The 502,500-nt window shown below is 45.2% G+C and overlaps 3 protein-coding genes across 9 annotated transcripts in view; 1 reads left to right on the forward strand and 2 right to left on the reverse strand.

Moving 5' to 3' along the window:
- The window catches only part of STX10 (syntaxin 10), a 23,671-nt gene extending 3,154 nt beyond the window's left edge, over positions 1-20,517 (reverse strand). Inside the window, exons 1-7 of the mRNA XM_040346575.1 lie at positions 20,005-20,517; positions 15,610-15,779; positions 13,060-13,154; positions 8,150-8,212; positions 7,960-8,067; positions 1,761-1,867; positions 1,558-1,652 (exon numbers count right to left, since the gene is read on the reverse strand). Coding sequence (XP_040202509.1) covers positions 1,558-1,652; positions 1,761-1,867; positions 7,960-8,067; positions 8,150-8,212; positions 13,060-13,154; positions 15,610-15,779; positions 20,005-20,039 — 673 coding nt within the window. The 5' untranslated portion in view covers positions 20,040-20,517. The remainder of the gene's footprint in view (positions 1-1,557; positions 1,653-1,760; positions 1,868-7,959; positions 8,068-8,149; positions 8,213-13,059; positions 13,155-15,609; positions 15,780-20,004) is intronic.
- Positions 20,518-59,346: 38,829 nt separating this feature from the next.
- Positions 59,347-59,861, forward strand: IER2 (immediate early response 2). Its single transcript, XM_040346576.1, has one exon. It carries the CDS (start codon positions 59,401-59,403, stop codon positions 59,857-59,859), a length of 459 nt encoding a protein of 152 aa, XP_040202510.1. The 5' UTR covers positions 59,347-59,400; the 3' UTR covers positions 59,860-59,861.
- A 48,178-nt stretch (positions 59,862-108,039) lies between these two features.
- On the reverse strand, positions 108,040-409,476 carry CACNA1A (calcium voltage-gated channel subunit alpha1 A). Of its 7 annotated transcripts, none has more exons than XM_040346583.1 (46): positions 409,375-409,476; positions 404,009-404,148; positions 360,013-360,104; positions 352,435-352,587; positions 349,087-349,274; positions 340,719-340,822; positions 337,387-337,502; positions 321,581-321,631; positions 314,139-314,231; positions 308,541-308,750; positions 303,351-303,463; positions 297,664-297,776; positions 296,133-296,264; positions 295,767-295,839; positions 295,525-295,642; positions 292,139-292,206; positions 291,951-292,057; positions 288,112-288,918; positions 286,301-286,716; positions 280,678-280,819; positions 278,859-278,988; positions 271,071-271,130; positions 268,749-268,855; positions 260,631-260,730; positions 256,363-256,523; positions 255,820-255,957; positions 254,923-255,124; positions 252,381-252,545; positions 249,248-249,358; positions 243,501-243,584; positions 219,131-219,247; positions 215,349-215,414; positions 214,266-214,366; positions 212,304-212,454; positions 202,792-202,919; positions 193,439-193,535; positions 164,321-164,426; positions 161,893-162,000; positions 158,588-158,688; positions 156,909-157,018; positions 156,595-156,733; positions 153,394-153,507; positions 144,922-144,960; positions 133,578-133,776; positions 125,189-125,400; positions 108,040-110,749 (listed from the first exon to the last, which is right to left on the reverse strand). In XM_040346583.1, exons 1-46 carry the CDS (start codon positions 409,465-409,467, stop codon positions 110,225-110,227), a joined length of 6,900 nt encoding a protein of 2,299 aa, XP_040202517.1. In that variant the 5' UTR covers positions 409,468-409,476; the 3' UTR covers positions 108,040-110,224. The 7 variants fall into 7 exon arrangements, with proteins under 7 accessions (XP_040202517.1, XP_040202516.1, XP_040202512.1 ...); XM_040346582.1 differs by having other exon boundaries at positions 161,881-162,000; XM_040346578.1 differs by lacking the exon at positions 193,439-193,535 and adding an exon at positions 191,807-191,903 and having other exon boundaries at positions 409,375-409,475.
- Positions 409,477-502,500: the final 93,024 nt, after the last annotated feature.

Below are 502,500 nucleotides of genomic sequence, written 5' to 3' on the forward strand. Positions count from 1 at the left end.
GAACACGGGGGAAAGAGCACAGCACCCCTTCCTGCCCAGGCTGAGGCATCGGAGCATTCCCCCCCCCCTCGGGGAAATGCTTGGTGTCGGTCCCGATACTAGTATCGGGACTATATATATATATATATATATATATATATATATATATATATATATATATATATATGACACCAGAGGGAATAAAATGACGGTTATTGCAACTTTTCATCTCACACGAAGTTTGCGCAATCATTTTTCAAACGCCTTTTTTTTTTTTTTACGGTTTCACAAATTAAAAAAAAAAAAAAACATTAAAGTGTTGTGAATTTCGGTTGTAAGACCACCCAGGCAGGTTCAGGTTCAATGCAGGAAAGAGTTCCATAATCCCCACAGGCCTATAGATATCAAATAATGACACAGGACAAGTATGCTTTGCAATCATATGATATCTGTTTAGTCACCCGCCACTTCTCTGGTATATATGCAGGTCTAGGTGTCATGCTATGTTCATTACATAAAGTTAGCCCAATTTTTTTGTATAATGTGAAAGATGATGTTACGCCGAGTAAATATATACATAACGTGTCATGCTTTAAAACTAAGCACACTTATGGTATGACACCAAAATCGGTACTTAAAAATCTCCATAGGCGACGCTTTTTTTTTTACAGGTTACCAGTTTAGAGTTACAGGAGGAGGTCTAGTGCTAAAATTATTGCACACGCTCTAACGCACGCCGCAATACCTCACATGTGTGGTTTGAACGGCGTTTACATATGTGGGCAGGACTTACATGCATGTTCACTTCTGAGCGCAAGCTACTGGGGACAGGTGCGTTTTAATTTTTTTTTTTATATCACTTTTATTCCTATTACAAGGAATGTAAACATCCCTTGTAATAGGAATAGTGTGTGAAAGGTCCTCTTTATGGAGAGATATGAGGTCAATAAGACCCCACATCTCTCCTCCAGGCTGGAAAGTATACGATACGGGAAAAAAAAAAAAAATCACGATCTTTCAGCTGCAATTGCGGCTTTGTTTACTTCCAGGTACCCAGGCGTGACGTCATAATGTCACGCCCGGGCCTCCGACGGTCATAGAAAAAAGAAAAAAAAGCCTTTGTTGTACAAGAATATTCGTAAGAATTTGCGTAGGAGTTTTCTTTCATCGGTTCAGATTTGCTGTGAAACTTCTTATACTGCATACCCCACCTAAGGCTGCCCATCTGTGTCAATGAAATCAAATTCTAGCAGAACCAGCTACAGCCTAGAGCAGTGATGATGAACCTTGGCACCTCAGATGTTTTGGAACTACATTTCCCATGATGCTCAATTACACTGCAGAGAACATGAGCATCATGGGAAATGTAGTTCCAAAACATCTGAGGTACCAATGTTCATCTATCACTGGCCTAGACTGTGCCAAACACTGGATGAAATACCCTCACAGTGAGGACTGGCAGTTAACTAAGAATACCACCCGTGTGTTGCAGGCATTACAGCTCAGTTCAGATACAAGGCCTTCCTATTAATAATTTCCCATCGGGATTAATAAAGTATTCTCCAACAAGAAGCTTACCGCTGGTCATGTGGGATACTTTGGCCAATCTCTTCAGCACAGAGTCCATGCGAGTCTGAGTGTTGTCCATCTCATGGGAAAAACCATCAAGCATACTGAGGAAAAGTTTACAGAAATGTTATGCACAAGATATAAATATCAAGACCATGCCATGGGTTTATATTATAATGGAAGGGAGGGGGGGGGGGGGCGACATGACTTACACAGACTGCTCATCTAGTTCATCTCCGATACGTCCCGACATGTCCTTCAACACTCGAATACTGCCCGACACCAACTCCAACTCTGTATCCTGCGTATCTATGATCAGCTGTAGAGACAAAATGGCTTCACTTAGGTCCCCTTGGAATTAACTACACTGCAGCCTTGACAAGATATTCCAGACGGCGACCTCTCCTGTACAGGATCAGAAGGTGGAACATTAAAGCGCAATTCCACCCAAAAGTGGAACTTCCGCTTTAAGCACTCCTCGCCCCCTTACATGCCACATTTGGGGGGGGGGGGTGTACCCACTTTTTAGTGGGACTTCCTGTCCCACTTCCTACTTGGTTTCTTCGGCTGCCTAGGCGACTCCTCCTCTCGCTCCTCTCTCCCTGCCAGCAATCTTCTGGGACACAGCTCAGGTCCCAGAAGATCGCCTGGCCAATAGGAGAGCGCGACTCGTGCCCAGCCGTAAGCCGTCATGGACGGGTGCCCACAGTTAGTATGACGGCGCTGAGGAGAGGAGCGACCCTCCGGGCGGCCGCATCGTGGACCATGGGGCAGGTAAGTGTCGGTTTAATAAAAGTCAGCAGCTATGCTTTTTGTAGCTGCTAACTTTTATTAATTTAAAAAAAACGGGTGGAACTCAACTTTGGGCCCAGTAGTTTTACAAGGTTTAATAATGGACGTCTCCTCTTTGTGCCCTTTTTATCTCTCAAATATACCACTGAAATAAAAATCTGTTTGTCCTGCCAGAATTACAGTGATAAGATAACTGCTGTTCTAAGGACCATGCTCTCTGTGCACTACAGAACACCGCTCTATCTTAAAGTATTTATTACCTTAAATAAAATAAAAATGGATCCAGTTCCATTTAAAGCATGAAGAATAGCACAGTGCTTGTGCCGTGTCATTTGGCCCCCTGTTTCACCTGAATTACCTGGCTGATCCTGACAGTTTCTGCCTTCTCCCCTGTAAACTGACCACGGTTTATCATGGCTCCTGAGCCCTGACACCGTTATCAGTGTATGTGCCTTTGTCCTCTCCCCCATCCTTCACTCTTTTTTAATAAAGCACAGACACTGGAGACATTGCTATATTTAACACAGGATTGCCAGAGAAATGATAAAGTGGGTTTACAACCACTTTAAGATGTGGAGAGGGGAATTTGTTCTGTAGTCCTTCCTGTCTTGGGGTAACATTACTACTCCTCCACAGACACAGTTCTGTAAGTGTTGTTACCCTAGAACAGTGATGGCGAACCTATCGCACTTGTGCCACAGCTGGCACGCCGAGCCCTCTCTGTGGGCACTCCAGGATAGAGGAGGGAATCCCCCAGCAAAGCAGTCACTTGCAGTGCAGGCGATCGTCCGTGTGATCGGCGGCATTGTGATCAGGAAGTGGGGCAGCAGATGTGAGGAAAGCCCTCCCTGCATTCACTGACGGCAGCCCAGTGGATAGGTTACAGAGTGTCTGACTCCTCCCTTCCTGGACTTGGAGAGCGGGTTCCTGTGCAGGGGCTCAGGCTGAAGCATGGCAATGTGGAGGAATTCACATACACAGGTAGGACAGTGCTATGGGGGAAAGGGGGGGGGGGGGCACAGAGGACACTGCTGTGTATGTGGGGGGATGTGAAGGGGCAGAGGACACATCACTTCACATCACCCCCCTAATCCCAGTATTCTGAGCACATGCATCCATCCCTGATCCCAGTATTCTGAGCACATGCATCCATCCCTGATCCCAGTATTCTGAGCACATGCATCCATCCCTGATCCCAGTATTCTGAGCACATGCATCCATCTTTGATCCCAGTATTCTGAGTACATGCATCTATCTTTGATCCCAGTATTCTGAGTACATGCATCCATCTTTGATCCCAGTATTCTGAGTACATGCATCCATCTTTGATCCCAGTATTCTGAGTACATGCATCCATCTTTGATCCCAGTATTCTGAGTACATGCATCCATCTTTGATCCCAGTATTCTGAGTACATGCATCCATCTTTGATCCCAGTGTTCTGAGCACATGCATCCATCTTTGATCCCAGTATTCTGAGTACATGCATCTATCTTTGATCCCAGTATTCTGAGTACATGCATCTATCTTTGATCCCAGTATTCTGAGTACATGCATCCATCTTTGATCCCAGTATTCTGAGTACATGCATCCATCTTTGATCCCAGTATTCTGAGTAACTCACTCCTTTAAAAAAAGCAAAAAAAGTTTGTTTTTAGGGTTCATTCAGAGGGATGATCAGTCCCTTCCTCTGTACAGTGCCGCTGGATGTGTGCAACTAAGCCTCTGTTTTTAACGCACCAGTTAGACAGGGGAATTCGGTTGGTTGCTGATTGGTCGGTAAGTTTGAGCCTGGATATTCTATGTTTTTTGTATGTTTATACGCCCATTCCAGCGCTCCTTATTATACCATTCATAGGTAGGGGCAGTGACTATTGTTTGTTGAATTTTTGTCATTGTGGTCAGGCAACGCACTAGCACCTTTGCTTCCATGTGCTTAGTGTGCAGTGTGTTCCTGCCCCTTTATTGAGGGCTGGGCTCCTCCAGTCACCTGCCCCTTATCTATCCATCAGCAGTCATGTGCTCCCACTGAGGAGACATAAAATGCAATGTTGCAGTTAGGACTGCAGTTTACACAGAGCGCCTTGACGGGGCCTGCAGCTTACACATGCATTTGCAGATGTGTGCAACTAAGCCTCTGTTTTTAACGCACCAGTTAGACAGGGGAATTTGGTTGGTTGCTGATTGGTCGGTAAGTTTGAGCCTGGATATTCTATGTTTCTGTATGTTTATACGCCCATTCCAGCGCTCCTTATTATACCATTCATAGGTAGGGGCAGTGACTATTGTTTGTTGAACAGTGCCGCTGGTAGGTTTAAAGGGGTTGTAAAGGTAAAAGTTTTGTAAAAATCTGACAGCACCGCCCCCGAGCCCCCGTTTTACTTACCTCACCGTTTGAAAGTCCCGGGCGCATGCTTGTCATCTTGTTCGGTTCCCAGCCTGGCCGTTGATTGGCTAGGCTGGGCGGATTGATAGCAGTGCAGCCATTGGCTGGTGCTGCTGTCAATCACAGTGGATGACGCGGCGCACCGGGGGGCGGGGCCGAGTGATACAGTCGGCGGCTATGGCCGCCGATGTATCACGGGAGCGCGCTCCCAAAAGCTTTCCACCATGCGAGGGAGCTTGCATGAACGTGGAAAGCTTTTGCGAGGAGCACCAGAGACAGCGGCCGAGGGACCCCAGAAGACAGGATCCGGGTCACTCTGTGCAAAACGAACTGCACAGCGGAGGTAAGTATAACAGGTTTGTTATTAAAAAAAAAAAAATTCTGCCTTTAGTGTCCCTTTAATTTCATGTTGGTACTTTGTAATAAGTTGGTTTTGTGTCGCTATTTGGGCACTCAGGCTCAAAAAGGTTCGCCATCACTGCCCTAGGACAAGAAGAAGTGTTTTACCGAAAGGATTACCAGGTGAAAAAATAATTTTACAATAAAAATCATAAATTAAATGCAGACGGGAGAGGGGAGAAAACGATCCCATCTAAGGGCAGGTAGGCTGCAATATATTAAAGTGAAAGGGTTAAACCCACTTTTAACCACGGCTACAAGACAAGATATGGGGGTAAAACCTTCATTTTAGAGTCGCTACCAGAACAATAGGTGAGGGTAAACCTTAGAATGGGGACAACTATCTTAAAGTGGTTGTAAACCCTTACATACCACTTTTACCGACAGGCAAGCCCATAATAAATAAGGTTTACCTGTAGGTACTGGAAATCTCTCCTAAACCTGCATGGTTTGGGAGATATTTACCATATACGCTTACGCTGATGTCATCGGTGCATGTGCACTGAAGAAAAGGCACATGCCGTGACCGTTGGCTCCCACGCGCATGCACGGGAGAGATGTCACGTGACTCTGGCCAGTCACAGAGCCGGAGTCCACAGCCCTGGAAAGAAGAGGAGTAAAGATGGATGCGGCCACCAGTGGTGACATCGCAGGCTTCGTTTTTCAGGCAAGTTGCACATAATGGGCTAGTATGAGATGCATAGTAGCCCATTATACTTTTACTTTGCAGGGAAAAAGGATGAGCTCCGGCGTGTTCGCATAGAACACGTGCGGAGCCCGCCAGGAAGTCGGCACCCGCGCTGCGCTAATCACAGCCAGGCAGACATTTCCCGATGCTCGGCTGCATTGATCGGGAAATGTCTGCCTGGCTGTGATTAGCGCAGCGCGGGTGCCGACTTCCTGGCGGGCTCCGCACGTGTTCTATGCGAACACGCCCGAGCTCATCCTTAGCAGGGAACAAAAGAGGAAGTAAAACCTATCAGGGTTTACTTTAAAAGTGGAACTAAATGCTTAAGATCAGACTGAGCAGGCAGGTTATTCTCAAAGGAGAGACGTGCAATGTCTTGTCTGTGATAAAATACATCTACCTGTCTACTCTCAAGTCTTCTAAAGCATGTAAACTGAGCTGCGCATGCGCAGCTCAACTTACATTGCTGGCACTGTCTGTGTGCCGGTATGACCGACTACTGTGCATACGCAGGAGTTGCGTCATCCTGCACCAGCCAATGAAGATGCCCACTGGCACCCAGAAAAGAAGAAGACAGCGAGGGATCTACACCCAGAGAGGAGAGAAGTTTAGTTCCACTTTAGGAGGGAAATTCCTCCGATGTCTAAAGAATTTCTCTTTCACTTCATGTTCCACATCTCAGACAGGAACTGAAAGAAAAAAAAATCCCTTACAGAACAGACAGCAATAACAAGTTTTAGGCTTTTTAAATCCCCCCCCCCCCCCCCCAAAAAAATATATTATATACACACACACATATATATATATATATATATATATATACACACACACGACTGGGCATATAAGACGACCCCCTAATTTTCCAGGAAAAATTCGGGTTTTGGGATATACTCACTCATATTCAGACTACCCCCTTCTTACTAGTCTTTCTGGAAGCTGAGGGGTAGCCAGAACCTCTGACAGAAACAGGCTTTTTCAAATCTCACTGTGCCTGAACTTGCCCCCCACTGTGCCTGAACTTGCCCCCCACTGTGCCTGAACTTGCCCCCCCACTGTGCCTGAACTTGCCCCCCCACTGTGCCTGAACTTGCCCCCCCACTGTGCCTGAACTTGCCCCCCCACTGTGCCTGAACTTGCCCCCCCACTCTGCCTGAACTTGCCCCCCCACTGTGCCTGAACTTGCCCCCCCACTGTGCCTGAACTTGCCCCCCCACTGTGCCTGAACTTGCCCCCCACTGTGCCTGAACTTGCCCCCCAGTGCAATCACTGCAAACACTCACTTTTTTGCAGGCGGTGACAGTCTCCGTGCTGCGAGAGCGTCAATGATTTGAAAGCTGCGCCTTCTCTTCAGAGTGTTCTGTGATAGGCGGAACACAAATTTTCCCAGCAGCGCCTCTGTTCTGTGTTCCGCCTATCACGGACGTTTTCTCATCTCGTCCGAGGATGAGAAGGCATCTGTGATAGGAGGAACACAGAACAGAGGTGCTGCTGGGTTGATTTGTGTGCCGCCTATCACAGAACACTCTGAAGAGAAGGCGCAGCTTTTAAATCATTGACGCTCTCGCAGCACGGAGACCGTACCCGGCGTATAAGACGACCCCCGACTTTGGATGCATGTTTATATATGTCTTATACATCCGGAAAATATGGTATATACATATACACACAATGCAAATAATTGCATGTGTATATAATATATATATATATATATATATATATATATATATATATATATATATATACATACATACATACATACATACACACACATATACACATATACATACATACACACAATTATTTTTTTCGCCTTTTCTTGTATATTGGGCCAAGATTAGTGCTTTGGCTTGGATTTGATATAGTTCTGAAGATTTATTTTTATTACATTTACACACACACAGAAATAAATGAAAGAAGCAAACTAGAGCCAGCAATTTGGAGTAGAGCATGCTGCAAGCTGGGCCAGGAAATAAGCCGCTTTACAAGAATAAGAGCTGCACCTATAGCAGCAGCAATAGACAACTTCCTCCCACTATTCTGATGCCACTGGCCAGAATTGTGTTTTTCCTCTCAGGGTACAGGTGCACCCGGACACCATGCTGGACATGCAAATACAAAAGTAAACACTTCCAAGTGCAATGCTCACCTGTTGTTGTGCTTGCTGGTCCTCTATGTAACGAGAGTTCCCTGATAGGAGATCGTCATCAAGGCGGGAAAAGTGATCTGAAGCCGTAGGCCGAGAGACACCCAGCGCCTAGGACACAGAGAATGTTTGCAGGTCAGACATGAGGGTGAAGCTGACAAATGGGAACAACAAGAGAAGGAGATGTCGCTACCTCTCGGTTCTTTCTCTCTGTGAAGGCCTGAACTCGGGGGCTGGAGATGTGATCCCTCATTTCCTTCAAAACATCAAGTTGAAAAAGAGAAGAAGAGCAACAGATGTTATGTCACAAGAATCAGCAAACAGGCATCCAAATTAACAATCTTATAACACAGGAACAACAAGAATCAGCATGCCTTGCTAGCAGAACAGCTTAATAAATAGCTGAAATACAAAATATTCTTCATTCTGTTCTGCCAGTCTTGTGATCCAGGCATCTTGCCATAGAACATAGCTGGAGGTCATTAGCAGATTAAACCACAGCTTGCATTCTCCATTTCCTGCTCACAGGGCTGCAGATGAACATTTATCGCACTGCCAAGTTCCTATTTTTTTTATATTTGCCTGGAGTTTTCATTTAAGGCCAAAGTCCACACATTTATTTTTTTGTTTTTTTTTTGTTTTGGATAGAGCTACAATGTGCCAGGTTTTCATTGTTGTGTTCTAATTGTGGCGATTTTCCCTCACTTCCTATCTTGAGAGGATACTGGATTAGATTTGCTCCGTATATAGCCAGCTTTACTCTTCCCAAGAGATTTCACATCACTTCCTGTCCCGAGAGGAAGCAGCCTCACTTACTTCCCTGGAGAGAAGTTACATCACTTCCTGTCCTAAGAGGAGAGGAAACAACCTCACTTACTGTCCCCAAGATATTTCCCATCACTTTCTGTCCTGAGAAGCAACCTCACTTGTTGTTTCAGATAGATTTCCCATCACTTCCTGTCTTTGCAAGAACCGACCTCACTTACAGTCCCTGATCGATATCCCATCACTTCATGTCCCCAAGAGATATCTCCATCACTTCCTGTCCTGAGGAAGCAACCTCACTTCCTGTCCCCAAGAGATATCTCCGTCACTTCTTTTCCCTGAGAGGAAGAAACCTCACTCCCTGTCCCCAAGCGATATCTCCATCACTTCCTGTCCTGAGGAAGCAACCTCACTCCCTGTCCCCAATAGATATCTCGATCACTTCCTGTCCTGAGAGGAAGCAACCTCACTCCCTGTCCCCAAGAGATATCTCCATCACTTCCTGTCCTGAGAGGTAGCAACCTCACTCCCTGTCCCCAAGAGATCTCTACCACTTCCTGTCCTGAGGAAGCAACCTCACTCCCTGTCCCCAAGAGATATCTCCGTCACTTCTTTTCCCTGAGAGGAAGAAACCTCACTCCCTGTCCCCAAGCGATATCTCCATCACTTCCTGTCCTGAGAGGAAGCAACCACACTCCCTGTCCCCAAGCGATATCTCCATCACTTCCTGTCCTGAGAGGAAGCAACCTCACTCCCTGTCCCCAAGCGATATCTCCATCACTTCCTGTCCTGAGGAAGCAACCTCACTCCCTGTCCCCAATAGATATCTCGATCACTTCCTGTCCTGAGAGGAAGCAACCTCACTCCCTGTCCCCAAGAGATACCTCCATAACTTCCTGTCCTGAGAGGAAGCAACCTCACTCCCTGTCCCCAAGAGATATCTCCATCACTTCCTGTCCTGAGAGGAAGCAACCTCACTCCCTGTCCCCATGAGATATCTCCGTCACTTCCTGTCCTGAGAGGAAGCAACCTCACTCCCTGTCCCCAAGAGATATCTCCATCACTTCCTGTCCTGGTAAGTGTAAATTTTTTAAACAACTTAACCCCCGGACCATATTGCTGGTCAAAGACCAGGCCACTTTTTGCGATTCGGCACTGCGTCGCTTTAACTGACAATTGCGCGGTCGTGCGACGTGGCTCCCAAACAAAATTGGCGTCCTTTTTTCCCACAAATAGAGCTTTCTTTTGGTGGTATTTGATCACCTCTGCGGTTTTTAGTTTTTGCGCTATAAACAAAAATAGAGCGACAATTTTGAAAAAAAAATGAATATTTTTTCCTTTTTGCTATAATAAATATCCCCCAAAAATATATATAAAAAAAAAACGCAATAAGCGTTTATTGATTGGTTTGCGCAAAAGTTATAGCGTTTACAAAATAGGGATAGTTTTATGGCATTTTTAATATTTTTATTCTTTTATTTTCTACTAGTAATGGCGGCGATCAGCGATTTTTTTTTTTCCTCGGTACTGTGACTTTATGGCGGACACTTTTGACACATTTTCGGGACCATTGGCATTTTTATAGCTTCCTGTCCTGAGGAAGCAACCTCACTCCCTGTCCCCAAGCGATAGCTCCATCACTTCCTGTCCTGAGAGGAAGCAACCTCACTCCCTGTCCCCAAGAGATATCTCCATCACTTCCTGTCCTGAGAGGAAGCAACCTCACTCCCTGTCCCCAAGAGATATCTCCATCACTTCTTTTCCCTGAGAGGAAGAAACCTCACTCCCTGTCCCCAAGCGATATCTCCATCACTTCCTGTCCTGAGGAAGCAACCTCACTCCCTGTCCCCAAGCGATAGCTCCATCACTTCCTGTCCTGAGAGGAAGCAACCTCACTCCCTGTCCCCAAGCGATATCTCCATCACTTCCTGTCCTGAGAAGAGAAAAGTCCTAAAAGAGCTCTGTAGCTTCCTGCAACAATAATCCAGTATTTTTAGCTCCCAAGGGCTTTGTAAAGCTTTAGAACGTCTCATGCTGTAGGACAAAGGTGGACTGCAAATAACAATACTCCATTCATCTTCTATCACTATGTACTGTATGCAGTGGTGCAAGACATATCAGAAATACATAAAATATGACGGGGTGGTAAAAGAAAGGAGATCCATTTCCATATAAATTGTAGAGCTTTTATAACAACATTGCAACACTCAAATGCTTTTCTTGCAGACTTTAGTGACAGTTCCTAATAAAAGGGAACTTCCAGTTTATGTCACATGGTCTCTTTAGTCAATGCCAACAATATCAGAGGTTCTAAAATGATAAAAAGCTACAGGATGCTGATTGATTGGTGGTTGGTGAGAGGTCACATCACAGCTGCATTAAAAACCATGAGGCTTCACTATATACCACCGACTTTTGAATGCTACATAAGTAGCGGAGCAGTCCAAGCACCTGGCAAGCAGGGGGGCGCAGACAGCGGCGGTGCATCCATAAGGGGCGCCGCCCCCTCTCTATCACCATAGACAGATTCATGCATTTCATGAATCTATCTATGGTCGCCGCTGTCACCCCCCAATTCAGGTACCCGGCCCTTTTTCGGGCCCCCGGGAGCCTGAATTACAGCGGCAGAGTATTTTTTTGGAAGCACCTGATTAGAGCCTGTGTATCTACAGATACACCGGCGTAATTCGAAATTCCCGGAATGCCGGAATTAGGCTAGGATCCGACTGGTGTAAGTCACTTACACCGTCGGATCCTAAATGCAATACAACGCTGACCGCTAGGTGGCGTTTACGTTCAGGTCTCATTTGACTATGCAAATGAGCATGATACGCCGATTCCCGAACGTATGCCATGTTAAGTATGGCGTCGGGTCCGCGTCGTCTTTTTCCGTCGGTTACGTCGTTTTACTAAGGCCCCGTACACACGACCAAACATGTATGCTGAAACTGGTCCGCGGGCCAGTTTCAGCATACATGTTCGGTCGTGTGTAGGCGCGAGCGGGCCGAATTCCAGCAAACATTTGCCCGCCGGGCCTTTTCCCAGCGGGCAAATATTCGTGGACGTGTTTTAAAACAGTCCGCTGGAATCCTGCCCGTTCGGACATGTACGGTCGTCAGTACAGACCTACCGTACATGTCCAGGCGCCCGCCGTCCCTCGCATGCGTCGAATGACTTTGACGCATGCGTGGAAGCCTTTAAATGGCAGGCCCGCCCACGTCTCCGCGTCATCGCCGCGGCGACGACGCGGACACGCCCCGCGTATTGTTTACGCGCGGACTTCTGTACGATGGTGTGTACAACCATCGTACAGAAGCCCTCTGGCAGGCATGTACGGTGAAAACGGTCCGACGGACCGGTTTCACCGTACATGTTTGTTCGTGTGTACCCGGCCTAAGTCGTTCTTGAATACGACTTTACGTCAATGACGCTCACGTCGTCGTCATTGACGTTTTCCGTCGTGAGCTGGAGCATGCGCACTGGGCCATTTTTCAGCCCGGCGCATGCGCAGTTCAATCGGCGCGGGGGAGCGCTTAATTTGAATACAAGCCGCCCCCTTTGAATTACGCGGCCATACGCCGGAACATTTACACTACGCCACCGCAAATTACAAAGCAAGTGCTTTGCGAATACGGCACTTGCTCAAATAATTTGCGTCGGCGTGGTGTAAATGGATTACGCTACGCCCAAATGTATGTGAATCTGGGCCCTAGGCTCCAATTAGGCATCCAAAAAGGTGAACAGCGGGCACCATGCTGGGCGCTCGTAGTTCACTCAGCGCTGTGTTAGGAAAGCAAATAAATATTCGCTTTCCTAACATTGAACCGCCTCTCAGATGGTCGGGTCTGTTACCCATAACCTGATTGGCTAAAACGTCAGGCGCTGTGATTGGATGCCTAGCAGAGGATGAAAAAAAAACATTGAGGAGCATTGAGGACACCGCCGTGACCCGCTGCCCCACCGAGACAAGATAAGTGCCGGGTGGGGGGATGCACACTGGCAGAATTTGATGGGCACATTATTGGCAATTGATGGGCATAGTGGCTGCGTTTGATGTTTTTTTTTTTCTAGTTTGTTTGCCCAAAAATTGAGCACCAGCTGCCACTGGGCACAGATATGGGTGGCAGTGATCTGAGATGTGCCAGGTTCCCATTACCCAATCTGGACCATATAAGAGAAATGCATAAAAAAAAAACCTCTGTTGTATGTTATAGCATGAAAATCTGTGTCTTTCAAAGACTAAGAGGTACATGATAAAGTTTTCATAATGCCATAAACTTATTGTAGAATACCAATAATAAAAAAACAATACATAAGAGTGGACCTTATATGTGTCACCTTAAGTGAACTTCTCGTCTTCTCCACAAAGTTCCTTCTTTCACTCAGCTCAGCTTCCGTAATCTTAAACTTTTTCGTGTTCGCTTCAACGATGTCCATGATAGGAGTTAAGGAAGAAGAGAAAGGATTCTGGGATATGAAAGGAAAGGTGACAACAAAATGCTATTTGAACGAGGTATACTTAATGTTACACCACAGAATGTGTCCGTTCCTGGTGGCGAAGCGTATACTATATCTTCCTTTATCGGGGGGAGGGCTAGCACTTCCCAACTTCCTCTCGTATTATTGGGCGGCCGTCCTTGTGACAGTGCGATGGTGGTTCTCCCAGCCCAAACAAAATCCAGTGGGGAGACTGAAGGCTGCTATCCTGGGGTCCGACGCGGCATTGAGTAACCTAGTATATAGGGAGGGGTGAAAGCTCCCTACTCCCTGACGGCCCCCATGGTGACCACAATCGGGGCCTGGCAAGATGCCAGGGCGGTATATAACAACAAACCAAACTGTCTATCCCCACACACTCTGCTCTGGGGAAACCCAAGGGATATGGGTATCCCTGACCCATCTCTGTGGGCCAGATGGGGGGGGGGGTCCCCAGATTGAAACATATCATATAAGATGGTAGGCTCATGCCTTTCCCTGAACTAAAACGCCTATACTTGTTGCCCGTCTCCCTTGGATTCAAATACTGGCAACTGAGACATGCAATGGGGGCTCAATTCACAGGAGCGCTGACCCTAGAATCTGACTCAATCGAGCGCCTGTTGACCTCCAGCATCATGGGAAAACTCCTCTCCACTCTTTACCTCTATCTGACAGTGGCCCCCGATACTAAACCGACTCGATCCCTTGACAAATGGAGGGAGGACATCCCAGCCCTGGGGAGGACGAATGGGAAGACTGTATATCTACCTTCACTCTGTCTATGATAGCAGCTAAGGACAGGTTCATCCAACTGCATAGCATACAAGCTCATTATGAATTACTTACCTGAGATTGAAGCCCCTGCAGAGGCCCTTGTTCCTCTCCTCCACCGCCGATATCTCACTTCCTTGTATTGCGGCTCCGGCGATGTGACTGGCTGGAGCCCCGATGACATCACTCCCGCGCATGCGCGCAGGAGCCGTCAGAGAACGGCATGCGCTGTAGACATCTGTGCCGTCTTTCTTGCAAATATCTCCTTAATCGTGTAGGTTAAAAGGAGATATTTCTTGCACCTAGAGGTAAGCCTTAATCAAGGCTTACCTGTAGATCCAAGTGGTCTGAAAGGATTTACAACCACTTTAAGTTCATACACAGAGCATACTATACTCCGCAGAGAATGGCCAACATATACCCACATCTCGATCCCAATTGCCCTAGATGTAGAAATGTTGCTGGGACAATTTGGCATATGGTCTGGTCCTGCCCCAGGCTCCGGACATACTGGGAGGGGGTAGCAGAGACGTTGAGTGACCTTAGCGGGACACGGATACCAGCGGAGCCCTTGGTGCTCTTGCTGAGCTATCTGGAGGAGGTTGAGGGGGACAGATATACCAAACTGTGCATTACCTTCTGTATGTTCTATGCTAGAAGGGAGATAATCGGCCACCCCACCCACCCCTGAATACTGTTAACTCAGTATTACCCCTGTACATACTTACAGGCCTGTTGCTACAAGGCAGGCAAACCAAGCAATTGCTTTGGGCCCCAAGCTGACCTGGGGGACCTTCATGTCCATTTTGCTTGGGGCCCCCAAATTCCTTCAAACGGCCCTGCATACTTACCTATGAGAGCAGGCAATGTCCGGGTAAATTCGATAAAGTGTGGTCAGCATGGATAGACGCCTGTGGGTGAGGGAACACGGATGGGTGACCTGGTACGAACGTTAGTTGTCTTCTCTTTGAGCATCGGGGGACCCTCCCTTCCCTACTACACTGCTATAGTGTCCCCTGATGTGTCACTGGGAACTTGGTGCCTCCCCCCCGAGATACTGAGTTGATACCCGTTGCGGTCCGAGGGTATGCTAATGAATAGGGGTCTAGATAGCCAACCTCTTTGAGTGAGTGGTAATCGGTACGCTCCCCTGCAGAATTGATTGCTATGTGAAATGTGGTTAACATTCTTTGACGGTTGATTACCTCTGTAGACGATATTAATATGTAAATGGAATGTATGTCTGTAGCCGACTATGATGCAATGCTGAATTGTTTAATAAAAACATTTGTTAGAGCCAGTTCATACTGGGGCGGCACGACTTTGGGGGCGACTCTGCAAGGCGTCCTGAAGACGACTTCAGAGGAGACTTGCAAAATGACTTCTGTATAAAAGTCAATGCAAGTCGCCCCCGAAGTCGTACAAGGACCTTTTTCTAAGTCGGAGCGACTTGCGTCGCTCCTATTAGAACGATTCTATTGAATAGAATGTCAGTTTCTTCCGAAACATAAATATTTCCTTCCATTCTCTACTTTCTCCACCCACAAAAATAACCTCTGTAATCAGGTTTCCAAGGTAAACGCAATTTTAATTCACAAAGCCCAACATGGCTACAACACTGTTCTCCAGTTAGGATACTGATGGTCTCTTCTAAATCCTCCAGATCCCATTCTATGCTCCTTAGGGAATTTCTGAGCTCATTAGTCGTCCAATCAAACTCTTCGGCGCTGGTCACATTGCCTTCTTGTAGGAGCTCACACCAGCGCTGATAGAGGCCCTGGCTGGTATTTAGTGACTTCTGTACCTCCCTGTGAAGGAAAACATTTAACATTGAAAGGTTTTTTACAAGATACAAGATACCGTAAGAAGAACCGGCCACCTGGACATTCTGGCAAAGTGACAGTATATCTCGATATAGTGTTCCCTCCACCTATCCTTGCCAACTTCTGCTGCAATCTTCCCATAGTAAGCTTGGTTTATGTCACTGCCCCCAGTGCTTTGGCCAAGCAAAAGGCCACTCAGGTCCAAGTACTGTCACATGGGGGAGAAGTCACACACTCCCCTATACTTCAAATCCATGCTTTATTAGAGCAACAGAATGAGGGTTCCAACAGAACTGAGAGGTGGCAATAGAGTGCCGATAGGTGGGTATACATGTCTGGGAGGGTGGGATACCAGCAGACACTGTCACTTTGCCCTTAATGCATAGGCTGTGTTCTCATAAATATGAAGGTCTCAGTGAGGTCAATGAATGGTCTAGTGCAGGGGTCTCCAAACTTTTCAAACAAAGGGCCACTTTATTGCCCTTCAGACTTTAGGAGGGCCGGATTGGGGCCAGCAAGGGAAGAAAATGTCACAGGCCCGGCATCAGTGAGAACAAATATGGCCTCAGGGTTGGTGGTCAATAGGAAGAGGAGTATTCCCCCTATTAGAAGGAGGAATAGTATCCCATCATTGGTATCAGTGGATAATATAGTGCCCCATTGTTGGTGTCAATGGGAGGAATAGTGCCTCATGTCAGTGGGAGGAATTGTGCCCCAAGGGACGGATAAAGGCTAGCAAAGGGCCACATCTGGCCCTCCGGCCGCAGTTTGGAGACCCCTGGTCTAGTGAATGGATGAGCTGTATTTTCACGAATAGGAAGGTCTTAGTAATGTTACTGGTCTCTAGTGACTGGATAGGCTGTGTTGTCATCTTGGTGAGGTCACTGGTGCCTAGTGGATGGATGGGTTGTGATGTCATCTTTAACCACTTAAGACCCGGACCAAAATGCAGCTAAAAGAACCTTGCCTTTTTTTGCGATTCGGCACTGCGTCGCTTTACTGACAATTGCGCGGTCGTGCGACGTGGCTCCCAAACAAAATTGGCATCCTTTTTTCCCCACATAAAAAAATGCATTTTTTTTTTTTTTTAAGTCTATTGAAACAATAATCGGCCAACTAATAGATTATGAAAATAATCGTTATTGCAGCCCTAGTCATCTTTATGATGTCACTGGTCTATAGTGGATGACATGGCTGTGTTGTCATCTCGGTGATGTCACTGGTCTATAGTGAATGGATGGGCTGTGTTCACATGAATATGAAGGTCTCAGTGATGTCACTGGTCTCTAGTGAATGGATGGGCTGTGTTCACATGAATATGAAGGTCTCAGTGATGTCACTGGTCTCTAGTGAATGGATGGGCTGTGTTCACATGAATATGAAGGTCTCAGTGATGTCACTGGTCTCTAGTGACTGGATAGGCTGCGTTCTCACGAATCTGAAAAGTCTATCTCTGAGGTCTCTGGTGAATTGATGAGCTATGTTCTCATGAATACGCAGGGTCTCAGCGAGGTCCGTGAATGGTCAAGTGAATGGATGAGCTCTATTCTAAGGAATATGAAGGGTCTCAGTGATGTCACTGGCCTCTAGTGGATGGATGAGTTGTGATCTCATCTTTGTGATGTCACTGGTCTCTAGTGGATGACATGGCTGTGATGTCATCTCAGTGATGTCACTGGTCTCTAGTGAATGGCTAGTCTGTATTCACATGAATATGAAGGTTTTAGTGATCTTACTGGTATTTAGTGAATAACAACCTTGTTTCCCCGAAAATAAGACCTACCCCGAAAATAAAACCTAGCGTTTTTCCAGGGGGGGTTGCAATACAAGCCCCACCCCGAAAATAAGACCTAGTTTAAAATGCTTGTAAAATCCTATAATCCACTCTATTACAGTAGTATATAATGTACAATGTGTGTGTTTCTGTAATATAATTGCGGGGAAGAGAGCTCCAGCGGGTCACAGAAGCGCAGAGCGGCGCTATAACGAAGGTATTTGGCACAATTATATTACAGAAACACACACAATATACATTTATATAATACTGTAATATAGTAAAGGATTTTACAAGCATTTTAACTCGGTTTACACTGGAGATTCCTGACAGGCAGGAAGATGGTGGGGGAGAGAAGACCATACATTACATGGTAAGACCTACCCCGAAAATAAGCCCTACTGTGTCTTTTGTTGCCAAAATTAATATAAGACCCGGGGGTTATTTTCGGAGAAACACGGTAGGTTGTGTTGTCACCTCAGTGTTGTCACTGGTCTCTAGGGGATGACTAGGCTGTGATGTCATCTCAGTGAAGTCACTGGTTTCTAGGGGATGACTAGGCTGTGATGTCATCTCAGCGAAGTCACCGGTCTCTAGGGGATGACTAGGCTGTGATGTCATCTCAGCGAAGTCACCGGTCTCTAGGGGATGACTAGGCTGTGATGTCATCTCAGCGAAGTCACCGGTCTCTAGGGGATGACTAGGCTGTGATGTCATCTCGGTGAAGTCACCGGTCTCTAGGGGATGACTAGGCTGTGATGTCATCTCAGTGAAGTCACTGGTCTCTAGGGGGATGACTAGGCTGTGATGTCATCTCAGTGAAGTCACCGGTCTCTAGGGGACGACTAGGCTGTGATGTCATCTCAGTGAAGTCACTGGTCTCTAGGGGATGACTAGGCTGTGATGTCATCTCAGTGAAGTCACCGGTCTCTAGGGGATGACTAGGCTGTGATGTCATCTCAGCGAAGTCACCGGTCTCTAGGGGATGACTAGGCTGTGATGTCATCTCAGCGAAGTCACCGGTCTCTAGGGGATGACTAGGCTGTGATGTCATCTCGGTGAAGTCACCGGTCTCTAGGGGATGACTAGGCTGTGATGTCATCTCAGTGAAGTCACTGGTCTCTAGGGGGATGACTAGGCTGTGATGTCATCTCAGTGAAGTCACCGGTCTCTAGGGGACGACTAGGCTGTGATGTCATCTCAGTGAAGTCACTGGTCTCTAGGGGATGACTAGGCTGTGATGTCATCTCAGTGAAGTCACCGGTCTCTAGGGGATGACTAGGCTGTGATGTCATCTCAGTGAAGTCACGGTTCTCTAGGGGATGACTAGGCTGTGATGTCATCTCAGTGAAGTCACGGGTCTCTAGGGGATGACTAGGCTGTGATGTCATCTCAGTGAAGTCACGGGTCTCTAGGGGATGACTAGGCTGTGATGTCATCTCAGTGAAGTCACTGGTCTCTAGGGGATGACTAGGCTGTGATATCTCAGTGAAGTCACTGGTCTCTAGGGGGATGACTAGGCTGTGATGTCATCTCAGTGAAGTCACCGGTCTCTAGGGGACGACTAGGCTGTGATGTCATCTCAGTGAAGTCACTGGTCTCTAGGGGATGACTAGGCTGTGATGTCATCTCAGTGAAGTCACCGGTCTCTAGGGGATGACTAGGCTGTGATGTCATCTCAGCGAAGTCACCGGTCTCTAGGGGATGACTAGGCTGTGATGTCATCTCAGCGAAGTCACCGGTCTCTAGGGGATGACTAGGCTGTGATGTCATCTCGGTGAAGTCACCGGTCTCTAGGGGATGACTAGGCTGTGATGTCATCTCAGTGAAGTCACTGGTCTCTAGGGGGATGACTAGGCTGTGATGTCATCTCAGTGAAGTCACCGGTCTCTAGGGGACGACTAGGCTGTGATGTCATCTCAGTGAAGTCACTGGTCTCTAGGGGATGACTAGGCTGTGATGTCATCTCAGTGAAGTCACCGGTCTCTAGGGGATGACTAGGCTGTGATGTCATCTCAGTGAAGTCACGGTTCTCTAGGGGATGACTAGGCTGTGATGTCATCTCAGTGAAGTCACGGGTCTCTAGGGGATGACTAGGCTGTGATGTCATCTCAGTGAAGTCACGGGTCTCTAGGGGATGACTAGGCTGTGATGTCATCTCAGTGAAGTCACTGGTCTCTAGGGGATGACTAGGCTGTGATATCTCAGTGAAGTCACTGGTCTCTAGGGGATGACTAGGCTGTGACGTCACTGGTCTCTAGGGGATGACTAGGCTGTGACATCACTGGTCTCTAGGGGATGACTAGGCTGTGATGTCATCTCAGTGAACTCACTGGTCTCTGGTGGGTGAATAAGCAGTGATGTCATCTAGGTGAAGTCACTGATGGGTGAATAGGTGATGATGTCATCTCGGTGATGTCACAGACATGTACTCACCCTCTTACCACAGAGAATGGATCCTCCACAGACATGCTGAGCGACCTTCTCTCTCCTCTTCTGTTACTCTAGTGTCAGTCTCCCAATAATCTATATAAACTTTACACACTTGCCATGTTCCTGTAGATCTGAGCCTCCCAGGTAATAATGACAATAGATAAAACAGATATAATAAATATGGCCCCTTTGTGTACAAACAAGGCACAGTGTGATGCAGCAAATGTCAGCTAATTCTTTGGCACATATGAAAGCAGCACGAGCCTCCTCTATTTACAGCGATGTGTCCATAATCCTCCCAGACAGCGCAGTGTACTCAGGAGAGGTCTGGGCAGCTTCTCTCTATAGGCTCTCCATGTAATAGTCTGTCTATGAGCGATCTAACGCTGCTACATCTTCCCTCTGCCGCCCCTCCGCACCGCAATTACCCCACCCAGACCACCACACTGACACTTCACCCACTAAACTTCCAGCGCCCCTCTCCCACTTGTCAACTCTTCCTCTTTACACGTGTTTCCGGTTCTGCCGCAAAGCACCATGGGAGTTGTAGTTCTTCCCCCCACCCACTCTTCTGCGCGGTGACTGGTCCGCCTTTCCCTCTTCAGCCCCGCCTTCCTTTTAGTCTACGAAAACGCTGTTTCCTCATATGCCGAGGAGCATCATGGGAGTTGTCGTTTTTCTTTTTTGTTGTTGTTGTGCAGTACTTCCCCACGTCAGCCCCGCCTCTTTTCTTCAACAGCGAAACTTGGCAACTCTTGGTCCCGCCTCCATGCTTAACCACTTCATCCCCAAAATAATTTACCCCCTTAGGCTGCCTTTACACCTGAGCGTTTTGTCGCCTGAAGCGCGACGCTCAGATACGCTAGAGGGGAAAAAATACATTATTCCCTATGGAGACGGTTCACTTCTGCACGCCAATACGCCTGACGCCGAACGACTGAAGCTCAAACAAGTTCCGGACCCTTTTTTGTTGCGCGTATCGGGCGGTTTGGTCGTTTTTGAGCGTTTCCATTTCCCATAGAAAGTAATGGAAACGCTCGATTCGAGCGACTAGCGCGACAACGAGCGTTTGCTACGGGCGTTTCGTTGCTTTAATCAATAGAACTTTTCACCCAGGCAGAAGATTAAAAAAATCTACCAACATGGCAACAAGTGATGAAAAGATGATCATTTTTCCTATTGGCTAAAATAAAAAACGTTGGACGACGCTGTATGCAAACGCGCAAATAAGCATTAATACGCGCGACAAAATGCCGGAAAAAACGACCGAACGACCGACGCTCAGGTGTGATTGCCAGCCTTAACCACTTAAGACCCGGACCATTATGCAGGTCAATGACTGGGCCCCTTTTTGCGATTCGGCACTGCGTCGCTTTAACTGACAATTGCGCGGTCGTGCGACGTAGCTCCCAAACAAAATTGGCGTCCTTTTTTTCCCACAAATAGAGCTTTCTTTTGGTGGTATTTGATCACCTCTGCGGTTTTTATTTTTTTGCGCTATAAACAAAAATAGAGCGACAATTTTGAAAAAAATTCAATATTTTTTATTTTTTGCTATAATAAATATCCCCAAAAATATATAAAAAAACATTTTTTTTCCTCAGTTTAGGCCGATACGTATTCTTCTACCTATTTTTGGTAAAAAAAAATCGCAGTAAGCGTTTATCGATTGGTTTGCGCTAAATTTATAGCATTTACAAAATAGGGGTTCGTTTTATGGATTTTTATTTTTTTACTAATAATGGCAGTGATCTGCATTTTTAGTGGAACTGCGACATTGTGGCGGACAGATCGGACACTTTTGACACTTTTTTGGACCATTGATCAGTGTTAAATGTGTTCCCTTGTGCGTGTTCTAACTGTAGGGGGAGGGGACTGACTAGAGGAGGAGACAGATCGCTATTCCCAATTACTAGGAACAGCAGATCTGTTTCTCCTCTCCCGTCAGATCCTGTATCTATTTTTAGATCCTGGTTTCAACTCTTCAATCTATTTTTAGATCTTGTTTTTTTTTTTAGATCCTGGTCTCAACTGTCCAATCTATTTTTAGATCCTGGATCTATTTTTAGATCCTGGTCTCAACTGTTCAACCTATTTTTAGATTCTGGATGTGTTTTTGGATCCTGGTCCCAACTGTTCAATCTATTTTTAGATTCTGGAGGTGTTTTTGGATCCTGGTCTCAACTGTTTAATCTTTTTTTAGATTCTGGGTCTATTTTTAGATCCTGGTCTCAACTGTTCAATCTATTTTTAGATTCTGGATGTGTTTTTAGATCCTGGTCTCAACTGTTCAATCTATTTTTAGATCCTGGGCTCAACTGTTCAATCTATTTTTAGATCCTGGGCTCAACTGTTCAATCTATTTTTAGATTATTGATGTGTTTTTGGATCCTGGTTTCAACTGTTCAATCCATTTTTAGATCCTCGATCTATTTTTGGATCCTGGTTTCAACTGTTCAATCTATTTTTAGATCCTGGATCTATTTTTAGATCCTGGTCTCAACTGTTCAATCTATTTTTAGATTCTGGATGTGTTTTTAGATCCTGGTCTCAACTGTTCAATCTATTTTTAGATTCTGGATGTGTTTTTAGATCCTGGTCTCAACTGTTCAATCTATTTTTAGATTCTGGATGTGTTTTTGGATCCTGGTCTCAACTGTTCAATCTATTTTTAGATCCTGGATGTGTTTTTGGATCCTGGTCTCAACTGTTCAATCTATTTTTAGATTCTGGATGTGTTTTTGGATCCTGTTCTTAACTAGGGCTGAAACAACTAATCAACATAATTGATTTTAATCCATAATAAAAATAGTTGTCAACATAGATGTGCGCAGCCTATGGCATTAGGGTGTGCACCCTAAAGCTCAAACACACTACACACTCAAGATGTTCATTCAGAAAGGGAAGGGGTTGGTAAATGTTGTATTTACTGGCCCCTCCCCCACTCATCCTAAAACATCCTGCAGCAACAGCTGGGAGGAGAGAAGGGAAGGCAGCAGTGCTTCGGGGGTGAGCCAGGTCAGTAGGGGGAATCTCTACTACACAGGGCAATTAGGGTGTGCCTGGGCACACCTGGCACACCCTGTGCGCACGCCTATGGTTGTCAACAATTTTCAGTTTTTGGATTAGTTGGTCTTTATACAGAAAGCATTACTTACTGCATGAACAGTGTACTGAGCTTTATGTGTGCTGCACTGTGTATACATGTCAGTATGAAGGGAGCCGCATACAGCCCAGTACACCATCTATGCATGTCAGTAAGGCTCCATTCACACCTATGCATGTTGCTTTTGAGCGTTTTTGCAGTGCTTTTTGCGGTGCTTGCTGCGTTTTTTGACACACGTTTTTACCGCGATTTGCGTTTTTTGTTTTTTTTATTCATTTTTTTTCAGCCGGCAATTTTTTTTTTTTTTTACATTTCCTTTAACAACCAGCTATAAACAGGTAAAAAAAAAATGCAAAACGCAAATCACGGCATAATCGCGGCAAAATCACGGTAAAAACCCAGTACTTGCATTTTGGATGCAGGTCTATTGAATTCTATTACATGCAAAACGCTGCTTTATGCGGGGAAAAAAGTCCCCGACCCTTTCCAAAAACGCAGAGGCACAAAAAAGCATTGATGTGAACATGTTCCATAAAGCACCCTCCCAGCCCATTCTCAGTGTAGACTCCCCAGTACAGACCACCCCCAGGGCCGTCTTTAGCCCAGGGAAAACAGGGGGAATTGCCCTGGGTCCAATCTTTGTAGGGGGCCCTGTGCTACCTGTGAACTGGGGCCCAAACGACGGCTTTGCAGAGTGCACAGAGGACACGGGAGGCTGTATTCCCGATCTAGCCAGCAGCGAGGGGCGGGACCAGGAGCTCCACAGACGCACTGATCCGCCCCATGTAGCCTGTATGTTCGGAACAGAGTGCTGTAGTTAGACCAGTGATCAGAGTGGGCGTGTCAGTGGAGCTCCCGGCCTGCCCCCTCTATACTGTCTGGGGAATACAGAGGTCCAGGTGCGGGCCGGGAGCTCCACTGATGTCCACTCCGATCACTGGCTGTAACTGCAGCCGCTCTGTTCCGAGTGGAGCTCCCGGTCCCGCCCCCTCTCTGCTGTCTAGCGCGCAAATACAGCCTCCTGTGTGTCCTCTATGCACTCTGCAAAACTGTCATTTGGGCCCCAATTCACGGTAACTTTATGCAGTATATGTCACAGTCTCTGGTAACTTTATGCAGTACCTGTACCCACCTCCATCTGCACCCTGTACCCACCTCCATCTGCACCCTGTACCCACCTCCATCTGCACCCTGTACCCACCTCCATCTGCACCCTGTACCCACCTCCATCTGTATCCACCTCCATCTGCACCATATACCCACCTCCCTCTGTACCCACCTCCATCTGCACCCATCTCCATCTGTACCCACCTCCCTCTGCACCCTGTACCCACCTCCCTCTCTACTCACCTCCCTCTGTACCCACCTCCATCTGTACCCATCTCCCTCTGCACCCACCTCCATCTGCACCCACCTCCATCTGCACCCACCTCCATCTGCACACTGTACCCACCTCCCTCTGTACCCACCTCCATCTGTACCCATCTCCCTCTGTACCCACCTCCATTTGCACCCACTTCCATCTGCACCCATCTCCCTCTGTACTCCCCTACCTCTGCATCCACCTCCCTCTGTACCCACCTCCATTTGCACCCACCTCCCTCTTAGGGTGCCCACGTGTCCCGGATTGCCCGGGACTGTCCCGCAATTGACATGTCTGTCCCACGTCCCGGGCACCTTCATTCCAGGACAATACAATGTCCCGGAATGAAATAGAGGACACAGCCACCCCCTACTAACTAATAACTACATTTCCAGAACTAGTTGCTAGTGCCAGCGCTGCCTGGCATCTTGCAACCAGTGACAATTAGCTCTCAGACAGTGAGGCCGGGAGCGAGGCCTGCGCCTAGTGCAGCACTGCTGTCCCCACCCACCTTGGCACCTCCTCCTTCTATAGCACCCAGCGGCAAGCAGCAGGGACTGGTGTGATCTTCACTCTCCAGATTGTGATGCCACTCCTTTCCTTCTACACACGTGGCTCATGCAGAGAGAGTGACAGCAGCACTGCATCTGGTGGCAAGCTATGGGTGGCAAGCGGCACTGCATCTGGTGGCAAGTGGCACAATCACCTGACAAATAACCCGCCGCCAAATTCCCCATCAACCAAGAGACTACATTTCCTCCGCCCCCCTCAACTTTTTTGGGGGGGAGGTGAGAGAGGGGTGTGTCCCTGAATGGCAGTTTGGAAATGTGGTCACCCTACTCCCTGTGTACCCACCTCCCTCTGCACCCACCTCACCCCTCAATACTAGTGCAGTTTGGCCACACCTTCAATTTGCACTGAGAGGTTATGATGTGTAATAATCTCTTAGTGAGTAATATTGATTAGCAGTAACCTCTAGAATCCAAGTAGTGAGCAGTAATGATGTTCTGTAACCTCTAGCAACTAATCTGTGAGCTGTGATGATGTGTTGTAATCTCTGGCAGCCAATCACAATCACTGCCTGATCTGCTGCAGTAAACTAATTTACTAGCTGGGGGGGGGGGGGGGGGCAATAAAATCTTTGCCCAGGGCTCAATGAATGTTAAAGACGGCCCTGACCACCCCCCACAGAACAAGCCCCCCTCTCAGTACAAATTTCCTCTTTTTCCATCAGTATAGACCTCCATCCAGTTGAGAACCCCTCCCTCCCAACCAGTTGAGACCACCTTCCTTCATTAGAGACCCCCCTCTGTCCCCACCAGTACAGACCCCTCCACCTCCAGTAGAGTTCCTATTCAGTACAGACCCCCCTCCCTCCCTACCAGTACAGATTCCCCCTCCAGTACAGACCCCCTCCCTCCCTAACAGTACAGATTCCCCCTCCAGTACAGACCCCCCTCCCTACTCACCAGTATAGAGTGTTTTGCATCTGAAAAAATGATGCATGACCTTTTCTTGTGCTTTCCGGTACATTGGCTGCCTGTTCATTTGAATTGGTCTCCTTAAGGCATGAGCGTAACACAGCACACCAGATTGCCAAAGTGTAAATGAGCCCTTAAAGTATATGGAACTTTATTCATTTCTTCCTTAGGCCCCTTTCACACGGGGCAACAGAGGTGCGGTTGCGGTATAGCGCCGCTAAGAATTGCAGCGGTATTCGGCCGCTAGCGGTGCGGTATTAACCCCCCACTAGCGGCCGAAAAAGGGTTAATACCGCCCGCAATGCGCCTCTGTTGCGGTTTCCCATTGTTTTCAATGGAAAGGAGCGGTATACACGCCGCTCCTCGCACCGCTCCAAAGATGCTGCTGACAGGAGATTTTTTTCTCTCCCGCCAGCTCATCGCCTCAGTGTGAAAGCCCTCGGGCTTTCACATTAAGTATGCAGTGAGGGAGTTTTTCAGGCGGTATAGCAGTGCTATTTTTAGTGCTGTACCACCTGAAAAACTCTTCAGTGTGAAAGGGGTCTAACATATAGATGGAAATTCATCTTGTTCCTGCTGAACCAGACGATTTTGGCTCTGTGTACCCAGGTTACGCTGCATCAAATTGCTTTTGAATTTTTCCTGAGGTTAGGTTCATACTGCTGCGAATTCAAAATCGCAGTGCGAATTTGCCGCGATTTTACCGTGATTCGCGGGCATGATTTCAGGGAATGGCAGTCTATACAGCTGAATTTGCATCGCGCACAGATCAGGCTGGGTTCACACAGCTGCGAATTCTTTTGCGAATTTGAGCCGCTGCGATCGCTCAAATTCGCAAGTCATTCAAATAGCATTGTTTTCCATTAGTGCCGTTCACATCAGTGGGGTGCGAATCTAAGCTGCGTGCAAAAAGGGTCCTGTGCAAGTTTGATCCGTGTGCGATGCGAATTCAGCTCCATAGACTTCAATGTAAATCGTTCTGGAATTGCATTCATGGTTCACATATGTGCGAATTCCACCACACTACTCTCCACAAAAACCAGGAAGTACACAGGACGTTAACACCTTTTTTTTTTACATTATGATTTCATTGGCTAGAACATCAATGTCCAACTCCTGAAATTCACAGTAAAATCGCGGTAAATTCGCACATCACACAGGACAAAAAACGGAACAAATTCGCAGCGCAGCAGTGTGAACCTAGCCTTAAACTTGAACCGAGCTGTGGGGAGTGCAGGAAGTAGGACGCTTACTGTAGGAGTCAGGTGGGTCAGTGTAGGTGTCGGGGGTCATTGTAGGTGTCGGGGGTCAGTGTATGTGTTATATCCTCTGTGTTGTGAAACCCTTCAGGTATAACAGTATGTGTCAGGTGTCGGGGGTCAGTGTATGTGTCGGGGGTCAGTGTATATGTTGGGGGTCAGTGTATGTGTCAGGTGTCAGGGGTCAGTGTATGTGTCGGGGGTCAGTGTCTGTGTCGGGGGTCATTGTATGTGTCAGGTGTCAGTGTATGTGTCGGGGGTCAGTGTATGTGTCGGGGGTCAGTGTATGTGTCGGGGGTCAGTGTATGTGTCGGGGGTCAGTGCCTGTGTCGGGGGTCAGTGCCTGTGTCGGGGGTCAGTGTCTGTGTCGGTGGTCAGTGCCTGTGTCGGGGGTCAGTGTATGTGTCGGGGGTCAGTGTATGTGTCGGGGGTCAGTGTATGTGTCGGGGGTCAGTGTATGTGTCAGGTGTCGGGGGTCAGTGTATGTGTCGGGGGTCAGTGTCTGTGTCGGGGCGCAGTGTCTGTGTCGGGGGTCAGTGTAGGTGTCGGGGGTCAGTGTAGGTGTCGGGGGTCAGTGTATGTGTCAGGTAGGTGTCGGGGGTCAGCGTCTGTGTAGGTGTCGGGGGTCAGCGTATGTGTAGGTGTCGGGGGTCAGCGTATGTGTAGGTGTCGGGGGTCAGCGTATGTGTCGGGGGTCAGTGTAGGTGTCGGGGGTCAGTGTAGGTGTCGGGGGTCAGTGTATGTGTCAGGTAGGTGTCGGGGGTCAGCGTATGTGTAGGTGTCGGGGGTCAGCGTATGTGTAGGTGTCGGGGGTCAGCATATGTGTAGGCGTCGGGGGTCAGCATATGTATCTGGTATGTGTCGGGGGTTAGTGTATGTGTCGGGGGTCAGTGTATGTGTCGGGGGTCAGTGTATGTGTCGGGGGTCAGCGTATGTGTAGGTGTCAGGGGTCAGCGTATGTGTAGGTGTCAGGGGTCAGTGTATGTGTCGGGGGTCAGTGTATGTGTCGGGGGTCAGTGTATGTGTCAGGTGTCGGGGGTCAGTGTATGTGTCGGGGGTCAGTGTCTGTGTCGGGGCGCAGTGTCTGTGTCGGGGGTCAGTGTCTGTGTCGGGGGTTAGTGTCTGTGTCGGGGGTCAGCGTATGTGTCAGGTAGGTGTCGGGGGTCAGCGTCTGTGTAGGTGTCGGGGGTCAGCGTATGTGTAGGTGTCGGGGGTCAGCGTATGTGTAGGTGTCGGGGGTCAGCGTATGTGTCGGGGGTCAGTGTAGGTGTCGGGGGTCAGTGTAGGTGTCGGGGGTCAGTGTATGTGTCAGGTAGGTGTCGGGGGTCAGCGTATGTGTAGGTGTCGGGGGTCAGCGTATGTGTAGGTGTCGGGGGTCAGCATATGTGTAGGCGTCGGGGGTCAGCGTATGTATCTGGTATGTGTCGGGGGTTAGTGTATGTGTCGGGGGTCAGTGTATGTGTCGGGGGTCAGTGTATGTGTCGGGGGTCAGCGTATGTGTAGGTGTCAGGGGTCAGCGTATGTGTAGGTGTCAGGGGTCAGCGTATGTGTAGGTGTCGGGGGTCAGCGTATGTGTCGAGGGTCAGTGTAGGTGTCGGGGGTCAGTGTAGGTGTCGGGGGTCAGTGTATGTGTCAGGTAGGTGTCGGGGGTCAGCGTATGTGTAGGTGTCGGGGGTCAGCGTATGTGTAGGTGTCGGGGGTCAGCATATGTGTAGGCGTCGGGGGTCAGCGTATGTATCTGGTATGTGTCGGGGGTTAGTGTATGTGTCGGGGGTCAGTGTAGGTGTCGGGGGTCAGTGTATGTGTCGGGGGTCAGTGTATGTGTCGGGGGTCAGCGTATGTGTAGGTGTCAGGGGTCAGCATATGTGTAGGTGTCAGGGGTCAGCGTATGTGTAGGTGTCGGGGGTCAGCGTATGTGTCGAGGGTCAGTGTAGGTGTCGGGGGTTAGTGTAGGTGTCGGGGGTCAGTGTAGGTGTCGGGGGTCAGTGTAGGTGTCGGGGGTCAGTGTATGTGTCAGGTAGGTGTCGGGGGTCAGCATATGTGTAGGTGTCGGGGGTCAGCGTATGTATCTGGTATGTGTCGGGGGTCATTGTAGGTGTCGGGGGTCAGTGTATGTGTCAGGTGTCGGGGGTCAGTGTATGTGTCGGGGGTCAGTGTATATGTTGGGGGTCAGTGTATGTGTCAGGTGTCAGGGTATGTGTCAGGGGTCAGTGCCTGTGTCGGGGGTCAGTGTATGTGTCGGGGGTCAGTGTATGTGTCGGGGGTCAGTGTCTGTGTCGGGGGTCAGTGTATGTGTCGGGGGTCAGTGTATGTGTCGGGGGTCAGTGCCTGTGTCGGGGATCAGTGTATGTGTCAGGTGTCGGGGGTCAGTGTATGTGTCGGGGGTCAGTGTATGTGTCGGGGGTCAGTGTCTGTGTCGGTGGTTAGTGTCTGTGTCGGGGGTCAGCGTATGTGTCAGGTAGGTGTCGGGGGTCAGCGTATGTTATTGGTGTCGGGGGGGGTCAGCGTATGTGTAGGTGTCGGGGGTCAGCATATGTGTAGGTGTCGGGGGTCAGCGTATGTGTCGGGGGTAAGTGTAGGTGTCGGGGGTCAGTGTAGGTGTCGGGGGTCAGTGTATGTGTCAGGTAGGTGTCGGGGGTCAGCGTATGTGTAGGTGTCGGGGGTCAGCATATGTGTAGGTGTCGGGGGTCAGCGTATGTATCTGGTATGTGTCGGGGGTCAGTGTAGGTGTCGGGGGTCAGTGTATGTGTCGGGGGTCAGTGTAGGTGTCGGGGGTCAGTGTATGTGTCGGGGGTCAGTGTAGGTGTCGGGGGTCAGTGTCTGTGTCGGGGGTCAGTGTCTGTGTCGGGGGTCAGTGTCTGTGTCGGGGGTCAGTGTCTGTGTCAGGTAGGTGTCGGGGGTCAGCGTATGTGTCTGGTAGGTGTCGGGGGTCAGTGTATGTGTCTGGTAGGTGTCGGGGGTCAGTGTGGGTGTCGGGGGGGGTCAGTGTAGGTGTCAGGTCGGTATAATGTGAGTAGTGCAGAAAGTAGGAGTCAGGTGGATCAGTGTGTGTGTGTCAGGGGGTCAGATAGATCACATGTGTACAAAACATGGAAAGATTGCAGCGCTATGTGGTTAAAATCATGTGTGAAATAAATGTTATACCTTGAAATGTAAACAAATGATATGTGAAAAATGTATTAAAAGGAAAACTAATGCAGAGTCCAAAAAGAACATAACATAGTCTGTGAAGAGTTAATTTCAAAAGCACACCACACAGACCACACTGCACACTGACCTCTCCCCCTCTCTCTTGCCCTCCCTCTCTCTCTCCCTCTCTCTCTCCCTCTCCCTCTCTCTCCCTCCCCCTCCCTCCACCCTGCACTCATTTCATAGCGCACCCCGCCACCCTGCACTCAGTACATAGCACACCCCGCCACCCTGCACTCAGTACATAGCACACCCCGCAACCCTGCACTCAGTATGTATCGCAACTCCAAACACTCCTGACCACTGCATTCTGTGCATTACACACTCCCCACCCTGCGTTCTCTGCATTACGCACTCCACACCCCTGCACTCTGTACTTTACACACCCACATTTTGTCGTGGCGCGCACCGCAGGTTGTCCCTTGCCTCATGTGTCCCTCATTGAGAAATTCAAATGTTGGGGGGAGGTATGCTATACCACCTGAAAAACTCCTGCCCAGCAACCTCAATGTGAAAGCCCGAGGGCTTTCACACTGAGGCGATGCGCTGGCAGGAGAGAAAAAAATCTCCTGTCAGCAGCATCTTTGGAGCGGTGAGAGGAGCGGCATGTATACCGCTCCTTCCCATTTAAAACAATGGGGAACCGCGGCAATACCTCCCGCAATGTGCCTCTGCAGAGGCGCATTGTGGGCGGTATTAACCGCTACACCGCTAGCGGCCGAATCCCGCGGAAAATCCGACGGGATATTGCCGCTATTTTTAGCAGCGCTATACCGCCACCGCGGCTCCCGCCCCAGTGTGAAAGGGGCCTAAAGGCCTGTACACACGATCGGATTATCAGACGGGAATTGTGGGATGACAGGCTGTTGTAAGAAAATCCGACCGTTTGTACGCTCCATCGGACAATTGTTGTCGCATCAAATGTGGGATAGCATGCTAGAAGGCCAGTCTACACGATCAGATATTCTGACAACAAATGTGTGATGGCAGGGTTTTTGTCGGATAATCCGACCGTTTGTACGCTCCATCGGACAATTGTTGTTGGAATTTCTGACAACAAATGTTGGACAGCATGCTCTCAAATTTTCCGACAACAAATGTGTACCGTCGGATTATCTGATCGTGTGTACACAAGGCCGTAGGACTAAAAAAGTACAAACACGCATGCTCCGAACCAATGCTAACCATCAGACAACATTAGCAGAAGTTGCCCAAAAGGTGGCGCTAAAGAACTGAAAAACCACTTAGTTTCATGTTTGTTGGCCGATGATTCTTTGCCGTTTGTATGAAAGACAAGTTCCTGGCCAACGCCCTTCGGACAAAAGACCTACGCTTTGTCCGCAGAAAATCCGATCGTGTGTATGAGGCTTATGTGTCCATGCACACATAGGGCTAGATTCACGTACCTCGGCGCATCTTTACGCGGGTGTAGCGCATCGCAGATACACTACGCCGTCGAAACTTAGAGAGAGTCAAGCAGCCTATTCAGCAAGCAAATGCGCTCTGCGATACGCCATTGTAACCTAAATTAGATGGCGTAAGCCGACATAATTCAAAGTGGGAAGGAGGTGGGCGTGATCCATTTAAATGAAGCGTGCCCCAATGCAAATGAAGGTCCGAACGAACGGCGCATGCGCCGTTACGTGATAGCATGTCCCGCGTCCCAATGCGCATGCACGCAACTACGCCTATCGTATCCCCCGAGATAACCCGGCCCACCGTTTACGCCCCAGGGTATAAATACACCCAGACATGCGCCCGTCAAGCGCAAAAGTACACCAGCAGGTTTGGTTGGTTTGGTGTGGCTACTTTTGTCCTGTATTTATTTAAAGCGGATTTCCGGCCACAATTTCACTTTTTAAATATAAATACCCCTGTAATACACAAGCTTAATGTATTCTAGTAAAGTTAGTCTGTAAACTAAGGTCTGTTTTGTTAGGTTGTTACAGCATTTAGACACTTTATAAAATAGAAATTGACTGGGACCATCTTAAGTGTGGGCATCATGAAGCTAGACTGTATGACTTCCTGGATTTCAGCCTTGCAGATCTCGCACATGCTCAGTGCTGCACAAGCAGTGTAATAGGTTTCAGATCAGGTTTCAGCACCTGTACTGTCCAAGTCACATGATTCTTCGAGACTGGGGAATGCACAGACTCCTGGAAAGTTACACCCACTACATTCCCAGGAGTCTGTGTGGTGTAGGTTAGGAAGCTTAAGCACCTAGGTGCAGGAAGTGGGAAGATTAACAATTCTGCCTAGCAACAACACTTTGAAGGCATCTAAAAAAAAAAATGTTTTTTCTTAAAGGACTAATGACATTTTTTTAAAACTACTGATGTAATGTTATATTTATGGGTGGAACTCCACTTTAAATATGTCTGAAGCAGCAGTGCCTAAGGAAAGGAGGCTAAAAAACTTTACTAAAGAGGAGAAGGCGATCATAATTGATGGCATGGCAAGGTACAACAAGTACCTCCACGGATCGGAGAGTGGCACGACCAGCAAGGTCCATAAGGAGGAGATATTGGCTGAGATAGCAACACAGGTCAGTGCCCTTGGCCATGCGGAACGGACCCCTGACAAGATAGCCAAGAAAATCAATGACCTGCGGCGTCTCGTGAAGGAGAAGGTGGCCAAGATGAGGAGGCACAGAAGGGGCACCGGAGGTGGACCAGCCCTGAATATCTCGCTGACACCTGATGAGCAGGTCATAGCCAGGTGCTTGGAGAGGGAGCAGGTGGAGGGCCTGGAGGGATTTGAGTCAGTTGATCAGCCCTTAAGGACAGGTGAGTGTGTTTTATCTTTTATCTGGTGTGTAGCATGTGTGTGTGGGGGGGGGGGGGGATATGTGACAAGTGTGTGGGTCCACCAACATGTGAATGTTTTGTGTCATCCACAGATGTGCAGGATGGAGCTTGGCCGTCATCGGCTGCTGCGCAACCAACCCCATTCCTTGATGCCAGTGTCCATACCTCTCCTTTAGAGGAAGTAGAGGAGGAGCACGGGGACCTTGAGGATGGCATTTACCTGGGGGACGAGACCACCATCGCAGGACCCTCCTATACCACCACCTCCATAGGGGATAGCCCCCCAAGGGCCTCCAACTTCAGGGGAAGCCCCCCAAGGCCCTCCTCAAACTTGGGAAGCCCCCCAAGGCCATCCTCAAATTTGGGAAGTCCCCCAAGGGCCTCTACCATTTTGGGAAGCCCCTCCTCCTCCTCCTCCATAAGGGAAGTACCCTCAAGGGCATCCCCATATAGTCGGCCCCAAGCCACACCTGCACCCAGGAAGGCTACTAGGAAGTCGAGGGGTGATCCAGAGACCCTAGAAGCCACTTTGTCAAGGGACCAGGCCAGGCAGACCCACCATGTTGGTTGTGTGGCGTCTGACATGCACCGGGTGGCAGACAGCCTGGCCTCCATGCAGCAGACCCAGGCTGCTTACACTGCCGCCATCGTAGAAAATGCACAGGAGGTCAGTGTCAACAGCAGTGCACTAGTGACCTGTGTGAGTGAACTGGAGGCCACAAATACAGGCCTTGTGGCAGAGGTGAGGAGCCTGGCAGTGGCCATACAGGCCAATACAGCAGCCATTGAGGCGGTGGGGACTCAAACAAATGCGGTCCTCACACGCATAGCCGTGGCTTTGGAGGGAATCCAGGCAGGCAGGGAGAGACCGGGGGATGTTCCTCCTCCCAATGACACACCCCCCCCCCCCCACCCGCGGCTGCCACCAGGCAACAGAGGGTCAGGAGCCTTTGCACTAGGCGTAGTCCACGTCAGGCCAGATGAGTGCCAGTTCTATTATTTACTTTTTAGACTCGATATGAGTATTAATTTTTTTTTATCATACTCGATATGAGTTGTAATTTTTTTGGGGGAAAATAATATACAGCAACATAATTGGAGCCTTGACGTGGCGTTGCTGCTCCTTAGTACCGTGCAGTGTACTTCGGTCTAATCCAATTTAATGGGGTTGTGGGGTGTGTGTGCTAGGGACCACAGTGGTGTGCATGCGTGCACTCTCATTGTGCCATGATGAATGTGTGTGTTTAACGTGAAAATAAGCCTACCACGAGGCATCTCCTGACTGCTCTTCCCTCAGCAGACGGGGTAGCCTCGGTTAGGGGGGGATTGTGTGGTTGGGGGGTCAGGTCATCACGTAGGTCAATCTGCAGGCCCCTTCTCATGGCGAAGTTGTGCAGAATGCAACATGCACCGATGATCTGGCACACAAAGTTTGGGGAATACAACAGGGTACCCCCAGACTTATCCAGGCATTGGAAACGGGACTTCAGGAGGCCAAATGTGCGTTCCACCACTGCACGGGTACGTGCGTGTACTTCATTGTATTTTCTCTCTCCTGGGGTTTCAGGATTCTGGAATGGAGTCATGAGATGGGGTCCAAGTGCATATGCAGAGTCACCTGGAATGGAAAAGACAGGAGGAAGTTAGTCGTGCATGTGCCCCTCGTGATGTCTGCATCATGGGGTCGGACAGTCATGCCTGACACCCATGTCACTCACCAACCAGCCAGCTGTCCCCATACACGTTCTGTTCAAATTCTGTTGGGATGCTGCATTGACGGTATATGAAGCTGTCATGGCTGGATCCTGGGTGTTTGGCACAGACATGCCATATGAGACATTGGGCATCGGCTATCACCTGTACATTGATTGAATGCCAATGTTTCCGATTGCGGTACATGTGCTCTGCGTCACGCGGGGGCTGTAGTGCCACATGTGTGCAATCAATGGCCCCGATGGTGCGTGGGAATCTGGCAATTTTGTAAAAATCTGCCCTTGCCTTATTCCGCTGGACCTCCTGGGTGGGTCTGAAGATGTGGTGGGCCATGCGTCTGATGATTGCGGGGACAACCTGGTGCACACATCTGCTCATGGTGGATTGTGACATCCCAGCCACAGCTCCACTTGTTCTTTGAAAAGATCCACTGGCCAGGAAATGCAGTGTTGCTAGGGTGACCATGTGTCCCGGATTGCCCGGGACAGTCCCGCATTTTGCAGGTCTGTCCCGGGCACCTTCATTCCAGGACAATACAGTGTCCCGGAATGAAACTGACACAGCCACCCCCCACGGGCCAATCTGATGCCCCCAAAAAAGGCCGCCACATCACCGCTTCACTCACTGACAGTACTTGTCCTGGCCGGGAATGCCTGGAGGAGCACAATCCCCGCCCCCTGCTTGTGATTGGAGAAATCATAAATCCCGCCTCTTGTGTCAAATCACTGTGCTGTGATTCGTTACAGCACAAGCTGATTTTTGGAAAGGGGGGTGTCCCTGAATGGTAGTTTGGGAATGTGGTCACCCTAAGTGTTGCCAGTACCTTGATCAGTGGCTGCACTGCTTGTGCACGATGTGTCTTGCTGGTGAGGTCATCCTGCAGGATTCTGGCTATTTCCAGGATGGCATCAGTATCAAATCTGAACATGCGATACACCTCCGATTCCCCCATGGCAAAGAGGTCCATGCATTTTCGGTATATTCTCTCCTGTGCCCTCCTCCTACGTGCCCATAGACGCAGTAGTGCTATGACCACGGCTGCCCCTGGCATGTTGGCACACAGATGTGTTGTCCAGCGAGTGTGGTTGCTCAGGTCGTCTGTCACGCTGCTGCTGTTGCTGCTCTCCAGCTGACCTGTGCAAGTCTGGTGCAAAGTTACCCCTGCTTTTATGAGGGGTAACTTTAGACTGGGCGTGCAGCTTACGCGCACCGCGCGTAGCCTACGCCGGACAAACGTACGCATGTGAATCGGCATATCTCCCTCATTTGCATAATTGAATAGGAAATCAATGGGAACGAAAGATGCGCCCAGCCTAAATATGCGCCTAAGTTCCGCCGGCGGAGGACAGTTACGTCGGACGGATGAAGCAAATTTTCGCGCGTATCTGCTTCTGTGGGTACGGCGCATAGATACGACGGCGCACATTTACGCATTTACGCCGGCGCATCTCGAGATACACCGTCGTATCTCTCTGTGAATCTAGCCCATAGACTGTTTTTGGCTGAAAAAAAAAAACCCCAAAGCTAGTGGCTGTAAAAACGCTCTAATGTCAAAAAATGGCTAAAAACACTGATAAATGCTCTAAAAAGCGTCTCACCAGCGTTTTTTAACATTTTTGATCCCATTGAACAAAAAAAAAAACACCTAAAGACACTAATGCCGCGTACACACAACCGTTTTTCATGACGAGAAAAATGCCATTTTTTTTAAATGGTCGTGAAAAAACGGTCGTGTGCAAGCTCCAGAGCATTTTCTCGACAAGAAAAATGCCAGATTTTTTTTTAGAACCTGCTCTATTTTTTTCTCATAGTTTTTCATGTCGTCCTTTTTCACGTCGTGAAAAACGGTCGTGTGTACGCTTTAACGAGGGGGAAAAAAACGTGCATGCTCAGAAGCAAGTTATGAGACGGGGAAATTAGCAAAAGCAGCCCCAAGGGAGGGTGGCGCCATTCGAATGGAACTTCCCCTTTTTAGTGCCGTAGTACGTGTTGTACGTCACCGCGCTTTGCTAGAGCATTTTTTTTTCCACGAACGTGTGTAGGCAAGGCTAGCTTGAGAGGAATCGCGACAAATCACGTCGAGAAAAACGTCGTTTTTTTGCATGACATGAAAAACGGTCGTGTGTACAATACAAAAAATGCTGAAAAACAGTAGAAAACTCACTGAAAAGCTACTGGCGTTTTTATAACGTTATTATTATAACGTCCCGTGTGCATGAGGCCTTATGGGAAAAAAATCTGTCCTGATGTCAACAAAAGCAACGCACACAACACAAGCCCTTATATAGACAGGCTATTTTTAGCCAGTAGCTGCTGCTGTTACCGAGTCATTACACCATCGCCGTCATCTCAGTGATGCATCCAATAAACTGGTTATACTTGTTGTGGAAAAAATAGACCTTTCTGCCTTTCTACAGAGGTTAACATTAGTCTGACTAGAAAGTGCAGACAATAATATTACCAGATCTTACCACAAGTTAGCGAGGAACGATTACAAATTGGGACGTTTCACACGGTTAGTTCCATGGAGGTTATTAGGTAGATTCAGTAAGAGTTAGGCCGACTTATCAGTAGATAGGCCGACTTATCAGTAGATAAGCCGACCTAACTCAGAATCTACGCCGACTTATGTTTAAGTGTATGATCAAACAGAGATACGCTTAAACATATCTAAGATACGACGGCTTGCGCCGTCCTATCTTAGATTGCAATATTTCGGATGGTCGCTAGGTGGCGCTTCCATTGCGGTCGGCGTAGAATATGTAAATGAGTAGATACGCCGATTCACGAACGTACGCCCGGCCGACGCAGTACTTTTACGCTGTTTACGTTAGAGATAGGCCGCCTAAAGTTAGAGCTTAGCCCTACATGGAATAGTAATGTTAAGTATGGCCGCCATTCCCGTGTCAAAATTTGTACGTCGTTTGCGTAAGTCGTCCGTGAATAGCGATTTACGTCGTTTACATCCACGTCAAAATCAATAGGCCCGTGCGGTGTACTTAGCCGCAATGCACACTGGGAAATGTAGGCGCCCGGCGCATGCGCAGTGAAAAAAAAACGTCAAAAACGTAAGGTCAAGCCTTATTAACATAAAACACGCCCCCCTTACACACATTTGAATTCGGCGCCCTTACGCCCGCCCGCTTTAGGCTACGCCGCCGTTACATAACAGGCAAGTACATTGTGAATCATGTACTTGCCTCGCTAACTTACGGCGGCGTAGCTTAAATGCCTTAAGCTACGCCGCCGCAAAGTTGCGGCAACGTACCTGAATCTAGGCATATATCTTTATAAATGCATTAGCTTAATATACTGTACCTTCATTTGATCAGCAAAAATATTACGGTAACATAGAATAATTGAGGAGGCTTTAGCTATTGAAAACTGTATACAGATTCAAAAGAATCAATAAATGTACCGTATATACTCGAGTATAAGCCGAGGTACCTAATTTTACCACAAAAAAATGGGAAAACGTATTGACTCGAGTATAAGCCTAGGGTGAGAATGCAGCAGCTACTGTAAGCAGAAAAGATTGTCAACAATGCCCAGTTGCAGCTTAACTGTGCCCATTTGCACACTTCATTGTGCCCATTTGCACGCCTCACTGTGCCCATTTGCATGCCTCACTGTGTCCAACATCACTGTGCCCATTGCATCCTGTCAGGAAGGGCATGCCAGTACCCAAAATGGCGGCCATAGAGGTCGGCCTGTGACTTCGGCTTCCACGAGCACGCAGTTGGCGCGCATGCGCGTGTGCGTGCGCGCGCGCACTCCCTGAGTGTTTTGGGCGCCAAACAGGCTATTTAAGCTGGCCACTTCCTGGACTCAAGTGCTGTCTGTTTTATAACGCTTAGCGTACCTATTCCTGTAACCTGTATCCTGATTTCCGTTCCGTTGATCCGACCCGGCTTGCCTCTGCCTGCACCCGACCCGGCTTGTTCTGACCTTGCTTCCGCCTGCTGCTTCTGCTACCTCGCTGCCAGCCCAATACCGACCCAGCCTGCACCTTCACTTCGCTTCCTGCCTCCGCTTTTGTTCCTGACGTGCCCGATAGTGTATGACCTGGCTTGCCTACTTCCGCTACCTGCTGACAGCTGCTCCTGGGCCTCACCTGCACCAGTGTCCTCCTGCGACTTCCTCAGCGACTCCAGCCCAGCGACTCATCAGCGATCCTGCCAGGCACTCGTGCGACTTTGCACTCTTGAGCCTCCTGTCCACTCCATCAGGAGCTCAGAGTCAGAGCTGCAAGAGAGGCCGTCCTCCGCACATCAGGCTCTACCGCCAGGGACGTGACACATCCTCACTGTGCCCAACATCACTGTGCCCATTGCAATCTCACTGTGCCCAACATCACTGTGCACATTGCAACATCACTGTGCCCATTGCAACCTTACTGTGCCCAACATCACGGTGCCCATTACAACATTACTGTGCCCATTACAACATTACTGTGCCCAATGCAGCATCACTGTGCCCAATATCACTGTGCCCATTGCAACCTCAATTTGTCACTCACCTGGAGGATGCAGAAAGTGTCCATAGGCCTGAGTGCAGAAGCCAGGAAAGGAGGGATGCAGTGCTGGTGGAGAGGCCGGGAGTACCTAGATGGCCCCCGGAGCTCAGGACTAGGTCGAAGCCGCGGTCTGGATTTGGGGCTGCCGCCGTGCAGGAGGGCACCTCTGCGTTCAGACCCCCTCCCGGTCGGAAGCCCGTGGAGCAGGATCTGCGAGCGGTGAGGGAGCCAGACACCAGGAAGGCCGGGATACAGTGCTGGTGGAGAGGCCAGGAGGAACAAGATGGCCGCCAGATCCGAAGACGCGGCCAATAGTAGTGGCTGCCGCCGTGCAGAGGAGCGTTGCATCGTTCAGGTACACTGACTCGAGTATAAGCCGAGGGGGGCATTTTCAGCCTAAAAAAAGGGCTGAAAAACCTGGCTTATACTTTAGTATATACGGTAATCGGGGGATTCAATAAAGCAGTAACGTCAGTTTTCTGGTGGAATGACCCTTTAACCACTTGCCGCCCGCCAATGACATATTAACGTCGGCAAAGTGGTTGTAGAATCCATCGCGGCGATCGTTGTTGCAGTGTGTCAGTCTGACACCCCGCAACACCGATCAAGGTAAGGAGTCTCTCACGGAGACTCTTTACCACGTGATCAGCTGTGTCCAATCACGGCTGATCACGATGTAAACAGGAAAAGCCGGTAATCGGCTTTTCCTCACTCGCGTCTGTCAGACGCGAGTAGAGGAGAGCCGATCGGTTGCTCCTGTGACGGGGGGTTTGTGCTGATCGATTATCAGCACAGCCCCCCGAGGATGCCCACTGGACCACCAGGGATGCCCAGTGGACCACCAGGGATGCCCACTAGACCACCAGGGATGTAAAAAATAAGGTATGCCACCCTAGACTACCAGGGATGAGAAAGACACAAAAAATGGATGCCAATCAGTGCCGCAATGGGCATCACTGATTGGCAGGCATTGTTTGGCACTGATTGGCATCCATTAGTACAACACATACGATAGTGCCCATCCGTGTCACCTATCAGTGCCCATCCATGCCGCCTATGAGTGCCCATCCGTGCCGCCTATCCGTGCCGCCTATCTGTGCTCATCTGTGCCACCTATCCGTGCCCATCCGTGCCACCTATCCAAGCCCATCCATGCCACCTATTCTAACATGAGCATGTTCAGTTAGCCCCCTTTCACACTGGGGGCCGTGGGCGCTGTAAAGCACGATAGTTTTAGCGGGGCCTTACCGTCGTTTTAGCGGTGCTTTTCGGCCCCCGTTAGTGGCTGAAGAAATGGTTAAAAGTGCCCGTGTTGCTCTTCTGCAGCGCTGCCCATTCATTTCAATGGTTAGGGGCAGTTTAGGAGCATCCCAAACCACCCCAAAGATGCTGCTAGCAGGACTTTTTCTAACGTCCTGCAAGCGCACCGTCCCAGTGTGAAAGCCCTCGATGGCAAATGATGGGCACAGTAGCTGTGTTTGATGGGCACAATAGCTGCGCTTGATGGGCACAGTGGCTGGGTTTAATGGGCACAGTGGCTGCGGTTGATGGCACAGTGGCTGCGTTTTGATGGGCACAGTGGCTGCGTTTGATGGGCACAGTGGCGGAAATTGATGGGCACAGTAGCTGCAATTGATGGGTTTTTTTTTCAGTTTGTTTTGTGCGCCCCCAAAAATTTGGAGCACCAGCCACCACTGGTGAATCTGCATCCATTACCTGTGCAAGTGCAAGTCTAATCTCGCTCAGGAGGAAGTGATATTCTTGGAGCTGAGGACTGCTGAGACTCCCATGAGATGTTACCTATCACTTTAATGTAGGGTGACCAGACATCCCTGGTTTCAGGGGACAGTCCCTGGATTGAGGACAGTCTGTCCCCGGTTTTGTCCCCGGATTGGATTTGAACAGGGACTGGGACAATTTCAGAGTCAGTGCCGAATAAAAAAAAAAAATCTGAATTACACATTATCTGTGCCCCTTTCTGATGATCATGTGTTGGTCGGAGCGGAGGGAATATTTCCTCAGTTTCGGGTGCATGCCCATTTAGCTCCACCCGCATGTTCTTCTGCCTTGGCTCAAATCTCTACCTGCTTATCTCCTTGATTTCCCTGGTGGATTGATCTTCCTCCGCATCCCACCCAGTAGTAGCCGTGGCCCGAAGAGTAATGCCGCGTACACACGATCATTTTTCAGTATGAAAAAAAACATTGTTTTTCAGCATGTAGAAAAAACAAAGTTTTTCCAACTTCATCATTAAAACGATGTTGCCAACACACCATCGTTTTAAAAAAATACTCTAGCAAAGCGCGGTGACGTACAACACGTACGACGGCACTATAAAGGGGAAGTTCTATTCGGATGACGCCACCCTTGGGGCTGCTTTCGCTGATTCCGTGTTAGTAAAAGACGATTCGCGCTTTTCTGTCTGTTACAGCGTGATGAATGTGCTTACTCCATTACGAACGCTAGTTTTACCAGAACGAGCGCTCCCGTCTCATAACTTGCTTCTGAGCATGCGTGGGTTTTTAAGTTGTTTTAGCCCACACACGACCATTTTTTACAACCCGAAAAACGTCATCGTTTAAAACGTCGTTAAAAAATGCAGCATGCTCGGAAAAAAAAAATTGTCGTTTTTCAGAACCCGAAAAATGATGTGAAGCCCACACACCATCATTTTAAATGACATTTTTTAAAAACTGCGTTTTTTTAATGCCGAAAAATTATCGTGTGTACGCGGCATAAGAGTCGGTGTGATTGGGTGTTGCTTCCATCTGTCATCACAACAGCTCAGGATCATCACTTGAATGCTTGTGATCTTTTTATTTATTATGGACATTATTCAGTACTGCGCTGCACCTACTGTATACCACACATGAACATCAATGCACAAAAACTGTGAATGGTTCCTTATAGACATGTGCATTCGTTTTCGTTAGAATGCATTTTCGTCCGAAAATCAGTTTTTTTCGTTATCGTTTTAACAAACGATAACGAAAGTGCAAGAAACGAAAACCGAAAGATCCGTTTTCGTTGCGGTAAAAATTCGATAGAGAGAGATTCGATATTATAGGGAAAAGATTCGACATCATAGAGAAAAAGATCCGACATTATAGAGAAAAGATTCAACATTACAGAAATAATAGATTCGACATTACAGAGAATAGATTTTGATTTATGAGAAAATAGATTCGACATTATAGAGAATAGATTCGACATTATTACTAGTCATACAACATTAAAATTCTTGTAGGCAGAATATTCGAACGGAAATGTACGATTCAACGTAAAGATTCGACGTTCCGTCGAATATTCGTTTGAACAATCGATGGAAACTACAAATATTCGACGTTCTGTCAAATATTCTTTTGACCATTCGACAGAAACCAAGTATTATTGGATTTTCGGACGAAAGCTATTCCCCAACGAAAAACGAAATAAATCAAAACGATTTTCGGGAGTAACTAAATAAATTTATTTTCCAAACGAAAACGAAAAAACGAAACGAAATATTCCAGTCTGCACATGTCCTTATTGAGTACAAGTGTCCCTGGGAGAACTGATGTTGTTTTAAAAGTTGTGCAGACACCAAATATTGACTTGGTGTTTATACTGATATTTATTTTTACTCTGTTTATGCACGTGTGTTGTGTGTTTTTTTTTTTTTGTTTTTTAAGCATCTTTGCTTTACAGCATTTTTTTACAATCCTCTGAAACATTTTCACAGTACTCTCTCCCACTCCATATACTGTACATTATTATTATTATACAGTATTTATATAGCGCCAACTAGGGATGCACCGATACCATTTTTTCAACACTGAGTACGAGTACCGATACTTTTTTGTAGGTACTCGCCGATACCGATTACCGATACCTATCGCCTAGGACGAGGGGTGGTTTGGGAGGTGGCAGGGGGTTGTTGTTCGGGAGTTGGGTGACGGCAGGGTGGGAGGGGAGGGGTAAGTGAGGGCAAGGTAGTTGTGGTAGTGAGGGTGGGTGAGTTGGGATGGGAAAGGCTGTGATCAATGGGGAGGGGGGGGGGGGGGGGGGGATGGGGATAGGAGAGTTATTGGGAGACATGGGGGCAGAGGTGACAGCTGGTAGAGGGAAGGAGGAGGAAACAAGCAGAAGCGACTGCAGGCATGGTACAGGGAGAGAGACAGAGGCATGGTACAGGGAGAGAGACAGAGACTGCAGGCATGATACAGGGAGAGAGCCAGAGACTGTAGGCATGGTACAGGGAGAGAGACAGAGACTGCAGGCATGATACAGGGAGAGAGACAGAGACTGCAGGCATGGTACAGGGAGAGAGCCAAAGACTGCATGCATGGTACGGGGAGAGAGCCAGAGACTGCAGGCATGGTACAGGGAGAGAGCCAGAGACTGCAGGCAAGGTACGGGGAGAGAGCCAGAGACTGCAGGCATGGTACAGGGAGAGAGCCAGAGACTGCAGGCATGGTACAGGGAGAGAGCCAGAGACTGCATGCATGGTACAGGGAGAGAGCCAGAGACTGCAGGCATGGTACAGGGAGAGAGCCAGAGACTGCATGCATGGTACAGGGAGAGAGCCAGAGACTGCATGCATGGTACAGGGAGAGAGCCAGAGACTGCAGGCATGGCACAGGGAGACAGGCAGAGACTGCAGGTATGGTACAGGGAGAGAGCCAGAGACTGCAGGTATAATACAGGGAGAGAGCCAGAGACTGCAGGTATGGTACAGGGAGAGAGCCAAAGACTGCAGGCATGGTACAGGGAGAGAGCCAGGGACTGCAGGTATGGTACAGGGAGAGAGCCAGAGACTGCAGGCATGGTACAGGGAGAGAGCCAGAGACTGCAGGTATGGTACAGGGAGAGAGCCAGAGACTGCAGGCATGATACAGGGAGAGAGACAGAGACTGCAGGTATGATACAGGGAGAGAGACAGAGACTGCAGTAGGGTTGCCACATCATCCCTTTAAAACAGAACACATATGAATTACACAGGTTCTGTGGCTAATTAAGGTTCTAATTAGACTCATTTGGTGCCTTACCTGCATTAAATCAGCCACAGAACCTGTGTAATTCATATGTGTTCTGTTTTAAAGGGATGAGGTGGCAACCCTAGACTGCAGGCATGATACAGGGAGAGAGCCAGAGACTGCATGCATGGTACAGGGAGAGAGACAGAGACTGCAGGCATGGTACAGGGAAAGAGCCAGAGACTGCAGGCATGGTACAGGGAGAGAGCCAGAGACTGCATGCATGGTACATGGAAAGAGCCAGAGACTGCATGCATGGTACAGGGAAAGAGCCAGAGACTGCAGGCATGGTACAGGGAGAGAGCCAGAGACTGCAGGTATGGTACAGGGAGAGAGCCAGAGACTGCAGGCATGGTACAGGGAGAGAGCCAGAGACTGCATGCATGGTACAGGGAGAGAGCCAGAGACTGCAGGCATGGTACAGGGAGAGAGACAGAGACTGCAGGCATGATACAGGGAGAGAGCCAGAGACTGCAGGCATGATACAGGAAGAGAGCCAGAGATTGCAGGTATGGTACAGGGAGAGAGACAGAGATTGCAGGCATGGTACATGGAGAGAGCCAGAGACTGCAGGCATGATACAGGGAGAGAGCCAGAGACTGCAGATATGGTACAGGGAGAGAGCCAGAGACTGCAGGCATGGTACAGGGAGAGAGCCAGAGACTGCAGGTATGGTACAGGGAGAGAGCCAGAGACTGCAGGCATGGTACAGGGAGAGAGACAGAGACTGCAGACATGGTACAGGGAGAGAGACAGAGACTGCAGGCATGATACAGGAAGAGAGCCAGAGATTGCAGGTATGGTACAGGGAGAGAGACAGAGATTGCAGGCATGGTACAGGGAGAGAGCCAGAGACTGCAGGTATGGTACAGGGAGAGAGACAGAGATTGCAGGCATGGTACAGGGAGAGAGCCAGAGACTGCAGGCATGATACAGGGAGAGAGCCAGAGACTGCAGGCATGGTACAGGGAGAGAGCCAGAGACTGCAGGCATGGTACAGGGAGAGAGCCAGAGATTGCAGGCATGGTACAGGGAGAGAGCCAGAGACTGCAGGTATGGTACAGGGAGAGAGACAGAGACTGCAGGCATGGTACAGGGAGAGAGCCAAAGACTGCAGGCATGGTACAGGGAGAGAGACAGAGACTGCAGGCATGATACAGGGAGAGAGACAGAGACTGCAGGCATGGTACAGGGAGAGATACAGAGACTGCAGGCATGGTACAGGGAGAGAGCCAGAGACTGCATGCATGGTACAGGGAGAGAGACAGAGACTGCATGCATGGTACAGGGAGAGAGCCAGAGACTGCATGTATGGTACAGGGAGAGAGCCAGAGACTGCAGGTATGGTACAGGGAGAGAGCCAGAGACTGCAGGCATGATACAGGGAGAGAGCCAGAGACTGCAGGTATGGTACAGGGAGAGAGACAGAGACTGCAGGCATGGTACAGGGAGAGAGCCAGAGACTGCAGGTATGGTACAGGGAGAGAGTCAGAGACTGCAGGCATGATACAGGGAGAGAGCCAGAGACTGCAGGCATGGTACAGGGAGAGAGCCAGCGACTGCAGGCATGGTACAGGGAGAGAGCCAGAGACTGCAGGCATGGTACAGGGAGAGAGCCAGAGACTGCAGGCATGGTACAGGGAGAGAGCCAGAGACTGCAGGCATGATACAGGGAGAGAGCCAGAGATTGCAGGTATGGTACATGGAGAGAGCCATAGACTGCAGGCATGGTACAGGGAGAGAGACAGAGACTGCAGGCATGGTACAGGGAGAGAGCCAGAGACTGCATGCATGGTAAAGGGAGAGAGACAGAGACTGCAGGTATGGTACATGGAGAGAGACAGAGATTGCAGGCATGGTACAGGGAGAGAGACAGAGACTGCAGGCATGGTACAGGGAGAGAGACAGAGACTGCAGGCATGGTACAGGGAGAGAGCCAGAGACTGCATGCATGGTACAGGGAGAGAGCCAGAGACTGCAGGCATGATACAGGGAGAGAGCCAGAGACTGCAGGTATGGTACAGGGAGAGAGCCAGAGACTGCAGGCATGATACAGGGAGAGAGCCAGAGACTGCAGGTATGGTACAGGGAGAGAGACAGAGACTGCAGGCATGGTACAGGGAGAGAGCCAGAGACTGCAGGTATGGTACAGGGAGAGAGTCAGAGACTGCAGGCATGATACAGGGAGAGAGCCAGAGACTGCAGGCATGGTACAGGGAGAGAGCCAGAGACTGCAGGCATGGTACAGGGAGAGAGCCAGAGACTGCAGGCATGGTACAGGGAGAGAGCCAGAGACTGCAGGCATGGTACAGGGAGAGAGCCAGAGACTGCAGGCATGATACAGGGAGAGAGCCAGAGATTGCAGGTATGGTACAGGGAGAGAGCCATAGACTGCAGGCATGGTACAGGGAGAGAGCCAGAGACTGCAGGCATGATACAGGGAGAGAGCCAGAGACTGCAGGTATGGTACAGGGAGAGAGCCAGAGACTGCAGGCATGGTACAGGGAGAGAGCCAGAGACTGCAGGTATGGTACAGGGAGAGAGCCAGTGACTGCAGGCATGATACAGGGAGAGAGCCAGAGACTGCAGGCATGGTACAGGGAGAGAGCCAGAGACTGCAGGTATGGTACAGGGAGAGAGCCAGAGACTGCAGGCATGGCACCGGAAGACAGCCAGAGACTGCAGGTATGGTACAGGGAAAGAGCCAGAGACTGAAGGTATGGTACAGGGAGAGAGACAGAGACTGCAGGCATGGTACAGGGAGAGAGCCAGAGACTGCAGGTATGGTACAGGGAGAGAGCCAGAGACTGCAGGCATGATACAGGAAGAGAGCCAGAGACTGCAGGCATGGTACAGGGAGAGAGCCAGAGACTGCAGGTATGGTACAGGGAGAGAGCCAGAGACTGCAGGCATGATACAGGGAGAGAGCCAGAGACTGCAGGTATGGTACAGGGAGAGAGACAGAGACTGCAGGCATGGTACAGGGAGAGAGCCAGAGACTGCAGGCACGGTACAGGGAGAGAGCCAGAGACTGCAGGCATGGTACAGGGAGAGAGCCAGAGACTGCAGGCATGGTACAGGGAGAGAGCCAGAGACTGCAGGCACTGTACAGGGAGAGAGCCAGAGACTGCAGGCATGGTACAGGGAGAGAGCCAGAGACTGCAGGCATGGTACAGGGAGAGAGACAGAGACTGCAGGCATGGCACAGGGAGACAGCCAGAGACTGCAGGTATGGTACAGGGAGAGAGCCAAAGACTGCAGGCATGATACAGGGAGAGAGCCAGAGACTGCAGGCATGGTACAGGGAGAGAGCCAGAGACTGCAGGTATGGTACAGGGAGAGAGCCAGAGACTGCAGGTATGGTACAGGGAGAGAGCCAGAGACTGCAGGTATGGTACAGGGAGAGAGCCCGAGACTGCAGGTATGGTACAGGGAGAGAGCCAGAGACTGCAGGTATGGTACAGGGAGAGAGACAGAGACTGCAGGTATGTACAGGGAGAGAGCCAGAGACTGCAGGCATGGTACAGGGAGAGAGCCAGAGACTGCATGCATGGTACAGGGAGAGAGCCAGACACTGCAGGCATGGTACAGGGTGAGAGCCCTTCTGCTCAGTACAATAGGATACCACCCGGCACCTGTAGAGTGTCTTCATACAAAGCCCCCCTGTTCTCTGCCTCAGCACCCAGCCAGGGAGAGCCTGGTTCCAGTGCTCTGTGTGGACGGAAGTCAGAGCTGGAGGAGGGAGGTGTGCAGCAAGGAGACAAGGCCTGTAGGCTGTTAGGCTGGGCGGGCTGCACCTTGCGATGCCACTGGGAGAAGGAGGCAGGGATGGCACTGTTCGGAGGGGAGGAGGAGGCGGGATTGCGCTGTCCAGAGGGGAGGAGGAGGCAATGATGGCACTGTGCGGAGGGGAGGAGGAGGCAGGGATAGCACTGTCCGGAGGGGAGGAGGAGGCAGGGATGGCACTGACCGGAGGGGAGGAGGAGGTGGGGATGGCACTGTCCAGAGGGGAGGAGGAATCGGGGATGGCACTGTCAGGAGGGAAGGAGGAGCAGGGATGGCACTGTCCAGAGGGGGGGTTGGAGGCAACGATGTCACTGTCCGGAGGGGAGGAGGAGGCGGGGATGGCACTGTCCAGAGGGAAGGAGGAGGCGGGGATGGCACTGTCCGGAGGGGAGGAGGCAAGGATGGCACTGTCCGGAGGGGAGGAGGCAAGGATGGCACTGTCCGGAGGGGAGAAGGCAAGGATGGCACTGTCCGGAGGGGAGGAGGAGGCGGTCCTCTTTCAAGCGACGTCACTTCCAGTATCGGTTTCCGATATTGGAGAATTTTGGCAAATGGCTAGTATTGGCACCGATACCAGTATCAGTATCGGTGCATCCCTAGCGCCAACAATTTGCACAGCGCTTTACAACTTGAAGGTAGACAGTACAAATACAATACACTTTAATACAGTAGGAATCAGAGGGCCCTGCTCCTTTAGAGCTTACAATCTAAAGCCACACGATCGGATTATCCAACGGGAATTGTGTGATGACAGGCTTTTGTTGGAAAATCCGACCGTTTGTACGCTCCATCGGACAATTGTTAGATTTTCCGCCAACAAATGTGTGACAGCATGCTTTAAAATTTTCCGCCGACAAATGTGTGTTGTCGGATTACCCGATCCTGTGTACAGAAGTCCAAAGTACAAACACGCATTCTCAGAAGCAATGCTCCTCCCCTCAGGACAGTGCCATCCCTGCCTCCTCCTCCCCTCCGGACAGTGCCATCCTTGCCTCCTCCTCCCCTCTGGACAGTGCCATCCTTGCCTCCTCCTCCCCTCCGGACATTAGCAGAAGTTGCCCAACGGGTGGCACTAAAGAGCTGAAAAAACAGGTTGTTTCGTGTTTGTTGGCCGACAATTCTTTGCTGTTTGTATGCGAGACAAGTTCCTGGCCAACGCCCTTCGGACAAAAGTCCTACGCTTTGTCTGCAGAAAATCCGATTGTGTGTACCAGGCCTTAAGAATATGTGTGAACTTTATTTTCCTTCTAATCTGGAACAAAGGTTAGACTACATATTGGAATGTATGCTTGTTGGCAAACTGCTATACTGAATGAATAATGTGTCCAATGTGATCACAGCGATTCCTTGACTGGTGGTCGGGTAGCTATGTGAATTATTTCCTGATTTAAAAAGTTTACATAGGGACAGAAGCGTGGGCAGACGCAGCCGGAACCAAATCTTTCCGCCTCTGCTGTTTCCTTCCTCACACCCACGCATTCATTTAGAGAGGAAGGTGTCTCCCAGGGTGGGGGAGGGGAAGGATACTCTGGAGATGATTATGTAGTCTGCTTCCAGTGAAACAACCCCCGCATGTTGAAATTGACAAAAGCACTTTGCGTAGGTTGATTTTTTTTTTCTATCATGTGGGACTGATTCAGGCTGGTTTCAGAATATAGTATCATAAAAAAAAAAGCTGCTGTATTTATTGTACTTTAGCCCGTGTTTTGCTTGACAAAAGGCATGATAAAATGCAGCAAAACACAAAGAAAATACATGATAAAATGGAAGAAAACAAAAAGAAAATACATGATAAAATGCAAGAAAACAAAAAGAAAATACATGATAAATTGCAAGAAAACGAAAAAGAAAATACATGATAAAATGCAAGAAAACGAAAAAGAAAATACATGATAAAATGCAAGAAAACAAAAAGAAAATACATGATAAAATGCAAGAAAACAAAAAGAAAATACATGATAAAATGCAAGAAAACTAAAAAGAAAATACATGATAAAATGCTAGAAAACAAAAAGAAAATACATGATAAAATGCTAGAAAACAAAAAGAAAATACATGATAAAATGTAAGAAAACAAAAAGAAAATACATGATAAAATGCAAGAAAACGAAAAAGAAAATACATGATAAAATGCAAGAAAACGAAAAAGAAAATACATGATAAAATGCAAGAAAACACAAAGAAAATACATGATAAAATGCAAGAAAACAGAGAAAATACATGATAAAATGCTAGAAAACAGAGAAAATACATGATAAAATGCTAGAAAACAAAAAGAAAATACATGATAAAATGCTAGAAAACAAAAAGAAAATACATGATAAAATGCTAGAAAACAAAAAGAAAATACATGATGAAATGCTAGAAAACAAAAAGAAAATACATGATGAAATGCTAGAAAACAAAAAGAAAATACATGATAAAATGCAAGAATACAAAAAGAAAATACATGATAAAATGCAAGAAAACAAAAAGAAAATACATGATAAAATGCAAGAAAACAAAAAGAAAATACATGATAAAATGCAAGAAAACTAAAAAGAAAATACATGATAAAATGCTAGAAAACAGAGAAAATACATGATAAAATGCTAGAAAACAGAGAAAATACATGATAAAATGCTAGAAAACAGAGAAAATACATGATAAAATGCGAGAAAACAGAGAAAATACATGATAAAATGCTAGAAAACAAAAAGAAAATACATGATAAAATGCAAGAAAACTAAAAGAAAATACATGATAAAATGCAGCAAAACACAAAGGGGCAGATTCACAAAAGCATTACGCTGGCGTATCTATTGATACGCCAGCGTAATTTTAAATTTCCTGCATCGTATCTTTGTTTTGTATCTACAAAACAAGATACGACTGCATCTGGGATCGATCCGACAGGCGTACATCTTAGTACGCCGTCGGATCTTAGGTGCATTTTTTCCGCCGGCCGCTAGGTGGCGTTTCCGTCTAATTCCGCGTCGAGTATGCAAATTAGATAGATACGGAGATCCACGAACGTACGTCCGGCGGCGCATTTTTTTACGACGTTTGCGTTCGGCTTTTTCCGGCGTATAGTTAAAGCTGCTATATGGTGGCGTACTCAATGTTAAGTATGGCCGTCGTTCCCGCGTCCAATTTTGATTTTATTACGTCGTTTGCGTAAGTCGTTCGCGAATAGGGATTTGCGTAGAATGACGTCACCGTCGTGAGCATTGGCTTGTTCCGGGTTAATTTCGAGCATGCGCACTGGGATACCCCCACGGGCGGTGCATGCGCAGTTAAAAAAAAACGTTGTTTACGTCGGGTCACGACGTATTTACATAAAACACGCCCCCATCACAGAGATTTGAATGGCGCACCATTATGCCGCCAAAGATAGACTACGCCGCCGTACCTTACGGCGCAAATTCTTTGAGGATTCGAAAAAAAAAAGTTACGGCGGCGTAGTGTATCTTAGATACGCTGCGCCCAGTGGATTATTGCGCTCAGGTACGTGGATCTGGCCCAAAGAATGCATGACAAAATGCAAGAAGATAAAAAGAAAATACATGATAAAATGAAAGAAAACAAAAAGAAAATACATGATAAAATGCAATCACAGCGCTGGAGCCGCAATACGGCTCCGGCGGCCGGTGCCGCAATACGGCTCCGGCGGCCGGTGCTGTGTCGGGCACCGCAGCGGGGGTTTCGATCCCAGGTGGGTATTACATAATGAGCTAGTATGCTATACATACTAGCTCATTATACCTTTGTCTTGCAGGTGTCATTTTTTTTCTCTCCAAAAATTGGGTTTACAACCACCTTAAAGCGGAGGTCCACACAAAAAGTGAACCTCTGGTTTTCGGAACCCTCCGGTGTCGCATTTGCCACCTTTCAGGGGGAGGGGGGTACAGATACCTGTATAATACACCCACTTCCGGGAATAGACTCCCGCGGGAGTCACGCCCCTTCCTGGCCCCCCAGCTGTCTTCTGTGAAACACACTGGTCCCAGGAAACAGTGGGGACCAGTGTGGACGGGCCGCGCCACTCGCGCATTTGCAGTAGGGAACCAGGCAGTGAAGCCGCAACGCTTCACTTGCTGATTCCCTCACCGAGGATTGCGGGGGGGGGGCAGCCCCGAGAGATGAGCGATTGCTCGGCATCGGCTGGGCAGGTAAGTGTCCATTTATTAAAAGTCAGCAGCTGCAGTATTTGTAGCTGCTGGCTTTTAATATATTTTTTTGGGTGGAGCTACGCTTTAAGCATCTACTATAATGTGAAACGCGTTAGTGTGCTCCCCCCTGATTGGACACGTTTATTTGAAGCAACGTGTGCTCCCCCCCCCTGATTGGAAACGTTTATTTGAAGCAACGTGTGCCCCCCCGATTGGAAACGTTTATTTGAAGCAACGTGTGCCCCCCCCCCCGATTGGAAATGTTTATTTGAAGCAACGTGTGCTCACCCCTGATTGGGAACGTTTATTTGAAGCAACGTGTGCCCCCCCTGATTGGAAACGTTTATTTGAAGCAACGTGTGCCCCCCCTGATTGGAAACGTTTATTTGAAGCAACGTGTGCCCCCCCCCCTGATTGGGAACGTTTATTTGAAGCAACGTGTGCCCCCCCCTGATTGGAAACATGTATTTGAAGCAACGTGTGCTCCCCCCTGATTGGAAACATGTATTTGAAGCAACATGTGCTCCCCTCCGATTGGAAATGTTTATTTGAAGCAACTTGTGCCCCCCCCGATTGGAAATTTTATTTGAAGCAACGTGTGCTCCCCCCGATTGGAAACGTTTATTTGAAGCAACGTGTGCCCCCCCCTGATTGGAAACGTTAATTTGAAGCAACGTGTGCCCCCCCCTGATTGGAAACGTTAATTTGAAGCAATGTGTGCCCCCCCCTGATTGGAGGCCCTGGTCAGGGGGCCCTGATTGGAAACGTTTATTTGAAGCAACGTGTGCCCCCCCCATTGGAAATGTTTATTTGAAGCAACGTGTGCCCCCCCCCCATTGGAAATGTTTATTTGAAGCAATGTGTGCCCCCCCCCATTGGAAATGTTTATTTGAAGCAACGTGTGCCCCCCCCCCCCCATTGGAAATGTTTATTTGAAGCAACGTGTGCCCCCCCTCCCATTGGAAACGTTTATTTGAAGCAACGTGTGCCCCCCCCCCCCCCCCCCCGATTAGAAATGTTTATTTGAAGCAACGTGTGTCCCCCCTTATAATTCCTCCTTGAACCTGAATACAGAAATCTGTTGCTGTTATGTATAATAACAACAAGCTGTTGATAAGAATCATTCGGCCACTGGCTGTGTCTCATGTTGTATAACATTCCGGCTTTCCCCTGTTTTGTATCATAAACAGACGTTCACCCAGAGAGCCGTAAGGCGCCTGTGAATTTTTTACTTTTACGTCATCGAGATCAGCGGACTCCCCCACTCTCCCCCCTCCCCGCTGTCTTCCTCCTCCCGATGTCCATATATGGGCAGAGGAAGTCACGAGGCAACTTTCTTTGGCGTATTTTCCCCCGGCCCGCCCCCCTGATGTCACAACTTCCTAATATGGGCATGGGATCCGGTGCGGAAAGCACTGGGGTGTGAGCGGCTTCCTGCTGTTAACTCTTTACGGTTGGGAAGACAATGGGGCGGCGCTCCTGTGATTGGGAGAGAGAGATGCAGACATAGGAAGCCATTTATAGAACACATAATGATGATTGTTACTGATCTCTGAGAAGGAAACGAATTAGTATGCGGCTCCTCGTGTTACGTCATTTGTATGATTACAGGAAGAAGTGTGTGACTTCCCTGGGTGGTCTGATCTCCTCCATGATAAAATGTCACTCTCTCCAGGATTTATTATTATCAGATCTTCTGTGTTTATCTTTTGTGTGTATTTCTTCAATCTTGTATCGTATGGATCATCTGTGTGTATGGGGGGAGGGGGAGGGGGGGTTCTGTGTGTATGGGGGGAGGGGGAGGGGGGGTTCTGTGTGTATGGGGGGGGGGGTTCCTTGTGTGTATGGGGGGGAGGGTTCCTTGTGTGTATGGGGGGGGGGTTCCTTGTGTGTATGGGGGGGGAGGGTTCCTTGTGTGTATGGGGGGGGGGTTCCTGTGTGTATGGGGGGGGGGGTTCCTTGTGTGTATGGGGGGGTTCCTGTGTGTATGGGGGGGGTGCCTTGTGTGTATGGGGGGGTGCCTTGTGTGTATGGGGGGGGGGGTTCCTGTGTGTATGGGGGGGGGGTTCCTGTGTGTATGGGGGGGGGGGTTCCTGTGTGTATGGGGGGGGGTTCCTGTGTGTATGGGGGGGGGGGTTCCTGTGTGTATGGGGGGGGTTCCTTGTGTGTATGGGGGGGGTTCCTGTGTGTATGGGGGGGGGGTTCCTGTGTGTATGGGGGGGGTTCCTGTGTGTATGGGGGGGGGGTTCCTGTGTGTATGGGGGGGTTCCTTGTGTGTATGGGGGGGGTGCCTTGTGTGTATGGGGGGGGGGTTCCTGTGTGTATGGGGGGGTTCCTTGTGTGTATGGGGGGGGTGCCTTGTGTGTATGGGGGGGGGTTCCTGTGTGTATGGGGGGGGGGTTCCTGTGTGTATGGGGGGGGGGTTCCTTGTGTGTATGGGGGGGGGGGGTTCCTGTGTGTGAATCGATCAGACCCCCATTGGATCTTATTTTTCTTTCTGTGCCCATAAACACTTTGGGGCAGATTCACGTAGATTTAGAACTGCGCAGCGTATCAGAGATACGCTACGCCGCCGTATCTTACCTGGCTCTAAGTCGAATCCAGGAAGATTTGGCGCCGTAAGTTACGGCGGCGTAGTGTATCTCTCGGGCGCGTAATTCAAATCGGCGGGTAGGGGGGCGTGATTCATTTAAATGAAGCGCGTCCCCGCGCCGATTGAACTGCGCATGCTCCGTTTTGAAATTTCCCGCCGTGCTTTGCGCGAAATGACGTCGCAAACGACGTCATTTTTTTAACTTAGACGTGAGTTACGTCCATCCCTATTCACGGACGACTTACGCAAAAAAATAAATAATTTCGACGCGGGAACGACGGCCATACTTAACATGGCAGGTCTATCTATACGCCGCAAAATAGCAGCTTTAACTATACGCCGGAAAAAGCCGACTAGAGACGCCGTAAGAGAATGCGACGGCCGCGCCTACGTTCGTGGATCGTCGGTAACAGCTAATTTGCATACCCGACGCGGAAAACGACGCGAACTCCACCCAGCGGACGCCGAAGTATTGCACCTACGATCCGAAGGCGTACGAAGCCGTACGCCTGTCGGATCGAAGCCAGATGCCGTCGTATCTTGGTTTGAGGAATCAAACTAAAGATACAACGCGGGAAATTTGAAAGTACGCCGGCGTATCAGTAGATACGCCGGCGTACTCTCTCTCTGGATCTGCCCCTTTGATTCTTTATCTTATCGATTTGCGATTTCTATCCAATCCCGCAAAGTCAAATAGCCACGATTTCCTTTTTCAGATGAAAAATTTATCAGATTCGATCAAAGTTTCCACCGGTATTTTGCATAGATCATCAGCGCGGTGATCAATCCTGTCCTACTACGATCAATCAGATTACGAGATTGCGCGGCGAAAACAGAAATTAGATTGATCATTTACCGATCGTATCTTCCAGCTATCGATCGCAATACACTTTCCTGTGTGTGTGTGTCATATCCAACGACTGGGTGTCGACTAAAGATCGGCTTTTTCTATTGGAAGAGATTGATCAGGAAAAAAACAAAAGAAATCGATCGTTTATTGAAGTTTGTATGGCCACCATAAATCAGACCTGCGCATAATGAGCAATTCTCTGTGTGGCATTCCTATGCATGCACTTTGTGGGATATTCCCTGATGGGTTTTAATTCCTCTTAATTCCCCCTGCAATGTAAAAGCATAATGGGCTAGTATGAATCGCATACAAGCCCATTATGTGGCACTTACCTGCAAACAAAGCCCAAGATGTGGCCGCGTCCATCTTCACCCCCTTTCCTTCCAGGGCTGCGGAAACCGCAGGTCACGGCACGGGCCCTTTAGAAAGGGCACGATCGTGGCCCTTTCTTCAGTGCGCATGCGCCGATGACGTTGGCGCAAGGTTATATGGTAAATATTGCGGGTTTAGGTAGGGCTGGTGCAAGGATTTTTGACACCCTAGGCGAATCCCTTATTTTGCCACCCCCCACCTGGCTCCACCACTGAACTCCACCCCTCCTTGTATTCCACACCTTTATTGATCAAGCGCCCATCAAATGCAGCCTCACCAGTGCCCATCAAATGCAGCCTCAACAGTGCCCATCAAATGCAGCCTCACCAGCGCCCATCAAATGCAGACTCACCAGCGCCCATCAAATGCAGCCTCGCCAGCGCCCATCAAATGCAGCCTCGCCAGCGCCCATGAAATGCAGCCTCGCCAGTGCCCATGAAATGCAGCCTCACCAGCGCCCATGAAATGCAGCCTCACCAGCGCCCATGAAATGCAGCATCACCAGTGCCCATCAAATGCAGCCTCACCAGTGCCCATCAAATGCAGCCTCACCAGCGCCCATGAAATGCAGCCTCACCAGTGCCCATGAAATGCAGCCTCACCAGCGCCCATGAAATTCAGCCTCACCAGCGCCCATCAAATGCAGCCTCACCAGCGCCCATGAAATGCAGCCTCACCAGCGCCCATGAAATGCAGCCTCACCAGTGCCCATGAAATGCAGCCTCACCAGCGCCCATGAAATTCAGCCTCACCAGCGCCCATCAAATGCAGCCTCACCAGCGCCCATGAAATGCAGCCTCACCAGCGCCCATCAAATGCAGCCTCACCAGCACCCATGAAATGCAGCCTCGCCAGTGCCCATCAAATGCAGCCTCACCAGCGCCCATGAAATGCAGCCTCACCAGCGCCCATCAAATGCAGCCTCACCAGCACCCATGAAATGCAGCCTCGCCAGTGCCCATCAAATGCAGCCTCACCAGTGCCCATGAAATGCAGCCTCACCAGTGCCCATCAAATGCAGCCCACCGGTGCCCATCAAATGCAGCCTCACCAGCGCCCATCAAATGCAGCCACACCAGCGCCCATGAAATGCAGCCTCACCAGCGCCCATCAAATGCAGCCTCACCAGGGCCCATCAAATGCAGCCTCACCAGTGCCCATGAAATGCAGCCTCACCAGTGCCCATCAAATGCAGCCTCACCAGTGCCCATCAATTACAGTAAAGAGAAGAAACACCAGTGGCTGGGCGCCCTAGACAGCTCCCTAGTTTGCCTAGTGGTAGCACCGGCCCTGGGTTTAGGAGATATTTCCAGTACCTACAGGTAAAAGGGATGCAACGGTGTTTACAACCACTTTAAAGTGGTTGTAAACCCCATTAAAAAAAAATACACCCTGCAAGACAAAGGCATAATGAGCTAGTATGCATAGCATACTAGCTCATTATGTAGTACTTACCTTAGATCGAAGCCCCCACAGCCGTCCTCGTACTCCCCTCCTGCCGGCGACATCTCTCCCAGGGGTTACTTCTGGCTATCACGGCTCCGGCCGTGCGATTGGCCGGAGCCGCGATGACATCATGCACGCGGGAGCCACCGGTATTGGCACATGGACTGAAGCAACGGCACCTAGTTTGCTTTAGTGCACATGTGCCAATGACGTTGGCACATGCAGGGGGGACAGGGGATATCTCCAAAACCGTACAGGGTAGCCCTGCACTGCTGCTCCAATCTGTAAACCTTTTACAACCACTTTATGCTACCGGCAACTCTAAGCCTATATGGCTCACCAGTAGCATGAAGTGCTTGTAAACGCTTTACAACCACTTTAAGATTGGAGCAGCAGTGCATGGCAGCCAATCAGCTTTCGCTTTCAAAGCATAAAGTGAAAGCGAAGACCATTTTATTTTTTTTCGTTTTGGATAAAGCCTGGTACACACCATTCATTTATTTTATTGCGGGTTGAATGAAAAAAAAACTGTCAGCTCCGGTTGGAGCCGCTGTACTATCAATCTGATGTTAGTACAGTAATCTCTCTTGCTGTGCTATTGTGTTCTAACAGGGGGGTGGTTCTGACACCAGAACACTCTGGTCAGCGCTCTCTGCCATTGGCCTGAGAGCTCTGATCGGCTGCTGGTTTTCCAGCATGCGGGTCTGATGGAAGCCGGCCGCGTGTAGGCTCCATCGGACTTGTTCTGTCAGAATTTCCGACATACACACTGCATAGGGATCACCCGATCCACATACACACTGCATAGGGATCATCCGATCCACATACACACTGCATAGGGATCATCCGATCCACATACACACTGCATAGGGATCATCCGATCCACATACACACTGCATAGGGATCATCCGATCCACATACACACTGCATAGGGATCATCCGATCCACATACACACTGCATAGGGATCATCCGATCCACATACACACTGCATAGGGAACATCCGATCCACATACACACTGCATAGGGATCATCCGATCCACATACACACTGCATAGGGATCATCCGATCCACATACACACTGCATAGGGAACATCCGATCCACATACACACCGCATAGGGAACATCCGATCCACATACACACTGCATAGGGATCATCCGATCCACATACACACTGCATAGGGAACATCCGATCCACATACACACCGCATAGGGAACATCCGATCCACATACACACTGCATAGGGAACATCCGATCCACATACACACTGCATAGGGAACATCCGATCCACATACACACTGCATAGGGAACATCCGATCCACATACACACTGCATAGGGATCATCCGATCCACACACACTGCATAGGGATCATATGATCGGATGATCCCTATGCAGTGTGTATGTGGATCGGATGATCCCTATGCGGTGTGTATGTGGATCGGAAGATCCCTATGCAGTGTGTATGTGGATGGGATGATCCCTATGCAGTGTGTATGTGGATCGGATGTTCCCTATGCAGTGTGTGGTTGGCATTCCTGAGTGTGCACCTTGGCAGTGCCATAGGCAGGGCCATCATATTTTCCGTTCCTTTGATAGTCACATCCTGGTACTTTAAGCCGGAGCCCCGCCCATTGGTTGTCCCCGCCCCCCGGTGGGAGGTATAAAACCCTTCCCAGGGAAGCCCGGAGCCTCATTATCTCTCTGCTATAGAAGAAGGAGGAGGACGGCTTATTATCATCGGATCCCGGCCATGGAAAGCTACGCTCAGCTCCTCGCCCACCAGGAGGCCGTCCACCGGGAGGCCCAGCGGATCGCCTCGTTGTCCGCGGTGAAGCTCCTCCGTTCCCGGACACAGAGAGGGGGGATGAGGCTGCACCGCTCCCTGCAGCTCTCCATGGTGATGCGGAGTGCCCGGGATCTCATGGTGTCCTCCGTCCCGGTCCCCGAAGCCAAGCCCGTGTCCCCCCCGCCCAGAGAGAGCCGCAAACGCCGCTCGTGTGGCTCCGGAATCACCGAACTGGTGCCCAGCAAGCGGGCATGTCTGTGGCAGGAGACCCCCGAGCCCCAGGAACAAGGCGGAGCCTTCCCCGGTCTGGCCGAGGTCCTCCAGAGGGTGCTGAGAAGTGTCCGGTCCCGGGTCCCACCGGGGGGCTGCCGGGTGCCCGGAGCCGTGACCTCCGTCCATAACCGAGCCGTGGAGGCCTTCTGAACCCCAACAAGGCGGAGAGAGTCCTAGAAAGTAAACCCCAGAGAACCGGATGATGTCCGGGGCTTCCCGACACCGGAGATCCCCCCCAGGAAAGGGTTAATCTCCGGAGAAGCGGACAGACCGGTCTGTGTACGGATGAGTCAGGGACCGGAAACGTCGGCTGAGTCACGGCTGACTGGACGGACATTCCATTTCATTATGTCAGAGGAGAACCGGAACTACCGGGAGGGACATTCCTCATCTACAATGTCCGAACCGGAACCGGTGCTACCGGGAGAGACGTTCATAGGAGAGATTCCTCATCTGCAATGTTAAGATCCGGTACTACCGACAAGGGATTATTTATAGGAGACTACCGGGAGAGACATTCCTCATCTACAATGTCATAACCGGAACCGGTACTACCGGGAGAGACATTCCTCATCTACAATGTCCGAACCGGTACTACCGGGAGAAACTATAGACTATTCATCTACAATGTCAGAAGAACCGGTACTACCGGGAGAGACATTCTTCTTCTACAATGTCCTAACCGGAACCGGTACTACCGGGAGAAACTGTTAGACTATTCATCTACAATGTGATCGGACTTTACTAACACAGCTATTTATGTATCTTTCCATCTGTTACTTGAAATGATACAATGTTTATTTGTTATTAGTGTGTATTTGTAATAAATACTTCTTTATTTTTACATTAATTTTATGTCTTGTAGCGATTTGTTATGTCTGTAGAGTGACGCTTTGTATAAGGGAAGTCTTGTGTTGCCCATAGATGGATTGACATGTAGCCGGGTGTATCGGCTGATTATTGATCAATCTATGGCTCCAGGTCTGCTTATCGCTGGGAATATTATAAAATAATAATAAATAAATAATAATAAAATATATATATATCAATTGGAGATTTTGACGAGCTGCTATTCGGTTGTCGGTGTTTCCAACCATTAATTTGTCCAATTACTAAGGCTGCATTCACACCTGAACGCAGCGTATTGTACCGCGTTTTGCCGCGACAAATTGTGGCGTTTTGTCCCGCAATTTTCCGCGACAAAACGCATCGTTTTTTAGCCTATCATACGCCGGAGGGGTGATTAACATTGTCGGCTATGGAGATGGTTCACCTCTCCACGCCCGGACCCTTTTTTTCAGGTGGCTTTCGGCATAGCCGACAATGTTAATCACCCCTCCGGCGTATGATAGGCTAAAAAACGATGCGTTTTGTCGCGGAAAATTGCGGGACAAAACGCCACAATTTGTCGCGGCAAAACGCGGTACAATACGCCGCGTTCAGGTGTGAATGCAGCCTTAGTAATTGGACAAATTGGTGGTTGGAAAGCCACCTGAAAAAAAGGGTCCGGGCGTGGAGAGGTGAACCATCTCCATAGCCGACAATGTTAAATCACCCCTCCAGCGTATTGCAGGCTGCAATAGCGTCGGGCTTCAGGCGTTAAAAAGCCTAGGTGTGAATGGAGCCTAAGCCCCCGTTCACACCTAGGCGTATATATGCCTGTAGTGCGACGCCGCTGCAGCCCCGACACGCCAGAGGGATGATTTAACATGCACCTCTATGGAGATGGTTCACATCTCCACGCAGAACGCCGTACGCCTGCCGCCTGAAAAAAAGTCCCGGACCTTTTTTTCAGGCGGCTTTCGGCGTTCGGCATAGGAGATGTGAATCATCTCCATAGAGGGGGTGAAGGCTGCATTCACAATCGATGCGTTTTGTCGCCGCAAATCGCGGTACAAAACGCCGCTATTTGTCGCCGCAATTCGCGGGACAAAACGCCGAGATTTTGTACGCCGAGGTGTGAATGCAGCCTTAGGGTTTAAAGTGGTTGTAAAGGCTGTAATAATAGTATTAGTCCTTTTAGCACCACTTTAAACCCTTAGTAATTGGTGGTTGGGAAAATAACACTGACAACTGAATGGAGCAGCTCGTCAAAATCTCCAATTGATGGTAGATCCAAAAAAAAATAACAAACATACTTGCCCCCCCCCCCCCCCCCCATAGTGGCCCCGGGCACAGTCTTCTGGGGCCCCTCAGTGGCTCCTCCCCACATCAGATAACCCCCGCCCGGAGAAGCGCTCTCACCCTGGGTGACTCCAGAGTCATTCATTCGGCGTCCATGAATATATGACTCGGCCCCCGGTGCCCTCGTGATTGGCAGCAGCGGGAGCCAATGGCTGCGCTGCTATCAAGAGCTGGGAACCTGCCAAGGGAAATTCAGGGCTCAGGTAAGTCGAATGGGTGGTGGGCGGTCACTGTAAGGCGTTTTGTCACCACAATGCATTAAGGTGAGAAAATGCGAGGGTTTACATCCCCTTTTAGAGCCCCTTCACACTGCCAGCGCCGCTAAAACCAATGGTGCTTTATTATTCGAGCGCTAGCGGGGCTCTTTTTAACCCCCGCTAGTGGCAGAATAAACGGCCCACAAAGCGTCGCTGCCCATTGATTTCGATGGGAAGGGGGCGCTTTAGGCGCGGTGTATACAGTGCATCAAACATGCGGCTGGGAGGACATTTTTGAGCGTCCTGCCAGCGCACCTCTCCAGTGTGACAGCGGCTTTTTCAGGGCGCTTTGCAAGCGCTATTTTTAGCTCTATAGCGCCTTAGTGTGAAAGTAGCCTTGGCGTTTAAAATGGAGGTTGTGAAGGATCCTTCACACACCCCCCCCTTGTTTAAAAACAAAACAAAAACATATACTTGCCTCCACTGTGCAGCTTGTTGGCCCCAAACGCCATCTTCTTGGGTTCCTCTGTGGCTCCTCCCTGCATCAGATAAACCCCCCCTAGGAGAGGCGCTCTCCCGAGGGGGGTTACCTTGCGGGCTCTGCCCTGGGGCCCGCGTCATTGGATTTGATTGGCACCCGCTGCTGCCAATCTATCCAATCAAGAGCCGAGATCCAGTGGAGAGAGGGACGGCGTGTCCCAGACAAGTGGGAATTCAGGGCTCAGGTAAGTCAAATTGGGGGGCCGGACATTGCAAGGCGTTTTTTTCCCCCTTAATGCATAGGATGCATTAAGGTGAAAAAAAAAAAAAAAAAAACGAGGGTTTATAACACCTTTAAATAAACCAGAAGTGACGTGGTTGGAGAAATTGACAGAACATCGGCTGAAATTTGATAAATCTATGGCTAATCGTTACAGGTCTGTTTAAAGCTGGGAATATTTTACTATCTTTTAGCAGGGATCCTCAAACTTCGGCCCTTTAGCTGTTGTAGAACTACACATCCCATGAGGCATTGTAACACACTGACATTCACAGACATGACTAGGCATGATGGGAATTGTAGTTCCTGAACAACTGGAGGGCCGTAGTTTGAAGACCCATGTTAGATCTACCATCAACTATGTAGTCTAAAGCACATGGGCCCAATGTTGGGTGGCATTGCCGGGTTACAAAGAACCTGGCTGCCGTTCAGCCCGTTTGTACAGAAGCCGGTGTTCTGTCAAATTTTGGGCAACTCGTCAAACTCCAACCACCTCACTTTCGGTTTCTTTAAACCAGGGGGTCTCAAACTGGTGGCCCTCCCAGCCAGTACCGATCCTGACCTCCCTGGCGCCCTAAGCAAAATGACATGTCACATTAAAGTTGAGAAGCAGGAGGGGGGGGCGCTGCCGACAGTGACATGTCACATTAACACATTAAAGATTAAGGCTAGGTTCACACTGCTGCGAATTCAAAATCGCGATTTCGCGGCTGCGTTTTTGCCGCGATTTCGGCCGCGATTTAAGAGACATCTGTGCAGGGTTCAATGTAAATCGCGGCCTGAAATCGCAAAAAGTAGTACAGGAACTACTTTTTGAAATCGGTGCAGCAGCGTCGCACCGATTAGGACGGTGCCATTGCCGACAATTGCCGGCAAATGCCGCCGATTTGAGATGCGATTTAACATGTGAAATCGCATCTCAAATTGTACCAAATCGTAACCAGTGTGAACCTGGGCTAAAGCTGAGAAGCGGGGGGAGGGGGTGTTCTGCTGCCAGAAATTACATCTTACATTAAAGTGAGAAGTGGGGGTGTTGACTTCTTACCTCTTCTCCCATGCAGCCAGCGAGTTGAGAAGCGGGGTGAGGGGCCGAAAATCACTTCTCACCAGGCAGGGCCTCTAGTAATTTGGGGGGCCCTCCGCAGATTTGCGGGGCCCTAAGCAGCTTGCATAGTGAGCCTATAGGGCGGATCGGCCCTGCTCCCAGCTGTTGCAAGACTACAAGTCCCATCATGCCTCTGCCTGTCACAATCATGCTTTGTAACTGTCAGCCTTGCAATGCCTCATGGGACTTGAAGTTTCGCCACAGCTGTAGGGCCGCCAGTTTGATACCCCTGCTTTAAACCATCGGTAATTGGAGATTTTGGCGAATTGTTGTTTGGGCACAGTCGCCGCCTTTGGCAGTGCTGTCCAAATACACAGTCGCATTTAAACCCTTTCTTAAAACGCTAACGGGGGTTAAAAGCGCCCTGCTAGTGGCCGAATAGCGCAGCTAAAACAATGTTAAAGCACCGCTTTTTAGTGGCGCTTTATCGATAACGCGGTCAGCTGACAGTGTGAAATAGCTCTTGAGATAATTCAGCTTCACTCCATGCCCATATAAATATAGCCTAGAGAATGTACAGAACCCCCTTCAGCACAGACCCCTTCATTCAGCACAGATGGACCCCCCTTCAGCACAGACCCCCCCCTTCAGCACAGACCCCTCCATTCAGCACAGATGGACCCCCCTTCAGCACAGACCCCCCATTCTGCACAGACCCCTCCATTCAGCACAGATGGACCCCCATTCAGCACAGACCACCCATTCCACACAGACCCCCTCCATTCAGCACAGACCACCCTTCAGCACAGACGGACCCCCCTCCCCCATCCCATTCAGTACCTCAGATCAGCCATCAGCGCAGCACAGGCACAGCAGGTTCCCTTCCCTCTGCTCGCTGTGCCTGTCCGCTAGACTCTTCAACACCTTCTCGATTTTCCAGGGGGGGGGTCAATTGCCCAATGGAGCGGATGCCCATGCCAGCTTCTGTAGATGGGGCATTACTGAAAAAGGGTCTGCTGGCTGTGGGGGGGGGGGGGGCAACATCAGAACACATTAGCACAGCAGGGGAGATTGCTGTACTAACATTGCATATTTAGTACAGCGGCTCTTCTAAAGCTGTCTTTTTTTTGCTGGGTTGAATGAAAAAACAACTAGTGTCTGTGAAAGGGGTTGTAAACCCTCATGTTTTTTTTCACATCTATGCATTAATGTGAATGTATAAATGTGAATGGTCCCAAAATAGTGTCAGAAGTGTCTGATGTTTCCCGCCGCAATGTCGCGGTCACAATAAAAATCACAGATCATCGCCATTACTACTAATAATAAAACATTATAATACAAATGCCATAAATCTATCCCATAGTTTGTAAACGCTATAAGACCCCTTTCACACTGAGGGCATTCTGCAGGCGCTATAGCGTTAAAAATAGCGCCTGAAATCCACCCTTAAACTGCTGCTCCTCACACTCCAGTGTGAAAGCCCGATGGCTTTCACACTGGAGCGGTGCGCTGGCAGGGTGTCAGAAAAAGTCCTGCCAGCAGCTGCTTTGGAGCAGTGAACTCACGCTGTAGTGCCGCATTGCGGGCGGTTTTAACCCTTTTTTCAGCCGCTAGCGGGGGATAAAAGCGCCCCGCTAGTGGCCGAAATGCGCCACAAATCCGACGGTTAAAATAGCAGCGTTTTACCGCTATTTTACCGCCGACGCTATGGGCGGCACAGTGTGAAAGGGGTCTAGCATTTGCGCAAACCAATCAATGAAAGCTTATTGCGTTTTTTTTGTTTTTTTTTACCAAAAATATGTAGAAGAATTAGGCATGTGCAAAAGGGAAAAATTTGTTTCGTTTCGTTTTCATTCGTTATTTAATTAATTTTGTTAAGTTAGATTCGTTACATGTGTTAAATTCGTTTTCGGAATTCGTTCGTTTTCGACAGAATTTCAAAAAATCCGGTAGAATTCGAAAATATTTCGACTGTTTTCGGAATTCGTTCATTTTCGACCGACTTTCGAAAAATCCGGTCGGAATCGAAAATATTTCGACCGGATTCGAAAACAAATAGTCTCTTTTCGAATAGAATTTTTATTCGAATTCCGATCGAATTTCGTCCGCGGGTTTTCGATTCGGAATCGAAAACGTTCGTTCGGATTCGGTAAATTCGTTAATATTGTAATTCGGGAATTCGTATGCATCCGAATGTCCGAATAATAAAAAATACGTCCGAATTTCGATTCGGAACGAAACAAAATGCACATGCCTAAGAAGAATACGTATCGGCCTAAACTGAGAAAGAAATTCTTTTTTTTATATGTTTTTTAGGGATATTTATTATAGCAAAAAGTAAAAAATATTGCTTTTTTTTCAAAATTGTCGCTCTGTTTTTGTTTATAGCGCTAAAAATAAAAACCGCAGAGGTGATCAAATACCACCAAAATAAAGATCTATTTGTGGGGAAAAAAGGACGTCAATTTTGTTTGGGTGCCACGTCGCACGACCGTGCAATTGTCAGTTAAAGCGACGCAGTGACGTATTGCAAAAAGTGCTCTGGTCAGGAGGGGGGTATATCCTTCCGGGGCTGAACTGGTTAAAAAAAAAACTTTACATATGCTTTAAGGATCACCATGCAATCTACTTATATTTAACAAAACTGTAATCGAAACAATTCGTAGCCAATCAAGCTGGGCCTTTGCGCAAAAGTTCCTCCCTTTCTATCGGTAGATCTAAAGGGGATTATACAATCAGACTGTATGTGGTGAGATTAAAGCTCCGTACACGAAGGTCGGTGACGTCCAATAAAAAACGCCGACATTCGACCCGCGTTTTCTACACCTAGTAATGGCAAGGCCCTATTCACATGACTGGCTTGTGTTTGGCAGAGGTAATGCCTGCTGAGCTGCACGTCAGGTATAGCGTCCCATCCCCCACAAAGCAACACGTTGCAGCTGTGGCATGTTTTTTTTTTGTTTTGAGGGGGAGGGGTAAAGCAAAGGCCTTTTTTTTTTTTTGAGGGGGAGGGGTAATGCAAAGGCCTGGGTTTTTTTTGGCCACCTGTGTAAACAAGGGCTAAGGCTGGCCATACATTGTACAATTTTCCTCTAGACTTGCCAAAACCGTATAAGTTGAGGTCAAACCTAAACACTTTGGCCCAGATTCTCAAAGGGCTTACGACGGCGCAAGGCAATGTGCGCCGTCGTAAGTCCTAATCTGGGCCGTCGTATCTATGCGACTGATTCAGTTACGCATAGATAACCATTAGATCCGACAGGCGTAAGTCTCTTACGCTGTCGGATCTTAAATGCAATTTTTTTTTTCGCCGCTAGGCGTCGCTTCCGTCGTTTTCCCGATCGAGTATGCAAATTAGCAAAATACGCGAATTCCCGAACGTACGCGCGGTCGACGCAGTGAAGATACGACGTTTACGTTAGATTTGCGACGCGTAAAGTTGCCCCTGCTATATGAGGGGCAACCAATGTTAAGTATGGCCGTCGTTCCCGCATCGAAATTTAAAAATTTACGTTGTTTGTGTAAATCGTCCGTGAATGGGGCTGGACGCCATTTACGTTCACGTCGAAACCAATGATGTCCTTGCGACGTCATTTAGCGCAATGCACGTCGGGAAATTTTAGGGACGGCGCATGCGCAGTACGTTCGGCGCGGGAACGCGCCTAATTTAAATGATCCACGCCCCCCTACCCGGATCATTTGAATTAGGCGGGCTTGCGCCGGGGGATTTACGCTACGCCGCCGCAACTTTACAGGCAAGTTCTTTGTGAATAAAGCACTTGCCTGTAAAACTTGCGGCGGCGTAACGTAAATGACATACGTTACGCCGCCGCAGTTTTACGCCATTCTACCAGAATCTGGGCCTTTAAATTTGTGTGCAATCAGGCAGGACCTTGCACTACATAGTGTAAATCTAAAGGGAATTGAATAAGAAAATTGTATGGTGTATGGCCAGTTTAAGACCCGCTATATAAGCCCATAATTGTTTTTTGTTATTGCGTAGAAACTAAGGCTGGCCATACATTGACCACTTAAGGACCGAGCCTCTTTCTGAGATTTGGTGTTTACAAGTTAAAAACATATTTTTTTGCTAGAAAATTACTTAGAACCCCCCAAACATTATATCTAATTTTTTTTTCAAACACCCTAGAGAATAAAATGGCGGTCGTTGCAATACTTTTTGTCACACCGAATTACAAGCACACTTTTTTTGGGGGAAAAAAACTTTTTTGAATTAAAAATGAATAGCTGGATTCAGAAAAGCTTTACGCCGGCGTATCAGTAGATACGCCGACATAACTCTGAATCTGCGCCGTCCTAAATGTAAGCGTATTCTGGAAACCAGATACGCTTAAATTAGGCTAAGATACGAGCGGCGTAAGTCTCCTACGCCGTCGTATCTTAGGGTGCAATATTTAGGCTGGCCGCTAGGTGGCGCTTCCGTTGAGTTCGGCGTAGAATATGCAAATGACCTAGATACGCTGATTCAGAAACGTACGTGCGCCCGGCGCATTTTTTTACGTTGTTTACGTAGGGCTTTTTCCAGCGTAAAGTTAGTCGAACAAATAGCTGGCCTAGTCAATGTTAAGTACGGCCGTCGTTCCCGCGTTGAAATGTGAAAATTTTACGCCGTTTGCGTAAGTCGTCCGTGAATGGGGCTGGACGTAATTTATGTTCACGTCGAAACCAATACGTCCTTGCGGCATACTTTGGAGCAATGCACACTGGGATATATACACGGACGGCGTTCGTAAAAAACGTCAATCACGTCGGGTCACCACGCATTTACATAAAACACGCCTCATTTGAATTAGGCGCGCTTACGCCGTCCCCATTTACGCTACGCCGCCGTAACCTAGGAGGCAAGTGCTTTGTGAATACAGCACTTGCCTCTCTGACTTACGGCGGCGTAGCGTAAATACGATACGCTACGCTGCTGTAAAAATGCGCGCATCTACCTGAATCCACCTATAAGACAGTAAAGTTAGCCCAATTTTTTTTAATATTGTGAAAGATAATTTTACGCCGAGTAAATTGATACCCAACATGTCGCGCTTCAAAGTTGCGCCCGCTCGTGGAATGGTGACAAACTTTTACCCATAGGTGACGTTTAAACAATTCTACAGGTTGCATGTTTTGAGCTACAGAGGAGGTCTAGGGCTAGAATTATTGCTCTCACTCTAACGATCGCGGCGATACCTTACATGTGTGGTTTGAACACCGTTTTCATATGCTGGCGCTGCTCACGTATGTATGCGTTCGCTTCTGCGCGTGAGCTCGTCGGGACAGGGTGCTTTTACATTTTTTTTTCTTATTTATTTTACTTTATTTTCTTTATTTTGCCACTGTTTTTTTTAAAAAACAATTTTTGTAAGCGGCGAGGGCACCGGAGAGCGGCGGGAGGGGGGACCAAATGCGGACGTGATGGCACCACTCGTCTCCATACACAGGCAGGGAGAGGATCCGATTGCCTCTGCCGCTGCCGATGGCTCCGGTAAGCGGCGAGGGCACCGGAGAGCAGCGGGAGGGGGGACCAAATGCGGACGTGATGGCACCACTCGTCTCCATATCAGGCTAGGGAGAGGATCAGATCGCCTCTGCCGCTGCCGACAGCTCCAGTAAGCGGCGAGGGCACCGGAGAGCGGCGGGAGGGGGGACCAAATGCGGACGTGATGGCACCACTCGTCTCCATATCAGGCTAGGGAGAGGATCAGATCGCCTCTGCCGCTGCCGATGGCTCCGGTAAGCGGCGAGGGCACCGGAGAGCGGCGGGAGGGGGGACCAAATGCGGACGTGATGGCACCACTCGTCTCCATAGAGAGGCAGGGAGAGGATCCGATCGCCTCTGCCGCTGCTGATGGCTCCGGTAAGCGGCGAGGGCACCAGAGAGCGGCGGGAGGGGGGACCAAATGCGGATGTGATGGCACCACTCGTCTCCATACACAGGCAGGGAGAGGATCCGATCGCCTCTGCTGCTGCCGATGGCTCCGGTAAGCGGCGAGGGGGCACCGGAGAGCGGCGGGAGGGGGGACCAAATGCGGATGTGATGGCACCACTCGTCTCCATACACAGGCAGGGAGAGGATCCGATCGCCTCTGCTGCTGCCGATGGCTCCGGTAAGCGGCGAGGGGGCACCGGAGAGCGGCGGGAGGGGGGACCAAATGCGGACGTGATGGCACCACTCGTCTCCATATCAGGCTAGGGAGAGGATCAGATCGCCTCTGCCGCTGCCGACAGCTCCAGTAAGAGGCGAGGGCACCGGAGAGCGGCGGGAGGGGGGACCAAATGCGGACGTGATGGCATTACTCGTCTCCATACACAGGCAGGGAGAGGATCCGATCGCCTCTGCCGCTGCCGATGGCTCCGGTAAGTGACGAGGGCACCGGAGAGCGGCGGGAGGGGGAATCAAATGCGGACGTGATGGCATTACTCGTCTCCATACACAGGCAGGGAGAGGATCCGATCGCCTCTGCCGATGGCTCCGGTAAGCGGCGAGGGCACCGGAGAGCGGCGGGAGGGGGGATCAAATGCGGACGTGATGGCATTACTCGTCTCCATACACAGGCAGGGAGAGGATCCGATCGCCTCTGCCGCTGCCGATGGCTCCGGTAAGCGGCGAGGGCACCGGAGAGCGGCGGGAGGGGGAATCAAATGCGGACGTGATGGCATTACTCGTCTCCATACACAGGCAGGGAGAGGATCCGATCGCCTCTGCCGATGGCTCCGGTAAGCGGCGAGGGCACCGGAGAGCGGCGGGAGGGGGGATCAAATGCGGACGTGATGGCATTACTCGTCTCCATACACAGGCAGGGAGAGGATCCGATCGCCTCTGCCGCTGCCGGCGGCTCCAGGAATAGGCGAGGGCACCGGAGAGCGGCGGGAGGGGGGACCAAATGCGGACGCGATGGCACCACTCGTCTCCATATCAGGCTAGGGAGAGGATCCGATCGCCTCTGCCGCTGCCGATGGCTCCGGTAAGAGGCGAGGGCACCGGAGAGCGGAGGGAGGGGGGACCAAATGCGGACGTGATGGCACCACTCGTCTCCATATCAGGCTAGGGAGAGGATCCGATCACCTCTGCCGCTGCCGACGGCTCCAGTAAGCGGCGAGGGCACCGGAGAGTGGCAGGAGAGGGGGCCTCTCCCTCCGCCGATAAAAGTGATCTCATGGCGTAACCACGGCAGAGACCTTTTTTTTCTTGTAGTGGACCGACCGCTGAAGAAGAGGATACCGGGGTTACTGTAGCTAGCTGCTATCATAACCCGGGTATTCCTCTTCAAACAATCAACGTATTCCTGCGGCGGGCGGTCCGTAAGTAGTTAAGACGTTTTCTTTCCTTCATCTATAGATGGATCGAAATGTGTGCGGTTCCTGCTGAGCTGGCCAATCTGTGGCCTTGTTAGCAGAACAATTCGATAGCCAGATTCACGTAGACATGCCTAACGTTAGGCAGGCGTAGCGTATCTCATATACGCTACGCCGCCGTAAGTTAGAGAGACAAGTGCTGCATTCACGAAGCACTTGCGTCCTAAGTTACGGCGGCGTAGCGTAAATGTGCCGGCCTAAGAGCGCCTAATTCCAATTGGGAAGAGGTGGGCGTGTTTTATGTTAATAAGGCATGACCCCACATAATTGACGTTTTGAACGTACGGCCCATGCGCCGTCCGTGGACATAACCCAATGCGCATGCTCCGAATTACGCCGCAAAGACTCATTGGTTTCGACGTGAATGTAAATTACGGGCAGCCCCATTCACTGACGACTTACGCAAACGACGTAAAAATTTTAAGGTTCAACGCGGTTCCGACGTCCATAGTTAACATTGGCTGCGCCATCTTTTTGGTGGATTATCTTTACGCCTGAAAACGCCTTACGTAAACGGCGTATCTTTACTGCGACGGGCAAGCGTACGTTCGTGAATAGGCGTATCTCGCTGATTTACGCATTCTAGGCGTAAATCAGCGTACACGCCCCTAGCGGCCAGCGTAAATAGTCAGCTAATATACGACGGCGCAGGCGGTCGTATCTTAGCAACATTTAAGCGTATCTCAATTTGAGAATATGCTTAAATATACGACGGCGCAGATTCGGAGTTACGACTGATACACCGGCGTAACTCTACCTGAATCTGGCTACTAGTGTTCAGTGTGGGCCATGAGGCTCCCCAGCTTTAAAGAGGGCTAGAGCGCCACCTGATGGAGCTTGCACTGTATGAACCTGGTTTCCTGTTGTGTGATGTGCAAGGGAATATAACTAGAATAAAGAGGTAGGAGGGAGCTGTAAGGACTGAGTTGTGTGAATGTACAGTTATCCAAATAAAGATGTATAGCTTTCAATAAGTTTTCCATAAAATATCAGACTGGCGGCTGCATCTGATTGGATGCAAATACTTGTTGGGCAGGAGGCTACTCGCTGAGTGAGTTTTAGCCGATTCCTCAGAGTGACCTAAAGCGGTCCTTAGATGATTTGTTTTTTTTTTCTCATCCAGCCAGTGCCATCATTTCTTAAAGCGGAGTTCCAGCCGCAAACATTTTATTTTTAAAAGTCAGCAGCTACAAACACTGTAGCTGCTGACTTACCTGTCCAGGGAGCTTGCGATTTACCCCCCCCCTCCCCCAATGCCGATCTGTCCATCGGATCGGGTGCTTGGTAACACAAATTGTTAATCAGCTAATCACATGGCAGTGAACTCAATGCATTTTGGTATCTCGACGTGGTGAAGAGGACTTGCTGAAGTTTAAACGAGCATCAGAATGAGGAAGAAAAGGGGATTTAGATGACTTTGAAGGTGGCATGGTTGTTGGTGCCAGACGGGCTGGTCTGAGTATTTAACCACTTGCCTACTGTGCACATACACCCCCTTCCTGCCCAGACGAGATTTTAGCTTCCGGCACTGCGTCGCTTTAACTGACAATTGCGCGGTCTTGCGACGTGGCTCCCAAACAAAATTGACGTCTTTTTTCCCCACAAATAGAGCTTTCTTTTGGTGGTATTTGATCGCCTCTGCGGTTTTTATTTTTTGCGCTATAAACAAAAATAGAGCAACCATTTTGAAAAAAAACACAATATTTTTTACTTTTTCTATAATAAATATCCAATTTTTAAAAAAAATATTTATATTTTTTCTCAGTTTAGGCCGATACGTGTTCTTCTACATATTTTTGGTAAAAAAAAAAAAATCGCAATAACCTGGTTTGCGCAAAAGTTATATTGTCTACAAAATAGGGGACATAATGATTTATTTTTTATTTATTTTTTACTAGTAATGGCGGCGATCTGCGATTTTTTTCGGGACTGCGACATTATAGCGGACACATCGGACACTTTTGACACATTTTTGGGACCATTCACATTTATACAGTGAACAGTGCTATAAATTTGCATTGATTACTGTATAAATGTGACTGGCAGGGAAGGGGTTAACCACTAGGGGGTGGGGAAGGGGTTAAATGTGTATCCTGGGTGTGTTCTAACTGTAGGGGGAGGGGGGTGACTGGGGGAGGTGACTGATCTGTGTCCCTATGTAAAGGGACACAGATCGGTCTCCTCTCTCCCTGACAGGATGTGGAGCTCTGTGTTTACACACAGAGCTCCACGTCCCTGCACAGTTACTGGGCAATCGCGGGTGCCCGGCGGCCATCGCGGCCGCTGGGCACGCGCACTGTGTTCCCAGTGACGTGACGGGTACGCGCGCACGCGCGCCCTAGAGGCTTTAAATGACATATGACGTCCTGTCGGAACAATAGAGCATTCCGCCCGCCGTCATTTGACGGCGGGCGGGTGTCAAGTGGTTAAAATACTGCTGAACTACTGGGATTTCCACACACAACCATCTCTAGGATTTACAGAGAATGGTCCCGAAAAAGAGAAAATATCCAGTGAGTGGCAGTTGTTTGGAGGAAAATCCCTAGTTGATTTTAGAAGTCAGAGGAGAATGGGCAGACTGGTTTGAGATGATAGAAAGGCAACAGGAACTCAAATAACCACTGAGATGGGCTACAGCAGCAGAAGATCACACCAGGTGCCACTCCTGTCGTCTAAGAATGGGAAACAGAGGCTACAATTCACACAGGATCACCAAAATTGGACAATAGAAGATTGGAAAAACATTGCCGGGTCTGATGAGTCTCCATTTCCACTGCGATATTCATATGGTGGGGGTCAGAATTTGGTGTAAACAACATGAAAGCATGGATCCATCCTGCCTTGTATCACCGGGTCAGGCTGCTGGTGTAATGGTGGGGGGGGGGATGTTTTCTTGGCACACTTTGGCCCCCTTAGTGCTAATTGAGCATCATTTAAATGCCACAACCTACCTGAGTATTGTCGCTGCCCATGTCCATCCCTTTATGACTCCAGTGTCCCCATCTCCTGATGGCTCCTTCCAGCAGGATAATGCACCATGTCACAAAGATCCGATCATCTCACCACTGGACAATGAGGTCACTGGACTCCAATGGCCTCCTACGATTGTAATTTGTCTAGTTCCTGGTCCTAGGTGGTTCAACTTCCTGTCCTAAGACCCCATTGCATGTGAAGCCAGGGGCGGACTGACCATCAGGCACAGACCGAGGGCCCGTGACCAGTAGAGGGCCCCATGACAGCTTCCCCTTCGATCTACCCGTCAATCACAGCTAGCTGATGGGTAGATCGGGTCCCGAATCACTGCTTCCTGCTAAGAGACTGCAGTGTAAACAGACCTCTTGTGATGCGCGCCTCCGGCCGGCCCCTCCTTCCCTTGCGTCCACCCCAGGTGCTTCTGTTTGTCATCACCTCGGACAGACCAGAAGAGAGGAGGGGCCGATGGGGAGGAGCGCATCACGAGAGGTATGTTTACAGCCGCTTCCCGCGCTACTCTGCATCTAAGGAGGAAAGCTTGTATGCTGTCCATACCCTGCTCTCTCTCTCTGCCCCATACCCTGCTGTCTGCCCCATGCCCTGATATCTGCCCATACCCTGCTCTCTGCCCCATGCCCTGCTATCTGCACATACCCTGCTCTCTGTCTGCCCCATGCCCTGCTATCTGCCCATACCCTACTCTCTGCCCCATGCCCTGATATCTGCCCATACCTTGCTCTCTACCACATGCCCTGCTGTCTGCCCCCATGCCTTGCTCTTTGCCCCATGCCCTACTCTTTGTCCCCATGCCCTGATGTCTGCCCCATCATCTGATGTCTACCCAATGCCCAGCTTCGTGCCCCCATGCCCTGTTCTTTGCCTCATGCTCTGATGTGTGCCCCTATGCCCTGCCCCCTTTCTCTGCTCTGCGCCCCCATGCTCTGATGTGTGCCCCCATGCCCTGATCTGTGCCCCCTTACCTTGCCCCCATGCCCTTCTGTGTTCCCCCATGATGTGTCCTGTTATTTGTCCCATGACCTACTGTGTGCCCCGTGATATGCCCTACTTTGTGCCCCATGCCCTACTATGTGTCCCACTGTGTGCCCAATTCCCTTTGGCCCTGTGATGTGTCCTGAGCCCCCATGCCCTGCTCTGTGCCCCCATGCCCTGATGTCTGCCCCATTCACTGCTCTTTGCCCCCATGCCCTGCTGTCTACCCTATGCCCCGCTGTCTGCCCCATGCCCTGTTGTCTTCCCCATGCCCTGCTCTGTGCCCCCATGCCCTGATGTCTGCCCCATGCACTGCTCTTTGCCCCCATGTCTACCCTATGCCCTGCTCCGTGCCCACATGCCCTAATGTCTGCCCCCATGCCCTGCTCTTTGCTCCCATGCTCTGATGTCTGCCCTCATGTCTTTCCCATGCTCTGATGTATACCCCATGCCATACTCTGTGCCCCCTTGCCCTGCTCTGTGCCCCCATGCCCTGCTATCTACCCTATGCCCTGCTCTATGCCCTTATATCTGCCCCATGCTCTGATGTCTCCCCCATGCCATGCTCTGTGCCCCCTTGCCCTGCTGTCTACACTATGCCCTGCTCTGTGCCCCCATGCCCTGATGTCTGCCCCATGCCCTTCTCGGTGCCCCCATGCCCTGATGTCTTCCCCACACCCTGCTCTGTGCCCCATGTCCAGCTTTCTGCCCCATGCTCTGATGTGTGCCCCTATGCCCTGCTGTCTTCCCCATGGCCTGCTCTGTGCCCCCATGCCCTGATGTCTTCCCAATACCCTGCTCTGTGCCCCCATGCCCTGCTGTCTGCCCCATGCCATGTTCTGTGCCCCCATGCCCTGCTGTCTACCCCATGAACTGCTCTTTGCCCTGATGTGTGCCCCATGCCCCGCTCTTTGCCCCATGCCCTGATGTGTACCCCCATGCCCTGCTGCCTGCCCCCATGCCCTGCTGTGTGCCCCCAGGATGTGTGTGGGTGTGGCTTGAGCGTGGGCAGGGATACAGGGGGCCCAGTGAGTTGTCAGTCCGCCCCTGTGTGAAGCCCAGTTCTTTTTTCTTCCTGGTTTTCAGGGAGAGGTGCATGCTGGGAGATTTTTAGGCACAGTAATGCCCAGAGACTCCTGGGAAATGAGTGTCATCGTTTCCCTGGAGTCTCTGGGCATTACTGTGCCTAAAAATCTCCCAGCATGCACCTCTCCCTGAAAACCAGGAAGAAAAAGGGAACTGGGCTTCACATGCCCACACATATGATGGATACGGCCACAACATGAGCTGGAGGATATAAGGCAAGTGTTTGCAATGATTTCTGTAACGATTGGGGAGCTATTAATATGTTTTAGGGACTATTTAATGTGATTAATTTTAGCTTCCAAAAAAACAAAATAATGCCCGGAACCTAACTTCAAGGCAGTGGTTCTCAACCTCAGTCCTCAAGTACCCCGACGGGCCATGTTTTCAGGTTTTCCTTTTACTTTGAATCAATATCAATGACATGATATTGATAAGAGCTAATTTATCTGAGGGAAGTTCCCAAAACATGGCCCGTTGGGGGTACTTGAGGACTGAGGTTGAGAACCACTGCATTTAGGGACTCAGGTCCCCCCCCCTTCAGATTTCCTATAATCCACTCATATTATTGCTTTCTACAACACTAAAGCCTCGTACACACGATCGGATTTCCATCGGACAAATCCGTGGAATTTTGTGCAAAGAGGCATTTTCCGTGAACTTGTTCTGCATACAGACGGCAGAACTTTTTCAGCCAACATACACGAAACAACATGGTTTTTCTACTCTTTAGCGCCACCCTTTGGGCTACTTCTGCTAATTTTGTCTGATGGTTAGCATTGGTTCGGAGCATGCGTGTTTGTACTTTGGATTTGAGTCCAATGGATTTGTGTACACACGATTGGATAATCCGACGGAACACATTTGTTGTCGGACAATTTGAGAGCATGCGCAGCCAACATTTGTTGTCGGAAATTCTGACAACAATTGTCCGATGGAGCGTAGACAGTCGGATTGTCCGACAAAACAAGTCCATCAGACAATTGTTGTTGGAATATCCAATCGTGTGTATGGGCCTTAAGGCCTGCTGGGAGTGGGAGGGTTATACTGGACTGTGCCACTGTCTGATCTTCTGAAAGTAGCAGCAAAGCCTTATGTATTGGAATAGTTATTAGTTTCCTGTAATGTAGTCTAACCAAAGGAATTTACAATCAAAGTCAAAAGTCCTATTTTTTTTTTCAGCTGATAATTGTCCATCTGGCTTAATTGACTCTTATAGCCAGATTCAGAGAGAGCGCCGCATCTTTGCGGCGGCGTAGCGTATCGTATTTACGCTACGCCGCCTTAAGTCAGAGAGGCAAGTACTGTATTCACAAAGTACTTGCCTCCTAACTTACGGCGGCGTAGCATAAATGGGGCCGGCGTAAGCGCGCCTAATTCAAATTAGGATGAGGGGGGCATGTTTTATGTTAATGGGGGATGACCCGACGTGATTGACGTTTTTTACGAACGGCGCATGCGCCGTTCATGGACATATCCCAGTGTGCATTGCTCCAAAGTACGGCGCAAGGACAAATTGGTTTCGACGTGAACGTAAATTACAGCCAGCCCCATTCACGGACGACTTACGCAAACGACATAAAAATTTCAAATTTCGACGTGGGAACGACGGCCATACTTAACATTGACTAGGCCAGCTATTTGTTCGACTAACTTTACGCCGGAAAAAGCCGCACGTAAACGACGTAAAAAAAATGTGCCGTTTCTGAATCGGCGTATCTAGTCATTTGCATATTCTACGCTGAACTCAACGGAAGCGCCACCTAGCGGCCAGTGTTAATATTGCACCCTAAGATATGACGGCGTAGCAGACTTACGCCGCTCGTATCTTAGCCTAATTTAAGCGTATCTGGTTTCCAGAATACGCTTAAATTTAGGACGGCGTAGATTCAGAGTTACGTCGGCGTATCTACTGATACGCCGGCGTAAAGCTATCTGAATCCAGCTATTAAAGTGGAACTTCGGTCAGAAAATTATGTCCTGCTATCACTTCAGGCTGGCCCCCTTTTGCAGGTATATCTATGTAAAACATTAAAAATAAGTGCCTATACTGTTTAAAATCCAGTAATACACTGTCTCACCCTGCTCTGCACATGCTCAGTTGCTCTCCATTTATAGGCACTGCTGACAGTCTTATAGGTAGATTCAGGTAGAGTTAGGCCGACTTATCAGTAGATAAGTCGACCTAACTCAGAATCTACGCCGACTTATGTTTAAGGCCTCGTACACACGACAGAGTTTCTCGGCAGAATTCACAGAGAAACTCGGTCAAAACCCGGATTCTGCCGAGAAACTCTGTCGTCTGTACACTTTTGGCTCGATGGAGCCGCCGAGGAGCTCGTCGAGAAAATAGAGAACATGTTCTCTATTTTCTCGTTGTTCTATGGGAGAAGGCGGCCCGCTGAGCTCCTGGGCGGCTTCATCCCAGAACTCGACGAGGAACTCGACGTGCTTGGCACGTCGAGTTCCTCGGCCGGTTGTACGGGGCCTAAGTGTATGCTCAAACAGAGATACGCTTAAACATATCTAAGATACGACGGCTAGCGCCGTCCTATCTTAGATTGCAATATTTTGGATGGCCGCTAGGTGGCGCTTCCATTGGGGTCGGCTTAGAATATGTAAATGAGGGGATACGCCGATTTACGAACGTACGCCCGGCCGACGCAGTACTTTTACGCCGTTTGCATAAGAGATAGGCCGCGTAAAGTTAGAGCTAGGCCCTAGTGGAATATTAATGTTAAGTATGGCCGCCGTTCCCGCCGCGAAATTCGAAATTTTACGTCGTAAGTCGTCCGCGAATCGGGATTTACGTAGTTTACGTCCACCTCAAAATCAATAGGCCCGCAATGCACACTGGGAAATGTAGGCGCCCGGCGCATGCGCAGTATAAACAAAACGTAAAAAACGTGAGGTCAAGCTTTATTAACATTAAACACGCCCCCCCCCCCCAACACATTTGAATTAGGCGCCCTTACGCCCGCCGATTTAGGCTACGCCGTCGTAACTTAGCAGGCAAGTACATTGAGAATCATGTACTTGCCTAGCTTACTTACGGCGGCGTAGCCTAAACACGCTAAGCTACACCGCCGCAAGTTTAGGCGATTGTCTGTAAATCTACCTATCAAAGTGGAATTAAACCCTCCTATCCTTTACAGCCCAGAAAGCTGCTTCAGTTTGATCTGCAACTGCCATGGTTCTGGACATGTGATCAGGTATGACACCAGCCATTTGATGGTTTGACAAGCAAATAATAGTTAGCATTCCCGGAATTCCAAGAATGTAACTTTTTTTTGAAACTGTTAAATCGATGGGTTTAGTTCCAATTTATGATTTACTGCTGATCAGGGGTTCTGGGCTTCAGCAAAATGGCCGCCTCCAGCAAGAAGAAACAGGAACAATGCTGAAGGCAGTTTACAGCACACATTAATTTTGGTAGCGTAATTATTAATGTGGAATGTAAGTTTCTTGATAAAGAACTTTATAGTTGTTATGGGTAAAGTTCATTTTTTGGCTCATCTAGCGGAGACATCCTCCTTGATGGATTTCAGGTTATAATGTTAACTATTTGTCCCAAATCTTCTAACTATGCCTGATATATCTTGATACTGTGACGGTTTAATGTAATGCATTGTAAATGATCTTTGGTTGTCCTGTCGCCTACTAAAAATAATGAAGGTCAGTCCTGGTGTTGCTGACAGGGCCGTCTCGACTTCAGGCCGCTGGGCAGCTTCAGGCCTCACGGGGCCTATCCACTGTAATTCATCACTTACCTTAGCTTTATCCACAGAGCAAATAAGTAAAGCTTATTAATGTGCAAATATAAAGCATTAACATAACCGTTTGTGTTTGTATAACCACAATCAGGGCTCAAGTCCTGCGGGAACGCGTGGGAACGGCGTTCCTGCACTTTTTTCACAGCAGGAACGCAGTTCCCTTTGCAGGACTAGAGCAGCCGAGCCAATCCTTCACTAAGCGGCGATGCCCAGCTCGAGTCACTGTCAGGGGCAGGCGAACCTTAGTAATCCTTTATGTTACTGGCCGCTTCCTGTATATGGATTTATCGGGTAGTGTGCGGGTATTTCTTCACTTCCTGTGTTGGTAGCGCCAGTCCCGAAACATGGAAGACTGGGGTTATATTATAATTCATATTTGTTAGGGCTGTACACACGGCCACTACCAGCCCCTCTGCTAGGATTACATGATGTAAATACTATATGCCATTTTCTAAAATTCTTCTTATAAATACCGATTTTCTTATCCCCGATCAGCGGTCATGTGACCACCGGGCGCCGTCTTTCTCCGCTGTATGTATTACTGAGGGAGGGGCTGAGCTCTCTCTTTGATGTCTGTTGGGCACTCACGTGATCTCCCTCTGTAATACAAACATCAGCGGAAGAGAGCGTGACCGCCCGGCACTCTTTCTCCGCTGTATGTATTACAGAGGGAGGGGCTGAGCTCTCCCTTTGACGTCTGCCGGGCGGTCACGTGATCTCTCTGGAATACAAACATCAGCGGAAGAGAGCGTGACCGCCCGGCACTTTTTCTCCGCTGTATGTATTACAGAGGGAGGGGCTGAGCTCTCCCTTTGACGTCTCTTGGGCGGTCATGTGATCTCTCTCTGTAATACAAACATCAGCGGAAGAGAGCGTGACCGCCCGGCACTCTTTCTCCGCTGTAGGTATTACAGAGGGAGGGGCTGAGCTCTCCCTTTGACGTCTGTTGGGCACTCACGTGATCTCTCTCTGTAATACAAACATCAGCAGAAGAGAGCGTGACCGCCCGGCACTCTTTCTCCGCTGTATGTATTACAGAGGGAGGGGCTGAGCTCTCCCTTTGACGTCTACCGGGCGGTCACGTGATCTCTCTCTGGAATACAAACATCAGCGGAAGAGAGCGTGACCGCCTGGCACTTTTTTTCCGCTGTATGTATTACAGAGGGAGGGGCTGAGCTCTCCCTTTGACATCTACCGGGCCGTCACGTGATCTCCCTCTGTAATACAAACATCAGCAGAAGAGAGCATGACCGCCCGGCACTCTTTCTCCGCTGTATGTATTACAGAGGGAGAGGCTGAGCTCTCCCTTTGACGTCTACCGGGCGGTCACGTGATCTCTCTCTGGAATACAAACATCAGCGGAAGAGAGCGTGACCGCCTGGCACTTTTTTTCCGCTGTATGTATTACAGAGGGAGGGGCTGAGCTCTCCCTTTGACATCTACCGGGCCGTCACGTGATCTCCCTCTGTAATACAAACATCAGCAGAAGAGAGCATGACCGCCCGGCACTCTTTCTCCGCTGTATGTATTACAGAGGGAGAGGCTGAGTTCTCCCTTTGACGTCTACCGGGCAGTCACGTGATCTCTCTGTAACACAAACATCAGCGGAAGAGAGCGTGACCGCCTGGCACTCTTTCTCCGCTGTATGTATTACAGAGGGAGGGGCTGAGCTCTCCCTTTGACGTCTACCGGGCGGTCACGTGATCTCTCTCTGGAATACAAACATCAGCGGAAGAGAGCGTGACCGCCTGGCACTTTTTTTCCGCTGTATGTATTACAGAGGGAGGGGCTGAGCTCTCCCTTTGACATCTACCGGGCCGTCACGTGATCTCCCTCTGTAATACAAACATCAGCAGAAGAGAGCATGACCGCCTGGCACTCTTTCTCCGCTGTATGTATTACAGAGGGAGAGGCTGAGCTCTCCCTTTGACGTCTACCGGGCGGTCACGTGATCTCTCTCTGGAATACAAACATCAGCGGAAGAGAGCGTGACCGCCTGGCACTTTTTTTCCGCTGTATGTATTACAGAGGGAGGGGCTGAGCTCTCCCTTTGACATCTACCGGGCCGTCACGTGATCTCCCTCTGTAATACAAACATCAGCAGAAGAGAGCATGACCACCCGGCACTCTTTCTCCGCTGTATGTATTACAGAGGGAGAGGCTGAGTTCTCCCTTTGACGTCTACCGGGCAGTCACGTGATCTCTCTGTAACACAAACATCAGCGGAAGAGAGCGTGACCGCCTGGCACTCTTTCTCCGCTGTATGTATTACAGAGGGAGGGGCTGAGCTCTCCCTTTGACGTCTACCGGGCGGTCACGTGATCTCTCTCTGTAATACAAACATCAGCGGAAGAGAGCGTGACCGCCTGGCACTTTTTTTCCGCTGTATGTATTACAGAGGGAGGGGCTGAGCTCTCCCTTTGACGTCTACCGGGCGGTCACGTGATCTCTCTCTGGAATACAAACATCAGCGGAAGAGAGCGTGACCGCCTGGCACTTTTTTTCCGCTGTATGTATTACAGAGGGAGGGGCTGAGCTCTCCCTTTGACATCTACCGGGCCGTCACGTGATCTCCCTCTGTAATACAAACATCAGCAGAAGAGAGCATGACCGCCCGGCACTCTTTCTCCGCTGTATGTATTACAGAGGGAGAGGCTGAGTTCTCCCTTTGACGTCTACCGGGCAGTCACGTGATCTCTCTGTAACACAAACATCAGCGGAAGAGAGCGTGACCGCCTGGCACTCTTTCTCCGCTGTATGTATTACAGAGGGAGGGGCTGAGCTCTCCCTTTGACGTCTACCGGGCGGTCACGTGATCTCTCTCTGGAATACAAACATCAGCGGAAGAGAGCGTGACCGCCTGGCACTTTTTTTCCGCTGTATGTATTACAGAGGGAGGGGCTGAGCTCTCCCTTTGACGTCTACCGGGCGGTCACGTGATCTCTCTCTGGAATACAAACATCAGCGGAAGAGAGCGTGACCGCCTGGCACTTTTTTTCCGCTGTATGTATTACAGAGGGAGGGGCTGAGCTCTACCTTTGACGTCTACCGGGCGGTCACGTGATCTCTCTCTGTAATACAAACATCAGCGGAAGAGAGCGTGACCGCCCGGCACTCTTTCTCCACTGTATGTATTACAGAGGGAGGGGCTGAGCTCTCCCTTTGACGTCTGTTGGGCGGTCACGTGATCTCTCTCTGTAATACAAACATCAGCGGAAGAGGGCGTGACCGCCCGGCACTCTTTCTCCACTGTATGGCCGGGTACAGACGAGCATACATGTACGATGAAACCGGTCCGTCGGACCGTTTTCACCGTACATGTCTGCCCGGGGATTTCTGTATGGTGGCTGTACTCGCCATCATACAGAAATCCACGCGTAAACAATACGAGGGGCGTGTCCGCACCGATGACGCGGCGACGTGGGCGGCCCTGCCAGTTAAATGCTTCCATGCATGCGTCAAAGTCATTCGACGCATGCGAGGGATGGCGGGCGCTCGGACATGTACGGTAGGTCTGTACAGACGACCGAACATGTCCGAGCGGGCAGGATTTCAGCGGGCTGTTTTAAAACAAGTCCAGAAATATTTGCCCGCTGGAAAAAGGCCCGGCGGGCAAATGTTTGCTGGGATCCTGCCCGCTCGGGCCTACACACGACCAAACATGTCTGCTGAAACTGGTCCGCGGACAATACAAACATCAGCGTAAGAGAGCGTGACCGCCCGGTACTCTTTCTCCGCTGTATGTATTACAGAGGGAGGGGCTGAGCTCTCCCTCTGACATCTGCCGGGCGGTCACGTGATCTCTCTCTGTAATACAAACATCAGTGGAAGAGAGCGTGACCGCCCGGCACTCTTTCTCCGCTGTATGTATTACAGAGGGAGGAGGGGCTGAGCTCTCCCTTTGACGTCTACCGGGCGGTCACGTGATCTCTCTCTGGAATACAAACATCAGCGGAAGAGAGCGTGACCGCCCGGCACTCTTTCTCCGCTGTATGTATTACAGAGGGAGAGGCTGAGTTCTCCCTTTGACGTCTACCGGGCCGTCACGTGATCTCTCTGTAACACAAACATCAGCGGAAGAGAGCGTGACCGCCTGGCACTCTTTCTCCGCTGTATGTATTACAGAGGGAGAGGCTGAGTTCTCCCTTTGACGTCTACCGGGCCGTCACGTGATCTCTCTGTAACACAAACATCAGCGGAAGAGAGCGTGACCGCCTGGCACTCTTTCTCCGCTGTATGTATTACAGAGGGAGGGGCTGAGCTCTCCCTTTGACGTCTACCGGGCGGTCACGTGATCTCTCTCTGGAATACAAACATCAGCGGAAGAGAGCGTGACCGCCTGGCACTTTTTTTCCGCTGTATGTATTACAGAGGGAGGGGCTGAGCTCTCCCTTTGACGTCTACCGGGCGGTCACGTGATCTCTCTCTGGAATACAAACATCAGCGGAAGAGAGCGTGACCGCCTGGCACTTTTTTTCCGCTGTATGTATTACAGAGGGAGGGGCTGAGCTCTACCTTTGACGTCTACCGGGCGGTCACGTGATCTCTCTCTGTAATACAAACATCAGCGGAAGAGAGCGTGACCGCCCGGCACTCTTTCTCCACTGTATGTATTACAGAGGGAGGGGCTGAGCTCTCCCTTTGACGTCTGTTGGGCGGTCACGTGATCTCTCTCTGTAATACAAACATCAGCGGAAGAGAGCATGACCGCCCGGCACTCTTTCTCCACTGTATGTATTACAGAGGGAGGGGCTGAGCTCTCCCTTTGACGTCTGTTGGGCGGTCACGTGATCTCTCTCTGTAATACAAACATCAGCGGAAGAGGGCGTGACCGCCCGGCACTCTTTCTCCACTGTATGGCCGGGTACAGACGAGCATACATGTACGATGAAACCGGTCCGTCGGACCGTTTTCACCGTACATGTCTGCCCGGGGATTTCTGTATGGTGGCTGTACTCGCCATCATACAGAAATCCACGCGTAAACAATACGAGGGGCGTGTCCGCACCGATGACGCGGCGACGTGGGCGGCCCTGCCAGTTAAATGCTTCCATGCATGCGTCAAAGTCATTCGACGCATGCGAGGGATGGCGGGCGCTCGGACATGTACGGTAGGTCTGTACAGACGACCGAACATGTCCGAGCGGGCAGGATTTCAGCGGGCTGTTTTAAAACAAGTCCAGAAATATTTGCCCGCTGGAAAAAGGCCCGGCGGGCAAATGTTTGCTGGGATCCTGCCCACTCGGGCCTACACACGACCAAACATGTCTGCTGAAACTGGTCCGCGGACAATACAAACATCAGCGTAAGAGAGCGTGACCGCCCGGTACTCTTTCTCCGCTGTATGTATTACAGAGGGAGGGGCTGAGCTCTCCCTCTGACATCTGCCGGGCGGTCACGTGATCTCTCTCTGTAATACAAACATCAGCGTAAGAGAGCGTGACCGCCCGGTACTCTTTCTCCGCTGTATGTATTACAGAGGGAGGAGGGGCTGAGCTCTTCCTCTGACGTCTGCCGGGCGGGCACGCTCTCTTCCTCCGATGTTTGTATTACAGAGTGAGATCACGTGCCCGCCCAACAGACGTCAAAGGGAGAGCTCAGCCCCTCCCTCTGTAATACATACAGTGGAGAAAGACAGCGCTGGGCGGTCACATGACCACTGGGGATCGGGGATAAGAAAAACAGTATTTATAAGAAGACTTTTATAAAATGGCAAACAGTATATACATCATGTAATCCTAGCAGTGATTGGGAGCAGTAATGTGCGAGATGCTACGAACGGTGCTAGAAGGGGAGGGGCAGCTCACACACAGAGCTGACAGGCAGAGGGGGAGGGGGAGGAGGACACAGGAGCGGAGTGGAGAGCTGTAGATAGCAGACTGCAGATGACGGAGGCACATAAACTGACCATGGTGTCAGGTCTCAGCAGCCTTGATGAACCATGGTCAGTTTACAGGGGGGAGGGCAGAAACTGGTAGGATCAACCAGGTATTACAGGTGATAGAGGGGGCCAAATCACAGAGCACAAGTACTGTGCTGTATAACATGCTTTAACAACTTGCCGACCAGCCGCCGCAGTTTTACTGTAGCAGGTTGGCTCGGCTGGGCAAATCAACGTTACCTCACGTCGCTTTTTCTTCAGCTCTTTAGCATCACAACTTCTGCTAATGTTGTGTTATGGTGAGCATTGCTTCTGAGCGTGCGTGTTTGTACTTTGGAGTTTTGTCCGACAAGCTTGTGTACACACGATCGGAAAATCTGACAACACACATTTGTTGGCGGACAATATTAAAGCATGCTATCCCGACAACAGCCTGTCATCACACAATTCCCGTCGGATAGTCCGATCGTGTGTATGAGGCTTAAAGGGGTTGTAAAGGTACAATTTTTTCTCCCATAAATAGCTTCCTTTACCTTAGTGCAGTCCTCCTTCACTTACCTCATCCTTCCATTTTGCTTTTAAATGTCCTTATTTCTTCTAAGAAATCCTCACTTCCTGTTCTTCTGTCTGTAACTCCACACAGTAATGCAAGGCTTTCTCCCTGGTGTGGAGTGTCGTGCTCGCCCCCTCCCTTGGACTACAGGAGAGTCCGGACGCCCACTAACACACAGCTCCTTTCTCTATCTGCAACGTAGAGAGCATCCTGGCTCTCCTGTAGTCGAAGGAGGGGGCGAGCACGACACTCCACACCAGGGAGAAAGCCTCGCATTACTGTGTGGAGTTACAGACAGAAGAACAGGAAGTGAGGATTTCTCAGAAGAAATAAGGACATTTAAAAGCAAAATGGAAGGATGAGGTAAGTGAAAGAGGACTGCACTGAGGTAAAGGAAGCTATTTAGGATTTTTTTTTTTTACCTTTACAACCCCTTTAAGCAGAGGCGGCTCTAAGCTTTGTGAGGCCTTAGGCCAAACTTGACATGGGGCCCCCCCTCACACCCATGATGGGAAAATATAATTCAAGGGCCTCTTCCCCACAAACCTGGCCAGTGGTTGTAGGGGTCTGCGGGCAGGGGGCTTATCAGAATCTGGAAACCCCCTTTAAAGCGAGGTTCACCCCAAAAAAATGTTTTAACATTACATTCAGCCGAGTTGTCATAATGACAATCGGCTGTTTTTTTTTATTCTATCCCCGTACATACCGTATTTTCACCGCCGCTTCCGGGTATGTCTTCTGCGGGACTGGGCGTTCCTAATTGATTGACAGGCTTCCGACCGTCGCATACTGCGCGTCACGAGTTGCTGAAAGAAGCCGGACTGCGAGTCGGCTCTATACGGCGCCTGCGCCCCGACGTTCGGCTTCTTTCGGCAACTCGTGACGCGCTGTATGCGACGGTCGGAAGCCTGTCAATCAATTAGGAATGCCCAGTCCCGCAGAAGACATACCCGGAAGCGGCAGTGAAAATACGGTATGTACAGGGATAAAATAAAAAAAAACAGCCGATTGTCATTATGACAACTCGACTGAATGTAATGTTAAGAATTTTTTTTTGTGGTGAACCCCCGCTTTAAAGGGGGTTTCCAGATTCTGATAAGCCCCCCTGCCCGCAGACCCCTACAACCACCGGCCAGGTTTGTGGGGAAGAGGCCCTTGAATTATATATATATGACATCTCGGCTGAATGTAATGTTAAAAAATTTTTTTGTTGGGTGAACCTCCACTTTAACAAGTGGCCCACAGATCCTGCTATTTAATAATTAAGGGGCGGGGCCACCCAGTGATGTCACCTGGTGAACCCACCCCCTTGTGACGTCATTGACTGAGGGCATGCTGATTCATTGACGTCATCACAAGGGATGGTGTCACCGATATTTACTGGTTGTTAGGGACGCTGGCGGCCCCCGCTCCTGAGTCAGGGCTCTTAACGCTGCCTGAGCAAATCAGCATTAAGGTCCCCTGTCCCTCAAAACTGGGGTAATGCATTGGGTAAGTTAGGAGGCCGCGAGGCCCCTGTGAGTGTGGGGCCTTAGGCGACCGCCTAATTTGCCTAGTTAAAGAGCCGCCTCTGCCTTTGAGAGCCTAACTCTGGCCAAGCTTTTTTGGAACAGGAAGTGAGGGGAAATCTCTGCATCATCCGATAAGACACTGGTTATGTTTATAGGTGTGTGTTTATGTTTATAGGTGTGTGTTTATGTTTATAGGTGTGTGGTTTTGTCACAAACATCTGCATGTTTTTCCATATGTACACAATAGCTATCCAGATTTCTGTAGTGTTACTTACGCTTTTTTTTTCTTCTGTTAATAACCAGCAGACAGCACAATAATAAGTGGTCTCTCTTTTACAACAGCCATGTAAAGCAGTTTACTATTTATTTATTTTTCTCTTTTTAAAATGCATCAAAACATCTTCATTTTTATTGATATTTTTCATTTTTTTTTATTCTAAAATCAAACAGGAAAAATGGCAGGATAAAAAGTAAAGTAGCTTGACCAGCTTTGCATTATCAGGGTCACATTTTTGGCCCCTTTTTTTTATTTTTTTATGTTTTTTTTTCCGTAAAGAAATGTCAACAGCATAATCTTTCTTTTACCTGTGTTGCCCTTTAACCCTTTCACATATCAGAGAAGCCGGCACGTGGTGTTTTTTTTTTTTTCTTTTGCCCGATTCACTGAGAGTAACTGGGTTAAAGTATATTGAACCTCTGATTCCCAACAGTGGCGAGCTGATAGCTGGAATAACTCAGTCAATAAAATACAATCTGATCACAATAAGCTAGTCTTATCATTTTTGTATAAGTACATAAAAATTTTCTTGAAGCTAATACAATAATTTAAAAAAAAAGAGAGATGGACGGTGCTTCTGTGTAATTATTAGTATATGTGATCGTATACATAATATTTTACAGTCTCTTTTCACCATGCTATACAGATAGCAGCTTTCAGTCAATCTCCTTAAGTCTTCCCCTAGAAGGTTTGGGCGTAGGCCTACCCCCTTTATTAATTTCATGCACGCGGGGGAATGGCTTTTGTCTCCTAGCCTTTGGGGAACATTTTAAGGAGTGAGCGAAAGCGTCATTTCCAAGAATTTACAGTATCGTCATTTAGACGTCACAATTTTATACCCCAGGTGTAGAAAATTTTGCTTAATGTTTTTTTTTCTTTTTTTTTTCTGACTGACTACTCATAGCTAGATATACCAGTTCACAGCTTAGAAAGAAAAGATTCCTCATACTGCACTTAAATTAAATGGAAATTAGTGATTTACATAAAGCTTCAAGACCCCCTTTTTTTTCACATCTGTTATATAGCAAGCCAAGGTGGTGAAATAATACATTTTGTAAGCAGTGTTCATTCTCTATATCAGGGATATGCAATTGGCGGAACTCCAGCTGTTGCAGAACTACAAGTCCCATGAGGCATATCCTGGACAGCCGCACTCCAAAAATTTGCCTTTATTTGTAAAACGATATCAAAAATACATGCCACAGCAGAATATAGGCCAGAAGAGCTGACGCGTTTCACACTTTCAACAGTGCTTAATCATATGATTAACCACTTAAGGACCGGACCAATATGCTGCTAAATGACCCAAGGGGTTTTTACAATTCGGCACTGCGTCGCTTTAACTGACAATTGCGCGGTCGTGCGACGTGGCTCCCAAACAAAATTGGCGTCCTTTTTTCCCCCACAAATAGAGCTTTCTTTTGGTGGTATTTGATCACCTCTGCGGTTTTTATTTTTTGCGCTATAAACAAAAATAGAGCGACAATTTTGAAAAAAATGCAATATTTTTTACTTTTTGCTGTAATAAATATCCCCCAAAAACATATATAATTTTTTTTTTCCTCAGTTTAGGCCGATACGTATTATTCTACCTATTTTTGGTAAAAAAAATCGCAATAAGCGTTTATCGATTGGTTTGCGCAAGATTTATAGCGTTTACAAAGTAGAGGATAGTTTTATTATTTTTTTTTTTTTACTACTAATGACGGCGATCAGCGATTTTTTTCGTGACTGCGACATTATGGCGGACACATCGGACAATTTTGACACATTTTTGGGACCATTGTCATTTTCACAGCAAAAAATGCATTTAAATTGCATTGTTTATTGTGAAAATGACAGTTGCAGTTCGGGAGTTAACCACAGGGGCGCTGTAGGAGTTAGGGTTCACCTAGTGTGTGTTTACAACTGTAGGGGGGTGTAGCTGTAGGTCTGACGTCATCGATCGTGTCTCCCTATAAAAGGGATCACTCGATCGATGCAGCCGCCACAGTGAAGCACGGGGAAGCCGTGTTTACATACGGCTCTCCCCGTTCTTCAGCTCCGGGGAGCGATCGCGAGGGAGCGGCTAGAAACGAATAGCCACGCCCTCGTCCCAGACAGCCACGGGAACCGCCGCATGTACCAGGGGGGGGGGGGGGTCCTGATTGGACCCCCGACCCACATCTAGGCAGGGACGTACAGGTACGCCAATGTGCCTGTCCGTGCCATTCTGCCGACGTATATGTACATGCGGCAGTCCCGAAGTGGTTAAGCACCTTTGAAAGTGTGAAATGCGTCAGGTCTTCTGTCCTAGCTGTGGCACATTTCTGGAGTGCGGCTGTCCAGAATTTTCCCCCTACCTAATTGCTATATGCATAGCCTGCACCTGCTGCTTCAACCCTGAGGAGAGGTTTATTTCCATTGATCCGCCTGAAGCGGTAATCCCCTTTCCCATGAGGCATAGCAAGACTCTGACGGCCACAAGCATGACACCCAGAAGCAACAGTTGAAGGTCTGCCAATTGCACATCCCTGCTCTATATTGAGCTGTTCTATATGTACAGGCTGTTAAAGATTCCATGGTATTCACAAGTAAATGATTAATCTTTGCTCAGTTTTGTGGCGGTCGGTGTAAAATACTTCTATTGCTGAAATGGAATATTAGCACAGACTTAAAGAGGAAGTATACTTCCTCGGCTGACATGTACCTATAGGTAAGCCTATAATAACACTTACCTATAGGCAGTGGCGTTGCTAGGGGGTGGCTACTGGGGCTATAGCCCCGAATCTGGTCATAGCCCATAGTCTCTAAGGCAGGGGTTGGCGGTCCTCAGGCCGCACCTGGCCCGCCACTGCTGAATGCTGGCACCCGGCCTGTGGACATTTCACAGGGCTGTATGGGGATGGGAACTGCTGGAGTTAACTTTTTACATTAAACAGCAGGTGATTGGTTGCCGGGTGATCACCAATTAATGTGAAAGGTTAACTTCAGTAGTTCCCGCCCCCATCAAGCCCTGTGATGTCGATCTCTGCTGCTCTGTTTGCTGTACACCTATGTAAGGTAAGAGAGTTCTATCTACTCAATGTGTGTGGGGTGCAGGGGACAAAGGGCACTACAGTGGGGGGGGGGTGCAGGGGACAGAGGAAACTACAGTGGGGGGTGCTGGGGACAGAGGCCACTACAGTGGGGGGTGCAAGGGACAGAAGACACTACAGTGGGGGGTGCAGGGGACAGAGGACATTACAGTGGGGGGTGCTGGGGACAGAAGACACTACAGTGGGGGGTGCAGGGGACAGAGGCCACTACAGTGGGGGGTGCTGGGGACAGAGGCCACTACAGTTGGGGGTGCTGGGGACAGAGGACACTACAGTGGGGGGTGCTGGGGACAGAGGCCACTACAGTGGGGGGTGCAGGGGACAGAGGCCACTACAGTGGGGGGGGGGGGGGCTGGGGACAGAGGACACTACAGTGGGGGGTGCAGAGGACACTACAGTGGGGGGTGCAGAGGACACTACAGTGGGGGGTGCAGAAGACACTACAGTGGGGGGTGCAGGGGACAGAAGACACTACAGTGGGGGGTGCTGGGGACAGAGGACACTACAGTGGGGGGTGCTGGGGACAGAGGACACTACAGTGGGGGGTGCTGGGGACAGAAGACACTACAGTGGGGGGTGCTGGGGACAGAGGACACTACAGTGGGGGGTGCTGGGGACAGAAGACACTACAGTGGGGGGTGCAGGGGACAGAGGACACTACAGTGGGGGGTGCAGGGGACAGGACACTACAGTGGGGGTGCTGGGGACAGAAGACACTACAGTGGGGGGTGCAGGGGACAGAGGACACTACAGTGGGGGGGACAGAGGACACTACAGTGGGGGGTGCAGGGGACAGGACACTACAGTGGGGGGACAGAGGACACTACAGTGGGGGGACAGAGGACACTACAGTGGGGGGTGCAGGGGACACTACAGTGGGGGGTGCTGGGGACAGAGGACACTACAGTGGGGGGGTGCAGGAGACAGAGAGCACTACAGTGAGTGGTTCATTGCTGGGTACTGAAAAGGCTGCATTGCTGGGCACAGGTGAGGCTACATTCCTGGTGAAGCTGCATAGATAGACACAACTAAGCCCTTCATTTTTTATGTAGTACACTCCTACGTCCTGGGGGTCTCTGGGGACCCTGATGTAAGGGGGGGGGATTCACATTCAGATATGTAACTATTTATATATATATATATATAGTACACACACACATTATATACATGTGTATACCCTTTGCTGCTATGGGCTCTAGCCCCAGATCTTTTGTAGACCTAGCAACGCCCCTGCCTATAGGTAGTGAAAACATCTCCTAAACCTGTACAGTTTAGGAGATGTTTACATTGCATGCAGCCCGTGACATTACTGGCGCATGCGCTCTGAAGGTGCCGTTCCTTCCGAGCCTGTGCCATAAACGGGCTCCGGCTAATCACAGCGCCGGAGCCCATGAACCCGGAATAAAATTCTGAAAAGATGACGGCCGTGTCAGCGGTATGCGGGGACTGCTGCAACAGCTTAGTTCTAAGGTAAGTATTTCATAATGTGCTAGTATGTAATGCATACTAGCTCATTAAAGTGGTTGTAAACCCTTTTTGCTACAGGTAAGCCTATAATAACGCTACCCTGGATATTTCCTAAACCTGAACGGTATTTGCATGTGCCGATGTCATTGGTACGTGCGCACTGAAGCAAAGGCACGTACGCGCTGTTGCTTCAGTGAGTGTGTCGTCACTGACGGCTCCCCCTGGAGCGGTGTACAAGGACGGCTGCAAGGGCTTTGATCTCAGGTAAGTAATTCATAATGAGCTAGTATGCTATGCATACTAGCTCATTATGCCTTTGTCTTGCAGGGTTTTTTTTTTTTCTTTTGTCCTAGGGTTTACAACCACATTAAGAGGTTTTTTTCCCCAGAGGTTTACAACCTCTTTAAAGTGTTACTGAACCCACAACCGTAAATGTATATGCAGTAAAGAATGCTTGTTATACTCGCTGTGGAACCTAAGGGGTTAATCATCTGCATTGTGTAAAAAGGCTGTTTGATCCTGTCTTCTCTTATCATCTCCTTCCACTGTCCCCAATATATTTCCTGATAAAACAGAGCCTTGGGGACAGGCTGCACATGCTCAGTTTGGTGTGTATTGCTATTAATTTTTTTTTTTCTTGGGAGAGTGCATGTGATCAGCAGAGGGCCAATCAGCACTGTCCAGACAGAGGGTCAATCAGCACTGTCCAGACAGAGGGTCAAGGGTCCTGCATCCTGATAGAACAGTCAGTGCAGAATGAAAACTCTGCTGATGAGAAGAAGAATTTAGCAGTTTATGAATGGATAAAGGACAATCCGCAACTCCATACATGCTCTTTAACCACTTAAGACCCGGACCATTATGCAGGTTAAGGACCTTGCCCCTTTTTGCGATTCGGAACTGCGTCGCTTTAACTGACAATTGCGCAGTCGTGCGACGTGGCTCCCAAACAAAACTGGCGTCCTTTTTTTCCCACAAATAGAGCTTTCTTTTGGTGGTATTTGATCACCTCTGCGTTTTTTATTTTTTTGCGCTATAAACAAAAATTGAGCGACAATTTTGAAAAAAATTCAATATTTTTTTACTTTTTGCTATAATAAATATCCCCAAAAAAGATATAAAAAAACATTGTTTTTCCTCAGTTTAGGCCGATACGTATTCTACTCCCTATTTTTGGTAAAAAAAAATCGCAATAAGCGTTAATCGATTGGTTTGCGCAAAATTTATAGCGTTTACAAAATAGGGGATGTTGTTACTAGTAATGGCGGCGATCATCGATTTTTTTCGTGACTGCGACATTATGGCGGACACATTTTTGGGACCATTGTCATTTTCACAGCGAGAAGTGCTATAAAAATGCACTGATTACTGTGAAAATGACAATGGCAGTGAAGGGATTAACCACTAGGGGGCGCTAAGGGGTTAAGTGTGCCCTAAGGGAGTGATTCTTACTGTAGGGGGGGCGTGGCTGGATGTGTCACGTCACTGATCGTCGTTCCCTATACCAGGGAACAGTGCCACAGAGAAGAACGGGGAAGGTTTGTTTAAACTCACCTCTCCCCGTTCTTCAGCTCCTGTGACCCGATCACGGGACACTAGCGGCGATCGGGTCCGCAGGCGTGGTCACGGACCTTCGCGACCCACGGCTTGGCTCTTAAAGGGGACGTATATATACCTCCATGTGCCCAGCCGTGCCATTCTGCCGAAGTATATCGGCGTTAGGCGGTCCTTAAGTGGTTAAATCAATCCAATCTCCATAAAGATAAAAGTGCAGCAGAGGTAGACGCATTTCGGCCGCAACGACCTTGTTCACAAGCAGTTTATATTTACTAAAATAATTGCATTTCCATGTTCTGTGTACAGTGGGAGACCAGATAAAGAGAATGCAGGCTCCTGGGTTTAGTAACACTTTAAGATTGTCTTTGCCATCCACATGGCAACAAGGAACGCAATTTTTTTTTTTTTCGTTATGCAAAATAGATACTTTAATGCCGCGTACACACGATCGGTTCGTCTGATGAAAACGGACCGATGGACCGTTTTCATCGGACGAAACGATCGTGTGTGGGCCCCATCGCTTTTTTTTTCCCCATCGGTGCAACAAAAAAAAAATAGAACCTGTTTTAAATTTTTCTTATGGTTAAAAAACCGATAGAAAAAAACGATCTGTCCATCGGTCAAAAATCCACGCATGCTCAGAATCAAGTCGACGCATTGAACTTCATTTTTCTCAGCACGTTGTTGTGTTTTACGTCACCGCGTTGGACACGATCGGTGGAAACTTTTTGAATACCTTCATCCTATTCCTAATTTATAAAGTATGTATGAAAAAAAAAAACGACCCCCCCCATATATAATTTGGCAGGTGAGGAATCTTTTGTGCTTGCAATATGTACAGGCTTTAGTAAAACGCCCCCCTCAAACACACACATACAATTTAGCATTTTGGCAATCAGATGAAATACGGAAGTTAGCACAGACAGTATCTAAAACGGGAATAGAAATAAACATGATAAACGACAAGAAATGTGTTGCACATGAGCGACAAGTCATAGGTACATTAGAGACATTTCTGACAGGTACAGGTGAATAAATCATTGGGTTAGCAACAGATTCAGTCCAATCTTGGTTTTCGATCCTTTCAAATGTCAGAATGTAACTTCTTTCATAAATGTCCCCTTACAAACTGTACAATTCAACTCAACAAGGACCCTGGGAATATTTACAACATTTCCTTGAAAACTCAATGTACTGAGTATAAATTGCACATTTTTTCATTCAACACTGTACACAAATGAGATTTTTACCATTTTGTTCACACTAATAGAGCTTTCTTTTGGTGGTATTTATTTTACGACTCCGTTTAATTTTTTTTGGCGATATAAGCGGGAAAAAAAAGCATAAATTTTGAAAACAAACAATATTTTCTACTTTCTATTTTAAAAGAAATCCAATAAAATCAAATTTTGTCATAAATTTAAAGCGGAGGTTCACCCTAAAAACATGTATTTAACATTCCATTCAGCATAATTCCAACATATACACTATGCCGCTTTTTATTTTTTTTGCTGTACATACCGTCTTATTGTTATTTTCCACCGGGTTCTCACTCCCGCGGGAGTAGGCGTTCCTATGCAGAGGCTAGATGATTGACGCCTTGTGAAAAACTTCTCCCCGGCGCATAAGGCACGTCACCAGTTGTCCCGGCCGGCTCTATACGGCGCATGCGCAGTCAGCTCTACACGGCAGGCGCAGGCGACGTGTAGCGCCGTATAGAGCCGACTAGCAGTTCGGCTACTTTTGGAAAACTGGTGACGCGCCTTATCTAGCCTCTGCATAGGAACGCCTACTCCCACAGGAGTGAGAACCCCGGAAGCCGGGTGGAAAATAACAATAAGACGGTATGTACAGAAAAAAAAAAAAACGCCATAGTGTAAATGTTGGAATTATGCTGAATGGAATGTTAAATACATGTTTTTAGGGTGAACCTCCGCTTTAAGCCAAAATGTATTCTGCTACGTCTTTGGTAAAAAAAAATCCTGTTAAGTGTATAGTAATTGGTTCGTGTGATCAGGGACAGATGTGCGCAGATGATCACGGATGGACATATGTGTGCAGATGATCATTGGGACATATGTGTGCAGATGATCATTGGGACATATGTGTGCAGATGATCATTGGGACATATGATTTTACTGGGACATATGTGGGGGACAGGTGTTTTTACTGTGTGGGGGGACACTATTTTGGTGACATGTGTGTGTTTACATTGTGTGGGGACGCTGGGGCGGTCATTAGTGTGTAAAAACCAGCTCATAATCACTGATCACCGGCCGGCTGCAGCGATCCGCTCTCCTCTCCGACAACTTCCGTGTGAGGAGAGGCGAGCCAATCGCCTAGCAACCGGCTCTCTATTTATATCACATGACAGCTGTGATTGGACACAGCCGTCATGTGATAAAGAGGGCCAATCGCTGAGCCCTCCTGTCAATCGTTGATGCGGCGTGTCCAGGTGACACGAGCGCATCGGGATCGCGCCGCTGCACGATCCCCCTCCTTCTGAGGAACTTCCTGAATGTCCACTCAGAAGGAGGAAGCACCCACCCGGCCATATATGTACAGTGGCTGGGTGGGAGGTGGATATATATATATATATATATAAATACATGTAAATATATATTTACAGGTATAGTGACAGTGGACGTGGTGGCTACTACTCCTGGTTTTCCTAAAGCCTCATATGTTTCAGCAGTTATGAGACACTTGTTAATATGTTTGTTATATGGCCCTTGCTCATATTTGAGCCCAGGAAAGTTCATACACCCACATCTGCATTGAAATGACTTTGCATAGACTAATGCATGGTTTATAGAAGTCCAAATAAGGAGTATCGTACCGTATTAGCCATTGAATAACGCAGAAAGTTGGGAGTTTTGGTGATATCCTTTAATGCCTAACTTAAGTTATTAAAGATTATTTATTTATTTTTCATTTCTTTAGATCACTTTGTTTAGGCTTTTCTGCAAATTGTCCCGACACCCATATACTTGTATACACAGTTACAGCAATTAAATATTTATATCCTTGAATTACCACCAAAATGTTAGGGTCCCATCTAAATGTATGAGTGCTAGCAGGAGATGGTAATTACAGAAAAGTATAAATATACATGTAGACTTTTTTTTGGTTCAGCCTGCAAAAAAAAAAATCTGGCAGATTCCTCCATCCACATTACACATCATTGATGGCTAAATGACTAATGCCGCATACACACAATCATTTTTCGGGTTGTAAAAAATGATGTTTTTTTTAAGTCATTAAAAACGATCATATGTGGGTTTCAGAGCATTTTTCAGGTTCTGAAAAACGGACAAAAAAAAAAATTCGAACATGCTCTAATTTTTAATGAAGTTTTTTGGGTTGTAAAAAATGGTCGTGTGTGGGCTTTAACGACGTGAAAAACCTGCACATGCTCAGAAGCAAGTTATGAGACGGGAGCGCTCGTTCTGGTAAAACTAGCGTTTGTAATGGAGATAGCACATTCATCACGCTGTAACAGACTGAAAAGCGCGAATCGTCTTTTACTAACATGAAATCAGCTAAAGCAGCCCCAAAGGGTGGCGTCATCCGCATGGAACTTCCCCTTTATAGTGCCGTTGTACGTGTTGTACGTCACTGCGCTTTGCTAGAGCATTTTTTTAAAAAGATGGTGTGTAGGCAAGGCCGTTTTAATGATTGGGTTGAAAAAAACTTTGTTTTTCCTAGACCCTTAAAAACGTCATTTTTTAGAACTCAAAAAACGGTCGTGTGTACGCGGCATTAGTCTCCAGCTGTGGCTATTGCATTTTGACAGCTAAGCCCTGACAGCTTTCAAGGTATCTGAACAGCACTTGCATCTGATTGGATGCAGACACTGTTTTGGCCAACACATTTCTGCCCGGAACTATAATTTTTTTTTGTTATATCTGACTTTATTGAAAAAAAAAAATGTAAAGAAAAGTTAACACAAAATGAGAATATAAGCAAACGTCCGTTTTCTATAATAAGTAGAATTTTTTCTTTTACAATCAGTGATATCCAAATTCAAGATTGTCAATTTTTTTATTTGACGAATGTTGAGCAGGAAGAGGTTTCTAGGGAAAGTCGTACAGTGATTGGTTAGCTCTTCATTTATTCAAACTCATCGTGAAATATTAGTGAATTACCAAACCCGTTTTTATCTCTGTATTTGCATGTTTATACATTTTGCCCCAAATACCACTTGTAGTACTGTGATTGGTTTACATTAAACTTATACATATATGTTCATTTTATTGTGTATATACCACTATATATATATATACTGTTCACTTTATATATAATTGCCAACATTTCCATAGATAATAGCTTCTGGGGCACATCTGCTTTGCTGTTGTTTCAACCTTGTTCTGCAGATACCGTCGTAGATCTCGGAGCGCTAAATATATATTAGCACAGGACAAATGTATAAATCTGAAACATTAATACTTCCCACAGTTTTGTCTTGAAAAAAATAAAAAGACATTTGGTACATTTCTGTAATACATTTACATTTGGCCATGTTTTGTCTCTTTAAAAAAGCTGAAAGTATTTTTTATACCTGTTGATCTGCCAGAAATTCAGCGAGATCTAATGTGCACACTGAAATATTTTGTTTTGTAATTTTGTTTTCGTCCGAAAAATAAATTTATTTAGTTACTCCCGAAATTCGTTTTTATTTATTTTGTTTTTCGTTAAAAAAATGCATTTGTCCGAAAATCCAAATGAATTAAGGTCGAATCTGTCATTGAAGGCTTATGGTGTCTGTCGAATGTTCTAAGAAACAAAAAAAAAAAAGATTCGACAGAATCTTAAAAAAAAAAAAAAAAAAAAAGATTCGACGGAGCAACGAAACTGTACGATGCCACATCGAATGTTCCGCCTACAAGCTATAGAAGAATTCAAATGTTGTATGACTAATAATAAGTATATTTATAAATTATTATTACTAGTCAACCAACATTAGAATTCTTCTATAGCCTATGGGCCGAGCATTTCACCATAAATGTCCGCTTGCTGTGATCGTATGTTTTTAGCTACTTCGTCGAATCTTCATGTCTCTCTATGTCGAATCTTTTCTCTCTATGTCGAATCTTTTCTCTCTATGTTAACTCTTCTTCATGTTTCTATAATGTCGAATCTTTTCTCTTTATGTAGAATAATATTGGACTAATAGAGTTAAGGTTAGGCACATTCGACCGCAATGAAAACGAAAATAAAGCATTTGTTTGTCCGATCTTTCAGTTTTTGTCTTCTGTGCTTTCGTTATCGTTTGTTAAAACGATAACGAAAATACCTGAAATTCAGACGAAAATGCATTCGGACGAAAACGAATGCACATGTCGAATCGGCATTACTTTGCCATGCTCTTTCACTGATAATAGTGTCTAATAGACTTCATTCTCTACAAACTAGTCACTGATGCCCTGTACACACAACAGTTTTTCTCTGCAGGAAAAACATTTTTTTTTTCCCAATGGGATTCCTATCAAGCCTGCCTTGCATACACACGTTCAGGCCGAATTTAGCCCATCCAAAGCGCAGTGACATACACCACTGAAAAGGGGAAGTTCCATTCAAACGTCGCCACCCTTTGGGCTGCTTTTGCTAATCCTCTGTAAGGGCAGACTTTGATGGGGCTCTTATGTAAGAGGGTATCCCTTGTGGGCTTGTAGGCTCAAGTTTATTTGACATTTCTTTGCATTGCTTTATTGAAGCCCTTTCTCTATTGTTCTGAATCATATGTGATTACAAAAAAGTTCCAAGAAAACTTATTCATTCATTTAAATGTATTAATTCATTTATAAACCAGTTTCTTTTTCAGCCTGCAAATATTTGTAAAACATATAATGTGCCCCCCCCCCCCCCGTACCGAAAAGTTTGGAGACCCCTAAGCTTGGCTGTAATGTGGTTGCGAATATATAAAATTGTTCACAGAAGCTAAATATTGCATAGTAACCAAGGCAGGGAGAGGTAAATCCAGCAGCCTCATGGTCCTGGTTTATGGGGGGGGGGGGGCTACATTCAAAAGTGCTTGACTGTACAAGTGGGAGCTTCACTCATAGGACCTATTGCTGCAAGTTTGTTGTGTTGTGTGAGGAGTCTGGTACCTGTTGTTGATGAAGGGTAGATCACAAGACTGTAGTTTACATATTGTATATAGACTGATAGGAATACCTTTACTTGCACCAAAGCAATACAAATTTGTAGTCTGATGCCTCGTACACACGACCAGTTTTCCCGTCAGGAAAACTGCCATGACAGCTTTTGGCCGGGAAAACTGTCCGTGTCTATGCTCCATGGTGGTTTTCCCGACAGGAAAATCGCTGGGAATCCCGGCGGGAAAAATTAGAACATGTTCTCTTTTTTCCTGCCACGATTCCCGGCGGTCTTTTTTCCGGCAGTTTTCCTATGGTAAACACTGCGGTGGAGCATATACACGGCCGGGTTTCCCGACCAAAGCTTGCATGGCAGTTTTCCTGCCAGGATAACCGGCCGTGTGTAGGGGGAAAAAGCTGCCGAGAAGGTTCTTGGCTTTCCCCTGTGGTTTCCCGGCAGTAAAAAGTCAGCCGGGAAAACCGTACGTGTGTACGGTGCATCAGTCGTAGAATCTTCATGTTGTTTCTGCACAGAACAACTGTTGTCAAAAATAGTGCCTGCTATATAAATCAAAGAAAAAAATAATCTTTTCAGAATAAAATGATCTAATATCTAATTTAATGTCCTCTTGGCTTGAATGAACACTTAGTTCCAAAAAAGTATATGTATCTATTACAAATATGGTAGTCGTGACCAACTAGAGGTCAAAGTGTCTTTGATTGTAGCCCTTTTAGCCTACAAACAATATTATCAGTAGGTTTTCTTTGTTACTTTCTCTCACATTTTGTTATTATGATTGGCAAAGACAATTAAGTGATAGATCACAACTAAGCATTGGGGTTAACTCTAGGCGTGTCTGGGTATAACTTTTGCTAACATACTATCACTGACCAGTGTTATTGCTTATTTTTTATGTTATTATGGGTTACTAATACCATTGCCAGTATTTGTATGATGGTATCTTTTATGCAGTTTTATTCGTTTCTTGTTTCCTAATACAGTGAAACCTTGGTTTGAGAGTAACTTGGTTTGAGAGCGTTTTGCAAGACAAGCAATTTTTTTTATAAAATTTGACTTGATATACAAGCGATGTCTTGATACACAAGTAGCGTCATGTCACAGCTGTGTATAAAAGAGAAGGGGGGTGCCTCTAAAGGCTCGTACACATGATAGCCTGTTTTCATCGGTCCAAACCGATCGTGTGTGGGTGCCATAGGTTATTAAACCTTCGGTTAAAAAAAAGCAAACTTGGTTTAAAATCTAACTGATGGATTGCTAACCGGTAGGTCATCGGTTAAAAACCTGCGCATGCTCAGAATCAATTTGACACATGCTTGGAAGCATTGAACTTCGTTTTTTTCAGCACGTCGTTGTGTTTTACGTCACCGCGTTCTGACACGATCTGTTATTTAACCTATGGTGTGTACGCGTGACGGACCATCAGTCAGCTTCATCGGTTAACCTAGGACAACTGTCCTTCAGACCGTTTTCATCGGATGGACTGATCGTGTGTACGAGGCTTAAAGCCCCATACACCGACCAAAATCACATCGGAATTCCGACGGAATTCAATCGGAGTAAAATAGTTCTCTATCTCAACTCCGATGGAATACATCGGAATTACTCCGATGGGGCATACACACGGTCGGAATTTCCAATGGAAAAAAGTCCATCCATTGGCTTTGGTGTAGCAATATGGTTACATTTAATGAAGGTACAACATTTAGCAACATATTGCTACACTTAGGCCCCATACACACGATAGAATCCATCCGCAGATAAATCCCAGCAAATGGGTTTCTGCGGATAGATCCTATGGTGTGTACACGCCAGCGGATCTGTTTCCGCGGAGAAATCTCCTCTGGGATGGATTCCAGCAGATCGGATATTTGCTGTGCTGCACAACAAATCCATCTGCTGAAATCCATTCCAACGAATGGATCCGCTCGTCTGTACAGACTTACCGGATCCATCCGTCCAAAGGGATTCCCCGCACGCGTCGTAATGATTTGACGCATGCGTGGAATTCCTTATATGACAGCGTCGCGCCGTCGCCGCGTCATAATAGCGGCGACGGCGCGACACGTCATCGCCAGAGGATTTCAGCGCGGATTTCAATGCGATGGTGTGTACACGCCATCGCATAGAAATCTTCTGAAATCCTCGAGAGGATTTATCCGCGGAAACGGTCCGCTGGACCGTATCTGCGGATAAATCCTCTCGTGTGTATGGGGCCTTAGAGGCTCCTCTCTTCTCTTTTATACTCTGTAGCTCCTGCTGGATTTGGCTTCTAATCCATGTGGATGGACATTTTATGGTTACACGACCTATCACATTGCTATAATCTTTTTATATGGACTATAAACTGAAGGACCTATGAATAAATGGAATTATTTGAGTTTCCAATATTTCTTATGGGGAAATTTGCTTTGACATACAAGTGCTTTGGATTACAAGCATGCTTCTGGAACTAATTATGCTCGCAATCCAAGGTTTTACTGTACAACTTAAGTAGCCAATTGTCTTAAGTTCACGGAGTAGTAAGATAGCCACCACTGTTCAGTAGGACAGTATTGCACAGGATGATTTAATAACATAAGTTCAACAGCAAAGAGCCTACAGACATTATTTGAAGATGTTGGCAACTACATATACAAGCAGGAATGAGTGTGTACAAAGGTTTATGAAATTGTAACCGCTGCATTCAGCTTTGCATGCCACCAAAGAACTGGATCCACAAACCATTTGTGGATGTGACTGATTATATAAAGTTAAGCTGTCTATCTCCTACCTGTCATGGGACCTCATCTGCAAATATAGTCCAGGCTCTATCCAAGCCAGTGAATTAAGAAGTTCTATTGCTCAACGTTATATACAGTGAACTGTCGTGCTACTGTGAATGGAGGAAACGCTGTGGATCCATTTGCACTTTTGATAATAGAAAGGGTTTACTGCTAGGCGAAACAGTGAATATTTTTAATCAAAAGAAGAGGAATCTGCTGCTCCAGGTGTGTGCAATACCTTGATTGGAACCAAGTAGGAGTGCTAGCCCCGGCCCGCCTCCGTAAAAACTTGAGAAAAGGAAGAAATGGCTGTACGTTCAAAGTTTTCAAAAGCGGTCAAAATACACCAGGGACACCAGGTGTTAGTCACGTAGACGCGTTTTACACACATCTGATCTGTGCTTAATCATTACGGAATGATTAAGCACAGATCAGATGTGTGAAACGCGTCTACGCCTTTCCCTGGTGTATTTTGAACGTCTGCAATAAAAGGCACGTTTGGAATCTTTGGATGTGCAGCCATTTCTTATTTTATATATTTAAGTTTGCTATGAGTGAGGTCCAGTTTGGGCTGAAATGCATAAGCGCTTAGATACTGCTTGGAATTTATACCCTGTGTTCTGATAAAAAAATATTTTGACCATCCTGAAGAGCATGTGCCCACTTTGCAACATTTGATTTAGATACCGGCTTACAGGCGCCTATACCGCTGCACCGCTCGCCTTACAGCACCATCACACAGTGTCTCAATTATTCATAACAAAAAAACAGTAAATAGTTTATTTTATTTTGCATATTTTTTGCTGACTTTCTTGTTTTACCTGGAAATCTTTTTTTTTTTTTTTTTTTTTAAGAGAAAGACACTCTTTCTTTAAATGTTTGTTAAGGTCTTTAGAAATGTTACAGCACCATATAAACTTGTTGGAGGGTTATAAATAGTGGATAGTATTCAACATCATTGCCGTAATCATAAAGCAGTCACAAGGTTCTTGATACCAACAGTAAGCTGCAATACCACCGTGTCTTCTCTTACAGGGAACATTTATGAAACAATCCTTCATTTGATTGTTTAGCTAACAGCATAATGCAAACATTACCTTGAAACCTTTACTTCATTTTATTATTTATAAAACACCAATAATAGACAAAAAAAATAGTGCAGTGATGCATCTGCATACAATACTTGTCTGCCTTGGTCTGTACCCTTGGGTACACTGTGCATAGCAGGTGTCCAAGCTGCAGGTCAGCACACACTTTCTACAACCTGAGTTACTTTTCTTCATTTTTAAAACACTTTCATGGTAACATAACACTTTTTTTTTTTTAGTGCAAAAAAAAGGACACCACGTAGTGCATAACAAATTTACAACCCTGCGTTTAAGAGCAGCTAAACAAGCCAGGTATGCATGCTAAAGCAGAAGTTGCTGGCTCAGTCTGTCTCATTCTCTGATCCATTTTCCACAGTAAATTGAGCTTTTTCTCGATCAGTGACCTGCTGTTGGATTCTGGACCAAGAACCTTTAAGGAAGAGCAGTGTTTAAAGGCTTTTCATGGTGCCTCTGTGCTTTAAATGCACAGTAATAGGATACCATGAGAACTCTCATAACACTACCTGCGTCACCACTTTTAAGCCTCGTACACACGATCGGATTTTCTGCGGACAAAGCGTTAGACTGTTGTCCAAAGGGCGTTGGCCAGGAACTTGTATTGCATACAAACGTGTTTTTTTCAACTCTTTAGCGCCACCCTTTGGGCAACTTCTGTTGTGTTACGTGAGCATTGCTTCTGAGCATGCGTGTTTGTACTTTAGAGTTTTGTGTACACACGATCGGATAATCCGACATCACACATTTGTTGGCGGACAATTTTAAAGCATGCTATCCCACATTTGTTGGTGGATAATCCAAAGACAATTGTTAGATGGAGCATACAAATGGTCAGATTTTCAGACAACAGCCTGTTATCACACAATTCCCCGTCGGATAATCCGATCGTGTGTATGAGGCTTTATAGTGTGGCTGGGAATACCAGCAATTCATAAATGAGTTTTGATAACATAATTTCAGTTGCACTCTGCTAGAGAAGCATTGGACTTCACTGTATGAACATAGAAAAAGGTCCACATACAACCAAATCTGGGTGCTATAGGATATACAGAAAATGATTTGAAACAATTTCATACATCAGCCCGACCTTCACTAAGCATAAATGAAACCTGCACTTAGAGAATATAGATTTTGCATTGTGGACCTCACCTCCTGAAAATGCAAGTTACCAGACTGTCATGCTGATCCAATGGCTTGAGTACTTTTGGTGTCACGAAACTGGAACAACCATGCAGTTTAGAAGTTCTGGCATCACTCTGACTTTCTCATCTGCATGTTTGGCCCAAGTCAGTGACTCAAAAAGTACGGAAGCCAAAGACAGCTGCGAAACTAGCACTGTTAGTGGCATCCCTCCATTATTTCTCTCAGTATTGGTTTCTTTTCAGTGATGCTTATTTAGTAGCATATACAAGTCTACTGGCCTACATGGTATTAAACGTGAAAACTAGGAGGTCTACAGGTCAAAGCCACAACTCATAGTAATCAGATCTAGGAAGCAAAAAAATATACTTAGTTTTATTCAAGAAATATTATCTTGGGGAACACCTTGGCTACCCTTGCCTTGCAATGCTGGATCTTCTGGGTTTGATTCCCACTTTGGACACTATTAGCCAGATTCACGTACGCCGGCGTAACTTTGTGTGGGCGTAACGTATGTCATTTACGTTACACCGCCGCAAGTTAGAGAGGCAAGTGCTGTATTCACAAAGCACTTGCGTCCTAAGTTACGGCGGCGTAGCGTAAATGTGCCGGCGTAAGCGCGCCTAATTCAAATTGTGAAGAGGTGGGCGTGTTTTATGTAAATAAAGCATGACCCCACATAAATGACGTTTTGAACGAACGGCGCATGCGTCGTCCGTGGAGGTATCACAGTGCGCATGCTCCAAATTACGCCGCAAAGACTAATTGGTTTCGACGTGAACGTAAATTACGCCCAGCCCCATTCACGGACGACTTACGCAAACGACGTAAAAATTTGACGCGGGTCCGACGTCCATACTTAACATTGGCTGTGCCATCTTTTTGGTGGATTATCTTTACGCCTGAAAACGCCTTACGTAAACGGCGTATCTTTACTGCGATGGGCAAGCGTACGTTCGTGAATAGGCATATCTCGCTGATTTACGCATTCTAGGCGTAAATCAGCGTACACGGCCCTAGCAGACAGCTAAGATACGACGGCGCCGGCGGTCGTATCTTAGCTACATTTAAGTGTATTTCAATTTGAGAATACACTTAAATATACAACGGCGCAGGTTCGGAGTTACGACGGTGTATCTACTGATACGCCGTCGTATCTCTACCTGAATCTGGCTATATCTGTATAGAGTTAGGATTTTGTCCCTGTGTTCATGTGGGATTCTGCTTGGTGTTCCAGTTTCCTCCCACAATTGAAAAAAAATTAAAACGTTTAAAGAATTTCTACCCAAATTTGCGCATGTATAACTGCAGTAAGGACATTAGAGTGTAATCTCCCTCCCCCAGGCTATCTATTGGATACAAACATGTATTTTGAATTTGGAGGTTAGAAAGATCTTTAAGTAGTCAGATTGTTCCCTTGTGTCTGACTATACTCTTCAGCCTCGTACACACGATCGGACTTTTCCATGGATTTTTGTGCAAAGGGGCGCTGGCCGTGAACTTGTTCTGCATACACACGGCAGAACATTTTCAGCCAACATACACCTAACCACGTGGTTTTTCAGCTCTTTACCGCCACCCTTTGGGCAACTTCTGCTATTGTTGTCTGATGTTTAGCATTGGTTCGGAGCATGCGTGTTTGTACTTTAGATTTTAGTCCGACGGATTTGTGTACACGTGATCAGATGATCTAACGGAACACAAATTTGAGAGCATGCACAGCCAACATTTGTTGTCGGAAATTCCGACAACAAATGTAGGATGGAGCAACAGACGGTCGGAATGTCCGATAAAACATGTTCGTCGGAAACCATTGTTGTCGGAAAATCCAGTCGTGTGTACGGGCCTTTATCTACAGGTTGCTGTAAACTTGACCAGTAAAAGTTCCCTGGAAAATGCCATCTGTATAGCTGGCTTACTATAGAAAGCTTTTCCTGACAAGAGGAGAACATTTTTAAAATGAACACCCCATTAAACATCGCTTGTTCTGCTTTAAAAATATGCTAAACTGACCACTTAAAGTGTTAAGCCGCAAACACACGATCAGTCCCTCCGATGAGAACGGTCTGATGGACCGTTGTCATCGGTTAACCGATGAAGCTGACTGATGGTCCGTCGCGTCTACACACTATCGGTTAAAAAAACGATCCTGTCAGAACGCGGTGACGTAAAACACGACGACGTGCTGAAAAAGCGAAGTTCAATGCTTCCAAGCATGCGTCGACTTGATTCTGAGCATGCGTGGATTTTAAAGCAAATTGGCTTTTTTTATAACCGAAGGTTAAATAACCTATGGGGCCCACACGCGATCGGTTTTGACCGATGAAAACGGTCTATCAGACCGTTGTCCTCTGTTTAACCTATCGTGTGTACGAGGCCTAAGCAAACCCTCCTATCGCTAAGGAAGCTGCCATCTTTGCCTCTGTTTAATCTACAACTACCATGATGCTGCACATGTGATCAGTTATGACACCAGCCATTAGATGGTTTGACAGTTTGGTTGAGAGCACAACCAATGGGAGTGTTACATTTCCGACACGTGCCGGAAATGAAACGTTTTTTTTGGATGGGTTTACTTCCGATTTAGTTTGTGACCAAAGACCTGAAGACCAATATGTAGAACCATCTGACCAGGTAACAGCTACAAATAAGCAAATGCAATAGTAAATATAGCTTCCTTCAAGGTTAATGACAGATGGGGGTTTTTGCAATCCTTACATTTTTGTTTAATTCAAAAAATATAGTACACTTTCTCGCATGTTGAGCTGAAACATGTGGCCACAGGTCATACAAAGATCTCATGAAAGTTTCCCACTTCTAGGAAAATGGTGTTTGAAGTGGTATGCAAGAACGCCCCATCTGACTACTGCACCCCAAGTGAGGTGAGGAGATCTGAACCATGTCCACCAAATATAACACAAATACACATAAAAACATGAACAAATCAACACAGGAGAGCAGAAACGTAAAAGGAAAACACTGTTTTGTAAAATATTTCTTAAATCCATGCTGGGGTCTTTAATACAACATGGGAGACATGTTTAAAGTAGAATAAAACTCACATTAAATTAGAAATATATGCAGTGCAATTCATATGTAAAGGATAACTCCAGTGTCATATACACCAGGCCTTTACTACACAAAAGCCGCTACTCCCAAACCATTAAAAATGAACATTGGCAGGTTTCATTGCTCTGAATGGGATTAACCTTTTAAAATCCAAGGCACGCTGTTGTAATTTCCAATTGGAAGAGCTCTTTGCCCAGTCATTAGGGCTGATTTAGGGAAAAACAGAGCCAATGAGCAGCTATTGTTCCTTTTAGCAATTGTTTTTCGATTGGTTGCTATAGAACTGACACCTACTTGTGACAAGAGAGGAGGTCACAAAGCAGAAAAGGGGTGAGAACTAAGACTACAGAACTTCAAAGAACTGAACTTTTTTAATATTAGGGCTGCAAAAGTGTGTTCGTAATTCTAATTAAGACATTTGGTGTAGCCGTTTCCTTAAGTGCATGTGTAGCTACACAAAGGATGTTTTTTGAGACTGGTAAGTAAAAGGTGTTTAAGACCCATGATAAGGGCTACTTGGGCACCCAGTACTCACCATGGGCTGTGTGTTAATAAATATGGTCTACACTGTCGAATTTTCGAACTTAATAACAAGCTTTAGACCACTTTAGACAGGTCTCCCATTTTCTCCGACAAACAGAAATTTATTCTCAGCTCGCCACTTGGGTAGAGATTCCAGTTTTCATCTATCATTATCTTTTAAATTCATTGTGTATATATTTATATATTTATATTTAACATTTTTTGCCATTTATAATATTCATGCATCCGCCACACTCCGCATCTAACGTTTTTCAAACAAAGTCGGAAAAAAAGCTTTTAAAGTTAGCAACGCAATTTTGTTTTTTGTGATTTTTTTTTTTTTTTATGTCTTGTTTTTGGGAATTTCAAGCAAAAAATCAGATGTTGAATCAAATGCTGCTTTTTTTTATTTTTCTCCAACTTTTTGTCTTTTTTTTGTTGTATTTTTTAATTTTTTTTTTAATCTCATTTCCGCAGGCAATATGAACAAATATGAGCTCTAAACACTCTTGCTCGTGTGCGTCTACGTGCTCTCTCTCCAAGACATTAATCAGCACACATAAATCCAATCCTCTGGATGATAAAACTCATCAATACAAATTGAGAAAAAAATACCATTTTTTGTACATTTTCCAAAAGTTCTCTGCAGCTTTTTAGAAACTTTCACGTCATTTTGCGTTTTTTTTTTCTTTTCTTCTACGTGGGAAAATTGGAGCAATGGAGATGGTTCTGAACAGTGATAACAACGGGGAGCTCCGAGAGCAGGGAGGGGAATTTGGTGGTAAACTTGTTGCTTTATCCTCCTGAGTGTCATCTACTCTCTTGCAAAATACATATGCCCTCCCAAAATACACCGAATTATAAAAAAAACATGCTGCAAGGGCGTCCTTCCTTATACCAAAATGTGGAAAGGAACAAAAGGAGGATTTTCTTTTTGGTGGTAATTTATTATTTTTTTGGGAAACATATTTTTCCTCCCCCTTTCTTGTTCCTTTTTGTAGACGTGTCTTTGTTTTCCCTGCTAGAGTGAAGTTCTTTAATATATATATATATATATATATACATATATATATATATATATATATATCTGTAGATTTTTTTTTTTAGCACCAGTCGTCTTCCTCACTCTCACTGTAACGTTCGTGACGAGACTTAGTGGGTCGCGGGGTCCCATGGGAGTAGCCGTTGGGCAACCTGCGCCCATGTGGCGATAGGGGAGGTGCCCCCCCGGGGTCGGCAGTCCTGGAGGTGCGCTGGTCACAGGGGTGGGGTCCCTCATAGGAGGAATCCCGGTAAGGGCCACTGTGCCTGCATCCAGCGCGAGGGGCATCAGAGCATTGTCCCCTGGTGTGGCGGTGTGGTCGAGGAGAGTCGTTGTGAGTGGCCCGTCTCTCATTGCTGCTCACGTGGCTGTCGCTCTGAGGATATCTTCTTGGTATAGGTGTAGTCATTCGGCAAGGGGACAGCTGCTGTGGGGGGCCGATGCTGGCAGGCCGGCGAACCACCGGGGAGTAGGTAATACGTGGCCTGGGGGTTGGGGGAAGCTGGGGCAGCTGACGCCTTCCTCTGCGGGGTGTGCTGGCCCCAGAGGTTGAGGGCACGGGGCTGCCATCCACTGAACTACTGCCCTACACAAAAATCCAAACAAAATGGGAATTCAAGAGCAAGAGAAAACACGAGAGGAGACACGCAAGGTGGGGGACATACATGACACAAAAGGGAGGACAGAGAAGTAGGGGCAACGAGAAGACATGGATAATCATGAAGAATAAGTACAAGGACATAAACATCACAAAGAAGATGTTAGAAAGCAGACAAGGACAGGTGACAATGATACAGTATGAAGAGAGGTACATACAAGATATTGAATGAGAATGAAGAAAGGTTTGGCCCATAGAAGAAGACAGAGGAGAGCACAGAGACAGATACAGAGTGACAGAAGAGCAAGCACAAATGGGTAAAAGAGATTTAATAGACAGCAAGAATGAACAGGTACAAAACATTCAAGAAACAGGTACAGAAAGGTGAATTGAGAAATCGGCAAGTGGAAGGGGGAAGAAGTGCCCTCACACAAACACAGAAGGGGTATGATGGGGTTGTGAAGAGAGAAGGTAAGGGTGCAACAGCAACAGGGAAATAAAAATAAAATAACGGAAAAAGTGGAAAAGAGATGGATTTTCTGTAAGTTTTGTGCAGGAACAAGCAGATTGAGCAAAACAAGCAGGGGTAAGAGACAGGAGATCCAACTAAAACAAGAAGAGGCAACTAAAAGACAGATAAAGCCCACCACTACTCAAACATCTCCTCTATAATTTTTTCCTGTGTATACCCAGGAGCAACCACCGTTCCTTCTAAAATACATGAGCAGCGGGCAAAATGTAAAAGTATGGAAAGCTGATACCCCAGCAATGGGGAAAGGGCAAGCAAATAAAAGGGGAAACACTTTGAACAAGGAATATATATCAGAAATGCAAGGAATTAGGAAAGAAGGGAATAGATGGGGATGGAGAGATGAAGAGTAAGATCTAAGCTTATGTACTATGTGTTTTAAAATAAGGATTATTATATTGACCCACTTTGGTTTAGCTAAATGCCACCCGGCTTAACAACCTGCAGGTTTTTTGTTATAATATGTATATTCTTTTTCCAAGTGGGGAAGCCCCTGCCACTCCCAACCCAAAAATCTTAGCTCCATCTAGCCCTGCTACCTTTTAGGCCAATCTACTTTGGATTTTACTTTGAAGAAAATAGAAAATCCCACTGAGACAGTAAGATTTTATAGGATGTAAGAAGCAGGCAGGTGATATAACCCACTAGAATCCTCTCAGAACTTATTAAGCCTCGTACACACGACCGAGGAACTCGACGGGCGAAACACATCGTTTTCCTCGTCGAGTTCCTTGTTAGGCTGTCGAGGAAATAGAGAACTTGCTCTCTTTTTGGCTCGTCAAGTTTCTCGACAGTTTCCTCGATGAAAATGTACACACGACCGGTTTCCTCGGCAAAAAAATATCTCCCAGCAAGTTTCTTGCTGGTTTTTGCCGAGAAACTCGGTCGTGTGTACGAGGCTTTAGTCTTCGGTTGACATTTATTCTAACCCTTACATCTATAGTATTTTCTATTAAGAGGTCTCTAATTCTATAGCTTCTGCAAAGTTGAGGATGATCGTAAAAATAGTGATGTACCATATATCAACTGCACAGTTTCCAGATTACAAGTGAACCCGTGGCCAGGCTATAGACAATCACTTATTAACATGTTCTTAAAAAGCCCCAAAAAAGCTTGAAAACATTGTTTAACTGCAGGTAAAAGCAATGCATCTAGATTGGGGCAACCTCATTAAACCTTGGGAACTGTACCTGGACCACACACTGTTGGAACGGCCTGTAATGTTTCTTCCAGCACTGGATCCTACATGGGTGCTCACCTTGGCACTTAGTGAAATGCGTATAGTCACATTATGTAATGTCCAGCATGGTACACAGATAAGACTGTGTCACCCTGTATGTTTTCTGACTATTACTGTTAATCACTGGGGTTATAAAAATAAACCAATTAGACCTCAGTCTCAGGTGGATAAACAGGTGACACATTACACCACTGGTCACACTTTTTACTGGCATTTCCACCTCAAGCCCTTACAAGGTCTTTGGGTGCTTTCGTTGCCCTTTTGCCACGAGGATTAGCTACAGGGTGGCCTACACCTGGGTTGCTGCACTCTTCTTCTGGCCACGCTTCTCCTATATTTTGTACCCTACTCTGTGATTTCCCCATAGAAGATAACCCTCACTTATAGCTATGGCAGAAACCAGGCGAAAAAAAAAGCCATTGCAAAAGTCCAGGGAAGCATTGGCTCTGCTGTTGGCCCACACAACACTCGACCTCAGAGTGACAATGTGTCTCTTGCATTAGAACAAGAGCTGACTCTAACACTGGTCTCTGCATCTGTTTCTAGCTCTTTTTAAGACATATGATAGGCAGCCTATTTAACAAAAGCTGAATTTTCTGCATCTATGTCACAATTGCTTGGTCAAATACAGTAACTGTCTTAATACAGCCATCTTTGCTCAGAGCTCCAAAACGCCAGCCCCCAAACTCCTGTTTCTCTGCCGGAGTTGGATCCTGATATGCCTGCCTTGGATGAGGCTGTAGAGGACATTGAGAGAGTATATGAGGAGGCTGCAAAAGACTGTTCTCCCCCAGGTTGCCACTGTATTGAAGCGGGAGTGTCACGCAAAATGATGTATAGTTCCTACTTAGTGACCACCGACATTGTTTTTGTATTATCAGGCTATTGTTTTTGCAATGTAGTGGGCTGTCCCTGTAGTTGATCCTACCCTCTCACTTTACCTATTATACATCTCACTGTACCTTTTAAAGATATTCTTTCTTTCAAAGATTCTGCAGATAGAAGGTTTTAGACACACTTAAAGGCTCTCAAAGGGGTACAAAACTCTACCCCTAAGGTTGCATGGTTCAACAAAATATGGGACCCCTGGATCAACTATCTCACAACTACATAATGAGATGGGATTGGCTCGGTAGTATCTTCCTCCAGGGCCGGAGTTCACCCCCCTTTACTACTCTCTATTCTTCTCTTTGATATCTGTTTCTCCTTCTTTCCTCTCTCCACCTGAATTTGCCCTTCAATGGATCTTTAGACCAATTATGGTCCCTGAGATCACATGGAAGTTCAGCCAGTGGGTCGCAAGTTTGGTTTAGGTTTGACCCTAATAGGTGGATGATGCTAGATTAAGTCTCACGTGTATAGACGTTTAACAGTAATATTTCTGAACCTTCTCTGACTTGTTAATGTACGATTACTCCCCATTACAACAGCAAATTCTGATACTGTATTTGTTAAAATTGTTTGAATAAAAATATTGGAAACAAAACTCTACCCCTTACACCTTTCTTATCTCAAATCAACTAAAAACTTCCCAAGGACAGTCAGATTTGCAGAATGCCTTGAACCATCTCATGTCCCAGAGATTAGTTGTGCCAGTACCTGCACAACCCATTTATGGTACCAAAACCCAATTGGGGTACTTTTTCCTATTCTGTACTAAAAAACCCACAATAAATACCTTCATATTCCAAACATTTCCTTGGATTCTGCAATCCCTTACCCATGGATTCCGCAAGATTGATAATTGCCTCTGAGATGGGGGAATACATAACATCCGTAGACATCCAAGATGCCTATCTGCATGTTCGCATTTATCCATCTTATTTGTGCTTTCTGTGCTTTGGAACAGCAGACAACTACTTGCAGGTTATGGAAATGCTCTTTCACCTGTCCTGTGCTCCCAGATTGTTCGTAAAGGGCCTAACACCTCTTCCTGCCCTTCACAAAACTCAGGGCACCCAGGTCACAGCCTATCTAGATCACGTCTCCTAAAAAAAGGTATTCCCCATCCAGCTATCAGCAGACATCCACAGGACAATCCAGATTCTCTAGGCCAGTGGTCATCTAGGCTAGTGGGCCCTGTCCTCAGGGGCCCACTAACAGGCCAGGTTTTATGTATTACCTTAGGGAGATGCAGTCTAGAATACTGCAATCACTGAGCAGCAAATGATATCACCTGTGATGTATTTTAGTTATCTTGCAAACCTGGCCTGTTAGTGGGCCCTGAGGATAGGGTTGATGACCACTGCTCTAGGTTTTCGTATGGATGATCAATTTAAAAAAAAATTGCTCTGCAGCCTTCTCTTCGCCTGGAATACTTGGGTTCTGGTCCTGGACATATTCCAAGCAAAGATGTTTCTTCCGGTATAGAAAAGTCTTTCTCTCACTGTGGACTAAGTAACCCGTAAAGGGGGCACCAACAGTCATGCAGAACTTGGTACACAGACATACTCAGACATCTAAAGACTTTAAAGGTTATCTATTGCTTGTTAAAAATATGTAATATTCATAGCCTGGCCACAGGCTCACTTTCATTTTTAACACATATGTGCATGGCTATAAAATAAAATACCTGCATCATCACTGTTGACATCACTATTACTCACTGTTTATCAGACCTCAGGTAGAAAAAGAAAGTATATAAAAGAAAAGTTTGTACTTAATTGGCCAAAAAAGCCTGTGACACACCTCTGTGATTTTTACACTCCCCCTGACCTGCATTGTGTTAATACAAATGCAGTTGCAAAATATCACTGGAGGCCAATCTCCCTGACAAAATCTAGGAATTATTTTCTGTTTTATAATCTAACGCTTCTTGGGGGCTGGTTTGGTAACGGGATTCTGGAGTTTAGCTTTATTACTGACATCCTGTAACTCTGGGGTGCAGGGTTTAAAGGGGCTGTAAAGGTTTGTTTTTTATTTTCTAAATAGGTTCCTTTAAGCTAGTGCATTGTTGGTTCACCTTTTCCTTCGATTTCCCTTCTAAATGTTTTTTTTCTTTGTCTGAATTTCTCACTTCCTGTTCCTCCTCAGTAAGCTGTTCTGGCTGACTATCCACCGCTCGGATGATGGTGGAAAGCTTACTGAGGAGAAACCGCAAGTGAGAAATTCAGATAAAGGAAAAAAAAACTTTCAGAAGGGAAATTAAAGGAAAAGGTAAGTGAACCAACAATGCACTAGCCTAAAGGAACCTATTTAGAAAATAAAAAACAAACCTTTACAACCCCTTTAATGTTCATCAAGGAGATGTTACACATAATTTGAATGCCCAAAAATATAGCGTAAGGTAAACTGGCATCGACCTAATCTACCCTATCCCAAATGTGTGTATGACGGTAGTAGGGACATTGTAAACTACTTCTGGGAGTGATGTGGGATATAAATGGTAAAATGATGACAAAAATTCAATAAAATATGTCAAATAAAATGAGCAACAAAAACTTTACTTATAGCCACGTTTTTGTAATAAAATACAGGTAAATGCTAATTATTACATAAAATCTAGGAGGATATATATAAATAGATGTAAAATATTGCATGTGTCTGTATCGTCCATGGGGGACAAAGCTTTATTGATAAGCAACCAAGGGCTATAATAACCCGTAGAGTAGAAATGGGCACTGTTTCTTGTTTAAGCCCAAACTATCGTTTTAAAGTTCTTACTGTTTCTCGTGAGGCCAGGAATTGATGACACAGTTAACTGCGCACAAGCTTTGCGGCCCTCTGGTATTCGTTGAAGCAGTCTCTCCACGAGATGGCCACTTCGTTCCCGTGCTACAAGGCCTATGATGACATGCTTTTCACGCACCTCTATCGACAGCCTCCTCAGCGCCGATGACAAGTGATGCACAGCTTTTGGCAAAGTCACAATTTGGCTGTCTCCAGCCACCGCTTGGAGTGACAAGTGGTCACGATGCCTTTCCTGTTAAAGTAATTCTGGTACACTGCTCTAGTTTGTGAGAATTCCTGGAGGAGTTTAAAAGTACATACTCCTTTTTTGGTTATTTGCAACGTATTTGGTTACTAAACAGAAGTGCGGACACCTTACTGCTGCAGGCAAATCTTCTACTCAAGACCTTATTTGCAATATGTGCAAGGTTGAACTTGGCACCAGAAAAGATTGTGCCTTTTGTGCTTCATTCTGAATGTTTGTTCATTCAGGGGGGCTATTTCTGATACCGCCCCTGCTTTCTCTGGTGCACATTACTCTACCTGTTCTACGTCAGAAGTATTTTGACGTTTTCTCATCATCCCACTACTCAAGGAATTTGGTTACAAAGTTGGAAACACTCAGGCAAAATATTCTGTACCCCTAAATGGTTCAAGATTGTCTAACCCTTTACAAAGCACTTTGTTCTTAAATGGGCTACTCCTTCCAAAGTTTGATTTCCAGTATCTCACTCTTACAAGGCTCTGACAAATTGAATACACAGTACTCTATCCTATGAGGACCCTACTGATACAAAGTAATTTCACAATTTATCTACTCCTTGTTGGGCTCTACCTTTTAAACCTTACTCACCATTGCACTGATTTCCTCAATTTATAGATTGCATTGAACATCATGTTGAACTTTATGTGCAACGTGCCACTAGATGCTAGCAATGTTATATCTTAGGTTTACCTTTCTTCTGTACAGATCTACACAACATTCTGATTTAAGTGCTGGTTGGCGGGGCAGCAGTGTAAGGAGGCCTTCCTATAACTACCCTCTGTGGGAGACCAACTCTTTGATGGATGAAATTGTTAAACATGTGTAATAATTTACTTACTCTAGCTACACAAAAATAAGTGCAATATCCACATACAAATACAAAATTCATATATCCAATCGATAAACTTGCATAGGTGACTTTTGCAAATTTTTTTGTTTCAATGTGTTTATTGAATTTTTCAGGGTTGCATGACAGTACATTATACATATGTCACTACATAGCGCCTGAGTACAGTAAATTATACAATGGGGGTTATTTACGAAAGGAAAATACACTTTGCACTACAAGTGCAAACTATAAGTGCAAAGTGCACTTGGAAGTGCAGTCGCTGTAGATCTGAGGGGGGCATGCAAGGAAAATAAAAAACAGCATTTTAGCTTGCACATGATTGAAAGATAACATCAGCAGAGCATCCCTTCATTTCAGATCTACCCCTCAGATTTACAGCGACTGCACTTCCAAGTGCACTTTCAATGCACTTTCAAGTGCAATTTGCACTTGTAGTTTGCACTTGTAGTGCAAAGTTGATTTGCCTTTTGTAAATAACCCCCTGTATCTGCCATTAGCAGTGTCCTGACATCATTCAAAACATTTTAAAAACTGAGAAAGTCATCTATTTGGTGGTCATCATGGAGTACTAATAAATGTGAAAGCATATATATGACAAACAGATGGAGCCAGAAATGGCTTAGAGAGATATACAAAAAAGAAAGGTAGAGAAAAAAAAAACAAGAGTGGATAGGATGGAGTGGAAAGATGGTGAAGGGGAGGAGAGGGAAGAAATGAAGAAGAAAAGGGGAGTATCGTATATTATAAACGGCTGGATCAATAAGGGCCCAGATTAGACAGCTAGATTAGGATGGCGGTATGCGATCCAGGTCCCAGATTTTGAAAAGTTTAGTATGGTTATTTACCGAGAATGCTAGATAACTGTTCATTCACGATTCGACTTCCGAGAAGTGGGTGAATTGTTTTTTCCATGCCCTGGCTATGGTCATTTCAGAAGATAAAAGGATGAAATGAGTACCTTTGAACTGTCTCTTAGGAACACCAGGAGGTAACGTATGAAGAAGGGAAAAAAACTTTAGACCAGAAGCAGTTTAGCATTGGGCAGGTGCACCATATATTGAGCGCATCACCAGTAGCCTGACCTCCTCTGAAACATAGACCCAAATGTCCGGGGAACATATGGGCCAATCTCGAAGGTACCAGATACCATCTAGTAAGTACCTTATAAGCTCACTCCAGTGAAGTCACATTAATAGAGCAGGATGCGATAGTGGATCAAATCCTCTTCCTGTCTTGCTAAATAAGTATGTGTGGATGGAGAGGGCAATCTTTTGAGTTGGGAGTAGACCAAGGATAATTCCTGTCCAAATTGCATGGGGTTTCCCACACCACTCCTGTGTGAACCCAAGATTGTCATAGTGCCTTCAGCCTGGGTTCACACAGGAGCGGTGCCGGAAACCACATGCAATTCTGACAAGAATTGCAATGCATTCCTGTTAAAACTGCATGAGATTATTTTCAGTGCAATTTGAGCCCATTCATTTTGTATGGGCTCAAATTGCACCACAATGGTATCGGTGAGTACTTGATTGAAAGTATCGGTACTCGTAGTCGCCGGTAAAAAAACAGCATCAGTGCAACCCTAGTATTTAACAAAATCCCATATTTTCAGTGTGTGTTTTAAAAAGGGGCATGTTTTAAAAAGAGGGGGGGGGGGTATAGGGATGAAGAAGGGAAAGAGAGAAAGAGAAGAAGAAAGTGAAGAACATAACATTTGATGCAAAACTGCCAAGGCAGGGCATGGTAATATATCAGAGCATCACCATATGTGGGGGTCACTGGTGATGTCTGGGAGCAAGGTGCACAAGTGAAGATTAGATAGCCATGAATGTTATCAAGTGAAACAGAGAGCATAACAGTAGAAATTCAAGTTAGACTAGCATTAATAAACAAACAGTGAAGCTGTCCATAGAGAACTAAGTAGTATACAGTTATAACACGTATGTCAAGGTGGATGCCCAGACAAGTGTGGCAGAAACAGGATAGCCAATGATCAGGTAAAGTATGCTGGATGACCATCCCATGATGGTCAACAGATCAAACATCTATGTTCTAATGCATGGATGCTCAACCTATGGCCCTCCAGCTGTTGCGGAACTTCAAGTTCCATGAAGCATTGACAGGCTGACAGTTACAAAGCATGACTCCCAAAGGCAGAGGCATGATGGGACCTGTAGTTGCGCAACAGATTGAGCACCCATGGTCTAATGCAGGGGTCTCCAAACTTTCTAAACAAAGGGCCAGTTTACGGTCCTTCAGACTTTAGGGGGGCCGGACTAGGGCCATTGGCAGTAAAAAATGTACAGGTGTCCAGTGGGAGTAAATAATACCATATCTTTGGTGACAGTGGGAGAACTAGTACCCCATTGTTGGTGTTAATGGTAATAATGGATGGTGTCAGTTGGAGGAATAGTGCCCCATTGTTGTCAGCAACAAGAATTATGCACCATTTAAATTGGATGGAATAGTGCCCCAAGGGCCGCATTAAGGCAAGCAAAGGGCCACATCTGCCCCCAGGGCCACAGTTTGGAGACCCCTAGTCTAATGCAACATATTTGCAAGAATAAAACCAGTAAGGGGCAGCTGTAGGACAAGGAGGGGGCTCCCCCAGTTTGCTTAATTTACCAATGGAAACAATGTTGCAATGCCTGATGGGAGAGAAGTAAAAGTTAAAAAGTAAACGGGACAAAGAAATGGTTACATGCCAAAAACAAGGGAGATGCCAATAAAATGTAAGGATGTCCCGAAGAGAGAGAGAGATAAAAAAAGGGGGGTGGGTGTGGGCAGTAGGGGAGGCAGGAAGGGATGCAGAAGGAGGGGAAGAGAGAAGATACCACAGGGGGAAACAATAAACAAGATCAACATATGAGGGTCTTTTGCACATTTTTTTAATGTAAATGTTTCATGCACCTTTGCAAGTTTATCGATTGAATGTACGAATTTCGTATTTATATGTGGATATTGCACTTTGCTTATATTTGCACATAGGATGAGGACAGCTTTTAATTTATATTTTATTGCATATGGTATGTGAGATCACACACTATTAAGAGCAGCAGCTATCCCCTTTTTCTAATTATTTTTCTACACATTTTTAATTTCTTACACATTTCTTTCACATATTCCACTAGGGATCCTTTCCCAGGTAGTTTCATATTAAAAAAAAATAAAGTTCAATGGCTCAAGTCAAATCCTTGTTATTATGCATCAAAATGTTTCTTCCATTCCTCCAAGTCAGGTCTCTGTTCCTGGACCCACCAGTATTCTTGAACTCCCTCACAGTCTAAATGTGAATTCTAAACATCCTTGGCAAACCAAAAGCTCAAAACCTGTGGATAAATCTGCCTCAGCATAAAAGTTTATCCCCACCAGCAACATCAAAGGTGGAAGGATGTCTGATGGCTTTTGCGGAGATTTGGGATAGCCAATGCATGGGTGCAGGAGGTTGTATACAAGGATTACAAAATTTTGCCTCCATCCTCCAGCTTGATTTTTTTGCTTGGCATTTTTAGCAACATCTGAATAAACCCTCTTTCAGCTATTCAAGGATTGTTGAACCAGAGAGTTTTCATTCATGTTTACATTTCCTAAACCCAAAATCGGCCAATGTGCTATGTTGGATTTTAACACTCCCAATATCTTTGTTCGTTCATAGAAGTTTTGGATAACATCTATTCAGTCAGTTATTGTCTCCTCTTATCATGGAGGCTTCTTAGTATTCATCAACATAAAGGATACATATTTATACATTCTCATCTGTCCAGGTCACCAGTGATTTTGTTGCTTTGCCATGGACAACAATCACTATCAGTTTGTGGACCTTCCCTTCAGCCTGGCCTCGGCCCTGGGAGTACGAAGGTCCTTGCACAAGTTCTGGGTCTTCTTCATCTCAGAGGTATTCCAGTCATCTGATATCTGGACAATCTGCTGCTCTAACCTTGGACTCCAATGTGTCAATCATGATGCAGACCTTGAAAGCTTTGGGATGGATCCTGAACTTCGAGAAGTCACCTCTGATTCCATAAGGATGCAACGGGTCACTTATGTGCTACCCAATACACAGTAATAAATGATCTAATCAAGGAAATAGCTGCCAACACCTAGCTGTGTCTCCACATACACAATACAATAAATTGGGGAAGAAAATGATGTGGTGCTAAATCTAGTAAATTGTTGAACAATACATAATAATAATATTAATAATAATAATAATAATAATAATAATAATAATAATAATTAATAAAAAAACAATTGTGTGTCTTAATGTCTAATTCAATAACAGTAATATCCAGAAAAATTCCAATTATCAATGTGATGGATAAAAAACAAAACAAAACATATTATAATAAATAATTAATCAGTGTGGAAAAAAAAACATAAAAAAGTGTCCAAAATGTCCTAAAAAAGGCAGTGCACCCAATCACCAGTGCTCTATATTGCCAAGATGCATAGATATAAAAGTCCCATCAAAAGTTGTATAGATATCATACAGTGAAAAAGAACAATCCTTGTAATTCAGTGACTTCAAAACCAATCCTGTGTTCCACCAATGTGCAGAGTGGCAGCTCACCTGAAAGAGTGGACCTATGTTAACACATAGGTCATATAACTCTTTTTGTTGGTACCAATAAGCGACACAGAGCCCTCAGTTTCTGCTCTCTGTTATCATCACATGCAATAACAATGGAAATTCATATAATGTAGTATTTTGAGTAAATTTATTTAGGAGGGGGAGCCGGGTGACGTCACTTCCGGTCACGGCCGAGACCGGAAGTTTGAAATCATCAGCGTTCCCTTAATGACCCAGCTGCAAGCTAAACTCACTGTTGAGTGTAACTTTTTATGGAAGTTATTATTTATTTCAATAACTTTACTCAAAATACTACACTTCATGAATTACCATTGTTATTGCATGTGATGATTACGGAGAGGAGAAACTGAGGGCTCTGCATCACTTATTGGAAAAAAAACTGTGTACCAACAAAAAGGTTATAGGACCTATGTGTGAACATAGGTCCACTCTTTCAGGTGAGATGCCACTCAGCACATTGGTGAAGCACAGGATTGGTTTTGAAGTCACTGAATTACAAGGATTGTTCTTTTTCACTGTATGATATCTACACAACTTTTGATGGGACTTTTATATCTTTATATCTGTGCATCTTGGGAATATAGAGCACTGGTGATTGGGTGCACTGCCCGGTTTTAGGGCATTTTGGACACTTTTTTATATGTTTTTTTTCACACTAATTGGAATTTTTTGGGATATCACTGTTATTAAATTGGACATTGAGAAAAACACTTTTGTTTTTTTTTATTATGTATTGTTCAACAATTTACAAGATTTAGCGCCACATCATTTTCTTCCCCAATCTCGGATTCCATCACATCATTTGGAGATCTCCCAGACACCTTTTAGGCCAAGGTCTTTCTACCCCTGCAACATTTATTATTGCACGTTAAAGTCTTTATTTATTTTTTAACACTTGACCCTTAGCACTATCATGGGTCATTTGTCTGTCCTGTCTGTTCTTTTAGAGCATCCTCTTGCTAATAATCCACTGATTCCTACCTTTATACAAAGCACTTCACACATTCGTTCCCTTGTTCAGCTCACACTCCAACAATGGAGTTTAAATCTAGTGTTCTCGGTATTACAAAGACCTCCAGTTGGAACTATTTGGTACATTTCATTGACTTTGTTATACTGTATGCTTGCCTTGCTTGTTAATCATTACTGTAGTTAGGAGGCTCTCTGATTATAGCAATGTTCTGTATGAAGCCTCATTTGAAGATAAAGACAAGGTTGTTTTGAGGCCAAAGCATTTTTTTTTTTGCCCAAAGTGATCTCTGCTTTTTACCTTAATGAGGATATTCTGTTACTTTTGTGTGTATCCAGCACAGGTACACCCTAATTAGGTTTATATCCATTGTCTGGATGTGGTGTCAGGGTTTTCATCTTGGCCACTGTTTCTTTTAGACAAAAACATTTCCTGTTTATTATTCCAGAAATTCCCAAAAGAGGTTCTCCAGCTTCCAGATCCACTATTTCTAAACGGAGTACACAGATTGTTGTGCAGGTAGAGATAACGTGCCTGCTTTTCCTCTTAAAGCCCACTACACTAGGGCAATGAGTGTTTTTGGGGGTTTTCATCAACAGGCTTCTGTGTCTTAGATATGTAAGGCTGCAACCTGGTCTTCTGCTTACATGAAGTTCCACAAGGTTGGTGTATCTGCCTTTACAGATGGTAGTTTCGGCCGAAAGGTTCTGCAAACAGCTATTTATTGTCCTTTGGTCTTGTTTTTTTTGTTTGTGGGAGCTGATTTGCCTGTGTTGTTTGGGTGTTTCCGCCTCTCAGTTTGGACTGCTTGAGGATGTCCTTTGGTTGCTTATTGTCAGTAAAGCTTTGTGCTTCAGTGAACAATAAAGAAAATAGATTTTTGTTCTCACCCTAAAATTATTTTCTTATTGAGGGACACAGCTCCCTACCCTCATATGTTTTTTATCTTTGGATTGCTTGCTACTGCTGAACGGGTGTGAGGCAGGATGAGTTTTAGTGTTAAAGAGGATGGCCTTGTGCTGAAATGTATAACAGAAGTCCTTACCATTCCAATCCCTTAGTCCATCTCGTGTGTCTTCTTGGCTTAGTGGATGCCGTGGTCCTGTCTAATGCACATAGATCCCTACTCAATGTTTTATTATTTTATGCCCGCAAGGCTATTCTGCTACATTGGAAGAAACTGACTCCTCCAACTGTGTCCTTCTGGAAGGGGTTGGTCAATTCCATGATCCCCTTCCATAAAGCCACATAGATCTCCAGGGGTTGTGAAAAGAAATCTACTAAGGTTTGGCAGGCATGGCTAGATTCCTCCTCCAATGTGGGGTAATTTTCAGATGAGGATTGGAAACTACCTGTGGAATTACAGTTATACAACAGGCAGGACAAGGGCTTGGATAAAACTGATCAATAGATGGCATTAACATTAGAGTTCTCTACTTTTATGGTCTACTCTAATCGATTACTGTCTTAGGTTTTGCATCCATTTTATGTGATGGGCAGAGGGCCCATCCAGCTATTATACATTTGCTATGGAAACTGAATTATACCATTTCATTGCTCCAGACGTTCGGGGCTTCATGGTTGGAAGGGAGACACGTTTTGGGGTTGGAAGGGAGGGGCTAAAGGGGTTTATTGGATAGATATGATACTGTTATACAGCCCTGCATGGCCAACTTAAGGCAATTCCTATTGTATTCGCCAATTTGTTGCTATGTTTAATGGTGAAATACTTAATAAAAATAATAAAAAAAAGAAAAAAGAAAAGAGGAAGGCCTTCAGTGTTCTATGTGCTCAATGTTGATTCCGCTGTAGGTAACAGTATAACCCTTGGTTACTAATTATCAACCAGCTGTATCCCTTATTGAAAAATGATTTTAAGGTGAGTACAAAAATCCTATTTTAATTTAGTTCTTGATGCTCCCAATAAAACCAGCATTTACATGGCTTCAAGTGTTGGTTGAGGGCTAGGCACTCATCTTTGGCATGAGAAATGTTGGATGATTACTCTAGCTGTTATCACTAAAGGACATACAGACAACAGCATTAATATCCTGCCACAGTAAGTTACATGGATCACCATTAAGAGTTTGTTATAAATTCTAAAGCACAGCAGTGTGCATTAACCCATATCAACCAATAAGAAAACACCTTCCCTTGACTAGACAGATTTTAACTGATGGAAGATGTTTGGCTGTTATGGTTTCCTGTGGCTTCCACATCATCACTGTTTTTTAAACCCTACATATTACTATCAAGTTAAATAATTTTATCACGCTACCCCATATTTTACACAACGTGAAACATTGGACCCACCTGTCTGTGTGGAGTGTAATCTCGTCCTGCACTCGGAGAGCGAGAACTAGGTCTCCCGTACTCCAGACGCTCCCTTTCAGATCCAGGATGGTGATGGTGGTGGTGGTGATGATGGTGGTGATGGTGGTGATGCTTTCGGTCCCGGGTACGTCCACGTTCTTCTGAAGGCAGATCACACGATTGTGTGGTGGTACTGACCTCTGTACCAAGACCTGTTGGAGTAATACATTAAAAGATATAAGAGGGGTTTACATTTATTTCACATCTTTCAAAGTGCAAAGTCTGTATTTTCACAATTCACAAAGGATATTTACTTTAGCCACGTGGCTGTAATTTTCAAATCTCCTTTGATTCAACTGAAAATTCAGTTTTTTTTAACATAAGGATAATTATCCTGGTGTGTTATCTTTGTGATTGAGCCTAGCATACTCCTAGGAAGGAGGGCAGGAAAGGTAGACACTCAGGGACATTTATAAAACAAACTAGAAAGACATTTAGACAAAGAAAAAGTGCCGCTCTAATGTTCCTATCACTGATATCAGCCAACATTACATGAACTGATTCAGAATATATACAACAGCTTGTCAGGCTATAATATACTACAGAAAAATGCCAACCGATCATACACAGGATGTCAACTCACTGGGCCGGATTCAGATACCTGTGCGTATCTCTCCGGCCGGCGTAACGTATCCTAAAAACGTTACGCCGCTGTAACTTTGGGCGCAAGTTCCGTATTCAGAAAGAACTTGCGCCCTAAGTTACAGCGGCGTAACGTATGTGGGCCGGCGTAAGCCCGCCTAATTCAAATGGGGATGTGGGGGGCGTGTTTTATTAAAATTTTGATTGACCCCGCGTATTTGACGTTTTATTTGTACGGCGCATGCGTCGTTCGTGAAAACATCCCAGTGCGCACGCTTGAAAATCTGCCGCAAAACATCATTGCTTTCGACGTGAGCGTAAATTACGTCCAGCCGTATTCGCGAACGACTTACAAAAACGACGTAAAAAATTCAAAACTCGGCGCGGGAACGACGGCCATACTTAACATAGGATACGCCGCACATACCCCTCATATAGCAGGGGTAACTTTACGCCGGAAAAAGCCGAACGCAAACGACGTAAAAAAAAACACCGGGCGGTCGTTCGTTTCTGAATCTACGTAAATAGTAATTTGCATATTCCTCGCGTAAACAAACAGAAGTGCCACCTAGCGGCCAGCATAAATATGCAGCCTAAGATCCGACACCTGTCGGATCTTAGGGATATCTATGCGTAACTGATTCTATGAATCAGTCGCATAGATACGTCCAAGCGCACTCAGAGATACGACGGCGTATCAGGAGATACGCCGTCGTATCTCTTTCTGAATCCGGCCCATTGTGACCAAAAACCAGGTAATGTAAGATAGCTTCAGCTCTGCTCTCTACCAGCAGGAAAGATTCCTCATATGCGTTTCGCCCCTAGTGGGCTTAATTGTTGAGGCCTCAAGACAATGCTGGATTCGCTGGGCCAGTGAGTATGTTTATGTTAATACCAGCAATGACAAAGGTAAGGAGGCAAGGAAACACCCACATACAGAGACTGTGGGGAAGCTGCATTGGGGGAAGGGGGGATTCTCTGTTGAGAAAAAGCTGGGTGGTAGGAGTCTGTATTGAGCAGTTGGGCTGGGAGGGGGATTTGTAGTAGGGGGGCTGTAATGGGGGGGGGTCTGTGCTGAGGGAGGTTTAGGGCTATGGGTAGAAATCTGTACTGGGTAGGGAATATGAGCTATTGGAGGAGATCTGTACTTTGGGGCATTTGGGTTTGGGGGGGGGGGGGGGCGTTGTACTGGGAGGAAGGGATAAATTTTGCTTGTACCATTTACACTAGCCTGTGCAATACTTCAGCCCACTGAACTGTTTGTATTGCGCATATCTTACCCCTGTACTCTGTGCAGTAACCACTCCTGACCCCTTTACTCTGTTTGTAACACACTCCTGACCCCTGCATCCTGTGCATAAAGCACTCTTGACCCCTACATGATTAACACTATGTAGTATATTTTGGGCTTTATATTACATACAGCTGACCACTGCAAGCTACATACATTATATTTCTGTTGTATGCTATACTCCTGACCCCAGTACGGCATTCACTATGCTGTACACTATGTACTCTATATTGTATATTATACCACTATGCCCAGTTCTATCTATGCTGTTTTTACATTATACTCCTGATCCCTGCACTGTATATATGAGTCCTAACTAGTTTTATGGGATTTCTTTTATTTATTTTTTTAGGATTTTTTTCACCTAAAAAAAAAAAACTTTATCTCATCATCAGTTACAACAAGTCAGTGTTTGCAGTATAATTGGTGTTTATCACTGTATTCTCATGCATTATACATTCTAGAAGGAGTTCAACTGGTGGAGTCAATGGTAGAGAAGGAATTGGGTTTCTGGTAAAACGTAATAAACTTGAGCGCCGGCCACCTGAATAACGGCAGCTGGTTGGCTGTGCGGAAGTGCTGCTCTGATAGGCTTTCCGAGTACAGCCCTCGGCTCCCGGATGTCTTATCCTCTGAACGTACGGGGGGTGCATTCCTTGGATAAGACTGATGGCCGTCTCAGCCAATCGGGTTCCCCGATTCTGGTTATCGGTAACCTGATTGGCTGAAGCATCACCAAGGTGGGAGAAGACATCGAGGGACGTGGAAGGAGTAAGGTAAGTGCATTTTACAGGGCACAGCAGCGAAAATGGGCACAGAGGGGACAAAGGGCACAGTGGCATCAATGGGCACAGTGGTGACAAAGGGCACAGTGGCGACAAAGAGCACAGTGGCATCAATGGGCACAGTGGTGACAATGGGCACAGTGGTGACAATGGGCACAGTGGCAACAATTAAAGGGCACAGTGACATGCACAGTGGCAACAATGGGCACAGTGGCGACAATTAAAGGACACAGTGGTGACAATTGGCACAGTGGCGACAATTGAGGGGCACAGTGGCTGCCTTTGATGGCATGGCACAGTGGTGACAATTGATGGCACAGTGGCTGTGTTTGATGGCATGGCACAGTGGCTGCGTTTGATGGCATGGCACAGTGACTGCGTTTGGCATGGCACAGTGGTGCAAATTGATGGCATAGTGACTGCATTTGATGGCACAGTGGTGAAAATTGATGGCTCAGTGGCTGCATTTGATGGGCACAGTGGTGACAATTGATGGCACAGTGGCTGCATTTGATGGGCACAGTGAGGCTGCAATTTTTTTCTTTTTTTTTCGTTTGCTCCCCCCCAAAAATTTTGAGCACCAGCCCCTGTACAAAACATTAGTAAAACCTCATTTGGAATATGCAGTTCAGTTTTGGGCACCAGTTCACAAAAAAGATATCGGGAACTAAAGAAAGTTTAGGCAACCAAACTGATAAGAGACATGGAGGAGCTCAGCTTTGAGGAAAGATTAGAGGAACTGAATTTATTATTTCTTGAGAAGAGGAGAATAATGGGAGACGTGATCAACATGTACAAATATATAAGGGGTCCATATAGTGAACTTGGTGTATAGTTATCCACTTTCAGGTCATTACAGAGGACCTGAAAGCAGGACTCGTTAAGTGAGAAGGAAAATAAATGTAACTTCCCTATACAGGAAGACTTCTTTACAGTAAAACTATGAAAATATGGAATTGTCTTCCCCTAGAACTAGTTTTGGCTAGCTCAGTAGATTGTTTTAAAAATATCTAGATGCATTTCTAAATGCACAAATATAACTGAATATTAACATTTAAAAGGTAATAACACAGAGATTATTGATCCAGCAAATATCCGATTGCCTCCTGGGAGATCAGGGAGAATTTTTTTCCCCTGCTGGAGCAATTTGGACCATTCTTTACAGCAGGGGTAGACAACCTTCGAGAGGTGGAGAGCTAACAGGACAACATGGAAGAGATCAAAGATCCCTGGGGTACAGCGCCCTTTTCCTTTAAAAAAAATTAATTATCAAGCCCCCAAAAGATGGCATAAAGAACACATAGTGTGCTACAGTAGTGTCATCTGCCCCCGTTTACATCACCCCCAAAGTAGTATTCTCTGTCCCCCCCAGCAGGGTCCTCTGCCTCCCCCTACAGGAGTGTCCTCTGCTCCCCGTCACACCACCACCTCACACAGTAGTGTCCTGTGCCCCTTCACATCCTCCCCCAAAGTAATGTACTCTGCCCCCCCCAACAGTAGTGTCCTCTGCCAGCCACCCCTTGCTACAGTAGTGTCCTATGCCCTTTGCCCCCTTACACAGTAGTCTCCTCTGCCCCTTCCCATCACCCCCCAATAGCAGTGTCCTCTACCCCCCTAAAGTAGTGTCCTGTGCCTCCCTCTCACAGTAGCATCCTGTTCCCCCCAAGACAGTGCCCCCCTGCACACAGAAGTGTCCTCTTCCCCCTATAGCAGTGTCCTCTGGCCCTTTTCACATCCACCACAGTAGTGTCCTCTGGCCCTTTTCACATCCCCCCACAGTAGTGTCCTCTCACCCTTTCTTAGCAGTGTTCTCTGCCTTTCCCCCAAAGCAGTGTCCTGTTCCCCCCGAAGCAGTGTCCCCTTCACATTACACCCAACAGTAGTGTCCTCTGCCTCCCCTCCCCACAGTAGTGCCCTCTGCCTCTGTCCCCCCTCACAGTAGTGTCCTGTGCTCCCCCATAACAGTGTCCTGTGCAAACAATAGCAGTGTCCTCTGCCCCCCTGCCACAGTAGTGTCCTGTGCCCTTTGCCCCCTCACACAGTAGTGTCCTCTGCCCCCTCCCCATAACCCCCCTAACAGTAGTGCCCTCTGCCCACCCAATAGCAGTGTCCCCCCCTAAAGTAGTGTCCTGTGCCCCCCAAAAGCAGTGTCCTCTGCTCCTCCACACAGTAGTGTCCTCTGCCCCCCCCCCCCATAGCAGTGTCCTGTGCCCCCAATGCAGCATCCTCTGCCACCCTCATCAGTTGTGATCTCTGTCCCCTTCACATCAACCCCCCCCCCCCCCAACACACACACACTTCAGTGTTCTAGCTTCACTCACTACTTTACACAAGTGGAGATTGGGAGGCAGGAGAACAGTTCTAGACCAAGGGCGGAGGCAGAGGAGCTGCTGGAGTTATATTTTTTATTAACAAGCTGGTGATTGGTTGCTAGGCCCCCCACGTCCTGGGCTGCTCGGAAGTAGTTGCGACCTTAACATTCTTACTAAAGTCATAGCCGTGCAAGTGTGCCGTGCATTTGTATTCTGTCCCTTTTACTCCGATACCCCTAACTAAAATCTAGTGGAACCAATTGCCCTCAGAAGTTACCTAAATAGTAAATAGAGACCACATGTGTGTAATTTATTCTCAATATAAATACAGTTGTTCTGTAAGAGGTTTGTTAGAGAACCTCAGTGAACAAACAACACCACGAAAGCCAAGAAACACACCAGACAAGTCAGGGATAAAGTTGTGGAGAAGTTTAAAGTAGGGTTAGGTTATAAAAAAATATCCCAAGCTTTGAACATCTCACAGAGCTCTGATCAATCCATCATCCGAAAATGAAGAGTATGGCACAACTGCAAACCTACCAAGACATGGCCGTCCACCTAAACTGACAGGCCGGGCAAAGAGAGCATCAATCAGAGAAGCAGCCAAGAGGCCCATGGGAACTCTGGAGGAGCTGCAGAGATCCACAGCTTAGGTGGGATAATCTGTCCATAGGACAACTATTAGTCGTGCTCTCCACAAATCTGCCCTTTATGGAAGAAAGCCATAAGAAGTCCTGTTTGCAGTTTGCAAGAAGCCGTGTGGGGGACACAGCAAACATGTGGAAGAAGGTGCTCTGGTCAGATGAGACCAAGATTTTTTTTTTTGGCCTAAAAGCAAAACGCTATGCGTGGCAGAAAACTAACACTGCACATCACCCTGAACACACAATCCCCACTGTGAAACATGGTGATGGCAGCATCATGTTGTGGGGATGCTTTTCTTCAGCAGGGACAGGGAAGCTGGTCAGAGTTGAAAGGGAAGATGGATGGAGCCAAATACAGGGCAATCTTAGAAGAAAACCTGTTATGCCGCGTACACACGATCGGTTCGTCTGATGAAAACGGTCTGATGGACCGTTTTCAGCAGACGAACCGATCGTGTGTGGGCCTCATTGTTTTTTTTCCCATCGGTGAAAAAACTTAGAACCTGTTTTAAAATGATCTGATGGTTAAAAAAACGATAGTAAAAAACGATCGTCTGTGGGGAAATTCATCGGTTAAAAATCAACGCATGTTTATTATTCTGTGCGGTATAACATGGTTGTATAAAAAAAAAAAAAAAAAAGCAATGTAACAGACAAGATGTATGTAACCATGTATTTTTGCCATATTATTCAATAAACATCCTTTTTTGAGGAAAAAATAAAAAAATCAACGCATGCTCAGAATCAAGTCGACGCATGCTCGGAAGCATTAAACTTAATTTTTCTCAGCACGTCGTTGTGTTTTACGTCACCGCGTTCTGACACGATCGTTTTTTTTTAACTGATGGTGTGTAGGCAAGACTGATGAAAGTCAGCTTCATCGGATATCTGATGAAAAAATCCATCAGACCGTTTTCATCGGATGAAACGATCGTGTGTACAGGGCATTCGAGTCTGCAAAAGACAATGACCCTAAACATACAGCCAGAGCTACATGGAATGGTCTAGAGCAGTGGTTCTCAACCTGGGGTCGGGACCCCCTCGGGGGTCAAATGATGATTTGCCAGGGGTCACCAAATCCTGGGCTGTTCCTGAAGCCCGCACAGCTCTCCCAAGAAGGGAGATGATAAGAGGGGGAGGAACAAAGAAAAAGGGAGAGAAAGGAAAAAAAGAGAGAGCAAGAAAGACAGTTAGAGGGAGGGATGGGGGGAAAAACAAGGAATTAGGATAGAGAGAGATGAAAAGGAAAGAAAGTTGAACAAAGAAAGAGAGGTACATCCTAAAATGTACTGTAAGGGGTTTTAATATTGTACCAGTGGAAAGCACTCAGGGAGCGCTAAATGTCCGCGGTTTAGGGGCGCAAATTACTTGTCTTGCCTTGGGTGCTTTCAACCCACGCTATGAAAATAATTTTACTGTTAAGGGTCTCCAGAACTTGGGAAATTTTATCAAGGGGTCACGGCACTAGAAGGTTGAGAACCACTGGTCTAGAGCATATCCGTGTGTTAGAATGGCCCAATCAAAGTCCAGACCTAAATCCAATTGAGAATCTGTGGCAAGACTTGAAAATTGCTGTTCACAGACGCTCTCCATTCAATCTGACAAAGCTGGAAGAGACATCCCCAAAAAGACTTGCATCTGTAATTGCAGTGAAAGGTGGTTCTACAAAGTATTGACTCAGGGGGGCTGAATACAAATGCACCCCACACTTTTCACATATTTATTTGTAAAAAATTTGGAAAACCATTTATAATTTTCCTTCCATCTCACAATTGTGTGCCACTTTGTGTTGGTCTATCACAATGATGGTAAACCTTGGCACCCCAGATGTTTTGGAACTACATTTCCCATGATGCTCACGCACTCTGCAGTGTAGTTGAGTGTCATGGAAAATGTAGTTCCAAAACATCTGGGGTGTCGAGGTTCGCTATCACTGGTCTATCACATAAAATCCCAATAAAATACATTTACGTTTTTGTAAATTTTCAAGGGGCATGAATACTTTTTCAAGGCACTGTATCTTTTGAATATTTTATGCATAAACTGAACTGGATAATGATTAACGATAAATTGTTATCTAATCTCACCAATAATCGAAATGTGTGTGCTCCGGAGATTCCCTCAGTGATGCTTTACCTCTTCTCTTTCCCTTCTTTTCTTCTGGTGACAACCCTTCCACCTATTATTTTTACGTGATATTTATTATAGTCACTTAGTATATTTATACTGTCGGATGTGGAAACAATTTTGTACTTTTAATTCACTATTACTTGATCCTATATGTAACTTTACCATTTAACTGCCTATCGATTCACATGTATACCCTTAATGGGATTACGCTTGAGACTTTTTCATATTGATGTAATGTGCCTTCACTGTACTCAAAGTGTCTATTTTGTTATTTTCTTTCACGACAAGGAAGCCTATTTGTTACTTGAAACTTAAATAACAGAAAGTTTGGAATATAAAGGGTATTGTTTCTGAAAAGCTTCTATGAGAAAACCAGTTGTAAGATGAGCTACTTGGAAACTGTATTTTCTTAGATTGTTGTGTAAATCACATGAAGAGTATATCTTAACAACTTTCACAATAAGACAATAAAAATATGCTTGTTGCACTCACAGTAACCAGTAAGATACCACTAAAAACGTCAATGCCAGATAACATAATAATAGCAAAATGTATTATTTTGAAAATCTTCAGTTTTTTACTTACCTGATTCTAGATCCACGTAGCGTGTTAGGGATCTCTCAGACACTTGATTCCGCCTTTCTCTTCTGCGCTGCTGCCCATGGCGAGGGCCTTCATCAGGCGTGACCCTCTCCAACGAGTATTCATTTAGTCGGATGCCTTTAGACCGAGAATGACCGAGCATAGAGGCTGAACGTTTCATGGGACTTCCATCCACAATGGTCTGCAAGATTGATACACAGCTATGGTAACCATCAAGTACACCAATTAAAAGATTGCGTCAGTCAATAGTTAACTTGACTGGCTTTAGCTATAATGTGTGAAGTAGCAGACAGGTGGTTGGGGGTCTATCCCACACTGGTCACCATTCTTTATCAGCCAGCACGAGGCAGGCCACAACTACTTGCCTGCAGTTTTTGAAAGTGAGGGCAAAGAGATCAGAAAAGACACCACATCCGAAAATATCGTAAGAAAAAAGGGGCAAGGAACAAACCTGGGGACTTTTTAGGTGTCAATTCAATGAATGGATTACAATTGATAAAATTTGATACATTTTATTACAACAATAAAACATGATAAAAAAATCCCGGGAAATCAACCAATAAGGCGTCTACTGAAATTATTTTGGGACTTATTGAGGTAGATTCACGTACGGCGGCGCTTCTTTAGGTCGGCGTAGCGCATCCCATTTGCACTACGCCGACGTAAGATAGTGAGGCAAGTACTGTATTCACAAAGCACTTGCCTCCTAAGTTACGTCGGCGTAGCGAAAATGGCCCGGCGTAACCCCGCCAAATTCAAAATAGGCAGGTAGGGGGCGTGTTGTATGGTAATGAATTCATGATTCATTACCATACATGTAAATGAAGCGCCGATCGTACGGCGCATGCTCAGTATCACGTCGCAAATACTCCTCGCTTTCAACGTGAACGTAACCTACGCCGAGCACCATTCTGAATCGGCTTACGTAAACGACGTGAAATTCGATGGCTGTCCCGACGTCCATACTTAACCACTTAACAACCGCCCTATAGACGAAATACGTCTACAAGGCGGTTGCTTAACTCTAGGAGGGCGTCAATGTACGTCCTCCTAGAAGTGCGCTCCCGCGCGCCCTGTGGGGCGCGCACACGGGAGTTTCCGTGACCGCCGGGTCCTCCGGACCCGGCTGATCACGGATCACGGTGAATCGCCGCTGATAGCGGCGGTTTACCACGTGATCGCTCCGTCCAATGACGGAGCGATCACTAGTAAACAAACCGGCGTCATGTGATGACGCCGGTTCCTCCCTCTCCTCTCTGTACCGAACGGTACAGTGTGAGAGAGGGGAGAGAGCGGAAGCAGCAGCAGCTGCTGCTGCGGGCTGGATCTGTGACACATGCAGTCACAGATCCAGCCATCCCTCCCTGTGCAATACTCTGCAGTACCAGCCATACTCTGCAATGCCCCCATACTCTGCAATGCCCCCATACTCTGCAATGCCCCCATACTATGCAATGCCCCCATACTATGCAATGCCCCCACACTCTGCAATGCCCCCATACTCTGAAATGCCCCCACACTCTGCAATGCCCCCATACTCTGCAATACCCCAAAATACTCTGCAATGCCCCCATACTCTGCAATACCCCGCAATACTCCGCAATGCCCCGCAATACTCCGCAATGCCCCGCAATACTCCACAATACCCCACAATACTCCGCAATACCCCGCAATACTCCGCAATACTCCGCAATACTCCGCAATACCCCGCAATACTCCGCAATACTCCGCAATACCCCACAATACCCCGCAATACTCCGCAATACCCTGCAATACCCCACAATACTCCGCAATACCCCACAATACTCCGCAATACCCCACAATACCCTGCAACGTCGTCTATGGGGATTTTTAAGTAGCAAAGTTTGGCGCCATTCCACGAGCGTGTGCAATTTTGAAGGGTGACATGTTGGGTATCTATTTACTCGGCGTAACTTCATCTTTCACTTTGATGCAAAAGAATGAAGAAAAAATACTAAATTTGCCAAATTTTATAACAGAAACAAAGAAAAATTATTTTTTTTACAGAATTTTCAGTCTTTTTTCTCTTATAGCGCAAAAAATAAAAAACCCAACGGTGATTAAATACCACCAAAAGAAAGCTCTATTTGTGTGAAAAAAAGGACGAAAATTTCATTTGGGTACAGTGTTGTATGACTGAGTAATTGTCATTCAAATTGTGAGAGCACCGAAAGCTGAAAATTGGTCTGGTTATTAAGGGGGTTTACGTGCCCAGTGGTCAAGTGGTTAACATTGGCTGCGCCATCTTTTTTGTGGTTTATCTTTAGGCCTGAAAACGCCTTATGTAAACGGCATATCTTACATGCGACGGGCGTGCGTACGTTCGTGAATAGGCGTATCTTGATCATTTGCATGTTCTCTGCGTAAATCGACGTACACGCCATTAGCAGCCAGCGTAAATATGCAGCTAAGATACGACGGCGTAGGAGACTTACGCCGGTCGTATCTTAGCAACAGATAAGCGTATCTCAGATTGAGAATACGCTTATAGATACGACGGTGCCGCATTCGGACTTACGACGGCGTATCTACTGATACACCGTCGTAAGTCTTTGTGAATCTAGCCCATTGTGTCCATTTTATCAAATCTAGGTCTAAATACATTTGGTAGGTCCATCTTCCTCTCAATGTTCATATTACTTCAATATTATATTATGCTAATATTGATATCTTTGTAAAATTAAACAGGTTATTACAGGTAATTATGAAATTACGAATAAGCAAAATAACGAACATGCGAAAATACGAACTTACGAATGGACAAACTTACAAAAATACGAAACAGTAAAAGAACAAAAATGACATCTATAACGAATGATTTGCATTCCGTATTTTCAATCCTTTGTCTGTTCGTAATTTCGTATGTTCGTATTTCATTTGTGTGTGCGTAGTTTTGTTTCTTTGTATGTTCGTAATTTCGTTTGTTCGTGTTCTCGAATCGTTCTTTTGAATGGACAGTGTAAGAAAGAGTATCTTAATATGTATGTTCGTAATTTCGTATGTTCGTATTTTCATTCGGATGTTCGTAAATTAGTTTCTTTGTTCGTAATTTTGTGTTCTCGAATCGTTCTTTCGAATGGGCAGTGTAGTGAGTGATGTATCTTACTTAAAGCAGGGGTTCACCCAAAAATAAACTTTCTGACATTAGCTACATCCCTCCAGCATACTGCTAACATCTTCAGTATGCTGTTTTTTTTTTGTACTTATCGTTATACGAGCCCTTGTTATCCGGCTCCGAGTGGGGGATTACTTCCGGGTATAGGCGTTCCTAAGCGAAGAGGAGTTGATTGATGGGCTGCTAAAGCGCGTCACGCCTTCCGAAAATACCTGAAGTGAAACTCGGGTGTTTGCGGCGCCTGCGCAGTCAGCTCTACACAGCAGGCACAGGCGCCGTAAACGCCCGAGTGTCACTTCGGGTATTTTCGGAAGGCGTAACGCGCCTTAGCAGCCGTCAATCAACTCCTCTTCGCTTAGAAACGCCCATTCCCCGCAGGATTCCCCGCTCGGAGCCGGATAACAAGGGCTCATATAACGATAAGTACAAAAAAACACCAAAAAACAGCATACTGCAGATGTTAGCAGTATGCTGGAGCTAATGTCAAAAAGTGGATTTTTGGGTGAACCTCCGCTTTAATATCTTAGCCAATCAGCTTATCTCTTTTGTGTCACAATGCGTTCCTGAATCTTTTTAAATTCAGTTGAGGAGGAGACTAAGTCAGGTCTTGTGACTGAGGGAGTGGACTGGGAGTAAGTACAGAACTTATTAGAAATTAAGCAAGATACACCCTCTCAAAATGGCGTACAGGGGCGGAGTCTATAGCCGCGTGTTGAAAACGAAACTAAAATACATTACGAATTACCGCAATGTATTTACGAAAGTACAAATGCTTTCGAAGCACGGTAGGAGGCTATAGCCGCGTGTTGAAAACTAAACTAAAATACGAGATTAAGAATGACCGTGATGTATTTACGAAAGTACGAATACATTCAAAGCACGGTAGTAGACACGAATCAACGAAAACAAAACAATGTTATGAATCAACGGAAAAGGCAATCTCACAAGAGTAACAATTACTAAATTACGAGTAGTGTATCGAATGAATGAAAATTATTATCTAACAAAATTACAAATTTTGAATCAAATAAAATAAATTAGACAGAATTACGAATCATTCAGTATCAACGAAAATAGAACTGTTACGAAAATACGAATGAGTCTGAATATGAAAACTCGCGTGTTACGAAATTACGAATCTTTACGAATCTACGGAAACGAGACGAAACGAAACAAAATTAAATTTTTTGTTGTGCACATGTCTAATATTCAAATTGTGTAAAAGGTAAATAAATATAATAGCATATATTTAATGTACTGTTATTCGAAACAAGTCTATATGTGAAACAAATATAACAAAAATGTATATTAAAAAAATATATATATATGAAAAAAAGAATACAAAAATGTGCATCGAAGTGAAATGATACGCTTTGATAGGAGATCCACCACCAATTACATCAGCCTCTTACCAGAGAGATTGAACTCAAGTGGCTGTACACCCAGTGAGTCAATCTAGCTTTGTAATGTGATGTACCTGAGATGCAGGGATGGACTGGCCATCGGGACTACCGGGAGATTCCCGGTGGGCCAATGGCTCAGTGGGCCGGTCGGAGGTCCGCGGTGATCTACCCGTCAATCGTCGACAGCTGTCGCCTGACGGGTAGATCTAGATTTAGCGAGCATGCAGAGTAGCACAGGAAGCATGTGTAATATGTTCTCTCTCCTGTCACGGCCCTCACGCTGCTCCCCTTCGGGCCCTCCTATCTTCTCGTCCATCCCCATTTGCTTGTGACATCATCTGGGATGGACGAGAAGAGAGGAGGGGCCGCCGGGGAGACGAATGAATGCTGTGACAGGAGAGAGAACATATTACACAGGCTTACTGCGCTACTCTGCATGCTGGCTGGTAAACGATGTGCACCATAATGTGCCCTGTGCCCTAATGTGCTATGTGCCCTGATGTGCTATGTGCCCCATGCCCCGATGTGCTGTGATGGGCCCTGATGTGATGTGCCCTGTACGTGTTGTGCCCTGATGTGCCCCTTGCCCTGATGTGCTGTGCCCTGTACCCTGATGTGTTGTGCCCTGGGCCGGTCTGGATAAAGTCCAGGGCCACATTTTTGTCCCAGTCCAGCCATGCTGAGATGGATCAGGTCCAGTATATGAACACAGCTTCTGGGGGTAATATTGAGATGATGGATATCCAATGGTAATCACAACCAGCTCACAGTCAGACTATTCAATAAAGCAAGAGAAGAAGGCATATAGTGTATACTACTGTATGCCAATTATGTGACAGATGCAATATTCTGTCAAAAATGTTACATATTTTATTCCTGTTTCTTTGTCATTTTTAGCATATAATACAGTAAACCCGAATCTCCTGATGAAGCCTTTTGAAGCGAAACATGTAGAGCGGTAGTGTCTGTATATGCCTTGAATATACCAAATGATATAATAAGGAATTTTTTATCATGTTTTATTGTTGTAATAAAATTTATGAAAATGTTACCAATCGGAATCCTTTCATTGAATTGACACACCTAAAAAGTCCCCAGGTTTGTTCCTTTTTTCTTACTTGCCTGCAGCTTGAAGACACAGTTTGGCAATGTTCACATAACCAGTGGTGCAGAAGGTTCAAAACATTATCTGGACATGCAGTACAACAGTCATAATTCCAAGAATGATAAGGTACCCATTTATTGGTTGAAAGGTAGCCCACATATTCCTAATGAATACTGTTTTTTTTTTAATGTTTAGCTTTTAAACTAAATCACAGCTATCTTTAATTTCTTATTCAAAACTGGTTCATTTACTTTTCCTTTATTGTATCAACAAAGCTAGTTACTGGACTCATTGTCCATGAAGAAAAAAAAATTACCCAGCAGCAAACCATTTTTCCAAATCATACTATTCAATCCAGGTCTGTTTTATAGACTCATTTATAAGCAGCATTTTTATTTTATTTTAAAGGAACTATCTGTATGTCCCCATTGCATCCACTTAGATTTTCTCCCTTCTTCGTCATCTTTCATTTACCAGTGCATGTTTGAATCTGATTGGTTGCTATGGGTCAACCATGACAGTACCTTCTTTGGACGCTTGGATATATGAAGCCCAGTTGTATTGTACAAATGCCACTTAACACATTAAACAATGTATTTTAAGGAGAGCTGCAAGAAACATATTTTTAATTGAGGGAAGCTTATATTAGCAATGTGTAAAGACCATCAAAGTGGTCATGCTTTGTCCACCAAAGCCTTCAACGTTTATTACAACGTAGCTCTAGGTTACATGTAGGTTCACTATGGACGCCTTTGATCTCCCAGTGTCCACAGGTGTTAATGCAGTTTGGCTGCTTCAAAAATATTCGGGTAGTTAATATGTAGCCTTAAATACTCTTGATAAAATACAAATATTTTAGGTCAAAGAAGAACTGCAAAGTGCAAATGCTTTTTGTTATAGTTACATCAACTGTGAAGATCCAAGCTCAATGTGTTGACCACTGGCATTGGCAATCCCTAGCACCTCACGTTCTTTAACCACTTAAACCCCCGGACCAATATGCAGCATAAAGACCTGGCGATTCGGCACTGCGTCGCTTTAACTGACAATTGCAAACAAAATTGGCGTCCTTTTTTCCCCACAAATAGAGCTTTCTTTTGGTGGTATTTGATCACCTCTGCGGTTTTTATTTTTTGCGCTATAAACAAAAATAGAGCGAAAATTTTGAAAAAAATGCAATATTTTGTACTTTTTGCTATAATAAATATCCCCCAAAAATATATATAAAAGAAAACTTTTTTCCTCAGTTTAGGCCCATAAGTATTCTTCTACATATTTTTGGTAAAAAAAAAATCGCAATAAGCGTTTATCGATTGGTTTGCACAAAAGTTATAGCGTCTACTAATTCGACCGTGTATGGCCTGCTTAAGGGGCCCTGGGGACCATCGGGCCCCTTACAGGTGTAATGCAAAAATAAAATAAAAAAGAGAGGGGGACCAGCCGGGCCCCTTACAGGTGTAATGCCTGTACCCCCTTGATGGCGGCCCCCAACACAGTTCGTGTTTTAGTAAAGAAAATGGCCGGCTTTAGTGTAATTTCTGTCTGTTGCTGTATTTCTCTGCTATCAACATAATTTACTTCTGACAAGTTTTTCTGCCACCAAGAGAAAAAAGGTGTCTGGGGAGGGTTCTCCAGCACACAGATTGCGATTGACAGCCTCAGCTCTGTTCCTGTGTGAGAGGAGGGACTTGTAGATCAGTTACTAGACTCCAGTGAAATAGGGGTTTAATCATTGCTGATGGGGTTTTAATCATTTCTGAAGCCTCGTACACACGACCGAAGAACTCGACGTGAGAAACACATCGTTTTCCTCGTCGAGTTCCTTGTTAGGCTGTCGAGGAACTCGACAAGGCAAGTTTCTCCATTCCCGTCGAGGAAAAAGAAGACATGCTCTCTTTTTGGCTTGACGGGATCCTCGACAGTTTCCTCGTCGAAAAATGTACACACGACAGGTTTCCTCTGCAAAAAAAAAATCCCAGCAAGTTTCTTGCTGGTTTTTGCTGAGAAACTCGGTCGTGTGTACATTTTTCGACGAGACATATCACACACAAAACGGAATGCAACTTTTCTTACTACAACCCTAAAACATTCTTTGAACGAATGTCATAAAACATTCATGCAAATTGAACAAAATTTCACTGTATTAAATAGATTAATCCCTGTATTATCATTTTTATCTAGTGGCCAAAATGCTGTATATTTTCTCATTGAGGTATTTCAGAAAACTATACTGCATTGTGGCCACTAGATGGAGCTGATAATACAGGAGTTCATCTATTAGAAAACATACAGTGACATTTAGTTTAGCTTGCATAAATGTTTCTGACATTCATGCAACAAATGTTTTATAAATAGATCCCCAAGACTAGTCATGTTATTATAGTAATGGCAGGCCCTCATTGCAAGTATTAGAAAGTGTTGGAAGGCATACATCCATATCTACAGAAGCAAGTGGGTATCCACAGTATACCCAATTGCTTATATACAGCTGATTTGGTAAGAGATGTCATATTTTTCCGCAATATATAACTGATTTAGAAAGGAATACCATTTGTAAATAAAACAAAAATTTTAGTTTAAATTGCCTTACCCTAAGATGATTTTACCTTCAGAGGTCTGATGTTCATAAAGTTTGCACAGATGCAATTACATCTCCCCCTTTCCCAAGTGACTGGAATTTTTTTTTTACTGCTGACATATAGAAAAAGACAATAACAGCTATTCGGAAAAGGTGGGGTAATGTAATTGTACCTGGGCAGACTTCACTCCCCACCTATGGTCTGTCTTTTAAAGGTAAAGCCAATTTTTACACAGATTTTTCACAGCTGCTTTCTATGGATTACTGAAAAAGAGCAATTTCAGTAGACTACAACAGCCTCTGTTTACAGGTACTGTTAAATGGAAAGTCATAGGGAATGGCAGAGGTCACTTTTGAGATACTGCTGCCTGAAGACTCTTCAGAATGCAACACTTCTGGGTGTGTCGGATGCCTTGTCCTCTTAGAAGTGTTGTGGTACCTGTTGATGCAGTATTGCCATAGAGGCCGGTGGATAGAATTACTGAATGCAGAAGGCTACCAGGCATCCAATACTCTGTCAGAAGTGTTGGATTCTTAATATTTTTCAGACACTGATATCTCTTCAGTACAGATTGGTTGGAGTGTGCTATCAGAGAGGTTTTAAACAGGGAATAAAAAAGTGCTCACTTGCAGGTGGCTGCCCCAACACTACAAGCGTTAAATGCTTTTTTAAGGTGTAGGGAGCTGCAAAAACACCAGCCTCTTCTTTTCTATTCTTCTGTGGTCACAGGTCCTTTAATGACATCAAGTCCATTGCACTGCACTGCACTGGATGTGAGGATGCCAAGGGACAATCCTCTGGCGTAAAGGGGAAGAGGAGATTTCTGGCTGCTAGGATGGTGGATTGGGTAAGTTAAAGTGCTTTTTCAGCCCCCTAGACCTAAGCAAGCATTTACCCGTGCACGTGTGTCCACGAAGGGGAGCTGAATGCACTATATATATATATATATATATATATATATATATATATATATATATATATATATATATATATATATATATATATATATACTGCCTGAAAAAGGAAGCTTTGAATTTGTATGAAAATGGCTATTTCGTTGTTTATGTATGCACAAGAATGCACATAACAAAAAGACACATATGTATTTTCATGTAAATGTGTGCATTCAGCTGCCTTTCATGGACACACGTGCAAAGGTAAATGCTTGCTTAGGTCTAGGGGGCTGAAAAAAGCACTTTAACTTACCCAATCCACCACCCCAGCAGCCAACAATCTCCTCTTCCCCGTTACGGCAGAGGATTGTCCCTTATGTGTAAAGGCAGGCGTCCTAATACTTTTGGCCATATAGCGTATGTATATATATATATATATATATATATATATATATACACACACACTATATGGTCAAAAGTATTGGGACACCTGCCTTTACACGCACATGAACTTTAATGGCATCCCAGTCTTAGTCAGTAGGGTTCAATATTGAGTTGGCCCACCCTTTACAGCTATACCAGCTTCACCTCTTCTGGGAAGACTGTCCACAAGGTTTAGAAGTGTGTCTATTGGAATGTTTGACCATACTTCCAGAAGAGCATTTGTGAAGTAAGGCACTGATGTGGAAAAGAAGGCCTGGCTCGCAGTCTCCGCTCTAATTCATCCCAAAGATGTTTCTATCGAGTTGATGCCAGGACTCTGTTGATGCCAGGCCAGTCAAGTTCCTCCACCCCAAACTTGCTCATCCTTGTCTTTATGGACCTTGCTTTGTGCACTGGTGCACAGTCATGTTGAAACTGGAAAGGGCCATCCCTAAACTGTTCCCACAAAGTTGGGAGCATGAAATTGTCCAAAATGTCTTGGTTGACGCCTTAAGAGTTCCCTTCACTGGAACTAAGGGGCCAAGCCCAACCCCTGAAAAACAACCCCACACCATAATCCACTTTCCACCAAATGATTTGGACCAGTAAACAAAGCAAGGTCCATAAAGACATGGATGAGTGAGTTTGGGATGAAGGGACTTGACTGGCCTGCAGAGTCCTGACCTTAACCTGATAGAACACCTTTGGGATGAACTAGAGCAAAGACTGCAAGCCAGTGCCTGACCTCACAAATGCACTTCGGAAGAATGGTCAAACATTCCCATAGACACACTCCTAAACCCTGTGGACAGCCTTCCCAGAAGAGTTAAAGCAGCAAAGGGTGGGCCAACTTAATATTGAACCCTACAGACTAAGACTGGGATGTCATTAAAGTTTGTGTGTGTGTAAAGGTAGGTGTCACAGTACTTTTGCCAATTTAGTGTTTAAATATTCTAACAACAGAATCACTTTAAAGTAACTTTTGTAATTCCTTTATGTTATCCCATCAAACAGTACCCATGCATAGAGGCTGCCATAAGCTTTCTACTGCACCAGATATGGGTGGATTCTACTGAATAACTTTTAAACACCCACTGGCTTTGGGTTAGAGTTCCTTACTTTGCTAGCCATAGGGTTTTCACTTCAGCTTTCTATGAAATATAAGTGAAAAATCTGTCAAGGAGCATGCAATCCCTATGCACTGGCTGTTGCCAGGGGTGGTGATAGGAACTCCTGCACAGAGATTTCACTAGCCGTAGCCCCCAGGTAGGGTTGCCACCTTTTATTCAAGCCAAACCCCGAACACTTTAGCGACCTGGAACACCTTTGGGTGCCCCCAAGGAGAGTAGTAATGCGGTGCGAATAGCATGCCGCAGCAAACAGTGGGTGTGGCCAAATTGGTTGACATCATTGCTTTGTCCACCCAGTGATGCCGAACCTGCCCCCAGACAGCCGCCTACAACTCCTGGATGGCAAAAGAATTGTGTGTGACTATCTTGGTTACAGCCACAGCCCAGTCTGAATAATGTGTCCAGGTTTCAGTCCGCCTAAAACCCAGACACATAAATTAAAACCCGGACAGGTGGCAACCCTACCCCAGGATATCCTTTATAAAGGCAGTGCAGGTAATCTAAAGATGTTTAAAAGAGGAACAAACAGTAGAAAGACAGGAAGAAAACATAATGACAGTGTAGATAGAGAAACATGGGGTGTCAACAAAAGTCATAGATGGACAGAGAGAAGATAGGAGAGAGTGTTGGAGAGCATGGTGTAGAGGTGTTACATACACTGAGATTACTCCCTCTGGGTCTGGTTTTCCTTCGCTGCTACAGCAAGACAAGACAGAGAGGAGAAAGAGAAACAAGAGGAAGGGAGAATTCACAGGATGTACAGACACCATGGGGGGGAGAGACGGAAGGACAGACAGCAGGGGGAGACACAGAGAGAAAGAACACAAGTTAACAGCAGTTAGACCCAAACACTTTCATTTCAACATGTCCATTCTGGAGGAAAATGACTACACGGAGCTGACACAACATAACAACCATAAGAAGAAGACGTGTTACAACAACGCAACTTGTTCCTACAAGTTCCAGGTGACTGAAAAAACAGGTTTACAGGCTGGACACAACCTTAAAGCAGAACTAAACCCATCAATTTAACTGTTTCCCAAAACAGTTCTAATTATTGCACGTCATGAATGATGATGATTGCCACGACTGCTTCTGCTCTCAGGCCCCGTGCACACGGCCGAGAAACTTGACGGTCAAAACACATCGTTTTGCTCGTCGAGTTCCTTGTGAAGCCGCCGAGGATCTCGGCGAGCCAAGTTTCCCCATTGACCAACGAGGAAATAGAGATCATGTTCTCTATTTGGCTCGACGAGTTCCTCGTCGGCTTCCTCGGCCAAAAGTGTACACACGACCGGGTTTCTCGGCAGAATACGGCTCCGATCGAGTTTCTGGCTGAATTCTGCCAAGAAACTCGGTTGTGTGTATGGGGCCTCAGCCAAACTGTCAATCCATCAAACAGCTGAGGTCATAATTGATCACATGTGCAGTTCCATGGCAATGGAAGATCAAACAGAGGCTGAGCCGGCAACTTCCTTGGCTGTAAAATGATGTGAGGGTTTAGATCTGCTTTAAGGAACACAGATGAAAGCAATGAAAAATGCTGTGTGGAATGGAAAATAGGGAAATAGTGACAAGCATAGGCTCCAAAAAATCTGAATAAAATGAAAACTGATATTTCAATGTGCATGCCGGCTACCTGAATCATCCATAGGCTTCCTTTACCTCTCTGCCCTCATCTTAAAAAATAAATATCACTCCTTTGGTTGAATTATTTTTAATATTTATGAAGTAAATAAAATATCCAGCAAACGCAGTGAAACACCCTATAATGGCTAATACAAGAGGGAGGAGCTGGGAAACCAGCTTAGGTTCTAGAGCAGTGGTTCTCAACCTGGGGGTCGAATGATGATTTTCCAGGGGTCACTGAATCCTGGGCTGTTCCTGAAGCCCGCACCACTCTCCCACCCTTTTTGCGGCACCCCTCAGCCTCTTCGCAGCCGCCCATTCAGTTCACGGCATGGCTGGGGGGCAGAGACTAGAGGTCAGATGACTGGTGAGGAATGTGAAGTGGGAAGGGCTGAAGGAGACCCTATATCCTGATTGCGGCATAGGTGTCATGCTGCGTACACACGATCATTTTTCAGCATGAAAAAAACGTTGTTTTTAAAAAATGTAATTTAAAATGATCGTGTGTGGGCTTCACATCATTTTTCAGGTTCTGAAAAAACGACAAAAATTTTTTTCTAACATGCTGCATTTTTTAACGTTGTTTTAAACTATGTCGTTTTTCAGGTTGTAAAAAATGATCGTGTGTGGGCTAAAACGACGTTAAAAACCTGCGCATGCTCAGAAGCAAGTTATGAGACGAGAGCGCTCGTTCTGGTAAAACTACCGTTCATAATGGAGTAAGCACATTCATCACGCTGTAACAGACAGAAAAGTGTGAATCGTCTTTTACTAACACGGAATCAGCTAAAGCAGCCCAAAGGCGAATGGAACTTCCCCTTTATAGTGCCGTCGTACGTCACCGCGCTTTGCTAGAGCATTTTTTAAAAACGATGGTGTGTGGGCAACGTCATTTTAATGATGAAGTTGGAAAAACTTTGTTTTTTCTACATGCTGAAAAATGATCGTGTGTACGCGGCATCAGTGCTGCGAGACACCACAAAGTCGGGGACACAGTAAGTAACACTACCTGTGATTTTAGTTGCCATTAAAGTGGTTGTAAACCCACTTTTGAAAGTTACACCTACAGGTAAGCCTAGATTAAGACTTACCTGTAGGTGTTAGCAATATCTCCTAAACCTGCACGGTTTAGGAGATATTCGCCGAATGACAGGACCGCTGTCTACGGCGCATGCGCCGTAGACAAAGGCGCGCAGGCGCACTAACAATAGCAGTCCTAAACACGGCAATGCCGTGTTTGACGGCTCCCGCGCACATACGCGGGAGTGGCGTCATCGCCGCTTCGGCCAATCACAGCGCCGGAGTGGCGATAACAGGAAGAAGATCGCTGGAGACATGGCGGCGGTGGCGGAGGGCACGGAGGAGAACTTCGGGGGCTTCGTTCTCAGGTAAGTCGATCATAATAAGCTAGTATGCTGTGCATACTAGCTCATTATGACTTTATCTTGCAAGGTTTAAAAAAAACAAACAACAAGGGTTTACTTCCTCTTTAAAAGTCCCCATTACAGTTCTCGGATCAGCAGATAACCTTGTTCAAGAGCACCTAAGTTGGCTTTTCAGAACTCCCCCCAGCACTGCCACTGATCCCAACTCCCCGCCAGCACTGCCAATCATCCCAACTCCCCGCCAGCACTGCCACTCATTCCATTCCCCCCACCAAGGAGAAAGAGAAGGAATAAACAGAGAAGACAGAGAAGGGAGAGGAAAAGAGAAGGAGGAACAAAGAAAAAGGGAGAGAAAGAATAAGAGAGAACAAAAAAGACGGCTAGAGAGAGGGATGGGGGAAAAAAAACAAGAAATTAGGAGAGAGAGCAATAAAAGGGAAAGAAAGGAGAACATCCTAAAATGTACTGTACCATAAGGGTTTTTAATACTATATGAGTGGAAGGGACTCAGGGAACGCTAAATGTCCGTGGGTTAGGGACGCAAATTACTTGTCTTGCCTTGGGAGCTGACAATCCACGCTACGAAAATAATGTTACTGTTAGGGGTCTCCACAACTTGGGAAATTTTATCAAGGGGTCACAGCTTTAGAAAGGTTGAGAACCACTGTTCTAGAGCGATAAACAAATCAAGTGAATGACTCAACCTATCTCCAAAAACTAAAATGGTCAAGACCAGCAGGGATGGAAGTCGGCAATATAATGACTAGAATCAGTTAGAAGTAGCTGGATTTTTGGAATGGATACTGAAATGACAACTGCTAAGAGCATCTGTAATACACAAAGACTGTGAAAAGTACAGTAATTTGTGGGAAAAAAAACTCTAAACGGTTTCCTGGAAATGTGCTTTTACATAACTGTTAAGATTGACTTGTACTTTGCCCGTTCTGCCCCTGGTATATGTACATCACATATCTCAGTAGGCTTAAACTTTCATTGAGAAAAGAGGAGGAGTCGGGGCCTAGTGGTATATCATTGGAGAGCCGCTGGCTGAACCAGGAAGAGCCGGCAGCTTTCCGATGACTTCAACCAGAGAAGATGGGGGCACGGGGCCTTATCGGGGATAGCTATCTCCATAGCTGGATATCAGGCACTGAGGCTTTGAGATCCCCTTCCCCCTTCCTCTCCCCCCTTTCTTTCCTTTTTTTCCCCCCTCCTTTTTTCCTATACTCTTTCTCTCCTACACCTCTGAAGCTAGATTCACACCATTGTGAAATTGGTTTCCCCGCATCCAATTCGTAATAGCAGGACATTTTAGCCGGCTCTCTATGGAGTCGGCTCACATATCTCCTCTGCAGCTCCGGTGCAAATTTGTACAGGATCCCTGTGCGTCTTTTGGTCCGTTCCAGGTCCAAATTCAGCCAAAAAATTCATGCTGAAATCAGACCTGGAACGGTGAATGAAGATGCACTGGACCCCTGCTGGGAGCCACATGCGGCAATGGTGCGACCCGAGCCTTAAGCCTCGTACACACGGCACGATTGTTGGCCAACCGAGCGTCTGATTTTTGTCAAAAGGGTGTGTGTCAGGATCTTGTCTTGCATACTAACTAACGTTATATAATTGTCGTGCCACAAACATGAATGTAGTGACGTACTACTAGGAATCTCAACTCTTGAGCACCACCCTTTGGGCCCCTTCTGCTAATTTCATGTTTGGTGAGCAGTGATTACGAGCATGCTTGTTTGTACTTTTGACTTTTGTGTGATGGATTTGTTTACTGACCACACGAAAATCAGACGTGGAGCCATTGCTCGCCGAAAATTTACTAGCCTGTCATCCAACATTTGTTGGCTGAAAATTGAACAACAGTTGTCTAAAGGAGCGTACTAATGGTCGGAATTTAGCACAACAGTCTGTCAACAGACAATCCCCTTCCAACAATTATACTGTGTGTGTACGAGGCTTTACTCTCTTCTCATTCATTCAGTTTCTATGCATGCTCTACTTTACAGTTGGACGGGAGTCTGGTCGACAACTAGTCTACCCACGCTGACCATCGAGAAAAGGCAAATTGGATGTATTATATATCTGAAATGTATGGTTAACACAAATGTTTCTACATGTACGTGACCCCCCTTGGAGTCTTTCTGTTTGCAAACTGTTGCTGATTCTGGGCTCTCCACCATGTTATCTTGAAAATTTTAAATAAAGAATAAAAAAAAAAAAAATACACATGCCTCTTGTATTTAGACAATATTTTCTTATTCCTGATTTCAGCTTTAACTGAATTACTTGGAATGCACAATATGGGCATTTTGTATAATGCCCTGAAATGCATAGTTAGGAACAGGTCCTACTGAAAGCAATGTCCATCGTCTACAAAAAGTAGAAGTGGCCCTCAGATGACCGCAAGTCAAAGATGTTCCACTTTATTAACAAAAAGTAGAAGTGGACGTCAGATGACTACAAGTCAAAGATGTTCTACTTTTGGTTAATAAAATGAAAGTGGCTCTCAGATGACCACAAGTCAAAGATGTTCCACTTTATTAGCAAAAAGTAGAAGTGGCACTCAGATGACCACAAGTCAAAGATGTTCCACTTTATTAACAAAAAGTAGAAGTGGACGTCAGATGACTACAAGTCAAAGATGTTCTACTTTTGGTTAATAAAATGAAAGTGGCTCTCAGATGACCACAAGTCAAAGATGTTCCACTTTATTAACAAAAAGTAGAAGTGGCCGTCAGATGACCACAAGTCAAAGATTTTCCACTTTATTAACAAAAAGTAGAAGTGGCCGTTAGATGACTACAAGTCAAAGATGTTCCACTTTATTAACAAAAAGTAGAAGTGGCACTCAGATGACCACAAGTCAAAGATGTTCCACTTTATTAACGAAAAGTAGAAGACTCTGTTAGGTCACCTTAGCTGCCATTCACCGCCGCTATTTGCATGCACCTGTTATTCCAGCCACAAGTCAAAGATGTTCCACTTTATTAACAAAAAGTAGAAGTGGCCGTCAGATGACCACAAGTCAAAGATGTTCCACTTTATTAACAAAAAGTAGAAGTGGCACTCAGATGACCACAAGTCAAAGATGTTCCACTTTATTAACGAAAAGTAGAAGACTCTGTTAGGTCACCTTAGCTGCCATTCACCGCCGCTATTTGCATGCACCTGTTATTCCAGCCACAAATCAAAGATGTTCCACTTTATTAACAAAAAGTAGAAGTGGCCGTCAGATGACCACAAGTCAAAGATGTTCCACTTTATTAACAAAAAGTAGAAGTGGCCGTTAGATGACTAAAAGTCAAAGATGTTCTACTTTTGGTTAATAAAATGAAAGTGGTTCTCAGATGACCACAAGTCAAAGATGTTTCACTTTATTAACAAAAAGTAGAAGTGGCCCTCAGATGACCACAAGTCAAAGATGTTCCACTTTATTAACAAAAAGTAGAAGTGGCCGTCAGATGACTACAAGTCAAAGATGTTCTACTTTTGGTTAATAAAGTGAAAGTGGCTCTCAGATGACCACATGTCAAGGATGTTCCACTTTATTAACAAAAAGTAGACGTGACCCTCAGATGACTACAAGTCAAAGATGTTCCACTTTATTAACAAAAAGTAGAAGTGGACGTCAGATGACTACAAGTCAAAGATGTTCTACTTTTGGTTAATAAAGTGAAAGTGGTTCTCAGATGACCACAAGTCAAAGATGTTCCACTTTATTAAAGAAAGGTAGAAGACTCTGTTAGGTCACCTTAGCTGCTATTCACCGCCGCTATTTGCATGCACCTGTTATTCCAGCCACAAGTATCCGCTGTGTTTGCGACTAAATGACCGTGTGAAGGAGGCTTTAACAGGTAGTCAACTGGCATCTCATCAGTGCTTTATGACAAACAGTAAAGTTACAAAAAAAAATAAAGTTTTATAACCAAGTACAATGATAGTAACGCACTGATAATCTAATTTTTTTGTACGACTTCTTAAGAAGATGTACATGCAGCCATGGAATGCAATGCTTTTTATGTACATTCATGTGTTTGCAATGAATAGCGATTATTATATGTTTATGAAAGGTCATGATTTCAAAGCTTTGCCTTAATGTCAAATATGTTCAATGCAGCTCATGCAGGAGTGAACCAGAAAGCTCCATCTATCCAGCATGTAAAACAGACTAGAAATAATCACTATCATTCTGGATTGTATTTTTAATGCAGCATTTCTAACATTGTACAAAAATAAGGAATCAGGTGATATGCAGAAAACTTTCATTATAGCTAATAGTATTTCAGAGCAGAACTCCAGTCAAACAGCTCAAACAAAGGGGTTGATTTACTAAAGGAAAAAAGACTGTGTAGTTAACCTCTGCAAGTGCAGTTGCTCCAGACCTTAGTAAATGAGGCAAGGCTTCACTTTGCAAAGAGTACCTACCCAATCACATGCAAGGAAAAAAAAATGAATTTTTGCTTGCACTTGATTGGATGATGGTGTTTTTTTTTTTTTTTTAATAGATTTGCAAAGATGTCAATCAAACTTCTTTCACGTTGTCATTATGGAGTATTGTTTGTAGAATTTTGAGGAAAATAATGAATTAAGTCAATTTTGGAATAAGGCTGTAACATAACAAAATGGGGAAAAAGTGAATACTTTCCAGATGCACTGTACATGGAACAACTAAAGGTTACAGTATCACTAAAGACAATTTTTTTTTTAGATTTGGACAGAGAAGTGAAAGGATAAAACCACTGTCAGGTTTTTATTTCTGTCTATGGCCGCTTTAACACTGAGGCGCTATTGCGCTAAAAATAGCACCTGCAATGCGCCCTGAAAGAACCGCTTCTTTCTATCCAATGTGAAAGCCTGAGGGCTTTCACACTGGAGCGTTGCGCTGGCGGGAAGCTAAAAAAAGTCCTGCCAGCTGCATCTTTGAGGCGCGGTAAAAATACCGCTCCTATAGCACCCCTGCCCATTGAAATCAATGGGGTAGCGCCTCCAAACCGCCGCAAAGCGGCGTTTTTTGCAGGTGGGCTTAACCCTTTTTCGGCCGCTAGCGGGGGTTAAAATCTCCCAGCAAGTGCTCGAAAATCGCGGGCAAACACGACGTTAAAACGCAGCTAAAAATAGCTGCACTTAACCGCCAGCGCAACAAGCGCCTCAGTGTGAAAGTACCCTTAGTCCCGGTTAATGAAATTCATTTGTCCTGACCACAATTGTCACCAGAAATTAAGCTTAGGGGAAATCCAAAAATGTTGAGATGCCCCCAGAGCAAGAATTGAGGGGTAATCTTTCAAAGAGAATACTTGTTTCTGTGACAACTTAAGCTGGCCATAGATTATACAATTTTCTTTCCTTTAAACTGGGGTTCACTAAGCTGTTCACCTATTATCCCTAGTTCACACCAGTGCGATTTTGAAATCGCGCTATTTCAGCGCGATTTCAAAGCCAGAGATCAGTGCGATTTGGATCTGCGATTTTATTGTGGCTTGCAACTTCACTTAACAGAAGTCAATGCAAGTCACAATGCAACTGCAGAAAAGAAGTCACTGCAACTTGAGCCGCATCGATTTGAACGGTTCCTTTGCCAAAAATAAGGTGCGAATTGTCATGAGATTTCGAATGGTCAAATCGCATTGGTGTGAACAAGGGCTTAAAGTAAATTTTTACTTTGAAAGGGAATATTGACTGGATATTTTTTTTTTTTTGCAACGTTAATCTGCCCACATTCACTAAGCTAAGTGAAAATGACCTTGCAAAGTGAAAATTCACTTTGCTAAGCGAACAGCTGAAACTCCTTTGGTAAATCAACCCCATAGTGTGAATGAGACCTCAGGGATACAGTAATTTGATATAATGATCATTTAGTTAAAATATTGTATTTTTCGGAAGTCTTTTGCATTGGTAAACTGCATGGGATGTTTATATGGTTTTTGGGTTGTTTAAAATAGTTATATAAAAGGCCAGGAAACAAATCCTAAATTCTCAAATTTTTTCATTAGCTTTGGTTATAATTTTTTTACTATGTTAGTTTCAACCATGAAACAATGATTAGTAAAGGCTTTTGTAATGTGCCTGTGTCATGAAAAAACAGAACTTGGAATCAGGAGGAAGTACTTACCTGGTTGTCATTAGGTAGTCGTGGCATTGAGGCAGCTCTGCCATGCCCTTCTATCACAAGATATTGCTCACTGTCTGAGTAACCATCTCTACCCATCTCGGTCATCTCCACCAGCTGTGAATATAGACAGAGTCATTTTTACAAAACAAGATTTTTTTTAGAAACAGGTCATGGGGAAACAGAAACATGGAGAAGTGGGGGGCAACAGGAGGGGCAGATGCCCTGGGTGCAGTGTTTTCATGTAAGGAGGGGGTCACTGCAAAGCAAGCTGCATTCTCCCCAGACCTGCCTGCCAGTGCCATCTCTTCAGCGTTAACCCAGGCACCAGTTACTCTGCCACTTACAGCCTGCCATCTCTGCTTCCATATGGCCATGCATTCCCACCCATGACTGCCCACATCTTCAGAAGGACAGCAGTGTGTTACTGTGGATGGGGGCTGCATTGTCTGGAAATGTGAGGGGAGCTGCATTGTTTGTATATATATATGTATTGAGGAGGGGGTCTATACTAAATATATGTGTGAGGGGGAGGGGGGTTTCATTGTTTGCATGTGTGAGGAGGGGGGATGCATTGTTTGTATATTTGAGGAGGGGGTCTATACTAAATATATGTGTGAGGGGGAGGGGGGTTTGTGTGCATGTGTGAGGAGGGGGGCTGCATTGTTTGCATGTGTGAGCAGGGGGGCTGCATTGTTTGTATATTTGAGAAGGGGGTCTATACTAAATATATGTGTGAGGGGGGTTTCATTGTTTGCATGTGTGAGGAGGGGGGCTGCATTGTTTGTATATTTGAGGAGGGGGTCTATACTAAATATATGTGTGAGGGGGAGGGGAGTTTCGTTGTTTGCATGAGTGAGGAGGGGGGGCTGCATGGTTTGTATATTTGAGGAGGGGGTCTATACTAAATATATGTGTGAGGGGGAGGGGAGTTTCGTTGTTTGCATGTGTGAGGAGGGGAGGCTGCATTGTTTGTATATTTGAGGAGGGGTCTATACTAAATATATGTGTGAGGGGGAGGGGAGTTTCGTTGTTTGCATGTGTGAGGAGGGGAGGCTGCATTGTTTGTATATTTGAGGAGGGGGTCTATACTAAATATATGTGTGAGGGGGAGGGGAGTTTCGTTGTTTGCATGAGTGAGGAGGGGGGGGCTGCATGGTTTGTATATTTGAGGAGGGGGGTCTATACTAAATATATGTGTGAGGGGGGTTTCATTGTTTGCATGTGTGAGGAGGGGGGTTTTATTGTTTGCATGTGTGAGGAGGGAGGCTGCATTGTTTGTATATTTGAGGAGGGGGTCTATACTAAATATATATGTGAGGGGGAGGGGGTTTCATTGTTTGCATGTGTGGGGAGGGGAGGCTGCATTGTTTGTATATTTGAGGAGGGGGTCTATACTAAATATATATGTGAGGGGGAGGGGGTTTCATTGTTTGCATGTGTGAGGAGGGGGGCTGCATTGTTTGTATATTTGAGGAGGGGTCTATACTAAATATATGTGTGAGGGGGAGGGGGGTTTCATTGTTTGCATGTGTGAAGAGGGGGCTGCATTGTTTGTATATTTGAGGAGGGGTCTATACTAAATATATGTGTGAGGGGGGTTTCATTGTTTGCATGCGTGAGGAAGGGGGGCTGCATTGTTTGAGGAGGGGGCTACGATATTTGACTTTTTTTAGGAGGAAGCTACACCAACATTTTTTTCTTTTTTCTTCTTCTTATTATTATATTCTGTATTTATTTAGCATTGAAAAATTGCAACGCACCTTACATTAGACCCTGCTCATTAAAATTAATTACCAGGGCACTTTCATGCAGTCTAGTTGCTCTCAAAGGGCCGATTGTATCTGGGGTGCTCTACATACAGAGTGCAGGGTTCAGGAGTGCATTGTGTACAGAGTTCAGGGGTGTGCTGTGTACAGGGTGCAGGGTTTAGTGGTGCGCTATGCACAGTGTGCAACCACAACCCCCTCCAAGCTTCCTCCCATCTCTCTCTTCTACCCAGCCCAGTTCTAGTACCTCCCTATGTAGGCGGTTCTGCTACCCATGTATTCAGCTCTATTACCTGCCCTGTATTTGGCTCCATCCATCTTCCCATCATCTCTGAACAGCTTCCCTGTCCCTGCTGAAGAAAAACATCCCCACAACATGATGCTGCCACCACCATGTTTTACAGTAGGGATGGTGTGTTCAGGGTGATGTGCAGTGTTAGTTTTCTGCCACACATTTTGCTTTTAGGCCAAAAAGTTCAATTTTGATCTCATCTGACCAGAGCACCTTCTTCCACATGTTTGCTGTGTCCCCCACATGGCTTCTCCCAAACTGCAAATGGAACTTCTTATGGCTTTCGTTTAACAATGGCCACTCTTCCATAAAGGGCAGATTTGTGGAGAGCACGACTAATAGTTGTCCTGTGGACAGATTCCCCCACCTGAGCTGTGGATCTCTGCAGCTCCTCCAGAGTTCCCATGGGCCTCTTGGCTGCTTCTCTGATTGATGCTCTCCTTGCCCGGCCTGTCAGTTTAGATGGACGGCCATGTCTTGGTAGGTTTGCAGTTGTGCCATACTCTTTCCATTTTCGGATGATGGATTGAACAGAGCTCCGTGAGATGTTCAAAGCTTGGGATATTTTTTTTATAAGCTAACTCTGCTTTAAACTTCTCCACAACTTTATCCCTGACCTGTCTGGTGTGTTCCTTGGCCTTCATGATGCTGTTTGTTCACCAAGGTTCTCTAACAAATCTCTGAGGGCTTCACAGAACAGCTGTATTTAGACTGAGATTAAATTACACACAGGTGGACTCTATTTACTATTTAGGTGATTTCTGAAGGCAATTGTTTCCACTAGATTTTAGTTAGGGGTATGAGAGTAAAGGGGGCTAAATACAAATGCCCGCCACACTTTCCAGATATTTATTTGTAAAAAAAAATTGAAAGCCATTTATCATTTTCTTTCCACTTCACAATTATGTGCCACTTTGTGTTGGTCTATCACATAAAATCCCAATAAAATACATTTACGTTTTTGGTAGTAACATGACAAAACGTGGAAAATTTTAAGGGGTATGAATACTTTTCCAAGGTACTGTACTGTATGAGTACTTTTCCAGGTTTATGGAGTGCAGTGCTCAAGAAATTTGCTGGCCTTAGGGTGGTTTAATCATCCCTGCAAGTTGGACCTCTTTCTAAAGTATATGGCAACCTTACCTGGGAATCTGGCCAGCTGTTGGTATTTTCTTGTTCTCTGGCCCTCTCTGGACTCCACGTTCCCGTCTTTTGGAACATCTGCTGTGCTCTTTGCGTCATCCAAGACTGACTCTCCTTCATTCCACCCTCAGGGATATTCCTGGAACACCATGAAAATATAGGCTACATTATTTGTTAAAAGAGAATATATAACTTTGATATAGGGATATTTTTTATTACTTTGTACAGACGGTACTTTCAAACCCATATCACATATTGGAGATGTTTTTCTCTTATACAGTAAGCAACAAGGATAAGCTAGAGATAATACTCACATGTCTCCTCCTGGCTCCCTCTGAGAAGACATTAGAGCGTTTAGTCCCATTGGTCCATCTTGTGTGGGTGATGGAGGTTCCATCCTTTGAAACATGAGGGGAGTTCGGTTCTGGAAAAGACAGAATCTGACTGACATCCCTGACAATACAATGTATTATTGAATATAGAGCTGGGAGTGATTGTGCACTATCACTGGAGCACCGAGTACTTTGGTAAACATAGAGGGGTTCATTTACTAAAATTTGAGAGTGCAAAATCTGATGGAGAACTGCATAGAGACCAATCAGCTTCCAGGTCTAAGTGCAGGGCCGATCCTAGGCAGGGTGCACAGGGTGCTTTGCACCCAGGTGCCTGCAGAGGTCCCCTCCCTCCTTTTCTCCTTGTTTGTGTCCATCCAGAACTAGTGTTTTGAGCATAGGTGTGTGTCTGTCCAGAACTGATGTGTGAGCATAGGGCAGCCTGTCCAACCTAGCAGTGCTCGGGGGAGGGGCCGCTCCTCTTCCTGACACGAGGGTTCTAGTTTTCAGTGGCTGCTGAGTGCTGATGTGCAGGAATGAATTCCTCACACTGGGAGTCTTGGATCCCGCACTGTCTCCACCAACTCCAGTTGGAATGCCTCCCCCTTCCATCTCTATCTCGGGCTGCACAGAGAGAGAACCAAGGTAAGTCAGTGTTCAGTGTGCTGGGTGGTGGCATCCCCAGCATCCCTTTATACGTGCTCTGGGCTACCCCTGCTCTAGATGTTTTATGGCATGATAGATTGCATAGGATACACAGCTTTCTGCGCCTCAGTAGTCCGTCTACAGATGTGATGTATAATGAGATGTACCAAGAGCCCTTTCACACTGACAGTGCAGGGGCATCGGCGGTAAAGCGCCGCTAGTTTTCGTTTTTCTCTCTAACAGAAGCCCTCTCTGTGTCCATCAGAGAGGCCCCCCTCCAGGTCCCAATAAAGTACTCTGCTTCTCTTCCTGTATTTTGTTGTTAAGAGATCATGTAAGGATCCCAGGGTAATGAAGACTTCGTGGGGGAGCATCTCTGTGGTTGAGTCGTTGCCATCAAAATATTTGTAAAGGGGAGGAGTTAATAAAATGGCCACGCCCATGTGGGGGGCACCAGAAATATTTCTGCACCCAGGCGCATGTGACCCTAGGATCGGCCCTGTCTAAGTGTAATTGAACAAGCTGAAGTTAGAAGCTGATTGGCTACCATGCACATCTGCACCGGATTTTCCACTCTCCAGTTTTAATAAATCAACCCCAAAGTTAGATGCATGGGCTTCACCTGACTGTTAAATCTTGAACTACTTCCAAATGACATTCGAATGTTCTGGGAATTTCCATACAAATTTTCGTTTAAATTCTACTAGTGTATACCCAGCTTTAGAGCCGTTTCACACAGGGGCGGCACAACTTTGGGGGCGACTCGGCAAGGCGATCTCAAGACGACTTCAGAGGCAACTTGCAAAATGACTTCTGTATTGAAGTCAATGCAAATCCCCCCGAGTCCCGAGTCGCCCCCAAAGTCGTACAGGAACCAAACTGAGTCAGGAAAAAACAGCTCGTATTGCGAAATGCTCGTAAACCGCGTTACTCACAATCCGAGGTTTTACTATATAAGATGCAGATGAGCTTTCTGTGTAAACATGTCTCTGGTAAGATCGTAATGATCAACTTACCTGTTCTTCCTGCAAGGCCTGTAGTCGTTTTGCTTTGCTTTGTCTGTAATACTCCATAATCATCATGGCAGCATAAATCTTCCCAACGGTTAGGTCAGTAGCTAACAAAACAGAATAGATAACACACTGACAGGGAGAACACACAATTGACGAAAGCATGCATAGATGACTACCGTACCCGACTACAAAAACAGGCATTCGTATTGTACGTTTGTGCCTTAAAAAAAAAACTGTCAAGAGAGACATGCGTGGGTTGCTATGGCCATACCTCCCAACTTTTTGAGTATGCAGGAATAGGATGCAGGCATAGGACACACCCCTTGCCATGCCCCCTTAAAGGAGAATTGTACAAAAAAACAAGATTGGTTAAACCCACAATTGCTTTTTTTTTTTTTACCACTACTATTCCTTTATACTGGCTTTTGGAATTTACAATTGCAAGAATTTAGAAATCAGATAAAAGGCACTGGGAAATACTTTTCGATGGATAAAAAGTGCATTTTATATACAACTATATAGATCAGACCAAAATGAGGGACAAATAAGGAGGAATGAGGGACAGAGGGACATTGCTCCAAATCAGGGACAGTCCCTCGAAATCAGGGACAGTTGGGAGCTATGGCTATGGCTTATGTCTCCTTCTAAAAATGCTGTTCGCTCGGATTCAAGTCATGCTTATGCTTTGTTTTAACACTTTCTGAGTCACAAGGGTTGATTTACTGTGTTTCCCCGAAAATAAGACCTACCCCGAAAATAAGACCTAGCGTTATTATCCAGGAGGGCTGCAATATAAGCCATACCTGGAAAATAAGCCCTAGTTTAAAATGCTTGTAAAATCCTATAATCCACTCTATTACGGTAGTATATAATGTACAATGTGTGTGTTTCTGTAATATAATTGCGGGGAAGAGAGCTCCGGCGGGTCACAGAAGCACAGAGCGGCGCTATAACGAAGGTATTTGGCACAATTATATTACAGAAACACACACATTGTACATTATATACTACTGTAATAGAGTGGATTATAGGATTTTACAAGCATTTTACACTGGGGATTCCTGCCAGGCAGGGAGAGAGAGAGGATGAGAAGACAGCGCATTACATGGTAAGACCTACCGTATTTTCCGGCGTATAAGACGACCCGGCGTATAAGACGACCCCCTAATTTTCCAGGAAAAATTTTGATTTTGGGATATACTCGCCGTATAAGACTACCCCCTTCTTACTGTCTTTCTGGAAGCTGAGGGGGAGCCAGAACCGCTAACAGAAACAGGCTTTTTCAAATCTCACTGTGCCATTACATTACTCACTGTGCCATTACATTACTCACTGTGCCCAGACTGTACATGCCCAGACTGTACATGCCCAGACTGTGCCACTGTATGCCCCCACATTGCCACTGTGCCATTACATGCCCCCACATTGCCACTGTGCCATTACATGCCCCCACATTGCCACTGTGCCATTACATGCCCCCACATTGCCATTGTGCCATTACATGCCATTACATTGCCACTGTGCCATTACATGCCCCCACATTGCCACTGTGCCATTACATGCCCCCACATTGCCATTGTGCCATTACATGCCATTACATTGCCACTGTGCCATTACATGCCCCCACATTGCCACTGTGCCATTACATGCCCCCACATTGCCATTGTGCCATTACATGCCATTACATTGTCATCACTTGCCCCCACTGTGCCTGAACTTGTTGCCCCCCCCAGTGCAATAACACTCACTTTTTTTCCCCAGCGCTGACAGTCTAACATGCTGCGATCGCGAGCGTGAATGATTTCAAAGCCGCGCCTTCACTGCAGAGTGTTCTGTGATAGGAGGAACAAAAATCTTCCCAGCAGCGCCTCTGTTATGTTTTCCGCCTATCACGGACGTCTTCTCATCTCGTCCGAGGATGAGAAGGCATCTGTGATAGGAGGAACACAGAACAGAGGCGCTGCTGGGAAGATTTTTGTTCCTCCTATCACAGAACACTCTGCAGTGAAGGCGCGGCTTTGAAATCATTCAGGCTCGCGATCGTAGCATGTTAGACTGTCAGCGCTGGGGGAAAAAAGTGAGTACTGAGACTGTACCCGGCGTATAAGACGACCCCCGACTTTGGATGCATTTTTTTGCATCCAGAAAGTCGTCTTATACGCCGGAAAATACGGTACCCCAAAAATAAGCCCTACTGTGTCTTTTGTTGCCAAACTTAATATAAGACCCGGGCTTATTTCCGGGGAAACACGGTAATAAAGGCAAATAGGCGGTTGTACACTTTGTAAAGGAAATTTTCTTTTTGCAAGGGGATGTGCTGAAAATTCACTTTGCAAAGAATACCCAATCACATGCGAGGGGGAAAAAAACAGGATTATTGCTTTCATAACATACATTTTAAAGCGGTTGTAAACCGCTGCAGGTTTTTTTTTCTTACCTGAAAGGCAAATACAAAATGTGCTAGTTTGCATCGCATACTAGCACATTATGTGAAACTTACCTGAAAATGAAGCTTTCCAGTCTTGCTTGCAGGTTCGCGGACCCCGGTGCTCTGTGAGTGGCCGGAGCCGCGATGACGTCACTCCCCCACATGGTCATGGGAGCTGCCGGTCATGGCACAGGGCTCTGAAGGAACGGCACGAGGTGGCCGTTCCTTCAGAGCGTATGCGCCAGTGATGTCTGCATGTACAGTAATTATCTCCTAAATGGTGCATATTAGGAGATATTTACTCTACCTATAGGTAAGCTGTATTATAGATCAAATTGAAAGATGGAAGTTTACTTCCTTTTTAACTCTTTGTTTCAGCTGGTATATAATATATTCACAGAATTCTTGTGTATCATCAAGAATTCGATTAGACTCAGCAGGTTGAATCCATATGAATTGGTCATTTCGAAAGGTAAGTATTCCAAACCTATTCTAACTACCCTGTAAAGGAAAGATATCTATCCTCACTTATGCTGCGGGTGCTCCAGTCCAGTCACATGATCGGGCATCCAGCGGCGGCCCCAGTGTAGAGGAGGGACAGCTGACAACGGATGCTCCAAAGTAAGTCTATGGATGACGTCATCACGCAGCTGTTGTCGGCGATCTCTTCTCTTCACTAAAGCTGATTGCTGGAGAAATTGTGTGACCAGACCAGACCAGGGCGCCCCCAGTATAGGTAAGCTTACACATCTTTCCATTCACAGGATCGTTAGACTAGGCTTAGAATGGTGGTGTGAGCAGGTTTAAGTATAGTTAGCATTTGACCGAACGTCTACTTTAAACTCATCGGTTCTGTGGATGTCTTTACCGTTTTCCTTACATTTATGGGGTGTCACCAGCAAATCGAGCGTTTTCTGGGACAGATTGGGCCAAATGGCCTGCATTTCTTTTCTGAGCTCATTGTCCATTTGCTGTTTGTCAGCACCACCTAAAAAATACACAGAGAAAAATGATATCACTTAAGTATAATTTCACTGTTTAGCAAGTTGAAACGATTAGTATAAAAGAAATACAGAGCAGGTTTTACATTCTGACATTAAAGTGTTACTAAACCCACAACAGTAAAATCGATCTGTATATGCAGTAAAGCACTGTGGAATCTAAGGGGTTAATCCTCCACATATAAAGGCTGTTTGATCCTGTCTCTCTGATCCTCATCTTCTTCCACTGTCCCCAAAAAATAACCTGATATTTATAGAGCCAGGGGACGGGCTGCACATGCTCAGTTTGGTGTACATGGTTTGAGTTTTTTTTTTCTTGGGATGATGCATGTGATCAGCACAGGGCCAATCAGCACTGTCCAGACAGAGGATCCGAACAAGTAAATAACCCCTAAGTGGACTTTTAAGGCACTAACATAGTAGATTAAGTAGAAAAATATAGTTTATTAAACAGAGTTAAAAGAATTTGCACTGGAATGATAACAATTGCTTGTATACAGAATCACCACATTGATTGCACTATTGAAAATCTCTTGGTTTCACCCCAAGAATTTCAATAGTGCAATTAATGTGGTGATTCTGTATATTGTTATCATTCCAGTGCAAATTGTTTTTACTCTGTTTAATAAATGATATTTTTCTACTTATTCTACTATGTTAGTGCCTTAAAAGTCTACTTATGCATCGTACACATGGCTGGACTTTCCGATAAAAAAATTCAGACAGGCTTTTTTTCTTGGAAAGTCCGGCCGTGTGTAGCCTCCATCTGACTTTTTTTGGTTGGAAATCCGACATACCTTAGATAGAGAATCTGTTGTCATTCTTTCCGTCAGACTTCCGACGGACTCACGGCAGACTTTAGCACGGTCAAAAGTCTGACCGTGTGTACGAGGCATAAGGGGTAATTTTCTTGTTCTAGTTAGTTTGGATGTGGCACCTTATGGGATCATAACCACTGATACAAATCTGAAGCCTCGTACACACGACCGAGGAACTTGATGGGCGAAACACATCGTTTTCCTCGTCAAGTTCCTTGTTAGGCTGTCGAGGAACTCGACAAGGCAAGTTTCTCCATTCCCGTCGAGGAAATAGAGAACTTGCTCTCTTTTTGGCTCGTCGAGTTTCTCGACAGTTTCCTCAACGAAAATGTACACACGACCGGTTTCCTCTGCAAAAAAATATCTCCCAGCAAGTTTCTTGCTGGTTTTTGCAGAGAAACTCAGTCGTGTGTACGAGGCTTGAGACAAAGGATCAAAGGGGAGAATGAAAACTTCTCCTACAAGCTTTACTAGGAACTGATAGAAGTCACAAGACTGCTATATACTGCTGATGAGAAAAGGTATTTATTAGTGGCGTCTGGTGGTATATTTGCTGGAGGGGGGGGCAGCAAACAATCCACCCAACGCCACCGTACCCCGGTCGGTCTGGTAACCGGCACCCCCCCCCAGACAGTCACCAGCCCCAAACTCACCCCATCTAGGTCACAAGTAGCGCTTCCTCCGGGCGGCAGCTCCTCCTTCTGGTGCTTTACGGCGGCTCCCCCTGCGTCTCCTCCCTCCTCCTTCTCGGTGGCCAATAATATCGCTTCTCCTCTCGGCCAATCAGATGACGGGTCTTAGGACCCGCTTCCTGATTGGCCATGAGGAGAATCAGGAAAACAATAGCGAATATTAATATCAAAGCTGGGTGGGCTTGGGGCACAGTGCTCTGCGCCCCGAGACCACCCTTTTTTGAAGCCTATTAGAGCTTCTGGCTCTAATCACATGCTTAAAGAAAAAAAAATTCCCCATTGGAAGTAATGCGTCCGGTGCCCCACATGTAGATTAAGGGGCCGGATGCATGGATTAGGTGCCCCTGTGCCCTGCATTACAGGCCACCACTGGTATTTATACGTTTATATTTACTAAAATGATTGCATTTCCATGTTCTGTGTACTTTGGGTGAATGCACGGTCCTGGGTTTAGTAACACTTTAATCGAATTCCTTTCCTTCTGTTTCTGAGACATGTTCCCACTTGACTCCCTCTTATGAAGTAAATAGATTTTATATATTTCCAAAGAAAACAAGATACTTTAAGGGCCGATTCACACTTGTATAAAATACACAACCCTTGCATCAACACAAAAAGCTGTTACTTTTGAACATCTTTCAGAACTGAGTACAGAATAACAAATATAGAAATAATATATCCACCAGTAACCAGTAATATTAAAACCGTCCATATCATATTGGTTGCTGTTAGACCGTTATTTTATTCCCAAGGTCTCTAGAGGGTTTGGACCTAAAAAATAGAAGAAGTGATCTCACCTTTGGCAATTTTGATATCCAGCGCAGTTCTTATAAGAGCCATGAGAGTGGAGTTGAAATGTACAGTATTATCATCAGCCACAGGAAGGTCCATTCGAAGGAGCCTCTGTAAGACCCAGAAAACAGCATGAGTGATCTGATCTCACTGCCATTCAAATACATTACTCACCTATATACAGCACTCAGAAGGCTCTGATTATATGCAATGCTACGATAAAAAAAGAAGTGCAACAGGAAAAAAGCATCTACAACTATCATATGCTGCTACGTTTTAAAATATCTCTCTTAGGACTGCTTTAGTGCTTATTTTTACTGCTTAAGAGGAACTATATTATTTTATATGTATTTTTATAGATATGTAAGGAGACAGGCGGAATCGATATCATGTGTGTTCATTTTATTAAACCTTCTTTCTCTGGATGGCTTATTAGAAGTATATAATGTCCATTGGGGAAGTCATATTTGCTCATTGCATGTGCATTTATATTTACATGTAAATAAGTGTGAATTGTAATGATTGGGCTAATAAAATTATTTACATAAATACTTTATGGGCTTAAAGTGGTTGTAAACCTGACATGAACTATGAACAAAGAATACGTCTATAGTGTGTACTTATCTGAATTTCTGTCTGCTGCCTCGTTCCTCTGCTATCAGCATGAATCACTTCTGTCTAGTTTTCCTGACACCAAGAGGAAAATGCTGACAGGAGAGGGATCTCCAGCACACATCCTGTGATTGACAGCCTCAGCTCTGTTCCTGTATGCTGTGCAAATGAGGATGTGTATGTATGTATGTATGTATGTATCTATCTATCTATCTATCTATATCTATCTGTATCTATCTACCTGTATCTATATGTATCTATCATCTATTTGTATCTATCTATCTATCTATCTATCTATCTATCTATCTATCTATCTATCTATCTATCTGTATTTCTCTATCTATCTGTATCTATCTATCTATATCTATCTATTTATCTATCTATCTATTTATCTATATGTATCTATCTGTATTTCTCTATCTATTTGTATATATCTATCTATATGGATCTATCTATCTATCTATCTATCTATCTATCTGTACTTCTCTATCTATTTGTATATATCTATATCTATATGGATCTATCTATCTATCTATCTATCTATCTATCTATCTATCTATCTATCTATCTATCTATCTATCTATCTATCTATCTATCTATCTATCTATCTATCTATCTATCTATCTATCTATCTATCTAATCTATCTATCTATCTATCTATCTATCTATCTATCTATCTATCTATCTATCCACCTGTATCTATCCATAGCTATCTCTCTATCTATATCTATCTGTATCTATCTATTTATAGCGATCTGTCTATAAATCTATCTATCTATCTATCTATCTATCTATCTGCATCTATCTACCTGTATCTATCTGTATTTCTCTATCTATCTATCTATCTATCTATCTATCTATCTATCTATCTATCTACCTGAATATATCTGTATTTATCTACCTGTATCTATCCACCTGTATCTATCCATAGCTATCTTTCTATCTATATCTATCTATCTATAGCGATCTGTCTATAAATCCATCTATCTATCTATCTATCTATCTATCTATCTATTTATCTATCTATCTATCTATCTATCTATCTATCTATCTATCTATCTATCTATCTGCATCTATCTACCTGTATCTATCTATCTGTATTTCTCTATCTATTTGTATCTATCTATCTATCTGTATCTATCTACCTGAATATATCTGTATTTATCTATCTGTATCTATCTATCTATCTATCTATCTATCTATCTATCTATCTATCTATCTATCTATCTATCTATCTATCTATTTGTATCTATCCACCTGTATCTATCTATAGCTATCTATCTATCTATCTATATCTATCTATCCGTATCTATCTTTATCTATCTACCTCTATCTATCTGTATCTATCTACCTGTATCTATCTATCTATCTATCTATCTATCTATATCTATTTGTATCTCTTTATCTATATCTATCTATATATTTCTGTGTCTATCTATCTATATCCATCTGTATCTATCTATCGTTATCTATATGTCTATCTATCTATCTATCTATCTATCTATCTATCTATCTATCTATCTATCTATCTATCTGTATCTATCTACCTGTATCTATATCTCTCTATCTATCTATATATATATCTTTCTGTATCTATCTATCTATCTACCTGTATCTATATCTCTCTATTTATCTATATCTTTCTGTATCTATCTATCTATCTATCTATCTATCTATCTATCTATCTATCTATCTATCTATCTATCTATCTATCTATCTATCTATATATCTATCTATCTATCTATCTATCTATCTATCTATCTGTATCTCTCTATCTATCTATCTGTATCTATCTACCTGTATCTATCTGTATTTATCTATCTGTATCGATCGATCTATCTGTCTATCTATCTATATCAATCTATCTATCTATATCAATCTATCTATCTATCTAAAGATCTGTATTGGTGTCAGATATTAATGACCTATTTAGCCATATACAGTATAGACATGCACATATGGCTACTATGCAGGCATTTTCACTGTCTCCACAAACGTGATTTTCTATATGCAACGCAAAAGCTATAGGGGGGTCCTTTTTGTAATCCTAGCTTCTACCATTAAATTAATTTTATTTATTATACTAACACCAGCTCCATGGAGTGGCTTGTGAATGGTTTTATTATTATTATTATTATTATTATTTTATTTTTAAATAAACTACGGCAATTTTTCAGAGCCTTGGAGTTCTGCTTACAAGCAAGTAACCTTTTCAAAACAACTCTCCACCTCCAGAGTAAAATGGGGGAACACAAAGTTCCAAATCTTCACTCCACTCTGGAGGTGCAGAGATGGAAAAAAAAAAAACGAATAGCCAGCACAAACCAAAGCATAGATCGGCAGGCAAATCCACAGGCCAACCTGGAGCATGCAGCATGCAGAACCGTGACGTGCAACGTGCAGGGAATCCCCCATGCAATATCTCTTTAGAGAACTAGAACTCCTACATAGGGGGAGCACAGGGGAGAGAGGGTGGCTGGGAGCGGGAGGAAGGCGAGAGAGTGAGACGAGGGGGAGGGTGAGATAGGGGGGAGAGAGAGAGGGAGTAAAAAGAGAAAAAAAGAAATACATTCACAAACAAAGCTGTGAAACTTATTGTATCAGTCAGAAATTGCCAAGTAATATTCTGGCCACACAACATGATCCCTAAAGCTTTACACACCGAGAAAGACAAAAGGGACTTATTCTATCAAATGGGTGTTTGTTGGATAGGACAAGTAAGGAGGCTTTTCTCAGATTAGAGCATTAAGGTTCTTAGACAGAAAAGGGTTCAGTAAAGATGTCAGGTGCAGTCCCCCATAGATTACAGATGTGTGATAGAGGGATGGGTAAAGGCCCACTTTCCCACGGAAGATATGGAGTAATAGGAACAGCTACAAAAGACCTGAAGTAGAGCTAATACAGAGTATAGATCAGAAGGACCTAAGGCAAGAGTCACCCAAGCCCATGATCATATTCAGACTACACGGGCCTTGCTGTGAGTTGGAAGGATCACAAATTCAAACTCTAATCAGCTTTTTGCTGCTCCGGAAATCCTTACCCTATCAGCAATCCAAGTAACCATTTCTACCGCGGGCTTATGCCGCGTACACACGATCGGACATTCCGACAACAAAACCGTGGATTTTTTTCCGACGGATGTTCGCTCAAACTTGTCTTGCATACACACGGTCACACAAATGTTGTCAGGAAATACGATCGCCAAGAACGCGGTTCAATGATTCCGAGCATGCGTCAAATTTATTCTGAGCATGCGTAGGATTTTTATGCGTCGGAATTGGATACAAACTAAAGAACTTTTGTTGTCGGAAAATTTGAGAACCAGCTCTCAATTTTTTGCTGTCGGAAATTCCGGCAGAAAATGTCCGATGGGGCATACACATGGTTGGAATTTCCGACCAAAAGCTCACATCGAACATCGGAAATTCTGATTCTGTGTATGCGGCTTTACACAGCATTTTATCACTTGTATAAGTTCACAGTATTGTCCTACAGTATTGAACCTATTGTTCTTTACTATCTGTAATTGCTATAAGGCTGGCCATAGGCTTATTTCTCAGTAGAAGCTATGAAACACTTGGGTTCCCTAAAACCTGCTCAGGGCCTGAAGTTCTGTATCCAGTTTCCAAAAAGTGGAAAAGGCCCCTGAGCAGTTTACAATTCGGTCCCTCATTTCAGAGAAAAAGGGGATGGACTGGACCCCAGTCTTTGTGTGTGGAAGTGTTTTCAGCAGTTTAACGTGCTCGTTGTCTACCTTCCCAGGAGGCTTTATATGGTCCTGACGCCTCGTACACACGATACGATTGTTGGAAGGGCATTGTCTGTTGAAAGACTGTTGTCCTAGAACAGTCATGGTGAACCTTGGCACTCCAGATGTTTTGGAACTACATTTCCCATGATGCTACACTACACTGCAGAGTACATGAGCATCATGGGAAATGTAGTCCCAAAACACCTGGGGTGCCAAGGTTCGCCATCACTGTCCTAGAATCTTACCGTTAGTACGCTCCTTTAACAATTGTTGTCCAACTTTCGGCCAACAAATGTTGGATCACAGGCTAGTAAATTTTCGGCGGACAACGGTTTGACGTCAGATTTTCGTATGGTCAGTACACAAATCCGTCACACCAAAGTCGCATGCTTGGGATCAATGCTCACCAAACATGAAATTAGCAGAAGGGGCCCAAAGGGTGGCGCTCAAGAGCTGAAATTCTTCGTAGTACGTCACTACGTTCATGTTTGTGGCACGACAATTGTGTACCGTTAGTAGGCAAGACAAGATCCTGGCACATGCCCTTAAGATAAAAATCAGACCCTCGGTTGGCCAACTATTGTATCGTGTGTACGAGGCTTTACCCTACCAGTGATCAAACTAATAATTTCTACTGCAGGCTGAGCAGCTTACACTGCATTTTATCATTTGTGTAAGTTCACAGTATTGTACTACTCTAACGGTGGTTTCGGTACTATCTGTAATTGCTATAAGGCTGGCCATAGGCTTATTTCTCAGTAGAAGCTATGAAACACTTGGGTTCCCTAAAACCTCACCAGGGCCTGAAGTTCTGTATCCAGTTTCCGAAAAGTGGAAAAAGCACCTGAGCAGTTAACAATTCGGTCCCTCATTTCAGAGAAAACGGGGATAGACTGGACCCCAGTCTTTGTGTGTGGAAGTGTTTTGAGCAGTTTAAAGTGCTTGTTATCTACCTTTCCAGTAGGCTCTATATCAGTGGTCATAAACCCTGTCCTCAGGGCCCACTAACAGGCCAGGTTTGCAAGATAACTGAAATACATCACAGGTGGTATCATTTGCTGCTCAGTGATTGCAGTATTCTAGTCTGCATCTCCCCCAGGTAATACATAAAACCTGGCCTGTTAGTGGGCAGGGTTGATGACCACTGATCTATATGGTCCTAAGCCTCACACCGGCGTGTCAAAAACAGAATCAGGTTGTGTATGCCCACTGATTTTTTTTTAGGTTTTAACTATCATAATATAAGAGATAAGAGGTTACCAACAAATACTATAAAGCCCTGTACACACGATCGGTTTGTCCGATGAAAACAGACCAATGGACTGTTTTCATCAGACAAACCGATCGTGTGTGGGCCCCTATCAGTTTGTTTTCCATCGGGGAAAAAAAATAGAACATGTTTTAAATTTTTCCTATTGAAAAAAAACGAAAGAAAAAAACGATCGTCTGTCTGGAAGTCCATCGGTCAAAAATCCACGCATGCTCAGAATCAATTTGACGTATGCTCGGAAGTATTGAACTTAATTTTTCCTCAGCGCGTCGTAGTGCTTTACGTCACCGCGTTATGGCACGGTCGGATTTTTGACTGATGGTGTGTAGGCAAGACTGATGAAAGTCAGCTTCATCGGATATCCGACAAAAAAATCCATCGGATTAGATTCCATCAGAAATCCGATCGTGTGTACAGGGTTTAAGAGTTTCCCTGGTTAGGTACAATTTGAAACAATTTTTTAAGTAAGCCCTTTTATTGCCTAGTTGTTATTAAAATTTGTTTATCCTAGGGATTAACTGAGATCCGTACTGCTGCAATTTGTCTACCATATTTTCCGGTGTATAAGACAACCGCACGTATAAAACGACCCCCTAATGCTACTGTATTTCCTACATTTTTGCCTATACTCACTGTATAGGATGGCCCCCCTTCTGAGGCTTCATATTGCCTAGATTTCCTTCTATTGAATACAAAGCCTGCTCGGATTGGCAGAGGCTGTGACATCATCAGCCCGCGCCGCTCTGACTCACTGTAATGTAGCCTGCTCGGATTGGCAGAGGTTGTCTCCAATCCGAGCAGGCTCTGTATTCATCACAGGCTGCATCCCCAGCCGGGATTGGCTGAGCGGTGCAAACTGTATGCATACAGTATTACCGAGCATCCCAGCGGCACTGACATCCATCTGGCAGCTGCTTCACCTGGCGTATAAGACGTCCCCCGTTTTTGGATGTGAAATTTAGATGTGAAAGGTCGTCTTATACGCCGGAAAATACAGTAGTCTTTTTTTCTAGGCTTATCCTTAGGTCTGTTACAGACTTATCTGAAACGAGATGCATTGTTGTCTATGGTAGTGTTTCTCAACTCCAGTTCTTAAGGCGCCAGGTCATGTTTTCAGGATTTCCCTCAGATGAAACGCCTGCGGTAATTACTAAGGGCCCTTTCACACGGGGCGGATCAGTAATGATCCGCCTCCGTGTGTCCGTAAAGCTCAGCGGGGATCCTCCGTAAAATCCCTGCTGAGCCGTCGGCTGACAGGGTGGTCCCCGCACACTGTGCAGGGACCGCCCTGTATTTCCTCCGCTCTCCCCTATGGGGGGATCGGATGATCACGGGCCGTATGTCTGTGTTCATCCAATCCGATCCTCAGACGGAAGAAAAAATAGGATTTTCTTCCGTCCGCAAAATCGGAGCTTTGCGGAGGCGGGTGATTACAGGTGTCAGCGGATGTTCATCTGCAATCACATAGGGACCAATGTATGTCCCTTTTTCATCCGCAAACGGATAGATGAAAATGCGGGCATATACGTTCCGCACATGTGAAAGGGGCCAAAGGCAGTGAAACTGATCAAATCACCTGTGCAAAATAATGGAAAGCCTGAAAACATGACCTGTTGGGGCGCTTTGAGGACTGGGGTTGAGAAACACTGGTCTATGGGACATTGAACACAGCTAAGATCAGTAATACAGCATTGAGTACAAAGCAGTGGTGGCCACTCTATTAGGGGCGCCGCCCCCCTAATCCGTGCACCCATCCCCTAATGTACATTCAGGGTGCTGGAGCCATGGATTTTAATGGAGTTTTTTTCTTTTTTGAAGCACATAATTTGAGCCTGAAGCTCTAATTGGCTTAAAAATGGGATTGGCTCAGGGTGCAAAGCACTGCGCCCTGAGCCCACGAAGTTGTGTGACATTAGTGAATTAATATCCGCTAATGTCTTCCTGCTTCTCCTCCCTGCCAATCAGGAAGCGGGTCCTGAGACCCGATTGGCCAGGGAGTCTTTGGATTCCTGGCCAATCGGGTTTCAGGACCCACTTCCTCCTTGGCCGTGAGGAGAAGCAACGGTCTCCTCTGCGCTGATCGCCACCTTCCCGGCTCCATAGAGATCGTCCTGTCCTCCTAGCAGAGCCCATAGCTGAAGCCTGGGCAAGGAGCGTGTATTGGCCACCGAAGAGGAGGTTGCAGCAGATGGGAGGATGAGCGGGAGCCGGAGCAGTTTGAGTACCGAGGCCAGCCTTCTGGGCACAGGGGGGCAGGTTTGTTTGCCCCCACCAAAAAAATTATTGTGCACCATCCGCCTTTGGTACAGAGCAGTAAAAAAAATGTTTTTAATATTAAATTGTTTACTTGTTTAGTGTTTACTCGATTACAAGTGCATATATTACAATACTGGCAATGAAGAAGAATTTTACTCTTCTATACTCTTCTATACACTTGCAGATTTTTTCTCGCCTATACTCAACATTACTCAGCTCTTTACATACAGTTTTTGGTCTCTTGCACACAGGCATCCCAAGTTCCTGAGTAAACATCAGTAAATTATGATGCCCGTTGGCAAGGGGCCTTAGGCATGCATATCATATAACATGTTGTAGTGCAGGCCAACATAACAGGAAGATCTTAAAACTTCCCCACAATGATCCTCACAGGGGAATGCAGATGCTTACCGAGGCTTCTCTAAACAATAAATGCACCTTGGACGGTATTTGTCATGCCCAAGGTGCACTTAAAGGAGTTGCATAGGCAGAATTTTTTTTATCTTAATGCATTCTAAAAAAAACTTCTGTGTGTAGCAGCCCCACCCTGTACCCCCCTAATTACCTAACTGAGCCCCATCTCTCTCCAGCGATGTTCATGATCTCCTCAGCCATCCAAGACACTCCTCCCGATTGGCTGAGACAGAGTAGCTGCGGCATTGACTCCCCGCGACTGTCAATCAAGGTCAGTCAGCCAATCAGGGGAGAGAGGGGGCGGGGCCAGGTCGGGGCTCCATGTCTAAATGCCGACACGGAGCTCTGACTCGGCTTGGGTGCCCCCTGTAGCAAGCTGCTGGCTGAGGGGCACTCAAAGGAGGGAGGGGCCAGGAGCAGCAAAGAGGGACACGAGAAGAGGAGGATCTGGGCTGCTCTGTGCAAAACCAACTGCAAGGAAGAGATAAGTATAACAAAAAAATAAACATACACAAGCATTTACAATCACTTTAAGCTGGCCATACAATATACAATTTTCTTGTATAATTTTCCTTCAGATTTACCAAAAACCATATAATACGGGGTGAAACCTAAACACTTTTAATCTGTATGCAATCAAGCAGGTCCTTGTACTAAATAGTTGAAGGAAAATCTAAAGGAAATTGAATAAGAACATTGTATAATGTATGGCGAGCTTGGGGGGTCAGTGATGTGTCAGGATTTTAACTAACCTGTTTTTTTTCAGGATGAAACCCACACCTTTGGGCTACTTAACCACTTAAGGACCGCCTCCTGCACATATACGTCAGCAGAGTGGCACGGCTGGGCACAAGCACGTACCTGTACGTCCTCTAAGTGCCCAGCCGTGGGTCGCGGTTCAAAGCTCCGTGACCGTGGGACCCACGGACCCGATCGCAGCTGGAGTCCCGCGATCGGTCCCCGGAGCTGAGGAACGAGGAGAGCCGTATGTAAACACAGCTTCCCCGTTCTTCACTGTGGCGCTGTCATTGATCGTGTGTTCCCTGATATGGGGGAAGCACGATCAATGATGTCACACATCCAGCTCCGCCCCCTACAGTTAGAAACACATATGAGGTCACACTTAACACCTTCAGCGCCCCCTAGTGGTTAACTCCCAAACTGCAATTGTCATGTTCACAGTAAACAATGCATTTGTATAGAATTTTTTGCTGTGAAAATGACAATTGTCCCAAAAATGTGTCAAAATTGTCCGATGTGTCCGCCATAATGTCGCGGTCATGAAAAAAATCGCTGATCGCCGCCATTAGTAGTAAAAAAAAAAGATTAATAAAAATGCAATAAAACTATCCCCTATTTTGTAAACACTATACATTTTGCGCAAACCAATCGATAAACGCTTATTGTGATTTTTTTTACCAAAAATATGTAGAAGAATACGTATGGGCCTAAACTGAGGAAAAAAAATGTTTTTTTTTATATATTTTTGGGGGATATTTATTATAGCAAAAAGGAAAAAATATTGCTTTTTTTTAAAAATTGTCGCTCTATTTTTGTTTATAGCGCAAAAAATAAAAAACGCAGAGGTGATCAAATACCACCAAAAGAAAGCTCTATTTGTGGGGAAAAAAGGACGCCAATTTTGTTTGGGAGGCACGTCGCACGACCGCGCAATTGTCAGTTAAATCGACGCAGTGCCGAATCGCAAAAACTGGCCAGGTCCTTTACCTGCATTTTGATCCGGGTCTTAAGTGCTTATACAATGTCCACACAAACCCTACTATAAATTTATTGTTATTAAAAATGACCTTCCCATTTCATTCTGCAGAAATGTCATTTTCTGTAAAATTCAATGCAATAGGGCAAGATGGAGGTGTTCAGTACACCGTTGGTTTACAGAACGCCTCAGGAAATGGAACTCCCTGCTTGTGTGACTGACTCGCTAATTTTCCCAGGAGTCCGCACTGAGATACAAGTCAGACTTTTGAACATCCTCTGCAAAAATGTCATTTTTGGTGAGATACTCACCAAAAATGTACACACAATAGTAATTTGTACACACAATAGGAATTTCCGATGAAAAAAGTCAGATGAAATTTTTTCATCGGATATTCCTTCCGTGTGTGTGCCCCATCTGAGTTTTTCCTTCGAAATTCCGACGGACTTAGAAAGAGAACGGAACGGAAAAAAATTCTATCGGAAATTGCGTTCGTCTGTATGGAACCCCGACGGAGAAAAAAACACGCATGCTTAGAATCAAGTCGACGCATGTTCGGAAGCACTGAACTTCATTTTTCTCGGCTCGTCGTAGTGTTGTACGTCATCGTGTTCTTGACGGTTGGAATTTGGTGTGGCAGTGTGTATGCAAGCCAGCTTGAACGGAATTCCGTCGGAAAAATCCATCGGAGTTTATCCTGACGGAAAATCAGATCGTGTGTACAGGGCATAAGTGTTAAAGTGTCTGCCGAAAATAAATAAAGAAAAGTCAGCAGCTACAAATACTGCATCTGCTGACTTTTAAAAGAAGGACACTTACCTGTCCAGGGCGCCCCTAATGTCCTCACCCGAAGACCCGTCCCTCAGCTCCAGAGTGCAGATGGTGGCTCTGTGACTGGCCGGATCTGCGATGACGTCACTCACGCGGATGCTATGCGGAAGCCGCAGTTCACGGCACAGGGCTCTGAAGGAACGGCACAGGTGGCCATTCCTTCATAGCGGTGATGCCACTGGCTGCATGTATAGTAAATATCTCCTAAACGGTGTACGTTTTGGAGATATTTACACTACCTATAGGTAAGCTTTATTATAGGCTTACCTAAAGGTAATATTTTGTGATAAAAGTTTACTTCCACTTTAAAAAAAAAAGCCTTGCAATGTCAGAACGCCGCTGATTCCTATGGAGAGATCTTACGAAAACGGACAGCATGTCCATTTTCATCAGATCTCATCCGATCCGCCAATACGGACGACAAACTTATCGCCATACTTTTTAGCGGATCTGATGGCAGACGGGTGTCAGCAGACACATCTCTACTGACATCCGTCTCCCCATAGGAGTCAAAGGGTGGCCCACTGGGATCTGCCTGAAAAATGGACAGGTGGATGCAAGCGGGCTTGTCGTGTGAAAGGGGCCTTAAATGCACCAATTCTAATTGTGCATGCCTTAGCACATGGAAAAATTCAAGCATCTGATACCATGTGATGACAGAGGGGGGGAAGATTTACTCAAACTGGTGCACACAGAATCTAGTGCAGCCGTGCATAGTAACCAATCAGCTTCTAGGTTTCAGGGTAGGTTCAGGCCGGGTTCACACTAGTATGACAAACGCTCCAACATTGGGAGCTCATGTCGCATGACGTGTGAAAATCAATGTTTCCCTATGGGAGCTGTTCTAACTGGTCCGACACGGTCTGACTTTAAAAAAAGCTCCCTGCACTACTTTGGATCGACTTTGATCCTACTTCAGCCCATTGTTGACTCTACACTCTCTCCCGCTAGATGCGCGGTGTGACATTACCTATATTGGCATGGGTCGGGGTCACCGGGTGACGTAATCCGGAGGCCCGCCCCTTATGACGTCACCACCCGGGGCATGATGGGCGGTGACCCCACCCTATGCCAATATAAGTAGCGGCACACCATGCACCCAGCATTAGAGTGGGAGAGAGCGTTGAGTCAACATTGGAAGAAGAACAGAAGGAGAAGACAGTGGAGAAGACCAGGCAAAAGAGCGAGAAGACAGCGGAGAAGACCCTGCAGAGACAGAAGACAGCGGATAGAGGGCTAGGAGACATCAGTAGAGAAGAACCAGAGAGGGGAGAAGAAATCGGAAGCAACTCCAGAGCTGAATAAATTATTTTAAAAACCTTTGTACTGTGGTTTATTGTTGAGACTTTTTCTTTTAGGTGAATGGGTAGGGGTATAATGTACCCAATACTCATTCACATGGACTACTGTGCAGGGACTACTTTGACTTGAAGTCGTACAAATATGAATGGTTGGAAATCATGGGGAATGACTTGTCATGAGACTTTGCAAAGTCATACAAAGTTGTACAAATGTGAAAGGGGCCCCTCCAAATATTTATGTATGCCTTCAAGAAAAACTGTTTAAATTTACAACCCTTACCTAATCTGCGCCATCTCTTACTACACTTTGACTAAGGCCCCTTTCACACTTGTGCGACTTCAAAGTTGCATGACAAGTTATACCCCATATTATACTTGTTTGTAACCCGAATACTGAAATTTTCACTTAAAACTGTAATTTTGTAACTTTAGTAAACACTTGTGCCAGTAAATTTTGGGTGTCAGTAAATTTCAGTCTGGTAGGTTGCCACACTGTGTTGTCATTATCATCCGCATGGAAAAATGGAGGTAACTGCTCATAGTGTGAACAGGCCCTAAAGCATGACCGGACCTTGCACATGAATTCTGTTGAAGCTTCAGTATTTAGCAATTTTGGGACCCAGTATTCAGAAGTGTCCTGCCTAAAAATAATGTAACAGCACTGTTGCTCTGTTATTAACTGGATGCATTTTAGGTAATACAGGTTTGAATTGTTTTCCTAGAAATCATCAAAGTGTCAGTTACCCAGTCAATCCTGCAGAACAATGGTCAGTAATGTATAGTAAAAACATTTTTTTATTTGCCTGGAAAAGCTTAGGTATTAAGCATCATAGGCTTATGTGTACATGCAAACTATAAATTCCTCCTCCCTAGTGGAAAAGTGCTAAAGATAGTCCAAGTTCTTTAAAAAAAAAATGAAATGATTGACAGAGCACAGTTTCTAACTTTAGTGGCCCTATTGTAAATACAGCAGAAGCTGAGGTCTAAAAGAACGCTTTGTTGTTCAAAAAGATTGCGTAAAGTTACGGCACTTGATTGTGTTCAGGTCATTTGGCTGGCTGAGGCTCAGAATGAGGCTTGGTTAATTCCGTAATGTATTTAGGAGGGTGTGTCCCAGGACGTCATTTGTGACGAAGCACGTAGGGTGGAGCGATGTGCTGACGTCACCATCTCTCTCGTGTTCCAAGGACGGGTTTGTTTGGTTGTGTGCCGGCCAACACACCAAACTTAAGGTGCTTATCTTACTTACTGCTATGAGTGATATTTTTTGCTTAATAAACCCACCAAGGATTTTACACTATGTGGAGCCTTTGATCTCTTTTTGGTGCCTAACTACTACCCAACTTACTGAGTGATATCGGACGTGTATAGAAGCCCTTAGATGAGGAGAAAGGCTCGGGCTGGATTTTAAACCGCAGGCCCCTCTAATAACGGGTCTAATAAGTGGTCTCCAGGAGCTAGGAAGCAGTTTCTACAGCTGGTGGTGGATTCACTGTGGGTTTTGGTGAGGGATGATGGGCACTGCTATTTTAGAGATTGATTTATTATCACATTGCTCCAGGACAACTTCACACAGATGAATATAATCCATATGGATTTACTTATGGACTTTACATCTATCATTTAGCGCGATTCTTATTTTTCTTTTACTAAAAGAACAGTGCGGAAGTAAGTGTGCTACTAGTTGCCAGATTTGAATTCTGTGAACTGGGTAGGGTTTTGATAAAAGAAGTTCCTTACTTAGGTAAGGTAATTCTTACCAAAGCTAAAGTAAAAAAGAAAGTTTCTACATGTTGACAGTTAAAAAGTAATGCAAAAGATGAGGTCAGTGCTGCTATGAATGATTTGAGGCTTGACAAATTCCATGAAGTAAATTCATATTATGCTTATAATGCTGCCAGATTGAATGGATTTGCCCGTGATTTCCACACTGAACTGTTCTGGCCGTGAGCAGGGCCGTCTCAATAGCATCATGGTGTCAGGGCTAGGCTCAGCCCTTCCTTCTCTCAGCTGGCCGCTCAGCTGTCGGCTAATTGCCAGCTCCTATCTCTCCACAGTGACTCACCTGTTGATGATCCGGCTCATCAGTCCTGCCTACTTAAGCCTTCCAGTTCATTTACTCTCTGCCTTCACCTTGGTCAACATCACAGAGACTATCTCCTGCGTTCCTGTTGCTCGGCTTACATCCCTTCTGGCTCCTGATCCTGCTTGCTGTTCTACTACGTTCTTCTCTGGCTCTATGACATTTGGCTCGGATGACTATCCAATATGGTTCCTGAACTCTGGCTATGTTTTGACTACACTTACGCTGTTTATCTTTTTATTATTATTATTATTAAACAAGTGTGATTTAACTGTACTTCTGTCTCGGTCTGATTCATGGTTCCTGACACATGGGCCCCTGGGCAAAGTAATGCTCTGGCCCCTCTCGGCCCTAGATATCCCCCCAGCACTCTGACCCCTCTACATCCCAGACATCCCCTGAGCACTCTGACCCTTCGACACCCTAGATATTTCCCCCAGCACTGTAACCATATACCATAAGATACCCCTTGTATTGTGACCCCACTACATCCCTGATACCTCCTACACATCCCTGATACCTCTAGCACTATAGCCACCCAAGCTACCCCAAGCATTGCTACCCCCTAAACACCCCAGATCCCCCCTCAGCATTGTTTTCCCCATACACCCTTGATATCCCCCAGCACCATTATTCCATCCATGTAGTACCCCCTTTTCCAGTGGAGATACAGTGCATGTAAACTTTTGGCTCTGTGCCCACCTTCAGCACTGTACTCACCTATACCAATTAAGCAGGCAAAAGGAGGGGCGGAGGAGGGAACATCCCTCTGGGCATTCCAAGCCTTTTGGTGCAAACAGTGCTGGACAGCTGGGCTTACCATGACACCATCCACAATGCTACTTCCGCAGGTGGGCTCTCAGTGCTGCCGACTCAGCAGCTCCCACTCCAGCTCCTACCCCGCAGCCTTCGAGTCCTGAGCATTCAAGTTGCATGGAGCGGGGACAGAGCATCACTGGCGCTCCGGCCCTGCCCCTCGCTGCTGGCTGTGAAATAATAGGTATCGTTCTGCACAGCACGGCACACCGATGACAGCCTGCCTCCCCTTTGTATCCATCACTCTCAGTGCCATTATTGGTCCCCCAATTTAGGATCAGTGTGGACTCAAGGACCAGCTGCTTTGGGGAACATGCAGGGGCCCCCCATGCAGCTGGGGCCCCTGGGCAGATGTCCGAAACCTAAAGGGATACTAAAGGTTCCTTTTTTTAAATAACAAACATGTCATACTTACCTCCACTGTGCAGTTCGTTTTGCACATAGTGGCCCCGAACATTCTCTTTTGGGGTCACTCGGTGGCTCCTCCTTGGAGAAGAGCTCTCCCGAGGGGGTTACCTTGCGGGCGCGCTCCTGAGTCATACACTCGGCATCCATAGATGCATAGTGTATGAATCGGCCCGCCCCCTGGCGCCCGCATCATTGGATTTGATTGACAGCAGCGGCAGCCAATGGCTGCACTGCTATGAATCTATCCAATCAATGCCAGGACTGGAGAAAAGGACAGGTGAACTGGCTCAGGTAAGTAAAACGGGGGGCTGAAGGTGAAAAAAACACAAACCTTTACAACCCCTTTAATTGTTAATGGACCCAGGTGGTATACACACACTATTTCATTAGTTGCTGATGTTAGTATACCTACTAATACCCTAGTATGTCTATTGGGTGCATTAGACCCTGAATTGTTTCAACCAGGTATATATATATATATATATATATATATATATATATATATATACACACACAGTGGAACCTTGGATTACAAGCATAATCCGTTCCAGGAGAATGATTGTAATCCAAAGCATTTGCATATAAAAGCGAGTTTCCCCATAGGAGTCAATGGAAACAAATATAATTATTTCCACATTGACTTCTATTGTATGCAGTACCGCATGTGGCCAGAGGTGGGGGCGCCGGAGAGACTCTGAAATACTCGGGGACCTCTTTGGAGGCACTCGGAAATTCTTTTGCACTGCTCTGTATACATGTATTGCTACATTTCATGCTGGTTTGGACGTTCTGTCTATTTCGCCTTCTTAAAGCGGAGCTCCACCCTAAGGTGGAACTCCCGCTGATCGGAACCTTTCCCCCCTCCGGTGTCACATTTGACACCTTTTAGGGGGGAGGGCGGTGCAGATACCTGTTTAAAGACAGGTATTTGCACCCACTTCTGGCCACGCAGTCTCGGGCAGACTGCGGGCATGACGTCACCTCCTGTTCCCCCCCCCGTTGTATTCTGGGAACACTCGGCTCCCAGTACACAGCGGGAGCCAATTGGCAGACGTAGCGCGACTCGCGCATGCGCCGTATGGAACCGGGCAGTGAACCCGGAGAACTTCACTTCCTGGTTCCCTCACCGAGGATGGCGGGGGGGCAGCAGAGTGACGAGGGATCGCTCGTCCTCTAGTGCGGACGTCACTGGACTCCAGGACAGGTAAGTGTCCTAATATTAAAAGTCAGCAGCTGCAGTATTTGTAGCTGCTGGCTTTTAATATTTTTGTTTAAGCGCACATCCGCTTTAACTGGTATTTCTATGCAAGAATGTAAATCAATGCAATAGGTGTGATATGTAATGGAACTATGTTTATTCTCTGTTCTGACCTTTATTATCAATAAAAAAGTTTGGATGTAAAAAAACAATAAGAAAAACAGAGTCTTTGCGAGTGTATTGGAATAACTTGTTTTCCTACATGAACCGGATCTCTTAAATGACAGTAAGCTGTGCAAAAACATGTATTGTTGGGTGAAGCAACATTGAAACCCCATATGCATAGTCCAAAGATAGGGCGGTATCGTCTAGTTCAATAGAAACCAGCCGACGTTCAGCCCGTGTCGAAGGGACATGGCCGAAAAAGTTCTGACGATCGGCATCGATCCGCACTCTCAGCCAAGGATTTAGAGCGGTGACCGGTATGTTCTGCCAGGGGGCCATCCCATCAGATTGTTAGCATAGGATCTTCTCTCGAGTTCCTTGGGGGTTTTTTTTGTTTGTTTTTTTGCAGCGGGTTGAATGAAAAAAACTACTAGTGTGTACCAGGCTTGACACTCCATGAACCAAAGGCTTCATCGGGAACAAAGACATAATGACCTGCCGCCCCCCAAATTCCCCCTTCCAACCCAAATCCCCTCCTCCCCAATCTCCTTGTGACGCCCCCACCTCTCATGATACCACAGTACCCAACAACTGCCCCTCCTTCTCTCCCCTTTCCCTGGCCCTGATTCTGACAGCTGGGAAGTCTCCCTGCTGTCAGAATGCAATAGCTCAGCAAGATTGATTTCCCCATCCACATTGAATGTGTGGATAGGGGAATCAGGCCTTTTGTTTTTAAAGGCCAGCTTAAGACTACTCTCATACTACCAGATCTTACCGAGCGCATGGAAACAATACTACCAGTAGATCTATATACAGCATAGGTTGCCATTTTACCACTAGATCCTAGAGAGAGTGTAGGAAATGAGAACAGCAAAACAAACCAGGGAGGTTATGGGGAGTGTAATAAGACAAGACAAGCTCGAAAGTGGGAGTGTCTGTAATCAACCAGGGTATGTTATACATACAGTATCTCACAAAAGTAAGTACACCCCTCACATTTTTGTAAATATTTTATTATATCTTTTCATGTGACAACACTGAAGAAATTACACTTTGCTACAATGTAAAGTATTGAGTGTACAGCTTGTATAACAGTGTAAGTTTGCTGTCCCCTCAAAATAACTCAACACACAGCCATTAATGTCTAAACTGCTGGCAACAAAAGTGAGTACACCCCTAAGTGAAAATGTCCAAATTGGGCCCAAAGTGTCAATATTTTGTGTGGCCACCATTATTTTCCAGCACTGCCTTAACCCTCTTGGGCATGGAGTTCACCAGAGCTTCACAGGTTGTCCCTGGAGTCCTCTTCCACTCTTCCATGATGACATCACAGAGCTGGTGGATGTTGGAGACCTTGTGCTCCTCCATCTTCCGTTTGAGGATACCCCACAGATGCTCAATAGGGTTCAGGTCTGGAGACATGCTTGGCCAGTCCATCACCTTTACCCTCAGCTTCTTTAGCAAGGCAGTGGTCGCCTTGGAGGTGTGTTTGAGGTCGTTATCATGTTGGAATACTGCCCTGTGGCCCAGTCTCCAAGGGGAGGGGATCATGCTTTGCTTAAGTATGTCACAGTACATGTTGGCATTGATGGTTCCCTCAATGAACTGTAGCTCCCCAGTGTCGGCAGCACTCATGCAGCCCCAGACCATGACACTCCCACCACCATGCTTGACTGTAGGCAAGACACATTTGTCTTTGTACTCCTCACCTGGTTGCTGCCACAAACGCTTGACACCATCTAAACCAAATAAATTTATCTTGGTCTCATCAGACCACAGGACATGGTTCCAGTAATCCATGCCCTTAGTCTGCTTGTCTTCAGCAAACTGTTTGCGGGCATCATCGTTAGAAGAGTCTTTCTTCTGAAACGACAGCCATGCAGACCAATTTGATGCAGTGTGCGGCATATGGTCTGCAGCAATGCTGGCAGCACTTATGTCTATTTCCCAAAGACAACCTCTGCATATGATGCTGAGCACATGCACTCAACTTCTTTGGTCCACCATGGCAAGGCCTATTCTGAGTGTTTCCTGTCCTGGCAAACCGCTGAATGGTCTTCGCCACCGTGCTGCAGCTCAGTTTCAGGGTCTTGGCAATCTTCTTATAGCCTATGCCATCTTTATGTAGAGCAACAATAATTTTTTTCAGATCCTCAGAGAGTTCTTTGCCATGAGGTGCCATGTTGAACTTCCAGTGACCAGTATGAGAGAGTGAGAGCGATAACACCAAATTTAACACACCTGTTTCCCATTCACACCTGAGACCTTGTAACACTAACGAGTCACATGACACCGGGATGGGAAAATGGCTAATTGGGCCCAATTTGGACATTTTCACTTAGGGTGGACTCACTTTTCTTGCCAGCGGTTTAGACACTAATGGCTGTGTGTTGAGTTATTTTGAGGGTACGGCAAATTTACACTGCTATACAAGCTGTACACTCACTACTTTACATTGTAGCAAAGTGTAATTTCTTCAGTGTTGTCACATGAAAATATATAATAAAATATTTACAAAAATGTGAAGGGTGTACTCACTTTTGTGAGATACTGTGTGTACATAGGTAACGTAGATGGAAGAGAGTGCCAAGCTGTGGGTATCTGTCCAGACATAATTCTTTATTTTTATCAATAGCATTTTTAAAATAAGAACAAGTCAATGCTTTTTAGGGGTTACAAAGAGTTCCACATTCACCAGATCTGAAACATAACCAAAATAAACTTTTATTAACCACTTCCCGACCTCCTCATGTACATTTACGTCGGCAGAATGGCACGGACAGGCACATCCACGTACCTGTACGTCCTCTGCTAGACGTGGGTGGGGGGTCCGATCGGGACCCCCCCCCGTACATGCGGAGGTCAGGTCCGCTCGGGGAGCGATCCGGGACGACGGCGCGGCTATTTGTTTATAGCCGCTCCGTCGCGATCGCTCCCCGGCTTCCCCGTGCTTCACTGTGGCGGCGCATCGATCGAGTCATCCCTTTTATAGGGAAGACTCGATCGATGGTGTCAGACCTACAGCCACACCCCCCTACACTAGTAAACACACACTAAGTGATCCCTAAATGTTACAGCGCCCCCTGTGTTTAACTTCCAAACTGCAACTGTCATTTTCACAATAAAGAATGCAATTTAAATGCATTTTTTGCTGTGAAAATGACAATGATCCCAAAAATGTGTCAAAATTGTCCGAAGTGTCCGCCATAATGTCGCAGTCACGAAAAAAAATCGCTGATCGCCGCCATTACTAGTAAAAAAAAAGAAAAAAAAGAAAAAGAAAAAAAAACTATCCCCTATTTTGTAAACGCTATAAATTTTGCGCAAACCAACCGATAAACGATTATTGCGATTTTTTTTACCAAAAATAGGTAGAAGAATACGTATCGGCCTAAACCGAGGAAAAAAAAAATTTTTATATATGTTTTTGGGGGATATTTATTACAGCAAAAAGTAAAAAATATTGCATTTTTTTTTAAATTGTCGCTCTATTTTTGTTTATAGCGCAAAAAATAAAAACCGCAGAGGTGATCAAATACCACCAAAAGAAAGCTCTATTTGTGGGGAAAAAAGGACGCCAATTTTGTTTGGGAGCCACGTCGCACGACCGCGCAATTGTCTGTTAAAGCGACGCAGTCCCGAATTGTAAAAACCCCTTGGGTCTTTAGCCAGCATATTGGTCCGGGGCTTAAGTGGTTAATAATTATATGTATTTACTATATACAATATCACCACCTTTTAGAAGATTTTAATCTTATGTTGCTCCACCTCAGAATTGGTCAAAGTTTCTTTCTGTTGTCTATAAGCCCTGATTAAGAGGGACTTCCATGTAACCCACGAAAAGTGTTGCCTGTTCTTACTGAAAGCTTTTAATAAGACAAATAAAGACTAAATCACCTTACAAACCATTCAGTGTCTGCCAACCCTCTCTGTCAATCCTCCACTGGCTTCCCATTGCCCAACGAATAAAATTCAAAACATTAACAATAACATGCAAAGCCATATACAACTCTGCCCTGAGTTACATTACCAATCTTGTCTCTAAATATCACCCAAATCGTCCTCTCCGCTCCTTTCAAGACCCCCTGCTCTCTAGCTCCTTTGTCTCCTCCCCCATGCTCCTCTCCAGGACTTCTCCAGAGCCTCTCCTATCCTCTGGTACTCCCTACCCCAATCTGTCCAGCTATCTCTTACTCTGTCTACTTTTAAGCGATCCCTAATAACTCATCTCTTCAGGGAAGCCTATTCTGCCTTCAGATATTAAACCAATTATTTTATTTCTCCCATCAGTTCATCCCTCACAGTTATTATCTTTTGTTCCACCATTCCCTCCCTATTGGATTGTAAGCTCACAGGAGCAGGGCCCTCGTAACCCTCTTGTACTGAATTGTATTGTTTCCCTTGTCAGGCCAAGTCGACCTGTCATTGGCTACAGCAGAATAAAGTGAAGGTTCTGGAGTGGCCATCTCAGTCTCCTGACCTCAATATCATTGAGCCCCTCTGGGGAGATCTCAACCGTGCAGTTCATGCAAGACAGCCCAAGAATTTACAGGAACTGGAGGCTTTGTGCCAAGAGGAATGAGCAGCTTTACCATCTGAGGTCTCGTACACACGACCGAGGAACTCGTCGGAAAAGACACATCGTTTTCCTCGACGAGTTCCTTGTTAGGCTTGTCGAGGAACTCGACAAGCTTGCTTTGCGTACACACGCTCAAGACAAAATCTCCTCGTTCTCAAACGTGGTGACGTACAACACATACAATGGCAGGGGAAGTTCGATTTCACTGGCACAACCCTTGGGGCTGCTTTTGCTAATCTCATGTTACTGCGTGTTAAATAAAAGTTTGGTAAGAGACGATTTGCACTTTTCAGTCTGTTACAGCGTGAAAAATGTGTTATCTCCATTACAAATGCTACTTTTACTCCCGTCTCATACTTTATTCTGAGCATGCGCGGGTTTCTTAGCATACACACGCTCGAGTTTCTCGTCGAAAACCAGCCCGACAAGGAACACAACGAGGAAATTGAGACTCCTGTCGAGGAAAAAGAGAACTTGTTCTCTTTTTTCCTCGTCGAGTTCCTCGACAGTTTCCTCGATGAAAAACGTACACACGACCGTTTTCCTCGGCAAAAAAGCTCTGCCACCAATTTTCTTGATGGATTCTGTTGAGTTTCTCGGTCGTGTGTAGGAGGCCTCAGAAGATAAAGAGCCTCATTCACAAATACCCCCCAAAAAAACATTGAATCTGTCATTGATGTTAAAGGGGGCAATATTTGGGGTATGTAAACTTTTGATCAGGATCATTTGAGTAGTTTCTATTGTGATTAAACACAGATGATTGATAATAAATGGCTTCAGCCAAACACTAACCATGAGTGAAAGAAAAGTTTTTGTGTTATCATTCATATTCTCAGGAAAATGGCCAAGAAATCATAAATTCTGCAAGGGATTGTAAACTTATGAAGCACAACTGTATGTTGTAAAGCGCTGTGCAAACTGCCGGCGCTATATAAATCCTGTATTATAATAATAATAATTACATCTGCGGCTTGGCACTCTCTGTCTTCTACTTGATCTTCTACTTGACCCTACAGGCCACGGCAGGGTTCTTTTGGGGTCCAAGAGAGTAAAAAACGACTTCACTGTCCTTACTCATCTAGCCCAGGGTCCAGCACTCCACAACTTCTTTCTTCTAATACACATATGCATCCAAAATCAGAGTAAAACTAGGATCATGGGAAATGACTGAAGTGAACATACATTAACGTGGGCATAGTTTAAAAATAAAGAAATACATATTTACTTTTCTTACACTTTAAATTTAGTATTGAGCTTTGCTCTGTTTTATTTGTGTGCAAGAAAAAAATATACACAAAGCGTTAAAGTAGTCTTGGCCATTATCCATTAATGCTTTAACCTCCCTGGCGGGATGATTCTTTCTGGTTTTAGGTGCTGAATTATTTTGCATAAAAATTTGGCGTTTTATAATGTAGGCCTGTAATTCTTAGGAAAAACTCACTTAAATCTGACCAAACAGGAGTCTAGTAGACATCCCGGGTATGATAAAGTTTGAAACACAAAATCATAAATTATAATTTAATAAATAACTATAAATAATTATAACAAAAAATAATGTAATTATAATACAAATTATTCAATAATGTAATCAAATCAAAAACACTGAAATTTGCTCAGTTGCAGAATTGTCGCTGTCATTACTTTTATTTTTTTATGACAAATTTCCCCACAAATCGCTATCGCTCAATTCTCCAAGTGATTCTAATTTATTATCGCTGTTTTCTAGCTGCTCTAAAACCACTTTTCACATACAGGGACACTTTTTGGCTGCTATGGACAATCTACAGTTTCCAGGCAGAAAGAACAGTATTTATAATATAAAACTGCATGCAGGGCACTGGGCAGACAACTAGGGACAAAGGGTGTGTGTATTTATTTTATACAGTACTGTAATCTGTAAGATTACAGTATACTGTATATGTACTGTGTATTTACTTTTTTGAATTTGGCGCCGATCTCCGCCCCAGTGCGTCGTAACGTCGCAGGGAACAGAGCTCGGCGGCACTCGGACACTGTGTGAATCGAGCGAGGAGGCAGCTCGCTCACACAGCGGGGAGGCATCGTAGGATCCAGGGACAAGGTAAGTAACTCTGCCTGCCTGGATACTGCGATGCGATCCCGAGTCTGGCTCAGGGATACCGCTAACGGTACTGGATTTCCACCCCGAGCCAGACTTGGGATTACAGCCAGGGAGGTAAAGAGCCAGGCTGGGTTCAGACAGCAGGTGGGCCCAGTGTGTCCCCGTTCACTGTTTCAGGTCCAAATTAGGTCTGAATTTTTTTGGCTGAGCGGACAAAAAGACGCACAGGACTCTACTGCTGTGTGTTCCGTGGCCACCCCGGAGATGTGTGAACCTCCATTGAGAGCCGGTCACAATCTCTTGTCATGCAAATTTGATTCAGAGAAAACCGCATCCAATTCGCAATAGTGTGAACCCAGCCTAATGCCCTGTACACACAAGCGGAATGTAACAAAAGCTTTTTAGGACTACAACTGTGTAAAAAAAAATTATTGGGAATTTGGTAAAATACATGTGGTATGCAAAACAGTAGAGCAGAGTTGATCAACGTTTATGATCAAAACAATGTCCAGGTTTCTGTGTTCCACTTTCAATGCATCTAACTAGATTCTTCCGTGACTACAAAAATATCCAGACCACCCCCCAACACAACCCTAATGAAATAGCAAGTGTATCATATATATATATATATATATATATATATATATATATATATATATATATATATATATATGGAAACCTCAAAACCGACTGCAAACCTTGTGTCAATTCCTTACCAGTCTATAAAGCTGAGTTCACACTATTGCGAATTGGATGCGGTTTTCTCTGCATCCAATTTGCATGTCAGGAGACTGTGACCAGCTCTCAATGGAGCCGGTTCACACATCTTTGGGACGGCTGCGTAGCGAGTTGCACAGGAGTCCTGTGCATCTACTAGTTCGTTTTAGGTCCGAATTCATCCAAAAAGACCTGAAATGGTGAACAGGCATGCACCAGACCCCTGCTGTGAGCCGCTCTGCACCGAGGTGTGAACCCAGCCTGAGTAAGATCTCTTGGTAGGAATAGTAAACTATGCCCCTCTGGGTCTGGCTAAACCTGTTTATTAGTCCTGATGATAGAAAGCAAAGTAAATTCAGCACTCTTGGTCCTCAGCAAATTGCATCATAACACATTTCAGTAGTCCTTTCTCAAGGACTTTCTCAAGCTATTCCTTCTGCCACAGCCTCACTAATGTGATATAAATGATATCTACAATACAGAAGGAGAGTTTTATTAATGGCTGTGACCTGGAGGGTAAACTGGAACCTCATATGAGGATGTTACCACTGTAAACCCTGAACTAATTTTTGTTTAGAGTAACTTTTACCAATAATGGCACTCAGGTATCACTTATAAATCATGTAATACATGTAGAGGACATCTACATATCATAGTATAGAGCAGCCTTTCTCAACCTTTTCAACACAGTGGAACCCTTAAAATAACTTTCCAGTCTCACAAAACCCTTACTAAAAATTATTATACCTTCTAAGCTCGTAAACTCATCCTGATGGGCTGGAAATCGATCTCACCGCCCAAGGTAGCCTCCTGGATAACACATATGGGGAACACTCTGGTCATTGAAAGATATATCTATCAACACAGGGGAAGCCCAGGTAGATTCAAAAGAATTTGGGTACCATGGCTAGATACCCCTGGACTAAGTCCCAGAGAATTGGTGATGTCCAGAATCTTGCAATGCCCTACAGGAGGACCCCAATGAGCTAGTGATGTTCAACACTAGATGCACAATATTAGTATATATGCTTCAGTATATTGTAGACTTGAAGGTTCTGATGACAGGATAAATGTGAAGGACGCTAAAATGACCGTGCAATGTAACTATAAATATATGCAAATGCACTGTTTGTACATTGAAAATTGTTTAAACTTGTTCAATAAACATATTTTTGATTTAAAAAAAATTATAATTATTATACCTATAACTCATGATACATTAATGTGATGGTCAATAGGAAGGATGCTCCTTACACTTGTGGTCAATGGGAAGTATTACCTCTTTACAGATAGCTAAAAAGATCATTTGGCAACTTATCCGAGAGGCAAAAATTGCTCTTTGCCCGAGGAACACCTAGCGACCTCTGGAGGAACCCTAGGGAACCCTGGTTGAGAAGCCCCGGTATAGAGTGTAGGTATAAGTGCTCTGTTATGTAGATTTTGATAAGTACAGCTTTATTGAACTTGTAGCTTGCAATCACTTGTAGCACGGAATATTTTTCAAGCAGGAAGGGACAAGGGTTAGATCAGGCCTGCATCATCCTTCCAATGCATTATACCTACAACTCATGATACATTAATGTGATGGTCAATGGTAAGGATGCTCCTTACACTTGTGGTCAATGGGAAGTATTACCTCTTTACAGATAGCTAAAAAGATCAATACAGTAAAACCTTGGTTTGAGAGTAACTTGGTTTGAGAGCATTTTGCAAGACAAGCAAAATTAAAAAAATGTTTTACTTGATATACAAGTGATGTCTTGACATAAGAGTAGTGTCATATCACAGCTGAGTATAAGAAAAGAGAGGTGCCTCTAAATGTAGCAATATGGTTACATTTAATGAAGGTCATTTGGGAACTTGTCTGAGAGGCAAAAATTGCTCTTTGCTCAAAGTACCCCTAGCGACCTCTGGAGGAACCCTATGGATCCATAGAACCCTGGTTGAGAAGCCCTGGTATAGAGTGTAGGTTATAAGTGCTCTGTTATGTAGATTTTGATAAGTACAGCTTCATTGAACTTGTAGCTTGCAATCACTTCATTGGTCTTGTAGCACAGGATATTTTTCAAGCAGGAAGGGACAAGGGTTAGATCAGGCCTGCATCATCCTTCCAATGCATTGTGAACTTACCATAGTAAGTGTGGAGAGATAAGAGAGGGGCATACACAAAGGCAAAACAGAAGAGTAAAGGATGGAGAAAGGAAAAGAAAAAAGTAATAGATTCATCTCTATGTGATTCAGGATGACAATAACACTATCAGAAATCTTACTGTATCTCTGCCTCCATATCCCCTTTACCCATCCATATCAGTCAGCTTTCCAGCAAAGGGCACATCATTCTATTGTATACTGCATAATATATTTGATTACTCTGTACACTATCTTGCCATTTACCCAGGCATATACAGACCACTTGGCCACCTAACTAGACACACAAACACCACCTTGCTGTCTTACTTAGACATATTGTTTAACCACAGACCAACAAACCTCCCCATCTTCTAGGCAAGTCCTATAAACCTACAGATCAATCCACCATAAGGCAAAAGATTTGCAACTATTCCACTGTATAGTCAGAGACCTAGAGATCATTATAAGTTGCCAAACAAACCAACAATTTTATATGAAAAGATTTTCTAACCATTCCAGCTTGAAAAAAAGAAATAAATGACCAACTGATCATTTTCATTCCGGCTGTCATACTTTTCCCATTGTAAACCATACAGTCCTTATGCAGATGCCTGTAAAATACCTCTCTCCTTAGGTGCCTTCACATGTAAATATGCTATTCTGAAATTGAACTCGTGTTAACATAAAATATTTCTGAAAATAAACTCAAATAGGAAGAATATGTAGAATATATATTTTTTTCAATTTCAGAGAGCAACAGGGGTGTCAAGTTATTCCCTTTTCTGAGTATGCTGGTAAAATTTACATGTTAGCTAAGATCCTCTCCCATTAGTAGAAAAAGTTTTCAAAGTTACCCACCATACAAAACAAGTCATAGACACACACACACACACACTGACAGCACATCTCCACATCAAAATACCAAAAAAAAAAGAACATCAAAATACACAATTCTGTTCAGAGGCTTCAAGTGATACAAGAGGGTCCTGACATTAACAACTCTTTTTTGGGTATTTCTTAACCCTTCTGCTGATAAATAACAATTATACAAAGCAGTAGTGTTAAGTTACCTCTAGTTGGTGGTAAAAAAAAAAATATATATATATGAGACCCATGAACGGACTAGGAAAGGAATAATAGTTATGGAAGGGGAAGGGATCTACCTTATAGGCAACTCGAGCAGGGCATTTCTTCCCCAGACCCAAGGGAGGCGAGATAAGTCTGAGCATCTGATACAAGTCTGTGTATTTCATGCGACCCCTGGGAACAGAGAGAGAGGAGCCACAGAGCCATGGAAAGGAGGCAGATGAGACATGGTACGATGGAGCAGAAGAGGAGATGGGACATAATCAGCAAAAAGTAGAGGTTGTACAATGGATCATGGCGAAACGGTTGAAGGTTGAACACAGAGCAATAGAAAAGGATGAAAGACCAAGAGTCACCAAGGTCAACAAGCAATAACGGGAAAAGAAAGAGAGAGGAAGAGATTGATGAGATTGATTATTGTGATGAGGCATTTAGGTACAATGAGTGCCAAAAAGAATATTAATTAAAAAATAAATTGTCCAGTCAAAAGCAAGAATAAGTCATAAAGAAAAAGGAGGCAAGCCAACAAAACGATAGCAAGTAAAGGAAAATAAATAGATGAGGTGCATTGAATTATTATACAAAAAAAGTAAAAAGTGGAAGATATGAATGTCAGCATGTCGGGGTGAAAAAAAAAAAGGTAGAGTGGAAAGGGATATAAAGAGAGGAAAAGATTGAGTATAGAAGAGGAAGAAAAAAAATGAGAGGAAGATAAACATGAGAGAGAGCATATCCGAGGACACAGTTAGGGAGGGGGAGGAATCTGAGAAACATGGAGAGAAAAGGAGTGAAAAGAAATTAGATCAACTCTTTACTACCTGAGGAAGAGACGCAAAGAAATCACCCACAACGGGAACTGAAATCTTATCTCAGCCCCAAACAATAACACCTCAATCAGCTTTTCCAGGAGGAGGGTCCAAGCATTTTATAGGCTAGACCCTAAGAAATTACACTAGATCTCACAATGGAAACTCACATTTTTCTTCTTTTTTTCTACAGAATCTGCTTTTTGAACAGGAGTCCATTGGCAGGTGGAGGGATCTCATTTTACAACCTCTCTCCAGCACAGGTATTGGGAGATTTATGCCTTGTCCTGCCAGTATGAAACGGGAAGGTGGAGTAGGAGCAGGGAGGAAGATGTTTTTAGTGGTGGTGGTGGTAAAAAGGGGGGGGGGGTGTGTGGGAGCGAGGTATATGGAATGTGGAAGGAGAATCCAGAATGGTTAATGGAGCCCCCCTGAGACTCCTCCGCCCCCTCCCCCTTCATCAAGCAATTTTTTTTTTCTGTAAAGCAGGCTCCCCCACCCGAAAATAAAACATCATCCGAGCCCAGGCCACCCCTCGAAAAAACCCAGCAAGCCCATGCGTCTTCTGAAAAACTTTATACACTTTAGCTGCCATGGGTTAAATAGCTGACCTCCTGGCAACCAAAGATTGAAGGATGCACAATGTGTACAAAAGCTGAGTACAGCTTGATACTAAAAATATATATACGGTATATATATATTAAATTAGGTAGGTGAAAGCATCGCGCATTCCGCTGAAACTCTTGCAAAGGGACTAGTTTTGAAAGGTAGGAAGAAAAGGAATATTATCCGGGGGGGGGGGGGGGGTGAGAGAAGGAAGGGGATATAGGGTAAGGGTTGTGGAAATTCGTTCGTGTTTTTAATTTGGTTTGTTTTGGTTGCTTTTGTAATGGTTTTCCAAACCTTGCAGGCCACCCTGTGGGGGCATTTCTTCCCCAACCCCAGCGGTGGGGATATAACCCGTAACAAACTGTACATGTCCTTATAATGAATGCGCCCGCTGAAATAAGAACAGAAGGGAAGTTAGTTGAGAGGGGATGAAGCTTTCATGAATGACCCTCCCTGCACTCATACACTCTTGAGGTGTTGTGTCCTGTATGACTTAGTAAATATGATGGAATTGTACAACACACACTCACATTATCACTCAGTTATGGCTCAAGTCTCAAACTTCTCTTTTCTAAAATCAACATCATTTTATTTACTCCATCGTATCTTTTATAGTTTTTTTATGTAAGAGGGTTAAAAATGTGTGTTGCTCTAAGAAAGCAGATTCCTAATTAAAGTGGAAGTAAACCCCCCTATATTTTTCAGCCTAGAAGGCTGCCATCTTTGCCTCTCTTTAATTTACAACTGCCATGGTGCTGCACATGTGATCCGTTTAGACACCAGCCATTGGATGGTTTGACAGTTTGGTTGAGAGCACAACCAATGGGAGTGTTACATTTCCGTCACATGCCGGAAATGAAACTGTTTTATGGATGGGTTTACTTTCGCTTTAATCAGTTTTAAAAAGATATAATCTAGTTTGACGCCCCTCCTTTAATAAAAAAAAACACGTTATTATACCTCTTTTCCCAATTTAATAAACTATTCACTTGCTGGGTTACATTGTTAAATTTTTTATTGTCTTCTTCTTATTCTTTATTTGTTGTTCAATCAGCTGCATAATTTCTCTGAACATCAGTTAGGCTGCATTGCATAACGCGGCGTACGCTGCGTATTTTGCCGCGATTTGTAAACTTTTTTTTTTCTTTTTTTTTTACAAGACATTTACATTGATGTCTATGCGGAACGCCGAAAGCCGCCTGAAAAAAAGGGTCTGGGACTTTTTTTCAGGCGGCAGGCGTACGGCGTTTCGGCGTTCGGCGTGAGATTTGAACCATCTCATAGACATCAATGTAAATTCGCCCCTCCAGCAGCACGAGCATTGCGCTTCAGGCCTATATACGCCTAGGTGTGAATGGAGCCTTAAAGTGGTTGTAAAGCTTTAAGATTTTTCACCTTATTGCTTCTATGCATAAAGGTGAAAAACCTTCTGTGCTACAGCTCCTCCCCAGACCCTCCCCTTTTCTTACCTGAGCCCAATCCAATTCAACAATGTGCACGATCGCAAGTGACTCCAGCCGCTGTCGCTCTGCTTATTGGACAGATTAATAGCAGCAGGATTCATTGGCGCCTGCTGCTGTCAATCAAACGCTGTGACATGGGAGTCGGGGGCGGAGTAGAGTCCAGCTGTGTGTGTCAATGGATGCAGCAGGGGGACTCGGGAGCGTGCCTGCACAGGTTCCCCAGGGAAAGTTGCTCTCCGTGGGGGCACCCGCTGAAGGGGAGGAGCCAGAAGTGCTGCGGGGGTCCTCCAGAAGAGGAGGATTGGACTGCTCTGTGCAAAACCATTGCGCAAAGCAGGTACGTATAACATGTTTGTTATTTTTATTTAAAAAAAAAAAAATTAACCATGGGAGAGGAGGGAAGCCAGCAGTGGTGCGGTGGGAGGGGGGGGGGCTAGGGCAGTAGGGGGAATATATGCTGCACAGGGTGATTAGGCTGTGCCTGGGCTCACCTGGCACACCCTGTGCGCACCCCTATGGTTATAACACCTGTGTGCAAGGGGCTTAAAAGTAAATTTACTGCAGTACTGCCCACTCTTCCCTGACAACCTCTAACCACAGCTCTGGTCCCTAAAAGTGTAGTGACTATTCTGATAGCTCTCCTGTCCCCAATATAGACACAATGTCATAGCTGATACTCCAAGATGCCAGAGAGGTCATTGGGAGGGCCCTATCAAATTTTGAATGGCAAGAACGCAGTGACGTCATCGCGTACGACGAGCATGCGCTTGTCACATTCGATGCTGTTGCCGCCATCTTGCTACACCCTACCTATGCCTAGGAAGCTACCGCGCATGCGTCAAAGTCATTTTGAGGATGCGCGGGGGTTTCCACTGCGACTGGTAAGTATACACACTCTCGGGTTTCTCGGCAGGAAAAACACTGCCGAGAATCACAACGAGAAAATAGAGAGCAGGTTCTCTATTTTTCTCGTCTAGATTCTGAGAAGTTTTCTTGATGAGAAACCTGAAAGCCTCGTACACACGCACGGTATACTCGGCAAGAAAGCTCTGCCAGCAGTTTTCTTCCTAGTTCTTGCCTAGTAAACCGAGCGTGTGTACGAGGCTTCAGGCTTGTAAACGGTCAGCCTTTCAATGCCTCATGGGACTTGCAGTTTCACAAACAGCTGGAGCGCCACCAGTTTGAGACCCCTGTTTTAAAGCCTACGTTTAGTCAAAATGTAAAAAAAATCAGCACAAGGGACATTACTTGCAATCAATGTGATGTGTCCCTTGCGCTGCTGATTCCTGCATTAGTTGAAATCTTCCTCCTCCAATCCCCTCCTACCTCACACATGGGACTGATAGTAAGCAATGTCAATTGCTTTACTTAACATTGAAAGCCCACTACTTAGAGATCCATGTACAATTTTTTTGTTTTACATATAATCTTTCCCTATTATACAATATACAGTGGGCCAGATCCTCAAAAGGGATACGTCGGCGTAACTGCTGTTATGCCGACGTATCCCTGTTTCTAACTATGGAACTGATCCACAGAATCAGTTTTCCATAGTTAGGCAGAAGATCCGGCATGTGTAAGGGACTTACACTGTCGGATCTTAGGATGCAGTACCGCATCCGCCGCTGGGGGCATTTCGTGTCGAAATGCCGCCTCGGGTATGCAAATTAGCACTTACGGAGATCCACAAAGCTTTTCAGCTTCGTTTTTTCTCCGTAAGTTTTAGTTTGCAAACGCAAAATTAGGGCTGCTTTTACAAAGTGTAAACTGTTTACACCATGTAAAAGCAGACCCTTCTGTCCAGCGACGCAATTTTTTTTTTGTTTTGAATTTTTTTTTTTTTTACGCAACTTTATTGACCCGTCGCAATCCACAAAGCTCGGCGTAACGTAATTTCGCACTATGCACGTCGGGAAAATGACGTCACGAGCATGCGCAGTATGGCCGGCGCGGGAGCGCGCCTAATTTAAATGGGAATCGCCCCCATGAAAATAGGAACGCCTTGCGCCGGCGGAATTTAAGTTACACAGCCAAAAATTTCTAGGTAAGTGCTGTGTGGATCAGGCACTTATGTAGAAATTTTAAGGCAGTGTAACTTAAATGGAAAAAATTAAGTTACGCCGGATCTTTGTGGATTACCCCCTGATTACCCCCCCGATATATAGGCTCAATTCACAAAACCAAAGATAACACATCAGGGATCAAGGATGCCTATTTTCAAAGAAGTCAAAAATGAATTTAAATAGAGAGACACTTAGCTAGATTCAGGTAGAGTTAGGTCGGCGTATCAGTAGATACGCCGACCTAACTCTGAATCTGCGCCGACCTAGGTTTAAGTGTATTCTCAAACAGAGATACACTTAAACATATCTAAGATACGACGGCTTGCGCCGTCCTATCTTAGGGTGCAATATTGAGGCTGGCCGCTAGGTGGCGCTTCCATTGCGGTCGGCGTAGAATAAGTAAATCACTAGTTACACCTATTCACGAACATACGCCCGGCCGACGCAGTACAGATACGCTGTTTCCGTAACGCATTATCAGGCCTAAAGTTATTCCATCAAATAGTTGGAATAGTAATGTTAAAGTATGGCCGCCGTTCCCGCTTCGAAATTCGAAAATTTTACGTTGTTTGCGTAAGACGTCCGTGAATAGGGATTTACGTCGTTTACGTCCACGTCAAAATCAATAGGCCCGTGCGGCGCACTTAGCCGCAATGCACACTGGGAAATGTAGGCGCATGGCGCATGCGCAGTTGCAAAAAAACGTCAATCACGTCGGGTCAAAGCACATTAACATAAAACACGCCCCCTCAGCCGAATTTTAATTAAGCGTGCTCGCACCCGCCGCATTTACGCTACGCCGCCGTAAGTTAAGAGGCAAGTACTTTGAGAATACAGTACTTGCCTCTCTGACTTAAGGCGGCGTAGCGTAAATACGCTAAGCTACGCCGCCTTAAAGTTAAGGCAATCTCTCTGAATCTAGCTAACTATTTTTTTTAAATACAAATATATGACTGGAAAAAAATTTCCTTATCCTTGTGTTAAAACTTTAGTAATTGCGCCTGATGAATCATACCTATCATATGATATCTAGAGGAGAAGCACAGTGAGATCTAAAGAGAGGATTAGGTTGCCTGTAGCCCTCACAGTACAAGGATGAAAGGCACTGTACACCTAGTGACATCTTTGGCCCCTTTCACACTGAGGCACTTCTAAACTGCCAGTAAAACACTGAGCACTTTTGAAGCGCTTTTTAGGCACTTTTTAAGCTTTCCATTCATTTCAATGGGGAAGGGAGTTTTTTCACCGCCCTGCCAGCGTACTGCCCCAGTGCGAAAGCATTCATTGATTTCAATATAAATAGGTTTTTCGGGAGCTTCTCAAGTCGATTTTCTCTAGCGTGAAAGGGGCTTTAAGCACAAATGTGTCCTTAATGAAAGACTTTTAGAAACCATATACCTGAGTAATGGATGTAAATTAGCTGTTTTTTTTTTTTTTTTTTTTATAACTCGTAATCCCAGAAAGGATGAAGTCAATGCAGGATGGCACTGCACTTTGCACTAATTTTAAAATACAAGCTAAGCTTGGAGAATGCCTCTGTCTGTACACTGGATCATCTGGCCACAATATTGTTCTAAGGCAGTGATGGTGAACCTTGGCACCCCAGATGTTTTGGAACTACATTTCCCATGATGCTCAACTACACTGCAGAGTGCATGATCATCATGGGAAATCTAGTTCCAAAACATCTGGGGTGCCAAGGTTCGCCATCACTGTTCTGAAGGTCTAAGGAACACAAGCCCCTGATTTTGCCATATGTACAAGGCCTTAGAAACACAGACTCTCATTTTTAAATTTTCTAGCTGGACAACAATTAGGTTAGTTTAATTATTATTATTATTTTTTTTAATGGATCCTTCAGTATTCACTTTGAGAGTTTAGCCATAACCTCCAGACATACTGATGCAGAATGAAAAATAATGTATTTAGTCGCTAGAAACCTTGGCAAGAAAATAATACATATGCAGGAATGACTGAATGAAAAGGTATATAATAAAATATAAACATCGATGGACTAAAATTTGCAAAATACAAACAAAAAAAATACATAAAAAACATAGAAAATGAGAGAAAAAACATAATTACTTGAGAAAATACAAAACCTAAGATAATAAAAGCATATAATGCCTGGATATCTGTAGATAAGATGAAGAAAACATTTGTTGGACTGGACCTTAGTCTTCTGACTTGACATTGGCGTACGTCCATGGTTTCCTGAAGCATTTGTCTTTGAGCAAACCCTTCTTTCAGATGCAAAAAAAATAACAACAGCTAACCATGTTGCAGCACTTATGCCTAAACTCAATAATCCTGATTATGTAGAAAAAAAAATTTGATTTGATAAAATATTGTCTTATTTTTTTTCTTCACTCTGCTTCAAAACATTTGTTGGTTTTCAGGAAAAAATACAATAGCGAATGCTAGTATAGGCCTCTAAAAAAATCCATAAGGAATGTCCCTAAAAGGGGAACTAAACCCTCTTATCTTTTACAGCCAAGGAAGCTGCCAATTTAGCCTCTGTTTGTTCTACAGTTGCCATGATATATACAGATATATCCAGGTATGTATAAAATATGGCTCAGTTGTGATGCCAGCCATTTCTTGGCTTCACGGTTTGGTTGAGGGGACAAGTAACTGTGACAGGTATCTTTCACGGCATGTCTTGAATGTAACTGATTTAGGAAAACACCATTGATATAGAAATTCGACCAACCAAACCTTCAATTTCACCTCATGTTGCTACCGGAAATAATTTTCGTGTCTGGGAATCTTCTTTTCTTTCCGGGAAATTTATTTTCTTGCACATGCGCATTTCTTTTTCGATTACCGTATTTATTGGTGTATAACGCGCACTTTTTTCCCCTGAAAATAGGGGGGAAATCAGGGGTGTGCGTTATACGCCGATCCCTGCCATCTCCGAGGGAAGAGGAGGGACGAGTGCCGCCATCTGCTGTGTGCCGGGCGCTCCGTCACTCACAGCCACGCCTCCTGGCCCCGCATTGGGCAACTGTCTATCATATGAGCGGGGCCGGGAGGCGTGGCTGTGGGTGACGGAGCGCCCGGTACATAGGGGATCGCGGCTCTGTAATTCAGCGGCACGGAGCGCCCGTTACACAGAAGATCGCGGCTTTGTAATTCATCGGCATGGAGCGCCTGGTACACAGAAGATCGCGGCTCAGTGGTTCACGGGCACTCGTTCCTCCTCTTCCCTCGGAGACAGCAGGGATCTGACACTGGTGAGGCTGCAATGATGGCAATGTTTCCAAGGTCAGTGTTTCCGAAGCAGTGAGGGGGGTTATATATCACTTGTGGTCTAATTCAGCGGCACTCGTTCCTCCTCTTCCCTCAGAGATAGCAGGGATCTGAGACTGGCGAGGCTGCAATGATGGGGGTTTCAAAGTTCAAAGTTCTTTATTTAAAATGTTTTTTTCCTGAAACTTCCCTCCTAAAATTGGGGTGCGTGTTATACGCCGGTGCACGTTATACGCCGATAAATACTAAATACGGTACATTTCTTGCATGATTCTGCCATCATTGATTAGAAAATCGTTTGTTTTTCAAAAAATTTCCAACAAGTCCGATTATTAAAATTCGATTTTTGAAAATCTGAAAATTTGTACATTTTGTGATCCGAAGGCGCCACCATTGATTTAGAAATTCGACCAACCAAGCCTTCAATTTCACCTCATGTTGCTACAGAAAAGAATTTTCGTGTCTGGGAATCTTCTTTTCTTTCCGGGAATGTTCTTTTCTTGCACATTTCTTTTTCGATTACATTTCTCGCATGATTCTCCCTTCATTGATTAGAAAATCGTTTGTTTTTCCAAAAATTTCCAGCATGTCCGATTATTAAAATTCAATGGCCGCACGAAAATCGGCTGTTGCTGCAGCCCACTAATGGTGTGAAGTATGAACAAAAATTCTTAGATAAGATTTTCGAAAGACACTTCTTTCGAAATTCGACCTGCCTTAGTTCTGATTGAATGTAAAAACATTTATCCAAGAAAATAAAATTAATTAATAACAACTCCGTGGTTGCATAATCTGCCAGAAATTAAGCTGCACAAAAAAAAGAAGCAGGCTATAGCAGCATAGATATGAATTAGAATTTTAGCTGTGGGCTTATCTTCCAGTGTTTGTGGCTATCATGCAACCATTGTTATTGTCTTCTTCTTCAACTGGATTTTCAGCTTGGGTGCATAATATCCAAATATATAAAATATGGCTACAATGTATTTAGGTGAAGTCTATTAAAGAATAATCTGCCTTTCGCATGAGTTCAGAAACTGAATATGGGATAACGCAGTTGGATCAGTGGAGTAGCTGAGACAGGAGCCATTTATAGGTCCATGACCACCGGATTTCAATTCGAAAATACTTCTTAAAATGTAACAAGCTCCCTACTACTGTATTCATTATTAGGTTTTGATACCGTGTTTCCCTGAAAATAAAACCTACCCTGAAAATAAGACCTACCCCGAAAATAAGACCTACACCAAAAATAAGACCTAGCCTTAATTTCCAGGAGGGCTGCAATATAAGCCCTACCCCGAAAATAAGCCCTATTTAAAAATGCTTGTAAAATCCTATAATCCACTCTATTACAGTAGTATATAATGTACAATGTGTGTGTTTCTGTAATATAATTGTGGGGAAGAGAGCTCCGGCGGGTCACAAATTAGCAGAGCTGCCCATCTGGATAACATCCTATGCGGATACGATCAGAAAGTGCGTTTGGGTTTATATGCTGTTACCTTACAGCAGTAAGGTAAGGGGACATCCTCACTTACTCTGAAGAGAACACTGGAAACTCATCTTTTCTTCACGTTGTATTTTGGCATCTACACCAGCACTTTCATTACTTTTTGGACTCCTGTTTATCTTCCTTTTTTGTTATGCCCATAGGCTTTTGCTGCATGGACTTTTATCTAAGCCTATCTCAGCCACCTGTGTGTTGTGTTATGCACGTTGTACACCTTATTTTGCATTAGTACATTATTTTATTATTGTATTTCACTTTTCTATGAGGATATACCTAATAGCACTGGTGTTTTGAATTGATACACCCTTGTCAGCTAGCTTAGCTGTACTGCAATACGTTTACTTTTGATGTTATATGTCTGATTGGATCGGTATATAATCAATAGACAAACTATCTTTTCACATATTCACTTCCTCCACACGTTTATCCCATCCCCTATTTCATAGCGCAGCACTACCTTTCTTTACAATATTGTACATGATATACTACTATAATAGAGTGGATTATATGATTTTACAAGCATTTTAAGTCAGTTCACACTGGGGATTCCTGACAGGCAGGGGGAGAGAGGCGGAGAGAAAAAAAGCACATTACATGGTAAGACCTACCCCAAAAATAAACCCTACAGTTGCCAAAATTAATATAAGACCCGGGCTTATTTTCAGGGAAACACAGTATTACGTTTTTAATATTATCTCTTCTACTGTGTCAATGTTTCCATTTTCTCAGATATCCATAAGACATTCTTTTCCTGCTGTCATCAGTCTCCTTCTTTATCACCATCAGCTGATCTTAGTATTGTTATTGTGCTTCTGTTGTATAGTATAAGTCACTGGTACTTTGCTTTTTCTCAAGTTACAGCTTGCTGGTCCTTTTCTCTGTGTGGTAGCAGATTATTCTTCTGATGGTAAAATACATGTCCACTGATTTCATTTCCTTTTCTCAGTGGCTGGCCTACTAATACTATGCAGACTTAGTGCGATTCTGATACATGAGCAAAAGCAAGTTTGAGGCAGTTGTAATATATAGGGCCATCCCAAAAGAGAAATTGTAAATGGATTGCCAATGCTGGCCACACCTAATACACCTGGTAGTTTGAACGGTTAGCATCTTATTGTACAAAGCCACATGTAACCGGTAAGCATCTTATTGTACAAAGCCACATGTAACCGGTTAGCATCTTATTGTACAAAGCCACATGTAACCGGTTAGCATCTTATTGTACAAAGCCACATGTAACCGGTTAGCATCTTATTGTACAAAGCCACATGTAACCCCCCTCCCTCCTTCTTGTTGGTTTTATATTAGGGAGTGTAAACAAATTAGATTAAGTAAACAAATGTAAACAAATTGACTCACCAGGCAGCTGGGTCATACTCTGCCCACACTCGCACATATTCATCCAGATGATGAGGACCCAAAATAGATGAATCACGTGTGAGATATTCAAAGTTATCCATAATGACAGCAACAAACAGGTTTAACATCTGAAAAGAGGGACAGAAACTTTAACCTATGGCATCAATGTGCACAACTTACAACTGTACAATCTTATTATTTAGGAGGAAGGTGACAAAAAGAAAGAAACAATAGATCCCTAATCTCTTTCTTCAAGAATGATATTCTATAGACCCAACAACTGATACCCTATTCAGCCAATCAGCAGATAGACTGTCAATCAGTGTATGTAGACTAAAGCCTGGTACACATGGGCCAAAAGATGGCCAGCATCAACCGGTTCAATAGAAACCGGCCGACATTTAGCCCGTGTGTATGGAAGCTGGCTTCTGCTAAAGGTTCATGACTAAAAAAGGTCTGCCGACCGTCTCCTGATCAGGGCTTTCAGCAATGGCTGAGAGCGCTGATAGAAGTGTTCTGGCGGGGGGGCCATCCCCCTGTCAGAACACAATAGCACAGCAGGGGATATCAATGTACTAACATTGGATTGTAAGTAGAGCTTCTCCGACCTAGGTTGTTTTTTTTTTACTTAGAGCCCAGTACACACTACTAGGTTTTTTTTTTGTTCAACCCAGCGTGTCGAACGAAAAAAACTGACAGATTGCCATACCAACAGTCTGATCTCCCCCATTGTGCCTTCATGTTCTGCTGAATCGGTCGATTTTCAGCTCATGGGGGTCATACCCAGCATAAAGATACCCTTCTGTTTACCTAAATAGATTAGATGGGTCAATGAAGGCATAGTTGTTGGCATAAAAGCACTATAGCAATCATGTCCAATTTCTTAACTGGAGGGTATGTGCTTCTGTCCTTTGCTACCTTGATGGCCTTTTTCATCTTAATAAACATTTTTTTAAAGTGAAAAATAAAAAGATCCCAGATCCTTCCCATAGATATAGGCGTTCTCTCGGCGATCCAGGCCTCCTCCCCACTCCTTAGAGTCAGCTCCATGAAATATCTTGGAATCATAATCTCCGGCTCACCGGAAGACTTTGTTAAGCTTAACATAGAGCCTCTGATACAACACCTTAAAGCCTTGAACTCAGATATGGGCCAAATTACCCCTCGGCGTCATGGGTTGGATTAATCTCAATAAGACAGTCCTCCTCCCCAAGTTCCTATATGTCCTCTGGCATGCTCCAGTCTATTTGCCTCTTAGACTCTTTAAATCTATTGAAGCCCTTCTGAATTCATTTGTATGGGGGACTGCCCGTCATAAATTATCCTGGCAAACGTTGAAGAACCCCACTGAGCTAGGGGGCGCAGCTTTGCCCGACTTTAACATGTATTATAAATAGCGGGGAAAAATAAAAAGATTGGTGGATATACAAGTAAATGTTTTGGTTGATTTTAAATGTTTTTGAAAACTATACTTAGAATGAAGCCAGTATAGAGAAGACTATGTTTTCCCCTACACACATGATCCTATAGAAGTAAACTGTGAGCTGTCAGTTTGCTACCTCAAATTGTCTCATATTGGCAAATTATGAATGTTATTGGCAACTTCTGTATAACACATTTAATGTCATTTTGCTATTATTTGCGATCGTGGTTACTAGGGTTGAGCCGAACACCCCCCCGTTTGGTTCGCACCAGAACCTTCAAACGGACCGACCGTTGGCACGAACATTTAGAACACCATTAACGTTAATGGAACTCGAAGGTTCGAATTCAAAAGTGCTAATTTTAAAGCCTAATATGCAAGTTATTGTCGGAAAACGGGTTTGAGAACCCGGGTCTTGCCCCAGGGAACATGTATCAATGAACAAAAAAGGTTTTAAAAACAGTTGTTTTTTCTGGAACAGTGATTTTAATGATGCTTATAGTGAAAAAAAAAAAAGAAAAATTCCTTTAAATATCGTACCTGCTGGGTGTCTATAGTATGCCTGTGAGGTGGCACATGTTTAGAACTGTCCCTGCACAAAATAAGATTACTATAAGAAAAAAGTAATTTAAAACTGCTTGCGGCTTTAATTTAATGTCTGGTCCCTGCAATATGGATAAAAATCATTGAGAAAAATAGCATGGGTTTCCCCGCCCCCCTCCCCCCAGGTCATTACCAGCCCCTTTGGCCCTATATACTTTGAACAGCAGTATACAGGCGGTGCAAACAAGACAGGGACTGTAGGTTTGTTGTTAAGTAGAATCTGTTTGTAATTGTGAACTGGTACGTTTTTAAAGTGTAGCTCCAGCCATAAAATCTATTTTTAAGCTTTTCTGAAAACATAGAGAAGGGTTATCACCCCTGTAACATTTTTTTGCTGTCTGTGTGCATCTGTTCAGAAGATTGCAATTCACTTTCTGTCCCAATGACAAATGATTTTTTGAAAATGTTGTTTTTTTACCGAAACAAGGATTGGTGATAAAGCATTAGTGGACAGGAGACACCTCTTACAGAAGAGAATTTCCCTTCCTAGGTGTAGATTTCCTCTCACTTCCTGTTATCTCCTTCCGTTTGCAAGTAGGAGTCGTTTGTAAGTTGGATGTTTGAAAGTAGGGGCCTGCCGTATATACTCTGCATACATTTGGGCCCTAGGTGTTGGTGTTGCCACAACACTGTAAGCCCTCACAGTTAGTCTTGGTGGGCGGCGAGCGCTGGAACGCCCTGCTGTGTGAACTATTATATCAAGAACTCTAATTACATGCCATTGTTGAACAGTGGTAGAAAAAATGGGCCTTTGGTGCTGGCGCCACAACACTGTAAGTCCTCACAGTTACTCTTGGTGGGTGCAGGAATGAGCCCTGCTGTGAAATATTAGATCAAGATTTGTAATTACATGCCCCTGTTGAACAGGGGCAGAAAAATTGGGCCTTTGTTGGTGGTGGTGCTGGTGCCACAACACTGCAACCCCTCACAGATACTCTAGTTAGAGCGCAGGAATGAGCCCGCTGCAAAGTATTGCATCAAAAATTGTAATTACACGCCCCTGTTAAACAGGGGCAGAAAAATTGGGTCTTAGGCACTGGTGATGGTGCCATAACACTGCAACCCCTCACAGATACTCTAGTTGGAGCGCAGGAATGAGCCCGCTGCAAAGTATTGCATCAAAAATTTTAATTACACGCCCCTGTTAAACAGGGACAGACAAATTGGGCCTTAGGCACTGGTGCTGGTGCCACAACACTGAAACCCCTCACAGATACTCTAGTTGGAGCGCAAAAATGAGCCCGCTGCAAAGTATTGCATCAAAAATTGTAATTACACACCCCTGTTAAACAGGGGCAGAAAAATTGGGCCTTAGCCACTGGTGGCGGTGCCCAGAACCAAAAATGTTCTTACAAGCTATCAGCATGATCATTGAGGAGGAAAAGGATAGTCACTCAGCATAACAGGATAGTCACTCAGCATCAGCATAGGCAGTCTTGAAGGGATCTGACATTTCAAAAAAAATTCAGTTACATAAGCATCAGGTGGTTGGTAGCTGGTGGTGATCCAAGCCTGATTCATTTTTATGAAGGTCAGTCGATCGACCGAGTCGGTGGAGAGGCGCACCCTGTAATCGGTTTCAAAGCCTCCAGCAGCACTGAATGTGCGTTCTGAAAGAACGCTAGATGCAGGACAAGCCAGTAGCTCAGTTGCGTACTGTGCAAGCTCTGACCAGTTATCCATCCTCAAGACCCAGTAAGCCAGAGGATTTTCGGTGGGAAAGGTGTTCAAGTCTGATCTTGCCCCTAGGTATTCCCGTACCATGTAAAACAGACGCTGGCGATGGTTGCTGGAACCGGTCATACCTTGGGGCTGCGGACTAAAAAATTGTCTGAACGCATCGGTCAGACGGCCACCTTCTCCACCACTCCTTCTGTGACTGACCGAAGCCTCAGCAACACGTTGTCCAGGACCAGGATTTTGTAACCTCCCAGTGTCTGGGAACACGTTACACAGACCTTTCTGCAAGGCCTCCCGAAGATGTTTCATCTTCTGCTCCCTCTGCGCCGGCAAGATAAGGTCCACAACCTTATTCTTGTAACGTGGATCAAGGAGAGTTGCCAGCCAGTAATGATCCCTCTCCTTGATAGCACAAATACGAGGATCCTTCCGCAGGCTTTGCAGGATCAGGGAGGCCATACAACTTAGGTTTGTTGAGGCATTCAGTGCGGAGTCCTCTGGGTCACTGAGGACGACATGATCCACAGCAACCTCGTCCCAGCCACGCACAAGTCCATGGGTTTCTTGGGACTGTAATTGATCCCTTGAAGACTGCTGCTGATGCTGAATGCTAGGCTCCACCTCCATGCTGACACAATTCTCCTCCTCGTCCTCTTTCTGTGTGATAGGCGGGCAAGCAGGAACACTGTCTGGATAAAGGGGGCCTTGAGAGCTAAGGAAGTCCTCCTCTTCCTCCCTCTGTTCTGCCTCAAGGGCCTTATCCATTATTTCACGCAGCGTGTGCTCCAACATGTGACTGTCACTGCTCACCATCCTCGTGGCCTCCTCAAATAGTGACAGGACAGTGCATGCATCCCTGATCATGGCCCACTGGCGTGGGGAAAAAAACCAAGCTCCCCTGACCCAGTTATGCTGCCATATTGGCACAGATACTCATTATAGGCCCTCTGCTGCGTGTGCAGCCGCTGCAGCATGGCCAACGTAGAGTTCCACCTGGTGGGCATGTCACAGATTAGGCTGTTCTTGGGCAGGTTGTATTCCCTTTGGAGGTCTGCCAGCCGAGCACTGGCATTATTTGACCATCGGAAATGCACACAGACTTTCCTGGCCTGCTTCTGGACATCCTGTAAGCCCGGGTACCTGCCCAAGAACCGCTGCACCACCAAGTTAAGGACATGAGCAAAACAGGGCACATGGGTCAGTTGTCCCTGTCGCAAGGCGGAGAGGAGGTTGGTGCCATTGTCGCAAACCACCATTCCTGGCTTAAGCTGGCGTGGCATCAGCCACCTCTGAGCCTGCCCCTGCAGAGCTGACAGAACCTCTGCCCCAGTGTGGCTCCTGTCCCCCAAGCACACCAGCTCAAGCACCGCATGGCATCTCATTGCCTGCGTACCTGCGTAGCCCCTTGAACGCCTACGGAGCACCGCTGGTTCCAAGGACACATCAGCACAGGAAGAGGCCACAGAGGAAGAAGAAGAGGAGGGGGTGGAGGAGAGAGGTGTGTCACAACCAGAAGTAGAATTTTGGAGGCGTAGTGGCGGAACAACCTCCAACACTACTGTACCTTGTCCTGCGTCCTTCCCAGCTGCCAGCAGAGTCACCCAATGCGCCGTGAAAGATAGGTAATGTCCCTGTCCATGCCTGCTGGACCATGAGTCAGCGGTAATATGCACCTTACCACTGACCGCCCTGTCCAGCGAGGCATGGACATTGCCTTCCACATGCCGGTAGATAGCCGGAATCGCCTTCCGTGAGAAAAAGTGGCGTTTGGGAACTTGCCACTGAGGTACCACACATTCCACAAACTAACGGAAGGGGCAGAATCTACCAACTGAAAAGGTAGCAATTGAAGTGCTAGCAATTTATCTAAGCATGTGGATGGCTGGGAGAGAACTTCTTTCGGCGCTGCAGCAGCTGGGGCAGGGAAATTTGCCTGGTACACTCTGCCATCGGTGTACCGAAAGTAGATTGCCCGCATGTACTAGGCTGTGACACACCCAATTCTACACCTTCAGTCCTATCAGTGCAGGCTTCAGAGAGGACTGAGGGTATAGTGGGGTTGGAGATCCCAGCTGATGAGGGGCAAGGGGAGGTCTGCATTGTTCTTTGGTGTGGGTCTTTGAGGTACGCTTGCCAATGAACTGCATGGCAGGTCGACATATGTCTGGTCAAGCATGTGGTGCCCAAGCGGGTGATGTTTTGGCCACGCGAGATACGCTTGAGACATATGTTGCAAATAGCAGCGGTGCGATCTGATGCACTCGTCTCAAAAAAGGCCCACACCAAAGAACTTTTGGGATAACGCTGAGACACAGCAGCGCCCTGCACATGCGTAGCTCTGCGTTGTGATGCAGTGGGTGTGCCTGTGCCTCCTCCTCCTCTCTCCTATCAGGCACCCACGTAGAGTCAGTGACCTCATCATCCCCTCCCTCCTCATCACTGTAGAAAACCTGGCAGTATGCTGCAGCTGGGGGAACATGACTGCCAGATTGTTGTCCTTCTTGGGCACCCCCTCTTCCTGGGCTCACGTTACTGCCTTCCTCTAGCTGTGTACCATCATCGGAGCCTTCAAAACACTGCGCATCCTCATGCAGCATGTACCCAACACTGCGGTCAAACAGTTCGGGGGACTCCTCAGGAGGACATGGTGGGGCTAGGGAAGGAGTTACTGATGCCATTGAGCAGAGGGAAGAGGACGCCTTGGCAGCTGCTTTGCCAGACAAAGTACCCTGAGCCTGGGTTAGAGAGGATGAGGACGGCTTGGTCATCCACTCTACCAAGTCTTCGGCATGTTGCGGCTCAACATGGCCAGCTGCCGAAAACACGGCACATGCTGATGAGGATGCACCGTGTCCACGACCAGCACTGTTGCCTCTAGATGCAGAGCCTGCTTGCCCTCTTTTATCGACTTGTGACTCTCTGCCTCTCCTTGTTGTCCTTCCAGACATACTAATGGCCTGCAGAGGACAAAGGCAGTACACACACCACGTAGCTTTAGGTGCACACTGCAGAGGACACAGGCAGTACACACCAAGTAGCTTTAGGTGCAAACTGCAGAGGACACGGGCAGTACACACCAAGTAGCTTTAGGTGCAAATTGCAGAGGACACAGGCAGTACACCACGTTAGAATACTGCAGCTAGCACAATCACCTGCCTGCCAGTAAATTAGGAAGAGCTGATCTAGCTAAACTATACAGTGTATAAATATATATACAACACCTGGGATGCATATATATCCTCTACACACTGTAACTTTATCGGACTAGCCTGCCTGCTCTATCTACCTAGAAAAAACGACACTCTCTCTCTCTCTCTAACCACCGCCACAACACACTACACAAGGCCGACCTGCAGGCGACCTTTTATAGTGTGGGGCGTGTACTAAACCCCCTGAGACACAATTGGCCAAAGCCATCCTGGCTTTGGCCAATCATGGCTCTCCGTTTTTTGCGCGCTGTGATTGGCCATGCATGCGGGTCATAGTGCATGCCTGGCCAATCATCAGCCAGCAATGCACTGCGATGCCGCAGTGAATTATGGGACGTGACACGCCACTCGAATTTGGCGCGAACGGCCCATAACGTTCGTAATTCGATGAACGGTTGAACATACGATGTTCGAGTCAAACATGGGTTCGACTCAAACACGAAGCTCATCCCTAGTGGTTACCTGTAGCTGTCTGTGCTTACCTGTAGCTAATTTAAAATAATTATCTTGGTGGTACTTATATTATTATTATTATTATTATTATTATTATTATTATTATTATTATTATTATTATTATTATAACTATTATTATTATTATTATTATTATTATTATATAGGCTTTTAAAACATTGTATATTTTAATATTTTAACAAGCATTTTTTGTTCAATCAAATACTTTATATTAAGTTAAATTTTTTCTTACACTTTCTTACAACAAACAAAGCATGACACAAATACCTATATTGACCAATAGGTATGTATACCTGTATATGTATTTGTGTAATGCTTTGTTTGCATATTTGTAAGAAAAATGTAAAATTAATAAAAAGTGTTTTAAAAACAAAAACAGCATTTTACCCACTTTAGATGATGGCATTGCATATGGAGTATTTATTGAGGCAAAATACTGACTATGGATCGCAGTAACCAGGGCTTTTTTTCAGCAGGAACGCGGGGGCACCTCTAGCTCTAAATGTATGTAATGGTAAGGGGTGTTGGGGTGTACTGGAGGGTCTATTGATGCTGGCTGCTGGGGGATCTATTGTTGCTGGAGAGGATCTATTTTTTCAGTGGAAGGGTCTATTGTTGCTGGGGAGGTCAGTTGCCGTTGGTGGGGGGCTCCTATGCTACTGTGAGACAATCGTCGCTGGGAGACATCTACTGTGGAGGGAGGGGTCTATTGCTGCTAGCTGTTCAGAGTCTAATGTTGTTGAGGATGCTCCATTGTTGCTGGCTACAGGGGATCTATTTTACTCCCTATCATTAACAAATTACATACAAATTACTTAGCACCACAAATTGATACTTGGTTCTGTATCCATTACTGATAGGTGGGTAGAGGGTAAAAACCAAGGAACGGTGCTCAGAGGTGGGTAGGGGGTGGAAGCAAGGAACGGTGCTCAGAGGTGGGTAGGGGGTGGAACCAAGGAACGGTGCTCAGAGGTGGGTAGGGGGTGGAACCAATGAACGGTGCTCAGAGGTGGGTAGAGGGTGGAACCAAGGAACGGTGCTCAGAGGTGGGTAGGGGTTGAAACCAAGGAATGGTGCTCGGAGGTGGGTAGGGGTTGGAACCAAGGAATGGTGCTCGAAGGTGGGTAGGGGGTGGAACTAAGGAATGGTGCTCGGAGGTGGGTAGGGGGTGGAACCAAGGAATGGTGCTCAGAGGTGGGTAGGGGTTGGAACCAAGGAATGGTGCTCGAAGGTGGGTAGGGGGTGGAACCAATGAACGGTGCTCAGAGGTGGGTAGAGGGTGGAACCAAGGAACGGTGCTCAGAGGTGGGTATGGGTTGAAACCAAGGAATGGTGCTCGGAGGTGGGTAGGGGTTGGAACCAAGGAATGGTGCTCGAAGGTGGGTAGGGGGTGGAACCAAGGAATGGTGCTCGAAGGTGGGTAGGGGGTGGAACCAAGGAATGGTGCTCGGAGGTGGGTAGGGGTTGGACCCAAGGAATGGTGCTCGGAGGTGGGTAGGGGGTGGAACCAAGGAATGGTGCTCGGAGGTGGGTAGGGGGTGGAACCAAGGAATGGTGCTCGGAGGTGGGTAGGGGGTGGAACCAAGGAATGGTGCTCGGAGGTGGGTAGGGGTTGGAACCAAGGAATGGTGCTCGAAGGTGGGTAGGGGGTGGAACCAAGGAATGGTGCTCGGAGGTGGGTAGGGGGTGGAACCAAGGAATGGTGCTCGGAGGTGGGTAGGGGGTGGAACCAAGGAATGGTGCTCGGAGGTGGGTAGGGGTTGGACCCAAGGAATGGTGCTTGAAGGTGGGTAGGGGGTGGAACCAAGGAATGGTACTCGGAGGTGGGTAGGGGGTGGAACCAAGGAATGGTGCTCGGAGGTGGGTAGGGGTTGGAACCAAGGAATGGTGCTCGGAGGTGGGTAGGGGGTGGAACCAAGGAATGGTGCTCGGAGGTGGGTAGGGGTTGGAACCAAGGAATGGTGCTCGAAGGTGGGTAGGGGGTGGACACAAGAGGTGACTTGGAAAGAAGGAGTTCCTGCACCTATTCTCTGAGAAAAATAGCCCTGGCAGTAACCCATAACAACCAATCAGATTTCAGCTTACTGTTATCAGACAAATGAAGGGTTATTGTCCTTCTTACTCACCAAGAACGAGCAGAGGAAGATGAATGACACAAAGTAGAAATAAGCAAATTCACTGCCACAGTCCTTCTCCTTAATGCCTGACAGGGGGTCACAGGGCTTCCCACTAAGACAAGACAACATGATTTCATGCCATGCTTCTCCCGTGGCACTCCTGTGGGATAAAAGATTCATCATGATGTTATACAAACATGCTCATATGTATATGTCCTGTATCAAAGACCCTGGCAGTCTAGTTCTACTGACCCACAAACCCGTCCACAACTCTAACCAACCCCCACTTTTGCCACTGTCATGAGACTATTAGGTTACTATTAAAACTTCCAAAGACTGAGACTGATAAGGAGAATGTTAACATGAAAAGTTGCCTACCGCTGCCAATGGTACAATGTCTGTCTGCACGGGTCTGTCTGCAAGGGTTTGTGACTGGATGGAAAAAGGCATCAGCGCAGCCTTTACAAGACTGCAAGGGATGGATTCAAAAGCACAGAGGAAATCGGTCACCATTACAGGAAATCCCTGCATAAGGGACCCCTCTATGCGCCCAGCCCCTAATCTCCATGCAGAGCGCTGGACATATAGGCCCAGATTCTCATACATTTATGTTGCTCCTGGGCAGCGTAACGTATGTGATTTACGTTACACCGCCGCAGGTTTACAGGTTTACAGCCTGATTCTCAGAACGCTTACCTGTAAACTTGCGGCGGTGTATCGTTAAATCGCTCGGCGCAAGCCCGCCCAATTCAAATGGGGCGGGCACCTTTTAAATTAGGCGCGCTCCCACGCCGAGCGTACTGCGCATGCTCGTCGGGTAAATTACCCGACGTGCATTGCGCTAAATGACGTCGCCCCGACGTCATTTGCTTAAACGTTTACGTAAATGGCGTCCAGCACCATTCACGGACGTCTTACGCAAACTACGTATTTTTTTTTTAATTCGCCGCGGGAACGACGGCCATACTTAACATTGGTTGCCCCTCCTAATAGCAGGGGCAACCTTACGCGTCGCGTACGCTACGGAAACGACGTAAATTCTCAGCGTCGACCGCGCGTATGTTCGGGAATCTCGCGTAATTACCTCATTTGCATAGACGACGGGAAAAACGACGATGCGACACCTAGCGGCGGGAAAAAAAATTGCTTTTAAGATCTGACAGCGTAAGAGCCTTACGCCTGTCAGATCTAATGGGTATCTATGCGTAACTGATTCTAAGAATCAGTCGCATAGATACCCGGGGCCAGATGAGGAGTTACGACGGCGCAAATGGTGTTGCGCCGTCGTAACGCCTTTGAGAATCTGGGCCATAGAGTTCTACGGGGGGTTTTTTTTTTTGCGAAGCACATGATTACAGCCTGGAAGCGTGCCCTGAGCCCACCCACTTGTGACAAAAGTGAATCAACATTCGCTATTATCTTCCTGCTTCTCCTCCCAGCCAATCAGGACAGGAAGCAGGTCCGAATTGGCAGGGAGGAGAAGTGACTGGATAGGCTGGGAGGAGAAGCCACCAAAGCCGCCTGGGGCCTGGATGGGGTAAGTGCGAGGCTGGTGGCCTTGAGAGCTGGGCTGGTGGGGGACGGCTGGGAATGGGGGTTTGTTTACAGCGCCGCCAAAAAAGAAGAATGGAGCACCAGCTGCCACTGCCTGAACTGACACACTTCGCTTTCTCAGAGTGGCAACATTTTCAGGTTCAATTGGTAGAACAATTCTTCTTGATAAATACTATGTCATATATTTTACAATGGGCAGCGAAAAACACTGGTAATTGCAAATCTGCAACACCAAAACTGTAATTACTGGTTTCGCACATTAATTAATGGAGTTTTGGAACCCCAAAAAAAATAATTTTGGCAACAATGAATATAAAACTAGATCATTCTAAAAGATATATGAGAATATAAAGAATGCAGAGGTAATGCACAAAATAGGTGAATTCAAACGTTATATTTTACAGTTCTGAGGCTCACCGGAAAAGTAGCATGAGAGCTTGGAAAAATGTACGGAAGTTGTTGTGTTCAGTGATGGCCGTGTCATCATCTTCTTCATCTAGAGCAATGTTACCAAATACCTGCCATGTAAGGAAAGAAATACCAAGGTGTCTTAGTGGATGTAGAAAGATGATGCCATACCATAAAATATATATCCCAACCTGTAATTTCACCAGGTAGCATGTCTTGAGGAATTACCATAGTATGCATCTAGTTTTCACTGATGTCATTCTTATTGTTGATCATTTCTTCTGACAGCTGCTGCTGGTCCCACACAGTATGTGCAAACAGCATTTACAAACGCAGGCAAGAATCTACTGTTTCTTACCAGCAGCTGCCCCTGGCTGAAAGTATTTAGCCGTTTGAATGTAAAATTGAAGAGAAGAAGCTGGGACATCCGCACTCCTAAAAACGTTCCTTTTTATTAAAACTGGTCACAGAACATCACACGCCACAGCAAACAATCAGGAAAAAGCTAACGCGTTTCGCACTGTGCTTCAGTGCTTATTCATAGCTCATTCATGAGCTATGAATAAGCACTCAAGCACAGTGCGAAACGCGTTAGTTTTTCCTGATTGTTTGCTGTGGCGTGTGATGTTCTGTGACCAGTTTTAATAAAAAGGAACGTTTTTTGTAGTGCGGCTGTCCCAGCTTCTTCTCTTCAATTTTGCATCAATTGCATTGCCGGCACCCACAGTTTGGATCCAGTGAGTAAAAGTTCCTTGGTTCATCTGAGCGGTTACTTTTCTTCTCGCCGTTTGAATGTAGCCTAAATCTTTGAAAATGACCGATGCAAGGTGACTGGTTCTCACACACAGCTGCTCTAGACTGTGGCTGATCCAGTCTTAGTAAATACTCACAATGCCATATTGTCAACCCGCATACAATATGGGTGGGTAACAAACACAGACAAAGAACAGAACCTAATACGCCAGGGCTGAAAGGCAGAGGTGGTAATGAATGAGCCACTGTGTTGCCATGGGTAAACAACACTGCTGTTAGGATATATTAGGATATAATATATTAGTATATAAGTAGACACACACAGATTGTAGAACTTACCTGCATGCCAATAATGGCATAAATAAAGAAGAGCATAGCAATCAGAAGGCAGACGTAGGGCAGTGCCTGTGAAGCGAGAAAATGGGACAGTAAGAATTAGCTGAATAGATACAAAATCAGCCAACATTCATATTGAGGAAGGTTCACAGAGATCCCATTACTCAGATCATCCCAGCCTAGCCTGACATACATGGTCCACTATTTGCAAGCTAAGCAGCCAATTCAAATACTGCATCTGACAACCTGGTATTGTACATGTAGCGGCCTGCTACTTTCTTGCCGGCGCTGCTGTAAATCTAGAGCAGGGGTGTCCAACCTTTAGAAGAGCGAGGGCCACTTAAGCAACTTGGTAACCAGTCGCGGGTCACAATGAGCAGAGCGGGTGGATGACAGGTCACGGCTACTCTATAGGCTCTCCCATTCGCCCAGATGGAAGGGGACAAATTCCCTTCTGTCTTTTTTTTTTTCTCGAATTGGAGGTAGGCGGGCGTAAAAGGACATCTGTCGCTCTGTAGAGGTGAATTGAGGGTCCCATTGGGGACTCATGTGAAAAGGGCCTTAGACTGCTTTCACACTGATGTGCTGCGGTTTACCCACACCACAAGTTCAGCATAGTGCACCTGTGTCTATCCTGCGGGTTAGCTGAACTTTACCATAGACTCCGCCTGTAGTAAAAGCCGGCACTGTAGAGGACGCATTGGCTTATGGGGCTCTGCTCCACTGCCGCTTTCTTCCTTTACCACCAGCTTCATTCACAACACTGATGTCGCAGTATGGGAGGTCGGCAACCTGCGATCTGGGCTTGCCAAGCCGCCAATCTAGAGTTGGAGGTCGCGGGCCACATCAGAAGGCTCCGTGGGCCACATGTGGCCACTGGTTGGCCACCCCTGATCTAGAGGGTAGTCTGAGAGTTAGTTGACTCAGACTGTGTTGTTTTTCACTAAATTTGGGCCTCTGTTCCAGCCATGACTGTACTGTGAGTGACCACTATTGGTGACGATGCACAGAGGATATTGTCCATATCGTATATCCTATATGTTTTTTTACTAATTTGTTTTGTAAATTTTCTATTTTTTGTAATAAAATGTATATTTTTTGATATTCCCATCTTGCCTCTAAAGTCCGACCATCAATTACCGCTTCTCGAGTAACTGTTCTTTTTTGTCTTCTAAATTTACGGATGTGGCAAATGTGAGTGCTCCCCCCCTTCCCTTATTTTTTGATTCATGACCACTATTGCTGTCTGGGGTGCTGTCACGGCGAGGAAATAGAGGTAAAATGCCGCCCAAAACAATCCAGCACTAATTTGTGAAGTGAGGTTAGATAAACTGTAGTTAATATGTTTTCTTTATCATTCTTTAAGGGACGTTAGAAGGATTCTGAAACAAGTGGGTTATATTGCCACATACAAAAGAATTGTACACTAACAAACAAAAGCTATTCATCAGCCAGTATAAACCCCTTCTACCCATGCTTCGGGATTTTGCTAGTGTCCTAGGATAAAGGAAACTCATTTCACTCAACATTTATCCCTTTTTATGAAGATGTTTTTTCGTAACTCAAGATTGTTTGTTCACTGTAGAGCAAAAGGAGCTCCTTTTGCATTTTTATTGATTAGCTGATTGCCAGCACTGCCTTTGATGCTCTACCTGGACCCCACCATGATAAAGACACAGGCCCTGTTTGACGTGTGACCTTAGGGCACTGGGCTTTGTTTGTGGCACTCTCCAGACCCCAAGTGTACTGTGTTAGACACAAACCTCTTCACTCCTGATGAAGTCACGTGACCGTGACGAATACACGTCTAGACACCAGAGGCACCGGAGGTGACGTGTGTGAGCATGCTGCTCGTTTTATGCTGATTTTTATGCACTTTATTGTGAGTACCCTGATTTGTGTTTTTTTTTTATCAATAAATATTTTAACCTGCCTGGCGGTATTCCCGAGTCTGACTCTGGGTTAGATTTTCCTGCTGCGAGCGGTAACCCCGAGTCAGACTCGGGCTTGCCTCGCTAGATCCACAGGCATGGTTTACTTACCTTGTCCCTGGATCCAGCAATGTCACCGCGCTGTGTGAGCGAGCGGGACCTCGCTCGATTCACACAGTGCATCTGTGTGACGCCGATCTCCATTCCCTGCGACGTTACGACGCACGGGGACGGAGAACGGCGCCAAATTCAAAAAAGTAAACAAACACTTTACATACAGTATACTGTAATCTTATAGATTACAGTACTGTATGTAAAAAAAACACACTCCCTTTGTCCCTAGTGGTCTGTCCAGTGTCATGCATGTCATTTTATATAATAAAAACGTTTCTTTCTCCCTGCAAACTGTAGATTGTCCATAGCAACCAAAAGTGTCCCTTTATGTCAAAAATAGTTTTAGATCAGCAAAAAACAGCGATAATAAATTATAATCACTTGCAGAATTGTGCGATAGCGATTTGTGGGGAAATTCGTCATAAAAAAAATAAAATAATGACAGCGACAATTCTGCAACTGAGCAAATTTCAGTGATTTTGATTTGATTACATTATTAAATAATTTTTATTATAATTATATTATTATTTGTTATAATTATTTATAATTATTTATTATATTATAATTTATAATTTTGTTTTTAAAAAAAATGTCATACCCGGGATGCCTATTAGAATCTTGTTTGGTCAGATTTAAGTGAGTTATTTCTAAAAATTACAGACCTACAATATAAAACGCCAAATTTCCTTGCAAATAATGGTACCGCTTTCAGCATGTTTTTTCTGAAAGAATCATACCGCCAGGGAGGTTAAACTACTACACTATTGGCGTATGTATCTCCCTTTGTGAGGATCACTGCTGATATATCAGACGGGGCCCCACAGGGAGACTCTGTTTAGAGACCTAGGTTAAACGTATCAAGAGACGCCTCACCAGGAAACAGCTGGAGTGTATGCCGATTGTACCTAGAAAGATCTTTATATGCTGTTACCTTACAGCAGTAAGGTAAGGGGACATCCTCACTAATCACAAGGGGAAAAGGAGCACTTTCCTATTTGATATTCACGTTGGCAACTTGACACATCAGCACTGGCACTTTATGTTGCTGTTTTCACATAAATACTGAAGTTTATACATTGTTGCAATATTGAAGATTTTTTGAATACAACATTCTATTTGAGAACTTTTTTTCGTTATGCATGTTTTTTTGCTCAATTGCACTCAGCACTTTATCTTCTTAAGTTTTATTTATTTTGGCTTTATATTTGTTTGAGTGTTACATATGTTTTATTCGTTTTAACATATGTCCTACATGTTTTACATTTGATTGACTGATCACTATTTCTTAATACTAGTTATATTCACTTAGTCCCTTTCCACTCACCCTATACAGCGCAGCATTACCCCCCTACTGTGACTATTTTTGGTTTGATACACTTTCAGTGCTGCAGCCGTAGCCCATTATGGGATCCTGTGATAGAGGGGATTTTGTAATTTTGCAACCACTGGGAAGATAGCACATTGCTTGGCAAGCCCTACACCGAAAATAAGCCCTAGTGTGTTTTTGGCTGACAAAATTAATATAAGACCCAGGCTTATTTTCGAGGAAACACGGTAGCGCCATTTCTGGCACTTGTGCCAGACAGAGTTCTAATGAGTATCTACAGCACTCTGTGGGTTTCATAAAATGTCTTGTGGCTTACAGACCAAATTCCAACAATTACTACAAAGCATTCAAACACTAGTACATGATCATATACAACATATATTCAGACATTTCTTGTATTGACATGTACAGACCTTGAAGGACTGGACGAAGGTCCACAGAAGGATGCGAATAGTATACCCCTGACGCAGAAGTTTAATGAGACGAGCCGCACGGAAAAGACGTAAAAAGCTGAGGTTGATAAAGTTATCCTATAAAGCATAAATGGGAGGGGACATAAAAAACACAGTGAACACAGGAAGACACGTTTTCATTTTCTTCTTCGGATCGAAATAAATAAATAAAATTATTATCAGAAAAGAACACTTCTGTAAATGCAGCAAACTACCATAATGTCCCTGCGTTTTCCCGCAAACCCCACGTCCTCCTGCAAGAGGTCAAATATATTGCAAATTAGGAGCGTAGACAGATAGGACAGAAGAGTGGAAACTCTTGCATCCAGTAAGAAAATTTGTAAGAACTCAAAGTCTTACTAGCAATAATTTTATTTATTTGTTTCATCTGTTCTTTTTAAAGAGCACCTGTCACTTTGTACTAGACATAATGCTGCCAATGAGGAAGGCAGGTAAAGGGAAGACGCTGTGCTTTGTTTTCTCACTTATGAGGGTTTTGGAATCCTTTTGAATAGTGAAAGTTGAAGTTACCACTGAAATATTATCTTGTTTATCTATTGCTATGGAAATGCTAAGAGGATACAATAAGGGAGTTTTAGGAGTGTCGGGTATTTATGTGGTCCTTAGAAACTAAAAGGAGGGTCAAGGGACAAAAAGAAAAGGGTCCTACACAATTTTGGTCCGAATGCAATGCAAATTGTGGACCCACACTAAGGGATCATTTACACTTGCTTCAGGTTCAACAAGGCTTCAGACAGGCTTTGTTAAAGCTCTCTCAATGCTAGTCAAAGCTCCAATCACTAAATAAAATGGTTAGTTTACAGTCCTGTTTACACCTTGCTTTTGCTGTGCTTCGACTTTGCTTCAAAAATTAGACCCCATGTAGCTTCAGTGGTGCTTCAAAGTGTCTTCAAAGCCTCCATAGAAGTCTATGGCAAAGCTCGCTTGAAGCCCCACAAAGCCTCATGAAAGCCCCACGAAGCCTCACCGAGGCCCCATTGAAGCCCCACGAAGGCTCACTGATGCCTCACCGAAGCCCCATCACAGCTCCACCAAAGCCCCACCGAAGCTCCATCAAAGCCTCACTGAAGCCTCACCAAAGTCCCATCGAAGCCCCACAAAGCCTCACTGAAGCCTCACCGAAGCCCCATCCCAGCTCCACCAAAGCCCCACCGAAGCCTCATCGAAGCGCTAAGCAAAAGCAAGGTGTAAACAGGACTATAAGCTAACAATTGTATCTAGTGATAGGAGCTTTGACTGACGTTCAGAGAACTTTAACAAAACATGTCCGAAGCCATGTTTTAAAGCAAGTGTAAACTAGCCATAAGTGTGTTAGGCCTACTAAGCACCTCTTCCTTTCATAATTTCCTGTATAACAAAGGGGAATGTGTTGTGCAGTTTACAGAGCTAAACTGGGTAATGCTGATAACAATGCTTGAGATAAATTTCAGAGTACACAGGACAGTACTGGATTTCTGTCAGGATCAACAGCTATTTTTTTTGCAATTATTGAACAGATATATAACAAAGCCCTTTCAATGGTATACTAAACAGACCAAAAGGGAGCAAATAAAATAAGTTTATTGTTAGGGTTTACATGCACTGTAATCACCGCAGAATAACAGAATCAAATCACAGATCTAACCTTTTTCCTACATATTCTCCAGGAGTTTCTATTGCAATCTGCATACAAGACGGGGCTACAGCTGAGAAGTTCTCCAGTAAAAAGTAAAAAAATTTTTTTTAATGAGGTAGGTCTCAGTGATTCACAATTATTAACCTCTATTGCAGTGGTTCTCAACCTGGGGGTCGGGACCCCCTCTGGGAGCAAATGATAATTTGCCAGGGGTCACCAAATCCTGGGCTGTTCCTGAAGCCCGCACCACTCTCCCAGCCTTTTCGCGGCCACCCAGCATGGCTGTCCCTGGAGCCCGCGGCCGCCCACTTAGCCTCTTTGCAGGCATCCATTCAGTTCACAGCATGGCTGGGGGCAGAGACTAGAGGTCAGCTGACTGGTGATGAATGTGAAGTGGGAGGGGCTGGAGGAGACCCCATCTCCTGATTTCAGCCTAGGGGTCACTGCTGCGAGACACCACAAAGTCAGAGACACAGTGAGGCCCCGTACACACGACCGAGTTTCTGGGCAGAATTCAGCCAGAAACTCGATCGGAGCTGAATTCTGCTGAGAAACCCGGCCGTGTGTACACTTTCGGCCGAGGAAGCCGAAGAGTTCCTCGTCGAGCCAAATAGAGAACATGTTCTCTATTTCCTCGTTGTTCAATGAGGAAAGTTGGCTTGCTGAGATCCTTGGCGGCTTCACACAGAACTCAACGAGCAAAACGATGAGTTTTGCCCGTCGAGTTCCTCGGACGTATGTACGGGGCCTGAGTGTGATTATAGTTGCCATTAAAAGGACTCAGGGAGCGCTAAATGTCTGTGGTTTAGGCACAAATTACTTGTAATGCCTTGGGTACTGACAACCCACGAAAATAATTTTACTGTTAGGGGTCCCCACAATTTGGGAAATGTTATCAAGGGGTCACGGCACAAGAGGGTTGAGAACCACTGCTCTATTGTAAAGAAGAGAGCTGTCTAAAGTTCAGGCTAAGATCATACCACGGATACTTTTATGATGGAATGGGTGTCTATGGCATGGCCTCTCTGAGAAACCAGTCCCCTCATACCGGCTGATTGTTTTCCTGGTCATATATGGCCCTCAGCTGTGAAATCAGCACACTGGTAGATGGTAGAAAGAGTGAAAACCTTTTTAAATAGGTTAAGTAAACCATAAACAGAACAATATCAGAGTTTATGTAATACATCAAAAAGACAACAAAACCTTAATAACTGAGAAAATAGCTACATGGTCTCCACACTATACTTTATGGTGTTATGCAAGTACCTAGTGACAGAGCCTCTTTAATTGACATAATTATTGAAGCAGACTTCACATTGAAACAGAAGGCCCTAAACCAGGAAAAAGGTGCAGAGCGAAGGCCGCGAGAGGGCCTCATTGCCTCCTTCATCCCAGCAATTATTTTGTAAAAAGATTTGAGTTTTCTATTGAAGAACCAAGAATCAAACCAAATGCACTGTATTTGGAAACAAGCAGGCATTTTACAATAGGAGTGTACGGCACATGCAGAGCTCAGGTTCCTCCACTCCTCACACCAAATCTGTGCATTACGGTAACTGACAGAGTGGAGACAGGACACAGCACATCGTTTATATGTGAGCCCTCTACACTCGCACATGGAACGGATCCCCGGAAGAAAAAAGAGATTCTACTAGTAGAAGCACATTCTTTTTAGCAGAGTTGCTGCAAAGAAACCCTCTTATAAGCATTTTCAGGCGCTCCCCTTTCTTGGGTTACATTACTCTTAAATGGCGAGGGATCCGTTGTATGTAAGTCCCAAAAAAAGCAGGTGCTTCTGGGGTCAGTGCAGGACTCATTGGCCATCAACTAGAGTGAAAAATGTATGCAAATAAAATAAAGTATGGCCACTAGGCCCTCAGAGATGTATTCAAAGTGCATGAGAGTGATAGGGAAGCAATTTAATAACCATCTGCCATTGCTTTTCCATCTACCATTGCGTTTCTATTTACCATGACTTCTCCATCTACCATGGCTTTTTTTATCTACCATGACTTTTCCATCTACCATTGCGTTTCCATCTACCATGACTTTTCCATCTACCATGGCTTTTCCATCTACCATGACTTTTCCATCTACCATGGCTTTTTTATCTACCATGGCTTTTTTATCTACCATGGCTTTTTTATCTACCATGGCTTTTTTTATCTACCATGGCTTTTTTTTTATCTACCGTGGCTTTTTTTACCTACCATGGCTTTTTTTTATCTACCATGGCTTTTTTTATCTATCATGGCTTTTTTATCTACCATAGCTTTCCCAGGGAAGGTTAAAGCGGGGGTTCACCCTAAAAACAAATTTCTAACATTACATCTAGCTCACTACCGACATTGTCAGTATGCCGATTTTTTTATTTTTTTGCTGTACATACCTTGTAAAGCAATTTTCTTAGCCGGCTTCCGGGTAGTGAATACCGCGGGAGTGGGCGTTCCTATGTAGCAGTTAGTGATTGACATGATGACAAACACTACCCCATCCCCCCCCCCCCGCGTCGCATAAGGAGCGTCACGAGTTGCCAGGGCTGGACTGGGACAAAAATTTGGCCCTGGACTTCATCCAGACTGGCCCACTTTGACAGGTCTCTCCCATGGCGGCCGGACAACTCCCGCACCCCCCCCCCTGGCCACCCAAGCCCCCTCTCCCCCTTCACTAGCCACTAGCTGTTCTATTTTATTAGAGTAGAATGGCTGATACTGGTACTTTTAGAGGCGGTACCAGTGGGGAAGCTAGACATTATATCACCCGGGGCAAAGAATCAGTTTGGTGCCCCCCCCTTATAGGACAAGATTAGGCAGAAGTGAGAAACTCACCCAGGCCATAGCTATTAAGTTAGCTGTCTTTTCCCTTCCCCATGCTCCTCTGTCGTCGTCCCTGCTCCTCTGGTCCTCCCCCTGCTTCTCTGTTCCCCCCAGGTGAGCGCTGTGGGGAGGCAGAGGAGCGCTGCAGGAAGGGAGAGACAGAGGAGCGGAGGGGGGTGGCGGTCTGCTGTCACTGAAGCCGGCCCACTGAGCCATCGGCCCACCGGGAAACTCCCCGTAGTCCCAATGGTCAGTCCATCCCTGCGAGTTGCCGAAAGAAGCCGAACGTCGGTGCGCAGACCCCGCATAGCGCTGACTCGACGTTCGGCTTCTTTCGGCAACTTGTGACACTCCTTATGCGACGGGGGGGGGGGTAGTGTTTGTCATCATGTCAATCACTAACTGCGGCATAGGAACGCCCACTCCCGCGTGAGGCACTACCCGGAAGCCGTCTAAGAAAATAGCTTTACAAGGTATGTACAGCAAAAAAAAAAAAAAAAAAACGGCATACTGACAATGTCGGTAGTGAGCTTGATGTAATGTTAGAATTTTTTTTTAGGGTGAACCCCCGCTTTAACCTCCCTGGCGGTATGATTATTTCCGATTTTAGGTGCTGAAAGCGGTACCATTATTTGCATGGAAATCTGGCGTTTTATACTGTAGGCCTGTAATTTTTAGGAATAACTCACTTAAATCTGACCAAACAGGAGTCTAGTAGGCATCCCGGGTATGAATTTTTTTTAAAAACAAAATCATAAATTATAATATAATAAATAATTATAAATAATTATGCCTGTGTAATCTTCCTGTAATGTCGGATCCAAATCACATCAATATAGATGAGGATCTGACTTGGAGGCGACTTCCATTAAAGTCTATGGGCACCAGTTGGATAGACGTCGCCTTGAAGTAGTACAGGAACCTTTTCTAAAGTCAGAGTGACTTGAGTAGTACTAGTTAAAGCGTTTGTTACCCTAAAAAAAATGAAATGGATCCTGTTCCTTTAAGGCATGTTATACAGCACTGTGCTGGTGCTGTGTAATTTGGCCCCTTGTATTACCTGAAATACCCGATAGATCCTGCCTCTTTCTGCCCTCCCACCTGTAAACTGACCATGGTTTATCATGGCTGCTAAGCCTTGACACGGTGGTCAATTTACATGCTTCCATCATCCGCAGCTCTCCTCTGTCCTCCTCTCCCCCTTCCTCCCTGCCTGTCAGCTTGTGACAGTGCCCACCCCTCCCCTCCTGCTGCTGAAATTACTTTTACATTTTCATATCACATGTTATTAGATTTTTACTCCAGGAGTAAATAATGAGTTGGGAAATTCTAGAGAAATGCTTAAATAATGCATTATAATTTAACTAAACTAAAATTATATTTTAGTAGACTAAAATGATTTTTGTCAACAAAAAAATTTCTGATTTTGATTTAGTTTTAGTCATAGTCTTTTGACTAAAATGACATTTTAGTTTTAGTCATATTTTGGTTATCTGAATTGTTTTCGTTTTAATCATATTTTAATTGACTCAAATAGTGTTAATTTATTCTACGAAAATATTTTAGTTGACGGAATTAACATTGCTTATGATCATGCAAACATTTTAGTCCATCATAAATCCAAAGGCCATCTTAGTTCTTATGTATGCTTAGGACTATGCTAATGTAATTCTAAGCACACAAAGAGTATGTAGCTTGAGCAAAAAGCAGACCACCAAACAGTACATAAGACCCCGAAACTGGAGGTGGTACATTTTTTTAATTCAATCCAAACCATGCTTGGCTTTCTGCCTCTACAGCGGGGAAAATAATTATTTTGTCCCCTGCAGATTTTTGTAAGTTTGCCCACTTACAAAGAAATGAAGGGTCTATAATTTTTATCATAAGTGTATTTTAAATGATAGAGACAGAATATCAACCAAAAATCCAGAAAAAAACACAAGATACAAATGCTATAAATTGAGTTGAGGTTCAGTTAGTAAAATAAGTATTTGATCCCCAAGCAAAATATGGCTTAGTACTTGGTGGAGAAACCCTTGATGGCAAGTACAGAGGTAAGATGTTTCTTGTAGTTGGTTACCAGGTTTGCACACATCTCAGGAGGGATTTTGGTCCACTCTTTTTTACAGATCTTCTCTAAATCCTTAAGATTTCTTGACTATTGCTTGCCAACTCGAAGTTTCAGCTCCCTCCATAAATATTTTATAGGATTATGGTCTAGAGACTAGACCACTCCATGACTTTTTTTGCCTTGGTGGTATATTTTGGGTCATTGTCATGCTGGAAGACCCATCCACAAACCATCTTCAGTGTTCTGGCTGAGGGAAGAAGGTTCTCATTCAAGATTTTACAATACATGGCCCCGTCCATTGGCCTCTCAATGCGGCAAAGTCGGCCTGTACCACAGCCCTAGAGCATATGGTTTCCACCTCTGTGCTTGACTGTAGGGATGGTGTTCTTAGGGTCATAGTCAGCATTTTTCTTCCTTCAAACACGGCGAGTCAAGTTAATGCCAAAGAGCTCAATTTTGGTCTCATCTGACCACTTTCTAATAATTCTTCTTCCATGGCAACTTCAGACGGGCTGTACATGTGCCTTCTTCAGGAGGGGACTGTGCAGGTGCTGCAGGATTACCAATGGTTTGTTTGGTGACTGTTGTTCCAACTACCTTGGGATCATTCACAAGTTCTCCCATGTAGTTCTGGGCCAATCCTTCACTTTTCTCCTGATCATCCTTGCTCCATGAGAGGAAATATTGCATGGAGCTCCAGACTAGGGATGAGCTTCGTATTCGAGTCGAACTCATGTTCGACCCGAACATCGTATGTTCGATCGTTTGTCGAAATACGAACAAAACGGGTTGTTCGCGCCAAATTCGAGTTACGTTTCACAGACCATAATTCACTGCGGCATCGCTGGCTGATGATTGGCCAAGCATGCACTATGACCTGCATGCTTGGTCAATCACAGCTTGCAAAAAACGGAGAGACATAATTGGCCAAAGCCAGGGTGGCTTTGGCCAATTATGGCTCAGGGGGTTTAGTACACGCCCCACACTATAAAAGACCACCTACAGGTCGGCCTTGTGTAGTGTGTTGCGGTGGTTAAGAGAGGACAGAGAGAGTGTCATTTTTTGCAGGTAGATAGAGCAGGCAGGCAGGCTAGTCAGTTAATGTTACAGTGTGTAGAGGATATATATGCATCCCAGGTGTTGTACATATATTTATACACTGTATAGTTTAGCTAGATCAGTTCTTCCTAATTTACTGGCAGGCAGGTGATTGTGCTAGCTGCAGTATTCTTACATGGTTTATTGCCTGTAGTTTGCACCTAAAGTTACTTGGTGTGTACTGGCCGTGTGCTCTGTAGTTTGCACCTAAAGATTCAGGAGCAGTGATTTTAATGATGCTTAAAATGAGCACTTTTGAATTTGAACGTTCGAGTCCCATAGACGTCAATGGGGTTCTAAATGTTCGCCCGAACGTTCTGTCCGTTCAAAGGTTCTGGTGCGAACCGAACGGGGGGGGGGGGGGGGTTCGGCTCATCCCTACTCCAGACTGAGGGCGATTGATGGTTTTGTATTTCTTCCATTTGCAAATAATCTCTCCAACAGTTGTCTCCTTCTCACCAAGCTTCTTGCTGATGGTCTTGTAACCCATTCCAGCCTTGTGCAGTTCTACAATCTTGTCCCTGATGTCCTTTGACAGCTCTTTGGTCTTGCCCATGATGGTGAGGTTTGAATGGAAGCAAGATTCTGTGGACAGGCGTCTTTTATACACATATGAGTTGTCATTAGAAACACCTTCTTAAATTGACAGGACTAATCTGAGCACATACAGTGGGAGCCAGAATACAGAATACTTTATTAATCCCAAGTGAAATTGGGAAAACTATTACTTAATTATTGTTGGTTGATAGGGGATCAAATGCTTATACACACTGAACTGCACCTCAATTTACAACATTTGTATCATGTGTTTTTTTCTGGATTTCCGGTTGATATTTTGACTCTATTATTTAAAATACACCTATAATAACAATTATAGACCCTTCATTTCTTTGTAAGGGAGCAAACTTAAAAAATCTGCAATGGACCAAAAAATGATTTTCCCAACTGTATGTTTTTGTCAGACTTTGGGGTGGATTTACTAAAGGCAAATAGACTGTTGCACTCTGCAAGGGCATTTGTAGTAAATGAGGTGGAGCACTACTGATTTCCAATCATATGCATTAGTTTCCTTTCAAGTGATTGGGTATTCTTTACAAAGTGAAGCTTCACCTCATTTACTAATCTCTGGAGCAAAGGTCCATGCAAAGTGAACAGTCTACTTGCCTTTGTTCTAGTGAACTCACTAGTTAAAACCCAACTCCTGCAAAACATTTTTTTAGCGTTGGACATAGGGGTAGATTTACTAAAACTGGTGCACTCAGAATCTGGTGCAGCTGTGTATGGTAGCCAATCAGCTTCTAATCTCAGCTTTTTCAATTAAGCTTTGGCAATAAAACCTGGAAGCTGATTGGCTTCTATACAGAAGTGAGCCTGATTTTGCACTCTCCAGCTTTAGTAAAGAAACCCCATAGTAGAGAAGAGTTTAAGCTTTGGTTGCCTCACTGGGGGGGATTTACCTTCACTCCCTCTCAAAGTAATAATCTTCTATGTGCAACAGAAAGTGAAAAGAAATGAGCTAACAGGGACACAATAGCATTAAAGGGGTTGTAAAGGTAATTTATTTTTTCCTTTACCTTAGTGCAGTCCTCCTTCACTTACCTCATCCTTCCACTTACCTCATCCTTCCATTTTGCTTTTAAATGTCCTTATTTCTTCTGAGAAATTCTCACTTCCTGTTCTTCTGTCTTTAACTACACACAGTAATGCAAGGCTTTCTCCCTGGTGTGGAGTGTCGTCCTTGCCCCCTCCCTTGGACTACAGGGGAGTCAGGACGCTCTCTACGTTGCAGATAGAGAAAGGAGCTGTGTGTTAGTGGGCGTCCTGACTCTCCTGTAGTCCAAGGGAGGGGGCAAGGACGACACTCCACACCAGGGAGAAAGCCTCGCATTACTGTGTTTAGTTACAGACAGAAGAACAGGAAGTGAGGATTTCTCAGAAGAAATAAGGACATTTAAAAGCAAAATGGAAGGATGAGGTAAGTGAAGGAGGACTGCATTCAGGTAAAGGAAGCTATTTAGGGATTTTTTTACCTTTAAAACCCCTTTAACACATGTTTTAGTTGAGTGGGGAAATGTTAGGACCTCTATATGCTTTTTTTGTTGCTAAGTTGCCCAGTTCATTAGATGAAGGACCATTGTCTCAGGCCTCGTACACACGACCGAGGAACTCGACCGGCGAAACACATCGTTTTCCTCGTCGAGTTCCTTGTTAGGCTGTCGAGGAACTCGACAAGGCAAGTTTCTCCATTCCCGTCGAGGAAATAGAGAACTTGCTCTCTTTTTGGCTCGTCGAGTTTCTCGACAGTTTCCTCGACGAAAATGTACACACGACCGGTTTCCTCGGCAAAAAAATATCTCCCAGCAAGTTTCTTGCTGGTTTTTGCCGAGAAACTCGGTCGTGTGTACGAGGACTTAGGTTAACCGATGAAGCTGACTGATGGTCCCTCACGCCTACACACCATAGGTTAAATAACCTATGGGGCCCACACATGATCGGTTTTGACCGATGAAAACGGTCCTTCAGACCGTTGTCCTCTGGCTACCCTATGGTGTGTACGAGGCCTTAGAGATTAGTACTTTGGCCAGACCCTAGCTTTGCCAAGCTCAATAATATTTCTGAACTGATATTATAAACAGGGTAAAGGGACCACTTAAAGTTGACAAAGGGTACAGGTAGGAATGTGGGATTTTGAATGATGCAAAATGGATAAATGTAGCAAAAATGTATATAGGCCTGATCAGACCCCAAACAAATGGATCATACAAGTAAATATTAATTAGATATAAAAGGTTTATTACCAAAAACATGTTTTTTGTAATAAACCTTTTATTAATATTTACTTGTATGATCCATTTGTTTGGGGTCTGATCAGGCCTATATACATTTTTGCTACATTTATCCATTTTGCATCATTCAAAATCCCACATTCCATCCTGATACAGGAACCTTTTCTAAATCGCATCTTAAGTGGGACTATGATGCATATGGCTTTCTATCTTTAATCAGTGTGTGCTCTATAATCTAATCTATATCTTGACAAAGGGTACAACAACCCTTATAGTATTTAACAGAGCTGCCAAATTGCCAGTTAAGGCCTGGCTTGGAGTTTGCATGTTTTGCCACACGTTTGTGGGATCCTACCACAAAACACTTCCACATAAACTCACTGTGTGTTTGTCAAACTGTGGTAGGGACATTCGATTCTATGCGCCATTGGGGTAGGTGCTGATGTGAATGGGTTATTGTTCTTCTTTAAATTCTGCAGAATATGTTGTTGCTATAAAACTGAATAAAGTTTACAATGGTTCTGGCTTAGTGATAGTTGTGGCCATGGTTAGAGGTACCCCAGAAGCTGCCTGGTGTTTGGCTGGGACAGTGCAACATGCATAGCAAGAGGCAGAATCAAAATCCTTAAAGGGGGTGGAAAGGTTCATGCATGCAGAATTCAGTAATCAGACTGCAAGGGATTTCAGGAGGAAGAAGGGAGGAAAGGAGAGTTGAGAACGTTTGTACTGGCAGAAAAAAAAAATAGAGACTGGGCTTAAAGAGGTGGTTATTGAAATTGGGGCTATATACCCCTCAATAACACCTACTGCTACTATAGTGTGTCTACTATCCACTAATATGAGGGCAGCCTCCTTGCTGACTAGTTAATATTTTAAAAACTGAAGAAAACATATTCTGTATGAATTTGTAGTAAAACTGTGTCACTCTTTCCCACATTTCATTGGCTTTATATTGACCCAAATTGGGTTCTGATGTGCATGATTAAGATGTGGACTTAATTAGATGTCTTTAAGGATAACGTTAGCTTCCTGAGAAATGTGACATGTATGTCGGGGCAGTGAAATAAACTTTTGAGATCATACTGATTACCAATTTTGTTTTTTCTAAATATGCTACTAAAAATTTAATTTTTCCAAATGGGAAATGGCCTGGTTGTACTACTTTCATTAGAACAGGGGTACAAAAGGTACTTTAGTAACTTGAATGGGCTTTACAGTACACCACAAGTAAAATATCTTGTACAAATGTGATACTTTTTTGTGGCTTGCTTTACAATGTCAAATTTGCTAGCATGATTACTTATAAATGGTAAAAATGTGAGCTAAATGAGGGTAACACAAGGTAACTGCTTTTCCATTTTCTAACCAGCAAAGCCTCTTTTTTATGCTCCCCTCTGATCCTGGGTTCACTTTGTTACTCAGGGTCCAAATTTTGCGGCTTTAGTGCTAAACGACAAGAGTTAGATTCCCCGTATTTTTTAAAAATGTTGTGCTCTGTGTTGTCTTAAGTATTCCTGACCATTGCACTCTGTGTGTTATACAATATGTTAAATACACTTCAGAACTACATTCTGTACAGTCATGTACATTACATACCGTATATACTCGAGTATAAGGCCTCGTACACACGACCGTTTTCCTCGACAGAATACATCAAGAAACTTGGTGGCAGAGCTTTTTTGCCGAGGAAAACGGTCGTGTGTATGTTTTTCATCGAGAAAACTGTCGAGGAACTAGACGAGGAAAAAAGAGAACAAGTTCTCTTTTTCCTCGACGGGAGTCTTAATTTCCTCATCGGGCTGGTTTTCAACGAGAAACACGTTCATGTGTATGCTTAGAAACCCGCACATGCTCAGAATAAAGTATGAGACGGGAGCGCACCTTCGGTAAAAGTAGCGTTTGTAATGGAGATAGCACATTTGTCACGCTGTAACAGACTGAAAAGTGCAAATTGTCTCCTACCAAACTTTTACTTAACACGCAGTAACATGAGATTAGCAAAAGCAGCCCCAAGGGTTGTGCCAGTGGAATCGAACTTCCCCTGCCGTCGTATGTGTTATACGTCACCACGTTTGAGAACGAGGAGATTTTGTCTTGACCGTGTGTACGCAAAGAAAGCTTGTCAAGTTTCTCGACAAGCCTAACAAGGAACTCGTCGAGGAAAACGATGTGTCTTTTCCGACGAGTTCCTCGGTTGTGTGTACGAGGCCTTACAGGAGTGAATAGCCTTTCCTTTCCTAGGGGGAGATTTCCTCTCACTTCCTGTTGTCTCCCTCCATTTGTAAGTACGAGTCATATGCAAGTTGGATGTATGTAACTCAGGAACTGCCTGTACATCAAGTTGGCTCAGGTTTGCGCAGCAGCCAAGTGAACTGCCTTTTTGCTCTCGTCAGGACCCAAGTGTTTCACAAATCCAGCAATGTCCCTGCTTCAGTGGCCGATAAAGGCACACTAAAGTGCTTTAGTGGACAGTGGGATGGTGGTGGTAGTTGGCCTCTGAGAGATATGTTTAAGTATCAAAACTAAGGTAGTCAAGCAGTTAGTAACAAAGTGAAATCAGCATAATAGGGAAGTAAAGAAGAGACATCTATGACTACTAATGGTAACTCTATGACTACTAATTGTATTGTCTGCCCCTAGGCTTTGACTTAAGCCTCGTACACACGACCGAGTTTCTCGGCAAAAACCAGCAAGAAACTTGCTGGGAGAATTTTTTTTGCAGAGGAAACCGGTCGTGTGTACATTTTCGTAGAGGAAACTGTCGAGAAACTCGACGAGCCAAAAAGAGAGCATGTTCTCTATTTCCTTGACGGGAATGAAGAAAATTGGCTTGTCGAGTTCCTCGACAGCCTAACAAGGAACTCGACGAGGAAAACGATGTGTTTCGCCCGTCGAGTTTCTCAGTCGTGTGTACGAGGCTTCAGGTGGACCAGTCATGTGTGACCAGATATCAAATAATTTAATCATTTCACATTCCTGCTAAACACCTATCATGAAAGAAATCTGTGATCTATCCTTGCTGGACTGCTTCCGACAATGCTAATTGCTTGTCTATGTCTGCCAGTGTTTTGTCAGATATGGTGACCCCTCAGAATTGGTAACGGAAGTGATGTTCCGTTGTCACCATCTTGCTACACCCCGCACTCCTCCATTGTAAGGATACTCTGAGAAGGGGAGAGCGGACATCTTGGTACACCCACCAGAGATTTGCATTTTACACTTATATTTAACAGTAAAGTGAGTTTATGTACTGAAATCCAGTAATTAGAACTCCGTCTGACTGATATGATGTTGAATTTTGAAAGCAGCGGCAAGCCTGCTCATCTCACAGGTTTGCTAATCTGACAAAAGTTTGCTGCTTTTAATTTTCAATATCTAACCAGTCAGACGGACTTCTAAGCACTTTATTTCACTATATAAACTCACTTTCCTGTTACAAATAAGCATAAAATGGAAAACTCCGTTGGGTGTAAGGCCCCGTACACACGACCAGTTTCCTCGGCAGAATTCAGCTTCCGACCGAGTTTCTGGCTGAATTCTGCCGAGGAAACTGGTCGTGTGTACACTTTCAGCCGAGGAAGCCGACGAGGAGCTCGACGAGGAAATGGAGAACATGTTCTCTATTTCCTCGTTGTTCTATGGGAGCTCTCGTCCCGCCGAGCTCCTCGGCGGCTTCAGTGCTGAACTGGCCGAGGAACTCGATGTGTTTGGCACGTCGAGTTCCTCGGCCGTGTGTACGAGGCCTCATAGATGTCCGCTTTCCCCGTTCTCAGAATATCCTTACTATGGAGGAGTGCGGGGTGTAGCAAGATGGCGGCGACGGATTTTTCGTTACACATTCTGACGGGTCGCCACACCGGCATTACTTTTGAGGTGCAGACCAGGAACAAGCATACACCAGACGAGAAGTCTTCTTCTTCTTCTCATTGTTATATTTGTTCCAGGTCATTGAATGTATTGTAAGTAAAACATCAGCACGACAGCCAGGCATTCAGCATTATCAGAAGAAGCCTGCACTCAGCAGTTGCAACATATTTCTCTCTTGACAAGTTTTGGAGAGAAAAAAAAAAAATGTTCCTAATAGCCACATAAATCGGCAGATATTGCTATTGCCTGGTTGGAAAAAAATGCCATTCAAAAGACTGGATGAGATTTTCTTTACATTTACGTGTGTCAACTATTCTAAAAAATGGCTACAAGTAAGCAGAATGTGTATGGGCATCTCTTGAAATTTGAAAACATTTTTTTTTTAGAAAATCAGATCTATCCTTACTATGAGTGATATGCCGAGTGAAGGTTTATGAAGTGTCATTAGTAAGAGCAGACTGACATGTAACTGGTAGAACCATTTGCATGTCATGTACTGAATGCTGCTGTAGTAAGGCTTGAAGGATTATTGCCTGGTATTAGGAATACACTGGATATTTTTTCTTTGGAAGACGAGTCAGGAGTGAGGGATGGGGTGGATTGGAGTGCACAGCCTCTGACATGCAGTAGCTAATGTTTATGCATTAGGTCATAAATTACAAACCAACCGGGTTCTGCGATGCAGTTGTAGATGGAAGAGGTTGCGGCAGGAAATTGTGCGTGGGGTTGGGGGGTGAGGGTTGTTAGGTATATGGGGGAGGTGGGGTGTAGTTGGCATGAAGTCACAGACCAGTTTCATGGATGGACACATGAGATTCATAGTGCATTTTGATTGGATGAGTTATTTTTTGCCGGGGGCCAAAATATCAGAGGGATAGAGAGAGACATGAAAAAGACAAGACAGAGATAAACTGATCATTATAGGAGAGAAGGAGCCCCACTAAGCACTGTACCACCCAATAGGAGCACCGGATTGTCTATAGTACCACCCATTCACAGCACTGTACCACCCTCAAAGAGCATTGATTCATTCCAGTCACAGGGATGTACCACTCATGTGGAGCGCTCAACCATTCACCCCCCACATCACCCAGCCAGAGAAAACACGAATGTTCTCCACCAACATCACATGCTGAACACAGGCAGGATATATCCTAGCAGAGCAGAACATTATCCACATACATGTTTCAGCACTGCATTCTTTATACACGCATTTCAGCACAGCACTGATCACCAGTACTGCAACTGCATTATTTACATACATATTCTAGCACACCATTGCACCAAAACGTTGGCACGGAGCTGCAATATTCATTAATACTCCAGTGCAGCACTGCATATAGATACATATTCTAGCACAGTGATGGCGAACCAGATGTTTGGGAACTACATTTCCCATGATGCTCATGCACTCTGCAGTGTAGTTGAGCATCATGGGAAATGTAGTTCCAAAACATCTGGGGTGCCAAGGTTCGCCATCACTGTTCTAGCATATCATTGCGATTAATCACCAACACTCCGGCACAGCACAGCATTGTTTACAGACGTGCGCTAGCACAGCACTTCATTATTTGCACAGACATCCCGGCACAGCACTGCAATATTCACAAGTACTTCAGCACAGCAGAACATTTATCACGCATATTCAAGCATACTCCAACACAGCGCTACATTACTTACCCATATTTCAGCACTGCATTATTTACACATACATTCAATTATTCAGAAGTGGATTGCAATATTCAGGTATTCGTCCACCAGTGCACTGCAATATTCAGTTATTCATCTAGCAGAGCACTGTGCAATATTCAGATATTCATCCACCAGGGCATTGTGCAATATTCAGTTATTTATCCACCAGTGCACTGCAATATTCAGATATTCATCCAGCAGGGCATTGCAATATTCAGTTATTCATCCAGCAGAGCACTGCAATATTCAGTTATTCATCCACCAGTGCACTGCAATATTCAGTTATTCATCCACTAGTGCACTGCAATATTCAGATATTCATCCACCAGTGCACTGCAATATTCAGTTATTCATCCACTAGTGCACTGCAATATTCAGATATTCATCCACCAGTGCACTGCAATATTCAGTTATTCATCCACTAGTGCACTGCAATATTCAGATATTCATCCACCAGTGCACTGCAATATTCAGTTATTCATCCACTAGTGCACTGCAATATTCAGATATTCATACACCAGTGCACTGCAATATTCAGTTATTCATACACCAGTGCACTGCAATATTCAGATATTCCTCTAGCACTGCGCTGCAATATTCATTTAGCAGTGCATGGTAACATTCAGTTATTCGTGGAGCCTGAGCACTGCACGATATAGGTTAGCAGGACGCTGCATTTTTCACATATCCATCCCATACAGCAATAATACATGCAGTACACATTCTTGAAAAGCACTGCATTATCTACATATATGTAGGTTTATATGCTGGATTATTTACAGCTTCCAGCAGAACTCCACGTAGTTTCCAGTGGAGCACTGCATTATTTACATAAATTCCAGCAGAGCAGATTTTGGGCACTTTACATTTTTGTAGCACAACCCTGCACTGTTCTCACAGGGTCTAAAATAACAATAAAAGTATACATAACACAGTAAGATGGGATGTAACCGCATACCCTCATGTATTGTCACACAGATGATCATAGCATTCAAACATTGCATTCTTGTAACATACTAAAGGGAATTTATAAAAGTGGGAGCAGCCAGAATCTGAAGCAGTTGTGGGTAACAGCCAATCCCCTTTTATCTCTTATTTTAAAATTTTAAGGCCTTTTACACTTCTTTTTGAGGGGCAGTAAAAACACACAGCTGCGATGCAGTTTTACAGCCCCTCTTATGCGGCAAAGGCAGAGGAGGGGGAAGTTCAACTATCCCTTCTGTTGCATTCATTGGGCAGTACTGCCCACTGAAAGCTACCCAGTCAACGTCTCTTCAATCAAATCGCTCTTCAGAGAGCAATGCTAATGTAAACTAGCCCTTACTGAACAAGCTTGTAGGCAGTTGCAGTCTACTTTCTCAGCTGCAAGTGGCGCTCATTCGCAGCACCAATGCATATGTGCGAAGAAGTCAAGAGGAACACAGTTCCTCTGTGGTTTCCTTGGTCACAGGAAGGCAGCTATCTGATTTGATGTTAACACCCCATGTGACTTCGGTGGCCATCTTGGGTCGGCCATCTTGAATCTATTTAGGACCCTAGCTGCCGGCTTTGTGCGAGGGACAGGACACCTGTCTGTTAGAACCAGTGCTTATTGTTAGGGAAAGGTTCCAGAGGAGTAGGGAAAGTGCAGGGGCACAAGCAGGTGAGACAGAGCTACTGCCTCCTTAATCATCCTCAGCTTGCAGACATAGGCTTCCAGCTCGTAGTCTTCAAGTATTGCATAGAAGAAGTTGGTGCTCCAGTGACACGGTTATAGGGAGGGACTCGGATGAAGACCGGAAGTGCTGTCGGAGTGGCCGCTTTAGTCATGTAGCCAAGAACTGTGGTCAGCTAGAAGCCAAGAGCAAGCATAGGCTGACTTTGTTAAACTAGTGGTTCCCGGCCAGGGCAGAGGGACAACCCACGGGACCGTGAACACAAGTTCCATTAGATCAGAGGCTGGGGACCATCAGAAATGGTCACACCAAGTCCAGTGGTGAACGCCCTCATCAATGGGTAGGAGGTCCCTTGCCTGTTTGACACATGATCTGAGGTCACTATCATGGAGTACAAGTTCTACACCCAGCGTTTAGGGACGTGGGACCAGCTGGACCCCTCTTGGCTGTCCCTCTTGGCGGCCAACAACCTGCCCATCCTGATGAAAGGTGTTACCTGGATGAAGAGACAGATAGACAACCAGGTAGTGGAGCGAGTAAGAGCCGTGGTGACTTGCAGCCCAGTGAGCTCAGCAGTACTTATCATTCTGGGCATTAATATCCTGAAAGACTTGGCCTTACCCCACTTGCTGGCCAAGTTTGAGCATACAGGCCAGTGTGCTTGAGGCTGTGGTCTGCAAGCTGTCTGGCTCAACATGATTCTGGCCTATGAGGCCTACCAGAGGGCAGTGAGAAAGCAGCCTAAGCAGGTGGGGGTTATCAGTATGTCCCCTCAAGCAAAATATACTCCTGGCACCCCTCCAAGAGGTCATTTTCCATCAGGGCTTACAATAAAACTGCAGGAAACCATGGTAATGTGGAGCACCGCAAAGACCTAGTGACACAGCAAATTCTACCTGGGATGCTGCTGCCTGCCCTGTGGCTGGTCGCCTGCACCTTATCCAAGGTCCACAAAGGGAAGGTGTTGGTTCAGCTTATAAATCTGGGGACCTCCCAGGTCCCAATCGCTAACCATACCACCATCGCATTTCTTTACAAGGTGCCACATCACTGCATCTCTGAGGCCCAGCCAGGGGTGGAAGACGTCTGAGCCCCATTACAGGTGTCCATGACCTCCCTGAACGAGCCGCAATACAAATTAGTCCTGAAAAGGAATGCCCAGCTTTTCCAGTAGTATCCCTAACCCAAACAGCGGCTACTTCATCAACTACTGGAGGAATACATACTGGTCTCTGCTACCAGCTCTGAGGACTATGGTTGCACAGAGGTCATTGACCACCCGATTCATACGGGGGACACTCCACCCATTCGGGAGTTATACCATCATTTTTCTCTACTCTTGATCTGCCAAGTCCCAGAGGGACCAAGACCTTTATAGAACCCCTGGGACTATTCAGATTTAATTGCATGCCCTTCGGACTGAGCAATGCCTCCAGTACATTCCAACACTTGATAGAAAGATGCTCGGGGATTTAAATTTTAAGAGTGTGTTAGTATACATGGACGATATCATAAATTTCTCCAAAGCATTTGAAGATCATGTCCAGTACCTGGATTGGCTTACGCCCAACCAATCCCCCCCCCCCACCAGTGCTGCTCCCACTGGCCTGTTCAATGTCCAGGCTGTACAGAATTGGCACCCCCCACAAAGGGTTTGGGGGCTGTCCTGGCCCAAGAGCAGGATGGGTGTGAGCATGTGAACACCTATGCAAGCTGTGGTCTACGGTCCACCGAGTGGAATCCCCACAACTATAGCTCCTTTAAACTGGGGTTGCTGGCTGTGGTTTGGGCCATTATCGAAAAGTTCAAATTATTTAATGGGGGCTGAAATATAAGCTTTCACAGATAACAACCCTTGCCTACCTAGAGACAGCCAAACTGGGGGCTTTGGAGCAAAGGTAGGTCAGCTGACTGGCTTGGTTCAACTACAAGATTTGCAACAACAAGCCAGGAGGGACATGCAGATGCTCTTTACCGCTATCCAGTAGAATGTCCAGGGGCGAATGTAGATTCAAGCCAAGAGGACCTAGAGGCAACCCCCCCATCTTTTATCCACCGTTAGCCTTCTCTCAAAGGGCAAGCAGCGTCACCCCAGGTGGAACCTGCCGAGATCCACACCCAGGAGTAGTGAACTCCAATCCAACAAAACAATCCCGATCTTATGCAGGTGCAATGTTTCCCGTCGTGACATTGCAAGCCGTCCTTCCGAGAATGTCAGAGACTGTCCTATACAGTGAGGGTAAACCTGAGACAGTGGGATCAGCTCAAGACGTGGGTAATGTACTTTATTAGACCAGCCAGACCACATTCTGCTCCTCGTGACAGGCACCACTGAATCCGACTTTGAAATCGTGTGACTTCACTTGAAGCTGCATGATTTCAAAGTCACAGGTCAGTGTTACTTGGAAGACATCTGTGCGACTTCATGCACATGAACTTGCAAAAAGTAGCGCAAGAACTACTTTCAAAATACTACTTTCGGTGTGACTCCGATGGAGTTGGAGTCGCACCGATTTGACCCCTTCCATTGATCAAAACGCATGACAACGACCAGGTCTGTGTATTGCCGGATTTGTATTACAAAATATTCCTGTTACTGCACTTGGACTCTGTGGCCCAGATCCACAAAGAAATTACGCCGGCGCATCTATTGATACGCCACGTCATTTCTACGATGCCCCGTCGCATCTTTGTTTTGTATCCACAAAACAAGATACGACTGAATGTGGGCTCGATCCGACTGGCGTGCGTCTTAGTACGCCGTCGGATCTTTGGTGCATATTTACGCTGGCCGCCAGGCGGCGCTTCCGTTGATTTCCGCGTAGAGTATGCAAATGAGCTAGATACGGCGATCCACAAACGTACGTCCGCCCGGCGCATTTTTTTACGTCGAAAGCATTGACTATTTGCGACGTGATTTCGAGCATGCGCACTGGGATACCCCCATGGACGGCGCATGCGCCATTAAAAAAAACATCATTTACGTGGGGTCAAGATGAATTACCATAAAACACGCCGACATCTTATCCATTTGAATTGCGCGCCCTTACGCCGACACAGTTACACTACGCCGCCGTAACTTACGGCGCAAATTCTTTGTGGATACGGAAAATACGCTGTAAGTTACGGCGGCGTAGTGTATCTGAGATACGCTACGCCGGGCTTAGAGATGCGCCGAGGTACGTGGATCTGGCCCTGTGTGTTTTCTGTCCGCCGTCCAATGCTGAACCTACCCACAAGCTGAAGATAGAAGCTGATTGGTTGTCATGAACAGATTCTGGCTGCTCTACTTTTGATTTATTCACCTCATTGTATATTAATAAACATCACATATGGTACTTTTTAATACTTCATTTGTTATGACAAAACATTGCATTCCATACACATGTACATAGCGATATACTATGTGTATGCAGCATCCATTAAACCACAAAAACTTTTTACTGCATTTGTTTCTAAAATTGATCATTAAAACCATCTAGGCCTCTCTTTCCTGTTGTTTCTTGTTTACTGTTGTATGTGTTTTGCCAATATGTCTGTGAAGGCTGTCATTTATCTAGGGCCATTGTAGTTAGTCACATTCATCTAGGCTTGTTGTGAAGACATCTCACTGCTCACCCAAACCACTTCTTCAGTTCTAATGAATGTCAGGAACATACCTGACCATTTATAGTATAACTCAGTCACCTTAAACCAATCACCATAGAATGTTCCAAAGCAGATGTTGACACATCCCATTGCCATATGATTATAGTGACAATCAACTCTTGTTTAAAAAAAAAATCTAAAAAGTCCCTTCTATAGATCTCAGCTTGCTCCAAATCTCCTACTAATTCCTTTTCTTTAGTGCTGTGACGTGACTTCCTGTTAGAGGGTGGCTTAGTTCGTCCTCCTTGTGCCCACTGTTTGTAGGAATGTAGCCACCCTCTCTTGCTTGCCCCCAGGATGGACTATGTGCTGCGAACTATGGGATGTGTAGTGTGCACAGAGCAGTGCCCATGATTGCAACTAGCGTGCACTGCTCATTCCAAACAAATTAAAGTGCGGGAAAAAGGAGAGATTCAGGAGGATGTTACAAGCAGGAAGAAAAACACAACACTTTCATAAAAAATAGATTACAGAATCAAGTGATTGTACACAGGGCCGCCATCAGGAATTATGTGGGTCCCCTACACAGGCATGGCCCCCTGGAGCAATGAACCAGGGGGGGGGATGCTGCCACCTAAAATTGAGAAGTGGGGGGCTGCCGCGAATTGAGAAGCGAGGGGGGGGGGGTGCCGCTGCTAATTGAGAGTCGAGGGGGGATGGGGGCCTTTACAAAAAAAATGAAATAAAAAATAAAATTACAACAAAAAAAGGGGGGGTAGCCATCTGGGACCCTGGGGACCTATGGGCACTTTAATAAAAATAAAAAAGTATATAAAAAAATAAAAAATACAAATTATAAAAAAAAGTGGGGTTGCTATCCGGGGCCCTGGGGACCTCTGGGCCCTTTAATAAAAAATAAAAATATAAAAATAAAAAATGTATTTCTAAAAAAAAAGGGGGGTTGCCATCCAGGCCCCTTACAGGTGTACTGCCTGTACCCCCCTGATGGCGGCCCTGATTGTACACGATCACCTTGTAAAACAACCCATTCAGTTTAAAATAGAAATGATAGGCAAAACATTTGTGTATAGATAAAAAAAATGAAATACCCTTTTTCTCCCTTTTTTGTAAGTGATCACATTCCCTCTGTTCTCAGCTGCATAAGAGCTGGGGGAGGAGAAGCAGCAGCACACTGATCTTATCAGTGAAAGGCTGTGCAGGGGGGGGCGTGTCAGGACAAGACCGATCATTGGAGGAGAGCAGGCTGAATTCCCAAGCACAGCTAGAGAACTGACCACACTGTGTTCTCCTGCTTAGTGTGCTCAGTTTTTGATAGGAAAAGAGAGGGGCTGACAGGAACACCAGGGATTTCACATAAAGGAAACAATACAAAGAGAACAGGAGACTTTTTCATACAAGTACATGGTACAGCAGGCACATATAAGGAATATGAAATGTTGGGGTAACAAACACTTTAAGTAATGGATGTGTATCGATTGTTTTTTTTTGGAGAATACAGATATTGTTTAGTGGCATTTTAGGGTGACCCATGTGAATATAAATACTGAGTATGTTCCTGACAGTCATAAGAGCTGAAGAAGCTACTTAGAAGAAAAGAGAAAGATCTTCATGAACACAGAACAAGCCCGATTGAATGTGACACGTTTTGCCATACAATAGCATGTTGTATATATATATTAGAGCACCTCCATGTACCCAGAGGCGTAGATAAGGGGAGGGTCAGGGGGGTTAAAACCCCCCAGAGCATTTATCAATGGCACAGCATCTAGGCTAGTGGAGCTGTGGGACTACCAGCTCCTGTCTCCTGTCACAGCCGCAACCTGTCTCCTACATTTTCATTAAAAAAACTAACATGCCGCCACCTGCCGGGTATCCCAGGTGGGGTCAGGAGGGATGGTCTTTTGAGGAAGCTTTAGCTACCTATTGGCTAAGGTGGCAACAGGGACCGGTGCAGCCTGTACAGGAACGCTAATTATGTTCCCCTGGGTACCCAAGGCTGAACCCCCCCCAGGAGAAAAAAATTATCTACAGCCCTGCATGTACCATGGCACTGTACAAACGTGTATAACAAAGTATATGGAAGTACAAGATAATACAACTGTGAGAGCTCTTCAGTCTTGATAGGTAAGGGGCAGAAACAAGAGACAAGGTAACTGGTCAGCTATATACACAAGATGACAGTTGGGCCTATTTACTAAAACTAGAGAGTACAAAATCTGGTGCAGCTGTGCATGGTAGCCAATCAGCTTCTAACTTCAGCTTCTTCAAGTAAGCTTTGGCAAAAAAACTGGAAGCTGATTGGCTTCTAAACCTGGACGTTGATTGGATTCTAAGCCTGGAAGCTGATTGGCTTCTAAGCCTGGAAGCTGATTGGCTTCTAAGCCTGGAAGCTGATTGGCTTCTAAGCCTGGAAGCTAATTGGCTTCTATGCAGAGCTGAAACAATTTTTTTGCACTCTCCAGTTTTAGTAAATGATCCCCTTTGTGTCGGGCTGGATCAGTCACCAAAAGAGAAGTGTAAATGATCTGAAGAGATGGTATTTTCAGGGCTGGAAAGTTCCAATTGGTAAAAGTGAAAGGAAGAAGGGTGAGGGAGGTGTTGAGGGTTTTGGTGTTTAATGGTTACTAGAGTAGAGAAGAAGAAAGGTTAATTTAGAGAACAGGACTGCATTTAGGTGAAATACCCCGACAACACTACAGAGGGCGATGTTTGGTGGATTCTGATCAGAAAGGGGCAGGTTTGCGGCCTAAACTGTTCTGACTTTGACTGAATTCTGAAATGTAAGCCAAAACCCGATAACCAAGCTGGTTGATGTGGGAAACCCGCCATTTTAATCGTTTTTTTTATTAATCGTTACCGCTGTGAGTGTAAAATGAATCCAGATGCAGTAGTGATATAAAAGAACCATGGCCTATAGAAATAATTCTAGTAAAAGTCAGCACACCACCGCTCACTACCATACACACAACTCTCTTTAGAGCAGACATCAGTACACAGGCCAGCCACAATGAGCTGCTTAATGACACACACATATGCTCAGAACGGAACCCACCGATGCTCTGCAGAGGGATAACATTCAACCCACCATATTTTTCACTTACCCAGAACTCTGTTACTACAATATCTGTAATGCTGCCGAGAACCGTCACAAAATCAAAGACATTCCAAGCGTCGCGAAAATAATTCTATAACAGACCACAATAAATCCATTAATATTGAGGATTTTCACATTTTCCTGTATTTGTCTAAGGACTATCCTAGGAATTCAATAAAAGTTCACAGTTCACATTTGCTATATATACATTCACAGTTCAGTGGGCTATAACTGTCCATCTGTATAATCATTAACAAATTCAGAAACATTTACTGTAATAAAGAATACACCCTGGGGATTATATTTATAAATGTTTTCACACAACATTCACTTAGGAATCACACATATTCCGATTGGATTCCACTGGAAAACTGTGTGAATGCTTAAAGCGGATGTAAACCCATAATATGAGGTGATCCACAGTATAAAAAGTGAGAAATCCACCCCTCCCCCACATAACACATCCTGGTAATATACGATGAACTGTGGATCACATCATATTATGATAAACATAACATAACATATGATAAACATGTCCAAGCTAGATATGTAAATAACCTGTCACTCAAAGCAAGGAGAGAGGAAAGGACTTTTTATTTAGACAGGTTTTTATCTGGAAGTCTGTTAATTTTCACTGAACAATAAAAGAGGATTGCTCAGAGCTGGATTAACTCTGTGTGGCAAGACTGGGCACATATGATAGAAAATCTTATACTCTACATTGTGACATCAAAAAAATATTTTTTTTGGGGTTCACATCCACTTTAAAGGCTGGGTTCACACTGAAGAACAGAGCGGCTCATAGCAAGGGTCAGTTGCGTCTTCACCGTTCACCGCTTATGATCTGATTTCAGTCCGAATTTTGGGCTGAATTTAGACCTGAAACGGACTAGAAGATGCAATTCGCACCGGAGCCACTCAGGAGATGTGTGAACTGGCTCCATAGAGAGCTATTCACAGTCTCCTGACATTCGGATTGGATGCAGCGAAACCCACATCCAATTTGCAGTAGTGTAAACCCAGCCTGAAAGTTGTATGAGGCCATTATATATAGATATACATATCTAAATATCTATAGATATATCTATATATATATAAATATATCTATCTATAGATAAATATATATATATAAAAATACATGATATATATATATTTTAATTAAAGCGGAGGTTCACCCTAATAACATGTATATCTGACCAACTTCCTTACATTCGTAACAAGTACAGTCCGCAATTTTTTTTTTTTGTTATGCTTTACGTACCTTGTAATCCATCTTTTCACTCTACTTCTCCCCACGGGAGTAGGCATTTCTATGCCTAGGGGGATTGTCATCTGGGAGGTCACCCAGATGACTGACGTCTGTCCCCCCTGGCGGTTAAGGCCCCGCCCCCCGTATTGCGTAGGCGCGCACGAGTTGCAGGGTTTCCGAAAGAAGCCGAACATGCAGACATGTGAGTCGGCTCTATACGGCGCCTGCGCTCTCCATGTTCGGCTTCTTTCGGAAACCCGTAACTCGTGCACATCTATGCAATACGGAGGGGGGGGGGGCTTAACCGCCGGGGGGAACAGACGTCAGTGATCTGGGCGACCTCCCAGATGACAATCCCCCAAGGCATAGAAACGCCTACTCCCCTGGGGAGAAGTTGATTGAAAAGGTGGGATTACAAGGTACGTAAAGCATAGAAAAAATAAAAAATGTAAGGAAGTTGGTCAGATATACATGTTTTTAGGGTGAACCTTCGCTTTAAGGACTTAGAAGCATAACTCGTGTGTTTGCGGGTTGCAGATTTACTATAATTTTTTTTCATTAGTCCAGAATAAACAATAAATAATTTCATAAAATTTGTACACAAATTTGCTTTTGGCAATAGTAGTGAGCAATGGGAAAATCAAGAGGGCATTGGGTTACAAAAGATAATGGCAGTTTTTGGGTGTACCCTCCTTTGACCTGGTCTGCTATGACCTCAAGTGCCATAGTGCATTGGGATGAATACAAGAATACAAGTCTGCATTCCCCTCTATAGCTATAAATATTATGTAAAATAATTCATATTTAAAGTTCACAACAGGGCCACTGAACTCTTGGCTATTTTCCTATTAATTACTATGTCACATAGTACATACAGTGCCTTGAAAAATTATTTTTATCCCTTGAAATTTTCCATATTTTCTCATGTTACAACCAAAAACGTAAATGTATTTTATGGGGATTTTATGTCATAGACCAACACAAAGTGGCACACAATTGTGAAGTGGAAGGAAAACGATAAATGCTTTTCAATTTTATTGACAAATAAATATCTGAAATGTGTGGCGTGTATTTGTTTTCAGCCCCCCTGCATCAACACCACTTTTCTCTGCAATTACAGATACAAGTCTTTTTGGGGATGTCTCTAGGCCCTGTATTTGGCTCCATCCACCTTCCCATCAACTCTGACCAGATTCCCTGTCCCTGCTGAACAAAAGCATCCCCACAACATGATGATGCCCCCACCATGTTTCACGGTGGGGATAATGTGTTTAACCACTTAATGCCCCCCGCACGCCTATTTACGTCCACAGAATGGCACGTACAGGCAGATGGGCGTATATATACGTCGTTGCCTTCTAGCAGGTGGGGGGTCCGATCGGGACCCCCCCGCTGCGTGCGGCTTACTTCGGGGAGCGATCCGGGACGACGGCGCGGCTATTCGTTTATAGCCGCTCCGTTGCGAGCTGAAGAACGGGGAGAGCTGTGTGTAAACACGGCTTCCCCGTGCTTCACTGTGGCGGCGTATCGATCGAGTGATCCCTTTTATAGGGAGACTCGATCGATGACGTCAGTCCTACAGCCACACCCCCTACAGTTGTAAACACACACTAGGTGAAACCCTAACTCCTACAGCGCCCCCTGTGGTTAACTCCCAAACTGCAACTGTCATTTTCACAATAAACAATGCAATTTAAATGCATTTTTTGCTGTGAAAATGACAATGGTCCCAAAAATGTGTCAAAATTGTCCGAAGTGTCCACCATAATGTCGCAGTCACGAAAAAAATCGCTGATCGCCGCCAATAGTAGTAAAAAATAAATAATTAATAAAAATGCAATAAAACTATCCCCTATTTTGTAAACGCTATACATTTTGCGCAAAACAATCGATAAACACTTATTGCGATTTTTTTTACCAAAAATAGGTAGAAGAATACGTATCGGCCTAAACTGAGGAAAAAAATAAAATTTATATATGTTTTTGGGGGATATTTATTATAGCAAAAAGTAAAAAATATTGATTTTTTTTCAAAATTGTTTATAGCGCAAAAAAAAAAAAAAGGAAAGGTGATCAAATACCACCAAAAGAAAGCTCTATTTGTGGGGAAAAAGGGACGCCAATTTTGTTTGGGAGCCACGTCGCACGACCGCGCAATTGTCTGTTAAAGCGACGCAGTGCCGAATCGCAAAACCTGGCCTGGGCATTTAGCTGCCTAAAGGTCCGGAGCTTAAGTGGTTAAGGTGATGTGCAGTGTTAGTTTTCCGCCACACATAGGGGCAGATCCACAAAGATCTGCCTATCTTTAGGCAGGCGTAGCGTAGCTAAGATACACTACGCCGCTGTAACTTACTTTTTCTTCTTGTGAATTCTCAAAGAATCCGCGCGGTAAGTTACGGCGGCGTAGTGTATCTATTGTCGCGTAAGGGCCCCCCATTTTCAAATGGGAGTGATGGGGGCGTGTTCTATGCAAATATGTCGTGACCCGACGTAAACAAAGTTTTTTTTTGAACGGCGCATGCGCCGTCCTTAAAATGTCCCAGGGTGCATTGCGACAATGTACGCCGCAAGGACGTATTGGTTTCGACGTGAAAGTAAATGACGTCACATTCCTATTCACGAACGACGCAATTTTTTTTAAATTAGACGCGGGAACGACGGCCTTACTTAACATTGAGTACGCCACCATATAGCAGCTTTAACTATACCCCCGGAAAAAGCCGAACGGAATCGACGTAAAAAAATGCGACCGCCGCTCGTAGGTTCGTGGATTGTCGGAAATAGCTAATTTGCATACTCGACGCGGAAACGCCACCTAGCGGACGCGAACTGTTGTAGTAACAAAAACAAAAATAAAGCATTTTTTATGTCGGATCTTTTGAAATTCGGAATATTGGTTTGCTAAAACGATAACGAAAATACCCGAAATCGAATGCACATGTCTAGAAATTAACAGTATAATTCATCTGGGGCTTGTTCTGTACAAGACAGTTACTGGACTGCTCGATGCGGTCCCATCAACAGGTTAAAATGATGCTGCCCAAATGATATATATTTTTAGCCATTAGCCAACATTTTTTTATGTAATTTTTTTTCTTCTTTTTGTAAATATTTGTTCTGTACATATTTCTGCCTTTTTTGAATATTAGATATAAAATAATAAACTGGCCTTCTATGTAAAAAACAAAGAATCCTTAACTCCTAAAGAGACCATTGTTCCAGCATGTTTTCTGAGGACACCTGATGGGCAGCGTTACCTTGTGCATTATTGGTCTCTCTCGTTCTTGTACCCTGGCCTGTGACAATATGTGAGTTCCTGAGTCAGTTTATTCTGATACTTTGTCTCCAGTGTTTACCTTGTACTTCAGTTTTCTCATTTGTAGCACCATTTCTCTCCAGCTCTTGCCAAAATGAGTGCTTGACACACATTTTGCTCAAACACTGCTGTGTCAACATGCATAGACAACATGGCTGAATTTATAGGGAACTCTTCAAGAAGGAGGCTTGTTGTTTTTTGTTACTGACCTTTTTCACTAGTTAGTCAGAAGAAGTGTGCAGATTAGTTCTGACTTTTTTTTACTTCCTCTAGGGTGTACTTATTTCAGGTCAGTGTTTAACAAGTAAAAAGCTGAAGACAGCAAGGCAACTTGCATTTTTACAAGAGGTCAGCTATTGTAGCCTTAGGCCCCGTACACACGACCAGTTTCCTCGGCAGAATTCAGCTTCCGACCAAGTTTCTGGCTGAATTCTGCCGAGGAAACTGGTCGTGTGTACACTTTCGGCCAAGGAAGCCGACGAGGACCTCGGCGAGGAAATAGAGAACATGTTCTCTATTTCCTCGTTGTTCTATGGGAGCTCTCGTCCCGCCGAGCTCCTCGGCGGCTTCAGGGCTGAACTGGCCGAGGAACTCGATGTGTTTGGCACGTCGAGTTCCTCGGCCGTGTGTACGAGGCCTCACACTTTTTTCAGGTTTTACAGCGTTTATGATGTGCAATGGTGATCTCTATGTTAACCAAGCACTGTTTCCTTACCTATACACTCAAACTATTTTTCATACAGTATGTACATAGTTACATGTATTGTAAAGTGCTGAGGCTGTGAAGGGGTTTAGTATTGTTAACATTGATGTTTTGTCATCTGTACTGTTACCCCAACCTATCCTTGTTGCTCTTCCTTAGTAAAACTCAAATAGCATGGTGTCACACAAACCATGATACTTCTGCAGTATTTGTTACTGTTAAGGCCTAGTAGAATGTCTATGATCCCTACCCCCTTTTTTTTTATAGAATATGGTTTAATAATACAGTACCAATGAGCCTTAAACAGAATAGTTCATGGCATGATAAAAACAAGGCGTGAAACATTTTTACAAAACACACTATTGTAATTGACAAAGAAAATAAAAAATGGTGGTGCCTACTTGTTGTGTCTTTCCCTTCCCTACTGTGGTACACAGTCTAACAGGTGTATTAACTACACAAAATAACACTGATAGCAAAACTTACCAAAGCCCCAAAAGCCATGATTTTCAGTATACACTCCAAAGAGAAGAGGGAGGTGAAGACAATATTGAATGTTTTTAGTACTTGTTCATACGTATTAGAATACCCATGAAACTAAAGGAAAGACAAGAAATAGTCAATATGTGTCCTACCTTGAAATAAGTTTAATAGTCATCTACTTATGTAAAATCTGTAAGAATATCCATGTACTTTGCGTAGTATGTTCAGAAATCAATTAAACAATCTCAGTGGTGCAGGGGAGATCAATAGAAAAAAAAAAGTAAATGTCGCCGTACCAGTGAGATGTTTGTCATTTATGTGACTTTTCTGCTCTACGTTAGGTGTGATTTTAGGCTAGAAGAAGGTTAAAATGATACAGTAGCTGTATCTTTTATTGTATCTTTTTATCTACTCATATCTTATACTGTGCAAATTTCAGATTAGTGCAGGTTTGCTGTTTGTAGCTTTGCTGCTGCTGTGCATTGGTCCTCATGTACTTATCCTTTCCAGTCTTGGCTGCATATACAGGTGCATCTCCAAAAATTTGAATATCATCAAAAAGTTAATTTATTTTAGCAATTCAATTAAAAAAAGTGAAACTCATATATTACAATCACACCAACCTAATCTCGTTTTGTTTTTTAGGCGATCATGTGCTGTCACAATAAACTGCAATAAACTTTGTGGGCCATATTCTCAGTGAAGTTACGATGGAGTAAGTCAGATACTCCATCGTAACTCCCTTTTTTGGCCAGTGTATCTATGCTCCTGATTCTCAGAATCATTTTTGCATAGATACACTTAAGATCCGCCATCTGTAAGTCACTTACACTGGTGGATCTTAAATGTAATGACGCCGGCCGCCGCTAGATGGCATTTACGTGAAGGAGTCATTTGCGTATGCAAATGATCCTTCTACGCCGATTCCCGAACGAGTTTGCGTCGCGTAACCGTCGCTAACGTCGTTTGCGTAAGCGGAAACTTACTCCTGCTATATGAGGGGTAAGTTTCCGCAAGTCTCGCGTAGGCCATGTTACGGATGGCGTCGGGTCCCCGTCGTGTTTTTTCGTCGGGTACGTCGTTTACGTAAGTCGTTCTTGAATACGACTTTACGTCAATGACGCACACGTCGGCGTCATTGACGTTTTCCGCCGAGAACTGGAGCATGCGCACTGGGCTTTTTGCAGCCCGGCACATGCCCAGTTCTTTCGCATCGGGGGCGCGCTTCATTTGAATAGAAGACGCCCCCTTGGAGATCCGCCAGGCTACGCCGGGACACTTACACTCCGCTGTCCCAACTTATGGAGCAAGTGTTTGGGGAATACAACACCTGCTCCAGTAAGTTGGGACAGCGGAGTGTAAGTGTCCTAAGCGCAGCAGGCGGATATTTAGAGAGAATATGGCCCTTAATGTCTAGATCACGATAAAAATTAGCATAAAGGAGGCTGATTAATTAGCTATCAGTCATGTGAGATTTTTTATTTGTGGCTTACAAGACAGAAAACCAACCCAAGGATCTCCTTTAAAGTTGAGGCCACTGCATCTATTGACGTTTGCATTTTAGGTCTCGTTCATTTACTGGCTACCTCTAGATCTATGAGAACCTTGATAAGACTCTTATTGTTTTACGCACGTAAGTCTATACTCCTTACAATAAAAATCTACCCAGGCCCCTACCTTCGATTATTGGAAGAATATTGTCAACAAAACGGTTCCATTGTATAAATTTACATATGAATCTAGGGGATGTCCAAAAAAAAATCTCCAAGGTATGGGATATTTGGACAGAGTACAGGGATACTGTCGGATGCTCGGCAACCCCTCCATAGGATGCTCTGTTTTGCTTCTGTATATTTTTTTAGGTATGGCACTATATACTGGGAGAGAACCACATGATAATTTACTTTTCACACTCCAGATACCTTAAATGAAGTCACCTTAGTCTTTGATTACCAGACACCTTGTTTTTCTTTGCTTTTTTTTTTGTTTTTTTTTATTCCAGGCCTGGGTATGCCCAATAGGCTTTATTTTGTATTTTTCACCTTAAATTCTTACAAAAAAAAAGAAAAACTTGAGGCCACTGCAGTTTGGGGGCACTGCTGGGGCCAGTCCAACCCCTATAACTATGGTAGTCACAGAATTTATTTAACTGGTTGCCGACCAGCCGCCGCAGTTCTACGGCGGCAGGTCGGCTCTCCTGCGCGAGAGCCCGTAGCTCTACGTTGGCAGGCGAAGCGGCCACTAGGCTCCGTCCTGACTCCCGCGCGCGTGCCCGGCGGTTTGCGTTTACTGCCGGGCACCCGCGATCGCTCGTTACACAGCGAGAACCGAGAGCTGTGTGTGTAAACACACAGCTCCCGGTCCTGTCAGGGGAGAAATGCCTGGCCGTCTGTTCATACAATGTATGAACAGCGATCAGTCATTTCCCCTAGTGAGTCCACTCCCCCTACAGTTAGAACACACCCAGGGAACATACTTAACCCCTTCCTCACAAACTAGTGTTAACCCCTTCCCTGCCAGTGCCATTTTTATAGTAATCAATGCATTTTTATAGCACTGATCGCTATAAAAATGCCAATGGTCCCAAAAATGTGTCAAAAGTGTCCGAAGTGTCCGCCATAATGTCGCAGTACCGAAAAAAATCGCTGATCGCCGCCATTACTAGTAAGAAAAAAATATTCATAAACATGCCATAAAACGACCCCCTATTTTGTAAACGCTATAACTTTTGTGCAAACCAGTCAATAAATGCTTATTGCAATTTTTTTAACGAAAAATATGTAGAAGAATGCGTATCAGCCTAAACTGAGGAAAAAAATAGTTTTTTTATATATTTTTAGGGGAAATTTATTATAGTATAAAATATTATTTTTTTTCAAAATTGTCGCTCTATTTTTGTTTATAGCGCAAAAACTAAAAACCGCAGGGGTGATCAAATACCACCAAAAGAAAGCTCTATTTGTGGGGAAAAAAGGACGCAAATTTTGTTTGGGAGCCACTTCGCACGACTGCGCAATTGTCAGTTAAAACGACGCAGTGCCGAATTTCAAAAAGTGCTCTGGTCTTTGACCAGCAATATGGTCCGGGGGTTAAGTGGTTAACAAAGCCTAATAATAGTTGGATTGCCTTTTCTTACCTTCATCATTAACACAATGGTATTTAGGGCAATCAGTGCCATAATTGTGTACTCAAAAGGTGGCGATACAACAAACTGCCACATTCGATACTGAAAACTTTGCTTGTTTTGCGGCATATGGCGAGTCAGGGGCTTGGCACTTATAGCAAAATCGATGCAGGCTCGCTGTAACATGGGAAAAGAACAAACAGAGAGAATAAATTAACCAATGGACTACAGAAAAAAAAAATGATCACATTTCAAAGAAGAACTGGACTATGAAGTATTTGTATTTGGCCATCTATAATACCCCAGTGAAATTTTAGAACCACCTCGCCCAGCCTTAACCACCTCCCTACTACCATATATTAAAAAAAGTGGGGAGGTGGACATTCATTTCTGGGCTGCTGTTTATAAATTAATTAATGAAACTTATACCAACTGGGATCTGATTTATACACACAAATTAATAAACTCAATTAAAACCATATTTTATTTTTATTAAAGACAAAATTGTTTATCTCATAAAATTTGTAAAAGAAAGGGCATTCAGATAAAAACAACAAGACAATTATACTTCAAGGCGATTTGACAATATGTGTCCTAATATGAGACAATAATATCTCTTCTTTATCTAGGCATTTCAGGGACAAGGCCTCTTCTTAAGGATCTTGGGAGTCAATCTATCTGGCTTAACCATTAAAGAAGTTCATTTTCTAAAATACAAACAAACCAAATCATTTAAAAATACAAAATCACAAAATATAATCTCAAACTAAACCCAAAATAACAGTCTAATAATATAAATCCAATTATAAAAAAAAACGAAATCAATATAGGAAACTGTCCATGACATTTCCTTTGGTGATTTAGATTTTTTTTGATTATTGGATTTATTATTCGATTTTGTTATTGTAGGTGTAATTTAAATATATTTAGTTTATTTTGTATTTTTGATGATTTGCTTTGTTTGTTTCATATTGTGCCATATCACAACCGCTCAAAGCATTGTTGCCATGTTGTTTTTATCTGATATACTGTGAGCGCCGGTTCTCACTGGGGCGGCACCACTTCGGGGGGGTCTTGAAGTCAACTTCAGAGGCGACTTGCAAAAGGACTTCTGTATAGAAGTCAATGCAAGTCGCCCCGAGTCGCCCCCAAAGTCGTACAAGAACCTTTTTCTAAGTCGGAGAGACTTGCGTCGCTCCTATTAGAACAGTTCTATTGAATAGAATGGGACGCGACTTGTCAGGCGGCTGAGTCGCCTGACGAGTCGCCCCAGTGTGAACCGGCTCTTAATGTCTTTTCCTTCACACATTTTATGAGATAAACAATGTTGTCTTTAATAAAATATAATACAGTTTTAACTGAGTTTATGAATCTGCGTGTATACGTGAGATCCTGGCTGGCATAAGTAAAGTTCCATATTATTAATCTGTGGTGCTGTTGGATATATTTTCTGGGATGATCCCCCTTGGATACCATCAATATACTACTGTATATGGTAATTCCGACACCTAAACATACTGAATGGAGATATAACTCATTTTAAACAACACTGCAGAAATAAGTCATGGGCGACAAGTGTGTGCATTAGCTTTTCGTGATGAAGCTGTGATTCTTGTATCACAGACAAAAGGCACAGTGGCTCTGTGCCCTGTGATTGCTGTAGTGGCCGATCGCAATGATCACAAATGCAAACACAGCTTGTGTTTACATCTTTAAACCCACTCCTCTTCCTCTGCTGCCTATCTTCCAAATTATCTTCATTCTTAAGCAGCTGGGGCTTCTCTTGCCTGGGTCTTTGAGTAAAACTGCTCCCACTGGCCACCAATGAAAGTGGGGTACATTAATCAGCAAGGATGGGGGGGCAATAAATACCAGGAGGCACAGCAAGGGGACACACCAGGGGCATATTTGTCTTAAAGGGGCACACTGACCATGAATGTCATTGGGCACTAAACACTGATCAGCAACATTAAAGGGGGCACACAACTCTGACAACCAACCCTTAAATGGGCGTATTGTATCTGTAATATGACCAAGACAAGTGCTGTGCAAACTGTGGGCACTTTATACTGTAAGTCCTGCATAATAATAAGTCCTGCAAAATGTTAAAAGGATAAAACAGATCCCTTATATGTATTTCATCTGAATATTCAACTGTTTTCCTGAAGCCTAGTTTTTTTAGTTATACCGTGACGTGTGACTGTTCATATACAGTATATGTGTTCAGGGATTTTGGGGATAATTTTTTTCTAAATGCTTTTTTAATCTTTTTATTTTCCTTTTTTAAATGAAATCTTTATATTTACAAATAAACAATAATACGCAGCAGAAGTTGTTTTCTTTCAGACTATATCTCTCTGGCCCCATATAGGGGAAGAGGTGGAGCCACTCCTCTTGATTAATTTAGGCGGGTGTGTAATCAGAGCTGAAGCTATTGTTTTTTAAGCAAAGCATCTAAGACAAGTTATACATGTAAAAACTAGTTTTTTTTTTAGCCTTGCACATAATATATATATATAGAAACGTATGCAAAAACCCTATGATTTTCCTTTACCTCATTTTTCTCCAGACTGTACTCCTCCATCATTTTGTCACCCTGTTCCTGGAAAGTGATGATGATCAAGGCTACAAAAATGTTGACAAAGAAAAAAGGAAAGACTACAAAGTAAACTACATAAAAGATGGACATCTCCATGCGGAATCCTGGCCTGGGTCCTTGATCTTCATAGGTGGCATCCACAGAGTGTCTGAGTACACTGCAAGAGAAGAGCGGGTGTGTGAGGTGCTACCAGTACACAAAGGTATGGGTTAGTTTCTGTTTTAGGTATATTACGGTTAGACTGAGGTGAAGTGCAGCTAAGGAACAATTTAATTGTTCATCATTTGAGTAGCCTTAAATATGATAGGTTACTATGGGTAGTTATAAAACGTGACAGTGCAGTGCTCGGAAATTCTACATACATGTAATAGCGTGCATAAATGAAATGCTTTTTACTTATTATATGATCATTTTTTTTTTAATCTGCATATAAGGTTGACTGATTACCTTACTTTGTGTTAGCTGCTTTTTTTGCTTGTTTGGCTTGTTTGGCTCCTTCACCACAACGCTGATATAATATATTTGGCTTTTTACCAACTTTGTAGTGTCTACATTACTAGATGTAATTTGAATGTATTGTTTAGGTGTTCTCTTGCACTTCATAAAAGTTTGGTAAATACTGGAGATTGTGCAGATATAATAAGATTTACTGTGTTCGATTGGCTTTAAAAATGGAGTTGTGTTTTATTGGATTTTTATTAAGCTTCAGTGGATTTGCTGCAGCTAATGAGAGGGGGGGGGGGGGCTACAAGTACAAACTCTTTTTTGCTGTCTGTTTTGCAATTATTTTTTTTATACAGCACTTTCTTTGCACCTCACACAGTTGTAGAAAATGAAGACAGAAGTTCTTACTCTGGCCATCCCTCTCCTGTTGACACAGTGAAAAGGGTAAGCAGTGCCCACAAGACATTGTCATAGTGGAATGCCCACTTCTTCCACTCCCGCTTTTGTGCCTTTACTTCGTTCTTCTCATACACCAGGTATTCTCCCCTAGATAGAAAAATAAAGACACAATTACATATGGTAGGCAGGATTACACAGCATTATACTGAGATAAAAGGCAGCTCTTAGGGCTCATTTACACCACATCCCTATGTTCCGTGTGCGAGCCCTTTAGATCAGTCTTATTTGGAAACTGATCATTATCGTTAATCTTGTAATACCTAATCACCAGTGGTCTTCAAAATAAAACTGTCATACTTTACAAATGGTAAATAATAACTTTATAATATGCCTAATTGTAGATTTGGTTTTGGTATATCTCTTACGCATGCTTCTAGGGCTTAATACACATCACACATGTAGAGGATCAGAGTCAGACTAAGTACCAAGTTAGCCACACAGTATCCCAAAACCCAAATATATATATAATATATAAGAAAAATGGTTCCTCACCTGCAGTCTCTCTGAAATTCCTTTGATTCATCTGTGCAGTAGAAAAACTTGCCCTTGAAAAGCTGGACAGCGACCACAGCGAAGATGAACATAAAAAGCATGTAAACTATAAGGATGTTGAGGACGTTTTTGAGAGAATTCACCACACAGTCAAACACAGCCTGAAAGATAAGAGGTTGTCACATTACTGACAGAAGGCTGCAACCATAATGAAGTGTTAATTATGCAAAATTGTTATCAGATACCTACCTTAATTTTCCTTTCCTGCCCTATCCTCACATCAGCACACATTGAGACAAGGGTTCCATTCTTCTCTGTAACCCACATGACCACCTCTTCCTAGCTCAATAAAAGACAGCCCCTCCCCAACTGAAGTATTCGATAACCTAGCCTGCGGTAGGCTACTAGGGAGGGAGCACTGTGCTGATGTGAGGATAGGCCAGAAAAAGAAAATTACGGTAAGTATCTGATAACTATTTTCTGTTTTCCTGGCCCACCTCATGTCAGCACACAAAGGGGTATAACTAGCATAATAAATGGGCAGGAAAGAACACATTAAAAGACACACTGACAGTCAAAGAAAAGCTACTAAAGACAAAAACAAAATGATGTCTCTTGCCCCAAATTTTCATGCATTTCTAGCATGTAAAGTCGAATGAAGGCCGCACAAGAACGTCCGCTAGTCGTCTTTCATATATCTTCCTCAGAACTCTTGAAATAACTGCCCCAAAAGCTGCCACCCCTCTGGTCGAATGAGCTTGCACCTGTTCCAGAGCAGAAAGGCCTACTTTCCTCATGCTAATTTAAACACCCTGGTAATCCAATAGAAGATGGCTTTTGAGGACCTGATGGCAAAATGAAAAAATGATCCACTTTCCTCATGTCCTTTGAACTTTGCAAGTATACAGGGGGGCATGGCCTGGAGCACGCTGGAGTAGGACACATGTGAGGAGAGCTCCGGCTTCACCACATCGTTTCTCCAGTTTTCTAGAAGTAATACTGCATTCAACTTACCCAATTTTGGCTTCAGAGGACCCTTCAACCCTGCTCATCATGTCTCCCCCACTAAAAGTACTCAAAGCCAGTTCAAAATTGGGGAAGTTTTGGCCCAAGGAGAAGGATGCCACGGAGATGGCTAAATTCTGGATGTAATCTCTATGTGTCAAGCAACCCTTACAACTAAGATCATGGAAGTTAAAATGTATATTTATTTTCTGAGTCAGGACTTTCATAAGCTGAGAGACAGGGTCACTGAGGCTGAGAGTCACATAGGCAAAGCGGAAGACATGCTGCACCCACTACAACACTCTTCAGAGCACATGCAGCATCACGTCCAACAGCTTACCCAGAAACAAGATGATATGGAGAACCATCTCCGATGCAGTAATCTTTGCTTTGTGAGCCCCCCGGAGGGTGCTGAGAGCACTGACCCAACCTCCTTTCCCAAGATCCTCCTGATTTACATTTACAACAGGGCCGCCTTTTCCACCACCAGGGAAAAAGGCAATATTCCTTTCCAGAATGTCAAGGTGGCAGCTTTTCCAGTTTTCTCTGCAGGGGTTCAGCACCAGCGGTCCGGTTTCGATGATGTCCAATGCTGTCTCAGTGTTCACCTTCACTCCTTATAGACTCTGTGCTTCACCTTCCACTCAGTGAGATGATCATTTCCTATGTACACTGCTCTTGCTTCTACTCTGTGAATGGAACCCTTGTCTCTACTTGCTTCAGCCATAGAATTGTGTCTGACCACTCTCCATACTGGGTGCTATTGGCCCTGGATTCTACCTTAGCAAGGCCCATTTGGAGTTTGAACCCCTTTTTCTTGATGGCCTTTGGAGACCTGTAGAAGATAACCTTGGAATGGCAACACATCTTTCATACCAACACTGCTGCTACCACCCGTGGGTAGTATAGGAAGCTTTTAAGCCTAACGCCTGACCACTGCTCACCCTTCAGATCTCCTGCCTGAAGTCCTCACCCAAACTGACTCTCAAGCATGCCCAGCTTAATTCATTGGAGGAATCTTTTACTAGAGATCCTTCCCCAACCCTGGCCACTACCCTAAAGAGGCAGACCCATATCTTTTACCAATCACATCTTGAACTGGCTAAGCCACAGCTTTTCTTTTGTAAACTGTTAACAACTTGAAAAGGTCTAAGGAACTGCAGTCTTCCTGCTGTGTACTCAGTGACTCTTGTGTGAAAACTTGGAGCGACTACCTTCCAGTTTTCCTGGAACTGAATACCACTTTAGATGGACATTTGGAGATGGACGTAGTAGTAGTATCCGGTAAAAAGACACAAAAGGCATCTTTGCAGGAAAGTGCTGCAATTTTCTTCTGTTTAAAGTAATTGCTTTAAGAAGAACTTGTTTTACCATGAGGAACCTCAACGGAAATGAAACTATTAAAGCAAAGGGTGCCTGCACCAGTGCTTTCAGAACCAAAGCCTAAGCCCCACTAAGGGAACAGGGATTTCCTTGGGGTCGTATATGGATTGCCACCTGCATGAAGCATCTGGTCGATGGCATGAATGCATGCACCTGAATTGATTCCCAAGGCAGATTCATCAATGCTGTTTTTAAGCTACTTCTGTGTGTGTATGAGTTTACTCTGGGTGCTCTGGTTTCCTGTCACAATCTAATATTATACCAGCAGGTTATTTGGTTTTACCCAAAGTGGCCTAATGAGTGCATGAGTATTACTGTGCTGTAGAGAGAGTTTTTAAGAATTCAAAGGCCTTTTTAAAATTCTGTGTAATTTTTTTTTTTACCATCATATAAGAGAGTAAAATCAACAAAATATCTCTTCAAAGCTGATCATACACCCACAGAATATTGAAAATCTTGCATGTCTCCAGATAGAAATGCAACTCCACTCCTCTGCAAGATCCAGGTGCTGGTCTGGTCTGCTTCAACCAGTATATCATACAAATAGTGGTGTATGCAATTACATTTTGCACATTTAACAATGCTTTTTTAAATAGTTTTTGAAAAGCACAGCAATGCTTGTAGACAACATTGCAAATACAGAAGTATTGCCGCTCCAAGCCCCAGTCCTCTAAAGCACACGCCCTTTTAGGAACTTACAGGTGCTGGCTCTGCAACGAACTAGGAAGGAAGAAAAAATCCTGGATGGCCGCACACCATTAAAGGCATCTTTATTGATATCTTGTGTAGCAGATGAAATCCAATACAGTCACTTCACGTTACAGAAAACAGGAAAAGCTGCTGACGCGTCTCACACCGTATGAAGGTGCTTAATCATAGCGATTAAGCACCTTCATACGGTGTGAAACGCGTCAGTGGCTTTTTCTGTTTTCTGTAACATGAAGTGACTGTATTGGATTTCATCTGCTATACAAGCTTTCAATAAAGATAATTTTAGCGGTGTGCGGCCGTCCAGGATTTTGTCTTCCTTCCCAACATTCCAAATACACAGGTATATTATGTAGAATAGGTGTATGTACAATAATGCGCAAACCAAATAATAGTGTAAATCAGGCTGCCAACATACCATATGGATGTAGGGTGAAAAAATTGTGAAAAAAATGTAGCGCCCAACAAATATATAAAAACCCTGAAAAGGGAGAAAATTGCTGTGTACCCTGAGGGCGGATGACTTATAAACCAACTCTTGCACCCCTTGATACACGATAGTGAAAACTATAAGGTGTGTGGTGTAATAAATGCTCCTATGTAGCAAAATTGCAGACACAACTGTGCTCAAAACAGAGTCAGCAAGCAAGTGCACATATGTGAATATCTGTGGTATAAACCACCATTCGTGTGTTGATAAAAATATACAAAATAAACCAACAAAGTGATATATAAGACCAGACTGGATGTTTGTGGTATAGAGACAAAGAGTCAGTTATAAAAACAGTCCTCCAAAACCAACATTCCGCTGATGATCAGGTGTGCCCCAATAAGGTGGCATAAACCCAATACTGCAAAGAAACAAAGTCTGCTGAGGAATGTGGAGTCAAAATACATATAGACACTTCCAGTGTTGGGTGGAGCAGATATCTTCAAATAAAACTGTCTTCAGTGCTGGACAAATAAATAAATAAATGGGTGGGTACCCTTACCAGAACTGTGTTTTATGTAGAGATGTAGAGATAGACAAACATGATTATTATTTTTCATTATCAGAATATGTTAGGTGAATATTCTAAAAAGTCAAAGGTGATCATTTTACTACCCTGCCTTATAATATAACATCTGACAGAAAGATATATATTTATATTTTTGCGAGACATATCACCAACCTTCAGTTTGGGTAACCGTTTGATGGTCTTCAGAGGTCTGAGGACCCGAAGCACTCGCAGAGATTTGATTGTGCTGATGTCCTTTCCTTTACTTCCACCTCTGTTGTGACACCGTAAAAGAAAAGAGAGAAAGAGAGGAGAAGAGAGAGGAAGAAGCAGAAGTAATCAAGGGATAGTCAGGTTGAAAAGCAATGAAGAAGAGTCAGGTTCTCAGAGAAAAGAGAGTTACAGGTATAGAATCACAAAGGGGATTAAGGCACAGAAAGCATAACAGAAGATAAAAAAGGTGACGTAGAAAGGAATCATGCACATATAAAGTAATGAAAGATAGATAAGTCAGAAAATGAATAAAGATGAGATAAGAGGAAAAGAGAGCAGCAGAAATTGTAGACAAGAAAAAGTATGGAAGAAATAGAAAATAAGAGAGATGTGGATAGAAGAGGAGATGAGAAAAAGAGAGAAGAATATTGTTAGCAGAGCTGGGTATATTCAGTCCCTAGTGCTCACATGTAGAATTCTCTCAGGAGCATTTACCAGCTGTTCTGATACCACATCTGCCCCTCTGGGTCTAAATCTACATTACTGAACACACAGCAGGAATCCCTGGTTGTTTTCATTGAAGAAAACCTTACAACACTTTATCCCCACTAGCAACAATCTCAGCAAATGTCTGATACTCCTGAGGAATCTGATCGCTGCTGCCAATGCAATGCATCTCGTAGGCTTAACTGCCTCCTACGTGTCATACCTTACCTGGCAGGCAGTTAAAAGGACAAAGTAATTAAGACCAGTCATACACAGATGAAGTGTTGTATTAGCTGACAACAGAAAAACTGAGGCAGTGTATATGGCAAAAAATCCTTGGAGATTTTCAAGTGGTTCCTCAAAAAAGTAAGAAATGCCAACAATAAATCTCAAATTCACCTTTTTTATTATCTAAGGCTGCATTCATACCTTCGGGATGCGTTGCATTTTTTTTGCCACGTTTTTTTTGGCATGTTTGTCATGCAACAGCACCCAAAAAAAGATTTCTCTTTTTTGGGTGGGCAAAATAGGGATTTAACCCCCTACCCGGTCTTTACACCTGTACAAGTCTAATGGGAAATTTTCCGTTCACTCCGGCTCAGCCACAGAGTGCTTGACCTAAAGGAAAATTTAGCAAAGCACTATGTATACCGAAATTTAACACATAACATAACATAATTCGATTTTAGAGAAAAAAAAAACCCTCTGGTCAAAATGTACATAATTGCGCTCAAGGGGTAATTGCTGAGCACCAGGGGAGACCTGCTACGGCAAAATGGGCATTCAAGAGACTTTACTCTGACTGCAGTTATTGTATTGTACAATTTTTCTTTCGATTTACCAAAACCATATAATATGAGATGATTTTTGTTTTTACTGCAAAGATCAGGAACAAAAAATAACAACCAGGGATGCTGATGTTTAGGAGACAGGGCATGTTCTGCATCTTGGGGGCTGGTTGTCTGGCAGAAGCTACCTTGATGCTCGACCTCGGGATTGTTAGGCCAACGGAGAAGCCTGGGAGCTTTTTTTTTGGAGGACCTTATATAAAACATTTGTAAAATGTGTTTAGCTTGCCATGATTTGAAAACAGTGACCCAGCAATTCCTAAATGAAAGGGCAGGTGTTAAGATTTAATTTCATTGGAAAAAGATCTGCACTATTATGGTCAGTCTAACACATGGCTCTCTATCACCCTTGTGGTTATAAGATTATGTCTGCAAAGTGATGAAGAAGAAAGAGACAGACTTAAAAAGGACAAATGGACATTACCGCTGGTTGCTCCTGGAGGAGGCAGCCGGTGCAGGAATGAGAAGCAATTAATCACACAAACATTGACATGACACCACAAACAACTTTATAGTGGACATGAAACACAAGCTAAATCAAGTGAATGAACCATCTGTGGATCAGGAGCTAGACTACTCATGCTCTTCTAGACCTCTACTTTATAATACTCAGTGAAAACTGACAAATGACAATTGCATGGACAATGCATGCATTAAGTAACAAGGGGTTTTGGATAAAATGCAATTCCTTTACACTAAACCATAAAGTGCCATATGTAAATGTGTGTTGGAAAGAGTTATCTGTTTCCCTTAGCAGCTATAGTCTTAATTTCCTTCTCCCTTTGCAGGTTGGTAAATGGAAAGGAGACAAGCTACAACAGGCAACACAGACAAATATTGCGTTTTATACATTCACATCTGTAGCCAGCTGTCTCTAAAAAGCTGGCCATACACGTGACAGCTTTCAGACAATTACAACCACTTTCAATTAGCCTCTGTCGATGGGCAAATGCAGCTTGATTCTGACATCAGTTTAAGATGCTTCTATAATGCCCCGTACACACGATCAGGCTTTTGCCCATCCAAGCGCAAATTGGAATTCCGACGGAATTCCATCGGAGAAAAAGAGAACATGTTCTCTATCTAAACTCCGATGGAATTCCTCGGAAAAATTTCCGATGGGGCATACACATGGTCGGAATTTCAGATGGAAAAAGTCAGTCAGACTTTTTCCATCGGAAATTCCGATCGTGTGTACGAGGCTTTAGAATTCAGAATTTATAGACAGGTGCAGACTTGAATACAGAGAGAAGCCGTTCTGATGTAAATATAAGGCTGTGGAATTGTCAAAGTCGTAATGAGAATTTAGGCCATTGTTATGCTATTAGTATGTGAAGACATTTTCCAACAAATGTAACATAAACAGCACATCGATATTATCTTAATAAGTTGTTAACATTAACACTTTAGAAACATTTAAATGCATGGGTCCATTTAAAGCCAATCGTGGAACACTGGCAAGATATAACAACATTCAAACATTTTTTTCCCCCAGAAATGGAAGGTTTGGAAAGACGGTAAGGCCCGGTACACACGGGCAAACATGTACGATGAAAGCGGTCCGTCGGACCGTTTTCACCGTACATGCCTGCCAGAGGGCTTCTGTACGATGGTTGTACTAACCATCGTACAGAAGTCCGCGCGTAAACACTACGCGGGGCGTGTCCGCGTCGTCGCCGCGGCGATGACGCGGCGACGTGGGCGGGCCTGCCATTTAAAGGCTTCCACGCATGCATCGAAGTCATTCGACGCATGCGAGGGACGGCGGGCGCTCGGACATGTACGGTAGGTCTGTACTGACGACCGTACATGTCCGAGCGGGCAGGATTCCAGCGGACGGTTTTAAAACACGTCCAGGAATATTTGCCCGCTGGGAAAAGGCCCGGCGGGCAAATGTTTGCTGGAATTCGGCCCGCTCGCGCCTACACACGACCAAACATGTATGCTGAAACTGGCCCGCGGACCAGTTTCAGCATACATGTTTGGTCGTGTGTACGGGGCCTAACAGTGCATAAATACAGTATATGAAAGATAAAAGAGTCTCAATACCATTAAAGTTTACCTTTATTAAAATGCAACAGTGAAAGCCTGTGCCTGCCTTGTCTACGAATAAACAATATTTCTGATATTATCTTTTTAAAGCAAATCATCTATTGGACTAAATGTTATGAACCTATTCGGATGCAACCTCTCAAAATTACAGGGACCTAATAGCTGTATCTTACTAAGATACAGTATATGAGCCAATGTAGATAAAGGGGGGAGGAGACATTTACTAAGCTGTAGTCCTCATTTATCAAGGTACGTGTGAGAGTAACTGTCTCAGTTCTGTATTTCCCTTAGTAGCCAGATTCGTAGCTGCATTCTGATACTGTAGACACTAGGGAACTAGGGAAAATACTTAACTCTTTTTCTGCTAGGGCTGGCTCAGTATGCTTTTTAGTTTTCAGAAAATGTTTGCTTTGGGGGGTTTTAATGAAGTCTGTAATTTGCATCTTAATCAAGGAGGAAAGGGTCCCAAAGATTCTCATTGCATCAAATTTGCCCAGACGAAGGTGGCACACAGACATAATCAGACTCCTGGAAGACAAGCCTTGGCATCTTTCAAATAGACAAGCCTTACTGGCCATGGCCCCTTGTTATATCCTGTTTCTCAGTCCCTGGCTTTAATAGCATTGCTGTTGAAATGCATGTCCTTAAGGATAGGCGCATATCTGACTTGGTCATTCCCACCTTAGGCCTCGTACACACGACCGTTTTCCTCGGCAAAACCCATCAAGAAAAATGAGTCGTGTGTATGAGTTGCAGAGAAAAACAGTCGTGTGTATGTTTTCATGCTCTCTTTTTTCTCGTCGGGAGTCTCAATTTCCTCGTCGTGTTCCTCGTCGGGCTGGTTTACGACGAGAAACACGTTCGTGTGTATGCTTAGAAACCCGCCCATGCTCAGAATAAAGTATGAGATGGGAGCGCACCTTCGGTAAAAGTAGCGTTTCTAATGGAGATAGCACATTCGTCACGCTGTAACAGACTGAAAAGCGCGAATCGTCTCTCACCAAACTTTTACTAACACGCAGTAACATGAGATTAGCAAAAGCAGCCCCAAGGGTGGCGCCAATGGAATTGAACTTCCCCTTTATAGTGCCGTCGTACGTGTTGTACGTCACTGCGTTTGAGAACGACGAGATTTTGTCTTGACAGTGTGGTGTATGCAAGGAAAGCTTGACAAGATTCTCGTCAAGCCTGACAAGAACCTCGTCGAGGAAAACAACGTTTCTTTTACGACGAGCTTCTCGGTCGTGTGTACGAGACCTTACTCAGAGCAAGGAAATCCAAGTCCTGCAAGATGTACCATCACACATGGAAGACATACTGTATTTTGCCTGGGGTACGGACAGAACCCTAGGAAATACTCAAATGCCACATACTCACGATCGGAAATTCTGACTAGAAAAACATGTATTTTTTTTCCGAAGGAATGTTGGCTCAAACTTGTGTTGCACACACAGTCACACAAAATTTCGACCATCAAGAACGCAGTGACGTACAACACTACAACGAGCCGGGAAAAATGAAGTCCAATGATTCTGAGCATGCGTCAAATTGATTCAGAGCATGCATGTTTTTTTGCGCGTCGGAATTGCATACAGACGATCGGAATTTCCGACAAGAACTTTTCCCGAACTTTTCCCGAAAAATTGAGAACCAGCTCTCAAATTTTTGCTGTCGAAAATTACGACAGAAAAAGGCGGATGGAGCCTACACATCGTTGGAATTTCCGACCAAAAGCTCATATCAAACTTTTCTTGACGGAATTTACGATCCTGTGTACGTGGCATAATTCAAATTTTGGTCTTTCTTCAGTGTAGTTTTGTTCAGTGTCTGGGTTTGAGTATCCTCAAGGGACAGGTTTCTTCCTTACCGTTCCTTTAAGGTTACATTCTTCATTGCCCTGATGTTAGACATGTATCTAAATTAGTAGCTCTATCTTGTAGAGAGTCTTTTCTTGTTTTCCACAAGGAAAAGTTTGTTTTGAGATCAAAAACTTCATTTTTGCCTAAGGTGGTTTCCTTCTTACACCTAAATGAGGTCATTGTCCTCCTTTCCCATTGTCCTGCTCCAAAACTTGACAAGGAAGTTGTCTTACATTACCTAAATATGGCCAGGGCTGTCAGGAGCTACCTAAAAGCTTCAGCCTCTATTGACAAGGCTGAGTCCCTCTTGGGCCCTCGTAGAGGACACACTACCTCCTATACTACCATTGCCAGGTGGATCAGACAACTCATTTTACTCTTTCACATCAGAACTCATTTCAGCCCAGTGTCTCTTGGGCTTTTCAGCATCAAGCATCTGTATTCCTGATTTGCAAGCCCACTTTTACATCCTCTGTTTTTCAAGTTCTACTAGGTGGACGATCAGGCCTTTAAGTTTTTATCCCAACATTAATTTAGGTTCCTTAAATCTTTGTTATTCTTGTGGGCCTGTTGGCAGTTCTACGTTGCTGTGTTAATACCCTCCTCTCAATTTTATTGGTTGGGTACATCCCATGGTAATGTATATGAATACCTGTCCTATACTGTATGATTAGGATTTTGACTTGATTCTGTATTTTGTAGTACAGTACAGGACACAGGTCACTGCCTTCTGTGTCTGACTCACTCCTTATTGCTTGCGAAATAATTGGAGCCTCATGGAGGTAGAAGCAAATAAGCCATGGTCTATGAATACCAGTCTTGTGTCCAGGGATGGACTGGCCATTGGGACTACAGGGAGTTTCCCGGTGGGCCGATGGCTCAGTGGGCCGGCTTCAGTGACAGCAGACCTCCGCCCCCCTCCGCTCCTCTGTCTCTCCCTTCCTGCAGCGCTCATCTCCTCTTCCTCCCCACAGCGCTCACCTGGGGGGAACAGAGAAGCAGGTGGAGGACCAGAGGAGCAGGGACGACGACAGAGTAGCATGGGGAAGGGGACAGACAGCTGACTTAATAGCTCTGGCCTGGGAGTTTCTCACTTCTGCCTAATCTTGTCCCATAAGGGGGGGGGGGGGCACCGAACCGATTCTTTTCCCCGGGTGATATAATGTCTAGCTTCCCCACTGGTACCGCCTATAAAAGTACCAGTATCAGCCGTTCTACTCTAATAAAATAGAACAGCTAGTGGCTAGTGAAGGGGGAGAGGGGGCTTGGGTGGCTGGGGGGGGGGGGTGCGGAAGTTGTCCGGCCGCCATGGGAGAGACCTGTCAAAGTGGGCCAGTCTGGATGAAGTCCAGGGCCAAATTTTGGTCCCAGTCCAGCCCTGCTTGTGTCCCATACTGCCCTCCACGATGAGGAATTTACAGTCTTGTGTCCCATACTGCCCTCCACGATAAGGAATTTACAGTCTTGTGTCCCATACTGCCCTCCACGATAAGGAATTTACAGTCTTGTGTCCCATACTGTACTCCACGATGTCAAAATTCCTATTAAGATAAAATTACCTTAAAGGAATCTTTTATCTTTATGTGTTGAAACCCCCCCAGCAAACTGTTCTAAATTTTATTTGCAAAGATAAAACACACATTTCTGAAATCAGAGAGCATGAAGGGTAATATACTGTATAGTATCCTTAATTTTGTATTTGTTGTAATATTGCTACATATTTTTAGAAAAAAATTTATTTTCAATATAACACCATTGTTTTATAAATGTATATGAACGCAATATGTAAAATACTCTACAAATTGTTTTTTTTTTACCAAACCTTAAAAAGAAGAAATGATTTCAGCTTAATATATACTGTAAATACATCTGGACATAAAATTGTGTGCACATGTGAAGCAGCTAAAAATGAAAGATATGTAAAACTGTTAGTGATTAAATCAATTAATAAACTTTGTACGGCAGACAAATGTGCAGGCAAGATGCAACTTCCCCCCGGGGTAAAGATTTTCCAGAGCTCAGCAAAACACTCCATAAATTTGTAAGCTTGGAAGAGTTGGGCTAAGGTATATGTAGATGGAAAGCATTAATAGGAATAGCGGGGAGGATGGTCCTGTTACTGGGAACATAATCAGCACAGATTTACTGAATATAAAAAGGAACAGTCGTTGGACAAGCAAACTGTATCCTTATTGCAGTGAAGAAAGCTATGGTGTCTATTTATCTATTAATGCTTTTAAAAGGCTTTTATGCCATGCATATGTATTGCTGATTCTATGCTGGGCATTGTGGTGAATGCCTCAGTAAGAAATTTAGCAAACTAGGGTTACAGTCACGTTATCTTCACCCAGAGAAGGGTACAAAATGTTGCATTGGTGGTAACAAAGCACTTGTGCATGATGACATTGTAGGTACAATGGGATTGGGATCTCATACACAAATGACAGAGCCTTAGATGCATGCATGGAAAAAGGTGGCACCAGTATCAGAAAAGAATGGGAGGAAATATGACAGGCAGCTTTGTTAGAAAATGTTTTGTGGTTAGTGCATTGACAGGCATCATTCTTTATAGATGATGTGGTTTTTGAAGGTTAATTGCGTGCTTCAGTTCTGCTTTAGTAAGAAACTGATAAACAGGGATGCACACATTCAATAAAGTAAACATTTTCAGATGTTGAACAAGCCATAAACATGCCATTATCAGTAAGATAATTATCACTATATTACACCAAGAAATGAAAATACCTCCTCCAAAATGTATTCAGAAAAAGTTATCACAGTAATCAAAACTGTGATCTATGAGGCACAAATTTATGAAGAGTTAAGGAACTTACGAGAAAGCAAATGCAACCAGAGCACCACTAACTACGATGAAATCAAGAATGTTCCACAAGTCTCGGAAGTAGGCTCCCTGATGGAGAATGAGACCCAGATCCACCATCTAGGGAGAAAAGATTGAGGTTGAAATCCAAGCAAACAATCTCATCAATAGCATTTTTGATCAACATTTTTGTTCTGATTATTCTATCATTTCTACGGGCCTGCCTTAAAGCCTCCTCTCATCTGGAGCTGAAGCCAAACAATAAGTGTCCATCTAATACTGTATGTTCAAACCACTATAACTGGCTCCACAACATGGTTTCTCCACTATGGCATTCTTGGATAAGCAAGCTTCTCACTTTGCCATGAAGGGAAAGCTGGGCTAGTATTTGCTGGTCTAGAAAAATGTCTAATTCCGCGTACACACAATCGGGAATTCCGACAAGAAAGCTTTTGGACGGAAATTCCGACCATGTATGCTCCATTGGACTTTTGCTGTCGGAATGGACTGTTTTCATCGGACAAACCAATCGTGTGTGGGACCCATCGGTTTGTTTTCCATCGATGAAAAAAAATAGAACATGTTTTAAATTTTTCCTATGGATAAAAAAAACGAAAAAAACGATCATCTGTGTGGAAGTCCATCGGTCAAAAATCCACGCATGCTCAGAATAAAGTCGACGCATGCTTGGAAGCATTGAACTTCATTTTTCTCAGCACGTCGTAGTGTTTTACGTCACCGCGTTTTGGCACGGTCGGATTTTTAAATGATGGCGTGTAGGCAAGACTGATGAAAGTAAGCTTCATCGGATATCCGACGAAAAAATCCATCGGATTAGATTCCATCAGATATCCGATCGTGTGTACGAGGCTTTACTGTCTAAGAAGGGAATCCCCCTCCCTTTCTAGAGATTGTCTCTCACTTCCAAGTCATAACATGGCTGTAATTGGGTTCACATAAATGTCTCTCTATTATGAAATGCACAGTTGGCTTATATTCGTGGTTCTACCCACCTTAAGCCTCGTACACACGACCGAGAAACTCGACGGGCGAAACACTTCGTTTTGCTCGTCGAGTTGCTTGTTAGGCTGTCGAGGATCTCGGCGAGCCAAATTTCTCCATTCCCGTCAAGGAAAAAGAAGACATGCTCTCTTTTTGGCTCGACGGGATCCTCGACAGTTTCCTCGTCGAAAAGTGTACACACGACCGGTTTCCTCTTTTTTTGCTGGTTTTTGCCGAGAAACTCGGTCGTGTGTACGAGGCCTTACTGTGAGAAATAAACCCCTTGGCCCGGATTCACAAACAGAGGCGCATATTTATGCCGCCGTAGCGTATCTACTTTACGCTACGCCGACGCAGCGCAGAGAGGCAAGCACTGGATTCACAAAGCCAGTGCTGCCAAATCTGCACTGGGTTTCCTAGGCGTAAGCCGGCGTATGTGGAAGTGGGCGTGAGCCATGCAAATGAGGCGTGACCCCATGCAAATGATGGGCTGAGTCTCAGACAGATACATATAATGAACGGCGCATGCGCCGTCCCGTGGACGCATCCCAGTGCGCATGCTCAGAATCACGTCGGATCTACTCCCTAAGATACGACAGATCACTGCCTACGGCGTGAACGTAACCTACGCCCAGCCATATTCACGTCCAACGTAAACAACGCAAAATATGACGGCTTGAGTTCCCTGGTGCAGACCTTTGCATGGATGGGGCATAACTTTACGCCGGGCCTATGACTTTACGCGCACTGCGTCGGACGGACGTACGTTCGTGAATCGGCGTATCTCCCTCATTTGCATATGTGAATAGAAAATCAATGGGAGTGCCAAATACGTCCAGCGTAAATATGCGCCCCGGCGTAGACAAGTTACGTCGGTCGGATGAAGCCTATTTTCAGGCGTATCTAGTTTTGTGGGCACGGCGCACAGATATGATGGCGCATATTTGCACTTACGCAGCGTATCTCGAGATACGTCGGCGCAAGTGCTTTGTGAATCCGGGCCCTTGTGTTTTTACAAATTTGATAAACATTGGGGCATTAAAGTGCCACTATATGTATTTTTGTAGAGGACATTAATTTTATCAGTGCTACCACATTCTCTTACTATGACCTAACTGTACAGGCTAGCAATCACTAATTCATAGAAACCATGGTTTATATAGGTTGCAGTTATGTGAACTTGCTTTATTTTTAGGTGCATTTATATCACCAAAATAATGGTCCTACATCTCTAATATCCTAGCTGCAATCCACATTCCTCATCCTGCACACAAAATGGTGGACCCCTGCAAATAAGATCCTTGCAATCTGCTGCTGTTCATCTTAATCTTACCTTAATAATCATTTCAAAGGTGAAGACACCAGTGAACACATAGTCAAAATAACGCAGAACCTGTAGACAGAGAAAATATAAGATGTTTTAATTAAACATGTACCAAATGTATTTCCTTCCCAATAAACTTCCTGACACCCTGGACATTACAGAGAACAACTTCATGCACACTCACATTTTATTTAGTTTTTTTTCAAAGCTTAATTGAACAAGCTGAAGTTGGAAGCTGATTGGCTACCATGCACATTTGCACCATATTTTGCACTCTGGTCTTAGTAAATCAACCCCGTAGGAGGCAGGAGAGAATAGGCTAAAGTGCACACTTCCTAAATGAGGTCTGCAGCTTCTACTAGTGCTGTTACCAGTCTGTTATACTTAGAGTGGCCTAAAACTGCCAAAACACAACACTCCTGACAAGTTATTACAAAGCAGAGAAGAAGTCGCTTCTAAGTGCAGTAATAAAACACTTTACAAGGAAGGGTTTGAAGAAGGAGCAACTGGGCATGCTCTGAAACATGCCCCGCCCACTTTGACGTCACTTCCAGTTGCCTGGATTCCATGCTGGTCCTGACAGCACGGCCCTCCATCTTGGATGAGAGAGACAGTGTTTCCCACCGCTGGTCGACTGTAACTTCCACCTGCAGCTGTCTTTACTCCCAGGAGGCATCCCGGTGGACGTTATGGATTCATTAACATTAAAAGCCTGTTTTTCACTTCCATCTTGTAAGTGTTTTCAACCCTTCCTTGTCATTAAAGTGTTTTATTACTGCACTTAGAAACGCCTTCTTCTCTGCTTTGTTTTTCCTATAGAGCAGGTATGTCCAAAGTCGGGCCCGCCGGCCAACTGCGGCCCTTGTTCCGGTTTAATACGGCCCCCCGACCCCTGGAATCTCAGGATCTCTCAATGCCGATGAAGCAGGACTGCGCGACCCCAGTTTGTGTTCTTGCGATCTCTGGGAACTGCATATGCTCAGTTGACGTTCTTGCGACCTCTCGGATGTCACAGGATTTGGTGCATTCCCTCTCCCTGTGCTGTGTCTTCACCACACACAGCCACAAAGGCGAGAGAATTGTTGTTGGGCAGTGTATTAGTGTATAGGATGAACACACTTAGACCAAAACCACTGGCACTGTGCTCACATGATCCCTTCTCCTTCTGGTCAATTTCTAAAATGGCTACTGTAAATAAGAGAAGGAAAGTTGACAGTGAGGGCTGCCGCTTCTAGGGCAGGTGGAAAGTGAAATATTTCTTCACTGAAATACGGAATCACTGTGCTTTTCTGATATGCCAAGAGACTGTGGCTGTTTATAAGGAATTTAACCTCCTGGGCGGTGTTCCCGAGTCTGACTCGGGGTGAGATTTTTGGGCTAGGATCGGTAACCCCGAGTCAGACTCGGGCTCGCCTCGCTGGATGTACAGGGAGTGTTTACTTACCTTGTCCCTGGATCCAGCGATGCCTCCGCGCTGTGTGAGCGAGCGGGACCTCGCTTGATTCACACAGCGTCCTCCTGTGCCGCCGATCTGCGTTCCCTGCGACGTTACGACGCACGGGGACAGAGAATGGCGCCAAATTTAAAAAAGTAAACAAACACTATACATACAGTATACTGTAATCTTATAGATTACAGTACTGTATGTAAAAAAAACACACCCCCTTGTCCCTAGTGGTCTGCCCAGTGCCCTGCATGTCATTTTATATAATAAAAACCTTTTTTTCTCCCTGCAAACTGTAGATTGTCCATAGCAACCAAAAGTGTCCCTTTATGTCAAAAATAGTTTTAGATCAGCTAGAAAACAGCGATAATAAATTATAATCACTTGCAGAATTGTGCGATAGCGATTTGTGGGGAAATTTGTCATAAAAAAAAAAAAATAATGACAACGACAATTCTGCAACTGAGCAAATTTCAGTGATTTTGATTTGATTACATTATTGAATAATTTTTATTATAATTATATTATTATTTGTTATAATTATTTATAGTTATTTATTATATTATAATTTATAATTTTGTTTTTAAAAAAATGTCATACCCGGGATGCCTATTAGAATCTTGTTTGGTCAGATTTAAGTGAGTTATTTCTAAAAATTACAGGCCTACAATATAAAACGCCAAATTTCCTTGCAAATAATGGTACCGCTTTCAGCATGTTTTTTCTGAAAGAATCATACCGCCAGGGAGTTTAATGTCAAGAGACACTACCAGTCGAGACATGGCACATACGACAAGCTAACAGGGCACGATCGCAGTGAAAAATGTCAGGCAAAATGGTCGGCCCTCACGAATGTTCACTTCTTCAAATCTGGCCCTCTTTGAAAAAAGTTTGGACACCCCTGAGAGTGTGCTTCCCTCTTCTGAAGAGCTGCTGTGGTGCATTAACCACATTTCAAGAGCCAGTCACGTACTGTTTGCTAAAGTCTCCTTATCCAGAGTGCCCTATTCTCCACACTTGTCCCGACAAGTTATTTACTCCTCCCAAATGATTTACAGTTCAATATTTACTTCATGGGGATTTTCTAAAAAGTGGGCTGTTTCTACTGGCAACTTCTACCTTTACAAAACACTGACTGAACATATTGAAGATGCTCCAGTGTTTAGTAATTTCAATGCTAAACATTCAGAAGCCCTTCCTAAATGCTTATTTTTGATAGCAGGCCCTGCTTTGCACTCTGTAATAGATGTAGTGTTGGCCTCTCAGACCATAGGGAAGTGGTTAAGGATCCAGTTACAGTCCTTACTGGCCATTTATTTGTAGAGCTACAGTAGAGCCGTCAGAGCTACATTAGAGCCTTCTGGGCTACATTATAGCCTTTGGTCCTTTATTACTGTGTTAGTGGCATAGCATATAATATCTATCCTATTGCATTTCTGCCAACATACACAGATCTCTATCGTTAAATATAGGTCTGCGGAACAGCAATGTAAAAAAATGCTTGTTGTGCATGTACTTTGATGGTGATTTTTTGGTGCTTCAGTGGATATCAAGGATGCATACCTGCATATCCCCATCTTTCCAGCACTTCAATGTTGTCAACATTTTTCTGTGGGAAGTCAACACTAGCAGTCTGTAGCCCTACCATTTGGTCCCACCTAGGTTGTTGCTCCACTGCTGGCCTTGCTACGATCCCAGGGTATTCCCATTGTGGGATACCATGACAACCTTCTGTTGAGAGAACAATTAGCTCAAACTTTGGCTGTCATTGTAATGTGGAAGTCCAAACCTTTAAAAGGTTTATTTGTTTTCTGAACTTTCAGAAATTGTTGCTTGAAACCAAGAAAACACGTGGAATATCTGAGTCTAGTTCTAAACAGTGCTCAAGCCCGAGTTCTTCTTCTCGTACTCTAAATTCCAAGAGCCATCCCACTTTGTGATTCTGCATGAGGCCCCGTACACACGTCCGAGGAACTTGACGGGCAAAACACATCGTTTTGCTCGTCGAGTTCCTTGTGAAGCCGCCGAGGATCTCGGCGAGCTGAAATTTCCCATTGAACAACGAGGAAATAAAGAACATGTTCTCTATTTCCTCGCCGAGATCCTCGTCGGCTTCCTTGGCCAAAAGTGTACACACGGCCGGGTTTCTCGGCAGAATTCAGCTCCGATCGAGTTTTTCGCTGAATTCTGCCGAGAAACTCGGTCGTGTGTACGGGGCCTTAGAGTTCTGGACTTGATGGTAGCCTCCTTTGAGGCAGTCTCCTTTTTTCAGTTCTACTCCAATCTGCTATAACAAAGTAGTCAGTGTGAGACAGTAAAATGCAAATCCAGAGAGATCCATACACATGACAACGAGAACCAGGTTGTCTCTGGCCTGGTGACATAGGAATCGAGCTCTGGAATTGGGAAAAGTCCTCTCTCCCACTATCTTGAAGGATCATCTCCATGAATGGGGCTGGGACAGAGTCCTAGACAACTTTTCAGTGCATGGGACTTGGTCATCAGGGGAATCTTGTCTCCCGATAAACGTTCTGGAGTTCTGAGCAATGCGGTTGTCATTGCCATGCTGAACATTATGACTAGAGGGTCACCTGATCAGGATCTGGTAGGACAATGCAGTGGTGTAAATCAATCATTAGAGAGGAACCAGAAGTGCCATTGTGTCAAGAGAGGTAGAATGGATTGTAGCTTGGCAGAACTCCCTGTTCCATCCTTGTCTGTTATTAATATTCCAGGCCTTGACAATTGGCAAGCAGACTACCTCAGCCAGTAGCACCTGGACCCAGGAAAATGATCAATTAATCCCAAAGTGTTTCAGTACCTGTGTCACAAGAGGTGAAAGATGAATGTAGACATTGTGACTTGTAGGCTTGCCTTCAGATGTATATATCCTCTGCAGAACCAATTAATGCTCTAGTGACTCCATGGAATGAGTACAACCTAATCTATACGTTTCCTTCCCTGAAACTCCTTGCAGGATTGAGATGGAAAATCCTCATAGATCTGAACTGGTCCAGGTGGATGTGGTACTCTGACCTTGTCAAGCTTCTGCCAGACACCTGGTGGGGTCCTCCAAATGGGCTTTTAAACATCAAGCAACTGTTTCCCAGATTTGCAAAACTGCCACATTGGTTTTCTGTTCTTGTTTTCCAAGTTTTACCAGGTAGATGCTCAGGCCTCTTCTGATGCCAGTTTTGGGAAATTGGGTGTAAGGTCTGTCACGCAGCACTTTGAACTGCACGCTACCCTAAGTTTTATTCTGTTTGTTTGGGGGCTGGTTATGGTTAGTGTTTTGTTTGCTGTGTAGCCAACCCCTCAGTTGAACTGCTTTCGGACATCCTAAGTGTCTTAGACACTTAAAGAAAAACATTTAAACTTGAAGTTCATCAAGGGACACAAGTCCTACCCCTCTGTGTTTGTGATTGTATTGTTTTTCTACAAAACCGAACCATGCTGGGAGTGGAAGGGGTTACACCTTGCTTTCCACTGTCTAAGCCAGGGGTCTCCAAACTTTTCAAACATAGGACCAGTTATTGTTCTTCAGACTTTAGGAAGGCTGAATTGTGGCCAACGGGGGGCAGAAAATGTCCCGGGCCCAGCATCAGTAAGAATAAATATGACCTCAGGGTTAGTGGTCAGTATGCGGAGGAGTAGGACCCTTATCAGTAGGAGGAATAGTATCCTATCATTGGTATCAGTAGAAGAAATAGTGCCTCCTTGTTGGTGTCAGTGGGAGGAATAGTGCCTCATATCAGTTGGAGGAATAGTGGCCCAAGGGCCAGATAAAGGCTAGCAAAGGGCCACATCTGGCCCTCGGGCCGCAGTTTGGAGACCCCTGGTCTAAGCCATTGGTGCTCAACCTGTGGCCCTCCAGCTGTTGTGGAACTACATCATGCCTCTGCTTTTGGGAATCATTATTTTAACTGTGAGCAGCTTGCAATGCCTCATGGGGCTTGTAGTTACGCAAGAGCTGGAGGGCCATAGGTTGAGCACCTATGGTCTAAGCCCTCCAGTAGGCAACAGTATAACCCAGTTGTCTTAGTTTAACTGAATCCTGGCTGCCATAACAAACTTCAAGAGACAGATTTTACTGTAGTAATAGGGACTTATGTTATTAAAGAGAATCTGATGATAAAATAATGTGGTTAATCTAGGAGTAATTTTTCTTAAGGGAGAAGAGGTTCATCAGCATAGAACACCAGCAAAAGGACTCTTGGAGTGGGGTAGGGTTATAAGACGGATGCCCAAGGGGCATGTCCACAAAAGCTTGCCAGTGTCCAAAGGTCCAGTGCCCACCTGAAGTTACTAGTCTATGAATACTCAGCCTGTGTCCTGTATTGTTCAATTAAGATAAATCCTGTTTTTCACTGTAGCAATGGGGTCACATTAAATTATTAAAGATGCAGGCTTATTAAACAACAACGTCGGGTTCCTATGTCATGCATTACTCAGATATTTCGTGGAACATTTTCATATGTAATTGGAATTAGTATTAATAGATCTGTAACACTGCAGCAACGTGTAACTTAGGTATACAGGTCCTTTAGGTTTGTGCAAGCATGCATAAATATAGAAATACATATAGTTATATATAACCACTATTAAGTGCTATTTATATCCACCACTCTCAGCTTCTTTTATCCCACTGGGGCCAATGTTCCCATTATTTCAGTCAGCCTGCACTCTCCTCCCTCCATCTCTTCCTCTCTCCCTTCCCCACTGGACCATCCAATGCGCACAGAGAGAGAGAGAGAGAGAGAACTGCTAAGTAAGCAGGGCTGCAGGAGGGCGGATATGATTAACGGGCTGTCAGGCCAGTGTGCCTCACACTGGGTGCCCAGCACAGCTTCATCCTCCTGTGCTGATTAACTCTTCTTGTGCAAAACAGTGCATGCATACAGGTGCACCTTGCACAGATTTTAGGCTCATACTCACAAAGCTCTCTTTCACACATTGAGGGCTATCTGTGTGTGTTTTTATTTACGTATATAAAAGGAGGAAAATGGTGGAAAAATCAAAGAACAAAAAGATTGGTGTTGGGGAACTGAACATGGGACAAAGGTGGACAGACAGCATTAACGAAGAAGTTAGTGAATCAGTAAATAAAACTGCAAAAACTGAATTACGGTAAATAACAAAGGCGGCCACCAACAAGAATGCATTTGCCATAAGGCACTTGTGCACCAATAAAGGGCAAAGGGGTAGGGGGGAGGTAGCTTCTTCTTTTTTTTTTAAGGAAGGGGGGGGGGGGGGATTGGACTATTGCAATACCGGTAAGTGGGTGAAATCAAATGTAAGAATGCAAATATAAAACAAAAATAAATGTTATTAATACAACATCAACAAGACACATAATAAAATATACAATTAAAATAGTGACAGTCATACACATCGCCAGTATAATGATCCCCAAAGGGGGAAAAATCACAGTGGAATTGAGGGTCACGACAATCATCTCGTTCCCGTGAACAAGTCCGTGTTGAGACGAAACGTCGGGAGGCGGCGCTTTGACGTCACCGCGTTGCACATGTGAGGACCCGGAAGTCTCGGGCACACGCTCCACTACATAGGCCAGCCGGCTGTTTTATGCTTTTATTACTACAGATTGATGTAAGTGCACAATCTCTTTTTTATTGAATAAACCAACTTACAGTGTTACACTATGAGCTCGCTTTGATTTCTTTCATACTTTGGAGCTCTGCATCGGGCTGCTAATTGGGAGAGGTTCTCATTGCTGTGGTGCTGACTAGAGCGGATGGATGCTTGAACCCGTTCCTGCCGAGGAGAGTGAAAGCTTGGTCTATATTGCTGTTTTATATTGTCCTTCTGGTAAGAGTCAGTGTTACCCGTGGGTGGTGGTCTGTGATCAATCACCGTGCTGTGGATTTGTCTAGCACACTTGGGACTCATTGCTCCTTCACTATTTTGGACTGTTTTTTTCTTTTCCTGTGTTCTATTTACATGCTGTTTAATGGACTGTTTTTGATGCACTTTTTTTTCATAGATTTAATTTATGCCAAAGAAGTGTATTCATTACCAATCACACTGATCTTTCAATTACAGGGATCAGTTTATGCGTTTTAGGTGTTTTTCACCCCCCCCCCCCTTTTCTGCTGAAGGGGTATGGTTCATGTCACACAGGTGTTCACACTTACTATTTACTTTTCAAAGGTACATTGTGCATACATTGAGTATATAGACCAAACGGCCAAACATTGCCAACATAATGGTAAAACAATAACATAACCCCCAGACCAAGGGGGATGTAGCTTCATGGAAACTTTAGAAATGAGTGGCATGTTTGTTCAACCCCCTAGAGAAAGATTGCCTCAGTACATAAGTTTGCGACTTACATGGTTTCTAATGGCCTCAGGATTCACGGGGTCCTCTGCTGCAAGGGCTATGCTGCTCATGGCGATGACCAGCAAGATACACATTTCAAAGTATCGAAGAGTTACAATGTAATGACACAGTCGACGTAAACTGCAATAAAGAGAATATACAGGTAAGATCTGAACAGAAGACTCCACCTGGCAGAAAGGAGTGACTTTTCTAAATCCCCTTTCAGAGAAGTGATGACTATCTTGCAGTTGCTACTCATCACTAGGCACTGACAACGTTCCACCAACAAATGACAGGATGTACGTTTATCCATCATTAGACGAGGGCATGCAGCTGAAGAAGCAGAAGACAAGAACGTCTGGCACAATAACAGGTTGACAGATTCAGGGGCAGAAACTGGTATGACAGCACAGCATATCTTTACTTAATATGGCCCAGATTCTCGTATCTGGGCGTAAAACTGCGGCGGCGTAACGTATGTCATTTACGTTACGCCGCCGCAAGTTTTACAGGCAAGTGCTTTACTCACAAAGAACTTGCCTGTAAAGTTGCTGCGGCGTAGCGTAAATTCCCACGGCGCATGCCCGCCTAATTCAAATGAGCCGGGTAGGGGGCGTGGATCATTTAAATTAGGCGCGTTCCCGCGCCGAACGTACTGCGCATGCGCCGTCCCTAAAATTTCCCGACGTGCATTGCGCTAAATGACGTCGCAAGGATGTCATTGGTTTCGATGTGAACGTAAATGGCGTCCAGCCCCATTAATGGACGACTTACGCAAACAACGTAAATGTTTACATTTCGACGTGGGAACAACGGCCATACTTAACATTGGTTGCCCCTCATATAGCAGGGGCAACTTTACGCGTCGCAAATCTAACGTAAACGTCGTAACTTCACTGCGTCGACCGCGCGTACGTTCGGGAATTCGTGTATTTTGCTAATTTGCATACACGACGGGGAAAACGACGGAGGCGACACCTAGCGGCGAAAAAAGAGCCTTACGCCTGTCGGATCTAATGGATATCTATGCGTTCTAAGAATCAGTCGCATAGATACGACGGCCCAGAATAGGACTTACGACAACGTACATTGCGTTGCGTCGTCGTAAGCCCTTTCAGAATTTGGGCCTATATGTGTATAGATAGGTATCACCTGAGATTGTATGACTGATGCAATCCCACTTAACCCTATCTTGACCTTAAGAAGCATCAGTTTAAAGTCAGTGTGTGGAGTTGGACATACACGTAACAAACATCATCTAATCTTTATCCTATTGTATTCCATTGTCTGAGCCCTGTGATTTTGACTTGATAGGATACCCATGGCCTAGGAAGTTTGACAGACCATAGGTGAAACTCTGAGAAATTAACATGAACTCATGATTAGTTTAATCTTTTTTGGCTGATAGCCTTTTCCACTGTGACTGTGCATCCATATGTAACATTGTTTGCAATGTTTGGTGAGCTGCTACTAATTACCAACAAGACCTTGTTTTGTTCTCTACATAGGGGTGATTGACATATCTATAAGGCTCCATTCACACCTTGGCGACAAAACGCCCGACGCTCGATACGCTGGAGGGGCGAATTTCCATTGCTGTCTATGAGATGGTTCACATCTCACGCTGAACGCCGAAACGCTGTATGCCTGCCGCCTGAAAACAAGTCCCGGACCCTTTTTTTCAGGCGGCATTGGTGTTCGGCCATAGACAGCAATGTTTAATTCTTTGTAAAAAAAAAAAAAAAAAGTAAACGAAATCGCGGCAAAATACGCCAAAGATGATGAAGGCATGAAAGGAGAGCCATGGTAAAGGGTCATTTGTAAACTCACGGATTTGTAGTTGATAAAATAAACATGGAGCTGTACGGTGGCATTGGCTTTGGACCCTTCCCAGCATCCTCGTCCTCCTCTTCTTCTTCTTTCTTCTCATCCTCCTTTAGAGGTAGTGGGGAGACTGCCACTGTTTTATTAACTAAAATAAGAGTTAAAGGAACACAGACAGACAGTGAAGTAGACACTTAGTACTGAACATGGAAAGAAACAACGAACAAAAAAGGACAAAAAAAGGTTACTAATTTCTGGTATGTATATACTATCAGTCTGATCAAAAAAAAAAAACAATAATTGGCAAATATAACACAAGAAAATGGATCTGATGGCTGAAGACATTATATGATGCTCATATCTTTATTGGCTAATACCTTGAAACCTTGCAATGTTTCTGGTACAGTTGACCATAGGACATAAATATATTATATACACTGAGCAAAATAATAAACGCAACACTTTTGTGTTTGCCCCTATTTATCATGAGCTGAAAGATCTATGGCCCGGATTCATGTAGAGCGGCGCATCTTTGTGCCGGCGTAGCGCATCTCACATGCGCTACGCCGACGTAACTCTGAGAGGCAAGAGCAGTATTCACAAAGCACTCGTTCCCTACGTTGTGCCAGCGTAACGTAAATTGGCCGGCGTAAGCCCGCCTAATTCAAAGTAGGAAGGTAGTGGGCGTGATACATTTAAATTAACCGTGACCCCATGCAAATGAAGGGCCGAACAAACGGCGCATGCTCAGAATCACGTTGAATTTACTCCCTAAGATACGTCGGCTCAATGCTTTCAACGTGAACGTAACCTACGCCCAGCCCCATTCACGTACGACTTACGTAAACGACGTAAAATACGACGCTGTTCCCGCGCCCATACCTTAACATGACTTACCCCTGCTTTATGAGGGGTAACTTTACGACGGACGTACACCTTACGTAAACGACGTAGCTTACTGCGACGGGCGCAAGTACGTTCGTGAATCGGCGTATCTAGCTCATTTACATATTCGACGCGTAAATCAATGGAAGCGCCCCTAGCGGCCAGCGTAAATATGCACCCAAGATACGACGGCATAAGGAGACTTACGTCGGTCGGATCAAGCAGAAATTCAGGCGTATCTGGTTTCCTGAATACGGCGCATAGATACGACGGCGCATACTACAACTTACGCGGCGTATCAACAGATAAGTCGGCGTAAGTTGTCTGTGAATCCGGCCCTATGATGCAATTCATCTTCTAGGCTGACCTTCGTTGTTTTATGAAAATAATCAGGTCTGGGGAGATTTTTCCTGCACCGTACCAGTTTGTCATTGATTCTGTTTCCCATAATGCCTCGTACACACGGCCGGACTTTCCGAGGAAAAAAAGTCAGACTGGCTTTTTTCTCAGAAAGTCTGGCCGTGTGTAGCCTCCTTTGGACTTTTTTTCTCGGAAGTCCGATGAACCTTAGATAGAGAACCTGTTCTCTTTTTGTCCATCGGACTTCCGACGGGGTCACGGCAGACTTTCGCACGGTCAAAAGTCCGACCGTGTGTACGAGGCACAAGAGTTACTTTTTTGTATCGTCATGTATGCTGCAGCTACTGACATTATTCTGAATTCATGATTTCCTTTACCCTCAGCCCATAATGTCATATTGGCCATCTGATTGCAACAGAGCAAAAAAAAAGTCCTTGCTTCGGAGGAAGAAGACAGCAAGAGAAAGGACCGTGTGTGTCTTTAAAGGGAAATATATGATGTTTCTGTAAACACTATTTTAAGAAACATACTTAGGACCAAAGAATTAATAATGCAATAAAATAATACATACAATTCTATATGAAATGTTTCTTATTTACTTTGGGGCAGATCCACAGACAGAGTACTCCGGCGTATCTACTGATACGCCGGCGTACTTTCAAATTTCCCGCATCGTATCGTTGTTTTGAATCCTCAAAACAAGATACGACGGCTTCTGGGTTAGATCCTACAGGTGTACGTCTTAGTACGCCTTCGGATATAAGATGCAATTCTTCGGCGTCCGCTGGGTGGCGTTCACGTCGTTTTCCACGTCGGTATGCAAATTAGCTATTTGCGACGATCCACGAATGTACGAGCGGCCGGCGCATTTTTTTACGTTGTCTGTAGTCGGCTTTTTCCGGCGTAAAGTTAAAGCTGCTATTTCGTTGCGTATAGTTAGATATGCCATGTTAAGTATGGCCGTCGTTCCCGCGTTGAAATTTGAATTTTTTTTTTTTTTTCGTAAGTCGTCCGTGAATCGGAATGTGCGTAAGTCACGTCTAAGTTTAAAAAATGACGTCCTTGCGACGTCATTTCGTGCAATGCACGGCGGGAAATTTAGAAACGGAGCATGCGCAGTTCATTCGGCGCGGGGACGCGCTTTATTTAAATGAAACACGCCCCCTAATCGCCGTTTTGAATTCCGCCGCCAGAAATACACTACGCTGCCGTAACTTACGGCTTGAATTCTTCCAGGATTCGAACCAGCCAAAAGTAAGTTACAGCGGCGTAGCGTATCTCTGATACGCTGCGCCGATCTAATTCTATGTGAATCTGCCCCTTCCAGTCAGGTGAAGTTCTAGGCTTCTTTTGTGTTTCAATCATTTTTCATTGTTTTGAAAAAGCACAAAGAAGAACAAGCATACAAGGACAAATTGTTCTGAACAAGGCACCATACAACAACATGAGAGTTCTAGGCTAATTTTGACATGTCTAGAAGGCGTAAACCTGTGTAAGTTCACCTTTCAGAGTTTTCTGTAAAGGTGAACTTACCCTTTAATTTGTAAAAAAAACACTGCAATGCCTTTTCTGCAATAATAAACACTTACCTTCCTGCTCGCAGGCTTCTATTAAATGTACACTGAGCTGCGCATGCGCAATATAGCATTCCTGACACATTCTGACTGTGCCCGAATGACTGACTCCCATGGGCGGGATGAAGTCATTCCCCCACTGGCCAATCAAGAGGCAGAAAAGTCGGCACCTGTGAGTAGCCGGTAAGATGACATTGGCTGGCAAGGCATGTAATGGCCACATCGCTGGAAGGTGGAGGTGAGTCTTTTTGAGGATTTATTTCTATTTTAACAAAGCAGTCTGTTTTTTCAAAACCCATCATAACATAATTTTACTATGTGTTTCATGCCAGTAAATTGGTTATATTCCAAATTCCTTCAACAGACTAAGCTGTGTTTAGAAAAAACATTTGCCAGATAGGGTTGCTTAAAAAGTATTAGCTGGAGTTCAACTTTAATTTGTTAGTCTGTAATGTAAAGTCCATCTATATCTACTGGTTCATCTCAGGCCGCGTACACACGATCATTCCATCCGATGAGAATGGTCCGACGGACCGTTTTCATCGGTTCACCGCTGAAGTAGACTGATGGTCTGATGTGCGTACACACCATCGTTTCCAAAACCGATCGGGTCAGAACACGGTGACGTAAAACACACGATGTGCTGAAAAAAACTAAGTTCAATGCTTCCAAGCATGCGTCGACTTGATTCTGAGCATGCGCGGGTTTTGAACCAATGCTTTTGCGTACTAACCATCGTTTTGGACCCATCGGTCAGCCGTCCATCGGTTCGATTTTAAAGCAAGTTCTCTTTTTTTTGGCTGAAGGACAACAGACAGATGGGCCGTACACACGGGCGGTTTGGACCGATGAAACTGAACTTCAGTCCGTTTTTATCGGTTTGGACCGATCGTGTGTACGCGGCCTAACACTACCCTTTCCAGCCAGTGCTGTTGTCAAATGTGTCTATTTTGCTCTTCCATAGATAGAGGAGCCACCCTAAAGCCTCGTACACACGATCAAATTTTCCGACGGGATGTTGGCAGAAAATCCGACAGTTTGTATGCTCCATCGGACAATTGTTGTTGGACAAATGTTGGATGGCATGCTTTAACCTACTTGGCGCCTGCGCTATCGCCGAATGACAGCAACAGCACGGACCCCAAATGCCGGGAGGACATCAAATGGACATCGTTCCCGAAGCGGAAGGAGGCACATCTGCCTCCTCTGTGCCGCCAGTAAAATCCCTGCCAGTACACCATGCTAGTGCCACCTGCAAATGCCCACAGTGCCCACCAGTGCCACCTATCAATGCCCACAAGTTCCACCTATCAATGCCCACCAGTGCCATCTATCAATGCCTCATCAGTGCCACCTAGCAATGCTGCCTATCAGTGCCCATTACTGCCACCCATCAGTGCCCATCACTGCCACCCATCAGTGCCTATCACTGCCAGCTATCAGTGACACCTTTTAGTGCTACTTCTCAGTGCCCACCAGTGCCACCTATCAATGCCCTTCAGTGCCACCTCTCAGTGCCCACCAGTGCCGCCTATCAGTGCCCACCAGTGCCGCCTTATCAGTGCCCATCAGTGCAGCCCATCGTTGCCTATCAGTGCTCATCAGTGCAGCCTCACCAGCCTACATCAATGAAGGAGAAAAATTACCCGTTTGCAAAAGTTTATAACAAAATATAAAAAAATATATATATATTTTTTTAAATCTGTATTTTATATTTTTTTTAACACAAAATAAGGTGATCAAATACCACCAAAAGAAAGCTCTATTTGTGGGGAAAAAATTATAAAAAAATTATTTGGGTAGAGTATTGTATGACCGCGCAATTGTCATTCAAAGTGCGTCAGCGCTGAAAGCTGAAAATTGGCCTGGGTAGGAGGGGGGTTTAAGTGCCCAGTTAGCAAGTGGCTAAAATTTGTTGTCGGATTTTACTATTCAATATTTTTTTTTTGCCGCCAACCATCAAAGCTGTAGTACAGGCATCCACCCAACTTTTGAGATGGGAACGAGGGACACCAATTAGCAAAAGTATGTAGGCATAGGACACACACCCCGCCACACCCCTTTAAAGGAGAATTATACAAAAAAAGAAGAAGATTAGTTAAACCCATGAGTTTTTTTTTTTTTTTTTTTACCACTATTACTTTATATTGGCTTTTGAAATTTACAAATGCAGTAATTTAGAAGTTGAATGAAAGGTTTGGCACTGAGAAACACTTTTTAAAAGATAAATAGTGCATTTTATACACAACTAAACAGATCGGACGAAACTGAGGGATAAATGAGGAGAAAAGAGGGACAGAGGGACTTTGTTTCAAATCAGGGACAGTCCCTTGTAATCAAGGACATTTGGGAGCTATGGACATAGGTAGTACTGCTACCAAACACGACCCATTTAAGTGAATGCATACTGTAGTTGTGTAGGCTTTTCAGGCTCAAAGTCGGCAGACAGGACTTGACATATCCCAACTACCCTCTGAAAAACATTCCACCGTAGATACAGTACAGTTATTATACAGTATAATGCATAAATGTCCACAGCATGGCCACAGGTTCAATGTATATTATAGTATATTACGAACTTTAAATGCAAGGTCGCAAGACAGAAAGATTGAAAAGTAATCAGTTGATGATCCGGATCTCAGGTAAGTCCAATGCCCTTAATTGGTTTTATGTGGCAGTTGGTGACACTTATCTTTAAAATCAGAACTAAATTATTTATAATTGTTGGAACCAAAAGCAATGCATTATTAACAGACCTAAAGTAATGAATAAAAAACACAAAATAAGATAGTATCAGTCAAATACATTACCTTGTGTAACAGAATTCTCTACTGGTGCGGGGAAAGGTGGTGTAATATCCACTGTGGTCTGCTCAAGAGTTTTAGTCACTTTGGAGGCATCAGTGGGGTTACTAAGTGTCTGGGCGGGATCTGGCGCGGTGGGGGGAGGGCCAGAATTAGTGGGCAGTGGCGTCCGTCTTGGAGCAGAATTGACAGTGGGAACACTGTTGTTATTGGCGCAGTTGGTGTGGTTGCCCATTTTGGCTGGGCTGTGGTTGATGCCTACTCCTCCCCCCATGGGGGGTTCATTGGTCACCAGCTTGTTGTTGCGGATGTTGTCCATGTTTTCTGGCTGCTGACTTTGGTTCTCCTGGCGAGATCGATCCTGAATGGGTCTTGTGGTGGAAAGACTTGGGCCAGAGCTAGGAGCTGGAGCATTAGGATCCCTGTAAGTCCAAAAAAGCACCATTAATAGTAAGTAAAATAAGACAAAGGATTGTAAAAATAATGAGGTTGAATACCAAGACAGAGCCCTTATAAAATTTTATTTTTTTATATTTATAATCAAATCGCACCTTCTTGGTGGTAAATAACATTTTGTTTAGGAGGAAATGGCTCTAGGGGTTCACTCTAATGCCTCGTACACACAGCCGGACCTTCCGAGAAAAAAGTCTGATGGGCTTTTTTTCTCGGAAAGTCCGGCCGTGAGTAGCCTCCATCGGACTTTTTTTGACGGAAGTCCGACGGACCTCAGATAGAGGACCTATTCTCTTTCTTTTCATCGGACTTCCGACACACACTCACTGGCAGGAGGCTCCACTAAAAATGTATTTTCGATTTTGAGTGTTTCAGTTGAGTGGAGTTGTGACAGAAGTCACTATGGGTGGGGGGTTTATGCAACTCAGCTTACCTTGGAGAGCTCTGGAATCTTAGTGTCCAGCTTCCCCAGACCCTCTTATGTGTAAATCACCCTGTGTCTCTAATAGGGGCACATGGTGAATGAGAACCCCACTATGATCTGTGCTAGTCAGACTCAATGTTGTATATATGTATATATTGTGTGTTGTCTCATGCTGTTGTGGACTCTTTGCTGTGATCCTTTGGGGTGTGGTTGTATTCCATTTTTTGTGTCTGCCTGCCTTGGAAGAAACTTATATTATTGGATGGATGTCCATGTGGAGGGGGGGGATTTCTCCAACAGCCCCCTGCTGATAAGCTTGAATACACCTGACCTGTGTGTCTATTGTCATTGGACAGTTTAACCCGCCCTGTTCCCAAGGGTGGGGGGGGAAAGAGTCTCTGAGTTATTTATCTGTTGTGTCCATGTGTGATAATAAATCAGTTTGTTGTTTGACACTCTACACTATGATGCGGCTGGTGACTGGGTTGGCTAAAGAGTCTTGGATAGTGCTGGTTCTGGACAGAGGAAGCATTGACGGTAGACATAGTCCGGTTTGAGGACAAGGGTTTGTCACAGGAGTAATAATCAGTTGATAGGTCTTCTACTTTCTTAATGGAGAGAACATACACAAGATTTGTGACACTGTGACCAATGAAAGTGAGAGCCACTATTGTTACCAGCCTATGTACTCCATATAGTCTCATAAAGAGGCCACAGGGAACTGAAATGCTGTCATGTCATCTAAAGAAATGTTCATAAGAATATGTAAAGAAATTATTTAGACTAGTGTAATGAGTTTGCTAAACGAAAAAGCTGAGCCAAGTCTCTCCCAGCTATGACAGGAGTAAGAATGAAGTTCTTCCCACCAGGATCTGATAGTAGTTACAATTAGTCAAACTAACTATTAACTCACTCTATAATGAGTGATTCCATTACTTACTTCCGTCTCCGATGTCTTCTTTCCCTGTCGTCTCTCTTCACATCATTCTCATAGGTGGATTGCGCTGCGTGGCGATGCCGCCTTCTCCTTTCTCCATCAGGCCCTTCACTTTCCCCTCCACCGCTGACTTCCCTTGTTCTTCCACCCTCCCTTGGATGACGAGGCCTCCTTTCTCCTCCTCCGCCACCTCCCCTACTACCACCCCCACCCCCACCCCCACCCACATATTCTTGTTCTTCCCCCGTTCTGCGATGCACCCTGTGTCTGCGGTGATCGTTTTCCCCACGTGGCAAAGGGGAACCACTCCTACTCTCTTTGCTTCCTCCACCTCTGTGTCTCCTGGGTGGATCCTGGGGTGGTCGTACACCTCCATCCACTTCCCCTGTCCTGTCTTGAAGACCCATGTCCTGCCCATCACGAGAAATTTCTTGTTCTTTGCTCCGAGGCCGACGGCCAGGTTCCTGGCCCATGTCATATGCTCGACTTGCACGCTCTTGAAACCGTGCTTGCTTGCGTAGATAGTCTTCTGCCCGCTGGTGAGAAAGACGCTGTTCCAAAGGTGTCTTGCTTTCTCCTGGCCGACTTTTGTTGGTGTTGTTGTTACGGTTTTCTTGCGGATCTACGACCAGTGGCCGGTCAAGATGTGTTTTAACGTCTGGACGCATGAAAGACATCTTCCAACGCTCTTCAGGATCCATCTCACTATATAGGGCCTCCCGACTGTTCATCAAATTCTGCCGACGCATTTCATTTGTACGCTGCTCCCAGACAGACATCGCCGTCTTCTGGTTCTTCTGCTGCTCTTTCCTACATGAGAGTGAAATGCACATTTTGTTTAACAGACTCTTCTAAGTAATACATTCATAAACACATGCTCATGCATTTACCAAATATGTTTATTCTACTTACCGTTAGTTTTCACTATACCTATAAAAAATGTTACGCTTAATGCTACCCAAATAAGTATGGAGGTTGCCATTGATTACATCCTTTTAGAATGCTGGTTGCCTGGTTGTATTGAGTCATTGACACATAATAAGCATGCAGCCAGCAAAGTCAGAGGCAAGTTTGAACACCTGACCTGCATACTTCTTTAAGGACAGTGACTCAGGAAGTAATGAATAGTTATGCAACTATCATTAACAAATGTTGAGTCAAAGTGATTGTAAAGCTATGTTTTTTTTTATTTTAAATAACATATCATACTTACCTCCACTGTGCAGTTCGTTTTGCACAGAGTGACCCTGATCCTCGTCTTCTAGGGTCCCCCGGCGGCTCTTGCGGCTCCTCCCCACATCTTATAACCCCCGTAGGAGAAGCAGTCTCGCGAGGGGTTACTTTGCGGGGTGCACTCCCAAGTCCATCATTTGCGTCCATAGACGCAGAATGTAGGACTCGGTCCCGCCCCCCGACACACGCGTCATTGGATTTGATTGACAGCAGCGGGAGCCAATATCTGCGCTGCTATCAATCTATCCAATCAAGAGACGAAAAAACCCAGAGCAAAGAGGAAGAGCCCGTCACCGCCGAGGGAATTACAGGACTCAGGTGAGTAAAACAGGGGGGCTAGGGGGCCGGTCACTGTTAGAACCTTTTTTCACCTTAATGCATAGGATGCATCAAAGTGGGGTTCCATCCTGAAAAAAAACTTTGCAGAAATCAACAGCATTATGCATCAGGAAAAACATTTGGAATTTTTATTTTATTTTTACTCAACCCTTCAGCACTGTTGCTATGTGGTCCTTTGTATTCTACCACTTCCTCTCCGTGGTGCCCAACGTCATTTCCCTCGGCACCCGTGCTCGCTGGTGCTCCTGGAAAAAGTGTGTCCTCATTTCCCCGGAGTCAGTGGGCAGCGCTGAGGGTTTCATTGCCATCACAAAGGGGCGGGCACTTCCGACGCCGACGCCCGTTGTGATGGCAACGTCTGAAGTGTACGGCACTGTGAGCCATACATACTGCACAATGCGGGAGAACGGGCGGTGCATGCTGGTTATTCAGCAGCACCGAAACCCAGAAGTTTATGCTAGTGGGCTTCGCCTGCCCACAAGCAAGATGGGAACACCTGAGCATAAGGAATATAAGGTGAGTTTTTAATTTAAACATTAACTAATGTTTACAACACAAGCCAATGCAAAAACAATATCATATAATAATAACAGATATATTAAAAAAAAAAAAAAAAATTGTGGTTGGAACTCTGCTTTAAGGTGAAAAAACATGAGAGTTTACAACCCCTTTAAGCAATGACAGCCCAGTTTAGATTTTTATAGCTTTATTAACTAATAAAAATCCATCTTGTACTGGTGTGCTTTCAGTTCTTCAAATAACTACTTGTTACAAAATGAAGAATATACACTGTTTGTGAATGTTGGGAGAGTGATATTATTACCGCCATTTGTATTACTATTGTTTGAACTGTGCCCTGAGCCCACCCAGTTGTGTGACAATAGCAAATTAATATTTGCTATAGTCTTCCTGATTCTTCAACTGGCCAATCAGGAAGCAGATACTGAGACACGATCGGTCCGATTGGCGGGGGGAGTGCCAGGTTTGTTTTCCGCCCCCCCTAAAAATATTGGGGGGCCGCCACTGGACCTAAATTTAGAATGTGAGAAAGAAAAGGAAAGGAAAATGGAGCGAGTACAAAGAAGGGCAAGAAAGCTAATAAAGGACCTGGAAGATATTATTTGTGAGGAAAGGTTACAAGCACTGAACTTATTCTCTCTGGAGAAGAGACGCTTGAGAGGGGATATGATTTCAATTTACAAATACCGTACTGGTGACCCCATAATAGGGATAAAACCTTTTTCGCAGAAGAGATGTCATAGATATGCAATAAAGTCTGGCAGCTTACCTTCTCCATGTGTCCATTAGAGGCCTGACTCTCTTTCTGGCTGCCATTTATCATCTCCTCCCTGTATGGCTCCACCCCAGGCCATCCCAGGAAGTCTATATTAACTGTTGCACTGCAGGTCTGCTTTGCTGTTCAACTTTGTTTGTTAGCTTGTCTTCCTGTCTGCCCTGTGCTACGTTTACCTTTCTGTGTACCGATTATGGCTCGTCTCTGACTATTCCTGTTTGCCTGTGACCCTGACCTATTGGCCTGTCCCTTGGTTACCCTTGTCTGCCTGTTTCCCCGACCTCGGCTTACCCATCACCATCCCTTGTGTCCTCAGTGTCTGCTTCCCCTCTCTCCCTACGGAGCGTGACCTGGGGGGACCCCAGGGGCCGCGACCTGGGTTCAGTTGCAGCGAAGGCCATCCTCACCACTAGAGGCTCTGGTGAACACCTGCTGGACCCTAGACTCCACGCCCTGGGGAATCTTGGGTTCACGTTTCCTGTCCATCCGCAGCAGTCTGCTATTGGGTTCACTACCTTGCGGTGCACCCCTGTCTCCATCGGGGTGCATTTGTCACCTGGCCCCAGGTGACCTGACAAGGGAGTTTAACAAGACATGTGGCCACTCATTAAAATTAGAAGAAAAAAGGTTTAACCTTAAACTTTAAAGGGTTCTTTACTGTAGGAGCGGCAAGGATGTGGAATTTCCTTCCTCAGGCGGTGGTCTCAGCGGGGGGGCATCGATGGTTTAAAAAAACTATTAGATAAGCACCTGAACGACCACAACACACAGGGATATACAAGGTAATACTGACATATAATCACACACATAGGTTGGATTTGTGTCTTTTTTCAACCTCACCTACTATGTAACTATGAAAAGGAAATGGAAAGCTGAAATAATGTATAAGAAAAATAATTCAAGGCATTTTTTCCTCAAATATAGGTAGCTGTGATGCACATTTTTTTCTTTTGTTTAGAAAACCTAACACACTTACGCTGCTATGGACATGTTAGTAGCTGATACTGGACTGACTTCTGCTACTTCCTTGGCTTTCTGTAATGCTAGTTTTTGATTGGCAGCCTGCTCTTCCTCCTGTTCATCCTGCAGATAGATAAAGGTCAATCAGAGCAATAATATTCATACTATCAACAGTTTATACACAAGGCTTTACCCAAAATATACCTTGGTTAGCTCCTGAGCATTGGCCAGATTGTCCACAGCGATAGCCAAGAAGACATTCAGTAGTGTGTCTGTGTAGAATAAGCTAAGGAACATGTCCAACCTGCTATGTCACATAATTTAATTAGATAAACCTATTACATACAATTATATTTAATTTACTATATTAGTGGCAAAATTCAGGAGCAATTCAGTCAAACCAAGATATAGAAAGATGTTATTGAGACAATTTTTTAGCAATAATGACCACTGTTTTCTTTTTCTGTGCAGCCGGCCAGGAACCGGCCGAGATTCGAACCGTTAATGGGCAGGCTGAATGCACCCAATTGATCGATCGATCAACTTGGGTACAACCAGCCTGACGGATTCTCTTGCGATTTTCACTGTGTCTTCTCCCGGCGAAGAATAGTGCCCTATCATTGCTGTTGGTGGGACAAATAGTGTCTCATTGTTTGTACCCATCCCCTCCTTTCCCCCTGAAAGGTGCCAAATATTGGGGGGAGAAAATAAGTTTCACTTTTTGGCAGAACTCCACTTTAATCAGCCACAGAACCTGTGTAATTAATATGTGTTCAGGTTTAAAGGGATGAGGTGGCAACCCTACCCAGGATCCTTCTCATCTGCCTTCTAAGGTAAGGAGGCCTCTGATCCCATTGAGGGGGGTTGCCATTTGTTTGAGCAGCAGCCGCCAATATTGAGCACCAGCCGGCACTGCTAAACAGTACTGTGCCAATATGCCAATTTGAATGATTTGTTAAAAGTAAGTAGCTAAGCCTGCATTGATAGTGCTAATGAAGGCAGAGAGAGGTGGCACACGACAGCCTTGGATTTGTAGCTGTAATTGACAGCCTGGCTTTACCTTCTCTGTGGCATAGAAGGGAGAAGATAGCAGCTCCCAACAGTGGGAATAACTTGATCTTGGGCTACAGACTGCAATACAGGTTTGTCAGGGCTGGTGCAAGGATTTTTGACACCCTAGGCAAAACTTAATTTTGGCGCCCACCCACTTGGCTCCACCCCCTTGGCCCTGCCCATGTATACCCTACATTTTTCATGAAGTGCCCATCAAATGCAGCCTCACCAGCACCCATCAATGCAGCCGACCAGTGCCCATCAATGTTTGCTTGCTTCCATTCAGTCGGGAGTCCGGACACAGACTCAGCCGCCGCTGCGCCTCTGACATTATGTGCGAACGGAGCGGCGGCTGCCTGCTGATGCTAAGACTTAGTTGCTTTCTGCAGAGAGAAGAGAGTAGGAACACCAGTGGCCGGGCGCCCCTAGGTGGTTGCCTAGTTTGCCTGTCGGGGTGCTCTAGGTGGCTGCCTAGTTTGCCTGTCGGGTGCCCTAGGTGGCTGCTAGACATGTGCACACAAAAACATTTTTTTTTTTTGTTTAGTTTCGTCTCGTTCTGTAGTTTCGTAAAGATTCATAATTTTGTAAGACGCAAGTTTTCCTATTCGGACCCATTCGTATTTTCGTAACAGTTTTATTTTCGTTTGATACTGAATGATTCGTAATTCGTAATTTTGTACTTTCGTAAATGCATTGCGGCGGCGGTCACTCGTATTTTAGTTTCATTTTCAACATGCAGCTAATACATATTAAGACTTTCTCTTAAAGGAGTTGTAAAGGAAACATTTTTTTTGCCTAAAATTATTGTCTGCAAGGTAGACAGACAGAATAGTGTAATGATTCTGTTAAAAAACTAGTAAATACCTATTAAATTCCTTCATCTATATCACCTACATCATCCGGCATTCTAGTTTCTGTTCTCTCATTCACTTCCTGGTTTGCATCGTTCGTTCATGTAAGAACTACATTTCCCAGTATGCATTGCGGCACGTCCAGTAATTCACACCTCCTTAAAGTCTCTAACATGTAGAGAACATCCTGCCGCACAGATGTAGTTCCCAGGAGGGGGCGAGCACGTCACTGACCACCGCAGTAAAGCCTCCCTTCACGGTGGTGAGTAACAATCAGACAAGCAAGAAGGGAACAGAACAGAGAAGAAATAGAGCAACTTCTGAGCAAAAACTAACAATGAGAAAGTGAAAAGAGGAATGTCTGCAGGTAAAGGATGCTTATTATGAAAAAAAGTTTTTTCCTTTACAACCCCTTTAAGCCACACGGTCTGACTTTTTGCCAACAAACTTCAAAATTAGCGTTTTCCCAAAAATTCGACCGTGTGTAAGCTCCTTCGGACAAACTTTTTCGTTTTTCATCGGACAAAAGTTCGCTCTGCAAACGGACAAACTTGTCGGCAACAAAAGTCCGGCCAACTCCCTTCGGACAAAAATCCACGGAAAAGTTTGTTTGAAGTCCGATCGTGTGTATGAGGCTTTACACTGTCCAATGTGACTCCGCACAAAAGAGATAAGCTGATTGACTAAGATATTACCGTATTTATTGGCGTATACCGCGCACTTTTTTCCCCTTAAAATCAGGGGAAAATCGTGGGTGCGCGACATACGCCGATACCCCGTCGATCCCCGCTGTCTCTGACACTGTCCGAGCCGAGCCGAGTGTACTGCGCACTCGAGACAAGCCAAGAGGAGCCGAACACACAGGAAACCCGGCTCCTCTCGGCTCGCGCCAAAATCGAAAAACGGACACCGGTGACGCTCACCTCGATGGAAGCCGCAGACGGACACGCTGGACGAGACAGACACCTGGATGGAGGCCGCAGACGGACGCGCTGGACAAGACGGACCCCGCGCAAGGAAGCCGCAGACGGACACCCACAAGGCCGCAGATGGATGCCGGACAAGGCCGCCGATGGACGCAGGGCAAAAATGGACGTTTTCTTTTTTACCTTGCAGAACTTGGGGTGCGCGTTATACGCCGGGGCGCGGTATACCCCAATAAATACGGTAAGTAAGATACATCACTCACTAACTACACTGCCCAGTGCCCATTCGAAAAAACGATACGAGTACACAAATTTACGAACAGACAAAGAAACGGATTTACAAAACACACAAATGAAAATACGAATGAAAATACGAATATACGAAATTACGAACAGAAAAAGGATTTAAAATACGGAATGCAAATCGTTCGTTATAGATGTTATTTTCGTTCTTTTGCTGTTTCGGTGTTTCGTATTTTAGTAAGTTTGTCCAATCGTACGTTCGTATTTTCGCTTGTTCGTTATTTTGCTTATTCGTAATTTTCGTAATTTAGTACTTTCAGCTATTCGGAAGTTCGAATTGATCCGAATGTACGAATACTAACAAATTTGTACGAAAATCTATTCATTATCCATGTCTAGTGGCTGCCTAGTTTGCCTAGTAGTAGCACCGGCCCTGAGGTTTGTTAACCTTTAACATTAAATTCTTTATAAGCTGGATTCTGAGGACAGTGGTAAGGGAAGGATTTATGGAGGATACAGTTTCCAAAAAGAGTCAGAATGATGAAGTAGATGGAGAACACCATGCCTGATTTGACCCCACCCTGAGCCTTGATGCCATCATACATTACTTCATTCCAGTCCTCTCCAGTCAGTATCTAAAAGTGAGAAAAAAACAGGAAGGTTGATTTAGTAAAAATAGATAAACGTGCATAATGGTAACATACAGTCAGGGGTGGACTGACAACTCATGGGGCCAGTATACATAAGCAGTTCCCATACCTGGAACACAGTCATTATTGCTGCAGGAAAGCTATCAAAGTTTGTAGAGGGGGTTTTGTCATCAAAGTTAAACCTGTTAACAAAAAAAAAGAAAACAAAAAAGAAGCCGATGTAAATGTTGAGTACAAAGCTATTATGCACAGCTATTACTGTAAGTACCCGGTGGCCAGACAGACGGATCTGCAGAAGGTAAACCAGAAAAAGTCACGTGACACCAGGCTGTCACCTATCTTTAGATTTTATCCTTCCCAGAAGTCTCGTGCCTCCGGCTTTTTCTTTTTTTTTTACATCTGTTACTAGAGCACACAGGTCAACATCACGTCCCCTCACCATCACATATTCCTCCGTGTACATACAGCTACTTACTGTCCACCAAACAGCTGCATCCCCAGTAAGGCAAAGACCACAATGAAAAGGAAGAGCAGGAATAGCAAGCTGATGATGGATTTCATTGAGCTCAGGAGGGAGATCACCAGGTTACGGAGAGATGCCCAATATCTGCACAAATAAAAGAATAAGACAAAAATGGAAGAGAAATACCTTAATAATGTGAAATGAGCTTTGAATAATATTGAGTTATTGAGTAATATAAGATAACCCTTTTATCATTTATCAGAACTAACTTTCCCCATGCTTCTAAAAGCAAGGTACAGTATATGTAGAGATACTGAGATGTACACTATGGCCCAGATTCACATAGAGCGGGCGCACATTACAAACAATGTACGCTACGCCAACGCAGCGCGAGAGACAAGCATGGAATTCACCAAGCCAGTGCTCCCAACGCTGTGCTGGGTTTCGAAAGCGTACGCCAGCGTAGGTGGAAGTGGGCGTGAGCCATGCAAATGAGGTGTGACCCCATGCAAATGATGGGCCGAGCGCCAGATAGATACGTATCGCGAACTGCGCCGAGACGTGGACGCATCCCCCTGCGCATGCTCACAACCACGTCGGAACAACTGCCTAAACTACGCCGGATCACTGCGTACGGCGTGAACGTAACCTACGCCCAGCCAGACACGTCCAACGTAAAATACGCCGGCTTGTGTTCCCTGGTGCAGACCTTTGCATGTCTGCTGCTGGGTTACACCTCCTTTATTGGGAATAACTTTATGCCGGACGTACAACTTACGCGCACTGCGTTGGGCGCACGTAAGTTCGTGAATCACCGTATTTCACCAATTTGCATATTTGAATGGCTAATCAATAGGAGCGCCACCATGCGTCCAGCCTAAATGTGCGCCCACCCTACGCCGGCGTAGGCAAGTTACGTCAGCGGAATGAAGCCTGTTTTTAGGCGCATCTTAGTTTGTGGGTCTGGCGCACAGGTACGATGGCGCACATTTGCACTTACGTCGGCGTATCTTGTTATACGTCGGCGTAAGTGCTTTGTGAATCTGGGCCATAGATTTTATGTGCCATGACTTTCACGCAAACCAATCAATATACAATTATTGGGATTTTGTTTAATCAAAAACATCTAACAGAATACATTTTGGCCAAAATGTATGAAGATTTTTTTTTTATTATGGAAAATGTCTTATCGTAGAAAGTATAAAATATTTAATTACATTTTTTTTCAAAATTTTCGGTCTTTTTTTATTTATATCACAAAAAATAATCAAATACCACTAAAATAAATATCTGTGTAAAAAAAAAAAATGATATAAACTTTTGTTTGTGTACAGTGTTGCCTGACCAAGTAATCGCCAGTTTAAAATAGCGCTGTGCCAAATAGCAAAAAATGGCCTGATCTAGAAGGAGGTGAAATCTTCCAGGGGGGGCTGAAGTGGATTAAAAAAAATTGTATAAACCTAGCCATGAATAAAAAAAACAAAAACAACTAACATGCCAATTGTTATACTGAGAAGAATGGGAAATCTCTGAAGTCACTTACTTTGTAACCTTGAAAATGCGCAGCAAGCGGAGGGCTCTTAAGACGCTGATCCCAAATGAGGTTCCAGGCTTCACCATTGCCCAAATAACCTCAAATATGCTCCCAGTGATAACCTGCACAGAATAAAGACAAGAACCTATGTGTGGAAAGCACATGTATACAGGATGGATAAAAAGCAATGTTTTTTTTTTTTGGGGGGGGGGGGGGGTTAAATAAAAATCTGAATTTTTATTTTATTTAAATCAGATTTTTTTTTATAAAATTGATTTTAATAAATGCAGTTTAGGTAAAAATCTATCTAAAGATAGTTTTCTATTTAAGATACATTAATAATTTAGTTTATTCAGCATGAAATGGAGCTTAGTTATGTAGCATGAGGCTGTATATTCTGCAATATTTACATTTTTGGTAAACTCATTTACTAAATCCAAGCTCTGCAAGCTGAGAGAACATGCAATGCCGTGATGCATTCACACCATTTCACAGTAACCAGAAGATAAAACAAAGTTCAGGAATATATTCATTTATCCCATTGTTTTGCAAATCTATGTACACTATAAACTGTATGATTGAATCGGTTCTGATATCGCTGTTTTACTAACCTGACAGCTTATTATTCTAAATAGGAAACCTTCATTTTGTTTGCAAATAATAAATATTCTAACAGCAAGAACAAGTCCTTACATTTAAAGAGCACCTGTCATTTCCGATCCATCATGGCAGCGCCTGTTAGCCGGCATCCAATCACCTGCTGCCACCACATCCCTCACCTTGTTGTGTCACTGACGCATCTCCAGCCGTCCCATTAATGTGAATGGGACTGTCGGTGAGTCAACAGCGGGTCAGAGAAGGCGCCCCTTATGGGACAGAGACAACAGTTGCTCTTTAACCACATGCCGACCGTCCACCGTCTATTGACGGCGGCAGAATGGCACTCCTGTGCGAATCACCATAGCTATACGGCGGGCGCTTTAAGGAGTATAAAGGGTTCTTGCGACGCCGCATTGCTAAGGAACTGATGCGCGTGTCCACCGGTTGCGATGTCCGCCGGGCACCCGCGATCTCTCCTGACAGAGCGAGAAAGGGGATTTGTGTGTGTAAACATACAAATCCACATTCTGTCAGGAGTGAGGAGAGCGATCTGTTGTTCCTAAGGCAACTTTCACATGAGGCGGACTCCATCGATACGGAGTCCGCCTGCTCCCGCCGGCTCAGCAGAAGATCTCTCCGCTGAGCCAGCGGATGACAGGTCCCTCTCTGCTTACTGAGCAGGGAGGGGCTTGTGCAGCACCGCTGTCTCCTATGGAGAGATCTGATGAATACGGACAGCATGTCTGTTTTCATCAGATCTCATCCGATCCGCCATGGACGGATGGGGACGTATCGCCATACGTCTGAGGCCCCGTACACACGACCGAGTTTCTCGGCAGAATTCAGCCAGAAACTCGGTCGGAGCTGGATTCTGCCGAGAAACTCGGTCGTGTGTACACTTTTTAGCGAGGAACTCGTCGAGGAACTCGTCGGGCCGAAAAGAAAAAATGTTCTCTATTTCCTCGTTGTTCAATGAGGAAAGTCGGCCCGCCGAGCTCCTCGGCGGCTTCCACACTGAACTCGCCGAGGAACTCGATGTGTTTGGCACGTCGAGTTCCTCGGTCGTGTGTACGGGGCCTGATTTTGTCGGATCAGATCGGATGTCAGCGGGCATGTCTCCGCTGACATCCGACGCTCCAGGATTGCATGGAGCGGCCGTTCCTCCGACAAAACTGACAGGTGGACCTGAACTGTCCGACCGCGTGAAAGGGGCCTAATGCCGCGTACACACGATCGGATTTCCGATGGAATAAAATCCGATGGAATTTTCCGTCCAAATTCCGATGAAGCTGACTTTCATCAGTCTTGCCTACACACGATCAGACTAAATTCCGAACGTCCAAAACGCAGTGACGTAAAACACTACGACGAGCCGAAAAAAATGAAGTTCAATGCTTCCGAGCATGCGTGGACTTGATTCTGAGCATGCGTGGATTTTTCTCCGATGGAGTTCCACACAGACGATCGGAATTTCCTATCGTTTTTTTTTTCCAATCGGAAAAATTGAAAACATGTTCTATTGTTTTACACCGATGGAAAAAAGTCCGATGGGGCCCACACACGATCGTTTTTTCGATTAAAAAAGTCCTAATGCTTAGGAACAGCGATCTCTCTTCTTCCCTTAGTCAGCCCCATGCCCCACAGTTAGAAGCACTCCCTAGGAAACACATTTAACCCCTTGATCGCCTCCTAGTGTTAACCCCTACTGGATATTTCATGAATACGTTTCATGTCCTGTTGTAACACTGAGCAATGTGTGAATGAATACTAACAGCAGCATTCATCATGGAACATACCTGCAGGCCACTATTACCAGGCTTATCCTGTATCCTACAACAGAAACCTTCTCCAAGAAAACAATGCAGCAGTTCCCCGATTATATAAAGTAACATGATTCTGTCTAACAGGTTCACAATGTAACCTTTATTCTTAGTGGGTTCAGCCATATTGGGAAATCAACTGCTGTCTCCATATCAGCACTGTGCCAAGTCCTCAGGACTCTCTATAAATGTCTGCAGCAATTTTGAAAGAGGAACTGCAGTCTGCTTACATAATTTGTAATAAAAAGATCTTTGCAATTTTTAAGCTTCCCTCCAACCACTTTGCATATTGTTTTATATATACTGTGATTCTGTATTTGCCAAATATGCTGCAGAAATCTCCCTCCACTAAGTCTTGCTGCATCCATTTTAGCTGTGGGCAGCTGAAGCTGCTGCCTGCTCACTTCCTGGATTTACACAGACACACCTCCTGCTCTGCAGCTCTCATTGGGCTGCTTATGACTCATCCCCCCTCCGTTCCTGGCAAACTCTCACAAGTGTGAGAGAGAGAGAGCTGTGCATGATGTCATAAGCCTAGGATAATGACCAAACAAGAAACAGGAAGTGGGCTGTATAAGGTTTTACTGTCAGAAAAAATGCTTTACTATCCAGAGTTAAAACAACAAGATACAATAGATGGAAAGATGAAAAAAATTACTGAAGTTCCGGGTTACAGCCTCCAGTGAAATCTTAAGTATCCAACACTGCCAGGTGTGACGGATGTCTGCCACCCCCTTCTAAACTCACAAACACGTGAGTTTAACAACAGTGTGCATGAGCCTAAGGGCCCTTTCACACGTGCGGACGAACGGACCGTTTATTACAAGTCTGTTTACGGACTTGTAATGTATCCCTATGGGATTGTAGACGTTAGCGGATGATGCATCCGCTAACGTCCGTAACGATCTGCGTCTGCAAAGTTCCGCTTTTTCAGACGGAAGAAAACCCTATATTTCTTCTGTCTGGCGGAACGGTTCCCCATAGGGGAGAGCAGAGCAAAGACAGGGCAGTCTCTGCACAGTGTGCGGGGACCGCCCTGTCCGCCGACAGCTCAACAGGGATTTACGGAGGATCCCCGCTGAGCCGACGGACACACACGGGGCGGATCAATACGGATCCGCTCCGTGTGAAAGGGCCCTAACATGAGCCTTAAAAGTGGCAATCTGCAACAAAGTTTGTTAAATTCCCTGCAGTGTAAATAGATCACCGAGAGGGGAGAGTTATTTTCTCAACAAATATGGAGTTATTCTTTAAGCAAATCCAAGCAGCTAATCTTTAAAGTGGAATTCCACCCTGAAAATTTTTATTTTTTTCAAAAATTCAAAAAAAAAATGAAAAAATATTTTTTTAGACTTACCAGAAATAGCTGTTGCTATGTTGCGTAAGTCCGTAATTCCTCTGTCCTCCTGCGGTGTCTTCCTGTGAATGGAGAGAACTGCCTTCTGGGAACTGTGTGTATCCCAGAGAGCAGCTGGCCCATTCACAAAGAGCCACGCGGTTCACACATGCGCAGTAGGAAATGGGCAGTGAAGCTGCACGGCTTCACTGCCTGTTTCCCTTACTGAGGATGGCGGCGCCGGGCGCCATCAGCATCGAGGGATCGGACTTGGGGCAGCTGACATCGCGGGTGAGTAGGACAGGTAAGTACAGTGTTCATAGCTGCTGACTTTTTCTTTTTTGAAAAGCGCGGGTGATACCCTGCTTTAAGTTTTTTTAATTAAAAAAAACACACATATATATGGGTTTAAGAAGTTTATGTAACTAGAATAGATGCTCACATATAATTAAATGAAGTGACAGTAATCTCACAACTGCAGAATCAACATTCTGCTACAAGAACACAGGGCTGTCTTAATGCATGGGCACCCCTGGGCACTGCCCATGGGCCCCAGGTCAGTGTTGCCAAGCGTACGTATTTTATGGACAGTTCGTAAAAACGGGCACTTTTTTCCCTCGTTCGTAAATGTCCGTGGTTGCAGGAATGTGCCAGTAAAAAATAGCTGAGATCGGTTCGGCTTGGAACTGCGCATGGAGATTGGAGGCAGGAGGTGATTGGAGGCAGGGAGTGATTGCTATGACTAAGCACTAGTTTCAGTGCGAAACACGTCAGCAGTTGGTTTTTATTTTACTTTGCTGTGACTTGTAGTGCTGTCCTTCTTTCAATAAAGGCTACAATCTGTTCAGAGTGCGGCTGTCCAGAGACAATTTTTGTTCCTGCTTTGAAGGCAGGGAGTGATGGTGGCTGTGGTGGCACCGCAGAGGGGGATGGAGGCAGGGGGCAATGGAGGCAAGGGGAGATTGGAGGCAGGGGGAGATTGGAGGCAGGGGTTGTTAGTGGCAGGGGGTAATTGGAGGCAGGGGGTGTTGGTGGCACCGCAGAGGGGGATGGTGGTACTGCAGAGGGTGGGGTATGGAGACAGGGGTTGTTGGTGGCACCGCAGAGGTGAATCGAGGCAGAGGTGATTGGAGGCAGGGGGCCTGGGGGAGAATAGAGGCAAAGGGAGATTGGAGGCAGGGGGAGATTGTGGCAGCGCAGGGGGGTGAAGGCATGGGGTGTTGGTGGCAGAGGGGGATGGAGGCAGGGGGTGATGTGACTAAATAATTTGCCCTTATTATATCGAAAATAACAAAAATATTTTTTTTATATTAATATCTACCTTAAATCACATTGCTATTTGCCTAGTGTACTTGTTTGTAGCCTAAATACTATAATGTACACCTAAAAATGTAATTTAGTAACTTTTGTGAAATGCCAGTAAAAATGTGGCTGCGCCAGTAAATTTCAGGTGTCGTGCCAGTAAATTTCAATCTGGTAGGTTGGCAACACTGCCCCAGGTGCATGGGGGGGCCTCAAGATAATCTTGCATTACATCATACTTGCCAACTGTCCCAGATTAGCTGGGATAGTCACGCTTTTTACTAAGCTGTCCCAGGATGGCATTGTCCCGAAACCTGCACTGTGCCCCACTGACCTGTACTGTGTCTTGCTGCCTGCCCCCCGTACTGTGCCCTATGTGTTGATTAGCCTTTGGATTATGGAGTTTGTTGGTTTAAAATAGATTTTATTGATTTTATTGAACATACTAATATATGTTTAGTTTTATCATCAACTATTTATACTTTAATTCTTGAGAGTGTGTAAATTGGGGCAGGATGGTAGGGGCACCAATGTATTACTTTGCCCAGGGGCCCATGATGCTATTAAGACGGCCCTGCAAGAACAAAATACATATTCCATTAATTATCCATTTATGTTTTTAATAATCTCATACTTACGGCACAGTCAAAGCAGTTAAACGATGAATGAAAATAAGGCCTGGTTCCAAGACCGTACATTTTTATAAACATTTCGGACATAAAGAGCCCAAGGAAAATGAATTCTGCATAGTCTGCAAGAATAGAGAAAAAAAATGATCAAATATTTCCACCTCTGCGATTTACAGATTTACTGGTTACAACTGAAAGGAAAGTATTTGTCTGTATTACTAATAGCAAGCAGGCCGATTGTGTCTGTCATGATAAATGAGAAAATAAAGGAAGTTGGTTGGTGTGAGTGACACAGAAAATTCTCTTTCAGACACTTGAACACAGGAGTCCCGTAAGGACCGAGCCTCTGGGATTTATTATTTACAAGTTAAAAATTGTTTTTTTGTGCTAGAAAATTACTTAGAGCCCCCAAACATTATATATATATATATATATATATATATATATATATATATATATATATATATATATAAATTATATACTTTCTCTCACACTGTATTTGCGCAGTGGTCTTACCAAGCGCTCTTTTTTTGGAAAAAATTGACTTTAAAAAAAATATATTGTGAAATAATGTTACGCCAAGTAAATTGATACCCAACATGTCACGCTTCAAAATTGCGCCTGCTTGTGAAATGACGACAAACATTTACCCTTAAAAATCTCCATAGGGGATGTTTAAATAATTCTACAGGTTGCATTTTTTGACTTACAGAGGAGGTCTAGGGCTAGAATTATTGCTCTTGTTCTACCGATCGCGGCGATACCTCACACGTGTGGTTTGAACACCGTTTTTATATATGTAGGCACTACTCACCTATGCGTTCGCTTCTACACGCCAGGTCAGCGGGACGGGGCACGTTTAAATTGTTTTATTATTTATTTTACCTTTTATTTTTACACTGTTCTTTTTAAAAAAAAATAGTCTCACTTTTACAAGGAATGTAAATGTTTGTAATAGCAAAAAAAGCATGACAGGACCTCTTAAATATGAGATCTGGGGTCAAAAAGACTGTCATTAAAAAAAAATTAAAAAAAATGTCTCTTAAAGAGCTATGGGCGAAAGTGTCGTTTTGGCGTTGCTTCCGCCCTGCCTTGGTATGGAGACAGGTGGGGGCTGCCTTCCCCTCTCTCGTCTCCATACCAAGCACAGAGGAGGACCCGATCGACTCCGAAGCTACCAACGGCTCCAGTAATAGGCGGAGGGCACCAGAGAGCGGTGGGTTGGGGGGCCGTCACCCGCTGCCGATGCAAGTGATCTTGCGGTGAATCCCCCGCAGAAACCACTTTTATCTGAAACCGGACCGCCCGCTGAAGAAGAGGATACCCGGGTTATGGTAGCTAGCTGCTGACATAACAACGATATCCCTCTTCAAACTGCCGACGTATATCGGCGTGAACCTGTCCAGAAATGGTTAAAATTGTGTGGCAGGGCAAAGTTTAAATAGAAATAAAAATCTGTAAATCGCTGTAATACATGAAGATTTCCCAGTCACTCCTTAGGACACACTTAACCCCTTCCGTGCCATCTAGTGTTAACCCCTTCCCTTCCAGTGTCATTTACACAGTAATCAGTGCATTTTTATAGCACTGATCGCTTGGCTAATATTTAAGTAACATATTTGTTGTTTGTTTTAATTGTTCCCTTTTTTTCTTTCTGTAAGGCCTTGTACACACGATCAGTCCAAACTGATTAAAAAAGGAACTGAAGTTCAGTTTCATCGGTCCAAACCGACCGTGTGTGGGCCCCATCTGTTCGTTATCCTTCAGTCCAGAAATTTAGAACTTGCTTTAAAATTGAAATGCCCGATCGGTCAAAACCGATGGTTAGTACGCAAAAGCATCGGTTCCAAACCTGGGCATGCTCAGAATCAAGTCGACGCATGCTTGGAAGCATTGAACTTCGTTTTTCTCTGCACGTCGTGGTGTTTTACGTCACCGCGTTGGACTCGATTGGTTTTTGAACTGATGGTGTGTAGGCACATCAGACCATCAGTCTGCTTCATTGGTTAACCGATGAAACGGAACTTCAGTCCGTTTTCATCAGTTTGGACTGATCGTGTGTACAGGGCCTTACAGCTAAGATGCCCCACTATATTTTTCTTTTTGTATTTGATAGGGTTGTCCCGATACCACTTTTTTAGGACCGAGTACAAGTACCGATACTTTTTTTCAAGTAGTCGCCGATACCGAATACCGATACTTTTTTTTAATGTGTCCCCAAATGCAGCCATGTCCCCCCCATATGCAGCCATGTCCCCCACATATGCAGCCATGTCCCTCTAGCCATGTCACTCACATATGCAGCCATGTCCCTCTAGCCATGTCCCTCACATATGCAGCCATGTCCCTCACATATGCAGCCATGTCCCTCTAGCCATGTCCCTCACATATGCAGCCATGTCCCTCTAGCCATGTCCCTCACATATGCAGCCATGTCCCTCTAGCCATGTCCCTCACATATGCAGCAATGTCCCTCTAGCCATGTCCCTCACATATGCAGCAATGTCCCCCTAGCCATGTCCCTCGATGCGGCGGCGCGATGCGGCGGCAGCGGCGGGGGGGGAAAGGGGGGGAAAAGTATTCTATTTAGGTATCGGGGGTATTTGCGCGAGTACGAGTACTCCCGCAAATACTCGGTATCGGTCCCGATACCGATACTGGTATCGGTATCTGGACAACCCTAGTATTTTTATGGCAATAAAAAGAAAATAAAAAATAAATAAATAATAATAAAAAAAGAATAAAAAAAATGTTTTTTCCAAAAAAATTTAATAATACTGGAGGCATTTTTTTTGGGGGGGGGTAGGTAAGAGCTATATACCATGGGCAGCGTAACGTATGCCATTTACGTTACGCCGCCGCAAGTTTTACAGGCAAGTGCTTTATTCACAAAGCACTTGCCTGTAAAGTTGCGGCGGCGTAGCGTAAATCACCCGGTGCAAGCCCGCCTAATTCAAATTAGGTGGGTAGGGGGCGTATAGCATTTAAATTAACCACTTCCAGACCTGCGCACGACGATGTACGTCCTTTTTTTAAAGATGGATATCTCGGTAACGGCAGCAGCTGCTGCAACAACCGAGGTATCCATCTTTAGTGTGCGCGGTCCTGTACACGATAACGGCGGTCTTCGCGGCGGATTCGCCGAGAGATCGCCGTTATCGGTGGCGGGAGAGGGCCCCCCCCTCCCGCCGCTCTCCCGCGCCCTCCGCCGCTTACCGGAGCCGTTGGGGGCGGCGGAGGAGATCGGGTGTGCTCGGCTGCTGACTGGGGACGCGACTGAAGGAAAAATCTCCTTCACCCGTCCCCATAGCTCTGCTGGGCGGAAGTGACGTCAAAACGTCAGTCCCGCCCAGCCTCTTTGAAAAAATGACAGTTTCAATTTTTTTTTTTCTTGCATTTTAGTCTAAATATGAGATCTGAGGTCTTTTTGACCCCAGATCTCATATTTAAGAGGACCTGTCATGCTTTTTTCTATTACAAGGGATGTTTACATTCCTTATAATAGGAATAAAAGTGATCACATTTATTTTTATTTTTTTTTTCAGTGTAAAAAGTAATAAAAGAAATAAAAAGAAATAAGAAAACCCCCAAAAATTTTTTTTAAAGCGCCCCGTCCCGACGAGCTTGCGCGCAGAAGCGAACGCATACGCGAGTAGTGCCCGCATATAAAAAAAACGGTGTTCAAATCACACAAGTGAGGTATCTCCGCGATCGTTAGAGCGAGAGCAATAATTCTAGCCCTAGACCTACTCTGTAGCTCAAAAAATGCAACCTATAGAATTTTTTAAACGTCACCTATCGAGATTTTTAAGGGTAAAAGTTTGACGCCATGCCACGAGCGGGCGCAATTTTTAAGCGTGACATGTTGGGTATCATTTTACTCGGCGTAACATTATCTTTCACAATATATAAAAAAATTGGGCCAAATTTATTGTTGTCTTATTTTTTAATTAAAAAAAGTGATTTTTTTCCAAAAAAAGTGCGCTTGTAAGACCACTGCGCAAATACGGTGTGACAAAAAGTATTGCAATGACCACTATTTTATTCTCTAGGGTGTTAGAAAAAAAATATATAATGTTTGGGGGTTTTAAGTAATTTTCTAGCAGAAAAAACTGTTTTAGTCTTGCAAACACCAAATCTGAAAAACACCTAAGGTCTGGAAGTGGTTAAGCGCGTTCCCGCGCCGAACGTATGCGCGCATGCGCCGTTCCTAAAGTTTCCAGATGTGCATTGCGCTAAATGACGACACAAGGACGTCATTGGTTTCGACGTGAACGTAAATGGCGTCCAGCCCCATTCACGGACGACTTGACTTAATTTTTAAATTTTGACGCGGGAACGACGGCCATGCTTAACATTGGTTGCCCCTCATATAGCAGGGGCAACTTTACGCGTCGCAAATCTAACGTAAACATCGTAACTTCACTGCGTCGACCGCGCGTACATTCGGGAATTTGCGTATTTTGCTAATTTGCATACTCTACGGGGAAAACGACGGAGGCGACACCTAGCGGCCAAAAAAAAAATTGCATTTAAGATCCGACAGCGTAAGAGCCTTACGCCTGTCGGATCTAATGGATATCTATACGTAACTGATTCTAAGAATCAGTCGCATAGATACGACGGCCCAGATTAGGACTTACGACGGCGTACATTGCGTTGCGCCGTCGTAAGCCCTTTGAGAATCTGGGCCAAAATGTTTATATTAACTTTCCAAAAATCACAAATACGTATATTTCTAAATCTGTTGTGATTGCCTTTTTTCATTTTCCATTCCCTGCCACCATCTTCAATTAAAATTTTCCCTTTCTACCCCAGTAGAAACAAGTCAGGACACTCTCTACTTTGCAGATCGAGAAAGGAGCTGTGTGTTAGTGGACGTCCTGACACTCCTGCTCGCCCCCTCAAGAGGCTTTCTCCACACCAGGGAGAAAGCCTCGCATTACGGTGTGGAGTTACAGACAGAAGAACAGGAAGTGAGGATTTCTCAGAAGAAATAAGGACATTTAAAAGCAAAATGGAAGGATGAGGTAAGTGAAGGAGGACTGCACTAAGGTAAAGGAAGCTGTTAAGGGGGAAAAAATGTTTCCTTTACAACCCCTTTAAGTCTGTAAAAAATTGTAAAACTAAAAGCTGTTCCTCAAAATGAAAAGTGTGTTGTTTTTAAAGCAAAGACAAAGAAGTAATGCATCAACTCACAGAGAAAATTAGTTAGCTGATCAGGCTGGCCGTAGTGCACAATCGCCACGCACAGCGTGTTTAGAGCTACGAGGCCTAAAACCACCCAGTAAAAAGCCTGAGTCTTCACCATACGCCGAATGTAGAAACGTAGGCGTCTTTCCTTTTTGTGTAAGTATGAAGCGTTTTCCAACTTGGCACTTTTTATACTGGCACGGGCAAAAGGGGAGCCTGTGGGTAGAGAGAGAAGACACTTAGAAAATGTAAAGGAATACATAACTGTAACCATCGGCTTAAAGTGAACCTGACATGACCTAAAAATTATCTAAACTTACAATATCATTACAATATTTTTTTTTTTTTTTTTTCAGATTAATTCTTGTTTCACTGTGGGGACCCTTGAGTCTTTAGTCCAGACTAGCCATTCTCAACCAGGGTTCAGTGGAAACCTAGGGTTCCTCCAAAGTTTGTTAGGGGTTCCTTGAGCTGTGGCTGATTGACCTCCTTTTTTAAAGGGGTTGTAAATGCATTAAGGTGAAACAAAAAAAACCTGCCAATGACGGCCCCCGTTTTACTTACCTGAGCCCGTTCACCTGCTGCGCTCGCCCCCGACGTCCTCTACTTCACTCAGTCTGGCCGTTGATTGGCTAGATTGGATGGACTGAAAGCAGCGCAGCCATTGGCTTGCGCTGCTGTCAATCACATCCAATGACGCGGTGCGCCGGGGGCGGGGCAGAGTAATACAGTCGGCGGCTATAGCTGTATCACCGAAGCGCGCCCGCAATACCTAACCCCCATGGGGGAGAGCTCCCATAAAGGGGGTTAGTTCTTGCAGGGAGGTGCGGAGACAGCCACCGAGGGACCCCAGAAGACGGGGCCACTCTGTGCAAAACGAGCTGCACAGTGGAGGTAAGTATAACATGTTTGTTATTTTTTTTTCTTTAAACGGGAACCTTTAGTGTCCCTTTAACCACTTCCCGACCGCCGCATGTATATGTACGTCCACAGAATGGCACGTACAGGCAAATGGGCGTACAGGTACGTCCTTGCCTTCTAGCGGGTGGGGGGTCCGATCGGGACCCCACCCACTACATGCGGCGGTCGGTAAGCCTCGGGGAGCGATCCGGGACGACGGCGCGGCTATTCGTTTATAGCCGCTCCTTCGCGATCGCTCCCCGGAGCTGAAGAACGGGGAGAGCCGTATGTAAACACGGCTTCCCCGTGCTTCACTGTGGCGGCTGCATCGATCGAGTGATCCCTTTTATAGGGAGACTCGATCGATGACGTCAGTCCTACAGCCACACCCCCCTACAGTTGTAAACACACACTAGGTGAACCCTAACTCCTACAGCGCCCCCTGTGGTTAACTCCCAAACTGCAACTGTCATTTTCACAATAAACAATGCAATTTAAATGCATTTTTTTGCTGTGAAAATGACAATGGTCCCAAAAATGTGTCAAAATTGTCCGAAGTGTCCGCCATAATTTCGCAGTCACGAAAAAAATCGATGATCGCCGCCATTAGTAGTAAAAAATTTTTTTTTTATAAAAATGCAATAAAACTATCCCCTATTTTGTAAACGCTATAAATTTTGCGCAAACCAACCGATAAACGCTTATTGCGATTTTTCTTACCAAAAATAGATAGAAGAATACGTATGGGCCTAAACTGAGGAAAAAAACATTTTTTATATATGTTTTTGGGGATATTTATTACAGCAAAAAGTTACAAATATTGAATTTTTTTCAAAATTGTCACTCTATTTTTGTTTATAGCGCAAAAAATAAAAACCGCAGAGGTGATCAAATACCACCAAAAGAAAGCTCTATTTGTGGGGAAAAAAGGACGTCAATTTTGTTTGGGAGCCACGTCGCACGAGCGCGCAATTGTCTGTTAAAGCGACGCAGTGCCGAATTGTAAAAACGCCTTTGGGCATTTAGCAGCATATTGGTCTGGGGCTTAAGTGGTTAAGGTGTCTGCATAATTCTGAGGTCAACGGCACATGGTAAAACCAGTTGCATGAAGCCAACAATCTTTTAAGCCATCTGTAGGGATTGATTTTGACCACCACTGTAAGGGCTGCCTTATTCCGCATGACCACAAATGTAAGGCCCCGTACACACCATAGAATCCATCCGCAGATAAATCCCAGCAAATGGGTTTCAGCGGATAGATCCTATGGTGTGTACACGCCAGCGGATCTGTTTCCGCGGATATATCTCCCCTGGGATGGATTCCAGCAGATCGAATATTTGCTGACATGCAGAACATATCCATCTGCTGGAGTCCATCCCAACGGATGGATCCGCTGGTCTGTACAGACTCACCGGATCCATCCGTCCGAAGGGATCCCCCGCATGCGTCGTAATGATTCGACGCATGCGTGGAATTCCTTATATGACAGCGTCGCGCACGTCGCCGCGTCATAATCGCGGCGACGGCGCGACACGTCATCGCCAGAGGATTTCGGCACGGATTTCAATGCGATGGTGTGTACACTCCATCGCATGAAAATCCGCCGAAATCCTCGAGAGTATTTATCCGCGGAAACGGTCCGCTGGACCGTATCCGCGGATAAATCCTCCCGTGTGTATGGGGCCTAAGAGGCATTTTTTTTCACTGACCACCAATGAATTGGTTTTAGTAAGGGTTCCTTGAGACCTGAACATAATTTGAAGGGTTCCTCCGGGGTAAAAAGGTCGGGAAAGACTGGTCTAGGCTGTAAAAAAAAAAGCCTGAATTTCTTTCCAAGTCCAAATTTAGACCCAACCACCTTCATTGTCATTCAGCTTTTAAATAAAAGAGCCTCTGTTGTACACCGACATTGAATGAAAGTTGGTGGGATTAAGCACCAGGAGGCCGTGGACCATAATCATGACTTGGCTAAAGAAAGAGACCTAGGCCTAGGATTTGAAGGTCACATTCATTGATTTGAAGACTGACACAAGTGCTTCTTAGTACAATAAGGTGTCCAAACTACAGCTGCATTGGTAGCCTAAGCACTTTTTAGCGAAACTCAGGTTCACTCTAAAGCACAGGTGTCAAACACAAGACCTGCAGGCCGAATCCGGCCCTCCAAACCATTTCATGTGGCCCTCGTACCTCTCCTGCAGCTGCAGGAGAGCTCCAGCCCTCCTCTGGTCCTCCTCCAGACCCTTACTTTCTGCTTTCAAGCAATGCATCCAGCTTCTTCCCAGCAGCAGCATAAGGAAAGGGGGGTGCACTGTGATGTAAGGGAGAGTGGGGGACTCGACTCCTGATGGTGGGGTGGCTCTTGACATCTAATGTAAGGGGAGGGGATGCGCTGGACATCTAATCTTACAGATACAACCGACCCTTGTGAGGGCAATCAATCATAATGCTGATGCGGCCCACAATGAAATTGGGTTTGACACCCCTGCTCCAAAGCATCACTCTACTTTAAGGTAAGTTGATATTGTAGGACATGGTAGTCAATTCACTTTCCTCAGGGACGGTGCAGGGATTTTTGTCTACTCTATTCTATTTCAGGTACTTATATAGTGCTGTCAATTTATGCAGCGCTTTTTTAATATATATTGTACATTCACATCAGTCCCTGCCCCAATGAGCTTGCAATCCAAGGTCCCTACCTCACATTCATACATACACATACTGGGGCCAATTTAGACAGGATCCAGTTAACCTACCAGCATGGAGTGTAGGAGGAAACCGGTCTACTCAGATGAAGGAGCATTTTGCTCTCCCTGCCCCCCCAATTTTCTGGTCAAAGATAAAATAGCCAATAGCCCTTGTGTCATAGCATATATGTGACAAGATCTCATTTAATTCTTAAATGCACTAAAATGCAAGGTGCAATTTTCTGCACATGGAAATTGCATGGTACAAACGCATCATGCATTTTCCATGTGGCTGCATTTTTAAACAGATGCCATGACCTTTTCCCAGCAGAAAACACAGGCACAGCAGCCCATTCAAACGAATGGTGTGTCGTGCCTGCACACCTGGGCTGTGATGTAAAGAATCGGGGTAATCGCACAAAACTGCGATTCGGACCTCGGCTGGAAGAAAATTTTACTAATCGGACCTCCATGAATTTTAATTCAATACCCCTGGCCTAGGGTGTCTATTTGCATGCCTCACTGTGTCCATGTGCATGCCTCACTGTGTCCATATCCATGCCTCACTGTGCCCATGCCTCACTGTGTCCATGCCTTACTGTGTCCATACCTCACTGTGCCCATGCCTCACTGTGTCCATGCCTTACTGTGTCCATACCTCACTGTGCCCATGCCTCACTGTGCCCATGTGCATGCCTCACTGTGTCCATGTGCATGCCTCACTGTGTCCATGCCTCACTGTGTCCGTGTGCATGCCTCACTGTGTCCATGCCTCACTGTGTCCATGCCTCACTGTGTCCATGTGCATGCCTCACTGTGTCCATGCCTCACTGTGTCCATGTGCATGCCTCACTGTTTCCATGTCCATGCCTCACTGTGTCCATGTCCATGCCTCACTGTGTCCATGCCTCACTGTGTCCATGTGCATGCCTCACTGTGTTCATGCCTCACTGTGCCTCATTGTGTCCATGCCTCACTGTGCCCATGCCTCACTGTGTCCATAACTAGACTTACGTTTAACATGGAAGTATATAGAGGGGGTGCCCGGCTTTGAAAAATCGGTGCTCCCTGGCCGTATGTCCACCAGACAGCAAACTTTGCACACTTATAGAGGATAATTGTGGCTACATGATTTTCTGGTCCAGAGGACCTACGGCCGGCTGGTACCGGGTCCTCAAAGTTACCAGAGAAATTACCGTTTAACATGGGAGTCTATGGAAGGGGTGCCAGGCTTTAAAAAATCGGTGCTCGCTGAATGAGCGGCTAACGGCAATCACGCAGGACAAGATGAAACAGTTCCATAAAGTCTGGGATCCATGGATCTCCTATATAACTGGAGACTCTGGGTCGAGTGGTTCTTAGGTTTATCTAGTGGACTATTTCTAAGGAGCGTGGAGCCCCAACTCCCCCCTTCCCCCCTCTTCTTTCTTATCTCTTCTTTTCTTTTACTGTCATTCCCCAACAGGAGTAAAACCCCTTGTTTTTCTGCTTTACTACCTCCTTTTTGCATATCTGAAGAAAAGGTTAATAGCGTCTTATTTGCCAGTTGTATGATGTGGTTTTCCATTCAATACGGGGAATCGTAACCCCAAATAGGTATTGGCACTCAGTTATGTTGACTAGATTGTCAAATTTTTACTTATGGAGAGAAGTGACGCTGATATATACATCTTTGTTTGTGCAAGAAATTTAATAAACACTATTGAAACATAAAAAATCGGTGCTCCCCGGCCGTAGGTCCCCTGGACAAAAAACGTTGCACACTTGTAGAGGAAGAGTGGGGCTACATGTGTGCCTTGGAGTCCAGGGGACCTACGGCCGGCCCGTACCGGGTCCCCAAAGTCTGGGAGATCAGGCGCAAAAAAGGTAAAAATGTGACTCGAGTATAAGCCGAGGGGGGCATTTTCAAAAAACGTGGCTTATACTCGAGTATATACGGTACCTTGTAGTTTGCACTTGTAGTTTTTTGCCTTAAATAACTCCCACAGTGATGCAGTGAGCTGGAGAACGGATACATACCCACTGAAGAGATATCTCCAATGACCTCCTCTCCCTCCTCCGCATTCAGAAGCTCCAGTTTGTTTTTCTTGAGTGTGGGTCTTCGCAGGGCCCCTGTACAGATAAGAAGAATGGACGTGTTTAAGGATAGAGCGGCTGAAATTTGCACTGTACATAAAAAATGTAGTTTATATAAAAAAAAAAAACAACACAGATAAAATATTTGTTTAGAGCAAAAACAATGACAAACAAAATCTTGCTTTTTTGCAATGGGCAGCAACACTGAGGGCCAGATTCTCGTCCAGCGGCCTATCTTTGCGGCGGCGTAACGTATCCTATTTACGTTATGCCTCCACAACTTAGACGGGCAAGTGCCGTATTCTCAAAGCACTTGCTCCGTAAGTTGCGGCGGCGTAGCGTAAATTGGCCGGCGTAAGCCCGCCTAATTCAAATGTGGGACAGGGGGGCGTGTTTTATGTTAATCTACTGTGACCCGACGTGATTGACGTTTTTCCCAGTGTGCATTGCTCCTAATACGCCGCAAGGACGTATTGGTTTTGACGTGGACGTAAATTACGTCCAGCCCCATTCACGGACAAGTTACGCAAATGACGCAAAATTTTCAAATTTCGTCGCAGGAACGACGGCCATACTTAACATTATTACGCCGCACTTACGCCACCATATAGCAGGGGTAACTATACGCCGGGAAAAGCCCAACGTAATGTAAATGTACTGCGTCGGCCGGGCGTACGTTCGTGAATTCGCGTATCTTGCTGATTTACATATTTTGACGCGTAAATCAGCATACACGCCCCTAGCGGTCAGCGTAAAAATGCAGTTACGATCTGACGGCGTAAGAGACTTACGCCTATCGGATCTAAGGGAAATCTATGCGTAACTGATTCTAAGAATCAGGCGCATAGATACGACGGCGCGACTCAGAGATACGACGGCGTATCTGGAGATGCGCCGTCGTATCTCCACTGAGAATCTGGCCCTCAGTTCTTACAAATAAGCCCTAATATTTCACATTTGTCCATAAAAAGCAATGTTTACAATGAGGAATGGGTGAGCCTTAGCAAAGTAGGTGTGGTTTGCTGAAAATCAGGTGGTTTTAGAGGGGCATTGGGCAGACTTCAGGCATTTGATTAAATAGCAACTACCCTTTTGGAAACACCTATTCACCAATAAATGAATGTAACCTATGATGTCTTAAATATTCATCTGCTGACATTACTGTGCAGCTTCTGTTGGCACTGGCTGCAGTCACATAACATCATGACTAAAGACTGGGAAAGCAGACAGCTAAAGATGGCTGCACCTACTTTCATGTACCATGCAGAGCACTTAAAGTGGTTATATACCCGCGCAAAAAGAGAAAAAAACTGTATGGCAAAGGCATAATGAGCTAGTATGCACATTCTATGCATTAAGATAAAAAGCCTTCTGTGTTTAGCAGCCCCTCTCAGCCCCCCTAATACTTACCTGAGCCCCCTCTCTGTCCAGCGATGTCCACGAGTGTCTCAGCCATCCGAGATTCTCCTTCCTGCCATTGGCTCCCGCAGCTGTCAATCAAAGTTCGCTAGCCAATCAGGGGAGAGAGGGGTGGGGCCGGATCTCCATGTCTGAATGGACACAGGGAGCTTTGACTTGGCTTGGGTGCCCCAATAGCAATCTGCTTGCTGTGGGGGCACAAGGCAGGAGGGGGGCCAGGAGCACCTAAGAGGGACCTTAGAAGAGGAGGATCTAATGCAACAGAGCAGGTAAGTATAACATGTTTGTAATTTTTATAGGAAAAATAATCAGCCTTTACAATCACTTTAAGGGGTCTTAACCACTTCCCGACCTCCTCATGTACATATACGTCGGCAGAATGGCACGGACAGGCACAATCACGTACCTGTACGTCCTCTGCTAGACGTGGGTGGGGGGTCCGATCGGGACCCCCCCCAGTACATGCGGAGGTCGGGTCCGCTCGGGGAGCGATCCGGGACGACGGCGCGGCTATTTGTTTTTAGCCGCTCCGTCGCGATCGCTCCCCGGAGCTGAAGAACGGGGAGAGCCGTGTGTAAACACGGCTTCCCCGTGCTTCACTGTGGCGGCGCATCGAACGGGTGATTCCCTTTATAGGGAAGACCCGATCGATGATGTCATTCCTACAGCCACACCCCCCTACACTAGTAAACACACACAAAGTGAACACTAAATGTTACAGCGCCCCCTGTGTTTAACTCCCAAACTGCAACTGTCATTTTCACAATAAAGAATGCATTTTTTGCTGTGAAAATGACAATGGTCCCAAAAATTTGTCAAAATTGTCCGAAGTGTCCGCCATAATGTCGCAGTCACGAAAAAAATCGCTGATCGCCGCCATTAGTAGTAAAAAAAATAAAAAAAATAAATAAAAAAAAACTATCCCCTATTTTGTAAACGCTATAAATTTTGCGCAAACCAACCGATAAACGATTATTGCGATTTTTTTTACCAAAAATAGGTAGAAGAATACGTATAAACTGAGGAAAAAAAAAATTATATATGTTTTTGGGGGATATTTATTACAGCAAAAAGTAAAAAATATTGAATTTTTTTCAAAATTGTCGCTCTATTTTTGTTTATAGCGCAAAAAATAAAAACCGCAGAGGTGATCAAATACCACCAAAAGAAAGCTCTATTTGTGGGGAAAAAAGGACGCCAATTTTGTTTGGGAGCCACGTCGCACAACCGCGCAATTGTCTGTTAAAGCGACGCAGTCCCGAACTGTAAAAACCCCTTGGGTCTTTAGGCAGCAATATGGTCCGGGGCTTAAGTGGTTAAAATCCCGGTCCCTCTGGTCCTCAGATCTTTGCTTCAGCTCCTGAAGTCAAGCTCAGGCCTGTACCATTCCATTTGTATAGTGACCTCACTATTGGTCAGTCATGCTGTCTGAACAAAAGTTACATGCAAATATAAAAATGTATCACCTACAGAGAAAATAGCCATTTTTTATGCCAAATTAGTTGGTTAGCCTATCTTCTTGGTAGATACTAGTGAGAGCATTACTACTATGATGATGTAGCACCCTTCTAGCGTAGGTTGCTAAGAAAATGTTGCTTTGGTTCCTTCTGTAGTCAAGGGAGCGGTAGTTGTGTGTCTTGGCCTATTCAGGGTCTCACAGACTGGCAGTTTGATTGCTTCCCCCTTAGTGGCATCAATAGGGTTGGTGTCATCTGGTGCGGTAAAACATGGTGTCACCCCCCCCCCCCCAATAATTTGTTCCCCATATAACACTGCATATAATGGCGATAGTAGTGCTGTTAACAACTATCAAGCAACTAGCAGATTTGAATAACAATATCATATGAATATAATAAAACTCAAAGGTGTAGATTGACAAAGGGCGTCATAACTATGCGGCGGCGTAGCGTATCGTGTTTACACTACGCCGCCGTAAGTTAGCGAGGCAAGTACATGATTCACAAAGTACTTGCCTGCTAGGTTACGGCGACGTAGCCTAAAGCGGGTGGGCGTAAGGAGTAGGGAATTAGCATGTCAATTATATTAAGTAAAGGAATGTGTTTTGTTAATAGCAGGTGAGAGTCATAACGTCTGACTTCCCAGGTGTAGTAATTAGGTCATGTTAATTATGTCAGACCGGTGCCGAAAAGTCTGAGGGATGTGTATTGGAGACTCGTTGGCCCCCCATTGTGTGATGTGTGGGTGGAGTGTGTCTTTGTCCCTGTGATGAACTGTAACATGCCTGTAACTGCATAAAAAGCTGAGAGTGTACCATTAAAGATTCATTCATACATTTTGAAACCAGAGAACAGAGCTGTGCGTGTGTCTCGTTCACGCTGGGAAATGGGATGGATCGTGTCTGCTAGATTGTGGAGTGTCAGATAAGCTGTCGTGGTTGATGGAATGGGAATATCGTAAACGGTGGTGACCGTTACAACCAGTCTCAGATGTTTTAATGCATAAATAAGCATGGACCAGCCCAAACAGCTTACCTGATAACAATGGTGTGGCTTGTATATGTAAATCCTGGAGTAGTTTGAAGAAAGTAAGCAGCCTAACAAACACTACCTGATACAAATTCAGGCTGGTTCATTTGAATCTCCCACCTTAAGCTCTGGAAGCTTCTTTCAGAGGTAGGGAACCCAAGCTTCCAGAGCTAAAGGTGGGAGATTCAAATCAACCAGCCTGAATTCTTATCGGGTACCAGCCAATCCCTGAAGAGGAAGTGTCCAGTAGGGGGCTGGAATGGGATAAATAGTCTGAGACACTGGAGAGCTGGGTTACATCTCCTCAGAACGGTTACCGAGGTGCAGGGGCTGCTGCTGTTAGGCAGCCCAAGGACTATACAACTGCTCCAGAGGCCTCAGAGGTGCCAGGACTGAGAGCTTGAATGGATTTTGATCAGAGCTGATGCCACAAGGGATCTGGTCCTGAGAGATGCCATCTGGAGGCAGCTGTCCTGGGTACTTGTAAATAGGGACCTTAAAGGGGTTGTAAAGGTTCAGTCTTTTTTTTTTCTAAATAGTTCCTTTAAGCTAGTGCATTGTTGGTTCACTAATGTTTTCCTTCAATTTCCCTTCTAAATGTTTTTTTTTCTTTGTCTGAATTTCTCACTTCCTGTTCCTCCTCAGTAAGCTTGCCCCCATCATCCAAGCCGTTCTGGCTGGGGGTTAATCAGCGTGCTCGCACTCTCCCTTGGGACTACATCCCTGCGGGGAGACACTGATGTAGTCCCAAGGGAGGGGGCGAGCACGCTGACTAACCCCCAGCCAGAACGGCTTGGATGATGGGGGCAAGCTTACTGAGGAGGAACAGGAAGTGGAGGAACAGGAAGTGAGAAATTCAGACAAAGAAAAAAAAACATTTAGAAGGGAAATCGTAGGAAAAGGTAAGTGAACCAACAATGCACTAGCTTAAAGAAACCTATTTAGAAAATAAAAAACAAACCTTTACATCCCCTTTAAATTGATCCCTGCGACCCTGTGCTGAAAGCTGCACTGGGTACCAGTAGATGTGCATAGGCGCAAGGTAACCAGATGTTCAAAGACTTGCCCCATGGTCTTTAGCTTTAGCTTGGATTGTTCACCACTAGCTAGACTGTCCACTAATTACTAACTACTGAGCATTTTGATGTGCCCCAAGCCCAATTTCCTTTTTCCCTGTTAAAGTTCTTCAAGTAATAAACTTTAAAAAGCCCTCCCCTAGATTGTTTATTGGAGCCAGTGTGAATGGACTGTTGCTTTTGTGGACGGGCAGTCTCTGTACTTATTGGGGAAGAACCAGTTAAAATCAGTGGCCCTTATGGGGGTAGGTCTACAATAATGTTGCTAGTTTTTAGTCAACTGATAAGATCCATTATTTAAAGTGGTTGTATACCTGTTTTTTTTACTTTTACCTACAGGTAAGGCTTACCTGTAGGTATAAAGAATATCTCCTAAACCTGTACGGTTTAGGAAATATTCCCCATGCGCAGCGGGGATCCTCGGCTAAAGGGCCTTGCCGGTTTGAAGTCTCGCCGCTCCAGCCAATCACAGCGCTGGAGCGGCGATACCCGTAAGACACGCCAGGCTAGATGATATCTCGCTCGGCGTGGACCAGGTAAGTTCCCTACACCTCGTTTTAAGGTAAGTATTTCATAATGAGCTAGTATGCGGTGCATACTAGCTCATTATGGCTTTTGCCTTTCAGGTGAAAAAAAAAAATATTATTTGGGGGTATACAACCGCTTTAAGTTACCTGTACTACATAGATCAAACTTTGGGCAAAGGCTTATCATGACCTTTGCTGCTATTTACCTAAGTACCTCCGAGACTAATGCCGCGTACACACGATCAGTCCATCCAATGAGAACGGACCGATGGACCGTTTTCATCGGTTAACCGATGAAGCTGACTGATGGTTCGTCGCGCCTACACACCATCGGTTAAAAAAACGATCGTGTCAGAATGTGGTGACGTAAAACACGACGACGTGCTGAAAAAAAACGAAGTTCAATGCTTCCAAGCATGCGTCGACTTGATTCTGAGCATGCGTGGATTTTTAACCGATGGTTGGGCCTACTAACGATCGTTTTTTTTCCCATCGGTTAGGAATCCATCGGTTAAATTTAAAACAAGTTGGCTTTTTTTTAACCGATGGTTAAATAACCGATGGCGCCCACACACGATCGGTTTTGACCGATGAAAACGGTCCATCAGACCATTCTCATTGGTTTAACCGATCGTGTGTACGCGGCATTATATGGCAAGAGTGCTTTACCTATACCTGTAGAGAATATTGGATATTAGTAAATTGGTAGTACTGGCCAAGCAATTCTTTTGGTCCATCACTGTTATTGTTTAATTGATGCATAGATCAAGTAGTGAACTTCAACGGAAGTGGCCTCTAAACAACAGCTTTCCTAGGTAGATTCACAAAGAGTTAGGCTGGCTTATCAGTAGATAAGCCGACCTAACTCTGAATCTACGCCGGCGTTTTTTTAAGCGTATGCTCAAACAGAGATACGCTTAAACAAAGCTAAGATAGGCCGGCTTGCGCCGTTCTATCTTAGCTTGCAATGTTTCTGATGGCCGCTAGATGGCGCTTCCATTGCGGCCAGCGTAGATTATGTAAATGAGGGGATACGCCGATTCACAAACGTACGCCAGGCCTACGCCGTTGAATCACGTTGTTTCCGTAAGGGATAGGCCGCCCAAAGTTAGAGCTATGCTCTAGTGGCCTAGCCAATGTTAAGTATGGACGCCGCTCCCGCCGCAAAATTCGAAATGTTAACGTCGTTTGCGTAAGTCGTCCGCGAATCGGGATTTACGTCGTTTACGTCCACGTCGAAATCAATAGGCCCGTACGGCGTACTTAGCCGCAATGCGCACTAGGAAATGTAGGCGCCCGGCACATGGGCAGTGTCAAAAAACGTCAAAAAACGTGAGGTCAAGCCTCATTTCCATACAACACGCCCCCCTCCAAGTCATTTGAATTAGGCGCCCTTACGCCCGCTCGTTTGAGGCTATGCCGCCGTAGATTAGCAGGTAAGTGGTTTGAAAATCACTACTAGCCTAACTAATTTACGGCGGTGTAGCCTAAACAGGCTAGGCTAGGCCGTCCTAAAGATAAGCCTTTCTACGTGAATCTACCTATCCATATGCAAAGATCAGCTCCCAAGCTAACAAAAGACATTAGACAGCAGCTACCTGGGCATACACTACCTGGCCACTTTAATAAAAGATCTTTTTTTAAACATACATTTTTTACATCAGGTAAATGTTTGTTCTTATATGGAGGAGGAATATCCGTTTTGGCCACTCAACTTTGCCCTGAACAGGTCCAGGTATGTCTGTAGACACCTTTTGTGGAGGTTTATAAGAATTTGCATAGTGGTTTAGCCCCAAGCATGACTCTTTAAAATACTACATTTGAATATAATATTATATTTTATAATTAGGTGCATTTCCCATTCATATGAAAATTACCATCGTATGGAAGTCTTTCAACATCGCTGTCATCTTCTGCCAGTATCACTTCTTCTAGAGTGAAATCCACATAAAAGAAAGAGTGGAAAGAAAAAAGTCATATCACAGGATAAGAGCACTTTTAACACATTATCCTAAGATAACTTTGACATTTTTCCTTTCTTTCTTTTTTTTAAATTCAGAAATAGAAGATTTTATTGAGTAAAAAAAAACAATAAAACCTTACCAATCCAGAACAGCCAGTTCACATTGTAGAGTACAGACAGATGTTTTCAGCAACAAACACTTGTACAGAAAACAGTAAGCCATTCAGAAAATAAAGAATTATACAAATGGATACAATCTCACAATAAGAGTGGCCAGCCATGGACCCCATAACTTCTCCAATTTGCAAGGGCATCCCCGATGCAGAGAAATTAAACATTTAAGCCTAATGCCCCGTACACGCGATCGGAAATTCCGACAAGAAAAACGTGGATTTTGTTCTGACGGAATGTTGGCTCAAACTTGTGTTGCATACACGTGGTCACACAAAACTTGTCGGAAATTCCAACCGTCAAGAACGCGGTGACGTATAAGACGTACGACGAGCCGAGATCGATGAAGTTCAATATGCAGTTTGGCTCTTCTGCTTGATTCTGAGCATGCGTGTTTTTTTTTGCACGTCTGAGGAACTCGTCGGGCGAGACACATCGTTTTCCTCGTCTAGTTCCTTGTTAGGCTTGTCTAAGAACTCAACAAGCTTGCTTTGCATACACACTGGGCTGGATTCAGGTAGATTTGCGTTTTTTTTACGGAGGCGCAGGGCAACGTTTTTGCCCTGCGCCCCCGCAAATTTACTGCGCTCCCCTTGATTCACGGAGCAGTAGCTCCGTAAATTGCGTGGGCGTGCCGGCAAAATGCCCGGCGTAAGCGCGCACAATTTAAATGATCCCGTAGGGGGCGGGAATCATTTAAATTAGGCGTGTTCCCACGCCGATCGTAGAGAGCATGCTCCGTCGGGAAACTTTCCTGACGTGCATTGCGGCAAATGACGTCGCAAGGACGTCATTTGCTTCAAAGTGAACGTGAACGGCGTCCAGCGCCATTCACGAATCACTTACGCAAACTATGTAAATTTGAAATTTTGCGACGCGGGAACGACGGGTATACGTAACATTGGCTGCCCCTAATAGCAGGGGCAGCCTTACGCGAAAAACGCCGTACGGAAACTACGTACGCAGGGCTCGCGTAACGTTGTGAATCGGTGTTAGTATGCAATTTGCATACTATACACTGAGCACAATTGGAACGCCACCTAGCGGCCATCGCAAGAATGCAGCCTAAGATATGCGGGCATAAGAGCCTTATGCCGCGCATATCTTAGGCTGCAGTCGGCGTAACGAGGTTCCTGAATCAGGAGCATTCGTTACGCCGGGGCAAGTAAGCAATTGCGCTGTGTAACTATGGTTACACAGGCGCAATTGCTTCTTGAATCCAGCCCACTGTCAAGACAAAATCTCCTTGTTCTCAAACGCGGTGACATACAACACATACAACGGCAGGGGAAGTTCGATTCCACTGGCACAACTCTTGGGGCTGCTTTTGCTAATCTCATGTGTTTGCGTGTTAAGTAGAAGTTTGTTAAGAGACGATTTGCACTTTTCAGTCTGTTACAGCTTGAAAAATGTGTTATCTCTATTACAAATGCTACTTTTACTCACGGCTCATACTTTATTCTGAGCATACACACGCTCGAGTTTCTCATCGGAAACCAGCCCGACGAGGAACTCGACGAGCCAATTTGAGACTCCCGTCGAGGAAATAGAGAACTTGCTCTCTTTTTGTCTCGTCAAGTTCCTTGACAGTTTCCTCAATGAAAAATGTACACACGATTGGTTTCCTCGGCAAAAAAGCTCTCCCACCAAGTCTCTTGATGGATTCTGCAGAGGAAACCGGTCGTGTGTACGAGGCCTCAATTGCATACAGATGAGCAGATTTTACGGTGGGAATTTTTCCGTCGGAAAAATAGAGAACCAGCTCTCAATCTTTTGTTGGCGGAAATTCCGACAGCAAAAGTCTGATGGAGCATACACACGGTCGGAATTTCCGACCAAAAGCTCACATCAGACTTTTAATGTCAGATTTTCCGATCGTGTGTACGCAGCATAAGTGTTTCATCCCATATTTTTAACCCATTCAGCATGGGTGGGTGGGTGGGGGGACTTCCAGTGTACAGTGAAGACTCGTACAGGAAAACTGCCAGGAGAGCTTTTGGCCGGGAAACCGGACGTGTGTATGCTTCCTCGCCGTTTTCCCATCAGGAAAACAGCCGGGAATCCCGGTGGGAAAATAGAGAACCTGCTCTCTATTTTCCAGTTGGGATTCCCGGCGTTTTTTTTCCACCAGATCTACTACTTACCTATGGTAAACACTGTGAGGCAATGCCGATGGAGCATACACACGGCCGGGATTCCCGGCCAAAGCTCCATGGCAGTTTTCCTGCCGGGTTCTCGGCTTTGCCCTCGGTTTTCTCTGCAGACTTTTTACCGCCGAGAAAACCAAGCGTGTGTACAGGGCTTGAGAGAAAAAAGTAATTGATCCCCTGCTGATTTTGTAGGTTTGCCCACTGACAAAGAAATGATCAGTCTATAATTTTAAAGGTTGGTTTATTTTAACAGTGAGAGACAGAATAACAACAAAAATATCCAGAAAAACGCATTTCAAAAAAGTTATAAATTGATTTGCATTTTATATTCAATCTCAGTTTTATTGGGGAATTATTATACACATATACAAATATACATACATTAATGGTATAATCGTACCATGAAAAAAAAATAAAGCCTTGTACACACGATCAGACTTCCATCTGACTTTTCCATGGATTTTTGTCCGAAGGGGCGCTGGCCGTGAACTTGTTCTGTGTATACATGGAACATTTTCAGCCAACTTTCACCAAATCACATGTTTTTTCAGCTCTTTACGGCCACCCTTTGGGCAATTTCTGCTATTGTTGTCTTATCTTTAGCATTGGTTCTGAGCATGCATGTTTGTACTTTGGACTTTAGTCCAATGGACTTGTGTACACACAATAGGATTATCCGCCATCGGATATTTGTTGGCAGAAAGTTTGAGAGCATGCACAGTGAACATTTGTCCATTGAAAAATTGAACACAATTGTTCGATGGAGCGTGCACACGGTCGGATTGTCGGATAAAACACGTCCATCGGACCGTTGTTGACAAAAAGTCTGATCGTGTGTATGGGCCTTTACAAATACTTTGTACAAACTAAAACATTAAACAAAAAACAAGAAAAATAAATAGGGGGGGGGGGGAGAAGAAGCAAAGGAAAGATGGCAACACCTTGACGTCATATACTGAAGTCTTATTGTGTCGAGTTTAAATTCTACTCTAGTTCCCATTAAACCTTCTAGTTTCCTGTTGATTCCCTAAATGTCCTCCAGGGGACCCATGTCTGACAGCATCTTTCATATGTATCCAATTTGTGTGCCAGGAGGGTCTCCATCCTCTCAATAGAGTCCATTTCCACTACCCATTCATTCACTGATGGAGATTGCATTGATCGCCAATGTCGCGGAATAACCAATCTCGCCGCTATCAACCAGTGTCTGAGCAGACAACAGGGAAACTTGAGGTGTGTTGGGGACTTAGGGCCCTTTCACACATGCGGACAAACGGTCTGTTTTTTACAAGTCCGTAAACGGACTTGTAATGCCTCCCTATGGGATTGCAGACGTTAGCGGATGATGCATCCGCTAACGTCCGCAAACATCCGCGTCCGCAAAGATCCGCTTTTTCGGACGGAAGAAAACACTATTTTTCTTCTGTCTGGCGGAACGGATCGGATGAATACGGACACACGGTCCGTATTCATCCGATTCCCCATAGGGGAGAGCGGAGGAAAGACAGGGCGGTCTCTGCACAGTCTTCTTTCTTGTAGTTGGCCACCAGGTTTGCACACATCTCAGGAGGGATTTTGTCCCACTCCTCTTTGCAGATCCTCTCCAAGTCATTAAGATTTTGAGGCTGACATTTGGTAACTTGAACCTTTAGCTCCCACCACATATTTTCTATGGGATCAAGGTCTGGAGACTGGCTAGACCACTCCAGTATCTTAATGTGCTTCTTCTGGAGTCACTCCTTTGTTGCCTTGGCCATGTGTTATGGGTCATTGTTATGCTGGAATACCCATCCACGACCCATTTTCAAGGAAGCCAAGATTTGACGGTACATGGCCCTGTCCATCGTCCCTTTGATGCAGTGAAGTTGTCCTGTTCCCTTAGCAGAAAAACACCCCCAAACCAAAATGTTTGCACCTCCATGTTTGAAGGTAGGGATGGTGTTCTTGGGGTCATAGGCAGTATTCCTCCTCCTCCAAACACGGCCAGTTGAGTTGATGCCAAAGAGCTCGATTTTGGTCTCATCTGACCACAACATGTTCACCCAGTTCTCCTCTGAATCATATAGATGTTCATTAGCAGACTTCATACAGACCTGTACATGTGCTTTCTTGTGCAGCGAGACCTTGCGGGCGCTGCTGGATTTTAGTCCTTCACAGCGAACAATGAACAATTGTTTTCTTGGTGACTATGGTCCCAGCTGCCTTGAGATCATTGACAAGATTCTCCTGTGTAGCTCTGGGCTGATTCCTCACCATTCTCATGATCATTGAAACTCCACAAGGTGAGATCTTGTATGGAGCCCCAGACCGAGGGAGATTGACAGTTATTTTGTGTTTCTTCCATTTGCGAATAATCACACCAACTGTTGTCACCCTCTCACCAAGCTGCTTGGCGATGGTCTTGTAGCCCATTCCAAATTTGGGTAGGTCTATAATCTTGTCCCTGACATCCTTGAACAGCTCTTTCTACTTGGCCATGGTGGAGAGATTGGAATCTGATTGATCGATTAATTGCTTCTGTGGACTGGTGTCTTTTAGGCTGGGTTCACACTACGATTTTCCCGTCCGTCAGCCGCATACGTTTTCAGTATTGAAAACGTACGGGCCCGTACGGGAAAACGCATACATAGACAATGCATTGCAAATCGTATGCACTCAGATGCATCCGGGTGCATACGATTTGCTGGCAAAACGTTTTTTAAACGTACGCAAAACCGTGTTCAACCACGGTTTTGCGGCCGTTTTTTAAACAGTATGGCAAACGCATACGTTTTTTTTTAACATTAATGTCAATGGAAAACGCACATATGTGCGGTTCCATACGGTTACGTCCGTTTCAGCCGCATACGTTTTTTCATATAAATCGTATGTGGCTGACGGACCGGAAAATCGTAGTGTGAACCCAGCCTTATACAGGTAACAAACTGACATTACGAGCACTCCCTTTAAGAGGGTGCTCCTAATCTCAGCTTGTTACCTACATAGAAGACACCTGGGAGCCAGAAATCTTGCTGATTAATAGGGGATCAAATATTTATTTTACTCATTAAAATGAAAATCAATTTATAACTTTTTTTAAATGCATTTGTCTGGATATTTGTGTTGTTATTCTGTCTATCACTGTTAAAATAAACCTACCTTCAAAATATATAGACTGATCATTTCTTTGTCAGTGGACAAACGTACAAAATCAGCAGGGGATCAAATAATCTTTTTTTCCTCACTGTATAAGGATAAGCCTAGGAGCCTGAAACAGGGCTTGAGTAATGGCCTCTCTATTGAAGCTTTCCACTTGCAGGTCGTCCAGGATACCCAGAATGCATGGCTTGGGCCCCTTTCACATGTGCGGACCGTGGGGCAGATCCACAGAGAGAGTATGCCGGCGTATCTACTGATACGCCGGCGTACTTTCAAATTTCCTGCGTCGTATCTTTAGTTTGAATCCTCAAACCAAGACACAACGACATCTGGGTTAGATCCGACAGGCATACGGCTTCGTACGCCTTCCGATCTTATATGCAATACTTCGGCGTCCGCTGGGTGGAGTTTGCGTCGTTTTCCGCGTCGGGTATGCAAATTAGCTATTTCTGACGATCCACGAAGGTACGCGCGGCCGTCGCATTCTCTTACGTCGTCGGCGTTTTCCGGCGTATAGTTAAAGCTGGTGTTTTGCGGCGTATAGTTAGACTTGCCATGTTAAGTTTGGCCGTCGTTCCCGCGTTTAATTAAAATTTTTTTTTTTGCGTAAGTCGTCCGTGAATCAGGATGGACGTAATTCACGTCTATGTTAAAAAAAATAACGTCCTAGCGACGTCATTTAGCGCAATGCACGGCACAGTTCATTCGGCGCGGGGACGCGCTTAATTTAAATGAAACACGCCCCCTAATCGCCGATTTGAATTCCGCCGCCAGAGATAGACTACGCCGCCGTAACTTACGGCGCAAAATCTTTAAGGATTCGAAGATAACACAAGTAAGTTACAGCGGCGTAGCGTATCTCTCTTTGTGGATCTGCCCCCATATATCCGCATTTTCATCCATCCGTTGCGGATGAAAACGGGACATACATTGGTCCCTATATGATTGCGGGTGTCAGCGGATGACCATCCGCTGACACCTGTAATCACCTGCCTCCGCAAAAAATCCAATTTTTCGGACGGAAGAAAATCCTATTTTTCTTCCGTCTGGCGGATCGGATCGGGTGAACACGGACATACGGTCCGTGTTCATCCGATCCCCCCATAGGGGAGAGCGGAGGAAAGACAGGGAGGTCCCTGCACAGTGTGCGGGGCCCGCCTGTCAGCCGACGGCTCAGTGGGGATTTTTACGGAGGATCCCCGCTGAGCTTGACGGACACACGGAGGCCCCGTGTGAAAGGGCCCTTGGGGTCTACCGGATCATTAAGGATACTGCTAGTGCAAATTTCCCTATAGTTCACAAAAAAAATATTTAGACACTTTAAGTTACATTTAAAAAGTTCCTCTAGCATTCCTGCAGACATGCCTAGTCCGCATCCTAGTTCACATACAGGAATGTGTATGCATGGCTAAGGGAATTGCCTTTTCCAGCATTCTGCCTGTCCAGTATACCATGTTGCCCTGGTGCATATGAATGATGGTGTTATATCCTGTAAACCTGCTGCCCTATTCACTGGCCCACAATTCTGGCCTTGTGATAAGAACAACCTTCGGACAGAAAGGCTGTTATCCTCAATTCTTCAAACATCACTGTCATTGTCTACAATGTGTAGCAATACGGAGAAATCAACATGAAATCAAGGCAACTAGTATTTTCAGATGGAGGTCACCAACTACAGTAAGGATATAGTATAAACTTTTATGGGTTTGAGCCTCCTCATTTTTTTAGCTGTGCATGGTTTATCTGAGGTTAAACATGCATGAGTGATATTGATTGCTGATTCTTCTCTTATTGGTGGGAGCTGCCAATACCATTCAGCTCATTATGATTTTGTCTTTTGTGCGTTATAAGAATCCCCAAGAGGGGGCACTACAGACTATTCTGGTGTGATGGAAAAGCATATAAGCAGATCTGGTCTATGGAATAAGCAGAAAAAAAGCCTAAGCCATCATTACACAGAAACAAGCTTCCAAGCCATGCGTCATAAATTTCCACAATGGGCAGGTTTGTGTTGTTTACATATGCTTGAATAACAGGCGGCTTGACTATACTGAAAAAGTTCAGGTAATGACTTCCTGGAACAACGGTGTAAACACAGTGGGGTAGATTCAGATAGATTAGCGGATCTTTAGATCCGCGTAATCTATCTGATTTACGATCCGCCGGCGCAAGTTTGAGAGGCTAGTGCTGTATTCAGAAAGCACTTACCTCGAAACTTGCGCCAGCGGATCGTAAATCCCCCGGCGGAATTCAAATTCCGCGGCAAGGGGGAGTGTAGTATTTAAATCTGGCGCGTCCCCGTGCCGATTTAACTGCGCATGCGCCGCCGGCTAAATTTCCCAGCGTGCATTGCTCCAAATGATGTCGCTAGGACTTCATTGGTTTCGACGGGAACGAAAATTACGTCCATCCGTATTCACAACCGACTTACGCAAACGACGTAAAATTTCAAAACTCGGCGCGGGAACGACGGCCATACTTAACATAGGATACGCCGCATATAGCAGGGGTAATTATCCGCCGGAAAAAGCCGAACGCAAACGACGTAAAAAAAAAGCAACGGGCGGGCGTTCGCTTTTGAATTGGCGGATCTCCTCATTTGCATATTCGTTGCGTATACAAATGTAAGCGCCACCTAGCGGCCGGCGGGAGATTGCAGCCTAAGATCCGACGGTGTAAGTCACATACACCTGTCGGATCTAAGGGAGATCTATGCGGAACTGATTCTTATGAATCAGTCGCATAGATCCGACCGTCGGATCTCAGAGATACGACGGCGTATCAGGAGATACGCCGTCGTATCTCTATCTGAATCTGCCCCAGTGCGAATCCTAATCCTAAGCCACCCACTGTGCAGTTTTGTTTCCTATTCTTTTTTACCTTAGGCCACCATTGATTTTGAAATTCGACCAACCAAACCTTCAATTTCACCTCATGTTCCTACAGAAAATAATTTTCGTGTCTGGGAATCTTCTTTTCTTTCTGGGAATTTTCTTTTCTTGCACATGCGCATTTATTTTTCAATTACATTTCTCGCACGATTCTCCCATCATTGATTAGAAAATAGTTTTTTTTTTTTAATTTCCAACATGTCCGATTATTAAAATTGAATGGCCGCACGAATATCTGCTGTTGCTGCAGCCCACTAATGGTGTGGAATACGAACAAAAATTCTTAGATAAGATTTTCGAAAGAAAATTCTTTCAAAATCGACCCATGTATGGCCTGTCTTACAGGTGTTGGTAGTTGCAGTTCATAAGCAATCAACCCGATAATAAATAATATAAAAAATATATTTAATAATGTAATGCCGTCGGAAATCCAGAGAGGAAAGCCGAGAACCTGCTCGGGCAGTCTTTCCCCCTACACACGGTCGGTTTTCCCTGACAGGAAAACTGACAAAAACCATCGGGCAAAAGCCTGCCAGTTTTTCCGGCGGGAAAAAAGAGAGCTGGTTCTCTCTTTTTGTCTGGCGGTTTTAGGGCAGTTTTCCCGTTGGAAAAACTGTGAGGAGCATACACACGGCTGGGATTCCCGCCAAAAGCTCTCTTTGCAGTTTTCCCATCTGGAAAACCGGTCGTGTGTAAGAGGCAAAGGTCAAAAGGTCACCTGACACACTTACACTTAGCGCCAACCACAGACCAGGGCTTTGCACTGCGAAAAAGCAGGATATAAATCACATAACCAAAATATAATTGCTAAAAAATATAAATATATCTTTGTTTAATTTAGGGATGGATTGTTTTATTTTATTCTTTTTAGGGAGTTTATTTATAAAGCTGTGGATCTGAACTTCAGCAACCATTCACTGTGGGAGAATCTTCCAGTTCCTTGTGCTTTAAAAGACAGTGATTGATTCTCCACCAGAGAATGTTGGTTGAAAGTCACTTTCACTTCTTTATAAATGTGTGTGTAGGGTCCACAGTAGGAGAGGAGTATTGTATGGAGGATGTTAGAAATTAGGGCCCGGATTTACAAAGCACTTGCGCCGAGGTATCTCAAGATACGCCGGCGTAAGTGCAAATGTGCGCCGTCGTATCTGTACGCTAGACCCACAAACAGAGATGCGCCCAAAAACAGGCTACACCTCGCCGACATATCATGCTTACGCCGGCGTAGAGTGGGCTCACATTTAGGCTGGGAGCATGGTGCCGCTCCCATTGATTAGTCATTCAAACATGCAAATGAGGGAAATACGGCGATTCACGAACCTGCGTGCGCCCGACGCAGGTTACGAGAGGTGCGCACAAGTTGTACGTCCGGCGTAAAGTTAAGCCCCATAAAGCAGGTGTAACCCAGCAGCAGACATGAAAGGTCTGCACCAGGGAACTCAAGCCGGCGTATTTTACGTTGGACGTGTGTCTGGCTGGGCGTAGGTTACGTTCATGGCGTACGCAGTGATCCGGCGTATCTTAGGTAGTTGTTCCGACAAGGTTGTGAGCATGCGCAGAGAGATGCGTCCACGTCTTGGCGCATGCGCAATTCGTGATACGTATCTGTCTGGCACTCGGACCATCATTTGCATGGGGTCACACCTCATTTGCATGGCTCATGCCCACTTCCACCTACGCCGGCTTACGCCTTCGAAACCCATCGCAATTTTGGGAGCAGTGCCTTTGTGAATTCCATGCTTGCCTCTCTGCGCTGCGTCGGCGTAGCGTATTTTATTTGCGCTACGGTGGCGTAATGTGCGCCCGCTCTCTGTGAATCTGGGCCTAAGGCATTAGTTTATGGTTACATTTAAGTGTTTAGACTTTGAGAGGGAGGACGAGTTTGTAATATGGGGTAATTTAGTGTTAGCGGCCCCTAACAACAAAGGAATAGATAGAGAAGCTATAGGACAGTGATGGTAAACCTTGGCACCCCAGATGTTTTGGAACTACATTTCCCATGATGCTCAACTACACTGCAGAGTGCATGAGCATCGTGGGAAATGTAGTTCCAAGACATCTAGAGTGCCAAGGTTCGCCATCACTGCTATAGGATGTTCAGTTACACCAAAAACTACAAGTGCTGAGAATTCAGAATAGAGATCTAATGTACTGTGTTACATGTGCTTGGGGGGATGGTGAATGCAAATGTTGACATTTTTCTAAGAGATAAGGACCACTGTGGCAGAGAAATATTGTATTCTGATAAATGCATGTGGCTAATACACGTAATAGTATGGTTTAGTATATAAATTCCAAAGGCCTTTATATTTTTCTCCACATTTACATGCAAGTTATTTTGCAAAGGTGGTGGGACTGGGAGACACAGAGGTTGCTATGAGAAACACAAGGCCTGCCATTTTTGACTTCTTCAGATCATGCTAGTTGACTAGCTGTCATGCCAATCAAATGCTTTTAACACTTTCACAGACCTGAAAAAAATGATGGTGACTTCAATTGCTACATGCTTATTCCAGATGTATCGAAAAGCAATACAATTACTTTGCAGGATATGTGAAGGGATAATCTTTAAGTATTGACAATTTTTTATTTGCTTGCAACATATTCCCCAATCTCCAGACTCAGATGCTTCTGAGGGATGCTGGATTCCTCTCAGGAAATAAGACAGTAAGGCCCGGAGCGAGAGAAAATAAAATGAACGATAGTACAGGGCCGGCATGACCGCGTGAGAAGGGGAAGCACCTATGGGGTTAAGGATTGTAGGTGGAGAATGGGGGAGAGGTGGATTGGTTGGAGCAACAGGATGAGGAGGGGTTTGTGGTAGTCAGTTAAGGGATAGATGGGGTCTCCTGGACAGCAGAGAAGGGACAGGTGTCAAGCAGGCAGTTTCCCACCCACCCTCCCTGTGTTTTGTCTGGATGGTTTGCTTTATCTCTTTGCAGATAAAGCAAAGGACATCATGGCAGCTGATCGCGTGGCGGTGGTTGGTCTTTTGACGGTGGAAGAAAATATGGTTGAGATGGAAGTGTTGGGGCCTCATCGGTGGTATGTGCCCCTCTGGTGTATTCTAGTTACTAAAGTTAGCTGGAATACAGTAATGGTTGCACTGCGGGTGTGGGTTGTCTCTGATCTGGTGTATGACGGCTGAAAGCCTGGTATGGTAAAAGGTCCTGCAGTGTTACAAGTGGAACAAGTTGGAATTCTGGGTGCCGTCATAAGACCAACAGGCTGATAAGTTGTTTTTGTTAATAAAAAGTCTGCTATTGCCATTTGTACTCCAATTCATGTGTGGTCTCATTCATTTAGTTAATAGCAAGGGGGGTGTCGGGCAGACACAAAACAAGGTGGGACATCTTATCTACACTGGTCATGTACATGGACCTTATAGTGTCATCTAATCCATAATAATATTGGTTTATGACTTTGTAAAAAGAGGTTCACCTTACACTGAACCAGTGATTTTGTAACAGATATAACACTATATAGAAACGTTATTCAATTTTTAGTGTGGCAGTCAAGAGGTACCAAAAAACGAATTAACAGCACTACTAAAGCCAGCCATAGATGGTTTGAATCTTGGTTGGTTCAGCACAAACCGGCCAAGATTCAAACAATGTATGGGCAGGCTAAAAGTATCCAAGCTGATTGATCGATCAACTTGTGTACAATTAACCTGCCGGATATTACATGCGATGATTGCAAGCAGCTGTTACAGCCGCTACTAGTAATCCTTGTCAATGGCTTACGGGAGGGATTCCCCTGTCAACACTACTGTTAGCCCGTGGTTGCAGGAAGGAAATTTGCTTCCTTCTTTCTTCCTAAAACTGGAGATATTCATGTCCTCGCCTTATTCAATTACCATCGCTGGCCATATTAGCTAAAATGCATGTGTATTACTCCTTCTCCAAAATCTTTCTGACACCCAAATACTTTAGTAGTGAGATATCTCCACCAGAATTTTACAGTTATGCCCAATTACCAAGTGGATTTGCCTTGCTCACCCTTTGTAAAGGATAAATGCCATGGTGATTCCAAAGCCAACAATTAATGCCATGGCCATTCCAAGGCCAGTGATGTGATAACGTTGACCATGCACTGTTATGCCTCGTTTCCACTGAGCGGATCCGTTCGGTACGGTTCGGTACGGTACGCTATTTTGGGTGTTTCCATTATAAAAGTGTGCCATAAAACCGAACCGTACCGGACCATTCTGGGTCCTGCTTCAGATGTGGGGCCATAGAAAATGGAACGGTTCGGTTAGGGCGGAGCTGCAATACATTCCACTGATTGGTGGACGTGCTAGGCATTTTTTCTAAACCCTGTATGGTCTCTGACGGTCCGATTTGCAGTGGAAACGCTCAGCAGAATAGACCGGTCCATTCTAACCGTTCCAAATTTACTGACCTAAACCGCTCCGTTCAGTGGAAACGAGGCATTCGTTTCTTCTGTGCAGCCAGTGGGCTGAATGAAAAAACTAACAGGTTCCTTCATTCACACAAATGCGGTGGATGGAGGAACCTCCCCCTCCAGGACACCATATTCTGACAGCTGACTGCAGAATTCACTGATTAGTGGCTGAACCCGATGATCAAGATTTTATTTTTTATATATAATAGGCTTTATTGTATGACAAACAGAAATATCAAGGATATTATCTATAACATAAGACAAGTTACATATGGTTATGCAATAAAGTAAAACATTCTTGCCAAGAAGGTAATCGAATGAACATTATATGTAAATGGAGTAGCATTGTTTGTCATAAGAAAAATTTTCAAAGGAAAAAAGGGGAGCACAACAAGGATATAACTGCTTGGATCATTATGATGGATTTGGAAAAAAGTGGCAAAGAGAGAAAGGGAATGGGATGGAAAAGGGACAGGGATGGGGAAAGGGACGGGGAAAAGGGGGGGGGGGGTATTAAAGTAGGGTAGACAAAGAAAGCGGTATAAGAAGAAAGTAAGATGAAAAGGAGAAGAAAGAAAAGGGCCACAGGGATGTTGGTTTGGCATAGAAACGTGATAAAAATGGTACCATGGAAGGGAGAGCAAAAGATCTACAAGCTGTTAATAAAAGTACCTGATACACCTAAGAAAAACCCTTCTCTTAAAACATTCGGGCAGGCATTACATAAGCACACGGAAGTAAGTAGTAACTAAGGCTGGCCATACACGGTCGAATTCCAAACAAATTTTCTTTTCAAAATCAGAAATTTTGTGCGTTTTGTGATCCGATGGTGCCACCATTGATTTTCGAAATTCGACCAACCAAGCCTTCAATTTCACCTCATGTACCTACATAAAAGAATTTTCATGTCTGGGAATCTTCTTTTCTTTTCGGGAGTTTTCTTTTCTTTCCGGGAGTTTTCTTTTCTTGCACTCATGTGCATCCCTTTTTCAATTATATTTCTCACACGATACTCCCATCATTGATTAGAAAATTGTTTTTCGAAAAATTTCCAACATCTCTGATCACTCAAATTCGATAGCCGCACGAAAATCGGCCATTGCTGTGTCCCACTAATGTTGCGAAATTCAAACTAAAATTCTTTGAAAAGATTTTCGAAAAAAAAATTGTTTGGAATTCTAACCATGTATGGCCTGCCTTAAACTAAACCTCGTACACATGATCCGATTGTTGGCAGGGGATTGTCTAATGAAAGACTGTTGGCTGAAAATCTGACCGTTAGTACGCTCCTTCACACAATTGTTGTCCAACTTTCGGCCAACAAATGTTGGATGGCAGGTTAGTAAATTTTCGGCAGACAACGGTCTGTTGTTTGATTTTCGTATCGTCTGTACACAAGTCCCTCACAGAAAAGTTGAAAGTACAAACACACATGCTTGGAATCAATGCTCACCAAACATGAAATTAGTAGAAGGGATCCAAAGGGTGGTGCTCAAGAGCTGAAATTCCTCGTAGTACGTCATTACATTTGTGTTTGTTGGCAGACAATTGTGTACCGTTAGTTTGCAAGACAAGATCCTGGCAAATGCCCTTCGGACAAAAGTCTGATGCTTTGTTGGCCAACAATCTGATCGTGTGTACCAGGCTTAAAGCGGAGGTTCACTGGTAAAATGCTGTTTTTACCCTTAGATGGATGCTCATTTAGTCTAGGGGAATCGGCTAGTTGTTTTAAAATCCGAGCATTACTTACCGTTGTAGAGGGCGATCTTCTCCGCCACTTCCTGGTATGGGCTGCGGGACTGGGCGTTCCTTCTTGATTGACAGTCTTCCGACAGGCTTCCGAAAGGCTTCCGACGGTCGCATCCATCGCGTCACGATTTTCCGAAAGTAGCCGAACGTCGGTGCGCAGGCGCAGTATAGAGCCGCACCGACGTTCGGCTTCTTTCGGATACTCGTGACGCGATGGATGCGACCGTCGGAAGCCTGTCGGAAGACTGTCAATCAAGAAGGAACGCCCACTCCTGAAGACCCATACCCGGAAGTGGCGGAGAAGATCGCCCTCTACAACGGTAAGTAATGCTCGGATTTTAAAACAACTAGCCGATTCCCCTAGACTAAATGAGCATCCATCTAAGGGTAAAAGAGCAAAAACAGCATTTATGGGTGAACTCCCGCTTTAAGACTACTAGGGTGAGGATGAATATAATGGCCCTTAAGTCCCAAGGGGAGAAGTGTCGGGTTGTGAAGTTGTTGAGGGCCATGATAATAGTTGAAGGAATTAGAGAGGGTAGAGAAGTTTTTTAACATGTCCCTTCAACAGAAGGCAATCAAATGATCGGTGTGTGGCCATCTTTATTCTTACTTAATGGATTATCCATAGTTAACAAATATTAAGGAGTGTAGCTGCCAGTCTGTGACACCTTTGTTAAGACTTTGTGTAGAGACAAACATCTCATTAGACAGACAGACAGACATAAGTTGTTAGGTGATTACCTAACCTGTATACACACAAAACATCAAGTTGTCAGCTCTGGCTGCAACTGGCCAGCTGTCTGGCATGCAGGCAGCTCTGGTGTTTGCCAACGGGGACAACACTGCAGTAAATATTTGCGAGCCTCCGGGGGCTGCTTAGCTTCAAATAGTCCTTTTAAAAAAAAAAGAACATCAACATTGACTGCAGTCTGCATTCTGCCCGTGGGTCTCAAAACGACATTCAGCTGGCAGCTGTGCCAAGACAGAAATGTTATTGTTCTAACAAGCTTGTCAGAGTTTGGTCACATGGAACTGTGGGCTGGTGTATTGTGTATTGCTTTCCGTTCCTGAATCTGTGTGTGTACATGATATATAGATATATGTACAGTATATAGATATATATAAATCTATATATGCACATACACACACACATAGGTACACATATATACACATTTAGTATGTTGTGTTGTTTAGGACATCTTTGAACCCACCTGCTTTGGATATCCATTCCATGTAGCCATTTAACTCTCTTTCAATCTGCTGCTGTCTCCTCAGTTTCATGAATGCCCTCCGGTTCTCTACACGCTCTCTCTCTTTGGCAAACTCCCTGTGGCACACAAAGATATCTGTAAGCACAACAATTCCTTAAAAAACCTGCAGGAGAAAAACAGAGCTGAGCTCGTTCCGCTTAAATCAGAACCGTTTTCTGCATCGCCCCACATCTACCAATCAGCTCCTCACCTTTATTGCCCAACTGTCATTTTGCAGAGCAGATTTCAGTTTTGACTGATGGATATGGGGAACACAGAGCAGAGTTTTTATTTAGGACCTGTTCACACATTGCGTGCTACGGTAACGAGAGCGGTACTACGTGTTTTATTGCAATGCATTTTATATGGGCGTTGCCTTTTTTTGAATGGCACACCAACACATATGACACATTGCAATGCTCTACAATAGGGATGAGCTTCGAGTTCGAGTCGAACTCATGTTCGACTCGAACATTGCCTGTTCGCCTAACAACGAACAATTTGGGGTGTTCGTGGCAAATTCGAAAAGCCGTGGAACACCCTGTTAAAGTCTATGGGAGAAATCTAAAGTGTTAATTTTAAAGGCTAATATGCAAGTTATTGTCCTAAAAAGTGTTTGGGGACCTGAGTCCTGCCCCAGGGGACATGTATCAATGCAAAAAAAAGTTTTAAGAACTGCAGTTTTTTCAGGAGCAGTGAATTTAATAATGCTTAAAGTGAAACAATATAAGTGAAAAATTCCTATAGACTCGCGGCTATAATGAATTGTCGGCTCCCAGCAATTCAGAGAGATATCATTCATAAAAAAAAAAAAGCGTGGGGTCCCCCCAAATTCAATTACCAGGCCCTTCAGGTCTGGTATGGATATTAAGGGGAACCCCGCCGTCAATTTAAAAAAAAAAATGACGTGGGGTTCCCCCCAAATATCCATTCCAGACCCTTCAGGTCTGGTGTGGATTTAAGGGAAACTCCACCCAAAATAAAAATAAAATGGCGTGGAGTTCCCCCAAAAATCCACACCAGACGTAACTTGGCCTGCCGCAGAAAAGAGGGGGGACGAGAGAGCGCCCCCCCTCCTGAACCGTACCAGGCCACATGCCCTCAACATGGGGAGGATGTCCCTATGTTGATGGGGACAAGGGCCTCATCCCCACAACCCTTGCCCGGTGGTTGTGGGGGTCTGCGGGCGGGGGGCTTATCAGAATCTGGAAGACCCCTTAACAAAGGGGACCCCCAGATCCTGGCCCCCCTCCTATGTGAATTGGTAATGGGGTACATTGTACCCCTACCATTTCACTAAGGAAGTGTAAATAATAAAAAAAAAAAAAACACACAGACCGTGGAAAAAAGTCCTTTATTAAAAAAATAAATAATCCAGCGGTGGTAATCCGCTCTCGATCCCCGCTCCAACATTGTTGGTATACAGTGAGGGGTGATCTCCTCTCCGCCAGGGTCCAGCGATGAGAAGATCATTCAGGTCCGGGATCCAGAGCGCAGCATTGCCGGCCGCGTGTCTCCACTGGAGACAGCCCGGCGAATGACGCAGCTGAAGCTAGTGACAGTTCTTATATAGGTGAGGCGGGGCCATCCGTCACGTGACCCCGTCCCCCTCTGACGCACCCTTTGCTACGTCACTGGGGAAGCCCAGGCCTCCCCCTTGCGTCAGAAGGGGGCGGGGTCACGTGACGGGTGACCCCGCCTCACCTATATAAGAAATGTCACTAGCTCCAGCAGAGACAGGCGGCTGGCGATGCTGCGCTCTGGATCCTGGACCCAGATGATCTTCTCATCGCCTGGTGGAGTGGAGATCACCCGTCGCTGGATACCAACAACGTTGGAGCGGGGATCGAGAGTGGATTACCACTGCTGGATTTTCTTTTTATAAAGGACTTTTTTCCACGGTGTGTGTGTTTTTTTTTCCAATTATTTACATTTCTTTCGTGAAATTGTAGGGGTTCAATGTACCCCATTACCAATTCACATAGGGGGGGCAGGATCTAGGGGTCCCCTTTGTTAAAGGGGTCTTTCAGATTCTGATAAACCCCCCGCCGGCAGACCCCCACAACTACTGGGCAAGGGTTGTAGGGATGAGGCCCTTGTCCCCATCAACATGGGGACATCCTCCCCATGTTGAGGGCATGTGGCCTGGTACGGTTCAGGAGGGGGGGGGCGCTCTCTCGTCCCCCCTCTTTTCTGCGGCAGGCCAGGTTACGTGCTTGGATAAGGGGTCTGGTGTGGATTTTTGGGGGAACTCCACGCCATTTTTTTTTTTACATTTGGGGTGGAGTTCCTCTTAAAATCCACACCAGACCTGAAGGTTCTGGAATGGATATTTGGGGGGAACTCCACATCATTTTTTTTAAATTGACGCCAGGGTTCCCCTTAAAATCCATACCAGACCTGAAGGGCCTGGTAATTGAATTTGGGGGGACCCCACGCTTTTTTTTGTTTTTTTCTATGAATGAATTCTCTCTGAATTGCTGACAATTCATTATAGCCGCGAGTCATTTTTAAATTACTTTTTTTTTCCTTCAGAAATTACATTTTGCGCAGAGACAGTTCTAAGTACGGGAAACGTGCGCGATTTCACAGGCATACTTTACACCCCTCCTAGGTACGAAATTTAAAGGAATATTTCACTTTTTTCACTTTTATTGTTTCACTTGCTTCAGCTCATCCCTACTCTACAACAGGGGTGTCAAACTCAATTTCATTGTGGGCCGCATCAGCATTATGATTGTCCTCAAAAGGGCCGGTTGTATCTGTAGGATTAGATGTCCAGCGCATCCCCTCCCCTTACATTAGATGTTAAGAGCCACCTCACCATCAGAAGTTGAGTCCCCCGCTCTCCCTTACATCACAGTGTACCCCCCTTTCTTTATGCTGCTTCTAGGAAGAAGCTGGATGCATTGCTTAAAAGCAAAAAGTAAGGGTCCGGAGGAGGACCAGAGGAGGGCTGGAGCTCTCCTGCAGCTGCAGGAGAGGTGCGAGGGCCGGATCTGGCCCACGGGCCTTGTGTTTGACACCTGTGCTTTACAATATACATGTGTGCTGCGATAGAAAAAACAAAACCATAACCTTGTAAAATCCTATATTCCACATTGCTGAAAATGTAAGGGCTGACATTTTCTAATTAAAAAAAAAAATAAATGTCCCTTGAGGAGCATTGGGCCATTAAGTCCATATTTGCAACCAGTAGTAAGCTGATTATATCGCCATAACTCAGAAAGATGTGCCAGGCTGAATGTAACAGATTATTCAATGGTTTTTCCTTAATTTCCACCTCTACTTACCCAGAAAGGACACCCAGAACAAGGTTAAGCATAAAGAAGGAGCCAATGATGATAAGGGGAATAAAGTACAGCCAGTTCCAGGCACTGCCAAACACATCATTACTCTGTAAAGAGAAGAAGACAGGTAAAAGGAACTGTTGTCTTATACTGTATATACACACACAAGTAGAGAACATACCTATACATTTATGTGCTCTAGCCTCAGCCCTATGGAGTATATTTGTCATTCAATGTATGCAATTCAGCTCTAAAAAGGAATACAGATTGTTTACGCATGTGTGAATAGCATAGGTGTGCGCAGCCTATGGCATTAGGGTTTGCACCCCAAAGCTCCAACACATATGCGTTTGACATATTTACCGGCCTCTTCCCTGCTCTCCATCCTGAAGCAATGGGAGGAAGGGAGAGCAAGGGAGCACATGGGGGACCCAGGCAACAGAAGGAAGAGGAACAGGGAAAGGAGGGGTGGCATATATCAGTACAGATCCCCTATATTTTCCTCCTGTGGCAGCTGAATGTTGACAAAAGGGAGAGGAGGAGAAGCCTACTTTCAGCTGCTGCAGGAGGAAAATACAGATCAGTTCCACTAAATTCCACCCCGCTACCTCTCCTGTCCAGGTTCTGAGGATCGGTAAGGAAGGATTGCGGTTTACCTGTCACCTGCCCACCATTGACAGGTTGCCAACCCCAGGATTAGGGTGTGCCCAGGCACACCTGGCACACCCCTTGCGCATGCCTATGGTAATTAGTAGGGTTGTCCCGATACCACTTTTTTGAGACTGAGTACAAGTACCGATACTTTTTTTCAAGTACTCGTCGATACCAAATACCGATACTTTTTTTTAATGTCATGTGACTTTTTTATTTTTTACACTATTTTTTTTTTTACTATTTTTTTAATAGTGGATTGTCAATGTGTTTTTTTTTCTTTTTTGATTATTATTTACATTTTCTTTTTTTAATTATTTATTACAATTTTTTTTTTCATTTTTTTAATCAGCCATGTTGGGGGGGCTTTGGTGAGAGATCAGGGGTCTTAACAGACCTCTGAGATCTCCCCTTTAAGACAGAGAAAGGGACTAGGGACACAGATTTCCCAGCCCCCTTCTCAGCAGCCTCAGCTGAAATGAATGGAGAGAAGCTCCTCTCCATTCATAAACTGAAGCATCGTAAACACAGGTTACAATGCTCAGTTATGTGAATGGACAGTGAGTGATCACTGACTCTGTTAATTCGGAAAAGGTAGGAGCCGGGTTTAGCGGCTCCTTCCTCCGCTCTCCATCCTGACAGATTGAGGGGGGAGAGCGGCACGGGGGAGAGCGGGAGGGGAGGGGAGAGCTGCACGGAGGGGGACAAGACGGCATGGGGGGGAGAGCTGCACGGAGGGGGACAAAACGGCATGGGGGGGAGAGCTGCACGGAAGGGGACAAGACGGCGTGGGGGGAGAGCGGCATGGGGGGGAGCTGCATGGGGGAGAGCGGCATGGAGGGGGACAAGACGGCACGGGGGAGAGCTGCACGGGGGAGAGCGGCACGGGGGAACAAGACGGCACGGGGGAACAAGACGGCACGGGGGATCAAGACGGCACTGGGGAACAAGACGGCACGGGGGAGAGCTGCACGGGGGAGAGCGGCACGGAGGGGGACAAGACGGCACGGGGGGAGAGCTGCACGGGGGAGAGCGGCACGGGGGAACAAGACGGCACGGGGGAACAAGACAGCACGGGGGATCAAGACGGCACTGGGGAACAAGACGGCACGGGGGAGAGCTGCACGGGGGAGAGCGGCACGGAGGGGGACAAGACGGCACGGGGGGAGAGCTGCACGGGGGAGAGCGGAACGGGGGAACAAGACGGCACGGGGGAACAAGACAGCACGGGGGATCAAGACGGCACTGGGGAACAAGACGGCACGGGGGAGAGCTGCACGGGGAGAGCAGCACTGGGGAACAAGACGGGAAGGGGGGCGGCACGGAGGGGGAGAAGACAACACGGAGAAGACTAGTAACTCCCCCCACCACCCGATACATGATTGCCCAGGTATGGGGTAAAGCATCGGACCATTTCCCCCCCGAGTACAAGTACTTGGGAAATGCTCGGTATCGGTAACGATACCGATACTAGTATCGGTATCGGGACATCCCTAGTGAATAGTTTAAAATATGATTTATAAACTCAGAACTATAGTGAGCAATTTAAGATACATGTCAGTAAAAGGATCAGGAGTCACATATTGATAATTTAGTAATAGAAAGGGATCAGTTATAAGACAATGGCAAATATAATAATAGATCAGTGATAAGTATAAGGCAGTGATAAACAAAGTTTAATAGATTAGATATAATATTAAATGAGAGATAGAATAGACAGGGCAGTATTGGTATTAGGCCTCTTGTACACTGCAGCTTGAAAAATCTCAGTACGGCATTTTTTTTCTTACTGAGCTAAAATGTATCCCATTATTTACACTGTGCCTGTGCACACAGGTGCGTAAACAAGCGCTGAGTATTCCTCAGTAAAAAAAAAAATATACGAAAATCTGCTTTCCTGGTCAGTATTTTGCACTGTTACTCTCAAATGTGCACAAATATGCACATAAGATCATAAATATTAATTAATTGTCCCTGGTAATGTATTGTGCTTGCGAATGCAAAACAGACGCCTGAAATTACGTCCAAAAAAGCAGATGCTCAAATATCAGTACCGTGTGCAAAAGGCCTTAGGGGTCATGTAATAAAAGATCAGTGATGATAATAATATATTAGTGATAAATATAGCCTAAGAAATCATGTAAAAATATATCAGGAATAGATAGAGCACAAGTATAGGATGAGGGATCAAGCAATAATAGGTCAGCAATAGATATAGGACAGTTACTGTATAGCAGTGGTAATCAACCCTGTCCTCAGGGCCCACTAACAGGCCAGGTTTTATGTATTTCCTTGGGGAGATGCAGACTAGAATACTGCAATCACTGAGCAGCAAATGATATCCCCTGTGATGTATTTTAGTTATCTTGCAAACCTGGCCTGTTAGTGGGCCCTGAGGAGACAGGGTTGATGACCACTGCTATATAGGATTAGGGTTCATGTAATAATCGATTAGTGATAGATTCAGAACAATTATAGAATAAGGGGATCATCTAACAATAGATATAGCGATAGGTGCAGGTCACTTATAGGATAATGGGTCATGACAGGTACTGGTGAGTTATATGGCTAGAGGTCATGTAATAAAATATTCAGGATTGTTATAAGATGAAAGGTCATGTAATAATAGATCATGGATAGATACAGAATAGTTTTGAGATGAGGGGCAATGTAATAATACATCAGTTATAGATATAGGACAGTTATAAGGGTCATCTAATAATAGATCAGTTATAGATACAGGACAGTTATTTATAGGGGTCATGTAATAATAGATAAATTATAGATAAAGGACAGTTATAAGAGTCAAGTAATAATAGATGAATTATAGATACAGGACAGTTATAGGGGTCAAGTAGAAATAGATAAATTATAGATAAAGGACAGTTATAAGGGCCAAGTAATAATAGATAAATTATAGATACAGGCAGTTATAAGGGCCAAGTAATAATAGATAAATTATAGATATGTGACAGTGATAAGAGTCAAGTAATAATAGATCAATTATAGATACAGGACAGTTATAGGGGTCATGTAATAATAGATGAATTATAGATACAGGACAGTTATAGGGGTCATGTACTAAGAGATCAATTATAGATATAGGACAGTTATAGGGGTTATATAATAATAGATCAGTTATACTAGATCGATTATAGATACAGAACAGTTATAAGGTTTAAGTAATAATAGATCAGTATAGATACAGGACAGTTATAAGGTCCAAGTAATAATATATAAATTAAAGATATAGGACAGTTATAAGGGTTATATAATAATAGATCAGTTATAGATGCAGTACAATTATAAGATGGGTCATGTAATAATAGATCAGTGCCCAGTACTAAACAGTTATAGGTGTGGGGGGGGTTTCAGGGTCATGAGATAGATTTTTTTGATATTTATATTGACATTGCTAGATCCTGAACACTTATGGGACAAGGGGTCATGTAATAATAATAAGTGAAAGATTTGGGAAAATTATAGGATAGGAGATCATGTAATATGCAGAACAGGTATGGGATAAGGGGTGGGTGGGGTCATTGTGATAATCAATGACAAATACGAGACAGGTATAGGATAATGGTTCATGTAATAACATATCTATGACAAATACAGGACAGGTATAGGATAATGGTTCATGTAATAACAGATCTCTGACAAATACAGGACAGGTATAGGATAATGGTTCATGTAATAACAGATCTCTGACAAATACAGGACAGGTATAGGATAATGGTTCATGTAATAACAGATCTCTGACAAATACAGGACAGGTATAGGATAATGGTTCATGTAATAACAGATCTCTGACAAATACAGGACAGGTATAGGATAATGGTTCATGTAATAATATAATTATGACAAATACAGGACAGGTATAGGATAATGGTTCATGTAATAATAGATCTGACAAATACAGGACAGGTAGAAGATAATGGTTCATGTAATAATAGATCTCTGACAAATACAGGACAGGTAGAGGATAATGGTTCATGTAATAATAGAATTCTGACAAATACAGGACAGGTATAGGATAATGGTTCATGTAATAATAGATCTGACAAATACAGGACAGGTATAGGATAATGGTTCATGTAATAATAGACCTGACAAATACAGGACAGGTATAGGATAATAGTTCATGTAATAATAGATCTGACAAATACAGGACAGGTATAGGATAATGGTTCATGTAATAATAGAATTCTGACAAATACAGGACAGGTATAGGATGACAGGGCATGTAAATATAGATCGGTGATAGATGTAGAACAATTATAAGATGGGGGTTCATGTAATAATAAACCAGTGACAGGCACAGTGGAATATGTGAGTACGAAGCTCCCACAATACAGTACAGATGATGATGATGATGACATTTCTGGGGAAAGCATTGACTGCTGAATGAAAGTCTTCAGGTTTCTAGCTATGGGAGGGTTGCCTCCTCCTCCTTCCTCCTATCCCTGCAGGGAGATGGGGGTGGTGCTCTCATCTACGTGTGCAGTGAAAGGTTCCTGTGCCCATTTCTTGATGCTAAAAATACAAGCGGCAGGAGAAAGCATCCTAAGAAAGAGAGCTGCTCTCCTGTCAGAGAATGGAGAGGAGGGGGAGGGGTGCACCATTTCCTTTTCTATCAGGATGGATGCTGCCCTTGAGCAGAGAGAGACTCAGCTGTCACTCACACAGGCACTGCTAGATGTGCACAGAAAACCATATCTCACCTTCTCCATTCCACAGTGAGGCCTAAACTCTGGAGTTACTACAAATTACAGCTGGAGGCCACATGTTTAGCTCCCAACTGTACCATTCCTAGTAGGGGCATTCCATATTTCGGAAACCAGATTCCCCCGATACTTATTTTCCCACAATTGTCATTTTTATCTAATGCATCTATCTGTTTAGATAATATATTACTCTTTACGTAGTGCTGGACTGTAAGTCCGGCATGTAAATTACTGCACTGCTAATTTTCAAATGCCTGTATAAAGGAACAATAGAGGTGAGAAAAGATACCAGTGATTTGTACTTTGTGCAGTATCTTTTTTCCCAATTAATAAGGCCTTAAAGAAAAACTATCACACATTTTGCATGTAGTACTTTGTTTTAGATTCCTAGGTGCCCTAAAACACTGGCTGTGATGTTGGACAGGGCACTGGTCGCCCCCGCCCCAAAAAAATCCGCCCCCCCTCCCTTGGAGTAGGGAGGGCTTAGAAATAGAGAGATGGGTGAAGGTAGGGCTTATGAATGGGAAGTTGGTTATAAGGAAGGCTTATGAATGAAGAGTTGGATGTAGGGAGGATGTATGAATGGAGAATTAGCTGTAGGGAAAGCCTATGAGTGGAGGATTGGGTTTTGGGAGGGCTTATGAATAAAGAGTTGGGTGAAGGTAGGGCTTATGAATGGGAAGTTGGTTGTAAGGAAGGAATGTGAATGAAGAGTTGGATGTAGGGAGGGTGTATGAATGGAGAATAAGGTGTAGGGAAGGCTTATAAGTGGAGGAATGGGTTTTGGGAGGGCGTATGTTTAGAGAGTTGGGTGAAGATAGGGCTTATGAATGGGAAGTTGGTTATAAGGAAGGCTTATGAATGAAGAGTTGGATGTAGGGAGGGTGTATGAATGGAGAATTAGGTGTAGGGAAAGCCTATGAGTGGAGGATTGGGTTTTGGGAGGGCTCATGAATAAAGAGTTGGGTGAAGGTAGGGCTTATGAATGGGAGGTTGGTTGTAAGGAAGGCCTGTGAATGAATAGTTGGATGTATGGAGGGTGTATGAATGGAGAATTAGGTGTAGGGAAGGCCTATGATTGGAGGATTGGGTTTTGGGAGGGCTTATGTTTAGAGAGTTGGGTGAAGATAGGGCTTATGAATGGGAAGTTGGCTATAAAGAAGGCTTATGAATGAAGAGTTGGATGTAGGGAGGGTGTATGAATGGAGAATTAGGTGTAGGCAAGGCCTATGAGTGGAGGATTGGGTTTTTGGTGGGCGTTTGTTTAGAGAGTTGGGTGAAGATAGGGCTTATGAATGGGAAGTTGGTTATAAGGAAGGCTTATGAATGAAAAGTTGGATGTAGGGAGGGTGTATAAATGGAGAATTAGGTTGAGGGAAAGCCTATGAGTGGAGGATTGGGTTTTGGGAGGGCTTATGAATAAAGAGTTGGCTGAAGGTAGGGCTTATGAATGGGAAGTTGGTTGTAAGGAAGGCCTGTGAATGAAGAGTTGGATGTAAGGAGGGTGTATGAATGGAGAATTAGGTGTAGGGAAGGCCTATGAGTGGAGGATTGGGTTTTGGGAGGGCTTATGTTTAGAGAGTTGGGTGAAGATTGGGCTTATGAATGGGAAGTTGGTTATAAGGAAGGCTTATGAATGAAGAGTTGTATGTAGGGAGGGTGTATGAATGGAGAATTAGGTGTAGGGAAAGCCTATGAGTGGAGGATTGGGTTTTGGGAGGGCTTATGAATAAAGAGTTGGGTGAAGGTAGGGCTTATGAATGGGAAGTTGGTTGTAAGGAAGGCTTATGAATGAATAATTGGATGTAGGGAGGGAGTATAAACAGAGAATTAGGTGTAGGAAAGGCCTATGAGTGGAAGTTTGGGCATTTGGGAAGGCCTATGAATGATGAGTTGGGTGCAGAGAGGGCCTCTGTAAATTGATAATTGGGTGAAGGCAGTTCCTAGTAATTGAGAATTAGGTGATGAAAGGGCATTTTGGAAGGACCTATAAAAGGATAGTTGGATGTAGGAAGAACCTATGTATGAAGAGTTGGTTGTAGGAAGAGCTTATGAGCAGAGATTTGAGTGTTGGGAGGGCCTATGGATGGACAGTTGCGTGTAGGGGTGGGCCTATAGATGGAGACATGGGTGTAAAAAGGGCCTATGAATGGATAATTTGGGGTAGTAAGTGGCTATGAATAGGTAGTTGAATTAATAGAGAATTAGGTTTAGAGAAGGCATATAAATCAAGAGCTGGGTGTGGGGTCAATAAATGAAGAGTTGGGTATCGGGAAGACCATATTGACTTCTTAATTTGCCACTTTGATGGCTGTTATTACTGGGTGCATCTGTTACATAGAATTGTAGCACACATTGCTTGCTCCCACAGTTTCATAAAAATTCTATACTTTCAATTCATACCAGACTCCTAGCTCAAAACAAACTCAGGTGGCAAGACTATCGGTCAAGTGGTACGAAAATGCTCTTTAGCTATCTTCAGCCTTGGCATGCTTTGAACTTCCAGTTCCCGAAGGTCAGGTTTTATTGGAATATGCCGGCCTTGGAGTCACTTCTTATTAGTCTCCAATGAAACCACTCTCCACAATCTATACTTGTCTAATAATGCCTAAAAACTTTTTGGCTTGTTCCGCAACTACGCTTCTGCCTAAAATCCAATGCAATGTATTGCTTTCTTTTTTTCAAATTTATTGTAACTCCATTCACACTTTAAACTTTGAATTTTCTAACAGAGTATAACCTTGATATTTCAGCTCTACTATACTATATAATCTTACTGAATTAGACAAGTACTTTAGCTGAAAACTATGGGCAAACTCTCCACTTATGTGGAGAACGTTCTTCAACCCCAGTTTGTAGAAACAGCCCCAGATAATTTGATTTATATCATGCTAAAATATATACAGTGCTCTACATTCTGGATCTGTAGGATTGCAATTGGTTTTCGGAGTTCTTCAGTTCAATGAGAATGAGTACACATTGATTGTACTTACATGGTATAAAATATCTGTCCAGCCCTCCATAGTAATACATTGAAATACAGTTAGTACTGCAAACAGGATGTTGTCAAACTGCGTGATACCATTATTCGGTCCCTCCCACTTGTCTAAGCAAGTGGTTCCATTGGGGCACCTGCGCGATGATGAGTCGTTCCCACACAGGCCCTCAACCTTGACTTCATCTGCAGAAAGACATAGTGTTCTGTTCATTTGGAAGGCCAAGAATGATAAAGACAATGACAAAAAACACCATATAGCTATAAGACAATTAGGTAAAAAAAAAAGTTACATACTGCAGCTGCTGACTTTTAATAATCGGACACTTACCTGTTCTGGAGTCCAGCGATGTCGGCACCGCAGCTGATGTTTTCATCAGCTGTCAGGTGTATGCTGCCTCCATTGCGAGTAATGGAACCCGGCAGTGACGCCAATACACGCGGCTGAGGCTCCCGGAAGTGGGAACAGGATACCAGGATGTGAAAATAGGATTTTTGTACTCACCATAAAATCCATTTCTCTGAAGTTCATGGACGGACACAGCATCTTTTGACAGTAGGGTTATGCACCCCAAACTCTCCTAAAGGAAGCGGATATAACCCTACTGTCAAAGGATGCTGTGTCCGTCCATGAACGGAAGAGAAAATAGGATTTTTGTACTCACCGTAAAATCCATTTCTCTGAGTTCATGGACGGACACAGCATCCTTTGACAGTAGGGTTATATCCGCTTCCTTTAGGAGAGTTTAGGGTGCATAACCCTACTGTCAAAGGATGCTGTGTCCGTCCATGAACGAAAGAGAAAGACAGGTATCCTGTCCCCCCTCCCCCAAAAGGTGCCAAATGTGGCACTGGAGGGGGGAGGAGTACAACGAGCGGAAGTTCCACTTTTGAATGGAATTCCGCTTTAATTAACTATACACTGCTCGAATTCTGGCCAATTCCCGCTGGCTCAGCTGAAATTCAAGCAGTCTATGGCTCTACCGGCACCATTTTGTTTGGCAAAAGCTGATTGTTCACTCAACATTTGTGACAGTGACAGCTGGCGGAAAGAGGGCTTTGTCCATCTGTGCTGTTAGTAAAGATGAAGGAGACGATCCACTGTTAGCATGGATGGAGGAATAGCTCAGAAAGGGGATTTGTCCAAATGTTACTGGCTGTTGGGGAAATCTATTGTCGCTGGAGTGGATCCATTTTAAAGGGGGTTTCTATTGTTGCTGGGGGTGTCTATTGTTGCTGGTGGGGAATCTATTTTTGTTGGGGGTGGGTCTTATGTTGCTGGGGGGGGGGCAGTTATTGCTAGGAGGGATCTGCTGTTGAGGGAAGGGGTCAATTGTGCTGGAGGGTCTATTGACGCTGGCTGCAGGGAGATTTGCTGTTGCTACCGGGGGTCTATTGTTGCTGGGGGGGGGGGGGTGTATTGTTGCAAGCAGTCTATTGTCGCTAAGGGAATCTGTTGTTGATGGGGGGGTCTATTTTTGCTGGCTGCAAGGAATCTACTTTACGTATTTTCTTGTTATCATTGACAAATTCCATACAAAGAACTTAGCACCACTTCCTTCTGTATTCTCTAAAAGGGGCAGTAATGGGAGGTGGGTAGGGGTTGGACCCAAGGGACGGTGCTCAGAGGTGGGTAGGGGGCAGAGACAAGGGGTGACTCCCTGGCTGTTAGCATACATAAAGGAATCTGTTTGATTTCTTTCCTTTAGCCTGCAGACCTATACATGTACGGCCAACTTTATTGCCACTGTGACAATCAGTTTCTCCAACAAGAAGTGATCGAAAATTTGCAGGAGGGACTCTAACAGCAATAAATAATGTGGCTCTTTTCCCTACTTAGTTCCTGTCTAGGGAAACCATAGTCAATATGACAGTAAGTGGGGGAAAAGCTCTCAGATGGAGACCCACATAGCAGCAGAAACCCAACAGATATTTTAATATTTCTTCACTCTATCCAAACATTTTGGCTGCACATACATATTGAGGTGCATATTTGTAAGATGATTGGGTAAAATCTTCCCTTTTTTAGGTCCACAAAAGCGTACTTGGATCCTTAACAGCAGATAGCATAGGCCAGGGGTAGGCAACCTCGACCCTCCAGCTGTGGTGACACTACAAGTCCCATGAGACAATGCAAGACCCTGACAATGACAGGCATGACTCCTAGTAGCCTATGCCTACCCCTGGCATAGGCCAAACATGGAGCAGGTAATTATACGCTGAATTGTGGAAACATTTACTTTACTGGTATTTGGATGTACAGACAGGGTTGCACACAAAGGTGCACCTGTCTTTTAAGTGCTTAGCTGCCCATCTAAACTCTGGCTTTAAAACTTTTTGAGTTGCTGACCTATGCTGATTTCTGACATCACTTGCTGCATATTTGTTCCAGTCTGTGAATAAGAAGCAACCAAGATTTTAAGAAACAGTTGGCACCTCTGTTTCACACGGGCACACGCACGGGAGTCGGGGGCGAGCGGGGGGCACGCGCGCGCCTCCGGCGGCGCACGCGCGCCCCTAGTGGCGGCTGAGAGAGAGGACGTTATACTACGTGCTCTCGCCCAGCCGAGCCGACCTGCCGACGTAGAACAGCGGTGCGCGGTCGGCTAGTGGTTAAAGGGGGCTCACGGATTCCGATAAGCTCCCAGCCCGCAGACCCCAACAACTAACGGCCAGGGTTGTCGGGAAGAGGCCCTGTCCTCATCAACATGGGGACAGGGTGCCCATGGGGTGGGGGGGCCCCAAAGCATCTACCTCCCCATGTTGTGGGCATGCGGCCTGGTACGGTTAAGGAGGGGGGAGAACGCTCGTTCGTCCCCAACCCCTTCCCTGACCGGCCGGGCTGCGTGCTCGGATACGGGTCTGGTATGGATTTTGGGGGGACCCCCACACCGTTTTTTCGGCGTACGGGGGTTCCCCTTGAAATCCATAGCAGACCCAAGGGCCTGGTATGCTCTTGGAGGGGAAACCCATGTCGGTTTTTTATTTGAAATTTGGCGTGGAGTTCCCCCTCAAGATTCATACCAGAGAGTGCTTGGTATTGGCAGGGATCCAAGTCGGATCCCCATTCAATATCGTGCCACGGCTAAACGCAACCGCAGCTAATCGCACTGTACAAATGCAGCTGATCGCTGTGCCTGGAGTCTTGAATTCCAGCAAAATATAAACATGCTTTTAACTGCGGCAGAACAACCGTCCGTGTGAAAGGGGCCTTACTTTTACACTTCAGACTTAAATGCAATACATTTGATTGTTATTTCAGTCAACATAGAAAGTTCTTGTTGCATGCACTTCTTAAAGGATTCTGCGCATGCAATATCAATCAAGGAAGTAACAGTCTTCTCACCTCCATAGGTTTCATAACAGGAACTATGAAATTTGCCAATATAAAAGTCAAGCCCAATGATAGCAAAGATGAGAATAGCAAAGAACAGCAGAAGCCCAATCTGCAGCAGGGGAATCATGGCTTTCATAATAGACTTCAGGACCACTTGTAAACCTACAAGGAACAAAGACATAAAAATAAATAGTTAATAAAGCCGCACTATGAACAAATAAGGGCAAATATACCATATTTGCCGGCGTATAAGACAACCTTTTGGATGCAAAAAAATGCCTCCAAAGTCGGGGGTCGTCTTATACGCCGGATCTGTCTCCGTCAGGCTACGGACATCCATGTTTTAGGCTGCGGGCATCCATGATTTTAAAGCCGCGCCTCCTCCTCAGACTGTTCCGTGATAGGCAGAACACTCATTTTCTGTTCAGTGTTCCGCCTATCACGGATGCCTTCTCATCCTCGAACGAGAGGATGTCCGTGATAGGCAGAACACTGAACAGAGGCACCGTTGGGAAAATTAGTGTTCCGCTTATCACGGAACAGTCTGAGGAGGAGGCGCGGCTTTTGAATCACGGATGCCCGCAGCCTGAAACATGGATGCAGCAAAAAAATAAGGTAGGGAGATCGTCTTGGCCGGCACAGTAGAGGCATGTGATGGACAGTGGAGGCATGGAATGCCACAGTGGAGGCATGGAATGGCACAGTGGAGGCATGGAATGGCACAGTGGAGGCATGGAATGGAATGGCACAGTGGGGCATGTAATGGAATGGCACAGTGGGGCATGTAATGTCATGGCACAGTGGGGCATGTAATGGAATGGCACAGTGGGACATGTAATGGAACAGTGAGGCATGTAATGAAATGGCACAGTGAGGCATGTAATGGAATGGCACAGTGGGGCATGTAATGGAATGGCACAGTGGGGCATGTAATTGAATGGCACAGTGGGGAATGTAATGGAATGGCACAGTGAGGCATGTAATGGAATGGCACAGTGGGGCATGTAATGGAATGGCACAGTGGGGCATGTAATGGAATGGCACAGTGGGGCATGTAATGGAATGGCACAGTGGGGCATGTAATGGAATGGCACAGTGGGGCATGTAATGGAATGGCACAGTGGGGCATGTAATGGAATGGCACAGTGGGGCATGTAATGGAATGGCACAGTGAGGCATGTAATGGAATGGCACAGTGAGGCATGAAATGGAATGGCACAGTGAGATTTGAAAAATGCCTGTTTCTGTCAGCGGTTGTTCTGGCTACCCTTCAGCTTCCAGACAGACTAGTAAGAAGGGGGTAGTCTTATACGGCGAGTATATACCAAAACCAAAATTTTTCCCTGAAAAATAGGGGGTCGTCTTATACGCCAGCAAATACGGTATGTGAATATATATAGAGTGACCAGTTAGTCCATAAAGAATACAGGATAGGTGTGTGTACACCACCAAATAATGTATATTAGTCCATAAACCACAAATGTGGTCCTTCTCAACACCAAACTTGTGCACCGCCATCACATAAAGTGCAGGCTTACCGGAAGTAGAGTTACCACGTGTCCCGCATTGCCCGGGACAGTCCCGCATTTTGTGCACTCTATGTGGTGGCGGAAACACTTTGCATGTTGGTGTGAATGTGTCATCTACACAAGGAGGACTGCAAACACTTGATGGTTGTCTATTTCAGTGATGGAGAACCTTGGCACCCCAGATGTTTTGGAACTACATTTCCCATGAAACCCATGCACTCATCTAGGGTGCCAAGGTTCGCCATCACTGGTCTATTGCCTATAGCAGTATTCCCAAGGTTTTATTGCCGTCTCTGTTCCTGCTAGGGAGATGCAGAATGTATGGGCCAGCACGCCTAAATGCTTGTTGCAAAGTCAAAATGTAATGGTTCCGAGTCACGCAGAGCCCATTCATTGAGCTTATCATTCTGCTCGGGAGGTTCACCATCTCTCTTTATGCTGGAGGTGGAACTGTAACCATAACAGGAACAGTGGAAAATCTTCCACTGGGGAAATAGGCAAATTTGAAGGCAAATAGGCCATTCATTTTGCAAAGGAAGTTGCACTTTGCAAGATAATTTTCCCCAGGTCTCAGACCCCTTTTACACTGAGGAGTTTTTCAGGCGGTTTAGCGCTAAAAATAGCGCCTAAATACCGCCTGAAAAACTCCTGCCCTGCAGTGTCAATGTGAAAACCCATGGGCTTTCACACTGAGGCAATGCACTGGCGGGACCGCACCAAAAGCCCTGCCAGCAGCATCTTTGGAGCGGTGAGAGGAGTGGTGTGTTTACTGCTCCTCCACCGCTCTGTCCCATTGAAAACAATGGGACACCATGGTAATACGTGGTATTAACCCTTTTTCGGTCGCTAGCAGGGGTTAAAACCGCACCGCTAGTGGCCGAATTCCGCTGCAATTCCGACGGTATAGCGGCGCTAAAAATAGCGACGCTATACCACCACCGCACCTCCCATCCTGGTGTGAAAGGGGCCTTAGTGGATGCTGTGAAGCACTGCTGACTTTAATCATCCAATCGGGTGCAAGAAAAAATGTTTTTTTTCCCCTGCACGTGATTTAGACCCCTTTCACACTGGGGTGGTTTGCAAGCGCTATTGCGCTAAAAATAACGGGCTAGATTCAGATAGCCCTGCGTAATGTTGTGCGGGCGTAACGCATCTCCGATACGTTACGCCGCCGTAAATTAGGATGCAAGTTCCGTATTCAGAAAGAACTTGCGCCCTAAGTTACGGCGGTGTAATGTATATGCTCCGGCGTAAGCCCGCCTAATTCGAATTTGGATGATGTGGGCGTGTTTTATCTAAATTTAGTGTGACCCCACGTATTTGACGTTTTTTTACGAACGGTGCCGTTCGTGAAAGAATCCCATTGCGCATGCTCGAAATCCTGCCGCAAATCGTCAATGCTTTCGACGTGAACGTAACTTTCGTACAGCCCTATTCGCGTACGACTTACGCAAACGACGTAAACATTTCTAAATTTGACACGGGAACGACGTCCATACTTAACATTGCGTACGCCTCATATAGCAGGAGTAACCTTACGCCGGAAAAAGCCTAACGTAAACGACGTAAAAAAATGCGCCGGGCGTACGTACGTGAATCGGCGTATCTACCTAATTAGCATATTCCTTGCGTAAATCGACGGAAGCGCCACCTAGCGGCCAGCGTAAAATTGCAACTAAGATACGACGGCGTAAGAAACTTACGCCGGTCGGATCTTAGTCAAATCTATGCGTGACTGATTCTAAGAATCAGGCGCATAGATACGACGCCGCAACTCAGAGATACGACGGCGTATCTGAAGATACGCCGTCGTATCTCGTACCTGAATCTAGCCCAACGCTTGCAAACCGACCTGAAATAATGGTTGCTGTTTCTCCAGTGTGAAAGCCCTGAGGGCTTTCACACTGGAGCGGTGCGCTAGCAGATCGCTCCAAAAGTCCTGCTAGCCGCATCTTTGGAACGGTGAAGGAGCAGGGTGTTTACCACTCCTCCACCGCTTCTTCTTCGTTGAAAACAATGGGAAACCGCGGCTATACCACCTCTGCAGAGGCGCATTGCGGTATTAACCCCTTTTCGGCCGCTAGCGGGGGATAAAACCGCACCGCTAGCGGCCGAATACCGACGGTAAAGCGCTGCTAAAAATATCGCCACTTTACCGCCACCGCACCTCCCGCCCCAGTGTGAAAGGTGCCTAAATATTCCATGCAAAGTGAGATTTCACCACTTTCACTAAGCACTGAGCAGTTGCGAAATCAAATCACTCGTCAGCCAACACCACGCCAGAGTGCAGAGAGTCACACGCAGTAATAACAAGAGGGGCTCCATCGTAGCGAGACAGAAATCAATACATGAAAATACATTTGTCAATAACTGGCAAGCCTCTAACTATCTGCTCTGCTGCACCATTGGGGTTTTAAGGGTTAAACTTCTGCTAACAATAACGTGTGTAATTTATCAACGGTGACTAAATATCAATATGGTCATCTGGCAAACGTCCCCCAAGTGACACATTTCCTGGATTCCAGGTTCTGCATCAGTGACAGGAATGGCCTGGTCAGTGGAGGCCTGGCAGCGTTTCACCTGGGTGGGGGAGGGGTCGGGACTACTGCGGCATTACTCATAAATTCATATTTCCTGGCTGCTATTACAGGGGATGCACAGAAATTCACAAGCCATCTGCTGCGCTAAATGCAGGTATGAAAGAGTGACTTATACCTAAATACCTCATCCACATATGTATATTTGGCACTGAGGTCTAAAACATAAATGTTTCAATGTGCCAAAAATCATACCAGAAATTCTTAAACAAATAAATTATCTTAAACCTAAATCTAAACCTGTCCTAACCTTAAACCTTAGCCTCATCCCAGATGTAAAACTCAGCCTAAGCTAAATTTAAACCATAAATCTAATGTATCATTCAACTCATCCTGTATCCCTATATCGTAAACCATAACCATTGCTCTACCCAGGGCTGTCTTAAAGCGGGGGTTCACCCTAAAAAAAATGTTTTCTTTATCTACCATCCCATACAGCATACTAGCGTCAGCTATAGTATGTTTTTTTTTTTTTTTTCCGCTGTATTTACCGTTTAATCCTTCAGTTTCGTTTCAGACTCCGGCGGGGAAATAGGCGTTCCTATGAAGAGGGGAACATGATTGACGTCCGGCTATGGCGCGTCACGCTTTCCGAAAATAGCCGAAATAGGACTGGGATATATACGGCGCCTGCGCAGTCAGCTCCTAGTCTGTGCGCAGGCGCCGTATAGCGCCGTGAAGAGCCGAGGCCTACTCCGGCTATTTTCGGAACGCATGACGCGCTATAGCCGGACGTCAATCATGTTCCCCTCTTCATAGGAATGCCTACTCCCCGCGGGAGTCTGAAATGAAACACAGGGCCATATTCTGAGTATAGTTACGACGGAGTATCTCAGGATACTCCGTCGTATCTCTCTTTTTCGGCCCGCGTATCTATGCGAGTGATTCCTAGAATCATTTTCGCATAGATACGCTGAAGATCCGACATGTGTAAGTCACTTACACGGTCGGATCTTAAATGTAATTACCCAGCCGGCCGCTAGGTGGCGTTTACGTTCAGGTCTCATTTGTTTATGCAAATGAGCCTGATACGCCGATTCCCGAACGAATTTGCGTCGCGTAACCGTCGCTTACGTAGTTTGCGTAGGCGTAAGGTTACCCCTGCTATATGAGGGGTAACCATACGCCAGTCCCACGTATGCCATGTTAAGTATGGCGTCGGGTCCGCGTCGTCTTTTCCCGTCGGGTACGTCGTTTCCCTAAGTCGTTCTTGAATACGACTTTACGTCAATGACGCACACGTCGGCGTCATTGACGTTTTCCGATGAGAACTGGAGCATGCGCACTGGGCTATTTTTAGCCCGGCTCATGCGCAGTTCAATCGAAACGGGGGCGCGCTTAATTTAAATACAAGCCGCCCCCTTGGATTTACGCGTGGATACGCCGGGCCATTTACACTACGCCGCCCCAAACTATGGAGCAAGTGTTTGGGGAATACGGCACTTGCTCCTGTAGGTTGGGGTGGCGTAGTGTAAATGGCTTACGCGCCGCCCACCTCAAATGTACAAGAATATGGCCCTAAAGGATTAAATGGTAAATACAGCGAAAACAAAAAACAAAAAACATACTATAGCTGACGCTAGTATGCTATATGGGATGGTTCATAGATGTTTTTTAGGGTGAACCTCCACTTTAATAAGAGGGCACACCTGGGCACTGCACTTTCCCCAAAGCAGCTGGTCCTTGAACCCACGCTGTCCCGAAATTGGGGGCCCCATGATGGCACTGAGAGTGATGGATACACAGGAGAAGCAGGCTGGCAGCGGTGTGCTGTGCAGAACGATACCAACTATTTCACAGCCAGCAGGGAGGGGCAGGGCCGGAGCGCAAGTGATGCTCTGAATGCTCGTGACTCGAAGGCTACGAGGTAGGAGCTGGAGTGGGAGCTACTGAGTCAGCAGCACTGAGAGCCTGCCTGCGGAAGTAGCCTTGTGGATGGTGTCATGGTGAGCCCCGAAAGGCTTGGAATGCCCAGAGGGATGCTCCCTCCTCCAACAATAATCATCAGCCCAACCTCAATTCAAACCCCTAAACCCTTTTCTATAACAGAGTTCAGCAATAAAAGGTAAAAAGACTAAAGTGACTCAACCTTTACTTATTTTTCACTCTGCCATACTGAGGACTAGACCATGGGATTGAAATGTTAGCCTGCCACACCACTTATGGAAGTCATGCCATACCACCCTGAGATGAGTACTACAAAAGTAAAAGCCTAATTCATCAGCATATATCAATTAGTAGTGATCACTGTACCATTAAAAGCATTGGTATATTTATCAATTTGACATCATCAATGTTGTACGCCAGGGGTAGGCAACTTCGGCCCTCCAGCTGTTTTCATGAGACATTGCAAGACCCTGACAATCACAGGCATGACTATTTTCTGAGGTGTAGGTGGGGACCAGGGGCGGAACTACCGCCATAGCGACCCACGCAGGCACTATTGGGCCCACAGCTGAGTGGGGCTGGGTGAGGATGAGGAAGTTCAGTGGCGGTGCATCCATAAAGGGTGCAGGAGCGCCGCCCCCTCTCACCTGCACCGCTCTAATCACCATAGATAGATTCATGCACTGCGTGAATCTATCTATGGTCGTTGTGTGTAAGCGAAGGAATTTGCTTTGCTAACATTGAATCCGCCTCTTAGCCAATCAGGTTGCCGGGTCTGATTGGCTGAAACGTCAGGCGCTGTGATTGGACGCCTGACAGAGGACGGAAGAAGAGATGATGGGTACACTGGCAGCATCTGATGGGGCACAGCAGTGACAATTGATGGGTACACTGGCAGCATCCGATGGGGCACAGTAGCGACAATTGATGGGCACACTGACAGCATCTGATGGGGCACAGTAGCGGCAATTGATGGGTACACTGGCAGCATCCGATGGGGCACAGTAGCAGCAATTGATGGGCACACTGGCAGCATCTGATGGGGCACAGTAGCAGCAATTGATGGGCACACTGGCAGCATCTGATGGGGCACAGTAGCGGCAATTGATGGGCACACTGGCAGCATCTGATGGGGTACAATAGCGGCAATTGATGGGCACACTGGCAGCATCTGATGGGGCACAGTAGCGGCAATTGATGGGCAAACTGGCAGCATCTGATGGGGCACAGTAGCGGCAATTGATGGGCACACTGGCAGCATCTCATGGGGCACAGTAGCGGCAATTGATGGGCACACTGGCAGCATCTGATGGGGCACAGTAGTGGCAATTGATCGGCACACTGGCAGGGGGGCCTCATACAACATTTTGCTATGGGGCCCTGTGATTTCTAGTTACGCCCCTGGTGGGGACCCACGGATTCTTACAGGATAAGTCATTACAGACAGCACAGTTTTCCAACTTTAATACCCAAGGTCTGTGTAGCAAACAAACATACATCTTGGTTCATCACACATACACAACTGGCAAATCTTAAACATCATAAACATTATTATTATTAAACATATTACATACTTGGAATTCCGGATACCAGTTTTAAAGGTCTTAAGACACGCACTGCTCGAAGGGTTCGCAAGTCAAACTCTGGTCCAGTAGATGCTATGATACTGGAAGGAAAAGAAGAGTGAATTGTTAATATTTACATTCTAGCATGGCTTCCTAAAATGTACACATTCCGCAGAAAGTGACAAAAGAACATTGCCAAGCAAGGAAATTAAAGGTGTTCTATTCATGATAAAATCAGAGTTCTTCTGAGGAACTACAAGCCAAACTCAACTCATGGATAAAGCAATTATACTCTGTTTTTGGTATCAGTGGATGAAATAGTGCTTCAAGGACCAGATAAAAGCAAGCAAAGGGCCGCACCTGGCCATCAGGCGGCAGTTTGGAGACCACTGGTTTAAAGTATGGAAGTAAGAGGGTCAGTTTGACAGGTAGGTAGTTTATGTAAACCCTAATATTGAACTTCTTTTATTTGCTACCTTTTCTTCTATTAACCTTCTCAATACCGGACCCTTTCTTTCACCTTCTTTCTGTGCAGGCCAATTTTCAGATTTTAGCGCTGTCACACTTTGATTGACAAATACCCAGTCATGCAACAAGTACCTACCATTTTTGGAGACAAATAGATCTTTTTTTGGTGGTACATTATCACCACGATTTTTTATGTTTTTCTTAGTTTCTGTTATAAAATTTCACAAACAAATAATCTTTCTTCAGAAATTTAAAGTGGATGTAAAAGTCAGAAGTTTTTTTTAATCTTAAAGCATTCTATGCATTAAGATTAAAAAACCTTCTGTGTGCAGCAGCCCCCCTAATACTTACCTGAGCCCCATCGATAACCCAGCTCCTGAGTGTCTTATTACCCCAGTAATAGTTTATTACACAAACTCAGCTCCTCCCCCATAAAATATTTTTCAGCAGTAATTCACGCTGAACATTATCCCAAGGGGTTAAGTGTTTTAGGATGATTAACCAAAATGACATAGGGGTCAGTCATTTAGCTCTGGCTCACATGCAGTAGAGAGATGAGTCAGCACACACACCCCCTCCGGTGACTTGTCCTTAAGGTTCCCCTAACGGGGAAGTTCCTTCAAGGACTGCGCAGGTGCAAACTTGCCAACGGAAATCTCCGAACCTCGCCCAGCATCCAGGCTCATTCTTTAACATCCCTGTGGATTGGAGGATGTTAAAAAAAGAGCCAGGAGGCTGAGCGAGCGAAGCGAGCCGTCCGAGCGCAGCGAGGACGTGAGGCCGACTGGCCACTTACCTCGAAATCCACGTCGCCCTGGATGCCGGCCGAGGTTCGGAGATTTCCGTCGGCAAGTTTGCGCCTGCGCAGTCCTTGAAGGAACTTTCCCGTTAGCCGGAACCATCTCGGCAGATCAGATTGCGCCTGCGCAGGAACTTCCACGATAGCTGGAACAAGCTCGGCAGATCACCGGCAACATATATCAGTTCAGGGAAGATTCCCCGTTTTATAACATGATGGCTACAGGCTGCTTGATGAAATCAGTCAGAACTTCACGGTGTAGGTGAAAATCCCCTTTTATTTAGCAGAATGCGTGTGAGAATACTCAGAATTAGTGAGCAGCAGTGTGAGAAAACAGCATTATATTTACTGTGAAAATAATCAGCATTAATAGAGTGAAGTATAAGAACACAGCATCACTAGAATGCAGCCGCCATTTGGGTAACTTGACAGTGGCTGGTGGCGGATGTCTGAATACAACAGACTAAGCGGGAGATTCATCCATCAGCACTATGCAAGCAAGGAAGAAAATCTAACTGTATGGTCAACTTTAGACTACTTTGCAACAGGGTGGATAAAAATCAATGATTTATAAAAAAAAAAAAAAGCTTTTGGAGTAAAAATCTATCTAAAGATAGTTTTCTATTGAAGATACATTAATAATTTAGTTTATTCATCATGAAATGGAGCTTAGTTATATAGCATAAGGCTGTATATTCTGCAATATTTACATTTTTGGTGAACTCATTCAATTAATCCAAGCTCTGCAAGCTGAGATAACATGCACTGCATTGATGCATTCACACAATTTCACAGTAATCATGAGATAAAAAAAAGTTCAGAGTTATGTGTAGGTATCCAATTTTTTTTAATGAGTATTGTGACGGAATTAGAATATCCCCGTCAAGCATTCCCTTCTTCCCATAAAAGCATATCATCCCAATATTCCACGAGGAGGAATATTCCTGGGATCGCCCAATAAGCCACACATGAGTCAGAGCTTACTGCTGGAACAAGACACTTTAATGGCAGAATGCTGCTGGTATATATGCAGTTTACAAGCTAAATCCTCAATCAAAGAACAATGAAATCTCCACCCCCTTACCACACACAGTGGGGCTCTCATACAGATTATAGGCAGACACTTCGGCGCCGACTCTGAAGACACATTTCTTTAGATAATGACATCAGTGAAGGTAATTACTAGTTGTAACAGAATACGTTATCTAGACAGCTTGGCCCCGCATATAGAAGAGGTAATTACCACAATGAAGCAATCAGAATAATTAACATGAGCCCCTTCTAATCACAGTAAACAGTAAACACAGGGCTTCTTCACACAACACACTAGATCAATTACCCTTTCATACACAGCATTACTAGCAGGGAGAATTAACTGAAGCATATCCTTCACAAGTATGTTGTCAATGTTAGGGCCAGAACTGTTTTTTACGACTTCTATGTAATTATGGAAAATATTTTTGATATCATTTAACTAATAAATAAATAGCAATTTTTACGTAACATCCCTTGCTTTTCAATACTTATCTCGCTGCTAAAAAAAACACTGAGAGATCTTCCATTAAATAATAAATAACCCTAACTCCAACTCCTAATCCTAACCCTAACCTAAACTGAACTTGAACCCCTTACCCTAACAACATTTTTTTTATAATAAATGAATAATAATAATAATAATAATAATAATAATAATAATAAAAGAAGAAATAAAAGCTAATGGAAAAGCTAAACAAAGCTGAAATACCTAGCAACATATTTATTATTATTCATATAATAATAAATAAAATAAAATAAAAATAAATAAAATAATAATAAATAACTCTAACCCCAACTCCTAATCCTAACCTAACCTAACCTGAACTTGAACCCCTTACACTAACAACATTTTTTTTATAATAAATGAATAATAATAAAAGAAGAAAGAAAAGCTAATGGAAAAGCTAAACAAGCTGAAATACCTAGCAACATATGTATTATTATTCATATAATAATAAATAAAATAATAAAAAAAATAATAAATAATCCTAACCCTAACCTAAACTGAACTTGAACCCCTTACCCTAACAAAATAAAATATTATAATAAATGAATAATATTAATAAAAGAAGATATAAAAAAGGCCAATGGAAAAGCTAAAAAAGCTGAAATACCTAGCAACATATTTATTATTATTCATATAATAATAAATAAAATAATAATAAATAACTTATAATCCTAACCCTAACCTAAACTGAACTCCAACCCCTTACCCTAAGAAAAAAAACATTATAATAAATGAATAATAATACTAAAAGAAGAAATAAAAGCTAATGAAAAGCTAAAAAAGCTGAAATACCTAGCAACATATTATTATTCATATAATAAATAAAATAAAAATAAATAAAATAACACTAACCCCGACTCCTAATTCTAACCCAAACCTAAGCTGACCTCGAAACCCTTACCCTAACAAAAAAAACATTATAATAAATGAATAATAATAAAAGAAAAAATAAAAGCTAATGGAAAAGCTAAAAAAAAGCTGAAATACCTAGCAACATATTTATTATTATTCATATAACAATAAATAAAAAATAAATACATAAAATAATAAATAACTCCTAATCCTAACCCTAACCTAAACTGACCTCTAACCCCTTACCCCAACAAAAAAACATTATAATAAATGAACAATAATATTACTAAAAGAAGAAATAAAAGCTAATGGAAAAGCTAAAAAAGCTGAAATACCTAGCAACAAATGATGCAACAGATAATCATTTTCTCTATTGGCTAATAAAAAAAACCTGCTAAAGCCCAAAGCAAAACGCTGCATACAAACGCGTAAGTCGGGCAAAAAAACGCTGCAAAAACCCTCAGGTGTGAACACAGCCTAAGATAGAACTTGGCAGCATGAGAATATAAGATCATTTGAATGTACAGTAAAAATAGTTCCCTTTAGCAGAGTGCAGAGTGTAAAGACGCCATCATTAGAATGGCTCGATGAGAACGCTCAGCATTCGCAGAGTCCAGTGTGAAATTACTGAACACCTTGATGAGAAGACTTGGCATGATTGCAGTGCAGCATTAAAATACTCAGCAGTGTTACCTTTCAGTATGAGAACACTCAGCATCATTCATGTCATTATAGTGCAGTATGAGAATGCTTAGCACTTTGTAAAGTAGCACCATTAGTGCTTAGTATAAAAAATCTACAGTTAGGGAGCATGTGATAATATTCCACATAATTAGAATGGAGTATGAGAACTCTCAGCGTGATTAGAGTGCAGCATGAGAATGAAATGGGTAGGTGGACAAATCAGGTATTTTCTTTTATCCAAGTCTGTTTCTATGCTGAGCAGAAATCCGGAAGTATGAAACATTTGATAGATGTGTTTGTATGTTTAATCAGAGCATCAATGCATCCTATGCATTAAGGTGAAAAAACATCCAACGGTACCGGCCCCCCCCCCGAACCCCCGTTTTACTTACCTCACCCCTCGAAAGTCCTGTGCGCGTCCACGTGATCCTCTTCGGTTCCCAGCCTGGCCGTTGATTGGCTAGGCTGGACGGATTGATAGCAGCGCAGCCATCGGCTGGCGCTGCTGTCAATCACATGTGATGATGCGGCGTGCCGGGGGGCGGGGCCGAGTAATACAGTCGGCGGCTATGCCCTCCGCTGTATCACGGGAGCGCGTCCGCAAAAGCTTTCCACCATGCAAGCTCGCTCACATGAAGGTGGAAAGCTCTTGCGAGGAGGAGCCGAGACAGCCGCCGAGGGACCCCAGGGGACAGGATTTGGGGACACTCTGTGCAAAACGAGCTCCACAGTGGTATAACATGTTTGTTATTTTACAAAAAAAAAAAAATGTATTTTAGTGTTCGTTTAAATACTAATATTAACCATATTTTTCGCTCCATAAGACACACCTGGGTTTTAGAGGAGAACAAGAAAAAAAATATTCTGAACCAAATGGTGTACTAAAATATTTACCAGTGCCCATAAAATGCAACCTGACCAGTGCCATGAAATGCAGCCTGACCTGTGCCCATTAAGAATGCAGCCTGACCTGTGCCCATTAACAATGAATCCTGACCTGTGACCATTAACAATGAATACTGACCTGTGCCCATTAAAAATGAATCCTGACCTGTGCCCATAAAATGCAACCTGACCAGTGCCATTAAAATGCAGCCTGACCTGTGTCCATTAAAAATGCAGCCCGACCTGTGACCATTAACAATGAATCCTGACCTGTGACCATTAACAATGAATCCTGACCTGTGCACATTAACAATGCAGCCTGACCTGTGCCCATTAACAATACAGCCTGACCTGTGCCCATTAACAATGCAGCCTGACCTGTGCCCATTAACAATGCAGCCTGACCTGTGCCCATTAACAATACAGCCTGACCTGTGCCCATTAACAATGGAGCCTGACCTGTGCCCATTGACAATGCAGCCTGACATGTGCCCATTAACAATACAGCATGACCTGTGCCCATTAACAATGAATCCTGACCTCTGCCCATTAAAAATGCAGCCTGACCTGTGCCCATTAACAATGCAGCCTGACCTGTGCCCATTGACAATACAGCCTGACCTGTGCCCATTAACAATGCAGCCTGACCTGTGCCCATTAACAATGCAGCCTGACCTGTGCCCATTGACAATGCAGCCTGACCTGTGCCCATTGACAATGCAGCCTGACATGTGCCCATTAACAATACAGCATGACCTGTGCCTATTAACAATGAATCCTGACATGTGCCCATTAAAAATGCAGCCTGACCTGTGCCCATTAACAATGCAGCCTGACCTGTGCCCATTAACAATGCAGCCTGACCTGTGCCCATAAAATATGCAGCCTGTAGATACATGTGGTGGAAGAATGATAGGCCAGAAGGTGCCAAGGTGGAATACGATAAACAACAGGAGACACATGAAAACTGAGTAGAATATTTTTATATTTGTTTTTTCTTTTCCTTTTGTTATGTTAGAATTCGTTTAGAATTCCTTTTGACTCATAAGTTATATTAATGTATACTGTAATATGTTGCTGTATTATACTGTGAACATGTACAAACACATGTACACTTTAAAAAAAAACAATGCAGCCTGACCTGTGCCTATTAACAATGCAGCCTGACCTGTGCCCATTAACAATACAGCCTGACCTGTGCCCATTAACAATACAGCCTGACCTGTGCCCATTAACAATGCAGCCTGACCTGTGCTCATTAACAATGCAGTCTGACCTGTGCCCATTAACAATGCAGCCTGACCTGTGCTCATTAACAATGCAGTCTGACCTGTGCCCATTAACAATGCAGCCTGACCTGTGCTCATTAACAATGCAGCCTGACCAGTGCCCATTAACAATGCAGCCTGACCTGTGCCCGGCGAATGGCAAGGACGTCATCATATGCGCCTGTCACTCAGATAGAAGACAGAGCAGCAGGAGCGCCAGTACTCCATTCGGCCACTGGGGCTGCTGTCTTTTGTGAGTGACAGGTTTAGCCAGGAGATCGCCAGGCTTGCAGGGGACGGTCGCCCGCTATTGAGACATAGCGGCAGCGGTGGTGGCGACGGGAGGAGGCCTGGACAGTATTTGCTCCATAAGACGCAGGGACATTTTCCCCCATTTTTTTGGGGGGGGGGGGGGGAGTGTGTCTTAAGGAGCAAAAAATAAGGTATCTATAATGTTTTATATTTTATTTTTTTGTAATCAGTGCATTATTATACAGGATTTATATAGCGTCAACAGTTTGTGCCACACTTTACAACCTGACAGTAGAGTTACAATACAATTCAACACTGGAGGAATCCGAATGCCCTGCTCATTAGAGCTTACATCAGTTAAAAGTGCAGTGTATAAAGCCTGTTCACTTTTAAAGCTACACTATAAGTAAGTAAAAAAGACACAAATTAATACTGGACTGCAATTATGAGTATATAATTAATATACAATTAATATACAATAATTAATGAGTCTGACACCCTGCATCTCCGATCTCGGTAAAGAGCCTCCGGCCCTTGACTCTTTACCACGTGATCAGCCGTGTCCAATCACGGCTGCTCACGATGTAAACAGGAAGAGCTGTTGATGGCTCTTCCTCACTCGCGTCTGACAGACACGAGTAAAGGAGAGCCGATCGGCGGCTCTCCTGACAGGGGGGGTTCGCGCTGATTCTTTACCACGCAGCCCCCCCTTGGATTGCCACACTGGACCACCAGGGAAGCCCACCCTGGACCACCAGGGTGGGCCAAACAAAAAAAAAAAGTCTTAAAAAAAAAAAAAAAAAAAAAAAGTCTTAAAAAAAAAAGCATTTAAAAAAAAAATGGCCACTGACTGGCAACATGAGAATCAGTGCTGCCCTACAGTGTCCATCAGTGCCACCCCAGTGTCCATCAGTGCCACCCCAGTGTCCATCAGTGCCACCCCACAGTGTCCATCAGTGCCACCCCACAGTGCCCATCCATGCCCAGTGCCCACCTATCAGTGCCGATCTGTGCCACCCATAAGTATCCATCAGTGCCGCCCATGAGTGCCCATCTGTGCCGCCTATGAGTGCCCAGTGCCGCCCATGAGTGCCCATCAGTGCCGCCTATGTTTGCCCATCAGTGCAACCTATGTGTGCCCATCAGTGCCGCCTGTGTGCCCATCAGTGCCGCCTATGTGTGCCCAATCAGTGCCACCTCATCTGTGCCCATCAGTACTACCTCATCGATGTCCATCAGTGCCATCTCATCGGTGCCCATCAGTGCCGCCATATCAGTGCCCGTAATTGAAAGAGAAAACTTACTTATTTACAAAAAAATTAACAGAAAAAAATAAAAACGTAATTTTTTTTCAACATTTTCAGTCTTTTTTTTGTTGTTGCGAAAAAAAAAAAAATTGCAGAGGTGATCAAATACCACCAAAAGAAAGCTCTATTTGTGGGGAAAAAAGGACGTCAATTTTGTTTGGGTACAGTGTAGCATGACCGCGCAATTGCCATTCAAAGTGCGACAGTGCTGAAAGCTGAAAATTGGCTTGGGCGGGAAGGTGCGTAAGTGCCTGGTATGGAAGTAGTTAAGATACACCGCCGCAAGTTTCCAGGTAAGTGCTTTGTGGATCGAACACTAACACTGAAAACTTGCGGCGGTGTAACGTAAACGGGTTACGGTACGCTGCGCCGCAGGTACGAGAATCTGGCCCCCTATGCCCAACTTCCAGTGACTACTGATTCTTTCCCCGGCTCGCCAAACAGAGTGCAGCGGGAGGGGGGGGGGTGTCCCCTTCCACCGCCTGTAAAAAAAATCAAGCGGCTGAACTGCTATGATTGTTCTTACGGTGCAAATAAAAAATTATTATATCTGTAGCTGCAGGCATCATTCAGATATCCCCACTCAAAGTCCAGAACGTCATATGACGTACCTTGGGCGGAAAGTGGTGCAAAACTAAACCTTTCTATCCTTTCACAGGCAATGGAAAGGCCATCTTAGCCCCTGTTTGCAAACCCAAGAATCATATTCTAAAAGTATCACCCAGCACAGCATTCGAACCATCAGCGGCTGTGGAGAACACAGAGTGCTTGTGGGCTTCGTGCCTTAGGGAGCAATTGCCATTCACAAGTGTGAGCCTAAACACATATGTTCACTCCATTAGGAAATGATTCTGCTTATTAATGCAAATAGCCAAACAGAAAATCAGATGACTGCAACTTAATACATAAAGAAAGCATGGTTCCATTGGAGTTACTTTGACTGGGGGCCCCGAGTGTTAATGCCAGCCATGCAGCTGACTCGGGATTTTAACACACTACAGTCTCTAGAGTTTACAGAGGAAGGTGTGAAAAACATTAAATGAGTCAGTTCTGTGGTAATAAGAGAGGTCAGAGGCTAGAAAAGGTCAGACTGGAAGTCTTCGATTGCTGAACTAACCAATCTTTATTATAGTACTGTGCCCAAGGGCATCTTTGAATGTACAGCATGTGGAACGTTGAGGACAGTCTACAGCAGGGCTCTCCAAACAAAGGGCCACTTTATTGTCCTTCAGACTTTAGGAGGGTCGGATTGGGGCCAGCAGGGGTATAAAATGTCCCGGGCCCAGCATCAGGGAGAATAAATATGGCCTCAGGGTTGGTGGTCAATAAGAAGAGGAGTATTCCCCCCTATTAGTAGGAGGAATAGTATACCATCATTGGTATCAGTGGAAGATGTAGTGCCCTATTGTTGGTGTCAGTGGGATGAATAGTGCCTCATATCAGTGGGAGGAATTGTGCCCCAAGGCAGGGCCATCTTAGTGCAAGGGCACTGCCCAGGGGCCCCACAATAATCGTGCATTACATCATACTTGCCAACTGTCTGATTTGTGGGGACAGCCACGCTTTTATACTAAACGGTCCCGATATGGTTGTGTCCCGGGAAGCGCCCCCAGAACCTCTACTGTGCCCTCCTGATCCCAGTATTGTTCCCTCCTGATCCCCCCCTATACTGTGCCCTTCTACATCCCCCTGTACTGTGCCCTTTGTGTTGACTAGTCTTTGATTTATGGAATGTTTTCCTTTTGTAAAATTGATTTTATTGAAAGTGCTAATATGTTTATCAACTATTTATACTTTATTTCTTGAAAGTAGGTGTGCAAATTGGGGTAAGCTGGTAGGGGCCCCAGTGCATAACTTTGCCCAGAGGCCCATGATGCTATTAAGACGGCCCTGACCCAAGGGCCGGATAAAGGCTAGCAAAGGACCACATCTGAGTGAGTGAGTGAGAAACTTATATACCATATTTATCGGCGTATACCGCACACTTTTTTGCCCTGAAAATCAGGGCAAAATCGTGGGTGCGCGATATACGCAGATACCCGCTTTCCCGCGCCGAGTTTGAATACTGCGCCGGCATATACCGAGCGCAGTACACTCGTGTATATAAGGGCAGTCTCGGCTCCTCTCGCACTCACGTCCTGGACGTACAGGACGTGAGCGCGAGAGGAGCCGAACCTGCCCGACTATACACGAGTGTACTGCGCCGGCATATACCGAGCGCAGTACATTCGTGTATAGTCGGGCAGGCTCGGCTCCTCTCGCGCTCATGTCCTGGACGTACAGGACGTGAGTGCGAGAGTAGCCGAGCCTGCCCGACTATACACGAGTGTACTGCGCTCGGTATATGCCGGCGCAGTATTCAAACTCGGCGCGGGAAACAAGCGGGGAGGACGCCGCAGAAGGACGCCGGACCCGACGAGGCCGCCGATGGACGCCGCGCAAGACACCAAAACTGTAAGTACAAAAATCTTTTTTCCACAGGAATGCGGGTCCACTTTAGGGGTGCGCGCTATACGCCGGAGTGCGCAATACCCCGATAAATACGGTAGCGCAACACATGCGAACTGAATCACCTCTGGGCGCATCTGGCCCTCGGACTGCAGTTTGGAGACCCTTGGTGTACAGCAACAGACAACCACATGGATTCTACCTCTGCCAACTAAGCAGAGAATAATGACACAGAATAGCAGAATACAATGGACACAGAATAGCAGAATACAATGGACACAGAATAGCAGAATACAATGGACACAGAATAGCAGAATGCAATGGACACAGAACCAAAAGTTGAGAGAGTGAAGACCGCCTGATCTAACAAATCCCAATATTCTTTGACATACAGATGGTAGGCTCCAAAGTGATGTCCAAAGTTTGCATCATGACTATGTAGACCAGTGGTTCTCAACCTCAGTCCTCAAGTACCCCCAACAGGCCATGTTTGCAGGTTTTCCTTTATCTTGCACAGGTGCTTTAAATCAATGGCTTGGTATTTTGGACAGCTGTTTTAAGAGAAACGTCCAAAACCTGGCCTACACATGGGGGTACTTGAGGACCAAGGTTGAGAACTACTAATGTAGACAACAGGAACATACCAATCACCAAGCTTTAGTGTGTTGGGAGGCCAACAGAAGTCAATTGTAGGCGTGTGCATTTCGTTTCGTTCCAAATCGAAATTCGGACACATTTTGCAATATTCGGACATTCGGATGCATACAAATTCCCGAATTGTAATATTAACGAATTTACCGAATCCGAACGAACGTTTTCGAATCGAAAACCCGCGGACGAAATTCGATCGAACATCGAAAACAACTTCTATTCGTATCGAATTCGAAAACAAATTCGAATGAAAATTGAAAGCAAATTTAAATCAAAATCTAAAAAATATAAATCGATTTCTAAAAAAAGAATACAATAAAATAGAATATAAAATAATAAAACAATAGAATGAAAATCAAAGAATAGTAAAGAACAGAATGGAATTTATTAGAATGTAATCAAATACAATAGAATATGACCTGGCTTCTTCTATCTATCTTCCATTTTCTGAAATTCGAAATTCATATAGAATGAACTCAAATTCGAATAAAAAAATATTAGGATAGAGTAGAAAAAAATATATTTATATTTATATATATATATATATATATATATATATATATATATATATATATATATATATATATATATATATACACACTGTATGTATATATATATATATATATATATATATATATATATATATATATATATATATATATATATATATTATTCTACTCTTCTAATATTTATATATATATATTTTTAATTTTATTTCTTTTATATATATATGCGTATTATATTCAACTTAATATCATGAATTTAAATGAATATGAATTTATTGTCGCCCATTATTGGCACCTTTAGCACTAGAAAAGCTCAAGAAAAATGTAATTTAAATTCTATGTATGTCTTCACACTGGTCCGTTGCGCTTCCATTGTGGTGTTAAAAATCCTGCTTGCTGCATTTTTAGTCAGTTAAAAAAAACGCACTTGTTCCAAATGATTGTATCTTTCACAAATCTTTGTATAGATCAGTGACAGCCCGTCCAGGGGTGCTGCCCTCCTAATCCATGCAGGGTGCTGGACGCATGGGTTCCAATGTTTTTTTTTTTTCAAGCACATGATTTGAGCTGGAGGCTCTAATTGGCTTAAAAAAGGGTGGGCTCGGGGCGCAGAGCTCTGCGCCCCGAGCCCACCCAGTTGTGTGACAATAGAATTGATATTTACTATTGTCCTCCTCCCGACCAATTAGCAGGGGGGATTGGCTGAGAGGAGAAGTAACCGTATTGGCCGCCAAGGAGGAAGCCGCAGAGGAGGAGGAGATGCAGGGGAATCTGCAGTGAAGCCGCCGAGGAGGAGGAGATACAGGAAAGATCCAAACCTGCCCAGCACCTAGATGGGGTAAGTGCAGGGCTGGTGGGTCGGCAAACGTCGGGGGAGTGGTTGGACCGATCGACCAACTGACCTGGGGGGGGGGGGGGTGTAAGTTATTGGTTTGTTCAACAACTCCCCCCCCCCCCTCAAATGGACAGCAGCCACCACTGCTATGGATCTTTTATGAACCTTTTTCAAACAATGCCATCAAGGATTCAGGAAGTTCGGACGGCAGGAGGGTGCTTTAACTAGCATTAGATAAAGGGGCTTTACATTCATTAATATAGGGCAGCGAACTGAAACCACCAGGTTTGTGTACACACATTGCAAACCAAGATATTACCTTGAAAAAGGTTATATGCATACAGTAGAGCTGTAGAAGGGACCCAGCAGGTCAACCAACTACAGGCTGCCTGCAAAAAAATACAAGAAGAGGCAGATACAAGACCGGTCACCCTGTGCATAGAAAGAGGACAGCAGTGAGCGGTCTTATTTTACAGGAAGCCCCCACAATAGGGTTGCCACTTTTTCTTCAAGCCAAACCCGAACACTTTAATTTTTATTTATTTTTTATTTAGCATACACTAGTGACTAGAGGATTGTAATAAACCTGGGACACCTCTGTGCGGTCCAAAGAGAACAGTAATGTGGTGTGCATAGTGTCCCCTCACCCTCATTTTAGGCCCTGTTTTGAGCCACATTCCTGTCTAAATATATTGTGTCAGGGTATCAGGAGGACTGAAACCCGGACACGTGATTCAAACCCTGAACTGTCCAGGTGAATCCTGGACAGGAGGCAAAGTTTCACACTGGATTATTACACAGATCGTGAAGAAATACACAAAGCACATGAAGTAAGAATACACATGCCTCTTGTATTTGAACAATATTTGCTGATCCCGGAGTTCATGCTTTAATGCAATAGAGATGTGTCCACAGCTGCCTTCTATAATTTACAGCAGACTTTGTAAAACCATTCCATGCCTCTACAAGCTTTTGAGTATTTTCCATTGCGCACAATACATTTTTCAAGAAGAGAAGATAGAATGGCTCCAGGTCATGTGCACGTATCTCACCACTTGCCCCTTGTAAGCTTTCCTGCATTTACATGGCACTTAGGGCCATGGCAGACAGGCCATTCTGTGGCTGACGACACTTTGCCAGTGGCAGAATTACTGAAATTCAACTTCCATTATAATGAGTGGAAGTTGCTCCATCACTGCTTGAATTGCTGCTGAAATGCATTTGGTAGAAGGGAACAGAAACGGAGGGGCATGTTGCTGGTTTAGACAGCGGAGGAGAGACTCAATAGAGCAAAGGAAGTTGGATTTTAGGGATTTTGTTCCTGAAAAAAAAGTGTATATCTGACACAAGGCCTCGTACACACGATCGGATTTTCCGACGGGAATTGTGTGATGGCAGGCGGTTGTCGGAAAATCCGACCATTTGTATGCTCCATCGGACAATTGTTGTTGGATTTTCAGCAAGCTTTACATTTTTCCGACAACAAATGTGTGTTGTGGGATTATCCGAGTGTGTGTACACAAGTCCTTGGGCAAAAAATTCAAAGTACAAACACGCATGCTCAGAAGCAATGCAAATCATAAGACAACATTAGCAGAAGTTGCCCAAAGGGTGGCGATAAAGAGCTGAAAAACCATGTTGTTTCGTGTTTGTTGGCCGACGATTCTTTGCCATTTGTATGCAATACAAGTTCCTGGCCAGCGCCAAAGTCCTACGCTTTGTCCGATGAAAATCCGACCGTGTGTATGAGGCTTTAAGTCTTATAGCCGGATTCAGAAAGACTTACGACGGCGTATCAGTAGATACGCCGTCGTAAGTCCGAATCCGCGCCGTTGTATCTTTAAGTGTATTCTCAAAATGAGATACGCTTCTCAGTTGCTAAGATACGACTGCGTAAGTCTCCTACGCCGTCGTATCTTAGCTGCCTATTTACGCTGGCCGCTAGGGGCATGTACGTAGATTTACGCCTAGAATATGTAAATGAGCAAGATACGCGATTCAGGAACGTACGTACGCCCGTCGCAGTAAGATACAACGTTTACGTAAGACATACGCCGGCGTAAAGATAAACCACCAAAAAGATGGAGCAGCCCATGCAAGGTATGGACGACAGAACAGTCGTCGTATTTTACGTTGTTTGCGTAAGCGTACGTGAATGGGGCTGGGCGTAGGTTACGTTCACATCGAAAGCATTGAGCCAACGTCGTGACGTAGGGAGTATTTGCGACGTGATTCTGAGCATGCGCGCGTGAGCGCCGTACGAACGGCCCTCATTTACATGGGGTCACGATTCATTACCATACAACACACCCCCTACCTGCCTTTTTTGAATTAGGTGGGGTTACGCCGGGCCATTTGCGCTACGCCGACGTAACTTAGGAGACAAGTGCTTTGTGAATACAGTACTTGCCTCACTATGTTACGTCGGCGTAGTGCAAATGGGATGCGCTACGTCGACCTAAAGAAGCGCCGCTCTACTTGAATCCGGCTACTAGTGATTAAAGGATGAGTGTATTTCCAAATAAAGTACACCTTTGCCCTTTCTGTCTTAAGTTCTCAACCCTCTCCCTCTTAAAATGCATATTTACTTGTGTTGAAGGATGTAAAGAATTGGGAATTCACATTTTACAGGTAAGTATGCATCTACAGGGGGGTGAGAGCACTTTGTTTTAAGGTACACCTTAAATGTATTATTCATCAATGAACCAGTCCCTTCTTCTCTAGTTCCTGTTTTTATGAAAATGCATCTCAGTATAAGCATAGCTCCAAACTGTCCCTGATTTCGAGGGACTGCTCCAGATTTCAAGGGACTGTCCAGGATTTCGAGGGACTGTGACAGATTTCGAGGGACTGTCCCGGATTTCAAAGGGACTGTCCCTGATTTGGAGCAATGTTCCTTTGCCCCTCATTCCTCCTCATGTGTCCCTCATTTTGGCCTGATCTATATAGATGTATATAAAATGCACTTTTTATCTATCAAAAAGTGTTTTCCAGTGCTAAACATTTCATCTGATTTCTAAATTGCTGCATTTGTAAATTCCAAAAGCCAATATAAAGGAATAGTAGTGGTATAAAAAGCACTTGTGGGTTTAACCAATCTTGTTTTTTTTGCACAATTCTCCTTTAAGGGGGTGTGGCAAAGGGTGTGTCCTAGGACTGCATACTTTTGCTGATAGGTGTCCCTCATTCCCATCTCAAAAAGTTGGGAGGTATGGTATAGGTGTAACAACAGCCAGAGGAGACCATGTGCATACTGAGGGGTCTGGGAGTACAAATCCCAGTTCCAGTTGCACACTTCCAGTGCAGTAATCCAGTGTGAAACTTTGGGGTTCATTTATTAACCACCTGCTGACCAGCCGCCGTATAACAGCGGCAGGTCGGCTCGGCTGCGCGAAATCACGTAGCTATACGTCATTAGGGGCGCGCCCCTGGTGCCGACGTGCGTGCCCGGTGGGCGCGGTCACCGCCAGGCACCCGCGATCGCTCGTTACAGAGTGAGAACCGGGAGCTGTGTGTGTAAACACACAGCTCCCGGTCCTGTCAGGGGGAGAAATGACTGATCGCATGTTCATACAATGTATGAACAGCGATTTGTCATTTCCCCTAGTCAGTCCCACCCCCCTTCAGTTAGAACACACCTAGGGAACTTTATTAACCCCTTCCTCGCCCCCTAGTGTTAACCCCTTCCCTGCCAGTGGCATTTTTACAGTAATCACTGATCGCTATAAAAATGCCAATGGTCCCAAAAATGTGTCAAAAGTGTCTGAAGCCATAATGTCGCAGTACCGATAAAAATCGCTGATCGCCGTCATTACTAGTAAAAAAAAAATATTAATAAAAATACCATAAAACTATCCCCTATTTTGTAGACGGTATAATTTTTGCGCAAACCAATCAATAAACGCTTATTAGTTACTTACGAAAAATATGTAGAAGAATACGTATCGGCCTAAACTGAGAAAAAAAAAATTATATATTTTTGGGGGATATTTATTATAGCAAAAAGTAAAAAATATAATTTTTTTTAAAAAAAATTTTTTTAAAATGCCGCTCTATTTTTGTTTATAGCGCAAACAATAAAAACCGCAGAGGTGATCAAATACCACTAAAAGAAAGCTATATTTGTGGGAAAAAAAGGACGCCAATTTTGTTTGGGAGCCACGTCGCACGACTGCGCAAATGTCAGTTAAAGCGACGCAGTGCCGAATCGCAAAAAGTGGCCCGCTCGTTGACCAGCAAAATGGTCCGGGCTGAAGTGGTTAAAAGGCAAATAGACTGTGCCCTTTGCAAAGTGCAGTTGCTCCAGAGCTTAGTAAATGGGCAGAAGCTCTGCTGACGTCCATCATCCAATCATGTGCAAGCAAAAATGTAAATTAACCCCTAAGCCTCTGTGCAGAAGCTTCCTGTAAAAAAAAGACTGGTCACTGCTGATCTCTCTCCTTGTGCAGGGTGACTGGTCTTCCCTTATAGTTTTCTGCAGGCAGCCTGTAGTTAGTCATACCTCCCAACTTTTTGAGATGGGAACCTATCAGAAAAAAGTACGCAGGCATAGGACACACCCCTTGTCAAGGAGAAGGAGAATTGAATAAAAAAACAAGATTGGTTAAACCCACAAGTGTTTTTTTTTACCACTTCCATTCCTTTATATTCACTTTTGGAATTTACAAATGCAGCAATTTAGAAATCAGATGAAAGGTTTAGGGCTGGAAAACACTCTTTGATATGCATTTTATATACAATTATATAGATCAGACCAAAATGAGGGACAAATGAGGAGGAATGAGGGGCAGAGGGACTTTATTCCAAATCAGGGACAGTGCCTCGAAATCAGGGACAGTTGGGAGCTGTGGTTAGTGGACCGGCTGGGTCCCTCCCACAGCTCTACTGTCTGCAAACATAAGTCTGAAATAGCAAATACATTAAAGCAGAAGTATAGCCAAAGCTATTTTGACTATACGTTTCCTATACAGTATATCACAGAAGTGCAGTTTGTTTTGCACTCCTGTAATCCGTGTTCAGCCAACAGCAGGCTAAAGACCTCTGTTGGTTGACGTCACTGTCATGGATAAATCCGGCCACTAGATGGCGCTAGCGGCACATCGACGGGCGCTCGCAATCGCGGTAACAGCGCGCATGCATGCGCGGCAACGGCGCGCGCAGGCACGTATGGACGCCATCTTGGCGCCAAAATGGGACTATTTAAGGGTGCCGATCCCAGGGCCTCTTGCTGCTTGATCTACAGCACGTTCCTGAACCTAACCTGTTACCTATCTGTTCCTGAAGACCCGGCTTGCCTCTGACTACTCTGATCTCCGCCTGCCCTGACCTCAGCTTGTCTGACCACGTTTACGCCTGTTCCACCTACCAGTTTGCTGCCCGCCAGTTGCCAACCCGGCTTGACCCACGACTCCGCTCCTGCCTTGTCCCTGTACCCGATCCGCCCACCAGTGCATGACCCGGCCTGTCTGAACCTGCTCCTGTCTGCCTGTACTACAATACACCTCCCCCCAGCGCTGAACCCGGCCTCCAGTATCCGGCCCAGCCACCTGGCGTCCAGCCTTCCTCAGCACCGCTGACACCGCTCCGGAGTGAACAGGACTTCAGCTCTACCCAGCACCAGCGTCCCCGCTAGGCGCTTGTGCGACTCTCCACTCTCGGGTTCCCTGTTTTCTCTATCAGGGCCTCCAGAGTGAGAGGAGCAAGAGTAACCGTTCCCTGCACATCAGGCTCCACCACCAGGTGCGTAACAGTCACAGAGTCGGTCCAAGCTCTGAAAAGATCCTGACCATACTATCAGGATCCGCCCAGAAACCTGGACCGACAGCTGTCTCAGGCTTTCGACGATTCGCTGAGCCAGCCGCACCCACCCCCTCCACAGCTCAATGCTCCAGTGAGCGTTGGAGGGGCAGAGCAGAGAGCCGGTGACTGACAGCTCCCTGCTCACAGAATGCTAAGAACTGAGCGTTATTTTGTTTCTAAATCCCATACTTCTACCTAGTATTCCAAAAGTATTCCTGATGTAAGGATGGACTCCGCTGGGGGCACCTGATGTAAGAAGGGACTCTACTGGGGGCACCTGATGTAAGGATGGACTCCTTTGGGGGCACCTGATGTAAGGAGGAACTCAACTGGGGGCACCTGATGTAAGGAGGGACTCTGCTGGGGACACCTGATGTAAGGAGGGACTCTGCTGGGGGCACCTGATGTAAGGAGGGACTCTGCTGGGAATGCCTGGTGTAAGGAGGGACTTTGTTGGAAATGCCTGGTGTAAGGAGGGACTCTGCTGGGAATGCCTGGTGTAAGTAGGGACTCTGCTGGGAATGCCTGGTGTAAGGAGGGACTCTGCTGGGGGCACCTGATGTAAGGAGGGACTCTATTGGAAATGCCTGGTGTAAGGGGGACTCTGTTGGGAATGTCTGGTGTAAGGAGGGACTCTGCTGGGGGCACCTGATGTAAGGAGGGACTCTGTTGGAAATGCCTGGTGTAAGGAGGGACTCTGCTGGGAATGCCTGGTGTAAGGAGGGACTCTGCTGGGGGCACCTGATGTAAGGAGGGACTCTGCTGGGGGCACCTGATGTAAGGAGGGACTCTGCTGGGGGCACCTGATGTAAGGAGGGACTCTGCTGGGGGCACCTGATGTAAGGAAGGACTCTGCTGGGGGCACCTGATGTAAGGAGGGACTCTGCTGGGGGCACCTGATGTAAGGAGGGACTCTGCTGGGGGCACCTGATGTAAGGAGAGACTCTGTTGGGGGTACGTGATGTAAGGAGGGACTCTACTGGAAATGCCTGGTGTAAGGAGGACTCCGCTGGGAATGCCTGGTATAAGGAGGAACTCTACTGGGGACACCTGATGGCATCTGGTGGCAGGCAACGTGGCAAGTGACACACTCGGGGCTCCCACTGATTCTGCATTATAGTGGGTTGAACTATTTCATTTTATATTGCAATGTAATAATAGAATAATGTGCTTCAATCATCCCGACACCATTAATGTGGAATGGGATGTGAATGCATTTATTAACAATGCATAATTCAACTGTTTCTGGCATGTACTTTTTATATTTAATTTCACTTTTATATTGTTATATATTATATATTGTTTCATTTTTATATGTATAATATTTTTTTTTTTATATTTAATTTAACGTGTTTGAAATGCATTTTCAATGTACTGCAATTCTATAGGCTGTTGATTATGATTTTCCTTTTTATATATGTATTTGACTTATCACGTTGTTTAGATTGACCCCACAAGATGGCGCTGTCTCTTGGCACACAGCGCTTTCTATATAATTGATACATTTTTGGGAATAATCATGCGGTATACTTCTTATATTCATTTATTTGTTTCTGTGCAGTGGTGGTATGTGGTCATTGTGCTGCATTTTGTTACTACATGTATATAGGTTCTTTGCTCATCCATAGCAGTGTTATTACTACTGTGGATGAGACATCCCGCGGTAGGATTTTTGTTCAGTTTGGTTTGCTGGATTTGTTTCCTGCTGGTTGGAACGCATAATTTGTATACTTCTGGCGGGCGACGGGTCTTCTCTGATCATGGAGTCGCCTGGAACGCAATTTAGTCCCGCTGTGCACCTGTTGTCTTATCTATAAAACGCACTCCAGTTCACGTCTGGCCACGCCCCTGACGATGTCAATTCATGACGAAACGCATAGCAAATGTGCACCGTTTAGGAGATATTTACATTACATTCAGCCAGTGACGTCACTGATGCATGCGCTCTGAAGGAACGGCCAGCCGTGCCCTGTGCTGTAATCGCCAGCTCCCGCGCATATGCATGGCTGTGAGGTCATCGCGACTCCGGACAGTCACAGAGTTGGAGTCTGCGAACCCTGAAGGGAGACAGGTGAAGATGGGAGCCCGCTGCAGCTCTGAGATCTCGGCATTGGAGGGCTTCGTTTAAGGGTAAGTTTAACATAATGTGCTAGTATGTGACGCATCAGTGGCAGCTGGTGCTCAAAATAAACTGCAAAATTCTTAAAAAAAAACATAATTTGCAGCTTCACTGTGCAACCAATTGTAGCCACTGTGCCGATCAATTGCAGCAACTGTGCCCATCAATTGCAACCTCACTGTGCCCATCAATTGCAGCAACTGTGCCCATCAATTGCAACCTCACTGTGCCCATCAATTGCAACCTCACTGTGCCCATCAATTGCAACCTCACTGTGCCCATCAATTGCAGCCACTGTGCCGATCAATTGCAGCAACTGTGCCCATCAATTGCAACCTCACTGTGCCCATCAATTGCAGCCACTGTGCCGATCAATTGCAGCAACTGTGCCCATTAATTGCAACCACTATGCCCATCAATTGCAACCTCACTGAGCCCATCAATTGCAGCCACTGTGCTGATCAATTGCAGCAACTGTGCCCAATAATTGCAACCACTATGCCCATCAATTGCAGCAACTGTGCCCATTAATTGCAACCACAATGCCCATTAATTGCAACCTCACTGTGCCCATCAATTGCAGTTACTGTGCTGATCAATTGCAGCAACTGTGCCCATTAATTGCAACCACTGTGCCCATCAATTGCAACCTCACTGTCCCCATCAATTGCAACCTCACTGTCCCCATCAATTGCAACCTCACTGTCCCCATCAATTGCAACCTCACTGTCCCCATCAATTGCAACCTTACTGTGTAAATCAATTGCAACCACTGTGCCAATCAATTGCAACCACTGTGCCCATCAATTGCAACCACTGTGCCCATCAATAAGATCCACTATGCCCATTAATAGAAGCCACTGTGTTCTTTCATTGCAGCCACTGTGCCAATCAATAGCAGCCACTGTGCCCATCCATTGCAGCCACTGTGCTGATCAATTGCAGCAAATGTGCCCATTAATTGCAACCACTGTGCCCATCAATTGCAACCTCCCTGTGCCCATCAATTGCAATCTCACTGTGCCCATCAATTGCAACCTCACTATGTCAATCAATTGCAACCACTGTGCCCATCAATTGCAACCACTGTGCCCATCAATAAGAGCCACTATGCCCATCCATTGCAGCCACTGTGCCCATCAATTGCAGCAACTGTGCCCATCAATTGCAACCTCACTGTGTCCATCAATTGCAACCACTCTGCCCATTGATTGCAACCACCGTGCCAATCAATTGCAACCTTAAACCATTATTACCCTCGCCCGCCCACTCGATGTCTGACCGGCACTTACCCCATCTTGGTGGCAGGTCAGGCAGCAGGTGATGGCGGCGAGCTGTGGCATGGGCAGCGGGTCAGGCAGCAGCAAACTGTGGCATGGGCGGCAGCTCCTGTATCCTCCATGCTTCCGCTGTGCGTCGCTTCTTTCTTCCTGCTAGGCTTTTCTAACAAACCTGGGTGGGCTCATGCCAACCTATTTTGAAGCCTATTAGAGCCTATGGCTCTAATCGGATGCTTTTCAAAAAAACACCCCTGCCGCTGTAATTCAGGCACCCATCTTCCTAAAAGGGGCCGGACGCCTGAATAGGGGGTGCCCACAGCAGCCATGGATAGATTCAAGCTATGCGTGAATCTATCCATGATACGTATAGGGGGTGTAGGGTTGCTACTTTTTCTTCAAGCCAAACCTGAACACTTGGGGAGCCACAGCCCAGTCTGAATAATGTGTCTGCGTTTCAGTCCGCCTGAAACCTGGACACATGATTTAAAACCCGGACTGCTTGGGTAAATCCCGGACATGTGGCCAACCCTAAGGGGTTGGCGTGATAGAGGGGACGGCGCCTGGGCACCCTTAATGGATGAGCTGCCATTGCGATGCATAAATCTATGTCCTCAGTCACTTCCAGCAGGGGAAGGGGGGCCCTGTCAGGTAGGCTGTATGGGGTCCCCCCGTTATTTCTAACAGCAGCCTTGTTTATGAGCAAAAGAAACATGCGCTAGTAATTTTTCAAAAAGGCAGCGCCTACCTCCCATATCCTCTTCTTTTATAACACATTGAGGGGCATTTATCAAGAAAATGAGTGGCAAACGCAGATGCAAATCAGGTCGCCTGTCAGCAGATTTTATGCGTCCGGTTATACGTGTCTTTGTGGCTCCTGCAGTTATAAATCTGGACAGCCAACTACAACAGATTTGCACCGGACTGATGCAGATTTACCATTGGAAATGAGATAGAATGTGACTCAAAAATACACACAAAGGGCCAGATTCAGAAAGCCGCGCGCAAAGTTGTGGCGGCGTAACTTTTCTTATTTACGTTAAGCCGCCGCAACTTAACACGCAAGTGCTGTATTCACAAAGCACTTGCGTGTTAAGTTGCGGCGGCGTATCATAAATTGGGCGGCCTAATTCAAAATAGGCGGGTAGGGGGCGTCTCCTATTTAAATGAGGCACGTCCACGCGCCGAACGTACTGCGCATGCGCCGGCCTTAGAAAAATCCCAGTGCGCATGCTCCGAATTATGACGGTGTTTTCGACGTGAACGTAATCGATGTAAATCCCCATTCACGGACGAGTTACGCAAACAACGTAAAAATTTCCCGCGGTCACAACGTCCATACTTAACATAGGATGCGCCTGCTTTGGGCAGCTTTATCTTTACGCTGGGAAAACCCTTACGTAAACGGCGTAAAGTGACTGCGTCGGGGCCCGCGTACGTTCGTGAATTGGCGTATCTCGCTGATTTACATATTCTCTGCGTAAATCAGCGAGAACGCCCCCCAGCGGCCATTTTAAAATTGCAGTTAAGATCCGACGGTGTAATACAATTACGCCTGTCAGATCTTTGCTGCAAACCGCTTTTCTTGTTTTCTGCATACAGAAAAACAGATAAGCCGGCGCAAAGTGTGAGTTATGCCGACGTATCACTGATACGCCGGCATAACTCTTTCTGAATCTGGCCCAAAATTAGGAAGTGTTCAGCGGCAGATTCTGTCGCAGTGCTACTTGAGAGCAGCAGGGGGAGGAGTAGAAAACGCCTAATTATCATAAATCCGTCTCAAGTCTTTCTCACGGCTCCTATTTAGCATAGCCCGTCTGTGCAAAAGAATTAATAAATGCCCCCCCCCCCCATTGTTTTTTTGAATAAATGTCGCCCCCCCCCCCATTGTTTGCTGCACGCAGACAGGTCCACTTTATTGCAGTGAAGTCCTCACATTGAAGCAGAGCAGCCTCTGACACATTTAGCACAAGCCGTGGATCGCACAGAACTGGGTCATCTATTCTGCTCGGTGCAGGGTGTGTTTTCTTTTTTTTTCTATAGAATGCAGTGTTTTTCAGGATCGTATTGCCATCTCGCCCTGTTGTCCGTTGTATGATAACATTTGATACAATCCCCGTCATCCCGCTCTGGTACAATACACCACTGCATTAGGATAGTCCTTCTCCCTGTACTATTAATATCCTATCATCAGGTCCATAAATTATGGATTTATGGTAATATATTTTTTTTTGGGGGGGGGGGGTGACAGGCGGCTATGGGTCTATCCCCATTCAGCAGGGGTTTCCATGGTAACAAGCCATGCCTCATTCACATGGTTTCCACGACTACCTTTCGTCTTGTTACCTTGGTGACAAACCACTGTTCATTGATAGCATCTTTGCTGAGAACAGAACGCTCTACCCATCCTCCCCGTCTTCTCGGCATAGCGCAGAGCAACGGCAATGGGGCGGGGTAGGTGGGGGGGGAGAGACATGCAGCTTTTATGAATGACTTCGGATGTCAGACAGATACCCCCATAGAGGTGTCTGTGGCTTGCTCACAAGTTTCCTACTTAAGGTGTGAGAAGCGCGTTTCCCAATGGAAAGCCGCAGATCTGTCTGGCAGATGAACATTTCTCCTTCTTTTTTTTTTTTATCAACCGAGAGATGCTCCGGCATCTAGCAGTGAATTGCTGTGTCTATAGATGAATGAATGAATGGGCGGATTCATGGATATATGGACAAATATCTGAATGAGTGGCGATATCGAAATGAATGTGGGAGGTGATAAGTAGATGGATGGATACATGAATGAATGGCTGAATGAATGAATGGTTGCAGATGTGGATAGATGACCAAGCAGATGAACAAATTAATAGGTGGAGGAATAAATGAATGGATGGCTGTGTACAAAAACACGGGGGCCCGGATTCAGAAAGAAGATACGACGGCGTATCTCCTGATACGTCGTCGTATCTCTGAGTCCGACCGCCGTATCTATGCGCCTTATTCATAGAATCAGGTTACGCATAGATATGCTTAAGATCCGACAGGTGTAAGTGACTTAGACCGTCGGATCTTAGGCTGCAATTCCAGGCCGGCCGCTTGGTGGCGCTTCCATATCTTTTACGCGTCGAATATGCAAATGAGCATTTACACCGATTCAGAAACGAACGACCGCCTGGCGCTTTTTTTTTTATGTCGTTTGCGTTCGGCTTTTTCCGGCGGAAAGTTACCCCTGCTATAGCAGGGGTACATGCGGCGTATCCTATGTTAAGTATGGCCGTCGTTCCCGCGCCGAGTTTTGCATTTTTTACGACGTTTGCGTAAGTCGTTCGCGAATACGACCGGACATAATTTACGTTAACGTCTAAACCAATGACGTCCTTGCGACGTCATTTGGAGCAATGCACGCTGGGAAAATTTGCGGCGATGTTCGATCTAAAGATCCGCTAACCTATCTGAATCTAGCCCACAGATGGAAGGACAAATTAATGAGTGGATGAATGAATTGAAACACAGGCGGAAGGGCACATTAATGGGAGGATGAATGAATGGATGGACTTGTAGAAGGACAAATAAATTGGTGGATAAATGAATTCATGGGTGTGTAGAAGGAAACACAGAGGGAAGGACAAATTATTGGGGGATGAATGAATGGATGGACTTGTAGAAGGACAAAAAAATTGGTGGATGAATAAATTCAAAGGTGTGTAGAAGGAAACACAGAGGGAAGGACAAATTAATGAGTGGATGTATGAATGAACGGATGGACTTGTAGAAGGACAAATAAATTGGTGAATGAATGAATTCATGTGTGTGTAGAAGGAAACACAGAGGAAAGGACAAATTAATGGGAGGATGAATGAATGGATGGACTTGTAGAAAGACAAATAAATTGGTGGATGAATGAATTCATGTGTGTGTAGAAGGAAACACAGAGGGAAGGACAAATTAATGGGAGGATGAATGAATGGATGGACTTGTGGAAGAAAAAATGATTTGGTGGCTCAATGAATTCATGTGTGTGTAGAAGGAAACACAGACGGAAGGACACATTAATGGACGAATGAATGAATGGATGGACTTGTAGAAGGACAAATAAATTGGTGGATAAATGAATTCATGGGTGTGTAGAAGGAAACACAGATGGAAGGACAAATTAATGAGAGGATGAATTAATGGATGGACTTGTAGAAGGACAAATAAATTGGTGAATGAATGGATGAGTGTGTAGGACAGAAGGATACATGAATGAAGAGATGGATACAACTAAATGGGTGGATGAATGAATAGATCAGAGTGTAAACAGAAACGCAGACAGAGGGAAAAATGAATGGATGGATACAATCATGGATGGCTGTATAGAAGGACACACAGATGAAGGACAAACGCGTTGGTGGATGAAGGTATGGATGGCTGTGTAGAAAGACAAATGAATGGGAGGCTGTGTAGAAGGACACAGAAGTAGAAGGACAATGAATGGGTGGGTGTGTAGAAGGACACAGAAGTGGAAGGACAATGAATGGGTGGGTGTGTAGAAGGACACAGAAGTGGAAGGACAATGAATGTGTGGCTGTGTAGAAGGACAATGAATGGGTGGCTGTGTAGAAGGACACAGAAGTGGAAGACAATGAGTGGGTGGCTGTGTAGAAGGTCACAGAAGTGGAAGGACAATGAATGGGTGGGTGTGTAGAAGGACACAGAAGTGGAAGGACAATGAATGGGTGGGTGTGTAGAAGGACACAGAAGTGGAAGGACAATGAATGGGTGGCTGTGTAGAAGGACACATAAGTGGAAGGATAATAATGGGTGGGTGTGTAGAAGGACACAGAAGTGGAAGGACAATGAATGGGTGGGTGTGTAGAAGGACACAGAAGTGGAAGGACAATGAATGGGTGGGTGTGTAGAAGGACACAGAAGTGGAAGGACAATGAATGGGTGGCTGTGTAGAAGGACACATAAGTGGAAGGATAATAATGGGTGGGTGTGTAGAAGGACACAGAAGTGGAAGGACAATGAATGGGTGGGTGTGTAGAAGGACACAGAAGTGGAAGGACAATGAATGGGTGGGTGTGTAGAAGGACACAGAAGTGGAAGGACAATGAATGGGTGGGTGTGTAGAAGGACACAGAAGTGGAAGGACAATGAGTGGGTGGCTGTGTAGAAGGACACAGAAGTGGAAGGACAATAAATGGGTGGCTGTGTAGAAGGACACAGAAGTGGAAGGACAATGAATGGGTGGGTGTGTAGAAGGACACAGAAGTGGAAGGACAATGAATGGGTGGCTGTGTAGAAGGACACAGAAGTGGAAGGACAATGAATGGGTGGGTGTGTAGAAGGACACAGAAGTGGAAGGACAATGAATGGGTGGGTGTGTAGAAGGACACAGAAGTGGAAGGACAATGAATGGGTGGGTGTGTAGAAGGACACAGAAGTGGAAGGACAATGAGTGGGTAGGTGTGTAGAAAGACACAGAAGTGGAAGGACAATGAGTGGGTAGGTGTGTAGAAAGACACATAAGTGGAAGGATAATAATGGGTGGATGAAAAAATGGATGGGTTTGCTGAACGATGGAAGGATAAATGAAGGGGTGGATGAATGAATGGATGGGGGTATAGAATAGACGAAAGAACAAATGAATGAGTGGATAAATGAATGGACCGACATACCCACAATTCCCTGGGCACGTTTTATTCCTGCAGTCACATAAAACCAAATGATTCTATTTAAGGTGAAGCAGCAACCCTCATCTTTTATGAATATTTGATGCTCTTCTACAGCAGTTTGGTCATTGGCTTTATAAATGATATTAACGTGTGTCTATAGCCAAAACATGATTAATAGCTTTGGATGGAGTACGGAAAGATAAAAAATCACTGTTGAGTTTTTACTGCTGCCTGCTTCCTTGGTGGGGAGATTGTCTCTGTTTGTGTTGGTGACCATTGTGACCGAAACACGAAAATGCTGGTAAATCCAGATCTCTGATCGACAAATGTTTTCCGCCACCCCACTATTTCCATTTAACAGAAGTTGATCTGACAATCGACTTCTGTCGAACGGGGAAGTCCCTACATGGGGACATCCCTACATTTACAGGGGGCCTATATTGAAGTTTTCTTTTCACATATATTTTAACTTATCTATTTAATAATTCTCACACATCTCACCTAAGCGTGGCTAGATGGACACCAAGGGGTCAGTCATTGGAGGGTTTCCCCCCTGGGGGGTGCGTCTAAGCTAGAATTATTTAAATAACCTTTTTGCACAGCACTGATTTGCACAGCACTTATTCACTTTAGGAACTATAAGACAACAATAGTGGTCGTCACAACAAATTAACTGAATTTTGATACATTTTACGGCACAGCACAATTTTTTTCACATTGGCATTACCCCACAACTGGCAGCGCTACTTACCCCATTTAAACCGTCGCTACATGGAGGTCCGCTCCCTACCCAGTAGGAGCTGGGGCCTAGAGAGTAAGGCCTCGTACACACGACCAGTCCATCCAATGAAAACCGACGGAAGGACCGTTATCTTAGGTTAACCGATGAAGCTGACTGATGGTCCGTCGTGCCTACACACCATCAGTTAAAAAAACGATTGTGTCAGAACGCGGTGGCGTAAAACACAACGACGTGCTGAAAAAAACGAAGTTCAATGCTTCCAAGCATGCGTCGACTTGATTCTGAGCATGCGCGGGTTTTTAACCGATGCTTTTGCATACTAATGATCGGTTTTGACCTATCGGTTAGGCGTCCATCGGTTCAATTTTAAAACAAGTTCTTATTTTTTTGACCGAAGGTTAAATAACCTATGGGGCCTACACACGATCGGTGTGTACTGATGAAAACGGTCCTTCAGACCGTTCTCCTCTGGCGATCCTATCGTGTGTGCGAGGCCTTAGAATTGACAGCCTGTGAGGTGGGCAGAAGCGGCGACGGGCAAGAGAGTCACTGATTGCCGTCATTACTAGTTAAAAAAAAATATGTCCCCGGATTTAATTTTATAAATCTGGTCACCTTGATCTACCCCCACCCCGTAGGCCAGAGCATGTCTATGACAGTCAGTGGGTCTTGTGGATGCCTGGGCACAGAGGCGTATCTAGTGAAAATAGCGCCTATGACAAGCACTATAACTGCGCCCTCTGTCGAAAAATTTGAAACCCATCTTTCAGATAACCTTAACAAAAAAACAACTAACAAAACTAGTGATATTTATCATCCCTTGTGATACCTTGGGTAGTGACATATCCTCTTTATGGAGAAATCTGGGGTTTATTAGATCCCTCCTCTGCCCTCCAAGGCCAGGTGAATGCAGAACCAATACTGGAAGTGATGAAATCTTCATTACTTAAGGCCTCAGTTTTCACAGAGGAGAGGGAGAAACTGATGTTCCTCCTTCTTTGTGCGCTGCCAATCCGACCAGATGGAATGGGAGAGCCTGGGAGAACAAGGGAGGGCTGTGGCTGAACACAGCAAGGATAGCGCTGCCATTGTCCATTAGCAAAGGTGCTGAAAAGGAGATCCTGCCTATGCTCGGGAGGAGGGAAGAAGAGACCCTCAGACCCTGGTAAGTGCTTTGATGCCCAGCCACTCAACAGTGCCCCCTTCGTATGGCGCCCATGGCACTTGCCATGGCTGCCATACCCTAGATACGCCACTGCCTGGGCATCACCCAGACAGGAAGCGTGTCTGCCCTTCAATTAAAAAAAAAATATGTCCCCGGATTTCATTTTATAAATCTGGTCACCTTAATCTACCCCCCCACCCCATAGGCCAGAGCATGTCTATGACAGTCAGTGGGTCTTGTGGATGCCTGGGCATCACCCAGACAGGAAGCGTGCCTGCCCTTCAATTCAAATTCAGAGGCACACGGTGTGATGGGAAGGGGAGCAAATTAAAGATCAGGATAGTTGGTTTTTACCAAACACCAGAAACAGAAGTATATAGGACAGAAACAGACAAGGCTGGAGTTCTGCTTTGATTGCTCCACGTGATTATGAGGCCCCGTACACACGACAGAGGAACTCGACGTGCTTGGCACGTCGAGTTCCTCGTCGAGTTTTGGGATGAAGCCGCCGAGGAGCTCGGCGGGCCGGCTTCTCCCATAGAAGAACGAGGACAACGAGAAAATAGAGAACATGTTCTCTATTTTCTCGTCGAGTTCCTCGGCGGCTCCATCGAGCCAAAACTGTACAGACGACAGAGATTCTCGGCAGAATCCGGGTTTTGACCGAGTTTCTCGGCGAATTCTGCCGAGAATCTCTGTCGTGTGTACGAGGCCTGTCTGTTGCAGGCAAGTGGACCTCGTAAATAGTATTTGGCTTTGGAAATTATAATAGGGCTACGTTATGTCACCCGTTATGATGTAAACAGCATATAGTGCAGTTCTTCTTTAATAAAAGTGTGTTGAGTTTGTCACAATGTGGAAAGTCCAATCTGCTAGAGTGAGAAGATAGAATGAATTCCCAGGTGGACTGACTTCCCAGAATGCCACTGCTGGGACAACACAATGAGGACAGTTATTTAAAGCCTGAACTAGTTACAGCACTGCAGAGATGTACTGTGATCCACAAACCTGCCAAGACAAATGATACAGGCCGTGTCTGGCTCCTTTCCAGAATAATATACATCCAGTCCTATATAGGCGAGACCCATGTAGTTCATCTCGTTCAGAAGGAAATTATAGTAAATGGCTAATATATATATCACAGTGCCTTGCGAAAGTATTCGGCCCCCTTGAACTTTGCGACCTTTTGCCACATTTCAGGCTTCAAACATAAAGATATAAAACTGTAATTTTTTTTGAAGAACCAACAACAAGTGGGACACAATCATGAAGTGGAACGAAATTTATTGGATATTTCAAACTCTTTTAACAAATAAAAAACTGAAAAATTGGGCGTGCAAAATTATTCAGCCCCCTTAAGTTAATACTTTGTAGCGCCACCTTTTGCTGCGATTATAGCTGTAAGTCGCTTGGGGTATGTCTCTATCAGTTTTGCACATCGAGAGACTGAAATTTTTGCCCATTCCTCCTTGCAAAACCGCTCGAGCTCAGTGAGGTTGGATGGAGAGCGTTTGTGAACAGCGGTTTTCAGTTCTTTCCACAGATTCTCGATTGGATACAGGTCTGGACTTTGACTTGGCCATTCTAACACCTGGATATGTTTATTTTTGAACCATTCCATTGTAGGTTTTGCTTTATGTTTTGGATCATTGTCTTGTTGGAAGACAAATCTCCGTCCCAGTCTCGGGTCTTTTGCAGACTCCATCAGGTTTTCTTCCAGAATGGTCCTGTATTTGGCTCCATCCATCTTCCCATCAATTGTATCCATCTTCCCTATCCCTGCTGAAGAAAAGCAGGCCCAAACCATGATGCTGCCACCACCACGTTTCACAGTGGGGATGGTGTGTTCAGGGTGATGAGCTGTGTTGCTTTTACGCCAAACATAACGCTTTGCATTGTTGACAAAAAGTTGGATTTTGGTTTCATCTGACCAGAGCACCTTCTTCCACATGTTTGGTGTGTCTCCCAGGTGGCTTGTGGCAAACTTTAAACAACACTTTTTATGGATATCTTTAAGAAATGGCTTTCTTCTTGCCACTCTTCCATAAAGGCCAGATTTGTGCAGTATACAGGGACTGATTGTTGTCCTATGGACAGAGTCTCCCACCTCAGCTGTAGATCTCTGCAGTTCATCCAGAGTGATCATGGGCCTCTTGGCTGCATCTCTGATCAGTCTTCTCCTTGTATGAGCTGAAAGTTTAGAGGGACGGCCAGGTAGATTTGCAGTGGTCTGATACTCCTTCCATTTCAATATTATCGCTTGCACAGTACTCCTTGGGATGTTTAAAGCTTGGGAAATCTTTTTGTATCCACATCCGGCTTTAATCTGCTCCACAACAGTATCTCGGACCTGCCTGGTGTGTTCCTTGTTTTTCATGATGCTCTCTGCGCTTTAAACAGACCTTTGAGACTATCACAGTGCAGGTGCATTTATACAGAGACTTGATTACACACAGGTGGATTCTATTTATCATCATTAGTCATTTAGGTCAACATTGGATCATTCAGAGATCCTCACTGAACTTCTGGAGAGAGTTTGCTGCACTGAAAGTAAAGGGGCTGAATAAGTTTGCACGCCCAATTTTTCAGTTTTTATTCGTTAAAAAAGTTTGAAACATCCAATAAATTTCGTTCCACTTCATGATTGTGTCCCACTTGTTGTTGATTCTTCAAAAAAAATTACAGTTTTATGTCTTTATGTTTGAAACCTGAAATGTGGCAAAAGGTCGCAAAGTTCAAGGGGGCAAAATACTTTCGCAAGGCACTGTATATATATATATATATATATATATATATATATATATATATATACCATATATATCTCTTACAGGCTGGTTTATGTAAAAACTTTTAAAGGTCTACTCCATCAAATATGGAAAGTGAAGCTTTGAAATGTAGGCGGGAACACGGACCCGCCCAGCGCTTATGCATTTCGACTAGACACAGTTCACCTGTTAACCCACTAACATCTCATATGTCTCAGTAAACTCAGTGCAAGATCTCCCGGTCCTAGTTCCTGGCTCTGCTCCTGCCCACCCTGGAATTTGGGGTTTTCTTGGATCACTTCAGTTTGCCACCACTCTTCCTATTCCTAATAAAAATCGAATTCAAAATACAAGGACCTTTCATATTGGCCATGACAGGTGTACAGAGTTTATAACTCACAAAGATCTCACAAAAGACGTGTCTAACCACTAGGCAGGTTACTTTTTCACCATCTACCCAAAGCTGAAATACCAGTTTTAGGGATCGAAGAAGAAAACACTGCCGGCACTGTTGGGGCACAGGAAATGTATATCTTGTCCACTTGCAACTTCAGACTTTTCTGATGGCTAAAAACAGATGAGTGATTTTGACTCGCAGCAAGGAAAGAGATTATATTATCATAGAATTCTGACATTTTTCTGACACTGCACAGACACTACTATGAGAAATTGCCAATGGCTACCGAGGAATTCCAGAGGCTCAGGATTCAGTGTAAAGAGAAAACAGGAAACAGACGCCTCTTAAAGCGGGGGTTCCGCGGGAATACGTTTTTTTTTTTTTTTAGGCTAGGTTCACACCACGATTTTACCATCCGATAAACGGACCGTTAAATCGGATGGAATCGTATGTGACAAAATCGTATGTAATCGTATGTCAAAATTTTCACTAAAAAATCGGATCCTGATTTTAAATAATGTCTGGGAAAAAGAAGATTTTTGAAGTTATGGATATTCAGGGGAACCCCGCCGGCAATTTAAAACAAAAATGATGTGCGGTTCCCCCTAAATATCCATAACCAGACCCTTCAGGTCTGGTATGGATATTCAGGGGAACCCCGCCGTCAATTTAAAACAAAAATGACGTGCGGTTCCCCCTAAATATCCATAACCAGACCCGTTATCCGAGCACGTTGACCTGGCCGGCCGCAGAAAAGAGGGGGGGACAGAGTGCGGCCCCCCCTCTCTCCTGAACCGCGCCAGGCCACATGACCTCAACATGGGGAGGATGTCCCCATGTTGATGGGGACAAGGGTCTCATCCCCACAACCCTTGCCCGGTGGTTGTGGGGGTATGCGGGCGGGAGGTTTATCAGAATCTGGAAGACCCCTTTAACAAAGGGGACCCCCAGATCCTGACCCCCCCCGTGTGAAATGGTAATGGGGTACACTGTACCTCTACCATTTCACGAAGGAAGTGTAAAGTATTGTAAAAAAACACACTGACACCAAAGAATAAAGTCCTTTATTAAAAAAAAAAAAAACATCCAGCGGTGACAAATCCACTCGTTCCCGGCTTCCTGCGTTGTCCTGATCCAGCGACGGGTGCGGGTGATCTCCCGCGATGAAAAGATCCAGCGTCGGGTGATCTCCGCTCCGGCGATGAGAAGATCCATCCATCCGGCACAGCAGCATCCCGGACCTCCTCTCACCGCTGGGCACAGCCCAGCGAATGAGCGGCTGAAGCTGTGACATTTCTTATATAGAGGAGGCAGAGCCACCCGTCACGTGACCCCGCCCCCTCTGACATACCTCTGCTACGTCACTGGGGAAGACCTTTCCTCTTCTTGGTCTTCCCCAGTGACGTAGCAGAGGTACGTCAGAGGGGGCGGGGTCACGTCACGGGTGGCTCTGCCTCCTCTATATAAGAAATGTCACAGCTTCAGCCGCTCATTCGCTGGGCTGTGCCCAGCGGTGAGAGGAGGTCCGGGATGCTGCTGCGCCGGATGGATGGATCTTCTCATCGCGGGAGCGGAGATCACCGGACGCTGGATCTTCTCATCGCGGGAGATCACCCGCACCCGTCGCTGGATCAGGACAACGCAGGAAGCCGGGAAAGAGTGGATTTTTCAGCGCTGGAGTTTGGTTTTTTTTTTTAATAAAGGACTTTATTCTTTTGTGTCAGTGTGTTTTTTTTACAATACTTTTTACTTCCTTCGTGAAATGGTAGAGGTACAGTGTACCCCATTACCATTTCACACAGGGGGGGTCAGGATCTGGGGGTCCCCTTTGTTAAAGGGGTCTTCCAGATTCTGATAAACCTCCCGCCCGCATACCCCCACAACCACCGGGCAAGGGTTGTGGGGATGAGACCCTTGTCCCCATCAACATGGGGACATCCTCCCCATGTTGAGGGCATGTGGCCTGGTGCGGTTCAGGAGAGAGGGGGGGCCGCACTCTGTCCCCCCCTCTTTTCTGCGGCCGGCCAGGTCAACGTGCTCGGATAACGGGTCTGGTTATGGATATTTAGGGGGAACCGCACGTCATTTTTGTTTTAAATTGACGGCGGGGTTCCCCTGAATATCCATACCAGACCTAAAGGGTCTGGTTATTGAATTTGCGGGGACCTCCGTTCGGGTTCGCTCAACCCTAGTAATAAAAAATCGGGTACGATTTATCGCACAGTCATCCGATTTAGTACGATTTACATTGACCACAATATAAAAAAAAAACGGACACGATTGTAATACGATTTCAAATCAGGACCAAAAATCGTGGGCAGACACGTTTTTTGATACGATTTTAAATCGTATCAAATCGTATGCGGATCAAATCGGATGCACTTGGGGACCTAAATTAATGAATGGCAGTGAATGGATCCGTTTTGCCATACAGATTTGTACGATTTTAAAGCTAAAATCGTGAGTAAAAAACGGATGACAAAATCGTGGTGTGAATGCACCCTTACTCAGTTAATATGGTACTCACGTGTCCTTATTTCATAGCCCCCCGCAATGTCATTCTGCCGCAAAAGTGAATTTTTAAAAATAATTGATGGACGCTTCCATCTTGCTTGTGGGCACTCTGAAGCCCACAAGCAAATTCTTCTGGGATGCGGTGAATGAATTAGAGCCGCCTTCGTCACGTGACCAGCTGCATAAGTCACGCCACGATCAAAATCACGCGAGATTTGCTCAATGTGCCGTCTGAATCGTGTCCTGGGAAGCCTGATGCTGAGCTCCCAGGAGACATTGCTAAATCGTTCCAAGAAGCACTGCGGCGCAGAGAGACCAAGGGACACGCCCCCTCCCGCGGTAGGAGAACCAGGAAGTGAGAGATAGACAATGCATATACAAGGTTTGTGATTGATATGGGAAAAAATAGATCGTGATTAGTTGATATACACACCAAGATGGTCCGATTAAACATTAGATGTGATTTAGGGTGAACCTCCGCTTTAAGTAAGACTGTTTGGGCCAGATCCACAGACAAAGTACGCCGGCGTATCTACTGATACGCCGGAGTACTTTCAAAATTCCCGCGTCGTATCGTTGTTTTGAATCCTCAAAACAAGATACGACGGCTTCTGGGTTAGATCCGACAGGTGTACGTCTTCGTACGCCTTTGAATCTAAGATGCAATACTTCGGCGTCCGCTGGGTGGCGTTATCCGTGTTGGGTATGCAAATTAGCAATTTACGACGATCCACGAACGTACGCGCGGCCGTCGCATTTTCTAACTCGTCTGTAGTCGGCTTTTTCCGGTGTATAGTTAAAGCTGGTGTTTTGCGGCGTATAGATAGAATTGCCATGTTAAGTATGGCCGTCGTTCCCGCGTCGAAATTTGAATTTTTCTTTTTTTTGCGTAAGTCGTCCGTGAATAGGGATGGACGTAACTCACGTCTAAGTTCAAAAAATGATGTCGTTGCGACGTCATTTCACGCAAAGCACGGCGGGAAATTTCTGGACGACGCATGCGCATTTCATTCGGCGCGGGGACGCGCTTCATTTAAATGAAACCCGCCCCCAAACCGCCCAATTTGAAATCCGCCGCCAGAAATACACTACGCCGCCGTAACTTACGGCGCAAAATCGCTGAGTATTCGAAAATGCGCCAGGTAAGGTATGGCGGCGTAGCGTATCTCTGATACGCTGCGCGGAACTAAATGTATGTGGATCTGGCCCTTTGTGTTTTAGACAAGCGTATTAAAAGACTCATATTTATAGTATCTTTAAACAGGCACAGTAGAGTCCAGTGAACCTCTCTCTCCGTCTCAGCTGTCAGCGGTGGTTTTCTCCTGTGGCTCCATGTACGGCCAGCGTCCTGACCAGCAGGAATCTTTTGGCGTTCAGGCGGGATCCAGAGTGAGGCCTGAAACGCAGCTGGTGAATCACAGGAGAGGGCTGGAGCGCAGCGTCTACGGGATTATGTTTACGGACGTGATTGCGACGTGTTTCAGAGCGTGCGCGCTGGGGATAAGTATGTGGTGCACTCTCCTTTGTCTAACTTGACAAAGGCGCGTTCCGGGCCTCGCTCTGGATCCCACCTGAACGCCGAAAGATTCCTGCTGGTCAGGCGTCTGTTTCCTGTTTTCTCTTTACATGTTTGGAGTGTGCTTCAACTCCCTCTGCAAGTCTGCCCTGCTATTTACAGACTGGTTTCTCACACAGAGCAAGAAAGCTCAAAGGACTCTTGCATGGACTTTTATCGCATTTTATATACTATAACCTGTGCCATTATCCCCTGTAGTCCAGGACTCAGTGTGCACGGGACGGGGCTGACCCTTTTTCATCCAGTTAAAAATTGCTCTCTGTGTGCACCACAAAGGATATACCCTGTTTCCCCAAAAATAAGACATACCCTGAAAATAAGACCTAGCGTTATTTTCCAGGAGGGATGCAATATAAACCCTACCCCGAAAATAAGCCCTAGTTAAAAATGCTTGTAAAATCCTGTAATCCACTTTATTACAGTAGTATATGATGTACAATGTGTGTGTTTCTGTAATATAATTACGGGGAAGAGAGCTCCGGCGGGTCACAGAAGCGCAGAATGGCGCTATAACAAAGGTATTTGGCACAATTGTATTACAGGAACACGCACATTGTACATTATATAATACTGTAATAGAGTGGATTGTAGGATTTTACAATCATTTTAACTCAGATCACACTGGGAATTCCTGGCAGGCAGGGAGGGAGAGGGGAGAGAAGACAGCACATTACATGGTAAGACCTACCCCGAAAATAAGCCCTACTGTGTCTTTTGTTGGCATAATTAATATAAGACCCGGGCTTATTTTCGGGGAAACACGGTAGCAGCTATGATTGACACCCGCTGTAAGCCAAGGGGATGTGTCTAGAACAGTAAGTGGGTCTTGTGGGTGAACTACACACTTCACTCAAGTGTGCCATCTGCAATGCCCTTCAATGAAAATTCTGTGCCTTCCAACTGTGCAACTGTGATCCTGCATACATATCATGTCACATGGGTTTCCCGAAGCCTGTGGTGTTGACAAGGACAGCAGGTAAGTGTTTAGGAATGGGGCGTAACACATGGACCGAGTTTTTTTTTTTTTTACCTTAATTTTGTGAATTTATTATGGTAAAAAACATTAGGGGCTATTTATGGGCTTTCAAGTCTTCCTCCCATCTAGCCACATAGGCGTGAACAGTTGAAGAGGCAACCGATTGAGTTGGGAGTATACTAGGTAGATAAGCTTATAGACTTTAAGGGCCTAGTCACGCTTGTCCATTTTACAGCAGCACATCCTGCAGCTTACAATGCAGGAGAGCCAGCCAGGAGTCTTTGGTAAGCCGAACACCTAACAACTAATATACATAGTAGCGAAAAGACTGTAGACTAGAAGCGACCCAGCTTTGGGCAGGTCCACCAAATATGGAGAACATATCTAAGGGTTTGGCATCCTCGAAAGCAAAGTCCAGTTTTTCCGGGGATCGTGTGAGCTAATCTGGCAGGGACCATGTACCACCTGTCTATCACTTTATAAGCCGATTCAGGATAGTAATGTTAATTGTACAGGAAATAATAGAGGATCTAATGGCCTGCCAATCTAGGGGCTATTTATGGGCCTTCAAGTCTTCCTCCCATCTTGTCACATAGGCGTGAACAGTAGAAGAGAGCACCTGATTAAGTTGGGAATATACTAGGGAGATAAGCTTATATAGCCGGATTCAGGTAGAGCGGCGTATCTTAGATCGGCGTAGCGCATCTCATTTGCGGTACGCCGACGTAACATAGAGAGGCAAGTACAGTGTTCTCAAAGCACTTGCTCCGTAAGTTACGTTGGTGTAGCGTAAATGGGCCGGCGTAAGCCCGCCTAATTCAAATTAGGAAGGTAGTGGGCGTGTTGTATTAAAATGAACCGTGACCCCATGTAAATGAATGGCCGAACAAACGGCGCATGCGCGCGCATGCTCAGAATCACGTCGCATATACTCCCTAAGATACGACGGCTCAATGTGTACGACGTGAACGTAACCTACGCCCAGCCCCATTCACGTATGACTTACGTAAACAACGTAAAATCCGACGGCAGTTCCGACGTCCATACCCTAACATGACTTAGACCAGCTATTTGGTGGTTTATTTTTACGCCGGACGTACGCCTTATGTAAACGACGTAGCTTACTGCGACGGGCGCAAGTACGTTCGTGAATCGGCGTATCTCGCTCATTTACATATTCGACGCATAAATCAATGGAAGCGCCCCTAGCGGCCAGCGTAAATATGCACCCAAGATACGACGGCGTAGGAGACTTACGTCGGTCGTAGGAAGCCAAAATTCAGGCGTATCTTGTACTGTGAATTAGGCGCATAGATACGACGGCGAATCCGTGGACTTTTGCGGCGTATCATTAGATACGTCAGCGTAAGTCTTTGTGAATCCGGGCCATAGACTTTAAGGGCCTAGTCACACTTGTTCATTTTAATGCAGCAAAAGCTGAACACCAACTTATGTACATAGTAGCAAAAAAAAAAACTAGACTAAAAGCAGCCCAGCATTGGGCAGGTCCCCCAAATATGGAGGACATATTTAGTGGTTTGGCACCCTCGAAAGCAAAGTCTTGTGTGTCCGGGGATCGTGTGAGCTAATCTGGCAGAGACCATGTAGGTCATCACTTTATAAGCCGATTCAGTATAGTAATGTTAATTGTACAGGAAATAATAGAGGATCAAATGGCCTGCCAATCTAGGGGCTATTTATGGGCTTTCATCTAGCCACATAGGCGTTACCAGTAAAAGAGGGCAGCCCATTAAGTTGGGAGTATACTAGGGAGATAAGCTTATAGACTTTAAGGTTCTAGTCATGCTTGTCCATTTTGATGCAGCAAAACCTGCAGCTTACAATGCAAGGGGGCCTGCCAATCTAGGGGCTATTTATGGGCTTTTAAGTCTTCCTCCCATCTAGCCACATAGGTGTGGAAAGTAGAAGAGGGCAGCCCATTGAGTTGGGAGTATACTAGGGAGATAAGTCTGTGACAGGTGTGTAGGTACAGGTGTGTTGAAAAATGGTTAGTGGGGTTGGACGATCTTTTTCCCAGGAACTAGTTATCCCGTGCCTAATTTGCATGTAGCGGAAAATCTTGGATGCGGGAGCTTTGAAACGGTATCGAATAGCTTGCCACAAGAGAATGGAACCTTTTTCCAAAAAGGAGAAGGCAGAGAAGGTCCACCAACAGAAAGCTATGGGGAAGTCAAGACCCGGCTGAAAGAGAGGGTTACCTGTGAGGGGGAGATATGGGGAAATTAGAGTACTTTAGTATTTGACACCATTCCAAACTCTTATACACCGTATACACGGTCGGAATTTCCGTCAAGAAAAGTTTGATGTGAGCTTTTGGTTGGAAATTCCAATGACTCCACCTGCTGTCAAACATCCAATGACGCGAGCACCAGGGGGCGGGGCCGAGTCTGGCATTCTGTGTCTATAGACGCAAATGCTGGACTTGCGAGCGTGCTTCCGCAAGGTAACCCCCCAGGGAGAACGCTACTCCAAAGGGGTAACCGATGCGAGGAGGAGCCACAAGAGCCGCCTCAGGACCCCAAAAGTTGAGGATCGGGGCCACTCTGTGCAAAACAAACTGCACAGTGGTGCAGTGAGTAGCACTTTCGCCTAGCAGCAAAAGGGTCGCTGGTTCGAATCCCGACCACAACACCATCTGCCTGGAGTTTGCATGTTCTCCCTGTGCATGCGTGGGTTTCCTCCGGGTACTCCGGTTTCCTCCCACACTCCAAAGACATGCTGGTAGGTAAATTGGATCTTGTCCAAATTGGCCCAGTATATATATATATATATATGTATATATGTGTGTATGACTGTGTGTCCCAAGCGTGTCACGATCCTACGGGGTAAAAATGACAGCACCAGCCAAGCAGACTCTGGCTGGAAAAAGCGCCCAGAGGCGATTCAGTTCGCATGAGTTGCGCTATACAAGTCATTCATTCATTCATTCATTCACAGTGGAGGTAAATATAATGGGCTAGATTCAGGTAGGGCCGCCCAATCTAGCGGCGGCGCAGCGTATCGTATTTACGCTACGCCGCCGCAACTTACAGGAGCAAGTGCAGTATTTACAAAGCACTTGCTCCGTAAGTTGCGGCGGCGTAGCGTAAATGGGGCCGGCGTTAGCGCGCGTAATTCAAATGTGTAAGGGGGGGCGTGTTTTATGCTAATGTGTGTTGACCTGACGTGATTGACGTTTTGTACGAACGGCGCATTCGCCGTCCATGAACATATCCCAGTGTGCATTGCTCCAAATGACGTCGCAAGGACGTCATTGGTTTCGACTTGAACGTAAATTACGTCCAGCCCTATTCGCGAACGACTTACGCAAACGAAGTAAAAAATTCAAAAATCTAGGCGGGAACGACGTCCATACTTAACATTGAGTGCGCCTCATAGAAGCAGGCACAACGTTACGCCAAAAAAGCCTTACGCAAATGACGTAAAAAACGAACGCCGGGCGCATGTACGTTTGTGAATCGACGTAACTAGGTAATTTGCATATTCTACGCCAAAAACAACGGAAGCGCCACCTAGCGGCCAGCGTGAGAATGCACCCTAAGATACGACGGCGTAATAGAATTACGCCAGTCGGATCTTAGGCTAATGTCGGCGTATCTTGCTTTCTGAATACAGAAAGTAGATACGCCGGCGCAGCTTTAAATTTACGCGGCGTATCTATGGATACGCCGGCGTAATTCTTTGCTGAATCTAGCCCATTATGTTTGTTATTTTTTTAAAACAAGGATTTAAAAACCCTAGTAAAAAAAAATTACAATGGTAAATTCCGATCGTCTGTAGCAATTCCGACGTGCAAAATTCCGACCCATGCTCGGAAACAATTCGACGCATGCTCGGAAGCATTGAACTTAATTTTCTCGGCTCGTCGTAGTGTTGTATGTCACCGCGTTCTTGACGGTCGAAAGTTCCGAGAACTTTTGTGTGACCGTGTGTATGCAAGCCAAGCTTGAGCGGAATTCCGTCGGAAAAAAACATCCAAGGGTTTTCCGACGGAAAATCCGATCGTGTGTACGCAGCATAACACTTTAAAATAGAGGTGCATATAACATCCACATTCAGGGTATCCACACAGTAAACTGGCCTCATAGAGATAAGACACGCATCACAGTGTGAGCGATGCTTTATGCATTTTATTCCCAATGAAAGGGACAATCAACACACAGATGGCAGCTGTGAGTGTGGCGCCAGCCGTAAGGTAGAAATGTAAAAAAACATTTAGTGTTTTAAAATGACTGCAATACAAGCTTTGTCCAACTTACTATTAGTACAATACAACTAGAGGCAATACATGTTCTTTTCTATACAGTGATATCACAGGCAATGGAAAATGTCTGGGCAACCCTCCCTAACATTGCTGCTGGTGTTCTGGGAACAGTGGTTGCTGAGCCAGGTGAAAATGAAGTATTCCTCGGGGGTCAAATGACAATTTTCCAGGGGTCACTAAATCCTGGGCTGTTCCTGAAGCCAACAGCACTCTCAGCCTTTTCACAGCCATCCAGCAGGGCTGTGCCTGGAGCCTGTGGCCACCCAGCTGGGCTGCTCCTGGAGCCCTTGCCCGCCCATTCAGTTCATGGCATGGCTCTGGGGCAGAGACTTCTAGGCCAGCTGACTGGTGAGAAATGTGAAGTGGGAGGGGCTGGAGGAGACCCTATTTCCTGATTTTGCCATAGGTGTCACCAGGGCTGCTGTTAGAAATCACGGGGCCCCGTACAGCCTACCTGGCAGGGCCCCCCTTAAATATATCAAAACAAGATTTTCAATATACTAAAATCATTCTTAGCGGACACAAAGATAACAGAGAAGCTGTGTGAATTAGCCCTTTTTTGAAACAGTTTTTTACATTTTGAAAAAAAAAAACATTTTATAATTAAAAAAAAAAATGTTTAACTGTTTTAAAATTATTTTATTTAAAATTTTTGTGAAATTATTATTTTTTTTTTTACAATTTTTATTTTTCCAAGAATTTTAATGATTTTTACAATGGATTAAAACAACACAGGATTACAATTTTTTTTTTTTTATGCAGCGAGGCAACAGCGAGGCACAATATGACAAATATGGTGTCCCTCCGCTGTGTGCATAGCATTAAATTGTGCCCAAGAAATGATATCCCCCGTCGAAAAAAGGCTCCTACGATGTGCACATGCGCTATGGTGACGTTACTCCAGCTAATCGGCAACTCAGCTGGAGTGCTCTTTCGTTCTGCGCACGCGTGGGCACTTTTCGACGGCGCACACATACCGACAGAACACCGTCTGACGCCACCAGATGTCAGATTGTGCCTCACTGTAACAGCGAGGCACAAAATTACAAATACGGTGTCCCTCCACTGTGTGCATAGCATTAAACTAAGCCAGAGAAATGGTATCCCCCGTCGAAAAAAGGCTCCTACGATGTGCAAATGCGCTATGGTGACGTCACTCCAGCTAATCGGCAACGCAGCTGGAGTGCTCTTCCGTTCTGCGCATGCGCGGGCACTTTTCGACGGCACGCACATACCGACAGAACACCGTCCGACTACATCAGATGCCAGACTGTGCCCAAGAAATGGTATCTCCCGTCGAAAAAAGGCTCCTACGATGTGCACATGCGCTATGGTGACGTCACTCCAGCTAATTGGCAACTCAGCTGGAGTGCTCTTCCGTTCTGCACATGCGCGGGCACTTTTCGACGGCACGCACATACCGACAGAACACCGTCCGACTACATCAGATGCCAGACTGTGCCCAAGAAATGATATCTCCCATAGAAAAAAGGCTCCTACGATGTGCACGTGCGCTATGGTGACAACACTCCAGCTAATCAGCAACTCAGCTGGAGTGCTCTTCCGTTCTGCACATGCGTGGGCACTTTTCGACGGCGCACACATACCGACAGAACACCGTCGGACGCCACCAGATGTCAGATTGTGCCTCACTGTAACAGCGAGGCACAAAATGACAAATACGGTGTCCCTCCACTGTGTGCATAGCATTAAACTGTGCCAGAGAAATGGTGATGTCACTCCAGCTAATCAGCAACTCAGCTGGAGTGCTCTTCCGTTCTGCACATGCGCGGGCACTTTTCGACGGCACGCACATATCGACAGAACACTGTCAGACACCACCAGCGGTGACTGGCTACCGACCTGAAACTTGGGCGACCCCTCTGTTGATACTACTAGATATGCACATTCTTATGGAACCCATGTGAGTGTTCATTTGGCTGGGGGGAGTTATGCTTGGAGTTCAGCTTTAATGATTCTTTACGGCCCTTATACACTGCTTTCTGTAAGGATCCCAAAGAACAGTATGGTTGGATACCCTTTTTTTGGACCTACAACAACATATATATTTTCTTGGATATATATATTTTCTTAACAGATAACACAGTAACATATTTACAATTACATCACTTTTCCAAAAAGCAGAAAACGGCGTCTTTGCAGAACATTTACAAAAGCGCATTGACCATGAACAGTATATGTTTGTCCTCGTAGCTTCTAATAACAGAGAAAGAGCCCTTACCCTGTCAGCACGACCACAAAATCCATCATATTCCAGCCATTGCGTAAGTAGGATCCTTTGTGAAATGCAAACCCCAAGGCAATGATTTTAATTCCAGTTTCAAAGCAGAAGATTCCAATGAAATACGGTTCAGTATCATCCTGAGGAAAGAAGGTCATGGTAAGAGTCTTATTTCAAAAAATCCTTTGTGTATACATGGTTTTATTTCATAACAATGCAAAGGGTAGCGTTGTGCATTTACTCATACCAGCCAATACAAATCCAGGTCCCGGCAATGCAGAGCGGTGACACTGAAAAGAATCCGTTTCTGATTGGTCGCACTGGGTTGCTGCACACCCTTGAATTCATTTTGCAAAGCCCATAGGTGTGCGCAAGCCTATCGCATTAGGGTGTGAACCCCAAAGCTCAAACACACACTACCGATCACTCACGATCTTCATTCAGAAAGGGAAGGGGCCAGTAAATTACATATTTACTGGCCCCTTCCCCCACTCATTCTTAAAGCGGTGGTTCACCGTTAAAAACAAGTTTCTACCATTAAATCCAGCATACTAGCGTCAGCTACAGTATGCCTTTATTTATTTATTTTTTCGCCGTACTCACAGTTTAATCCCGTAGTTAAAGTGGTGGTTCACCCTAAAAACTACTTTTTCTTATTCCACTGCTCCCCCACATTACAATCCGATTAAGGCTCTTATTATTTTTTTCATGCTGTACATACCTTAGTACAGCATATTCACCCGTGCATCCGGGTTGCGAGTCCCGCGGGAGTGGGCGTTCCTCACATGTGTGTGATTGACGTTTTGCCCAAAAACGAGCTCCCCCCCCGTCGCGTAAGCCGCGTCACGATTGGCGAAAGGAGCCGAACGGCGATGCGCATGCGCAGTATAGCGCCGACTCGCCGTTCGGCTCCTTTCGCCAACCGTGACGCGGCTTACGCGACGGGGGGAGCTCGTTTTTGGGCAAAACGTCAATCACCAGCATGTGAGGAACGCCCACTCCCGCGGGACTCGCAACCCGGATGCACGGGTGAATATGCTGTACTAAGGTATGTACAGCATGAAAAAAATAATAAGAGCCTTAATCGTGATGGAATGTGGGGAGGCAGTGGAATAAGAAAAAGTAGTTTTTAGGGTGAACCACCCCTTTAAGTTTCAGACTCCCCGCGGGGAATGGGCGTTCCTATGCAGAGGGAAACATGATTGACGGCCGGCTATGGCGCGTCACGCTTCCCGAAAATAGCCGGAGTAGGACTCGGCTCTTCACGGCACTATACGGCGCCTGCGCACATTCTAGGAGCTGACTGCGCAGGCGCCGTGAAGAGTCAAGTCCTATTTCGGCTGTTTTCAGGAACGCCTACTCCTCGCGGGGAGTCTGAAACTTAACTACGGGATTAAACTGTGAGTACGGCGCAAAGAAATAAAATAAAGGCATACTGTAGCTCGCGCTAGTATGCTGGATGACATGGTAGAACCCCCGCTTTAAACAGCAACAGCCAACGGGAGAGTAGAGGAGGGAAGCTGGAAGCAATGTGATGGGGAAGGGGAGGGGCTAGGGAAGTAGGGAGAATTCGTGCTGCAGAGGGTGATTAGGGTGTGCCTGGGCACACCTGGCACACACCTATGGCAAAGCCCCATTTATATCTACAATAAGCAGGTCAGACTGCATAAGGCGTAAAGTAATATTACAAAAATAGCCCACTGTTTGAAAAAGAAAAAACACTTATGCCGCGTACACACGATCGGTCAAACCGATGAGAACGGTCTGATGAACCGTTTTCATCGGACCAAACCGATGGTGTGTGGGCCCCATCGGTTATTATGCATAGGTTAAAAAAAAAGCAACGTGTTTTAAATTTAACCGATGGATTCCTAACCGATAGAAAAAAAACGATCGTTTGTAGCCACGTCCATCTGTTAAAAATCCACGCATGCTCAGAATCAAGTCGACGCATGCTTGGAAGCAGTGAACTTTTTTTCAGCACGTCGTTGTGTTTTACGTCATCGCGCTCTGACACGATCGTTTTTTTAACCGATGGTGTGTAGGCGCGACGGACCATCAGTCAGCTTCATCGGTTAACCGATGAAAACGGTCCATCAGACCGTTCTCATCAGATGGACCGATCGTGTGTACAGGGCTTCAGGGGTCTGTTTATAAATGTTTTTACACAAAACCCACACAACTTTCACCCAAACTTCACACATTTGTTAAATTTTATTAAATTGGAAAAAATGTGTTAATTCTGTGTTCTGTCAAATTAGGCGACCTGTCAGATTTCGTATAGGAAGTGACATTCCGTCACGGCCATCTTGGTACTGAGTTTGCAAATGTTGTCTCACAAGACAAGCAGGATTCAAGCCTCTGAGGTGGGCAGTACTGCATTTGGCCAGAGGTGCAGGGGCGCCAGTGACACTCTGAGACACTCAGAGCTGCTCAGAGACACTCGGAAACACTCACATAATTCTTTCCACAGAGACTTGCCTGTGACTCTTCTCAAAGGTCTCAGTTTCCCCTTCTTTTTCAAGGATAACTCCACCAAAAAGTGATACAGTAATACCTTGGATCATGAGCATAATCTGTTCCAAAAGAATGCTTGTAATCCAAAGCACTGGTATATCAAAGCGAGTTTCCGTATAAGAATCAATGGAAACTCCACAGCCACTGCTCATCTATGCAGTACCGCATGTGGCCAGAGGTGGGGGGGCACCGGAGAAACTGTTTACGAGTGTCTCCGGTGCCCCCCCACCTCTGGCCACAGACGGTACTGCAGTCAAGCAGTGGCTGTGGAGTTTCCATTGATTCCTTTAGGGAAAGTGCTATGGATTACAAGCATTCTTTTGGAACGGATTAGGCTCATAACCCAAGGTATTACTGTATCACTTTTTGGTGGTGTTATCCTTGAAAAAAAAAGGGGAAACTGAGACCTCTGAGAAGAGTAACAGCCAAGTCTCTGAGCCAAGACGTCTATCAAAAACGAAATGATCTTCTAAAAACTGAAATACAGTAAAACCTTGGTTTGAGAGCGTTTTGCAAGACAAGCAACATTTTTTAAAACATTTTGACTTGATATGCAAGCAATGTCTTGATATACAAGTAGCGTCATGTCGCAACTCAGTATAAAAGAGAAGAGAGGAGCCTATAAGTAGCAATATGGTTACATTTATTGACATTTATCAACATATTGCTACACTTAAGCCCTGTACGCACGGGCCAGAATTTTTCCTGCTGATATTCTTGGCAAGAATCTCTTGCAGGCCGAGTGTACAGACACTCCATTCAAAAGAACCGCCGTTCTTTTGAATGGCAAGAACACGGTGACGTCATCGACGTCACATTCGATGCCGTTGCCGCCATCTTGCTTCACCCTACACTGCCCTTGGAAGCTACCACGCATGCGTCAAAGTCATTTCGAGCATGCGCGGGTTTCCATGGCGACAGCCGCTCGGGTTTCTCGGCCGAGAATCACGATGAGGAAAATAAAGAGCAGGTTCTCTATTTTTCTCGTCGAGATTCTGGGCAGTTTTCTTGACGAGAAACCTCAAAGCATCGTACAAACGATCGGTTTACTCGGCAAGAAAGCTCTGCCCGCAGTTTTCTTGCCGAGAAAACAGAGTGTGTGTACGAGGCTTTAGAGGAGCCTCTCTTCTTATTTATACTCTGTGGCTCCTGCTGGATTTTGCTTCTAATGCCGCGTACACACGGTCGTTTTTTGTGATGAAAAAAAAACTAAATTTTTAAAAAACGTCATTTAAAATGACCGTGTGTGGGGAAAACATTGTTTATGTCTTCTGAAAAACGACAAAAAAAAATTCGAACATGCTTCAATTTTTTATGTCGTTTTTCAAAACGTCGTTTTTTGTGTCATTTAAAATGATAGTGTGTGGGTAAAACAACGTTTAAAACTACGTTTTTAAACCCGCGCATGCTCAGAAGCAAGTTATGACATGAGCTTGAATGGAACAGAGTGCCGTCGTACGTGCTGAACGTAACTGCGCTTTGCTAGAGCATTTTGAAAAAACGATGGTGTGTAGGCAATGTCGTTTTTTAAAATGAAGTTTGAAAAACGTTGTTTTGTTTCATGATAAAAAACGTTGTTTTATTTCATCACAAAAAACGACCGTGTGTACGCGGCATCATCCCCTTGTGGAGGCTTCCATTTGTGGATGGACATTTTATGGTTACACAACCTATCACATTGCTACAATCTTTTTATATGGACTATAAACTGAAGGACCTATGAATAAATGGTTGTGGAACGAATCATTTGAGTTTCCCTTATTTCTTATGGGGAAATTTGCTTTGATATACAAGTGTTTTGGATTACAAGCATGCTTCTGGAACGAGTTATGCTCGCAATCCAAGGTTTTACTGTATTAGGTTTGGGTGGACTCAAAAAGTGTGAATTTTTTTTACGTAGTAATAAAAGACTCATTATGGGCCAGATTCTCGTACGATCGCGTAACTTTGTGCGGGCGTAATGTATCTGATTTACATTACGCCTCCGCAACTTAGACGGGCAAGTGCTGTATTCTCAAAGCACTTGCTCCGTAAGTTGCGGCGGCGTAGCGTAAATCGAGCGGCGTAAGCCCGCCTAATTCAAATTTGGATCAGGGGGGCGTGTTTTATGTAAATCTTCTGTGACCCGACGTGATTGACGGTTTTCCCGAACGGCGCATGCGCCGTCCGTGGAATTTCCCAGTGTGCATTGCTCCAAAGTACGCCGCAAGGACGTCAATGGTTTCGACGTGAACGTAAATGATGTCCAGCCCCATTCACGGACAACTTACGCAAACTACGTAACTTTTTCAAATTTTGACGCGGGAACGACGGCCATACTTAACATTGTTACGCCGCACTTATGCCACCATATAGCAGGGGTAACTATACGCCGGGAAAAGCCTAACGTAAACGGCGTAACTTTACTGCGTCGGCCGGGCGTACGTTCTGGAATTCGCGTATCTAGCTAATTTACATATTTCGACGCGTAAATCAGCGTACAAGCCCCTAGCGGCCAGCGTAAAAATGCAGTTACGATCCGTCGGCGTAAGAGACTTACGCCTGTCGGATCTAACAGATATCTATGCGTAACTGATTCTAAGAATCAGGCGCATAGATACGACGGCACAACGCAGAGATACGACGGCATATCTCAGCTGTGAATCTGGGCCTATATCTTTATCCTATCACAGCTTTAATAAAAAGCTGTTAATATTACCCAGTTCCTGCATTTCATCTCATTCGATTCCCTCAAGTAGGAAATAGCATGTAACCAAGTTACGGACGCCGATAAAATTAGCATTATGACCTTAATACCACATGCATTTGTAAAAGCTATGGAAATATTGTGAAATCTGTGTGAGACTTACCAGGCGCTCTGACATTGGGGTCTTGTCTCCCTCTGGCAGATGCTGTTCCATTGCCAAGACAATGCAATTTGCTATGATGGTTGCTAAAATCATGTATTCAAAAGGAGTAAAATGTTGGTTAAGGAAAACAGTGTTCAAGTAGAATAATTTGAAAATAATTTCAACCCAAACCTGAACGGGGGTTGGATGTCTGACCTCTAAAGACTGCTACTTCGTGGTAATGGGGTCCACTCTGGGAACAGAACCAGCTTCATTCAGAGAACACAACAGGTTTATAATAAAAACACACACAAATAATACCGTACATTGTAAAAGAGGAAGAAATGCAAGCATATAGACCAGGGGTCTCCAAACTTTCTAAACAAAGGGCCGGACTACTGTCCTCCAGACTTTAAGGGGGCTGGACTGTGGCCATCAGGAGTACAAAATCCCCTATCATTGGTGTCATTGGACCCCATCATTGGTGTCATTGGACCCCATCATTGGTGTCATTGGACCCCATCATTGGTGTCATTGGACCCCATCATTGGTGTCATTGGGAGAAAGTCTGTCCCATAACTGGGAGGAATTCTGCCCCATCCTTGGGAGGAATACTGCCCCATCATTGGGAGGAGATCTGCCTCATCATTGGTGTTATTGGGAGGAATTCTGCCCATTCATTGGTGTTATTGGGAGGAATTCTGCCCAATCATTTGTGTCATTGGACCCCATCATTGGTGTCATTGGGAGAAAGTCTGTCCCATAACTGGGAGGAATTCTGCCCCATCATTGGGAGGAGGTCTGCCTCATCATTGGTGGTATTGGGAGGAATTCTGCCCCATCATTGGGAGGAATTCTGCCCCATCATTGGGAGGAATTCTTCCCCATCATTGGGAGGAATTCTGCCCCATCATTGGGAGGAGGTCTGCCCCATCATTGGTGTTATTGGGAGGAATTCTGCCCCATCATTGGGAGGAGGTCTGCCCCATCATTGGTGGTACTGGGAGGAATTCTGCCCCATCATTGGGAGGAATTCTGCCCCATCATTGGGAGGAGGTCTGCCCCATCATTGGGAGGAATTCTGCCCCATCATTGGGAGGAGGTCTGCCCCATCATTGGGAGGAATTCTGCCCCATCATTGGGAGGAGGTCTGCCCCATCATTGGTGGTACTGGGAGGAATTCTGCCCCATCATTGGGAGGAATTATGCCCCATCATTGGGAGGAGGTCTGCCCCATCATTGGTGTTATTGGGAGGAATTCTGCCCCATCATTGAGAGGAGGTCTGCCCCATCATTGGTGTTATTGGGAGGAATTCTGCCCTATCATTGGGAGGAATTCTGCCCCATCATTGGTGTTATTGGGAGGAATTCTGCCCTATCATTGGTGTCATTGGGAGGAATTCTGCCCTATCATTGGTGTCATTGGGAGGAATTCTGCCCTATCATTGGTGTTATTGGGAGGAATTCTGCCCCATCCTTGGTGTCATTGGGAGGAATTCTGCCCTTCAATGATGCCAATGAATAAAAAAGCACCCCAGGGGCCAGATAAAATCAAGCAAAGGGTCTCATCTGGCCCCCGGGCCGCAGTTTGGAGACCACTGATATAGACCATAGGCAACACAACACTGAAACGTAGAATGTTGGTAAGGAATCGTCTCTAAATGCTAAGTGTTGAGGATTTCGAGGAACAGCCCCGGGCCTTATTTGTCCTTGGAAATGTTCATCTCCAAAAATTACAATATTTTTTCTTATGAACTGATCAACTGTACCATTAAATCCAGCATTTTCTGCATGCTAAATTGAACACTAATCATCTATAAATATTCTTTGCCTTGTAAATTCATATTTACTTGAGAGTAAAACTTAAAATGAATCATTTGAATTTAAAGCTAGATTCTAAGCCAGTGTTTCTCAACCTTTTTTTCAGTCGAGGCACCTTATAACATTATAGACAAATTCAAGGCACCCTTTAACCACTTAAGACCCGGACCAATATGCAGGTAAAGGACCTGGCCCCTTTTTGCGATTCGGCACTGCGTCGCTTAAACTGACAATTGCGCTGTCGTGCGACGTGGCTCCCTAACAAAATTGGCGTCTTTTTTTTCCCCACAAATAGAGCTTTCTTTTGGTGGTATTTCATCACCTCTGCGTTTTTTATTTTTTGCGCTTTAAACAAAAATAGAGCAACAATTAAAAAAAAAATAATACTTTTTGCTATAATAAATACCCCCAGAAAAATACATATATATATAAAAAAAAAAGTTTTTCCCTCAGTTTAGGCTGATTAGTATTCTTCTACTTATTTTTGGTAAAAAAAAAATCGCAATAGGCATTTATTAATTGGTTTGTGCAAAAGTTATAGCGTTTACAAAATAGGGGATAGTTTATGGCATTTTTATTAATATATATATTTTTTTTACTACTAATGGCGGCGATCAGTTTTTTTTTTCGTGACTGCGACATTATGGCGGACACTTCGGACACTTTTGACACATTTTTGGGACCATTCGTATATTTATAGCGATCAGTGCTATAAAAATGCATTGATTACTATAAAAATGTCACTGGCAGGGAAGGGGTTAACACTAGGGGGCGAGGAAGGGGTTAATATGTTCCCTGTGTGTGTTCTAACTGAAGGGGGGGTGGGACTGACTTGGGAAAATGACTGATCGCTGTTCATACATTGTATGAACAGACGATCAGGAATTTTTACACACACAGCTCCCGGTTCTCGCTCTGTAACGAGCGATCGCAGGTGCCCGGTGGTGATCGCGCTCGCCGGGCACGCACGTCGGCATCAGGGGTGAGCAGGGACCCCTATTGGCTGCTCGGCGAGATGACATCGATCTACGTGATCTCGCCAAGCAGAGCCGACCTGCCGCCGTAGGTCGTCAAGCAGTTAAGTGGTTAAAAATAAATAAAAAAAGTCCCTTTAAGAGCATTGGGCGGAAGTGACGTTTTGACGTCACTTCCGCCCTGCAGTGACATGGAAACAGGTGGGGGCCATCTTTCCTTCACTCGGCTCCATGCTAACCAAGGGAGCACATGCGATCGCCTCCGCCACAGCTGGCGGCTCCAGTAAGCAGCGGAAGGCACCGAAGCACTGATTAAAGTGATCTTGTAGCGAATCCGCTGCTGAGACCACTGTTCTCTGAAAGCGGACTGCCCGCTAAAGAATTGGATACTGAGGTTATGGAAGCTAGCTGCTGCCCTAACAGCGGTATCCCTCTTCGAAGTGCCGCCGTATAATGACGGCGGGCGGTCCCGTAAGTGGTTAATATTATGGAGAGTCTCGAGGCACCCCATTCTAAAATGTAAGAAACTCTTCTAATAGCTTTACAGAAAGCAGCAACAACCACACATAGGATACCCAATGCTAGAGGTGATATATTATTACAACGCAAATACACTTTTGCACACTGGTACTGACTAGTATTCCAATGTTTCTCTTCTCCCTCTAGATCTCTCCATCACTTAGCTAATGTCACCCCAGTGCTGAGGGAGAGAGGCAGAGGAGGGCCAAACAAGGATGCTCCTTATAAACTGATGTCATTGGTTGTTAGGATGCTAGTGTCTAGAAAGGCCTTGTGTAACTAAAAGGCAGGCTTGATCCAGCCTGCTGATTGGCCAGTGAAGGAGCAGAAGCACACTTATGAGTTATTCACGCTATTCACTCTTGTTGACAAGCTCACAGTGCTATATTAACAGCGTACTTATTATTACCGTATTTTACGGCGTATAAGACAACTTTCTAACCCCTTAAAATCTTCTTGAAAGTCGGGGGTTGTCTTATACGCCGGTAACCTAACCTTACTTTATCCTATTACGGAACAGAAGACGTCAGAGGCGCGGCTTTTGAAAAAACGTACAGTACTGCCGCAATTCTGCATGTGGATTAGGTAAGGGCAAAGCGAGGGGGGACACGGAGCGGAGCGCGGACGGGGAGAACAGCACAATGGAGGGGTAATGTAATGTAATGGGGCACATTCTGGCATGTAATGGGACACAGTCTGGCATGTAATGGGACACAGTCTGGCATGTAATGGGACACAGTCTGGCATGTAATGGGACACAGTATGGCATGTAATGGGGCACAGTATGGCATGTAATGGGGCACAGTCTGGCATGTAATGGGGCACAGTCTGGCATGTAATGGGGCACAGTCTGGCATGTAATGGGACACAGTATGGCATGTAATGGGGCACAGTCTGGCATGTAATGGGGCACAGTCTGGCATGTAGTGGCACAGTCTGGCATGTAATGGGGCACAGTCTGGCATGTAGTGGCACAGTCTGGCATGTAATGGGGCACAGTCTGGCATGTAATGGGGCACAGTCTGGCATGTAGTGGCACAGTCTGGCATGTAATGGGGCACAGTCTGGCATGTAATGGGGCACAGTCTGGCATGTAGTGGCACAGTCTGGCATGTAATGGGGCACAGTCTGGCATGTAATGGGGCACAGTCTGGCATGTAATGGGGCACAGTCTGGCATGTAATGGGGCACAGTCTGGCATGTAATGGGGCACAGTCTGGCATGTAATGGGGCACAGTCTGGCATGTAGTGGCACAGTCTGGCATGTAATGGGGCACAGTCTGGCATGTAATGGGGCACAGTTTGGCATGTAATGGGGCACAGTCTGGCATGTAGTGGCACAGTCTGGCATGTAGTGGCACAGTCTAGCATGTAATGGTGGCACCGTGAGGCAAGGCATGACTAGTAGGAAGGGGGTAGTCTTATAAGGTGAGTATATCCCAAAACCAACATTTTGGCTGGAAAATTAGGGGGTCGTCTTATACGCCCAGTCGTCTTATACGCCGGAAAATACGGTATACAGGATTTTTAATGTGCCAACAGTTTGCACAGCACTTTACAATATTAGGGCAGACAGTACAGTTACAATACAATTCAATACAGGAGGAGTCAGAGGGCCTTGCTCCTTAGAGCTGACAATCTAGTTATGCAGTGTTTGTACTAAATTCCTTTTGGGAACCAGTGACATTATTACATTGATCGGTGCCATAAAAATGCATTGATTAATGTAAAAATGTGAGTTCCCTAGTCCACAGTGGGCTGCAGTCTCCCTAACTGAGCTTCAATAGGAGTGATCCTCTAACCACCTTCAGCCCCGGAAGTATTTGCCGCCTTAATGACCAGGTAATTTTTTATGCGATACGGCACTGCGTCACTTTAACTGACAATTACGCGGTCGTGCAACGTTTTACCCCCCAAAAAATTACATCCTTATTTTCCCACAAATAGAGCTTTCCTTTGGTGGTATTTGATCACCTCTGCGGTTTTTATGTTTTGTGCTTTAAACAAAAAAAGACTGACAATTTAGAATTTTTTTTTTTTTTTTACTGTCTGCTATAATACATATCCCCCAAAAAATATATAAAAAAAAAATGTATTCATCAGTTTAGGCCGATAAATATTCTTCGACATATTTTTGGTAAAAAAAAAAAACTTCTATGGCATGCAATACCGCATATGGCCAGAGGTGGGGGGCACCGGAGAGCCTCGGAAATACTCAGGACAGCTCGGCTGAACTCGGAAACCCTCGGAAAGCAAAGTTTGTCGCCATTCCACGAGTGGGATGCAATTTTAAAAGCATGACCTGTTGGGTATCAATTTACTCGGCGTAACATTATCTTTCACAATATAAAAAAAATGGGCTTACTTTACTTTTGTTGTCTTATTTTTTTATTAAAAAAAAGTGTTTTTTCTCCCAAAAAAATGCGTTGTAAGACCCCTGCTCAAATACAGTGTGACATAAAGTATTACAACGACCGCTATTCTTTTCTCTATGGTGTCTGAAAAAATATATATAATGTTTGGGGGTTCTCTGTAATTTTCTAGCAAAAAATAACTGATTTTAACTTGTAAACACCAAGTTTGAAAAATAGGCTTGGCCCTAAAACGGAGGTCCGGCCCCCCCCCCCCAAAAAAAAAAAAAATTCAAGCCACCAGCTACACGGTGGACTTTTAATATCCCAAAAACGTTTGGACCTGTAGTAAAAAATGAAGCATGTCTCAGGCAACACCTGCTTTCATGGGTTCCAAATATCAAACTCGCCACTGCACACAATTCAAATACAGCTGTAACCAGGGGCATTGCCAGGTCTACAAAAGATCTGGGGCTAGAGCCCATGGCAGCGAAGTAAAGAAAGTAATACGCTTGGGCGGGCATACACGTGTATATAGAATACGTGTGTGTGGGTGTGTGTGTATATATATATATATATATATAACATTATATATATTATCATTACATCAGGGTCTCCAGAGAGCCCCCCTTACATCAGAGTCTTCTGAGAGCCCCCCTTACATCAGGGTCTCCAGACAGCCTCCCCTTACATCAGATTTCCCAGAGAGCCCCCCCTTACTTCATGGTCCCCAGAGAGCCTCCACCTTACATCAGGGTCCCAAGAGAGCCCCTCTTACATCAGGGTCCCCAGAGAGCCTCCTCCTTACATCAGGGTCCCAAGAGAGCCTCCCCTTACATCAGATTTCCCAGAGAGCCCCCCCTTACTTCATGGTCCCCAGAGAGCCCCCCCTTACATCAGGGTCCCCAGAGAGCCTCCTCCTTACATCAGGGTCCCAAGAGAGCCCCCCTTACATCAGGGTCTCCAGACAGCCTCCCCTTACATCAGATTTCCCAGAGAGCCCCCCCTTACTTCATGGTCCCCAGAGGGCCCCCCTTACATCAGGGTCCCCAGAGAGCCCCCCCTTACATCAGGGTCCCCATAGAGCCTCCTCCTTACATCAGGGTCCCCAGAGAGCCCCCCTTACATCAGGGTCCCCAGAGAGCCTCCTCCTTACATCAGGGTCCCAAGAGAGCCCCTCTTACATCAGGGTCCCCAGAGAGCCTCCCCTTACATCAGATTTCCCAGAGAGCCCCCCCTTACTTCATGGTCCCCAGAGAGCCCCCCCTTACATCAGGGTCCCTAGAGAGCCTCCTCCTTACATCAGGGTCCCAAGAGAGCCCCCCTTACATCAGGGTCTCCAGACAGCCTCCCCTTACATCAGATTTCCCAGAGAGCTCCCCCTTACTTCATGGTCCCCAGAGGGCCCCCCCTACATCAGGGTCCCCAGAGAGCCCCCCCTTACATCAGGGTCCCCAGAGAGCCTCCTCCTTACATCAGGGTCCCAAGAGAGCCCCCCTTACATCAGGGCCCCCAGAGAGCCTCCTCCTTACATCAGGGTCCCAAGAGAGCCCCCCTTACATCAGGGTCCCCAGAGAGACCTTCCTTACATCTGGGTTACCAGAGAGAGGGCAGGCAGTGAGAGATGATGCAATCTCTCTGCTGCCTGCAGCTGCACAGTGATGGTGGAATAGCGGTGATGCAGGGCGGGTGGGCGATGACAGATGATGTTATCTCTCTAAATAAGATAAAAGTGTGTCAGCGCTGCAAAAGTATAAACTGTGGACAATTGTGCAAAAAAACACTGATTGTGCAATATATAATAAAAAAGTCCAATAAGCAAATAAAAGATTCTTCCACTGGTGTGCAAAAGCTTGTGTGATATTTCTTCAAACAACCTCCATATCCAGCGTGCTCCCACCACCCCATGCAATGCTCGCTCACCTCCGTTACATGACCCTGCAAGGGGTCAAACACGCCTTGCACCCTGCTCTCTGCATCTCTGCTTTCTCACTCGCCTCGGCTCTCCCGTGCTACCAGCCCGTTTGACGGCTTTCCTGTGCTGCCCACCGCAGGGCTGCAGAGAGACCACGGCCCGGTAGTGGGCTGTGGCCCTGTGGTTGGGGACCCCTGGGACTCAGGGCTATGTGCCCCAAAAGCCACCCCCTAGCTACGCCACTGGTTGTAACAATTAGACCTAAGTTTAACAAATAATATAACGGGATTTTAATATTTATAGGTAATAACACCAGAAATTGTATATCCATTGCCTTTAGGAAACCAGGAAGAAATACATTTTTCGCCCCCTGGATCAAATTGGACCATGCTTTATTGAGGGGGGGTTGCCTTCCTCTGGATCATCATGAGTATAGTATTGTGTGTATGGAGATTTTCTATTGGCTGTAACTATGTACAATATTGGCGCTGCCTCATAGCAAAATCAGTATGAAGCCCTTCCAGCTCCCTTATATCCATCTAATAGAAAATACTTCTACTGAAACGTATGCCAGTCTGCCACAGGTAACACTGCGGAATATTAACGTTTTTTGAGCTATCTTTCTCAATTGTATACATGTCTATTTTATACAGTTATTTCCCAATGCTTCTGCTGTCAAGTTAAATAACTCTGCAGTCAGACAGTATTAAGCCCTGTGCTGCTGCGTTCCACTACAAACCCCATGGTCTGCAATAGGTGTTTCTTTTCCATGCAAAATGGAAAACACTGCGATGGAGCATACACACGGCCGGGATTCCCTTCCAAAGCTCTCATGGCAGTTTTCCTGCCAGGAAAACCATCCGTGTAGGGGGAAAAAGCTGCCGAACCGGACTTTTTACCACCGGGAAAACCGATCGTGTGTACAAGGCATCAGAGTGCAGGTGCACACAGACAGGCCTCAAAATGAAGGACCTGAAGTTCAGATCCCCCGTTAGGAGACAGGTGTGCTCCTCTCAAGAGACAGCACTCTGGAAGACTGGGAGAGGCAGGATGACTAGGCGAGTCCAGGATGACGAGGGAATCTGGAGGTCTCGGATGAGTGACAAAGCCCAGATGTCAGGAGAACACCAATCAAGAGACCCGGGATTGGACCAATGCAGCAGGATGCTGCAATTGGAAAGGCTGAGAGTGCCAGGGGAGCTGGGAAAGCTGAATCGAACAGATGGGTAGCTGAGCTGCAGAGTCACTGCTGAGAGGTACAACAGGAGAGCTGAGCTGCTTGAATCACTGTTGAGAGGTACAACAGGGGAGCTGAACTGCTAAGTCACTGTTGAGAGGGGACAAGAGGGGAGCTAGGCTGCTGAGTCACTGTCGAGAGGTACAACAGGGGAGCTGAGCTGCTGAGTCACTGTTGAGGGGTACAACAGGGGAGCTGAGCTGCTGAGTCACTGTTGAGAGGTACAACAGGGGAGCTGAGCTGCTGAGTCACTATTGAGAGGTACAACAGGGGAGCTGAGCTGCTGAGTCACTGTTGAGAGGTACAACAGGGGAGCTGAGCTGCTGAGTCACTGTTGAGAGGTACAACAGGGGAGCTGAGCTGCTGAGTCACTGTTGAGAGGGGATAAGAGGGGAGCTAAGCTGCTGAGTAACTGTTGAGAGGTACAACAGGGGAGCTGAGCTACTGAATCACTGTTGAGAGGGGAGTTGAGCTGCTGAGTCACTGTTGAGAGGGGACAAGAGGGGAGTTGAGCTGCTGAGTCACTGTTGAGAGGTACAACAGGGGAGCTAAGCTGCTGAGTCACCGCTGAGAGGTACAACAGGGGAGCTGAGGGAATCCGAGAGTCTCGGAGGAGTGAGAGAGCCCAGATGTCAGGAGAATCCCGATAAAAAAACCCGGGAGTGGACCAATGCAGCAGGATGCTGCAACCAAAAAGGCTGAGAGTGCCAGGGGAGCTGGGAAAGCTGAATTAAACAGCAGGGTAGATGAGCTGCAGAGTCACTGCTGAGAGGTACAACAGGGGAGCTGAGCTGCTGAATCACTGTTGAGAGGTACAACAGGGTAGCTTAGCTGCTGAGTCACTGTTGAGAGGTACAACAGGGGAGCTGAGCTGCTAAGTCACTGTTGAGAGGGGACAAGAGGGGGGCTGAGCTGCAGAATCACTATTGAGAGGTACAGCAGGGGAGCTGAGCTGCAGAGTCACTGTTGAGAGGTACAACAGGGGAGCTGAGATGCTGAGTCACTGTTGAAAGGTACAACAGGGGAGCTGAGCTGCTGAGTCACTGTTAAGAGGGGACAACAGGGGAAACTAAACTGCTGAGTCACTGCCAAGAGGAAACAACAGGGGGAGCTGAGCTATAAGGAGACAGAGATTGCCGCTCCAGGCAGGTCTTGTTGGGTGAAAATCTTCTTCTCAGGAACTGAGGGTGCTAGCAATGCACATGGCAATTAAGAACAAAAGATGATCAGGACAGCCGCACTCCAATCCAACGTAACTTTAATGTAAAAAGCTGGAAACAGGCACTACAAGTCACAGCAACCTAGTAACTTTAGTGTTTACTCATAGCTGATGGTTTGACGTTTGCTCAGCTACCAGGGGGAGCTGAGCTGTTGGGAAGGCCAGGAAGGGTTCGCTCAGATATTGAATACTTCAGCAAATTCAGTGTTTCTATATATTAGGACAAATTTTGTCAGGATGTCTGCCGCTATAGAGTTTTTCAGAGATCATTTAGTGCTCATTGTGAATACATAAATACTGTTAATAGCCTAGTCACAGATTCACTTTGAAGTGATATTAAGTTCTCTGTTTTTAAGCACTTTCGGCAGCTGATTAAATCAATTACCGTACGCATCTTCTTTACATTTTAATCCTACCTACTGTATGTCTCAGTTTAAGATGCAATGATCATCGCTCCAGGTTTCCTGTTTCAGGGCGGCTCCTTTCTCTTTTAACATCCTATAGAGCAGTGATGGCGAACCTTGGCACTCCAGATGTTTAGGAACTACATTTCCCATGATGCTCAACTATACTGCAGAGTGCATGAGCATCGTGGGAAATGTAGTTCCAAAACATCTGGGGCGCCAAGGTTTGAAACATCACTGCTATAGAGTTGTGTCTTCCTGCACTGGGTGCATCAATAGAAAAACATCCCACTAGCCTAGGATGGAAAATCACTCCCCTGCTCCTCCACCTCCCTTCTACTTCCTAACACACTAGTAGATTGCTGGCTACACTGTTAACAACAAAAGGCAACGTTTCTGAGCCACGCAGGACCCTTTCATCAGGGATCTGACCATACATGGGTCACATGCCTGATGAAGGGGTCCTACGTGGCTCAGAAACGTTGCCTTTTGTTGTAACTATATAATCAATGAGTAAAGTTTTGGACTAATTTTCCTGGTGTGCTGGTGACATTTCTCTCTTGGATAGATCCAAGGACTCTTGCTACCCCAACAACAAGTCCTGCCCTTCATAGGACAAACAATCTGGGCAGCATTATGGCTAGACAGTTAGCACTCATGTCCTGCAGAACTGGCGTCTTTGGTTTGATTTCCACCAGAAACGCTATCTGTACCAAATGTACATGTTTCCTGTATCTTTAGCATCCTGCTACATTGGTCCACTCCCCAGTCTCTTGATCAGGGTTCTCCTGACATCTGGGCTCTCTCACTCCTCTGAGACATCCAGATTCCCCTGGACTCACCTAGTCATCCCGCATAGGCATGCGCACAGGGTATGCCAGGTGTGCCCAGGCACACCCTAATCCCCCAGTGCAGCACAGATTCCCTCTACTGCCCTGGCTCCCATCTTCCCCCCCGCAGTGCTGCCAGCTTCCCTCCTCTCCTATCGGCTGTTGCTGCTGGGATGTTTTAGAAATGGGGAAGGGGCCAGAAAATATGTAATTTACCGGCCCCTTCCCTTTCTGAATGAACATTGTGAGTGATCAGTAGTGTGATTGGGCTTTGGGGTGCACACCCTAATGCAATAGGCTGCGCACACCTATGTCACCCCGCCTCTCTCAAAAAATATACTAGTATATTTATAGGTTTCTATCCAGATTTGAGCCATATATGACTCAGATGAAGGAATTAGATTGTGAGCTCCTTTGGAGGACAGAGGGGAAGCGTCCAATGTTGTCTGTAAAGCATTGCAGAAAATGCTGTATAAATAAGATGAAGAAGCGTTGTGGCGCTGAACTGGGCGAGTATAAAGCAGTAGGCGGGTACAGTAGGAATATATTGTGGATTGTGTCCAGTGGTGATGGTGCTTGGCAGAAATGCTAAATCACTGTTAAGAAATTATGATTTTCATTGACGCATGCAGAAAAGAAGAAGGGACAATGAAATGGGCAGACAGCCATGCTAGGTCCACAGAGTGGCTTTCATTTCATCAGATCACAAACATCAATTTAGTAACATGGGGCAGAAAACTTGCCCTGCTGTTATTTAGATTTGGAACATGAACACAGAGATATAAGGGTCCTTAAAGTGCCATTATATCGGAATAGTTGGATTCCAGACTTCCAAGTCTGAAATTGCATCTCTCTGGAGAAGTTGAATTATCCCCAAAAAAAAAAAAAAATCCTTAAAGAGAATAAAAATCCAACATTTAATTCAAACCTTTTTTGCAATGGTAGAGCAGATATTTACCTCACCAGCTCTCTGACTGGCCGGAGTTGCGTGACGTCACTCCCGTGCATGCGCGCGGGAGCCGAAAGGTCACGGCATGGGCCCTAAAGATCGTGTCCTTTCTTTATGACGTCAGCGCAAGTGTATATGGCAATTATCTCCTAAGGAGATATTTCCAGTACCTACAGGTAAGCCTTATAATAGACTATATAAAAGTGTTTGTACAGGGTTCACACCCACTTTCATTGGTGTCAGTGAGAGGACTATTGCCCCATTATTGGTGTCAGTGGGAGGAGTAGTGTCCCATTATTGGTGTCAGTGGGAGGAGTAGTGTCCCATTATTGGTGTCAGTGGGAGGAGTAGTGTCCCATTATTGGTGTCAGTGGGTGGACTATTTCCCCTTCATTGGTGTCAGTGGGAGGAGTAATCTCCCATTATTGGTGTCAGTGGGTCGACTATTCCCCCTTCATTGGTGTCAGTGGGAGGAGTAGTGTCCCATTATTGGAGTCAGTGGGTCGACTATTCCCCCTTCATTGGTGTCAGTGGGAGGAGTAGTGTCCCATTATTGGAGTCAGTGGGTCGACTATTCCCCCTTCATTGGTGTCAGTGGGAGGAGTAGTGTCCCATTATTGGAGTCAGTGGGTCGACTATTCCCCCTTCATTGGTGTCAGTGGGAGGAGTAGTGTCCCATTATTGGAGTCAGTGGGTCGACTATTCCCCCTTCATTGGTGTCAGTGAGAGGAGTAGTGTCCCATTATTGGTGTCAGTGGATGGACTTTCCCCCCTTCATTGGTGTCAGTGAGAGGACTATTACCCCATTATTGGTGTCAGTGGGAGGAGTAGTGTCCCATTATTGGTGTCAGTGGATGGACTTTTCCCCCTTCATTGGTGTCAGTGAGAGGACTATTACCCCATTATTGGTGTCAGTGGGAGGAGTAGTGTCCCATTATTGGTGTCAGTGGATGGACTTTTCCCCCTTCATTGGTGTCAGTGAGAGGACTATTACCCCATTATTGGTGTCAGTAGGAGGAGTAGTGTCCCATTATTGGTGTCAGTGGGAGGAGTAATGTGCGTGGGAGGAGTAGTGTCCCATTATCGGTGTCAGTGGATCGACTATTCCCCCTTCATTGGTGTCAGTGGGAGGAGTAGTGTCCCATTATCGGTGTCAGTGGGTCGACTATTCCCCCTTCATTGGTGTCAGTGGGAGGAGTTGTGTCCCATTATTGGTGTCAGTGGGAGGAGTTGTGTCCCATTATTGGTGTCAGTGGGTGGACTATTTCCCCTTCATTGGTGTGAGTGAGAGGACTATTAACCCATTATCGGTGTCAGTGGGTGGACTATTCCCCCTTTATTGGTGTCAGTGGGTGGACTATTCCCCCTTTATTGGTGTGAGTGAGAGGACTATTAACCCATTATCGGTGTCAGTGGGAGGAGTTGTGTCCCATTATTGGTGTCAGTGGGTGGACTATTCCCCCTTTATTGGTGTCAGTGAGAGGACTATTAACCCATTATCGGTGTCAGTGGGAGGAGTAGTGTGCCATCATTGATGTTAATAGAGGAAAAGTGTCCCATCTCTGGTGTCAGTGAGAGGTGTAATGCCCCATGATTGGTGTTAATGGCAGGAATTATGCCCCATTGTTAATGTCAGTGGTAGGCATGGGTGTGTGCCAATTTACCCCTATAGCCTGGGCTTCCCCCTGTGTTGCCCCCTCCCCCCCCCGCACAGTGCTGTTGGCTTCCCTCCTCTCCCCCAGCTGCTGCGGAGGAACATTTCAGAATGGAGAGTGGGGAAAGGGGTACCAGCTCCTTCCTTTTCTAAATGAACACAGCGAACACTCACTCAATGTGTTCATTCATAACTGAAGCGTACTAAACTGTGTTTACTATGTTTCGGGTTGTGAATAACCTGGAAGCCGCTCAGCACAGAGCACTCCCCATCCATTCACTGTCCAGTGCAGCTGAGGCTGCAAAGAAATGAAATGCGTGTTTGAGCTTTGGGGTGCACCCCCTAATGCAATAGGCTTGCGCACACCTATGATGGGAGCAATAGTGCCCCAAGGGCTGGATAAAAGCAAGCAAAGAGCCACATCTGGCCCCCCAGGCCACAGTTTGGAGACCACTGACCTACATCAACCAAGCAGGGTCCACTGATCTACTGTCAGTAAGCTGAAATCTGATTGGCTTCTCCTTGTGGTATCGTAATGAATACACATTTATGCACTTAAGTCACATAATGGGAGAAAGAGACGCCTTTATATTATTCACTAGTAATTTCAGGCAGAGCTAAAAAAATCGGCTTCCTTTGTTTTTTTTTTCGGCGCGGCTGTATCACACGCCGCCTTCCTCACGCTTGTATTGTGACAGGGCACAGTCAAACAATGCTCAGAGAGAATATGTGCACTGTCACAACATGTCACAACACTATCATACGGTTGTGCCAAGCCCACCATGTGACTGCGTCTGCCTACAGCAAGGACATCCTGGCGTCTCGTTAGCTGGCTCTCACAGCAGACGGTTCATTAAAATACACAAATATGAATGAAACAGATAGACAGGAAGTGTAAGCAAAAAACTTGAATTCTCAAATCTACTTCCATGATGGTCTGTTCTTCTGGCACAGCGCCAGAGCGATGGGACTGGAGGAAAAAGATCCAAGGAGTGTGCTGCAGAAGGACTGCCAGCTTAGAAGAGCCAGGGGGGTGGTATGGAGACTTCTGGTGAGGAGGACACATCTCAGGATTGTCACCTGGAAGCCACCTCTGTTACAAACAGAGCAGCCATCGGAAATTGTGGGGCCCCTTACACAGCTTTGGGCCCCCCCGAGCCTGACCACCAATATTCCCCAGGGCCCGCCCACTGGCCGTCCCACCGAATCTGCCCACTAGCCATCCCACCAAGTCCTTCAGTGCCTCAGCCCCCCTCACACCTGTACGCTCTTAGCCCTCCTCACACCTGTACGCTCTCAGCCCCCCTCACACCTGTACGCTCTCAGCCCCCCTCACACCTGTACGCTGTCTGCCCCCCTCATACCTGTACGCTCTCAGCCCCCCCCCCCCACACCTGTACGCTCTCAGTCCCCCTCACACCTGTACGCTCTCAGCCCCCCCTCACACCTGTACGCTCTCAGCCCCCCCTCACACCTGTATGCCCTCAGCCCCCCCTCACACCTGTACGCTGTCTGCCCCCTCACGCCTGTACGCTCTCAGCCCCCCTCACACCTGTACGCTGTCTGCCCCCCTCATACCTGTACGCTCTCAGCCCCCCCCCCCACACCTGTACGCTCTCAGTCCCCCTCACACCTGTACGCTCTCAGCCCCCCCTCACACCTGTACGCTCTCAGCCCCCCCTCACACCTGTATGCCCTCAGCCCCCCCTCACACCTGTACGCTGTCTGCCCCCTCACGCCTGTACGCTCTCAGCCCCCCTCACACCTGTACGCTCTCAGTCCCCCTCACACCTGTACGCTCTTATCCCCCCTCACAACTGTACGCTCTCAGCCCCCCTCATACCTGTAGGCTCTCAGCCCCCCCCTCATACCTGTGCGCTCTCAGCCCCCCTCACACCTTTATGCTATCAGCCCCCCCTCACACCTGTATGCTCTCAGTCCCCCTCACACCTGTATGCTCTCAACCCCCCCTCACACCTGTACGCTGTCTGCCCCCTCACGCCTGTACGCTCTCAGCCCCCACTCACCTGTACACTCTCAGCCCCCCTCACACCTGTATGCTCTCAGTCCCCCCTCACACCTGTATGCTCTCAACCCCCCCTCACACCTGTACGCTCTCAGCCCCCCCTAACCTGTACGCTCTCAGCCCCCCCTCACATGTGTATATATGACACACACAGGCATGTACACACACACCCATCCCCCCCCCTCACTTTTACAAAACCACTTACTTGTAAGGTGGTCCTCCTAGTCCCAGCTCTTGTCTGCACATGTGGCTGAGACACAGATAGGAGCTGCAGTCCAGCATACAGTACAGAATGCAGGTAGCTCACACGAGGGGTGCACATGCAGGAAATGGCCAGAGGTGGCAGCAAAGAGCCCGATGTGAGCTCAATGACACAGAGCAGCAGCTGCCGGCTCACACACATACAGAAGCATTCACAGAGCTCCTCTGCCCCCACCCCTGCCTTCTCACATCCCCGCCAGTCAACCGGACCCCTCCAGATGCTTGGGCCCCTTACAAGTGTATGGGCTGTACCCCCCTGATGGCGGTCCTGGTTACAAATGGCATACTCTTAGCACACCTTGACAAATTTATTCCCAATAATAATCATGAGATGAATCACGAATAAATGTCTATAAAATAAATATCTCAGCAATATGTCACGTACAGCATAGCTTACAAAGTGCGGCGGCGCCTAGTATGTAACATACAACACCGCTTACAAAAGGCAGTAGAAGAAAAAGAACGGCTGCACATCCAAATGCCTTTATTAAAGCGGATGTGTGCTGAAAAAAAATATTAAAAGCCAGCAGCTACAAATACTGCAGCTGCTGCCTTTTAATATTAGGACACTTACCTGTCCTGGAGTCCAGCGCTGTCCGCAGCAGAGGACGAGCGATCGTTTGTCACTCTGCTGCCCCCCCCCCCGTCATCCACTGTGAGGGATCCAGGAAGTGAAGCCCTCCAGCTTCACTACCCGGTTCCCTACGACGCATGCGCGAGTCGCGCTACGCATGCCGATTGGCTCTCACTGTGTACTGGGAGCCGAGTGTTCCCACAACACAACGGGGGGGGGGGAGACAGGAAGGTGGCGTCATGCCCGCAGTCTGCCCGAGACTGTGTGGCCGGAAGGGGGTGCAAATACCTGTCTTTAGACAGGTATCTGCACCCCCCTCCCCCTGAAAGGTGTCAAATGTGTCACCGGAGGGGGGGAGGGTTCCGATCAGCGGGAGTTCCACTTTAGGGTGGAGCTCCGCTTTAAGAAGATCACCGTGATGACACCAAGGACACCAGAAGACAGTCACGTAGACGCGTTTCACACATACATCTTGTGCTTAATCATTAACCGCTTGCCGATATACGTCGGCACAATGGCAGCGGTGGGCAAATAGGCGTACAGGTACATCCCCTTTAAAACGCGGCATTGTGGGCGCGCACGTGCCCGCTGCATGCTTCGTGAGCGTGCCCGTGTGTCCCCCGTGGACTCTATGTCCGCCGGAGGACCCCCGATTGTGTCACGGAGTGGCAGAACAGGGAGATGTAAACAAGGCATTTCCCTGTTCTGCCTAGCAACATGACCTGTGACGTGTCCCAGAAGATTGTAGGGAGGGAGGGGGAGAGTTGAACTTCCTTCCGGTGCCGCAGAGCCCCAGGAGGAAGTGGGAGCTGGATGCCTCTAAAAAGAGGGTATCCGTCCCCGCCACCCCCCCCAAAAAAATGACATGCCAAATGTGGTATGTCACTTAAAGCGGAAGTTCCACTTTTGGGTGGAACTCCGCTTTAAGTCTAAAGGATAGTAATCTGGCCCTTTGTTTAGAAAGTTTGGACACCCCTATTCTGAACAGCTAGAACAAGTGGTTCCCCATGGTTTGGGCTACACTGGAAGCATACAGTGACATCTAGTATCATTTAATTGCAAGCAATCGGATCATTGTTCCATCATGTGAGCTTAATTGCCATTACATGCTGCTTGTGTAGTTTACATCACAGGGAGCCATTTGTTCCATCTGTTCAGCAATCGATCACTGAAGCAAGAAGCTGAAACAAGTAGAAGCCGACTGAGCTACCAAAATCGCTTGTGTAGCTCTAGATGGGAACTAAAGCTAGCCTTAAAAATCAGATGATGATAGCCAAGTGTGATCTATACAAACTCCATGCATATAGGGTGCTAGTGAGAACTGGACCCTGGCATGGCAGGACTAGATGGCTTAGTACACATACAGGCCTGTGCGGGACAGAATATTAGAGGAGGAAAAAACAAACCATAAAGTGATGCTTAAAGTGGATGTAAACCCTCTTTAAAAAAAAAAACACCCTGCAAGGCAAAATGAGCTAGTATGCATAGCATACTAGCTCATTATGTAGTACTTACCTGAGATCGAAGCCCCTGCAGTGGTCCTGGGTGACCTCCTCCGTCGCCGCCATGATACCCGGAGTGACTTCCGGGAATCGCTACTCCGGCGCTGTGGCTGGCTGGAGCAGCGATGACGTCATGCGCGCGGGTGCCGCCATGATCGCTGTCAGAAGCGGCACACTCAGTGCGCCTGTGCCCGATGTCTAAGGCACATGCACCCTAGACATCAGTGCCGGTATTTTCTGCAAATATCTCCTAACCTTTTAAGCCCGCCTAATTCAAATTTGGAACAGGTGGGCGTGTTTTATGTAAATGTTCTGTGACCCGACGTGATTGACGTTTTTCACGAACGGCGCATGCGCCGTCCGTGGAAATCTCCCAGTGTGCATTGCTCCTAATACGCCGCAAGGACGTATTGGTTTTGACGTGAACGTAAATTACGTCCAGCCCCATTCACGGACAAGTTACGCAAACAACGTAAAATTTTCAAATTTCATCGTGGGAACGACGGATATACTTAACATTGGTAGGCCGCACTTACGCCACCATATAGCAGGGGTAACTTTACGCCGGGAAAAGCCTAACGTAAACGGCGTAACTGTACTGCGTCGGCCGGACGTACGTTCGTGAATTCGCGTATCTAGCTGATTTACATATTTTGACGTGTAAATCAGCGTACACGCCCCTAGCGGCCAGCGTAAATATGCAGTTACGATCCGACGACGTAAGAGCCTTACGCCTGTCGGATCTAAGGGAAATCTATGCGTAACTGATTCTAAGAATCAGGCGCATAGATACGACGGCGCAACTCAGAGATACGACGGCGTATCTGGAGATACGCCGTCGTATCTCTTTTGAGAATCTGGGCCTATAACTTTTGCACAAACCAATCAACATACACTTATTTATTTTTTTAACAAAAATACGTAGAAGAATATATATCGGCCTAAACTGAGAAAAAAATTTGATTTTTAAAAAAACTTTTGAGGGATATTTATTATAGCAAAAAAGTAAAAAATATATATATTTTCAAAAATTGTCGCTCTTTTTTTGTTTATAGCGCAAAAAATTAAAATCGCAGAGGTGATCAAATACCACCAAAAGAAAGCTCTATTTGTGGGGGGGAAAGGACGCACATCTCGTTTGGGTACAGCACCGCACGACCGCGCAATTGTCAGGTAAAGCGATGCAGTGCCGAATTGTAAAAAGTGCTCTGGTCAGGAATGGGGTAAAACCTTCAGGGGCTGAAGCGGTTAAAGTGATTGTAAACCCTCACTATGTAAAACAACCCATTCCGTTTTGAAATAGACATGAAAGGCAAAACATTAGTTAGATAAATATATAGAAAGAAAAAACATTTTAAATAACGTTAACCCCCTTTTTTTTTATAAGTGATCACATTCCCTCTGTTCTCAACTGCATAGGAGCTGGGGAGGAGAAACAGCAGCACACTGAACTTCCCAGTGAAAGGCCGTAGTTGGGGGGGGCATTAGGATAAGTCTGATTATTGGAGGAGAGCAGGCTGAATTTCCAGCACAGCTAGAGAACTGACCACGATGTGTTCCCTTGCTTAGCAGAGGGACTGGCAGGAACACCAGAAAGTTCCCATAAGGGAAGCAATATAAAGAGAACATGATACATTTTATACATGGTACAGTACAGGGACATGCGGTGAGGTCAGTCAATTTGAATCTCATTATGTAGGCGATTTAAAAAAAAATTTAAGCGTTGTCTATGGAGATTTTTAAGTACTGACGTTTAGCGCCATTCCACAAGTGTGCGCAATTTTAAAGTGTGACATGTTAGGTATCTATTTACTTGACGTAACATCATCTTTCACATTATACCAAAGAATCGGGCTAACTTTGGTGTTTTTTTTTTATTCATGAAACAGTTTTAAAAAAAAAGCGTTTGAAAGATAGCTGCGCAAATACAGTGTGACATAAAAAGTTGCCATGACCACCATTTTATTCCTTAGGGTGTCTGCTAAAATATATATATATATAAAATATTTGGGGGTTCTGAGTAATTTTCTAGCAAACAAATGATGATTTTTTCATGTAGGAGAGAAGTGTCAGAATTGGCCTGGGTGGCAAGGGGTTCAATACCAAAAGTACCGTATATACTCGAGTATAAGCCAAATTTTTCTGCACATTTTCTTGTGCTGAAAATGCCCCCCTCGGCTTATACTCAAGTCACCTTTTTGCGCCTTATCTCCCGGATCTTTGGGGACCCGGTACCAGACGGTCGTAGGTCCCCATGACCCCAAACTTGGCACACATGTAGCCCCACTTTTCCTCTACAAGTGTGCAAAGGTTGTTGTCCGAAGGACCTACGGCCGGGGATCACCAATTTTTGAAAGCTGGGCACCCCTTCCATAGACTCCAATGTTAAACGGTCATTTCTCCAGTAACTTTGGGGATGCGATAGCGGCCGGTCGTAGGTCTCCTGGACCCGAAACTTGGTATACATGTAGCCCCATATGTCCTCTATAAGTGTGTTGTCTTGGGGACCTACGGCGGAGGAGCACCGATTTTTCAAAGTCGGGCACCCCTTCCATAGACTCCCATGTTAAACGGTCATTTCTCCAGTAACTTTGGGGATCTGGTAGCAGCCGGTCGTAGGTCTCCTGGAACCGAAACTTGATATACATGTAGCCCCATATGTCCTCCATTAGTGTGTGTTGTCTTGGGGACCTACGGCTGAGGAGCACCGATTTTTCAAAGCCGGGCACCCCTTCCATAGACTCCCATGTTAAACGTCAGTGTAGTCTTGGGCACAGTGAGGCATGGGCACAGTGAGGCATGGGCACAGTGAGGCATGGGCACAGTGAGGCATGGGCACAGTGAGGCATGGACACGGTGCACTAGGCATGGACACAGTGAGGCATGGGCACAGTGAGGCATGGACTCAGTGAGGCATGGACACAGTGAGGCATGGACACAGTGAGGCATGGACACAGTGCACTAGGCATGGACACAGTGAGGCATGGACACAGTGAGGCATGGACACAGTGCACTAGGCATGGACACAGTGAGGCATGCACATGGACACCCTAGGCTTATACTCGAGTCAATACGTTTTCCATTTTTTCGTGGCAAAATTAGGTGCCTCGGCTTATACTCGAGTATATACGGTAAGTAATATACAAATAATTATTATATATTGTTTTTAAGGTAATTTACTATATTTTCTAAAATTGTACTCAGGTGTAGCAGGTGGCTTAACGGACAAATTACGTTATAACTTCCAACCAGTAATTTCACAGTAAATAGATAAATAATAAATGATTATGCTATAACATATAGCATAATAATATATTATTTATATTGATTGAAAAAGTACCTTTTCAGCAGGCAGCAGATTCTTCCACTTAACTGTGTAAGAAAAACATGGGATTGTGGGTAAATCTTAGACACATAAACACATGTTTTTTCCTTGTAGTTAAAGTGGAGTTCCGCCTAATTTTTTTTTTAAACGTCAGCAGCTACAAACACTGTAGCTGCTGACTTTTAAAATAAGGACACTTACCTGTCCAGGGCGCCCGCAATGTCGGCACCCGAAGCCGATCTATCCCTCGGCTCTCGTGTGCTGCCGCCGCCATCTTCGGTAAAGGAATCAGGAAGTGAAGCGGCTTCACTTCCTGGTTCCCTACTGCGCATTTGCGAGTCGCGCTGCGCAATCCTACAGGTCCCAGAAGACATCGGGGGAATGAAGGAGGCGCCGGACGTGGCGTAGATAGCCGCAGGTGGCTCGGCTATCTATGCCCGGAAGTGGGAGCAATATACCTGTATTAGAGAGGTATCTGCTCCCCCTCCCCAGAAAGGTGCCAAATGTCACACCGGAGGCGGGGAGGATTCCAAAAAAAAGGAAGTTCCATTTTTGGGTGAAACTCCGCTTTAAGAGGGCTGGGCTGGAAGGGAGCATTTTACCTTTTAGACACATGCCCCTTTCTATGACACTGCAGTGAGAAGAGAGCCGACACTGCAGCATTTTTATTGGACAGCTTGGACCAATAATGCTTTACCATTGGTCCAAGGCTCCAAGCTGTCCATTGAGCTCAGTGCCTTTGACAAGAAGTCAGAGGCACTGTGAGCTCATCCTCTCAGTCTGCTGTAAACAGATTGTGCCAACTTGTATTTAAACTGGCCACTCTGTATGTAGCTTCTGACCGGCTGCTCAAGGAGCCTCATAACTCTGGAACCATAGGTGCCCCAAATTGGCCAGTGGTGGGGTAGGACTTTGGCTACCTACTCCCCAAAGTTGGGGTCTCTGTGACCCGAGGTCGCCAAGCTACAACCTTCGAAGCTCAATCAATTTTTTTTTGGTTTGTTTTTTCATGTTCACGGCAGTGCCTCACCTGCCTCCCCTGACTGCATGTCCCTGGTACAGTAGGCACATATCAGGAATATAAAATGTTGGGTTTACATGTTCTCACATTTTCCTTATGTTGTTTCCTCTTTTAGCCACCTCTGCGTATTTTTGAATTTCCGAATAAAGCGTATCCGTAGTCAAGATGGAAACGGATGTATTAATTTCCACACTGATTTTTAAGTTCTTCTAGTAGGGATGCAACGATATATCGCCCACCGAAAACTATTGGGCAAAAATAGGGTTGTCAGCGTTTTGCCAATAGAAAAAAGGTGCCGATAATGGCCCAAAAAAAATGCGGCCGATTTTGCCGCAAGTTTACCACATTTACAGTGTGTTTTTTAATACATTATGTGACTCAAAAACCACACAAAAAATGCAGCAAGGTTGCGTTTTCGATGAATATGCACCAAAAATGCAGCAGGCAGGATTTTTAACACCGCAATGGAAACGCAACAGACCAGTTTGAAGACATACATAGAATTTAAAGGGATGCAGATTTTTTTTGTGCTTTTCTTGCACTTTTTTTTTAAAGCAAAAGTGCTTCAAAAACTATTAATTAAAAAGTGGAATATAATACAATTATATATATATATATAAAGACTATTAGCTGGATTCAAAAAGACAAGCCTAACGTTAGGCAGGCGTACTGTATCTCATATACGCTACGCCGCCGTAAGTTAGAGAGGCAAGTGCTGTATTCACAAAGCACTTGCGTCCTAAGTTACGGCGGCGTATCGTAAATGTGCCGGCGTAAGCGCGCCTAATTCAAATTGTGAAGAGGTGGGCGTGTTTTATGTAAATAAAGCATGACCCCATGTAAATGACGTTTTTATCGAACGCATGCGCCGTCCGTGGACATATCCCAGTGCGCATTCTCCAAATTACGCCGCAAAGACTCATTGGTTTCGACGTGAACGTAAATTACGTCCAGCCCCATTCACGGACGACTTACGCAAACGACGTAAAAATTTAAAAAATCGACGCGGGACCGACGTCCATACTTAACATTGGCTGGGCCAGCTTTTTGGTGGACTAACTTTACGCCTGAAAACGCCTTACGTAAACGGCGTATCTTTAATGCGACGGGCAAGCGTACGCTCGTGAATAGGCTATCTCGCTAATTTACGCATTTCAAAAACGACGTTGCCTACACACCATCGTTTTTTTTTCACAATGCTCTAGCAAAGCGAGGTTGCGTTCACCACGTTTTTCCATTGAAGCTCGCTTCATAACTAGCATGCGCGGGTTTAAGAACGTTGTTTTAAACTTTGTTTTTGCTACACACAGTGATTTTTTGTGAAACAAAAAACGACGTTTTGAAAAACGACACAAAAAATTAAAGCATGCTTCAATTTTTTTTTGTCGTTTTTCACAAGACATAAAACAACGTTTTCCCCCACACACGGTCATTTAAATTGACGTTTTTAAAAACGTTGTTTTTTTTTCATCACATAAAGTGATGGTGTGTACGCGGCATTAGTTTTGGGTTTTCAGCCAAGTGCATCCTGAATTTTCAGTTGTGGTCCAGAATTTTCATTTTGGCGCACCACTAATTTCTATCTAGACTAATTCTAATAATGTGAACAATCTTGAGCCCTGGTTCACACTGGGTACGATTTGGAACGATTTGAGATGCGATTTGACATGTCAAATCGCATCTCAAATCGGCGGCATTTGCCGGCAATTGTCGGCAATGGCACTGTCCTAATCAGTGCGACGCCGCATCTGCGATTTCAAAAAGTAGTTCCTGTACTACTTTTTGCGATTTCGGGCCGCGATTTGCATTAAATTGCGGCCGAAATCACGGCAAAATCGCGGCCGCGAAATCGCGGTAAAATCGCGCATTTTACCGCGATTTTGAATTCACAGCAGTGTGAACCTAGGCTGACGTTTGTAAATTTACTTTGTGAACAATCCAGGGTGGATTTGATTTAAATAAAGTCAATTTAAATCATGATTTAAAATGTAATTTGTGATTTAAATGCTTGATTTAAATCAACTCAATATAAATCAAAATTTTTAATGAGCAACTGTCATCTCTGCGCCTCCTCTGACCCGCTGTCACTTTAATGGGACGGGTGGTGATGGGGTGATGGGGCAAGGACACAACAAGGTGAGGGACGTGGCGGCAGCAGGTGATTGGATGCCTGCTAACAGGGGCTGCCATGATGGATCTGAAATGACAGGTGCTCTTTAAATATAAGGACTTATTCTTGCTGGTAGTTAGAATCTTTAATCTTTACAAAATGAAGGTTTCCTATTTAGAATAATAAGCTGTCAGGTTAGTAAAACAGCGATATCAGAACCGATTCAGTCATAGAGTTTGTAGTGAAAAAAATCCTGAACTTTGTTTTATCTCATGGTTATTGTGAAATTGTGTGAATGCATTAAAGCCGCTCACTGTATCACTTGGCCCCGCCCCCCGCGTCATTGGATGTGATTGACAGCAGCGCCAGCCAATGGCTGCGCTGCTTTCAATCCATCGGCTCTAGCCAATCAACGGCCAGGCTGAGCGGCGAAGAGGATGACGGGGCCGAGCGTGGGACTTTCAAAGGGTCAAGTAAGTATATCGGGGGGCCGAGGGGGGGCGTAATTGTCGGAAGTTTTTTCACCTTAACCACTTAAACCCCCGGACCATATTGCTGGTCAAAGACCAGAGCACTTTTTTCGATTCGGCACTGCGTCCTTTTAACTGACAATTGCGCGGTCGTGCAACGTGGCTCCCAAACAAAATTGGCGTTCTTTTTTTCCCACAAATAGAGCTTTCTTTTGGTGGTATTTGATCACCTCTGCGGTTTTTATTTTTTGCGCTATAAACAAAAATAGAGCGACAATTTTGAAAAAAAAATAATATTTTTTACTTTTTGCTGTAATAAATATCCCCCAAAAATATATTAAAAAAACTATTTTTTTCCTCAGTTTAGGCCGATACGTATTCTTCTACATATTTTTTTCGGAAAAAAAATCGCAATAAACGTTTACTGATTGGTTTGCGCAAAAGTTATAGCGTTTACAAAATAGGGGTAGTTTTATGGCATTTTTATTAATATTTTTTTTTTTACTAGTAATGGCGGCGTTCAGCGATTTTTTTTTCGGTACTGCGACATTATGGCGGACACTTCGGACGCTTTTGACACATTTTTGGGACCATTGGCATTTTTATAGCTATAAAAATGCATTGGTTTACTATAAAAATGCCACTGGCAGGGAAGGGGTTAAGTATGTCCCTGGGTGTGTTCTAACTGTACGTGGGGTGGCCTCACTAGGGGAAATGACTGATCGCTGTTCATGCATTTCTCCCCTGACAGGACACACAGCTCCCGGTCCTCGCTCTGTAACGAGTGCCCGGCGGCGATCGCGCCCACTGGGCACGCGAACGGGAGTCAGGGACGAGCGGGGGTGCGTATGCGCCGCTTAGAGAGCCGACGTAGAGCTACAGGGCTCTCGCGCAGGGGAGCCGACCTGACGCCGTAGAACTGCGGCAGCTGGTCGTCAAGTAGTTAATGCACAGAATGCATTAAGGTGAAATTTTTTTTTTCTTTACAACCCCTTTAAATACACTGGCCCGGATTCAGATAGGAGTTACGATGGTGTATCTCCGGATACGCCGTCGTAACTCTGAGTGGCGGGGTCGTATCTATGCGACTGATTTGTAGAATCAGTTACGCATAGATTTCCCTAAGATCCGACCGGCGTAAGTCTCTTACACCGTCGTATCTTAGGCTGCATATTTACGCTGGCCGCTAGGTGGCGCTTCCGTAGATTTACGCGAGGAATATGCAAATTAGGTAGATACGCAGTTTCAGAAACGTACGTCCGGCCGGCGCATTTTTTTACGTCGTTTACATTAGGCTTTTTCCAGCGTAAAGTTACCCCTGCTATATGAGGGGTATCCTATGTTAAGTATGGACGTCGGGCCAGCGTCGTATTTTCCATCGTTTGCGTAAGACGTTCGCGAATAGGGCTGGGCGTAATTTACGTTCACGTCGAAAGCATTGGCTTTTTGCGGGTTAATTTGGAGTATGCGCACTGGGATACGTTCACGGACGGCGCATGCGCCGTTAGCCAAAAACGTCATTTACGTGGGGTCAGCCATCATTACCATACAACACGCCCACTGCATGGAGAATTTGAATTCCGCGGGCTTACGCCGGACCACATACGCTACGCCGCCTTAACTTAGGGTGCAAGTTCTTTCTGAATACGGAACTTGCGTCCTAATTTACGGCGGCGTAACGTATCTGAGATACGTTACGCCCGCCGATAGATACACAATTGTATCTGAATCCGGGCCCCTGACCAGTAAAGCATGTTTTTCCCCTTTTTTTCCCAGATTTCCCCTCCTTTGCTAGAACAGGCCTATTTTTGACTATTGTAGGCAGAGTTTAGATCTAGTTTCTGATCTGGCAGCATAAGCGCAATCCAGATTTAAAAACAAGTGGCGCCGTTTGCACTCTTTAATTATCATTAATACATTCACAGCGTTTTGCAGCTGACTCTTCTCTCCCCGCATGGTGCGAACAGAAACATGCAGTTACACAGAAGACCCCTCAGATAGCGACACAATGACACACTGAGCCCTTTTCTCTAATGATCAGTGATTAACATGTGATCCGGTGGCATGGTGGCACTGCGCCGTGTCCCTCTCATTAGTGTTATTATCAAACAACCTGCCGCATCAGAGCCTGTCTTCCTTATTTATGAAATATTTAGCAGCGCGAGGACCCAGCTGAGGCCTGGCGTGGTGCTGACAGCAGCCCCCCGGGGAGAAGAAGGATTACGCCAAGTAAGAAAGGGAGGGTAAAGCTCCCTGAGATCCTGCACACTCTGCCTGTCGCCGAAAATCACATGCAAGGCATCCATCTGCCGTCACGCCGTGTCAGCCCACCAATCGCCATCTCCGTACACCACCGTGCCCTCAAGACATTCCTTTTTTTTTTTGCTCAGCTGACGATATAAAACAGATACTGCGGTAATATTGAATTAGTACTGCATTAACACACCGTTTGATCAGATCACTGAAGGCACGCCGTGCTAGTAATGCAGGAATAACAGCGTTCTGCTTTTCAACACTGCAGCAGGTCTGAGATGACAATGCTGCAGCAATAAAACAGAAGGGAAAACAGGGATGCTGAGATATTACTGCAACAGAACGGCTCCCGCTGAAAAATAGGAGTCTCAGGACTGGACCTGTAATAAAGCGGCTGCCCCAGAGTCTCGGGAGCGGTACTGCAATGCTGGCTTATGTACTGGGCTTAGTGAACCTGGGAGGAGGAAATAAAGGAAACCAGCTGACAACACACAGAAATTGCAGTTGCCTTGCCTGAAAATACTCGCACCTTTTTTAGAGGCAAATATATCTTTATTGTCTTACAAAAAGGACAAAGCCTGGGGTGTCCGATAGAGGGAACGACGAGACACACAAAGAGACTTATAGCCTATTTGTAGCAGCAGCCAGAGTCTCCATAACCAGATCATAGAAATCTTCCACGGTTACCTTCCAATTATTAACCATTTTAGAGTCGAAGACCAGAGCACTTTTTGCGTTTCGGCACTGCGTCGCTTTAACCGACGTGCAACATGGCTCCCAAACAAAATTGACGTCCTTTTTTCCCCCCACAAATAGAGCTTTATTTTGGAGGTATTTGATCATCTGTGTTTTTTTTTTGCGCTATTAACAACTAGAGGGCCGCACTATAGACAAAAGACGTCCACAGCGCGGCTCTCAAGTGCAGAGTGGACGTCTTTAGACGTCCTGTTGTTGTGAATCCCCGTGCGCGCCACTGGGGGTGCGCAGCGGGGAAAAACCGTGCCCGGCGCATCGTTCGGGGGCCGATGCAAGTGCCTGGCGGCCGCGATGTCCGCCAGACACCCGCGATCGTCAGTGACACAGCAGGACGTGGAGCTCTGGGTGTAAACACAGAGCTCCACGTGCTGTCAGGGAGAGAGGAGACCGATCTGTGTCCCTTGTACATAGGGACACAGCATTGGTCACCTCCCCCAGTCACCCCCCTCCCCCCACATAGTAAGAACACACCCAGGGAATACATTTAACCCCTTCCTCACCCCCTAGTGTTAACCCCTGTCCGATACGTCCGCCGCAATATCGCAGGCCTGACAAAAAAAATCGCAAATCGTAGCCATTACTAGTAAAAAAAAAAAAATCATAAATCTATCCCCTATATTGTAGGCGCTATAACTTTAGCGCAAACCAATCAATATACGCTTATTGCGATTTTTTTTAACAAAAATATGTAGAAGAATATGTATCGGCCTAAACCGAGGGAATTTTTTTTTTTTTTTTTTTTAAATTGGGATATTATTATAACAAAAAGTAAAAAATATTGTGTTTTTTTTCAAAATTTTCTGTTTTTTTATGTTTATAGCGCAAAAAATAAAAATCGCAGAGGTGATCAAATACCACCAAAAGAAAGCTCTATTTGAGGGAAAAAAATGATAAAATATAATTTGGGTACAGTGTTGTATGACCACGCAGTTGTCATTCAAAATGCGTCAGCGCTGAAAGCTGAAAATTGGTCTGGGCACGAAGGGGGTTTAAGTGCCCAGTAATGAAGTGGTTAAACAAAAATATAGCGACAATTATATAAAAAAGCAATATTTTTTTATTTTTTGCTTTAATAAATATCCCCAGAAAATACATAAAAAAACTAATTTTTTCCTCAGTTTAGGCTGATACGTATTCTTCTACATATTTTTGGTAAAAAAAAAAAAAAACGCAATAAGCGTTTATTGATTGGTTTGCGCAAAAGTTATCGGGCCGGATTCAGAAAAGAGATACGCCGGCGTATCTCCTGATACGCCGTTGTATCTCTGAGTCCGGCCGTCGTATCTATGCGCCTGATTCATAGAATCAGGTTACTCATAGATATCCCTAAGATCCGACAGGTGTAAGTGACTTACACCGTCGGATCTTAGGCTGCAATCTCATGCTGGCCGCTAGGTGGCGCTTCCGTTTGTATACGCAAGGAATATGCAAATGAGGAGTTACGCCGATTTAGAAACGAACAACCGCCCGGAGCTTTTTTTTTACGTCGTTCGCGTTCGGCTTTTTCCGGCGTATAGTTACCCCTGCTATATGAGGGGTATGTGCGGCGTATCCTATGTTAAGTATGGCAGTCGTTCCCGCGACGAGTTTTGAATTTTTTACGTCGTTTGCGTAAGTCGTTCGCGAATACAGCTGGACGTAATTTACGTTCAAGACGAAAGCATGACGAGTTACCGACGTCATTTGGAGCATGCGCACTGGGATTCAGTCGCGGCTGGCGCGCGCGCAGTTCGTTCAGCGCGGGGACGCGCATCATTTAAATGATACACGCCCCCTACCCGCCGAATTTGAATTCCGCCGGTGGATTTACGCTACGCCGCCGCAACTTTACAGGCAAGTGCTTTGTGAATAAAGCACTTGCCTGAAAAACTTGCGGCAGCGTAACGTAAAACAGATAGGTTACGCGGATCTAAAGATCCGCTCACCTATCTGAATCTAGCCCATAGCGTCTACAAAATAGGGGATCGTTTAATAGCATTTTTATTCATATTTTTTACTTGTATTGGCGGCGATCTGCGTTTTTTATCGGGACTGCGACATTATGGCGGACACATCGGACACTTTTGGCACTATTTTGGGATCATTCACATTTACACAACGATCAGTGCTGTAAAAATGCACTGATTACTGTGTAAATGTGACTGGCAGTGATGGGGTTAACCACTAGGGGGAGCTGAAAGGGTTAAAGCGGATGTGCCATGGGAAAAACATATTAAAAGCCAGCAGCTACAAATACTGCAGCTGCTGACTTTTAATATTAGGACACTTACCTGTCCTGGAGTCCAGCGCCGATCGCAGCAGAGCACGAGTGATCGCTCGTCTCTCTGCTGCTCCCCCCGCCATCCACGCTGAGGGAACCAGGAAGTGAAGCGCTGCGGCTTCACTGCCCGGTTCCCTACGGCGCATGCGCGAGTCGCGCCGCGCCCGCCGATTGGCTCCCGCTGTGTGCTGGGAGCCGAGTGTTCCCAGCACACAACAGGGGGGGGGGTGACGGGAAGTGACGGAATGGCCGTCTTTTGCCGGGCCGGAAGTGGGTGCAAATACCTGTCTTTAGACAGGTATCTGCACCCCCCTCCCCCCTGAAAGGTGTCAAATGTGACACCGGAGGGGGGAGGGTTCCGATCAGCGGGACTCCACTTTAGGGTGGAGAACCGCTTTAAGTGTGTTCTAGGGAACGATTCTAACTGTGAAGCCTCTTACACATGCTTGGTTTTCTCGGCAAGAACCAGCAAGAAAACTGCTGGCCCGAGTAAACCGAGCGTGTGTACGAGGCTTTCAGGATTCTTGTCTGGAAATCTGGCCAGAATCTCGACGAGAAAAATAGAGATCCTGCTCTCTATTTTCTCGTCGAGATTCTTGTCGGCCTGTTTCCCAACGAGAAACCCGAGCGTCTGTATGCTTACCTGTCGCCGTGGAAACCTGCGCATGCTCGAAATGACTTTGCCGCATGCGCGGTAGCTTCCACGGCATAGGTAGGGGGGAAACAAGATGGCGGCGACGGCATCGAATGTGACGAGCACTTGCTCGTCGAACGCAATGACGTCACTGCGTTCTTGCCTTTCAAAAGAACCGTGGTTCTTTTGAAATGAGTGTGTGTACACTTGGGAGGCAAGAGATTCTTGCCAAGAATCTCGTCAGGAAAAACGTTTTTTTCCTGACTAAATTCTTGCCCGTGTGTACGAGGCCTCAGGGGGGGTGGCTTACTATGACATGTCACTGATCGCTGCTCCCGATGACAGGGAGCAGACGATCAGTGTCAGTGTCACTAGGCAGAACAGAGAGATGCTTGTTTACACTGGCAACCCCCATTCTGCAGGTCCTTGACACACGATCACGGGACACTGGCGGACATTGAGTCCGCGGGGTCCCGCGGGCGTGATCACGGAGCTCGCGGCAAGGGGCGCGCACGCCCACATGGCGGCAAATTTAAACTGACGTATATTTACATCGATTTGCCTGTCCGTGCCATTCTGCCGACGTAAATATACAGGAGCCGGTCCTTAAAGTGGAGGTTCACCCAAAAAACAAGTATATAACATTACATTCAGTATACCTCAAACATGTACATGTGCCGTTTTTTTTGGGGGGGGGGGTGTACATACGGTATTATCTGTATTTTCCTCCCGGCTTCCGGGTACTCACTCCCGCGGGACTGGGCGTTCCTATGCAGTGCCGCAATGTCATCTGGGACTTCGCCCATATGATTGACGTGCCTGAGAAAAACTCCCACCGGCGGATAAGGCGCGTCATGACTTTCCGAAAATAGCCGAACTGCGAGTCGGCTCTACACGGCGCCTGCGCACCGACTAGGAGCCGTGTAGAGCTGACTGCGCAGGCGCTGTATAGACCCGACTCGCAGTTCGGCTATTTTCGGAAAGTCATGATGCGCCTTATCCGCCGGTGGGAGTTTTTCTCAGGCACGTCAATCATATGGGCGAAGTCCCAGATGACATTGCGGCACTGCATAGGAACGCCCAGTCCTGCGGGAGTGAGTACCCGGAAGCCGGGAGGAAAATACCGATAATACCGTATGTACACCCCCACCAAAAAAAAAAACACGCATACTGTACATGTTTGAGGTATACTGAATGTAATGTTATATACTTGTTTTTTGGGTGAACCTCCGCTTTAAGTAGTTAAGGTGGATAATGGTAAATGAGCGCCTATCGGCGATTCAAAAATGTCAATATTTTTATTGGAAAAGAAACAAAGTTTGGCATGAACAGGCACAATAATGCAGCAAAATCGACTCTCAGGTCGTCAACATAATAGCATAAAAACATAGGAAATATAGTCACAATATATATCCAACTTATATCCTTACATCCAAAATAAAAGGCTGAACAACAACTAATGCCGCGTACACACGACCGTTTTTCATGTCATGGAAAAAAATAGTTTTTCTCCATGTGATTCCTCTCAAACCAGCCTTGCCTACACACGATTGTGATAAAAAATGCTCTATAAAAGCGCGGTGATGTACAACACGTACAACGGCACTATAAAGGGGAAGTTCCATTCGAATGGCGCCACCCTTTGGGCTGATTATGCTAATTTTCCGTCTCATAACTTGATTCTGAGCATGCGCGTTTTTTTCCCCGTAGTTAAAGAGTACACACGACCGTTTTTCACGACGAGAAAAAAAACGACGATGTGAAAAACTATGAGAAAAAATAGAGCAGGTTCTACATTGTTAATGGCCATTTTTCTCATCGAGAAAAATTTCTGGAGCCTACACACGATCGTTTTTAATGACCAATTTAAAAAATGGAATTTTTCTCGTCATGAAAAACAGTGATGGGAAAAAACAGACATCAAATTTTGTTTGGGAGCCACGTCGCACGACCCTGCAATTGTCAGTTAAAGCGACGCAGTGCCGAATCGCAAAAAGGGGCCTGGTCCTTTAGCTGCATAATGGTCCGGGGCTTAAGTGGTAAAAGTAGGAGTAAATCCTCCAACCTCCGACCTGCTGGTCCTTCTTTGTGCTTCCAGCTGTGGATACACGTTACTTCCTGTGACATATCAGCCAATCCAGAAGAAGGACCAGCTGCCACTCGTAGTGGGCGCTCCTCCAAAAGTTGAAGTGGTGTGGGCAGATGAATCCTTATGACAGGAAGCACATTCAAAGTACCAGGATAACCAGCTACAGCAATGCCAGCATTAAACAAAAAAAGACTAGTGTTTAATAGAGGATAAGGTAACATCATTTTAGATTTACATGCACTTTAGGGAGATGTTTTATATACAGTAAACCCTTGTAGCCAACATATTGTGGTGGTACTGAAGGACACCTTGCCATGTCATGCATATCAAGCAAGGCAAAAACCAATATGCCAGTTCATCCGTGTGCCCAGAGAAGCCACCAGATGTAGTGGAGGGACTTTTGTGGGAATCTAGGTGCTTGGTAAGGAAGATGTGGCTCAGTGCCCTCTCACACCCAAAGTCACCTCAAAACTTGACTGTTTTTATCTCAGTGGCATCAGAGAAAGGAGCCATATGTAATCACAGCTGGTACAGATCTCTTACAGTTCTACACCTTCCACCAGGGTCAACCACATGAATGCAGTTTCACCCTGAACTGCAAATTATACTTTTCTCGGTGTCAAGTACAGTAGTAGGTATTTGTCAGGGTGTAGTGTCACAGTTTGCTGCCTATCCCAGAATGCTGCGGAAGTCACGTGGTGGTCAACTGCGCACGCGCGATGCATTCCAAACGCAAGTGCGATGCGTTCCAATGGATTGACGACAGTACACACCAGCGAACCCGGTATTCAGGGCGACGTGGATTTAGAGGAAAGTGGCCAGTCTGCCTCACATCCTCGCTTCGCTCGGACGGCTCGCTCCGCTCACTCGGCCTCCTGGCTCTTTTTTTAACATCCTCCAATTCACGGGGATGTTAAGGAAAGAGCCTGGATGCCGACCGAGGTTTCACTGGTGTGTACTGTCGTGAATTCATTGGAACGCATCGCATTTGCGTTTGGAACACATCGCGCATGCGCAGTTGGCCGCCACGTGACTTCCGGAGCATTCTAGGATAGGCAGCAAACTGTGTCAATACAAGGGCCTGTATCCGGCTGTAACTCTTCTTGCTGAGCCACCTAAAATGCTGGACAGCTCCCTTTGGATACGTTAGACCAATGGTTCTTAACCCTCTGAGTGGTGTTCCCGAGTCTGACTCGGGGTGAGATTTTTTGGCCAGGATCGGTAATCCCCGAGTCAGACTCGGGCTTGCCTCGCTGAATCCACAGGCAGTGTTTACTTACCTTGTCCCTGGATCCAGCGATGCCACCGCGCTGTGTGAGCGAACGGGACCTCGCTCGATTCACACAGTGCCTCTGTTCCCTGCTACGTTACGACGCACGGGAGCGGAGAATGGCGCCAAATTCAAAAAGGTAAACAAACACATTACATACAGTATACTGTTATCTTATAGATTACAGTACTATATGTAAAAAGTACACCCCCCCCCCCGTGTCCCTAGTGGTCTGCACAGTGCCCTACATGTACTTTTATATAATAAAAAAATTTCTTTCTGCCTGCAAACTGTAGATTGTCCATAGCAACCAAAAGTGTCCCTTTATGTCAAAAATTGATTTAGAGCAGCTAGAAAACAGCGATAATAAATTATTTTAATTATATTATTATTTGTTATAATTATTTATAATTATTTATTATATTATCATTTATAATTTTGTTTTTACAAAAATGTCATACCCGGGATGCCTACTAGACTCCTGTTTGGTCAGATTTAAGTGAGTTATTCCTAAAAATTACAGGCCTACAGTATAAAACGCCAAATTTCCTTGCAAATAATGGTACCGCTTTCAGCACCTTTTTTCTGAAAGAATCATACCGCCAGGGAGGTTAACCTGGGGGTCGAATGAAAATTTGGGGGTCACCGCATTCTGGGCTGTTCCTGAAGCCCACGCTTCTCTCCTAGCCTTTTTGCAGCTGCCTAGGAGGACTGTTCCTGGAACCCACGGCCGCCCACTCAGCCTCTTCGCAGCCGCCCATTCAGTTCAGGGCATGGCTGGGGGGCAGAGACTAGAGGTCAGCTGACTAGTGAGGAATGTGAAGTGGGAGGGGCTGGAGGAGACCCTATCGCCTGATTTCGGCATAGGTGTCGCTGCTGCGAGACACCACAAAGTCAGGGACACAGTGAAGCCGGAGACACGGTGAGTAACACTACCTGTGATTATAGTTGCCAGTAAAAGTCCTCACTACAGTTCTCAGATCAGCAGATAACCTTGATCAAGAGCACCTAAGTTGACTGATCAGAACTCCCCCCCAGCACTGCCACTCATCTCATTCCCCACCAGCACTGCCACTCATCCCAACTCCCTGCCAGCACCCCCCTTCCCCCACCAAGGAGTAAGAGAAGGAATAAAAATAGAGAATACATGGAAGGGAAAGGGGGGGGGGGGACAAACAAAAAGGGAGAGAAAGAATGATGCCACGTACACACGACCATTTTTAATGGTCTAGAAAAAAAAAAAAAGTTTTTTTCAACCCGATTATTGTCAAGCCTGCCTTGCCTACACACGATCGTGAAAAAATAAATGCTCTAGCAAAGTGTGGTGAAGTACAACACATACAACGGCACTATAATTTGGGCTGCTTTAGCTGATTTCGTGTTAGTAAAAGTTTGGTGAGAGACAAATTGCGCTTTTCAGTCTGTTACAGCTTGACGAATGTGCTATCTCCATTACGAACGCTAATTTTACCAGAACGAGCGCTCCCGTCTCATAACTTGCTTCTGAACATGCATGGTTTTTCACGTTGTTAAAGTCCAAACACGACCATTTTTTACGACGTTAAAAACGACATAGTCTCCTCACTGTAGGGGGCATGATATACATAAGAATGCCACCTTTATTTACATGCCACCTGACGCAGCTATTTACAAATGAATGCTGTCGCTATTTACATATTTATACCCCCGCTATTTACATATGATTTCCAGTTAATTACATGTAAAAGCAGGGTCTGCCGGTGAGTCATCTGTACACAACAATAGGGTTGAGATGGGAAGCATTAGTAGCCGCACTTCACACTGAGATATCGGGACACAGCACAGGACTAAAACTTCAAGGGACAGTGACGTCATCAGTTTGCGACTCCCCGGCTGTGTATATGGCGGCGGAGCACTGACATTGAGGAGAGAAGAGATGTGGGCGGCCCGACAACTACAGAGGAGACAGGCGGGTGTGATGATCGCTGTCATACGTTCGGTGTCGGGGAGGACGGAGGGGGAACAGAGGATCGCTCAGGTGCTGAAGGATCGATTTCCCCGGGCGGCTCACATTCGTGTTGTGGACATTTCAGGCGGATGCGGATCAATGTACGATGTTCATGTGAAATGTGAAGATTTCCGGGAGAAACGAATCGTCCAACAACATCACCTGATCAACGAGGCGTTGCGGGACGAGATAAAGTCGATGCACGGCCTGAGGATCTTCACCTCCGTCCCCAGCCAATGACAAGAGACTTTATAGGACCCTCCCACAATCCCGGAGGATGTTGGGTATCGAAGGGTTACCATGACAGCACTTTGCACTCTGATCTCGCAGAACGCCGCGCCTGCGCACAACTCACCTCTCTCACTTCCTGTATGAATATTAATGATTAAAAAAAAACTTGTGACCAATCATAGAATGTTCTCTGAAGTGTTATGCAGAGAACACTGCGAGGGGCACCACAATCTTCACACTGTAGACTGCAATTAATGAACAAATGAAACAGAAATCAGAAACCGTCCCTCGAAATCAGGGACAGTTGGGAGCTACAGCAATGTCTTGTCAGAGAGTAGTTATTGGTATCCAAACTTCTTTAAAACTGGGCCCATGAGTGGTTAACTTGCACATTTGACATATTTAGGTGGCTGCCATTTTGAGACAAAGGTGAGCAACGACAACAAAGGTACTTCTCTTAGGCCCTTTCACACTGGGGTGGGGGTGGCTTCGGCAGTAAACCACCACTATTTTTAGCAGCGATTTACCGTCAATTTTGCGGCGCTATTCGACTGCTAGCAGGGCGGTTTTACCCCCCCGCTAGCGACCGAGAAAGGGTTAAAAACCACTGCAAAGCGGCTCTGCAGAGGCGTTTTGTTGGCGGTATAGCCGTGGTGCCCCATTGATTTCAATGGGCAGGAGCGGTGGTGGAGCGATATACACACCGTTCTTTCACCGCTCCAAAGATGCTGCTAGCAGTACTTTTTTTACCGTCCTGCTAGCGCACCACTCCAGTGTGAAAGCCCTCGGTGCTTTTACACTGGAAAGACAGCAGCGGCTGTTTCAGGTCGGTTTTACAGGCGATATTTTTAGCGTTATAACGCCTTTAAAGCGACCCAGTGTGAAAGGGGTCTTACAACGAGTTTTCTTTAACCACTTGAGACCCGCGCTATTGACAAAAGACGTCAACAGCGCGGCTCTCAGGTGCCAACTGGACGTCTTTGGACGTCATTTCAAGTGCAGTACCCGCGCGCGCCCCTGGGGGGCGCGCAGCGGGTAAACACTGTTCCAGTGCATCGCTGGGAAGCTGATGCGTGTACCTGGCGGCCACGATGTCCGCCGGGTACACGCGATCGTCGGTAAGACAGCGGGGACGTGGAGCTCTGTGTGTAAACAGAGCTCCACGTGCTGTCAGAGGAGAGGAGACATAGGGACACAGCATCGGTCACCTCCCCCAGTCACCCCCCTCCCCCCACACAGTTAGAACACACCCAAGTTACATATTTAACCCCTTCCTCACACCCTAGTGTTAACCCCTTCCCTGCCAGTCACATTTATACAGTAATTTGTGCATTTTTAAAGCACTGATCGCTGTATAAATGTGAATGGTCCCAAATTTGTGTCAAAAGTGTCCGATACGTCCGCCGCAATATCGCAGTCCCAATAAAAATCGCAGATTTTATGGCAAACAGGAGGCTCATATTATGCTATAATCTTTCTTTACTGTCATCCAGCAGCAAGAGAGTTAATGAAAAGAAAAAAACGTTACACAGATAGGTATGCAAATGAACATAGGTAGACTGTCCAATCAGGTAACAGGAGTATGTTATAAAGGTGAGGTACAGGTGATATTCTTCCTCTTTCTTGCTGCTCCAGCCAGATAAGTACATTGAAATTTTTTACTCAGGTGCTTCTACATATATTATATATATATATTGTGACAAGGTCGCACGGAATAGCGGTAATGTAATGCAGCAAAGTCGCTGAACTTAAGCAATAAATATGGCTTTATTGCACTCAAAAGAAATAATACAAAAACAAAACGGCCTACTTCAGCTTAGGAAGCTACCTAACAGTACGGTCCTTGACTACTGTGTACTGGAGGGGCTATTCCAGCCTCCAGTATAAAACAAATAATAGTCCAAATAAGTGTTTGTCTGTGACAGACCTTTTTTCTCCAAAGAAGACAGTCTCCAACCTGTCCTGTTCAGCTCAGCATGCCTAAGGCTGAGCTCTCCCTCCTCCAGTCTCTATCAGGTGTGCGTAATTAATAGGGAGAGAGAGGAGGTTTTCCTGTTGGCCAGGCTTAACCCTTTCTAAGACAGGGAAAGCTGATCTTTACAACCTCTCACTGACATACATGGAATCATGTACCCTGTCACAATATATAACTCATTACATATATATATATATATTTATATTCATTTTCTGCAGAGTTTTCCCTGCAACCCTGCGCTTGTCACAGTTTGCAGGGCTGTACTTTTTATCCTTAATGGCAGTCCCAGCATTGCCCACCCCCCTTCTATTCATTATCTTCCCAGGTGGTCTCCTCACCATTCCAATACCCCCGCTTACAGCACACTCACTTGTTCTCTGACGGCCCACGTCCCCTCACCGCGGCCGTTCGGCGGTATCCCGGCAGTCCGGGATATCGTTTCCTCACAGCTGGTGCTCAGCTGTGGCGCGGTCCCGCGCGCATTCGCAGCCGACACGCAGTGTGTCTCCTCACTGCGCTGCAGCGCTGCTATACCGCTGTTCCCTGACAGAAAGTCCATTCTCCTGTGTGGGTGTGTGCCTGCCACATACCAACCCTGAACCCGGTTTAGGTTCAGGGGTGTATGTTTGGCACACACAAACAAATAGTAACACATTTACACAAACAAATTTAAATAAACATATGTTTGTTCATATGGATATATGCATATAGATATATGTATATATACTTATATATATATATATATATATATATATATATGTAGATATAGATGTATGTATATATATATATATATATACATATATACTTACACACTTTGAACTGCAGTCAGAATATTAGTACTAAATATATATATATATATATATATATATATATATGTTTGGGTATACGCTCATAATATATGTGCCCTCTTGCTGACATATATATTGTCTGCTGATACAAAAAATATATATAGTTCTGCTGCATATATATTAAATAGTTGTTCTATTATTTTTTCTCTTTCAGAATAATTTGTCTTCAGTCAATCACATTTACTCACACCTCACTATGTCTAATAAAGATTCCACTACTGTTACATCCTCAGATATTCCTGAGGAAAACCAGAAAATCCAATCCATAATAGATAAATCCATCCAATCTGCTATGCAGACGGCCATGCATGATTCCATTGCACAATCGGTAGTCATGGCCCTGTCTCAAAGTAAACCTCAGGTTACCCCTGAACCTTTACCTATTACCCCATCTGACATTTATTGGTCAGCGGAGGACTCTACATCCCACATGATTCAGGGATTGAAAAAAGCGGGTAAAGTGTCTCAAAAACGACATCATATATCTCATACGGGTCCCTCCGATTCTAAAAGAATGGTCCTGATGGAGAACCAGGGTGAATCTTCTAAGCCTCCTAGTAAAGGAAAGGCTACTGTCAGTGACAAGAGGTCACACGTTATACCCTCTGCCTGGGAGGAGTTGATCTTACAACGGGTAAAAATGGCCTCAAAGAGGCAAAAACCAGACACTTACCGTACCTCTTCCAGCAATTCTTCTTCTGATGAGGAATCTTTATCAGAAGAAGGAAGAGACTCTGAATATGAGAATGTCTCTGATGCAGAAGAAGGAATACCCTTGAAAAGGAGGAATCCGAGGATGCTATTATAGACGGCTCTGGTGATCCGTATTTCGACCCAGGTCAAATTAAACATCCCCGTTCAGGGGAATGGGTTACCCATTCCCTAGTTACGAAATGTTTAAGCCTCTGGATCCAGAAACCATTAGATAAGAACGAGGCTAGTAAGTTAAGAGCAGAGTGCCCGAGACCGTCCCTCCCAAAGAAATTAGCCAATACACCCTAATTAGACCCCCGCATTAGTTAAATTCCTTCTAAAATCAGGAAAACACCCAAAAAAGGGGGTGGACAGATCATATCGTTTCTGTCAAGATAAATTATTAGACATGTTAGGCCCCTTAGCTAAGATTCTAGATTTAATAGAAGAAGCAGTTTCATCTAACACCCCAATAGATTTAAATGTCCTGAAAGGTTGGGCTCAGCGAGCCATTGTACTATTTGGCAACGCCAATGCGGCCATCTCTAGCGAAAGGAGAAGAACGATTCTGATGAAGCTGGATCCACAGCTTATGCATCTCGCTTCATCTCAACCATCTTCCATCACCAAGGGTCTACTTTTTGGTGACTCTTTTATTAAAGAGATCAACAAATACGTAGCTCTCTTTACTTCTTTAGACAAGGCCCAATCATCACTCAAAAAGGTTTTCCAACCAAAGTTTTTCCAAAGGGAAACGCAAGGGCCGATTTCCCAACAGATCTTCTACCGAAGGTCATTTCCCCAGAGGCCCTCTGAACACCGTGTTAGGTTACCAGATAGATTTCACCTCTTTACCGACTCAAAGTCAGGATCCTATTCCAATAAGGTTCTCAGAAGAGGACAAAAAGCTCATCTCACTGGAGATAAAAGAGCTTTACTCCAAAGGGGCCATAGTTCAAGTTCCCTTGCAAACTCCAGGTTTTGTGAGCAACCTGTTCCTGGTCAAAAATAAGGATGGAGGTTTCAGACCAGTAATAAATCTGAAATATCTAAACAATTTCGTCCATTACCGCCATTTCAAGACCATAAAAGACCTTTTATTACAAGGAGACTGGTTGGCAAAAATAGATATGAATGATGCCTATCTTTCAGTGCACATGCAAGAGAATTCCCAACCATTTCTTCAATTCCTGTGGCAAAACAAGAAATGGCAATTCACCAGTCTACCATTCGGTCTGTCATCTGCCTCCTGGTGCTTTACGAAACTACTGAAACCAGTAGTAGCAGCTCTAAGGAGCAGGGGTGTTCGTCTAATTATATATTTAGACGACATTTTGATCATGGCACAATCACTTCAGACTATTCATTTACACATTCAATGGACGATATCCCTTCTGAACATGCTGGGATTCATAATCAATTACAAGAAATCCATCCTAACCCCTTCAAAGGAGGTAGAATTTCTGGGTTTTCTTGTCAATACCCAACTATCCCTTCTGAGTCTTCCAAACAGGAAATTGAAGACGATCAGAAGAGAGATTCGCTCAGTCCTGAACAAAAGTCAAATATCTCTTCGGACAATTGCGAGGATTGTCGGTCTATTATCAGCTTCCATTCAAGCGATATTTCCGGCACCTTCACACTACAGAGCACTACAGAGACTAAAAGCCCAACATCTAAGAGACGGCTTGGCATATTCCGACGAGATAACACTAACTCCGGACACCAAAGAAGAATTACTTTGGTGGCTGACTCACATCCAGATGTGGAATGGGAAGACTATTTTCCATCCACATCCGGATTTAATAATAGAATCAGACGCAAGCAACTCAGGTTGGGGTGCTCGCTGCGGCCCTCTTACAACAGGAGGGAAATGGTCTCCAGACGAAGCTCTGTTACATATCAATTGTCTCGAACTCTTAACGGGATCATTTGCTCTCAAGAGTTTTGCGAGAGACAGATCCGATTGTTGTATTCTACTGCGCATGGACAACATATCCGCAGTACAATACATCAATCGATTAGGAGGTACAAAATCCAAACCTTTGGCGAACATTGCAAAGGATTTTTGGCATTTTTGCCTGGACAAGAACATTATATTGAAGGCGGAATACATCCCAGGCCTATCCAATTCCATTGCAGACTGGAATTCCCTGTTATCTAACAGATTCCAGCGATTGGATGTTGAACCAGACAATTTTTCAACATCTAAAACTCCCTGTGGGGTCCTTTCCAGATAGATCTGTTTGCATCACGCCTGAACAGACAGATTCCAACATATTTCAGTTGGCGTCCAGACCCAGAAGCATTGGGGACAGATGCCCTTCTACAAATTTGACCGAAAGGAACATCTTACGATTTCCCCCCCCTTTGCTCTAATATCAAGGGCTCTCCTTCTGACACGTTACCTAGAATCGAACATAGTTCTGATAACCCCTTACTGGCCATCCCAAACATGGTTCCCTCAGGCTCTGGAGATGAGCATAGACTACCCACGATTACTCCCAGTATTCCCTTCTATTCTACTAGACCTATTTCAGAATCCTCATCCTCTTAAATTTTCTTAACTCCTGGGGTGATAATGAGAATCTGTCTTTAAAACTTCTATCTTTCAAACTAACAGTACTACTTTGTCTCATCTCCCTTAAAAGAGTAGCGGATGTAAAAGCCCTAGATATATCCCGTAGACAATTCTCTCCCCAGGGTGTTCAATTTTCCATTTTCAGACGCACATAGACCAACTTACATTCGGTCTTCTATCCGGCCTTTCCCTTTAATCCAAACCTTTGTGTAGTCCAATGTCTAAAAACCTATGAAACCAAATCTCAACCTTTTAGAGACCCTGACTCATCTCAATTACTAATTTCCTACTGCAAACCCTTCCATCCAGTTTCCTCACCCACCTTGGCTAGATGGGTGAGACAAACCATGGATTTGGCAGGCATTGACATTTCCATATTTGGCGCCCACTCCACCAGAGGTGCAATGGCCACTAAGGTATTTCAATCAGGTGGTTCTCTATCAGATTTAATGCGAACCGCAAACTGGTCTTCAGAATCCACTTTTAAGAATTTCTACTTAAGACCTGAATCTCATGTGTCTATGAATGTATTATAACTATAGGTTGTACGTTTATTTAATGCTCTAGAGTATACAGCTTTGAACAAGCATAATATGAGCCTCCTGTTTGCCATAAAATTGGAGATTTTCCTACCCTCGGGGACGGAAAATATAGATTTTATTAAAAACAGGAGGCGAGTATTATCCCACCCTAATACCCTACCCTTCAAGATTTATTTTGCTCTTACATAATGCATTCTTTTTCAGCTTAATGCGCCTATTCTACTGTGGACTTCATGACATATTGAAGAATGAGTTCCAGTTCAAGTTGTTCCAATTAGTTTCCAGTTCAAGTTATTTCCAGTCTAGTTTTATCATCAAGAAAGAGGAAGAATATCACCTGTACCTCACCTTTATAACATACTCCTGTTACCTGATTGGACAGTCTACCTATGTTCATTTGCATACCTATCTGTGTAACGTTTTTTTCTTTTCATTAACTCTCTTGCTGCTGGATGACAGTAAAGAAAGATTATAGCATAATACTCGCCTCCTGTTTTTAATAAAATCTATATTTTCCGTCCCCGAGGGTAGGAAAATCTCCAATTACTAGTAAAAAAATAATAATAAAAAAAAAATCATAATTCTGTTCCCCATTTTGTAGGCGCTATAACTTTTGCGCAAACCAGTCGCTTATTGCGTTTTTTTTTTTTTTACAAAAATATGTTGAAAAATACGTATCGGCCTTAACTGAGAAAAAAAATCATTTTTTAAAAAAAATTGGGATATTTATTATAGCAACAAGTAAAAAAAATATATATTTTTAAAATTGTCGCTCTTTTTTTGTTTATAGAGCAAAAAATAAAAACCGCAGAGGTGATCAAATACCACCAAAAGAAAGCTCTATTTGTGGGGAAAAAAGAACGCCAATTTTGTTTGGGAGCCACGTCGCACGACCGTGCAAATGTCAGTTAAAGCGACGCAGTGCCGGAAGCTGAAACGAAGGGGGTTTATGTGCCCAGTAAGCAAGTGGTTAAATGGGGGTGTGAGGTAGGAAAGGAAGGGTCCTCCTGTGACAGAAGGAAGTATGGGGGCCCTTCAGATCCCCGATAACAGCCCAGCGTGAGCCCCTTGGAGACTGCTGTGAAAGGATCTGGCTGAAAAAAAATAAAAAAATTCAGACTATTTAAACACAAAGTGCTAAAACAAGCCATGTGACAAGTAAATGGCGCACTCTGTAACAAGTCATAGGAAAAGATGCTTTTCATATTTAATGAGCTGATGGGATTATTTTCCCTCAACTCCCGGCTGTTTTAAAGACACAGCACATTTTATAGCGAGTGTTAAATAAAAAAATAAAATAAAAAATAATAAAAAAAAACTCTCAAGCATAGCAGGCCTTAAATATTTATCTTTCCTTGACAAATCTAGGGCAGTGCCGCAAAGCTGCTCAGCTACCACAGTGATGCATCAATGACATGGCAAGCTACTTACTATATATAATAAACACTGTGCAGGCTTTCCATTGCTGGCAGCTGCTATTCCGTACCTGATACTGATGTATAGCGGAGGCAGCCATCTTGTGGACTAAATCTTACCGTAGATATAACATAATGGGCATAATCTGGCCACAGAGTCATCCTACTTTTAAATGGCTATTGTATTCAAATGAACCTGTTATCAAATGTTAAAGCTCAGAACCAGCTTCTTGACGTTTGCAATTTCCGACAACATTTGCGTGACCGTGTGTATGCAACACAAGTTTGAGCCAACATCCGTCGGGAAAAAAGCCACTTTTTTTGTTGTCGGAATGTCCGATCGTCTGTACGTGGCATAGGAATGTTATGTAACCTCATATATAGCCCACATTGCCAACCAGACTTGGTATCTCATCGGTGTTATCCATCAAAAGTGTGATTCATCAAAATGGATAGTCTCTTTTTTTCAAAATCCAAGTCCCCAAGAAGTCACAGCACATTAAAAAAAAAAAGTTCTCTATTTCTGCACAATACAATACGCCAATGCTTCGGATCACACAAGGGTCCCTTTGTCAAGGTGCAGAATGTGCTACCATGGTTCACCCAAAATTAAGACCTACCCTGAAAATAAGACCTAGAGTTATTTTCCAGGAGGCTTGCACTATAAGCCCTACCCCGAAAATAAGCCCTCGTTTAAAATGCTTGTAAAATCCTAGAATCCACTCTATTACAGTATTATATAATGTACAATGTGTGTGTTTTTTTTTTTAATATATAATTGCGGTTAAGAGAGCTCCAGCGGGTCACAGAAGCACAAAGCAGAGCTATAACGAAGGTATTTGGCACAATTATATTACAGAAACACACACATTGTACATTATATACCGTATATACTCGAGTATAAGCCAAGTTTTTCAGCACATTTTGTTTGTGCTGAAAATGCCCCCCTCGGCTTATACTTGAGTCACCTTTTTGCGCCTGATCTCCCAGACTTTGGGGACCCAGTACCGGCCAAACTTGGTACACATGTAGCCCCACTCTTCCTCTACAAGTGTGCAAAGTTTGTTGCCCGGGTGAGCACCGATTTTTCAAAGTCGGGCACCCCTTCCATAGACTCCCATGTTAAACAGTAATTTTCCTGGTAACTTTGAGGACCCGGTACCGGCCATAGGTCCCCTGGACCGGAAACTTGGCACACATGTAGCCCCATTTCTCCTCTACAAGTGTGCAAAGTTTGCTGGCCGGGGAGCACTGATTTTTCAAAGCTGGGCACCCCTTCTATATACTCCCATGTTAAACATAAGTCTAGGCATGGACACAGTGAGGCATGGACACAGTGAGGCATGGACACAGTGAGGCATGGACACTGTGAGGCATGGACACTGTGAGGCATGGGCACAGTGAGGCATGGGCACAGTGAGGCATGCACATGGACACAGTGAGGCAAAGTGAGGCACAGTGAGGCATGCAGATGGACACCATAGGCTTATACTTGAGTCAATAAGTTTTCCCAATTTTTTGTGGTAAAATTAGGTGCCTCAGCTTATATTCGGGTCAGCTTATACTCGAGTATATACGGTAATACTGTAATAAGAGTGGATTATAAGATTTTACAAGCATTTTAACTCAGTTCACACTGGGGATTCCTGTCAGGCAGGGGGAGAGAGGGGGAGAGAAGACAGCACATTACATGGTAAGACCTACCCCGAAAATAAGCCCTACTGTGTCTTTTGTTGCCAAAATTAATATAAGACCCGGGCTTATTTTCGGGGAAACACGGTAGGAACTTTGTTACTTGATCTCTGCTGATGGAGGGTTTTGATGGAGGGAGACGATTTTGATGCTCCTCATTAGCAGGGATCAAATGATCGTGTACATTTTTACGGAAGTTACCTTTTTCCTAAAAAGTCAGTTTTTCCCAATATGTAGGGTTACCATTTAAATTAAAGTACTTTCATTTGGCAGTTAAGGTCCGGTCTTAGACAAATGATAAACGCGTCTGTTTATTTTTAATTTCAACAGGGGCATCAAAAAAAGCAGACGCGGATAGATTTTTACTTTTCACGGTTCTGCCTGAATTTTGTGTTCTGCCTAGAGATCTCTATAAATGAGCCCAGTAGGCTTCTAGCCAGCCAAAGTAGAAATTGACTGAGACAGCAGCTGACTGTTTGGAAAGTAAGTTAGCGAATGTGGGACTTCTCTCAGGGGTCTGGCTAAGCAGCAGATCTAGTGCAGAGGTAACAGCGCAGTGCAGTAATCCACGCCATTACTGTCACAATGTGAACAAAGCCTTCTCACAGTCTTTGCATTTCTACCGTAATAAGGAGGAAAGCCAACCAAAGACACCGGAGACCAACCAGATGAGCAGACACACTATGATGGCCTTGGAGCGTCCGAGCTGGCCCAGATCAAACCTTAAAGGGGTTGTAAAGGTTTTTTTTTTATTTTCTAGATACCGTATTTGCCGGCGTATAAGACGACCTTTTATACCTAAAAATTTGGCTCAAAAATCAGGGGTTCTCTTATACGCCGGATGCAGACTGCGGGCGTCCATTTTTTAAAAGCCGAGCCTCCTCCTCGTGCTGTTCTGTGATAGGCTCAGTGATCCGCCTATCACGGACTTCGTCTTGTCCTCAGCCTCGGACGAGAGGACGTCCGTGATAGGCGGAACACTGAACGCAGGCTCTGCTGGGAAACTGAGTGTTCCGCCTATCACGGAACAGCACGAGGAAGAGGCGCGGCTTTAAAAAAATGGACGCCCACAGTCTGAGTCACTCTGCCAGGCAAGTAATGAAGATCGGCGATGTGAGGTGAGGCAATGGCACGGTGAGGCAATGGCACAGTGAGGCAATGGCACAGTGAGGTGAGGCAATGGCACAGTGAGGTGAGGCAATGGCACAGTGAGGCAATGGCACGTTGAGGTGAGGCAATGGCACAGTGAGGTGAAGCAATGGCACAGTGAGGCAATGACACAGTGAGGTGAGGCAATGGCACAGTGAGGTGAAGCAATGGCACAGTGAGGTGAAGCATTGGCACAGTGAGGAGTCGTCTTATAAAGTGAGTATATCCCAAAACCAACATTTTAGCTGGAAAATTAGGGGGTCGCCTTATACGCCGCCAAATACGGTAGGTTCCTTTAAGCTAGTGCATTGTTGGTTCACTTACCTTTTCCTTCAATTTCCCTTCTAAATGTTTTTTTTCTTTGTCTGAATTTCTCACTTCCTGTTCCTCCTCAGTAAGCTTGCCCCCATCATCCGAGCCGTTCTGGCTGGGGGTTAATCAGCGTGCTCGGCCCCTCCCTTGGCACTACATCCCTGCGGGGAGACGATGTGAACACAAACCCCGCACTTACCCCATCCTGGTCGCAGCTTCGGCAGCTTCCCCCTGCATCTCCTCCCGAGTCCCAGCGGTCGCTTCCCCTTCCCGGCCAATCGGATCTTAGGACCCACTTCCTGATTGGCCGGGAGGTGAAGCAGGAAGACATTAGCGAATATTAATTTGCTAAAGTCACACAAGTGGGTGGGCTTGGGGCGCAGTGCTCTGCGCCCCGAGCTCACCCTTTTTGAAGCCAATTAGCGCCCTAATCATGTGCTTAAAAAAAATAAAAACGAATTGAAATACATGCATCCAGCGCCCTGCATTGAGATTAGGGGCCGGTCGCATGGATTGGGGGGGGGGCCTGCGCCCCTTATGAGCATCCGCCACTGCTTTGGAACAACGTAACATAGCTATCCACTGTCTGAGATAAGAGACAGACACCTTATAGTACAAGGTGTGTAGGCAAAAGACACACCGCCAATCATGAGGACTATGAAAAATTAAAAGAAAAGTATGAATTTAAAAAAAAAAACATTTATACTCACTTAGGTGGATACAGCAGTGATTTGATGCTGCATCTATCCCCCACCAGCTCTGCAGTGAGAACTGAGCAATCTAACACTGCTGATCGCTCAGTTCTCCCCCTCCGCTCTGAGCAAAGAGCTGTGACTGTCAGTCCCCGGCTGCTCTGCCTCTCCAGCGCTCACTGGAGTGCAGGGCTGTGGAGGGGGCAGGCTCAAGCTCCCAGTGGATTGCTGAAAGGCTGAGCCAGGTGCCAGTCCAGGCATCTGGGTGGATCCCAACCATATGGGCGCTCAGGTCCTGTGATGAAATCTCCCAAGCAGCTGGCTTCAGGGGAGAGGAGAGAGAGCCGACAATGGCTCAGATTCCTGTGCAGTGACGTCACCTATAAGCATGCTATGGGGCATCTGTTGTCGGCTGTCCCTCCTCACCCCTGCCGGTCGCTGCTGAGATCACGTGACCAGACAGAAATGACCCCAGAATAGCTATGTATAAGCATCTTTCTTTCAAAGAGTAGTTTGAATAGGATTTAAAAGGGGGTGGGAGCAGGTTTAAGCATAGTTAGGAAAAGCTTACAATTCCACTTTAACCACTTGCCGACCAGCTGCCGTCATTGTACGGCGGCAGGTTGGCTCTATTGCGCAAATCGCCATAGCTGCACTGGAGGCGCCCGCGGCATGGAAGCCAATACGTGTGACCGGCGGCCGCGATCGCTCCACAGAGAGCCAGAACGGGGATCTGTCAATGTAAACAAACAGATCCCCGATCTGACAGGGGAGTAGAGAGAGAGATCGTCTGTTCCTAGTGATCAGGAACAGCGATCTCTCTCCTCCTCCAGTCACTACACTTCACCCACAGTTATAAACACCTCCCAGGGAACACATTTAACCCCTGGATCACCACTAGTGTTAACCCCTTCCCTGACAGTGTCATTTATACAGTTATCAGTGCATTTTTATAGCACTAACTGCTGCATAAATGTCACTGGCCCCAAAAGAGTGTCAAAAGTGTCCGATCTGTCTGCCGCAATGTCGCAGTCCCGCTAAAAATTGCTAATCACCGCCATTACTAGCCATTACTTTAGATCCGCGTAACCTGATTTACGATCCGCCGGCGCAAGTTTTTGAGGCAAGTGCTTTATTCAGAAAGCACTTACCTCTTAACCCCCTTGACGGTATCCCCGAGCGTGACTCGGGGTAGGTTTCCAATGTTAGGATCGGTATCCCCGAGTCACGCTCGGGGTGGACGTGCAGAGTGTGCAGCGGCGCGGCTTACCTTTCGCTGGATCCACAGGCAAGTTACTTACCTTGTCCCTGGATCCAGCGATGCCACCCCACTGTGTGAGCGAGCGGGACCTCCTCGCTCGATTCACAGTCTCCCCGTGTGCCGCCGATCTCCGTTCCCTGCGACGTTACGACGCACAGCGGCGGAGAACGGCGCCAAATTCAAAAAAGTAAACAAACACTTTACATACAGTATACTGTAATCTTATAGATTACAGTACTGTATGTAAAAAATACGCCCCCCTTGTCCCTAGTGGTCTGCCCAGTGCCCTGCATGTACTTTTATATAATAAAAAAATGTTCTTTCTGCCTAAAAACTGTAGATTGTCCAAAAGTGACCCTTTATGTCAAAAATGGTTTTAGATCAGCTAGAAAACAGCGATAATAAATTATAATCACTTGCAGAAATGTGCGATAGCGATTTGTGGGGAAATTCGTCATAAAAAAAAAAAATAATGACAGCGACAATTCTGCAACTGAGCAATTTTTAGTGATTTTGAGTTGATTACATTATTGAATAATTTGTATTATAATTATATTATTATTTGTTATAATTATTTATAATTATTTATTATATTATAATTTATAATTTTGTTTTAAAAAAAAAATCATACCTGGGATGCCTACAAGACTCTTGCTTGGTCAGATTTAAAGTGGTTGTAAAGTCAAAATATTCACTTTCAATGTAATTGTGCATTTCATCCTTGTAAACCGATTGACATTTTATTTTTTTCCTTACCTGCCTGCTTCTGAAGTTACAGCTAGATTGACGAGTGGGGACGCGTACCGCGCATGCGCCGGATCCCCGTTAAATTCGGCAAGCAGAGCCTCTGCCGGCTAAAAATCTGTTTATGTCGGGGCTGCGTCATTTCCTTATGGTGACGTCAGCCCCGACATCCCGCGATACTCCTATTGAGAAGCTGAGCCTTGACCCCATGTGACTCGCTACGTCGGAGGGGTTGTGGAGAGGAGACGTGGCTCGGCTTCAGGAAATCATGCGCACGCGCGGGATTATAGCCACAGCTACATACTGAGGGCGGAAATATATCACTGTATAGGCATGGAAGACAGCAGTAGAAATGGCGGCGGGGAGGTACAAGCAGGAGTGTTCACAAAAACGTATATTGAAACAAGTAAGACGTTTTTTTTGGCATACTATATATGTAACTTTTATTGAAAATACCTAACTTAAGCTATATATGGCGATTTAGTAATTACATGTTTGAGTTTACTACCGCTTTAAGTGAGTTATTTCTAAGAATTACAGGCCTACAGTATAAAACGCCAAATTTCCTTGCAAAATAATTGTACCGCTTTTGGTACGTAATTCCAGACAGAATCATACCGCCAGGGAGGTTAAGTTGCACCGGCGGATCGTAAATTCAAATTCCGCGGCTAGGGGGTGTGTAACATTTAAATCAGGCGCGTCCCCGCGCCGAACGAACTACGTCCGTTAAATTTCCCAGCGTGCATTGCTCCAAATGACGTCGCTAGGACATCATTGGTTTCGACGTGAACGTAAATTACGTCCATCCGTATTCGCAAACGACTTACGCAAACGATGTAAAAAATTCAAAATTCAACCCGGGAACGACGGCCATACTTAACATAGGATACGCCGCATATAGCAGGGGTAACTATACGCCGGAAAAAGCCGAACGCAAACGACGTAAAAAAAATGCGCCGGGCGGTCGTTCATTTCTGAATCGGCGGAAATCCTCATTTGCATATTCGTTGCGTAAAAAAAACGAAACGCCACCTAGCGGCCGGCCGGGAATTGCAGCCTAAGGTCCGACGGTGTAAATCACTTACACCTGTCGGATCTTAGGGAGATCTATGCGGAACCTGATTCTATGAATCAGGCTAATAGATACGACGGACAGAACTCAGAGATACGACGGCCCAATGTGTTTTCTTGCTGAAAACCCAAGGGATTGATTTACTAAAGGCAAAAGGGTTGTTCATGTTGCAATTCACTTTGCATGGAAATGTTCCCCTAGCTTAGTGAATTAGGTGAAGTTCTGCTGACTTCCATAATCCAAATATGGAGCATGCATGTTCCGGACAAAAAAGAAAAAATGAAAAGCCAGCAGCTACACATACTGCAGCTGTTGGCTTTTGATAAATGGACACTTACCTGTCCTGGAGTCCAGCGATGTCCATTGCGGCTAAGGGGACCCGGCAGTGTAGCACAGGGTGACCCTAGACCCAAGAGTCATTAGTGACGCTGGCACAGGAGTACCCCCCATCCTTCAAAAGTCTCTGGGTGTCACGGGTCATTCCGTTACACTATTTTTTTTCAAAACTTTGTCTTTTTTAGTTGTTTTTTTGCAAAAAAAATTTAAACCCAGTGGTGATTAAATACCACCAAAAGATTTGTGGGAAGAAAATGTTAAAATTTTCATTTGCGTACAGCGTTGCATGACCGCGCAATTGTCATTCAAAGTGCGACAGTGCTGAAAGCTGGGAATTGGCCTGGGCAGGAAGGGGGTGAAAGTGCCCGGTATTGAAGAGGTTAAAGTATTAGTTCACCTTCACAGAAAAAAATGTAGTGATCAAACACGGATCCGGCCGGGAAACGCTGACGAGTAAATAAGGAACAGGAGTAAACTATATATTACACTTCTGTGGATAAATGGGGGGAAAAGGGGCAGAGAGGTCTCTACTGTGCCCTGGCTTGTGTCTGCACTGAAAACCTACAAGGAGGGTAGAAGAGAAAACCGGGCAAAAGCAAATAGGAAAGGTAACGTCTGTGCAGCTGCCAAGTAAATTATAAATGATCTGCAGCTTTGGCATCCCACGGTGATGTGACTTAAAGTGCTTGTGAACCCAGATAAACAAAAATGAAGCTGAACATTTTAGCTAACTCAGCAAAGCAGCACAACTTATTTGTGCCCAGCCTGGTAGGCCTGCCAGCAGCCTGTCATCTGTAATCTTCACTACTTTGCTACTGAAAAAAGTCTGACACGTGCAAAACAAAAGTGTCACCACGCCCCCTTTCCTTTGATTGACAGACATGCAGAGGAGACTCATACGTGAGTGACGGGCGCGTGCCTCCTGATGCCCCAACCTGAATAAAACTGGGTTTTGTTGTAAACCTCATATGTATCCGTTCCCAAAGACATGCACCATTTTATATTAGTTCTGTAAAAAATCCAAAGCGCTGGATTTTTACCTCTATATTTTCATCTTCAAGCCTATCACAGCTCTCTGAAAATCTCCGCTCCCATCACTGGCCACACCTCCTGGCTGTACACCCCACCTCCCAGCAGGGAGTGACGTGTGCTGCAAGGGCGGCGCTATTGTGTGAGGCCTCGTACACACGACCGAGAAACTCGACGGGCGAAACACATTGTTTTCCTCGTCGAGTTCCTTGTGAAGCCGTCGAGAAACTCGACAAGCCAATTTTCTCCATTCCCGTCGAGGAAATAGAGAACATGTTTTCTTTTTAGCTCGTCGAGTTTCTCGACAGTTTCCTCGACGAAAATGTACACACGACCGGTCGTGTGTACGAGGCCTAAGTGTACGACTGGGATGTGGGGCCAGTGATGTCATGACTCACGAGCCCCGATCCATAGACACACCCATGGACCGGAGATTTTCAGAGCGTTTCGAGGAGCGCATTTGTGAGGTCAGGCACTGATGGGGACGAGAAGGCCTGGCTCGCAGTCTCCGCTCTAATTCATCCCAAAGGTGTTCTATTGGGTTGAGGTCAGAACTCTGTGCAGGCCAGTCAAGTTCCTTCACCCCAAACTTGCTCATCCATGTCTTTATGGACCTTGCTTTGTGCACCGGTGTGCAGTCATGTTGGAACAGGAAGGGGCCATCCCCAAACTTTTCCGGGAATATGCAAACTGCAACCTGCATAGGTGTGAACCAGGCCATAGAAAACTAAGCCAGCCTGCAGCCACAACAGAGGTTTAGGCCGACATGTACAAAATCTGTTTTAGAGGACTAAGTCAGCCTGTAGCCAATCAGAGGTTTAGGCCAACATGTACCCAATCAGCTTCAGAGGACTAAGTCAGCATGTAGCCAATCAGAGATTTAGGCCAACATGTACCCAATCCGTTTTAGAGGACTAAGTCAGCCTGTAGCCAATCAGAGATTTAGGCCAACATGTACCCAATCCGTTTTAGAGGACTAAGTCAGCCTGTAGCCAATCAGAGGTTTAGGCCAACATGTACCCAATCCGTTTTAGAGGACTAAGGTACACACGGTCGTTCCAAACCGATGAGAATGGACCAAAGTTCAGTTTCATCGGTCCAAACCAACCGTGTGTATAGCCCATCGGTCCGTTGTTAAAACATGCTTTAAAATCGAACCGATGGACCGCTGACCGATCGGTCCAAACCGATTGGTTAGTACAGAAAAGCATCGGTTCAAAACCCGCGCATGCTCAGAATCAAGTCGACGCATGCTTGGAAGCATTGAACTTCGTTTTTTTTCAGCACGTCGTGTGTTTTATGTCACCGCGTTCTGACCCGATGGGTTTTTGGAACGATGGTGTGTACGCACATCAGACCGTCAGGCCACTTCAGCGGTGAACTGATGGAAACGGCCCGTCGGATCATTCTCATCGGTTTGGATCGACCGTGTGTACGCGGCCTAAGTCAGCCTGTAGCCAATCAGAGGTTTAGGCCAACATGTACCCAATCAGTTTTAAAAGACTAAGCCAGCCTGTAGCCAATCAGAGGTTTAGGCCAACATGTACCCAATCAGCTTCAGAGGACTAGGGCCCTGTACACACGATCAGTCCATCCGATGAAAACGGACTGAAGGCTGAAGTCTGATGGTCTGATGTGCCTACACACCATCAGTTCAAAATCCGATCGAGTCCAACGCGATGACGTAAAACACAACGACGTGCTGAAAAAAACGAAGTTCAATGCTTCCAAGCATGCGTCGACTTGATTCTGAGCATGCGCGGGTTTTGAACCGATGCTTTTGCGTACTAACCATCGGTTTTGACCGATTGGTCATCAGTCCGATTTTAGAGCAAGTTCTAAAACTTTGGACTGAAGGACAAAAGTCTGATGGGCCATACACACGCTCGGTTTGGACCGATGAAACTGAACTTCGGTCCGTTTTCATCAGTTTGGACTGATCGTGTGTACAAGGCCTCAGGCAGCCTGTAGCCAATCAGAGGTTTAGGCCAACATGTACCCAATCAGTTTTAGAGGACTAAGCCAGCCTGTAGCCAATCAGAGGTTTAGGTCAACATGTGCCCAATCAGTTTTAGAGGACTAAGCCAGCCTGTAGCCAATCAGAGGTTTAGGCCAACATGTACCCAACCAGTTTTAGAGGACTAAGCCAGCCTGTAGCCAATCAGAGGTTTAGGCTAACATGTACCCAATCAGCTTCAGAGGACTAAGCCAGTCTGTAGCCAATCAGAGGTTTAGGCCAACATGTGCCCAATCAGTTTTAGAGGACTAAGCCAGCATTTAGCCAATCAGATATACAGAACTAGAGCAACCTGTAGCCAGACAGTGTTTTATAGCACAAGGCTAACCTGTAGGCAATCAGTTTTACAGGACTAGACCAACCTGCAGGCAATCAAAGTTTTATAGGACAAGGCCAACCTGCAGCCAATCAGCTTTGCACGACTAGACCAACTTGCAGCCAATTACAGCATGTGCAGAACACTCAGAGGTCTGTAATAATTAGGAACCAGCCACAAAGCATCAAGACTATACTGGTAAGACCCACTGAAACGTCTTCTGGAGTTATTTATAAAAAAATGAGTGCAAGGTAATTGTTTGTAAGATTACAGTTGTGTTCTTCCTTGGCCAGTGTTTAAAGCAAACCTTGTATCAAAGTGTATCTACGGTCACATATTAATTTCCACGTTGTATTTTAGTTATTTCTAGCCTCTTCCTATTAATCAAGATGATCTTGAGGTTTGTAAACTTACTTTGTGAAGATCCCACACATTTCCTTCCTTGAATCCTGTGACACATAGTCACTATGCCCTGTGAGTAGCACTGCTGTGTCACACATTTCACAGAGCCTGCCTTCTGACCTACAGAGGTGCTGAGAGGAGGAGTTTCAAGAGGCGGAGTCAGTACAGGAACCACTGCTTGCAGGCAGCAAGGTACCATGGGATATGTATTTGCTCTTAGATATTAAGGAGAAGCTGCAAAGCATGCTGGGAATCCAAGAAGTTTGGAAAGTGACGGCCAGCAGACAGGCAGAACTCACAACACGAAAGCGAACGGAGATTTATCAAGTAAGCTTATATTGGATTGTCAATAATAACTATTGTTTGTATTGTTATTACAATGCTGATGTTATAAAATTAACCACTTCCAGACCGCCGCACAACTATATACGTCAGAACTTTGAAGAGGGATATCTCTGTTATGGCAGCAGCTAGCTACCATTACCCAGGTATCCTCGTCTTCAGCCGGCGGTCCGGTTTCCGATAATGGTGGTCTCTGCGGCAGATTCGCCACAAAATCACCGTTATCGGCGGCGGGAGAGGGCTCCCTCCCGCCTCTCTCCCGTGCCCTCCGCCGCTTACCGGAGCCGTTGGTAGCGGTGAAGGCGATCGAGTCTTTCCTGTGGCAGGGTATGGAGATAAGTGAGGGGGAAGATGGCCCCCAACCATCTCCATACCATAACAGGGCGGAAGCAACGTCAAAACTTCACTTTCGCCCATAGCTCTTAAAGGGCCATTTTTTATTTTATTTTTTCAAATTACATTTTTTTTTTTTTATTGCATTTTAGTGTAAATATGAGATCTGAGGTCTTTTTGACCCCAGAACTCATAATTAACACCCCATTCACACCTACGCGACAAAACGCCGGACGCCGGACGGTCGTGCCGCTGGAGGGGAGAATTCCCATTGCTGTCTATGAGATGGTTCACATCTCATAGATGCCGTACGCCTGCCGCCTGCCGCCTGAAAAAAAGTCCCGGACCCTTTTTTTCAGGCGGCATTGGCGTTCGGCCATACAAAGCAATGGGAAGGATTTGTAAAAAAAAAAAAAAAAAAAAAGTTACACTATTCGCGGCAAAATACGGCGCGTACGCGGCGTTACTTGTCGCGGAGGTGTGAATGCAGCCTAAGGAGGACCTGTCATGCGTTTTTCTATTACAAGTGAAGTTTACATTCCTTGTAATAGGAATAAAAGTGGCACAATTTTTTTTTTAAAAAACAGAGTAAAAAAATAAAATAAAAGGTAAAATAAATAAGAAAAAAAAAATGTAAACACGCCCCGTCCCGCTGAGCTCACGTGCAGAAGCGAACGCATAGGTGAGCAGCACCCGCATATGAAAAGGATGTTCAAACCACACATGTGAGGTATTGCCGCGACCAGTAGAGCGAGAGCAATAATTCTAGCCCTAGACCTCCTCTGTACATGAAACCTGTAGAATTTTTTAAACGTCAATTGAGTTAACATGCACACACTTTGACCACGCGGTCTCTAAAAAGAGAGGTGAAGGACTAACGGGGCTGGTTGAGCGGGCTAGATCCTCTCACTCCCTTATAGGGAGTCCCTCTGCCCCGTTGGGCTTCAAAGCGGAGCAGGTAGGGCGGGCTATGTGGGAGGACCCCCTCACACACCCGCCATTGCCATGTGGGGTATGGAGAAAGGTGGCAGATTGCCTCTGAGGGAGGCCTGCCTACTCCCAACTCCTGCAGTCCGGCTCCTCTCTCGAGCACACACACAAAATACACTTTAAAAAAAAAAAAAAAGAAGAGAAGGGGCGGGGGCCAAACCACAGCTGAATGGACATTCATAGCAGCAACTTGGGAGCAAGCATACTCAGGTGCCCCCACAGCAAGCTGTTTGCTATGGGGGGCACTTGGCAGGAGAGTGGACCAAGGCAGGCCGGCGGGGGGACCTGAGAAAAGAGGGAAAGGGGCTGCACAGAGGAGGTAATAATAACATGTTTGTTATAAAAAAAAAAAAAAATGGAACTTCCGCTTTAAGTACTCATGACCCCCTGACATGCCACATTTTGCATGTCATTTTTTTGGGGGCGGAGTGGGTGCCTAGTTTTCACAGGTACCCAGCACCCACTTCCTCCCCTGGCGCTGCGGCACTGAGCAAAAGATCACCTCTCCCCCCCTGCAATCTTCTGGGACACGTCACAGGTCCCAGAACATTCACAACGTGCAGCCTGGCTCACGCATGTGCAGCTGTGGCTTCACATCCAGGCGCCCACACTTTCAATTCCGGCGTCGCAGAGAGGAAAGGGAGAGAAGCGAGAATTCAGGCGGCCGCATCGCTGGACCGTGGGACAGGGGAGTGTCTGTTTATTAAAAGTCAGCAGCTACACTTTTTTTAGCGGCTGACTTTTAAATGGGTGGAACTCCGCTTTAATATCACTTTAAAAACCCCACGAGAATGTGCTAGAGTGCACTCTCATGGGATTCCAAGCCTCTGGCTTTCCTGGGAGGCAGTGCTGAGGTGCAGTTTTGTTAATTTTTCAAACAACTTTACTTTTGGCAAATTGATTAAGTTTCTTTTTTTTCTTTTTTATTCAGGGGTGGGTAGCTGTCAGCAAAATGAAGCTTGTATTTTAGGCTGCATTCACACCTTGGCGTATTTACGCCCGACGCTCGTGCCGCTGGAGGGGCGATTTTACATTGTTGTCTATGAGGTGGTTCACATCTCACGCCGAAACGCCGTACGCCTGCCGCCTGAAAACAAGTCCCGGACCCGTTTTTTCAGGCGACTTTCGGCGTTCGGCATAGACAACAATGTGTTGTAAAAAAAAAAAAGGTTAAAACGACCCGTTTTGTCGCGGTACAATACGCCGCAATTTGACGCGGCAAAATACGCCGCGTTATAGTGTGAATACAGCCTAAATTCAAGGTCCACTTTAATCTTTTCTGGTTAACACCCACCAAAAAACAGGAGCTCCAACAAACATTTACCAAGCCTTGAGAAACATTGAGGCCTGTATTTGGTATACCTGAACTAGAGCAGAAAGGAAGCTTTAACCACTTGCTTACTGGGCACATATACCCCCTTCCTATCCAGGCGAAATTTCAGCTTTCGGCACTGTCACGCTTTGAATGACAATTGCGCGGTTGTGCGACGTGCATTGTTCTATCTTATATGTGCGATGTGGCTCCCAAACAAAATTGACGTCCTTTTTTTCCCACAAATAGAGATTTATTTTGGTGCTATTTGATCATCTCTGCGGTTTTTATTTTTTGCGCTATAAATAAAAAAAGAGCGACAATTTTGAAAAAAACACAATGGGCCAGATCAACGAAGCGCGGCGCTTCTCTCCGTTCGGCGTACTGTATCTCAGATACACTACGCCGCCGTAACTTACTTTTTTTTTGTATCCTCAAAAATTTCCCGCCGTAAGTTAGTGGCGTAGTGTAACTTAGGCGGCGTAAGGGCGCGCAATTCAAATGTATGTGATAGGGCGTGTTTTATGTTAATACATTGTGACCCAACGTAAATTACGTTTTTTTTAACGCCGCATGCGCCGTCTGTGGGGGTATCCCAGTGCGCATGCTCAAAATTAAACCGGAACAAGCCGATGCTTATGACGGTGACGTCATTCTACGCAAAGCCCTATTCGCGAACGACTTACACAAACGATATAACATTTTCAAAATTCGACGCGGGAACAACGGCCATACTTAACATAGGATACGCCTCATATAGCAGGGGTAACTATACGCCGGAAAAAGCCAAACGCAAACGACGTAAAAAAATGCGCCGGTCGGACGTACGTTCGTGGGTCGCCGTATCTTGCTAATTTGCATACTCGGCGCGGAATTCGACGGAAACGCCACCTAGCGGCCATCGTAAATATGCACCTACGATCCGACGGCGTACCTGTCGGATCGAGCCCAGATTCCGTTGTATCTTGTTTTGTGGATACAAAACAGAGATACAACGGGGGAACTTTGAAATTACGCGGCGTATCCATAGATACGCCTGCGTAATTCGTTTGAGGATCTGGCCCAATGTTTTTTACTTTTTGCTATAATAAATATCCCAATTAAAAAAAATATATATTTTTTTTCTCAGTTTAGGTCGATACATATTCTTCTACAAATTTTTGGTAAAAAAAAAAATATCGCAATAAGCGTATAGTGATTGGTTTGCGCAAAAGTTATAGCGCCTACAAAATAGGGGATAGAATTATGACATTTTTTTTATAATTTTTTTTTTTTTTTACTAGTAATGGCAGCAATCTGCGATTTTTATTGGGACTGCGACATTATGTCGGACACATCGGACACTTTTTTGGGACCATTCACATTTATACAGTGAACAGTGCTATAAATATGCACTGATTACTGTATAAATGTGACTGGCAGGGAAGGAGTTAACACTAGGGGGCAAGGAAGGGGTTAAATGTGTTCCCTAGGAGTGATTCTTACTGTGGGGGGAGGGGACTGACTGGAGGAGGTGACCGATCTGTGTCCCTATGTACAAGGGACACAGCATCGGTCTCCTCTCCCTGACAGGACGTGGATCTCTGTGTTTATGCCCATAGACACACTTACCCAGCATGCCCCAGTCAATGATTTCAAAGGGGCAGGGTCACCCGGTGACATCGGGTAGCCACATTTCTTAGTCTATTTAGCGTCAGGAGCCAGCGTTGGGTGCAGACCTCTTTTTCTTTTTTCTTTTTTCAGCAGTTGCAGCGTTCATCGTGATTCACAATGGATTTACGCCGGGGGACATTTTTTTTTTTAATAAAGGACTTGTCAAAAACTGTGCGTGCTTTTTTTTTTTTACTCTTAGAGCACTGTTTTGGTGAATGAGTAGGGGTACTATGCACCCCATACTCATTCACATGGGGGGGTGAGGTTTGGGGGCTTCCAGATTCCGATACTCCCCCCATCCACAAATACCCATAACCACTGGCCAGGGTTGTGGGGATAAGGCGCTTATGCTCATCAATATGAGAGCAGGGTGCTTTGGGGGGGAACCCTCCTGCCCCAAAGAACCCCCCCATGTTGAGGGCATGTGGCCTGGTATGGTTCAGAGGGGGGTACCAACATTTTCTTTTGCTTTTCCTCACTTCACTACCCCTTTCAGTTTCTTGAAGCAAATGCTCATCCACAGCTTGCCTGACTATGGCAAATGTCATTCGGAAGGGTATTTACCAGGGCTGTGGAGTCGGAGGAAATTTTGGGTACCTGGAGTCGGAGGAAATTTTGGGTACCTGGAGTCGGAGTCGGAGGAAATTTTGGGTACCTGAAGTCGAAGTTGGAGGAAATTTTGGGTACCTGGAGTCGAAGTCGGAGGAAATTTTGGGTACCTGGAGTCGGAGTCGGAGGACATTTTGGGTACTCGGAGTCGGAGGAAATTTTGGGTACCTGGAGTCGAAGTCGGAGGAAATTTTGGGTACCTGGAGTCGGAGGACATTTTGGGTACTCGGAGTCGGAGGAAATTTTGGGTACCTGGAGTCGAAGTCGGAGGAAATTTTGGGTACCTGGAGTCGGAGGAAATTTTGGGTACCTGGAGTCGGAGGAAATTTTGGGTACCTGGAGTCGAAGTCGGAGGAAATTTTGGGTACCTGGAGTCGGAGGAAATTTTGGGTACCTGGAGTCGGAGGAAATTTTGGGTACCTGGAGTCAAAGTCGGAGGAAATTTTGGGTACCTGGAGTCGAAGTCGGAGGAAATTTTGGGTACCTGGAGTCGAAGGAAATTTTGGGTACCTGGAGTCGGAGGAAATTTTGGGTACCTGGAGTCGAAGTCGGCGGAAATTTTGGGTACCTGGAGTCGGAGGAAATTTTGGGTACCTGGAGTCGGAGGAAATTTTGGGTAACTGGAGTCGGAGGAAATTTTGGGTACCTGGAGTCGGAGGAAATTTTGGGTACCTGGAGTCGGAGGAAATTTTGGGTACCTGGAGTCGGAGTCGGAGGAAATTTTGGGTACCTGGAGTCGGAGGAAATTTTGGGTACCTGGAGTCGAAGTCGGAGGAAATTTTGGGTACCTGGAGTCGGAGGAAATTTTGGGTACCTGGAGTCGGAGGAAATTTTGGGTACCTGGAGTCGAAGTCGGAGGAAATTTTGGGTACCTGGAGTCGGAGGAAATTTTGGGTACCTGGAGTCGGAGGAAATTTTGGGTACCTGGAGTCAAAGTCGGAGGAAATTTTGGGTACCTGGAGTCGAAGTCGGAGGAAATTTTGGGTACCTGGAGTCGAAGGAAATTTTGGGTACCTGGAGTCGGAGGAAATTTTGGGTACCTGGAGTCGAAGTCGGCGGAAATTTTGGGTACCTGGAGTCGGAGGAAATTTTGGGTACCTGGAGTCGGAGGAAATTTTGGGTAACTGGAGTCGGAGGAAATTTTGGGTACCTGGAGTCGGAGGAAATTTTGGGTACCTGGAGTCGGAGGAAATTTTGGGTACCTGGAGTCGGAGTCGGAGGAAATTTTGGGTACCTGGAGTCGGAGGAAATTTTGGGTACCTGGAGTCGGAGTCGGAGGAAATTTTGGGTACCTGGAGTCGGAGGAAATTTTGGGTACCTGGAGTCGAAGTTGGAGGAAATTTTGGGTACCTGGAGTCGAAGGAAATTTTGGGTACCTGGAGTCGGAGGAAATTTTGGGTACCTGGAGTCGGAGTCGAAGGAAATTTTGGGTACCTAGAGTCGGAGTCGGAGTCAGCAAACAATGCACCGACTCCAACTAAATTTAGATTGTCGGAACATTTAGGAGTCAAAACATTTATCTACCGACTCCACAGCCCTGGTATTTACAAATGATATTTTTCATATAGATTTGCTTCAGTCATATTTCATGGTAATAGTCTTATGTCAAATACAGTCTAATCATGCTCTCATACAATAAAATATAACCAAAAACTGCATGGGTGATGATATCAAACAGTCATGTACAATCATTTAAAAAACTCTACTACTGATTTTAAACACCAATATAAAAATAGCCCTACCAGAGATCTAATACAAGGAGATACAACTATATACAGCAACAATATGACGCAGCGATATACAATCATAAACTTTACTAGCAGTGACCCGACACAGTCATGTACATTCATAAACAGCATTAACAGTGACTTGATACAACCACAAATAGCACCGACAGTGACCTGAAACAGCCAAAACCAATCACCATTCACGAACAATGCCAACAGTGGCCTAATACAGTCATATACAATTATATACAGCGCTAACAGTGACCTGGCGCAGTCCTACACAATCATTTACAGCACCATGAGTGACTTGACACATTCATATACAATCATAGACAGCATTAGCAGTGACCTGATATAATCAGATACAATCGTATGCAACATTAACAGTGACCTGACACAGTCAGATACAATTATATTCAACACTAAATGTAACTAGATACAATCAAATGATATACTGTACAACAGTAACAGCAGCTTAACACCGTCACTTGCATTCATAGAAAGCACCAAGGTGACCTGATACAGTGAGATGCAATCAAATACAACACTAACAGTGACCTGACACAATCAAATACAACACTAACAGCGACCTGACACAATCAAATACAACACTAACAGTGACCTAAAACAACCAAATACAATCATATACAACCCCAGTAGTGACCTGACACAACCAAATACAATCATATACAACACTAACAGTGACCTGACACAATCAAATACAATCATATAAAACCCCAGAAGTGACCTGACACAATGAAATACAATCATATACAACGCTAACAGGGACCTGACGCAATCAAATACAATCATATACAACCACAGTAGTGACCTGACACAATGAAATACAATCATATACAACGCTAACAGGGACCTGACACAATCATATACAACGCTAACAGGGACCTGACACAATCATATACAACGCTAACAGGGACCTGACACAATCATATACAACGCTAACAGGGATCTGACACAATCATATACAACGCTAACAGTGACCTGACACAATCAAATACAACGCTAACAGTGACCTGACACAATCATATACAACGCTAACAGGGACCTGACACAATCAAATACAACGCTAACAGGGACCTGACACAATCATATACAACGCTAACAGGGATCTGACACAATCATATACAACGCTAACAGTGACCTGACACAATCAAATACAACGCTAACAGGGACCTGACACAATCATATACAACGCTAACAGGGACCTGACACAATCATATACAACGCTAACAGGGATCTGACACAATCATATACAACGCTAACAGGGACCTGACACAATCATATACAACGCTAACAGGGACCTGACACAATCATATACAACGCTAACAGGGACCTGACACAATCATATACAACGCTAACAGGGACCTGACACAATCATATACAACGCTAACAGGGACCTGACACAATCATATACAACGCTAACAGGGACCTGACACAATCATATACAACGCTAACAGGGACCTGACACAATCATATACAACGCTAACAGGGACCTGACACAATCATATACAACGCTAACAGGGACCTGACACAATCATATACAATCATATACAATGCTAACAGTGAACAGTGAAAATTTTCTGATGGTTAACAAACGATAGAAAAAAATTATCGTCTGTGGGGAAATCCATCGGTCAAAAAAACACGCATGCTAAGAATCAAGTCGATGCATGCTTGGAAGCATTGAACTTCATTTTTCTCAGCATGTCGTATGCCGCGTACACACGATCGTTTAAACCGATGAGAATGGTCTGATGGACCATTTTCATCAGTCAAAACCAATCATGTGTGGGCGCCAGAGGTTATTTAACCATCGGTTAAAAAAAAGCCAACTTGTTTTAAATTTAACCGATGGATCCCTAACCGATAATCAAATCGACGCATGCTTGGAAGCATTGATCTTCGTTTTTTTCAGCACGTCGTTGTGTTTTACGTCACCGCGTTCTGACACGATCGTTTTTTTAACTGATGGTGTGTAGGCGCGACGGACCATCAGTCAGCTTCATCGGTTAACCGATGAAAACGGTCCATTGGTCCGTTCTCATCGGATGGACTGATTGTGTGTACGTGGCAGTAGTGTTTTACGTCACCGCGTTGGACACGATCAGAGTTTTAACTGATGGTGTGTAGGCAAGACTGATGAAAGTCAGCTTCATCGGATATCTGATGAAAAAATCCATCGGTCCGTTTTCATCGGATGAACCGATCGTGTGTACGTGGCATTACAGTGAACTGACACAATCATATACAGCGCTAACAGTGACCTGACACGATCAAATACAATCATAAACAACGCTAACAGTGACCTGACACATCCAATCAAATACAATCATATACAAAGCTATCAGAGACCTGACACAATCATATACAACACTAACAGTGACCTGACACAATCATATACAACGCTAAGGCCCCGTACACACGACCGAGGAACTCGACGTGCCAAACACATCAAGTTCCTCGTCGAGTTCAGTGTGGAAGCCGCCGAGGAGCTCGGCGGGCCGACTTTCCTCATTGAACAACGAGGAAATAGAGAACATGTTCTCTTTTCGGCCCGACGAGTTCCTCGCTGAAAAGTGTACACAGAATCCAGCTCCGACCGAGTTTCTGGCTGAATTCTGCCGAGAAACTCGGTCGTGTGTACGGGGCCTCACAGTGACCTGACACAATCATATACAATCATAAACAACGCTAACAGTGACCTGACACAATCAAATACAATCATAAACAACGCTGACAGTGACCTGACACAATCAATCAAATACAATCATATTCAAAGCTAACAGCGACCAATCAAATACAATCATATACAACACTAACAGTGACCTGACACAATCATATACAACGCTAACAGTGACCTGACACAATCATATACAACGCTAACAGTGACCTGATAAATATATACTGTACAATCAGATACAACGCTAACAGTGACCTGATACAGTCATATACAATCAGATACAACGCTAACAGTGACCTGATACAGTCATATACTGTACAATCAGATACAACGCTAACAGTGACCTGATACAGTCATATACAATCAGATACAACGCTAGCAGTGACCAGATACAGCCATATACCTGTACATTCAGATACAATGCTAACAGTAACCTGATACAGTCATATACAATCAAATACAATGCCAACAGTGACCCGATACAGTCATATACCTGTACATTCAGATAAAACTCTTAGGCCGCGTACACACGGTCGGTCCAAACCGATGAAGTCCAGTTTCATCGGTCCAAACCGACCGTGTGTACGGCCCATCGGTCTGTTGTCCTTCGGACAACAATTAGAGAACTTGCTTTAAAATAGAACCGATAGATGGCTGACCATCGGTCCAAACCGATGGTTAGTACACAAAAGCATCAGTTCAAAACCCGCGCATGCTCAGAATCAAGTCTATGCATGCTTGGAAGCATTGATTTTCATTTTTTTCAGCACGTCGTGTGTTTTACGTCACCGCGTTCTGACCCGATCGGTTTTTGGAATGATGGTGTGTACGCACATCAGACCATCAGGCCACTTCAGCGGTGAACCGATGAAAACGGTCCGTGGGACCATTCTCATTGGATGGATCGATCGTGTGTACGCGGCCTAACAGTGACCTGATACAGTCATATACTGTACAATCAGATACAACGTTAGCAGTGACCTGATACAGTCGTATACAATCAGATACAATGATAACAGTGACCTGATACAGTCATATACTATCAGATACAATGATAACAGTGACCTGATACAGTCATATACTATCAGATACAATGATAACAGTGACCTGATACAGTCATATACTATCAGATACAATGATAACAGTGACCTGATACAGTCATATACTATCAGATACAATGCCAACAGTGACCTGATAGTGTTGTATCTGATTGTACAGTATATGACTGTACAATCAGATACAACACTAACAGTGACCTGATACAGTCAGATGCAATCGTATACAACACTATGATGTGGTACAGTCAGATACAATTGTAATAAATATTTAAAAGGTTAAATTTAAAAAATTATTAAAAAAATAAAATAAAAAACACACTGACCCCCCCAAATACAAATAAAAAATTACTGACACAGTCCACGCGTTATCAGTGCTGCATATTACTGCCACTGTCACATGACATTAAAAGAAAGTATCAGTAATCGGTATTGGCGAGTACTTGAAAAAAATTATCAGTAATCGCTATCGGCGATTGCTTGAAAAAAAGTATCGGTACTTGTACTCGGTCTTAAAAAAGTGGTATCGGTGCAACCCTAGTGGCCACACAAAATATTGACACTTTGTGCCCAATTTAGACATTTTCACTTAGGGGTGTACTCACTTTTGTTGCCAGCGGTTTAAACATGAATAGCTGTGTGTTGAGTTATTTTGAGAGGACAGAAAATTTACACTGTTATACAAGCTGTACACTCACTACTTTACATTGTAGCAAAGTGTCATTTATTCAGTGTTGTCACATGAAAAGATAGAATAAAACAGGGGTCGACAAATCCCGGGCGCCAGGTCGCCATGGCGACTAGAAATAGGGTCCTGGCGACTTGGCTTGGAAGGGGGGGACTTGGCTTTTTTGTGAGCTGGCACCATCTGGTGGTGAGCCGTTGGTATTACAAGTTATTACCACCAGATGTGTAAGCTGGCGCCATCTGGTGGTGGCCGTTGGTATTACAAGTTAAGCATTACAAGTTAAACAGCAATTCTAATGTAATTTTTTACTATTTTCACTGCCATCTTCTTCCCTCTAATTAGAACCCCCAAACATTATATATATTTTTTATCCTAATGTCATGCCGTATTTGCGCAGCGGTCTTGCAAGTGCACTTTTTTTGGGAAAAAATTACACTTTTTTTAATGAAAAAATAAGACAACAGTAAAATTATCCCCATTTTTTGTAATATTATGAAAGATAATGTTACGCAGAGTAAATTGATACCCAACATGTCACGCTTCAAAATTACGTCCGCTCGTGGAATGGCGTCAAACTTTTACCCTTTAAAATCTCCATAGACGACGTTTAAAAAACTCTACAGGTTGCATGTTTTGAGTTACAGAAGAGGTCTAGGGCTAGAATTATTGCTCTCGCTCTACCAATCGCGGCGATACCTCACATGTGTGGTTTGAACACCGTTTACATATGCGGGCGCTGCTCACGTATGTGTTCGCTTCTGCGCGCAAGCTCGTCGCAACGGGGCGCGTTTTCTGGCTCCTAACTTTTTTAGCTGGCTCCTAGATTCCAAGCAAATTTGTCAACCCCTGGAATAAAATATTTGCAAAAATGTGAGGGGTGTACTTACTTTTGTGTGAGATACTGTGTGTGTATATATATATATATATATATTTTTTTTTTAATAATAAACATGTCATACTTACCTGCTCTGTGAAATGGTTTTGCACAGATCAGCCCCGATCCTCCTTTTCTGGGATCCCACTCCTTGTTCCTCCACCCCTCCCCTACCAAGTACTCTCATAGCACACCGCTTCCTATCGGGGCCTGTGCTGCCCCAATAGGGGCATAGAATATGAGATGCATAGCCTCAGTTAATATTAGCATTGTTATATAGATTAGAGTCTATATAGTGTGGTTTGCCTACTATTTTCTCATAGCTAAATCTATGTGTTATCCTATGCTGCCATCTAGTGGCCTTTGTTGCAATGCACATGTTTATGTGATTCTTTGAGTTACCACATATTTTCACTGTATGTATGCCCCTCCCTGCTTCCTGTGTGGAGTACTTCCTGTGTCATCTCTTCAGCCAGCAAGCCACATGTAGAAGGACACTCATGTACTCTGCCCAAGGTAGGAAAGGCATCATCTTTTGACCGCACAATACTATCACCATTCATCTGCTGTTCCTGTTATCTGCTGTAACCCCTGAAGTTTAAAGAATAAACACCTCTTTTGAATGAATCGGTATTGACGAGTTCAGCTGTCTGACAAGGATTGTCCGCAGTGAGTATATCTGCTTATACAGGCCAGGCATAGAGGTCTCAGCAAGGGATATATCGCTATCACAACAATCGGAGTCAGAACAGTCAAAAGATGCATAGAATTCTTACAGCATGCTGTGTATATGTGTGTGCCTAATCTGCAATCAAGCTCAGTGCCAGCCGCCATCTTGTATAAGCACATGGTCGCACAAGCTTACTGCGCTTCATGTGAATGTTGAAAGCTGTTTCTCTAATTGAACTGTGTTACCCCACCTGTCTAAGCTGCTGTTCGTCTTCTTAAAGAGACAGTACCATTTTTTACAAAACCGTGAGAAATGTCTAGACAAGGCTCTGAACACTCTTTTACGGCTGAACCAACGCAGATTCATCATGCCTCTGAACCCGCAGACGTACAGGGAGCAGACTCTGCAGATATTGCTGAACAGAGTGTAAGACCCAAGCGTACAATAAAACCAATACAGAAACTCAGAGAAAACTATGAATACACTAGAGATAAGTTCTCCAGCAAGCTATCGGACTTCTGGGACAGAACTTCACACTGCATGTCAGTTTTGCCACACTTTAATGATCAACCGGCTGAACTAGGAGATTCTATAGTTCGCCTATCTGCTGCGTATGAACACTACCAACGGCTGTCTGCAAAATACACTGCTTTCTTGCAAGACTGTAATATAGAGGACTCTTCAGCAGAACTGACCAAGACTGATGCATTGAACCAACAAAGGGATCTCTTAGTGAAAAATGCTCAGTGTAAGGCAGAACTCCGCATTGCTCAACTGCAAGAGACCAGATCTCACAGATCAACATCAACCAAGCACACTGCACGTTCTTCTAGATCCTCTCGCTCCAGAAGTTCAACATTAAGCGACAAGCTAATAGAGGCCCGCGCTGATGCTGAATCCAAAAAAGCGCAAAGCTCCCTTGCTAAGAAAGAAGCAGAGATGAAGGCCCAAAGCAAAGCTCTTGAAGCAGAGATGGAAGCCCAAAGCAAAGCTCTTGAAGCCCAAAGCAAAGCTCGCCAAGCAGAGATGGAAGCCCAGAGCAAAACTCGCCAAGCAGAAATGGAATCCCAAATAAAGATTCTGCAAATAGAGAAAGAGGAAGCAGGTGCGCTAGCAAGGCTGAAAGTCCTTGAACAAGCAATGGGTCAAAGTACTAATTCAGACTGTCTTATCCCAGCAGAACTGGAAGATCCAATTGATCGCACCAGTGATTATGTGCTAAAGCATAATGTTTACAAAGATACAGAGTCATCTCCTGTACCTCCTACTAACAACACTGTTCTGACTCTCAACTCAGGGACCTCCCAGCTCAAAATGCCTGAGTCTCCTCAAGTCCACAACGCCAGAGCATCTACGCAGCAAACCATATCAACTCCTGCCATCAACAAGGTGACTTCCAGCGACAAGCCGCAGCTCCAGCCACAGCCAGCAGAAGCCTTAAAGACTACACCAAAGTTAAGCGCTCATGCAACATCATTTCATCCTGGTAAACCTCATCTTTCTTCACCAGAGAACTTTCACACCCAAGGGGTTCCACAGATTACTTTGGCACCAAAGAGTGAGAGATCAGACTTGAATGACTTAGCCAGCTATATGGCACGCCGTGAGCTCATTATCACCAGCCTCTCAAGGTTTGATGACTGTCCAGAGAGCTACAGGGCCTGGAGATCAACCTTCAAGGCTGCTATTGCTAATTTCAACCTTAATAGCAAGGACGAACTTGATTTGCTCATAAGGTGGCTGGGGCCAGAATCTGCAAATCGTGTTAAAAGACTGAGGACAGTACATGTTGACCACCCAGATGCAGGTCTTGTTGCCACATGGACAAGACTTGAGCAAGCCTATGGTAGCTCAGAAGCCATAGAAAGCGCTCTATTCAAGAGACTGCAAAACTTCCCAAAAATAGGGAACAAAGACTATCGCAAGCTCCAAGATCTAAGTGACCTCCTCATGGAGTTAGAGTTGGCAAAGACAGACCCACGTCTACCTGGTCTAAGCTTCCTGGACACTGCTCATGGTGTCAATCCAGTGGTGTCTAAACTGCCATACGGCCTGCAGGAGAGATGGGCGCAGCAGGGCTCAAGGTACAAAAGAGACTATAACGTATCCTTTTCTCCATTCTCATATTTTTGCAGGTTCATCAGTGAACAAGCCTGGATGAGAAATGATCCCAGCTTCAGCTTCAGTGAACCCAACTTGCCTGCTTCATCACCATCTCCAAGGTATGACAACACAGCAGCTAAACACAGAGACTTTCATAGAGCAATATCTGTTAAAAGGACAGACATCTCACCACCCGTATCCTCTCATGCATACCAGAGTGATTCGGGTGATAAAGATAAAGATCCTAATCGTCAGTGCCCTATTCACAAGAAGCCTCACCCTCTTAAGAAATGCCGAGAGCTGAGAGCAAAGACTTTACAAGAGCGCAGGGAGATTCTCCAGAAACTTGGAGTATGCTACAGGTGCTGTGCTTCTTATAGTCATTTTGCCAAGGACTGTAAAGTTGTCATCAAGTGCACAGAATGCAGCAGCGAAAGACATGTGACAGCTATGCATCCTACCCCACTTACAGACAGCCCACAGCAGCTACCTACCTCCACCCCTCTCTCAAATCATGGCGGGGAGCAACGAAGCCACGCTCTAGCCCAGGAGAATGTTTCTTCTTCATGCACAGAAGTCTGTGGAGAAGGTTTAGATCACAAGTGCTGTGCCAAGATATGCCTTGTTAAGGTATACCCAGAGGGTCAACCTGAAAAAGCTGCCAGGATGTATGCCATAATAGATGAACAGAGCAACAGATCCCTGGTCAAGCCTAAATTCTTTGAGATCTTTGGCATTGAGGGTCATGCCACACCGTATACTCTCAGAACCTGTTCTGGTCGCATAGAGACTTTCGGCAGAAGGGTCGATGGGTTCATGGTGTCTCATATCAAAGGGAAAGAGGGCATACTCCTACCAACATTAGTCGAGTGTGACCAGATACCAGACGAAAGAGAAGAGATTCCTACTCCAGAGGTTGCATATCACCATCCTCACTTAAGGCACCTTGCTGAAGAAATTCCCGCAATGGACATGAATGCTGAAATCTTAGTCTTGCTAGGAAGAGACATTCTTAGAGTACATAAGGTACGTGAGCAGTGTGATGGACCTGAGGATGCCCCTTATGCACAAAGACTTGATCTAGGCTGGGTAATAGTGGGCGATGTATGCTTGGATAGAATGTGTACATCATCTGAGATCCACTCCTTCAAAACTTACATGTTAGGAAATGGACGCGCATCCCACTTCAAAGAGTGCCCTCACCATTATGAAATAAAGGAGAAGCCTCTTGACATCATCCAAGTACCTGATGTCACTCCTATCCTTTGTGATGACAACCTAGGTACCACAGTGTTTTGTACCACAAGTGACGACAACAAAATAGCCTTGTCAGTTGAAGACAGAGAGTTCATCAAAATAATGGACAAAGAATTCTTCAAGGATGAGTCTAACAGCTGGGTTGCACCATTGCCTCTTCGTGCTGCAAAGGTCAAACTGCCAAACAATCGGGAACAGGCTTTATCCAGATTCAACTCACTTCAACGAACATTAAAGAACAGGCCTGAAATGAAGGACCATTTCATTACCTTTATGAAGAGGATCTTTGACAATGAGCATGCTGAGCCAGCTCCACCTCTTCAAATACACGATGAGTGCTGGTACCTACCCTTCTTCGGAGTGTACCATCCACGTAAGCCAAAACAAATTAGGGTAGTGTTCGACTCCAGTGCCAAAGATCAGGGCGTATCCCTGAATGATATTCTTCTCACTGGTCCTAACCTTACCAACAACCTTGTAGGTGTACTCATGAGGTTCAGAAGAGAGCCAGTTGCCATAACTGCGGACATTGAACAAATGTTTCATTGCTTTATTGTACGAGAAGACCATAGGAACTTCCTAAGGTTTCTGTGGCACCGTGACAACAACATGAACAATGAGATGATTGAATACCGCATGAAGGTTCATGTTTTCGGAAATAGCCCCTCACCTGCCGTCGCAACATACGGTTTACGAAGGACTGCTCTTGACGGAGAACAGGAGTATGGTGCAGATGCTCGACATTTCGTCGAGAGAGATTTCTATGTGGACGATGGACTTAAATCTTTACCTACAGCGGAAGAAGCCATAGACCTGCTCCAAAGGACACAAGTTATGCTTTCTGAGGCTAACCTCAGACTACACAAGATTGCCTCAAACAGTGTTGCTGTTATGAAAGCCTTTCAACCTGGCGATCATGCCACAGGGTTTAAAGACTTAAATCTGGGGATGGACATGCCACCTGTGCAGAGAAGTCTGGGCCTACGGTGGGACTTATTAAAGGACAGCTTCGGCTTTCAAGTCAGCTCTGCAGACAAACCATTTACCAGGCGTGGAGTTCTGTCAGTGGTGAACAGCCTATACGATCCAATGGGATTTGTGGCTCCCATCACCATACAAGGTAAATCCATACTTAGACAGCTCTCAGAGACTATCAAAGATTGGGATGCCTCACTACCAATAGACAAACTTTCAAGGTGGGAGTCCTGGAAACAGTCGTTACATGCCTTAGATGGAATCCTTATACCACGCTGCTACACTCCGACTTCCCTTGCCACCAGTCGGAGGAAAGAGCTGCACATCTTCTCAGATGCATCTACTGAGGCCATAGCGGCTGTTGCCTACCTCAAGGTAAGGGATTCAGCTAATCTAACCCATGTAGGGTTTCTGTTTGGGAAGGCTAAGTTAGCACCCAAACCTGAACACACAATTCCTAGGCTTGAACTTTGTGGGACTGTGCTAGCTGTAGAGATTGCAGATTTCATACTGCGTGAGCTAGACATTCAGATAGATGACATCAAATTCTACACAGACAGCAAGGTTGTTCTGGGCTACATATACAACCAGACTAAACGTTTCTATGTCTATGTCAGCAACCGTGTAGAAAGAATAAGAAAATCATCTAAACCTGAACAATGGCATTATGTTCCATCTGAAATTAATCCTGCAGATCATGGCACCAGGCCAGTGTCTGCGAGTGCCTTCGTAAATTCTTCTTGGTTAACAGGTCCTGAATTCTTGTTGGCTGATCCAGAAGAAACCACGGCTGACGTCTTCAGTCTTCTAGAACCCGACAAAGATCCAGAGGTTCGTCCTGAAGTTAAAACCCTTGTCACCAGAACTGAACAAAGATGTGCCTTGGGCTGTCAACGCTTTGAATGTTTCTCCAAGTGGACAAGGCTGGTACGCACCACCGCAAGGTTAGTTCATATTGCACACTGCTTTCACACGAAGCTCACAGATGCTCACTGTCAAGGTTGGCACATGTGCCAAAAGCTTCTTTCTGCAAAAGACATTGCTGAAGCTGAACTGATCGTAATACGCAGTGTACAACAGGATGTCTTTGGCTCAGAAATCAGACGTATCCGTGACAAGGGGGACATTCCAAAAAACAGTCCAATTGCTAACCTGAACCCATTCATTGACAATGATGGCACGTTAAGGGTTGGTGGACGCCTAAACAAGGCTAAGTTCAGTGAGCAAGAACAGAATCCTCTCATTATACCTGCTCGCCATCACATCACCACTTTGCTCATACGGCACTACCATGAAAGGGTGAAACACCAAGGTAGACACTTCACAGAGGGAGCCATAAGAGTTGCAGGCCTTTGGATTAAAGGGACTTTAAAGACTTTCATCAGACCTATCACGGAACTCATTTTGCTCTTGCCGTTTGGAGACTGAACTTACTTGGGTATGCTATTGGATCCTACCTGCGACTTCGAGAAGGAAGTATCTGGAACTTTAGTTGTCACAACTTGAAGCCTTATATTATAGTTGTTGTATTATATGCATGTTCTCCATTATGTCTTTCAGGTTTTCAAGACATCAAGCAAATTGCGCTGTTGTTTATTTGCATAACTACCGTTGTATTATGTAAATAGTGGCATTATCATGCCAGACGGGGAGTGTGCTGCCCCAATAGGGGCATAGAATATGAGATGCATAGCCTCAGTTAATATTAGCATTGTTATATAGATTAGAGTCTATATAGTGTGGTTTGCCTACTATTTTCTCATAGCTAAATCTATGTGTTATCCTATGCTGCCATCTAGTGGCCTTTGTTGCAATGCACATGTTTATGTGATTCTTTGAGTTACCACATATTTTCACTGTATGTATGCCCCTCCCTGCTTCCTGTGTGGAGTACTTCCTGTGTCATCTCTTCAGCCAGCAAGCCACATGTAGAAGGACACTCATGTACTCTGCCCAAGGTAGGAAAGGCATCATCTTTTGACCGCACAATACTATCACCATTCATCTGCTGTTCCTGTTATCTGCTGTAACCCCTGAAGTTTAAAGAATAAACACCTCTTTTGAATGAATCGGTATTGACGAGTTCAGCTGTCTGACAAGGATTGTCCGCAGTGAGTATATCTGCTTATACAGGCCAGGCATAGAGGTCTCAGCAAGGGATATATCGCTATCACAACAATCGGAGTCAGAACAGGGCCACTCGTGTGGGCTCGATCTTAATTCCTGAGACAGGCTCAGAGGCGCGGCTCAGGCCCACCCCCCAATCTCTATTCACTGGCTGTGATTGACAGCGGTAGGAGCTGCCTCCATGTCCAATGAAGAGAGAGTGAGCAGAGAGAGCCGCTGCCCTTGGGCACAGTGCTCGAGGTAGGGCTCAGGTAAGTATAGGGAAGGGGGGACTCTGAAGAGTTTTCCCCTTAATGCAGAGAATGCATTAAACCAACTAAAAATATGACACAGGCAGATTTACATTAAAAATCAAAATAATATAACTGTTTATTTAAACTTATGTTAGACATTAAGTCAGCGTTTTTCAACGCTAAAGTTTGATGTGTAATGCTTTATTGAAAATGCATGTAAGCGTGTATATTAAAAAATCCAATAAACATAATTAAAAAAAAAAAAAAAAAAAAATCAAAAACTGCACTAACAGAGATCTAAGAGAGTCACATGCAGCACCAACAATGGCCTGACACAGTCAGATGCAATCACAGACAGCGCTAACAATGACCTGATAACGTCAGATACCATCCCACAGTACACAAGCAAGTATATTGACTTACACCACAAAAAAAAAAAAAAAAAAAATGATCTGATAAAGTTATATACTGCAGTAATAACAATTTCATATGTATTGGGCTGTTATAGATCAGGAACACTCTGATAAATTCACATGCTGTCTAAATGATGACGTGCTACAGTCAGATACAAACCACATACAGCACAAATAAGGATATACAGTAATACAGTCAGATACAATCATATACCGCACTGTTTATGATGTAACACAATGAGGAATAGTCACATATTGCTCTAATTACCATTTACTGTAATATAGTCAGATACAATCACATACTACTACTCTGATTATGATGTCATACAGTCAGGAACATTTATGTTCTGCTCTGATTATAGGGTGCTACAGTCAGACAAAGTCACATACTACTCTGATTATTATGTGCCACTGTCTGATACAGTCATACACTGCTCTGATTGTGATTTGCTACACACAAACACAGCCATACACTGCTCTGATTGTAATTCGCTACAAACACAGTCATACACTTCTCTGTGATTTGCTACAGACACAGTCATACACTGCTCTGATTGTGAATTTCTACAGCAGGGGTGCCCAACCTTTTTAAGAGCGAGGGCCACTTAACCACTTAAGGACCGGACCAATATGCTGCCTAAAGACCCAAGGTGTTTTTACAGTTCGGGACTGCGTCGCTTTAACAGACAATTGCGCGGTCATGCGACGTCGCTCCCAAACAAAATTGGCGTCCTTTTTTCCCCACAAATAGAGCTTTCTTTTGGTGGTATTTGAACACATCTGCGGTTTTTAGTTTTTGCGCTATAAACAAAAATAGAGCGACAATTTTGAAAAAAATGCAATATTTTTTACTTTTTGCTATAATAAATATCCCCCAAAAACATATATACATTTTTTTTTCCTCAGTTTAGGCCGATACGTATTCTTCTACCTATTTTTGGTAAAAAAAAATTGCAATAATCGTTTATCGGTTGATTTGCGCAAAATTTATATCGTTTACAAAATAGGGGATAGTTTTTTTTTTTTTTTTTTTTTTTTTACTACTAATGGCGGCGATCAGCGATTTTTTTCGTGACTGCGACATTATGGCGGACACTTCGGACAATTTTGACACATTTTTGGGACCATTGTAATTTTCACAGCAAAAAATGCATTTAAATTGCATTCTTTATTGTGAAAATGACAGTTGCAGTTTGGGAGTTAAACACAGGGGGCGCTGTAACATTTAGTGTTCACTGTGTGTGTGTTTACAACTGTAGGGGGGTGTGGCTGTAGGTCTGACATCATCGATCGAGTCTCCCTAATAAAAGGGATCACTCGATCGATGCGCCGCCATAGTGAAGCACGGGGAAGCCGTGTTCACATACGGCTCTCCCCGCTCTTCAGCTCCGGGGAGCGATCGCGACGGGGCGGCTATAAACGAATAGCCGCGCTGTCGTCCCGGATCGCTCCCCGAGGCTTACCGACCGCCGCATGTACCGGGGGGGGGGGGTCCCGATCGGACCCCCGACCCACGTCAAGCAGAGCACGTACAGGTACGTACATGTGCCTGTCCGTGCCATTCTGCTGACGTATATGTACATGAGCAGGTCGGCAAGTGGTTAAGCGACTTGGTAACTTGATGACTTGACTTGGCACAATGAGCGGAGTGGGTGGATGGCAGCCTGCTCTACTTTTTTTTTTTTTTTGCAGATCGGATTGATGGTAGCCGTTTGTAAATGAATACTACATCCATTTACAACTGCTACTCCTTAGAGGTGAATGGAGGATCCAATTGGGTCAAACTGACCGTGTGAAAGGGGCCTATGGCTCAGTGCAGGTAACCCGCAGGTGCACTTCTCTGCAGCTGGGGATCAGTTTGGAAGCAGCCCAGTAACCACTGCAGAACAGATATGCCCATCTATACACTGTGGCCCAGATTCTCGTACATCGGTATATCTTTGAGCGGGCGTAACGTATCCTATTTACGTTACGCCTCCGCAACTTAGACGGGCAAGTGCAGTATTCTCAAAGCACTTGCTCCGTATGTTGCGGCGGCGTAGCGTAAATAGGCCGGCGTAAGCCCGCCTAATTCAAATTTGGAAGATGTGGGCATGTGTTATGTGACCCCACGTAAATGACGCGTTTTACAAACGGCGCATGCGCCGTCCGTGGACATATCCCAGTGTGCATTGCTCCAAAGTACGCCGCAAGAACGTATTGGTTTCGACGTGAACATAAATTACGTCCAGCCCCATTCACGGACGACTTACGCAAACGACGTAAAATTTAAAAAAATCGACGCGGGAACGACGTCCATACTTAACATCGGTACGCCACATGTACGCCTCATATAGCAGGGGTAACTTTACGCCGGGAAAAGCCTAACGTAAACGGCATATCTGTACTGCGTCGGCCGCGCGTACGTTCGTGATTTCTCGTATCTAGCTGATTTACATATTTCTAGGCGTAAATCAGCGTACACGCCCCTAGCGGCCAGCGTAAATATGCAGTTAAGATCCGACGGCGTAAGAGACTTACGCCGGTCGGACCTAATACAAATCTATGCGTAACTGATTCTAAGAATCAGGCGCATAGATACGACGGCTCAGACTCAGAGATACGACGGCGTATCTGGAGATACGCCGTCGTATCTCCTTTGAGAATCTGGGCCTGTGATTTTAGTAATAAACTTACCTCTACTAACTGTATTCTATTCTATTCCATTCCAGAGCAGGAGGTCGCAGGCCACATCAGAGGGCTCTGTGGACCACTGGTTGGGCACCCCTGTTCTATAGACACAGTCATACACTGCTCTGATTGTGATTTGCTAGAAACAGACACAGTCATACACTGCTCTGGTTGTGATTTGGGGGTTATTTACTAAACCTGGAAAGTACAAAATCTGGTGCAACTCTGCATAGAAACCAATCAGCTTCCAGGTTTTAATGCCAAAGCTTGCGTGAACAAGCTGGATTTAGAAGCTGATTGGCTACCACTCACAGCTGCAATAGAATCTGAGTACACCAGTTTTAGTAAATCTCCCCCAGTCATACACACAGAGGCGGCTCTAGGCTTTGTGAAGCCTTAGGCAAAACTTGACATGGGGCCCCACTCACACCCATGATGGGAAAAATAATTCAAGGACAAGAGCCTCTTCCCCACAACCCTGGCCGGTGGTTGTGGGGGTCTGCGGGCAGGGGGCTTATTGGAATTTGGAAGCCCCCTTTAACAAGGTGGCCCCCAGATCCTGCTCTTTAATAACTAAGGGGCGGGTGACACCCGGTGATGTCACGTGCTGAACCCGCCCCCTTGTGACGTCATTGACTGAGGGCATGATGGGTCATTGACGTCACAAGGGGTGGTGTTACCGATTTTCACTGTTTTTTAGGGACGCTGGCGGGATATCGTTTTTTTTTTCTCTAATCCACAGCTCTTACCTTTACTCCCGCACTAAGAGCCCATTCACACCTAGGTGTTTTGTCGCCTGTAGTGTGACGCCCGCTGCCGCCCCGACACGCCAGAGGGATGATGTAACATTGCCCTCTATGGAGATGGTTCACATCTCCACGCCAAACGCCGAACGCCTGTCGCCTGAAAAAAAGTCCCGGACCTTTTTTTCAGGCGTCTTTCGGCGTTCGGCATAGGAGATGTGAACCATCTCCATAGAGGGGGTGAAGGCTGCATTCACAATCGCGGCGTTTTGTCGCCGTGAATCTCGGTACAAAACGCTGCTATTTGTCGCCGCAATTCGCGGGACAAAACGCCGCGATTTAGTACGCCGAGGTGTGAATGCAGCCTAACAGGGTGTCCCACTCGTTAAGCCGTCCTATGCGCTGTAATGCGGTGAATTATATTTTTGATTCTGATCCGATGGACGTTTCCATCTCACCTGTGGGCATAGTGGAGCCGACAGGGTCTTCTTCCGGGATAGGGCGAATGCTGGCCTCCCAGCATTCACCGCTCGATCCCGCGCATGTGTAGTGTTGGCGGCGAGCGTCGCCGACAACACTACATGGTTGGCATAACAACGGCCGGCGTAAGAAGTTCACGCCCCATTGTTTAGACTTTTACCTTAGCTATCAGCTGCAGCCGACGAGATGTCGCGCGATTACAGCACAGCGGAGGAGTTCCTAAATTCGAGTGACAGGACGGGGGAGAATGGACTTACACGCTGTAAATACGACCTGCAAACGGGTAAGGAGGACTCAAAAAAAAAAAAAAAAATCGTTTGGTCATTCTCTTTGCAGCGCATTTGCATAGACAGGATGTTGTAAAACAGGGTGAACCCCCGCTTTAAGGTCCCCTGTCCCTCAAAACTGGGGTAATGCACTGGGTAAGTTAGGCGGCCGCGAGTCCCCTGTGAGTGTGAGGCCTTAGGCGCCCACCTGATTTACCTAATTAAAGAGCCGCCTCTGCATATACGACTGATTAGAAGTGATACTGTCATATACTGCTTTTAAATATGAAGTGATACAGTTAAGACACAGAATGCTGCTTTGATTGTAATGTGCTAATGTCACAGTCATATAATACTATACTCCTCTGATTGGAAGTGATTATTGATTACACGGATTATGATGTGCTATAAATAAACACAGTCATAAACGGCTCTGATTGTGATTGATACAGTCATATACTACTCTGATTAGGATGGGCTACAGGTAGACAGGAATATTGGGCCAGATTCACAAAAGGGATACGCAGGCGTTTCTCCTGATACGCCGTCGTATCCCTGTTTCTATCTATGCGGCTGATTCATAGAATCAGTTACGCATAGATATCCCTAAGATCCGACATGTGTAATTGTTTTACACTGTCGGATCTTAGGATGCAGTACCGCGGCCGCCGCTGGGGGGAGTTTGCGTCGTAAACCAGCATCGGGTATGCAAATTAGGAGTTACGGCAGATCCACAACGTTTTTTTGCGTTCGCTACGTCGCCGCTAGTCAAGTTTCCCGTCGCAAAGTTACACTTTTTTTTTGGTGCCTTAACTTTAGTCAGCAAGTGTATTGCTGTCTAAAGTATGGCCGTCGTTCCCGCGTCGAAATTTAAAAATCAACGTCGTTTGCGTAAGCCGTCCGGGAATACGGAAGTACGCTACGCGCGTCGCCGTTCAAAAAAATTACGTCACGGTGCGCAAAGCACGGCGGGAGTTCGGAAACGGAGCATGCACGGTAGGTCCGGCGCGGGCCTAATTTAAATGGCACACGCCCATTTAAATTGGCCCGCCTTACGCCGGAGGCCGCGGGCTAAGTTTTCATCGCAAGTGCTTGGTGAATCAGGCACTTGCGATGAAAAATTGCGGCGGTGTAACTTATCTAGGATAAGTTACGCCGCCGCGATTCTACGTGAATCTGGCCCATACTGCTCAGACATACAGCCAGGCACAGTCATATGCTGCTCTGATTATGATGTAATACAGTTGGATACAGTCTTATTTTACAATGATGTTTTATTTTGTTAAGCGCTGCGCAAACTGTTGCCGCTATAAAAAATAAAATAAATAATGATATCTCATACAGTCAGATACAATGATGTGATGCTCTTGCAATCATTGTATACACCCCTCTGTATTATACATACACATACATGCAGCAGACAGTATGGAGCGGTTGTAATGAGGCCCCATGATATAATGAGACAGCCTGTGCTTGGAACACAGAACAGCAGCTGCGGTTTGCGCAGACTGGAGGATGCTTCAACATGTGAGCGAGATCTTGCCAAATAATAGCAGAGTGTGGGGGCGAGGAGAGAGGGAATACCAGCAGCTGAGTGTTACTGCCGCATATCACTGCAACACACAGCAAGCCCCTTCCTATGGTAAACAGGCTGCACAATGAATAATTCACACTGCAACCCAGTACACACACCTCATACACAGCTACCAGCACAACACACATCATGGTCCATCCAACACATCCACATCATGTATGATGCACGGTGCTGAACCAGCAAAATACACAACATACAGTGTAGAGACAGAACTAGTGTCTGCTGCCTGACAATATACTGTGCTTGCATTCTAGATCTCAAGCCTGCATCCTGCCCCACCCCTGTACCCTGCCTTTACTCTACATACCACCCCTGTACCCTGCCTTTCCTCTACATACCACCCCTGTACCCTGCCTTTCCTCTATATACCACCCCTGTACCCTGCCTTTACTCTATATACCACCCCTGTACCCTGCCTTTACTCTATATACCACCCCTGTACCCTGCCTTTACTCTATATACCACCCCTGTACCCTGCCTTTCCTCTATATACCGCCCCTGTACCCTGCCTTTCCTCTACATACCACCCCTGTACCCTGCCTTTACTCTACATACCACCCCTGTACCCTGCCTTTACTCTATATACCACCCCTGTACCCTGCCTTTCCTCTACATACCACCCCTGTACCATGCCTTTACTCTAAATACCACCCCTGTACCCTGCCTTTCCTCTACATACCACACCCGTACCCTGCCTTTCCTCTATATACCACCCCTGTACCCTGCCTTTCCTCTACATACCACCCCTGTACCCTGCTTTTCCTCTACATACCACCCCTGTACCCTGCCTTTCCTCTACATATCACCCATGTACCCTGCTTTTCCTCTACATACCACCCCTGTACACTGCCTTTCCTATACATACCACCCCTGTACCCTGCCATTCCTTTACATACCACCCCTCTACTCTGTCTTTTCTCTATATACCACCCCTGTATCCTGCCTTCTCTCTACATCATACCCCTGTATCCCCCTGCATCCCACACATCTACCCTGCCTTCCCTCCACATAAAACCCCTCTACCCCGCCTTCACTCTACATTCTACCCCTGTATGCTGTCTTCCCTCTATATTCCACCTCTGTACCCTGTGTTCCCCCTGTGTCCCACACCTGTACCCTGTCTTCCCTCTATATTCCACCCTTGTACCCTGTCTTCCCTCTACATTCCACCCCTATACCCAGTCTTTCCTCTATATTCCACTCCTGTACCCTGTCTTCCCTCTACATTCCACCCCTGTACCATGTCTTCCCTCTACATTCCACACCTGTACTCTGCCTTCCCCCTGAATCCTACCTCTGTACCCTGTCTTCCCTCTACATTCCACCCCTTTACCCTTCCTTCCCCCTGCACCCCACATCTGTACCCTGTCTTCTCCACATCTGACAGGGTACACCTGTACCCTGTCTTCCCTCTACATTCTACCCCTGTACCCTGTCATCCTTCTACATTCCAACCCTGCCTTGCCCCTGTGTCCCACCCCTGTACCCTGTCTTCCCTCTATATTCCACCCCTGTACCCTGCCTTCTCATAGCACTGTATGTTGCCTTTACCCTTGCATCCCACTTCTGTACCCTGCCTTCCCCCTTCCCACCATTGAAGTCTGATTTCCTCCTGCACCCCATGCTTCCCACACCTGTACTCTGCCTCCCCTTAACTTTCTACCCATATTCCCTGCCTTCCCCTGCTTCCCAAACCTGCACCTGCCTTCCCTCTGCATTCCATTTCTGTACCCTGCCTTACCTCTATATCCCACCCTTGTTCCCCACCTTCACCCTGTATCCCACCCCTTTACCCTGCCTTCCCTCGGACCCCACCCCTGTACCCTGCATTCCATTTGCTTCTTACCTCTGTATCATACCTTTCCCCTGTATTCCACCTTGGCACCCTACCTTCCTCCTGCATCCCACCCCTGTACCATATTTTCCCCCATATCTCACCCCTGTACCACATTTTCCTCCATATCCCACCCCTGTACCATATATGCCCTCATATCCCACCCCGGTACCATATTTTCCCTCATATCTCACCCCTGTACCATATTTTCCCTCATATCTCACCCCTGTACCATATTTTCCCCCATATCCCACCCCTGTACCATATTTTCCCCATATCCCACCCCTGTACCATATTTACCCCCATATCCCACCCCTGTACCATATTTTCCTCCATATCCCACCCCTGTACCATATTTACCCCCATATCCCACCCCTGTACCATATTTTCCCCCATATCCCACCCCTGTACCATATTTACCCCCATATCCCACCCCTGTACCATATTTTCCCCCACATCCCACCCCTGTACCATATTTTCCTCCATATCCCACCCCTGTACCATATTTTCCTCCATATCCCACCCATGTACCATATTTTCCCCAATATCCCTGTACCATATTTTCCCCCATATCCCACCCCTGTACCATATTTTCCCCCATATCCCACCCCTGTACCATATTTTCCCCCATATCCCACCCCTGTACCATATTTTCCCCCATATCCCACCCCTGTACCATATTTACCCCCATATCCCACCCCTGTACCATATTTACCCCCATATCCCACCCCTGTACCATATTTTCCCCATATCCCACCCCTGTACCATATTTACCCCCATATCCCACCCCTGTACCATATTTTCCCCCATATCCCACCCCTGTACCATATTTACCCCCATATCCCACCCTGTACCATATTTACCCCCATATCCCACAGCTGTACCATATTTTCCCCCATATCCCACCCCTGTACCATATTTTCCCCCATATCCCACCCCTGTACCATATTTTCCTCCATATCCCACCCCTGTACCATATTTTCCCCCATATCCCACCCCTGTACCATGTTTTCCCCCATATCCCACCCCTGTACCATATTTTCCTCCATATCCCACCCCTGTACCATATTTTCCTCCATATCCCACCCCTGTACCATATTTTCCTCTATATCCCACCCCTGTACCATATTTTCCTCCATATCCCACCCCTGTACCATATTTTCCTCCATATCCCACCCCTGTACCATATTTTCCTCTATATCCCACCCCTGTACCATATTTTCCTCCATATCCCACCCCTGTACCATATTTTCCTCCATATCCCACCCCTGTACCATATTTTCCTCTATATCCCACCCCTGTACCATATTTTCCTCCATATCCCACCTATGTACCCTACCTTCTCCCTTCATCACTTACCTACCACCTGGATTTTCCCTGCATTCGACACCTGAACCCTGCCTTCTCCATAAATCCCATACCTTTTATATAATACCTGCACCTTGCTTTTCCTTTGTGTACCCTGCCTTCTCTCACACTCTGTCTGCATCCCATGCCACATGAGGAACACAGATTGCAATGAGATTCTAAATCTGGTCATATGCTATTCAAACATGGTCCAGTTACCCGAAGAACTGGCCAAATTTCACTCAGTGGGTGGGCCTTCTTGGCTGACTCCTGCCCGGCATCCCTCAATTGAAAAATCTGAGGAGTTGGAAAATTTTCAGAAACAAACAGCATTTACATACAATCAGATGCAGCTGCTGTTTGGGTATTTTAAGAGCTTCTGGGATTAGCTGTCAAAAAATAGCTGCAGTAGGAGATTTGTCCATCTGCAGTGTAATATCGATATGTGTATGACCAGCCTAATGGCCCGCACGTGCGATCAGAAAATTGTACGAAAAAAAATGCTTTTGAAGCGATCGCACAATAATCTGATGGTTAGTACATGGCTTTCGAGAGCCGATCATGACGGTTCATCTGATAAGATCCGATGGGACAAACATGAAAAAAATTCTCGTACAATACCAGATCATATGATTTTTGTTTAACCACTTCAATACCGGGCACTTTCGCCCCTTCCTGCCCAGGACAATTTTCAGCTATCAGCGCTGTCGCACTTTAAATGACAATTGCGCGGTCATGCAATACTGTACCCAAACTAAATTTTTATAATTTTCTTCCCACAAACAGAGCTTACTTTTGGTGGCATTTGATCACCACAGGGGATTTAATTTTTTGCCAAACTAAAAAAGACCAAATTTTTTGGAAAAAAAAAAGTTTTTTCTTTGTTTTGGTTTTAAAATGTTTCTTTCTCCTTCACTGAAGGACACTGATGAGTTGGCACTGATGGGCACTAATGAGGCGGCACTGATGGGCACTGATGAGGAGGCACTGATATGTAGAATTAATGGACACTGATATGTAGCACTGATTGGCACCAATAGGCAGCACTGATATGCAACACTGATGGGCACTGATAGGCAGTACTGATTGGCACTGACAGGTGGAATTTACATGTCGCACTGATGGGCAGCACTGATGATGAGGTTCTGACAGGTGTTACTGTAGGGCACTGATTGGAACTGCGATGAGCACTAATAGGCACTGTGGTGGGCACTGATATGGACACTGATGGGCACCTACAGCCATTTCTGATGGTGCACTGACTGACAGCTGATGGACACCTTTTTGGCAGCTGTGATGGCACATCTGAGGGGGCTGTGCTGATAATCAATGTGCTGATTAGAAACACAGACCTCCCCCTCTGACAGGGAGAGCCGCCAATTGGCTCTCCTTGTCAGCGCGAACTGAGGAATGACGTTTACCTGCACTTCCTGGTTCACGCGATGATCAGCTGTGATTGGTCACAGCTGATCACGTGGTAAGAAGCCTCTACCACGATCGGAGATGTGGCGTGTCAGAGTGACACGCCGCACTCGCGATCGCTGCGTGCCTCCGTGGGCGCGCGCCGGCATGTTATCCTGCTGGACATCATATGACATTCAGTCAGGATAACACAACCACCGCCTGGCCGTCAATCTGCTATAGGCCGGGCGGGAAGTGGTTAATCAGTACAGTTGCTGTTCGAAAATAAAATAGAAATACACTACAACACATGATATCACCTCCAAATTTTTATTCTGTCGTACGAGAATTTTTCATAACTTCATGTTCGATATACGACTAGCATCCAAAAATAAAAAAACGACGATCATTTGTCCGATGATATCATCGTTAGTACCACCCATAAGCTTCGCCTACTCTACATTCAACACTAAAAATGTTTTCGGTAGACTTTTACTTTAAACCCGAAAACTAAAATGTTATATTTACCCTTTCGTCTTCCAGGACAGCCCTGTAGATGTAGCTCCTCCCTCCGGGACAGGAAACACAATCACCCCCAATCATAAAAGGCGGTCCTCCAGGTCCTCTCCTCAGTTTTTTGTGTTTCCTGCCGGACGGGAGGAGATACAATCAGGGAACGTGTTTGTTTGTTTTTTATGTGAGAGAACCTACCTCAGCCTTCAGCACTCCTCTGGCCCTAGGGGTAGAGAGCGTAGCTGGAGTCTCCTCCGCCGTGAGCTCGGCGAGAGTCGGACCCCGTTGACGGTGGGATCCGTCCCCTGTAGTGATCCGGGTGGCGTGGCCGCGAGGGTGAGAGACGCCATCGATTCGGCGCGCCGCTTCCGGTATTCGATGAGGGGGCGGGTTCCATGCGTTCCAAAGAGAGGAAGGAGTATTCTCGGCGGAAGCGCGTCATCAGGGGGCGCCCGGAAGTATCGTTCCTACTTCAAAAAAGGGCGCGGAGGAGACTCGAAGGACCCGGCGCTGGTGTTTGTTCAGGGAGACTGAAAACGATTACACAGGACCATGGAGGCAGCAGCGGCTATTTCCGATCCTGGTCCAGCAGGCACCGGTACCTCTCAGGTAAGGCCTGGTGACGGCACATGGCTTACTCTGATAGGTAGGGGATTTTTACCCCAGATACCCCCCCCCCCCTAGGTGGTGAACCTGTTTGGTGGAGGTTTTTTCTTTTGCACCTTCTAGGAACCTTGTCACAGTGGTGAATGAAGGTTTAGCTGGTTGTAATGTGGTCAAACTGTGTTGTTTATTTTAACAGGTCAAGGCCCATGATAAGAACCAGCCTCCTAGGAAGAAATGTGCAGTGTGTGGGACAAAGCTAAGTTCTAATTGGGATAAGCCTTTATGTCCTGACTGTGTTAATAGCTTGGTTAAAGAAAGTTCGTTAACCACTTGTAACCAAATGTTATCATCCTTTAAAGATGAGATGGCATCCACATTTCAGTCGTTTAAGGGACTGATTGATAGGATGCAGGTTCCAGCCCCGTCCCTAACTAGGGCCTCTAGTACTCCTTCCTTACAAATTCAGGAGGAAGAGGAGGAAATTAGAGACAGAACTCCCAGATCAGTTGTTTCCTCTCAGGCAGGTTCAGCATCTGAATCAGAGGGAGAGGAGGATTCCTCCAGGGCGGCCAGATACAAATTGTCATTGGATGATGTGGGGGATCTCCTGAATGCCATCTATGACACTTTAGATATCCAGGAGGAACAGGTTCAGCTCTCACGGCATGACCTCATGTATCAGGGGAATGCGACCAGAACCAAAGTTTTTCCGGTTCATAAGTCTTTGATTGATATGATTCTGCGAGAGTGGGAACAACCTGAAAGAAGACCCTTTTTTTCAGGCAGCCTCAAACGTAGGTTTCCATTCGAATCAGATGTGTCTCATCCTTGGAACAAGGTTCCTAGACTGGATGCCCCTTTAGCCAAGGTCTCCAGGAGGACAGATTTGGCATTTGATGACCTAGGTTCCCTTAGGGACCCAATGGACAAAAGGGGGGACCTACTTTTGAAAAGAGCTTGGGACGCCTCTGCGATCAGTTTAAAACCAGCTCTATCGGCTACTTGTGTAGCAAGAAACTTAGAGTGTTGGCTCACCCAGTTACAGGCACACATCTTGGCCGGTACCTCTAGACAAGAGCTTTTAAAATCTTTTCCACTCTTGTTCAAGGCAGTGGGTTTTCTAGCTGACGCCTCAGAGGAGTCAGTAAAGTTGGCTGCCAGGTCAGCAGCCTTGGTCAATGCAGCCAGAAGATCAGTATGGCTAAAAACTTGGACGGGAGATGCCGCCTCAAAATTAAAATTGTGTGGTCTTCCGTTTTCAGGAGATCACCTTTTTGGACCCGGCCTCCAAGAGGCTTTAGAACGTACTCAGGACAGGAAGAAGGCCTTTCCTGAGAAAAAGAAAAAAGCCGAAGGAAAGAGTTTTTTTCGTGGCTTCAGGGGTTCAAACTTTTGGCAAAACCAGAAAAAGGAAGGCCAACCCAAGAAGCATTGGGCAGGCCACAAGGGGCGTGGTAGAGGAGGAATCCTGTTTAATCCTCCTCAACCCCCCCCAAAACCGCAATGACTCCTGTGTCCCCGTGGGAGGAAGGTTGGGGCAGTTCCTCCCACAATGGACCAAGGCAACCTCAAGCCCGTTCATTCTAAATTTAATAGAGAACGGATACAAACTGGAGTTTGCGTCACTGCCTCAATGGAACTTCAGGGTGACTCATCCTCCCAGAGAAAAGGCAAAAGCAGAAGCTCTCATGCTGTCGCTAGGAGAATTAGTGGATCAGAGAGTTCTAATTCCGGTACCCCTGAAGGAGCAGGGACAGGGAGTATATTCCCATGTCTTCATAGTAAAGAAACCATCAGGGAAGTTCAGGATGATCCTGAACCTTCGGCCCCTGAACAGATTTGTAAAGTACAAAAGGTTCAGGATGGAGTCGATCTTTACAGTTGCAAGATGTCTGTTCCCGGGGTGTTACATGGCGACCCTGGATCTCAGGGATGCTTATCTGCACATCCCTATACATCCAGATTACCAGAAATTTCTCAGGGTAGCAGTGAGGGCAACTTTAGGGATTCAACACTTCCAGTTCCAAGCTCTGCCCTTTGGTCTATCCTCGTCTCCGAGAATTTTTACCAAGGTTCTGGCAGAAGCTCTTGCCCCTCTCAGAGATCAAGCTATCACGGTAATCCCATATCTGGACGATCTACTGTTTGTAGCCAGATCGGCTCAACAGTTAGGGAAGGATTTACTGGTGGCACAGGAATATCTCTCCTCACTCGGGTGGATAATCAACCGGGACAAATCCCAGTTGGTGCCATCCCAGGAAGTGGTTTACCTGGGGTACAGGATATCTTCGGTAAGGAGAAAAATTTTTCTCCCCGAGGAAAAGGTTATCAAAGTAAGTCAGGCCGTTGCCCAACTACAGTCCAATCAGTGGATTTCAATCAGAGAGGTAATGAGAGTCCTGGGGTTCATGACATCCTGCTTCCCTGCAGTTCCTTGGGCAAGACATCATCAACGCCCATTACAGGAACTTATGCTCCGTCTCTGGAGCGGCCAAAGTCAAGATTTAGAGTCACTGATTCCAATCTCAGCCAAAGTAAAAAGGAAGTTGTGGTGGTGGCGAAAACATCACAACCTGAGCAAGGGTCTAGACTGGTCCTTCCCGGTGGAAGTAATAGTGACTACGGACGCAAGTGCCTGGGGCTGGGGAGCCCATCTAGGGGAAGCAGTAGCCCAGGGAGCATGGTCTCCTGTGGAGGCAAGTCGTTCCTCCAACCAAAGAGAGCTGTTGGCAATTCTAAGAACCATAGAGTCATTTCAGGGAAGGTTGGTGGGACATCACCTGCAAGTTCGTTCGGACAACGCAGCGGCTGTTGCGTACCTGAACAAGCAGGGAGGGACAAGAAGTCCGGCTTTGCAAGAGATATCCAACAAAATCCTCTCCTGGGCGGAGACCAACTTGTTTTCACTGACAGCAGTTCACCTAAAGGGTACTCAAAACTCTCTGGCAGATTATTTAAGTCGCCAGCCAGTGAAACAGGACGAATGGTCCCTGAACGAAGAAGTATTTGCTCAGATAACACAAAGGTGGGGTCTTCCGGAAATAGATCTTTTTGCCTCAGAAAAGAACAAGAAAGTAACCCAGTTCTTCTCAATAGATCCCAGAGATCAGGCCTTAAGGATAGACGCATTTTCCAATCCCTGGAGGTTCAACATTTGCTACGCCTTCCCCCCAGTAAGGATGATAGCAGCAGTGCTCCAGAAATTTCGGTTGGAGGCGACAGACTTGATTTTGATCGCGCCCTGGTGGCCAAAGAGGCCTTGGTTCGCAATCCTGAAGGAACTATGCATTTTTCCTCCATTTCCCCTTCCAGTCCGGAAGGATCTGATCTCGCAGGGTCCAATCCTACACCCGCAGATAGACAGATTGAGTCTAACTGCGTGGTATCTGAGGAAGAGTTATTGAGAGCAGAGGGTTTCTCAGAGAAAGTAATAAACACCCTATTACAGTGCAGAAAGCCAGTTACAAGAGCAATCTATGCCAAATTTTGGAAGAGATTTTGTTCCTGGATGAGAGAACAAGAGTTAGATCATCCAGGTATTCCAGCTATTCTGGATTTTTTGCAGGCTGGGGTAGATCTGGGTCTCTCCCCTAGCACTCTAAAAGTACAGGTAGCAGCCCTGAGTGTCTTCTTGCAGTGTTCCCTTCAGCAGAATTCATATGTTAGGAGTTTTTTCAAGGCCTTATCAAGATCTAGGCCAGTGAGGGTCTCGACCTGTCCTTCTTGGGATCTTTCATTGGTGCTCAGAGCACTCTCAGGCAAACCTTTTGAACCTCTGGAGAAATCCATCCTGAAATGGGTCACACTTAAAACGGTCCTCTTGGTGGCAGTGACCTCAGCCAGACGGGTGAGTGAGCTACAGGCTCTTTCAATCTTGGAGCCTTTTTTGTTGATTTTTGATGATAGGATTATTTTGAAAACAGACCCCAGTTTTCTTCCTAAAGTTGTGTCCAAGTTCCATAGGACACAGGACATTGTCCTTCCTTCTTTTTGTTCCACCTCAGACTCAGAGGGAGCACCCCAAAACTTACTAGATGTGAGGAGGTGCCTTTTAGTTTACTTAGAAGCTTCCAAAGAGTTTAGGAAGAGTGATTCCCTTTTTGTTAATTTTTCAGGTAGTAAGAAGGGTCATAAGGCATCAAAATCCTCTATTGCCAGATGGATCAGAATGGCAATAGAGAAGGCTTATGAGTTAGAGGGCCTACAAGCCCCATTTGTTAAAGCACACTCGACTAGAGCAGTTTCGAGTTCATGGGCCGAGAGGGGCGGAGCCTCACCAGAAGAGATTTGCAAGGCGGCAACGTGGTCAAGTTATACTACCTTCGCCAAGCATTATCGCCTGGACTTGATGTCTGAGAAGGATCAGGCATTTGGTAGGAGGGTCCTCCAAGCAGTAACCCCACCCTGATAAGTAAGTTTCTTGTCTATCATCTACAGGGCTGTCCTGGAAGACGAAAGGGTAAAACCGAAGTTAGGCTTACCGGTAACTCTGTTTTCAAGAGTCTTCCAGGACAGCCTGGCTTCCCACCCGGTGTATATTATTCTAAACTGGAAATGGAAGTTTGTACTAACGATATGTTGGTAAGATTATGTTTTTCAGAGTCCGTCAGGAATTCTTGGATGAACTGAGGAGAGGACCTGGAGGACCGCCTTTTATGATTGGGGGTGATTGTGTTTCCTGTCCCGGAGGGAGGAGCTACATCTACAGGGCTGTCCTGGAAGACTCTTGAAAACAGAGTTACCGGTAAGCCTAACTTCGGTTTTTGTCCCTCCTTTCCTCCTATATATCCCACTACAACTAGGGTTGTCCCGATACCGATACTAGTATCAGTATCGGGACCGATACTGAGCATTTGCGCGAGTACTTGTACTCGCGCAAATGCTCCCGATACTTTTTTTTTTCCCCAGAGAGAGAGCGGGCGGAGAGAGCGGAGCAGAGCAGTCCTCAAAAAGAAAGCCAAGCCCTCCTCCCCCCCCGCCTCTAGTTGATCAGCACGGGGAACATTACAGCTTTCATTTGAATAGTCATGTATAGACACTCCCCCTTGTCCAGGCACTTTGATAGACAGATCTCCCGTCCCAGGATTGGATGGGTGATCTGTCTATCAAAGTGCCTAGACAAGGGGGAGGGGCTATATATGACACTGTAATGTTCCCTGCGCTGATCAACTAGACGGCGGCGGCGGGGGGGGAGGGCTTGGCTTTCTCTTGGGGACATGGCTGCATATTTGTGGGGACATGGCGGCATATTTGTGGGGACATGGCGGCATATTTTTGGGTACATGGCTGCATTTGTGGGGACATGGCTGCATTTGGGGACACATTTAAAAAAAAGTATCGGTACTTGTACTCGGTCCTAAAAAAGTGGTATCGGGACAACCCTAATTACAACTATCTGTAAACATTTAGATAAACCTATATCCTTTCTCTCTAGATAAATTCCATGTTTCTTGCTCCTGATGAGCGGTTATCAGGCCCCGACACGCGTCGAGCCACCAAATTCTCTCCATCATATAATACCATGGATCAATCTTTATTACCCAACCAATGTTTTAACCAATCTAGCAAATAATTTGTGTTACTTGATTCTCCCCATTTTTATGTATAGAAGGAATTTTCAGACCAACAAGGCTCTTTTTCCTCTGTATATGATGATACCAGCTGTTAAGTGTATTGTAACAATGTTTATTTGACTGTGGATCGCTATGTATTTTGTATCTAAAGTGACTCCAAGGTTAATGTTTAGAGGTTGTATGCCCATAAAATGTTATATGAGGTCAAAAAATATAAATAAACATGATTTTCCCAGTCGCTTGACTTCATATTTTTATATTTTACTGCCGTGTGCTCAGGGCCGTCATCAGAAATGATGGGGGCCCTTACACAGCTTCAGGCATGGCCCCCCCCAAAATA

Source organism: Rana temporaria, chromosome 3 (assembly GCF_905171775.1).
Source record: "Rana temporaria chromosome 3, aRanTem1.1, whole genome shotgun sequence".
NCBI lineage: Eukaryota > Metazoa > Chordata > Amphibia > Anura > Ranidae > Rana > Rana temporaria.

Bases quoted from the DNA above. Each gene is read 5' to 3' on its own strand.
- IER2 (XM_040346576.1), top strand. From the start codon at position 59,401: ATGGAAAGCTACGCTCAGCTCCTCGCCCACCAGGAGGCCGTCCACCGG.
- CACNA1A (XM_040346582.1), bottom strand. From the start codon at position 409,467: ATGATTTTAGCAACCATCATAGCAAATTGCATTGTCTTGGCAATGGAA. The intron at 260,731-268,748 runs GTAAGTTCCTTA...GTGTCACAACAG, and splicing joins CTGGTTGCATTTGCTTTCTC to AGGTGGAAGTAAAGGAAAGG. The intron at 249,359-252,380 runs GTAAGAAAAGGC...TCTTTCCTTTAG, and splicing joins CCATTGTGTTAATGATGAAG to TTTCATGGGTATTCTAATAC.